This window comes from Dendrobates tinctorius, unplaced genomic scaffold, assembly GCF_039654945.1.
Source record: "Dendrobates tinctorius isolate UK_male_01 unplaced genomic scaffold, ASM3965494v1 ptg000093l, whole genome shotgun sequence".
NCBI lineage: Eukaryota > Metazoa > Chordata > Amphibia > Anura > Dendrobatidae > Dendrobates > Dendrobates tinctorius.
The window spans coordinates 24811532-25388247 of record NW_027361761.1 but is presented as its reverse complement, the minus strand read 5'-3'; the positions used below and the strand labels follow the sequence as shown (position 1 = coordinate 25388247).

Sequence of the window (576716 nt, the reverse complement as noted above, 5' to 3'; positions counted from 1 at the left end):
GGAAGTCCATAAATTTAATCCCTATAAAACTAATGTTTTGGCGGTCACGGAGTGGACCCTTGGACGTGCAGAAAGCTGACTATTAACCTTACATGCTCAAATCTCTCATGGAAAGGATGAGTATAATTATCTTATCTTCTTTCAAGTTTACCCAGATAAGAGCCTATTGCGCTCTTTCCTCCTATAGATTATACTTAATGAAAGAGAAGTAAGCAGCTGGGTAAATGTTACAAGAAGGGGTAGGGGAAAAGTGCCAGGGAGCCCAGGCCTGATCTGGCACAACCTAGTTAATACGCCTGTTTGGCTGATATTGACAATGCAGGCCCAGGTTTGGGATCACTACAACAGGACGTTGCTCCTAGCATCCATGAAAACGACTGTTGGAGGAAGGAGGGAAATAGGAGTGCAGCAAAGGCCAGACAGATGGTGGTAAGGGACTCTATAATTAGGTGGACAGACAGCGTCATTTGCCGCCGAGACCGTGAATGCCGAACAATGTGTTGTCTGCCGGGTGCTCAGGTTCGACATATTGCGGATCGGATAAACAGATTGCTCGGTGGGGCTGGGAAAAACCCAGCGGTCATGGTACACATCGGTACCAATGACAAAGTTAGAGGAAGGTGGAAGGTTCTTAAGAATGATTACAGGGAACTAGGAGAGAAGCTGAAGGCCAGGACCTCCAAGGTGGTGTTTTCAGAAATACTGCCAGGGCCACTAGATATGCTGCGGGAGCTTAGGGAGATAAAAAAGTGGCTTATAAATTGGTTTATGAAGGAGGGGTTTGTGTTCCTGGAGAACTGGGCCAACTTCTCTGTTGGCTACAGTCTCTACCGTAGGGATAAGTAATAAAGTAAACCCCGGCACTCAAATGAGGACAAAGGAATAAATGCATAAGTGAATTTATTGACACACTGCAAAGGGAACCTAACCAGAGCAACAGCACCAACGTTTCGGCATAAAGCCTTTCTCAAGGTAGTTGCATTACTGGTTAGAGCAGGAAAACACGGGTCTCACAGGACAACTGGGTATTTTCAAATGGAGGTAAGGTTCCATACATTTCGCAGAGTGTGCGTGGGTGGAGGAGTGATCAGGTCACTATGCTAGGTGAGTGGATGGTGGATGGACGCCTGCAGTAGAGGTCCGGGACAGGCACATGTGGCGGTGGGAACGGCTGCGGCGGCGGTCCATCCACCATCCACTCACCTAGCATAGTGACCTGATCAATCCTCCACCCACGCACACTCTGCGAAATGTATGGAACCTTACCTCCATTTGAAAATACCCAGTTGTCCTGTGAGACCCGTGTTTTCCTGCTCTAACCAGTAATGCAACTACCTTGAGAAAGGCTTTACGCCGAAACGTTGGTGCTGTTGCTCTGGTTAGGTTCCTTTTGCAGTGTGTCAATAAATTCACTTATGCAAATGTCCTCATTTGAGTGCCGGGGTTTACTTTATTACTTGTATATAGTTTTTTACCCCCAGAGCACCCTCAACGGGTGGTAGAGCCTGGAATTTCTATACTCTGGCTTCTACCGTAGGGATAGACTGCACCTCAATGGGGAGTGTGCAGCAGTGATTGGGGAAAAATGGTAAGACGGATGGAGGAGCTTTGAGGCTATGTGCCCACATTAGCGTTTTTAAACGCTCAGGAAACGAGTCTCCTTCCCAGAAAACGCGCAAAAAAATGCGTTTTTGATGCGTTTTTTTCCATGCGTCTTCTGGACGATAGGAAATAGCCAAAAACGCAGACCTAAGCGGAAATTAATGAACATGCTGCGTTTTTAACCGCTATGCGTTTCCTTAGTGGTAAAAAGAGCATCCATTGGGCCAAAATGCATTAAAATGAATGGGATGCTTCTTTTAAGCGTTTTTGATGCGGTTTGACCCCGAAAAATGCATCAAAAACGCAATGTGAGCACACAGTCTTAAACTCGGATCTGGGGAGAGGGAGGGTAGTTGTTCTTATAAGGGGATAGATAGAGTAGATAGAGAGAGGGAGGCAATAGGATAAATGAGGATTTAGGGGGGCTGGGATATGTAAGGAAAGCAGGGAGCTAATAATATTAAATGTCTGCTTGCAAATGCAAGAAGCATAGCAAACAAAATGGATGAGACTCTTGTGATGGGCACATAATACGATGTGGTGGGCATTACGGAAACCTGGCATGACGAGAGCCATGACTGGGTAACAAATGTAGAGAGGTACACTACATTTAGAAAGGGCAGGAAAGACAAGAAGGTAGAAGGGTGTATATCTATGTAAATTCCACCTTAAAACCTGTGCTCACTGAAGACATTGGGAGGAGTAAAGGCAATGTAGAGTCACTATGGTTAAATGTACAAACATGGGGATGGTAATAATGAAAGCTGATAATTGGAGTTTGCATAAAGCCTCCTACTATAGCTGAACAGGTAGAGGATGAGATGCTTCAACAAATTGAAAAGGCAGCAAATAGTAACAGAGTTCTTATAATGAGGTATTTTAACAATCCAGACATTCAATGGGACATAGAATCTTCTTGTTGTGCTAACAGCTACAATTTCTTATCCACAGTTCAGGACAATTACCTCAGCTGGTAGATGAGCCAACCAGGGGAGATAATCTGGTGGATCTGGTTCAGTCAAATAGACCAGATACAATTTCAGACCTACAGTTCTGGCCAAAAGTATTGACACCCCTGCAATTCTGTCAGATAATACTCAGTTTCTTCCTGAAAACGATTGCAAACACAAATTCTTTGGTATTATTATCTTCATTTAATTTGTCTTAAATGAAAAACACAAATGAGAATGAAGCAAAAAGCAAAACATTGATCATTTCACACAAAACTCCAAAAATGGGCCAGACAAAAGTATTGGCACCCTCAGCCTATTACTTGGTTGCACAACCTTTAGCCAAAATAACTGCGACCAACCGCTTCCGGTAACCATCAATGAGTTTCTTACAATGCTCTGCTGGAATTTTAGACCATTCTTCTTTGGCAAACTACTCCAGGTCCCTGATATTTGAAGGGTGCCTTCTCCAAACTGCCATTTTTAGATCTCTCCACAGGTGTTCTATGGGATTCAGGTCTGGACTCATTGCTGGCCACCTTAGAAGTCTCCAGTGCTTTCTCTCAAACCATTTTCTAGTGCTTTTTGAAGTGTGTTTTGGGTCATTGTCCTGCTGGAAGACCCATGACCTCTGAGGGAGACCCAGCTTTCTCACACTGGGCCCTACATTATGCTGCAAAATTTCTTGATAGTCTTCTGACTTCATAATGCCATGCACACGGTCAAGCAGTCCAGTGCCAGAGGCAGCAAAGCAACCCTAAAACATCAGGGAACCTCCGCCATGTTTGACTGTAGGGACCGTGTTCTTTTCTTTGAATGCCTCTTTTTTTCTCCTGTAAACTCTATGTTGATGCCTTTGCCCAAAAAGCTCTAATTTTGTCTCATCTGACCAGAGAACATTCTTCCAAAATATTTTAGGCTTTTTCAGGTAAGTTTTGGCAAACTCCAGCCTGGCTTTTTTGTGTCTCAGGGTAAGAAGTGGGGTCTTCCTGGGTCCCTTACCATACAGTCTCTTTTCATTCAGACCCCGACGGATAGTACGGGTTGACACTGTTGTACCCTCGGACTGCAGGGCAGCTTGAACTTGTTTGGATGTTAGTCGAGGTTCTTTATCCAACACTAGTTTTCATGACGCACACTGTGCGTCAAGGAGCGGAAAGGGGTTGAATACTGAGATTAAAAACTCAGAAAATACACGTGTGCACGAGGCCTCACAAATACTGAGGTAAAAAACACCAAATACTCAGCGTGACCATGAGGCCTCACAAATACTGAGGTAAAAACTCACCAAATACTCAGTGTGGGCACGAGGCCTTATAAATACTGAGGTAAAAACTCACCAAATACTCAGCGTGGGCACGAGGCCTTAAAAATACTGAGGTAAAAACTCACCAAATACTCTGTGTGTGCACGAGGCCTTACAAATACTGGAAGGCTTCCACCCAACATCTAGTCCTGACTCACCTGTACCTAACATTGAAACCAGCTAATAGTCTGCAATCACCTGCTGACCAGGACCCATGACCTGTCAGACAAGTTACTTCACATGAGTCACAAAGAGTCTTCTGCTTCATGAACTTCCCCAGATAGAAGAAGCTGCCTCTGGTGTGCAGCCTGTGGCCGGATACACAGGAAGAGATGCTCCTCATCACAGGCTGTGCCCAACATGGCAGCAGAGGGGTTAACGCTACAGACAAGTCGCCGTCTCCTCACACACTGGACACGATGCTGCATCTGCCGACGAACAAGCGCACATTGCGCAATATTAGTCATGTCCCAGATGTTCAGCATGTGGAGGACCAAGGGGGTCAAAAAAGACCCCAGGATTGGAACAGGAGCATGGAAAAGTGGACGGCGGTTGGAGGGGTAGGGTTTATATAGGGGTCGGAGTAAGTAAATATATATATATATATATACACACACACACACACACATATTACTACATGCGGGCAGCGCACACATGCACAATCCTCAGGTTGTATAACTTTCAACTGGTCAAAATATTTCTCTCAGTAGGCCAAGAAAGAAACGTGGCTGGAATAAAGTACACCTCATAGTAACTTATGTGTGAGGCAGAGGTGACAAGACCCGCCATCTCGTGCCCACCTTACTAGAGGTGCCCACTGCCCACATATAACAAAGTTGATGGAAGCAGACGACTTCCACTATGATGATTGGTTACCGGCCGCACAACCACACCCATTTCACAACTAGTCACAGCCATGTCCACGCCACAACCACACCCATTTAGCACTGCTGATCACACTGACTGGTACTGAGGGCACAGTGGCTGGCATTATGGGCACAGTGGCTGGCATTGTGGGCACAGTGGCTGTTACTGTGGACACAGTGGCTGGTGCTGAGGAAAAGAAAGAACAGAGAGAGAGAAAAAAAGAAAACAGAGAGAGAGAAAGAAAGAAGAAAGAAAGAGAGAAACAGAGAGAGAAAACGAAAGAATAGAGAGAAAGAAAGAGGGGGAAAAAAGGAGGGGGAAAGAAAGGGGACAGAAGAAAAGAACAAAGAGAGAGAGAAAAAGAAAGGGGAAAGAACAGAGAGGGAGAGAGAAAGAGGGGGAAAGAAAGAAAGAAAGAAAGAAAGAAAGAGAAAGAAAGAAAGAAAGAAAGAGAAAGAGAAAGAAAGAAAGAAAGAAAGAAAGAAAGAAAGGGGAAAGAAAGAACAGAGAGAAATAAAGAGGGGAAAGAAAGAAAGAACAGAGCGAAAAAAAAGAAGAACAGAGAGAGAGAGAAAGAAAGATTAGAAAGAGAAAGAAAGAGGGGAAAGAAAGAGAAAAAGAACAGAGCAAAAGAAAGAACAGAGCGAAAGAGAAAGAAAGAACAGAGAGAGAAAGAAACAGAGAGAGAAAGAAAGAAAAATTCTATAAAGATACTGTCATGATCCAGGTTGGATGATGACAGATTTTGCACAAGTAACCTTATTTTTCCTTAAAGCTGTTTGATTAAAGTTAGTTTTGCCCCCGGTGGCCATTAGGGTCGTTACACTGTGGCTGTTTAGTTTTAGTTTTGCCCCCGGTGGCCGTTAGGGTCATTGCACTCTGGTTACTTTGGTTTAGTTGCCCCCGGTGGCCGCTAGTGTTATTGTATGTGATTATGAAGCAGGTGTGATTCCCTGGCTCTTACCTATAAAGGAGTTGCAGGTGGTCTCACTCACTGTTAGTGATATTGCTCATTTCCAACCAATAATAACCAACACAACCCAGAAAATATTACAAAAACTCAAAATTCATTTCATAAACCACAAGAAAAAAGTATAAATTGCCAAAAATTACAAATTGTATTAAATGCAATAGCATACCATACAGTATTTAATGAAACAAGAAATGACAAGGACACTGCTATCCAAAACAGGGAGCCTATATTGCACAATTGCCCAAATTAGCATACATTCATAAAGTACTATAAGAAATACTAAATAGTATATCATGGAGAGACATCATATATATGCTATACTAAAATGTCAATAAACACATTGGGATTAAATCCATGTAAACTTATCAGGACTAATAGGAGCTTTCCATAACGGAAACAGGCATAGCCTATCTACTATTTTATATAGTAGATATATATAGCATGGCTCCGCACACCTCATACACACACGGTTCCGCTTTGTATGCCTCGTACACACACGACTCCACTCAGTACACACATGGCTCTGCTCCGTAAACCTCATACATATGTGGCTCTGCTCCATACATCTTGTACACATGCGGCTTCGCTCCGCTCTGTAAACACACGGCTCAGCTCCATACACTTTGTACACACACAGCTCCGCTCCGTACACCTCGTACACACACTCGACTCCACTCCGTACACCTCGTAAATGCGTGGCTCCGCTCCGTGCACCTCGTACACATACGGCTCTGCTCTGTATACCTCGTACACTGTGTTCCAAATTATTATGCAAATGATATTTTTCTCTGATTTTCCTAAATAGTCGGTACAAATGACAGTCAGTCTAATAAAAGTCATCACCGGTTAGAGTATACATCAAATATTATTGAAGAAACCTCCCAATGATAACAGTATAATCTCCAAAATGAGTAAAAACTCAAATTGCACTGTTCCAAATTATTAGGCACAGTAGAATTTCTAAACATTTGATATGTTTTAAAGAACTGAAAATGCTTATTTGTGGAATTTGCAGCATTAGGAGGTCACATTCACTGAACAAAAAAGCTATATAACTCCAAAACATCCTAACAGGCCAAGTTACATGGTAACATAAGAACCCTTCTTTGATATCACCTTCACAATTCTTGCATCCATTGAACTTGTGAGTTTTTGGAGAGTTTCTGCTTGTATGTCTTTGCATGAAGTCATAATAGCCTCCCAGGGCTGTTGTTTTGATGTGAGCTGCCTCCCACCCTCATAGATCTTTTGCTTGATGATACTCCAAAGGTTCTCCATAGGGTTGAGGTCAGGGGAAGATGGTGGCCACACCATGAGTTTATCTCCTTTTATGCCTATAGCAGTCAATGACTCAGAGGTATTCTTTGCAGCATGAGATGGTGCATTGTCATGCATGAAGAGGATTTTGCTCCTGAAGGCACATTTCTGCTTTTTATACCATGGAAGACAGCTGTCAGTCAGAAACTCTATATACTTTGCAGAGGTCATTTTCACACCTTCAGGAACATTAAAGAGCCCTACCAGCTGTTTCCCCATGATTCCGGCCCAAAACATGACTCTTCCACCTCCTTGCTGACGTCGCAGCCTTGTTGGGACATAGTGGCCATCCACTACTCCATCCATCTGGACCATCCAGGGTTGCTCGACACTCATCAGTAAACAAGACTGTTTGAAAATTAGTCTTCATGTATGTCTGGACCCACTGCAACCATTTCTGCTTGTGAACACTGTTTAGGGGTGGCCGAATAGTAGGTTTATGCACCACAGCAAGCCTTTGAAGGATCCTACACCTTGAGGTTCGAGGGACTCCAGAGGCACCAGCAGCTTTAAATATCTGTTTGCTGGTTTGTAATGGCTTTTTAGCAGCCACTCTCTTAATCCAATGAACTTGCCTGGCAGAAACCTTCCTCATTCTGCCTTTATCAGCACAAACATGTCTGTGCTTAGAATCAACCACAAATCTCTTAACAGTACAATGATCACGTTTAAATTTTTGGGAAATATCTAATGTTTTCATCTCTTGACCAAGGCATTGCACTATTTGATGCTTTTCAGCAGCAGAGAGATCCTTTTTATTTCCTAAATTCCTTGAAACCTGAGCCCTGCTTAATAATGTGGAACATCATTCTTAAGTAGTTTTCCTTTAATTGAGCTCACCTGGTAAACTAATTATCACAGGCATTTGAGATTGATTTCAGTGATCCAAAGAGCCCTGATACACAATACCATCTATGAGTTTATTTGAAAAACAAAAAATAACATCTTTATGACACTTAAATCCAATTTGCATAATAATTTGGAACACAGTGTACACATACGGCTCCGCTCCGTACACATACGGCTCCGCTCCGTACACCTCGTACACGCGCGGCTCCACTCCATACACCTCATACACGCGCGGCTCCGCTCCATACACCTCTTACACGCTCGGCTCCGCTCCGTAATGTCCTAAACGCGTGGCTCCGCTCCGTACAAATCCTATACGTGCGGCTCCACTCCGTACACGTCCTACACGCGCGGCTCCACACACGTCCTACACGCGCAGCTCCGCTCCGTACACGTCCTACACGCACGTCTCCGCTCTGTACACGTCTTACATGCGCGGCTCTGCTCTATACACGACCTACACGCGTGGCTCCGCTCCGTACACGTCCTACACGCGCGGCTTTGCTCTGTACACCTCATACACACACGCAGCTACATCCACCCTGTAAACCCCTCCTGACCCCACACATTCTTGACTGATTCAGCACAATGACAACCAGCACAGCAGAGTCCTGCATAGTTACATACATCGAGGCCTGTGCGCACAGGACCTGTTATGAGGTCACAGGAGGCGAGGAGTCAGGAGTTACATGATCAGGGGCCTCCGACTGAGATGCCTGATCATGTGACCCCCTGACTCCTCCCCTCCTGTGACCTCATCACAGGTCCTGTGAGCAGGGATTTATCAGTGAGGGGCTGCGGTGGTCGGTGGCGGATTGTAATGGGGCAATTTACCCTGGGCTGGTGGGCCCCCCCACACCACTGGGCCCTGGGCTACCGCCCATATTGACCTCATTATAATCCGCCACTGCCTGGGGATACCGAACATAAATGAGGCATTTTTAAGGAAATACTACTAGAATCCTGCAAAAAATCTTATACCTTCTGGTAATAAAATGTGAAGGAATAAAAAGAAACGATTATGGATGAAAGGACAGTGCAAAGTTTAATAAGACAAAAACAAAGGGCATTCATAATCTTGAAACCCGAGAATACTGAAATAGCATTTCAGGAGTATAAAGATCTAAATAAGAAATACAAAAAAAGAAATCAAGCTGGCAAAGTTATCTACAGAGAAACAAATCGCCAACAATATTAAAATAAATGCCAACATTTTTTATAAATACATCAATGCCAAAAAAAATAATAGATGGTATTAGCCTCTAAAAAGATGACAATAACGAGATAATCACAGAGGACAAAGAAAAGGCAGAGATATTAAACAGGCACTTTTTATCTGTGTTCACCAATGAACTGTCTGTTACAGGGATCATTCAACGAGGCAAAAAATCAAAATTCACAACCAGATATAATGAGCTTAACACAAAAAGAAGTGCATTTACATCTGAGCAATTTAAACTGACAAATCCCCCCGGCCCAGATGGCATTCATTCACGGATACTGAGGGAATTGAGCTCAATAATTGACAGACCACTGTATCTCATATTCTTAGACACTCTTGTAATAGGGGTGGTGCCACAGGATTGGAGTATGGCTCACGTGATAACAATATTTAAGAAAGGTAAAAAGGTGGATCAGGGCAACTACCTTCCGGTAAGCCTGACATCGATAGTGTGCAAAATTTTTGAGGACTTTATAAGAGATGACCGGCAGAAATATATTGCACAGAATAATATAATAACTGACAACCAACATGGATTCATGAAGAATAAGTCGTGTCTAACTAACATGTTGAGTTTCTATGAGGAGGTGAGTGCAAATCTGGATGTAGGTAATGCATTTGATGTGATTTATCTGGACTTTGCAAAGGCATTTTATACAGTTCCACATAACAGACTTATACTTAAGCTACAGAAGCAAGGACTGGGGGAAACTATATGCAAATGGTTAAGGGATTGGCTAAATGACCGGAAACAAAGAGTTGTAATAAATGGTACGTTCTCTAAATGGGATTTAGCAGTTAACAAAAAATCCAAGAAGCCAGCGCTGCCTATGGTCAGCACGCAACGCATAAAGTGCACATGCACATATTAGCTTCTAACTGAACTATAAAATGAGACATTTAGCAAACAATTGATTAGTTCTTTGAGCCACCCCGCCACGCCAAGGCATTCTCATATGGAGTAGTCCTACTCTACATTTTTTATATTCGCTGTGTCATTTTGGCCTCCTAAATTTCTTAAAAGCAAGACTGTATAAAATGCAAACGTACCCGAAGCATTTCTGAATTAATCCTGTGGCACTAGAAGGGCAAGCGCAGATAAAGGCCGACCAGGTCCGGACATGGACATCTCAGATCTTACCTCCACACTGCCAAACCAGCAACAATAAAATTGAGGGTGAAACAGGCCCAGACACTAGAGTTGAGCGACTTTTGGTTTTTTAGGGTCCCGTTTCGTTTCGTGAAACCCGACTTTTCCAAAAGTCGGGTCGAGCAAGATCGTCCGATTATAGGGAAAAGTCGGGGTCGTCCCGAAACACGAAACCCAATGTAAGTCAATGGGGAATAAAAGTCGGCAGTGAGAGGAGGACAGGAAACACACCTATAGTGCCCATTTGAATGCCAAAAGCATCAATTCTTCTTACTTAAGCTTGTCAACCTTCATTAACTTCATAATACAAGTTACGCACTGAAAAATGGGGGTTATTTGGCTAAAGTTGTGGGAGGGGAGGGCTGGCTGCAGGTTTTCATGTGCCCTGGGCGAAAGAGCGCCCCTTTAACACATACCACAACTCATCATGCTCCGATACGGCAGATAAATAGCGGTATAGTACAATGAAAAATACCTCACTTTTTACATCTCATGACGAGGCCCATCTATTTCTCCATACAGAATAATTGGTCCCATATAATGTTTGAAACAGTATATGATGAGCTCCACATAATGCTACAGTATATGTTGGTCCCCATGGATGAAGCTCCACTGTCTTATGGGCCCAAATAATGCTCCAAACATAATGGGCCCCATTTCTAATGCTCTAGTGTATAATGGGCCCTGTAAATGCTGCTCCAGTGTCTGATGTCCACCTTTGGAATGTTCCAGTGTATGGTGGGCCCCATCTATCATTCTCCAGAGTATAGTGCTCCCCAAAAATTGCTGTCCCAACATTGAAAACAATCAAATAAATCTCCTCGCTAGGGAATCCCTGTGCTTGTCTGGACAGGTGCTGTAGCTTGCTTAACAGCTCGCCAGCCGTTCTCACGCCCAGTATGGATTGCACGTGATTGCACAAAGGTTAGAAAGGGTACCGTATCCCTGGATAACATGTATGGATAGCGTACACATTCAAAATATATGTCTCAGGAGGCAGGCTCAGACGGTGTCAGGCCCAGTATGGATTGCACGTGATTGCACAAAGGTTAGAAAGGGTACCGTATCCCTGGATAACATGTATGGATAGCGTACACATTCAAAATATATGTCTCAGGAGGCAGGCTCAGACGGTGTCAGGCACAGTATGGATTGCACGTGATTGCACAAAGGTTAGAAAGGGTACCGTATCCCCGGATAACATGTATGGATAGCGTACACATTCAAAATATATGTCTCAGGAGGCAGGCTCAGACGGTGTTAGGCCCAGTATGGATTGCACGTGATTGCACAAAGGTTAGAAAGGGTACCGTATCCCCGGATAACATGTATGGATAGCGTACACATTCAAAATATATGTCTCAGGAGGCAGGCTCAGACGGTGTTAGGCCCAGTATGGATTGCACGTGATTGCACAAAGGTTAGAAAGGGTACCGTATCCCCGGATAACATGTATGGATATCGTACACATTCAAAATATATGTCTCAGGAGGCAGGCTCAGACGGTGTTAGGCCCAGTATGGATTGCACGTGATTGCACAAAGGTTAGAAAGGGTACCGTATCCCTGGATAACATGTATGGATAGCGTACACATTCAAAATATATGTCTCAGGAGGCAGGCTCAGACAGTGTCAGGCCCAGTATGGATTGCACGTGATTGCACAAAGGTTAGAAAGGGTACCGTATCCCTGGATAACATGTATGGATAGCGTACACATTCAAAATATATGTCTCAGGAGGCAGGCTCAGACGGTGTCAGGCACAGTATGGATTGCACGTGATTGCACAAAGGTTAGAAAGGGTACCGTATCCCCGGATAACATGTATGGATAGCATACACATTCAAAATATCTGTCTCAGGAGGCAGGCTCAGACGGTGTTAGGCCCAGTATGGATTGCACGTGATTGCACAAAGGTTAGAAAGGGTACCGTATCCCCGGATAACATGTATGGATAGCGTACACATTCAAAATATATGTCTCAGGAGGCAGGCTCAGACAGTGTTAGGCCCAGTATGGATTGCACGTGATTGCACAAAGGTTAGAAAGGGTACCGTATCCCTGGATAACATGTATGGATAGCGTACACATTCAAAATATATGTCTCAGGAGGCAGGCTCAGACGGTGTCAGGCACAGAATGGATTGCACGTGATTGCACAAAGGTTAGAAAGGGTACCGTATCCCCGGATAACATGTATGGATAGCGTACACATTCAAAATATATGTATCAGGAGGCAGGCTCAGACGGTGTTAGGCCCAGTATGGATTGCACGTGATTGCACAAAGGTTAGAAAGGGTACCGTATCCCCGGATAACATGTATGGATAGCGTACACATTCAAAATATATGTCTCAGGAGGCAGGCTCAGACGGTGTTAGGCCCAGTATGGATTGCACGTGATTGCACAAAGGTTAGAAAGGGTACCGTATCCCTGGATAACATGTATGGATAGCGTACACATTCAAAATATATGTCTCAGGAGGCAGGCTCAGACGGTGTCAGGCACAGTATGGATTGCACGTGATTGCACAAAGGTTAGAAAGGGTACCGTATCCCCGGATAACATGTATGGATAGCGTACACATTCAAAATATATGTCTCAGGAGGCAGGCTCAGACGGTGTTAGGCACAGTATGGATTTGACGGCCCAGATTACACAGCGGAGGAGCAGGGAGAGGTAAAGATTGCAATTGCTGGGGCCCTGCCCAAGCAAGGGGGGCCCACTCGTGGGCGTCGGTACTGGCACTGGGCCCCTCATAGTACAGCGGTGTGTCTGACGGCGGGTGTGCACCACCACCGTCAGAGACACTTGATTGCACTATGAGGGACCCTGTGCCAGTGCCCGCGCCCAACAGTCGGCCTACCCACCTGTCCAGGGCAACGGCACTCGCACGGTGTCGTGCGGTAGGTGGTGACCCCAGCCATGGGGGGGGGGGCAGCACAGTTAGGGAGTTTTAGAAAGTGGCATATGTTGATGTTGGACATTCAGCTGATGCAAAAGGCGAAATAGGTAAAGTACCAGGAAGAGGTGGACCAAAGCAAGCCATTTTTCTGTCACCCTATGTGTCATCAGGGGAAGGTGGGACAAAATCCTTGGAAACCCATGCGTGGTTCATTTTAATGAAGGTTAGATCATCCACATTTTGGGTTGACAGACGGGTCCTTTTTTCTGTCAGGATTGATCCAGCTGCACAGAAGACTCTTTCCGATAGCACACTTGCAGCTGGGCAAGCGAGCTCCTGTAAGGCATATTGGGCCAATTCAGGCCAGGTGTCCAGTTTAGCGGCCCAATAGTCAAAGGGGAATGACCTGTGTGGGAGAACATCGATATGGGAGGAAAAGTAGTTTGTAACCATAGTTGACAACTGCTGTCTCCTGTCACTTTCCATCGATGCAGTATTACCAGTTGTGTGAGCGGTATTTGAAAAATCAGTCCACAACATTGTCATGAAACCCCTGTCTCCAACGCCACTTCTGCTGTGTGCACCACGAACACCTCTGCCAAGCTGCCCCCGGCCCGTACGGCTCGTGTGAGAACCATCACCGCTGCTGTGTGCTGGGAATGCCTCAAGCAACCGATTTACCAGAGTTGCTTGTTTATTAGCCAATATTAGGTCAAGGTTCTCCTGTGGCATGATGTTTTGTAATTTGCCTTTATAGCGTGGATCCAGGATGCTGGCCAACCAGTAGTCGTCATCGTTCATCATTTTGGCAATGCGGGGGTCCCTTTTTAGGATCCGCAAGGCATAATCTGACATGTGGGCCAATGTTCCCGGTGTCAATGATGCACTGCGAGTGCTGGGTGGAGGAGCACTTTCTGGCAAATCCACATCCCTCCAGTCACGCACAAACCCTGTACCAGACCTTGCCACGCCAACATTTTCACTTGCCCCACGAGATGCATCCTCCTCCCCTAAGTAATCATCCCCATCATCCTCCTCCTCCTCCTCTTCTTCCTCCACCTCGTCCAGGAGAGGTCCCTGAGCAGACAATGGCTGAATGTCATCAAGGATTCCCTCCTCCTCTTCCTCCTCATCAACATTGGCTGCAGACGCCTGCTCCTTAAGGCGCGTCAAAGTTTGCATGAGCAGACGCATAAGTGGGATGCTCATGCTTAGGATGGCGTCGTCTGCGCTTACCAGCCGTGTGCATTCCTCAAAACACTGAAGGACTTTACAAAGGTCTTTCAGCTTCGACCACTGCACGCCTGTCAACTCCATGTCTGCTCTCAAAGTGCCTGGCCGTGTATCCTCCCACAAATGCATTATGGCCTGCCTCTGCTCGCACAGCCGCTCCACCATGTGCAGGGTGGAGTTCCACCTTGTTGCAATGTCGATAATGAGGCGGTGGTTGGGAAGGTGGAGCAATCGCTGCAGCTTCTGCATACGAACGGAGTGTACAGGCGACCGGCGGATGTGCGCGCACAGTCTTCGCACCTTCTGGAGCAGGGCTGTTAACTCCGGATAATTTTTGAGGAAGCACTGCACCACCAGGTTCAAGGTGTGAGCCAAGCAAGGTATGTGGCTGAGTTTTGAAAGGGCTATGGCTGCCACAAAATTACGGCCGTTATCACTAACTACCTTGCCTGCCTCAAGATTTACACTGCCCAGCCATGACTCAGTTTGTCGCTTCAAGTACTCGGCCAGCACCTCGGCGGTGTGTCTGTCGCCCAAACACATCATCTGCAACACAGCCTGCTGACGCTTTCCACTAGCTGCTCGATAGGGGGACACATCGTGTGCAACAGTGGCAGCTGCAGATGGAGTGCTCGTACGACTGCGCTCTGTGGACGAGCTTTCGCTTCTGGAGGAGGATGGTCGAACGCCTACAGCCAACTGTTTCCTATACCGTGGGCTAGGCAGCACTGTCCCACCACCGCTGTTCCCTGTGGACCCTGCATCCACCACATTAACCCAGTGCGCAGTGATGGACACGTAACGGCCCTGGCCATGCCGACTGGACCATGCATCAGTTGTGAGGTGCACCTTTCCGCTCACTGACTGCTTGAGTGCATGGACAATGCGGTCTTTCACATGATGGTGGAGGGCTGGGATGGCTTTGCGAGAGAAGAAGTGGCGACTGGGTAGGTCATAGCGTGGTACTGCATAGGCCATGAGTTCGCGGAAAGCTGTGCTTTCCACCAACAGGAAAGGGCATCATCTCAAACGAGATTAGTTTGGCAATGTGGGCGTTCAAACCCAGTGTACACGGATGAGAGACTGAGTACTTTCTTGACCTACTCATAGTGTCTGGGAGGGTGAGCTGGACTTGAGAGCTGCATATGGTGGAAGTAGCGGTGGACAGGGCGGACTGAGAGAGGGTTGATGATGGTGATGGAGTTGGTGTTCTTTCTGATGGCCTAGAATCAGTCTTTCGTTGATATAACAGTGGGATTCCCTGACTGCTGTGGTCTTGCAACGACACCTCAACATTTGCTGCTGTGCTAACCGGTGGGCTTACAGTGGGGGAAACAATGTAGCGTTGCTGACTACCTTCGTTGTGATCAGTTGTACATGTGGCACTTGAGGTTTGGTGTTGTGTCCACGCTTGCAAGTGCATGCTGGTTAAATGTCTAAGCATGCAACTGGTATTCAGATTTTTCAGATTTTTCCCTCGGCTAAAGGTCTTTGCGCACTTCTTACAGATAACCTTGGCCTGATCATGAGGATTTTGTTCAAAAAAGTGCCACACTGCACTCTTCCTACTTTGGCAGACATTTTGCGGCCTAGCACGCTGTGATCTTTTGACCCTCTGGACAAGCTGTCCAGCAACTCTTTTGATGTTTGGAACCTGTCTTTGGAGTGCTCCGGGCCTGCCAGATAACAGCTGTTGCGATGTCGATGTCTGCTGTGGATGCTCCTCATCTGAGCTATTGGAAGCAGCACCCTCTTCCCCCAATGGATGCCAATCTGGGTCAACAACTGGGTCATCCATCACCTCCTCTTCTATGTCATGTGCACCTTTCTCTGTGTCACCGTGTATGGTGGTATAGTGTGCGGGAAGGGGCACCTGAGTCTCATCAGGGTCAAAATCTGGCTCTGTACACTGCGAGGACAATGTAGTGCTCTGAGTGAATGTACCAGCAGAATCATCCATCAGCGGCTGTGCATCAGTGCACTCCATGTCAGATTCATCTTGGCCTGGGTAATTCACCATTTCACTTGATAATCCAGGCATGGTATGTGAAAACAGCTCCATGGAGTAATCAGTAGTATGGCCTGCATCATCCTTCAATCTTGGTTGGGTTGAAGGACACAAGGAAAGGTGTGGTTCATGAACATGAGCCTCCAATGATGACTCAGTGCTTTTACTTTTTACAACTGAAGAAGAGGAGGCGATAGAGCTGGAGGCTGAGTAAGCAATGTAAGACAAAACTTTTTCCTGATGCTCTGCCTTTAAAAGCGGTTTGCTAACTCCTAGAAAACTAAGCGTTCGAGGCCTTATGTAGCCAGACGATGACGCAGGGTCAGCACCTCCTGCATTCGGTCCTATTTTGCTCTTGCCACTACCATCAGATCCACCACCAACACCTTCATTACCAGCTGCCAGCCCCCGCCCAATTCCACGGCCTCTTCCACCAGCCTTCCTCATTTTTGGTAGAAATGTAGACAAAATCCAACAAACTATATAGTAATGTAAAACAAGGTACAAGGTGTCTATAGGACAGGGGAGATTTAGAATTTCTGCAGACACTTGTGGACAGTGGACACTTTTGGATTGTGTGAGGCCCACTGATATCTGAGCGCTATGTGACAGGCTCGATGGCACAGCTGCCTGTGACCAAAGTGACGAGAGGATAATGGAGATTTTGAATCTCTGCGCACACTTTTGGACACTGGACACTTGTGGATTGTGTGAGGCCCACTGATATCTGAGCGCTATGTGACAGGCTCGATGGCACAGCTGCCTGTGACCAAAGTGACGAGAGGATAATGGAGATTTTGAATCTCTGCGCACACTTTTGGACACTGGACACTTGTGGATTGTGTGAGGCTCACTGATATCTGAGCGCTATGTGACACGCTCGATGGCACAGCTGCCTGTGACCAAAGTGACGAGAGGATAATGGAGATTTTGAATCTCTGCGCACACTTTTGGACACTGGACACTTGTGGATTGTGTGAGGCCCACTGATATCTGAGCGCTATGTGACACGCTCGATGGCACAGCTGCCTGTGACCAAAGTGACGAGAGGATAATGGAGATTTTGAATCTCTGCGCACACTTTTGGACACTGGACACTTGTGGATTGTGTGAGGCCCACTGATATCTGAGCGCTATGTGACACGCTCGATGGCACAGCTGCCTGTGACCAAAGTGACGAGCGGATAATGGAGATTTTGAATCTCTGCGCACACTTTTGGACACTGGACACTTGTGGATTGTGTGAGGCCCACTGATATCTGAGCGCTATGTGACAGGCTCGATGGCACAGCTGCCTGTGACCAAAGTGACGAGAGGATAATGGAGATTTTGAATCTCTGCGCACACTTTTGGACACTGGACACTTGTGGATTGTGTGAGGCCCACTGATATCTGAGCGCTATGTGACACGCTCGATGGCACAGCTGCCTGTGACCAAAGTGACTATAGGATAATGGAGATTTTGAATCTCTGCGCACACTTTTGGACACTGGACACTTGTGGATTGTGTGAGGCCCACTGATATCTGAGCGCTATGTGACACGCTCGATGGCACAGCTGCCTGTGACCAAAGTGACGAGAGGATAATGGAGATTTTGAATCTCTGCGCACACTTTTGGACACTGGACACTTGTGGATTGTGTGAGGCACACTGATATCTGAGCGCTATGTGACACGCTCGATGGCACAGCTGCCTGTGACCAAAGTGACGAGAGGATAATGGAGATTTTGAATCTCTGCGCACACTTTTGGACACTGGACACTTGTGGATTGTGTGAGGCCCACTGATATCTGAGCGCTATGTGACACGCTCGATGGCACAGCTGCCTGTGACCAAAGTGACGAGCGGATAATGGAGATTTTGAATCTCTGCGCACACTTTTGGACACTGGACACTTGTGGATTGTGTGAGGCCCACTGATATCTGAGCGCTATGTGACACGCTCGATGGCACAGCTGCCTGTGACCAAAGTGACGAGAGGATAATGGAGATTTTGAATCTCTGCGCACACTTTTGGACACTGGACACTTGTGGATTGTGTGAGGCCCACTGATATCTGAGCGCTATGTGACACGCTCGATGGCACAGCTGCCTGTGACCAAAGTGACTATAGGATAATGGAGATTTTGAATCTCTGCGCACACTTTTGGACACTGGACACTTGTGGATTGTGTGAGGCCCACTGATATCTGAGTGCTATGTGACACGCTCGATGGCACAGCTGCCTGTGACCAAAGTGACTATAGGATAATGGAGATTTTGAATCTCTGCGCACACTTTTGGACACTGGACACTTGTGGATTGTGTGAGGCCCACTGATATCTGAGCGCTATGTGACACGCTCGATGGCACAGCTGCCTGTGACCAAAGTGACGAGAGGATAATGGAGATTTTGAATCTCTGCGCACACTTTTGGACACTGGACACTTGTGGATTGTGTGAGGCCCACTGATATCTGAGCGCTATGTGACACGCTCTATGGCACAGCTGCCTGTGACCAAAGTGACGAGAGGATAATGGAGATTTTGAATCTCTGCGCACACTTTTGGACACTGGACACTTGTGGATTGTGTGAGGCCCACTGATATCTGAGCGCTATGTGACACGCTCGATGGCACAGCTGCCTGTGACCAAAGTGACGAGAGGATAATGGAGATTTTGAATCTCTGCGCACACTTTTGGACACTGGACACTTGTGGATTGTGTGAGGCCCACTGATATCTGAGCGCTATGTGACATGCTCGATGGCACAGCTGCCTGTGACCAAAGTGACGAGAGGATAATGGAGATTTTGAATCTCTGCGCACACTTTTGGACACTGGACACTTGTGGATTGTGTGAGGCCCACTGATATCTGAGCGCTATGTGACACGCTCGATGGCACAGCTGCCTGTGACCAAAGTGACGAGAGGATAATGGAGATTTTGAATCTCTGCGCACACTTTTGGACACTGGACACTTGTGGATTGTGTGAGGCCCACTGATATCTGAGCGCTATGTGACACGCTCGATGGCACAGCTGCCTGTGACCAAAGTGACGAGAGGATAATGGAGATTTTGAATCTCTGCGCACACTTTTGGACACTGGACACTTGTGGATTGTGTGAGGCCCACTGATATCTGAGCGCTATGTGACACGCTCGATGGCACAGCTGCCTGTGACCAAAGTGACGAGAGGATAATGGAGATTTTGAATCTCTGCGCACACTTTTGGACACTGGACACTTGTGGATTGTGTGAGGCCCACTGATATCTGAGCGCTATGTGACACGCTCGATGGCACAGCTGCCTGTGACCAAAGTGACGAGAGGATAATGGAGATTTTGAATCTCTGCGCACACTTTTGGACACTGGACACTTGTGGATTGTGTGAGGCCCACTGATATCTGAGCGCTATGTGACACGCTCGATGGCACAGCTGCCTGTGACCAAAGTGACGAGAGGATAATGGAGATTTTGAATCTCTGCGCACACTTTTGGACATTGGACACTTGTGGATTGTGTGAGGCCCACTGATATCTGAGCGCTATGTGACACGCTCGATGGCACAGCTGCCTGTGACCAAAGTGACGAGAGGATAATGGAGATTTTGAATCTCTGCGCACACTTTTGGACACTGGACACTTGTGGATTGTGTGAGGCCCACTGATATCTGAGCGCTATGTGACACGCTCGATGGCACAGCTGCCTGTGACCAAAGTGACGAGAGGATAATGGAGATTTTGAATCTCTGCGCACACTTTTGGACACTGGACACTTGTGGATTGTGTGAGGCCCACTGATATCTGAGCGCTATGTGACACGCTCGATGGCACAGCTGCCTGTGACCAAAGTGACGAGAGGATAATGGAGATTTTGAATCTCTGCGCACACTTTTGGACACTGGACACTTGTGGATTGTGTGAGGCCCACTGATATCTGAGCGCTATGTGACACGCTCGATGGCACAGCTGCCTGTGACCAAAGTGATGAGCGGATAATGGAGATTTTGAATCTCTGCGCACACTTTTGGACACTGGACACTTGTGGATTGTGTGAGGCCCACTGATATCTGAGCGCTATGTGACACGCTCGATGGCACAGCTGCCTGTGACCAAAGTGACGAGAGGATAATGGAGATTTTGAATCTCTGCGCACACTTTTGGACACTGGACACTTGTGGATTGTGTGAGGCCCACTGATATCTGAGCGCTATGTGACACGCTCGATGGCACAGCTGCCTGTGACCAAAGTGACGAGAGGATAATGGAGATTTTGAATCTCTGCGCACACTTTTGGACACTGGACACTTGTGGATTGTGTGAGGCCCACTGATATCTGAGTGCTATGTGACACGCTCGATGGCACAGCTGCCTGTGACCAAAGTGACTATAGGATAATGGAGATTTTGAATCTCTGCGCACACTTTTGGACACTGGACACTTGTGGATTGTGTGAGGCCCACTGATATCTGAGCGCTATGTGACACGCTCGATGGCACAGCTGCCTGTGACCAAAGTGACGAGAGGATAATGGAGATTTTGAATCTCTGCGCACACTTTTGGACACTGGACACTTGTGGATTGTGTGAGGCCCACTGATATCTGAGCGCTATGTGACACGCTCGATGGCACAGCTGCCTGTGACCAAAGTGACGAGAGGATAATGGAGATTTTGAATCTCTGCGCACACTTTTGGACACTGGACACTTGTGGATTGTGTGAGGCCCACTGATATCTGAGCGCTATGTGACACGCTCGATGGCACAGCTGCCTGTGACCAAAGTGACGAGAGGATAATGGAGATTTTGAATCTCTGCGCACACTTTTGGACACTGGACACTTGTGGATTGTGTGAGGCCCACTGATATCTGAGCGCTATGTGACATGCTCGATGGCACAGCTGCCTGTGACCAAAGTGACGAGAGGATAATGGAGATTTTGAATCTCTGCGCACACTTTTGGACACTGGACACTTGTGGATTGTGTGAGGCCCACTGATATCTGAGCGCTATGTGACACGCTCGATGGCACAGCTGCCTGTGACCAAAGTGACGAGAGGATAATGGAGATTTTGAATCTCTGCGCACACTTTTGGACACTGGACACTTGTGGATTGTGTGAGGCCCACTGATATCTGAGCGCTATGTGACACGCTCGATGGCACAGCTGCCTGTGACCAAAGTGACGAGAGGATAATGGAGATTTTGAATCTCTGCGCACACTTTTGGACACTGGACACTTGTGGATTGTGTGAGGCCCACTGGTATCTGAGCGCTATGTGACACGCTCGATGGCACAGCTGCCTGTGACCAAAGTGACGAGAGGATAATGGAGATTTTGAATCTCTGCGCACACTTTTGGACACTGGACACTTGTGGATTGTGTGAGGCCCACTGATATCTGAGCGCTATGTGACATGCTCTATGGCACAGCTGCCTGTGACCAAAGTGACGAGAGGATAATGGAGATTTTGAATCTCTGCGCACACTTTTGGACATTGGACACTTGTGGATTGTGTGAGGCCCACTGATATCTGAGCGCTATGTGACACGCTCGATGGCACAGCTGCCTGTGACCAAAGTGACGAGAGGATAATGGAGATTTTGAATCTCTGCGCACACTTTTGGACACTGGACACTTGTGGATTGTGTGAGGCCCACTGATATCTGAGCGCTATGTGACACGCTCGATGGCACAGCTGCCTGTGACCAAAGTGACGAGAGGATAATGGAGATTTTGAATCTCTGCGCACACTTTTGGACACTGGACACTTGTGGATTGTGTGAGGCCCACTGATATCTGAGCGCTATGTGACACGCTCGATGGCACAGCTGCCTGTGACCAAAGTGACGAGAGGATAATGGAGATTTTGAATCTCTGCGCACACTTTTGGACACTGGACACTTGTGGATTGTGTGAGGCCCACTGATATCTGAGCGCTATGTGACAGGCTCGATGGCACAGCTGTGACAAAAGTGACTAGAGGATAAGGGAGATTGGATTGCTTTTAAAAAAGCAGTTGCGGAGCAGTGGGTAAACAGCAATGCCAGCGTGTCAGGAAGCCTTAAAAGGCAGCCCAACAACCAACACCACTGATACACCACAATATAGCCTCCCCTTGCACTGCACACACAGTGACTTGTGTGTTGTGCAGGCCAAATCGCTAGCAGCAGAAGCAGTTTTTTTGTCTTCTTCCCTGCCTAACGCTCTCCCTACAGAATCAGCAGCAACCTCTCCCTATACTAAGATCGGCAGAAGTAAGATGGCGGTCGGCGTGCACGCCCTTTTATACCCCCTGTGACGCCCACCAAAGCAAGCCAATCACTTGCATGCCCTTCTGAAAGATGGTGGTGACACGTGCCTAGGTCATCACGTTGCCCACAGTGTCCGTGGATCCTGATTGGCTGAAAAAGAGCGCAAAACAAACTTTTGAAACGCGACTTTGGCGCGTAAGTCGCCGACCTCGTGGCCGACCTCATCCTAGGGTCGGGTTTCGTTTCATGAAACCCAACTTTGCCAAAAGTCGGCGACTTTTGAATTTTTTCGACCCGTTTCGCTCAACTCTACCAGACACAGGTGCATAATAAAATAGAGCCTGGGGGAGGCTAGGGCTGCTGTATGTGTGTACAGCAGCCTAGATCAATCACAATAAAGACAGCTAGAATGCTGTGCATAACCAAGTGTGCACGGAAAAAAGTGGGGGTCAGCCACAAAACAAATAACAAAAAAGCCAAGAAGCCAGCGATGCCTATGGTCATCACGCAATGCATAAAGTGCACATGCACATATTAATTTCTAACTAAACTTTAAGGCTATGTGCCCACGTTGCAGAAATGCTGCGGAATTGTCCGCAGCATTTCCGCAACTCCCTGCCATGATGCCGCGAATAAAACACATGCGGAATTCGCATGCGTTTTCCCGCAAAACACAATGCTTGCGCTTTTCCAAGCGATTTGAAGCATCGCTTGGATAAATGATAGACAGGTTGGTCACACTTGTCAAGCATAGTGCTTGACAAGTGTGACCAACTTTTTGCTATTGATGCTGCCTATGCAGCATCAAGAGTAAAAGATATAATGTTAAAAATAATACTAAAAAAAATAGAGATATACTTACCCTCTGTTGGCCCCCGGAGTCGCCCCACCCCTCAGCCGTGCTGCCAGCAGCTTCCGTTCCCAGGGATGCCTTGCAACAATGACCATCAGATGTCATTTGCTCAATGCTTCCCTGGGAACGGAAGATGCCGGCAGCGTGGCTGAGAGGCGGGAAGGACTCCGGAGGCAGACAGAAGGTGAGTATATCCCGATTTTTTATTTTAATTCTTTTTTGCAGGAATATGGTACCCAGGCCATGGAGGAGAGTCTCCTCTCCACCAGACCCTCGGTACCATCCGCACATGAAGCGCTCACTTTACGCATGGAGGGCAAAACCACATGCGTAAAGTGAGCGTTTCAATGTGATCCTATGGCGGCGGAATCACCGCAATTCCGCAGAAATAATGCACATGCTGTGGATTTTACTGCTATGCGATTCCGCTGCGGTAAAATCCGTAGCATGGGCACAGCAACTGCGCAATCCCATAGGATTGCATGGGGGTGCATTTTATTAGCGTTTTTTAAGCGCTTCCGCTGCAGCAAAAACACGGCATAAACGCATAGAAAACGCAACGTGGGCACACAGCCTAAAATGAGACATTTAGCAAACAATTGATCAATTCTTAGAGCCACCCCGCCATGCCAAGGCATTCTCATATGGGGCAGTCCTAATCTACGTTTTTTATATTCGCTGTGCCATTACGGCTTCCTAAATTTTGCGTTTCTGTGCGGTCACCGCACACATCAAATCACTGCATGCCCAATGTTAAAGACAGGTACGCAGGGAAATGCTGGACTCATGCGGCATTGGGTGGAGCATGGGCAGAGCTTCACGGAGGAAAGAAGGAGGAAGTAGGCTGCCATCCACAACCCTCCTGAATGCTAGTCTGAAACTAGCCTTAGCTATTGCTGTGAAGCCAGCCGTAGACAGGCGGGAACAGTCAGTAATTTATATACCGTAATTCTATTTATATCCAGCATTAACTTTAAACAATTAGTGTTAGTAACTATGGAAGTCAACAGTGGAACAAATAACAATAAGCTTGGAATAACAAAGATAGTCTTTCACTATTTAACCATAATGTTCTTTTCACAAAGGTGGTGCGCTCAGTCATGGGAGCCACTGTGGTGCTAGCAGGTACGCAGGATGCAGTGACGAGTCGTGAGTTGATTTGGTGCTTTTTATAATAACGTTTATGGCCTAGAGGTAACTTTCCTCAGTCTCAGCCGGTCCAACCAAAAGGGGTAACAAGGGTTGCCCTCGCAGGGGCTCAATACAAGTAAACACAAACAGAAGAGAACACGACTACGTCCGGCGGGAGTCGGTCACTATAGGGCCGCGGTATGGCCGACTGCGTGTCCTTAACTATATAGTCAACTTAGCCGTCCTGATGTCCCTCGGCGTTCTGGACAGTGGTCCTTCGGTGGGGCAGCTGCTGGGCCCAGCTACTGAAGAGTTGGCATAGTCTTCAAGCGTTCTGCCGCTCCCATGGTGCTGGGGGGCACCTCTGGCCCCGGAGGAGTCCTTGGACGAGTGGTCCGCAGCCCCTGGACTGGGGCAGGTGGCAGCGATGCGGGGTGGCGGGTGACAGGCCACCTGTGCAGCCAGCAGCTGCGACGGGTACTCCGCGGTGGGCAAAGGCTTGGCCCTTGCCATTGACCGGAGCGGGGCAGTGGTGGTCGCCGACGGCACGGGACTTGCCGCGACCACAGGTGAGAGCAGTGCGGCTGCAGGTGGTGGGGAATGTACCGCAGCCGCGGGCTGGGGCGAGGTGGCAACAGCCGCGAGTGACCGCGGGCAGGCCGCATCCGTGGGCTGAGGTGAGGCGGCAGTGGCCGCGGGCTGCGGTAAGGCGGCAGCAGTCTCGGGCTGGAGCGGGGCAGCAGGTCTCGGACAGTCGTCTCGGCACCATCCCTCTGATGTCCTCAGTGAGCGTCTCCCCTGGCACTGGTACGTCGCTCTGGCTCTCAGTCGGCTCTCACGGTCTCCTGCTGCTTCTGTCCTGCTCTGCTGACTCATTGTGACTAGTGCTCTCCGCCCTTTTTATATTGGCTCCTCTCCTAGCCCAGCTGTCCATTTCAACGGTCTGTCCCCGAACTCTGTCCCCCGGGAATGGTTTCCCCCGGAACCTAGATGATGGCCCCCTTGGTTCCGGCCCGGACACCCGACGGGGGCTGTTCTTCCTACACCACCATGTAAGTTCTCTATGAAGCGCTGGCCCTAGCGGGGGTCACTGTTTTTTCCCGCTAGGCTGCAAGTCTCTGTCTAATGTAGTCTATCATAGCCCACTGAGCCTTCCACGCACCAACTGGCCCCCTACCAACCAGTAATCCTAGTCTCACCTGACCCAATACTGTTAAATGATAGCTGAACGTGATGGCCCTGTTCACTCGTGCTGTTCCTCCACAATCACCAGCGTGCCTGTCCTTCCTGTTACATTCTCATGGCTCTTCTCCTCTTGAATGACTGCAGAAGACTCTTAAGTTTGGGGCAGAGAGGACTAGGCCTTAGCTCTTGACAGGCTATGTCAGTTCTCAGAGGCTTAACCAGCTCAGGGAGTGGATTCTAGTCCTAACCAGTGCAGGCGGAACTTGGAGTTCTCTTTTGGGGAATCCAGACCTTGCCAGATAGTGACCGGCACCTGGGTGGTGTAGACTTCCCTCTGAGGCCTGTTACGCTGGTCTCAATGATGTCTCTGGAGCATGTCTGCTCCCCTCTCTTCCCTGGTGCTAAATCAGCCTGCGGTTGTGCATGCAGGGCTTTTATATCAAAAAAGTCCTTCCTGTGGATCACCTGATGCTGGTTGCTGGACTGGACCCAAACTAGCTCCCCCTGCAAATCTTCCAGCTTGATCCCGCTTGATTTTGCCTGGCCTGCAGATGGCAGCGTCTCCTCATTAATGGCACATCCTGCAAGAGCTCTTCAAAGATATCACTGCTTTTTATTACACCTGCTATCATTGTAGTGTGCTTTTAATCAAGTTCTACAGAATGGAAACATTATTTTTTATGATGTGGATTTTCTCTGTTTCTGCAGTATGCGAGGATTCCCAAATTTAATGTCAGCTAGAAGTGTCCGGTCACCTAGGGCAGTGTCTGAAAGATGGAACATCAAACACACAATGGTGTTTATAGTCACTGATTTATTCCTCTGCCTGTCCGATCCTTACGTGGATTAACTATATTTATTCTTCTAAAAAATGTTGCTTTTTTATCCAGACGGTTTTACAGACTCTATGAAATTGTATTATCCATCACTTTCAAAATGTACAGCACAGATCAAAATAATCCGATTGGGCTTGCCCTTTTTGGTGATCCTAAATCTTGGGGGTGAGGGACAATGGAGTTAAGCTGGGTTCTTATTTCCATTCCGTACACAAGAGGGGAGTCAGCGAGCGTATTTTGTATACATCAGTGTACAGTAATGTAGATTGCTGGCAATGTACAGCCACTGAGTTACCATTCTAAACAGGACCTTAATGAGTTCAGCCCATGATTTATGTCTACCAATTGCCAGAGGAATAGTTCAGGTCAAATGCACTAATGCACTGATATAGATTAACTGCTTTGTTTTGCTCCTTGGAGAATTTAGTCCTCCCGGGGCCACAAGAAAGCAAGGATATTGCTTTTGTTAAGAAATACAATAAGCAAGTCCTGAGTAAAAGGTGAGTTAATCATTACAGTTCAAGAAGAAGGATTTTTTATCGAAATGTATACAAAAATGAAATTGGTTGTCAGCATTTTATTGGAATCAGCATTTCAGAGTCCAACATTACTTATTGATGTCACAGTTGGGGTTATAACTGTTTTTTAGCCCTAGCATTGAATATTAAAGGAATTGCCCATTTATTTTGTCTCACAAAAACTGTGAAATACATAAAGAGATCTTCTTTGTGTCTCAAACTCAACTACTACATCTTCTGCTCCTCCTCACTTTTGTATAACTGTAAGAGAGCTGTCAGCAACAGGAGACTCATGCAATGTTGGCAGTAGGACAAAAGATCACTAAGCTAGTCCACCTCGTGAAAGGGTTGTGGCTTTAGTCAGCCCCCATCCAGGATAAAAGTGGTCTACAAGAGATTAACCCCATTTTCAAAGTGATGATAAAGGTTTTTCAATTCAGTATTGTGATTTTATTTTTTTTTTATTGGCCTTCGGCTCGATCTCGAGCCATGGAAGCTTTATGGATGAACTGTAGGAAGAGTGATCTTGTGCAAACCTAGCTAGCTCCACCAGGGTCTTCTCTGCCACTATTTTGATTGTATCAAGCCAATTTGTTGCTGGTCTTCCTTATTCCTTCTATTCTTTTGACCATGATGTCCTACTTCCTTCAGATGATTTGTCCAAAGTTGTCAAGTTGTAGCTTGTTGATCCTTTCTTCGAGTGACATGTCTGGCTTGATTTGTTCCAAAATTCATTTGTTTGTTCTTCTTGCCATAATAACAAAATTCATTATTGTGATTCTATTAAAAATAGTAATATAGGCATAGAAAAACACTGATGTGTTTCAAGTACAAATATTCTTGTTCTTTCTTGGATGTGTAGAAGACTAGTCTATGATCATGTAGAAAATGTCATAGACTAACAAATAGGGCAATTAGATCAGATCAGGGAGTCCGACTCTGAACATCCAAGCCATTCCGCTGATTGAAGGTTATGCGTCACTCCAGCAAATACCACATCTTCTTTATTGTTTGCCAGGCACCCATCTGTATTTTTATCTGTGCCTAGTAATATATCTCAGAGAAACTCAGTGAATGGATCTGAGCTGCCCAGACACAGCCATTTCTAATTGTCTCTGTCTTACTGTATCTTCACACAATGGCTTTTTCAGGCCAGTATGTTTCATCACCTGCCTAAAAAAAGGGCTAAAAAAATGCGAAAACGAATGATCAAATGAATTGTAATATAAAAACGACCTTACTGTTCACATGTTCAGTCTTTTGTTCATCTCTTAACTGTTTCAGGTTTTCAAGAATGTCAAGCCTTTAAAAGTAGTGACCTGACAATTTTTTTACCTGGCTTAGTATTCGCTCATTAGTTTGTACACTCCACTTTAAAGAAAAAGTAAAACACAGCCACAAAGACACCAAAAAAAAGTCTTGGGAAACACACGGTTGGCATATTCCAGAAGTATCTCCTTCATGAAAAGAATTAGATGGATTCTTCTAGAAGATGTCCACGCAGCCGTACAAAGAGAGAAAACTATTTAATTTGTGCTGCCCATTGGAAGTAGTGTCCTTATAAGTTAATGTCCAACTCTTCTGATATAATCAGGGCTCGTTAAGGTGTCAGATATTCTCTTAAAGGGTCACGACTTGTATGGACAGAACAGTATATGGGGCCTTTCAGTCTAGTAGTCCATCATAATGTACAATTCCACCTGCTTTGGAGGTGGAAGTGGGCCTATTTAACCCCTTCACTACCAAGGGTGGTTTGCACGTTAACTCCCGGGCCAATTTTTACAATTCTGACCACTGTACATTTATGAGGTCATAACTCTGGAACGCTTCCATGGATCCCGGTGATTCTGACATTGTTTTCTCGTGTCATATTGTACTTCATGTTAGTGGTAAAATTTCATTCAAATAACTTGCGTTTATTTGTGAAAAAAACAGAAATTTGGCGAAAATTTTGAAAATTTCGCAATTTTCCAACTTTGAATTTTTATGCCCTTAAATCACAGCGATACAGCACACAAAAAACTTAATACATAACATTTCCCACATGTTTACTTTACATCAGCACAATTTTGGAACCAAAATTTTTTTTTGTTAGGAAGTTATAAGGGTTAAAAATTGACCAGCGATTTCTCATTTTTGCAACACCATTTTATTTTTAGGGACCACATCACATTTGAAGCCACTTTGAGGGGTCTATATGATAGAAAATACCCAAAAGTGACACCATTCTAAAAACTGCACCGCTTAAGGTGCTTAAAACCACATTCAAGAAGTTTGTTAACCATTTAGGTGCGTCACAGGAATTTTTTGAATATTAAAAAAAAAATTAACATTTAACTTTTTTCACCAAAAAAATAATTCAGGTTCAATTTTCTTTATTTTACCAAGGGTAACAGGAGAAATTGGACTGCAAAAGTTATTGTGCAATTTGTCCTGAGTACGCTGATACCTGATTTGTCGGGGGCAACGACTGTTTCGGCGCATGGCAGAGCTCAGAATGGAAGGAGCGCCGTTTGACTTTTTCAATGCAAAATTGGCTGGAATTCAGATCGGACGCCATGTCGCGTTTGGAGAGCCCCTGCTGTACCTAAACAGTGGAAACCCCCCCAAGTGACCCCATTTTGGAAACTAGACCCCCCAAGGAACTTATCTAGATATGTGGTGAGAACTTTGAACCCACAAGGGCTTCACAGAAGTTTATAACGTACAGCGGTACAATTAAAAAATCATATTTTTTCCACAAAAATGATCTTTTCACCCCCAATTTTTATTTTTCCAAGGGTAACAGGACCGTAAAAGTTATTGTGCAATTTGTCCTGAGTACGCTGATACCCCATATGTGGGTGTAAATGACTATTTGGGCGCATAGCAGAGCTCGGAAGGGAAGCAGCGCCATTTGACGTTTTTGGCTAGAATTGAGATCGGACACCATGTCGCGATTGGAAAACCCCTGATGTACCAAAACAGTGGAAACCCCCCACAAATGACACCATTTTGGAATCTAGACCCCCCAAGGAACTTATCTAGATGTGTGGTGAGAACTTTGAACCCCCAAGGGCTTCACAGAAGTTTATAACGTACAGCGGTACAATTAAAAAATCATATTTTTTCCACAAAAATGATCTTTTCACCCTCAATTCTTATTTTTCCAAAAGTAACAGGACCCTAAAAGATATTGTGCAATTTATCCTGAGTGCGCTGATAACCCACATGTGGGGGTAAACCACTATTTGGGCGCATGGCAGAGCTCGGAAGGGAAGCAGCGCCATTTGACGTTTTTGGCTGGAATTGAGATCGAACACCATGTCACGTTAGGAAAGCCCCTGATGTACCAAAACAGTAGAAACCCCCCACAAATGACACCATTTTGGAAACTAGACCCCCCAAGGAACTTATCTAGATGTGTGGTGAGCACTTTGAACCCCCCAGTGCTTCACTGAAGTTTATAACGTCCGGGCGTGAAAATAAAAAAATCGTATTTTTTCCACAAACATCATCTTTTAGTCCCCATTTTTTTATTTTCCCAAGGGTAACAGGAGAAATTGGACCCCAAAAGTTGTTGTCCAATTTGTCCTGAGTACGCTGACACCCCATATGTGGGAGAAAACTACTGTATGGGGACACGTCAGGGCTCGGAAGGAAAGTAGTGACGTTTTGGAATGCAGACTTTGATGGAATGGTCTGCGGGTGTCATGTTGCCTTTGGAGAGCCCCTAATGTACCTAAACAGTGGAAACCCCCCACAAGTGACCCCATTTTGGAAACTAGACCCCCTGAGGAACTTATCTAGATGTGTGGTGAGCACTTTGAACCCCCAAGGGCTTCACAGAAGTTTATAATGCCCAGGCATGAAAATAAAAAATCGTATTTTTTCCACAAACATGATCAATTAGTCTCCAATTTTTTTATTTTCCCAAGGGTAACAGGAGAAATTGGACCCCAAAAGTTGTTGTCCAATTTGTCCTGAGTACGCTGATACCTCATATGTGGGAGAAAACTACTGTATGGGCACACGTCGGGGCTCGGAAGGGAAGTAGTGACGTTTTGGAAGGCAGACTTTGATGGCATGGTCTGCGGGTGTCATGTTGCTTTTGGAGAGCCCCTGATGTACCTAAACAGTGAAAACCCCCCACAAGTGACCCCATTTTGGAAACTAGACCCCCTAATGAACTTATCTAGATGTGTGGTGAGCACTTTGAACCCCCCAGTGCTTCACAGAAGTTTATAACGACTGGGTGTGAAAATAAAAATATCGTATTTTTTCAACAAACATCATCTTTTAGTCCCCATTTTTTTTATTTTCCCAAGGGTAACAGGAGAAATTGGACCTCAAAAGTTGTTGTCCAATTTGTCCTGAGTACGCTGATACCTCATATGTGGGAGAAAACTACTGTATGGGCACACGTCGGGGCTCGGAAGGGAAGTAGTGACGTTTTGGAATGCAGACTTTGATGGATTGGTCTGCGGTTGTCATGTGCGTTTGGAGAGCCCCTGATGTACCTAAACTATTGAAACTCCCCACAAGTGACCCCATTTTGGAAACTAGACCCCCCACGGAACTTATCTAGATGTGTGGAGAGCACTTTGAACCCCCAAGTTCTTCACAGAAGTTTATAACGCCTGGGCGTGAAAATAAAAAAAACATTTTTTTCAGCAAAATTATATTTTTGCCCCCAATTTTTTATTTTCCTAAGGATAACAGAAGAAATTGGACCCCAAAAGTTGTTTTGTAATTTGTCCTGAGTAGGCTGATACCCTACATGTGGGGGTCAAAACACTGTTTGGGCGCATGGCAGAGCTTGGAAGGGAAGGAGCACCATTTGACTTTTTCAACGCAGAATTAGCTGGAATTGAGATCAGACGCCATGTTGCCTTTGGAGAGCACCTGATGTGCCCAAACAGTGGAAACCCCCAATTATAACTCCAACCCTAACCCCAACACACCCCTAACCCTAATCTGAGCCCTAGCCCTAACCCTAGCCCTAACCCTAGCCCTAACCCTAACCCTAACCCTAGCCCTAACCCTACCCTAACCCTAACCCTAGCGGGAAAATGGAAATAAATACATTTTCTTTTAGTTTTATTATTTTTCCCTAACTAAGGGGGTGATAACGGGGGGTTTGATTTACTATTTATGGCGGTTTTTATGTTTGGCAGCTGTCAGACACTAAAAGACGCTTTTTATTGTAAAAATAGTTTTTGCATCACCACATATTGTGAGCTATAATTTTTCCGTATTTTGACCCACTGAGTCATGTGAGGTCTTATTTTTTGCGGGACGAGTTGACATTTTCATTGGCACCATTTTCGGGCACGTGACATGTTTTGATCGCTTTTTATTCCGATTTTTGGGACGCAGAATGAACAAAAACCAGCGTTTCATGAACTTCTTTTGGGGGGTGCGTTTACACCGTTCCGCGTGCAGTAAAATTGATAAAGCGGATTTATTCTCCGGATCGGTACGGTTACAGCGATATCTCATTTAGGTCGTTTCTTTATGTTTTGTCGGTTTTTTGCAATGAAAACAATTTTATATAAAAAATAATTATTTTTGCATCGCTTTATTCTGCGAGCTATAACTTTTTTATTTTTTTGCGGATGATGCTGTATGGTGGCTCGTTTTTTGCGGGACAAGATGACGTTTTCAGCGGTACCATGGATATTTATATGCGTCTTTTTGATCGCGCGTTATTGCACTTTTTGTTCGGTGGTATGATAATAAATCATTATTTTTTGCTTCGTTTTTTATTTTTATTTTTTAAGGGGTTCGCTAAAGGGGTTAACTAATGGGACAGTTTTATAGGGCGGGTCGCTACGGACGCGGTGATACCAAATATGTGTACTTTTATTGTTTTTGTTTTTTTTATTTTGAAAAAATGGATTTATTGGGGAATATTTTTTTTTTTTTTACTAATTTATTTAGCGATTTTTTTAAAATTATTTTTAACACTTTTTTTTTTTTTTTTTACTTTATTACCTTGTCCCAGGTGGGACATCACTGTCCTGTGACAGATCGCTGATCTGTCACATCACAGATCACTGTGACAGATCAGCAATCTGTCACAGGCACTGCTGCAGACTTCCTCATGCCTGCGCTTTGCAGGCAGTGAGGAAGTCAGCTCCCTGCAGGCCCCCGAAGGCCCCCGTCGCCATCTTGGATCCGGGCGCCTGTAGGGAAAGAGCCCCCCGCAGCAGCGCTGCACATTGCGCTGCCGTGGGGGGCTCAGGGAAGCACGGAGGGAGCCCCCTCCCTGCCGATGCTTCCCTTTAACCCCCGGTACACCGCGATCGCGTTTGATCACGGTGTACAAGGGGTTAACGTGTCGGGGGCAGTCCGTGACCGCCCCTGACACATTGTGCCGGGTGTCAGCTGTGATAATCAGCTGACACCCGGCCGCGATCAGCGGCGCTCACCACGTGGGCGCCGCTGATCGCTGGGACGTAATATTCCGTCCATGGTAGTTAGGTCCAGGGTCACATGGACGGAATATTATGTCCATTGTAGGTAAGGGGTTAACTCTAGGGTTGGGCGGCCGCACAGGTTGCACTGTTGTGAGTTCATTTTCCCCTTCACCTTTGAGGTCTGATGAACTCCCTCTTCTGGTGAAGGAAGGTAGTGAGGCTGATTACCAAGCACCTGAGCAGAATGATGATGACTGGGTGACTGGAATTGCTGACTGGATATAAGGCAGCTGACGCCCTTCTGCCTTGCGGGTGATTTCTCTGAGGGATTCTAGGAGACCAGTCTGATTCCTGCTCCTCAAAAGCTAAGTTTTCTGCTCTGCTTTTTGCATTTGTGTTTTGGTTTTGCTTTGCCTTGTTTTTCTGGATTTTTGCCATTCCCTGCTGGGGTGAGCTGAATTCCTTTTTGCTCTGTCTTCAGAAAATACCTGAGTACTGATATGGTCTTTTTGAAGCCTAGCGTCTTCAGGGCTTTTTTCCCTATCAGTCTGTTGGCTCTTGTTTTGATAGGGTTTTTGGCGGATTGCAGACAGCAGCTTTTCTATCCTGTCCTATTTAGTTAGCTTGGGCCCCATCATTTGCTCAGCCTATCTTTCTATCTGTGTGTGTGTTTTTTCACCTTGCTTCACCGTCATTATATGTTGGGGGCTGCCTATTGCTTTGGGGTCTGCTCTGGGGCAGTTTAGATTTCCCTTTCTGTCTTTAGGCTATTTAGTTCTCCGGCTGTGATCGAGGGGTCTAGGGCAGCATAGGAACCCCCCCACGGCTACTGCTAGTTTTTGTTGATAGGTTCAGGGGTCTGCAATCCGATAGCAGCCAACTTCTCTGGTTTTCTGGACTTAGCTAGTATTTCTGTTTTTGCCTCCTATGGTGACTCATTCATAACTTTGCACCATGGGTATATTCGCCCCTGGTGAACTTCTGAAAATAACCTACATTACCCTTTTTCTGAGGTTAGACATTGGTTTTACTATTACTTGACTAAAGAGAAGCTCAAGACTGGAGAAAATCTGGGGTGAATTTTTTTATGTATTCCTTCCTTAAGATATTAGGTTTTACTGCATCTGAAAGATAAACAGAACTTTATTTAACAGCTACCTATCCTTTTATGTAACACCTAATAAAAAGTACCACGTTCCTCACAAGTAGAAGCGGTTTTTAATGCAGATTCCAGTCTAATAAGTCCAGGAACTGTCGCCATTCTGATGCTCTATAACCTCCCATCCACTTTGGATGAAGTGGTTGGTTCCACTTCATCAGCATTCTGCCAACACTACATGAGCTGGAACTTCCTTTCCTTTATTTCCCAGCATGCATGGCTCCTGCCATTGGTCAAGAACTTGACTGCCTAGAACTCCCCTCCCTGTAATGTATGTATGTATGCAGACTGTCAGATGATAAGCAAGTGCAGAGTGTGAAAGACCAGCCCCCACTTTCTGATCATTGGATTGAATTTTCAGAAGTAAGACAAGATAATTTGCAAATAAAGTTATTTTTAGATCAAAGGTCTATCAAATTGTCTAAAAGTCAAAGTGATAATTAAAGTAAAAAGAAAGTTATTTTTATTAAACTTTTATTTAAACTTACATTTTTATGGACACTTTGTTGAGTCAGTTCTTATAAATGCGCCCTGGAAAAAAAAATATATCAGATTTTTCAGAGTAAAGTTTTGCTTAATGATTCATTGTCGGTGAAGGACGCTAAAATTTGAAGCTGTGAAGATGCCTTCAGAGCGAGTGAATAGAAAATGTACATTTGCTTCCAAACACAACGAGATTTTGCTATTATCTGTCAGGTGCGGCTGCCCAAATCAGAGAAGGCGACTGTCAAAACATCACACTTAAAATGATCTGTGAAAAGCACCGTTTCCATCCATCACGAGTTCAGCTCTATAGCAGTTTATGACTAACATCGGGTCTCAGAAAACGTCAGGAGCGATGAGTCAACCCCCAATCACACTGAGCATCTGGATCTACTAAATACGTAGGTCTCAGTCACGGTGTACCTAAGTGGTCTTATTGTTTGATGGATGTAGACCGCTTTGGTCTCATCGATTAATATTTCCATACAATGGCATATCTCGAGAATAAAATCGAAAACTAACATACTCCGATTCATTAAAAAAAATGAAGGGGTTATTTATCATATATATTATAGCTATATGTATAAAATTTATCATTTGCATTTTTTGTGTAAGGGTTTTATTTTTTGCACCACTATTATTTGCAACAAATTTATCAAAAGGCACAAGATGAATGGTGTGCTGTCCAGCCATATCTTCTGGGCTTGCAGATATTACTAGGACATACTCATGATATCTGAATGATATTATTCTGCTTGTTAAAGCATGTGCTGTCCTGTGCTGGCATCTACTGGCCATTGTTATTACATATTCGCATATATTAATGATGTAATCTCCCATCATGCCTCACTCTCTATAACCCCTATCTTCTTTCCTCACATCATTTCTATCTGGTCAGGGCCATCTTGGCAGAAATGTGCATCAGAACTGGAGAGAGGATACTCCTGTTACCTCTATCCTCCAAACTCCATTTTCTGCCTCATCCTCATCCCTTCATCTTCCTTGACATCCCAACATCATCACTGGTCAAGGTACTGTGTATAAACAATCTAAAAGTTCTACCACTTCATCTTCTTTCCTGGATCATCCACACGCAGCTGGTCAGACTAGAGAGGCAAGGATAGCGAGTAACCTATCTTCCATTGCTTGAACAGAGACCCGTGGTCACATCCTTCATACACATCTACCTACCTACATCGTTGGCAGAAGAAACAGAATAAATAGTACATTTAAGGCAGCTGTCATTACATCTAGTCGACAAATTATAACTAGGAAGCAGAGTCATAATTTTACATTTCCTTTGAATAAAATTGGTAAAAAACTGCCCATTATTTGAGTTTCGAATAAAATGAACTTGATAAGAAAGGCACAAAATGCTATACAAGACTTTTCACTTTCAATGACTCAAGTTGGTGGAACCCAATGGAAAATCTCCAACACAGTCCAGAAGAATATTTAGAATTGAGAGTCCTCAGTGGTTGATACCTTTGATACTCTGAATTCTAAATATTCTTCTATCTACTGGCTAACATAGTACAAAGATATATATCTTTCTTGCAACACAGTCCAAAAATTATCACAGGTTCTTATTTGTATTGGTATTCTCATATGGGAAAAAGGAACCTGTTGGGACGCCCACTGGCTCCAGGGCCTGAATGTGACTGCAACCCTTGCACCTATTATACTTACAATTCTATTGACGTAGCATGGGACAGATGTATATTACAATGACTATAGACCCCAGTGACGTTGCATCCTTAGTGTTGTTGCATAATGTGGCAATCACTGTCCACAATATTTTTGCGATGTTGTGTCACTTTCAACTATAGACTTTCTCTCTCAGGTGCTCACAATGCCTGGGTAATGCAGTTCTCTTCATCCCCTTACTGCATCTAGTGGCTCTGGCCTATCTTTTCAACATGGTTGCCCTCTCATTACCCGACTACGCAACAGTTTCCATCCTGTTATTCTAACAAAGATCTTGGCTTTCTCAGCACCACAGCATTACGTCAGACCATTCTCCACAACAGAGGTTCCCGAGACTAGTCGTCTGTGAACATAATAGAGAGCAGCAGAAGTGCCTGCATGTCTCTGGGCAGGATTTAAGCTTCCTTATCTCCTGGAACAGAAGCAGATCGTCAGAGATATAACATGCCAGCAGATTGATAGCTATCAAAAATGTCATCCTTTATTGATGATCGGATGATTATCTCCTGGTACAGTGTGCATCTGCTCATTCTGAATGCTTTACAAATATGGTTTTCTTGGGTAGTGCCACCGCAACTCAAGTCTACAAAATAAGGACATCAGATGTACAATAGTGTTGTGCCTATTTCTAGCACACAAAAAGATAAGCCTTTTTAATCCTCTTCCTTTTTATACTATAACCTGGATTTACCCTATGAGTGTGTTTTCGAATTTCTATCCCATAGTCATAACCATCACCATTTGGCTTGTTCTCTGATCCACAACATCTTTCTTGTCTCATTCGGCACTCTATAGCGGGATCCACCTTCATTTATCTATCACATCTTGAGTTCACCCTGATAAGTGTATATACCTTAGTCTACTGACCTTGCGGCTGCCATCACACAGCAGTAATGACCTCCGTGGTTTGTATCTTGGAGAAGTCATAGGACAACAATGTCGTGTGATGTTTAGTGTTGAGCATTCCGATACCGCAAATATCGGGTATCGGCCGATATTCGCGGTATCGGAATTCCGATAATTAGTTCCGATACTTTTGCATATCGAATGCCGGAATTAGAAGTTCCCATAATGCTATGAGCCAGTTTGATTTGATTCAGCCAATGAGGAATCCTCAGAAGTGTGGGCACATCCTGTTAGGCATGTAGGCATGTTAACTAATGGCATGGCTGTGATTGGCTGCTGAAATGATGTCATGATGCACTATAAAAGCCGCCGCCATTTGGGGTTCACTCTGCTGTGAATTCAGTTAGGGACAGGCTGCTGTTCAAGACTCTGAGGGACAGTTAGAGATAGCGATTTGGTATATAATATTGTGCTTTACCCAGGCTACATTATCAATCACTGTAGCTTTCTTTTGCCTTGCAGCGCTGTTCACAGCTGTCTGCAAGGTCTGTGTGAGTGCAGCTCACGCTGTAGTGTGTCCTGCAGCCACCTCTGGTTGTAGGCCACTCAGCGTGCATCACTGCCTCATACATATATATTTTTGTTTTATTGCTGCTCATTTTTCATTAATTCTCCTATTAGTGTGCATCCATCCGTATCCATCTACATTGGTTGCAAACACTATAGGAGTAGACAGCTGAGCCTTTCTGCAGCCTTTCAGTGCTAGTGCCCAGTTCTCTGCACTGTTCACAGCTGTCTGTGAGGTCTCTGTGTGTGAGTGCAGCTCACGTTGTAGTGTGTTCTGCAGCCACCTCTGGTTGTAGTCCGCTAAGCGTGCGTCACTGCCTCATACATAGTCCTTTTTTTGTTTTATTGCAGCTCATTTTTCCTGATTTTTTTCTCCTATTAGGGTGCTTCCATCCATATCCATCCACATTGGTTGGTTGCAAACACTATATAGGAGTAGATAGAGGAGCCTTTTTTCTGGCTTGTGCCCTGCAGCCGCAGCCAGATTAGTATTAGCCTATTTTTTGGAGCCTCATCTATTGCATTGTAGGGTACCTTCCTGCATTGTAAAAGCTCCCAAAAGTTTGTGATACTATCGCTTTCACATCTTTGGTCACATCCTTTTTGTTTTTTTGAAAAAAAAACACGTAAGTAAAGTTCACCAAACACTCCACTTGACAGTTGTGTAGGCCACATTAGCTCATATTAAAGTGTAGTCCACACACTTTATAAAATTAGTGTTTCTTATACCTGTTAGCAGCTGTTCAGGAATAAGCACACTAAGCCCCCCCTTTGTACTTTTCTGCCTATCTTTATCAGTCTACCAAGATGAAGAAGGCAGGGAGTAAGGCATGTGGTCGTGGGCGTGGAGTTTCAGCAGGGAGAGGACGTGGGGATTCTGTGCCTGCTGCGGGCACCAGTGACTCAGCATCCCCCAGTTTTACCAGGCAACAGTCCTTTATGCGCAGCTTTGTAGGACCTCGCCGTACCCCACTGCTGCGTGATGAACAAATTGAAGCCATTGTCAGATGGATGGTAGCTAACACATTGACTTCAATTACTTCCACATCCTCTCAGGGCCAGAGCACTGAAGAGCAACCATCTGTCTCTTCACAACCTGCAAAATTGCCCAGGCAGTCAGAGAGCCCTGGACAGGAGCCATCTCTACTTCTGTTCTCTGAATCTCTTGGCTTGGAAACAGGGGGCCAGCCAAGCAGCATTCTAGAATGTGTAGAAGAGGGAGTATGCAGTGATACGCAACTGCTTTGTCCCTCTGAATCTGAAGAGGCGGGTGGGCCAGTGCCTATGGTCAGCACACCAAAGTACGAATCAGATGATGACGAGACTCCGGTGCCACTTTCTGGTGCATACGGTGCTGGCGAGACTACCCAGGAGAAGCAGATGTTTGAAGAGGGGAGGGTAGATGATGACGTCCTTGACCCATCATGGCATGAGGAACAGGAAGGTGGTGGGAGCAGCTCTGAGGAAGAGATTCCCCGAACGGCGAAAACAGGAGGGAGAGGGAGGGGGCAGACTTGGTTGCCTGTAGCCTCCACTTCGGCACCCGTTAGGAGCATTCCTCTTCCAAAACCCAAAACGGGCGCTCCCAGGACTTGCAGTGCGTGGTCCTTTTTTGACACAGTTGCAGATGACATTTGCTTTGTCAAATGCAAGCTGTGTAATCATAAAGTCAAAAGAGGGAAAAGTGTCAGCAACCTCAATACCACAAATATGTGGAAACATGTGCGGACCAAGTACGTGGTGGAGTTACAAAGACACACTGAAGACGTAGGCCAACCTACAGCACCACCTACCGCCTCTTCAGCTCGTGTTGTAGCCTCTTCCTCCAGCTCACACACAGCTGGTTCGGCTTCCTCACAAGATCGCCATGGAAGAACCTCTGGCACTGTTGTCCAGAGACCCAGTGACATTCCACCCACAGCACCACGTTCCCTGTCATCCTCACACTCCCAGGCCACTCTACAGCCATCGGTAGCACAGGCATGGGAGAAAAGGCGGCCATACTCGGCAAACCATCCCCGAGCACAGGTTCTGAATGCTGGCATTGCAAAACAACTGGCCCTTGAAATGCTCTCATTCAGGCTGGTGGAGACTGACACCTTCTGTAACTTCATGGCATTGGCAGTCCCACAATACACTGTGCCTAGCCGCTTTTATTTTGGCAGGCAAGCTGTCCCTGCCCTACAAAAGCATGTGGAGGGAAAAATTAAACATGCGTTACTAAACGCAGTCAGTAGCAAGGTCCACCTGACCACTGATGCGTGGACCAGTAACCATGGACAGGGACGATACCTTTCCCTCACTGCCCATTGGGTCAATGTTGTGGAGCCGGGTACAGATCTTGAGAGTGGCGCTGTACGTGTTCTGCCAACTCCAAGGATTGCAGGAATCCAGTCTGTACACATTGACTCCTCCTCATACTCCAGTTCCTCTGAATCAGCGCTGCAGGAGCCGTCACGGTCTACCTCCACATGGACCCGTGAACGCTTACCCGATATGAGCACAGCCATGGCCAAACGTCAACAGGCCGTATCTAAAATTAATTTCTTTGTGGAATCGAAGCCACACAGCGCAGAAGCTCTGGAATGCCATCAAGCAGGAGAGCGACGTGTGGTTTGTGCCAGCGAATCTCCAGCCAGGCTTGGTAGTGTGTGACAATGACCGAAATCTGGTGGCAGCTCTGGGCCTAGGCAACCTCCCTCACATCCCATGTCTGGCACATGTGCTCAACTTGGTCATGCAGAGCTTTCTGAGGGACTATCCAGATCTTGATGCACTGCTGCACAAGGTCCGCATAGAGTGCGCTCACTTGCGGCGTTCCAGCATGGCAAGATCGTGCATTGCAGCTTTTCAGCGCCGATTCCGCCTTCCGGAACATCGCATCATATGTGACCTACCCACCAGGTGGAATTCAATGTTACATATGTTGGAGCAGTTGTGTGAGCAGCAGGCAGCAGTAATGGAGTACCAGCTGCATCAGGCGCAAACAAGTCGCACTGTGCGCTGGTCACACTTCAGCACCACTGAGTGGGCCTCTATGAAGGACATCTGCCACTGCTGTGAGTTCATTTTCCCCTTCGTCACTGAGGTCTGGTGAACTCCCTATTCTGGTGAAGGAAGGTAATGAGCCTGATTATCAGGCACCTGAACCTGATGAGGATGACTGGCTGAGTGGAGTCACGGACTGGATATAAGGCTGCCGATGCCCTTCTGCCCTGCGGGTGATTTCTCTGTGGACTTCTAGGACACCAGTCTGATTCCTGCTCCTCTAAGCTAAGTTTTTCTGCTTTGCCTGTTTGCATTAGTGTTTTGTTTTTGTTTTCCTTGCTTTTCTGGATTCTGCCATTCCCTGCTGGGGTGAGCTGAATCTCCTTTTGCCTGTAGCTCTGTCTTCAGAATATTCCTGAGTACTGACATAGCTTTTTTGAAGCCTAGCGTCTTCAGGGCCTTTTTCACTGTCAGTCTGTTGGCTCTTATTTTCATAGGGTTTTTCACGGATTGCAGACAGCAGCCTTCCTGTCCTTTTCTATCTAGCTAGATTGGGCCCCGTCTTTGCTCAGTCTATCTTTCTGCCTGTGTTAGTGTTTTCATCTTGCTTCACCGTCATTATATGTTGGGGGCTGTCTATTGCTTTGGGGTCTGCTCTGGGGCAGTTTAGTTTTCCCCTTTCTTTCTTTAGGCCTAGCTATTTCTCCGGCTGTGATCGAGGGGTCTAGGGCATCGTAGGAACCCCCCGGCTACTGCTAGTTGTGTTGATAGGTTCAGGGGTCTGCAATCCGATAGCTGCCAACTTCTCTGGTTTTCTGGACTTAGCTAGCATTTCTGTTTTTGCCTCCTATGGTGACTCAATCATAACAGAATCACCTGCCAGACCGCAGATCCTAGGGTACTCAATAGCAGGAAAGAATTGTGTTTAAAAAAAAAAAAAAAAAAATGGTGTGCGTATATTCTTTCCTCTATATCTCTGAGGCCGTAGGGGGAACTTTTTTTCTCTCAATGGAGATAAAGCAATTGTCTGATCGTGTGGAGCAGCTCGCTGCGGAAGTGCGGGGAATTTCCGCCTACCTTGCTCGTTCGCATGCTGTTGAACCAAAGATCCCTACACCTGATGTATTTTTTGAGGATCGATCTAAATTTTTGAGTTTCAAAAATAATTGTAAATTATTTTTTGCCTTGAAGCCTAACTCGTCAGGGAGCTCCGCTCAGCAGGTTAAAATTGTCATCTCTTTGCTGCGTGGTGATCCCCAGGATTGGGCGTTTTCTTTGAAACCAGTTGATCCTATTCTGACTAATGTGAACGCATTCTTTCAAGCTTTGGGGTTGTTGTATGACGAACCTAATGCTATTGATCAGGCTGAAAAGACCCTGTTGGCATTGAACCAGGGTCGAGATTCTGCAGAGTTGTACTGTCAAAAGTTCTGAAAGTGGGCGGTCCTTACTACCTGGAATGATAATGCCTTGGCTGCTCTCTTTCGGAAGGGTTTGTCAGAAGCCGTAAAAGATACTATGGTGGGATTTCCTGTTCCCTCTGGTCTGGATGATTCTATGTCATTAGCCATTCAGGTTGATTGGCGTTTACGTGAACGCAGGATTGCACGAGAGGTGTTGCCACCGGTTGAACAGACGTCTGAACCTATGCAATGTGATAGAGTTTTGCCTAAGGCGCAACATCAGGAGTTCAGAAGGCGTAATAAGCTGTGTTTTTTCTGTGGAGATGCCTCTCATATTATTTCTGTTTGTCCTAAACGAGAGAAACGCTTTGCACACACGTTTTCTGTTGGTGGTGTTCAACCTAAGTTTCTTCTGGCAATTACTCTGATCTGCTCCCTGTCCACATTTTCCGCCAAGGCTTTTGTGGATTCAGGAGCAGCGCTAAACCTAATGGACTTGGATTTTGCTAAACGTTGTGGATTTCCGATGACACCTCTGCTGACGCCTATCCCTTTGAGGGGGATTGATGCTACTCCTTTGGCTAAAAATAAACCTCAGTTTTGGACCCAGGTGGTCATGTGGGTCGCCCCAGACCATCAAGAAAATTGCAGATTTTTGGTGTTGCATGGTCTGCATGATGCCGTTGATCTGGGGTTTCCCTGGTTGCAAATTCATAATCCAGTTTTGGATTGGAAATCTGTGTCTGTGGTGAGTTGGGGTTGTCGGTGTACCTTTAGTGAGGCTCCATTTTTTTCCACCTCTCCTCAGTCGCATGACGTTCCTGACTATTTGGCGGACTTTTATGATGTATTTAGTGAGAATGAGTCTGCGTCCTTGCCTCCTCATAGGAGTTATGACTGTGCAATTGAACTTAGAACGGGGTGTAAATTTCCCAAGGGTCGGCTCTTCAATTTATCTGTACCCGAGCACGAGGCTATGCGGTCCTATATTAAGGAGGCGTTGGAGAAGGGTCATATTAGACCATCCTCTTCACCCTTAGGTGCCGGGGGTTTTTTTGTGGCCAAAAAGGATGGTTCTTTAAGGCCTTGTATTGATTATCGTGCCCTCAATAAAATTACTATTAAATATCAGTATCCGTTACCCCTGATTTCTGATCTATTCTCTAGAGTTAGAGGTGCTTGCTGGTTTACCAAGCTTGACCTCAGGGGGGCGTATAATCTTATCCGCATTAAGCAGGGGGATGAATGGAAGACGGCGTTTAATACTCCGGAGGGACATTTTGAGTACCTGGTGATGCCTTTTGGGCTCACTAATGCCCCTTCTGTCTTCCAGTGCTTCATGAACGATATTTTCCGAGACTTTGTCGATAAATTTGTGATTATCTATCTGGATGATATTTTGATCTTCTCCAAGGATTGGGATTCTCATGTGGAACATATTCGGACTGTTTTCCGGATCTTGAGGGAGAATTCCCTGTATGTCAAAGGATCGAAATGCCTTTTTGGAGTACAGAGGATTTCATTTTTGGGATTTATTTTGTCTCCGTCAACTATTGAAATGGACCCGGCCAAGGTACAGGCCATTTATGATTGGGTTCAGCCCACTTCTTTGAAGGCCCTCCAGAAGTTTTTGGGTTTTGCTAATTTTTATCGGAAATTCATAGCAAAATTTTCTAGTATTGCCAAGCCATTGACTGATCTGACTAAGAAGGGTGCTGATGTGTTGAATTGGTCTCCGGAGGCTGTTGCTTCCTTTCAGGAGCTGAAGCGAAGATTTACCTCCGCCCCGGTTTTGCGGCAACCTGATGTCTCACTCCCGTTCCAGGTAGAGGTGGATGCTTCTGAGATTGGTGCAGGAGCTGTTTTGTCCCAAAAGGATCCTGTAACAGCTAAAATGAATCCCTGTGCTTTCTTTTCCCGAAAGTTCTCTCCATCGGAACGTAACTATGATGTGGGGAATCGGGAACTGTTGGCCATGAAATGGGCATTTGAGGAGTGGAGACATTGGTTGGAGGGAGCTAAACATCAAGTTGTGGTCCTCACTGACCACAAGAATTTGATTTATCTAGAGTCGGCTAAATGCTTGAACCCTAGACAAGCTAGGTGGGCCTTGTTTTTTACACTTTTTGATTTTGTGGTCTCTTTTCTTCCTGGAACTAAGAATGTCAAGGCAGGCGCCCTCTCTAGGAGTTTCTTTGCTGATTCTCCTGTGGTGACCAAGCCTGCTACCATCTTAGGCGAAGGGGTAGTTCTTTCTGCCATCTCGCCCGATTTGAGACTTGCTCTGCAAGAGTTCCAGGAGGACAAACCTGAGCATTGTCCCAGTGGAATGGTGTATGTTCCTGACCAGTGGAAGAAGAGAGTGATGTCTGAAGTTCATTGCTCTGCATTGGCTGGTCATCCAGGTATTTTTGGTAATAGAGATCTGGTGAGTCGCTCTTTTTGGTGGCCCACCTTGTCTCATGATGTCAGGAATTTTGTGCAGTCCTGTGGGACTTGCTCCCGGTCTAAATCTTGTTCTCGTTCTAGTGGGTTTTTGATGCCTTTGCCTGTCCCCAGGAGGCCATGGACCCATATTTCAATGGATTTCATCTCTGATATGCCGGTCTCTCAAAGAATGACTGTTATTTGGGTGATTTGTGATAGGTTCTCTAAGATGGTTCATCTTGTACCACTCCTTAAGTTGCCATCTTCCTATGAGTTGGTGCCCCTGTTTTGCAACAGGTGGTTCGCTTACACGGGATTCCTGAGAACATTGTATCTGACAGAGGAGTTCAGTTTGTGTCTAGATTTTGGAGGACTTTCTGTTCCAAGCTGGGAATTCAGTTGTCCTTCTCCTCTGCTTTTCACCCTCAAACCAATGGGCAGACAGAGAGAACAAACCAGACCTTGGAGTCCTATTTGAGATGTTTTATTTCCGCTGATCAGGATGATTGGGTTTCATTTTTGCCCTTGGCCGAATTTGCTTTAAATAATAGAGCTAATTCTGCCACTTTGATGTCACCTTTTTTTTGTAACTTTGGGTTTCATCCTCGATTTTCTTCACAGCTGGTGGAGCCTTCTGCCTGCCCAGGTGTTAACACTGTGGTGGAGAGAATGCACCAGATCTGGGACCAAGTGGTGGATAAGTTATCTCTCTCCCAGGAAAAGGCCCAGCGGTTTTCCAATCGACATAGGACCATTGGTCCCCAGTTTAAGATTGGTGATATGGTGTGGTTATCATCAAAAAATATTGCTATGAAGGTGGCTTCTCCTAAGTTTAAGCCTAAATTTATTGGACCTTACAAGATTTTGGAGATTATTAATCCGGTCTCTTTCCGTTTGGCTCTTCCTGTCACATTTAAAATCCATAATGTGTTCCATAAGTCCTTGTTGAAGAGGTTTGTTGAACCAGTTGTTCCTGGGGTGGCATCTCCGGACCCTGTATTGGTTGAAGGTAACATGGAATATGAGGTAGAGAAAATACTGGATTCCCGTCTGGCTAGACGGAGACTTCAGTATTTGGTTAAGTGGAAGGGTTATGGTCAGGAGGATAATTCCTGGGTCTCTGCCTCTGATATTCATGCCAAAAGATTGGTGCGTGCCTTTCTTCGGGCTCACCCTGATCGCCCTGATGGCGTGGTTCAGGGTTCGGTGACCCCTCCTCAAGGGGGAGGTACTGTTGTGAGTTCATTTTCCCCTTCGTCACTGAGGTCTGGTGAACTCCCTATTCTGGTGAAGGAAGGTAATGAGCCTGATTATCAGGCACCTGAACCTGATGAGGATGACTGGTTGAGTGGAGTCACGGACAGGATATAAGGCTGCCGACGCCCTTCTGCCCTGCGGGTGATTTCTCTGTGGACTTCTAGGACACCAGTCTGATTCCTGCTCCTCTAAGCTAAGTTTTTCTGCTTTGCCTGTTTGCATTAGTGTTTTGTTTTTGTTTTCCTTGCTTTTCTGGATTCTGCCATTCCCTGCTGGGGTGAGCTGAATCTCCTTTTGCCTGTAGCTCTGTCTTCAGAATATTCCTGAGTACTGACATAGCTTTTTTGAAGCCTAGCGTCTTCAGGGCCTTTTTCACTGTCAGTCTGTTGGCTCTTATTTTCATAGGGTTTTTCACGGATTGCAGACAGCAGTCTTCCTGTCCTTTTCTATCTAGCTAGATTGGGCCCCGTCTTTGTTCAGTCTATCTTTCTGCCTGTGTTAGTGTTTTCATCTTGCTTCACCGTCATTATATGTTGGGGGCTGCCTATTGCTTTGGGGTCTGCTCTGGGGCAGTTTAGTTTTCCCCTTTCTTTCTTTAGGCCTAGCTATTTCTCCGGCTGTGATCGAGGGGTCTAGGGCATCGTAGGAACCCCCCACGGCTACTGCTAGTTGTGTTGATAGGTTCAGGGGTCTGCAATCCGATAGCTGCCAACTTCTCTGGTTTTCTGGACTTAGCTAGCATTTCTGTTTTTGCCTCCTACGGTGACTCAATTATAACATGCCACGTTTTGCGTGCCTTCGATGATTCCACACGGATGGCGAGTGCAGATGATGCACTAGTCAGCATGACTGCCCCCCTTATCTGCCTGCCTCAAAAAACACTGCAAGTACTAAGGGAGGATGTTTTGGAAGAGGTGGAGGATGAGGAGTCACAAATGCCATCTGCTTCTGGACAGTCTGCGCAACGTTGTTCCTCACAAAGGCCTAGGCAGGGGACACTTTGTGAGGAGGATGAGGAGGAGTCAATGGAGGAGGAAGACATCTCTCCAGAGGAGGGAGGTACACAATGCTCCAGTAGTCAGTATGTAGAGCGAGGGTGGGGTGATGCAGAGCAGGCAGAGATGACGCCTCAAGCAGGGGACAGCGTTTCTTGGGCAGTTGGGAGTCTGCAGCACATGGTTGGTTTCATGCTGCAGTGCCTGAGAAACTACCACCGCATCGCCCACATTCTCAACACGGCCTCCTAAATCCTCGCTACCGGGACAACTTACAAAGCCTCATAACACCGTTGAACCGTGAGTGTAAAATGCGGGAGTACCAAGACATACTGGTGCATTCCATCATATTCTCCATTGCACCCGAGAGCAGTGCTGCTAATGCTTTACAAAACAGCTCTGTGCGTCGAGGCAGTGGAGGAAGCTCTGCACAAAGAGGGAGCAGAGGCAGCGCCTCAGCACAAGGCAAGACCAGTATGGCCCAAATGTGGCAAAGTTTTGTGTGCCCGCCACAAATATCTACACCATCACAGACGGCTCCAGTCAGCAGGACGCAACATTTCCGTCAGATGGTGACAGACTACATGTCTTGCCCTCTCAGTGTACTCCAAGACGGCTCCTCCCCCATCAAGTCTTGGGTCTCTAAGCTGGATACATGGCCAGAGCTTAGCCAGTATGCATTGGAGGTGCTGGCTTGCCCTGCTGCTAGTGTATTATCGGAACGCGTCTTTAGTGCGGCAGGTGGTGTACTAACAGACCGTCGCACGCGACTATCCTCCGATAATGTTGACCGTCTTACTTTTCTGATAATAAACAAGGCCTGGATCTCGCCAGAATTTGCCAGTCCTCTTCCAGAATAAATAATTGGTTGGCAACAGTATCCAGGTCTCCTGTTGTGTTTATGTTTCTACCACATGAACTGCAATCCCTGGGCTCCAACACCGCAAGTTGTTGCTCAGAAGTGCCTTCTGCACAGAGAAAAACACATGCTCCAGTGTTAGTGGGGTTCAGTAACGCCAGTTGCTCCCCTGCTGTGTGTCTGGCAAAGTCTCCTGCTGCCTCCACATTCAAACTGTCATGGTCACGTGTATCTGGACACAGCGACTACCGCAAGGCGAACCCATGACACGCGTGACCCTGGATACACCGCCTCCAGTAGGGCAAATTTAAATAAAAAACGTGCAGCTGGATACACCGCCTCCAACTGGCGAATTTAGGTAATTCACGTTATATATACAGTAGTCTGGAAACCCCGCCTCCAGTAAGGCGAATTTAAATAATAAAGGGGAAACCTGGGTAACAATAACAATGGTGGGCCCTGCGATAGGGAATAGGGACGTGGAGACCTCCTGTACTCCCCTGAGCCAGTGTCCTTGCACTCCTAACGTTCCCTATGCCGGTTCCGCACCGGGCGACGCACGCGTACCTCAAAACCTGACTCGCCCTGCACCTAAACCCTCACTAGGGAATTGGTCGGTGCGGAAACTAATCTCACCACTGCACTAAACACACATAAGGGAAAATGACAATGCAGGGGGAACACCACTTAGCCTTGCTCTGTTGCGTACGCTCCTAGCAACAGAGTCCACCACCAGTTGCAGCTGCCCAGTAAACAGAGTCCCAAAGATGAGACCAGCTTCTGCCAAAAAGTCAAGCATGCTCGAGTCCAACTTTTCTGCCAAGAAGTCAAGCATGCTTGAGTCCAGCTTTCAGCAACCAAGTCCAGCATGCTGAGTGCAACTCTCAACATAGTCGCCACTCCACCAAGCCATGCAAGCACTTCCTGCTGACACCATAAACTGCGACTCCACCACGCCATGCCAGCCCTTCTTGCAGTCACCAACGTTGAACTCCATAGCTGACTCAACCCCTCTGGCTGGGCTGCCCAGGACTCTCATTCAGCTCCTTCATCACCCAGGCTTGCTTCCCAAATGACGAACTATCAATATCACCAACGATCATCAAACACACCTGAAACTTTTTTATAGAGCCTCACACCTGATTTGTAATACCTGCACATTAAAACTAAAGTGTAATACCACTCACCACCACCGGGGCAACTTAGATCAAGCGACACCACGTGTAATAATTCTAATGGTCACCGGGGACAATCAACCCACTTTGGCACCAAGCCAAAGGAAAAAAAGTTCACTTTGTCCATTTACTTGTCAGATCCACCTTGGATCATGACACAAACTACATCAGATATAAAACTTGCTCCAATTAGGCCTCAGCCTAAACCCTGATTGAACCTGGGCTCCAACACCGCCAGTTGTTGCTCAGAAGTGCCGTCTGCACAGAGAAAAACACATGCTCCAGTGTTAGTGGGGTTCAGTAACGCCAGCTGCTCCCCTGCTGTGTGTCCGGCAAAGTCTCCTGCTGCCTCCACATTCAAACTCCATCAGATATAAAACTTGCTCCAATTAGGTCTCAGCCTAAACCCTGATTGAACCTGGGCACCAACACCAGCAGTTGTTGCTCAGAAGTGCCGTCTGCACAGAGAAAAACACATGCTCCATTGTTAGTGGGGTTCAGTAACGCCAGCTGCTCCCCTGCTGTGTTTCCGGCAATGTCAACTGCTGCCTCCACATTCACACTACTACTGATTTCAAACTTGCTCCAATTAGGCCTCTGGCTCCACTCTGTCTCTAGTATTTACCCTGGCCTCCAACACCGCCAGTTGCTGCTCAGAAGTGCCGTCTGCACAATCAACACTTGTTCCTGTGTTACTGGGGTTCAGTAACGTCAGCTGATCCCCTGATGTGTGTCCGGCAATGTCTCCTGCTCTGTCCACATTCCCAGTAGTAATGTCAGCTGATCACCTGATGTGTGTCCGGCAATGTCTCCTGCTCTGTCCACATTCCCACTACTAGTGACAGAGTGGGGACAGAGCAGGAGACATTGCCGGATACACAGCAGGGGATCAGCTGACTTTACTGAACCCCAGTAACACAAGAACAAGTATTGATTGTGCAGACGGCACTTCTGAGCAGCAACTGGCGGTGTTGGAGGCCAGGGTAAATACTAGAGACAGAGTGGAGTGAGAGGCCTAATTGGAGCACGTTTAAAATCAGTTGTAGTCTACAACAGATATTAAACTTGATGAAATTAGGCCTCAGCCTACACCCTGATTGACCCTGGGCTCCAACATCACCAGCTGCTGCTCAGAAGTGCCGTCTGCACAGTCAACATATGCTCCAGTGTTATTAGGGTTCAGAAATATCAACTGATCCCCAGCTGTGTGTCCGGCAATTTCTCCTGCTCTGTCCACACTCAAACAACTACAGATTTTAAACTTGCTCCAATTAGGCCTCTGTCTCCCCACTGTTTGTAGTATTTTCTGTTATGAATGGGTAACCGAGGAGGGAAAAAAAACAACAAGCTAAGTCTCAGAAAACCAGAGAAGTTGGTAACTATGCAGATTGCAGATCCCTGATCTTAACTGCACAACTAGAAGCAGTCGTGGAGCGTTCCTACGATGGTCCTAGACGCCTCGTCACAACCGGAGAGCTACATAAGCCTAAAGCAGGAAAAGAGGAAAACTAACTGCCCCAGAGCAGACCCCAAAGGAAAGACAGCCCCCCACATGTATTGACGGTGAAACAAGATGAAAATACAAACAAAGGCAGGAAAATAGGCTGAGCAAACGATGGGGCCCGGCTAACTAAAAAGGACAGGAAAGGAAAGACACTGTCTGCAATCTGCCAAAAAAACCTGCAAAAATATTGTCCAACACTTCTGATAGCAAAATTAACCCTGAAGTCACTAGACTTCTAAACCTATATCAGCACTCTGAAATATTCTGAGACAGAGCAAAAAAGAGGCGAATCTAATAAGGGACAAAAAGCAGATTGGCAAATACTGAATAATAGGAGTGGAAATTCAGCATAGCCCCAGCAGGGGCAGGCTGATTACACAAAAAACTGAATTGACCAACAAGCACAAGTGTGAACATTAGCAAAAAAACAAACTTAACTTGAGAAGACTGGAAGAGAGCTGAAGTCCAGGACCTGAGAAGCAGACTGAATCACCAGCACCAGGATGGGGCATCAGCTGTCTTATATCCAGTCTGATACTCCAGAGATCCAATCGTTATCTTCCTCATCAGGTGGCAGATCAATACCACTTAAACCAACCTCACTACCTCCTGTCACCACCAGATGGAGAATGAAAGGGGAATTCTCAACTGGTGGAGCAGAAAATGAGTTCTTGACAATTTTCCCTGGGTTCCAGCACCGCCAGCTGTTTCCCGGCATTGTCTTTGGCACAGGTGCTCCCTCCTGCCCAGCCTGGTTCCAGCACGCCTGCTGTTTCCGGGTAGTGTTAATGTCACTTTGACACCAATACGTTGTCCTGTCGTGTTGCGGTCGGGTTAGCCGAGTCTATGGTGTCTGCAGTTTATGGGCTTCCTATGTGGGCTGCAGGATCTGGCAACAAAGGCTGATTCCGTACTGCCAATAGGACAAGCACCCCCTGTAGGACTGTGGGTTTTGGTAACTGCGGCCTGTTCGCGGCCTTGCAACTTTGGTTTTCATGGGTACCTTCTGCTACCCATCCGGGTTCCAGTACCGTCAGCTGGTTCTCGGCAGTGCCTTTGGCTTAGGTGCCTTCTTCTCGGTATCCGAGTTCCAGCAACGTCTGCTGGTCCTTGGTAGTGCTTTCTAGCACAGGTACCTCCTGCTTAGTAACCATGTTCCAGCACCGTCATCTGGTCCTCGGTAGTGCCATTGGCTCTTGTTCCTTCTGCTGCCCCTCTGGGTTCCAGCACCGTCAGCTGGTCCTCGGTAGTGCCAATGGCTCTTGTTCCTTCTGGTGCCCCTCCGGGTTCCAGCACCGTCAGCTGGTTCTCGGCAGTGTCTTTGGCAGGGTATTCCCTCCTGCCCAGCCTGGTTCCAGCACGCATGCTGTTTCCGGGTAGTGTCAACGTCACTTTGCCACCAATACATTGTCCTGTCATGTTGCGGTCGGGTTAGCCGAGTCTATGGTGCCTGCAGTTTATGGGCTTCCTATGTGGGCTGCGGGGTCTGGCAACAAAGGCTGGTTCCGTAGTGCCAATTGGACAAGCACCCCCTATAGGACTGTGGGTTTTGGTAACTGCGGCTGGCTCGCGGCCTTGCAACTTTGTTTTTCATGGGTACCTTCTGCTACCCATCTGGGTTCCAGTACCGTCAGCTGGTTCTCGGCAGTACCTTTGGCTTAAGTGCCTCCTTCTCGGTATCCGAGTTCCAGCAACGTCTGATGGTCCTTGGTAGTGCTTTCTAGCACAGGTACCTTCTGCTTTGTAACCAGGTTCCAGCACTGTCAGCTGTTCCTCGGTAGTGCCATTGGCTCTTGTTCCTTCTGCTGCCCCTCCAGGTTCCAGCACCATCAGCTGGTCCTCGCTAGTTCCAATGGCTCTTGCAGCTTCTGCTACCCATCCGGGTTCCAGCACCGTCAGCTGGTTCTCGGCAGTGCCTTTGGCTTAGGTGCCTCCTTCTCGGTATCCGAGTTCCAGCAATGTCTGCTGGTCCTTGGTAGTGCTTTCTAGCACAGGTACTTCCTGCTTAGTAACCGGGTTCCAGTACCATCAGCTGGTCCTCGGTAGTGCCATTGGCTCTTGTTCCTTCTGCTACCCATCCGGGTTCCAGTACCGTCAGCTGGTTCTCGGCATTTCCTCAGCCTTCTTGTACCTTCTGCTACATTTCCAAGTTCAAGCTTTTGGAAATGGTTTTTGGTTAACACTCTGGATCTCCCTGACGACGACCCTGAAGACAACGACCCTGAAGACCACCCCGAAGAAGACGACGACCACGAAAACGATGACCCTGAAGACGATGACCCGGAAGACCACCCCGAAGAAGACCAAAAAGATGAACTTGAAGAAGATGACCAAGAGGACAAAGAACATGAAGACGAACACCAAGATACAGAACAACAAGAGACAGAAGACCAAGAAGCAGAAGACCCAGAAGCAGAAGAACAAAAACAGAAGAACAAACAGCAGAAGAACATTAAGCATAAGACTAAAAATCAGAGCAAAAGATATTATGTAAATTATAAGCAGAAGAAGACTAAGCAGTGTATGGGGGTGAGTCCGTTCCTCCTCGTGGTGTCTCTGGAAAATGCCTGCTGCTACAGGCCAAACTGAACGCGGACAAATCCTGATGTAAATCTTTTGTGACAGGCAGAATGGAAGGTGTAATCTTCAAACTTTCATAGATAGTAACTACAGGAATGCCTGTCACAAATAAGAATATGATGAAGAAGAAGAATAGGAAGAAGATGAAGTAGAATATGAAGAAGAATAATAGTTGAATAAGAAGAATATGAAGAATGTAAAAAAAAAGAATAATAGGAAGAAGGTGAGGAAGAAGAAGGTGAATAAAGTGAAGAAGAAGTTGATGAAAAAGATGCGCCGCTGCTGCTGCTGAGGATCATGAAGGAGAAAGTGTGGGAGAAGTAAAAAAGAAGGTGAAGAGCATGGAAGTAGTGAAACATACATATCTGACAAAATATAAAAAAGGTTAACATAGTCAATATCTTTGTAACTCCAAACTTCTTTTAAAAAAAAATGTATTCCTGCTATTCCATTTGATTGGACTAAACCTCTATGCCTTTAATGTCTCCTCCACCTCCCCCAATACATTCTACATTATTATTAGTTGTTTTTCTTCATGTAGAATTAACCTACAAGGAAAGAAAGGGTTTATTTTAATTCCGATATTTCTGTCCCATTGACTTGCATTGGTTTCCGGTATCGGAATTGGCGATATCCGATACTTTTTGGGTATCGGTCCGATCCAATCCGATCAGATATTTCACGATATCGGATGGTATCGCTCAACACTAGTGATGTTATATGGAATAATGTGTGTAGGATTGGAACGGGGTTATTGCACATTAGGCTCGATTTATCCATTTTTACACTAGAATTTTGGAGTAAAAAGGCTTGAAAACTAGCAAAATTTTGACGTAACTCAAGACTGCACTAAAATATTGCAACTTTTGGCATTTTCACACCATTTTCATCCAGCTCCAACAAAACTGACAGAGCTAGGGAGGATGGGGGGAGGGGGCTTTGTCGACCTTTGCTCATAAAAATTATAATGGACAGCTGGCACTAGCTACACCATAAATCTTATTCCAGTAGAGGCTTGTCTGTCCTTCCCAGTAATATAGGCTAAAAATGTGGTATGTGTGCCTCTCCAGTAATATATGCTAGATGTGAGGTGTGTGTCTGTCTCTCCTAGTAATATAGGCTGAAGATGTGGTATGTGTACCTCTCCAGTAATATATGCTGGGTGTGAGGTGTGTATGTCTCTCCAAGTAATATAGGCTGGATGTGAGGTGTGTGTCCCTCCCAGTAATATAGGCTGAATGTGAGGTGTGTGTCTCTCCCAGTAATATAGGCTGGATGTGTGGTGTGTATGTCTCTCCCAGTAATACAGGCTGGATGAGAGGTCTGTGTGTCTTTCACGGTAATATAGGCTGGATGTGAGGTGTGTGTGTCTCTTCCAGTAATATAGGCTGGAGGTGAGGTATGTGTCTCCCAGTTATAAAGGCTGGATGTGAGACCTGCCTGTATCTAGGGTGCTGAAGTCTTCACTTTATCTCATGTACAGCACAGCTTTAATACTGTACTACAAATAAAAGTGCTTCCCTCCCTGTCTGTAGCCTATTTTCCCTGCCCTACTCTGTGTACTTTTTCCTTAGTCCACTGCAGATATGCATTCACCCCTCTCCCTCCTGCTATATCTAACACTAAAATAAGGGATGAAGATCAGAGAGCTGCGAGAACCAGAAGAAGGGGCTATGAATTTACAACTCTCTGACTTCTCTTCCTCTTTCTCCTCCCCCTGCCCTCTTTCTGTCAGTGACTGACTTCTCTGTGACCTACTCCCCTCCCTAAGATCTTGTGCATGCACAAATTGATACTCTCACAATGTCATCCGGACCATATTTCGCATGCACCGCCTTCGGGAATGATGATGCCTGTATGAGATCTTTGGTGGAAGAACAGGTCACAGAGAAGAATGACCTGTCAGTAACTGACAAGAGTCAGGTGGCGGGAGGAGAAAAAGTGAGAAAGGCTGGAGAACTGTAAGTGCAGACCAAGCCCTCTGTACTTTCGAGCTCATTTGCATAAACATTCGACGATGGATTTCTATAAAACGGAAAATTGGACTTATAATATAAAGGTATAGACATAATCAACATTTCAGACTCTGTACATAGATGACATTAGTATGGGGTCTAAAATTCTGCGCAAAGATGAAAATGGCCTTTGACCTCATGATAATGCTCTCCTATTTTTACAATTTTTGTGAGAATAAATAATCTTGAAAGTAAGAAAACTCCTTACCAAGCAGATTTTAAATACTAAAAATTACAAAACCTCCTCATAATGAGTATAACATAGGAAATGCTGGTGTCTGCATAGCCATGAGATTCCCTTGTGCTGACACTGTGCATTGGTCACTGGACTCACAGGGGGTAATTGTCATAATTTGTGTTTTTGCATTTTAACGAGTTTTACTCATTGGGATACATCTTAATTAAAGTTAAGTTTTATTTCTCCCTGGGAGGTTTCGCTCCTTAATTACTCAGAACTTAAGAAAGAAATAACAGTAGGGGGCAGTGAAAATGTGAGTAAAAAGGAACATTAATATTCCGCTAAACCATCTCTTTGTTTTATATTTACATTAAAAGCGATTATATAAGTTTTTCTTTCTTTATATCCAACACTCACAGTTGATTAATTTTTTATTTTATATTTTTAGACCTGCAAAGACTTGGGGTTAAGGTTTTCCTGATACAATTATTCTTTATTTTTTTGCTCAAGTATCTTCATCTCCACCTTTTAAGAACTAATTTGTTTCAATTTTTTTATCTTTTTATTTATTTTTTTTATTATAGGAGGACTTGTTTTTCTTTTTTTCTTTTGTTTTTCTTTCTTTTTTTATTGTAGGATAAGTTACTGAACCCCTTCACCCCCAGGCCATTTTTTGTTTTTGTGTTTGTTTTTTGCTCCTCTGCCTCTGCTTCCAAGAGCCATTACTTTTTTTACTTTACCATCAATATGGCCGTGAGGGCTTTTTTTTTGCGGGCCAAGTTGTACTTTTGAACGACACCATTGGTTTTACCATATTGGAAAACGGGAAAAAATTTCAAGTGTGGTGAAATTGCAAAAAAAGTGAAATTCCGCAACCGGTTTTTGGGATTTTATTTTACCATGTTCACCAAATGCTAAAACTGACCTGCCATTATGATTCTCCAGGTCATTATGAGTTCATAGATACAAAACATCTCTAGTTTCCTTTTTGCTTAAGTGGTGAAAAAAAAAATCCAAAAAAATTGTGTCATTTTCCGAGACCCATTGCGTCTCCATTTTTCAGGGCTGGGGCTGAGTGAGGACTTATTTTTTTCCTGCTGAGCTGACATTTTTATTGATACCATTTTGGTATAGATCACCTGTTAGTGTATGTTAATGCAATGTTGTGGTGATAAAAAAAACGTAATTCTGGCATTTTGACTTTTTTTTCCCGCTATGGCGTTTACCAATCAGATTAATTCCTTCTATATTTTGATAGATCAGGTGATTCTGAACACGGCAATACCAGATATGTGTATTTTTAATATTTTTTTGTAATTGTTTTATTTTGAATGGGGCAAATAGGGGTTGATTTAAACTGTTATTTTTTTATTTTTATATTTTTTAAAACTTTTTTTTTTACTTTTCACTTGTTTCAAGAGTCTCCACTGGAGACTGAAAGCTGCGATCATCCGATTGCTTGTGCTATATAGATGCCCTGCTCTGTGTAGCAGAAATGCTCACTTGCTGTGAATGCCAACTGCTGGGCAGCGCTCATAGCAATCCGGCAATGACAACCACAGGGGAATGCTGCAGTCCTTGCGTTGTCATGCCAACCCATCGGCGACCCACCATCATGTGACATGGGTGAGATTAGTGATACACTTCTAGCGCGATCACATTAAATTCTGCACATGTCAAGTCGGGGGAGTGACATAAGGAGTGCAAGAAAGGCTGACAACGGCCGTTTCGCGCTGCTCGAGCGCTTCAACGCCGTTGTCAGCCTTCCTTGCACTCCTTATGTCACTCACCCGACTTGACATGTTCATGATATGTCAATAAATCAGTGAAACTTCGATCTCGATGAGTGCGACTCTTTGCATGGATTCCAAGGATTGACTGTTTCCAGGTCTGGCACCCGAGATTCCCAGCTGCTGGGCTTCTGTATGCCGCACATCATTTGAAGTCACACGGTAACAGCGGTGCCGTCCGCTTTTATCTTGAGTTTTGTGACATTAAATTCTGCTGTCAGTGATTCACAGCAGCGTTTAACAGGTTAATAGATCGCGATACCATCCGCGGCTGTTTGGGGCACATTTTGGGGAATGTGACCCTGGTTCCAGCCGTCAGCTTTTGCAGCCTTTGAGGTAAGTGTTCTGTTTCTACTGCCTGATGGTTGAATGAAATGTGATGACTGGTCCCAAACTCTTCAATGAATCCCCAGAAAAGTACCCCACACCGCGAAATTCTGTATGGGTAGGAAATTTACCCCAGAAAAATTTTAAATGATTTTTTGTAGTGTTAGATATTACAGAAATGTACTCCTCACCTTGAATTACTGTATGGGTGAGTAATTTAACACAGAAACATTTTTAATCGCTTTTTTGTAGTTTTAGATATGACAGAATTGTACCCCACACCATGGAATACTGTATGGGTAAGTAAATAAACACAGAAAATGCTTTCTATGCTTTTTGGAAGTGTTTTATAACACCAAAATATACCACAGAGCATATGATACTATATGGGTGTGTAATTGAATCCATAAAAATGTTTAAACGCTTTTGGAAGTGTTTTAGAAAACTAAAATGTACCACAGAGCACATAATACTATATGGGTGAGTAATTAAATCCAGAATTAAATTTCTATGCGTTTTGGGAGTGTTATATATGACAGAAATGTAGCACAATACACGTAATACTGTGTCAATGACAATATAGTCAATTTCTGCACACAAAAAAAAAATTGGTCACATGCAGGACCTACAGGTGCTTCTCACATAATTAGAGGATAATTAAAAAGTTAATTTATTTCAGTTCATCAATACAAAAAGTGTAACTCATCTATTATTTAGAGTCATTACAAACACAGTGATCTATTTCAGTATTTATTTCTTTTAATGTTGATGATTGTGGCTTACAGCCAATGAAAACCCAAAAGTCATTATCTCAGTAGATTAGAATAATTAACAAAAAAACACCTGCAAAGGCTTCATAAGTGTTTAAATAGGTCCCTTATTCTGTTTCAGTAGACTCCACAATCATGGAGAAGACTGCTAACATGACAGATGTCCAGAAGGCAGACATTGACACACTCTACAAGCAGGATAAGCAACAAAAGGTCATTGCTAAAGAAGCTGGCTGTTCACAGTGCTGTATCCAAGCGTATTAATGGAAAGTTGAGTGGAAGGTTTAAGAGGGTGGTGCTTGTTATGATTAGGGAAGAGTTGAGCTTGTGAATGCGTGTGAGCTGGAAGCTGCTGCTGAGAGCTGCTGTGCATGGAGCTGTGTAAAAAGGACACACAGCATGAGACTTAGTGGACTTGTGAGATTGAGCAGTCTTTTCGGGTGTAGAAAAGGTGGCTGTTCTGTGCTATTTTGAGAAGCCACGAAGAGACCGAGAAAGGGATTTACAGTTTCCAGGAGCACCTCCGGGACCCTGAAGCAAGGAGAAGACCACGGATCTGCCAGATAGATGTGCTCACCACCATTCAACACTGTTGGGGGCCCCTGGAACTGGACCTGAGTCTCCAACATCACTGTGAGTTTGTTCCCATTTGTGCACATATCAGGGCCTAGTGGAGGCTTCAACAGACAGAACACAGCAGCCGTGTGGCCTGTTTAGTAGAGGCCGGGGAGGTTATATGTAGAGTAGCCTCATTCTTTGTTTATTGTTTGGTTTTGCCTGTGTGATATATATTGATCCCATAATAGTTGGAGCCCCGTGCTATTTGACGGCCCAGTTAAAGAATACAAACTCTTGTAAACTATCTTTTGCCATTGCATACCCCTGTTTGCGCCTTCCTTATCCATTTCATTCCTTGCCTTCCAATAAATTTACCCTTTGTTGTTTGCACCTCATCTTGTGTACCGTAGTCTCCTTGCACCATGGTGATTCCCCGGTCATCGCTTCAAAGGTGCACAAGCAACCGGGATAACCGTAGCCTTGAGAGGATTGTTAAAAAAAGGCCATTCAATAATTTTGGGGACATTCACAAGGAGTAGACTGCTGCTGGAGTCATTGCTTCAAGAGCCACCACTCAGATGTATCCAGGATATGAGCTACAAGTGTAGCATTCCTTGTGTCAAGCCACTCATGACCAATAGCCAATGCCAGAAGCATCAAACCTGGGCCAAGGAGAAAAAGAACTGGACTGTTGCTCAGTGGTCGAAACTGGTGTTGCTTTCAGATGAAAGTAAATTTTGCATTTCATTAGGAAATCAAGGTCCAGAGTCTGGAGGAAGAGTGTAGAGGCCACAATCCAAGCTGCTGGAGGGCTAGCGTGAAGTTTCCACAATCAGTGATTGTTTGGGAAGCTATGTCATCTACTGGTGTAGGTCCACTGTGTTTTATCTAGACTAAAGTCAGCGCAGCCATCTACCATTAAATTTTAGAGCACTTAATGCTTCCCTCTGCCGACAAGCTTTTTGGAGATAGAAATTTAATTCTCCAGCTGGACTTGGCACCTGTCCACACTGCCAAAAGTACCAATACCTGGTTTAAAAACAACCATATCACTGTGCATGATTGGCCAAAAAAGTTGCCTTATCTTAACCCCAAAGAGAATCTATGGGGTATGGTCAAGAAGAAATTGAGACACCAGACCCAACAATGCAGACGAGCTGAAGGCTGCTATCAAAGCAACCTGGGCTTCCTTAACCCCTCAGCAGTGCCACAGGCTGATCACCTCCATGCCATGCCGCATTGATGCAGTAATTGATGCCAAAGGAGCCCGACCAAGTATTGAGTGCATTTACTGAACATACATTTCAGTAGGCCAACATTTTGGATTTTAAAATCATTTTTTCAAGCTGGTGTTATAAAGTATTCCAATTTACTGAGATAATGACTTTTGGGTTTTCATTGGCTGTAAGCCATAATCATCAACATTAACAGAAATAAACACTTGAAATAGATCACTCTGTTTGTTTTGACTCTATATGATATGAGTTTCACTTTTTGTATTGAAGAACTAAAATAAATTTTGATGATATTCTTATTTTTTGGGAAGTACCTGTATATAGTTAGCAACTGACTGGGAAGCACTCAGCCCTGCCTTGAGCCTTTATTCTACCACTCTCCCTGCTCTTGCAACTGTCCCTAGGCTAAATGCACAATGTATCTGATACAAACAGCAAAGCACAATATTAGCCATAAGAAGGGATGTTAGTATGATGGTTCAGCTCCAGTATCAATGTTAGAGGGCTCAGATTAGTTAAACTATGCACACACAGGCCTGAACAAGCACTATTTCCCTCCAATACAAACTGTCCCTATGCTATGCAATGGCATCAGTGAGCCGAACCTGTTGGCGCCTGTCCTTTTATACCTCTGATGATGTAATACGGCCAGCCAATTACACTGATGTCACTACCAAGATAGCTATGGCATTACAACTCGTGAAGTAACAAGCACCCAGATACTCAAGAGATATCCGATTATCACCGAGCATGTTCACGCATCCCTAATCATCATCTATTTCATACTGTCAGACTCATCTTTTACACCTGCCGAGTTTAATTTAATATCCCTCTTCACAATCCCCTGCTGCTAGTCCTCCTCATCATCTTGTCCCATCTCAAGATCCTCCTGCGTGTAACATTGACCTTGAGAGTCTCCCAAAGCCCCAGAGCAGTATTGAACATGCAGAATTTACTGTTCTTCCTCTATTCTCCATATTCTGTAGCATTCTTGTGAGAGTTTTTTCCAATCCAGGAGGATGGCAAAATTAATGCCACAATTCTCCTTATTGACAAATTTAGCAGCCTCTTCGAAGGCATTAAAGTAGATGCATGTAATCAGCTTACAATGGCAGATTTCAAAATAACCCAAGATCCAGATTGCTTGTTGCATGAGATACAGTGGCATGTAAAATGTGATTAGCCTGTAAGGGTTATGGTTTGTTCACTATCATTGTTAGGAAAGGCCAGGTGATGTAAATTTTCCAACTTTATGAAAACCCAGCCTCCTCTAACCTTGTGCCAAAAATAGCAGTCATGGATTCTTCTAAGCAGCTGTCTGACAATCTAAAAATTAAAATGGTGGAGGCCCACAAAGCAGGAGAAGGCTATAAGAAGATCGCACAATATTTTCAAGTTGTCCTTTTCTCAGTTTGAAATTTAATTAACAAGTGGCAGCTAACAGTAACAGTGGAGGTCAAGATAAGTTCTGGAAGAACAAGCTAAATTGCAGTGAGAGCTGCTCATAGAATTGCTAGAGAGGCAAATCAGAATCCCCGTTTGACTGCAAAAGACCTTCAGAAAGATTTATCAGACTCTGAATTTGTGGTAAATTGTTCTCTTGTTCAGAAACACCTGCACAAAAATGGCCTTCATGGAAGAGTCATCAAAAGATAACTTCTCATGCATCCTCACCATAAAATTCAGTGTTTGAAGTATGCAAAGGAATATATAAACAAGCCTGATGCATTTTGGAAACAAGTCCTGTAGACCGATGAAGTTAACATAGAATTCTTTGGTCACGATGATCACAGGTATGTGTGGAGAAAAAAGGGCACATTTTTTAGGGAAAAGAACATTTCACCAACCATTAAGCATGGGTGGATCATTCATACTTTGTGGTAGTGCTACAGTCAATGGCACAGACAACATTTCACGGGACGAATGGATTCAATGATATTTCAACAAATTATTGATGCAAACATAGCATCATCTGTAGTGTTGAGCGATACCATTCGATACCCAAAAATATCATATCGGATGGTATCGCCCGATACGAAAAAAATGTCGGGTATCGCCGATTCCGATACCAGAAGTCCCATTCAAGTCAATGGGACTTCCGGTATCGGAATTTAAAAAAGCCCTTTATTTCCTTGTTGGCTAATTCTACATAATTGAAAACAAATAAGAATCATAATCATGTAGAATGTATTGTGGGAGGTGGAGGAGACATTAAAGGCATAGTGGTTTATTCAAATCACATGGCATAGCATTAATTCCAATTTTTTTTTTTCAAGACGTTCGGAGTTAAAAAGATATTGACTATGTTAACCTTTTTTATATTTTGTCAGATATGTATGTTTCACAACTTCCATGCTCTTCACCTTCTTTTGTACTTCTCCCACACTTTCTCCTTCATGATCCGCAGCAGTAGCATTTTTTTCATCAACTTTTTCTTCACCTTATTCATCTTCTTCTTCTTCATCTTCTTCCCATTAATTTTTTTTTCCATTCTTCATATTCTTCTTATTCAGCTATTATTAATTTTAATATGCTATTTCTTCATCTTCTTCCTATTCTTCTTTGTCTTCATTTTGTTATGGTGACAGGCATTCCTGTAGTACTTATCTATAAAAGTTATAAGATTACACCTTACGTTCTGCCTGTCACTAAAGATTTACAACAGGATTTGTCCGCGTTCAGTTTGGCCTGCAGCAGCAGGCATTTTCCAGGGGCACCACGAGGAGGAACGGACTCACCCCCATTTACTGCTTAGTCTTCTTCTGCTTATAATTTTGATTTCTTCTATGCTGATTTTCAGTCTTATGCTTAATGTTCTTCTGCTTTCTGTTCTTCTGCTTTTGCTTCTTCTGCTTCTTGTTCTTCTGTCTTTTGTTCTGTATCTTGGTGGTTGTCTTCATGATCTTTGTCCTCTTGGTCTTATTATTTAGGGTCATATTTCTGGTCTTCTTTGGTGTGGTCTTTAGGGTCGTCGTCATCAGGGTCGTCGTCATGGAGATCAATAAGGATTACCAAAAACAATTTCAAAAAGCTTGATCTTGGAAATGTAGCAGAAGGTACAAGAAGGCTGAGAAACTGGCGAGAACCAGCAGACAGTGCTGGCACCCGGATGGGTAGCAGAAGGAACAAGAGCCAATGGCACTACCGAGGACCAACTGACGGTGCTGGACCACGGTTACTAAGCATAAGGTACCTGTGCTAAAAAGCACTACCAAGGACCAGCTGACGGTGCTGGACCTCGGATGCCGAGATGGAGGCACCTAGGCCAAAGGCTGTGGCGAGAACCAGCAGACAGTGCTGACACCCGGATGGGTAGAAGAAGGAACAAGAGCCAATGGCACTACCGAGGACCAACTGACGGTGCTGGACCACGGTTACTAAGCAGAAGGTACCTGTGCTAAAAAGCACTACCAAGGACCAGCTGACGCTGCTGGACCTCGGATACCGAGATGGAGGCACCTAGGCCAAAGGCTGTGGCGAGAACCAGCAGACAGTGCTGGCACCCGGATGGGTAGCAGAAGGAACAAGAGCCAATGGCACTACCGAGGACCAACTGACGGTGCTGGACCACGGTTACTAAGCAGAATGTACCTGTGCTAAAAAGCACTACCAAGGACCAGCTGACGGTGCTGGACCTCGGATACCGAGATGGAGGCACCTAGGCCAAAGGCTGTGGCGAGAACCAGCAGACAGTGCTGGCACCCGGATGGGTAGCAGAAGGAACAAGAGCCAATGGCACTACCGAGGACCAACTGACGGTGCTGGACCACGGTTACTAAGCAGAAGGTACCTGTGCTAAAAAGCACTACCAAGGACCAGCTGACGGTGCTGGACCTCGGATACCGAGATGGAGGCACCTAGGCCAAAGGCTGTGGCAAGAACCAGCAGACAGTGCTGGCACCCGGATGGGTAGCAGAAGGAACAAGAGCCAATGGCACTACCGAGGACCAACTGACGGTGCTGGACCACGGTTACTAAGCAGAAGGTACCTGTGCTAAAAAGCACTACCAAGGACCAGCTGACGGTGCTGGACCTTGGATACCGAGATGGAGGCACCAAGGCCAAAGGCTGTGGCGAGAACCAGCAGACAGTGCTGGCACCCGGATGGGTAGCAGAAGGAACAAGAGCCAATGGCACTACCGAGGACCAACTGACGGTGCTGGACCACGGTTACTAAGCAGAAGGTACCTGTGCTAAAAGCACTACCAAGGACCAGCTGACGGTGCTGGACCTCGGATACTGAGATGGATGCACCTAGGCCAAAGGCTGTGGCGAGAACCAGCAGACAGTGCTGGCACCCGGATGGGTAGCAGAAGGAACAAGAGCCAATGGCACTACCGAGGACCAACTGACGGTGCTGGACCACGGTTACTAAGCAGAAGGTACCTGTGCTAGAAAGCACTACCAAGGACCAGCTGACGGTGCTGGACTTCGGATACCGAGATGGAGGCACCAGGCCGCAAGCCGGCCGCAGTTACCGAAACCCACAGTCCTACAGGGGTCCATGTCCCATTGGCACTACGGATCCAGCCTTCAGTGCCAGTTCCCGCAGCCCACATAGGAGTCACCTAAACTGCAGGCACCGTAGAGTCGGCTACAAGAGCCAATGGCACTACCGAGGAACAGCTGACGATACTGGACCACGGTTACTAGGCAGGAGGTACCTGTGCTAGAAAGCAACACCAAGGACCAGCTGATGGTGCTGGACTTCGGATACCGAGATTGAGGCACCTAGGCCAAAGGCTCTGGCGAGAACCAGCAGACAGTGCTGGAACCCGGGTGGGAAGCAGAAGGTACCCATTCAAAGCAAAGTAGCCAGGCCGCAAGCCGGCCGCAGTTACCGAAACCCACAGTCCTACAGAGGGTCCATGTCCCACTGGCACTACGGATCCAGCCTTCAGTGCCAGTTCCCGCAGCCCACATAGGAGTCACCTAAACTGCAGGCACCGTAGAGTCGGCTAACCCGGCCGCAAGACGACAGGACAACGGATTGGTGACATAGTGACCTTGACACTACCCGGAAACAGCAGGCGTGCTGAAAAAAGGCTGGGCAACAGGGAGTACCCGTGCCAAAGACACTGCCGAGAACCAGCTGACGGTGATGGAACCCAGATGGGTAGCAAAAGCTACAAGAGCCAATGGCACTACCGAGGAACAGCTGACGGTGCTGGACCACGGTTACTAGGCAGGAGGTACCTGCGCTAGAAAGCACTACCCAGGACCAGCTGATGGTGCTGGACTTCGGATACCGAGATGGAGGCACCTAGGCCAAAGGCTCTGGCGAGAACCAGCAGACAGTGCTGGAACCCAGGTGGGTAGCAGAAGGTACCCATTCAAAGCAAAGTAGCCAGGCCGCAAGCCGGCCGCAGTTACCGAAACCCACAGTCCTACAGGGGGTCCATGTCCCATTGGCACTACGGATCCAGCCTTCAGTGCCAGTTCCCGCAGCCCACATAGGAGTCACCTAAACTGCAGGCACCGTAGAGTCGGCTAACCCGGCCGCAAAACGACAGGACAACGGATTTGGTGGCATAGTGAACTTGACACTACCCGGAAACAGCTGGCGTGCTGGAACCAGGCTGGGCAACAAGGAGTACCCGTGCCAAAGACACTGCCGAGCACCAACTGGTGTTGTTGGAGCCCAGGGACAATCAGGGTGCAGGCCGAGGCCTACTTGGTGCCAGTTTTTGATTGTTTGTAGGCTAGAACAGACTGTCAACGTGCTCCAATTAGGCATCTGTCCAGGATTTCACGTGACCACCAACACCGCCAGTTTATGCGTACAGCAACTGTGAGCAGGAACTGGCGGTGTTGGAGGTCAGGGGAAATACTAGAGACAGAGTGGAGACAGAGGCCAAATCAGAGAATGTTTAAATCTGAAGTAGTTACAATTTGGAGGCAGCAGCAGTTTGCCCTCCACACAGCAGGGGATCAGCTGACGTTACTGACCCCCACTTTCACATGAACAAGTGTTTTTTTCTGTGTGGACAGCACTTCCAAGCACCAACTAGCGTTGTTGGAGCCCAGGGACAATCAGGGTGCAGGCCGAGGCCTACTAGGAGCCAGGTGTAAAGCTGAGGTATTTTGACTTTGGAGAGAGCAGGACACTTTGCCCTCCACACAGCAGGGGATCAGCTGACGTTACTGACCCCCACTTTCACATGAAGAAGTGTTTTTTTCTGTGTGGACAGCACTTCCGAGCACCAACTAGTGTTGTTGGAGCAAAGGGACAATCAGGGTGCAGGCCGAGGCCTACTAGGAGCCAGGTGTAAAGCTGAGGTATTTGGACTTTGGAGAGAGCAGGACACTTTGCCCTCCACACAGCAGGGGATCAGCTGACGTTACTGACCCCCACTTTCACATGAACAAGTGTTTTTTTCTGTGTGGACAGCACTTTCGAGCACCAACTAGCGTTGTTGGAGCCCAGGGACAATCAGGGTGCAGGCCGAGGCCTACTAGCAGCCAGGTGTAAAGCTGAGGTATTTTGACTTTGGAGAGAGCAGGACACTTTGCCCTCCACACAGCAGGGGATCAACTGACGTTACTGACCCCCACTTTCACATGAACAAGTGTTTTTTTCTGTGTGGACAGCACTTCCGAGCACCAACTAGCGTTGTTGGAGCCCAGGGACAATCAGGGTGCAGGCTGAGGCCTACTTGGTGGCAGTTTTAGATTGTAGGCTACAACAGACTGTCAACGTGCTCCAATTAGGCATCTGTCTCCACTCTGTTTCCAGGATTTCACCTGACCACCAACACCGCCAGTTTATGCGTACAGTAGCCGTCTGCCCAATCCACACGTGTTCCTGTGTTACTGGGGTTCTGTAATGTCAGCAGATCCCCTGATGTGTGTCTGCCACTGTCTCCTGCTCTGTCCACATTCCCACCGCTTGCAGTGGGAAGGTGGACAGCGCAGGAGACAGTGGCGGACACACATTGGGGGATCTGCTGACGTTACAGAACCCCAGGAACACAAGAACACGTGTGGAATGCGTGGACGGCAACTGTGAGCAGGAACTGGCGGTGTTGGAGGTCAGGGGAAATACTAGAGACAGAGTGGAGACAGAGGCCAAATCAGAGAATGTTTTAATCTGAAATAGTTACAATTTGGAGGCAGCAGCAGTTTGCCCTCCACACAGCAGGGGATCAGCTGACGTTACCGAACCCCACTTACACATGAGCGAGTGTTTTGTCTGTGCAGACAGCACACCTGAGCACCAACTGGCGGTGTCGGAGCCCAGGGAAAATCAGGTAGTAGGCCGAGGCCTACTTGGAGCCAGGTGTAAATCTGAGGTTGTTTGACTGTGGAGGGAGCAGGACACTTTGCCATACACACAGCAGGGGATCAGCTGACGTTATCAAACCCCACTTACACATGAGCGAGTGTTTTGTCTGTGCGGACAGCACTTCTGAGCACCAACTGGCGGTGTCGGAGCCCAGGGAAAATCAGGTAGTAGGCCGAGCCCTACTTGGTGTCTGTTTGCGATTGTTTCTAGACTACTACTAACTGTCAACGTACTCCAATTAGGCCTCTGTCTTCACTCTGTTTCGAGTATTTCCTCTGGCTTCCAACCACGCCAGTTGCTGCTCTGAAATGCCATCTGCACAACCCACACTTGTTCCTGTGTTACTGGGGTTCTGTAACAACAGCTTCTCCCTAGAGGTGAGTCAGGCAATGTCTCCTGCTCTGTCCACATTTCCACTACAAGTAGTGGGAATGTAGACAAAGCAGGAGACATTGCCGTGCCCACCTCTGGAGATGAGCAGATGTTACAGGACCCAGGTAACACAGGAACAAGTGTGGATTGTGCAGACGGCACTTGAGAGCAGAAACAGGCGGTGTTGTAGGCCGGAGGAAATACTCAAAACAGAGTGGAGACAGAGGGCAAATCAGAGAACATATTAAATCAGAGGTGGTCAGAAGTTGTAGGCAGCAGAAGAGTTTGCCGTACACACAGCAGGGGATCAGCTGACATTACCGAACCTCACTTACACATGAGCAAGTGTTTTGTCTGTGCGGACAGCACTTCTGAGCACCAACTGGCGGTGTCGGAGCCCAGGGAAAATCAGGTAGTAGGCCTTGGAGCCAGGTGTAAATCTGAGGTTGTTTGAGTGTGGAGGGAGCAGGACACTTTGCCATACACACAGCAGGGGATCAGCTGACGTTACCGAACCCCACTTACACATGAGCGAGTGTTTTGTCTGTGCGGACAGCACTTCTGAGCACCAACTGGCGGTGTCGGAGCCCAGGGAAAATCAGGTAGTAGGCCGAGGCCTACTTGGAGCCAGGTGTAAATCTGAGGTTGTTTGACTGTGGAGGGAGCAGGACACTTTGCCATACACACAGCAGGGGATCAGCTGACGTTACCGAACCCCACTTACACATGAGCGAGTGTTTTGTCTGTGTGGACAGCACTTCTGAGCAACAACGGGCGTTGCTGTGGCCCAGGAAATAAAGTTCAGGTCATAGAAACATGAACACAACAGGAGACCTGGATCCTGTTGCCAGTCAATTATTTATTCTGGAAGAGGACTGGCAAATTCAGGTGAGATCCAGGCCTTGTTCATTTTCAGAAAAGTAAGCCGGTCAACATTATCGGCCGATAGTCGCGTGCGACGGTCTGTTACCACACCACCTGCAGCACTAAAGACACGTTCCGATAATACACTGGCAGCAGGGCAAGCCAGCACCTCCAATGCATACTGGCTAAGCTCTGGCCATGTATCCAGCTTAGAGACCCAATACTTGAACGGAGAAGAGCCGTCTGGGAGAACACTAACAGGGCAAGACAAGTAGTCTGTCACCATCTGACGGAAACGTTGCCTCCTGCTGACTGGAGCCGTCTGTGATGGTGTAGCCGTTTGTGGCGGTCCCACAAAACTTTTCCACATTTGGGCCATACTGGCCTTGCCTTGTCCTGCGGCACTGCCTCTGCTACCTCTTTGTACAGAGCTTCCTCCACTGCCTCTACCCACATGGCTGCTTTGAAAAGCACTACCAGCAACACTTGCGGGGGGGATGGAGAACATGATGGCCTACACAAGTGTTTCTTGGTACTCCCGCATTTTTCGCTCCCGGTTCAACTGTGGTATGAGGCTTTGTAAGTTGTCCCGGTAGCGAGGATCTAGGAGGGTGTACATCCAATAATCAGCCGTGTGGAGAATGTTGGCGATGCGGCGGTCATTTAACAAGCACTGCAGCATGAAATCAACCATGTGCTGCAGACTGCCAACTGGACCGGAAACGCTGTCCCCAGCTTGAGGCAGCATCTTTGCCTGCTCAGCATCACCCCACCCTCGCTGTACACACTGACTACTAGAGCCTTGTGTACCTCCCTCTTCTGGAGAGATGTGTTCCTCCTCCTCCATTGACTCCTTGTCATCCTCCTCACTAAGTGTCCCCTGCCTGGGCCTTTGTGTGGAAGCACGTTGCGCAGACTTGCCAGAAGCAGATGGCATTTCTGACTGCTCATCCTCGACCTCTTCAAAAACCTCCTCACTTAGTGCTTGTAAGGTTTTTTGAAGCAGACAGATGAGGGGGACAGTCATGCTGATTAGTGCATCATCTGTACTGGCCATCCGCGTGGAGTCATCGAAGGCACGCAAAACTTGGCAGATGTCCCTCATAGTGGCCCACTCAGTGGTGGTGAAGTGTGTCCGGCGCACAGTGCGACTTGTTTGCGCCTGATGCAGATGGTACTCCATTACTGCTGCCTGCTGCTTACACAACCGCTCCAACATATGTAACGTTGAATTCCACCTGGTGGGGAGGTCACATATGATGCGATGTTCTGGCAGATGGAATCGGCGTTGCAGAGATGCAATGCGCGATCTTGCCATGCTGGAACGCCGCAAGTGAGCACACTCTAGGCGAACCTTGTGCGGCAGTGCATCAAGATCCGGATAGTCCCTCAGAAAGCTCTGCACGACCAAATTGAGCACGTGTGCCAGACATGGTATGTGAGTGAGGTTGCCTAGGCCCAGAGCTGCCACTAGATTTCGGCCATTGTCACTCACTACCAAACCTGGCTGGAGATTTGCTGGCACAAACCACACATCGCTCTCCTGCTTGATGGCATTCCAGAGCTCCTGTGCTGTGTGGCTCCGATTCCCCAAAGAAATTAATTTAAGGACGGCCTGTTGACGTTTGGCCACACCTGTGCTCATATCTGGCCTAACAGGCTCACGCAGTGCTGATTCCGAGGAATTAGAGTAGGAGGAGGACTCAATATGTACAGACTGCATTCCTGCAATCCTTGGAGTTGGCAGAATACGTACAGAGCCACTCTCCAGATCTGTACCCAGCTCCACAACATTGACCCAATGGGCAGTGAGGGAAAGGTATCGTCCCTGTCGATGGCTACTGGTCCACGCATCGGTGGTCAGGTGGACCTTGCTACTGACGGCGTTTAGTAGCGCATTTTTAATTTTTCCCTCCACATGCTTTTGCAGGGCAGGGACGGCTTGCCTGCTGAAATAAAAGCGGCTGGGCACATTGTATTGTGGAACTGCCAATGACATAAAGTTCCGGAAGGTGTCAGTCTCCACCAGCCTGAATGACAGCATCTCAAGGGCCAGTAGTTTGGCAATGCCGGCAATCAGAGCCAGTGCTCGGGGATGGTTTGCCGAGTATGGCCGCTTTTTCTCCCATGCCTGTGCTACCGATTGCTGGTGAGTGGCCTGGGAGTGTGCTGATGACTGCGAACGTGGTTCAGTGGGTGGAATTTCACTGGGTCTTTGGACAACAGTGGCAGTGGTTCTTCCATGGCGTTCCAGTGAGGAAACCGAACCAGCTGTGTGTGAGCTGGAGGAAGAGGCCCCAACACGAGCTGAAGAGGTGGTAGGTGCTGCTGAAGGTTGGCCTACATCTTCAGTGTGTCTGTGTAACTCCACCTCGTGCTTGGTACGCACATGTTTCCACATATTTGTGGTATTAAGGTTGCTCACATTTTTCCCTCGTTTCACTTTGTGATGACACAGCTTGCATTTGACAAAGCAAATGTCATCTGCAACTGTGTCAAAAAAAGACCACGCACTGCAAGTCCTGGGAGCGCCCGTTTTGTGTTTTGGAAGAGGATTGCTCCTCACGGGTGCCAAAGTGGAGGCTACAGGCAACCAAGTCTGCCCCCGCCCTCTCCCTCCTCTTTTGGCCGTTCGGGGAATCTCTTCCTCAGAGCTGCTCCCGCCACCTTCCTGTGGCTGACGCCATGATGGGTCAAGCACCTCATCATCTCCACTCCCCTCTTCAAGCACCGGCTGGTCCTGGGTTGTCTCGCCAGCACCGTACGCACCAGAAATTGGCAACTGAGTCTCATCATCATCAGATGAGCACTGAGGTGTGCTGACAATAGGCACTGGCCCACCCGCCTCTTCAGATTCAGAGGGACAAAGCAGTAGCGCATCACTGCATACTCCCTCTTCTTCACGCTCTAGAATGCTGCTTGGCTGGCCACCTCTTTCCAAGCCAACAGATTCTGAGAACAGAAGTAAAGATTGAGACGGCTCCTGTCCAGGGCTCTCAGACTGCCTGGGCAATTTGGCAGGTGGTGAAGAGACAGATGGTTGCTCTTCAGTGCTCTGGCCTTGGGAGGATGCGGAAGTCATTGAAGTGGATGCGTTAGCTGCCATCCATCCGACAACGGCTTCAATTTGTTCGTCAAGCAGCAGTGGGGTACGGCGAGGTCCTACAAAGCTGCGCATGAAGGACTGTTGCCTGGTAAAAGTGGGGGATGCCGGATCACTGGTGGCCGCAGCAGACACCGAATCCCCACGTCCTCCCCCTGCTGAATCCCCCCGTCCTCTCCCTGCTGAAACTCCACGGCCACGACCACGTGCCTTACTCCCTGCCTTCTTCATCTTGGTAGACTGATAGATAGGCAGAAAAGTAAAAAAGGGGTGGCTTAGTGTTCTTATTCCTGAACACCTGCTAACCAGTATAAGAAACACTAATTTGGCTAAGAGTGTGTGTACTACACTTTAATATGATCTAATATGGCCTAGACAACTGTAAAGTGGAGTGTTTGGTGAACTTTATTTCCTTTTTTTTGGGGGGGGGGAAGAAAAGGATGTGACCAAAGTTTGAAAGCTATAGTATCACAAACTTTTTGGAGCGATTACAATGCATGAAGCTAACCTACAATGCAATTGATGAGGCTCCAAAAAATAGGGTGATACTAGTCTGGCTGGCCCTGAAGGGCACAAGCCAGCAAAAAGGCTCCTCTATCTAATCCTATATAGTGTTTGCAACCAACCAATGACAATGGATGCGGTTGGAAGCACACTAATATAGGAGCAAAAATCTGGCTAAATTAGCTGCAAAAAAAGGACTATGTATGAGGCAGTGACGCACGCTGAGCGGACTACAGCTAGCGGTGGCTGTAGAACACACTGCAACGTGAGCTGCACTCACACACAGAGAGACCTATCAGACAGCCAAAAACAGTGCAGAGAAATGGGCTATAGCACTGAAAGGCTGATGAAAGGCTCCGCTGTCCACTCCTTTAGTGTTTGCAACCAACGTATATGGATAGGTATGGAAGCAAACTATACAGGAGAAAAAAAAAGCAGCAATAAAAGAAAAATGTGTATGAGGCAGAGACACACGCTGGGCGGCCTACAAGCAGACGTGCCTGCAGGACACACTACACAGCGTGGGTCTGCACTCACACAGCCCTTGCAGACAGCTATTAAAACAGCGCTGCTGGGCAACAAAAATGCTACAGTGGTGGATTATGTAGCCTGGGTAGAGCAATAGATATTTTTGATGATCGCTATTTCTAACTGTCCCTCACAGTCTTCAACAGCAGCCTGTCCCTAACTGAATTCACAGCAGAGTGACCAGAAATGGTGGCTGCAGCGGTTTTTATAGTGCATCATGACATCATTTCAGCAGCCAATCACAGCCATGCCAGTAGTTAACATGCCTACATGCCTAACAGGATGTGCCCACACTTCTGAGGATCCCCATTGGCTGAATCAAATCGAGCGGGCTCCTAGCATTATGGGAACTTCCGATTCCGGTATTCGATATGAAAAAAGTATCGGAACTAAGTATCGGAATTCCGATACAGCGAATATCGGCCGATACCCGATACTTGCGGTATCGGAATGCTCAACACTAATCATCTGTAAAAAAGCTGAAGTTGAAAAGAGGATGGCTTCTACAAATGGATAATGTTCATAAACACAAGTCAAAAGCCACAGTAGACTACCTCAAAAGACCCAAGCTGAAGGTTTTACAATGGCCCTCACAGTCCCCTTGAGCATCATTTAAAATCTGTGGCTAGACCTCAAAATAGCAGAGGATGCAAGATGACCCAGGAATCACACAGAACTGGAAGAATTTTCCAAGCAAGAATGGCTGAAAATCCCTCAAACAAGAATTGGAAGACTCTTGGCTGGCTACAAAAAACATTAACGAGCTGTGATACTTTTAAAAGGGGGTGCTGCTAGGTACTAACCATGCAGAGTGCCTAAACAAATGTGTTAACCCATTTTCCTGTTTGTAATTTTTAAAATGCAAAAAGATGACAATATACTTTTTGAATAAAATAAAACGAAATGTGTCATCTTTAACTTTAGCCCTTTTAGAGATCATTTCATTTTCAACTTGCTTAACCATTCAGAATAACAGTAATTTTGACCATGGGTGCCCAAACCTCTGCATGCCGCTGTAATCAGATATTGCTTTAAGCTGCTAGTACAGATACTCCAACATGTTCATCATTGATTACCATCCTATTTCGATGTTACAAATCAGGCATTCCTTAGACAGATCATTCTGTTTTTGTAAAGCCTGGAGATTAGGGTTCTACATGAAAGATCAGTTGAAATGCCAGCAACTAGATTGTTACAGGAATACATACAGACATAGAATGCTGAGGAGCTAGAAGTTGCAGTTGTCAAGGAGTCATCCAGCATGAGATTTGTTGATTGATGAAGAGAAGCAACTTGTCTGTTGTATGGTTTTTCTCGCCCATGCTCGCAAGGTGTAAAAAAACAAGCCAACGTTTAGCCTTGTAGTTCAAGAACAAAAAGGATGTAGAGTAGGTGTAGGAGGTAGAGATGATCAAATCGAAAAAAGGTGTAAAACGACACCCATAGAAGTGAATGGACATGATAGGACATCCCCAATTTCATATTACAACATGCAAATCTTCCACAAAAATTCAACCTGAATGGTGACATGCCCCCATCTATTCCAAGTTCAGAAGAATCTCTCTGTACATATGGCCCCAAATAAAGCATGGTATGGAAACAAGAAAATGTAATAATTTGATCACTTCTATAATAGTCTGCAATACTTCTGCTCTTCAGCTTGATTCACTTAGGCTATGTGCACATGCTGCGGATTGATCTGTGGATTTTTCCGTGCGGATTTGGTGAAATCCGCGGTAAATCCGCAGGACAAAAGTCCTGCGGTTTATCTGCTGATTAGCTTGCGGTTTTGCCCTGCGGTTTCACACCTCATAAGGATAAGGTGTGAAACCGCTGCGGATTCCGCACAAACAATTGACATGCTGCGGATTGTAATCCGCGGCAACATCGTGCGGAAAAATCCACAGCATCTGCACAGCGGTTTTTGTTTTGCATAGGCTACCATGTATTGTACACCACTGCAGAAACCGCAAAGTATGCACATAACAGATTTGGGGTCTTTCATTTCACCTTTGGCTTTCATGGAAACCCATCAGCACTCTGAGATCATGTTGACCATGATATTGATTGAATGGGTTTGACCGTCTAGGAATTAGAACCCTGGGAACAGAATAGTCATTCTAGCAAACAGTTTAACTTGGCTGTTTAGTTCAAAGCTAAATTATCATTACAGTTTTGGCAGAAGCAGGAAAATATTTTTAATTTTTAAGTATTTGGTTATTTAGTTTTTGGGGACTTTTTTGTAGATTTTCTGCAAACGTTACATCAAAGAAAATCAGGTACTATGAGGATAGTCTTCCAGACGCTGAAGGTTTCACCGTTACTACCTGTTTATGACTAATATCACCACTTATTCTTCTGCCAGATGTCAGCCATGACTTGCATGTTAAGTCTTCTTTATTCTGATGAGTGGGTGTTTAATGTGCTCTATGATTACATTATTCTCCCGTTTAAGCCCTTTTTTTCTTGCAGTGATGTGTGGGATGTACAGCAGAGTCAGCAAAGTGATATGATAATTTTTCACTTTTAAAGCGTTAGGATAGGGCGGAATGTAAAAGAATATATCCATCCTGGCTAATACATTTATAGTCCCTGAAACAATCGATTTAATCCACTCCAACACATACCTATGGTTATTCTTCTGGCCCATAAAGATAAAACATTTTTGGGCAAGAAGAGTAATTGTTATAATATCTGGACAAAGAATGGATCCACTGTGGACTCTTCCAGTCAAAATTCAGCAGTACAATCTGCAATAATATTTTGTGTGACATTGATGTGGAATTACTGCCAAAATGGATCTGCGTTATTATTTGTGGACACCAACAAAGTCTCTTGATGACTTGCACTAAGAATTATCACGTTCGAGGGATTGTCTCAAGTCAGACCTTTATAGCAAATCTAGAGAATATGCCACATACCATATGTCTAGTAGATGTGGGTACCACCTGAGGGACTCACAACAATCCCCAGTTGAGGAGCCTCCCAATCCTCCATTCCAATTGGTGCCTGACCACGTAAGACCTCTTTCACACATCAGTTTTTTGCCATCAGTCACAAAATGTCGAATTTTGAAAATAACGGATCCAGCAACTGATGCCGCTGGATCCATTTTTTTCTCATTGACTTGTGTTAGCGACGGATTGGCCGCACGTTTCGTCCATCGTCCAATGGATCCGTCGGAAATTCTTTGTCCGTCAGCCGGAGACCATGCACAAAAAGGAACATTTTTTATCTCCATTGAAAAGACGGACAGTGACGGATCCGTTGTAGTCTGTCACATGATGGAATCCGGTGACGGATTCTGTTTTTTTTAACTGAGTATGATCAGTGTAATGTCCCATGAATGAGACATTTTACAGACTGTCTTGTACATTTTACATGCTGTATTGCAGACACTCATATTGTTTATTGTTGCTATGTGTTCCTGTGTTTTGCATAGCTGAAATCCTCCCTTTCCATCAAGTTTGTCCCTTCTGTCTCCCTCTTCTGGGTGTGATGTCACTTCCTTCTTCTTCCCCCTGTGTCTCAGTCTCCATCTTGGCTTCATTAGAGGCACATGTTGCTTTCAGCCTGTCTGAAGAAAGTCTTTTTTACCTGCTGCTGTTTGTATGCATTGAACAAGAATTCTTAAAGAAATCAAAGTCTCTTCTGGATTCATGATAACGTGTGCCGGCAGCTGAGTTGAGCTATCTGCGACCGTCACCAATTGTAAGTAAGATGAAGAGATCCAGCATCTCACAGAGCCATATTTGCAGCCACTGGCCCCAGGGACAGAATAGTAAAAAAGACTTACGAGATTCATCTGTAAAGCCACTCACAGCTTCTATAAAGCTACAGAACTTCCTGCAGAGCATCTGCTCTCAGCATATAAGAGACTATACAGCTCCCCTTCTCCCTGTGAGTCAGGATGGCTGAAGGAATGACTACACGGTCTCTGCCAGACCCATTGTTAGTGGAAGATGCAATGAACTCGATCCACCATCTAGTGAGAAGGCTAGACGTCCCACAAAGCCTACATGGAAAGTAAGGGAGAATTTAGAATCCAGTAAACATGATCTCCTCCATGCTATAGAAGAGCTATGGCAAAAACTGCTGAGTCATATAGACAGCCTGTCTCAGCCTGCTTCTCACCAATGACCACCAGAGGGAACCCTTGCACAACTGTGTTCAGATTATCAACAGTATGCAGAAAGAGCAGATCAGTATATATCAGTGTTTCAGAGACTTAAGGGCCTGTCACACTAAGCGATATCGCTAGCAATATCGCTATAACGTCACTGATTTTGTGACGTTATAGCGATATTGCTAGCGATATCGCTATGTCTGACACTTGCCTCTGACCGGCTCCCCCGCTGATTATCACTGATCGCGCGACAACTTTCAGGACCGCTTCTCGTCGTCAGCTTCCTGCTGGGCTTCCTGTGGCGCCGACGAGCGACGCGTGAACACGGGCGGGAGGATGTCAGGATCGCCTCGTCTGACAGGTAAATAGCGACCCCTGCTATGTCGCTGGTGAGATCTGCCTGTGTGGCAGCTCACTAGCGACCACTTAGCGATGCACCAGCGATCCTGACCGCGTCATATTGCTGGTCGGGATTGCTTGTGCATCGCTAAGTGTTACAGTACCTTTAATCCATCAGTTACCTGCAAAGAGCTGCAAGCTTTCCAACAACTTAACTCTGAGAGAGAAAGCATGGTGCGCAAAATAAATGCCAAGACAGAGGCAAGAATCACGCTAATAGCCGGGATGTCATCTTGTATTTCTGGCTCAGCCAGACAGTCAAAGTGATCATCTAAGTCACGCTCTTCAAAATCCTCAACCCTCAGCGAACAGCTCGTAAAAGCACGTGCAGAAGCTGAGGCCCTGAAAATACGAGCTGCCTTTGCTCTAAAGAAAACTGAGATGGAAATAGAGGCATCCGAAGCAGTGCACAGAAAGGCAAAAAAAGGGCAGAAATAGAGCCCCTAGAGAAGGAATGCGAGCATGCCACAGCCATGGCAAAGTTAAAGGTCCTGGAACAAGCCATCAGTGGGAGCCAAAGAGACAGCATCAGTTTAAGTGATTTTGATACTGAAGACCCTCTTAAGCGTACTAGAGACTATGTAAAAAGCCAATACAGCGCTACCCCTGCTCCTGCAATCCTTCCTGACTGCACAGATGCTTCCCTGAGACAACAGGACACAGAGTGTTTACCTGCATCCTGCAACCAAGGTCAGTACAATACGCTGCCAGCCTTGCATCCTGATCCTCCTCTGTGCACCGAAATGTACCGGAAACCTGCACCCCACCCTATCTTATACACAGAAACATATGTGCAGGCCAATATGCAGGCAAGTCACCACACTCTGGTCAGTCACACAATTCCTATCCCATGTATGGCAGAAACTAAGCTCATTAAGCCAGTTAATGGACTGAACACCTACGCTGCCCCATATGTACCTGCATTCCCAGGTCAAAGCACAGACTGCATGAACAATGCTACCCAGCCAGCATCGGTCCTTCCAAAATTGGAGGATGCTGATATGACTGGCCTTGCAAGGTACATGATTCGGCGTGATCTAACTAAGACCGGTCTCACAAAGTTTGACAATAAACCTGAGAACTACAGGGGTTGGAAGTGTACCTTTAAAACCACAATCAGTGACCTCTGCATCACCGCCACTGAAGAGTTAGAGCTGCTAATCAGGTGGCTTGGGCCACAATCCACAGATCGGGTCTAGAGACTTAAATGTCAGAGACACCGCACTGAACTTGCTCACTGAGCCAGTGCGTGTGCCCTGAGTAAAGCGAAAGCGTGCTCAAAGCTCCCTGTGGAGCGGGCAGCAACCGAATAGATGCGTACTTCAGAGCCGCAGGACCTGAAGCACGTGACTGCTAGAGGCGTGGCCTAAACTCCACAGAGCTAGGAGCTGCAAGACAATTCCTAGCAGAGTAACTGCGAGACAAAGTTACCAAGGGGCATAGACAGGGAGAATAGTCAGGACGTAGCCAATGAGTCACACACAGAGATAGCTGCAAGGTACCAGAGGGGCGAGCAGAGAGTAGTCAGGTCACAGGCAATGAGTCATACACAGATAGCTGCAAGGTACAAGAGGGGCGAGCAGAGAGTAGTCAGGTCACAGGCAATGAGTCATACACAGATAATAACGCAGTACAAAAACAACAGGCAAACTCACAATGGGAAACAGAATCGGGTCAGAACCATATAAACAAGCTATAGCAACAAACAGGCACACGGGGGTCAGCACACTAGGCCAAAGGCAAAAGTATAACTGGCAGGGATTGAAGCTACCCAGAGGTTTATGAAGCTCTCCCAGAACCAGAAAGAGGCCACAATCATTAACCCCAAGTGTGCAGGTCAAAACTTGCACAGAGCTCCAGACATTAACCCCAAGTGTGCAGCTCAAAAACCTGCACTGGGATCATGACATTAAATCCGTCCACATCAGTAATCCCATTGCAGGTCTCACTGCTGCATTGAAAAGGCTAGAAAGAAGCTATGGCAGTCCTGAGGCCATAGAAAAGGCCCTGTTCAAGCGACTAGAGGATTTTCCAAAGGTATTTAGAAAGGACAGTACAAGGTTCCAAGAGCTCAGCGACCTCCTCTTAGAGCTCCAGCTGGCCAAAGCAGACCTGTACCTTCCTGGCCTCAGCTATCTGGACACTGCTCATGGGGTAACCCCAATAGTTACCAAGCTGCCATCCAATATCCAAAATAAGTGGGCCATGCTTGGATCAAAATACAAAAGGGAAAACCAAGTCTCCATCCTTCCATTTTCCTACTTCTGCGAGTTCATAGAAAATATTGCAGAGTGTAAGACCGATCCAAGTTTTTCCTATGGAGAACACAGCGACCCTGTTTCATCTCCTAAACACGACAGTCCACGTCTTAACTACAGGAACCGCCGACCTCCAATGTCCGTCAAGAAGACTGATGTTCTTCCCACACCTTCAGTATCACAAGATAAGAGCGACAAAGGTGAGAAGGTTGAGTATCCTAATCGTATGTGTCCCATTCACAAGAAACCTCATCCCTTAAAGAAGTGCATCGTCTTCAGAAAGAAACCACTCCAGGAATGCAAAGAGCTTCTGAAGAACTTTGGGATATGTTACAGGTGCTGCGCTTCTACTGAACAGCTTGCTAAGGACTGCAAAACATCTATTAAGTGTTTGGAGTGTGACAGCGAGTAGCATTCGCAAGCGCTCCATCCATCCCAATTTAACACTGCACAGCTTACTCCTTCCCCTACCACAAGGCAAGGCAGGGAGGATGATGTTCAAACAGTGAGTTCTATCTCAATATCTTCTTCATGCACAGAAGTCTGCGGAAGAGGCCTCTGGGACAAGTCATGTGCGAAGATATGCCTGGTGGATGTGTATCCCAAGAGTCGACCAGAGAAAACAGCAAGGGTGTATGTTATCCTGGATGATCAGAGCAACCGGTCACTTGCAAGGTCAGAACTCTTTGACATGTTTGATTTAAAGGGAAACTCTCACCCCTACACCCTAGGCACCTGCAGTGGCGTTACGGAGGTCTCTGGGAGAAGAGCCAATGGACTCATGGTGTCTTCTCTTGAGAACAATATGGAGATACCCTTACCCACTCTGGTCGAATGCAACCAGATACCGTCCAACTGAGAGGAAATTCCAACTCCAGAGGCTGCACTCCATCACTCTCATCTAAGGGATAGTTCTGAGCAGGAGACCTGCGACACTAAAGGTAGTATAGAGTACCAGGACCTACGATCATGTGACCACAGGGGGCGTGGCTTAGCGTCCTGCTGCAGTAGATGACTGTAGGATTCTATTACAGGAATCCTGGAGTGAAGATTAGGGGAACTCAGGTCAGACAAGCAGGGGGGTCATACACAGAGAGGGCAGAGTGGTACCAGAGGAGCAAGCAGAGAATAGTCAGAACGTAGGCAATGAGTCATACACAGAGATAGCAACGCGGTACAAGGGAGGCAGTCAGAGATTAGTCAGGTCCAAGGCAAACGAGTCATACATGGGAATAGAAGAGCAGTACAAAGGGAACAGGCAGAACTCGTAACAGGGACAGAACCGGGTCAAAACCAAACAAGCATAAAGTATCACAGTCACTAAGCACACCAGGGTCACAAACACTCGGCCAAGGATCTGAGTATAAGCGACGAGGAATGAGTCCACAATGAGGCTATAAAAAGCCTCCCAGAATCTCAGAGAGAGGCCGTCCAGATTAACCTCTGAACTACCTAATCCCATGAACTAAGCAGATCATGACAAGAACCTCTACTTTTTCGTTCTCCAAGAACAAGGCTACCTGATAATCTGCAACAAGCAACGGCAAGGTTTTCATCCCTAAAACGTACCTTAAAGAGAAGGCCAGAGATGGAGAAACATTTTGTCAACTTCATGCAGAATATCTTCGATAGAGGTCATGCGGAACCCGCACCCCCGCTAAAAGAAGGTGAAGAATGCTGGTATCTTCCATTCTTTGGTGTCTACCATCCTCGCAATCCTGACCAAATTAGAGTGGTGTTTGACTCCAGTGCTCAGTATGAAGGCATCTCCCTAAATAGCCTGCTCCTCCCTGGGCCTCATCTAAACAACAGCCTTATAGGAGTACTGATTCTCTTCAGGCCAGAATCTGTCGCAGTAATGGCCGACATTCAACAAATGTTTCATTGCTTTATCGTGAGAGAAGACAGCAGAAACTACCTCAGATTCCTATGGCACAAAGACAATGACGTCCACAACAAGGTCATAGTCTACAGGATGAAGGTGCTCGTCTTCGGGAACAGCCCCTCTCCTGCTGTCGCCATCTATGGATTAAGATGGACAGCACGGGAAGGTGAGAGAGAGTATGGGTCTGATGCTCGTCTATTTGTGGAAAGAAACTTCTATGTAGATGATGGGCTTAAGTCTCTTCCCACAGGTGAAGAGACTATCGATCTGCTCTCTAGAACTCAAGAAATGCTGCCATCAGCAAACCTTAGACTCCACAAAATCATCTCCAACAGTGAATAGGTAATGAAAGCATTTCCATCCGAGGATCACGCTGCTGGTGTAAGGGATCTTGTTCTGGGTTCTGACGTTCCTCCCACGCAACGCAGCCTCAGTCTTAAGCAGGACACATTCACTTTCCAGGTTTCAGCTTGTGATAAACCTTTCACTAAACGAGGAGTCCTATCTGTTGTGAACAGCATCTATGATCCTCTCGGGTTTATTGCACCCATCACCATTCAAAGCAAGATACTGTTGAGACAGTTGACTGCCGAGAGTACAAATTGGGATACTCCGCTACCATCCCAGAAACAACAAAGGTGGGAGGCATGGAAGAAGTCTCTGAAGGTCTTAGAGCATTTCAAAGTTCCACGTTGTTATTGCCCAGGGACCCTTTCAGCCACCATCAGAAGAGAAGTCCAGTGACCTGGGTCTGCTTCCACGGGAAAGGAGGGAAGGAGAAAGACATTGAACCGAAACCTAATCTTCCATAAGAAGGAGAGACTAGTACGGAACGAAGGAGTAAAAGGGAACAGAGGACGTGGGTTAGGAGAGAACCCTGCCTAGGAGTTCTAAGCGCATGGCGGGGCCCAGTCCCCGAGGTTGTATGGATACTAATGGTCCTACAGCAGACACCGGTGGAGTAGGGAGCTGTAAATGCACTACTCCCATCTAAGACTTGGGGGCACAACAGCAACTTGGATAGTGAGCCAGGACTCAGGAGTAAGGAGTCCTCGAAGCAGGCTACAGCTGTCTGCCGTACAAGTATGGTTCTTGGGAACATCTGTCAGGAGGAACTTCAGTGTAACTCAGTACTAGGCGTACTTCACACCAAAGGCGCTAAAAGAGGAGACATTCAGAAAGGCACATGTTGGCGGAGTGATGGAAGGGAGCATTCCATCTGACCTGGAGGTTGACTGAGTCCCTGACCCGGAGGACACAGCACAGAGGCAGGCACCTGTGTGTACTACAGACTGTGAGTAAAGGTTTGGAACTACATGCCCTGGTGTCCTCCTATTATTCCTACGCTAACATACCCTGTACCACTACATCGGGGTACCAGCTTCTACACTGCCTGTGCCTCTCCTCTACCCCTACATCTACACTGCCCTGGGACTACAGCTCCACCTGTGGGGAGCTACACCATCTTGGCTGCACCACACCACCAGTCCCAAAGGATCTGCATGCAGCGTCGGCTTAACACCTCACTTGCTGAACACCACTGGTGGCGTCACGAACTATTCATTTAATCAACTACATTCCAGCAATCAAATCTCCCCTAATACTTGGGCACCCAGGGCCATGGACCGGGTCACCGCTGCTGTGACACATCCCGCTGACACCGGCCCGGCACCGAGCACCCCACAGCCCTGGGAGGGTGACCCAAACTTGGCATCACGAACAGGATGACGAGACCCGATGTCATCGGGTTTTGTGTGCCTAAAACTCAAAGATTTTGAAAATGTACAGAAGACCCAATTTGATAGACTGTGAAATGAATGTTAAAAATGGCCGCTGGTGTGGTGAATAAGGGCGTGACAACCTGGGAAGTCCTAAGAAAAGACCACAAACTGTCCTGGGCCTCCCCTGCCTGAATTACTGTGCGATAGCAACATGGCCAACCCCCCAAGGGGTTCGTATACTGGCTTGGTATGAAGGAGCTGGAAGAAGATGCCACCCCAAGAAGGAGGAGTGGAAGCAAGTGGCAGGAAAAGAGCGCAGACAGGAAGAACGCCAGAACGCCATCTTGGAAGGAGAAGGGAGGAGTGTTGTGATTTCATTTTCCCCTTCACTACTGAGGCCCGAGGAACTCCCTCTTCTGGTGAAGAAAGGTAGTGAGCCTGATTATCAAACACCTGAGCCTAATGATGACTGGCTGAGTGGAGTTACTGACTGGATATAAGGCAGCCGATGCCCTTCTGCCCTGCGGGTGATTTCTCTGTGGGATCCTGGGAGACCAGTCTGAATTCCTGCTCTTCTAAAGCTACGTTTTCTGCTCGGCTTTTTGCATTTGTGCTTTGACTTTGTTTTGCTTTGTTTTTCTGGATTTCTGCCATTCCCTGCTGGGGTGAGCTGAATTCCTTTTGCTCTGTCTTCTGAAAATACCTGAGTGCTGATTTAGTTTTTGAAGCCTAGCTGCTTCAGGGTCTTTTTCCATATCAGCTTGTTGGCTTATGTCTTTGATAGGGTTTTGGCAGATTGCAGACAGCAACCTTCCTTTCCTGTTCTGTTTAGTTAGCTTGGGCCCCATCATTTGCTCTGCCTATCTTTCTATCTGTGTGAGTGTTTTTTCATCTTGCTTCACCGTCATTATATGTTGGGGGCTGCCTTTTACTTTGGGGTCTGCTCTGGGGCAGTTTAGATTTCCTTTTCTGTCTTTAGGCTATTTAGCTCTCCGGCTGTGATCGAAGGGTCTAGGGCACCGTAGGAACCCCCCACGGCTACTGCTAGTTGTGTTGATAGGTTCAGGGGTCTGCAATCTGATAGTTGCCAACTTCTCTGGTTTTCTGGACGTAGCTTCTATTTTTGTGTCTGCCTCCTACGGTGACTCAATCATAACAGAGGAGGCCTGCGGAGCGCGAGGAGGTTATGCTGGATCTCCCCGGCACCATGGCTGAAGGCTCAAACCCAGTGTCCGAGATGAACCGCCAGCAGCTGGAGATGAAATAGCCCAGCTGACGTGCCGCCTGCAACTGAGGCAGGAAGCGCTATGGACTTTGAATCTGCAGCGCGCCCAGGAGGGGCCTACACCTGCGGTACCTGCGACACTGGTACCCGCCGCCGCTGCACCGGGTCTTTTCCAGGCAGATCTTGTGGAGCTTGTGACCGCTGCCATACCACCGGTAGCGTATAGTGTTCCCTCTCTGCTGCTACCCCCGGAGGAGTTTTACAAAGCCCTGGGAGCCGAAGCGGAGGAGGAAGAGCTCCCGTCCGGACCTGACACGGCCGTGCAGGTCTTTCCAGAGACCCCTGCGGAGCCGGAGCCGCCATTAGCTCCACCGCCATCCCCGGTATCCCACCGAAAGGCGTCCACCGCCACTATGCCTGCACCGGAGCAGAGACCGCACCGCCGGAAGGCGCCAGGTATATACCCTGACCCTCCTAATGGGTAGCCCCCTGAATTCACATTGTCAGCGGCTGGCTTGCGGGAACTCGAAATGGGGCATTTGGAAGAATCAGCTGGGACACTAGGCTGTCGGAGATGGGGAGGTGGAAGAGGTCCCTACTGAGAAGGGTACGACTGGAGCAGGCACGCACGATCCGGCATCTTCAGGGCTGGGAGGAGTCTATGTCGTTTTGGGATATTGACATCGGGATCCCTTGGCTGCAAAACCCGCGCGTAGCCGCCTACCAATGCCAACAGGCCGCAGCTTCCCTGGATGTTAGGCCCCGCACCAGGGCAGCGGAACCACCCACCAATGGGGAACAGCTGATGGGCATTGATATGTATCATGGGTTCCCTTTACCACAGCTTCAGTGCCCTAGGCAGCAATCGCACCAGCTGTTACCATCATGCCCTATGGCAAGCAACCAGCGACAGGATGAAGACACCCAAAGTATCTCCCCTAGAAGCAGTTCCAATAACCAGTTTCCAAAGATCCCAGGAGGAGACCACCACTAGCAATCTACAGCAAAAATAAATAACTCTCGTTACCCAGAAGGGTATTTGCACCATTGTGCCTTTTGTTTCCTATTTTTGATCATCAGGGTTTAGTTTTGTTTTTCCAGTTGTAATGGCAGCTTTCACACTTGAACTGCAGAGATCATGAACGCTGAATGGTCCAAAATTATTATTGTACATAGTTTGCACCTATTTAGGTGCCCTCTCTTGGTTTTACATAGACACTTTGCGAAGATAATGTCTAGCTCCTTTGGAGCATGACTCCAATCAAAGGACACTGCAAGAGATCCCGTCTGGGAGTGGTGTCCAGCACTTACAAGAATTATTGAAAGTTTTAATGTGAAGTATTTGATAATGTGTTTTATGATAGCATTCATATAAGATAAGATGTAGGAATGTTTAAATAAAGAGATGAGAGATTTGAATAAAGAATGAAGATTTGGAAAACGTAGGTTATGAACCAGGTATCAGCGGTAATCACTTTAAGCTAATGACAGAAGGGTAGAAAATGTGAAAAAGGAAAGATGATGAAGAAAAAGATTGATGATGAAACTTGCACTTTTGAATTAAGACTTTAGATAGTTAACTAAGAATTGTTTGCAACGTTCAAGGATGAGTGCCTCTCTTATTGAGAAGATTAGTATAAGAAATGTTTATTCAGCAATATAAAAATATGAAATTTGTATGTTCCTGTATTGTTAACTCTGTTTGACTTGCAGCCCACAGATGTGCTGTGTTTAACGGGGGGAATGTGGCACCCCTGAGGATTCAGTTGCCACAGAGGTACTGCACATCCTCCTGAGGTGTGGTGCCCCACCATCAAGGTAGGTTGGAGGTTCCTGACCACGCTCCAACACCTGCATCCCACACAACACAGTAGTTCAGCAAAGCCACATTGCAGCTCCCTGCTTGGAGTGTAGCAGAGCACCTTTAATGACTCCCTGCTTGGAACACGAAACGTGCTGGGAGGCCGGGTGGAGTTAGAATACATAAAAGAGCGGGAAGGTTTAGGATTTGAGGTCAGTCAGTCGGTAGGAGAGAGTGAGGAGAGAGGATCCCTGGGAGAGGGATGGAGGAAGGAGGTGCTGCAGCAGACCTCAGTGACCTGGGTCTGCTGGCACGGGAAAGGAAAGAAGGAGAAAGACATTGAACCGAAACCTGATCTTCCATAAGAAGGAGAGACTAGTACGGAACGAAGGAGTAAAAGGGAACAGAGGACGTGGGTTAGGAGAGAACCCTGCCTAGAAGTTCTAAGCGCAAGGCCGGGGCCTGGTCCCCGAGGTTGTATGGATACGAATGGTCCTACAGCAGACACCGGTGGAGTAGTGAGCTGTAAATGCCCTACTCCCATCTAAGACTTAGGGGCACAACAGCAACTTGGATAGTGAGCCGAGACTCAGGAGTAAGGAGTCCCCGAAGCAGGCTACAGCTGTCTGCCGTACAAGTATGGTTCTTGGGAACATCTGTCAGGAGGAACTCCAGTGTAACTCAGTACTAGGAGTACTTCACACCAAAGGCGCAATAAGAGGAGACATTCAGAAAGGCACATGTTGGCGGAGTGTTGGAAGGGAACATTCCATCTGACCTGGAGGTTGACTGAGTCCCTGACCCGGAGGACACAGCACAGAGGCAGGCACCTGTGTGTACTACAGACTCTGAGTAAAGGTTTGGAACTACATGCCCTGGTGTCCTCCAATTATTCCTGCACTAACATACCCTGTGCCACTACATCGGGGTACCAGCTTCTACACCGCCTGTGCCTCTACTCTACCCCTACATCTACGCTGCCCTGGGACTACAGCTCCACCTGTGGGGAGCTACATCATCTTGGCTGCACCACACCACCAGTCCCAGAGGATCTGCATGCAGCGTCGGCTTAACACCTCACTTGCCGAACACCACAGGTGGCGTCACGAAGTAAAGTATTCATTTAATCAACTACATTCCACCATTCAAATCTCCCCTAATACTTGGGCGCCCAGGGCCACGGACCGGGTCACCGCTGCTGTGACACCGACCCGGTACCGAGTACCCCACAGCCCTGGGAGGGCGACCCACTCACTCTGTTCCAAGACTCGAACCTTGTGCCACAGTTCTGGCAGTGGAGTTAGCTGAAGCTATAAAGGATGAAATTTACATTGCTATTGATTCATTTACCTTCTACACAGACAGTAAAGTGGTACTTGGTTATACCTATAACCAAACAAAACAGTTTTATGTCTATGTCAGCAATAGAGTAGAGCATATCAGAAGCTTTTCTATCCCTGACCAGTGGTACTACGTCCCTACTGACATGAATGTAGCTGACCGAGGGACGAGACGCACCGCCGCGTCTAAACTCAATGACAACATATGGGTGTCACCTCCAAGGCTCCTGTATGAGGATTCCAGTTCAAGGGACTCCAACAACATTTACAAGCTGGTGGAACCAGAGTCTGACAAAGAGATCAGACCAATCATTTCTACGCACTACACTTCTGTGTTGCCAACATTGAAACTGAGATCTCTCCGCTTTGAGCACTTCTCAAGATGGTCAGCTGTCGTGCGGGCCATAGCTCGTCTTATTCACATCATCCAGTCCTTTGTCGGTAACAAGACATCAGAGTGTTGTGGCTGGCATATGTGTAGAGGACACCCCACCGTTGCTGATATCAGACATGCCGAGCAATTCATCATCCCATGTGTGCAACAAGAAGAATATGACCACGAGATTTACAGTATCACAAGGGGTACTAGCCTGTCTAAGAACAGTTCTCTGTTTGAATTGAACCCAGTGATCGATCATCACGGATTGCTGATGGTGGGTGGTCGTATAGAGAAGTCTGACCGACTTATGTGATAAGGAGCAGAATCCTATCATCATCCCGGGTTGGCACCATATCGCTACGCTGTTGGTCCGTCACTATCATGAACGAGTACAGCACCAAGGAAGACAGTTTACCGAAGGCGCTATAATGTCCGCTGGCCTATGGATCGTGGAGATTAAGAAACGTGTCTCCTCAGTGCTTCATAAATGCATTAAATGTCAAAAATTAAGAGGAAAACAACAACATCAACAAATGGCAAATCTTCCAGCAGACTGGCTAAACACAGACCAGCCATTCTCGTACGCTGGTGTAGATGTTTTTGGCACATGGTCGGTTGTTACAAGAAGAACCCGTGGTGGAGCTGCAAACAGTAAGCGGTGGGCCGTGCTGTTCACCTGTCTTAGCATCCGAGCAGATCACATTGAGGTAATTGAATCCATGGATTCCTCTTGTTTTATCAATGCCCTCAGAAGATTCTTTTCTATCCGGGGACCCACCAAGCAGCTCAGATATGACTGTGGCACAAACTTTGTGGGAGCGTGCAAAGAACTACAGTTGGACAACTTTTTGACCGACAGTGGGTGTACTTGGGTGTTCAACCCTCCACATTCCTCACATATGGGAGGATCCTAGATTCTATGTTGCTGGATCACAAGTTACCCCTCACCCATGAAGTGTTGGTTACCTTCATGGCTGAAGTGTTTTCCGTGATAAACGCAAGACCATTGGTACCAGTAACATCGGACCCTGATGCACCAATGATCCTTACTCCTGCTACACTTCTTACTCAGAAGGTTGGAGCTACCACAATTACTCCAGGGAAGTTTGTGGACGGGTACATTTACAAACGTCAGTGGAAACAGGTACAACACTTGTCCAATGTCTTTTGGCACAGCTGAAAAACCGAATACTTGCACTTGTTTCAAAGCCGTCACAAATGGCAGACTGCAAAACCTAATCTCCAAGAGGGAGACCTCATCCTCCTTAAAGATAAAGAAGCTCATCGCAACGACTGGCCAATGGGTCTTTCTACCAAGGTTACCCCAAGCAATGATGGGAAGATCCATAAGGTAGAAGTCAAGGTTACAAAAGGCGGTTCAACTCGTATTTTCTTCCTTCCAGTCACTGAGCTTGTGCATCACTTAAAAGTCGTTGTTTATGGACACAGCTCATGGTGGGGAGCCTACCGCCATATATTCCTCCAGCTGCGTTGGAACATTCTAACGTTTGAACCTTCTAGAGCGGATTATTGGAAGTGTTTGCACGTTGCGGCTTCCCCAGTCTAAAGATGGGTTTACGTTTGGACTCAGACTATTCCGCTGTTGAGGACTTCATGCCTCCAACTGAAGATTCAACCATGCCAATTGGACTACAACTGTTGTTATTGTTATTACCTGCATGCTTGTTCTCCTTTTGTTTTTCAGGCCTACAGTAACATCTCCAGAGGACAACATAAAAATTATGAAATCTATAGATTCCAGACGGGGAGTGTTATGTCCCATGAATGAGACATTTTACAGACTGTCTTGTACATTTTACATGCTGTATTGCAGACACTCATATTGTTTTTTGTTGCTATGTGTGCCTGTGTTTTGCATAGCTGAAATCCTTCCTTCCATGAAGTTTGTCCCTTCTGTCTCCCTGTCTCTCTCTTCTGGGTGTGATGTCACTTCCTTCTTCTTCCCCCTCAGTCTTGGCTTCATTATAGGCACATGTTGCTTTCAGCCTGTCTGAAGAAAGTCTTTTTTACCTGCTGCTGTTTGTATGCATTGAACAAGAATTCTTAAAGAAATCAGTCTCTTCTGGATTCTTTATAACATGTGTGCCAGCAGCTGAGTTGAGCTATCTGTGACCATCGCCAATTGTAAGTAAGGTGAAGAGATCCAGCATCTCACAGAGCCATATTTGCAGCCACAGGCCCTGGGAGCAGAGTAATCAGATTACCTCTGGTCACTGGTGTCAGCTGATGGGACAACTGATCCCATCATATGACACCTACTACTACGAATTGCAGTGAAAGCTGCAGTGGCTGATAGGAGTATTCATCTGCCGCTCCTGCACTGAATATAAATAAATAATTTAAAAAAACAAGCGGCGTGGGTCTGCCACTGTTTTTGATAATGAGCCAGACAAAACTCACAGCTGGGGGTGCAACCCTCAGCTGTGTGCTTCAGCAAGGCTAGTTATCAAGAATAGAGGGGTTCCCATGCTTTTTTTATTTAAACAAATAATTTAAAAAAACGGTGTGGGATCTCCCCCATTTTTGACAACCAGCCTTGCTAAAGCAGAAAGTTGTGGGCTGGTAATCTCAGGCTGGTAAGGGGCCATTGATCTTGGCCCCCCAGCCTAAAAATAGCAGCCCGCAGCTGCCCAGAAAAGGTGTATCTATTAGATGTGAGAATTCTGGTGCTTTGCTAGACTCTTCCCACTTGCCCTGTAGTGGTGGAAAGTGGGGTAATAAGGGTTTAATGTCACCTTGCTATTGTAAGGTGACATTAAGCCCGGGTAAGTAATGGAGAGGTGTCAATAAGACACCTCTCCATTACTAATTCTAGAGTTATTCAAGGGTTAAATAAACACACACACACAATAAGAATAGTCTTTTAATGAAATAAATAAACACACAGGTTTTCCATCTTTATTGTTCTAATCCAATCGAAGTTCTTGATCTCCTAAAAGAAATAAAAAATAAAAAAACAACATTATACCCATACCTGTCCGGTGAACAGTCAAGTCCCATGGCATAATCCATATCTGAGGGTAAATACTTTACAACCGGGAGCAGTGCTAATGCGACCACCCCGGCTGTAAAGCACTGAGGAATGAGATGCTGGGAGCGGAGGTTCAGTGACTAGCGCTGACGTCACTGAAGCTCTGCCCCATCACAGCCTGATCTGGAGTGAACTCTGAAGCGTGGGAAAATCCAAGGGAAGAGGTTACTGCAAGTAATGTATCTATTCTATTTTAGCTATCTATTCTTTCTATCTATCTATCTATTCTATCTATGTATCTATCTATCTAGCTATCTATTCTTTCTTTCTATCTATCTATTCTTTCTATCTATCCTATCTATCTAAATAAAAAAAAAGGGCAGCACTACCAAAATTATACAATTGGTGCAAAACCTATTCAGCAGTGTCCAAACAACCGAGTTAATAAAATAAAAAAATAGGCAGCACTCCAAATTAAATGTGAAAAAAGTGGATACTTTACTGATCCTCAGATAAAGGCTTGATAAAGACGGGTCACCGTTGAAACGTCGCCACCTGAGGATCAGAGTAAAGTAACCACTTTTTCACATTTAATTTGGAGTGCTGCCTATTTTTTTTATTCCATCTATCTATCTATCTATCTATCTATCTATTCTTTCTTTCTATCTAGTATTTCTATCTATTCTTTCTATCTATTCATTCTATCTATCTATCTATTCTTTCTTTCTATCTATCTATTCTTTCGACGAATTCAACGGATCCAGCAAAAAAAATGGAAGAAATGGATGACAAAACGGATGCGACGGATCCATTTTTTTTTTACAGATCCAGCAGTCAGATCCATCGAAAAAACAGATCCGTTGCATCAGTTTTTAACAATCTGCGATGGATTCGTTGATCCGTCGCACCGATGGATTGCGACTGACGCCAAAAAACTGATGTGTGAAAGAGACCTATGGAGAGGTGGTGACACCTTCTCTGGCTCTCTCCATTACAAATACAGCCATGAAAGAGCACTGAAGTGTATTCAGAATTTGCACATCAATGAATGGGGAGAGATGGCACAAGCACGACCACCACTCTTCTCACTGTAGGTCAGGCACCAGTCAGAACCGTGGATTGGGGAACCAGAAGTGGCACTAGTGAGAGTTATTTTTTACCGGTAATGTAACTAAAAGAAGGGAAGAAAAAGTGTGCCTGGACAAAGTGTAATAAAACAAATGATCAAAAAATGAATAAGCTTATTGAAATACAAATATTTTAAAAATAATAAAGGGTGTCACCTGATGAAGCTACAGTGAAACATGCGTTGGGTGTTTGATGGGTGAGCTCCTATGTTAACTGACACTTGTTTATGTTACTAGTAATTTTCATCATGGGTTGACTGTTTATTGATATTTTTGTACAGACACTTTTTATATATGTCCATGTCTACGTAATATTGATTATTTATTTATGAATATTGTCCCTTTTTACATCTGCCATACTACTCTTTGTTCTGTACCTGGGTTCTGTGTTCTGTACCTTGTACCTGTGACTCACCTATCAATTTAAACCTTTGTTTATATCGCTGCATTTTCTTTTTTTTTTCCTTTTTATTGGTATTTCATTGAAGTTTCTGCACTTTTTTTGATAATATGGTTTATTACACTTTGTCCTGACACCCTTTTTCTCCCTTTATGTTAGTTACATTTATGTTTTTGGGGCCAAATGGTGATATTTATACTAACTACTCTCTAGGATAACAAATTTGTTTCTTTTACCTGGAAAGGACAATAATTTTCATATCCTAAGCAATGGACACCAATGTGAAAGTCCTAGAAAATCCCGTTTATTACAAATTACACTCTGTTACTTGATTACCCATCTATGATATTACCCACCAGCACATCCATTGTACTGTATTAATATTAGATCTTTAGTAATGTTATCGATAAATCACCTTCATATCAGGAAGATTATAATAGGACTGGCTCTATATCCTATTTTTGTTCAATAAATCCAGTGCAGAGCTAGAAGGGCAATTTTTCATGACCTTCTAAATCATGTCGGGATCCAGTGGACAGCTCCGCCAGCTATGTATAGCCGCCGCTACTTCATTGTTTCCATTTAATGCAACTTCAACCTCGGCTATAATTTAAGAGACAGTATAGTAATAAATGACACAACATGAGGCACTGAGGACGACCCGTGACCTATCTAAAGTGAATATTGGTATTGCTGTGTTATAATGGTGATAAATGGTGGTATAAGGGACTGGTCATGTAGAGGGCATGCCACTTTAATCCTGCAGCCTTCATGACACTGAGTCCATGCACAGTATGTCAATGCATCAGCCTGCATGTAACTGCCAGATGTGCAGGTTAAAAAAGTTCTCATCTGCCCCCCTCATCGTGGATTGAGTTTAGGTGAGTATAACTTTTAATTTTTCTGCAGCATAAATGTGGTAATTTTATTGTGATTATTGGGCACTTTGGTGCAATTTAATCTTTTTAGAGAATATATGTAGTGACCAGAAAAAACATTACTAATATATGATTGCATTGGTGTCAACGGTTTTCTGTTTTGCCTTGGGAGGAGGTAAATTACTTATTATGCTGCCCTCTCCTGCCTTGTTTTGGTATTACAACTTGTAGTACTATGCTGCCCTCTTCTGCCTTAGTTTGGCTTACAACTTGTTTTTTCTGATTTGAAGATAAGTGGCAGTTGGAGGTGGTGTGAGAGACTGAAAAAAAGGGTGGTTACATGTGATCTTGGTGGTGAGAGGAGGCAGGAAAATGAAGCTCCTCGTCTAGGACAAGCGGGTAATAAAAAGCACCATTTTCTTGGAGTGCCCCGCGTTTCCAGCAACAAAGTGCTGAGACAAGCGAAGGAGCTGCAGAGCTGCAGATTATCCAGATACTCCGATCCAATTAAGGTCAGCTAAACCACCCCCTTCATGCAGCACAGTGAGTTATATGAAAAGTTACTGCCATCCTCCCAAGGACAGGACCGAGAAAAGGCTTTGACTAACACAATGCTTAAGGAAAATTGTATCTTTTATCCATGACTGTTTTATGGAAAAAACATAAGAATTGTTTCAAGCCTTCAGTAAAATTCATCTTTCAAGTTTGCACGGGACCGCCGGTGTATGCTTCTTTCCTCCGCGGCCTCATACCTTGCAGGTATTAACGTAACCCTCAGTCTCTTATATCCGTAAACTCCCCTTTTATAATTGCCACCTAAACTAGGGATTGTTAGAGCCAACGGAGTCACTGTGACTGAACCACCCTCTGAGATACTAGGCCTGCTTCCCACAAGGCGGTGTGACAATTATCCAAAGGGCAATATTACTTTTTAAAGGGACATTCAGGGGGCATTAATGCTTTAAAAAGACTATTATTAACTTTCCCGGCCTACCCATGCCATCTCCATTCAGAGAGAGACCCTGGCTTCTTTCTCTGTGAGCTACATCTAAAGGTACTGTCACACTTAGCGATGTACCAGCGATCCCGATATGACGCGGTCATGATCGCTGGTGCATCGCTAAGTGGTCGCTAGTGAGCTGCCACACAGGCAGATCTCACCAGCGACATCGCAGGGGTCGGGGGTCGGCACTTACCTGTCAGATGCGGCGATCCTAACGTCCTCCCGCCCACGTCCACGCGTCGCTCGTCAGCGCCAAAGGAAGCCCAGCAGGAAGCTGACGATGAGAAACGATCCAGGACGTTCTCGCGCGATCAGCGATAACCAGTGGGGAGCCGCTCGGTGGTAAATATCACACATAGCGATATCGCTAGCAATATAGCTGCTGCGTCACAAAACCAGTGACGTTACAGCGATATTGCCAGCGATATCGCTTAGTGTGACAGGCCCTTTACACCTTGAATGGTCGCTCTCCAGCAGCACACTCACCTCTTCCTCATCCTGACACCCCTAGATAATAGAGCTCTTGGTTCTAGTAAATAGCTAGGCAAGTGCATCTAATCAAATCCTGCAGAACTAGGATTTAATCCTGTGCTACCTGCCTCTCCTACAGGGTGTACAGTTCATCTCCTCCTCCATCTCTCTGTAGTCACCTCTGTGCATGCTCAGTGCTTTCTAGTAGAAATCAATGAGTAATTTGCTGACCATCTTTTTTCTCAGGCAAATTCGGTATGGCAAATCTCCAAGACTGCTGTAGCTCAGATCAACATGTGAATGGTCTGCCATTTAATTAGTAAAAAAACATGGTATGATACATTCCCTATGAAGTGCAATATCCTCCAATACACGATTTTCTCTACCAGAAGATGCTGACTACACAGTGCAGCTTCTTTACTAATCCAATTATACTATTTACCTTCTTCATGATTACTGTGCTACCAGACTGTAATAAAATTTCCTCTAATTAGCCCTCATTTGTATATTGCAGATCATTGAACAGGCTACAAAATGCCAGAGAGGAAAAGGCAACCTCATAGAGAATGGTTGTATCTATCATCTAAGAACCTAATAAATGCAACAATAAGGAAATGAGTTGAGATTGTAGGATTTGCATGGATTCATATAGATTTTTTATAATGTTTTAAGAAGTAAAAATCTAGAGGCGTAACTTGGGCACCAACACAAAACCTGTGACAGAGCCCCCAAACTATGGTGTGTTGGTTGCTGATTTAGTTTTCTGAAATGTGTTGTAAGGTAGCGCTGTTATTCCAGCAGGGGATCACTCGCTTGGCAGCGAATAAAACACATCCGGCACTGGGTTTTCATAAAGCCATCAAATAGTCCATGCGGTTTATTCCTCCATCATAAACCCACAACAGCAATATACAACAGCTTAGCGTCCATTACAGAGCTTCACTCTGGTTATCCTGTACTCACACAGGTTATGCACATGTCCATGGCGCAGGCTCTTCAGCCTCAGCGTTATCTCACCCGTCAGGGTTCCTCATGCGGCTTCACCATCCCGCACACATTCATTCCCTCCAGGGAACTCTCAGGCACACCTCGCCATTGCTCACAGCCACCTCTCATGCTGTGAGCCAGGAGACAACTCTTCTGGCGGGACCTTCCGCTCTGGACCAACTAGGTCCCTGCATTCACCCCATGTGACCTACCCTGGCCACCATATATGGTCCGTAGCCACGCCCACCGGGTCACATGGCTATGACCTCATCACAGGTCCTTGACACACTCACAATCTTTTACTATAGTGTACTAAACACACCCCCTGGGTGGGTTTGTAGGTAACTAGGTCCGCCCATCTCCCTAGTTACCTGGAGACTTCTGCCTGACACAATGACACAGCACCGCAGCAGAATCACTGCTGCTCAACACACGCATCAGTCTCCATCTCAAGGCCACTCACCTTAAGATATATAACGGTCCTTCCATATTCTGCCAATCATCCTCTCTCTTGGGACAGCCACACAGCACCCCCTAAGGAACACAGTGGTCATTGCACCACAGTGGTCACAATCCCAGATGACCCATGGGGAAGTGCAACCTCAGCACAGCTTGAAGCTATACTTCTTTCTGTAAAGCTGGCCATACACGTTTAATAGATGATGGCCAAGCACTCATTGTGCTTGAGTGTGGACATGTTCTCCACATGCAGACACCACTGGTGGTGGCTTATCTTCCTAAGAACAAAAGGATCTGGCAGTGAATTTGAGCATGCCCGATCCGTCTTTGCTCCAACATCATCAGTCTTTGGAGAGTGGGTTCAGTAAACTTTGCTCTTATGTGTATTGTGTCTTAAACTCATTTTAGCATGCCAGAATTGTTTGATACATTTGGATCCCACCTCTGGTTCAAAAGTTTGGGGTCACCCAGACAATTTTGTGTTTTCCATGAAAACTCATATTTTTAATGAATTTAAAATCTAGTCCAGACATTGACAAGGTTCAAAAAAAGATTTTTATTTGAAATAATAATTTTCTCCTTCAAACTTTGTTTTCGTCAAATAATGCTCCCTTTGCAGCAATTACAGCATTGCAGACCTTTGGCATTCAAGCAGTTAATTTGCTGAGGTAATCTGGAGAAATTTCACCCCATGCTTCCAGAAGCCCCTCCCACAAGTTGGCTTGGCTTGATGGGCACTTTTTGTGTACCATACGGTCAAGCTGCTCCCACAACAGCTCAATGGAGTTGAGATCTGGTGATTGCGCTGGCCACTCCATTACAGATAGAATACCAGCTGCCTGCTTCTTCCCTAAATAGTTATTTCATAATTTGGAGGTGTGCTTTGGGTAATTGTCCTGTTGTAGAATGAAATTGGTTCCAATCAAGCGCCGTCAACAGGGTATGGCATGGCTTTGCAAAATGGAGTGATAGCCTTCCTTATTCAAAATCCCTTTTACCTTGTACAAATCTCCCACTTTACCAGCACCAAAGCAACCCCAGACCATCACATTTCCTCCACCATGCTTGACAGATGGTGTCAGGCACTCGTCCAGCAACTTTTCAGTTGTTCTGCATCTTACAAATGTTCTTCTGTGCGATTCCAACACCTCAAACTTGGGTTCATCTGTCCATAACACTTTTTACCAATCTTCCTCTGTCCAATGTCTGTGTTCTTTTGCCCATATTAATCTTATTAGCCAGTCTCAGATATGGCTTTTTCTTTGCCACTCTGCCCTGAAGGTCAGCATCCCGGAGTCGCCTCTTCACTGTAGTTTTGTGTGTACTATTTAATGAAGCTGCCAGTTGAGGACCTGCGAGGCGTCGATTTCTCAAACTACAGATTCTAATGTACTTGTCTTGTTGCTCAGTTGTGCAGCGGGGCCTCCCACTTCTCTTTCTACTCTGGTTAGAGCCTGTTTGTCTGCTCCTCCAAAGGGAGTAGTACACACCGTTGTAGGAAATCTTCAGTTTCTTGGCAATTTCTTGCATGGAATAGCCTTCATTTCTAAGAACAAGGATAGACTGTCGAGTTTCACATGAAAGTTCTTTTTTTCTGGCCATTTTGAGAGTTTAATGGAATCAACAAATGTAATGCTCCACATTCTCAACTAGCTCAAAGGAAGGTCAGGTTTATAGCTTCTCTAATCAGCCAAACTGTTTAAAGCTGTGCTAACATACTGTACTTGTACAAGGGTTTTCAAGGGTATTCGAACCATCCATTAGCCTTCTTACACAGTTAGCAAACACAAAGTACCATAAGAACACTGAAATGGCGGTTGTTGGAAAATGGGCCTCTATATACCAATGAAGATATTGCATTACAAACTAGACGTTTGCAGCTAGAATAGTCATGTACCACATTAAAAATTTATAGAGAGTATTTCTGAATCATTTAATGTTAGCTTCATTGGAAAAAAAACTGTGCTTTTCTTTCAAAAATAAAGAAATTTCTAAGTGACCCTAAACTTCTGAATGGTAGTGTATCTTGAGAAAAAGCAGGAGAGAGAAGCTATGGACGGGCAGCTCTTTCAATTTACTTCTACAAGAGTCCCAAAAATTAGCGGAACAAACGTGCTTGGTTATTTTTGGTCCCACGTCTATCAGACATTTATGGCACATTTTGTCGACATTAAACATGGCTGTGACAAGATAATTAGTCATGTAACATGCAAAATTCTATCAAAGAGGACTTATACCATTTAGGCTACATGGTAACTTTGGCCATGACATAGATAATGTGATCAATTATTGCAGTATGCCACTGCTACATTTAGTGCAAGTGAATGGGGTCACATTATTACCCACATGGTACCATAGATACAATAAATAGATTGTAAAAATAAAACTTTTCAACTTGTTATATCTTGCTTGTTGCACTCATGGTCACAGCCACAATTACAGTCACAGTCACAGTATCCATTCACCTCAGAGCATAATAAGGAACATTTAATTCAGGTTGAATAATTTCATTGCAAATTGAAATTCCCTGTAAAATTCACGTGGTTTGGCAAAGTCTTTTATTGCAAATTTGTTCATCTTTAGTTGTAACCACAGCCATACCAACTTCTATAAGTCGCATAACTTTTCTTTTTGTGGTTGTTTCCTGCTTATCAGCCCTATGATATGGATTTTCTTTATTTCAAAATATCTACTATGTTATACTATATACAGTACCTTGTGAAAATATTCGGCCCTCTGGAACTTTCCATCCTTTTCTCACATATCATGCTTCAAACATAAAGATACCAAATGTGAATTTTTGGTGAAGAATCAACAACAAGTGGAACACAATTGTGAAGTTGAATGAAACTTATTGGTTATTTTAAATTTTTGTGGAATTACAAAAACTGAAAAGTGGGGCGTGCAATATTATTCTGCCCCTTTACTTTCAGTGCAGCAAATTCACTCCAGAAGATCATTGTGGATCTCTGAATGATCAAATGTTGTCCTAAATGACTAATGATGATAAATATAATCCACCTGTGTGTAATCAGGTCTCCGTATAAATGCACCTGCTCTGTGATAGTCTCAGGGTTCTGTTTGAAGCACAGAGAGCATCATGAAGACCAAGGAACACAACAGGCAGGTCTGTGATACTGTTGTAGAGAAGTTTAAAGCTGGATTTGGATACAAAATGATTTCCAAAACTTTAAACATCCCAAGGAGCATTGTGCAAGCGATCATATTGAAATGGAAGGAGTATCATACCACTGCAAATCTACCAAGACCCAGCCGTCCCTCTAAACTTTCATCTCAAACAACGAGAAGACTGATCAGAGATGCAGCCAAGAGGCCCATGATCACTGTGGATGAACTGCAGAGATCTACATCTGAGGTGGGACAGTCTGTCCATAGGACAACAAACAGCCATACACTGCACAAATCTGGCCTTTATGGAAGAGTGGCAAGAAGAAAGTCATTTCTCAAAGATATCCATAAAAAGTGTCATTTAAAGTTTGCAGCAAGCCACCTCGGAGACACACCAATCATGTGGAAGAAGGTGCTCTGGTCAGATGAAACCAAAATTGAACTCTGGCAAAAATTCCAAACGATATGTTTGGCGTAAAGGCAACACAGCTCATCACCCTGAAAACACCATCCCCTCTGTCAAACATGGTGGTGGCAGCATCATGGTTTGGGCCTGCTTTTCTTCAGCAGGGACAGGGAAGATGGTTACAATTGATGGGAAGATGGATGGAGCCAAATATAGGACCATTCTTGAAGAAAACCTGTTGGAGTCTGCAAAAGACCTGAGACTAGGACGGAGATTTGTCTTCTAACAAGACAATGATCCCAAACATAAAGCAAAATCTACAATGGAATGGTTCACAAATAAACGTATCCTGGTGTTAGAATGGCCAAGTCAAAGTCCAGACCTAAATCCGATCGAGAGTCTGTGGAAAGAGCTGAAAACTGCTGTTCACAAACGATCTCCATCCAATCTCACTGAGCTCGAGCTGTTTGCCAAGGAAGAATGGGCAAGAATTTCTGTCTCTCGATGTACAAAACTGATAGAGACATACCCCAAGCGACTTGCAGCTGTAATCACAGCAAAAGGTGGCGCAACAAAGTATTAAGTTAAAGGGGCCGAATAATATTGCACGCCCCACTTTTCAGTTTTTGACTTTCCACAAAAATTTAAAATAACCAATAAATTTCGTTCAACTCACATTTGTGTCCCACTTGTTGTTGATTCTTCTCCAAAAATTTACATTTGGCATCTTTATGTTTTGAAGCATGATATGTGGGAAAAGGTTGAAAAGTTCCAGGGGGCCGAATACTTTCGGAAGGCACTGTACCTGCTCCTCACTTTAAAGGCATATTCCAAAATAAAAAGTAAAATGTAGTCTCTGCGAGATGTGCACAGTGAACAAGGACAGAGACCAGCACCAGCCCTTCAACTGACATCCTTAGCAGAGGCCTTGCTGGTCTCTGCAAGCCTGGTATTTGTTTTGCAAGGAACACTGACAGTGCGCTCTGCTCTGTTGCTGGCCCATCACTGCTGATCTGAGGCAGCGAGAGAATGCACTGTCTTTGTGCACACTGCAAAGTGCACATCACTGATGACAATTTGTTTCAGGGAGGAGGCAGAGACTGCAGCAGTATTCGCTGCTCCTGCCCCCTAATGTTTGCTGCCTCTGCCCCCTTTCAGTATCTAAGCATGCACTGGGGATTCTAAAGCAAACGGTCATCAAACAGGAAGTGAAACAAAAAAAGAAGGGCAGTTGGACAGTGTAGTTAGCGATGGATAGAGAATATATAATTCAAATATGTTAGAAAATGGTTTAGATGATGGCAATAAATAAATAGGGATTTAGAGTGAGAATTACTTTGTATTTCAGACCAGCCTTTTAAGAATTGCAATAATCTAAAGTGTCCGAGAGTGGTAGTCACTAGTGATGAGCGAGTATGCTCATTGCTCAGGTTTCCCCGAGTATGCACAGGTGATCTCTGAGTATTTGGAAGTGCTCGGAGATTTAGTTTCTGTTGCCGCAGCTTCATGATTTGCAGCTACTTGACAGCCTGAATACATGTGAGGATTTCCTGTTTGTTAGGGAATCCCCACATGTATTCAGGCTGTCAAGAAGCCGTGAGGCATTCGTTTTGTCCGGTTTCTATGATCTATTGGTATTTTGATCCCGTTACCTGGTACGGACCCTTGTTTCCATCATCTGCAGGTGTAGGTCTTTGTGTTTTTATACTTTTCATTTTTTTTTTTATTTGCTTTTTCTTTAAAGCTTTTGTGAGGACGTTTATGTATATGGATCCAATTTGCATAATGCTGACTTCTCCCCGTTCCTGCCATGATATTGAAATGAATGCCCTGCAACATCAATCCAGACTGTCCGTCTCGACTTTGTTTATTTTGACGTGCTATTGTGTCCAGTATTATTTACCTGCCATTATTATTGTTATTTTTATATTTACAATGTATTTACCTGCAATTATTATTGTTACTCTTTCATATGCACAAAGTGAACTTTGGAGTGTAATGTGTTTTCTATTAAGTTCCTGGTATGTGCGCACTGTTTGTCTTTATGCAGATGTTTAGTCTGATTATATGTTCCCGAACATTTGTGTATTGGGGCCATATTATATGCTTATTTTTGATTTATAATCTGCATTTTGTGCTTATTTCTAATCTATAAGTGCAATATTTCTTTTGGGCTCTGTAGGACCATGTATGCACGCCGGTCTCTCCTCTGTTTCTGTCCTGCGGTATGCTGTCCTTTGACAGGTATTCCCCAGTTCAGACCAGTAGTTGCGACTTTGCATGCGTCAATATGTGGTCATTATACATTTGCGTATGTTCCACAAGTTATCTATACAATGGGATTGCAGGTTGGAATGAGTCGGTCCTTAGTCTGTTTTATTATCCCCATATATTGTGGCTGGGTGTATGTTGTGGTGCTACTCTAATTCTATATGCGCCTGACGTCTCACTTCTTCCCTTGTGGGAGCGGCTATCTACTTTAAACTGTTAGATCGGTGTTGGGGGCGGGCGCACACTGGCTAGTGACTTCCTCTACTTTATATACGAGTATACGCAAGAATGTAGGGGTGGATTGGCGTTCTTGTTTCTTTATCGTGGTGGATGATGGGATTGACATCACCTTGGACTTACGCTATGCATGATGGTACCTATGTCACTTCCGGTTCTCACCGGTTACATATTGTATATTCAAATATAAATACCAGGAGAAACATAAGAGCATGCAGTCAATTTAATATATAAAAATATCCAAATTTTTATTAAATACCAATAATACAGAAATATATTGTAACAAGAAAGTGCTCATAAATAGATGTGGAAAATATGTCCCATGTCCTCCTTGTGAAACGCGCGTCGGGGGCTTCACTGCCAGGCTCTCCTCTCCCTCCCCTTCCTGGTAAGTTACCCTATGGATATTTTTGTAGACTTGGGGACACTTATTCAAATGAAGTACTCACGCCATACCCTTAATGTAATTAGCACCTGTATTTGTTTGGCCATTGATTTGCAGTGATTTGACCTGTGGATGTTTATGGGGCAATGACATGAGACACCACATGTGTTATATTTCCCTTAGTGGTATTCTTACCGGGTTGTTTCCACCTAGGGTAGGCTGAGGGGTTGTTCCATTGGACATATTGTCCACATCTATTTATGAGCACTTTCTTGTTACAATATATTTCTGTATTATTGGTATTTAATAAAAATTTGGATATTTTTATATATTAAATTGACTGCATGCTCTTATGTTTGTCGTGGTATTTATATTAGGTTTTGAGCTTGTGCATATGGTGTTGGAGCGGGTTTTTCTTCCCTGTCTCCATATCACCTCATATTTATGGGGTTTTTGTTGCCACATATTGTATATTCAGAGTTCTCACTGGTCGCCTTTTCTTTTAAATACCTCACCTTTCCCGAATTTGGACACGCCCCCTGACGAAGGCAACACCGAAACGCGCATTGGGGTGGGTGCAGGCTGCAGGGTATCATGGTTATCATCTATTGGGTAAGACTATTTAGGCTGAGATGATTTAAAAGGGCTTTTTTTGGTCATTTGTGCTGGTTGCTCTATCGGGTAAAAACTGTATTACACAATTGTTATATATGTCTGCCTAATTGATTTATATATGGCAGTATGTATGATTATTTTGTTGACTCATATTTGGTAGTGCTGGCTTCCTATTTATACAGATAGGTCTCTAAACATCATACCATTCTGATACCCTGCATTGTCTGTACCTGTTTTAGTTATTTGACGCACATATGCACTTTGTTCTCCCCCATGTTTCTGTTATTTTTATTCTGATAATAAAGTTTATATACTTTTTGCTAAAAATATTGGGCTTTTTTGGTCACGGTTCGTTCTCTTTTTTTTTTAGTGTATGCCCAAACTGTAGTTTCCCCTTGCATATGTGGCATCAGCGTAATCAGGAGAAACTGCAAAACAAATTGTATGGTTTACCCTTGTAAAAATGCAAAATTTGTAGCTGAAAAATCATTTTTGCGGGGAAAATGTGATTTTTTTTTTTATTTTCATGGCTCCGCGTTATAAACTTCTGTGATGCACCAGGGGGTTCAAAGTGCTCACCATAGATCTAGATAAGTTCCCTGAGGGGTCTAGCTTCCAACATGTTGTCACTTGTGGAGATTTTCCTCTGTTTAAACACATTAGGGGCTCTCCAAACATAGCACGGTGTCCGCTAATTATCCCAGCAAATTTTACATTCAGAAGTCAAATGGTGCTCCTTCTATTCCAAGCCCTGCCGTGTTCCCAAATAGTGGTTTTCTCCTACATACGGAATATCGGCATGCTCAGGAGAAATTGTGCAACAAATTTTGGGGTCCATTTTTTCCTGTTACCCTTGCAAAAATAAAAAAAATTGGTCTAAAGTAAAATTTTTGTCACAAAAATTTTAAATGCTCATTTTTTTCCTTCCACATTTTGAAAATTCCTGTGAAGCACCTGAAGGGTTAATAAACTTCTTGAATGTGGTTTTGAGCACCTTGATGGGTTCAGTTTTTAGAATGGTGTCACTTTTGGGTATTTTCTTTCATATATGCCCCTCAATGTCACTTGAAATGCGATGTGGTGCCTAAAAAATTATTTGTAAATTTTGCTGGAAAAATTAGAAAGCGCTGGTCAACTTTTAACCCTCATAACTTCCTAACAAAAAAAACTATGTATCAAAAATTGTGCTGATGTAAAGTAGACATGTGAGAAATGTTATTTGTTAACTATTTTGTGTGATATAATGATATAACGCTCTGATTTAAGGGCATAAAAATTCTCTTGTTTGAAAATTGCAAAATTTACAAAATTTTGGCCAAATTTTTGTTTTTTTCGCAAATGAATGCAAGTCATATCAAAGACATTTTTACCAGCTATCATAAAGTACAATATGTCAAGAAAAGAATCTCACAATCAATGGGATCCGTTGAAGCATTCCAAAGATATTACCAGATAAAGTGACACTGGTCAGAATTGTAAAATTTGACCCAGTCATGAAGGTGAAAACGGGCTCGGGGGGTTAGCATCTCTGTAGTCCTCCATGATGTAGGATGTTATTAATCTTTTGCTTAACTATTTCTCACAATGTACAGTAAATTGATCCTCTCTGGAGCTTATAAATCCAGAGCTGCGCACTCACAGGAGTTATTATTCAAGGTCACTGTTCCTTATAGATACAAAGAAAACATCTCGGCCCCATCAGAGCCCCCGAGGGCCGTCAAATATCTGTCCAACTTTGAAGATATAAGATAAAACAAATGGTTGTGTACAAACTTCTCACCATCAAAGAGAGTTTTCCTGTCTGGCTATCGAATAGATAGTAAATACATGGAAGAAAGATGGTGCACCGAGACCATAAATCCTGCAATTTCCAAACACCAATGTGTAAGGATGCAGCAGCAATAAATCAAAATCATGCCCTTGTTAGATGTCCAATCAATATGGAAAGTGTGCATTAGAGTGCATCTGGAACTGCACACACAGTTTACTTCAGCTCTTCTCTTAGCAACACAGTAGAAAGAGAAAAAGGTCAAAGATAATCTGTAGCAGTGCCAATCATAGACCAATCGGGAGTCCAAGTAGCGTGGCACAGTGTGCAAGAAATGGTGAGCACGTCATCTCCAGCAGAACCACTAGTTGAGGGTTAAACCAAGAGTAATGTAAGTATGGAAAGAGTATTCAGAGATGGGAGCTACATCAGACATTAAATTGTGAACTCCTCCAAAATCTTCCCCTTTTTTCATGTACTGCAACATATAAATTACCAATAAAGGGTTTGTAAAAGTGATTTAAATTTTAATAGCCAGACATAAGCGCAAGTAATACAATTGAATATAAGAAACTTTGCCATAGATACTGTGAGAGATATCTACTTTCTCCGCTAATAAGTCACTTCTTTTCTTTCCCTCCCTGTGTTCTCAACTCATCATACTCGTCATTCACTTTGAAATTCAGATAAAATCAGACTTGGGCAAAACAGGATAGATCGCTAACTCAATGAGTTGTCAAATTACAGCTGGCTATTGAGGTCAATGGAGAAGGGAGGGGGAGAAAAGGGCACAGTGATGGAACAAATAGAGAGACACACACAGAATGTGCTGTAGCTTTCTAGTAATTGTTAAATTATAGCTTCCCATTGACGTCAATGAAGAAAGGAAGGGGAGGAAAGTGTATAGCAGGAGAGCAAGAAGGGAGACAAATACAGTTTGTGCTGCAGCTTTCTAGTTAGTGTTAAATTATAGTTGCCTGTTGAAGTCAATGGAGAGGGGAGGGGGAGGAAAGAACACAGGGGAAGAACAATCAGAAAGAGACACTGACAGTTCCTGCTGCATCTTTCTACTAAGTGTTAAATTACAGCTGTCTGTTAAAGTCAAAGAAGAGATGAGGGGGAGGAAAAAGTACAGTGAGAGAACAAGAAGAGAAAGAAACACAGTTCATGCTCCAGCTTTCTAGTGTTAAAATACAGCTGCTTATTGAAGTCAATGGAGAAGGGAGGGAGGATAAAAGAGCATAGTGGTAGCACAAGAAGAGATAGACGCTTACAGTTCCTGCTGCAGCTTTCTAGTAAATGTTAAATTACAGCTGGCTATTGAAGTCAATGGAGAGGGGAGGGAGAGGAAAGAGCACAGTGAGAGAACAAGCAGAGAGAGACACACAGCTTATGCTGCAACGTTCTAGTGTTAAAATACAGCTGCCTACTGAAGTCAATGGAGAAGGCAGAGGGAGAGAAGAGCACATTGAGAAAAAAGAGATTTGCTGTTGTGCTCTAGTGTTTTTTTCACCCCTAAAGGGAAAAGTAACTGTACCAATATCCATTAAGCACAGTATACAGACTTCAACCCCTTAGTGACTGAGCCAATTTTATCCTCAATGACCATGCCAAAATTTTAATTCTGACCAGTGTCATTTTATGTGATAATAACTCTGGGACGCTTCAACGGATCCCACTAATTCTGAGACTGTTTTCTTTTACTTCATGGTAGTGGTAAAATGTTTGATGTGACTTGCGTGTATTTCTAAAAATATTGGAAATTGGGGAAACATTTCACAATTTTCAAACTTAGAATTCTTATGACCTTAAGCCAGAAAGTTGTCACACAAAATATTTAATAAATAACATTTACCAGATGACTACTTTACATATGCATCATTTTGAAATATATTTTTTCTTGTTAGCAAGTTAAAAGGGTTAAAAGTTGATCAGCAATTTCTCATTTTTACAACAAAACTTACAAACCCATATTTTTAGAGACCACATCACATTTGAAGTGATTTTAGGGCCTACTGTATAAGACAGAAAATACCCAAAAGTGACACCATTATTAAAAAAATGCACAAAAGCTAAATAAATCTGTAAAGAAAATTTTTTCCTTTTTTTCACAAAAATTTTACTTTAGCTCCAAATTTTTATTTTCACAAAATTTGTTGTGCAATTTCTCCTGAGTATGCCGATAACCCATATGTAGGGTAAAACTACAGTATGGGTGCATGGCAGGGCTTGAAAGGGAAAGAGCACCATTTGACTTTTTAAGCACAAAAATGTCTGGAATCGAGAGCGGACACCATGTCGCATTTGGAGAGCCCCTGATGTGCCTAAAAAGTGACACTGTAGTGACCAGCAGATTCTCAGAATGCAGTGAAGAGACACGAGACAGGGTATCACTTGTATAATCAACTCTTATAAATTGGAGCCACTAGACCTATGCTGAACAAGCAGACAGGGGTAAACACAAATCTGTCCTCGCAGGGACTCAATACAATAAACAATACTTTTCTAGAGAACTGGGAGTACCCCGGCTAGTCCGGGTGTAGAAAGCCGGAACGTGGCCAAACTATGGTAATTATGGCTATAGTCCACTTATTCTTCCTTGCGTCACTCGGGTTCGCAGATGCGGCCGCTTAGAGATCGTTGATGCGGCTGTCTTGACGCCTCGGTATCCCGGGAAGATTTGGGCTCGACAGGCCCTGAAGAAACGATGCCGGTGGGGTGCAACAGGCCCTGAAGAAACGATGACGGTGGGGCGCAACAGGCCCTGAAGAAACGATACCGGTGGGGCGCAACAGGCCCTGAAGAAACGATGCCAGTGGGGTGCAACAGGCCCTGAAGAAACGATGACGGTGGGGCGCAACAGGCCCTGAAGAAACGATGACGGTGGGGCGCAACAGGCCCTGAAGAAACTATGCCGGTGGGGCGCAACAGGCCCTGAAGAAACAATGACGGTGGGGCGCAACAGGCCCTGAAGAAACAATGACGGTGGGGCGCAACAGGCCCTGAAGAAATGATGACGGTGGGGCGCAACAGGCCCTGAAGAAACGTTGACGGTGGGGCACAACAGGCCCTGAAGAAACGATGCCGGTGGGGCGCAACAGGCCCTGAAGAAACATTGACGGTGGGGTGCGGTAATGACGCAGTTCCCCAAATGACCAGTAGCTGTCCTCTGATAAGGGTCCCTCCACAGCCGGGAAATGGGCCTCTAATGTCACCTAGGACGAGGTGGCGTCCCCTGAGGCCAGTGATGACAGGGTCGCCACAGTGGGAGAAGGCCGGGGGGCCGTTTTACATGTAGTCACAGCCGCGACCTGAGGTAAGGGATCTGTCTCACAAAGGCAGGGGGCGGCAGGTGTGTCTCTCTGCGAAAGGGGGCGGGAAGCGGTCTCCGGTAAAAGTCTCTCATGTCTCCCTTGTCGGTGAGTGCGCAGTATCCTCCTCACAGGCTCCTGTTGGTCTCCCTCCAAGTCACCTGGCTTCCTGCCTCCTGTCACACTCTCTCCCAACTGCCACTTCAGCACGCCCCCTGCTCCTTTTATCCTCGCCCCACCCCCTGTTTCCCTGACAACTTCAGTCAAGTCTCTCCCTTTGCTGTCCTCCTAGTTTTGTTCCCTCAGGAACCCTGATGGCGGTCCCCCGGGTACCTGCCCGGTCACTGTCTGGGAGTTCTCCTCCCCACACTCCGCCACCCTGTAAGCTCGCTAGTCCTCGGGCAAGGGCCTTAGTCTATTGAGATCGGGCTGTTGGGGTTTCAATGTTCGTTGCCATATGAATTGATCTTGCTCATATCGTTCAGGGGGTTTGCTGGCTGTTGACCGCTCGGAGCGTCTAAGTTCACCTCGGGTAGATTCGTCTGGGGTGGTGGACATCGGTGGGCTGATTGATGCGGGCGGTCTAATTGTGTCAGATGATTCTTTACTGATTGGAGGGCCTCTGTGTTCTGGGAGACAATCTTCATCGTCGTCCAGGTCCCAACATACGGAAGACGGTTCAGATGTCGATGGGGTAGGCTCCGGTTGCTTCAGGTCAGAGGAAGTACATGGGCGTAACATATTATGATGCACAATACGAGTGGGCAGTGTTTCATCCTCCTCAGGTCGTATTTCGCACACTGGTCAGTCTGGATGGATACGGCGTAAGACCCGATAAGGACTTTCTTCCCAACGTGGCTCCAGTTTGTTCTGGGGGCGTTGATCTAGTACAAGCACCCGGTCCCCGCTTTGGAGGTGAGGAGATGGGGTTGCATTCTTCCCTGGGTGCTCCCAGTCTCGGAGCTTGGTGTGTACAATTCGGTGAAGAGTTTGCAGCCGGTGGCGATGATTTCGGACCCAAGACGACACTCCAGTCCAGGGCTGAGGCTCTTCGGGGTCTAACTCCACCTCCGTGATCCCTTTACCTTCTTGTCCGAACAGCAGAGAATAGGGGGTATAGCCAGTCACTCGATGTACCCTATTGTTATAGACCCAAACTAATTCAGAAACATAGTCGGGCCAATGGGCCTTCTTGTCATTCTCCAGAGTGCGCAACATCTGAATCAATGTCCGATTAAATCGTTTACAAGCCCCATTCCCTTGCAGGTGATACGGTGTGGTCCGGGATTTGTCAATTCCATAGAGGTGATGTAGTTCTTCCATGACTTTTCCCAAAAAACATGCTCCCTGATCAGAATGTATTCGTTGAGGACAGCCATATATTTGTATAAAGTTTCTGCAAATTGCGGAGGCAGCTGACTCTGCGGTCTGATCCCGAGTGGGGGTGACCACAGCGAACTTGGTGAAATGATCTACCATAACGAGACAGTGTTCGTATCCCTGAAATGCGGGCCCAATGGTCAGATAATCCACTGTCAGGAGCTCAAGTGGTGCTGAGGTCACAATAGTCTGTGTTGCGGCTCGCTGAGCGGGTGGTTTGGCTAATTCACGCAAGCGGCAGGTCCGGCAAATTTCGTCCACAACAGCCGGCAAGCGCGGGTGGTAAGCTTTCTGTTGCAGCTATTGCAAAGTTCTTTTTGTTCCGAAATGGGCCCCTTTTTCATGAGCCTCCCGAGCCAGTACGTGAAGGAGGGCTCATGGCGTAACCACCTGCCAAACCGTCATCGAGGTTGTTTGTGATATTATTTTACGATACAATAATCCCTTTCGGATAACCAACCTCTTCCATTGTCGCAGCATAAGCAACAGGTCTTGAGTCAAATTTTGCCGTTGAGAGTCAGTGGGTAATTGCCCTGCGGCGACCCATGTCCTGAGAAGGCCAACCTCTTTGTCTTCTTGTTGCTGTTGTATCCACTTATCCCGGGATTGTTCCAGTATGCCCCTTGGGGTCTCAGAGGAAGATTTTTTTTATTGTCAGTTGTGAGCACGGCAGCAGTGAGAGCGAACGGTATTTCCTCTCCTTCTAATTCTTCATCTCAATTCTGTCCTGGAGTTGTATGTCGAATGCTGGAGAGGTCGTCCGCATGGACATTCTCGGCCCCTCATTTGTAGATAATCTTATAATTGTACTTCGCCATCCGGGCCACCCATCGCTGTTCCAGAGCCCCCAATTTGGCATTTTCCAAATGAGCCAGCCAGTTGTCAGTTCGCACTACAACCTCGGAGCCCGCTAGGTACTCTGCGAATCTCTCCGTCATAGCTCACACCACTGCGAGGAGCTCGAGCTTAAAGGAGCTGTAATTGTCAGGGTTACGCTCGGAGTCATGGAGTGAGCGACTTCCATATGCGATCACCCTCTCCCGGCCATCCTGAACCTGTGACAACACAGCCCCCAGTCCGTGAAGACTCCCGTCAGTGTGCAAGATGAACGGTTGAGAGAAATCTGCATAAGCCAACACTGAGGCATCCGAGAGTGCAGCCTTGCGGTCTCGGAAGGCCTCTTCCTGAGGGTGTTGCCACTGGATTTTTCGCCAATTGGCCCCAGCGGGAGCCCCCTTCAGCAGGTCGTGCAGGGCTCGAGCTCCACATGCAAAATTCTTTACGAAGCAACGGTAATACCCAGCTAACCCCAGAAAAGCCCACACACCTCTCACCGTCTCGGGTGTAGGCCATTCCTGGATAGCGGCAACCTTCTCCCGGGATGACCTCACACCCTCTGCCGAAACGACATGACCCAGATACTCAATCTGAGAGCGAAATAGGTGGCATTTCTGATGCTTCACCTTCAACCCGTACTTTTGCAACCGGCTGAGTACCTGTCCCAACCCCTTCAGGTAGTCCTCGAAGGTGGCGGCATAGACAATGATGTCGTCCAGGTAGATCAAAGTGGCCTCAAAATTGAGATCTCCCAGACATCGCTCTATCAATCGCTGAAAGGTCTCGGGGGTGTTGGTGAGCCCAAGCGGCATCTGATTAAACTCAAACAGTCCCATGGGCAATATGAATGCCGCCTTGGCTCTATCTTCTTCTGACATGGGCACCTGCCAGTACCCACTGGCCAAGTCCAGGGTCGAAAAATATGTTGCCTTCCCCAAGGCGGACAGGGATTCTTCTATGCGGGGCAGTGGGTATGAGTCTTTAATAGTGCGAGCATTCAGTTTACGATAATCCACACAGAATCGTAGTGTACCATCTTTCTTCCGGACCAACACGATTGGGGCCGCCCAGGGGCTTTGACTTTCCCGTATCACCCCTTTTCGCAACATTTGGGCCAGCAAAGTTTTCACCTCTTGATAGAGTTGTGGCGGAATCTGACAATATCAGTCCCGGATAGGGGCCACTCCTGTTGTGGTGATTTCATGGGTTATGGCGGTGGTACACCCAAAATCGTCCTCATGACTAGCAAATACTTCATGGTACTGTCCAAGCAATGTTTTTATCTGTGAGAGTTGAGCTGCAGTTAATCCAGAAAGCTCAGCCCGCATCTGCTCCAAAATATTTCGGCCCTTCTCTTGTGCCGAGACTTCGTGGGCCTGCAAGGTTCGTATTGTTACTTCCCAAGGATCCTCGGGGTGTACTTGTAATTGAACCGCAAGAGCCGGCAGCACTTCTTCTAATGGCCTTACTAGTTTGGGCAGTACAGTCCATGCTTTCAGAACGGTGTCTCGGTCTTCAAAGTTAACGCAGAGTACCAGGACGGTTCCTTTTTGCACCGTAGCCAGGGAACGGGCCACCAGTATGCCAGGAGGTAAGCGCTCTGAGTGACACAGCTCCACCTGCACCTCCACGCCCTCCAAAGGTATCGGGGCTCGAATTGGCAGGGCCACCACTGCCTGTCCAGGAGGTAGCACAAGCAGGGGAGCCGCTGACGCGATGACCTTGCCCTGAGCCTCTCCCTCCCGGCAGTCCTGATGCACCTGTGCACCTCGCACCAGCTGCTGGAATACCTGTCCCTGAGCTGTGCGAGAACCCCACTGCTTCAGGATCTTCTGTGTGGGATCCTTTAGTAGTAAGTGGCCGAACTCTCGTAAAATATTCATGCCTAGGGTGACGGAGTGCCATTGATCAGTTTCTCCTTGAGTGAGCATCACCCCTCTGCGACCAAGGGATTTACCGCACAATGTCACCTGCACCCACACTACCCCGGCAACCGGGACCGGCAATTGGTTGGCGGCTATTAGCCAAATCATGGGCCCCCACTGGGGTCTTGCTGCCTCCGGGAAGTTTTGTTGAAAGTACGTTGCAGGCATGGTGGTTACCTGTGACCCATTGTCTACCAGACACCGGACGGCCCGGCCCTCCACTTCTGCCCAAACCACCGGACACTTTGCTACCAAATCTTCGGGACTTCCACCACCCCTAGTTGTGGTTTTCGGCTTCGAGCGGCATCCCCCAGCCCGGAGCCCTTTAGTTTAATGGCCGCCGGGGTGGGTATCTCCCACGCCGCGGACACTTTCGGGCAAAGTTGCCTGGTTCTCCACATTCAAAACACCGGGTCTGCGTAGGCTGACCACCCCGCGGGAGCGTGATCCCTAGGAGCCGGGGTTAAAGCTAGGTCGTCCAGTCCCGGTCTCGGTTCTTCTCTTTACTTTGGCCAACTCGCCCTTAATATTTTTCAGCTCTTGCTTCATCTCCTCCACCCACTGAGGCTCCTCAACTACATTTGCAGAGGCCTCCACACCTCGGACTTTCCCCACGGGGACCGCCATCCCCTGCTCGTGCTCTCAAGCACGTGCCTGACTTCCCACCTCTGAAAAATCTATTCGGGGATTCATTCTGATCTGCTCCCGCGGTGCCTGTTTGACTAATGGATCTCGCAAACCAGTCACCAGTAGGTCACGTAGGGTAATGTCAACAGGTCCTACCCCTACCCCGTCCTTTCTTTCTATAGCCGTATGCAATTCCTGGAGGACATTCATATACTCTCTGATCGTCTCCCCCTCTACCTGCATCTGACTAAACAAACGGGTTCTTAACTCTCCCACATTAGCAGGGTCCCCATGGGTCTGTTCTACTATCTGTAACACTTTTTCAAAAGTGTTGCGGTGCCCCGGAGGTTTCAACATCACTGACCTCCACACCTCCCCGTCCAGTGCCATGAGTGCCACCTCGGCTTCCAGATCAGAGGTCATTGGGTGCATCCGAAAGAGCCCCCACATCCACTCTGTCCAGCTCCATAACATAGTATTGGAGCCGGAAAATCTGGGCAGGTTGTTCAGCATGGCTCCCAATGAAATGCTGGAGCGGGGACCCTCATTATTTATAGAGTTGACAGCTCCGCCCTGATCGGGGGCACCACTGTCTGCGCTCGGAGACTGCATCCTGCCGACTACGCCAAGTGCAGTGACCAGCAGATTCTCATGATGCAGTGACAAGACACGAGACAGGGTATCACTTGTATAATCAACTTTTATAAATTGGAGCCACTAGGGCTATGCTGAACAGGCAGACAGGGGTAAACACAAATCTGTCCTCGCAGGGACTCAATACAATAAACAATACTTTTCTAGGGAACTGGGAGTAACCCGGCTAGTCCGGGTGTAGAAAGCCAGAACGTGGCCAAACTATGGTAATTATGGCTATAGTCCACTTATACTTCCTTGCATCACTCGGGTTCGCAGATGCGGCCACTTAGAGATCGTTGATGCGGCTGTCTTGACGCCTCGGTATCCCGGGAAGACTTGGGCTCGACAGGCCTTGAAGAAATGATGCCGGTGGGGCGCAAGAGGCCCTGAAGAAACGATGACGGTGGGGCGCAACAGGCCCTGAAGAAACGATGCCGGTGGGGCGCAACAGGCCCTGAAGAAACGATGCCGGTGGGGCGCAACAGGCCCTGAAGAAACGATGACGGCGGAGCGCAATAGGCCCTGAAGAAACGATGCCGGTGGGGCGCAACAGGCCCTGAAGAAACGATGCCGGTGGGGCGCAACAGGCCCTGAAGAACCGATGACGGTGGGGCGCAACAGGCCCTGAAGAAACGATGACGGTGGGGCACAACAGGCCCTGAAGAAACGATGCCGGTGGGGCGCAACAGGCCCTGAAGAAACGTTGACGGTGGGGCGCGGTAATGACGCAGTTCCCCAAATGACCAGTAGCTGTCCTCTGATAAGGGTCTCTCCACAGCCGGGAAATGGGCCTCTAATGTCGCCTAGGACGAGGTGGTGTCCCCTGAGTCCGGTGATGACAGGGTCGCCGCGGTGGAAGAAGGCCACTGTGGCCATTTTACATGTAGTCACAGCCACGACCTGAGGTAAGGGATCTGTCTCACAAAGGCGGGGGGCGGCGGGCATGTCTCTCTGTGAATGGGGCGGGAAGCAGCCTCCAATAAAAGTCTCTCACATCTCCCTTGTCGGTGAGTGCGCAGTATCCTCCTCACAGACTCCTGTCGGTCTCCCTCCAAGTCACCCGGCTTCCTGCCTCCTGTCACACTCTCTTCCAACTGCCACTTCAGCGCGCCCCCTGCTCCTTTTATCCTTGCCCCACCCCCTGTTTCCCTGAGAACTTCAGTCAAGTCTCTCCCTTTACTGTCCTCCCAGTATCGTTCCCTCAGGAACCCTGATGGCGGTCCCCCCGGGTACCTGCCCGGTCACTGTCTGGGAGTCCTCCTCCCCACAACACCACCCACAAATGACCCCTTTTTGGAAACTAGACCCCATAAGGAATGTATCTAGATGTGTGGTGAGCACCTTAAACCTCCAAGTGCTTCACAGAAGTTTATAAATTAGAGCCGATGAAAATAAAAAATCAAATCTTTCCCACAAAAATTTACTTTTAGTCCTATATTATTATTTTCACAAGAGTAACAGGAGAAAATGGCCCTCAAAAATTGTTATGCAATTTCTCCTGAGTACGCTGATACTCCATATGTGAGGTAAAGCTACTGCTTGGGTGCATAGCAGGACTTTTTGAATGCAAAAATGACTGGAATCGAGACAGATGCCATGTCGCGTTTGGAGAGACCCTGATGTGTCTAAACAGTGTAAATTCCCCACAAGTGACACAGTGGTTGTACACTACTGTTTGAGCACATGACAGGAATCAGATGGGCATGAGCGCTACTTGGCTTTTAGAACACAGATTTAATTTGAATAGATTGTGGGCTCCACTAGCTGAGCCCCTGAGGTGGCAGAACAGCAGAAACCCCCCAGGTGACTCCATATATTATGACCTCATAAAATGTAGAGCCCCCATACATTGTGCCCAGCTTGTGCTTCTGGTGATATGCACCCCATAAATTAAGTGCCTTCTGTCACCACTACAATAATGCCAAACATGTGGCCACTTACTGCAGTTTAGCCACAATGGGGCTCAGAAGGAGGGAGGCATTTGGGTTTGGTAGCACAGAATTCACTGGATTTTATTTGAGGGGGTGGTGGAGCTGTTTTGCTTTTTCAGAGTCTTTGTTCTACCAGTAACGTGGGAACTCCCTATAGTTCCAGTGACAGATGACACACCTGAGTGGGGGCTGGTTTTGTGCAGGATAAATTAGGGGTTTTATCTCTACCGGAAGCAATCGAAAATTATTATGTATCTCAAAATGTTACGCTGGGATCACAGTCTTGTGTTCTACACTGAGCACTTACGTCGGAGTTTCTGTGTAAATCCCAAAAAAAAGGCGATTCAGACAAAATCCTCAATGGAATTAGTCGCCATGAGGCACATGGAAACACTTTGTATTTCATTTAGCATCTACTCTGGTGGTATCCATCTTTCTATGCGTGCACAGATCTGTGGTCACCCACACTTGTGCGTTAAAAAGACACCTAAAATGTTGGCACACCGCTAGAACACAAACTAGTACAAAGTCCCTCAATCTGCCTCATAACTGAGTGGTTCCATTGGGGATTTTATCTGAATCGTGTCTTTGGGGAATTTACACGGAAACCCCGAAAAAGCGCTCATCGGACAGCGCAGGATAAATGTGAGCCAAGGCTTATTCTGTCTTTTGGGAGGTGCAATGAATAAATAGACAGCAGTAAAAGAATAGTTCTTATTTTTATTTTTGCACAGTTCATTGTACGGTATAAGTGATAAGGCAGATTTATTCTTCGGGTCGGTCCAATTACAACGATACCAGATTTATATAGTTTTATTTTAGGTTTTGCTGCTATCACATAGTAAAAATGCTTTTTTTATAAAAAGTCGTTTTTTTTGTTGCAATATTCTGAAAGCTGTAACTTTTTTATTTTTTGGCGAACAGAACTGTTTGAGGGCTTATTTTTGTAGGGCGAGTTGCAGGGTTTTTTTGTACTATTTTGTGGTACATCATATTTTTGATCACTTTTTATTCAAATTTTTCAGACACAGAATGAACAAAAACCAGCAATTCAGTTCTTGTTTATATTTTTTTTTTTTTGTGCCGTTTACCGTGCGGCAAAAATGATAAGACCCATTTGTTCATCGGGTCAGTACAATTACAGCGGTACCAGATTTATATTGATTTTTTTCTGCCTTGCTAGCTTTACACACTAAAAACAATATTTTACAAAAATAAATGTGTTTTTGCATCACCATATTCTGAGAGCTGTTGCTTTTTATTTTTTGCCTAATGGGCCATTTTATGGCTTGCTTTTTGGGGAATGATTTGACATTTTCATTTATGCCATTTTTTTTACATATGACTCTTTGATCGCTTTTTATTCACTTTTTTGTGAGTCGGTATGATGAAAAAATGGCATATTTGGCATGTGTTTTATTTATTTTACGGCGTTTGCCATACCGAATAAATAACGTGCAGTTTTATGGTGTGGGTTTTTCCGAGTGCAGCAATACCAATGACTTTTTGTGATTTGTGTGTGCCTTTTTTGTGTTTTTTTTTACTATTTACATATTTTATTTCACTTTTTTACTTAGTCCTGCTGTGCGACATGTATAATTTTTATTTTGATTACTGGTTTCATAAACTGCAGTACTCGTGTTCTGCATTGCCTGATACCTGACAGTAACTCACTGACACAGCCTGTGAGACTCAGCTTATGGTCAGGATCACACATGCGCGAAATACGGCCGAGTCTCGCATGTAAATACCCGGCACTGCCGCCGGCACTCGGTTTGGAGCGTGCAGCCGCATAGCAATACATGGAGCGGCACGCTCCACTCCCGAGTGCCGGGTATTAACATGCGAGACTTGGCCGTGTTTCTCGCATGTATGATCCTGGCCTATAGCTATATCTCACAGGCCACCATACCCTGGGGTCATCACGTGACCTCAGGGTACCATGATAATCATCGGCACCCGCGATTCTCATTACAAATAGTTACAAAAGGGATCTTGAAACCCCCTTGCAACCAATTAAATACCGCTGTTGGCATTGACAGGGTATTTCAGGAGTTGATCAGCCCCGATCGGTTACAAAACTGTCCGGGGCCCATACCGCAGGGTGTCGGCTGTCATGTACAGCTGACACATGGTGGAATTGCGTCCGCTGGGTGGTGCTATACTCTTATTCCCAATCGCCATTTTAATGCTTATTGGCAGTCGTTAAGGGGTTAGTAGACTTCACAGTGTGTCACCACATATTGGTCCACATAGAGTAAGGCTCCTGTGTGGGCCTATATATGGTGACATGCTGTAAAGCATATTAAAGTCTATATACTGGACTTAACGGATACTTGTAACGATTGTTTCCTTTTTAGCTGCTATTTGATTTGGTTGGGGATATCTCACCTTTTTTGCCTTTGCATCTATTCAAATTTAGTTTCATTTTTTACTAGCGCTATTTTTTTTTTTTTTTCTTATCGAAGCACTGGACTCACAGCTAAAAATGAGAAAAATGAGTGAATTTGTTCAGATTTGGTTCTGAATACGATCGGACTCAAATCTTGAAATTTCTGCGGCAACTCCACAACTCCCTGCAGCGGGAAATTAGCGGGAAATACGCATGGGAAATTCCATCGAAAAACTAGCATTTTCCAAGCAATCTGTATCATAGCTGGGAGAACTGATTGACAGGTTGGTCACAGTCGTCAAACATAGTGTTTGACAAGTGTGAGCAGCTTTTTACTACTGAGGCCGCTTATGCGGCTTCAATAGTAAAAGATAAAATGTAAATAATAAAAAAAATAAAAAGTAATGTTATTCTCACCTTCTGACGGCCCTCGATCTGCTCTGTGGCATCTTCCCGTCCCAGTAATGCTTTGCGCGAAGGACCTGAGCTGACATGACGTCAAGCTTGCGAGAGCGCGACATCATCAGCCGTCATTCGCGCAAAGCATTACAGGAACCGGAAGATGCCGGGAGCGCCACAGAGCAGATCGGGGGCCGTCAGAAGGTGAGAATAACAATATTTTTTTACAGGATTATGGTACCCAAGGCCTGGAGGACAGTCTCCTCTCCTCCAGACCCTGGGTACCATCCGCACATGAAGTGCTCACTTTACGCATGGTGGGCACAGCCACATGCATAAAATGAGCGTTTCAATGCAATCCTATGGCTGCGGATTCCGCAAACAGAATGAGTATGCTGTATATTTTTCCTCTATGCCATCCCGCAGTGGAAAAATCCACAGCATTCGCACAGCATTGCGGAATCCCATAGGATTACATGGGATTTTTTTTGCGTTTTTGCGGCGATTCCAAGTGTGAAAAAACTCCGCGAAAACGCCAAAAAAATGCAACGTGTGCACACAGCCTTAGAGTCAGTGGGAGTGGAAATTACCGAATATGGTCGGAACCGATCATCAAACATACATTCAGCATGAATAGGGTACCAATATGACCCGAATATGTCAAAATCAGATTCGTGAACAAAATCGAACAAATTCGCTCATCTCTATTCACAGTTACACTGCTCACATCCTACATAGAGATAGTGAAGAAATCGCTCATGTCTGCTTGTACTATATATAGGGGACGCCATAGAGGCTTATCTCCCCCCAGAAATTTAAAGATGGAGACTGTACAAGAGAAAACTTTTTAGAAATGCTGGATATAAATAATAGCCAGAAATACTGTAAGGGTATGTGCACACAGAGTTTTTTGGATCTGCGGATTTTGTAGTAAAATCCGCAGATAAATCCACAGGACTAAAGTCCTGCGGTTTATCTGCGGTTTATCTGCGGTTTTGCCCTGCGGTTTTACACCTCATAATGGATGAGGTGTGAAACCGCAGCGTTTCTTCACAAAAGAATTGACATGCTGCGGATTGTAAACCGCAGCAAAACTGCGCAGAAAAATCGGCAGCATGTGCACAGCAGTTTCCAGTTTACCATTGAAAACAATGGTACTGTACAACGCACCTAAATCTGCTGCGGATCCGCAGCTGCAGAAACGCTGCCGATCCGCAGCAGAATCCGCACCGTGTGCACATAGCCTTACTCCTTATGTACACTCATAGCAGCTTCTTCTGTACAGTCAACAATAAACACAGAAAGTGCATTATTTTTCAGCACTATACATGTGAATTCTTGTGTAATTTATATGCAAATTGCCTCTTCAGGACAAAGAGGACTTGAACTTTATAGCGCCACCTGTTGTAAGTAGCGATCCTACAAGTCACAATCAACCCTTTAGGCCTCTTTCACACATCAGTTTTTTGCCTTCAGGCGCGATCCGGCTTTTTTTTGTAAAACCGGATCCGGCAAAATGCAATGCCGGATCCGGTTTTTCCCCATTGACTTGCATTAGCGCCGGATCGTGCCGGATGGTATTGCGTTTCATCCGTTTTTTGCCGGATCCGGCAACTTGTCTCATTCCGGCGTCTGGAAAAAACGGCTACTGTAACGTTTTTTGTCTCCGGCGAAAAAGCCGGAAGCGCCGGATCCGGCGCTTCCAGCTTTTTGCTACAATGAAAGTCTATGGGCGCCGGAATGCGCCGGATCAAGAAAAAGACGGATCCAGCCACCGGATCCGGTTTTTTTAAGTCTGCGCATGCTCAGATCCAATTGGCCAGTCCCCAGGAACAGAGACGGATCCAGCAAAAAAACGGATCCGTTTCTACAGTTCTCCAAAATTTATGCCGGATCCGTTTTTTCTAAAAAAAGCCGGATCCTGCCTGACGGCAAAAAACTGATGTGTGAAAGTAGCCTTAACGAGTCTTATAATATGACTTAGGCCGGCATCACACTAGAGAGGAATACGGACGAGAGAGAGGCGATAAAAACAAGCATTGCCTACGGACCAATGATTCTCTATGGGGTAGCTCCCATCAGCCGTATTTTTCTCGCGTATTTTCTACGGTCCGTGCCAATCGCAGCATGCTGTGATTGTCAGCGTATTATGACCGTAGTACGCCAATGCAAGTCTATGGGTGCGCAAAAAAATCACATTACACACGGACCACCCGTGTGACTTGCGAGAAATACGCAAGACTTTTACTAGTGACAGGAAATGGGCCAATCCATCATCAGGAAGCTTAGACATGCAAATTAGCTCAAAAAGCGCTCCAGACATCCAGGACGTACGCCTCCACGGAGTACAGCATCATGGCACCATACCAGAATCTCAATGTGGAGCTGCTAATTGTTCTTGTGCTTGATCGCCCGGAATTATGGGACCAACGGGATACACATTATGCCAACCGGGCAAGAAAGGAATCTGCTTGGAGGCGCATATGTTGCAAAATGTTCCCTTATTTTGGTGATCGGCCACGTGAGGAGCAGCACCACATAAGTATGTGCACATAAATTATGTATGTCAAATTACCTGCCATCCCCAAAAAATGTTATAAGTAGCCCCCCCCCACATCCTGTGCTTCTGATATTGGGCTCTTGTGTCTTGTAAATTATTTTTGGACACACTGTTTGACCCTGAGAGAATGTTACCCTGTCCCCAAGCTCCTCATAATGCCTAGCAAAAACAGTTTAAAGAGTTGCTAATTGCCACATGAGCTGCTGTGATCCTGTGCTTCTGGCCTGGCTGCACCAATGCTATATACCACCCTGGGTAGAACTCACACCCTAGTAGGCCACATGACTTTGATACTAGTTCAAAAACTTGTTTTAGGCAAATTGTAATTTTTCATTCTTTTATGTCACATTGCAGTTGAAGATGTAATGAGACGCTGGCGCAGCATCCGTAACCAGTATCGCCGTGAGCGCCAGCAGCGGGCAAGAAGTGGTTCAGGGGCCCACACAAAGCGGAAATATGTTTATTTCGACCGCCTCTCGTTCCTCGTTCCAATTATGGATCTCAGACCGTAAGTATAACAAAAACACCACATGACACAAATGCTTTATAGGGCCCGATCAAAAATTTCCTTTTTCTACATTTTATATTTAATCACAGAACTCAGTCTAACATCACTGAAAGGGAGACAGGGTCTGATTCAGAGCCCATCATCGATCCTGTAGGTGGAGGGGTTGAGGTGTCTGGCACATCTTGTGACCTTCCAAGGAGCCAGGCCCAAGTGACTTCTCCGGCTCGACCTGATCCTGCCCTAGAACTTGGGCCGCCACCAGAAACACCACCACCAGGAACAGAGCCACAACAAGGACCATCAGCTGCATCACCACCCAACATCCAGGATGAACAGGGCAACAGCAGCAGCCCAACTGTTCAGCTAGAGGGCTCCCCACAGCCTGCTGTGCCATCCAGGCGACATAGACGAAGGCGCCATATCCCTGCCACTGATACCAGGACCAATGTGGATACAGGAGACCAAAATTCTCGTAACAGAGTTGCCACTGATGATGGGGAGGAGGTGTACTCACACAGCCTTGCCCATTATCTTCGTTCCCTTCCACGTGAGGTGCAGCTACGTATGCGAGGATCCATTCAGATCCTAATTGACGCAAGCACACCCCCCAATACCCCTTATGAGATGTTTGAGTTTCTGGAGAGGTGGCAGCTGTCACCCAGGAATCTCATGCGTCTTAACCCACACCCCCAAGTGCTTGCTCAATCAGGGTCTGAGAATCCTCCTACACGTGGGCCTTCACCTCACACCCTTCCCCCCTACCCAACATTGGCAACAATATTCCCAAATGTCAGGGTATTATCCAGCACACCAATATGGCCACTTGTTCCCAGCCAATGTTGGAGGCTGGTCCCAATCTGGTTGGGAACGACATGGCCATTTTGGTGGTTTAGACTCACGGCCCTACCAGCCTCAACAGGAGAGTCGTCTCCAATATAGTGCCCAGTATCCACCTCAAGCCCATGAGCCAGTCCACTACCTCCATCATGGGCAAGAGTATGCCCCACACAGGCCGAGGGCCAAGGTGGCCACACTAGCCATCAGGCAACACAGGCTGGGCTACCGCCTTCTCAGCCCCCCCTACATACTACAATTTATAAGATTGTATGTGTTTTTTTGGTTAAATGCTGTATTGTAACATTATAAAAATTTGTTTGTGTTCTAAGGCCAATTCTGGCCATTTTGCTAAATAACATAAGGCTTTGCAAGGCCTTTAAAAAAAGGATACATAAAAGGTTTTAATTTTCAATTGTTGTTGTCTTTATCAATGATGCACTTACATCACGACATGCTGCCATATGCTTACACATTGATTTATAAACAGAGAAAAGACATAAGGGGTTGTAATATATATATAGTTTCCCAAAGCCCAAAAAGAAACATTTACAACATAGACACAGCATGCTCTTGCCAAGAAGTTTCCCCCTCAGGTGACATAAAGTAATTTGTGAAAATATCACGCACTTTGAGCCCAGAGAGCGGTCTACGTTGAGGCTTGATAGGTGGTCTCGTCCTACGTACATTGTCTGACCCACGAACAACACGAGCAGAGGAGGAACAATCATGTATCCTGGTGAAGTAATGATGAACGCCACATGATTTAATTACTTCATTTACATTTTGTTCACTCAGCTGAATGGCAGACTGTAGGAGCCGCCATTTTGCCCAATGAATGCCAAAGGAACACTCCACCAGTCGCCGAGCACGTGATAGGCGCAACTTACAAATTCAGCGCCAGTGGACCATGTTGCGCCGGGGATATGGCCTCATGACATTGTGCTCGACCTTAAACGTCTCATCTGCCACAAGGACATAAGGGACAGATTCTTGAGTGGATCCTGGTAGCTGGCGTGGTGGTGGTAGATCCAACTGGTTGGTGCGTATCCGCCGACCCATAATGGAAGTATTGAAGACTCTAGAGTCTCCCGTCCTTCCATAGGCCCCAATGTCAACAATTATAAACTTGTATTGAGGGTCAGCCAGAGCCAACAATACAACAGAAAAGTATTGTTTCTAATTGAAGAATTGTGAGCCAGAGTTCGGCAGCTTACGCACCCAGATATGTTTGCCATCAAGGGCCCCAATACAATTAGGAAACTGGCATTCCTCCTCAAAGTCCCTTGATATCCTCAACCAGTCTTCCATCCTGGGCTGGGGCATGACGAGTTGATGTAGTCTTGACCATATTTGACTACATGTCGACCTGACTATGCCAGAAATGGTAGATCTTCCAATGAGGAAATCATGGTGGAGGGCGGCATAAGACAGGCCAGTGGACAGGAAGCTGAAGAACAGCAGAAATGGAACATTTTTGAATGCACAAATTAACAAAACACCACGTACATACATACCAAACTTGTTAGTGATTCATATCTACTAACACACATATATTTGGTCGCACAATCACTACGTGATATTCAGTACATATTACACATAACATTCTGGTCTGTAAGTTTATATATATCTGGAATAAGATGAGGGCATTAAACTTAGAACAAGATAAAAACATACTTTGGGCAACACATCATGAACATAGAGAATGTGGTTGTGTAGTACATACCGTAATGTGAGAAGTCGCTCCTCTGCAGATATAGCTTGGCGCATCCTTGTGTCCTGAAAGGTTATCCCAGGATCCCAGGGCGCACTGTCTCCAAGAGTAGATCAAATGTTGCAAGGCTCATGCGACAGTATTTGTAAAATTTTTCCAGATGATCCCGCAGAGAAGAATAGAGGGGCTGAAAATGACCTCTTGTGATTCGTTGCCTCAAAAGTGGATGGACCCACATGCGTCTCCTCCTCCTCGGATCCACAATCACTGGGTATGGCTGGCCAAAGCGCCTGGACAAAACCCAGTTGAAGATAACACGGTCAGTTGGGGTGAACTGAAGTGTGCCAGACATGTTTGCTAACAATGAGCAAGACATCCAAACAAGCACAGCACCAAAATGGGCAGATTGGAGGCTGCCACCTGATGTTGAGGCAATAAATAGGGTTGGTGCTGATGATTTAAATTATGTGCAGGCCTCAAAACCGTTAAATGTCCATTTTGCAAGGTCGCAAGAAAAAAACGGTATATGGATGCCATACGGATTACATACGGATGCTTACATGAGAAAAATATGCGGCAACACCCTGACAACGGATGACATACAGAGCACTATTTAGGGACCATTTATGCGTATTATGGACGTAAAATACGGTCTCTATTTTTCTACCTTGTGTGTGACTCCAGCCTTAGGATAAAAGTCAAATCAGAATCTCAATTTGCAGACACAGTGTTTCAGGATGTTACCCCTCGTCAGTGCAAAGTATAAGAACTGATTTGGCTAGGTTAGAAGCTCTGGACTAAGGTCTAAGGTGTGTCATTTATATAATTCTCTCATAACCTGTACAAATCCAAAGAAGAGCAAACTGAAATCATTTTGAGAGGGAAAATAAAAATAATAAAATTAAAATAATGTGGTTTCATAAGTGTGAACAGCCTCTTATAATTGGGGATGTGGTTGTGTTCAGAATTAGCCAATTACATTTACCCTTATATCACATGGTATACAGCAAAGGAATCTCTTTGTTGAAAGTTATCAGTCAGAATACAGGTGTAAAAAATTTTTTAGAGGCATTAGACCTGCCATGTATCACTGTGAAAATGTCATCCGGAAATGGTTTAAATTTTGCACAGTAGTGACATTTCCTAGAACTGGGTGGCAAGAAGGAAACATTAAAGGAGCTGCAGGAATTTTCAGCAAGTACTGATTGTGTACTGCATGTGACAACAATCTCCCATCTTCTTCATATGTTTGGTCAGTGGGACATGTTGGTAGGACCGAAGCCTTTTCTTACAAAGAACAGCATCCAAATCTAGCAATGTTTTGCCTAAACCTATGTCAAGTCTGACAAACCATGTGGGAAAATGTGTTATAGACTGATGATACCAAGGATTAACTTTCTGGCCATACAGTTGTGCCCAAGTCTACTTACCCCGGCAGAATTTTTGGATTCTTGGCCTTTTTTCAGAGAATATGAATGATAACACCAAAACTTTTTCTCCACTCATGGTTAGTGGTTGGGTGAAGCCCAACCAGTCAAACTACTGTGTTTTCTCTTTTTGAGTCATAATGACAACTCAAAACATCCAAATGACCTTGATCAAAAGTTTACATACCCTGGTGATTATGCCCTGATAACATGTACAGAAGTTGACACAAAAGGGTTTGAATGGCTACTAAAGGTAACATCCTCACATGTGACCTGTTTGCTTGTAATCAGTGTGTGTGCATAAACGCTGAGTGAGTTTCTGGGATCCAGACAGACTCTTGCATCTTTCATCCAGCCACTGATGTTTCTGGATCGTGAGTCATGGGGAAAGCAAAAGAATTGTCAAAAGATCTACGGGAAAAGGTGGTTGAACTGTATAAAACAGGAAAGGGATACCAAAAGATATAAAGGAATTGATAATGCCAGTCAGCAGAGTTCAAAATGTGATTAACAAATGGAAAATCCGGGGCTCTGTAAAAACAAAACCACGATCAAATAGACCAACAAAAATGTCATCCACAACTGCCAGGAAAATTGTTCGGGATGCAGAGAAAAACCCACAAATAACATCAGCTGAAATACTAGACTCTCTGAAAACTAGCGGTGTGACTGTTTCAAGATGCACAATAAGGAGGCACTTGAAGAAAAATGAGCTGCATGGTCGAGTCACCAGAAGAAAGCCATTACTGCGCAAATGCCACAAAAAATCTCGCCTACAATACGCAAAACATGAAACCAAAAAGGGAGGGCACCATCAATCATATAATGAATGGGTTTCAACCTGCTGCATGTAACATATAAAACAATGAAAAACCACAGAAAGGATACCTGCATATAGGCAGGGATCACTGTGGGGAAGGTGACTTGATGGACAGACGTGACTGGTAGAAGGAGGGGACGGTTTGTGCACTAGCGACAGAGATTGACAGGTTAGAAAGGTAACAGCAGGGAAAGACAGAAAAGGGAGTGCAGTACCGTGAAATGACCACAAGATGGCAGGGGAGAGTAGTACAGGACTTAACATCAGCTTAGGGCTTAGGAATCCGCTTAGTCATGGGGGGCAGGGAGATAGGAGCCCGGGTGGGAAATTCCCCTGTGAGAGAGGGGATAAATAGAAGAAGGCGAGGCTCCAGGAGAGTTTAGTCCCGGGAGGAGCTCAGAAGAAGACGGAGAAAGTGAGAAGAGCTCGGCCAGGGGGACGGACAAAGGAGAGACAGTCAGGGGGGTGGCCCTGACCCGACGGACTGCAGGACAGGCAAGGAGAAGAGGCAGCCAGGGGGGAGACCCTGACTCGACGTACCGCAAGACAGACGAGGCCCCGGGGGTACCGATTGGAAGACGACCTCGGGCAGGAGAAGTGCCTGGGGTAGATTGGTCTAGGACAGCCCCCAGTGAAAGATCCGCGGGGTGTGTTACTGTGACTAGAGCTGAAGAATAGGTACCCGGGCCTGGCGATACAGTGGTGTAAAGAAGCTGCGGTGCATATTTGGTGGTCGTCAGGAGGACGACAAATAAATCCGGAACTGTTACAAGTGGAAGCTGTCTCCGTCTCGTCTTTGCCTCGTCTGGTAAGCAGTGGCCCACCCCCCTAGCCCGGCCCCCCTACTACATTTTGGCGTAGTCAGCAGGATCGCCGCCACTAATACGACACCTTCCGCGGCAGGCCTGCGTTTGAAGAACCTAGAAGGACTTGGACTATTCCTCTGTGGATTACAAGTGCCTGTGGATTACAAACACCTGTGGATTACAAATCGCTGACCTGTGGATTATAATTTGGAGACTGTGTTCCGGATCCTTGCTTGTCATCGGAGGATCTGGGGTGGTACGAAAGCCAGACAACAGGCGGAGAGGAGGAGCAACTGCGGGCCCGCGGGAGCGGCCGCTGAAGACATCACCAGGGAGCCTCCCCGCGGGATCCCCCAGCCTGGAGGCTAGCCCCGCCGGACGGTGGGGTGAAGAACGGAGGCTGCGGGAGGAGCCGTGGGAGGACGTGTCGGAGGCCGCAGCGCTAGGGAAGGTGAGCGTTCACCCGGCTCTGCCAGTGGCTCTGCCGGTGGCTCCGCCGGCGGCTCCGCATGCGGCCCCCCACCACCCGGCCTCCTGTGCTCCTGGAGGCTTGGCCGCGGAGGACTCGGCGGCCTCCGCCGGGCTGATCAATGCCCCTGCTTCTGTCCCCGAACCACCCTGCCCGGCGGCGCCATGTCCGGTGTTGCCAGTGCGGAGCCAGCCCGCGGCCGACACTGCTGCGATCCCCTTTCAGCAGCAGCCCCATCCATGAAGCCGTCCACTACTCCAGCCCCGTCTGCAACGCCGGTTGCGGCCTGCTCCGCGGCCGCCCCTGGTTCGATTGCGGCGGCACCTGTGGCCGCCTCTGCCTCGCTCATGGTTCCAGCTGCGGCCTGCTCACCAATGTCCGCGGCAACCTCTGCCGCACGCCATACCGTGGCTGTGTCCTGCCCATCAAGGTCCCCGGCTGCTCCGGCCCTGCTCCGGATTGCGGCTTTGGCCGGGTCATCGGGCTCTGCCGCCTCTGCGGAGCCCTCTGCTAATCACGCTAGCAGGCCCCAGCTTCGCCACTCCGCTTCTCATCGGTCCACGACCCCGGTCCCTCATCTGCGGTTGGCGCTGCAGGAGCTGGGGGCCGGATGGAGCAAAGCCAGCACGTCGACAGAAATGAGAGCGTCCACGCCACCACCGGTGGTGGGCTGCTGGTTCCCAAGTGGAGAACTGGCGCGGAACGTGCGCCGTGGAACCACTTTTCGGCAAAAAGAACACTCAGGGCTCGGGAAAAGTCAAGACATCCCGGGAACCTCACGGCTGTGGGGTTCCCCTGCTGGACTGGCGCAACATCCGCCGTCAGGAGATAGCCCGGACTGTTGGGATTTCATTGCACCGTTGTGCGGGCCTAAAGAGGACGGTTATGCATCCAAAGTTGAGGAAAAGGTTTATTGTTTTCTCCTGATACAGCGGGGATGTGGGAAAAAGTGCTAATGTTAAAGGGAGGGGGAGTAGTTCCATTTTATGTTTGAAAATAATGTGTTTAACGAAGGAGTTAAAGAAAAAAAGAGAGAAAAAGAGAGAAAGAGAAAAGGGGGTTACTCCGTTTGAGTAACTCCTATTGTTATTAGAATAGTGGTAATCATATATATGGTATGTTAAAGTTGATTTAATAAGTAGTGTGTTTAACAAAAAAATGTATGTAACAGGTTCCGGGTACGAGGTAGTTGTGACGAAGACGCCGACCATGACTCTTTTAATGAAGGACGAGGAGATGAGAGATATCGAACCAGATAGTGGTCCCAAGTCAGATCCCCGACACCACAGACACCCCAAAAAGGAAGAAATGGTTGAAGGTAGTGGAAGGGGAGAGCAGTGGGAGGTACACACCATAGAGTAGTCCGGGTGGACCTCGCCAACCCGAAAGAAGTTGTCACGTGGCATGCGCGCTGGCGGATAGCAGTAGGCTGCTCGGAGCATGGTGCTCCTGGTTTAGTTCGGTCCCCGTGGCGGGTGTGGCCCAACGACCGGTCCGACAACAGACTGTGGACAAGCTTCAGAACGACATAGGTAGGATGTACGATTGTCGGGACGACAATGGACAAAGGGTGGAGTGTGGGGAAGGTGACTTGATGGACAGACGTGACTGGTAGAAGGAGGGGACGGTTTGTGCACTAGTGACAGAGATTGACAGGTTAGGAAGGTAACAGCAGGGAAAGACAGAAAAGGGAGTGCAGTACCGTGAAATGACCACAAGATGGCAGGGGAGAGTAGTACAGGACTTAACATCAGCTTAGGGCTTAGGAATCCACTTAGTCATGGGGGGCAGGGAGATAGGAGCCTGGGTGGGAAATTCCCCTGTGAGAGAGGGGATAAATAGAAGAAGGCGGGGCTCCAGGAGAGTTTAGTCCCGGAAGGAGCTCAGAAGAAGACGGAGAAAGTGAGAAGAGCTCGGCCAGGGGGACGGACAAAGGAGAGACAGTTAGGGGGGTGGCCTGACCCGACGGACTGCAGAACAGGCAAGGAGAAGAGGCAGCCAGGGGGGAGACCCTGACTCGACGTACCGCAAGACAGACAAGGCCCCGGGGGTACCGATTGGAAGACGACCTCGGGCAGGTGAAGCGCTGGGGGTAGATTGGTCTAGGACAGCCCCCAGTGAAAGATCCGCGAGGTGCGTTACTGCCACTGGAGCTGAAGAATAGGTACCAGGGCCTGGCGATACAGTGGTGTAAAGAAGTAGCGGTGCGTGTTTGGTGGTCGTCAGGAGGACGACAAATAAATCCGGAACTGTTACAAGTGGAAGTTGTCTCCCCCCTACTACATCACCATAGAAAATATTGAATTTTATTGAAATGTGTATACACCACACACAAATACCTAAAAACATCTAAAAACACACAAAAAGTACACAAATCATGCCAACACCTGGAGAATAGAATCCAATAGGCCAAAATGGTCAAATGACTGAATACCTGTGCTGTTACTGTGTAGTAACAGTAAGCATAATATAGTTCAAATATCATTAGAGAACCATGGTTACATAGTATACCATTGTAAACAAGATCCCATCATAATCACAGAATAAAGGGAAAAACTAGGTAATGTTATCAAACAAACTCATATTGATTGGTATGCAATATAAATAAATTACCTATGATTAGGCTAGGACCAAGTCATATCACATATAACCCACATGGTCAAGTACAGATAGTCAAAACTTAGTAGGTATACGACTATATTAACCCAAAGTATTCCCAAACATATAGAGGGTCTCCTGACTCTCCTTGTAGATCTCAAAAAGTGCCATTTGATATGCTCCCACTCTGTATGTAAATTAGGTTAGATCTGTGTGTCTGTAGCAGTAATAGCCATAACTAGGAGGAGAGCATATCCACTCATGACTTGACTGTCGTTCCAAGTTCTCCTCCACAATATTGTCACTACTCCTGGGCAAAAAAGCCTACAATTAATGGGGCAGGAGAGGTGACATATCAGGACAGAGACCCAACTGTGAAGGAAGCCTTGAGGTGGCAGTTGGGCTCACATATATTGGCCGATCTATGCGCTAAGTACCTTCTTTTTTACTATAATTTTTAGAGCAATTTTACAGAGTAATATTTCATATATACATTATATAGCATTTTTTTTCCTTTTTCCCATTTTCTATGGCAGAAATGCAGTTTTAATGTTCTAGAGTAATCATTCTTATTCATGGTGCAACCTTCTAATTTTTGTAGTTATATGTTTTTTGTCGGGCAGCGGTTCACACTAGCTTAGATGTGCTGGTTCTTTTTCTTGGATGTGCTGGTTCTTTTTCTTAGATGTGCTGGTTCTTTTTCTTAGATGTGCTGGTTCTTTTTCTTGGATGTGGTGGTTCTTTTTCTTGGATGTGGTGGTTCTTTTTCTTGGATGTGTGGGCTCTTTTTCTTAGATGTGCTGGTTCTTTTTCTTAGATGTGCTGGTTCTTTTTCTTGGATGTGCTGGCTCTTTTTCTTAGATGTGCTGGTTCTTTTTCTTAGATGTGCTGGTTCTTTTTCTTGGATGTGGTGGTTCTTTTTCTTGGATGTGCTGGCTCTTTTTCTTGGATGTGCTGGCTCTTTTTCTTAGATGTGCTGGCTCTTTTTCTTAGATGTGCTGGTTCTTTTTCTTGGATGTGCTGGTTCTTTTTCTTAGATGTGCTAGTTCTTTTTCTTAGATGTGCTCGTTCTTTTTCTTGGATGTGGTGGTTCTTTTTCTTGGATGTGCTGGTTCTTTTTCTTAGATGTGCTGGTTCTTTTTCTTGGATGTGCTGGTTCTTTTTCTTAGATGTGCTGGTTCTTTTTCTCTATTTGTTACTTTGTCACCATTGGTATTCACAATATACATTCCCTATCAATGTGGGAGCAAACCCCAGCAAACACGAAAACACCCAAACTCTTTGCAGATGATATCCTTGGTGGAAATTGAACCCTGGAGAACATCCTATTTCAGTCCTTTGTAGCCATACACACTAAATACGTATCCTATGGCCATAATTTCTGAATCTATTCTTTTATGTGAACCCATAGAAACATTTATTTTTATTTATTTACTAGCTGAAGAGCCCGGCGTTGCCCGGGCATAGGAACAAACTGTGGGTCCCACTCTCTCCCTTAACAGCTCCTCTCTCTACCCGCTATAATGCTCTCTCCTTCCGCAGCTCCGCTCTCCACCTGCCGACCCACTCTCTCCTTCTGCAGTCCCGCTCTCCATGTGCCGTCCCGTTCTATCCCTCCACAGCACCGCTCTCCATCCGTGTCCCGCTCTCCCTCCACAGCGCCCCTCTCTCCCTCCACAGCCCTGCTTTCTCCCTCCACAGTCCCGCTCTCTCCCTCCACAGCACCGCTCTCCATCCATGTCCCGCTCTCCCTCCACAACCCCGCTCTTCATCCGTGTCCCACTCTCCCTCCACAGCCCCGTTCTCTCCCTCCCCAGCCTCATTCTCCATCTGTGTCCCGCTCTACCTCCACAGCCCTGCTCTCTCTCTCTCTTCACAGCCCCGCTCTCTATCCGTGTCCCGCTCCCCTCCACAGCCCCACTCTATCCCTCCGCAGCCCCACTCTCCATCCGTTTCCTGCTCTTTCCCTTGCTGCTCCGCTCTCCACCTGCGTCCCGCGCTTTCCCTCTGTAACCCTACTCTCCAGCCACCAGTGGGTGGGGCTATGTGGAGTGATCGTGGCTTGACACATACACACACACATACATACACTCAGCTTTATATATATAGATTTTACTCATTTATATAGCGCCATTTATCCCACTGCTCTTTACTGCCAATATCGGCAAAGTTGTTATATTTGCCTTTAGGTAAGGGTTTAGAGAGCTGTCAAATTGCAAAAATACAAAATATAAAAAGTGCTTAAAAAAAATCTAGAGAGCCCCTTTAAGACTTTGTATCTATTGAATTGCAGCTTGTACTAGAAAAGGAGAACATAACCCCTAGTCTCCGGCATATTGCTCTGCAGCTTCCCACGTGGAGTGGAGGAAGATGAAAGGAAAAGGAGGAGATGAGGAGCGTTGTAGACACCGGAGGAAATACAGAGAGGTCTGCGGGCTCCGCTATATACTAATGACGGTATAGAGAGCTGTCAATCAATGGCAGAGATGTCCTAGGCATTGTATCCATATATTATCAGTATAGATGTGTGCACAGTGATACATAAGTGTCACTGCATGCATAATAATGGCAGGGATATTGTACAGGCACAGAAGGAGGGCAGCCAGCCAGCAGAGATGTCTGCAGAAGCCTCAGAATGAAGAATGCTGCAAAATTCTACATGCTACAGAAGGAATTCCCATCTAGACACAGAGGATCACCATCAGCAGCAGCAGCTCAGGATCCTCCATCCTCCCCCCTCCTCATTTCATTGCTACCACACTGCAGTAAAATGGATTTAATCTCTCATCCTCCCCCCAAAAAGCGCTTTACTCCAGCCAGTTCATGGGTTTGCAGTGTCATAACTCCTGGTCTTCTGCTCCAGATGACTTGTACACCTTGAGTGAATGAATGAATGGATGGATGAATGAAGCCTCCATTTATCTGTTCTTCTGCCATGACTTGAGGAGGACCCTACAAGCCCATCAGGCAGAGACACTGCATTCCTTTCTCCCAACATCAAACAGGGGAAGCTTAGTTACTGCAAAGAGCAAATAATCCCCAGTACAAGAGCTGATCAGAGAGAGAGAGAGAAGGAGAGAGGGGGGAAGAGGGGCAGTCTTGGTGGAGCCCCCCCAGATCAATATTTGGCAGGCTTGCTGCAACTTGCTGCAGTCTGGAGCAGAGTAGAAGAGTGCATAGCGAGTGACCAAGGAGGGCAAAGCCCCACACATGTCACATGTGCTTCCTAAGGCCACCTGGAGCATCATCACTGGTGGTGAGCAGGATCTGCTGGAGGATGCTGCGGCAGGTGATCCACAGAGGGCTCAAGTCATTCTTCTACAAGCTGGGCTTGTTTGTCAGCAGGCACCCGGTGTTCTTCCTCACTCTCCCTGCTGTCCTCACCATCATCTTTGGCTTCATCTTCCTCAGTCGCTATAAAACAGACAGTGACCTGGAAGCCCTGGTAGCCCCAAGCCACAGCCTGGCCAAGATAGAGAGGAGCCTGGCCAGCAGCCTCTTCCCCCTAGAACAGTCCAAGAAGCAGCTGTATTCAGACCTGCACACCCCAGGGAGATATGGAAGGGTGATCCTGCTCTCCAAGCCTGGGGGGAATATTTTGCTGCAGGCTGAGCACATCCTCCACATCCACATGGCTGTGCTGGACATGAAGGTGAACCACAGGGGCTACAACTACAGCTTCTCCCATCTGTGTGTGCTGGGCAATGAGGACAAGAGATGCCTGCTGGATGATATCATAGCGGTGCTGGAGGAGATCAGGGCAGCCACCCTGGCCAACATCACCGCCAGCAAGGTGGCCGTCACCTACCCCAACACTAGGCTGAAGGTAGGTGCCACTGTGCTGCCCACCAGCCTGCTGCTGCTGTTGGGGGGCTACTGATTCCTGGAGGGGTGTCTGAGTGTATATATATAGTCTGTGTGTGTACAGTACATATGTATTAGTATCACAAACACACATATACACACACACTCTCTCTCTATATATATATATAAGATGGGTAGATGAGCAGACACTATGTATTTTACCTTTCACCCACCACATAATAGCAAAAGTACCTGTGTGCTAGTAAATATTATTGAAGCATGAAGGAGCTGTAGAGATACAAAGTGCAAAAAAGTAACAATGCAACAAATACATAGGAAATATTTAAAAATATGAGATAGATAGTAGATAGATGTGAGAGCCAGTGAGATATATGCAATGTAATATATACATATATACACAGACCAATCTACATATATAAATACCTGTCTGTGTTCATCAGCTCATGAAATACATTTACACTTCACCAGCTTGCTTTTTCTGAAATTGCCTGCGACCAAAGTGCGAATATTTCACACGGGCCAAGCTAGTATATATATATATAAAGCTGTATATTCTAATACGCATTTTTGTGATTTATTCATTCATTTACTGAAAACATTTAAGCACTTTGTTTCTTTGTTGTCGCCTCTGTATTTGATTTGACAACTATTGTGGAACGATTTAGTAGGAGCTGTAAAGTTGAAGCATAATCCTGTGTTTCTATCTATTTATTTATCTTTTATCTATTATCTATCAATATATTATCTGTCTATCTATCTATCTATATATTATCTATCTCTTTATTATCTATCTATTATCCAACCATCGATCTACTGTATTTCTCCATCCATCCATCCCCCTTCCTTTGCCATGTATAGGGCTAGCTGTGACATTTGGAGGGGGTGTAGATAATTGGGGTAGTTTCCATAGTCTCCAGCACCGCATTGCTCAGGACACCATGGCTGTGCTTCCATTGTTGCTGCCCGGTCATTGTCCGCTCTGCTGTCCTGTAACTGTTGCACATTGCCCGGCGGTGGGCATTGTGTGCCGGAGAATTGGCAGCAGGTTGTACATTGAGGAGTTATCTCTGGAGGGTTGTGACAGCATTGCCGCAGCCTCTCGGATGTGGCCATTGTTACCCTGTGTGTTCAGTAGAAATGTAGGAATGAATTTGGCATTTTTAACTCTTGTACGTTGCGATATCATTAAATGTGGTGTCCCAGATAATTTGTGAGTTGCGCAAGAAAACAAACTCGGTTCTGTTATATCCATCCTGGCAATTTCCTTCTAGCACAACACAAGATCGAGGATTCTTCTTTTCAAGTGCATTAGTGAGCGGCTCTAATATATGGATCTGCACTCAGTGCACTCGATATATAGATTGTAGTGATGTATTGTCAGTGACACCTTGCATGTCGCTCTTATTGTGAGCGCGCACTTTAGTAAATGATGCATTGACAGATCTGACAAGTACAATCTACGACAGGACTTTCTGGATTAGACCATTATTGATGAGTCTCTCCTTCCAGAATTTATGTATTTGCATTGAATATTGGGAATAACCATTTGATTATTATTGGTGACTTATATAAAAAAAATATCCCATTGTGTAAATATAGAGGAAATGTCTCCACCGGGCAATCAATGATCATAACCCCTAGAGTACTGACCTCCAGACTGCTTCTTGCAGGGCATGCTGAGAGTTGTAGGTTGGCACCAGTTGAAAAGTCACAGGTTGCGATCATTAACCAGTAGGGAAATATGGAGATATGGTGCTGTGTATAATATATACACACTGGCATAACTGGTGTAAGGTCATTGGAAAATATGGCATTGAGCTGAACGCCAAATTGATGAAACCCTAGAACTACTCTTTCCCAATTAAGCATCAACATGACTGAATGTGTCCAGTAAGGCTGGCAAGGCTTCATAGTTAAGACCTGTGACCTTATTCAAGACCATCGTAGAGAGGTAGTTAAAGTTGACATCCCAGCTGGTCTAGGGAAGTTGAGGCGTAATGTAAGAAGCCTTGGTGGTCTAGGACATCACTGGTTTAATGTCAGAAACCTTGGTGGTTTACAACACTGTTGGGATAAAGTCAGCAGCCTTGGTGGTCAAGGGCAGTGGTGGGTAAGCTCAAACATCTTGGTGGTCCAGAAGAAGAGAGGGGTAATGTCATCCGCACTGGTGGTCATGAGCAGTGGACAAATAATGTCAGCTGTCTTAGTGGTGTAGGGCAGTAGAAGGGTAATGTTAGCAGCCTTGGTGGTCTAGGATAGTGCAGGGTAATGTGATCATCCCTGGTGGTCTTTGTTAGTGAAGGAGTAATCTCAAGAGTCTTTGTGGTCCAGGACGTTGGTGAGATAAATGATAAACGGTACTCCAGAGGGGATAGATGAGGTGCCTGAGTAGGGTTCCAATTCGTACCAGTAGTAGTAATGAAACATGGCACTCAAAAGTTCAAAATGATATGTTACAAAACAAGGTGAATTTATTTACAGTCCTTGGATCAACAGCTAGTGGATAACGTTTTGGTCCGCATGGACCTTCATCAGATAAATGCTGTGTTGTTGAAGTGGAAAATGAGTAGTCAACACTCATAGGGGATGACACTTTAAAAGGACTGAAGCTGGTAAGAGAGATGTCTGCTCTGGGGTATGGTGGCTGTAAGTCACAGTCAGGAAGCCGTGGTGGTCTAGGGCAGTGGAGGGTAATATCAGCAGCCAGCCGTACTGGTTTAGAAGAGTAGAGGGGTAATGTCATCAGCCCTGGTGGTCACGAACAGTGGACGAATAATGTCAGGAGTCTTAGTGGTGTAGGGCAGTGGAAGGGTAATGTCTGCAGCTTTGGTGATCTGGGATAGTGGAGACTAATGTGATCAGCCCTGGTGGTCTTTTGCAGTGGAGAGGTAATGTTATTAGTCTTTGTGGTCTAGGACATTGGTGAGTTAAAGTCAGCAGCCTTGGTGGCCTAGGACAGGACAGTAATATCAGCAGCTTTGGTGGCCTAGGACAGGAGAGTAATATCAGCAGCCTTGGTGGCCTAGGACAGGAGAGTAATATCAGCAGCCTTGGTGGCCTAGGACAGGAGAGTAATATCAGCAGCCTTGGTGGCCTAGGACAGGAGAGTAATATCAGCAGCCTTGGTGGCCTAGGACACGAGAGTAATAACAGCAGACTTGGTGGTCTAAGACAGGAGAGTAATATCAGCAGCCTTGGTGGTCTAGGACAGGAGGGTAACACAGGAGCCTTGGCGGTCTAGAACCGGAGAGTAATAACAGCAGACTTGGTGGTCTAAGACAGGAGAGTAATATCAGCAGACTTGGTGGTCTAGGACAGGAGGGTAATACAGGAGCCTTGGTGGTCTAGGACCGGAGAGTAATATCAGCAGCCTTGGTGGTCTAGGACCGGAGAGTAATATCAGCAGTATTGGTGGTCTAAGACAGAAGAGTATTAGCAGCCTTGGTGGTCTAGGACAGGAGAGTAATATCAGCAGCCTTCCTGGTCTAGAAGAATAGAGGGGTAATGTCAGCAGCACTGGTGGTCATGGGGAGTGGAGGAATAATGTCAGCAGCTTGAGTGGTCTACAACAGTGGAAGGGTAATGTCATCAACACTGGTGGTTTAGGGTATTAGAAGGTTACAGTCAGCTGTCAAGGTGGTCTATGACAGTGAAGGGGTAATGTCAGCAGCTCCAGTGCTTGAGGGAAGTGAACAGTAGATTTTAGCAGCTCTGGTGGTCTATTGTAGTGAAAGGATAATGTCATCAGCCCTGGTAGTCTATAAAATTGTAAAGGTGATGTCATCCGCCATGGTGGTCTAGTAGCGTAATGGAGTTGTAATTTCATTAGCCCTGGTGGTCTTGCATAGAAAAGGGATAATTTCAGCTGTAATGGTGGAGGTGGGATAATGTCATCTGGGGTAATGGAGGAGTGATATCATCCGTCTTGGTGGTCTAGATCGGTGGAAAGTCAATGTGAATAACCCTGGTGGTCTAGGACAGATGTACTATGGTTTTCTCATCTCTCCATGTTCCAAAGTTGATCCTGTAACAAAATTTCTGGCATTAACCACCTCACTGCTCTTTTTCCAGATGGATACTGACATTAATCCATTCATTACCCAGAGACTAGCGAGACTGTAACATCAGTGATGTTGGCACTAACCACTTCCTTAGCCTGGACCAATAATGATGTTAGCATTAACCTCTCCATTCCCCTAGACCTAGACCATAAAGAACATTAACTTTTACATACATACAATGTTGGTAAGGCTGGAAACAGGCACATGTCGATTCTTTACCTTTGACAACCAAGGAAGTTGACATTAACCCCTTCAACTACCAAGACAACCTGAGATATCAACATTAAAAGGAGGTGTAAAGAGTAGGGGAAAAAAAACCCTGTTCACATTGTGTCCGGGATTCACACAGAGCAGGAGCCATAGAGATGTCTATCAATGAGACTGTGCCTAATTCTGCAGTTCTGCATCTTCTGTGTATGAAGAACAATGGGAACTTAGTAGATGTCCACACATTTCACAATCTGCAACTGCCAAAAAAGCTTTGTTAATCAAAAGTATCCAAACAAAAAACATATTTAAGAAGTAACAAATAGAATAATTACTGAAGATAGTCGAGTAGGCGACCAGTAATCAAGGGCACTCCACTGAATATGAATCCTATAAGCAACTTGGGAGTCAAAAAAGCCCAAAAACCATACATATAAAAATGTAACAAAATTTGTTTCACATGAAAATACATGCAAAGATCTAATACAAATTTAAAGAATAAATAATACAGCAGGAAGAAAGTGATGGCACAGGTTGTCACAAAAAATGCTATCTCACATACAAGAGTGTAAGGCATGGATAAGTAAAAAAGACCAAATATCCTTATAAGTAAGATGTATTGGAAGTCTAATATCCCACCGATAGATCAAACGCAAACACGAGGAAGCCCACGTGAAACGCGCGTAGGGGCTGCTGTTTCGTTGCTCTCTCACAAGGGTTACTATGGATAAGATGACTTGATCCCCTATTGTTATTCAGGCGGCTTATTTTTATTTCATTTTATCACTCTGTACTGGGTTTATACAAGTTATACTATATACCTTTTAGCCATTTTACATGTGGAGAGTATATTTAATAATATTACTGTGAGACCACTGAATGGTTGTTAATATTATGTGATGCTATTTGTTAGCTTTTGATCTATCGGCGGGATATTAGACTTCCAGTACATCTTACTTATTGGGACATTTGGTCTTTTTTACTTACCCATGCCTTACACTCTTGTATGTGAGATAGCATTGTTTGTGACATCCCATGCCATCACCTTCTTCCTGTTGTATGATTGATGCTTTACATTTGTATTATTATGTCTTTGTATGTATTTTCTTGTGAAATAAAATAGTTTTGTTGTAGTTTTCTTTGTGAAAATAACGTGGATTCTTGTTGCAGATTGTGAAATTCAAGGGAAAAATCTGCAGCAGAAATAGACATCCGATCCACTCCACATATATACGCTGCTGATTTTTAAGGGGAATGCGGGCGAGATCTTTTAACACTCTAAATGCCATTACTGTAATACTGTAAATCCAACTGGAAAATCTGCGACTTATCGGCCACATGGGCTTGTGTTGTAATGATACACAACAGATTTGTTGCAAAAACTTCTGCAATTTTTTATCTTCCTTTCCAGATAGTAACACGACGGCTTGTTTTTCGCAGCACGAGTTACTTGGCTGCCTGATGCTTTTATTGATACTATACTGGAGTACTCGTACCATTTTCATAGCTTTGCATTGAATTCTTTTAGGTGGTGGCGAGATGACCTCATAGGTGGTTTCGGGGGTCGGATGGGTTACGTTACTTGTGATGACAAATTCGTTATAAGGGGAATCTGTCAGCAGGTTTTTGATATGTAAATCTGAGAACAGAATAATGTGGTGGCTGAGACCCTGATTCCAGCAATATATCACTTAGTTTACTGGGGGTAGAAGTTGTGATACAATCCCTGTTTTTTTCTGCTGTAGATCTAGCAAAGCTTGGAAAGCTGAGCCGTGTATAACCCCGCCCACACCACTGATTGGCTGCTTCCTGTCACACTGTATCAGTGCTGGGGGGTGTGGTTGGACCAGTAGGCACCAGACACCTAGTCCTGTAGTGATCATTTCCTGCTGCTAAAACACTGATTTTATTGAAACAAGAAGACAGCCCAATAAGTGACACATCTCCGGAATTAGGGTCTCTAACCTTACATAATGCTGCTCTCACAAACCTGCTGACAGATTCCCTTTAAGCTCAAATCCAATGATATGAAGGGGGTTTCTTTTCAGCAGGAAAGATTTTTTTTTTAAGAAAAACAGTGTCTACCTATGGTAAGGGAGAATAGTTTTAATAGAGATATTTGAATGCAGGATCCTTTTGTTTGCTTCCATTGTCCCATTATCACAAGAGTCCAGTGGGCGGTCTCTTTATATGCAGATTTATTTATAGGGAGTCTAGCAGCGTATCTGACCCCTGTTCTTCTGACAGCACTATATATAGAGAGAGAGGTCAAGGACAGTTGTTATGTAGGTTGCGTGACCAATGGACCAATATTTTAATCTCCTTTGTGACACAAACGCAAGAGTCCAGTGGGCGGTCTCTTCATGTGCAGTGTCTCCTAAAATCTCAGCTGTTTCCTGCATGGATGTCATAGACGTCACTCAGAACTGAGGGGAGAATTTGGGGAGCAATCACTGTAGGGAGTCCAGTCACTGCACATGAAGAGACCGCCCACTGGACACTTGCGTAGGTGGCACAAAGAAGATTAACCTTCAAGCCATTGGTCACACAACCTGCATAGCTACATGTTTGATCCACTGTCCCTGATCTATATACATAGTGCTGTCAGCGGTTTGAGAGGGTAGATATACTGTTAGACTTCCTTTAACTAAATCTGCATATAAAGAGACCGCCCACTGGACTCTTTCAGATCTATCATTTTTTACTGATAACCTTCTTAAAGGAGTATTCCCATCTTATACTTTTATGACATTTCCACAGGAGTGCGTGGTTCTTTCTTCAACTCCCAAACGCTTTCACAGAGAGAGCCATGAACAAACTATTCCATCTCAATGCCAAAAATTACCACTTTGAGCAAACATTTTCCAGAGAGGTGAGATGTGATTCAGGGTTATATTGTATTTTATAGATTGGAATTCTCGTTAAAGGGTGTGTGTCAGTAGGATCAACCATCCTAAGCCATTTATACGGGCACACAGGTCATATCATGTTCAATAAAATGATGCCTTGATATCGGTCATCTGATATTTTATTCCAGAGAAATCGAAGTGTTTCTTAACAGGTAAATGAGCTGCTAAGATCTTTGGGCCGGACATAGATCTCCATCAGAATCTGAGCTTATTATAAATGAAAGGCGGCGTTACCAGTGTGAGACATTGTACATCAGGAGAGCAGACTGTCAGTCATTACATGTCTCACACTAGTAATGCCCCTTTAATTTATAATAAGCTCTTGAGTCAGATTCTTGTGCAGATCTATGTCCGGCCCACGGAACTTAACAGCTCATTTACATATTAAGGAAAAAGTAGATTTCTCTGGAATAATACATCGGATCGTAGATATCAAGGCATCATCATTCAGCTTCCTATGACCTACGTGCCCATGTAGATGGCTTAGGAGGGAAGACCCAACTGACTGATTCCCTTTAAATCTATATTTATAGCATCCAGGGCTCCTTCTTTCTGATTGAAACCCCACAGAAAAATAGTCAAACCTTAACATTTTGTATTCCTGCAGCCACCACTAAGGGGAGCTTGACGCATACTGTTTTATTATTAAATTTAGGACTGTGAAGACAAATTGGTAGTAAAAGTAGACATTCCCTTAAAAGTTTACTCATGCCTAAAGTTTTTCTGGTCCTTGCTTTGTTCAAGATCTGTTCTTACTGTCAGTGAATGCAGACATTCTTCTTTACATGCAAAACCAATGCAGACCTAATACGTAATCTATGGTGAGATGAATAACCGGGGTTCTAGGCCATCTAGTTATATAATTGGCTTGTAATGTTTTCATTTCCTGTTCTGTCCAGATGTCACCGTATCCCAGAATTCCAAGGGGAGGGAGTCTCAATATGGAAACTGCTGCTGGTACCAACCTATTGCGCGGTACCACCAGCGGAACACCAACGCACTACACACACATAGACACACACACTTTATACGCCGTACGCACCACACACACACACACTCGCACTCACTCACACACACACTCACACTCACAGTCACACACACACACACTCACACTCACACTCACACACACACTCACACACACACACTCACACTCACACACTCACACTCACACTCACAGTCACACACACTCACACTCACACTCATAGTCACACACTCACTCACATTCACACTTAAGGCCCCATCACACTTAAAGATGCACCAGCGATCTCGAAAATGATAGGACCTTGTCAGGATCACTGGTGCATCGCTACATGATCGCTGGTGACCAGTCAAACAGGCAGCTTCACCAGCAATCAGGACCAGTGAGGACGCTGGTATCCAAGGTAAATATTGGGTAACTAAGCGTCGCGCATCGCTTAGTTACCGGATGTGTACCTTAGATACCAGTTTGCTCACGCTGGGAGCTGGTATCTAAGGTACACAGCGGGTAACTAAGTGACGCGTGCTGCTTAGTTTCCTGATATTTACCTTAGATACCAGCTCCCAGCATCTGCTTACAGCGCTAAGAGCTCGCTGATCGTTCTGTGAGCTCCCGATGCCACACGCAGCGATGTGCACTGGCTAGCGCAAGACCAACGATAAAAAAATGGCCCAGGACGATCAAGCATGATCAGTGATACCCGGCGGGGGGGCCGGTTGCTGATGCATGTCACACACAGCGAAATCGCTGTTGCATCACAAAATCAGCGCTCTCGCTAGCGATCTCGCTGTGTGTGATGGGGCCTTTACACTGACTCACTCTCACACTGTACGGAGCATACCACATCTCCTGGGCAGAGGAGGAAGCAAAAGATAATTCTGACATTACAGCAGGGGATCACAGAGGATTCATTTTGTGAGGTAAAATATTTCACTGACTGTTTTTAAACAATATTTTACCTCACAAAATGTATCCTCTGCGATCTCCTGCTGTAATGTCAGTATTGTCTTTTGCTTCCTCCCCTGCCCAGGAGCGGTGGTATGTTCTGTACATTGTCAGACACAGGGGTGAGAGAGACAGAGCACAGAGGGGAGAGACAGCTCAAATGGGACAGCACATGAGGGGAGAACACAGCACAGGAAGGAGAGAGACAGCAGACAAGGGGGACAGCACATGGGGTAGACAGGTCAAAGAAGAGAGCACAGACGGGAGAAGTCAGCACATGGGGAAAGAGAGAGTGGATAGGTGGGTGAGCACATGGGAGGAGAGATTCTCAACACTGCAAAGCCTGCCCCCATCGTGACCCTACCACCCTCCCGCTGCTATTGCATCGGGCCTCCATCTAGTTATATTATATTCTCTTTGAACTGATAACATTGTTGCAAACTATCAGGGAAGGGAAAATATTAGCAATACTGATGTATTCAGATAAGTTGTGGAGATAGGCGAACCTGATCACAAATGTTGGCATTCATAGCGGACATATACTGTTCGGGTTTGAACACGAAACACAGACTTTCTGCTGAAGTCCGGTGCAGTATTCGGGGTAACAATTTTTTCTTAAAAGTTTGGGTAGCCATTATTTTCAGTGGGGTTCTGGTCCTGGTGGAAGTTCAGGAACTGTAGTGGTACCCGAATGGACCTTTCTAAAAAATTCAAGTCAGGTACCAAAAGCCGAACTTCCACCTGTCCTCCCATCTCTAGTTGTGGAGCTATGCAGAACAGCTCCACCAACTGCCTAGTGGCCATGACCGGGTACTGCACATCTGCCCATATTCAGATTAATAGGAGTGGACTTGCAGTACCCCACTGTACCCACTATACAGCTGACGGCGCTATAGTGTTCAGCATATCTAACAGCTGATTGGCTGGGGTGTAGGGTGTTGCACCCTCATCGATCTGCTGTTGTTGACCTATCCCAAGGATAAGTCATTGAGATTAAAGTACCGGACAACCCCTTTAAGTCTCAGATAGATCCAACCAAAAGAGGCCAACGATCGAAGAGGATTAGACATGTCATCAAGCACTAGGATAACTTCCTTCTGAGTAACTGCAGTCTCTGAGCCCTGGGTCACCCTCCAACAGTTGACACTGTCTATGTGAGACGTCGATATCTAAATCAAGATGGAATTCCCCTTTAAGAGCTAAAATACAAAACAGACATTTTCTGAATACATTCTCATTGCTGTTCCTCCAGAATAGCTGCTCATATTAACTGGGCTGTCAAGCCGAGTCCGGACTATTATAACAAATAGATTGGGCTGTCTCCCCGGGCAAAGACATTTATAATAATTGCAGACTGACACCGCATGAGAAGGATTGTGGCGCCATCCCTAGGGGACATGCTTCCAGCAACTGTTCTCATGCACCGATAGGAGAGGAGGCTGCACCACATACAGTAGACGAGAGGAGCCGGGATCACAGTATGCCGGCCATTGCAGATGTAAGCCCATGTTCACACACTCAGTATTAGGTCAGTATTTTACATCAGTATTTAAAAGCCAAAACCAGGAGTAGAACAATCAGAGGAAAAGTAGAATAGAAACACATCACCACTTCTGGATTTTTCATCCACTCCTGTTTTCGGCAATTTTTTGTTTTTGCGCTTTTTTGTTTTTTTTTTTTCTCCCCTTTTTCCAAGAGCCATAACTTTTCTATGTTTCCATCCCCGTAGCTGTATGAGGGCTTGTTTTTTTTGCGGGACGAGTTGGACTTTTGAATGGCACCATCCATTATATCATGAAAGCAGGAAAAAAATTTCCAAGTGTAGCAAAAAAAAAGCAAATTTTAATTTTTTTTTTTTTTATATTTACAGTGATCATTTTACGGTAAAACTGATATGATTCTCCAGGTCAGTACGATCGTGCAGATACCAAACATGTATAATTTTTGTTTTATTTAAATAGTGAAAAAAAGAGCAAAAATTTGTAAAAAATAATCCGCTGGTGATACCATATTCTGAGACCCATAACAATTTCAAGTTTTGGGATATGGACATCATTTTGGGGTAGATACGATGTTTTGATCACCTCTTATTGCATTTTCTCCAATTCTGGTGGGTGTTTTGATTTTTTTTCTCGTTACGCCATTTACTGATCGGATTAATTTTATTTTGTATTTTGATAGATCAGACTTTTACGAACAATAGCCTATATGTGTGTGTATTTTTTATTTTATTTCTTCATTTTTAATGGCGGAAAAGGGGTTAATTGAACTTTAATTTTATTTTTTTCACATTTTAAAAAAACATATTTTTTTTTACTTTTCATTGTATTTGTTAGTCCCCTTAGGGGACTTGAAGCTGCGATCATCACTTGTGCTATATACATCAATGCCACAGTCTTGCTGCATATAGCAAAAGTCACGGTCTCCTGTGAATGGCAGCTACAGGCCGGCTTTCATGGGAGTACCGTGATGACAAGCACGGGGGTCTTCAGCAGACTCCTGACTGACACATTAACCCATCATAGTCCCATTGTTGGCATTTAACATGGTAAAAACCGCAGCTCTTGGAGACAGATGATGGTTCATTATCACAGCCATCATCTGCCCTCAAAGATGCGGGTTTCGCAAGCCATGTCAGGGAGCCGGCAAATGACATCTGACATTCCCAGTGCATCATATGTTATTAAGGGGTTAAACACAAGGGCTTGTTTTTTGCACAAAAAGTTGTATGCGGCTCCATAAAATGTGCTGAAAAAAATGGGACGTAAATCCAAGTCAGGTGAAATGGCGGAAAAAGATTATTATGGTCATTATGATTACAGCATTATTAATTTTATATATATATATATATATATATAAATACAGTATATATATACCTAATATATAAAGCTCAAAGTGTGCATGTATGTGTGTGTGTCCGGGATAGGCATCCGCACCGTCGCAGCTACAGCCACAAAATTTGGCACAGTCACACGTCTGGACCCCGAGAGCGTCCTAAGCTATGTTGTGAGGCGAAATTTTAATTCCGCGAGTTCCAATTCACCAAACAATTTTGCCCCTATCTACATACTGGGGAAAAAGGATGTGCACGTCAAGCCCTGCCCCTCATTATGATGTCATAATGGTTGACTATAGGATGGAGGATGTGTGATGGGTATATGGGCACTGGACTATGGGATGGAGGATATGTATGACGGGTATATGGGCACTGGACTATGGGATGGAGGATATGTATGACGGGTATATGGGCACTGGACTATGGGATGGAGGATGTGTGATGGGTATATGGGCCCTCGACTATGGGATGGCGAATATGTATGATGAGTATATGGGCACTCGACTATGGGATGGCGGATATGTATGATGGGTATATGGGCACGGGACTATGGGATGTAGGATATGTATGATGGGTATATGGGCACGGGACTATGAGATGAAGGATGTGTGATGGGTATATGGGCACTCGACTATGGGATGGCGAATATGTATGATGGGTATATGAGAATGGGACTATGGGATGGAGAATATGTATGATGGGTATATGGGCACTCAACTATGGGATGGAGAATATGTATGACAGGTATATGGGCACTGGACTATGGGATGGAGGATATGTATGACGGGTATATGGGCACTGGACTATGGGATGGAGGATGTGTGATGGGTATATGGGCACGAGACTATGAGATGAAGGATGTGTGATGGCTATATGGGCCCTCGACTATGGGATGGCGGATATGTATGATGGGTATATGGGCACTCGACTATGGGATGGCGGATATGTATGATGGGTATATGGGCACGGGACTATGGGATGTAGGATATGTATGATGGGTATATGGGCACGGGACTATGAGATGAAGGATGTGTGATGGGTATATGGGCACTCGACTATGGGATGGCGAATATGTATGATGGGTATATGAGAATGGGACTATGGGATGGAGAATATGTATGATGGGTATATGGGCACTCAACTATGGGATGGAGAATATGTATGACAGGTATATGGGCACTGGACTATGGGATGGAGGATATGTATGACGGGTATATGGGCACTGGACTATGGGATGGAGGATATGTATGACGGGTATATGGGCACTGGACTATGGGATGGAGGATGTGTGATGGGTATATGGGCACGGGACTATGAGATGAAGGATGTGTGATGGCTATATGGGCCCTCGACTATGGGATGGCGAATATGTATGATGGGTATATGGGCACTCGACTATGGGATGGCGGATATGTATGATGGGTATATGGGCACGGGACTATGGGATGTAGGATATGTATGATGGGTATATGGGCACGGGACTATGAGATGAAGGATGTGTGATGGGTATATGGGCACTCGACTATGGGATGGCGAATATGTATGATGGGTATATGAGAATGGGACTATGGGATGGAGAATATGTATGATGGGTATATGGGCACTCAACTATGGGATGGAGGATACGTATGATGGGTATATGGGCACGGGACTATGGGATGGAGGATATGTATGATGGGTATATGGGCATGGGACTATGGGATGGAGGATGTGTGATGGGTATATGGGCACGGGCCTATGGGATGGTGGATATGTATGATGGGTATATGGGCACGGGCCTATGGGATGGTGGATATGTATGATGGGTATATGGGCACGGGCCTATGGGATGGAGGATAATTATAATTTGTTATAACTAACCGCAGTTAGTTACTATGCCCGGGCTCTTCAGCTAGTATATATATATATATATATTTCAGCGGTTAAAAAAGATTGAGAATTTTGAAAAAAAACATTAGTCTGTGTCGCCACTTTCTACATTCTGTAACTTTTTCACTTTTCAGTGATTGATGCTGGGCGAGAGCTTGGTTATTGCATGGCGAGTTGAGGTTTTTTATTGATACCATATACGGTTATGTTCACACATTGCGTTTTTGCATCTTTTTCTTTTTGCTACCTTTTTTGATGAATAAAACAAACTTTATTAAACATGTACTGTAGACAAATAACACATATAAATCCGCACCCCGAAAAAAAACAGCAAAAATGCAACAAAACCTTCGTTTTTGTAAGCAGCTCCATTTCTGCCAAGAGATCAGGTTTTGCCTGCAGAAAAAAAGCGCAGCAAAATGTGGCGTGTAAACATACCTTATGGGGGCATAAGAGGTTTTGATCACTGTTTATTGCATTTTTGGGGGCTGTAAAAACCAGATTCTGAGTCTTGATTTTTTTTTTTAGTTTACCGTATGGAATAAATATGTTTATATATTTTATAAGTATGGGCAATTGCATGAGACAACATGAAATATGTATTTTTTTTATTTTTTTACTTCTGTTTACATTTGAGGAAAAGGGGGCAGAATTTCAACATTTTTATTTTTGTATTAAGTGATACATTTTTTAAATTTTTCGGTGGCCCCCTTTGATACACTGCAGTACTATGGTTTTCAATTGTATTGAATCCCAGTAATAATATCATTGCAGACACTGAGGCCTTCAGAAGGCTCCCGGCTGCCATGGCAAATCACAGATTTTTTTTATCCATGCAGACCTTTGACTTGTGTTGAAAATCGTCCATTGGTGATAACGGGTGTGTGCAGTCTTCGAAGCACACAAAGGACAACTTACATCCGTCTGAACAAGCACTTAAAGGGAATCTGTCAGCAGTTTTTTGCGTCCTTATATGAGAAGAGCCCAATATGGGCAAAGAGAAGCTGAATCCAGAGATGTATCACTCAGATTACTGGATTCAGCCATTCTGACACATTCAGGCATTTTTGATTTAGCATGAAGCAGAGCTGAGAAAGCTGCCCCCTCCCATACCACAGCTAACCCCGCCCAGAGCAGGCTCTCTGTGTACAAAGTCACTAGACAGTGAGCTGCCTATCACAGGAGGGGGCGTGTTGCACTAGTATTCACGACACGCCCTAGTCCAGCAATGGTGGTTAAACAAGAATTGCAAGCAAACAAAACCACAGAACCTGATAATACAGGCATCGGTGAAATCTGTTTTATAACCCCAACCTTATGCTGTCTTCTGATTACATAGCAAAAACCTGTCCACAGATTCCCTTTAATGACATTTTTAGGTTTTGGAGAACATAAATAGTGTTGTGAAATTTTGTCAATTTTTATTGTGAAGAAAATAGAGGGTGTGGGAAACTTTTTTATTTTGTCTTTTTAACTAATTCAGGTCCACGTTATTATTTTATTTTTCTTTTGGATCCTTGACAATTATCATTTGTTTTTAAGCATGTAAGCCGGGTTTCGATGTAAATTCAGCTACAGACTCATTTAGTCATCAGTGATTTTTCTCTTACATGGAAAAAAATGGGTGGATTTTCATTTTTCATCAGTGCTGTGTATCAGATTTTCATCAGTATTTGGTCGGTGTATCAGTATAATAAAAAATAATAATAGTAAAAGATAACTTTGTAAAGTCCTCCTCATTTTCCCAGTACTATGACATAAGTGCCATCAGTTCCAATTGTGCCAGGACAATTCTGCAACCCCACTAACAAACTGGTTGTGGTTTATGCAAAAGAAGGCCATTAGCGTCCATTTAGGGGGCGTTCCTAGGTGGTTTGGGGTATGCTGCTTACATTTCCTGATTTCGATCATAAAAATATGTATGCTAAAAGGTTAGACCTAAAAATTTTTTTTGTGATTATTTAGTGTTTATTTTATACCATAAATGTCAGAGTTCTTTTAATTAGGTCAGTGCCCCGGGAATGGTTATTGTGGGCTGGGAATTTTAGGGGGGTTATTACTTTATTTCTGCTTTTATTTTTTCACTTTTCTACATTTGTATAGCCTGTAATCCTATGGATGGGCGGGGACATTTATATTTTTCTAATTTTTTTTTTTTTCATTTATACATAGGTCAACATAAAAAAAAATAACTCAGCCCTTTAAGGTTATATTCACACAGTGGAAATGCTGTGAACTTTCCATCTGGATCTGCAAAGATTTTACAGCAGAATAAAAATGGAAATTCCCTATTTTTACTCTTTGTGTGTTGATTTCGATTTAAAAAAAAAATTAAGAATAAAAAAAAACGAATAGTATCACTGGATGAGATTTTCAAAAACAAGTTGCGGTAAAACATCAGTGGATAAATTGACGGACTGTGGGTTTTTCTAGGATATTGATGCTGTAATCTCAGGGTAGGCCAATATCAGACCTGTGGAGGTCCATAACTCAGCAACCCCACAAAGCTGCAATGGTGGCCAAGTATAAAGAGTGGACGGAGCTGGAACAGCGTGGCTCCATTCACTAGGTAGTTGATATTTCCGGTGACTCCATGTCAACTATGGTTCCCTCCAATGGCAGCTGAACTGCAGTACCCGGGAATGGCAACTACGCAGTGACCGAAGAAGTGCTATTTGGCTCCATTCACTGTTTACATCCAGCTGTCACAGGAGCTAAAAGTGGAGCTACTAGGTGTTGGAGTGTTGGACCGCCATCAATCTGATATTGATTATCTATAATATCTGATATTGCTCATCTATCTCCAAACTAATTTCCCGATATCTTCCCACATGTAACCTCCAGTCCTCCCAAGACTCCCTTCTCTCCTCCTTACTTGTTTATTCCTCATCCAGTCGCCTCCAAGACTTCTCCAGAATATTCCTTATCCTCTGGAATTCTGTGCCCCAGTATGTCCAATTAGCCACCAGATTCAGATCCTTCAGACGGAACTTGAAAACTCATCTCTTCAAGAACGCTTATAACCAGAAATGACCTCACTAGCTCCTCACCACGACCGGAGCTACCGCCTCACCACCACCGGAGCTACCGCCTCACCACCACTGGACCTGCATCCTCCCCAACTTACTGTGCTCAGTCTTGCCTTGGTGTATGTGTTGTGACTTGAAACTGTCTTCCACAAGCTCACCTTTGTAGCATAAATTGGCTTTTCCTCGCCTAGTTTTAAGAGTCCTACACAGCTTTTTCTGTTTCAGTTAACGACTGCGATTCAACCTGCATATGAAAATGATGATTATGCCTGCTTGGTAAAATTGGTTACTCATAGACCTGACTATAATCTTACAAAAACTCTGACTTTGTTCAAGTATATCCTAAAATGACTGATAAAGGTAAAGGGCGGTCACCAAATATTGTCATTTATATTTCTCCTTTGTTCATTCACTTTTCATTTTGTTAATTGATATAAAGGACCTATTAACATTTCTAATTTTTAAAGCATTCCTACTTTGCAGAATTTTTTTTTCCACATCTGCCTACTAAAACTTTTGCCCAGCATTTGCACACACTTTTTGTAGATCTGTCGTGAAGCCAATGATGGGCAGGCAGAGGTTAATGCCGTCTCTGGATGCATTCTTTTAGATTTCCGTCGTATGAATAGAAAGCCCATTTCAATACTTTCTGTGATCTAATAAAAGAATTCTACAAAGTGGCTTGAAATGGAAATTTATATAAAAATATTATCTTAGATTGATTTGATGATTTGATTAAGATTAGATGGAGAGCGCGGCGTTTCCTTCTCGGTAGGTCCGCGACCCACAATGATGTGCTGATGGGAAAGAGATGTAGCCGATTAAAAATAAATGATGTTAAAATCGTTGTGCAAAACTGGCTTAAAAACTATCAGCGACTCCATAATTTATGAAAGCTTGATTGTCTCGGAGTCTGGAGTAGGACGTGCCCATCGTGGTAGGTCAGATTGATATTCAGTGTTATGCGTGATCTTCTGGTTGGGAAACTGGTGGGAGAAATTTATCAGAATTATACTTCGTGTCACAAGTTAAAAAAAAAACAATGAAAACATATTTAAAAATATAAGCAGTGACTCAGCGAACTATTGAGGAAATAGACGGTTATGCCTCACCTGGTTTGGTAGATCCTTGAAGCCCATGGTCTGGATGAGGAATTCTTGATCAGCACGGACTGGTGACGCTGGTGCAGCAGAACGGTTGAGTCAAAGTGAAGTGGTGTCCAAGAGGTAGCACTTTATAGAGGGGATACTGAACTAGAGCTATAGCAACGCTGACATATATCAGAGTAAGAATTGAAGTAGGAGAGCTGGAACATCAATAATTGATAAATTCGAGCTGGAACAGCAATGGATGATGTACCAGATCTGGTCCAGCAAGAACCAGAATAGGAAAATTGTAGGAGTGGTGTGGTAGAGGTAGTAGATGAGAAAGAGAAAATTTCCAGTTCACCCGCATATGATATCATGCTATTCAGAGCAACGATGGCATATATGTCTAGACGCAGAAAATCCAAGGAAAAGAAGAAGAGGTCCAGCTTCACGAACATACAAATATTTATTTGTGGATGAGCACAAAAAAGTGTTTCTGGTGTGTGACACCCTTAATCATAATCAAAGGGTGCTCATGATTAAGGGTGCTTTCACGTTGCCTTCTGTGTCCCCATCGCGGCATATGTCGAAAATCTGCAGCAAAACGGGTTTCCGAAGCATGCGGCGACGGGGCCAGTAGACTAATGATGAGTGAACATGCTCTCTGCCCTGCATCATTTCTGGGAGTGTACGCCTAAAGGAGGTGGACACTCAAATGTAGTATATTGCATCTGAGTGTTAGCTGTGACGTCTGCCTGCGGTCTGGGCTGCAGCCAGACACACCCCGAGAAACACTGATACCCTTTACCCCTATACAGGGATCTGGATTTATAGCAGAGCCCAGGAGGCGCTGTCTGAATAGGAGCACTGACCAGAGCAGGACGGTCGCCAGAAAGGTGTTCCAATACAGGACACAGAGGCAATGATATCCGAGACTAAACCAGTCGGGCAGAAATGGTATAAAAACAGTAGACAGTAGCAGAGTCAGATTCCAGGCCGAAGTCAGTGTCATAAACCAGGAGAGTCGCAGAGGTACAGAATCGTTAGGCAGAAGCAGAGTCAGAATCCAGGCCGAAGTCAGAGTCATAAACCAGGAGAGTCGCGGAGGTACAGAATCGTTAGGCAGAAGCAGAGTCAGAATCCAGGCCGAAGTCAGAGTCATAAACCAGGAGAGTCGCAGAGGTACAGAATCGTTAGGCAGAAGCAGAGTCAGAATCCAGGCCGAAGTCAGAGTCATAAACCAGGAGAGTCGCAGAGGTACAGAATCGTTAGGCAGAAGCAGGGTCAGAAGTCCAGGCAAAAGTCAGAGTCAGTCAAACAGTAATTCACACAGTAACACGCAGGGGAACCAAGAATATATCCGGCGGCCTGCAAGAGCAGTCCCAAGGTATTTGAGGGATGAGGTCATCCCTTACAGGCCCGTGGGCTGATGATGTCATCCGGACCGCCCCCAGGACCAGGCTGGATGGTGATGCACCAGCCCCTTCATGACTGACCGAGGAGCGAAGCCTGCGTTCAGCGGACGCCTGCGCAGGAGCCTCATAACTATCGCCGCCATCACTCGGGGTTGAAGCACAGCGCCTCCCAGAGACCGAGGCCGGAACCACAGGCCACGAGTCAGACGGTGATGGGACAGTCCGGCGCCTCCTAGTGGTCGAGGCCGGGACAGCAGGCCCTGAGTCTGACGGTGATGTGACAGTCCGGCGCCTCCTAGTGGCCGAGGCCGGGACAGCAGGCCCTGAGTCTGACGGTGACGTGACATTAGCCTCGAGTAGCGGTACACTCCCAGAAAAAGTGCACGGCAGAGCGCACGTTCACACAGCCGTCACCATTACAGTGTACGGCCCTGTCTGCGCATGCATCCGGACCCTGTTTTGTGGGGGGTTTCTGACAATATAGTAGCTCTGCAACATCAGTGACTGGAGTAATAAAGTTGTAGCAGCAGTGGTTGATGTAGCGGTGCTGGATCAAAGTGACAGGAATAGCAGAGTTGTAGCAGCAGTGGTAGATGTAACGATGATGGAAAAATGATGACTGATGTGGAGGAAGGGCATGCCGGAGTTCCTGAGACACAATCAGATAATATTTAATATATTGTATATTTTTTATATACTGTATTTCTTAGTTTTAATGTAACATTTTTGGTGGATTTCCGTGATTAGTTTTTCCTTCAAAATATATTTCATTAAAAAAATACAAGCCCTGCTGCTTCTGTGTATATATAGGAAGTATATATCCTTATACTGATGTTTCAGGTTGCAGTCATCATCAAGAAATATATATATAGTATAATATAATATATATATATATATATATATATATATAGTGTATATATATATATATATACATGTATATATACATTATAATCACTATTGCACCTCCTGACAAAGCTGGGTGAAACATGCATCGGGGCACAGGATATTCTCTCATTGCGAGTTGTCTGTTAAAGCATAACTGTCTTTTTTTTTCTAAATCGATAGTACGCATGAAAATAACTTTGTATTCTACTTTATCAGAAAAATCTGTTTCTTTCTCCTCCTGGACTGCTCAAAATTCTTAACTCATGTGTACAATCTGTCTTCACTGAACAGAAATTTTCCCATTATTGAGATAGGACATGACAGGTGGTGCACATAAAGTTCAATGGAGAACCGTATCTGTCATTTGAGGAGAACTTGCATCAGAATGTCTGTGTTCCTCTAGCTCCTCCCCACTCCATACAATTGTAAAAGCACCAACTGTCATCTCCTATCTCAGTAATGAGCTCTGTCTTCACTGAATACAGATTTTACAAATTATACCACTAAATTGAGAATGAAGGATGAGAAAGATGATGATCTCTCTGATAAGATAAATTACAATTGTTATTTTCATGTGTACTGTTGATTTATGAAATTAAAATTAAAATGATGCATGTTCTTAAACTTTTAGCCATAACATAATTTTGCCATATTTTAATGAGCTCTTTGCCTTGCGGCTTTCCTCAACATCCCCACAGACATAAGTCAATTTACTGGGTATTTTATTAATTTTCTATTGTGCTTTACTTTGGTGACTCTTACTAAAGACATATCCTTTTTCACTATATTGCTTTTAGTTATATTAATTGTATACATTAAAATGCGACCTTAGGGTTTCCATGGCCGACTACCCTTACCTGTGGCACCCCGATTTTGACGGGCACCGACAGACAGGAGGTAATGACAATCTTAGGAAGCTGACAGTCCATTGAGGCACATGGCCAGGTGACCGGATGGTCCCAACCTGTCTTTTATGAATGTCTTCATGGAGCCAGGTTCCGGATGGTCCCAACCTGGATTCTTCAAACGTATCCATGGGTTTAGTGATAGTCAATGGAGCAGATCTGTATTCTTCCAGCTGGGGCTGTGGTCTCCTAAGTTGACATCCTGTAGAATGTTAAATCTATGTCCCTTTTGTTGGAGCCATGTTGTCCTGGCTGGCAGAGTGCTCTTTTATAGAGTCATGGTGTCCTGGCTGTTGTTCTGCTAAGTCACTTTTGATACAGAGGCATATCCCCCTTATATAGTTCACAACTGTCCTTCAAGCCTTCATCCACAAGTCAAGGGGAAGTTGTGATGAGGTTAACTCATATTGTTTGAGTATTTAATCAATCTGCCTAGTTTGTCTTCCTTTGTTGTGCAAGTCAACACTAGCTGGCCTGGTACAATATGTAATCTACATATTAACCCCTTCATGACAGCCAATACGTATATTTACTGACCTGAGATATAAGGGAATATCATCTCCATACAGGTGACAATCCAGCAGCTGTCGGCTGCCCACTATATCTGACAACTTGCTGTATCACAAATGATCCGTGTTGGCACCATCCATATCTGTTTAACCCCTCAGTTGCTGTCAAAAGTGACTACATCAAATAAATGGTTAATAGATTGTGGGGGACTTGCACTTTAATCTGATTAATCAAACTTGGAAATGTCCCTCAAAAAAATAAATTTAGTCAATTTCCTTGAAAAAATGAAAAATTTATGCTACATTTTTAAATCTCCTAAAAGGCTAACAAATTAAATTAGCATTTTAGAAATGGTGCTGATGTAAAGCAGGCATGTGGGAAATGTTATTTATTCATGTTTTTCTGTGGTATGACTATCTGGATTATAGGGATAATCATTCAAAGTTTGAAAATTGCAATTTTTTTACATTTTTGTCACGTTTCAGATATTTTTTATCAATAAACACAAAATATATTAATCTACATTTACCACTATCATAAATTATAATGTGCCACGAAAAAACAATTTTTAAAGAATTTTAAAAATTGGCCCGGTCCCGAAGGGGTTAAGAAACATCTATTGTTCAATTATCCTATGTCCTTGTCCTCAAGAGATAGCAGACAATAAGTTACAACAAACATCAACTCAAATGTTAACATTCAATAGTCCATGTTTTTTGACCAAGCAAAGAAAGAAACACATAAGTTCAGTAGTCAACACATAAATATAAGAGCCTACCTATGTCTCCTCGCCTGCTGAATATACACGTCTGGATGAGTAACATGAAATGCTGTGTCGTCACAGTTATTTATCGGGAGAAGTTATATTTTTCTTCTTTGATGTATGGACAATTGTTGGTAGTAAGAATATTGCAGCCGGTATACAATATGAAAATTTATGCAAATAAACATTTCAAGCCTCTAATCACCTTGTATGTAGAAAGTGAATGCTGCCACTGCAGGAAATTAAAGGATATTAAATCATAACCAACCTAATCAGATTAAGCGGGACCTCAGCGGATCTTTAGACCGATACAGCACATTGAGACATTTGTAACGTGAAACGTGACGATTATATTGTGTGTTGTTTAATTTTACATGTAAATGCCAGAAATATCACCACATAATTTACACGCTATACAATTCTCACACTAACAGGCTTATCTGGGACTTTAGAATTTAAGTTATATCCTTAGGATATACCACAAATATTAGATCATGAGGGTCCACATCCCAGCACTCCCACCGATCAGGTCAGATGAATGTAAAGTCCTTAACATTATTTACCAGACGCAGCGCCATACTTTTACTAGTGTCTGTACCTGGTTTTACAGCTTATTACAGATTTGTCAATTGCAGGGATGAGGGCTTAAAGGGGACCAGTCATCAGGCCAAAAGGGGCCAGCTTTTCCTCTTATCTTATTCATTCTTCTCCCCAGAGTATTCTGGGGTTTTTTTTTTTTAATCTGCCATACGGTTCCTGAGAGATGAGCGTTTTTTTATATTTAGTGCTCATTTTTGTGGTCTTTACAAAGGGGGTGTGGCTCACCAGGTAACAATGCAGAGGAGCTTAAAGACACGCCCCAGCGGAATGCTGTGAGCCACGCCCCCTTTGTAGAGACCAAAAAAATTCTACTAAATAAAAAGGCCTATATCACTGGAACCTTATGGCAGATTTAAAAAAAAAAATGGAATACCAAGAGGAACAGAAGGAATAAAATAAGAGGAAAAACTGGTTTATTTTTTCCTGGTGATAAATTATCTGTAAAGTACAAAACCCAGCCTGGTAAAAGAAAATAAAAAATGGCACTTGCCCAAACTGCTGTGACCCTTTAAAACAGCTGAAAGAATGTCAAGAGTCCACCGAGCAAATATTACCTGACTATATTAACCCTTTCAGAACCTTACGATTTTCTGTTTCTGTGCTTTTGTTTTCTCCTCTCCTTATTCCAAGAGCCACAATAGCTTCATCTTTCGATCCCCATAGCTGTATAAAGGCTTGTTTGTCACAGGATGAGATGTACTTTTGAATGACACCATCCATTTTATCATGTGATGTGCTGGAAAGCAGGGAAAAAATCCCAAGTGCGTTGAAATAGCAAAAAAAGTGCATATGGACATAAAAAACAGAAGTTTGAAGAAGGCCTAAAACACTTTGCACTCAGTGAGATCATGGTACTAGTCACAGCAGCATGGGAGGACTGTTTTTATCTTGTGGGACACAGTGACCTGTTCACTCATGATGCATTAGTGAATATATATTTGTGAAAAGAGTAGTTAAGGGGTTATCTAGGACTATTTTATTGTCTCTTTGGGTCTAAAAACTAACAGGACGGTAGTTGATAACTTCCTACCTGCTCTACCCAGTGCCAGATGAGAGTGGTCAGAGACTGCTCCTTTCAGTGATTCAGAAGTTCCACATGGTCATGCTAGTGGGTGTGGACTGACAGCGCCACAGGCCGAGCTTATCCTGGAGGGGCTTAACTAAGTGTCTACCAGGCATTCACTAGAGCCTATAATGGTGAGGATAGGCTTCAGGGCAGTTCCCAGGACTGCAACAGCTGACCGGATAGTTAGAGATTCTTGTACGGGGTACAGGTGGGCAAGACAAATGCATAGTCAGGCGGTACAATGTCAAGGAAGGCAACACAGGTTCAGAGTTCGCAGCCTTGGTCAGTAGCGGAGAGATCAGGATAAACTAAAGGGATAGCTGGGTCGATAACAGGAATGATAGAAGAGCAATACTTCAATATAGGAAGCTAGAGACTGAGCTACTAGAACCTAAGTTCAGGTGATGAATGTAGGGTGGAGTCCCCTCATTTAGCACCTGCTTGCAGGTGATAGACTGGGAAAGCAGATGTCTGCAGGACACAATAAATATAAATTCTTGCAGAGTTCCCCTCCACTTATGATTCACAAACAGCAGAGCTGGAAGATAGCATGAATCAGTTCATTGCAATGGTCAGGTATTGGGCGGAGCAGAGCGAAACGCGGTGAGTAGGTGTGGCCGGTGTAACCCATCAACAGAGCAGCTCTTCTTCTTTCCGGCTGCTCTGTTGACGTGATGCAACGTGGCAAACAATGGGGAGACAGTGGTACTTAACAAACACCAATCTTTTTAGCTAACATGCTAAATATATAGGTACGGTATCAAAGACAAAAGTGAACAATGACAGTACAGTTTAAAATGGCATACTCAGAACACAGTAATGCAATAAAACAGGATATCTATATAGCGATATACATAGGCACACTGTTCTTTAAGTTTACATTTAAAGAACAGTTATTGTAAGTCTTGTCTAGTCCTAAAGCCTCAACCTAACATGATTTACTTTCTGTTGTGAGTTCATTTTCCCCTTCACTACTGAGGCCCGAGGAACTCCCTCTTCTGGTGAAGAAAGGTAGTGAGCCTGATTGTCAAACACCTGGGGCTGATGATGATGACTGGCTGAGTGGAGTTAATGACTGGATATAAGGCTGCTGACGCCCTTCTGGCCTGCGGGTGATTTCTCTGTGGACTTCTAGGAAACCAGTCTGATTCCTGCTCATCTAAAGCTAAGATTTCTGCTTTGTCTTTTTGCATTAGTGTTTTGTTTTCCTTGCTTTTCTGGATTCTGCCATTCCCTGCTGGGGTGAGCTGAATCTCCTTTTGCCTGTTGCTCTGTCTTCAGAATATTCCTGAGTACTGACATAGCTTTTTTGAAGCCTAGCGTCTTCAGGGCCTTTTTTACTGTCAGTTGGTTGGCTCTTATTTTCATAGGGTTTTTCACGGATTACAGACAGCAGCCTTCCTGTCCTTTCCTATCTAAGCTAGCGTGGGCCCCATCTTTGCTCAGTCTGTCTTTCTGTCTGTGTTTTGTTCTTTCTTCTTGCTTCACCGTCATTATATGTGGGGGGCTGCCTTTTGCTTTGGGGTCTGCTCTGGGGCAGTTTAGATTTCCCTTTCTGTCTTTAGGCTATGTAGTCCTCCGGCTGTGATCGAGGGGCCTAGGGCATCATAGGAGCCCCCCACGGCTACTGCTAGTTGTGTTGATAGGTTCAGGGGTCTGCAATCCGATAGCTGCCAACTTCTCTGGTTTTCTGGACTTAGCTAGCATTTCTATTTTTGCCTCCTACGGTGACTCAATCATAACAGAATTTTGAGTACCTGGTGATGCCTTTTGGGCTCACTAATGCCCCTTCTGTCTTCCAGTGCTTCATGAACGATATTTTCCGAGATTTTGTCGATAAATTTTTGATTATCTATCTGGATGATATTTTGATCTTCTCCAAGGATTGGGATTCTCAAATGGAACATATTCGGACTGTGTTCCGGATCTTGAGGGAGAATTCCCTGTATGTCAAAGGATCTAAATGCCTTTTTGGAGTACAGAGGATTTCTTTTTTGGGATTTATTTTGTCCCCGTCAACTATTGAAATGGACCCAGCCAAGGTACAGGCCATTTACGATTGGGTTCAGCCCACTTCTTTGAAGGCCCTCCAGAAGTTTTTGGGTTTTGCTAATTTTTATCGGAAATTTATAGCAAAATTTTCTAGTATTGCCAAGCCATTGACTGATTTGACTAAGAAGGGTGCTGATGTGTTAAATTGGTCTCCGGAGGCTGTTTCTTCCTTTCAGGAGCTGAATCGAAGATTCACCTCCGCCCCGGTTTTGCGGCAACCTGATGTCTCACTTCCGTTCCAGGTAGAGGTGGATACTTCTGAGATTGGTGCAGGAGCTGTTTTGTCCCAAAAGGATCCTGTAACATCTAAAATGAATCCCTGTGCTTTCTTTTCCCGAAAGTTCTCTCCATCTGAACGTAACTATGATGTGGGGAATCGGGAACTGTTAGCCATGAAATGGGCATTTGAGGAGTGGAGACATTGCTTGGAAGGAGCTAAGCATCAAGTCGTTGTCTTCACTGACCACAAGAATTTGATTTACCTAGAGTCGGCTAAGCGCTTGAACCCTAGACAGGCTAGGTGGGCCTTGTTTTTTACACATTTTGATTTTGTGGTTTCTTTTCTTCCTGGAACTAAGAATGTCAAGGCTGACGCCCTCTCTAGGAGCTTCTTTGCTGATTCTCCTGTGGTGACCAAGCCTGCTACCATCTTAGGCGAAGGGGTAGTTCTTTCTGCCATCTCGCCCGATTTGAGACGTGCTCTGGAAGAGTTCCAGGAGGACAAACCTGAGCGTTGTCCCAGTGGGAAGTTGTATGTTCCTGACCAGTGGAAGAAGAGAGTGATGTCTGAAGTTCATTGCTCTGCTTTGGCTGGTCATCCAGGTATTTTTGGTACTAGAGATCTGGTGAGTCGGTCTTTTTGGTGGCCCTCCTTGTCTCGTGATGTCAGGAATTTTGTGCAGTCCTGTGGGACGTGCTCCCGGTCCAAATCGTGTTCTCGCTCTAGTGGGTTGTTGATGCCTTTGCCTGTCCCCAAGAGGCCATGGACCCATATTTCAATGGATTTCATCTCTGATATGCCTGTCTCTCAAAGGATGACTGTTATTTGGGTGATTTGTGATAGGTTCTCTAAGATGGTTCATCTTGTACCACTCCCTAAGTTGCCGTCTTCCTCTGAATTGGTGCCCCTGTTTTTACAACAGGTGGTTCGCTTGCACGGGATTCCTGAGAACATTGTATCTGACAGTGGAGTCCAGTTTGTGTCTAGATTTTGGAGAACTTTCTGTTCCAAGCTGGGAATTCAGTTGTCCTTCTCCTCTGCTTTTCACCCTCAGACCAATCGGCAGACAGAGAGAACAAACAAGACCTTGGAGTCATATTTGAGATGTTTTATTTCTGCTGATCAGGATGATTGGGTTTCATTTTTTCCCTTGGCCGAATTTGCTTTAAATAATAGAGCTAGTTCTGCCACTTTGATGTCTCCTTTTTTTTGTAACTTTGGGTTTCATCCTCGATTTTCTTCAGGGCAGGTGGAGCCCTCTGCCTGCCCAGGGGTTGACACTGTGGTGGAGAGAATGCACCAGATCTGGGACCAAGTGGTGAATAAGTTATCTCTCTCCCAGGAAAAGGCCCAGCGGTTTTCCAATCGACATAGGACCATTGGTCCCCAATTTAAGGTTGGTGATATGGTGTGGTTATCATCAAAAAATATTGCTATGAAGGTGGCTTCTCCTAAGTTTAAGCCTAGATTTATTGGACCTTACAAGATTTTGGAGATTATTAATCCGGTCTCTTTTCGTTTGGCTCTTCCTGTCACATTTAAAATTCATAATGTGTTCCATAAATCTTTGTTGAAGAGGTTTGTTGAACCTGTTGTTCCGGGGGTTGCACCTCCAGACCCTGTATTGGTTGAAGGTAACATGGAATATGAGGTAGAGAAAGTACTGGATTCCCGTCTGGCTAGACGGAGACTCCAGTATTTTGTTAAGTGGAAGGGTTATGGTCAGGAGGATAATTCCTGGGTCTCTGCCTCTGATATTCATGCCAAAAAATTGGTGCGTGCCTTTCATCGGGCTCACCCTGATCGCCCTGGTGGCGTGGTTGTGGGTTCGGTGACCCCTCCTCAAGGGGGAGGTACTGTTGTGAGTTCATTTTCCCCTTCACTACTGAGGTCCGAGGAACTCCCTCTTCTGGTGAAGAAAGGTAGTGAGCCTGATTGTCAAACACCTGGGGCTGATGATGATGACTGGCTGAGTGGAGTTAATGACTGGATATAAGGCTGCCGACGCCCTTCTGGCCTGCGGGTGATTTCTCTGTGGACTTCTAGGAAACCAGTCTGATTCCTGCTCATCTAAAGCTAAGATTTCTGCTTTGTCTTTTTGCATTAGTGTTTTGTTTTCCTTGCTTTTCTGGATTCTGCCATTCCTTGCTGGGGTGAGCTGAATCTCCTTTTGCCTGTTGCTCTGTCTTCAGAATATTCCTGAGTACTGACATAGCTTTTTTGAAGCCTAGCATCTTCAGGGCCTTTTTTACTGTCAGTTGGTTGGCTCTTATTTTCATAGGGTTTTTCACGGATTGCAGACAGCAGCCTTCCTGTCCTTTCCTATCTAAGCTAGCGTGGGCCCCATCTTTGCTCAGTCTGTCTTTCTGTCTGTGTTTTGTTCTTTCTTCTTGCTTCACCGTCATTATATGTGGGGGGCTGCCTTTTGCTTTGGGGTCTGCTCTAGGGCAGTTTAGATTTCCCTTTCTGTCTTTAGGCTATGTAGTCCTCCGGCTGTGATCGAGGGGCCTAGGGCATCATAGGAGCCCCCCACGGCTACTGCTAGTTGTGTTGATAGGTTCAGGGGTCTGCAATCCGATAGCTGCCAACTTCTCTGGTTTTCTGGACTTAGCTAGCATTTCTATTTTTGCCTCCTATGGTGACTCAATCATAACAGAATCACCCGCCGGGCAGAAGGGCGTCGGCAGCCTTATATCCAGTCATTAACTCCACTCAGCCAGTCATCATCATCAGCCCCAGGTGTTTGACAATCAGGCTCACTACCTTTCTTCACCAGAAGAGGAAGTTCCTCGGGCCTCAGTAGTGAAGGGGAAAATGAACTCACAACAACTTTCACTACTGGGCCGGACACTGTTGTCTTTCCTCTAGGTGGCTCAAATCATTACACAAGCCGTAACGGGTGTCGACGATACTACTCGCTAAGTTGCAAATCGCAGATAGGTTACTTACTTGTTATACGGTACACTTGTCACACTGGCCGCCTTCACACCCTGAAGCATGGCTCAGTCTCCTTTCTGTATCGTATGTCTACACTGAAAGTAACAGCTCATGCAAACATCCTTCTTCTCTTGCTAAATCTCTACTTCAGCCATGGCACTGCTCATCGGCTCAGATCTTCCGGATCTGGTCTATCTCTGGTCTTGGCCTGGCCCACTCGGCCTGGATCTTCTGGATCTGGTCTCTCGTCTCTATCCTTCACTCAGCCCACTCGGCTCAGATCTACTGGATCTGGTCTCTCATTTCTGGCCTTGGCTCTGTCCCTTTGCTCAGATCTTCCAGATCTGGTCTTTCATCTCTGGCCCTGGCTCGGCCATCTCGGCTCATATCTTCCGAATCTGGTCTCTCTCTGGCCTTGGCAAGACCCACTTGGCTTGGATCTTTCAGATATGACCTCTCATCTCTAACCTTCGCTCGGCCCACTCTGCTTAGATGTACTGGATCTGTTCTCTTGTTTCTGACCTTGACTCTGCCCACTTGGCTCAAATCTTTCATATCTGGTCTTTCATCTCTGGCCCTTGCTTGGCCAACTCGGCTTAGATATTCTGGAGGTGGTCTCTCTTTGGCCTTGGCCCGACCCACTCGGCTTGGATTTTCCAGATCTGGTCTCTCATCTCTGGCCTTAGCCCGGCCCACTCGGCTCGGATCTACTGGATCTGGTCTCTTGTTGCTGGCCTTGGCTTGGCTCAATCGGCTTGGATCTACTGGATCTGGTCTCTTGTTTCTGGCCTTGGCTCAGCTCACTCAGCTTGGATCGTCCAGATCTGGTCTTTTGTCTCTGGTCCTGGCTTGGCCCACTCGGCTTGGATCCTCGGGATCTTGTCTCTTGTCTCTGGTCCTGGCTTGGCCTACTTGGCTTTGATCTCCCAGATTTGATCTCTCGTAATCACGGCTATAAGCAAGATCGCTGTTACACATGTCCATCCTGCTACAGGTTCAGTTGCCAATTTCTCCCCTTCTCTGCCCTCCTGGGTCTTTAGTAGTTACTAACTGCGCCACAACTATCCCCTGACTCAGTTTCTTCTGCAATCTCTTCCCAGAGGGAACATGCACTTCACTCTTGGGTTCCTACTACTGCCATTCTTTCTTTCACTTTTTCTATAGTCTTTAACCAGCAAATGGCTGCTCTGTTAGGCAATAGATATGTTCGTCTTCTTTCTTGTCTATCTCCTAACATACGTGACGTGACTGCTGATGTCATGCTGATTGACAGCTGGCTCCCCGCAGTTAGGCAGGATGCCAGCAGTCACGCTCCATCAACAGAGCAGAGCAGAAGAGAAGATGTTGCTCTGTCAATGTGATGTCAGCAGAAGCCGCTGAGTTGGCAGAAGCGGTCTGTGGCCACTTGGCGCTGGCACAGATCGGCGCCGAACAGAACAAGCAGGTAGGTAGTGCCTGTTAGTTCTTAAGGTACCTTCACACATAGCGACTCACCAGCGATCCCGACAATGATATCAATGTGTCAGGATCGCTGGTGAGTCGCTATGTGATCGCTGATGAGCTGTCAAACAGACAGCTTTACCAGCGATCAGCACCAGCGACGCCAAGCGCCCGGCGTCACTGTGTACTTTAGTTACCAGTGCGCTGATGCAGGGAGCTGGTAACTAAGGTACACAGAGGGTTTCTAAGGGACGTGCGTCACTTAGAAACCCGATGTGTACCTTAGTTACCAGCTCCCTGCATCAGCGCGCTGGTAACTAAGGTACACAGAGGGTTTCTAAGCACCGCACAGTGCTTAGAAACCCTGCGTTTACCTTAGTTACCAGCTGATCGCTGGTCTCCCGCCTGTCACAGGCAGCGATGCATGCTGGCCAGTGGGAGACCAGTGATCAAAGAAATGTCCAGGGCTTTCCAAGAGCGATCAGCGATACCGGCAGGGGGACTGGTCGCTGATCGTTGTCACACACAGCGATCTCGCTGTTGCGTCACAAAACTTGTGACTCAGCAGCGATCTCGCTAGCGAGATCGCTATGTGTGACGGGGCCCTTAGTTACCAGCTGATCGCTGGTCTCCCGCCTGTCACACGCAGCGATGCCTGCAGGCCAGCGGGAGACCAGCAATCAAAGAAATGTCCAGGGCTTTCTAAGAGCGATCAGCGATACTGGCAGGGGGGCCGGTCGCTGATTGCTGTCACACACAGCGATCTCGCTGTTGCGTCACAAAACTTGTGACTCAGCAGTGATCTCGCTAGCGAGATCGCTATGTGTGACGGGGCCCTTAGACACATATTTTTTAAAAAAAGTAATCCCAGATAACCCCTTTAAGTGGTCTATTATACAGCACACTGTAGCCAATCTAATCATGGGATTGATAACAAAACTATGAGAAGAATGAACTGACTTTGACGCAGGTAGTGACTTATGGGCCTGTGTTAGTAAAGAAAATGGGTATGGCCTTCAAGTTTTATAATCAATTATGAAACTACTAAGCAAAATTATTAATCTGAGAAATGATAGCAAATTATATTTTGAATTTTGGAAAGTTATAAATGGTTGTTAATATGTATTTTTTGGGGATTTTTTTTTATGAGAAGATTTCTGCTGATCAACACGATGTTCGTTGACACGTTGACCCCAACTAATGATTAGATATAGCCGATGTCATCACCCATATTAAAAGTAATAGCTATGAATCCAAGAAGCTGCACCTCAGCGGTATGTGGCTACAGCTCAGTATTGCAACTGCTTGTCTGATTAGTATTGTAAGCGTTAATTATAACAGAAGGGGAACGTTGGATTTAGTTCAAGGATTTAGTAATTAGTGGTACAGAGGAAGAATGGCCTAATTATGAAGAATGTGTTTTTAAGTTACAACACTGATTGTATATGCAGCGTGTTACTGATCTATTCTAGTTTTTTGCATTTATAACATATTTTTTGAGAAAGTCAGTGCACTCCAGAAAGTTTTCTACCTAATGTAATTCTTACACGTGTCATACTATAAAAATACAATTATTTCAAAGATAGAAATAAGGGAATTGATTCAAATTTGCATCATACAATTTGCAATTTTCTTTGCGTAAATCACTAAAATTGCCATCTGGTATTTTACACAATTCAGAAGATTGCATCAGCCAGAGAAGGCCCACATGATCTCAGTCAGGACTGATCAGGCCTTTAGTGTGTTAAAGCAACAGAGAAGAATAACCACCATCCATTTATACCGATATCATATACAGCTCTGACAAAAATTAAGAGCCCACTTTCAAATGTTCAGTTTGTCTGATTTTTCTCTTTATAGGTATATTTTTTGAGTAAAAATGTAAATTGTTCTACAAACTTCTGACGTGTCCGAATTTCCAAGCAATACATTTTGTATTTTTTGTTCTGAAAAAGAAAAATGGTCAAAATTAAAAAAAAATCTGTGCTTTCAGACCTCAAATAATGCAAAGAAAACAAGTTCATAATCACTTAGAAACAACAATACTAATGTTTTAGCTCAGGAAGAGTTCAGAAATCAATATTTTGTGGAATAACCTTGATTTTAAAAACAGCTTTCATGCGTGTTGGCATGCTTTCCACCAGTCTTTCACACTGCTTCTGGTGCAAAAATGTACGCAGTTCTTCTTTGTTTGATGGCTTGTGACTATCCATCATCCTCCTGATTACATTCCAGAGGTTTTCAGTGGGGTTCAGGTCTGGAGATCGGGCTGCCCATGACAGGGTTTTGATGTAGTGGTCTCTTAATTTTTGCCAGAGCTGTATTTGGAAGTCACTTTGACATTAATCAAGCTATGTTCACATTAAAGAGGTTGAAAGAGGTTGCGCAACCTCAGAGAGTTAGGGTCCCGTTACACTAAACGACGCACCACCGATCCCGACAACGATACGACCTGGTCAAGATCGCTTGTGCATCGCTACATGATCACTGGTGAGCTCTCAAACAGGCAGACTCACCAGCGATCAGGACCAGTGAGCACGCTGGTATCCAAGGTAAATAGCGGGTAACTAAGCGCACGTGTGGCTTAGTTACCCGCTGTGTACCCTGGATACCAGAGTGCTCGCTCTGGGAGCTGGTATCCAGGGTAAACAGCGGGGAAATAAGCGCGTGTGGTGGAGAAAAAACATAGACATGAATTTGGACTCTGTATGTACTGTGGTCTCTCTGGACATTTTCTCAAGAATTGCCCAACTCGTCCTCAGGCCAGTAAACCGACGGTAGAAAATCTGAGATGACCGAGGCGGTCACCCGGACTCCCATGCACCTTTTTTTCTTCCACTGATAAAGTACTGATAAATACGATGTTATCTTTCAAGAACCATGTGCTAGCAACATTTATGTTCATTGACTGTGGGTCTGCTGTTAAAGCTATTGATTTGGGACTCATTCTGAAGTTAGGATTAGGGACAGTTAGCTTTGAAAGATCCATTAAAATTTTCACCATTGTCAAATCCACTGTAACCCTCTTGAAGAATTTCCAGGCTAAAGGTGGATTTCACGCCCCATAGTAGGTGTCAAAAGGAGTTTGTCCCTTTGGTAGTGTCTCCCGCATCCCCACCTCCTCCAGTCTCTGTCAACGGTGGCTTGGAGCATGAGGTTCATAGAGTTGTGGATTCTCATAAGGTCCAAAATTCCCTCCAATACCTCACCCAGTAGAGGAGATATGTACTAGAGGAGAGATCCTGGGTCCAAGCTCGAGATATGGAGGCCGAGCGTTTATTCAAGGACTTCCATCTAAAATTTTCTGGGAAACCTGAGGGTCTTGTGGCCCCCCTAGAAGAGAGGGTACTGTCACGATTCCACCCTTTAATGTGTCTGGTATGCAGTTACTAATGGCTTAGCCATCCAGTCTGGTGCAGGGGCGTGCTGAGCTGTTGGTGTTTTGATTGACACCTCAGCCATCCAATCTGAGGCAGGGAGGTGCTTGCTGCCTCCAAATGTTCATTGTCCCAAGTGATTGACCGGCTATTTAGCTGAGCTGTTAGTCCCAGACCTCTGACTATGCCTTTTTCTTTTCCCTCTGTATATGATGTATCATCCTGGCTTTTGACCTCAAACTCCTTGACTATCCTGACTCATGATTTGTCCATGAGAAGTGACTCCGTGTCACACAAATCTTTTCACTGAAAGCAACCTTCTATGAGCTCAGAACGACCATTAACGAACTGAAAAATTATTCAATGTAAAAAACATACAAAAGTTCTGGCTTTTTTAGTTGGCAACTTTTCTCTATCATCAGCATTCTTGTAGCACTTTAGGTTCAGGAATGTCCATTCCAACATGCATTGCAGTGTCAAATAGCTTGTCTGCCCTTAATTTCTTGTCTGCCCTTATCTGAAATCCTGCCTTTTTGTTAGGCCTGTATGCAATTTGCCAGACTGGAGACCAGAAGCAGAGTGGTAAAGCAGCTTAGGCTGCTTTCATAAATCAGTCTTTTGGCGTCAGTCACAATCTGTCGGATCGACGGATCCGTCGCAGATTGTGAAAAACTGATGCGACGGATCAATTTTTTCACCAGAGCAGTCAAAAAAAACGTAGAATTGTAGAGTAGGAAGGGACCTCCTGGGCCATCTGGTCCAACCCCTTGCTCAAAGCTGGATTCACTAAATCATCCCAGACAGATGTCTGTCCAGCCTCTGTTTGAAGACTTCTATTGAAGGAGAACTCACCACCTCTTGTGGCAGCTTGCTCCACTCATTGATCTCTCTGTCAAAAAGTTTTCTAATATCTAATCTGTGTCTCCTCCCATTCAGTTTCATCCCATTGCTTCTAGTCTTTCCTTGTGCAAATGAGATTAAAGATGATCCTTCTGCAATGTGACAGCCCTTGAGATATTTGTAGACAGCTGTTAAGTCTCCTCTCAGTCTTCTCTTTTGCAAGACAAACATCTAGATAAGTCCCTCTTTAAAGGCAGTGAAGCAATCTTATACAAGATACCCGACAGAAAAGCTTCACACAGAGCCATAGTGTAAAAACAACATATTCTTTATTATTTACTTAAAAACAAGGCAGATACCAGACAATACAAGGAAAGAAGGTGGGTACACCCAGGAGAAAAGACCTCACAAAAAATTGAGTAGTAAATAAATAAACAAGGCCATATATATCACCAGAAAAAGGTATTTATGCTATTATGCACATCAGCCCATTCATTTGAACTGTCTGTAAAATGTTAGCAATAATTACTAATTCATTGCATGCAACAAGGAGCACATAAATAATGCAAAAATATTCTAAATAAAGTATAGGTAGATACAAAGTAGGAAAGTGTGTCCCCAATTGAATGCATGTGTAACAATTATACAAATACCAATATTATGTAACATCAGGTAAATATGACCATAAAGAGATAAAAGTATAGTTACCACGAGGTCTCACCCAGGGAACCCACCACACCCGACGCACGTTTCGCACTGAAATGCTTCGTCCATATCTATAGATATATCTATGTATTCTGTCTATCCAATATCTATCTATCTATCTATCTATCTATCTATCTATCTATCTAGGAAGGGGCCATGGGTATTACCCCCTTCCCAGGCTACAAATATTGGCCCCCGGCCATCGGCTTTCCCCCTCTGGCACAGTAAATTGCGCGGGAGCCCACGCCATTTTTTTTTCCTTTTTTTTAAAATAAAAAATATTGTTCATTAATAAACATCGGCCTTGCTATTATTTATCTATCTATATCTATCCATAGATATATAAAAAGATAGATATATCTATCTTTTGATATAAATACAAAAATGGAACAGCACAATACTTATCTTCGGGTGCAAAGCCCCAGGCAACCAGTCCACTCATTGCTCTGAGTATACAAATTTCAAAAAAGGAAGGCAGCACTCCATAATCTTGATAGAAAAAATGTGCAAAATTTTTGTTTTCCTATGGACAGACTGTCCCACCTCAGCTGTAGATCTCTGCAGTTCCAGAGTGATCATGGGCCTCTTGGCTGCATCTCTGATCAGTCTTCTTGTCTGAGATGAAAGTTTAGAGGGACGGCCGGGTCTTGGTAGATTTGCAGTGGTATGATACTCCTTCCATTTCAATATGATCGCTTGCACAGTGCTCCTTGGGATGTTTAAAGTTTTGGAAATCATTTTGCATCTAAATCCGGCTTTAAACTTCTCCACAACAGTATCACGGACCTGCCTGTTATGTTCCTTGGTCTTCATGATGCTCTCTGTGCTTCAAACAGAACTCTGAGACTGTCACCGAGCAGGTGCATTTATACGGAAACTTGATTACAAACAGGTGGATTATATTTATCATCATTAGTCATTTAGGACAACATTGGATCATTCAGAGATCCACAATGAACTTCTGGAGTGAGTTTGCTTCACTGAAAGTAAAGGTGCCTAATAATATTGCACGCCCCACTTTTCAGTTTTTGACTTTCCACAAAAATTTAAAATAACCAATAAATTTTGTTCAACTTCACAATTGTGTCCCACTTGTTGTTGATTCTTCACCAAAAATTTACATTTGGTATCTTTATGTTTGAAGCATGATATGTCGGAAAAGGTTGAAAAGTTCCAGGGGGCCGAATACTTTCGCAAGGCACTGTATATATGTTTTTTACAAACAGCGGCAATACTGTGCACATTTAGCAGTTTTAGAGCGCTACTTAGCGTTAACATAATACCGCCTAATGCCTTAACATTATTTGAGAACATACTCTTAAAATACTTATTATTTAATAAGAAATATCATACCTTATATTTACTGCCTCAAAGGCTATGTGCACACGTTGCGGAATTGCCGTGGAAATTTCAGCGGGAATTCCGTAATTCCATTCTGCTGGAAATAGGCGAGAAAACCACATTTTAATTCCCGCCTATTTCCAGCGGAAAAGTACCGGCGCACAGACCCCCGCACAGACCCCTGCAGAGACCCGCATACCCGTGCACAGACCTCCGCACAGACCCGTATACCCCCGCACAGATCTCCGCACAGACCCGCATACCCCCGCACAGATCCCTGCACAGACCCGCATATCCCTGCACAGATCCCCGCACAGACCCGCATACCCCCCACAGACTCCCGCACAGACCCGCATACCCCCCCACAGACTCCCGCACAGACCCGCATATCCCCGCACAGACCTGCATACCCCCCCACAGACCCCCTCACAGCCCCGCATACCCCCGCACAGCCCCACCACACATTATCACACACACATAGCCTGCACACACCATACAGGCACACAGTGTCAGCGCATGCGCAGTTAAAAAAAAACGGAATCCGTCGCCGAATTCTGTCATTTGTCGGACAGCGTCGCCCATAGGCTTCCATTCTAGCAAAAATCAGACAGCGGCGGTTCCGTCGCTGTCCGATTTTTCGATGTAGATGAAAAACGTTCCTATGTCCGTTGTCTCCGGCCGACGGACAAAGGATTTTTTCGACGGATGAAACGTGTGGCCATCCATCACAATCCGTCACTTATACAAATCTATGAGAAAAAAACGGATCCAGCGGCATCAGGCGCCGGATCCGTATTTTTCAAAATTCGACGGATTGTGACTGATGGCAAAAAACTGATATGTGAAAGAGGCCTTACACGGCAGTTTGCACAGGAGGAAGACAACACTTTATATTGAATTTTCAGGGTTAAGAAAACAAGCATTTTAATTATAGTGATTTGTAGATGCCTTAAAGTACAGGGACTACTTAATTTTTTTTACCACTGGAAATTGCAGGCTGATTTTTATGAAGCTGATGCACAAAAATAATGTCAGTGATCACTAATCTCTATGGAGTTTGGATAAGGTTTTTGCTCTTTATAGCTTTATAGCATTTTTCAGTGCATCACTTCTCCTGCACACACTGTCAATCAAAATAAAAAAAGTACTCTGAAGTACTCACCCTTTATGGGTTGTGTTCAGACACAACCACTCACAACTAGAGTTGAGCGATACCGTCCGATACTTCAAAGTATCGTATCGGATGGTATCGGCCGATCTTTAAAAAAAGTATCGGTATCGCCGATTCCGATACCGGAAGTCCCATTCAAGTCTATGGGACTTCCGGTATCGGAATAAGAAAAACCCTTTCCTGCCCTTGTACAGCCTCTCTGGGGTCTGTACGGGCCTTTCGGGGGGCTGTGCCGGCCTGCCAGGGGGTCTGTGCAGGCTCCGGTGGTCTGTGCCGGCCTGCCGGTGGTCTGTGCAGGCTCCGGGGGGCTGTGCCGGCCTGCCGGGGGGCTGTGCCGGCCTGCCGGTGGTCTGTGCAGGCTCCGGGGGGCTGTGCCGGCCTGCCGGGGGGCTGTGCCGGCTCCGGGGGGCTGTGCCGGCCTGCCGGGGGGCTGTGCAGGCTCCGGGGGTCTGTGCAGGCATCGTCCGATGGGACTACAAGTCCCATCGGGCGATGCCTGCTACCATGACAGTGATTGACACATTAGCCAATGATGGGACAGTAGTAGTCCCATCATCCGGCTAATGTGTTAAATGTAAAAAAAAAAAAAAAAAATTACATGCTACATACATACAACATGCATACTACATACATGCTACATTCATACTACATACTACATACATGCTACATACATACTACATATATACTACATGCATGCTACATACATACTGCATGCTACATACATACCACATACATACTACATACATACTACATATATACTACATGCATGCTACATACATACTACATGCTACATACATACCACATACATACTACATATATACTACATGCATGCTACATACATACTACATGCTACATACATACCACATATATACTACATACATACTACATATATACTGCATGCTACATACATACTACATATATACTACATGCATGCTACATACATACTACATACCACATACATACCACATACATACTACATACATACTACATACATACTACATGCTACATACATACTACATGCTACATACATACTACATATATACTACATGCATGCTACATACATACTACATATATACTACATGCATGCTACATACATACTACATGCTACATGCATGCTACATACATACTACATACATACTACATGCTACATACATACCACATATATACTACATACATACAATACATTCATACAATACATACATAGACATACAGTACATATAACATAGAGTAACATACTTACCAATACTTGTCACATTGTTCCCCGAAGCCATTGTCGTCTACGGAATAAATATTAACATAACAAACCACAAAAATACTCACCCACGATCCGAAGCAGTCCACGAGTGTGTCCCACGACGATCTTGGGTAGAGAACTGCAGCATCAGATGATGCTGCCGTTCTCTACGGGCTGCAGGAATCCAATGACGGAAGGTAGGTATCCTTCCGCACTGTATTCCTCCGCCACTTAAAAAAAAAAAGTCCCTAGTCTCACTTTATGCCATTGCTGTGTGGGAATTTCCCACACAGCAATGGCATAAAGTGAGACTAGGGACTTTTTTTTTTAAGTGGCGGAGGAATACAGTGCGGAAGGATACCTACCTTCCGTCATTGGATTCCTGCAGCCCGTAGAGAACGGCAGCATCATCTGATGCTGCAGTTCTCTACCCAAGATCGTCGTGGGACACACTCGTGGACTGCTTCGGATCGTGGGTGAGTATTTTTGTGGTTTGTTATGTTAATATTTATTCCGTAGACGACAATGGCTTCGGGGAACAATGTGACAAGTATTGGTAAGTATGTTACTCTATGTTATATGTACTGTATGTCTATGTATGTATTGTATGAATGTATTGTATGTATGTAGTATATATGTGGTATGTATGTAGCATGTAGTATGTATGTAGTATGTATGTAGCATGCATGTAGCATGTAGTATGTATGTAGCATGCATGTAGTATATATGTAGTATGTATGTAGCATGCATGTAGTATATATGTAGTATGTATGTAGCATGTAGTATGTATGTAGCATGCATGTAGTATATATGTAGTATGTATGTAGCATGCAGTATATATGTAGTATGTATGTAGTATATATGTGGTATGTATGTAGCATGTAGTATGTATGTAGCATGCATGTAGTATATATGTAGTATGTATGTGGTATGTATGTAGCATGCAGTATGTATGTAGCATGCATGTAGTATGTATGTAGTATGTATGTAGTATGTATGTAGCATGCAGTATGTATGTAGTATGTATGTAGTATATATGTAGTATGTATGTAGCATGCATGTAGTATGTATGTAGCATGTATGTAGTATGTATGTAGTATATATGTAGTATGTATGTAGCATGTAGTATGTATGTAGCATGCATGTAGTATGTATGTAGTATTTTTTTTTTTTTTTTTTTTTTTTTTTAACATTTAACACATTAGCCGGATGATGGGACTACTACTGTCCCATCATTGGCTAATGTGTCAATCACTGTCATGGTAGCAGGCATCGCCCGATGGGACTTGTAGTCCCATCGGACGATGCTTGCACAGACCCCCGGACATCAGCACAGCCCCCCGGCAGGCCGGCACAGCCCCCCGGCAGGCCGGTACAGACCCCCACAGGGTGCACAGACCACCGGCAGGCCGGCACAGACCACCGGCAGGCCGGTACAGACCCCGGGCAGTCCACACAGCCCCCCGGCAGGCCGGCACAGCCCCCCGGCAGGCCGGCAGAGACCCCCGGAAGGCCCGAAATGACGGCGCATCATGATGCGCACACACCGCGCATCATGATGACGTCAGGCCGTCAATCAACTGAACTTCCGATTCCGATGCCGAATTCCGATATTGAAAAAATATCGGAAGTCGGTATCGGAATTCCGATACAGCAAGTATCGGCCGATACCCGATACTTGCGGTATCGGAATGCTCAACACTACTCACAACATTTTTTGCAGTTGTATAGCTGCTGCAGAGCTTGTGCAGGTGGAAATGTCCACTAAGAATCAGAAGTTGAGGATCAAGAAAAGCACTTCTGAGCAACCGATCTGCTACAGTGACACGAATTCTTCAGAAATCCATATAAATCTTTCAAGTTCTTTATTAAATGTACTACAAAAACTACGCGTTTCGAGGAGACAAACCGCACCTCTTCTTCAGGTTCAGTACAGAGTTGTAATCGGTCTATACAAATGATAGCTTTATATGCTGTGTGGGCGTAACCCCCCGTCATAAGAAAAGGGCGTCAACCCACACATGCTGCACATAAAGATATTTGAGAGGAAAAACAAAAACAGGCAAAATAACATATATATCAAAAAACATATATTCCGGATAGTGATAGTATTGTGTATCCCATTCAGACAATCAATATGATAACATAGACTTCTATCATAAAATAAAAAGAAATATAAGAAATATATAAAACAAAAGAGGAAAAAAAAACCCAATTTCATCGTGGTGAGTTTAAGACAATTGTCTGACAATTTCACCACTGAGCCATCATAAGTGATCAGTTACCAGTGGTGAAAAGTAATAAAGAGTAATTACTAGAGTTGAGCGAAACGGGTCGAAAAATTTCAAAAGTCGCCGACTTTTGGCAAAGTCGGGTTTCATGAAACGAAACCCGACCCTAGGATGAGGTCAGCCACGACGTCGGCGACTTACGCACCAAAGTCGCGTTTCAAAAGTTTGTTTTGCGCTCTTTTTCAGCCAATCAGGATCCATGGACACTGTGGGCAACGTGATGACATAGGCACGGGTCACCACCATCTTTCAGAAGGGCATGCAAGTGATTGGCTTGCTTTGGTGGGCGTCACAGCGGGTATAAAAGGGCGTGCACGCCGACCGCCATCTTACTTCTGCCGATCTTAGCATAGGGAGAGGTTGCTGCTGCTGATTCTGTAGGGAGAGTGTTAGGCAGGGAAGAAGACAAAAAAACTGCTTCTGCTGCTAACGATTGTGCCTGTACAACACACCAGTCACTGTGTGTGCAGTGCAAGGGGAGGCTATATTGTGGTGTATCAGTGGTGTTGGTTGTTGGGCTGCCTTCTAAGGCTTCCTGACAGCTGCATTGCTGTTTACCCACTGCTCTGCAAACTGCTTTTTTAAAAGCAATCCCAATTTTTTTTTTTTGTCCTGCTGAGGTACTGAGCTGCAAACTGCTTTTTTAAAAGCAATCCCAATTTTTTTTTTTGTCCTGCTGAGGTACTGAGCGTGCATTTTTTCACACCATACAGCGGTGTACGCTCCTCACACAGTACCGTGTAACGGCTGTTATCACAGCCACAGTGAAGCTATCTGTGTCACTCTGTGAGAATAAGTCGAGGACATGTTCCGTTCTTACAGACCTGCACTCTAGGGAGATTCCTACTCTGCCCAATTCTACATACACCTTGTAGTTTGTGATACACTAGCCAATTTCTGCCTGTGACATAGCGCTGTGATATTCAGTGGGCCTCACACAATCCAAAAGTGTCCAGTGTCCACAAGTGTCTGCAGAAATTCAAAATCTCCCTTATCCTCTAGTCAATTTGGTCACAGCTGTGCCATCGAGCCTGTGACATAGCGCTCAGATATTCAGTGGGCCTCACACAATCCAAAAGTGTCCAGTGTCCACTAGTGTGTGCAGAAATTCAAAATCTCCCTTATCCTCTAGTCAATTTGGTCACAGCTGTGCCATCGAGCCTGTGACATAGCGCTCAGATATTCAGTGGGCCTCACACAATCCAAAAGTGTCCAGTGTCCACTAGTGTGTGCAGAAATTCAAAATCTCACTTATCCTCTAGTCACTTTGGTCACAGCTGTACCATCGAGCCTGTGACATAGCGCTCAGATATTCAGTGGGCCTCACACAATCCAAAAGTGTCCAGTGTCTGCAGAAATTCAAAATCTCACTTATCCTCTAGTCACTTTGGTCACAGCTGTGCCATCGAGCCTGTGACATAGCGCTCAGATATTCAGTGGGCCTCACACAATCCAAAAGTGTCCAGTGTCCACTAGTGTGTGCAGAAATTCAAAATCTCACTTATAGTGTTGAGCATTCCGATACCGCAAGTATCGGGTATCGGCCGATACTTGCTGTATCGGAATTCCGATACCGACTTCCGATATTTTTTCAATATCGGAATTCGGCATCGGAATCGGAAGTTCAAAGTTGATTGACAGACTGACGTCATCATGATGCGCGGTGTGTGCGCATCATGATGCGCCGTCATTTCGGGCCTTCCGGGGGTCTCTGCCGGCCTGCCGGGGGGCTGTGCCGGCCTGCCGGGGGGCTGTGTGGACTGCCCGGGGTCTGTACCGGCCTGCCGGGGGGCTGTGCCGGCCTGCCGGTGGTCTGTGCACCCTGTGGGGGTCTGTACCGGCCTGCCGGGGGGCTGTGCCGGCCTGCCGGGGGGCTGTGCACCCTGTGGGGGTCTGTACCGGCCTGCCAGGGGGCTGTGCCGGCCTGCCGGGGGGCTGTGCCGGCCTGCCGGGGGGCTGTGCTGATGTCCAGGGGTCTGTGCAAGCATCGTCCGATGGGCCTACAAGTCCCATCGGACGATGCCTGCTACCATGACAGTGATTGACACATTAGCCAATGATGGGACAGTAGTAGTCCCATCATCCGGCTAATGTGTTAAATGTTAAAAAAAAAATAAAAAAATACTACATACATACTACATGCATGCTACATACATACTACATGCTACATACATACTACATATATACTACATACATACTACATGCATGCTACATGCATGCTACATACATGCTACATACATACTACATGCTACATACATACCACATACATACTACATATATACTACATGCATGCTACATACATACTACATGCTACATACATACCACATACATACTACATACATGCTACATACTACATACATACTACATACATACTACATGCATGCTACATACATACTACATGCATGCTACATACATACTACATGCATGCTACATACATACTACATGCTACATACATGCCACATACATACTACATACATGCTACATACATACTACATACATACTACATACATACTACATGCATGCTACATACATACTACATACATACTACATGCATGCTACATACATACTACATGCATGCTACATACATACTACATACATACTACATACATACTACATGCATGCTACATATATACCACATACATACTACATACATACTACATACATACTACATGCTACATATATACTACATGCATGCTACATACATACTACATGCTACATACATACCACATACATACTACATACATACTACATATATACTACATGCATGCTACATACATACTACATATATACTACATGCATGCTACATACATACTGCATGCTACATGCATGCTACATACATACTACATACATACTACATGCTACATACATACCACATATATACTACATACATACAATACATTCATACAATACATACATAGACATACAGTACATATAACATAGAGTAACATACTTACCAATACTTGTCACATTGTTCCCCGAAGCCATTGTCTTTTCCGGAATAAATATTAACATAACAAACCACAAAAATACTCACCCACGATCCGAAGCAGTCCACGAGTGTGTCCCACGACGATCTTGGGTAGAGAACTGCAGCATCAGATGATGCTGCCGTTCTCTACGGGCTGCAGGAATCCAATGACGGAAGGTAGGTATCCTTCCGCACTGTATTCCTCCGCCACTTAAAAAAAAAAAAGTCCCTAGTCTCACTTTATGCCATTGCTGCGTGGGAAATTCCCACACAGCAATGGCATAAAGTGAGACTAGGGACTTTTTTTTTTTTTAAGTGGCGGAGGAATACAGTGCGGAAGGATACCTACCTTCCGTCATTGGATTCCTGCAGCCCGTAGAGAACGGCAGCATCATCTGATGCTGCCATTCTCTACCCAAGATCGTCGTGGGAGACACTCGTGGACTGCTTCGGATCGTGGGTGAGTATTTTTGTGGTTTGTTATGTTAATATTTATTCCGGAAAAGACAATGGCTTCGGGGAACAATGTGACAAGTATTGGTAAGTATGTTACTCTATGTTATATGTACTGTATGTCTATGTATGTATTGTATGAATGTATTGTATATATGTGGTATGTATGTAGCATGTAGTATGTAGCATGTAGTATGTATGTAGCATGCATGTAGCATGCAGTATGTATGTAGCATGCATGTAGTATATATGTAGTATGTATGTAGCATGCATGTAGTATATATGTAGTATGTATGTAGCATGTATGTAGTATGTATGTGGTATGTATGTAGCATGTAGTATGTATGTAGCATGCATGTAGTATATATGTAGTATGTATGTAGCATGTAGTATGTATGTAGTATGTATGTAGTATGTATGTGGTATGTATGTAGCATGCATGTAGTATGTATGTAGTATGTATGTAGTATGTATGTAGCATGCATGTAGTATGTATGTAGTATGTATGTAGCATGTATGTAGTATGTATGTAGCATGTATGTAGCATGTATGTAGTATGTATGTAGTATGTATGTAGTATGTAGCATGTATGTAGTATGTATGTGGTATGTATGTAGCATGTAGTATGTATGTAGCATGCATGTAGTATGTATGTAGCATGCATGTAGTATGTATGTAGCATGCATGTAGTATGTATGTAGTATGTATGTAGCATGCATGTAGTATGTATGTAGTATGTATGTAGTATGTATGTAGTATGTAGCATGTATGTAGTATGTATGTGGTATGTATGTAGCATGCATGTAGCATGCATGTAGTATGTATGTAGCATGTATGTAGTATGTATGTAGTATATATGTAGTATGTATGTAGCATGTAGTATGTATGTAGCATGCATGTAGTATGTATGTAGTATTTTTTTTTTTTTTTTTTTTAACATTTAACACATTAGCCGGATGATGGGACTACTACTGTCCCATCATTGGCTAATGTGTCAATCACTGTCATGGTAGCAGGCATCGCCCGATGGGACTTGTAGTCCCATCGGACGATGCCTGCACAGACCCCCGAAGCCTGCACAGCCCCCCGGCAGGCCGTCACAGCCCCCCGGCAGGCCGGCACAGCCCCCCGGAGCCTGCACAGCCCCCCGGCAGGCCGGCACAGCCCCCCGGCAGGCCGGCACAGCCCCCCGGAGCCTGCACAGCCCCCCGGCAGGCCGGCACAGCCCCCCGGCAGGCCGGCACAGACCACCGGAGCCTGCACAGCCCCCCTGGCAGGCCGGCACAGCCCCCCCGAAAGGCCCGTACAGACCCCAGAGAGGCTGTACAAGGGCAGGAAAGGGTTTTTCTTATTCCGATACCGGAAGTCCCATAGACTTGAATGGGACTTCCGGTATCGGAATCGGCGATACCGATACTTTTTTTAAAGATCGGCCGATACCATCCGATACGATACTTTGAAGTATCGGACGGTATCGCTCAACTCTACTCACTTATCCTCTAGTCACTTTGGTCACAGCTGTACCATCGAGCCTGTGACATAGCGCTCAGATATTCAGTGGGCCTCACACAATCCAAAAGTGTCCAGTGTCTGCAGAAATTCAAAATCTCACTTATCCTCTAGTCACTTTGGTCACAGCTGTGCCATCGAGCCTGTGACATAGCGCTCAGATATTCAGTGGGCCTCACACAATCCAAAAGTGTCCAGTGTCCACAAGTGTCTGCAGAAATAAAAAGTCTCACTTATCCTCTAGTCACTTTGGTCACAGCTGTGCCATCGAGCCTGTGACATAGCGCTCAGATATTCAGGGGGCCTCACACAATCCAAAAGTGTCCAGTGTCCACTAGTGTGAGCAGAAATTCAAAATCTCACTTATCCTCTAGTCACTTTGGTCACAGCTGTGCCATCGAGCCTGTGACATAGCACTCAGATATTCAGTGGGCCTCACACAATCCAAAAGTGTCCAGTGTCCACAAGTGTCTGCAGAAATTCAAAATCTCACTTATCCTCTAGTCACTTTGGTCACAGCTGTGCCATCGAGCCTGTGACATAGCGCTCAGATATTCAGTGGGCCTCACACAATCCAAAAGTGTCCAGTGTCCACAAGTGTCTGCAGAAATTCAAAATCTCACTTATCCTCTAGTCACTTTGGTCACAGCTGTGCCATCGAGCCTGTGACATAGCGCTCAGATATTCAGTGGGCCTCACACAATCCAAAAGTGTCCAGTGTCCACAAGTGTCTGCAGAAATTCAAAATCTCACTTATCCTCTAGTCACTTTGGTCACAGCTGTGCCATCGAGCCTGTGACATAGCGCTCAGATATTCAGTGGGCCTCACACAATCCAAAAGTGTCCAGTGTCCACAAGTGTCTGCAGAAATTCAAAATCTCACTTATCCTCTAGTCACTTTGGTCACAGCTGTGCCATCGAGCCTGTGACATAGCGCTCAGATATTCAGTGGGCCTCACACAATCCAAAAGTGTCCAGTGTCCACAAGTGTCTGCAGAAATTCAAAATCTCACTTATCCTCTAGTCACTTTGGTCACAGCTGTGCCATCGAGCCTGTGACATAGCGCTCAGATATTCAGTGGGCCTCACACAATCCAAAAGTGTCCAGTGTCCACAAGTGTCTGCAGAAATTCAAAATCTCACTTATCCTCTAGTCACTTTGGTCACAGCTGTACCATCGAGCCTGTGACATAGCGCTCAGATATTCAGTGGGCCTCACACAATCCAAAAGTGTCCAGTGTCCACTAGTGTGAGCAGAAATTCAAAATCTCACTTATCCTCTAGTCACTTTGGTCACAGCTGTGCCATCGAGCCTGTGACATAGCGCTCAGATATTCAGTGGGCCTCACACAATCCAAAAGTGTCCAGTGTCCACTAGTGTGAGCAGAAATTCAAAATCTCCCCTGTCCTATAGACACCTTGTACCTTGTTTTACATTACTATATAGTTTGTTGGATTTTGTCTACATTTCTACCAAAAATGAGGAAGGCTGGTGGAAGAGGCCGTGGAATTGGGCGGGGGTTGGCAGCTGGTAATGATGGTGTTGGTGGTGGATCTGATGGTAGTGGCAAGAGCAAAATAGGACCGAATGCAGGAGGTGTTGAGCCTGCGTCATCGTCTGGCTCCATAAGGCTTCGAAGGCTTAGTTTTCTAGGAGTTGGCAAACCGCTTTTAAAGCCAGAGCATCAGGAAAAAGTTTTGTCTTACATTGCTGACTCAGCCTCCAGCTCTATCGCCTCCTCTTCTTCAGTTGTAAAAAGTAAAAGCACTGAGTCGTCATTGGAGACTCATGTTCATGAACCACACCTTTCCTTGTGTCCTTCACCCCAACCAAGATTGAAGGATGACGCAGGCCATACTACTGATTACTCCATGGAGCTGTTTTCACATACCATGCCTGGATTATCAAGTCAAATGGTGAATTACCCAGGCCAAGATGAATCTGACATGGAGTGCACTGATGCACAGCCGCTGATGGATGATTCTGCTGGTACATTCACTCAGAGCACTACATTGTCCTCGCAGTGTACAGAGCCAGATTCTGACCCTGATGAGACTCAGGTGCCCCTTCCCGCACACTATACCACCATACACGGTGACACAGAGGAAGGTGCACATGACATTGAAGAGGAGGTGATGGATGACCCAGTTGTTGACCCAGATTGGCATCCATTGGGGGAAGAGGGTGCTGCTTCCAATAGCTCAGATGAGGAGCATCCACAGCAGACATCGACATCGCAACAGCTGTTATCTGGCAGGCCCGGAGCACTCTAAAGGCAGGTTCCAAAAATCAAAAGAGTTGCTGGACAGCTTGTCCAGAGGGTCAAAAGATCACAGCGTGCTAGGCCGCAAAATGTCTGCCAAAGTAGGAAGAGTGCAGTGTGGCACTTTTTTGAACAAAATCCTCATGATCAGGCCAAGGTTATCTGTAAATAGTGCGCAAAGACCTTTAGCCGAGGGAAAAATCTGAAAAATTTGAATACCAGTTGCATGCTTAGACATTTAAACACCATGCACTTGCAAGCGTGGACACAACACCAAACCTCAAGTGCCACATGTGCAACTGATCACAACGAAGGTAGTCAGAAACTCTACATTGTTTCCCCCACTGTAAGCCCACCGGTTAGCACAGCAGCAAATGTTGAGGTGTCGTTGCAAGGCCACAGCAGTCAGGGAATCCCACTGTTATATCAACGAAAGACTGATTCTAGGCCATCAGAAAGAACACCAACTCCATCACCATCATCAACCCTCTCTCAGTCCGCCCTGTCCACCGCTACTTCCACCATATGCAGCTCTCAAGTCCAGCTCACCCTCCCAGACACTATGAGTAGGTCAAGAAAGAACTCAGTCTCTCATCCACGTACACTGGGTTTGAACGCCCACATTGCCAAACTAATCTCGTTTGAGATGATGCCCTTTCGGTTGGTGGAAAGCGCAGCTTTCCGCGAACTCATGGCCTATGCAGTACCACGCTATGACCTACCCAGTCGCCACTTCTTATCTCGCAAAGCCATCCCAGCCCTCCACTATCATGTGAAAGACCGCATTGTCCATGCACTCAAGCAGTCAGTGAGCGGAAAGGTGCACCTCACAACTGATGCATGGTCCAGTCGGCATGGCCAGGGCCGTTACATGTCCATCACTGCGCACTGGGTTAATGTGGTGGATGCAGGGTCCACAGGGGACAGCGGTGGTGGGACAGTGCTGCCTAGCCCACGGTATAGGAAACAGTTGGCTGTAGGCGTTCGACCCTCCTCCTCCTCCTCCAGAAGCGAAAGCTCGTCCACAGAGCGCAGTCGTACGAGCACTCCATCTGCAGCTGCCACTGTTGCACACGATGTGTCCCCCTATCGAGCAGCTAGTGGAAAGCGTCAGCAGGCTGTGTTGCAGATGATGTGTTTGGGCGACAGACACACCGCCGAGGTGCTGGCAGAGTACTTGAAGCGACAAACTGAGTCATGGCTGGGCAGTGTACATCTTGAGGCAGGCAAGGTAGTTAGTGATAGCGGCCATAATTTTGTGGCAGCCATAGCCCTTTCAAAACTCAGCCACATACCTTGCTTGGCTCACACCTTGAACCTGGTGGTGCAGTGCTTCCTCAAAAATTATCCGGAGTTAACAGCCCTGCTCCAGAAGGTGCGAAGACTGTGCGCGCACATCCGCCGGTTGCCTGTACACTCCGTTCGTATGCAGAAGCTGCAGCAATTGCTCCACCTTCCCAACCACCGCCTCATTATCGACATTGCAACAAGGTGGAACTCCACCCTGCACATGGTGGAGCGGCTGTGCGAGCAGAGGCAGGCCATAATGCATTTGTGGGAGGATACATGGCCAGGCACTTTGAGAGCAGACATGGAGTTGACAGGTGTGCAGTGGTCGAAGCTGAAAGACCTCTGTAAAGTCCTTCAGTGTTTTGAGGAATGCACACGGCTGGTAAGCGCAGACGACGCCATCCTAAGCATGAGCATCCCACTTATGCGTCTGCTCATGCAAACTTTGACGCACCTTAAGGAGCAGGCTTCTGCAGCCAATGTTGATGAGGAGGAAGAGGAGGAGGGAATCCTTGATGACATTCAGCCATTGTCTGCTCAGGGACCTCTCCTGGACGAGGTGGAGGAAGAAGAGGAGGAGGAGGAGGAGGATGATGGGGATGATTACTTAGGGGAGGAGGATGCATCTCGTGGGGCAAGTGAAAATGTTGGCGTGGCAAGGTCTGGTACAGGGTTTGTGCGTGACTGGAGGGATGTGGATTTGCCAGAAAGTGCTCCTCCAACCAGCACTCGCAGTGCATCATTGACACCGGGAACATTGGCCCACATGTCAGATTATGCCTTGCAGATCCTAAAAAGGGACCCCCGCATTGCCAAAATGATGAACGATGACGACTACTGGTTGGCCAGCATCCTGGATCCACGCTATAAAGGCAAATTACAAAACATCATGCCACAGGAGAACCTTGACCTAATATTGGCTAATAAACAAGCAACTCTGGTAAATCGGTTGCTTGAGGCATTCCCAGCACACAGCAGCGGTGATCGTTCTCACACGAGCCGTACGGGCCGGGGTCAGCTTGGCAGAGGTGTTCGTGGTGCACACAGCAGAAGTGGCGTTGGAGACAGGGGTTTCATGACAATGTTGTGGACTGATTTTTCAAATACCGCTCACACAACTGGTAATACTGCATCGATGGAAAGTGACAGGAGACAGCAGTTGTCAACTATGGTTACAAACTACTTTTCCTCCCATATCGATGTTCTCCCACACAGGTCATTCCCCTTTGACTATTGGGCCGCTAAACTGGACACCTGGCCTGAATTGGCACAATATGCCTTACAGGAGCTCGCTTGCCCAGCTGCAAGTGTGCTATCGGAAAGAGTCTTCAGTGCAGCTGGATCAATCCTGACAGAAAAAAGGACCCGCCTGTCAACCCAAAATGTGGATGATCTAACCTTCATTAAAATGAACCACGCATGGGTTTCCAAGGATTTTGTCCCACCTTCCCCTGATGACACATAGGGTGACAGAAAAATGGCTTGCTTTGGTCCACCTCTTCCTGGGACTTGACCTATTTCACCTTTTGCATCAGCTGAATGTCCAACATCAACATATGCCACTTTCTAAAACTCCCTAACTGTGCTGCCTCCCCCCCCCCCATGGCCGGGGTCACCACCTAGCGCACGACACCGTGCGAGTGCCGTTGCCCTGGACAGGTGGGTAGGCCGACTCTTGGGCACGGGCACTGGCACAGGGTCCCTCATAGTGCAATCAAGTGTCTCTGACGGTGGTGGTGCACACCCGCTGTCAGACACACCGCCGTACTATGAGGGGCCCAGTGCCAGTACCGACGCCCACGAGTAGGCCCCCCTTGCTTGGGCAGGGCCCCAGCATTTGCAATCTTTACCTCTCCCTGCTCCTCCGCTGTGTAGTCTGGGCCGTCAAATCCATACTGTGCCTGACACCGTTTGAGCCTGCCTCCTGATGTATAGACATATATTTTGAATGTGTACGCTATCCATACATGTTATCCGGGGATACGGTACCCTTTCTCACCTTTGTGCAATCACGTGCAATCCATACTGGGCCTAACACCGTCTGAGCCTGCCTCCTGATGTATAGACATATATTTTGAATGTGTACGCTATCCATACATGTTATCTGGGGATACGGTACCCTTTCTAACCTTTGTGCAATCACGTGCAATCCATACTGGGCCTAACACCGTCTGAGCCTGCCTCCTGATGTATAGACATATATTTTGAATGTGTACGCTATCCATACATGTTATCTGGGGATACGGTACCCTTTCTCACCTTTGTGCAATCACGTGTAATCCATACTGGGCGTGAGAACGGCTGGCGAGCTGTTAAGCAAGCTACAGCACCTGTGGTTTGCACACGTAAGTTTTTCATTTTCTCAGGAATGACAGTTAGGCCTAATTCCGGAACTGCGGTTGACCTGCACTTACTGAGAAATCATCGTTCGCGGGTAATAATTGTAATCAGTGATCCCCATCACTAACGTTGTTCAGCGGGTTATCTGCACCTGTAAGAGACAAACGCTGGCCTTTTCAGTGTAGCGCACATGCAGCCACGGACATGTAAGGGCATGACACACCAGTTATTGGCCAATCTCATGTGCCAGAGCCTCACGTGTCCCTCTTGTAAGCCAGACTCGGACCGCGGGGCATGACGGAGTCTCGTTCTTTAACGGAATTATGTGTGCATCTGTTCTGTAGCTGGCATGGTTGAGGTTTCCCAGGTGGAGTTGAATTTAACCGTAGGCTCCACTCCTGGTGGTGCCCTTCTGGACATTCCTTTAAGGTTCAGCTTTGCAACCATACTGCCCACGTAAAACAAACACTTTGCCTTCATGAACGCTGTTTGGAGGGTCATGACTCGTGGGAATAACGCCGCCCAATCAGTTAACCTGCTAGAGAGATCCTTCGTTGCTCCCAAGCATGACATCACACTCCCTAGGAAGAAGGTAATGCCACTGTGGCGACCGTACTCCTGGGAGCGACACAAGTGCACTGATGCCCAGCCACTGCTCGATGAATCTGCTGGTACATTGACCCAGACCACTACATTCCCCTCGCACACTACCCGGCCTGAATCTGACCCTGATGAAACTCAGGTTACCCTTCCCATATACAGTTCCATCTTACACGGTGACAAAGAGGAAGCTGCAGATGAAAGTGCAGGTTCGGCCCACCCACCATCAGACACACCACCGTACTATCAGGGGCCCTGTGCCAGTGCCGTCGCCAATGAGTGGGCCCCCCCTGCTTGCCCAGGATCACAGCACTTGCAAAGTTGAAATACTGTGCAGTGAGATGGAAGATGGGGACGACGAGGAGTCTAGACTAGTACAGGGATTCCCTAGCGAGGAGACAATGTTGGGACAGCAATTTTTGGGGAGCACTATACTCTGGAGAATGATAGATGGGGCCCACCATACACTGGAACATTCCAAAGGTGGACATCAGACACTGGAGCAGCATTTACAGGGCCCATTATACACTAGAGCATTAGAAATGGGGCCCATTATGTTTGGAGCATTATTTGGGCCCATAAGACAGTGGAGCTTCATCCATGGGGACCAACATATACTGTAGCATTATGTGGAGCTCATCATATACTGTTTCAAACATTATATGGGACCAATGATTCTGTATGGAGAAATAGATGGGCCTCGTCATGAGATGTAAAAAGTGAGGTATTTTTCATTGTACTATACCGCTATTTCTCTGCCGTATCGGAGCATGATGAGTTGTGGTATGTGTTAAAGGGGCGCTCTTTCGCTCAGGGCACATGAAAACCTGGACCCAGCCCTCCCCCCCCACAACTGTAGCCAAATAACCCCCATTTTTCAGTGCGTAACTTGTATTATGAAGTTAATTAAGGTTGACAAGCTTAAGTAAGAAGAATTGATGCTTTTGGCATTCAAATGGGCACTGTAGGTGTGTTTCCTGTCCTCCTCTCACTGCCGACTTTTATTCCCCATTGACTTACATTGGGTTTCGTGTTTCGGGACGACCCCGACTTTTCCCTATAATCGGCCGATCTTGCTCGACCCGACTTTTGGAAAAGTCGGGTTTCACGAAACGAAACGCGACCCTAAAAAACCAAAAGTCGCTCAACTCTAGTAATTACTCATATGATATAACTAGTGTAAATAAAGAGTGCAAAAAGTATCCTTTCACCAATAATAGTAATAAATAGGAACATATAAAAATAAAATGAAACAATCATTATATGAAGAATAAGTATGAAATAAAAAAAAATAATAAAAAAAAAAATTAAAAATTAAAAAAAAAAAAATTTTCTTATATATAAGCGGCCATATTATATAATATATTTAGGGAGAGAATAATTAGTCCCTCCTTTCAGTCAAAAAGATGGGCTGTCATGGTGACAGTAACCACTGTATGTGTGGAGAGCAATAGTCGCCAAAAAAGGCAAGCTAGTCTCCTACATCAACACAATCCAATTGGTAAGTTAGAAGTATGCAACACACTGAACCCATATCTAATAGGTTCAAGTGTGTATACCGCTCTGTCCCGATAAAAGAACGGGCAGAGCGGCTACTAAATAAGAGTGGAGAGGAAAGAAGGCAGGGAGCCTTCTTCAGAAAAAAAGACCGATTTTTTTGTATATATTGCCATTCTCATAGCAGATCTATGAAAGAACTAAGCGCATATTGCCACAATTCACAGTGTGCAAATATGCAGATAAAGAACTAGTACACTCATCTTCTTCACTGCTGCAGCTGTGCAGCACAAACAGTCTGCAGTATTTGTCTAATGTTTACTGACCTTCTCTCATTATCACTATTGCTGAGCGCTGTGCCATTCTCTACCTATCCAGATTTTCAATAAAATGGCTGCTGCATTCTTGCTTCAGCTTTTATAGAGGCTATAATAGTGCCTCCTAATAGTGCCTAGCTGTCCTATATCATGTGACATGAAAGATGCATGCAAGATATTATGGGAAAACCCAGGTGTCTGCGGCTGAGGTCATGTAAGCGTTCTCTGGCTGATGCAATCTTCTGCTTTGTGTAAAACGGCAGCAAGAATATCTTGGATGATTTGAATCGCAAACTGCTCAAATTTGCTGTGTTCAGCAACTTTCCTAAAATGAATTTTATTCACAACAAATCAATTCACTCATCACTACTCTGCAGCTCTTTTTACTTGGCTGCAAATCTTCAAGACGGTCTCCACTTGGCAGTATGTTCCCTTGATGGAACACCCCCATGAAGTTTTTTTTCACACTCTATGCGCGAGCAGGAAGTCTCTGTTAGGCCGGGGTCACACTAACCGACGCAAGATACGGTCTGTATTTTACATGAGTAATACGGATGAATGGCCCCTAAAGAGTGCTCCGTATGTCATCCGTAAGCAAGGTGTGGTTGCGTATTTTGCGCTTGTCAGCATCCGTATGTAATCCGTATGGCATCCGTATGGTGAGATTTTCTCGCAGGCTTGCAAAATGGACATTTAACGGTTTTGAGGCCTGCTAACTATTTAAATCATTAGCCTGCACCCTATTTATTGGCTCAGGAACAGGTGGCTGCCTCCATTCTGTCCATTTGTGACCTTGCCTTGACTAGGTGTATTGCTGTAGTATGTGCAACATGGCAATCAGTCTGACTTTCAACACAACTGAGCAGGTTCTCTTCAACTGGCTTTTGTCACGCCGCTTTGGTCAAAAATACCCACGGATAGTGGATCTGCGTAGGAGGAGCCGCATGTGGGTACATCCACTTTTGAGGCAACGACACACAAGAGGTCATTTTCCGACACACAAGAGGTCATTTTCACCGCCTCTATTCTTCTCTGCGGGAGCATCCTGAAAAATTCTACCAATACTGTCGCATGAGCCTTGCAACATTTGATCTACTCTTGGAGACAGTGCGCCCTGGGATAACCTTTCAGGACACAAGGATGCGCAAAGCTATATCTGCAGAGGAGCGACTTCTACTCACATTACGTTATGTACTACACAACCACATTCACTATGTTCATGATGTGTTGCCCAAAGTATGTATTTTTGGCTTCTTGGACTAAGTTTAATGCCCTCATCTTATTCCAGATATGTTTAAGCTTACACACCAGAATGTTATGTGTAATATGTACTGAATATCACTTAGTCATTGTGCGACAAAATATATGTGTGTTAGTAGATCTGAATTACTAACAAGTTTGGTATGTATGTACCTGGTATTTGGTTAATTTGTGCATTCTAAAATGTTCCATTTCTGTTGTTCTTCAGCTTCCTGTCCACTGGCTTGTCTTATGCCGCCCTCCACCATGAGTTCCTCATTGGAAGATCTACCATTTCTGGCATAGTCAGGTCGACATGTAGTGAAATCTGGTCAAGACTCCATCAACTCGTCATGCCCGAGCCCAGGATGGAAGACTGGTTGAGGATATCAAGGGAACTCTGGCTCCCAATTCTTCAAATATAAACAATACTTTTCTGTTGTATTGTTGGCTCTGGCCGACCCTCAATACAAGTTTATGATTGTTGACATTGGGGGCCTATGGAAGGACGGGAGACTCTCGAGTCTTCAATACTTCCATTATGGGTCGGCGGCTACGCACCAGCCAGTTGGATCTACCCCCACCACGCCAGCTACCAGGCTCCACTCAAGAATCAGTCCCTTATGTCCTTGTGGCAGATGAGACGTTTCAGTTAACGCGCAATGTCATGAGGCGCAACCTTGACCACCGGCGCAGAATTTTTAACTTGCGCCTATCACGTGCTCGGCAACTGGTGGAGTTTTGCTTTGGCATTCTTTGTGCCAAATGGCGGGTACTCCAGTCTGCCATTCAGCTGAGTGAACAAAATGTTAATGAAGTTGTTAAAGCCTGTGTGGTTCTTCATAACACCAGGATACATGATTGTTCCTCCTCTGCTGGTGTTGTGCGTGGGTCAGACAATGTGCGTAGGGAGACACCACCTATCAACTCTCAACGTAGACCGCTCTCTGGGCTCAAAGTGCGTGATATTTTCACAAATTACTTAAGGTCACCTGAGGGGGAAACTTCTTGGCAAGAGCATGCTGTGTCTATGTTATAATTTTTTGGTTTATGTGTGTCTAAATATATATATATTTCTTCCCCTTCTGACTCTATGACTGTTTAATTGTATTGGTAAGCGTATGTTAGTATGCTGACACGGTTTTTTTAATTGAGACAGAGACGTAAAATGTAGTAGACAAATGTTTACTTTTGCCATTTTTTTTATTTTTTTTAAGCAAAACATATTATTGCCATATGAGAAATGTGGCAATGGCCCAAATTGGCCTTTGTGCAGATGTGAAAATTGAGTAGAATAAACATTGTCCAACATAGAAAACAAAGCAAATACCATTAGGCAATACCAAAATGGCAATATTATAAATTTTGCTATGATGGGGGAAGAGAAGGCGGAAGACCAGCCTGTGTTTGCTGCTGGCTACTTTGCCCAACTTGGCCATCGCCCTGTGTGGGGGCATACTGTTGCCCATGATGTGGGTAGTGTACTGCCTCCTGGGATTGTGCTTGGTACTGGCCAGAGTGATACTGGAGAGGGGCCTCTTGTTGGAGCTGGTAGGCCCGTGTCTCATACCCACCAATATAGCCATGTCGTCCCCAACCAGGTTGGGACCATCCTCCAACACTGGGTGGGAACAAGTGGCCATATTGTTGAGTTTGGCTAGAGCCAGACATATGTGGCTGCTGTTGGAAAGGTTGGTAGGGGGAGGAAGGAGGTGAGGTGTAGGCCCACGTATTTGAGGATCCTGAGAGCCTGCTTGAGCAAGCATGTGTGTGGGGTGTCTAAGGCGCATTAGATTTCTGGGTGAAAGCTGCCACCTATCCAGATATTCAAATAACTCATATAGGGTATTGGGATGTGTGCTTGCATCAAGCAGGATCTGAAAACATCCTCGAATACGGAGCCTCACCTCACGGGAAAGTGCACAAAGATAAAGGGCCAGGCTGCGTGAGTATGCCTCCTCGCCATCATCATTATTGACTCTAGCCAGATAGTTGAGTACCCCTGTGTCCACATTGGTACGGGTATCTTGGGCAGGGATATGGCGCCTTCTTCTTCCTCGCCGGGATGGTCCAGCAGGCTGTGTGGAACCCCGGATCTGGCCAGTTGGGCTGCTGCTCATGTTGCCCTGCTCCTCCTGTATGGCTGATGGTGCAGCAGCAGACGGTCCTGCTTGTGGATGTGGTCCTAGTGGTGGGGTTTGTGGCGCAGGCGCTGGGTTTTCCTGAGAGGAATCTTCACCCATGCTTCTTGGAGGGGGAGAAGATGGTCCAGCCACCTCTTCCCCTACAGACCCAGGATCTATGATGGGCTTGGTATCTGAGCCAGTTCCTCTCTCCGTAAGGTTGGACTCAGTTCTATTTTGAAATCGAACAGAGCAACAAAAAAAATCAATTTTTTTGGCCCTGTAAAGTATCTGTGTAATGTGGTGTGAGGTATCTACTTACGGTCTCAGATCCAGAATAGGAGCCAGGAAGGAGAGGCGGTCATAATATATATATATTTCCGTTTTATGTGGCCCGCATCACCACTCCTGGACCGCTGCTGACGTTCCCGCCTGTATTGGTCACGGATGCTGCGCCAGCGTCTCATCACATCTTCCACTGCAATGTGACAGGAAATATTCTCAATTTCACGTATTTTCTAGGTCAAATTTGCTACCAGTAGCCTAGGCATGTGGCCTTATAGGGTGTGCTTTCTACCCAGGGTAACATAGTAACATAGTTATTAAGGTTGAAGGGAGACTTTAAGTCCATCTAGTTCAACCCATATCCTATCCTAACTTGCCCTAACATGTTGATCCAGAGGAAGGCAAAAAAAACCCATGTGGCAAACAGTAAGCTTCACATTGGGGAAAAAAATTCCTTCCCGACTCCACATACGGCAATCAGACTAGCTCCCTGGATCAACGCAATATTAAGGAAACTAGTGTATATACCCTGTAATATTATACTTTTCAAGAAAGGCATCCTGTCCCTTCTTAAATTTTAGTAGGGAATCACACATTACAACATCATATGGCAGAGAGTTCCATAGTCTCACTGCTCTTACAGTAAAGAATCCGCGTCTGTGATTATGCTTAAACCTTCTTTCCTCCAGACGTAGAGGATGCCCCCTTGTCCCCGTCACAGGTCTAAGAGTAAAAAGATCATTAGAAAGGTCTTGGTATTGTCCCCGCATATATTTATACATTGTAATAAGATCACCCCGAAGCCTTCGATTCTCCAAACTAAATAACCCCAAGTGTAACAACCTGTCTTGGTATTGCAGACCCCCCAGTTCCCTAATAACCTTGGTCGCTCTTCTCTGCACCCGCTCCAGTTCAGCTATGTCTTTCTTATACACCGAAGACCAGAACTGTACACAGTACTCTAAGTGTGGTCGCACTAGTGACTTATATAGAGGTAAAATTATGTTCTCCTCATGAGCATCTATGCCTCTTTTAATGCATCCCATTATTTTATTTGCCTTTGCAGCAGCTGCCTGACACAGGCCACTAAATGTGAGTTTGTCGTCCACCCATACACCCAGGTCTTTTTCAGTGGCATATATAATTGGGGCATCCAGGCCAGATACACAGGGTCACAATAGTTCATGTATCAAGTAACTACACTTAATAACTTGGTTGGCTAGGAGGATGAGGAGCTTGTGGCCTGGGCCAAATGATGGCAGTATTAAACCATGGGTCACATCAAAATCTACCCGCCTCATGAGGCAAAAATTATAAGCACAGGAAGGGGGGCTGAGTCTAAATGCATTTTTGGATTTGAGGTAATTTTAAACAGTTTTTGGGTTGTACTTACTCAGTTGCTGCTGCTCCTCACATGGCCGATCAGCAAAATTGTGGAACATTTGGCGACATATGCGCCTCCATGACGCCTCCTTTCTTGCCCGGTTGGCATAATGGGCATCACGTTGGTCCCAGATTTCTGGCCGCTCCTGCACTAACACAATAAGCATCTCCACATTGAGAAAATATGGCGCCATGATGCTGCTGTACTCCGTGGAGGCGTACTTCCTGGATGTCTGGAGCGCTTTTTGAGCTCATTTGCATGTCTATGCTTCCTGATGATGGATTGGCCCATTTCCTGTCACCTGCCAAAAGACCTGCGTATTTCTCGCAAGTCACACGTGTGGTCCGTGTGTAATCCGTATTTTTTGCGCACCCATAGACTTGCATTGGCACACTACGGACATAGTACGCTGACAATCACAGCATGCTGCGATTGGCACGGACCGTAGAATACGGACGAGAAATATACGGCTGTTGGGAGCAAACCCATAGAGAATCATTTGTCCGTGTGTAATGCATGCTTTTAACGCCTCTCACTCGTCCATATTCCTCTCTAGTGTGACTCCGGCCTTACAGTTAAACCCTGTGGAGCCTCCTTCTGATGCTCCCTAGGCTTACATTGTGAAAGCCACTTCTGAGTCATGCAGAATGCAACATGACCCGGAGCTTCGGCAGAGCGTTGATGTCACTGAGATGTGGAGCAGAACGACACTGGATCCAGGAGAAAATTGCAGTAGGTGGGAATAGTTATACTCTTGCATTACACTACATGCATATATACACAGTTGTATAAAGACGTGTCCAGCCTTAGGGTACAAGTATGGAGTCATTCTATCTGACTGCAGACTTGTGAATTCTCACATTCCGCGCCCTGTGCGCTATGAGGTTTCTTTGGTGCTAGCGCTTTGCATACATGTGATCATGTGTCGGCTAGATGTGCGCTGTCTTCCTCAACTTAAAGGGAACCTGCCACCTCATTTTTCACATATAAGCTGCGGCCACCGCCATTAAGGGCTTATCTACAGCATTCTGTAATGCTGTAGATAAGCCCCTGATGTAACATGAAAGATAAGAAAAAAGAATTAGATTATACTCACCCGGGGGTCTGGTCCAGTGCGGTGGGTGTCATGGTCTGGTCTGGCGCCTCCCATCTTCTAGCGATGACATCCTCCTCCTTGCTTCTCCCACGGCTCCGGCGCAGGCGTACTTTTATCTGCCCTGTTGAAGGCATAGCAGAGTACTGCAGTGCGCAGGCGCCGGGAAAGGTCAGAGAAGTATGACTCCTGGGCACTGCAGTACATTGCTCTGCCCTCAACAGGGCAGATCAGTACGCCTGCGCAGGAGCCGCAGCAGAAATGTGGAGGACATCATCGCTAGAAGATGGGAGGTGCCGGACCAGACCGCGACACCCATCGAACCGGACAGGATCCTGGGGTGAGTATAATCGAACTTGTTTTTCTTATCTTTCAGGTTACATCGGAGGCGTATCTACAGCATTACAGAATGCTGTAAATAAGCCCCTGATGGCGGTGGCCGCATCTCATAGGGCAAAAATGAGGTGACAGATTCCCTTTAGCTAGCACTCACAAGTACATTGAGCGAGGCCGGACACGTTTAGTCGAAATGTGTATAGAAGTATGCAAATTGCTTATTTGCAGTCCCATAAATGCCTGCTCCCGGTGCTGCCTCCAGAGAATCTTCACAGCATGCCGTGTGCACACTGTTAGGATTCACAAGTCTGCAGTTGCATCTTAAAGTCTGACCACCCCTTTAATGAACAATCATCATTGCTGTGCTTCTTTAAATATGGTCTCGTGAACTTGGCTGCGCATCAGAACTTAACTAGCACTCACCTGTCAGTGTGGGGGTCACTGCAGACCATGCGGCGGCTCCTGCCCCTTCACATGGCGCAGCAGGGAACTAATATGTTGGCCACCCCTGAACCTCCTGAAGTAGCAGCACTTCCTCTCTTCAAGCAGTTTGTGTTGCCCCCCCCGGCGCCATCTCTACAGCTTGGAATGGTAGTGTCGATCAGATCACTGACACTTGGGTCTTTCGTAGGGGCCACAGCCATTTTGAACTTTTTGTCCTGAGGTTCTGCACAAGGAGTTCTCATACCTCCCATAGTTACATTGCACTTTTCCTAACATATCACATTTGTATTTGAATATGAATTTTAGGTTGACTTCAGACAGTGCTTATCATACATATTATGTCTAGAAAGTCTGTGCATTTTTGTTCCACAGAGAGAGAATTCCGTAATGAAGTGCATTTTAGAAGTGACTAAACGGCGTCTGCACCCCTCGATTTGTTATGATCCTCCCCAATGGTTTTCTCTCTGCTTATGTGTTGTGGTTGTGTGGACAATACATTTTTCATCTTGCGTTATTGGATTTTCCATTGAGCGATAATTGAGCGCACGAGTTCTGAAATCTCAAGTCAGCGTCATACAAACTGACCAAAAAATTAAGTAGAGAAAATCTTTCTGTATATAAACGGGAACAAGGTGAATATTGACAAAAGGATTCTTTTTCATGTGATGCATGAGTGATTAAAAAAAGAAGGAAAAAGAAACTTATTGGGAATCTATCCCATGAAATGTAGACTAAGGAACTGAAGTGAACCAATATATTTATCTCATCTGGTTTTATTTCCCATTTGTTTTTTGCATTTTCTTTTCTGTACATGAGGTGACCATCTTACCTCAGCATCTACTCTGAACTGTCCATTGACAACCAGTCAGAACATGACCCATCAATATGCCAACATGGCAGAGGCATTTACTGGGTGCCCCTCGAAAATGGGTTTAGCTTTTTTAGGTCATGGTTTATATGTAAAATGGTTTGGCTAAAGATTTTGTTGACATGATGTACATTTATGAGACATGCACGCAGGTGATGTATGGTGCTCTGTACATGGTGGGTGCTGGCTGTGTTATACTGCTGGCACTTGTTTGTAATTCCTGCAATCACATCTAGGTAGTTTTCCTCCCAGTTTTACACATTGGGTATGTTTCACATGTTCGAAATTAATGGTATGGACCTCAATGACTGGACCATCAACAAATCTCCTAACTAGAAATGAGTGAAACCGAACTTAAAAGTTCGAGCTTCATATGGGACAGTTAGTGTCCGGTGCTAAACAGTGAACATGGATTTCTCCCTGAAGTCTTTTGCAATGTTCTGGAGTTCTAGGGGAAGTCCGTTGCAGAGAGAAATAGAGATTTTTCCATTTTTCCATTTTTTTTTTTTGCTGTTTTCAGTTGGGTTCGGGTCCTGCCTGAAGTTCGGGTAAAGTTCAGGTGCCAGAACCGAACTTTGGAATAATGTTTGGGTAGGATACCAGAATCTGAATTTCCAAGGGTCCACTCATCCCTATTCCTGACTAGACCCGAACTTTATTCCAAAGTTTACCAGCACTGTACCCAAACGTGAACTAGAACACAAACCACATTGAAAACAATGGAGACCTGATCTTTGGATCTCTCTCCCCAACAGACTTCCCCCGGAACTCCAAATATTGCAACGGACTTCACGGAGACGTCTGTGTACTGCGTGTAGCACCAGACACTGACTGTTCAGGAAGAACCCTGAACTTTTAAGTTCAGGTTCACTCATCTTTACTTTTGTTTTCAACATATACATATGAGACGGTTGAGTTTGGGTCAGGAGACCCACCTCCCTTTGTAAATATTGCTACCATATTGAGACTGTGAATATTAGACCTGTGAAACAGACCTTAGATGTAGTGGTCAATACGGACTGCAGTATCTAAGTGGAAAAACAGGCGGGCAAGGTGATCATCGAGTGTCAGTCAGTTAAATAGTTCCTATGTCTGACATCTTTGTACTCCTGCTATTTCTCATTTCCTTTGGTAAGTGTACTGACCTCCTTCATGACTTGATGCAGTGGACTTGAAGTAATGCCATGAGGGCAGCTACGACTGGTAAAAAAACACCCTTCTTACAAATTTTACATGTGGAATTAATTTGTTATTGAACATCCCTCAGTTTTCGGGCTATTCATGCCAATGGCTCTGCCCGAATTTTAGCCCAAGTGTCATCATACTGTGATCCGATTCTCGAATCCCAGCATTGCATAGAAGATGGAGAACTTAATTTCTCCATCTTCTCCATTCTCTGTGTCCGCGAATGTCAGTCTTTACTCAGATGTCTCCTGTGAACTCAACGGATACAACATATATGTTCAAAACAGATGTGTGAATGAGGCCATAGGGTATGTGCACATGTACTGTAGACCACCGGAAACCGCACTCAATAAATGTTAAAGATAATGATGAACACTGGCACAACAATGTCGAAGCTACTTTCTTTGCCCATGCTCCATCTTTTTTCACTTCTTTTAACCGCTTCAGGCTTCGAAAGTTACAAAGTGGATAAAAGAATTGACCTGTCCATTCTTCAGGTGGCCTCCAACTCTGTGTTATATATGGAACATTTAAAAACAAAAGACAACAGAGGAAAAAACGCAGCAAAAACAACAAAAAAGATTATGTTTTAGGAAAAATACCGCCAAGGATTCCTTGAAGCATATTCGCTGGCATCTTTGTGGTCGTTTTTATGATGGATCTATCGCTGTTATTTTTTGATCATCCAAACAGAAGCCACCCGAAGAATGAACAAGTTCACATTTTTGTTCATTTTTTTTCATCTTTTTAAAGCATCTTTTTAGTGCTTTTTCGGGCTGGTTCCAGGCGGAATCCACCAGAAAAAGACAACACGTGTGCATATCTTTAGGGCATGTTCCAACAGAGCTTTTTGACTAGATTCTGCTTCAAAATCCATGTAAAAAAAAAAACTCAGGGCGAACATAGCTTCATGCAAAAGACTGGTCTGAAAATTTCTTTGAATGGTGTCATTTCTGCAGAGTGTGCATGGATTTCTACGAGACCCATATAGATGAAAGGAAAAATGGCAGAAAATTCTGCTACAAATCGGACGCATATAATTCTTGTATGACCTGAGTCTCATTGTTCTCTCTGTGGGGATCAATATTTCATGAGGTTTAGTTTCTACAAGGCTTGAAGCAATCAACTGTGACTTAGTTCAGTCAACTGAGTCTAATTATTTGGTCACTTGGTTGAAAGAATAAGTCTTATAATAATAATAATACATTTTATTTCTATAGCGCCGACATATTCCGCAGCACTTTACATTTCAGAGGGGACATGTACAGACGGTAGTAGACATTACAGCATAACAATAATCACATAGGTCATAACAGATACCAAGAGGAGTGAGGGTCTAACTAAGGGAGTAGTTATGTTTTCTCACCTGGGGGAGTATAGGAATCGACAAATGTGTCTTAAAATTCCATGTTAACTTTTGCAAACCAATTTTCACTGTAATGCATCAAAGATAACCAAAAATAAATTATCTGCAAATAGACTAGATTAAAAATATACTATTTTGTGTACACAGATCCAATGAGGTCCTATGTACCAAAGTTACACAGTTGATGCTCTACGGCTAAAGAACAACATGCGCATAACCTGCAGTCATTTAGTATTCCTCTGCCTCTTACTAACCTGGAGTATGTGACCCCAGTACTGCAGTTTACAGATTATATAATCCCCCTATGAGTTTTCTGAATTGTAGACGAAACGCTTGGGCCGGGAGAACGGAATAGGGATGACTTGGGTTTTTATTGAGGCAGTTACCCAGTTGGAACATTATTTTGTGCAAGATTCACAAAGTCAAGTTCACTATCTTGAAGAATGTGGCATAAAAAACAGCAATGTATACCGGAAAACAAAAAAGAAACGAGACTTAAAAAATGCAATAGATGAATCTGGCTCTATGTGTGTAAAAATAGTAAAAAACAGACTTTTCTACATCATGAAAAAGATGGTTGTTAAAGGGGTTAAACTTAAATGTCTCCAGTGCGTCCATCTCACAGTAGATTGCTGCATGCTGAGTGTAACAAACACACAGTTAGGATTCTACTCTGTTGCATGATCAAGCAAGATCCTAACTGTGTGTATATTGCACACTTTCATAATTTGTCAATCTGCAGTGTGATAAAAGAACTGCAGAATGTTGGGCTTTGGACAGAAACATCTTTAAGACCATTGTCACGGTTTGATCATTCACTGTGGCCTAGGGATGCTGTGAGCGACAGCATAGCCACCCTATGGGATCTGGAGGGTGCTGGACTGTCTGTATTGTGAGTGACAGACCAGTCATCCAATCTCATGCTGGGGAGTGCTGGGTTGTCAGCATTTTGATTAACAGCCCTGCTGCTCAATCTGGCCTAGCCTGCCAGCGTTCCTCCAGGTTCCTCCCATCCTTAATTATTTGCTAGCTATTAAACTGGCTAGCTTTGAGCAGACCATTGTCAGCTGTACCTTTGCTTTGTTTAGTGTGTTTTGCTCGGTGCTGTGTCTGTTTCCTTATCTTGTTGCCAGACCTAGGATTTGTCTTGACTATTCGTGTGTTATTCCTTTTGCTCTTGATGCTCTGTGATCTCAGGTACCTTACCCTGATCTTAGCCTCTGACTATCTATTGTCTTATCCCCTTATTTTGACGAACCCTCCTGATATTTGACCCCGGACTGTTACTTCGCCATGCATTCATCTTGACCCTCGACATTTGTAATCTTTAACCAGGAGTGGGTGAAAAATGCAGAAGTGGTGACGAGTTTCTATAATACTTTTCCTTTGATTGTTCCTCTCCTGATTTTGGCTTACAAATACTGATCTAAAATGCTGACTGACCAAATACCAAACATGTCAACGTGGCCTAACTCTTGGTCATCAAAAGTTTAACTCTAGAGGAGGTAGATTCAGTGCTGATTGTTTCATACGAGGTAGAAGAAAGGTGGATTCTCTGTGATGAGATCTCTACCCATGCGTTCACACAGCACACAGTAAACTACTAGAACCCACTTTATCACCGGTATTACCTTCTGCTGAATACATACATGTCAATCACAATGTGGAAAGGGATTAGGGAATCTTATATATTGCAGCCATAAAAAAGACTAAAACAAAATTGTTTCTTCTCCAGAAATAAATTCAGAGCGTTCTGCATATTATGAAAGATTTCTCTGCACCTGAGTGCTGCATAAAATATTCAGCTGCATTGTACATAGAAAATGTAGCCCTTAATCTGTGCCGGCTTAGTTGAATTTTATGAAACTTCTTCTGAAGAAGACAGTTTATTTGATGCCATTGTGTTCTCTATGTACAGGGAAAGGATTTCTTGCTAACAAACAGAATTGTTCCATCACTTGATATTATATTCGGAGGTATCCGTTAATGAAATTATAGGGTTTGTTTTTGAGGCTTGTTTTCTAGTGAAAGCGCCGCTTCAGGAAATGTTCTTCTTTGGCAAGTATTATGGAGGAGTTTTTTTGTTTCCTGAACCATTTTTGATGCAGTTTTTGAAGAATTTAAGAGTATGTGCACACAACGGATTATATAGATCAAACTGAAAAAGTGTTAAAAAAGATGGCAAAAATAACAAACATGTTCACAGCAATGTCAAAGCGACTTGCTGTGAATAAGTTTCGGGAGGAGTTCACTTCATTTAACCACTTCAGTTTTCAAAAGTCATGAGGCGGCTAAAAGAAGTGACCGGTCCATCCTTCAGGTGTCTTCAGTTTGAAAGTTGCTACCATCAAATGTTAAAAAAAGGATGGCAGTAATGGTAAAATAACACTCAAGACACAGAAGATGTCAAAGAAGATGCTTCAGGAAAAACATCACCTGCGTTTTCCCAAAGTGTCTTCTGTTTCAAAAACAACACAGGTACGCCAGCATCTACAATCACTGGCCTCAGGGAGACCAGTCAAAGAAAACACTGCGGCAGCCGGCAAAGGCGCTTAGACACAGTGAAATCCTAGGTGCATTGCTCCCTGGGAAATACGAATATGCAAATAAAGTCTGTGGAGCCTCATATAAGAGTCTAAAACACAGGACTAGCCAGATCTTCCTCCAGGGAAGGACCCAGCCAAGGGGTGGCTCCTTTCGGAAACCACCATTACCACCATATTAAGTGGCCCTTTAAGTCAATATCCAGCTCTTTACGAGTTTACAGATATGACAAGGGAAATACCAATGCCAGGTATCCATCCACAGACAGCTGTTTCGGGGTGTTGCCCCTCATCAGTGTGGAGTAGGATTCTGGCTAGGTGGGAGCAATGCCTAGTAGACCAACATCACGAAACAATCACTGGCCTCAGGGAGACCAGTCAAAGAAAACACTGCGGCAGTCGGCAAAGGCGCTCAAACATAGTGAAATCCTAGGTGCATTGCTGCCTGGGAAATATGAATATGCAAATAAAGTCCGTGGAGCCTCATATAAGAGTCTCAAACACGGGACTAGCCAGATCTTCCTCCAGGGAAGGACCCAGCCAAGAGGTGGCTCCTTTCGGAAACCACCATTACCACCATATTAAGTGGCCCTTTAAGTCAATATCCAGCTCTTTTTATGAGTTTACAGATATGACAAGGGAAATACCAAGGCCAGGTATCCATCCACAGACAGCTGCTTCGGGGTGTTGCCCCTCATCAGTGTGGAGTAGGATTCTGGCTAGGTGGGAGCAATGCCTAGTAGACCAACATCACGAAACAATCACTGGCCTCAGGGAGACCAGTCAAAGAAAACACTGCGGCAGCCGGCTTCTATAAGATGACATATGCACATACTCTGAAGCTAGGGTCAGAAGACTATTTTCTCCACATCCGTTTTTGCTAATCACACTCTGATTAGAGTTTATCAGAGGGTGAGCCGAGTGTGATCCGATTTCCTCAGAGGTGAAGTAAAAAAACGTTTTTCCACCTTCTCCATTACATCATTCCGTGAAAACTGGACCGCACTCTTATGTCATCTGCTTGTAGTCCGATGTTTTCTATGGACCCATTAACGTAAATGGGCGAATGCCATCTGATTATCGAAGGCAAATTATTCAATCAGCTTGAGCACAGCTTTTTAGAATAACATGGGTTCGAGGGCTTTCCTTCAAAACCCCGGATGGATAGCCCTTCAAGTTTTACGGTCGTCTGCATGAGATCCACAGATCCAGTCAGTCCCACCATCCAACAAAAGAGACGCTCCCACAAATCACTTAACCATCTACTCACTCTTTCTATCGTCCTTCTGCTAGTCGCAGGAGACATTGCTCCCAACCCTGGTCCCCCATGTTATAGAAAGTCAAACCCCCAACTGCTACACTCAGAAACCCCTCTAATCTTATTAATATTCCCTGCATGCCTTCTGTCTCTCTTAATTGTGCCCTTTGGAATTCTCGCTCAGTGTGTAATAAACTCTCCTTCATCCAAGACTTGTTTCTTTCAAATTCTCTTAACCTCCTGGCTCTTACTGAAACCTGGATCCAGCAGTCAGACACTACCGCTGCTGCTGCTCTTTCATATGGGGGATTACATTTTTCTCATACCCCAAGATCAGACAAAAGAGCAGGTGGAGGCATTGGTCTGCTCCTATCACCAAAATGTACCTTTCAGGTTATCCCTCAAGTTCCCTCACTTGTCTTCCCTTCTTTTGGGGTCCATGCTGTCAGACTCTACACCCCCTTCTCCATGCGAGTGGCAGTGGTATATCGTCCTCCAGGCCCCTCCTATCATTTTCTGGATCATTTTGCCACTTGGCTTCCATATTTTCTCTCCTGTGACATCCCTACCCTCATCATGGGTGATTTCAACATCCCCATTGCTCTTCCCCTCTCCACATCTGCTACCTACCTTTTATCTCTAACCTCCTTGTTTCGCTTTCGCAGCTTACTAATTCTCCAACGCATGAAAACGGAAACTCCCTTGACTTGGTCTTCCCCCGGCTTTGTGCAGTAGATGATTTTGCAAACTCCCCTCTCCCACTCTCTGACCACAACCTTCTTTCATTCTCTATCAAGAACTGCCAGACCGCTCAGGTCACCTCCGCTGTCCATACTTATAGAAACATACAGGCCATTAACACCCAGAAACTTATGAAGAACTTGCAGTCTTTATTGGCCCCTATCTCCTCCCTCTCATGTCCTGATTCTGCACTGAAGCATTACAATGAAACACTTCAATGTGCCCTGGATGAATTTGCACCTCCTATATATAGAAAAACACGACACAGACAGGGATAACCATGGCACTCCCTACAAACACGTTTCCTGCAGCTGTGCTCCAGGTGCGCCGAACGTCTGTGGAGAAAATCCAATCTACACAAAGATTTTATCCATTATAAGTTTATGCTTAGAACATATAACACTGCCCTTCACCTCTCCAAACAAACCTATTTTAACACCCTCATCACCTCACTGTCTAATAACCCTAAACGTCTCTTTGACACTTTTCATTCCCGGCTCAATCCAAGAGTGCAGGCCCCAACCACGGAGCTTCGAGCTGACGATCTGGCCAGTTACTTCAAAGAAAAAATTGACCATATCCGACAGGAAATTATCTCCCAATCACCTCATACCATGCACTGTCCTTCCTCCTCCACTGAATCTAGCTCACTCTCTGATTTTGAACCAGTCACAGAAGAAGAAGTAATCAGGCTCCTTGCATCTTCTCGCCCAACCACTTGCAGCAGTGACCCATTTCCGTCACATCTACTCCAGTCCCTTTCCCCTGCTGTCACCCCTCACCTAGCTAAAATATTTAACCTCTCTCTCTCTTCTGGTATCTTTCCCTCCTCATTTAAGCATGCCATCATACATCCACTACTTAAAAAATCATCCCTCGACCAAAACTGTGCTGCTAACTATAGACCTGTCTCTAATCTTCCCTTCATTCCTAACTCCTGGAATGCCTGGTCCACTCCCGTCTGCTCAGCTATCTCTCTGATAACTCTCTTCTCGACCCTCTCCAATCCGGTTTCTGCTCTTTCCACTGTACTGAAACTGCCCTCACTAAAGTCTCTAATGATCTACTAACAGCTAAATCTAATGGTCACAACTCCATGCTAATTCTCTTGGATCTCTCTGCAGCATTCGACACGGTGGATCACCAGCTCCTCCTCACTATGCTCCGCTCCATCGGCATCAAGGACACTGTTCTCTCCTGGTTTTCCTCCTATCTCTCTGACGGCTCCTTTACTGTATCTTTTGCTGGCTCCTCCTCCTCTCATCTTCTACTTACTGTTGGGGTTCCTCAAGGATCGGTTCTAGGTCCCGTCCACTTATCTTTGTACACTGCACCTATTGGTCAAACAATCAGTAGATTTGGTTTCCAGTACCATCTGTATGCTGATGACACCCAATTATGCACTTCCTCTCCTGACAACAAGCACGTCTTTTTAGAAAACACCAGTGATTGTCTAAGCGCTGTGTCTAACATCATGTCCTCACTATATCTGAAACTGAACCTGTCAAAGACTGAACTCCTTGTGTTTCCTCCCTCTACTAATGTACCTATACCCGACACTGCCACTTCTGTGTGTAGTTCCACTATTACTCCCCAGCAACATGCCCGCTGTCTTGGGATCATACTTGACTCGGAGCTTTCCTTTGCCCCCCACATCCGATCAATGGCTCGCTCTTGTTATGTGCATCTCAAAAAATTTCTAGAATTCGACCTTTGACTCCGCAAAAACTCTTACTGTTTCTCTTATTCATTCTCGTCTGGACTATTGTAACTCTCTTCTAATCGGTCTCCCTCTTACCAAACTCTCCCCCCTCCAATCTGTCTTGAATGCTGCAGCCAGGATCATATTCCTCACCAATCATTACACCGATGCCTCTACCTTGTGCCAGTCCTTACACTGGCTACCCATCCACTCCAGAATTCAGTATAAACTTATTACCCTCACCCACAAAGCCCTCCATGGCTCAGCACCACCCTACATCTCCTCCCTCGTTTCAGTCTACCACCCTACCCGTGACCTCCGTTCTGCTGATGACCTGAGGTTAGCATCCTCAATAATCAGAACCTCCCACTCCCGTCTCCAAGACTTTACACATGCTGCGCCAATTCTTTGGAATGCACTTCCCAGGTCAATACGATTAGTACCCAATCCCTATAATTTTATGTGTGCCCTGAAAACGCATTTATTTAGATTGGCCTACCGCCTCAACACATTGACCTAACTATCCCTGTGTGGCACAGTCAAAAGTTTTACCATAACCAGGTTCCCCGCATCATGTTCCCACATGCTTTATGCAGAGGCGTATCTAGGCTTTCTGGCACCCGGGGCAAGAATTCGGTTCGGCGCCCCCACCCCCGCCCAAGTTCATATGCGACTTGCACACTTAGCCATGTACCTGCGAGCTGCTCTTCCTAATGCTCTCAATGTTCAGTAAAAAACAGAGAAGCAGGAAGAGAAGCTCGTTGTCACAGGACCATACCTATGAAAATCGCATATGAGTGAAGTGTCCATGTGATGACTACTGCAACCTGCAGAGCTGAATCCTGACATTGCAGCTTCTGAATTCTCACAACGAATGCACTGCACACTTTTAGGATTCTCCCTTGCCGATGTACAGTCATGTCAGCACAAGTATGTGATTTATATACTTCTGGCCACATTCCGACTAGACGTGCCCGGCCTCGCTCTGTTCATTTTCATTGAGTGAGGCCACACATGTCTAGTCAGCATGTGATCGTATGTATGTAAATTACCGGCATGAGAGAATCCTAACAGCGTTCAGTGAGCACTGTGAGAATTCAGAAGTCTGCAGTCACATAGAATGACTGCAGACTCCGTACAAACCTGGACAACCCCTTTAATGTTCCTAACAAATAAAAACATGAGAATAAGTCAGTAGCACAAATAACATTTACATCCAGGTACCTTATAGATGACGTCGTCTCTGCAGTCAGTCACCTTTTCTTCTAGACCCCATGATGAGTTTTCTCATCCACATCTCGTCTCTGTAGACGTCTGTCTTCTCCGGTCTTCTGGAGCAAATCTCCACACGATGCCCTTAAAGATAGAAGTGTCATTATAATGCCCCTAAATAAAAATATCTGCAATTTACTGTCACCTCACACTATTCCCCTCTAGCATCCCACCTGTTCACCATACTGTCTCCTCATATATTTACCCCCCTCACTCTCTATACTGTCTGCTCACACATATCCCTGACTCCCCATACTGTGTCCACTTACATTAACCCATTCGCTCCCCATACTGTCTGCACCAATCCCCCATACTGTTTCCTCATACATACTCTTTATTTTGTGTCCTCAAATCTCCCCACACATTAAATCCCCCCATCCCCAATCCCCCACACACATTAAGTACCCCCCATCCCCACTCCAAATCCCCCCCACACATTAAATAACCATCTCCACTCCAAATACCCCCACATATTAACCCCCATCCCCATTCATTAACCCCCGCACACATTAACCCAATCCCCACTCATTAACCCCCCATCACATTAAATAACCCCCATCTCCACTCCAAATCCCCCCACACATTAACCCTATGGCATCCCCACTCATTAACCCCCACACACATTAACCCCATCCCCACTCATTAACCCCCATCCCCACTCTAAATACCCCCACACATTAACCGCCATCCCCTCTACAAATCCCCCCCATCTCCACTCATTAACTCCCCCTCATCTCCCATCTTCGGTGGTTCTTCAGCTCCACAGAGGAGCACACTTACCACCAGCGTTTGCTTTGGGCGCCGGGGAGTGACGTCAGCAGCGTGATCACATGACCTGATCACGCTGCTGACGTCGCTCTGGCCCGGCGGTCAGAGCTTCATTTGTACTGGCGTCTGTATAGACGCCAGTATATTTGCTCCCTGGGAGCCGGTACGCGCTCCTTCTCTGCGCTGGCTGTCAGCTTGACAGCTGACACAGAGAACCGCCGACTCCCAGGCCAGGGGGGGGGCGGCAGAACACAGCCGCCAAGGAGGACACTGCGGACCGCTGCATTAGGCGGCCCGACTGCGCCCCCCTGCTGGCTGCGCCTGGGGCAACTGCCCCGGCTGCCCCCCCCTAGATACGCCCCTGGCTTTATGCATCCATTAGCCCTCTGTTTCTGTACTGTTACACACTTAACATTATGGCTGATCCAATCAATCAAGGCAATTGTTACCACCCACCTTTTGTGTCTACCTTTTTTCCTCATAGATTGTAAGCTTGCGAGCAGGACCCTCATTCCTCTTGGTATTTGTTATGATCTATGTGATTATTGTTATGCTGTAATGTCTATCGTCTGTACAAGTCCCCTCTGAAATGTAAAGTGCAGCGGAATATGTCGGCACTATAGAAATAAAATTTATTATTATTATGAGCCCTTAGAAGAACATTCTTTTTAATTTGCATACACTTAGTTGCTGATTTTTCAAAACTGAAATTTTACACGCCAATCTTGATCCAGGGTGCACTGCAGTAAGAAGTTCCAAAAAGTCATTAAGTGGCTCTTAATACATTTACAACATTTTTCAGCTGCAATACACCAGAATCCAAAACATATTTGAGTTATGGAGTACCACTTTTTTGGTGTAAATTATGATGAATGAGACAGGCCATGCCACCTTTCAGAAAGACGAGTGACCTACCGAATTTGATAAAATTTCAGGATGCCTCCAAAGCTTTTGGAAGCCTCTTAGAGAGTAGGTTTGAGAAGCTTCAGCGGCAACCAAACTCGAATTCTGGAGGCATGGAAGTGGAAGAGGGGTGGATGGTGGATGGAAAATCAGTGGAAGGGATTGGTCTGAAAAAGGGACATTGCTATGAGAAAAAGTTGTCAAGTTTGCTATAAATGTTTGAAGAGTAGTGTGATGTACCATGTCGGCAAGATATGTTTTCTGTTGCAATGTGCTAACAAATCCTCCATCCTAGGACATTGTAAACTGTCAGTAATAGGAATTCCTTCCCCCAGGTTTTATCAACCCTGCCACTTCCTCTGGAAGAGCAGGAATGTTAATTAGCTAGACCATCTTCCTCACACCATTTGGCTTCTCTCAGCTGAAAGAGAAAAAAAAGTGCGGGAACTAAACTCTTTGTTTGAAACCAGGAGTTTGAATAAAACAATAAGGGATTGTCCCACGAAAACCATACCCAGCAGAAATATAAAAATCATATTTCTGCGATCCGAGCAGACCCAGCTTCGCTGTGGTGCCTGTTGCAAAACTCTCGGATGTCCAGAACCTGAGATATGATTTGCGCCCAAATGGACGGTCATATCGCATAGATGTTTGATGTTTTCTTGATGGGCTCATTACGCTGGGAAACATGATACCACTGATGAGTCCATACCAGCTTCTCCCATAAAGTTATAGCTAATCTAAGTTTTGTAGCCAAAACATAACTTGGATAAGAGAGGTGGGATCAACCCAGAATGCACCTCTCTGTGATGTCACATAGGAAAGTCTATAAGGCATTCCCTGGCAGAGCCAGCTCAGAACAGCTCAAGTCGTCGTGCTAGAAAGATCCAGATGAGCGGAGAAGTGCAGCTCCGCCTCCACCCACCTTAGCCGCATGGTCTGCCTAAGGAACAATATGGAACTGTGAGTGTAATCTCTTTGTTTTCTCCACTTTTATTTTATACCTGTACTGTACATATTTTATGTCTCAATTTTATAGCAACTTTTATCTGTAATCACTGTCCTCTTTCGGAAAATAAATGAAATTATTTAGATCTGTCTCCATGCTCTAAGAATCGAACTATACGCCTTTGATAGATAATCGCTACTAATTCAAGGGGTTTGCCACGGACCCTCTTGATTTAACACTGTGAATTAAGTAACCGTGACTGGTGGCAGCGCGTTGTGTACGGCTATTACGGCTTGCTGGCAGTCTAGAAGGGTCTTATATTGCTGAGTAAGGGGCTTCAGCCACAGCATTGATAATTCCCTTACTGCAGAAGCCTAATTGCCGGTTCACAACAGGCAGCCCGTCCGGCGACTAATTATCCTAGGTGCAGTTCCCTGACTGACCTGAGGGTAAGGGGGGCGCCGGAGAGCTGCGAGTTCCAAAGTGGAACTGAGAAAGTGGGATATACATAAATCCCCGCAGTACTTGGAAGATTGATAGCAGTGGTGGGGCATCCAAATTAAACTCCCCCTGCGGCAAATTGTAGAGCGAGATTAGCTTGCTGGATATTTTTGGTCACATGGTGCCAGTGTTGGGATAACTAAGATAAGCCCCACTGCGCCTGTGATAGCCGTGTGCCGGCATTGTGTCACGCCCCTCCGTCCGCTGATACACCCGTGTCAGTGGTGGGACTGTGACATAGTGGTGACACAGGGTCCGCTGTCCGTCGCGTTTTGGTGGCAGCGGGACTCCCGTTAGTGTCGCCCGTAAGTGGACGAACGGCGGTGGGCTGTTCGTCACATATTGGTGGCAGAGCGGTGGGATAATCCTAGAGCATTAGTGATTTGGTTTGAGCAATCATTCCTCTCACTAAAAACCTGCACGGTTCCTGCGGGAATCCTGCATCATAGGTTTTGGAGAACAGACTCAGTGGTTACTAGTTCTGAGACATTTGTGTGTACATACAAGTATTCCCTCCCATTTCTTCGTTTTTCTTTTTCTATCTTTTATTTGGCAACCGGCAGACAAAGGAAGTTCTTGCTGGGTTATGCACGTACCAAGGCCTTGACGCCACGAACAAAAACAGAGCTCAAATGATCGCGGCTCTAGTGCAGCTGGACAACGACCAGAATCCAGCGAGCGCAGAAGTTGGCCCAAGTGGCAATGGGGCTGCAGCAGAGGCTCCACTCCTGAGCGCTGGCCCCACATTCAACCAGAACGGGGTGGACCCCTATCTGCAAATGGCCTTGGACGAACTCCCCGCCGAAGACAGTGATGGGCGGGTGAGGCTGATCCAGCAAGCTCGAGAGAGAGCAGAGCAGCGAGCCGAGCGCCAGGCGGAGAGAGCTGAGCGCCAAGCTGAGGCTGAGAGTGCCGAGCGCCAGGCGCAGAGGGCCCATGAACTGGAGGTACTCCAGCGGGGTGGGAATGCCCTCACAGCCCGAAGCCGTGAGCCCAGCAGCGTCCAGACTCCTAAACCCCGGCCAGAGCATTTTCCCGTGATGGAAAAGGATGGGGACTTGGACACATTTCTGCGAGCCTTTGAGAAAGCCTGCAGACAGTACCAGCTGCCTAGAGACCAATGGGCAAGGTACTTGACCCCAGGGCTAAAAGGCAAAGCCCTGGAGGCATTTGCTTCTCTTCCGCCAGAAGCCGATGACGACTATGACGCCATAAAGCAGGCGCTGATCGCCAAATACCGGCTGACACCTGAGGTATACCGAAAGAAGTTCCGACACCTCCAACGTGGCCCACACGATAGCTACAGTGATGTGGTGCAAGGACTCAGGACCCACTTTGACCAGTGGATCCATGGACTGTCCGTTGAAACCTTTGAGCAGCTACGGGACCTGATGATCAAAGACCATTTCCTGCATCTCTGCCCAGCTGAGGTCCGACAGTTCATCCTGGACCGCGAACCAACGAACGCGGACAAAGCGGCGCAGATCGCCGACAACCACGAGGCCAACCGGAAGCCCGAGAAGCGGAGGCCAGTCGCCACCAGCTGGAAAGGGGGTAAGCCAGCAACCAACCCCAATGCCCCAGCTAGCCGTCCCTCCGGAGGCCCAGTCCCTGTTGCCAACAGCAGGCCGGCTACTGACAGTCGCCTGTGTCACCACTGCCAGCGGCCTGGTCACTTCTTTTACACCTGTCCGAATAGGCCGAAGAACCCCCCAGCCAAGGCCCCCGGGCCCAACGCCTCTGTTCTTTTGGTGGGAGGTGTGGTTGGGAGGGCTGACGACAACGTTCAACCTGTTCAGGTGGGGGCCCGTCTTGCTACAGGCCTCAAGGACACCGGGGCTGAACGAACCCTCATCCGTCCTGGACTGGCGGCCCCTGAAGAGTTTGTTGAGGGGAAAACCCTGACTGTCACCGGGATTGGAGGCACCCGTTGTCCCTTGCCAGTGGCACGAGTTTTTCTTGACTGGGGTGCCGGGAGCGGGTTGAGGGAGGTGGGAGTGTCTGAAAACCTGCCCACTGATGTTTTATTGGGGACTGACTTGGGGAGGATGGTTGCATACTATGTCCCTGACACCCTTCCCCAAACTGATAATAAGGGTAACGTTAACCCTGATGATGTTGATGATGGGAAACTGAATGTGTTACCTGCTAATGCCTTGATGAGTAATGATGCAACTAACAACCATTCTTTCCCAAGGTATGATGCTGATGCTGATGTGAATGTACCAAAGCAAACTGATAACCATTCTTTTCCTAGGAATGATGATGTTGATGTATCTGTGCCGACTGAACCCGTTAACCCTTTCTTTGAAACGGTAGATGTGTCCACAGGTACCGAGGTGCTCAGCCCCGTCACTCTGCGGAGTGAGACGGCTGAGGAACCCCTGGCAGGAGCAAGCAACGGTGCTCAAGAGAATGGGGAGGTGCATGGGGACCATGAGGAAGGTAATGCCATGCAGCTGACCAGTGCCACCGAGGAAGGTAACTGGCCCATAAGTAGCACTGCTCCTAAAGTGTTGGGGGTGGATGGGGAGGTAGAGCCCAGGGCAGCACCAGCTGGTGGGTCTGAAGAAATCCCCAGGGAGACAGCATACATAGCAGCTGTCACACGCAGTCAGAGTGCCCAGATCGCAGGTAACGCACTGTCTTCTGGACCCTCTGCTGCTACAGGAGAGACTGAACCAGAGGTGAACCCAGAGCCGGTTCCAGAGGGTCCCAGTAAAGAGGGGACCCTGACGTCACTTCTGGCAGCCTCCAGCATGGAGTTCCAGGCTGCTCTGCACTCAGATGCCAGCCTGGAGAAATTGAGAGGTCTCGCCGAGACGCCCACCTCCAAGTCTGATAAGGAGAGGGTGTTCTGGGAACGAGGAAGGTTGTACCGGGAGACAGTACCCGGAGATCCTAAAAAGGAGTGGTTGAGGGAAAGACAGCTGGTCGTCCCCTATCAGTTCAGAACTGAGTTGTTGCGGATTGCCCATGAGATTCCACTCGCTGGACACTTGGGGATCAGCAAAACAAAGGCACGGCTGTCTCAACACTTCTATTGGCCCAAGATGGGGACAGATGTAACACACTACTGCCGCTCCTGTGCCACCTGTCAAAAAGTGGGTAAGGCGGGGCCTGCTCTTAAGGCTCCCCTTATTCCTTTGCCGGTGATAGAGGAGCCTTTCCAGAGAATCGCGGTGGACATTGTAGGACCGCTGTCCGTCCCCATCAGCTCCGGAAAGCGATACATTCTCACCGTGGTAGACTACGCTACCCGGTACCCAGAGGCAGTAGCTCTGTCTTCAACCAGGGCAGATAAGGTGGCTGACGCACTGGTGACCATCTTTTCGAGAGTAGGATTTCCCAGGGAGATGCTTACCGATCAAGGGCCCCAATTCATGTCTCGCCTAATGGAGGCTCTCTGTGAGAAAATGCAGGTGACGCAGCTGGTATCGAGTCCGTATCACCCACAGACTAACGGTTTGTGTGAACGTTTCAACGGTACCCTCAAACAGATGCTCCGCATACTGGTTGAGACCCAAGGGCGCGACTGGGAGCGGTACCTCCCCCACCTGCTGTTCGCTTACAGAGAAGTTCCGCAGGCTTCGACCGGGTTCTCCCCCTTCGAGCTCCTGTATGGCAGGCGAGTCCGGGGACCCCTTGGGTTGATAAGAGAATCCTGGGAAGATGAGCCAAACCCCACAGAAGTGTCCATCGTGGATTATGTCATGCGCTTCCGTGACAAGATGCAGACCTTGACGCAGTTGGTGCATGACAACATGACGCAGGCTCAGGCTGACCAGAAGCGCTGGTACGACCAGAACGCCCGGGAGCGGACCTACCAGGTGGGTCAAAAGGTGTGGGTGTTGGTCTCGGTACCAACGGATAAGCTTCAGGCAGCCTGGGAAGGCCCGTACGTCGTCCACCAACAGCTCAACCCGGTCACCTACGTGGTCACGCTTGACCATGCTCGGGGTAGGCGCAAGGCCTTTCACGTCAACATGCTGAAGGCGCACTACGAACGTGAAGCTTGCATCCTACCGGTCTGCAATCTGCCAGAGGATGGGGAGGAAGATTCCCTCCTGGACATGCTGGCCCAGGCCAAGGCCAATGGGTCCATTGAGGACATGGAGATAAGTGGTTCGCTCACCGTGTCCCAGCGGTTGCAGTTGATGGCCACCCTGGAACTCTTCCGGCCCGTGTTCACCAACCGTCCTGGGAGGACGGAGTTAGCGGTTCATGAGGTGGACACCGGGAATCATGCCCCATTACGTCGAACACCTTATCGGATCTCTGAAACGGTGCAACAAGTCATGCGCCAAGAGGTCGATGAGATGTTAAGGCTGGGAGTGATTCGACGGTCAAAAGGTGCGTGGGCTTCACCTGTAGTCCTCGTGCCTAAAAAGGATCGAACCACCCGGTTCTGCGTGGACTACAGGGGGCTCAACGCCATCACAACCTCTGATGCCCACCCGATGCCGCGCATCGAGGATCTGCTCGAGCGGTTGACAAACGCCAACTACATATCCATCATGGATTTGAGTCGGGGATACTGGCAGATTCCCCTGAGCCCTGAGGCGCAGGAGAAATCCGCCTTTATCACCCCCTTTGGACTGTAGAATGCCCCTGCCACTTTCCAGCGGATGGTCAACCACCTGCTTCGGGGACTGGAGGAGTACGCCGTGGCGTACTTAGACGATATTGCCGTCTTCAGTTCCACCTGGGAGGAACACCTTCAGCACCTCCAGGAGGTGCTCAAGCGTCTTCACCAGGCAGGCCTGACCATCAAGCCGGGGAAGTGCCAGATAGGCATGCGCGAGGTCCACTACCTGGGGCACCGGGTAGGCGGGGGTTCCATGAGCCCGGAGCCAGAAAAAGTGGACGCAATCGTGTCCTGGCCCACCCCCAGGACCAAGAAACAGGTGAAGTCCTTCTTGGGCACTGCAGGGTACTATAGGCGGTTCGTACAGGACTATAGCGCCCTTGCCAAACCCTTGACTGACCTCACCAAGCAGAGGCTACCCCAAACAGTCAACTGGACAGATGACTGTGAGGCGGCTTTCCAAGCTTTGAAAGCAGCCCTGTGCAACTCTCCAGTGTTGAGAGCAGTCGACAGCAGTCGCCCGTTTCTGGTACAGACCGACGCCAGCGAGTTTGGCCTCGGTGCTGTGCTTAGCCAGGTCGACTCGGGGAACCAAGAGCACCCCGTGTTGTACCTGAGCCGGAAACTTCTGCCGAGGGAAGTGGCATACTCGACCATCGAGAAGGAGTGTCTGGCCATGGTGTGGGCACTGCAACGTTTGCAGCCCTACCTGTACGGGCGCGCCTTCACGGTGGTAACCGACCACAACCCTCTGAGCTGGTTGCACACAGTGTCCGGAACCAATGGAAGATTGCTCCGCTGGAGCCTTGCCCTTCAACAGTACGATTTTACTGTAAAACACAGGAAGGGCAGTGAAAACGGCAATGCCGATGGGTTGTCCCGCCGGGGCGAACCCGCTGAGGTGCGCATGGCCGATTACCGAGAGGTAATGCCTCCTTAGCGCCCTCTTAAGGGGGGAGGTGTGATGTACCATGTCGGCAAGATATGTTTTCTGTTGCAATGTGCTAACAAATCCTCCATCCTAGGACATTGTAAACTGTCAGTAATAGGAATTCCTTCCCCCAGGTTTTATCAACCCTGCCACTTCCTCTGGAAGAGCAGGAATGTTAATTAGCTAGACCATCTTCCTCACACCATTTGGCTTCTCTCAGCTGAAAGAGAAAAAAAAGTGCGGGAACTAAACTCTTTGTTTGAAACCAGGAGTTTGAATAAAACAATAAGGGATTGTCCCGCGAAAACCATACCCAGCAGAAATATAAAAATCATATTTCTGCGATCCGAGCAGACCCAGCTTCGCTGTGGTGCCTGTTGCAAAACTCTCGGATGTCCAGAACCTGAGATATGATTTGCGCCCAAATGGACGGTCATATCGCATAGATGTTTGATGTTTTCTTGATGGGCTCATTACGCTGGGAAACATGATACCACTGATGAGTCCATACCAGCTTCTCCCATAAAGTTATAGCTAATCTAAGTTTTGTAGCCAAAACATAACTTGGATAAGAGAGGTGGGATCAACCCAGAATGCACCTCTCTGTGATGTCACATAGGAAAGTCTATAAGGCATTCCCTGGCAGAACCAGCTCAGAACAGCTCAAGTCGTCGTGCTAGAAAGATCCAGATGAGCGGAGAAGTGCAGCTCCGCCTCCACCCACCTTAGCCGCATGGTCTGCCTAAGGAACAATATGGAACTGTGAGTGTAATCTCTTTGTTTTCTCCACTTTTATTTTATACCTGTACTGTACATATTTTATGTCTCAATTTTATAGCAACTTTTATCTGTAATCACTGTCCTCTTTCGGAAAATAAATGAAATTATTTAGATCTGTCTCCATGCTCTAAGAATCGAACTATACGCCTTTGATAGATAATCGCTACTAATTCAAGGGGTTTGCCACGGACCCTCTTGATTTAACACTGTGAATTAAGTAACCGTGACTGGTGGCAGCGCGTTGTGTACGGCTATTACGGCTTGCTGGCAGTCTAGAAGGGTCTTATATTGCTGAGTAAGGGGCTTCAGCCACAGCATTGATAATTCCCTTACTGCAGAAGCCTAATTGCCGGTTCACAACAGGCAGCCCGTCCGGCGACTAATTATCCTAGGTGCAGTTCCCTGACTGACCTGAGGGTAAGGGGGGCGCCGGAGAGCTGCGAGTTCCAAAGTGGAACTGAGAAAGTGGGATATACATAAATCCCCGCAGTACTTGGAAGATTGATAGCAGTGGTGGGGCATCCAAATTAAACTCCCCCTGCGGCAAATTGTAGAGCGAGATTAGCTTGCTGGATATTTTTGGTCACATGGTGCCAGTGTTGGGATAACTAAGATAAGCCCCACTGCGCCTGTGATAGCCGTGTGCCGGCATTGTGTCACGCCCCTCCGTCCGCTGATACACCCGTGTCAGTGGTGGGACTGTGACATAGTGGTGACACAGGGTCCGCTGTCCGTCGCGTTTTGGTGGCAGCGGGACTCCCGTTAGTGTCGCCCGTAAGTGGACGAACGGCGGTGGGCTGTTCGTCACAAGTAGGTTCTCCAACAAAGAGGAGGAGACAAGATGATAAATGTCTTAGCTGGAAATATAACTTTTATTGCAAATTGAGAGCAGTGAGAGCAGTCCAACATTACAGGAGACTGGAGAAACTTGTGCACCTTTGCTTTAAATATCAAGAATAATTTTATTTTATTTCACCCTTCCCAGGTTGGTGGTTTTGTGCAGTCTTGGAAAATCTCTTGCAGCCCCCTCCCCCCGTCTCTCAATCCCATCTGTCTTACCTTCCCTAACCTAGTTATCATAATGAGTTTTCACAATTTAGATACAATGACATGAAGCTGCTCCTGTGAGATCTAACAAATGAGTCAGATTTAGTTCTCATCTTGTTCTTTCTTTGCCGTAAGCACATTTGCTGTATTTATGGAAACATCAGAGCTCGGTGTTATCTGTATGCTCTGTTGTATGGCATCTGCCACCTCGGACATACAGTATGACAACTTGTGTTTGCACCATGAGATTGTAATACTTAGTGGTGTGAGCTATTGATTGACTTTAAATATGGTCGCCTATGTGTCCATGTGGCCAATGATTCTAACAACTGTTTTTGACAAAATCGTTCTCCAAGATGACATTATTACTAACTATCAAATCAAAAGAAATTTAGAGAAGGGGCTAAGTAGAGGAGACAAATCATTTGGCTTCTCATGCAGGATTGTACTGAAGGATTATCGCCAGAGTAGATGAGATTGGTAGCCTTAGTTCCTTAGAGAGCTTCTGTCAATTTCTCCTCTTATCTTATTCCTGTTTCTCTCCTCAGTATTCAATTTTTTATGTGACATATATGGTAGTTCCAGAGATGTGGGCCCTTTTATTTGAAGATATAATATGCTGAATTTAATAGTCTTAACAAAGAGGCAAGGCCCACAGGGTAATTATACAGAGAAGCCTGAAGATACACCCCCAGAGATTCCTGTGAGCCATGTCCCCTTATAAAGTCAATGTGTCATGTACCACATATATGTGTGTGCGCCTAAAGGGAGTATTCTTGTTACTGTGCATACAGTATGTTGGTCTTTTGTTATGACTCGCCTACTGAGGGCAGTTCACTAAGCCATAGCTCAGGGTGACCAGCACAGGCCAGAGTTGTTGATGCAGCAGAGTAGAATAGGCCAGACAATATATGGGACAACAGTCCTGGATTAACCAGACATCTCTTGAAACAGCAGAGCTGGATTAAGAGACAGCATGTGGATTAATAAGGAAGAACAGATCTGATGTGTGAACAAGCACCAAGAACAGCAGAACCGAGTGTGCAGATTTGTAACTTGAAATAGTGTAAGAGGTGGCCAGGATGGTAGTCGTAGCCGAGGACACCGGGGCTCTGGTGTCCTGGCCTCCTCCCACAGAAAAACCATCAGCTTCTACCAGCATACCTGTTTGGGGTGCTGGTCCACAGACAGGGATTCCACTGCAGTGCGAACCAGCTCTTGTACACTTGATTCCAGTGTTCAGGGTTGAAATAACGGACACAGATACCGGTACTGATGCCAAATCAACAATTTTACTTTTCTCTTCAACGGTCCCAGACACATCAGTTACATCACAGTCCACACAGCATTCCTCCTGCACTTTCCCTTTCTTCCTTTCCTTGTCCTCACGCACATTACAGGGTAGTGGCGCCCTTGGTGGTATCGCAGCTTCACTACTGTAGGACCCCAAGACATAGGAGATCCCGTTCTTCCGTTTTGCCCCAGATTTGCAAGCTTCAGCCCTATTTAAGATCTGACACATGGTGAATGTTCGACGCCCTGCACGACTTTTGGACCACGTATTCCTTTCCGTTCCTGCTGCTGCCATACACTGTAATTCCCCGGGTGCTCCGGTCTTATCCAGCACTTGTCTGAGCGTCCTGGGCTTAGAGCCCTTGTGGACTTGTTGGGCGTGCTTGTCCTGACCTGTTGCTATCTCCTACACTTGCTTAACCCATAGCAGCTCCTCCTATAATTAACCCTATGTGAACTTCCTATAGCTATACCTAACAAGGACCACTAGTATACCCCCATCTAGTGGCTCACAACAGAACTACACTTACCCATATCTATGAACTTTATACTAATAGTGCCCTCCACTATTGAACCCGAAGGATGCACCAGCTTACACTAATCTATGCATTTATATATAGAACATAATACAACACAATATATTACAATATGTACAGCATGGTAACACATATAATGTGGCAGTACCAATGAAAATGGTGGTAATACACAATACTGTAGCAGTACCGGAGCATAATCGTATCTGTACAACATTGACAATATGTTTATATTAGAACTCCTTAAAGGGGAGGTGGCATGTTCTTCAATCCCCTACAATAGCAAAGCCGACTGCGTGGATAACTGAATAGCAGAGCTGAGCTGGCTAACATGCACAGTGGTATAGAAGAGCCAAGCATGTGGACAGCATTTTGTAACAACATAACATATTGGCAAACAGGCTCCTTAGTATAGCAGAGCCGAGTGTGCAGACAGTGGAGATATGTTAGAGAGACAATGACCCTAAGCACACAGCTAAAATAACAAAGGAGTGGCTTCAGAACAACTCTGTGACCCTTCTTGACAGGCCCATCCAGAGCCCTGACCTAAACCCAATTGAGCATCTCTGGAGAGACCTGAAAATGGCTGTCCACAAACGTTCACCATCCAACCTGACGGAACTGGAGAGGATCTGCAAGAAGAATGGCAGAGGATCTCCAAATCCAGGGGTAAAAAACTCATGGCTGTAGTAGCTCAAAAGGTGCTTCTACTCAATACTGAGCAAAGGTTCTGAATACTTATGACTAGTGTTGAGCATTCCGATACCGCAAGTATCGGGTATCGGCCGATACTTGCTGTATCGGAATTCCGATACCGACTTCCGATATTTTTTCAATATCGGAAGTCGGCATCGGAATCGGAAGTTCAAAGTTGATTGACAGCCGAAATGACGTCATCATGATGCGCGGTGTGTGCGCATCATGATGCGCCGTCATTTCGGGCCTTCCGGGGGTCTCTGCCGGCCTGCCGGGGGGCTGTGCCAGCCTGCCGGGGGGCTGTGTGGACTGCCCGTGGTCTGTACCGGCCTGCCGGGGGGCTGTGCCGGCCTGCCGGTGGTCTGTGCACCCTGTGGGGGTCTGTACCGGCCTGCCGGGGGGCTGTGCCGGCCTGCCGGGGGGCTGTGCTGATGTCCGGGGGTCTGTGCAAGCATCGTCCAATGGGACTACAAGTCCCATCTGGCGATGCCTGCTACCATGACAGTGATTGACACATTAGCCAATGATGGGACAGTAGTAGTCCCATCATCCGGCTAATGTGTTAAATGTTAAAAAAAAAAAAAAAAAAAAAAAATACTACATACATACTACATACATACTACATGCTACATACATACTACATATATACTACATACATGCTACATACATACTACATGCTACATACATACTACATGCTACATACATACCACATATATACTACATACATACTACATGCATGCTACATACATACCACATACATACTACATACATACTACATACATACTACATGCATGCTACATACATACTACATACATACTACATGCTACATACATACCACATATATACTACATACATACTACATGCATGCTACATACATACTACATGCTACATACATACCACATATATACTACATACATACTACATGCATGCTACATACAATACATACATAGACATACAGTACATATAACATAGAGTAACATACTTACCAATACTTGTCACATTGTTCCCCGAAGCCATTGTCTTTTACAGAATAAATATTAACATAACAAACCACAAAAATACTCACCCACGATCCGAAGCAGTCCACGAGTGTGTCCCACGACGATCTTGGGTAGAGAACTGCAGCATCAGCTGATGCTGCCGTTCTCTACGGGCTGCAGGAATCCAAAGACGGAAGGTACGTATCCTTCCGCACTGTATTCCTCCGCCACTTAAAAAAAAAAAGTCCCTAGTCTCACTTTATGCCATTGCTGCGTGGGAAATTCCCAAATGGCTGCAATGAAACAAAGAGTGAAAAATTTAAATGGGTCTGAATACTTTCCGTACCCACTGTATAGGCTTAAAGTTATATAATAAAGATGGTGCAAATCGATTCACATGCCCATATAATTGTAATCGGTTCCCGCCTGGGAGGAGCACAGCAAACTGCCTCTTACCTGATGGCATCCCTGAGCCCCTCTTTGAATTATCTAGCCTGGCGTGATGTCACCATTGTGGTGTGATGTCACGCATGGCCAACTAATTAAAAAAAGCCACATGTTGGCATAAGGAAGGTGGTTCGCTGGGTTCTTGTCCGACTACCAGAGATTACTGACGTGGCCAAATGACCGGGTCCTGCAAGTAAATTTGCAGCAACTCTATTGTATAGTGTCAATGTGGTCACACAAAATCATATAAAGTTTTCTCTACTCATTGATTCCTATGGAGCCCAACAGAGGGATAATGGACACTACTTACTTTTCTCCGTATGTGTAATATTTCACATATAGTTCTAGTGTAAATGGCCTAAGAAAAACTAGTTTCTGATGTGTTGTGCTCGATAGTGTACAAATGTGTCCCTCATTCATGCGTATTGCAGGGTAATCTAAGAAAGTTTGTCTGACATTTTAAGTGTCATTAATCATCCACATCTCTGATCTGTCATAAGTAGCTGCACAGTACTTAACCATGGAAATTGGATTTTCCACTTACTCTCCTTGAACAACTCATAAATCCACTTATTGGCGACTTGTTCCTCAGCAAACAAACTTGCTCTCAGCATGAACTAAGTAGTGGTAGTAGGATAATCATGGCACCTACTGATGATCTAGTCGTGTGCCAGGCTTTAGATGATTATTTTTATAAATATGGCTTGATGAAGTGCATTCTTTGATATCGTGAGAAGGTTCTTTTCTAGATAGAGTTGAGGCATCGATATGTGTTCTACAGAACAAGATAAATATGGGCGAAAAGCCAACTATCCTGGAAACTAGCTCCAGGCAAGGGAAAATCCACGCAAAAATGATTATTTCACCAGTCATATTTGTTTCTCAGAAGATTACATCCAAAACTGAATTCAATAATTAGAAAATACAGTATGATGCTCAAATTCCATTGAGTACAACTTTGAGTAACTAAAATCTCACAGCACGATCAAAAGGCCTGGGGCACTGAAGCTATCTGCAGCTTCACGTGTTTCTGTCATGAAGACAAGCCACGTCCATATTTCCTAGTATGGTGCATGGACATCATTGAGTGATTCCCAAATCAAGACCCATTTGTTTGGTTAAAAACACGTACTCTTGTGGACTTATGACATCCATGTATTACCTGGATGGTAATTATTTTCATAGAATCATAGAATCGTAGAGTTGGAAGGGACCTCCTGGGCCATCTGGTCCAACCCCCTGCTCAAAGCAGGATTCGCTAAATCATCCCAGTCAGATGTCTGTCCAGCCTCTGTTTGAAGACTTCCATTGAAGGAGAACTCACCACTTCTCGTGGCAGCCTGTTCCACTCATTGATCACTCTGTCAAAAAGTTTTTTCTAATATCTAATCTGTGTCTCCTCCCATTCAGTTTCATCCCATTGCTTCTAGTCTTTCCTTGTGCAAATGAGAATAAAGTTGATCCTTCTACAATGTGACAGCCCTTTAGATATTTGTAGACAGCTATTAAGTCTCCTCTCAGTCTTCTCTTTTGCAAACTAAACATTCCCAAATCCTGCAACCTTTCCTCATAAGACAGGGTTTGCAGACCGGTCACCATTCTGGTCGCTCTTTTCTGATCTTGCTCCAGTTTGTTGATGTCTTTTTTAAAATGTGGTGCCCAAAACTGGACACAATTTTGACTTATTGTTCTGTAGTACTACATTTTCCATGCAGTGGCAATTGCAGGGGAAATGTCTATCTATAGCAGGCTTTAGTTGCTACTCACCCGTCTCTACTCCAGCTTCAGGAGCACTCCTCTCCCTAGGTGCTGCACGCATGGCTCCCTTCAGTGCAGCGGTCCCTCTGCAGATGGCGGGGGACCTTATCAGTGCGGCCTTTCGCGGTGCCGGTACTCTGTTGGGAGGACGGGGTGCGCCGCTTACCTGACTGCGAGCTGCCCCGGATTGGCGCCAAGCTCCCCTCTACTGCGCGCGCTTTCTATTTTATATTCCCCCGCTCCCTATGTTTAGGAGGTTGGTCTGACATCCTATTGCTTCCCCCAGGGAACAGGGGATGCAGCCTTATCAGTTCCGGACCCAGCACGCTGTTACCCGCGGTCTGGTCGTCCCCCTTACAGATGGACATACATGTAGCATAACATACAAATCAAACAAATCTGTGGCCTACCAAGTGATAAGCAAATGGGCCAAAACCAGCAAACTGTGGGCCACAAAAGCTTATAAAGAGGAGCCAGAACAGATAATTCCACCAACCTTTAAGACTTATTGAGGTTTAATTAAGAGGGAGACAACAGGGGAAGACAACCCCAGTGGGAGACAATAGGAAAATTACTGGAAAAAGCTGCAGTTCTCTAAGCTGCTTGCTCATATTTCCACTGCCAACTGGAGTCACAGTATATATGACCAAGCCTACAGAAAACATTACCAGAAGTGTACAGAAACAAAGGAAAGAAAGGCAAAAATCAGAACTGGATATCAATATTAGAAACTGAAAAGCTTGATGGACACTCCGGAAGTGCCCATCTGCTAGGATATTAATAGAGGGGGTGAAGAAGTCGTTGTTGCAGCAGCAGAGTCCTGGTGCTACAGAGGGTCTAAATACCCACGTGTCATATAAGTAGACACCACTATTATACATCACAGATAGCAGATGTGATTCCCAGGTGCAGATTTTGCATCCAGTGTCATCAAATTATATCTCCACCCATTGAGATGGAGGACCATTTTGGACATTGGAAGGGGACAGGAAGCAAAGAGGACCACTAAATGGAGATATGGTGTTTTTCCTAGACTTTGCTAGACCTGTATCTTCTTTGAAGAATCATCTTTCTTACTGAAGGAAATTTCAAAAAATCAAACATCTCCCCATATGTGATGTTTTCACGTTTGAGGAAGTGTGTTCTCACATCATGATTAGAAATGAATTCTTTTATAGTAAAACATCCTAGAATTGCAAACAAGACTTGTTAGAAAATGCATCAAGCCAAATGTGCCCCTAGCCTCCTACAAAACTGCAGACCTTACTCGGGTCTCTGTGTTTCCTACCAGACTTATGAGCGGCTGGAGAGATGAGTTTAACAGGGAAAGTGGTGTCCGACCTTAATGGATTAAATCTATCATTGTAATTGCGTACAGTCAGCATTCGGATCACATAGGAATAGGCTGTGAATTATGAACCAGTCAAATCTTCTGACGTGCAATTTCCAAATGAGAAGGTGCTTGTATTTGTACCAGAGATGATTCCTCTTGGAAATAATACTTGCGCCATATTCTTCTGAGAGAAAATAGCAATTAATCAGTGTCAAGATCCAGCCCATGAAGATCTCATCTGGATGAATATTCAGTGGAAGCAAGTCTTCAGCTAACAAGTAAATCGGAAACTATTTCCATTTAATGAGTACAATGCATTAGAAGACGTCTTAGACAAGCATGCATCTCCACGAGAAGACTGGGATAGTGTTCGAGTGTATCATTTTATCATTCTTTTATATTCAATATATTCTGTAATATTAACATGATAGACATTTCCAAACATACCTAAAGAAAAATTGAAGTTTTTCAATATGAATAAGAATAGGCAGATGCTGATTGTCAAGGTTTATAGATTACTGGTCCAATCTAATGAAGTTCAGTTGTGCAGAAACTTTGATGACTGGTGCAATCCTCTAGGTTAACTTTCCAGGACTACCCTATAAATGACTTATCCTTAGGCCATCAATAACAGATTGGTGGAGGTTTGACTTCCTGGGACTAGAGATGAGCAGATATTTTATGAAATTAAAGTTCACACTCTACAGGAGAGAGAGAGTACCTCGCTGACCATAAAAGCTTTTACTCTACAGGAGAGAGAGGACCTTGCTGACCATAAAAGCTTTTACTCTACAGGAGAGAGAGGACCTCGCTGACCATAAGAGCTTACACTCTACAGGAGAGAGAGAGTACCTCTCTGACCATAAAAGCTTATACTCTACAGGAGAGAGAGAGGACCTCGCTGACCATAAAAGCTTATACTCTTCAGAAGAGAGAGAGGACCCCGCTGACCATAAAAGCTTACACTCTACAGTAGAGAAAGAGAACTTCGCTAACCATAAGAGGTTATACTCTACAGGAGAGAGGGAGGATCCCACTGATCATTTGCGCTTACACTATACAGAGGAGATAGACTTGTGCCCCTATTCATCAGTGCCTTTGCTCCTGTTTTCTGTTTAGTTTTATGTTTAGCAACTCTTTTTTTCTTATTTTGACCAAATTTATTACACTATTGGTGCCTTTTTTTAAGTCTATTTTCTATGTGCTTTCCTGTTTTATTATGTTTTGTGGGCAGAGTCTAGCAATTTCAGATGTTTTAGCCTGATACTTCACTTGCAACTTTTTAAAAAGCTGCAAAATATGGCAGTGCAGCTCAGTGCCATCATGTGAATACAAAACACAAGCGCTATCAAAATTACAGAGCTTTTTCTAGTAAGTAGGGATGAGTGCACCCATGGAAGTCCGGATTCTGGTACCCAACCCGGACTTTATTTCAAGGTTCGGTTTGGGTGCAAGAACAGTACCCGAACGTGAACCAGAACCCAAACTCCATCAAAAACAATAGTGACCTGAAAATTTGAGCTTGAAAAAAAATCTATCTCTCTCTTCCTCTTGAACGCCAAACATTGCAACGGACTTCCTGAGAAGTCCGTGTTTGGAGTTTAGCACCGGACACTAACTGTCCAGTGCGAACCGTGAACTTTTACGTTCAGGTTCGCTCATCTCTAGTAGTAAGTTATCAAAAGCACTAGAGTGTTACTAGTACTAGGATACAGACTGTCATTTCTGATAGGCCACTCATGTTACAGTCTCAGAAAAACCCAGTAGGTGAGTAGGACAAGCTGCAGTAACAGCTGTGAAAAATTGTTAGAAAAGGCAAATTTTAACATTATCTGTCCAAAATTATTTGACATCCAAGACTGCAATCTTCTTTACCAAAATTATCAGTGTTTTCCAAAGTCATTAATACATTTTTCTGGTGTAGGAATTGAAATGCTACCAGTAGAATTTGTGTTCCCTAGTTGTTGAAGCTTTTACAAAGGTGATGGTTGCCAACGACATGTATGACCAAGTGACCAGTATCCACTATTTGCAGAGTCACCACTACCCCGCTGAAATATCCACCTTACTTTTGGCAAGATGAATCTTGGCTGGCAAAAGAAAATTGAGACCTCCCCACAGAGGAAATATGTGCACCCGGGTTGCTGACCTCCCTTCAAACCAGGCTCCTTAGTTTTATGGTGGATTTTTACAATTATGTATGGAAGGACAGGTGCCCACAAAATGACCCGTCCCACCACAGAAAAAAACACACTTCCCCTTTATGCTGAACTGCAGGAGGACCATTAATATGAGTCGTCCCCCTGACTTGCATGGGTTCCTTGGTTGACTCAGCCCTAGGTTCCCTTGACCCTGGTCCCCTCAAAAATTGAGGTGTTTCTTTATGTCTCTAGCAAAGACGGTGATCCACACAGATAGTCAATGCCATGACTGCCTCCAGGGAAACTGGGGTCTCATACAGGGCAAAGGCATCCTTTACCCTCACAGAAAGCCCCTGAAAGAACTGGCTACAGAGCACGGGGTCATTCCACTTAGTACCTGTGGACCACCGTGGAACTCAGAGAAATACTCCTCTGCTGGCTGGTCTCCCTGCTGAAGCTGACGTAATTTAGATTTGGCCAGAGAGATGCGGTCAGGGTTGTCTTTCAGTGGGTACGGTGAGTATTCAGACCTCTTTAAATTTTTCACTATTTGTTTCATTGCAGTCATTTGGTAAATTCAAAAAAGTTCATATTTTTCTCATTAATGTACACTCTGCACCCCATCTTGGCGGAAAAAAACAGACCTGTAGAAATTTTTGCAAGTTTATCAAAAAAGAAAAAACGAAATATCACATAGTCATACAGTTAGGTCCATATATATTTGGATAGAGACAACATTTTTCTAATTTTGGTTCTAGACATTACCACAATGAATTTTAAACAAAACAATTCAGATGCAGTTGAAGTTCAGACTTTCAGCTTTCATTTGAGAGTATCCACATTAAAATTGGATGAAGGGTTTAAGAGTTTCAGCTCCTTAACATGTGCCACCCTGCTTTTAAAGGGACCAAAAGTAATTGGACAGATTAAATAATTGTAAATCAAATGTTCATTTCTAGTACTTGATTGAAAACCCTTTGTTGGCAATGACTGCCTGAAGTCTTGAACTCATGGACATCACCAGACGCTGTGTTTCCTCCTTTTTGATGCTCTGCCAGGCCTTCACTGTGGTGGTTTTCAGTTGCTGTTTGTTTGTAGGCCTTTCTGTCTGAAGTTTAGTCTTTAACAAGACTATAACTGTAAAGATTCAGATCCTTTGCTCAGACACTCATATTTAAGTCACATGTGGGAAGAAGGGCCCCCGCCGAGTGTCTGGGCCGGAACCAAGGGGACCGTCACCTAGGTTCCGGGGGAAACTGTTCCCGGGGGACAGAGTTCAGGGACGGACCATTGAGATGGACAGATGGGCTGGTGGAGGAGCCAGTATAAAAGGGGCGGGGAACGCTAGTCACGGTGAGTCAGCAGACCGGGGCAGAAGCAGCAGGAGACCGTGGGAGTGACTGAAAGCCAAAGCGACTTACCAGAGCCAGGAGAGACATTCACCTAGGATATCAGAGGGACGGCGCCCAGATGACCGTCCGAGAGCTGCTGCACCGCTTCAACCCGCGGCCACTGCCGCCTCACCCCAGCCCGCAGCTGCGGCCTGCCCGCGGCCGTTACCGCCTCTCTCCAGCCCGCGGCTGCGGCCTACCCACGGTCGCTCGCGGCCGTTGCCGCCTCGCTCCAGCCCACGGCTGCGGACTGTCTCCCACCACCCGCAGCCGCCCTGCTCTCACCCGTGACCGCGGTAAGACCAGTGCCGTCGGCGGTCACCACTGTCCCGCTCCGGTCCACAGCAAGGGCTGGTCCGTTGCTCGCCGTGGATTCCCCGTCGCAGCTGTTAGCTGCACAGGTGGCCTGCCAATCGCCACCCCGCATCGCTGGTGCTTGCCCCAGTCCGGGGGCTGCGGCCCATCCATCCAAGGACTCCTCCGGGGCCTCTGGTGCCCCGGTGTCAACTCTTCAGCAGCTGGGCCCAGCGGCTGCTATGCCGAAGAACCACCATCCAGAACGCCGAGGGACGTCAGGACGGCTAAGTTGATCATAGAGTTAAGGACTCATAGTCGGCCATACCGCGGCCCTATAGTGACCGGCTTTTGCCGGACGTAGTCGTTTTCTACCCTGTTCGTGTTTGCTTGTAGTGAGCCCCTGCGAGGGCAACTCTTATTACCACTTTGGTTGGTCAGGCTACGACTGAGGACAGTTACCTCTAGGCCTATAAATGTTATTACTAAAAGCACTAAACCGTCTTGCGCCTCGTCACTGCGTCCTGCGTACCTGCTAGTACCACACACATGCTGTGCATTTCCTTGTGATCCTCCTTGAAATGGTTCCATTCCTTCTTTAGAGTCCAGCTGTGTTTAATTAAACTGATAGGACTTGATTTGGAAAGGCACACGTGGGCTCACCCGGTCAGATAAATGGCCAGTTCTTAGTCTCTGGTAGAGACTAAACATGAAAACAAGGTCCTTCCCTCCTTTCACGCACAGAAAACTTCTGGGGCAGCTGAGTTACCTTAAATATCCTGTTCAAACCCCAGAGTTGAGATATGGGAACAACCAGTCCCACCCAAATTTTATGGCCGCTCCTAAAAGCAGGACCCAAAATCTGGGCCCATTAGAAAAACCTCTTAACAACTACATTGCTGAAGCCTTTTCTTCAGGCTTCACATTACCGAGGCTAACCACCTTGGTGACACATATCTCCTATTCAGGACCTGTCCAGCTGCATCCATACACCCCGATAAAAAGATACCAAACAATTTTGTGTGAAATTTAATCTAAAACCTAAAATATAAGTTTCCTGGCAATACATTTTTTCCCATCCCCCATGCAAGATGATACAGTTGCATTGTTTTTTGCATTTTCTATTTAACTAAATTGATGAATTAATTATAGCACTTAAAGAGAAAAGGCTTTTTATTTTTGCATATTCCCCATTAATGATCACCGTTTATCTGCCTGGTAGAATTAATGGATTTACACTTCCATAAACACCTTTTTGATGTTTTATCAACTTCTGTTTAAGCCAAGATACTAAAAATATACCAATATAATTCAATCGCCTTTCTCCTGTCTGTGCCACATATAAACATATGCCTCATTGTTGGAGTTTAGTACATAAATCAAGCACAACTACAGAGAGGCTTTTCCCGAGGTGTCTTTGATGCTCACATCAGACAGAAAAAATAATCCAAAATCTGGATAACAGAGCTGGGTATATACGGTAAGTATGTGAGACACAGAAAACCGGCTTAATCCCGTACGTGCTGAGGAGGGCTCAGAGTCCAGAGAAATGAATTTTAGGATCGAAATGAAAGGGTTTGTCACATGAGAGACCTTTATGGTATAGTTGTAGAATAAGCCATAAGTGTCTGATAAATGTGAATTCCAATCTTGGCTGTATTTTGATAGATACAGGTTCCGCTTCTCATGATGGGGGTTCCTTGATCCCCCCCTCCCCGAATCCTGCCAGTGTCCGACCAACTCTCTCTCCATTTATTGAAATGTGAATTCTGAATACCTCCAAGAGTATTTGCTCAGCTTTTCTAAACAATGAAAACAGAGAGCATGCCAGCTCTCCATTCACAGTTGGATTTACACCGGCTGGATTAGGGGATCAAAGGACCTCCATTCTAATAGATGGAGACTGTGTCTTTCAGAATACAGCCAAGAATATTTGTTCAGCAGTATTCTGAATGCCTATAACAATTAACGAACAGAAATGGTGGATGCGCTGCCATCTTTTCGTTCACTGATGTCGGATACTGGCCGGAGTGGCTGGTCAAGGGACTCCTATTTTATTGGTGGAACATGTATTTATGATAATATATATATATATTGATCATCTGTATTCAGAACTGCTATAACCATTAATGGAGAGAGACAACGCATGTACCAATATCTCTCCACTCACTGATTGTTGGACACCGATTGGATCAGGACGTCCATTCTGAAAGGTGTGTCTAAAAAAAGCCAAAAGAATTTGTTCTGCTGTATTCATAACAGCTATAATCATGAATGGAGAGAGTTGCCTTTTGCGCTTCCCTTCTCTCAACTCACTGGTGACCTGATGCTGGCTAGAATGGGCGATCGAGAGCCCCCTTTTGTGGATAAAGGTACAGACTTGCATCTATCATACATTTATGTATGATTTCTTGTGAGACAACCCATCCCATGCCCCCTAAAAAAAAAAAAAACGTTAAAAGTAAGTTATACAATGTAATAATCTAATTCAATTGCGCCAGATGCTCCAATTGTGAGCTACCTGCTCTTGTCCTGACATCCAACTTGATGACGGATTTCTGGTTCCACATTCTCGGTTGGCACTTTGGAAGGGACCAAGTCTTTATCAGCTTGTTAGTGCAGCGTGTTTACTTACCCGTCCATGCTCCCTCGGAGTCTGTTTCCTCCCAGGAATATGCACGGCATGCAGGTCTCCTGGGAGACGCTTGGATCTTCAATTTTGTCCAGGGTATAAGGTATGGCTATCCTCCAATACATCCATCTCAAGATCTCATCCTACAAGATGGGTCCTTGCTTCATTTTTCCCATTGAAATCATCAAAGAAATGAATGCCATATCCTATAAATTGAAGCTGCCAGCCTCCTTACGAATACCCTTCCATGTGTCCCTTCTGAGGCCAGTCATCTTGAGTCCCTTTTCGAGGATCCTGGTGTTACCCATGCTCCCATCAGCTCCAAGGATGTATTTGAGGTGAAGAATATCCTAGCCTTGAAGAGGGTGAGAGGGAAGACTTTTTTCTTAGTCGATTGGAAGGGATTTGGACCCGAAGAAAGGTCTTGGAAGCCCAAAGAAAATATTCATGCTCCACTTCTTCTTCTGAAATTTCTAGTGGGCTTGAAGAAGAGGGGCGTAAGGGGTCGTACTTTTAGGACAGCGTCTGTGTCCCTGCATGTGTCTCATTCCTCCCCTCTGCAGGGACGCTGGCATGTTTACTTACCTGTCCATACTCCCTCGCCATCTGTTTTCTTCCAAGACCTGCGCATGGCACGCACGTCTCCTGGGAGTGTGCTTAGGTTGAGTGGGCACGCACTCCCGGCCTCTTAAAGGACCATCGCGCGTGCTGCTTAATATGTCCTCAGCCTATCGCTGGGAGATGTCTGATATTTAAGGCACCCTCCTTAATTGGGAGGTGCCTTAGCAACTTCAGTTATCAGTTTATATTCTGCTACCAAGTTGTAAAGTCCCCATTCCTGCGCTCTCAGTATCTGATCCTGTCCAATCTGCTAACCAAATCCTGTCCTCCCTGCTATATCTGAATTCAGTCCTGCCTGTGCCTAATCCTTTTCCTGATCCATCTGAATCCGCTCCTGTGCACATGCACCAGTGATCCCTTACCTGTGCCTGTCCCGTGTTCCTGTATCAGTCCTGCTTGTGCCTGATCCTGCATCTGTCTAACTACCGCATACACCCTGCTAACCAGTTCCTGGCCGGTCATACTTCCCTGTCCCCTCGGTGGTCAGCTGCCATGGCTCCAAGGATCCATCCTGGAGTAGCAGCTTGTGTCTACCTGCGTTCAAGTCTGACCGCACTATAAGGGGCTCTAGTGAAGAACCAGGTGTACAATTAGTTATGCTCCTTCAGGCTCTACCCAGACTTTGGCACAGTGGTTCCAGAACCACGTGCGTAACACAGCTCTTCAAAATGCTCAGGTCTGTGTTCAGCACCTACTCCTCTCTATTACATTTGTTCCCGCACAACCCCTTTCTTTCCTTGTCTTTGGATCCAGTTGGATGAAAAACATCAGCTGGGCTACCTTTCTGTAGTAAATCGATTTTTCAACGGTGATAATAAGGTTTCTTTATTACAATGCGTTTCAACTCCATACCAGTGCCTTTATCAGGTGTTTTTTTCACTTGATAAAGATGCCGGTGTAACAAGCCATATTGTTCCCCATGCAGATTAAACCCCGGTATAGTTTGGCCTAGGAATACAATAGCCTAGGCCAAACTATACCCCTCCAGGCTACAATATACCCCACTATATTATGAGCCATTGTAAATGAGAGAGATTTTAGATGCCATTTTTAATGACTTAAACTTGAGTTACACGTAATAGGAAGGTATTTGTGTTGTTAATCACATGAAGAGGATTGATTTTACAATACAGTGTGACTGGGAAGTCTAACATCTGAGATGTATCATGTTTGTTGTAAATGACTCAGATGTTAGAGATCCACAAAGAAAAAGGATGACTTGTGCAGACCTGAACCCTCATTGAGATGTTGAAAAATTAAGTAATTCTTGTGTATATCACTCAACGCTGATGGTATCAAGGGGGGTACAATCTGGCATGAAGGAGTATGAAATGGATTGGACAATTTATATCCCGGAGTATAAATTGGCCTACGCCATAATATACCAGGGGTCTAATCAAGCCTGGGCTGCTTTAACCCAGGGTATAGTCTGGACTCAGGGTATGCTGTGGCCTGCTACACCTGTATGGCATTGAAACACATTGTGAGTTAAAAAAAAAAGGTAAATGATAAGATAATGACACACTGGCGCAAATCCACTTGACCAGGAAGCGGGAGTGCAATATTCCCAGATGCAGCAGGTGATTAACAGGCTCTGTGCTGGTGCCTGTTTGGAAAAGCAGAAAAGCTCGTAGAAAATGGTGTAACACAACGCGCAATACTGGGAAACTCAAAAGGGTGAATCAGATTACTCACTTGTAAATAAATGGAAAAAATGGAATGTCCTGAAGCTGTTTGCCTGTACTTGAATATATGTGATGCCTTTTAATTAGATGAAAAAAGCTGTTAAAATAAAGTAAAATAAAAATACAACCAGTGATAAATAAATGAACACTAATGTTTGTCTGAAAGTGAATCCCTTAAGGGTTAAAAACACTGACCTGAACTTGTTCACAATAGTGCATCAGACTATATGGACAGCATACCATGAAACAGCTGTAGTATGGATATCAGAAAGAAAGGTGCCTCAGAATCTTGATATGATTTAAAATGCAGAGCCAAAAAATAGATAATGAATAAAGGAAAATACCACCGAATATTAGTTAACTGGTTAGAGGCTGTATGCTAATCTTGCTGGGTGCTATTTTCTAAGTGTCCTCAGTTGAACCAGAAATAGCCTGAATGCTGGGCAGATGCACATGAAGGCAGACCACGTGCAACGTGGATGATTATCAGTAACGGCCTGTGCCCGCTAACGTGGTGCAGGAATATGTGGCACTTACTTGGCTGGCAGGTGATCAGTGGTGCAGGCGTGAGGGTGATAGCCGCTGCTGCTAAACTGTGAAGCAGTGGGAGCCGCCGCTGCCTCGCCGTGAGCAACGCTAAGGAGATCGGAGCGTGGTGGGGGCGGGGTGTAGCGTGACGTCACACTAGGGGAAGGATGGTGGCTCACAAATCCGACGCGTTTCGAGAGAAGGCTTCTCTCTTCATCAGGGATGTGCCTCCCAGTGTGTGAACCATCCTTATATAGCATTCTAAGCCTGTATAGAATGATCCCCTGACCCTTAGGAGCCTGACTTGAACTCCTCCTATCTTATATAAAGAGACTAGTGTGCCTGCACAAACAAAGCTGATTGTGGCTACTTGTGATTAACCCTTGGTCCAGGGCCGGCCCGAGAGATTACGGCGCCCTAGGCGAAACTATTTTGTTGCGCCCCTACTATTCTTGGCAGTAGATGAAAACTTGGGATATAAATTTAGGAGCAAAATAAGCCACAACAACAATGATTAATTAACTCTCTCCTAACTCTTTAATCTTCTGAGAAGTTGTATAGGACAGATATATACAAAGTAATCAATAACACAAAACAAAAACGACCATAGGTAATTGAAATTTTTGTTTCCTTGCCCTTTTTTTTTAAAAGGATGAGGCCTCTTTCACACGTCCGTTTTTTACAATCAGTCACAATCCGCCAGGCTTTTAAAAAAAACGGATCCTCAATTTTTTTTTGAGGATCCGTTTTTTTTCCCATTGACTTGCATTAATGGCGGATTGTGACAGATTGCTATCCGTTTTTTGTGAGTCTCTCTCTCTCTCTCTCTCTCTCTCTCTCTCTCTCTCTCTCTCTCCTTCCCGGCCAGCGTTTCCATTAAATTTCGGCATTTTCAGGATCCGTCTGAAAACGGATCCTGTGTCATCCGTTCACATCAGTTGAGAACGGATCCGCTTGTCCGCCTTTTTGGCGGATTATAACTGATGCAAAAAAACTGAAGTGTGAAAGAGGCCTAAGTCACCGAGATTAATTTGTTTAGCAACTTCAGATTCTATCGAAATTGTTGCCAACCCAACCAACCTCTCTTGCGTCATATTTGCCCTTAAATATGTACACTTTTCTTTCCATCCCTAAAACTTTTTGCCTTTTGAAAAGATTTTTTATAATTTTTTCTATTTTTTCTCTGGCGCCCCCTTTGGGTCGGCGCCCTAGGGGGCCGCCTAGTTCGCCTATACATTCGGGTCGGCCCTGCCTTGGTAAAACAAAGAGGGCTTGAAGATAAATCATATTGGTTCCAAAACTTTTTTGTAAAATGGACGTGAAAAAATAAAATAAAAAATGAAAAATACTAAAAAATGGGTGATAACCTTTATTCAGACACATATTAAAAACTATGACTGAAAAAAAATAAATAAATAAATGTACTAAAAATGTATGTGCACCTATCAACGCCCAAACACAGCGAGCAGGGTGCCTTGTTGAGAACTGAATTTGAATCCATACACACAATTCATGGGCTAATCCCATAACCAGACGCTTGCAGAATACTGGAAATATATTCAACCTTCAGATATTAAATTCAGTTTGAACCCTATTATTTAAAAAAAGGGGCGTAATGCCCTTAGAATAGGTGTGCGAAACTTAAAAAAGTGAAGAAAAAAAAAAAGGTGAAAAAGATAAAAAAGGGTAAAAACTAAAAAAGCGGAAGAACTAGAACGCATATAGTTCTATTTCATGATTCCAGCCTATTGGGGCCAAACTATCCAGGGTGTATATCCATCTGGATTCTACTCGAGACATAGCTTTGAGATAGTCACCCCTTCTGAGGTTTGGCCGGACTATTTGTATGCCCATAAAGGAGTTAAAAAAAAGCTTACTATCATCATTGTTGAAGAATCTGTTCACACCAGCCCACTTAATGTGTTTCATTCAACACTATCCAATATTTCCGGGAGGAGCTAGCCACCGACCAAAGGGCAGCAGCTGTTTTTAAATCATGTCTATATAGAAGTTGTGTCTGCCACAACTTCACCAGCTGATCGTAACCAGAACTTACCCTCTCCCCTTCCATAGGGTGTCACTTTATTGTTCGCTCTGTTCACCACATCTAGTTGTCTCCTAGTATTCAGAAGTTACCAGACGTTCTCTTACTAGTATCCATGCCCTAAGGCTGATCACAATGGCTCATCATCACTGCAGACCGTACCTGCAGGCTGTCACAACATACAGTGTATACTATCGTCTTTGGTATAAGGTGGGGAATCTCTTTCTAGGATCTGCTAGGTCTCCGCTATACACTTAACAGGGCTCATTGTCTCTGCATCAGATATGGAACCACTCCACCTTGGTAGCCATGCTCTACTGCTTGGTAGTAGCATAGCAGCAAAAATGCATACACAGGTCTCAAATGAGACTAGTCCACCAGTCCGAAAGGTGCAGCTGTTTGTATTTCCTGCGATGACCGGTGGTAAACAGTGCACTGCCCTGTCAGATCTGTACACTGTGCCGTGGACATTTTTGGGTACTGTAGCTCAGATCTCTTTTACTCCCATTGGGAATGGAAACTAATGACTTATCCTAAGTCTAGGACAACCCCTTTGACCTTTCTATAGATACCTAAACTAAATGTCTTCCATAAGAGTGTACTTTTGTGATAAGTTGGCCGGTAAACCTCAAGATTCTGAACCCTCAACTGTATTAAAAAAAAGGTTAAGACACAGTATTCATGGATCTAAGGGCAGAATATTGTCATGGTTTGTTAGAATTTTCATGGACCACCAGAGATGTAAATGTAATTTTTTTTTACAATAATAAACAAACAGTAATGACTACATTCATTCATACCATGTCCTACACCCTCAGAAATGCCTACAGTAACCTGTTACGTGCCCTAGACCATCCCTGCATGCATACAGTGTCCATTCATCAGCGCACTCATGACGTGATCGCAAGGCAACAATGGGCTGTGAAAAGTTCAAATCACCCCTCTTTTCCCTCATTAAAATTAAGAAATAAAAAAATTGAAAAACCCTCATATTTGAAATTGCAGCGTTAGTAAAAGCCTGATCTATAAAAAATACGTAAGTTACTTCGATCGTTAAACAACGTAACGAGAAAAAAGTTCAAAACTTTAGCACTGTGTTATTTTGGTCTCCGCAACAACACAAGAAAAAGGAGAAACAGGAAATCAAAACATCGTATATACCCCAAAATGATATGGCTAAAAACATCAGCTCTAAGTGCAGAAAACAAACGCTCCCACAACCCCATAACCCAAAAATTTAAAATTTCACAGCTCTTCAAAAATGGCATCACTAGGAAAAAAAATTTTTTAACAAATTTCTGAATTTTTTTCACGACTAAGGTAAAACAAAAACTATGCATGTTTGGTATCTTCAGAATCGTGAAATACAAATAATCACACCGGCGCTGAAATGGACACACAGTTTGATCTAAAAGCTGCTGGCACACCTGGCAGATATAGTATGCTCTCCGCCACAAAAACCCAGATGAAACTCAAAAGAAAGTGTCCGCGCTAAAAGCACTGTGTAATCAGAAATGCAATGAAACTTAAAATCAGTGGACCTTTAAAATACAATTACATACAAACAGGAGGACAAGTGGTAGTACTCACTGATGTGGAGGCTAACTGTCGATGATTACGGTACTCATAGAAGCCGCAAGTGAGTCAAACGGAAGGCCAATGGGCATGTGGAGCTGGTGCAATACAGGGAGCGTCCTCCCGTTTGCACAAAAGAAAAAACACCGACTCCCCATAGGGTATTTGTAGTAGTTTTAATTTAATATCAGCCTGAGGGCACTTTGCTGCCAGTAATAGGGTATGTGTGCGTCATCTTTGCACAATGGTTGCGGGGGTATATAGAGTGATAGCGGTAGTCCAAGACCCATACCTTTGAGGAAGGGGGACGGTTCCCCCGAAACGCGTCAGGATTGGCCCTTGCACACGTCCGTCTCGCACGGACCGGTGACGTCACCGCTAACATCACATGCCCCCCCCGCTAACCACGCCCCCTGCTCGCCACGCCACTGCTCGGCGGCGCCATCGGCCGAGGCTGCCTGCTGTTCTGTGGGGCGCGTACTCCTGTGGGGAGTCGGTGTTTTTTCTTTTGTGCAAACGGGAGGACACTCCCTGTATTGCACCAGCTCCACATGCCCATTGGCCTTCCGTTTGACTCACTTGCGGCTTCTATGAGTACCGTAATCATCGACAGTTAGCCTCCACATCCGTGAGTACTACCACTTGTCGTCCTGGTTGTATGTAATAGTATTTTAAAGTTCCACTGATTTTAAGTTTCACTGCATTTCTGGTTACACAGTGCTTTTAGCGCGGCCACTTTCTTTTGAGTTTTATCTTCAGAATCGTACTGACCAGGAGAATCATATTCCCAGATCATTTTTACTCTGAACGCTGCAAATTTAAAAAAATAAATAAATATAAACGCTATGGCTCTTGGAATAAGGGGAATAGAAAATTAAAGCTCAAAAACGAAAAATCACCTCGTCCTGGAGTCGCTTGCTCCATGGGAATTGCATTTAATAAAACATTCTGGCTTCACTCTAGTCTGCGTAAATCTGCTAATTCCTCAAAGTGTTAGATATGGCAGCTTTTTTGAGATCAGAAAGATGGTTTATGGCTCATTAGTTGCCATGGGATTCCTTGTACGTGTACAGGAGCCGAATTTCAACTGTAAATTTTGAATAGAACATTTTGTTCATTGTGAGAAGTTCTGAAGCTTTAACTTGAAGACTGAAAATATTCAGATATGAGAACACTTATATTCGGATAATCCCCTGCCAGTATTTTCAGGTGGAAAAGCTCAAATCATATTCTTCCAGGGGGTTTCTGTACAGACCCACTTTATTAGCTAACACAACTTTTACAGGGTAATTCAAGGGTGCAGCTATTGTAGGTGCAGAGGTAAAAATTGCACCCAGACTCTGATGACTTAGGGCACCAAAGGAGGCAATAAATGTTGCACTGTATTTGTGTGGGTCCGGTCGCAGGTTCTGCATTGGAGGCAACAAATTTTTCAAGTTATCCTTCGGGTCATGGCATGTTAGGCTTGGAATATAACAGCATAGACTAAAACTGGAAATGCCCTTGCAAATTCTGGGGCAGTTTTTTTTTTTTTACAGGACAGGCAAATGTAGATCCCCAAGAAAGGAAAAAGTAAGTAGAAATTTGCCAGGATTAACACAAATTTTCCAGTTAATTTTGGGATGTTCCGGTGTCAAAAACTGCCAAAATTTACTTTAACGCCACTTTAAAGGACATTTTCTTGCAGGACGGATCTCGGGGGCAGGACTTAAAAAGTCTCTAATTTACAAATGGTGGTGTTTCCAAGTATACTAAGAAATTTTGATTTCTGACTTTGGTTAAAAAAGAAAGCTCAAAGATCCTGGCGTCAGTGCATATTCTGTAAGAGTGACCTTCTAGTTTGTGCCACTTGTTCAGACACCAGGACACAGGGGTAACCGTTATCGCTGTACGCCTCAGGCCACACATGATTTTGTCTCCATGGCTCGCTGTAAGCTTCGTGAGTGCGGAAGAGATAATTGGTCCCTTCTCTTACATGCTGTGAATCTCCTTGGGTTGAAATCCTCCAGGCTTGTTTGATAAGTTGGAGAGCACGATGAGTACATTTCACTTCTGTGGGACATCTAGGATGCATTTAGCAATTTTTTTTTTTTATCAGCTCCATCCCAGTGCCTCCCATTTATCTGTTCCAAACCAGGCAATATTTATGGTAAGCGCAGAAAGTTCCTAAGAGCACCTGATCGCTATCTGCCAGTGAATAATTCAATGTCTCTATTCGCAACGCAAGTCTCCTGCTAGATCTGATTAAATGTCAGAAACTTTCACAAGACACAAGTGCAGATGAATGCATGCATGGCCTCTCCTCCACTATAAAGTGTTCTGACAGCAAAAGTGCTGCACTGAATAACAATACAAAGTCATCTCAATATTGATAGTCAGCAAGCGGAGGTCTTATATATACTGTACATATATATATACTGTATACACTGTATATATCTGAGCTTCAGACATATGATGCATAAATCTAAAACAGAAATTCAGAAGCACTCATAGGTCGTCTAGAGAAGAATTGGTTGCGCCATCAGTGCAAAATATGCATATTTTGCCAGCAGCTATATGGTATGTCAATGGTAATGGAACATAAGACGAATGCTGGAGATCAGGGACTGAAAAACAAAATAGGCCTAAAGCAAGCAATGTATGCGCATATGGTTCTCAGTTGCAATGCCCAGAGAGCTTATGTTTTGGCATTTCCAAATGCCAGATTTTGTCTGACTTGACCTATCCTTAGGCGAAGATGTCTATATATGATCCATGGTGCTATGATCTCTGGGAGAGCGAACTAACTGTGATGCTCCTGCGTAATTATAAGTGGTTCGGTCTTGTGTTTGGCCTTAAGTTGGTACCTCACTGAAAGATGGAACAGCACTCGCACAGACTGAGCACAGCATAGTGCTTACAGTCTCTCAATAAGATGCTATCTTGGCGGTGGCACAGAGTATTGATTCACAGAATCTGTCATCGATTCAATTGTCTTACACAACAGAGTAAAGGAGCAGAGCTTGGCAGGTGATAGGACACATCACAGATGAATCGTAGAGCTTGGCCATTATGCATAATTTTTAAGATGCATTTATATTTCCAAGTTGAAGCACAGAATTTAGAGCTTACACATCAGAGTTGAGGCACATAACTTGGAGGTTACATACCAGGTGACGCACAGAACTTGGAGGTTACATATCAGGTGAGGCACATAACTTGAAGGTTACTTACCAGGTGAGGCACAGAATTTGTAGGTTCCACATCAGAATTGAGGCACAGAACTTGGAGGTTTCACATAAAAGCTAAGGTACAAATCTTGGAGGTTACACATAAGAAATCAGACACAACTCTCCCTTTAACATAAAAAAACAAGGAACAGAACTCGAAGGTTACACATAACAGATGAGGCACAGAACCTGGCACTTACACATCAATTTTAAGGTGCAGAGCTTGGCATTTACACATCACAGTTTATGGAAAGAACTATGCAGTTACAAATCAGATAAAAAACAGAGCTTGGTGGTTACACATTAAAGCTGAGGTTCAGCGCTTGGTGATTATACATGAGAGTTAAAGTGGACCTGTCATCAGATCAAATGTCTAGTTGTTGCTCTTGTCATGATCTCAGTGCGGGTTTGACTCGCACACGTGGGGTTAAAGTCTGGAACCAGTGCTGATGACTGGCATTTCTGGGGGTAAAGGTTGTGATCCCAGTGCAGGTTTACCTGCACACCTGGGGCTATGATTGTGGCCTCTCCCTGGTTCTGGGAGAGGCTTCTTATAGCCTCAGGACGCTCCCATCCCTGTCAGTTATACTTTCGCCCTTGGTATTGTGTGGTGACCCCTGAGTGTGTTTGTGCTGTGTTCTGGTTACTTGATTCTCTGTGTACGACTCGGTCTGTACTCTGGATATTGCTTTGGATTCTGCTTGGTACCTTCTATGTCTCTTTGGTTTTTACTTCTGCTTGGCCCTGACTATCCGTCCTGTCTCATCCCTGGTACTTTACTGATATCTCTGTGTATGACCTCCGTTTTGCCTGACTCTGAGTATTTCTGTATAGTGTCCTGCCATCTCTGAAAGCAGGATGCTAAGCCCCGCCCCCTTTCAGTCACATGACCGTAGGTCCTGTGACTGCTTGCTAAACTCCAGCATCCACAGGTCCTGTGTATCTGTACTTTCCAGCTGTACCTGACCCCGGGCCCCCTACAGTGCGGGTGAGTCCCTGCTCAGCGGAGGATGCACACTGGCGCTGACAGCATCCTGACAGCTCTTATTTTATTCCTGCTGCTCCCCTCAGCATTCCTTTTAAAAAAAAAAATATGCTGTATAGCTCCAGCGATATGTGACTTTTTATTTTAGTGCTAATTTTTATATTTTTACCACGGAGGCATGACTAACAGGCTAAAGACATGCCCCCTGGAAATCCTGTGAGCCATGACCCCTCGGTAAAGACCCTAAAAATTAGTACTAAATAAAAAGGCCCCATAAGTCTGGAACTGTATGGTTTATTTTAAAAAAAATCAACAACACTGGATACTCAGGGGAGCAACAGGAATAAAATGAGAGCACAAACTGGCCACTTTTAACCTGTTGATTAGTGCTTTTAGGGTACAGGTCTTGGTGGTTACAGAAATGAATTAAGTTACAGAACTTGACAGTTACTCATCAGGGTTGACAAAAAGAACTTGGTGGTTCTATATCATAGGTGAGGCTCGGAACTTGCTAGTTAACGGTTATAGTAGGAAAAGTATCTTATCACAGCTCATAAATTAATTAACAATAGGTGGTTGTAAGGTTTATCAGGCTGGCTCAGTCACTCTCTTAAACCAGGACATATTGTCACTATCTGCTAGAAGTGATTTGTAGAGTTGAGCGAAACGGGTCGGTCAAATTCAAAAGTCGCCGACTTTCGCTAAAGTCGAGTTTCACCGATCGAAATCCGACCATAGCGTGAGGTCGGCCTTGGGGTCGCCGACTCGAGCGCCAAAGTTGCGTTTCCCATAATGCTTCCAGCGCCTTTTCTCAGCCAGTGATCAAGGACGCACACTGTGGGCAACGCGATGACATGGGGAGCGGCCACCACCATCTTAGAGAAGGGCATTGCAGTGATTGGCTGACTTTGTGTGGTGTCACAGTGGCTATAAAAGCCCTGAACGCCGACCGCCATCTTACTTTTGCCGATAGCATAGGGAGAGGTTGCTGCTGCTTGTTCTCAATAGTGAGAGTGTTTAGGCAGGAAAAAAAAAAAAAACTGTGCTTCTGCTGATAGCGATTTTCACTGTACAACACAACAGTTAGTGTGCAGTGACAAGGGAGGATATTTTTGTGTGCAGCAGCTCTGGTGGTTATCAGGCTGAGTTCACACGTCGTGGTTTTTTCGCGTTTCCGCGGTGGTTTTAAACGCGCGATTTTTCCGCAAAAACGCGAAAAATAGGCATCTCATGCATTCCTATGGGATTCCGCAATGCTGTGCTAATGCTGAGTTTTTTCCGCGGCAGAATCGCTTCGCAGTAAAAAACGCAGCATGCTCATTAATTTAGCGGAATCGCGGCGATCCCGCACCCATAGGAATGCATTGTTCTGCTTACTTTCCACATGTGGCTGTGCACACCATGCGAAAAGTAAGCAGAACATTTGCGGATGGTACCCACGGTCCGGAGGAGAGGAGACTGTCCTCCGGGCTCTGGGTACCATATCCCTGTAAAAAATAGAATTAAAATAAAAAATATTGTTATTCTTACCTTCCGGCGTCCCGCGCAGCCTTGCCGCCGTTCTCCATGCTCCCGGTCCCAGTAATCCTTTGCGATAATGACCACGATGGAATCCGTTCTCGCGGGATCACGACGTCTCGCGGTCATTCGCGATGACGTCAGAGCGCGACATCATCGCGAATGACCGCGAGGCGTCACGATCCTGCGAGAACGGACGTCATCGCGGTAATTCTCGCAAAGGATTACTGGGACCGGGAGCGCGGAGAGAGGCTGGAAGGCTGCGTGGGACGCCGGAAGGTAAGAATAACAATATTTTTTATTTTTTATATTATTTTTTACATCCTATCTTTTACTACTGATGCTGCATAGGCAAAAAATAGACGGAAAATTAAAATTTTCCATTGTCATGAACACCGCAGTGCACTTGCTCACTGAGCCAGTGCGCGTGTCTTGAGTAAGACAACCTGTGCTCAGAGATACCTGTGGAGCGGGCAGCAGCAGAGAAGATGCGTGCTTCAGACCACAGGACCTGAAGTATGTGACTGCTGGGGGCGTGGCCTAAACTCCCGAGAGATAGGAGCTGCAGGAAAACTCCTAAAATGGTAACTACGGAACAAAGTTACTAATAGGCATAGACAGGGAAATAAACCAGATCAGACCGGGGTCAAAGCATGAGATAGCATGACAATTACCAAAGGGCAAGACAGAACGGATAGTCAAGACGTAGCCAAGAAGTCAGAAACCAGAGAAGCAGATATACAGTACAGAATCAACAGGCAAACTCACAACGGGGGACAGAACCTGATCAGAACCATATAAGCAAGCTGTAAGACAACGAACAGGCACACAGCAGTCACAACACTTGGCCAAAGGCAAAAGTATAACTGACAGGGATTGGAGTATCTCAGGGCAATAAAAAGCTCTGCCTGAACCAAAGAGAGGCCACAATAATTAACCCCAGGTGTGCAGGTCAAAGCCTGCACTGAGCTCAAGACATTAACCCCTGACGTGCAGGTCAAAACCTGCACTGGGATCATGACATCCATACATACACCGTATCGAGCTGTCCGCTTGTCAAATAGTATCCTATATCTGCTGTTTGATTACAATCAAATCTATAATACAGAGACAGCATCTGTGTGTGACTGCAGAAAAAAATAGATGTAGATTTTCATTTTTCCGTACCTACACCGTATAGAGCTGTATGCTCCTCACACACTACCGTGTACCGGCTGATATCACAGACAAATACATGCTATCTGTGTTTGACTCCGTAAAAAAAATAGACGGAGATTTAAAATTTTCCATACATACACCATATACAGCTGTCCGCTTCTCAAACAGTATCGTATATCTGCTGTTTGGATTACGGTCCAATCTATACAGAGACAGCGCGTGTGTGTGAGTCCGTAAATACATAGACGGACATTCCCATTTTTGCATACATCGTATAGAGCTGTCCGCTTCTCTAACAGTATCGTATATCTACTGTTCACTTTACGGTCACATCTATACAGAGTCATCGTGTGTGTGTGAGACTCCGTAAATACATACACAGACATTTCTGTTATGATGAGTCACCGAAGGAGGAAAAAACAAAATACCAGCTAAGTCCAGAAAAACCAGAAAGGTTGGCAGCTATCGGATTGCAGACCCCTGAACCTATCCACAACAACTAGTAGTAGCCGTGGGGGGTTCCTACGGTGCCCTAGACCCCTCGATCACAGCCGGAGAACTATATAGCCTAAAGACAGAAAGGGGAAAAACTAAACTGCCCCAGAGCAGACCCCAAAGCAATAGGCAGCCCCCAACATATAATGACGGTGAAGCAAGATGAAAACACTAACACAGAAAGAAAGACAGGTTCAGCAAATGATGGGGCCCAAGCTAACTACATAGGACAGGATAGGAAAGCTGCTGTCTGCCATCCGCAAAAACCCTATCAAAATGAGCCAACCGACTGATAGCAAAAACAGGCCCTGAAGTCGCTAGGCTTCAAAAGACTATATCAGCACTCAGGTATATTCTGAAGACAGAGCAAAATATCAACAGATCAGAGACAAAAATGGAATTCAGCTCACCCCCGGCCGGGGATGGCAGAACTCCCAAAAAACAAGGCAAAACAAAAACAAAACTGAAGAGTACAAAGCAGAGCAGAAAAACTTAGCTTTGAGATGCAGGAATCAGACTGGTCTCCAAGAATCCAGCAGGAAAATCACCAGCCAGGAAGAAGGGCGTCGGCAGCCTTATATCCAGTCCTCAATTCCAGCCACCCAGTCATCATCTAGCTGCCCAGGTGTTTGATAATCAGTTTCACTACCTTCCTTCACTAGAGGAGGGAGTTCATCAGACCTCAATGGTGAAGGGAAAAATGAACTCACAACAGTACCTCCCCCTTGAGGAGGGGTCACCGAACCCTCATCCATGCCACCAGGGCGATCCGGGTGAGCCCGATGAAAGGCACGCACCAATCTTTCGGCATGAATATCAGAGGCAGAGACCCAGGAATTATCCTCCTGACCATAACCCTTCCACTTAACCAAATACTGGAGTCTCCGTCTAGCCAGACGGGAATCCAGTATCTTCTCTACCTCATATTCCATGTTACCTTCAACCAATATAGGGTCAGGAGGTGCCACCACAGGAACTACTGGTTCAACAAACCTCTTCAACAAGGACTTATGAAACACATTATGAATTTTAAATGTGACAGGAAGAGCCAACCGAAAAGAGACCGGATTAATAATCTCCAAAATCTTGTAAGGTCCAATAAATCTAGGCTTAAACTTAGGAGAAGCCACCTTCATAGCGATATTTTTTGATGACAACCAAACCATATCACCCACCTTAAACTAGGGACCAACGGTCCTACGCCGGTTGGAAAACCGCTGGGCCTTTTCCTGGGAGAGAGACAACTTATCCACTACTTGGTCCCAGATCTGGTGCATTCTCTCCACCACAGTGTCAACACCTGGGCAGGCAGAATGCTCCTCCTGCCCTGAAGAAAATCGAGGGTGAAAACTGAGTTACAAAAAAAAGGTGACATCAAAGTGGCAGAACTAGCTCTATTATTTAAAGCAAATTTGGCCAAGGGCAAAAATGAAACCCAATCATCCTGATCGGCAGAAATAAAACATCTCAAATACGACTCCAAAGTCTGGTTTGTGCTCTCCGTCTGCCTATTGGTCTGAGGGTGAAACGCAGAGGAGAAGGATAACTGAATTCCCAGCTTGGAACAGGAAGTCCTCCAAAATCTAGACACAAACTGAACTCCTCTGTCAGATACAATGTTCTCAGGAATCCCGTGCAAGCGAACCACCTGTTGCAAAAACAAGGGCACCAACTCAGAGGAAGATGGCAACTTAGGGAGTGGTACAAGATGGACCATCTTAGAGAATCTATCACAAATCACCCAAATAACAGTCATTCTCTGAGAGACAGGCATATCAGAGATAAAATCCATTGAAATATGGGTCCATGGCCTCCTGGGCACTGGCAAAGGCATCAACAAGCCACTAGAGCGAGAACAAGGTTTAGACCGGGAGCAAGTCCCACAGGGCTGCACAAAATTCCTGACATCACGAGACAAGGCGGGCCACCAAAAAGATCGACTCACCAGATCTCTAGTACCAAAAATACCTGGATGACCAGCCAATGCAGAGCAATGAACTTCAGACATCACTCTCTTCCTCCACTGGTCAGGAACATACAACTTTCCACTGAGACAACGCTCAGGTTTGTCCTCCTGAAACTTCCAGAGCACATCTCAAATCGGGCGAGATGGCAGAAAGAACTACCCCCTCGCCTAAGATGGTAGCAGGCTTAGTCACAACAGGAGAATCAGCAAGGAAACTCCTAGAGAGGGCGTCTGCCTTGACATTCTTAGTGCCCGGAAGAAAAGAGACCACAAAATCAAAACGTGTGAAAAACAAGGCCCACCTAGCCTGTCTAGGATTCAAGCGCTTGGCCGACTCCAGGTAAATCAAATTCTTGTGGTCAGTAAGGACCACGACTTGGTGTTTGGCTCCCTCCAACCAATGTCTCCACTCCTCAAATGCCCATTTCATGGCCAACAGTTCCCGATTCCCCACATCATAGTTACGTTCAGATGGGGAGAACTTTCGGGAAAAGAAAGCACAAGGATTTATTTTAGATGTCACAGGATCTTTTTGGGACAACACCACTCCTGCACCAATCTCAGAAGCGTCCATCTCCACCAGAAACGGGAGTGAGACATCAGGTTGCCGCAAAACCGGAGCAGAAGTGAATCTTCGCTTCAGCTCCTAAAAGGAAGAAACAGCCTCCGGAGACCAATTCAGCACATCAGCACACTTCCTAGTCAAATCCGTCAATGGCTTGGCAATACCAGAAAAATTAGCTATAAATTTCCGATAAAAATTAGCAAAACCCAAAAACTTCTGGAGGGCCTTCAAAGAAGTGGGCTGAACCCAATCATAAATTGCCTGTACCTTGGCTGGGTCCATTTCAATAGTTGACGGAGACAAAATAAATCCCAAAAATGAAATCCTCTGTACCCCAAAAAGGCATTTCGATCCCTTGACATACAGGGAATTCTCCCTCAAAATATCATCCAGATAGATAATCAAAAATTTATCCACAGAGTCTCGGAATATATCGTTCATGAAGCACTGGAAGACAGAAGGGGCATTAGTGAGCCCAAAAGGCATCACCAGGTACTCAAAATGTCCCTCCGGAGTATTAAACGCCGTCTTCCATTCATCCCCATGCTTAATGCGAATAAGATTATCGCCCCCCTGAGGTCAAGCTTGGTAAACCAGCAAGCACCTTTAACTCTGGAGAATAGATCAGAAATCAGGGGTAACGGATACTGATATTTAACAGTAATTTTGTTGAGGGCACGATAGTCAATAAAAGGCCTTAATGAACCATCCTTTTTAGCCACGAAAAAAAAACCAGCACCTAAGGGTGAAGAGGATGGTCTAATATGACCCTTCTCCAATGCCTCCTTAATATAGGATCGCATAGCCTCGTGCTCGGGTACAGATAAATTGAAAAGCCAACCCTTGGGGAATTTACACCCCGGGTTCAGCTCAATAGCACAGTCATAACTCCTATGAGGAGGCAAAGACGCAGACTCATTCTCACTAAATACATCATAAAAGTCAGCCAAATAGTCAGGAACATCATGTGACTGGGGAGAGGTGGAGAAAACAGGAGCATCACTAAGGGCACACCGACAACCCCAACTCACCACAGACAAAGATTTCCAATCCAGAACTGGATTATGGATTTGCAACCAGGGAATCCCCAGAACAATGGTATCATGCAAATTATGCAACACCAAAAATCTGCAATTTTCTTGATGGTCTGGGGCGACCCGCATTACCACCTGGGTCCAAAACTGAGGTTTATTCTTCGCCAAAGGAGTAGCATCAATACCCCTCAAAGGGATAGGCGTCCATAGAGGTGTCATAGGAAATCCACAACGTTTAGCAAAATCCAAGTCCATCAGGTTCAGAGCTGCTCCTGAATCCACAAAAGCCTTGGCGGAAAATGTGGACAGGGAGCAGATCAGAGTAATTGCCAGAAGAAACTTAGGTTGAACACCACCCACAGAAAACGTGTGTGCATAACGTTTCTCTCTTTTAGGGCAGACAGAAATAATATGCGAGGCATCTCCACAAAAAAAACACAGCTTATTACGCCTTCTGAACTCCTGACGTTGCGCCCTAGACAAAACTCTATCACATTGCATAGGTTCAGACATTTGTTCAACAGGTGGTAACATCTCTCGTGTAGTTTTGCGTTCACGTAAACGCCGATCCACCTAAATGGCTAATGACATAGAATCGTCAAGACCAGAGGGAACAGGATATCCCACCATAGTATCTTTTACAGTTTCTGACAAACCCTTCCGAAAGAGGGCTGCCAAGGCACCATCATTCCAGGTAGTAAGGACCGCCCACTTTCGGAATTTTTGACAGTACAACTCTGCCGAATCCTGACCCTGGCTTAATGCCAACAGGGTCTTTCAGCCTGATCAATAGCATTAGGTTCATCATACAACAACCCCAAGGCTTGAAAAAATGCGTTCACATTATTCAGAATAGGATCATCAGGTTTCAAAGAAAACGCCCAATCCTGGGGATCGCCTCGCAGCAAAGAGATGACAATTTTAACCTGCTGCGCGGAGTTCTCCGACGAGTTAGGCTTCAAGGCAAAAAATAATTTACAATTATTCTTGAAATTCAAGAATTTAGACCGATCCCCCAAAAATACATCAGGAGAAGGAATCTTTGGTTCAGCAGCATGAGAATGAGCAAGATAGGCGGAAATTCCCCGCACTTCAGCAGCGAGCTGCTCCACACGATCAGACAATTGCTTCATCTCCATTGAGAGAAAAATTCCCCCTACGGCCTCAGAGACATAGAGGAAAAAATATGCACACAAAAAAAAAAAAAAATTCTGACACCATTTTTTTTCCCTTTTTTTTTTTTTTTTTTACAATTCTCTCCTGCTATTGAGTACCCTAGGATCTGCGGTATGGCTGGTGATTCTGTTATGATGAGTCACCGAAGGAGGAAACAACAAAATACCAGCTAAGTCCAGAAAAACCAGCTATCGGATTGCAGACCGCTGAACCTATCCACAAAAACTAGCAGTAGCCGTGGGGGGTTCCTACGGTGCCCTAGACCCCTCGATCACAGCCGGAGAACTATATAGCCTAAAGACAGAAAGGGGAAAAACTAAACTGCCCCAGAGCAGACCCCAAAGCAATAGGCAGCCCCCAACATATAATGACGGTGAAGCAAGATGAAAACACTAACACAGATAGAAAGATAGGTTGAGCAAATGATGGGGCCCAAGCTAACTACATAGGACAGGATAGGAAAGCTGCTGTCTGCCATCCGCAAAAACCCTATCAAAATGAGCCAACCGACTGATAGCAAAAACAGGCCCTGAAGTCGCTAGGCTTCAAAAGACTATATCAGCACTCAGGTATATTCTGAAGACAGAGCAAAATATCAACAGATCAGGGACAAAAATGGAATTCAGCTCACCCCCGGCCGGGGATGGCAGAACTCCCAAAAAACAAGGCAAAACAAAAACAAAACTGAAGAGTACAAAGCAGAGCAGAAAAACTTAGCTTTGAGATGCAGGAATCAGACTGGTCTCCAAGAATCCAGCAGGAAAATCACCAGCCAGGAAGAAGGGCGTCGGCAGCCTTATATCCAGTCCTCAATTCCAGCCACCCAGTCATCATCTAGCTGCCCAGGTGTTTGATAATCAGTCTCACTATCTTCCTTCACTAGAGGAGGGAGTTCATCAGACCTCAATGGTGAAGGGAAAAATGAACTCACAACACATTTCCCTTTCTCCATACACCGTATTGAGCTGTCCGATTCTCAAACAGTATCGGATATCTGCTGTTCACTTTACGGTCACATCTATACAGAGTAATCGTGTGTGCATGAGACTCCGTAAATACATATACGGACATTTCCATTTCTCCATACACCGTATTGAGCTGTCCTCTTCTCAAACAGTATCGTATATCAGCAGTTCGCTTTACGGTCACATCTATACAGAGTCATCGTCTGTGTGTGAGACTCCGTAAATACAAATACGGACATTTCCATTTCTCCATATACCATATTGAGCTGTTCGGTTCTCAAACAGTATCGTATATCTGCTGTTCGCATTACGGTCACATCTATACAAAAACAGCGTGTGTACCGTATATCTCCTGGTTGTATTACGGTCAAATGCATACTGCCAGAGCGTCTGTGTGTGACTCCTGAAACAAATATACAGAGATTGACAGTTTCACCAAAAACATATACAGCTGTACACTTCTGATACAGTACCGTATACCTGCAGGTTGGATTACGGTCAAATACATACTGGGGGAGTGTCTGTGAGTAGCAAAATATATACGGAGATTTAAATTTTTCCATACACCTTACACAGCTGTAAGCTCCTCATACAGTACCATATCTCTGCTGGTATTTTTGGTACATTTTCAAAAACATGAGGAGGTATGGTGGAAGAGGCCGCGTACGTGGGCATGGGGGCACAGCTGGTGGTGGTGGTGCATCTGCTGGTTCTGGCAAAAGCACAATAGCAGCTAAGGCAGGAAGTGTTGAGCCTGCGTCATCGTCTGGCACAAGAAGTTCCCTTTTCTGGGAGTAGGTAAACCACTTTTAAAGCCGGAGCATCAGGAACAGGTTTTGGCTTATATTGCCGAAACAGCCTCCAGCTCTATTGCCTCCTCTTCTGAAGTTACAAATACTGCAAGCATAGAGTCATCAGTGCAGGCTTCTGGTCAGGAACAACACCTTTCCTTGTGTCCTTCACCCACACCAAAAGTGAAGTATGCCGCAGCACACACTTCAGATTAGTCCATGGAGCTCTTTTCACATACCATGCCAGGGCCATCAAGTCAAATCATGAATTCCCCAGTCCAAGATGAATCTGACATGGAGTGCACTGATGCACAGCCACTGCAAGATGATTCTGCTGGTACATTCACCCAGAGCAATACGTTTGCCTCGCAGTCTAGTGATCCTGAATCAGACCCTGATGAAACTCAGGTGCCCCTTCCCGCATACTATACCAACTTACACGGTGACACAGAGGAAGGTGCAGATGAAATTGAAGAGGAGGGGATGGATGACCCAGTTGACCCGGATTGGCATCCATTGGGTGAAGAGGGTGCCGCTGGCAATAGCTCAGAAGAGGAGAAGGATCTGCAGCAGGCATTGACATCGCAGCAGCGGTTATCTGGCAGGCCCGTAGCTGTACCAAAACTAGTTAAAAAAACAAAAAGAGTTGCAGGATTGCTTGGCCAGACGGTCAAATTTGTACACTGTGCAAGCCCTTAAAATTTATACCATAGTAGGAAGAGTGCAGTGTGGCACTTTTTTGACCAAAATCCTATTGATGATGCAAAGGTTATCTGTAAGAAGTGCGGAAGAACCTTCAGCCGAGGTAAAAATCTCCGAAATTTAAACACCAGTTGCATGCTTAGACATTTAACCACCATGCAATTACAAGCGTGGATGGACTACAAAACCTCAGGTAGCACATGTGCACCTGCTCCAACTGAAGGTAGCCAGCCACACTCCATTGCTTCCCCCACTGAAAGGCCACCGCTAAGCACACCACTAGCAAGAAATGTTGAGGTGTTGTCGCAAGGCCAAAGCAGTCAGGCAATCACAATGTTTTTGCAAAAAAAGACTGAATCTAGGCCATCACCAGCTCCCTCTCAGTCCTTAATGTCTACCGCTAGTTCCCCCCTATGCAGCTCTCAAGTCCAGCTCACCCTACCAGACACTCTGAGTAGGACAAGAAAGTACTCATCCTCTCATCCGCATACACTGGCTTTGAACGGCTACTTTGCCAAACTGATCTCATTAGAGATGATGCCCTTCCGTTTGGTTTAAAGCGAAGCTTTCCGAGAGCTCATGGCCTACGCTGTCCCACGCTACGACCTACCCAGTCGGCAAGTCTTTTCTCGAAAAGCCATCCCTGCCCTCCACCTGCATGTGAAAGACTGCATTGTCCATGCACTCAAAACAATCAGTGAGTGGAAAGGTGCACCTCACAACAGATGCATGGGCCAGTAGGCATGGCCAGGGCCGTTACGTGTCCATCACTGCACACTGGGTTAATGTGGTGGATGCTGGCTCCACAGGGGACAGCGGCGGTGGAACAGTGCTGCCTAGCCCACGGTATAGGAAACAGTTGGCTGTAGGTGTTCGACCCTCCTCCTCCAGAAGCGAAAGCTCGGCGACAGAGCGCAGTTGCAAGAGCACTCCATCCGCAGCTGCCAGTGTTGCACACGAGGTGTCCCACTATCGAACAGCTAGTGGTAATCGGCAGCAGGCTGTTTTAAAGATGATGTCTTTGGGCGACAAAAGACACACTGCGGAGATACTGGCCGACTACTTGCATTGACAAACTGAGTCATGACTGGGCAGTCTACATGTTATGGTTTATTCAGAGTTCTGGGCAGGTGGTGCAGGAGTTAATGAGGAGAGCCTCTCTTTGGATCTGGGGAGGGATTTTATAGCCTCAGGGGAGTTCCGTCCCCTGTCGTTTATACTCCTAGTTTGAGTGTGCCCGACCCTGCTCCGTCAATGCTTCTCGCCTGTCCTTGTATGCTTGTTGGTGTATGATCTGGTTTGGCGACGGTAAATATTTCTTGGATTCTGATTCTGTATCTGCTTGCCTGTTCTGTGTATGACCCCCTGGCTTTGTATTTGACCTCCCTGTGAATGCCCCTCTTGTACCTCTGCTGCCATCCTGTGTATGACCTTCGGCTATGTTGTTTGACCTGCATCTGTACCTCCCTCCTGTACCTCGTCGCCTGCTCCATGCATGACCTGCTTGCATGTTACACTACGGTTATTCTCTATGCCACACTCCTCCTTGTACAGCTGGGAGCGTCCCGGGAGCTAAGCTGGGGCTCCACCCACTCCTCTGACGCGTGGTCACGTGACCGCAGGTCCTGCAACCTCAGGGAGACTCTTCACGGCTCCGCCCTCCCCGCAGGTCCTACAGCCAAGCTATTGCTTTCAGCGCTACAGGTTCTCACCGCGGTGAGTAATCTCTCTGCTGCCTGATAATCAGCCCTTGCCCCTCCTGAGTGGCAACACTAGCTAGCTGTCACTCTGACACTACATCTTGAGCCAAGCAAGGTAGTCAGTGATAACGGCAGGAATTTTGTGGCAGCCATAGCCCTTGCAAAACTCAGACACATACAGTACCTTGCCGGGCTCACACCTTGAACCTGGTGGTGCAGTGCTTCCTAAATAATTATCCGGAGTTAACAGCCCTGCTCAATAAGGTGCGAAGACTGTGCTCGCACATCCATCGCTCGCCCGTACACTCAGTCGTATGCAGAAGCTGCAGCGATCGCTCCACCTCCCCAAGCACCGCCTAATCATAGACGTTGCAACAAGGAGGAACTCCACCATGCACGTGGTTGAGAGGCTGTGCGAACAGAGGCAGCCTGTAATGCATTTGTGGGAGGATACACGGGCAGGCAGTTTGAGGGAAGACATGGAATTGTCGGGTGTGCAGTGGTCAAAGCTGAAAGACCTCTGTAAAGTCCTTCAGTGTTTTGAGGAATGCACACGGCTGGTAAGCACAGACGACACCATCATAAGCATGAGCATACCACTTATGTGTCTGCTCATGCAAACTTTGACGCACATTAAGGATCATGCGTCTGCAGCAGAGGAGGAGGAAGAGGAGGAGGGAAGCCTTTATGACAGTCAGCCATTGTCAGCGAGGGCAACTGACCTGGATGAGGTGGAGGAAGAAGAGGAGGACGAGGATGAGGGGGATGATTATTTTGGGGAGGAGGATGCTTCTCAGGGGGAAAGAGATAATGTTGGTGTGCCAAGGTGAGGTCCAGGGTTTGTGCATGACTGGAGGGATGTGGATTTCCAAGAAAGTGCTCCTCCACCCACCACAGGCAGTGCATCATTGACACCTGGAACATTGGCCCACATGTGTGATTATGCCTTGCGGATCCTAAAAAGGGAACCTGGGATGCCAAAATGATGAAGGATGACGACTACTGGTTGGCCAGCATCCTGGATCCACGCTATAAAGGCAAATTACAGAACATCATGCCACAGGAGAACCTAGAGCTAATATTGGAGAACAAACAAGCAATTCTGGTAAACCGTTTGTTTGAGGCTTTCCCAGCACACAGCAGCGGTGCTGGTTCTCCCACGAGCCGTAGAGGTGAAAATGGAAGAGGTGTTTGTGATGCACACAGTCGAAGTGGCGCTGGAGACAGGGGTTTCATGATCATGTTGTGGACTGATTTTTCAAGTACCGCTCACACGACTGCTAATACAGAATCGATTGCAAGTGACAGGAGACAGCAGTTGTCAACTATGATTACAAACTACTCCTCCCATATCGATGTTCTCCCTCACAGGTCATTCCCCTTTGACTATTGGGCCTGTAAGCTGAACACCTGTCCTGAATTGGCACAATATGCCTTACAGGAGCTCGCTTGCCCTGCTGCTAGTGTGTTATCTGAAAGAGTCTTCAGTACTGCTGGATCAATCCTGACAGAAAAAAGGACCCGTCTGTTGACCCAAAATGTTGATGATCTAACCTTCATTAAAATGAACCATGCATGGGTTTCAAAGGATTGTGTCCCACCTTCCCCTGATGACACATAGGTGGCAATAAAAATGTCTCGCTTTTGTCCTCCTCTTCCTCGCACTTCTCCGCTTCCTCCATTTGCAGTGGCTGAATGTACAGCCTACACATCAACATATGCCATTTTTTCAACCACCCTAACTGGGCTGCCCCCCCCATGGCCGGTGTCACCACCTGGCGCACCCGGGCGAGTGCAGTTGCCCTGAACAGGTGGGTGGGCCCACTCTTGTGCAACGGCCCTTGCACAGGGCCCCTAGTAGTACAATAAAGTGTCTCTAACGATGGGGGGCCCACTCGCCGTCAGACACACCGGCGTACTATGAGGGGCCTTGTGCCAGTGCCGTCGCCCACGAGCAGCCCCCCCCGCTTGCTCATGGCCACAGCACTTGCAATACTTACCTCTCCCTGCTCCACCGCCGTGACGTCTTCCACATTTCCTGACAGTGCCATTCAGGTCAGAGAGCGCGATGATATCACGTCTGTATGCCCTCTGCCTAAACAGTCCAAGTGCAGAGAGCTGGAAGATGTTGACGCTGAGGAGTCCAGAGTAGAGCAGTGCCCAGTGAGGAGAGGTATTTAACTTTTTTAAAGGTTGGGAGCAATTTTTGGGGAGCACTATACACTGGAGAATGAGATATGGGGCCCATCATACCCTGGAGCATCATCCATTTAGCCCATCATATACTGGAGCATTCCAAATGGGGGACATCAGACACTGAAGCAGCATTTATGGGGCCCATTATACACTGGAGCATGAGAAATGGGGCCCATTATATATGGAGCATTATTTGGGCCCATAAGACACTGGAGCTTCATCCATGGGGCCCATCATATACTGGAGCATTCTAAATGGGGCAGATTATATATGGAGCATTATTTGGGCCCATCATACCCTGGAGCATCATCCATGAGGCCCATCATATACCGGAGCATCCCAAATGGGGGACATCAGACACTGGAGCAGCATTTACGGGGCACATTATATACTGGAGCATTAGAAATGGGGCCCCTTATATATGGAGCATTATTTGGGCCCATAAGATACTGGAGCATTATCCGTGGGGTCCATCATATACTGGAGCATTCCAAATGGGGACATCATACACTGGAGCAGCATTTATGGGGCACATTATACACTGGAGCATTACAAATGGGGCCCATTATATATGGAACATTATTTGGGCCCATAAGTTAGTGGAGCATCATCCATGGGGACCAACATATACTGTAGCATTATGTGGAGCTCGTCATATACTGTATGGAACATTATATGGGACCAATTATTCTGTATGGAGAAATATATGGGACTCATTATTCTGTATGGCGCACTATGTGTTGGTCATAATACTGTATGGAGTAATATACTGTCCCTTTTTTGAGCTATTGGAGAATTTAAAATAGATATCAGTCATGTCACGTAAGAAGTGAAGTATTTTTCATTGTACTATACCTATATTTCTCTGCCGTATCGGAGCATCATGAATTGTGGTATATTTTAAAGGGGCCCACTGACACTCTTTAGCCCGGGCCACACGAAAACCTGGAGCCAGCCCTACCCCCCACAACTTTAGCCAAATAACCCCCAGTTTTCAATGCGTAACTAATATTATAAAGTAAATTAAGGTTGACAAGCTTAAGTAATAAGAATTGATGTTGGCATTGAAATGGGCACTGTTGTTGTGTTTTCTGTCCTCCACTCCCTGACGACTTTGCTTCCCCATTGACTTGCATTGGGTTTCGTGTTTCAGTCGGACCCCGACTTTTCCCTATAGTCGGCCGATTTCGTTTGACTCAACTTTTGAGAAAGTCGGGTTTCATGAAACCCGACTCGACCCTAAAAAAGGCAAAGTCACTCATCTCTAGTGATTTGCAGTAACTTACAATATCAGATGGTAGCACGTATTATCAATTTTTATATATTCTCTTTATGTCCATTTCCCTTTTTTTCAGTTTTTTGAGGTTTTTGGGCTAGAATAGTATTTTGCAGTTTTTAACTGCTATGATTTAGGTTTTTTGACCATATGATTGTATTGGCAGATTCAGCTGGTTAGATTTGGTTTAACTGTTATACCTTATCTCTTTCCAGCATTATAATAGCCCGTTTTTTGCTAGGCTTTAAAATAGGGGACATCTGTACAATTTTGTATTGTCATTTTTGTACTTAATAAAAGTTATATTTTAATAGGGTTTTTTTTTCAGTTAGTCCATTCAGCTATGTTCGGCGAATGTTACAAATATGGCGATCGTAATCTGAACCGCATATTGAAATATTCGCTCATCTCTAGTGACCAAGCAAACTTTGGTGAATATACCGAAATCTGCCTAAAACCACCACGCATGCAATGAACTATGGAACTCTCCACCAAGCTGGTCAACAGGGTTTAGATTTCGATCACACTAAGGGCAGATAATGATTATTCTTTTCTCTAAAAACTTCTTTAATGAGTCTAGGAAAAGGGACTTCTTATTGGCGGACTCTTGTAGCCACTCATCTTAAACAAGGGTGAGTCAAAAAATTATCCGCCCAACAGTTATATTAAAATCTCTGTTGGCCAGATCAACTTATCAGTTCTGTCCATACAAGATCGCTCTTTCCCCAGCCACCGCTCTGCAGGTTTGAACACGTTACGTCAGTCCATTTGTGACTGCGGTTTATTGATGGTAGACTATGTGGCAAATTAGCCCCACGAAGACAAAGATTCTTCTTCTGATGATGAGGCGAAGACTGCTGAGCATTTGTGGCTTGAATCTCCGCCTAAAATAATTTTTAATGAGGGCAAAAGAAATCTCATCGACAAATGGACAAAGTGTATTGGAAAGTGGGAGATTGTGTCAATAAATGTCTTTTCTGAAAGTTGACTAAATTAAATTCTGTAGCCAGAGTGAGGATAAATTGTGACTCACCCTTGTAGGTTACATTACGCCCCTACTTAGCGCTCTACATGCCACACTTTGTAAAATGAGTATACGTTGATTCTATGGTAATATTACAAACTGTCCTTGTTTCTGTTTCACTTTTTATAGTTTTTCCATGTTCCACTGCAGCATTTATAATCAGAATTGCTTCTATAATATTGTTAAATTTCATCTTCCATTGTTGTTTGCTTTTTGTAATTGCAATCCATCGGTAATTATGTTATCAGCCGTTCCCGTTCTGCATTTCTTCTCCATTCCGCTCTTAACAATAAGGATGGGACGTAGAGGCCGAGAGCTGAACCCCAGAGCATTAGGTTTCATTAGATTCCAGAGCACTGCTCGGATCCATCCACATTGAATATTTATATTTTTTTGGCATCCAGTGTAATGATATTCTGTTTGTATTGTAAATGTGACATCAATGTTTTGTACCGCCCGAGGTCGTACTCAATGGGAGGACGAATCTGCATAATAAATCCATGGAGCCCTGCCGGGCTGTGCAGTTTGGCATTTCTTGGTAGAGTATAAAGTTTTGTTTGTAGGTTTCATGTGCTCGGAAGAAGGGGTGCCAATGATGCGGTAACACCAATACATTTTGCGGATGATGTTGATGCCTCCCTGCCCTGTGAAGTCAGCATCCTTGTATCTATCATGTATGTAACACTGGCACAAAATCCAATTAAATGGTATGCTGGAGGCAGCGCTGTAACTAGATTCCAATGGAGCCCTGGTGCAAAATTTGAATCTTGGTCCCCACCTCCATGTTAGTTAGGTGTATGTGCCTTTGAAGCTTTTTATAAAGATGTAAGTATTCACCATCCATGTAATAAAGTCCCCATCCTGGCACCTGTCTTTAACAATGTCCCTCGTCGTGGTCCCATCCTGCAATAATGTTCACCTTCCTGGGCCCCTTTCTGTAGTAATGTCCCCTGTCTTGGTCCCATCCTGCAATAATGTTCACCTTCCTGGGCCTCTTTCTGTAGTAATGTCCCGTCTTTGCCCCCATTGTGTAATAATGTCCCTCATCCTGGGCCCTGTCCTGGTATAATGATGTCTCCCATCATCTCTCCCTTCCTGTTATAATGTCCCCTGTCCTGGGCTTCTTCTGATTGGCCAGTGGTGTGTATTACAATGAAGGTCTAAACATCAACTGAATGTGTGTCTTCGAATGCACATTCAGCACCCCCCTGCACGGGCACGGTCTCACCCTATGGAGTTCTGGAGGCTCTGTAGTCCTTTGTGGACTAAATGGTCGCACCCTTCAGGCTCTGGAATCCTTTATGCTCTTTATGCTGAGCCCTTTAGTCTCTTTTTCACTGCGTCCTAAGAATACATTTGCCATATATGCTGCTTAACTTGTTCATGACGAAGCCAAAAATCCATCTGTGCACTTTTGTTTTTTCTTCCCCTTTTTCCAAGACGTATAACTTTTTTTCTTTGGTTGAAATAGCTGTGTGAGGGCTGGTATTTTTTCAGGACGAATCTAGTTTATTAGTCATCATCAAGTTTTGAATTATGATATTAATTTTACCATATACAGTAATGTACTGAAGAACTGGAAAAAAAATTCAATGGGTTGAATGGTTAAAAAAAATCATAGTCTCTTAGATTTAGTTTTCCCATTTTTACATTTTCATTTCAAGGTAAAAATGACATAGTAACTTGATTCTCTAGGTGGGGTGCTATTACGGAGAGACAATTTTATATTCTTTTTTGTGTCTTTTTCTTTAAATCACAACTTTATAAAAATGATTGGCATCTGTCTCCATTTTCTAAGACCCATATATTTTTTTCATTTTTACTTTTTGTGGAGCAGAATAGGAGCATGTTTTTTGACGGACAAGTTGATGATTTGAGGGGTTGCAATTTAAGGTGCAAATGACTTTTTGGTCACTTTTTATTCCTTTTTTTTTGGCTGGGGAGATGAGATAACCTAAAAAAACAAAGTTCTGGCATTTGATTTTTTTTTGATGGCGTCAACCATGTTTTGAAAGATTGGACTTTTATGGACATGGCAAAGCCAAGTATGCTTGTTTGATGTTTTATTTTTTGCAATAGGGAAAAGGGGCTGTGATTTAAAATTTTAGGGTTTTTTTTGATACAGGGTTTTTTGGACATTTTGTAGCCTTCCTGTAAAAAAAAATGTTCATACCGTAGAAAAAAACCTATTCTGGGCCGTATATTTTTTTTCGTAGTACAAAAACGGTCTACGTGCGATGAACGTCACTTAGTGCCATCTAGCCATCTATTAAACATGTAAGTCCAACGTTTCCATCTAGCAAACGTCCCAATGGAGATATCGGAAGCAGCATGCAGATGCAGTGTAAAAAGAAGCTTAATGGGCATAACTACCATATTTCAGCAGTGAAATTATCGTGATAAGTGGTGCCAAACGCTCCGCAAGCTAAAACATTTTAACATGGGCCCTACTTTTTTATATGGGTTACAAACGTAGACAAAAAATGATTCCTATGAATCACAAGTATGATTCTTTCCAGGACCAGACCCTAAAAGAAATTTTGTCCCCAGATCAGATGCTAGAAAAAAACTTAGACTCCAGAACAAGCCCTAGAAAAAAATATAGACCCTAGAAAAAAATCAAACCCCAGATCAGGCTCAAAATATATTTAGGCCTCAGACCAAACTGTGAAATAAATTCAAATCCCATAAAAAATGTTCACCCCAGACTAGATCCAAAAACAAATTCAGACCCAAAATTGGACCTCCTGCCTCCCCCCAAAAAAAAATTCAAAACCCAAGACTAGATCCTAAAATAAATTCAGACCTTAGACCTGCCCTTATTCAGAGACAAGAACCCAAAATAAATTTAGACCCCAGTCAAGACCAAAAGTTCAATCCAAAAGAGACCCTAGAATGAATACAGACTCCAGATTAGATGCTCCCAAAAATGACACCCCAGACAAGACCCCAAAATATATTCGGACCCCAGCCAAGACTTTAGAGTAATTTCAGGCCATAAATCCAGACTCCAGATCAGACCACAGAAAAAAATTCAGACCCCAGATCAAACCAATATAAATTGAAATCTCAGGCCAGACTCTAAAATAAATACAGACCTTAGACCACATCACCAAACATTTACACCCCAGACCAAATCCATAATAAATATGATCCTCACACCAGACCCCAAATTAAATTCAGATAAGATCCTATAAAAAATTTAGACACTACATCCATTCCTGAAATAAAGCCAGATACCAGAACCCAAAATATATTCTGTCTCCAGACCGAACCTCAGAATAAACCCAGACTAGACCCTAGAGTAAATTCAGACTCAAGACCAGGTCCCAATAAAATTTACACCCCGGACTTGACCCCAAGATAAATTCAGACACCTGGAAAGACCCTAGAGAGTAAACTCAGACACTAGATCTGTTTGCGAAATAAATCCAAAGACCAGAATTCAAGAAAAGAATTCCGACCCAAGACCAGAAACCAAAAGAAATACAGCTTTTCAACTAACCCCTTTGGTGCAACTCGCAGTCCTTGAGTCAGGAAATGGCAGCCAACAGTTTTGCCTACTCTTCTAGTATTGTTAAGCATGCATATAGGGCAACCAGGCATGTTCTATCCACCCTATCCACATACTGCACAAAAAAGTTTAGTTTTTCACCTACTCGAAAAAAACGTAAAGAGTTGTAGGCAAATAGAAAAAATGTAGTGATCATGGGGTCGATGACTGCTCTGCACTCCTTGTCAAGAATCTCTTGATACAGATAAGTGACTGATATGGTCCCTGATGGTTATGTGGAAATCTTTATAGTCTATGATGGAGAACATAATCATTATGGTCTATTAAGAAGAAGATATTTTGTAAGCTATGGTGGTGTTATTGAAATTTTTTTTTTTATTGGGGGTGACAGTCTAGTTATCTACTAGAACAGGTAAATTGGGAAAGTGACTGATATGGTCCCTGATGGTGATGTGGAAAGTTTTGTAGTCTATGATGGGGAAGATATTGTTAGGTGTCGGGTTCCGGGTGCTGCACAGTGGGAATCCTGAGCCTTGCCGTCGACGGTCTCCCGTTCTTCTTCAGCCACAGTGGAGCCTGCTCAGCAGACTTCTCGATCCCGGCAGTCTGCTCACACCAGCATTGTGGGCTCAGTTGCTGCTGCCACCTCTGGTCCAGTTATGGCAATGCAGCCTGGTCAGCAGCAAAAGACTCCAGAGTCTAAGTCCTTCCTTCGGTCCACTGAGCATGCTTGAGGGATGATCTCCCATTGGGGATCGGGAGTCAAATTCTCCGGTCCTTCTCCAGTTCAGATTGGACCATCAGGAGGGTCAGGAAGGTCCCGGAAGGACACGGCTATAAAAGGTTTGCATGGCCGCCCCGCCATGCGCTATGATAGACTCTGAGGCTATAGTGTTTCGTGTATGTGTGATGACGAATGTATGAGACTGGTGACTGACTCATTAAGATTCCCCCTCCTTGGATATTACGCATGAGTTAGGGTTTAGGAATCAGAGTCAGCACCGTTGCTCTGACACTGCTTAGCGACGCAGTGTAATTACTCATCACTCTCTAGCGCCCTGGGGCGTCGGCCAGTACAGGCCTCCTGAACCACTGCTACCGCAGCGTCCGCCACAGTAGCGCCGTGCGCCATATGTGCGCTTTCCAGCCCAGTTATTAGGCTGGTTAGTGGCATCGTTCGGGGTGGACAATGCACCTGCTCCAAGCGGTGGTTCACATTGCTGTGACCTGTGATCTTAACAGGTCTCATTTGTTCACCGGCTGGTGCGAACTACGTGAGGTAACAGAGTTCATTCCTGTAAGCACCGGCTCAGTCGTTACCCACTGGTGTCCGGCTTCCCGTTACTTGCCTCTCTCCTCATTGCATAGCTGCAGTTTGTCACCTCTGCACGGTGGGCCCTGGGCTGCGAACGCACCTCATATATTATTCCATCATTATTATTTGGTGCGTTCCGCCAGCCCGTAACAGATAGTCACTATAGTCAACTAAGAGAAGGATATTTTGTATGCTACGGTGGTGTGTTAAAAGATTTTTTTTTTATTGAGGGTGATAGTCTAGTTTACCTGTTAGAACAGGAAAGTTGGGTAAGTGACTGATAGGGTCCCTGATGGTCATGTGGAAATCTTTAAATTCTATGATGGGGAAGGTAATTAACAGGAGGATATTTTGTATGATTTAATAATGTGTTAGAGGATACATTTGTTATTGGGGGTGATAGTCTATGTATCTGTTAGAATAGGAAAATTGGGTAAATGATTGATATGGTCCCTGGTGGACAGGTGGATTTAAAATCCAAAAAGAGGAATGAAAATCCAGTGAAACATTTGGGGACTATAATGGTACATTGGGGACAGTTTATTAACTCATCAGACAGTATAGGTAACTAATTTAGATAGTTCAGTGAGGAGCGGACCGTTGTTTATTAGTTTTTTTTTTACCGGTAGGACTAGATAAATAAACATGCAAGGTAAGTGAATAGTGTTCTGTAGATTCCTTCACACATGAAGCTATTTTTCTTCTTTGTGCATCTTCAGTAATTCTCCTTACCTCTCGGCATTGACACCTTCTATTCCCCGGTTATGTCGGCATGATCTGGCTTATTTGTTATCTCCTGTAGACACATGCAGCTGACACAGAAAATCCACATGCAGCAAAATGTAACAAAGCTGTGGCCATTGTTTCCCCGATAATGAGGTTAGCGCTTTCTTCTCCGCCGAGACTCCGTGAGTCATTTCCACTCTCTACTTGTTAAAATACAAAAACACATTGATGTGCCATGAGAATAAACGCAGCCACATACTACAGTATGAGATCAGATGTCTCCGCAGCAGAGGCGACAGCGTTCACTTTGTCGTTACGCTACTGGAAACTGATGCTGAAATCACAATGTTTCCTGCAGATTTGCAAAAAAAAAAAACTTTCTACAATAAATAAAAAAATGTAAGCAAAAAAAAAAGTTCTCCGATAGAGTTAATAACATCTGATCGGTGAGGGTAGTGGGTGTCAAACTATCATCAATAGAATATTAGTGACCTACCTGAGGAATAAGTCATCAATATAATTTGAAATATTTAAATAGTCACATTAAGTCTGTTGAAATTGGGGTACTTAGTTTGAAAAACTATGCAGATCATGCACAGAGGCCCACCGGGGAATTGTTCTGCTCTCCCGTGGGCCAGTCCAAGCCTGTTTCCATGCACACCAATTTATACTCTGGCTCATTTCTTTGGATTACATTCACATAGAAGTTTATTTTACATGGATTTTTCTGGCTGAACAATCCACATTTAAAAACCTGTAGGTGATTTTTGGTGTGATTTTGTAGGCTCGTGCCTCTCTTGCTATATTGATTTTTGATGTGGTTTCATTGTTTTTTCTTTCTTTGTATTTATTTGTTCGGACAGGCAGTCAGTGCTTGTAGTGCTGTAGGATTTGTGTCTGCTGCACTGCGTAAAGTATAACAAAGCCTATAAAAGACACAAATGCTGTATATATTCATAGACAGGAAGACGCAGAGATATTTTATTTCTGCCTTAAGACTTTTATGTACCTAATAAAAAAAAACATCAAAATACAAAAACAAATAAGATAGGAAAAATAGAAAGGGAAATGTAATAATAAGGACGTGATCAGACTCTTCTATTACAGTCCAATAGAAAGATTAGGTGAAAATAAAGATGACATAAGGGGTAACGTTTCACCTTGAGGAGAGTGACAAGCCAAGCCTGGCATGTCAGAGTGAGGAGACTTATGAGCCATGCATGCTTCTCTGAGAAAATAAATATGCAAATTGCCTCTTCAGGGGACTTGAACTCTAGCGCCACTTATTGGAATCAGCAATCCTAAAATTCAATATCGACCCTATCACGAGCCTTGCCATATTTTAAGCCTCTCACCTAGCCAAATCAGATCTCATGATTTGTACTGATGAGGGGCACCATCCCGAAACATCATGTTTGCTAATTGAGATTCTGGTTTGGCTTTTACCTTAAGTCATGTGGCAAGGCTTAGAGGTCAAGGCCTCTTCCTCTCTGAAGAGACGATTTGCATTTCTAATATTTAACCCTTTTCCGACATCAGGTGTAATAGTACGCCAATGTAGGACCCTCTCCCTTTCATGTGGGCTCCGGCGGTAAGTCCACATCTTTCCCGTGCACATGTCAGCTGTTTTGAACAGCTGACATGTGCCTGGAACAGCTGCAGGTGGAATGACGATCCACCTGCGGCTATTAACCCATCAAACTCTGACAGTGGCATTTAACATGCAATTCCAGCAATTACACAGGAAATTCGCCCATCAGTGACCCCGTCACGTGATTGCGGGTCACCGATGGGTCGGCATGACAACCAGAGGTCTCCTGGAGACCTCTATGGTTGTCACTGTCAGATTGCCGTGAGAGCCACCCGGTGGTTGGCGCTTTTAGTGCGTGAGTAATTCCGCTATATACAGGCGATCTGATCATTGCCTGTATGTAGCTGAGCCGACTGAGTTATGGCATCTTTGAACCTCCCAAGGAGACTATTGATGCATGCCAAAAGTGAAAAAAAATGTTTTTAAAAAAATAAAAAATATATAAAAGCTCAAATCACCCCCCCCCTTTCTCTCTATTCAAAATAAAACAATAAAAAAAATAAACATACACGTATTTGGTATCGCCGAGTTGAGAATCGCCCAATCTATCAATAAAACAAAAGGATTAACCTGATCGCTAAATGGCATAGTGAGACAAAAAGTCAAAACTCCAGGATTAAGTTTATTTAGTCGCCGCGACATTGCATTAAAATGCAATAACGAAAGGGTCAAAAGATTATATTTGCACCAAAATAGTATCATGAAAAACGTCAGCTCAGCACACAAAAAAATAAGCTCTCACCCAACCCGAGATCGCGAAAAATGGAGACGATACGGGTATCGGAAAATAGAGCAATTTTTTTTAATTGAAACAAAGTTTGGATTTTTTTTTCACCACTTAGATAAAAAAGAACCTAGACATGTTTGGTGTCTATGAACTCGTAATGACCTGGAGAATCATAATGGCAGGTCAGTTTTAACGTTTTTTGAACATAGTAAAAAAAAAAGCAAAACAAAAAACAACTGTGGTATTGCACTTTTTTGCAATTTCACCACACTTGGAATTTTTTTCCTGTTTTCCAGTACACTATATGTTAAAACCAATGGTGTCGTTCAAAAGTTCAACTCATCCTGCAAAAAATAAGCCCTCAAACGGCCATATTGACAGAAAAATAAAAAAGTTATAGCTCTGGGAAGAAGGGGAGCGTAAAACGGAAACGCAAAACCGAAAATACCTCCATTCATGAAGGAGTTAAGAAACTTTGCTTTGTTTACTTCATTTGCTTGTTTCTCTACATGCATTGATGGATGGATGGGTGGAGATAGATAGATAGATAGTAGTAGAATCATAGTATTATAATGCATATTAGAATACACATTTTTATATATATATTCTATTGCATATATCTCCCTAGGTCTGCGATAGCTGCATTAGGCCTCTTTCACACATCCGGTTTTTGTCATCCGGCACGATGCGGCGAAATTTTTAATAACCGGATCCAGCACCGGATCCGGTTTTGTCCCATAAGCTTTCATGGTCGCCGCATCGTGCCGGATGGTTATGCGTCGTGTCCGGTTGTTGCCGGACACGGCATAAATTAGCTGTCCGGCATCTGCAAAAAACGTTCCCTGCAACGTTTTTTGTCAGCGCCGGACCGGCTTTTTCAACAGCGCATGCCCGGACTCTGTGAATGTTAACCCCACAAGTGCCCGGCGAGAGAGAGAGAGATCTCTCTCTGTCACCCGGACACTTGTGAGAGATCTCTCTCGCCGGGCACTTGTGGGGTTAACACTCACAGTGTCTGGGTGAGAGAGAGAGATCTCTCTGTGGGGTTAACCCCACAAGTGCCCAGCAAGAGAGAGAGATTCTCTTGCCTGGACACTAATGTTAACCCCCCATGTCTCTCTCTCTCCACCCCCTTCCCCTCTCCTCCCCTCCCCTCTCCTATCCTCTCCTCCCCTCACCTCCCTTTCAGCAGCTGTCTCATTGGCTGCCTCTGTCCTGCGGCTCCTTTAATAATGTCCGAGCCGTATCGTCTGGCCGCACACACATCCGGTGTCACGGCTGCAGGCCGGATCCGGCTTTTCGCCACACGCCGCCGGACCCCACACACCGGATGTGTGAAAGTAGCCTTATATACAAAAATACAAAAATGAAGGTCCTTAGCACATAAATTGGCCAATTCTTGTATGCCCATCAACTACAGCAAGGGGACATCCCTCCATTTAACTGTAGGCTGATAGCTCAAGAGGTATACAGTAGAAGAGGGACCCATCAGAGGGAGGTCACCTTGCCACGGTTTAGGGGCATACATGAATTGGCCAATTTATGCGCTAAGAACCTTCATTTTTGTAAGTTAATCTTACTAATAATAACACAGTTTAGATTAAATGTTTTCAGTGTTTGCATATATAGTTCTGGCAAAAATTAAGAGACCACTGCACAGTTTTATAAAAATCAGCTTCTCTCCATGTCTGACAGCCATTCCATTCCAGTGTCAGCTGAATTCCAACCAGAGTGCACCTCATTCTACTTAATGTGCTTCTGATTAGGTGATCACCTGAACCAAATCTTATTTAACAAAAGAAAGTATAAAAAACCCTGCTGTGGTGTTCACAATCCTCTTGCAATAATACAAGCTGGATGGCAAAACAAGTGCTAGTAATATCCCAAAAGTAATAGGAATGAAAAAATAACTTTTAACCATGCGACAGGTGTTGAAAAGAAAAGTCTTGCGTGAGGAAAAGACGGGCTCAATTCTGGCTTTACTAGCAGAGGGATACAGTGAGCGTCATTTTGCCTCCATCCTTAACATTTCTAAGATGGCAGTCCATTACAACAAGGTCAAGCGGCAGACATTGGGGACAACAAAGCTACAGACAGGCAGAGGGCAAAAATGACTCTCCACTGACCGGGATGATTGTCATCTTAGTCGAATGTCACTCAACAACCGCAGGATGACATCAAGTGACCTACAAAAGGAATGGCAAATGGCAGCTGAGGTGAAATGCACAGCAAGAACAGTTCGTAACAAGCTCCTGGAGGCAGGGCTCAAGTCATGTAAAGCTAGATGTTCTGCATTCATACATGTTGACACGGTGTGCAAGCTAGCATACAGCATAAAAAACTTCTATCTTCCAAAATAAGCAGACTGTTCTTGGTAGACTAACTTGTTTATTGGTGAAGAGTATAAAACATGCGGTAAAACTATAAAGAATACAAACGATATGGGTTAGTGTTGGGCAGATGATCACACAATGTGATGCAAACTTTACATGAAATACACAGGTGTCTAATTACATCTACTGAGCTCTGGCTGCCATGCAGTTAATAACCTCTCTGAACAACACTGCATTGCAAGAAAAGATGTTAATCTTACCAGATATGCTTTACTAGCATAGCGACTCAATTAGAGGAGTTACAGGAGAATAAATAAACAACGTGTGTCCTATGAAATACACAGAAGAAAATGGCATCTTCCTCATCCCAGAATACATTGCTTCAAACCCACAATGCAACACTCTGTCTGCTATTAAAAGGCACAGGCTATAAAAGCTATTAAAGCCACTGCTATAAATTCAGACACCACTAGATGGTGCTATAACTAAACCAGCACATAATGCAAACATATTTGCCCTATATTCAGAGGTCAGAACACTCAAAAAAAAGCCTTTCATCAGTGAAAAGCAAAGGAGAGCCAGGCTGAAGTTTGCAAAAACCATATGGATTGGACATAGAGGACTGGAGTAAGGTAATCTTCTCTGATAAGTCTAATTTTCAGCATTTCCCAACACCTGGTCATCTAATGGTTAGATGGAGACCTGGAGAGGCGTACAAGCCACAGTGTCTTGCACCCACTGTGAAATTTGGTGGAGGATCGGTGATGTTCAGGGGATTCTTCAGCAAGGCTGGAATTGGGCAGGTTCATCTTTGCGAAGGTCATATGAATCAAGCCGCATACAAGGTTATCCTGAAAAAAAGTTGATTCCTTCTGCTCAGACAATGTTCCCCAACTCTGAGGACTGGTTTTTCCAGCAGGACAATGCGCCATGCCACACAGCTAGGTCAATTAATGTGTGGATGAAGGACCACCACATCAAATCCCTGTCATGGCCAGCCCTATCTCCAGACCTGAACCCCATTGAAAACCTCTGGAATGTAATCAAGAGGATGATGGATAGTCACAAGTCATCAAACAAAGAAGAACTGCTTACATTTTTGTACCAGGAGTGGCATAAGGTCACCCAGAAGCAGTGTGAGAGACTGGTGGAAAGCAGCCAAGACGCATGAAAGCTGTTTTTAAAAATCATGGTTATTCCACAAAATATTGATTTCGGAACTCATCCTGAGTTAAAACATTAGTATTGTTGTTTCTAAATGATTATGAACTTGTTTTCTTAGCATTATTTGAGGTCTGAAAGCACTGGTTTTTTTTGTTCTTTTGACCATTTCTCATTTTCTGAAAATGCAGCTTTGGCAAAAATTAAGAGACCACCACATCAAAACCCTGTCATAGGCAGCCCATTCTCCAGACCTGAACCCCATTGAAAACCTCTGGAATGTAATCAAGGGGATGATTGATAGTCACAAGCCATCAAACAAAGAACTGCTTTAATTTTTGCGCCAGGAGCAGTGTGAAAAATTGGTGGAATGCATGCCAAGACGCATGAAAGCTGTGATTAAAAATCATGGTTATTCCACAAAATATTGATTTCTGAACTCTTCCTGAGTTAAAACATTAGTATTGTTGTTTCTAAATGATTATGAACTTGTTTTCTTAGCTTTATTTGAGATCTGAAAGCACTGGTTCTTTTATTTAATTTTGACGATTTCTCCTTTTTAGAAAAAAAATACAAAATACATTGCTTGAAAATTCGGAGACATGTTGTCAGTAGTTTATAGAATAAAAGAACAATTTACATTCTACTCAAAAATATACCTATAAAGAGAAAAATCAGCTACACTGAACATTTTTCAGTGGTCATTTAAGTTTTTCCAGATCTGTATCTTGGCTCCTATAGGGTGCTGCTGTGCTTTCTTTTTCTATATAATGCAGGTATTGCAGCTTGCACCAGTTCACACCTAGGAAGTGCTGGTCAGGTTTTTTCTTTATTGATAGATAATAGATAGAAAAATAGATAATAGATATAGATAATATATAGATAATAGATGATAGATAGATTGATAGATAGAGATTAAAAAAATGGAAAGCAGCACTCCAGGTATAGCAAAAAAGTAAAGGTGGACTTTATTAGGCCCATGTGGCGTGGCACCACGCCATGTGAGCCTAATAAAGAGCACCTTTACTTTTTTGGCTAAACCTGGAGTGCTGCTTTCCATTTTTTATCCTTACAGTATATATTTGGCAAGTACTGTATATGCATCACACCATGTGTGCCAAGACAAGGTAAGTGAATTAAGTAATAATAATGACATTAAAAACTTTTTTTTATTCAATGGTTGCAAAAATATTAGCGCCCATAGTGAGTTATTATATTTCTCAGATCTCTGACTTCCCTATTTCATTGCTGGCCTTTAATTCCATTTCCTTTTTTTTGTGGTTTTGCAGAATGGAAGACAGAGTTTTATTGGACACCAGTTGGGGGGAGTTGCAGAAGTCCCAAACAGCAAAGATCAAAGGGTCAAGTCTGCAAGAGCCATTCAAATGACCTACTACCTCCAGAACTATGGCTCTGCTATACAAGACCACATTAACAAACAGTGGGAAAATGAATTTTGCACACTCATTTACCAGCTGCAAGAGGAACATCCAGATATCCAGATGTTTTCAATTACGTCATTTAGCTTGCTCAGAGACTTTCAGAAAACCATAGAGTTGTCTAGAAATATGATTGTGGTGAGTCTTATGATGGTTCTCCTGGCGGCCACTCTCTCCAGCTCTATGAAAGACTGTCTACGTAGCAAGCCTTTCTTGGGTCTACTGGGAGTACTCACTATTTGTATCTCCATTGTCACAGCGGCAGGGATATTTTTCGTAACGGGTGGAAGATATAACTCGACTCTGCTGGGAATACCATTCTTTGCTATGGGTAATGATTTATTTTACTTATATGGTTGATTTGACATGTGCGATTTCTAATATAAATTATAAGGAAAAAAACAACTGTTGGGTGTTGGCAGGATAAAAAAATAAAGTGAGGAAATGTTTGGGCAGGGAGACTGTGAAAATGTATTATTTTTTAATATATTATTTTATTTATATTATTATAGTATTATTGTAATATTGTATAGTCTAACAAGTCATGATAAAGTACTGCGTGGTCGCATTAAGAAAACCACTTCTTCCAATGAAGCCCATATAGGGGTCAGTAGATTGCTATAGGTCAGGTTTTTCAAATGCTTGGTGATCAACTTGTATAGATATGTGAGTTTGCCAGTGTGATAGTCATGGCGAGGGGCTGTTGTGTTCCCACATCCTGGCACCGCGCAAAGAAAATATAATGTCCCATCTGTTGTGTGGTGTGGAAGTATTGCACAAAACTCATGTTTGCAGATCCTGCTGCTCTCATAGTCTCGTCTCCGGGCGATATCACACACTTAGGAACAGACACCGTATTCCGCTTTAACAATGCAACTTTACTTGATAACAAAGAATCCATGGCAGTCTGAGTACAGCACATGTTCATATTTCAGCCTGAGCTTTTCCTCTCAATGCTGGCTCCTCTAGCCACTGAGATGCTCGTCCTGGCTCTGCGGTCTCATACTCAGCCTGAGCTTTCCCTCTCAATGCTGGCTCCTCTAGCCTCTGAGATGCTCGTCCTGGCTCTGCGGTCCCATATTCAGCCTGAGCTTTCCCTCTCCATGCTGGCTCTTCTAGCCTCTGAGATGCTCGTCCTGGCTCTGCGGTCTCTTACTCAGCCTGAGCTTTCCCTCTCAATGCTGGCTCCTCTAGCCTCTGAGATGCTCGTCCTGGCTCTGCGGTCCCATATTCAGCCTGAGCTTTCCCTCTCCATGCTGGCTCTTCTAGCCTCTGAGATGCTCGTCCTGGCTCTACGGTCCCATATTCAGCCTGCGCTTTCCCTCTCAATGATGGCTCCTCTAGCTTCTGAGATGCTCGTTCTGGCTCTGGGGTCCAATTTTCAGCCTGTGCTTTCCATCTCAGTGCTGGCTCCTCTAGCCTCTGAGATGCTCTTCCTGGCGCTGCGGTCACATACTCAGCAGGAGCTTTCCTTCTCAATGCTGGCTCCTCTAGCCGCTGTGATGCTAGTCCTGGCTCTGCGGTCCCATTTTCAGCCTGAGCTTTCCCTCTCCATGCTGACTCTTCTAGCCACTGTGATGCTCGTCCTGGCTCTGCGGTCCCATACTCAGCCTGAGCTTTCCCTCTCAATGCTGACTCCTGTAGCCTCTGAGATGCTCGTCCTGGCTCTGCGGTCCCATTTTCAGCCTGAGCTTTCCCTCTCCATGCTGGCTCCTCTTGCCTCTGAGATGTTCATCCTGGCTCTGGGGTCCCATTTTCAGCCTGTGCTTTCCCTCTCAATGCTGGCTCCTCTAGCCTCTGAAATGCTCATCCTGTCTCTGCGGTCCCATACTCAGTCTGAGCTTCCCTCTCAATGCTGGTTCCTCTCACCTCTGAGATGCTCATCCTGGCTCTGCGGTCCCATACTCAGCCTGAGCTTTCCCTCTCAGTGTTGGGTCCTCTAGCCTATGAGATGTTCATCCTGGCTCTGGGGTCCCATTTTCAGCCTGTGCTTTCCCTCTCAATGTTGGCTCCTCTAGCCTCTGAGATGCTCTTCCTGGCTCTGCGGTCCCATTTTCAGCCTGAGGTTTCCCTCTCAATGCTGGCTCCTCTAGCCTATGGGGTGCTCATCCTTTCTCTGGTGTCCCATTTTCAGCCTGAGCTTTCCCTCTCAATGCTGGCTCCTCTAGCCTCTGAGATGCTCGTCCTGGCTCTGCGGTCCCATTTTCAGCCTGAGCTTTCCCTCTCCATGCTGGCTCCTCTTGCCTCTGAGATGCTCGTCCTGGCTCTGGAGTCCCATTTTCAGCCTGAGCTTTCCCTCTCGAAGGTGGATCCTTTTGCCTCTGAGATGCTCTTCCTGGATCTGCAGTCCCATACTCAGCTTGAGCTTTCCCTCTCGATGCTGGCTCCTCTTGCCTCTGAGATACTCGTCCTGGCTCTGCAGTCCCATACTCAGCCTGAGCTTTCCCTCTCAATGCTGGCTCCTCTAGCCTCTGAGATGCTCGTCCTGGCTCTGGGGTCCCCATATTCCTGCGCCCACTTTCTTGTACTGGTTCCCACTCTGGTTCCCCTTCATTGGGAGATGAAAAAGGTTCCTCTGGCCTAATTCAAGGCATAGACCACGGATTCTCTAAGGTATACCGTTGTACCAAGTGGCGACCGACCGCATTCTGCTTTTCCCAAGCGTTCTGTGCTTTTCTGTACTGTGTGGTCCTCTTGCCTGTTTTGCCTACTTCCGGGTCACTCTCTAGCACTTTCTTAATATTACAACTATAATACACTACTGTTCACTGCTCCCACTGACTGACTGAGAATGAGGAAGTGTCCCTCTGACAAACTCACTCCTGCCCCTTCCAACTTGGAAATCCCCTACTTTAACTACTGGCACCCTAGTTTCCTGACTCTGTTGGTCCCCACTATATTAAACCCAATCCTATCCTAATTTATAGGTAACCTCTTATCTTATCGTCTACATCTTTCCCTAATCTTATGAATAAAATTCCAGAAAAAAGGGTTAAAAAGCAATAACCACAAATAAAAGGTATACTACAACTAACAGTTGTATACAAAAAGACCAAAGGAGTACAAAGCACCTTATATAAATCGTATTAAATGTATTAAATATCCGTTACATAATCTGTTATAAAACGCTATATAAAGAATATAACAAAGTGAAGGACACAAGAACATAAGGTCCGACACAATTACAATAATATAAGGACCGGGAATATTGAAACCATAATATCCGACCAAAAATAGACAAATGTATATGTCAATCTGGGTGCAATAAAAGACATGAAGCATAATGCCACTTTGATATATATATATATATATATATATATACCCAGAAGAGCCTCAAATAAAAAGTCCAATACTAAAAAATAGTCTCACTCGAGTAAATCCTTGTAAGTGGTCACACCATACAGCCCCAATGCGCGTTTCACATGGGCTTCCTCAGGGGGCTGCACATATACATTTGTCTATTTTTGGTCCGATATTATGTTTTGTTATACAAATCTTTCCCTAATCTTGTAACAATATCAAAACACAAAATTAGATGCAAAACCCTTATACAATATAACAGCCACATTAATTTTAGTAAGGTACATGTAAGCATCATTTACATCACCACACATTAATTGTATGTATATAAAACACTAGGGGGGAGATTCGCATGACAGCTTCTGTCGCACTTTTACATTCTTCCATCCTAAAATATGGTTGTCCCCGATCACATAATATCAGTAAGATACTGAGTTATTCAGACATGCATAAAATCACCTTTAAAAATTAGCATTTTTCTACTTTGAATACACATAAAATCAATTCACTCCTGGTCCAGTGCTTCTTGTTGGCCAACCGTGACCCCGGTTCCATTCGGTTGGAACCCTGGAAAAACGGGTCCAAGTCTTTATGTTAACCTGGCCCTTTGGCCAACAATACATATTTGCCTGAAGACGCATGGGCACAGGCCCTAATAACCTGACATGACCCTTGGGTTGACCGTTTAGTACTGCGAGTCCGCTCGACCCTTGTCTCTTCACCATGGGGACCATGACACAGCGTGTCTAAGTACCTTTGCAAGCATGGGTCCTCATGGCCCCAGTGCCTTTTCCTAGGGACACCGACACAGAATGTCCAAGTTCCTTTTTCCTTAAACATGGGTCCAACTGACCTCGATCCCTCTCCTTAGGGACCTCTGGCAGTGTGTCCAAGTTTCTGTCTAAACATGGGTTTAACTAACCCCGGTCCCCTTGGTCCTGGGACCCGGACCCACATCGTGCTTACTTACAACATTACAACATTCCAGGCCCATTGGCCAGTCCATTCCTGCTACAGGTGTCCAGACAGAAGAAGTCCTTTTAAAACTTAACGGTCCAATTACCACAGCTCCGACAGTCCAGGAGCATTCATAGTCCATGTGTTCCTCACCTGGCTCACTCCTCGCGTCTTCCTGTTCAGGTTTTCCCCTCCCTCCTTTTTGCAGATTACAACTCCTTTAAAGCAAGTGTGGCACCCCAGAGTCCAGTTACCACGGTGACATTGCCTCCCTCTTGTGTCGACTCCTGGAGTGGACCCTCTGGGTCATGGCACCAACCAACCTAGGGTGAGCTGACCTAGTGAGGACCACCCCCTATACAGGGAGTGTCAGGGACAAGCTCAAGGGGGTGAGGTACCACGACTGCTGGAACCAGGTGGCCGGCTCACAGGAGACATGAGTGAGTGTGTCTAGCAACAGGGAGTGTGCAAAGTGTGGACACAGGGACACGTAGAGTATAGGACAATACAAGGCGTGTACACAGGAGTGCGTTAGATACAGGATAGTGGAAGGCGGGTACACGAAAGCACGTATAGCGTGCACAGTCAAGCACATCTTGGTGCGAGCAAAGCAGCGTGCATGCAAAGGGGCACGCCAGAGTATAGAGTTAGACAGAGCATGCGCAGAGAGAACGCCTGAGTGCCAGGCTAGGCAGAAGGTGTGCTAAGAAGCACGACAGAGCACGGAGCAGAACGTGGGCCAAGAGGCACGACAGAACACAGTGCAGGAGCAGAGCATGCGCTGGGAAGCACAGCAGAGCACAAGGCAGAGACAGAGCGGAGCACAAGGCTGAGTACAGGAACAGAGCATGTGCCAGAAGGCATAACAGAGCACAAGACAGAGGACCCGAATACAGTGCACAGCCAGGCAAGGACCAAACAGACCAAGCCAGGAAGCACAACAATAATCAGGCAACTCCCATAGGAAGAGGTTACCTGATATAGGGCATGAGTGCTTGGACTTCTGGGTCAGGTCCTCCAGGACCATAGAGAGGAACAGACTGGAGACAGAGCAGAGAAGAGCGCGTGTGCACACCACGAACACTGCGCAGCCATGGGACTAGGTACGAGAGGTGCGTGTGCGCACCGGACGGGACCCCCGTAGTGTTCGTGGTAGCGGAAGTGGTGTCATCGTGCCCGAGGTCCCGCCCCCAGGTGAGAGCAGCGTGACAGTACCCCCCCTTTACACCCCCTCTTTTTAAGGCTTTTTAAGGCATATCAAAAGTTACATACAAGATATGTATGTAGTATATCAACAGGGCACAGAAAAAAATAATACATTATAATCATCCTCCATGATTTCATCTGTGAAAGACCCATGGTGTATCTTATAGCACCCAGATTTCATCCAACAAGGGTAGGCTTCAGTTAGGCTGCACTCCAGTGTTCTTTGTCTAACATAAACTATATATTCCTGATCATGCTATGGGATTCTTATGTGTTTTTTTGTCCTTTATATAACCAGTATTCTGGCTTATTGCCTTGATAAGCCTATGTATTGACCTTTGTTTAACCACTCGTCTTGCCCATTAAGGCCCCAAAGCACAATAGACAAAAGTTTGTTGAACTTGATGGGTTTCGGCCTGCAGTCTAATAATGTGTATGGAAGAGATTTTCATCACACATGTCTTATTTCGTACTGTCAGTCATATTGTTTTTCCTGAGATAAGCTACTGGACAACTTGTCACTCGGTGGCTTTCTCGTAGAGAACACAAGAGTCCTCGGCCAAGCGAGCGCTCCTGTTTATGGGAGAGTGAGCTGAGATGTCTGTCCTCCAAATGCCTAAAATATTCTTTGCTTTATTCCTCCATATATTGTAAACAGTAGTTTAATCTAAATAGTCAGATATCACCCAATGCAGTGAGATAGAATGGGGACAATGTATTTGACAGAGGAATCAGATGTGTCCAGCGTGTGCTGCTGCCAGACATGTACACCAGCCAGCTTATGATGAATTTGACGGGAGGCCATGACCATGCCCCGCCTATCCTATGCTCCTATTGGCGTAGCTGACCAGAACTGACATATAAATCCTGAAAGTTCCAGTATTTTTCGCACCTTCTGAGTTGCATTTCTCATGGCTGTTCAACAGCCACAACCCATGCAGGGATTGTCTATCAAATAGGCAATCCCTGCATGTGTGGTGGCTGTCGAACAGCCATGAGACATGCAGCCGCGAGGACTTAAACATAGTATTAGAGCATGCCAAAGACACTCACGAGAATGCTCAGGTAACACCTTATTTGAGCACGCTCGCTCATCATTTCCGGGGAACCTTTCTTGTGCCAAGAGCCGTTTGGATATTTATATCATCATTTGGGGGCCACACAAAATTATCAGCTTAAAAGTGATCATGCTATATTTAGTCAAACAACTAGTTAACTCTCCCCTAATGTGATGGCTGGAACGGCTTTTCTTTGAGATGTGTGATTTTATATGGTATTATTAATGTTGCTACTCACAATTGCTTTTCCAGGTTTGCATTGGCCTGGGGCACAGTTGACTCTTTATGATGATAAGTTTTGTAAAGAACTTGCAGCAGTAAGTTGTTCTTAACACAAATGTACCGTACATTACACTGCCGGTCTTCTCACAGTGGGAAATTCATATACATTACATAAGAGACACTGGAGTTGGAACGTGCAGGGCTGCCACTAGGAATTTTGGGTTCCCATACTGGCAAAATTTTGGGGGCCCCCTTTAGACTACGCCCAGGCTCCACCCCTCAAACTGTCCACAGCCCCACCGCTCTCTCTTGGAAAAACTCCACTTCTCACCAATCACACATTAACAGTTCCCATCACCAGATCACACATATAGCCAGCAGCTTTTGTTTTGGCCAAAAGATTTTTTAAGCCGCCATCACAACACTGTAGACACTTTTGGCCGTGCTCTAATCTACTGTAACCTATTAAATATTTGTTAAAATATGCAATACAATTTGGGTATATCAATAATATTACATACAAGGAATAAATACCGCCCCACCATGACCGGACCACATATTACTACCATAGTGAAAGAATAATATCACATACAAGGAAGAAATACCACCGCACCATGACCAGACTACATATTACAACCACAAAGTGACCAAATAATAACACATACAAGGGACAAATACCGTAACACCATGTCCAGACCACATATTACCACCACATAGTGACTGAATACTACAATACTGATCAGTGATAAAAAAAACACAATACTATCACCATAAGTGCCATTATACACAGGAGATCTGTAGTTAGTATGCAGTGTCTGTGTACAGGTAATACAGTGATCAATGTCATTATACACAGTAGCTCTGTATATAATGTACAGGTAATACAGTGATCACTGGTGACATTATACACAGGACCTCTGTATATAGTATACAGTGTATAGTGTCAGTGTATAGGTAACACACTAACTCACCAGTGATGTATCTAGGTGAAGTCCTTCATCTTAGCTTTTCATCTTTCATCCAGCACAGACCGCCATCACGACTTCCAGCCAGGGCTCGTCTCTGCAGGAAATAACACAGTTATCTAGAGCTCCACTTGCAGAACACTTTACTTATCTTTTTCCCAACTTCTACATTACATCACATGAAAAAAAAAAGGCAACATAGTGTCACTCTACACAGTAACAGGACCTTCCCCCATTTAAACCAGTATACTCAAAAAATAAAATAATTACATCACTGCAGTAATAATATCCCTTAATTAGCCCCTATGGTAATAATATCCCCCATCCTGACCCCCATGTATCTCATTCCTGGCTTCAGCTATATGTTCTCCCATCCCACCCTCATGAGTATCCATTGTGCCCCATATGATCACCCTATCTGTCTCCATCCTGCCCCATGATTCTGCACCATGTGTCTCCCATCCTGCCCCCTCCTGTGTCTCACATTCTGCCCCTTCCTGTGTCTCACTGTCCTATTCTTCTACCATGTCTCGCATTCTTCCCCCATCATGCCTTGCATTCTGCCCCCATTATGTCTTGCATTCTGCCCCCATCATGTCTTGCATTCTGCCACATCATGTCTGCATTCTGCCTCTATGTCTGCATTCTGCCCCCATGTCCAGCATTCTGCCCCATCATGTCTGCATTCTGCCCCATCATGTCTGCATTCTGCCCCATCATGTCTTGCATTCTGCCCCATCATGTCTTGCATTCTGCCCCATCATGTCTTGCATTCTGCCCCCATCATGTCTTGCATTCTGCCCCATCATGTCTGCATTCTGCCCCATGTCTGCATTCTGCCCCCATGTCTCACAGTCTGCCCCATCATGTCTTGCATTCTGCCCCATCATGTCTGCATTTTCCCCCATGTCCAGCATTCTGCCCCCATCATGTCTGCATTCTGCCCCCATGTCTGCATTCTGCCCCATCATGTCTTCATTCTGCCCCCATGTCTGCATTCTGCCCCCATGTCTCACAGTCTACCCCATCATTTCTGAATTCTGCCCCATCATGTCTTGCATTCTGCCCCCATCATGTCTTGTATTCTGTCCCCATCATGTCCAACATTCTGCCCCCGTAATGTCTGCAATCTGCCCCCATGTCCAGCATTCTGCCCCCATCATGTCTGCATTCTGCCCCATGTCTGCAATCTGCCCCCATGTCCAGCATACTGCCCCCATCATGTCTTGCATTCTGTCCCCAAGTCTGCAATCTGCCCCCATGTCTGCATTCTGCCCTGGACCCCCCCCGGATCTCCGATTTCAATTTAAAAAAACAAAAAAAACCAAGTTCTTCATACCTGGCCGCGCTGCAGCAGCAATGCTCACGCTCCCTCCACGCTGCTGAAGCACGCACTAGCCGGCGACTGACAGTGACGTCAGATGCCGGCGACGTGCGCGCTGTGGCTGACGTCAGCTGTCAGTGGATCACCCCCAGGGCTATGTGATTACTCGGTACCGAGCCGGTGTCTCAAAGGGATGTGTCGCGGTGGCGGTGACCCGGTCCGTGGCTCTGGGTGTCCATGTAAAAGAGGTGGAATTGAAGCTGAATAAAGTTTATAGATAGATGATTTGTGACGCCACCTGTGGTGCTCGGCAATGAAGGTGTTAAGCCGACGCTGCGGTGCAGATCTTCTGGGACAAATGGTATAAGGCAGCAAAGATGGAATATCTCTCCACAGTTAGAGCTGTAGTCCCAGGGCAGTAGTAATAGGTGTTGAGGTAGATGGTGTAGTGTTAGGCACAGAGATGTAGCAGTGCTGAGTAGGTTGGCGCAGGAAGAAGGCAATGACACAGCTGAGTGCAGTTCCAATGCTTTTACTCACATTTCTGGCACAGATAGGTGCCCGCTTCAGTGCCGCAGCCTCCAGGTCAGGGGCACAGCCAACTCCCAGGCAGATGGAAGACACCCTTCCAGCCCTCCCTTTCGTGTGCCTTTCCTGAACATCTCCTTTCTACCGCTAATCTGAAGTACTTGTATATCAGAATTACACTCAGGTTCCTCCTTCTTGATGTTACTTATAACTCCACTCGTATGACAGGTGGCTGTAGCCTGCTTCGGGGACTCCATCAATCATGTCCCAGCTCACACATAGGATTGCCGCTGTGTCTTCGAGTCTTTGGTGGGAATAGAGTGGTCACAACTTCTATTCCTCCGGTTTCTGCTGCAGGATCATTAGTATCACACACACAGTGGCGTAGCGTGGGGGGGGCGGGGGGGGCGGTCCGCCCCAGGCGGCACGTGTGTGGGGGCGGCGCGGCAGCAGCAATTCAATTCCTCTCCTCTGACTGGGAGAACAGCGCGGACTCCGCGGAGGCACAGTGCAGGCGCTTTCTACCTTCTACGCCACTGCCTTGCTGGACTCAGACTCGGAGCCCCGGCTGCTTTCCGCTCCTGAGCCGGTGCTGGGCGGAGGTGTTGGCCGCTCGGGGCTGGTTGTTCGGTCGGAGCTGCCAGAAGAACACGTGGCGTGTGGCTGAGGTGACGCAGGAGGAGCGGATCCCGGGACACAGGAGCCGGTGAGTGAGGGGGACGGCGGGAAGCGCTGCCCAGCCTGCCCATGATGTCTGTGAGGGGAGGGAGACACCGCAGTATGTGATTGCCCCTTGAATTTCATTCCATCATGTAATGTTATGCTACAGGGGGCGGCATCTAGGTAATTACTCCCTCTCCCCCATTTACTAATTCTAAAGTTGAGGCTCCCTAATCCTTGGAGTTGGATTGCCTACATCTTCATATAGCTGATATTATGCAAAAGAGTTGGGCTCTGTAGGGAAAGGACATGGGGGGCTGTGCAGAGGAGGACATGGGGGGGCTCTGTAGGGAGAGGACATGGGGGGCTGTGCAGAGGAGGACATGGGGGGGCTCTGTAGGGAGAGGACATGGGGGGCTGTGCAGGGGAGGACATGGGGGGGCTCTGTAGGAGGGACATGGGGGACTGTGCAGGGGGGTACATGGGGAAGCTGTGTAGGGGAGGACATGGGGGGCTGTGCAGGGGAGGACATGGGGGGCTGTGCTGGGGGGTACATCGGGAGGCTGTGTAGGGGAGGACATGGAGGGGCTGTGCAGGGGGGTACACGGGGAGGGGGGCTGTGCAAGGGGAGAACATGAGGGCTCTGTAGGAGGTGTACTGTGGGTCTGTGCAGGGGGAGGACACGTGGGTCTCCTTACACTGTTTTATGGTGCAGCTCTCGGCAGGGCAGTGGTGGAGGTTCAGTAGGGTCATCACGCTAATACATACACATATATATATATAGAGAGAGAGAGAACTGCAAGAAGATGAAAGTCTAGAAATTTAGAAATAATAACAGCAGAGTTAGTAGTAGACTAAAAATTAGATCTTTGAGTGTAGTGTGGGCTCTTCGGATTCTTCCGGATTATCAGCGACCAAAGGGGCGGCAAATTTTTCGACCGCCCCGGGCGCCACAAACAGTTGCTACGCCACTGCACACACAGCATTGGATACCGGTGCCTGGCCTTGGCGCATTAAACTTAGGGAAGGGCTCTGCACTAGCCCTCGTCCCCCGTCTCTCTCCTCACGTTCCGTTCTTATCTATCTTCCTTCTGAACAATTGATCATTCTTTCTTTCTCTTTCCTTGCCAACAGCTCCAGCTCACAGGAGGCTGCTGCAAACATCCTCTCTCCAATTGTGAAAAATGGCGAAGTCTTTGGAACGCTACCATGCATCATTCAGAGCAAATAGACTTGTAGCCTTGTGTGGTACTACAGCTAAGGCTACTTTCACATTTCCGTTTTTAAGCATCAGGCGCGATGCAGCGAAAAATGTAAAAACCGGATCCGGCGCCGGTTGCCACCGGATCCGGCATTTTTCCGGTAAACTTGCATTATCGCCACATTGCGCCTGATGGCCATGCGGCGTGTCCGGCTTTTGCCGGATACGGCAAAAAATGCCTGTCCGGCGTCTGCAAAAAACGTTCCCTGCAAGGTTTTTTGACAGCGCCGGACCGCTTTTCTGCAGAGCGCAAGCCCAAAGACTCTCTCTCCCTCTCCTGCACCGTCTCCGGCCTAAACAGATGATCCGGCGGGCTGCGGCTTCTACCAGTCCGGTTTGACAATTTTTTGCCACAGCCCGCCGAATTAAAAGAACGGAAATGTGAAAGTAGCCTAAGTCTCCGAGCTTAGGATGAGCTGCAGCACCACACACAGGGGTCAGGCCCCTCACCAATATTAAAGAAAAATTTTTGAAACTCTAAAATGTCTTTTACGAGTCACCCATCATAATATAAAATAGCACTTAAATAGATCTATATACATCAGTTGACGCAGGTGTATTTAAAATTCAAAATTTGAAAAATTCAAAAAATATACCTAATAGGACTTTACTGCGGTGCTATGTTTATATATAAAACGACTGACGCATGCTTAGCAGATATCTGAATGAAGAATTTATTGATGTGCTCTTCTTCACAAAAGATGTCCGCGACTCCATATTTGCATCCATGGCATCCACACATGCGCAGTAAGCTTCGTTTGTGAACTTTGCCTATTTATTTATCTCTGTATAAGAGGACTGACGCTTGCACAGTTAACATCTGAGCAAAACTTTATTATTTTGCTCTTTGTACACAAGATGGCAGCGGCGCTCTGTTCATATTTGTGACTATGGCGCCAGCGCATGCGCATTAAGCTCCTGAATTGAACTTTATTGTGGGTTGTTATTGCACACAAGATGGCCGCGTCCAGCGTTCTCCACGTGCAGCACAGCACGCCAAGCAACGCTCTGTTCATATTTGCGACAATGGCGCCAGCGCATGTGCAATAAGCTCCTGAACTGAACTTTATTGTGGGTCGTTTTTACACACAAGATGGCCACACCCAGCGTTCTCCACGAGCAGCACAGCGCACCATGAATACTGACTCTCTCTCCTCCATCCTGCAGGTGAGTCACATCTCAATTATTCAGCAATGATATATATAGATATATGTTCAAAATGGCAAACATGACATGCTATCTTTTCCCTGAGGAAGCCACCTGTGTGTGGCGAAACGCATGGGAGCTCATCCCACACTCAGGTTCTCTCCATCCTGTGGCGCTGCTGGCCTGATTTGTTTACTCTGGGGCATATAATGATCCTAGAGTATACATACATTCATATGAACTTATTTTGTTCATATACCATAGCTGTTGGGCATCCATAATTGCTGAGTCTCTTATATCTGACCTATGTAGCTAAAATCCCTGTTTAGGGATAATCTTCCTTTATTCCCTTTGCAAGAAAAAATCAGTTTATTATCAGAGAAACTGCTTCTTTTCTGCCCATTATGAATGCTGTTGAACCCTCTCCTTTGGTATTGTATGCACACTTTTTTCTGGTTGTATACATCTTTTTGCATATGTATTGATTTTGTACATATATGTGATCCTTGTTAACTTGAAGTGTATTACTTCACATATTTATCGTGAAGTTGTATATATACAGTGGGGCAAAAAAGTATTTAGTCAGTCAGCAATAGTGCAAGTTCCACCACTTAAAAAGATGAGAGGCGTCTGTAATTTACATCATAGGTAGACCTCAACTATGGGAGACAAACTGAGAAAAAAAAATCCAGAAAATCACATTGTCTGTTTTTTTTTCATTTTATTTGCATATTATGGTGGAAAATAAGTATTTGGTCAGAAACAAGCAATCAAGATTTCTGGTTCTCACAGACCTGTAACTTCTTCTTTAAGAGTCTCCTCTTTCCTCCACTCATTACCTGTAGTAATGGCACCTGTTTAAACTTGTTATCAGTATAAAAAGACACCTGTGCACACCCTCAAACAGTCTGACTCCAAACTCCACTATGGTGAAGACCAAAGAGCTGTCAAAGGACACCAGAAACAAAATTGTAGCCCTGCACCAGGCTGGGAAGACTGAATCTGCAATAGCCAACCAGCTTGGAGTGAAGAAATCAACTGTGGGAACAATAATTAGAAAATGGAAGACATACAAGACCACTGATAATCTCCCTCGATCTGGTGCTCCACGCAAAATCCCACCCCGTGGGGTCAGAAAGATCACAAGAACGGTGAGCAAAAATCCCAGAACCACGCGGGGGGACCTAGTGAATGAACTGCAGAGAGCTGGGACCAATGTAACAAGGCCTACCATAAGTAACACACTACGCCACCATGGACTCAGATCCTGCAGTGCCAGACGTGTCCCACTGCTTAAGCCTGTACATGTCCGGGCCCGTCTGAAGTTTGCTAGAGAGCATTTGGGAGAGAGAGTTTTGGGAGAATGTCCTATGGTCTGATGAAACCAAACTGGAACTGTTTGGTAGAAACACAACTTGTCGTGTTTGGAGGAAAAAGAATACTGAGTTGCATCCATCAAACACCATACCTACTGTAAAGCATGGTGGTGGAAACATCATGCTTTGGGGCTGTTTCTCTGTAAAGGGGCCAGGACGACTGATCCGGGTACATGAAAGAATGAATGGGGCCATGTATCGTGAGATTTTGAGTGCAAACCTCCTTCCATCAGCAAGGGCATTGAAGATGAAACGTGGCTGGGTCTTTCAACATGACAATGATCCAAAGCACACCGCCAGGGCAACGAAGGAGTGGCTTCGTAAGAAGCATTTCAAGGTCCTGGAGTGGCCTAGCCAGTCTCCAGATCTCAACCCTATAGAAAACCTTTGGAGGGAGTTGAAAGTCCGTGTTGCCAAGAGAAAAGCCAAAAACATCACTGCTCTAGAGGAGATCTGCATGGAGGAATGGGCCAACATACCAACAACAGTGTGTGGCAACCTTGTGAAGACTTACAGAAAATGTTTGACCTCTGTCATTGCCAACAAAGGATATATCACAAAGTATTGAGATGAAATTTTGTTTCTGACCAAATACTTATTTTCCACAATAATATGCAAATAAAATGAAAAAAAAACAGACAATGTGATTTTCTGGATTTTTTTTTCTCAGTTTGTCTCCCATAGTTGAGGTCTACCTATGATGTAAATTACAGACGCCTCTCATCTTTTTAAGTGGTGGAACTTGCACTATTGCTGACTGACTAAATACTTTTTTGCCCCACTGTATTTAAACCAGTTATTTTTCTGGTTGTACTCATCTTTTTGCATATGTAGAGTTGAGCGAAACGGGTCGGTCATATTCAAAAGTCGCCGACTTTCGCTGAAGTCGACCAGAGCGCCAAAGTCGCGTTTCAAAAGATGCTTCCAGCGCCCTTTTTCAGCCAATGATGGAGGACGCACATTGTGGGCAATGCGATGACATAGGCAGCAGTCACCACTATCTTTGAGAAGGGCATGCAAGTGATTGGCTGGCTTTGTGTGGCGTCACAGAGGCTATAAAAGGGCGTGCACGCCGACCGCCATCTTACTTCTGCCGATCTTAGCATTAGGGAGAGGTTGCTGCTGCTGATTCTGTAGGGAGAGCATTAGGCAGAGAAGAAGAACCAAAAAAACTGCTTCTGCTGGTAGCAATTTCCACTTACAACACAACACTTTGTGTGCAGTGCAAGGGGAGGCTCTATTTTGGTGCATCAGCTCTGTTGGTTATTAGGCTGCCTTATAAGGCTCCCTGATAACTGCATTGCTGTTTGCACACTGCTGTGCAAACTGCTTTTTTAAAAGCAAAAATACTTTTCTTCCTCTTTTCTGCACAGTTACCAAGCGTTCATTTTTCCACCCTTCTGTGTGTGCAGCAGTCCTGCTTATTAGGCTGCCTGCGTCCATACTTGGACTGAGAGCATCATTGTCAGCGTCCTCAAATCTCTAGTGAGATCCAAATTCTCACCAATCCTATAGACACCCTCCAGCTTGTCATACACCATCCAATTTCAGCCTGTTACATTGAGGTGTAATCTCTCCTGGACCTGAGACAATAGTTCTGAGTCCTCAAATCTATAGTGAGATTCAAATTCTCACCAATCCTATAGGCACCCTCCACCTTGTCATTCACCATCCAATTTCAGCCTGTTACATTGAGGTGTAATCTCTCCTGTGCCTGAGACAATAGTTCAGCATCCTCAAATCTCTAGTGAGATTCAAATTCTCACCAATCCTATAGACACCCTCCACTTTGTCATACACAATCCAATTTCAGCCTGTTACATTGAGGTGTAATCTCTCCTGGGCCTGAGACAATAGTTCTGCGTCTTCAAATCTATAGTGAGATTCAAATTCTCACCAATCCTATAGACACCCTCCACCTTGTCATACACCATCCAATTTCAGCCTGTTACATTGAGGTGTAATCTCTCCTGGGCCTGAGACAATAGTTCTGTGTCCTCAAATCTATAGTGAGATTCAAATTCAAATTCTCACCAATCCTATAGACACCCTCCACCTTGTCATGCACAATCCAATTTCAGCCTGTTACATTGATGTGTAATCTCTCCTGGGCCTGAGACAATAGTTCTGCATCCTCAAATCTATAGTGAGATTCAAGTTCTCACCAATCCTATAGACACCCTCCACCTTGTCATACACCATCCAATTTCAGCCTGTTACATTGAGGTGTAATCTCTCCTGGGCCTGAGACAATAGTTCTGCGTCCTCAAATCTATAGTGAGATTCAAATTCTCACCAATCCTATAGACACCCTCCTGTTGTGAGTTCATTCTCTGGTTCACCAGTTGTGAGTTCTCCTTCCAGACTCCCTCTGGTGGTAACAGGAGGTAGTGAGGCTGATTTGATCGGTGGAGATCTGCCACCTGAGAATGAGGATGACGATTGGACCTCAGGAGTCTCAGATTGGATTTAAGACAGCCGACGCCCTATTCAGTTGCTGGTGATTCCTTCTGGCTTGTCAGCTCTTGGTTTTCAGCTCTGTTCCAGTCATCTAAAGCTAAGTTTGTCTCCTAATGTTCACACTTGATTTTGTTGGTCTATTCAGTTTTTTTTTGTGTGATCAGCCAGCCCCGGCTGGGGGCTGTGCTGAATTTCCACTCTTATTTATCAGTATTTTGCCAATTTGCTTTTTGTCCCTTACTAGTTTGGTCTCTTTTTGCTCTGTCTCAGAATATTTCAGAGTGCTCATATAGTGGGAGAAGTCTAGTGACTTCAGGGTTAATTTTGCTATCAGAAGTGTTGGACATTATTTTTGTAGGTTTTTTTGCAGGTTGCAGACAGTGTCTTTCCTTTCCTTTCCTTTCTAGTTAGATTGGGCCCCATCGTTTGCTCAGCCTATTTTCCTGCCTGTTTGTGCTTTGATCTTGTTTCACCGTCAATACATGTGTGGGGGCTATCTATTCCTTTGGGGTCTGCTCTGGGGCAGTTAGTTTTCCCCTTTTCATACTTCAAGCTTATTTAGTCCTCCGGCTGTGACGAAGCGTCTAGGAACATCGTAGGTACGCTCCACGGCTGCTGCTAGTTGTGTGGTAGGATCAGGGATCTGCAATCTGCATAGTTACCAACCTCTCTGGTTTTCTGTGACTTAACTTGTTTTGCTTTTTTCTCCTCGGTGACCCATTCATAACACCCTCCACCTTGTCATACACCATCCAATTTCAGCCTGTTACATTGAGGTGTAATCTCTGCTGGGCCTGAGACAATAGTTCAGCGTCATCAAATCTATAGTGAGATTCAAATTCTCACCAATAGTAGATACACCTTCTACCTTGTTTTACAGTACCATATACCAGGTGCTATTTTGGGTACATTTTCACAAAAATGAGGAAGTATGTGTCATGATCCATGGTGGATTACAACATATAAAAAGCACAGGTAACCTTTTTTTTTTTTCCTAAGCTGTGCTTAAGGTTGGTTTTTGCCCCCCCCCCCCGGTGGCCATTAGGATTATTGCACTGTGGTGTCGTTTGTTCTAAGTTTACCCCCGATGGTGGTGTGCATCATTGCACTCTAGATTCTTTAGTTAAGTGCACATGATTATTATGCAGGTGTGATTGCTGGTTCTGCTATAAAAGAGTCACAGGTGTTGCAATCAGTGTTGGTGATAGTGTTCATTTCAACCATCCTTGATGAAGGAAGGAGCTGGAGAGCAGCTCTGACAGACCCTGGTGTGAAAGGAGTCATAGGGGATTTCCTTAGCTCTGACAGAGCTTGGTGGCAGCGATTCAGGAGGAGAGCTGCATGCTGGTGGTGGACTCTGTTGCCAGAAGCAAGTGCAACAGAGTAAAGCTAAGTTGTGTTTCCCCGTTTCTGTTTTCTCCTTAGTGTGTATTAGTACAGCGGTGGGGCCAGTGCCTGCACCACCCAGCACCCTAGCAAGGGATAGGTGTAGGGTGTGCTAGGGCGACAGGTTCGTGATTGGCGCCCGGTGCGGAACAGGCATAGGGAACGTTAGGAGCGTTAGGGACACTGGCTCAGGGGAGTGCAGGAGGTCTCCACGTCCCCTTTCCGTATTGCAGGGCCCACCATTGTAACTGTTTCCCTACCCCTTGTCTTGTTGTTTTAGTTACCGGCCTGTGAGCCATGTCACACAGGACAGTATCACGTGCCGCATCCTGTTGTTTTAGTTACCGGCCTGCTGGTCGCGTCACACAGGACGGGTCCATGTGACAGTATGGTGGAAGACACCATGGAAGTGGGCAGGGGTTGCCAGCTGGTCCCGATGGTGGTGGTGGTGGTGTTGCATCTCTTGGTAGTGGCAAAAGCACAATAGCACCTAAGGCAGGAGGTGTTGAGCTTGCATCATCTTCTGGCTCCACAAGGCCTCAAAGGCTCTCTTTTCTGGGAGTAGGTAAACCACTTTTAAAGCCGGAGCTTCAGGAACAAGTTTTGGCTTACATTGCTGACACAGTCTCCAGCTCTCTCGCCTCCTCTTCTGAAGTTTCAAAAAATAAAAGCACTGAGTCGTCAGTGGAGGCTCCTGGTCAGGAACAACACCTTTACTTGTGTCCTTCACCCCTACCAAAAGTGAAGTATGTGGCAGGCCACACTACCGATTACTCCATGGAGCTTTTTTCACATACCATGCCTGGGTTAGCAAGTCAAATGGTGAATTCCTCAGTCCAAGATGAATCTGACATGGAGTGCACTGATGCACAGCCACTGCTAGATTTTTCTGCTGGTACATTCACTCAGAGCACTACATTGTCCTCGCAGTGTACTGAGGCAGAATCAGACCCTGATGAAACTCAGGTGCCCCTTCCCGCATACTATAGCACCTTACACGGTGACACAGAGGAAGTTGCACATGAAATTGAAGAGGAGGTGATGGATGACCCAGTTGTTGACCCAGATTGGCATCCATTGGTGGAAGAGGGTGCTGCTGCCAATAGCTCAGAAGAGGAGGACGAGAATCCGCAGCAGGCAACGACATCGCAACAGCTGTTATCTGGCAGGACCGTAGCAGTCCAAAAATGTGTTACAAAAAACAAAAGAGTTGCAGGACAGCTAGGCCAGACGGTCAAATTAGCACAGCGTGCAAGGTCTCAAAATGTATTCCATAGTCCTAATGATCAGGCAAAAGTTATCTGTAAGAAGTGTGCAAAGACCTTTAGCCGAGGGAAAAATCTGAGAAATTTGAATACCAGTTGCATGCTTAGACATTTAAGCACCATGAACTTGCAAGCGTGGATGGACTACCAAACCTCACGTACCACATGTGCACCTGCTCCGAATGAAGGTAGTCAGCAATGCTACATCGCTTCCCCCACTGTAAGCCCACCGGTTAGCACACCACCAGCAGCAAATGTCAAGGTGTCGTCGCAAGGGCAAAGCAGTCATGGAATCAAAATGTTATTGCTATGAAAGACTGAATCTAGGCCATTAGCAGCACCACCATCACCATCATCAACCCTCTCTCAGTCCGCCATGTCCACCGCTAGTTCCACCATATGCAGCTCTCAAGTCCAGCGCACCCTACCAGAGATTCTGAGTAGGACAAGAAAGTACTGATCCTCTCATCCGTGTACACTGGCTTTGAACGCCCACATTGCCAAACTAATCTCGTTAGAGATGATGCCCTACCGGTTGGTTGAAAGCAAAGCTTTCCGCGAGCTCATGGCCTAAGCAGTACCACGCTATGACCTACCCAGTCGGCACTTCTTTTCGCGAAAAGCCATCCCAGCCCTCCATGTGCATGTGAAAGACCGCATTGTCCATGCACTCAAGCAATCAGTGAGTGGAAAGGTGCACCTCACAACAGATGCATGGTCCAGTAAGGCATGGCAAGGGCCGTTAGGTGTCCATCACTGCGCACTGGGTTAATGTGGTGGATGCAGGGTCCACAGGGGACAGTGCTGCCTAGACCATGGTATAGGAAACAGTTGACTGTAGACGTTCGACCCTCCTCCTCCTCCAGAAGCGAAAGCTCGTCCACAGAGCGCAGTCGCACGAGCACTTCATCCGCAGCTGCCAGTGTTGCACATGAGGTGTCCCACTGTCGAACAGCTAGTGGTAAGCGTCAGCAGGCAGTGTTGAAGATGATGTGTTTGGGCGACAACAGACACACCGCGGAGGTACTGGCCGACTACTTGCAGCGACAAACTGAGTCATGGCTGGGCAGTTTACTTCTTGAGGCAGGCAAGGTAGTTAGTGATAACGGCCGGAATTTTGTGGCAGCCATAGCCCATTCAAAACTCAGACACATACCTTGCCTGGCTCACACCTTGAACCTGGTGGTGCAGTGTTTCCTCAATAATTATCCGGAGTTAACACCCCTGCTCCATAAGGTGCAAAGACTGTGCTCGCACATCCGCCGGTCGCCCGTACACTCCAGTCGTATGCAGAAGCTGCAGCGATTGCTCCACCTTCCCAAGCACCACCTAATTATCGACGTTGCAGCAAGGAGGAACTCCACCCTGCACATGGTTCAGAGGCTATGCGAACAGAGGCAGGCTGTAATTCATTTTTGGGAGGATACATGGGCAGGCAGTTTGCAGGCAGACATGGAGTTGTCTGGTGTGCAGTGGTCGAAGCTGAAAGACCTCTGTAAAGTCCTTTAGTGTTTTGAGGAATGCACACGGCTGGTAAGCACAGACGACACCATCATAAGCATGAGCATCCCACTTATGCATCTGCTCATGCAAACTTTGATGCACATTAAGGAGCAGGCGTCTGCAGCCGAGGAGGAAGAGGAGGAGGGAAGCCTTGATGACAGTCAGCCATTGTCTGCTCAGGGAAGTCTCGTGGATGAGGTGGAGGAAGAGGAGGAGGATGATGGGGATGATTATTTTGGGGAGGAGCATGCTTCTCAGGGGGCAAGAAAAAATGTTGGCATGGCAAGGTCAGGTACAGGGTTTGTGCGTGACTGGAGGGATGTTGATTTGCCAGAAAGTGCTCCTCCACCCAGCACTCGCAGTGCATCATTGACACCTGGAACATTGGCCCACATGTCTGATTATGCCTTGCAGATCCTAAAAAGGGACCCCCGCATTACCAAAATGATGAACGATGACGACTACTGGTTGGCCAGCATCCTGGATCCACGCTATAAAGGCAAATTGCAAAACATCATGCCACAGGAGAACCTAGAGCTAATATTGGCTAGCAAACAAGCAACTCTGGTAAACCGTTTGTTTGAGGCATTCCCAGCACACAGTGTCGGTGATGTTTTTCCAATGAGCCGTAGGGGGCAACATGGAAGAGATATTTGTGGTGCACACAGCCGAAGTGGCGTTGGACACAGGGGTTTCATGACCATGTTGTGGACTGATTTTTCAAGTACCGCTCACACGACTGGTAATACTGCATCGATCGAAAGTGACAGGAGACAGTAGTTGTCAACTATGGTAACAAACTACTTCTCCTCCCATATTGATGTTCTCCCTCACCGGTCATTCCCCTTTGACTATTTTGCCAGTAAACTTGACACCTGGCCTGAATTGGCACACTATGCCTTACAGGAGCTCGCTTGCCCTGCTGCTAGTGTGTTATCTGAATGAGTCTTCAGTGCTGCTGGATCAATCCTGACAGAAAAAAGGACCCGTCTGTCGACCCAAAATGTTGATGATCTAACCTTCATTAAAATGAACCATGCATGGGTTTCAAAGGATTTTGTCCCACCCTCCCCTGTTGACACGTAGGTTGCCAGAAAAATGGCTTGCTTTTGTCCTCCTCTTCCGCGGACTTCTCCAATTACTCCATTTGCAGCTGCTGAATGTCCAACATCAACATATGCCATTTTTTCCACCTCCCTAACTGGGCTGCCTCCGCCCACAGGGCCGGGGTCACCACCTGGTGCACGCACCCGTGCGAGTGCCGTTGCCCTGGACAGGTGGGTGGGCACACTCTTTGGCAACGGCACTGGCACAAGGTCCCTCATAGTAGAATCAAGTGTCTCTGACGGTGGAGGTGCACACCCGCCGTCAGACACACCGGCGTACTATGAGGGGCCCTGTGCCATTACCGCTGCCCATGAGTGGGCCCCCCCGCTTGCTCAGGGCACCAGCACTTGCAATACTTACCTCTCCCTGCTCCACCACTGTGTAGTCTGGCCTGTTAAATACTTCACTGGGACTGCCAATACAAATTTGGTGAAATGATAGATGATGGTTAAGACGTAGCTATGCCCTGTCCTGCTGGGCTCTATCTTCAGATGATCAATGGCTTTCATTTGTTATGGACGTCGACTCACAATGAGATGCAGTGGTGGTTTATCATCAGCTTTCACGGTTTTCCGACTCAAAGACGTGTGACATTCGTGCCCACATTTTTAAATATGTTCTCTCATGCCAATCCAATAGAATCGCCTACGGCCTGTGGCTTGTGTCTTTTGCACTCCAAAGTTACCTGACAGATCATGATAGACAGTGAGGACAATGTCTACATCTGTCCCTGTGATCACATTTTGATGGAGATGAGTAACGGTGATGGGTTCCACGGTACTGCGATACAGCAAACCTTTCTTCACAAGATCTGTTTTCGCTGTCTCCACAGACAAAGTAATTGAGGGTCAGCATCGCCTCTGAGAATTCTCCCGGGAATTTTTACCGTGATTAATAATTCCAAAATTTCTGCAATCAGTCGACTTTCCGTCTGTATTTGTATCTATCTCGTTTCCTCTTGCGGAGAGTCTGGACTGTCTTACTAAGACTGAAATATATATGAATATTGAAAAATACCCCAACAGTGTATACTGGTGTATGCTTCGAATACATAACCCTTTTTCTACTTTTTAGATTCTTGTCTAATCCATACTGAGGCTGTGAGTGTCTTTGTCGGACTCCGGAAATATACACACAGATTTTTAATGTTTAAACTACGCTATATATACCTGCTATCCAGTGATACTGTACCCTTTCTCAACTTTCTACAATCACGTCGAATCCATACTGGGCCTGAGACCATCTGAGACTGCCTCCTGATATATAAACATAGGTTTTTAATGTTTAAACTATGCTATATATACCTGTTATCCGGTGATACTGTACCTTTTCTCAACTTTGTACAATCACGTCAAATCTATACTGGGCCTGAGAGCCTCTGAGTCTGCCTCCTGATATATAGACATAGGTTTTTCATGTGTACACTATGCTACATATATACCTGTTATCGGGTGATACTGTACCCTTTCTCAACTTTGTACAATCACGTCAAATCCATACTGGGCCTGAGAACATCTGAGTCTGCCTCCTGATTAGAGATGAGCGGTGTTCGAGTCGACCTGTTCGCCAAGTTAAAATTCCAGCTGTTTTGGGTGGTGTTCGAGCCGTTCGTCGAACTCGAACACTTTGCTTAAAATTCGGCTGTTCGAGGTTCCATTCGAGAACGGTTCGTTCACCAAAAGCGTAACTTCATTTTCACATTAATAATGGTTTTCAATGTTAGTAGACTGTTTCATGACATAGTAGCGGTGTGTGGTAGCAAGCAGTGTAGTACACCTGTCAAGGAGCTACACCGTGTGTGTTTCTAATTATTTTTTACTGCATCTTGTCCAGAAAATCCTTTTGGGCCTTGTAGCACTGTCTGCTACTCAGCAGAGGAGCTCACCAGTGAACCTAGCTATGCCGCCTGTTTATGAAAGAACCAGTTTTTGACTGCATTTAGCACAGTTAATACTTTGGGCCTAGTAACTGTGTCTGCTACTCATCAGAGGAGCCCACCCGTGAACCAAGCTGTGCCGCCTGTTTATGTAAGAACCATTTTTTAACTCCATTTAGCCCAGTGAATACTTTGGGACTAGTACCGGTGTCTACTGCTCAGCAGAGGAGCCCACCTGTGAACCTAGCTATGCCGTCTGTTTTTTTAAGCACTGTCTGCTACTCAGCAGAGTTGCCCACCCGTGAACCAAGCTATGCCTCCTGTTTATGTAAGAGCTGCGTGCTACTCAGCATAGGAGCCCAGCTGTTAAGCAAGCTACCTGTGGTTTGGACACTTAATTTTTTCATTTTTTCTGGAATGCTGGTTAGGCCTAATTCCGAAATTCCAGTTGATCTGCACTTACTGGGAAATCCTTGTTCGTGGGGAAGAATTGGAATCAAAGATCCCCATCACTAATGGGGTTCAGCGGGTTATCTGCACCTGTAAGCGACACACGCTGGACCTTTCAGTGTAGCGCGCATGCAGCCCCGGACATGTAAGGGCATGACAGACCTGTTATTGATCGGTCTCGCGTGCCAGAGCCTCGCGTGTCCCTCTAGTAAGCTTGATGCGTACCGTGGGGGCATGCTGTAGTCTCGTTCTTTAACAGAATTAAGCTGACAAATCGCTAGCACAACTAAAAACGGACATCCACCACCACCCACAGAATCGACAAAGCTTGCAATCTGTCAATCTTTTCTGTAGCTGGCATGGTTGAGGTTTCCAGGGTGGAGTTGAATTAAGCCTCAGGCTCCATTCCTGGTGGTGCCCTTCTGGACATTCCTTTAAGGTTCAGCTTTGCAACCATACTGCCCCCGGAAACCAAACACTTTGCCTTCATGGACGCTGTTTGGAGGTTCGTGGGAATAACGCTGCCCGATTGGCCTAATTTATGGTGGGAAGTCCGACGGTATATGATCGTCTTCGATTTCAGATTTTTACTGTTTTTTGGTATTTTACATTTTTATTCCAGCCTTTCTTGACTTCATAAGGGCATGACATGCCTATATCTGTGTCTCCTCCTCCTTTTACTCCTCCACCTCTTTTCTATATGTAGTTGCCGTTTTCCATATGTTATTTTTGTATTCTGAGCATTTTGTCTGCTTTGGGATACCTTTTAAAGTGTTTTGTAATTGTTTTCTATGTATTTGTATGTGTTTGTGTTTGCCTGCCATTGTTTCAATGGTATTCGACGTTATTCGTCGAACGTTCGGCAAACATTCAACAAACTTGCCTCGAGTTCGAAGAACCAAAACGAACTGGAACACTAGCGGGGTGGCTCAACACAACTCCTGAATATATAGACGTACATTTTTAATGTTTAAACTATGCTATATATACCTGGTATCTGGTGATACTGCACCCTTTCTGCCAGGAAGTCCTCTTCCAACCAACACTCTAAGTGTATCATTGACACCTGGAACATTGTCCCACATGTGTGATTATTTCTTGCGGATCTTCTTGTTATATTGTGGTGTGATCCATCCTGAGCATGTGACAGTCTGTGGGTTACTCCTGCAATTTAGATGTACATTTAAAAATTACCCCAACACTAGTGTATACAGCTCTACGCTTGTGTGATACATTACCCATTTACTGCTTTTTATATTCTGGTCTAATCCAAACTGACCAAGTGAGAGTTATTTTCTGACTGTGGAAATAAATACTGAGATTGACAACAACGACCCCTACACTGTGTATGGCTGTACTCTTCAGATCCATTACCATTTTATGGCTTTTTATATTGTGTTGTAATCCATACTGAGCCAGAGAGCGTCTGTGTCTGCCTCCTGAAATATCTACGGAGATTTAGAATGTTTAAACTATACTATATATACCTGCTATCTGATGATACTGTACACTTTTTCTACTTTTTATGTTCTTGTCTAATCCATACTGAGCCTGTGAGTGTCTCTGTGTGACTGATGGTATATATAGGGAGATTGACAATCATCCTTTGCCTGTATAGAGCTGAACGCTTCTGATACAGTACCATATATCTGATGTTATTTTGGGTTCATTCTCTGCAACATTTTGAAGTTTGGTGGAAGAGGCCGCGGACGTGGGCGTGGGGGGGCAAGCTGGTGCTGGGGGTGCATCTGCTGGTAGTGGCAAAAGCACAATAGCAGCTAAGGCAGGAGGTTTTGAGACTGCGTCATGGTCTGGCTCCGGAACGCCTGGAAGGCTACCTTTTCTGGGAGTAGGTTAACTGCTTTTAAAGCCGGAGCATCAGGAACTGGTTTTGGCTTACATTGCCGAAACAGACTCCAGCAAATATGCCCTCCTCTTCTGAAGTTTGCAAGCACTGAGTCATCAAGTGCTGTCTCCTGGTCAGGAAGAACCCCTTTCCTTGTGTCCTTCACCCCCACCAAAAGTGAATGATGCAGCAGGCCACACTTCACATTAGTCCATGTAGCTCTTTCTATCATACCATGCCTGGGTTATCAAGTCAAATCGTGAATTCCCACATGGAGTGTGGATGGCCAGCCAGGGCAGTGGGGTTAATCTGTACCGGGCCGGTGTCTCAGTGGGATGTGTCACGTTGGTGGTGATGACCCGTTCCGTGGCCCTGGGCATCCATGCAAAGGGGTGAATAACGTTTATAGGTGAATGATGCGTGATGCCACCTGTGGTTTCTGATCAGATTGACCCACTCTGCAGTGTCGCTTCTCTGGGACAGATGTTGTGGTGCAGCTAAGATGTAGAAGCCCTGCACAGGGCCGTAGTCACAGGGCAGATGAAAGAGTTGGTAGATGGTGTGCAGTGCAGGATGTAGCAGAGTCACAGGAGAAAGATGACAGACACAGTCATGCAGTTCCTTTACCTGTACTTGGTAAGTGCCGTCCAGGACCCAGAGTACAGATGGAGAAGGAGTTGGTCAGCCTGGAAGCAAATTTGGAATTCTCTCTCTGCAGATAGGTAGTGTGGCCTCCGTTCTAGCGCTTATCTGAGGTACTCGCTGTACTGAGTTCACTGAAGTTCCCCCTGTTGACTCTCTTTTGGAACTTTCTCGTATGGCAGGCAGCCATAGCCTTTTCCTTCTGGCTCACTCACGTCGCTGCTGGGGCCTCCGAGCCTTAGTTGGGAACAGAGCATTTACAGCTGCTACTTCCTCCGGTTTCTGCTGCAGGACCGTCAGTGTCCCTACAAACTCGGAGACCGGAATCCTGACCATGCGCTCCAGCTAGGAGTGAGCCTTAACTCTGCTCATCCTCCAGCTCCTCTTCTCATGTCCACACTCTTCCCCTTCCCTTCACATACTGCCCTAACTTACCTCCTCCCGACCACAGAGAGCAGCTCCTCAGCAGTCAGGTTCAGAGGTGTCCCTGCTGGCCTGGAGTGGGAACTGTGTTGTGTATTGGTTTAACTGCTAGAGAGATCGTTTGTTGCTCCCAAGCATGACATCACACTACCTAGGAGAAGGTAATGCCACTGTGGCGACCGTACTCCTGGGGGCGCCACAAGTGCACTGATGCCCAGCCACTGCTAGATGATTCTGCTGGTACATTGACCCAGACCACTACATTCCCCTCGCACTCTTCACAGTCAGAATCTGACCCTGATGAAACTCAGGTTCCCCTTCCCGCATACTATACCACCTTACACGGTGACAAAGAGGAAGGTGCAGATGAAAGTGCAGGTTCCTTGAGCTGGTGGGGGGGCATACTCATGGGCGACGGCACTGGCACAGGGCCCCTCATAGTACGCAAAAGTGTCTCTGCCGGTGGGAGGGTCCACCCACCATCAGACACACCACCGTACTATGAGGGGCACTGTGCCAGTGCCATCGCCAACGAGTGGGCCCCCCCTGCTTGCTCAGGATCACAGCACTTGCAAAGTTGAAATACTTACCTCTCCCTGCTCCACCGCCGTGACGTCTTCCGCGTTTCCTGACAGTGACATTCTGGTCAGAGAGCGCGATGACATCATGTCTGTACGCCCTCTGCCTAAACAGTCCAAGTGCAGTGAGATGGAAGATGGGGACGACGAGGAGTCCAGACTAGTCCAGGGATTCCCTAGCGAGGAGACTTATTTAATTGTTTTCAATTTTGGGACAGCTATTTTTGGGGAGCACTATACTCTAGGGAATGATATTTGAGGCCCACCATACACCGGAGCATTCCAAAGGTGGACATCAGACACTGGAGCAGCATTTACAGGGCCCATTATGCACTGGAGCATTAGAAATGGGGCCCATTATATATGGAGCATTATTTGGGCCCATAACACAGTGGAGCTTCATCCATGGGGACCAACATATACTGTAGCATTATGTGGAGCTCATGATATACTGTTTCAAACATTATATGGGACCAATGATTCTGTATGGAGAAATATATGGGCCTCATTACTCTGTATAGCGCACTATGCGGTGGCCATAATACTGTATGGAGTAATATACTGTCCGTTTTGGAGCTATTGGAGAATTTAAAATGGATATCAGTCATGAGATGTAAGAAGTGAAGTATTTTTCATTGCACTATACCGCTATTTCTCTACCGTATCAGAGGATCATGAATTGTGGTATGTGTTAAAAGAGCCCACTGACACTCTTTGGCCCAGGGCCCACATAAATCTGGAGCCAGCCCTACCCCCCCCCCACAACTTTAGCCAAATAACCCCCAGTTTTCAATGCCTAACTATTATTATGAAGTAAATTAAGGTTGAAAAGCTTCAGTAATCAGAATTGATGTTTTTGGCATTAAAATGGGCACTGTAGGTGTGTTTCCTGTCCTCCACTCCCTGCCGACCTTGGTTCCCCATTGACTTGCATTTGGTTTCGTGTTTCAGTCGGCCTTCGACTTTTCACGATAATCGGCCGATTTCGTTTAACCCGACTTTTGAGAAAGTCGGGTTTCATGAAACCTGACTCGACCCGAAAAAAGGCAAAGTCGCTCATCTCTGTTAGGAATCTGAGTTCTGCCATACCTATGCAGAAACCCAGGTCCTCACATTTATCTCCAGAGGCTAAGTCCTTTGTGCCAGCTTCTGAGCATGCTCACAGGACGAGCTCCTATTGGAGTTCGGGAGTCAGGTGCTCAGGTCCTGCTCTGAATCCTATTGGCTCCTATTGGAGTTCTGGAGATTTCCGTCAGGTCCCGTACGCTATAAAAAGCGCGCATGGCTGTTCCGCCATGCGCTAGTATAGTCATACTTGCTGCTGGATGCATGGACTGGTGAATGACTCATTTGAAACCCCCATTCCTTGGTTATTACGAATGTGTGAGAGTTTGAGTTAGAGCCAGTACTAGCGCCAGCGCGCCTTTGCTTCAGCGCTCAGCAGCTAGCGTCAGCTTGTGCCTGCTTGACAGCGGCGTTTCTTCAGCGGCTTAGTTATCGCCGCGCTGCAGTTGCAGCACTAGGTGCGTTCACACGTGCAACGCCCTATTTTCCAGACGTCCACGGTAGGTCTAGACGGAGTTGGTGCCGTCAGCTAGGGCCACTCCTGTGACCAGGTGCCGCGTCTGTGTCACTGAGCTCCTGTGACATTTAAACAGACTCAGCGTTATTGCACATGTGTATATGCTTGCAGCTCTGTGAGTGTAACAGAGCTTGTGTATGCTTGCAGCTCTGTGAGTGTAACAGAGCTTGTGTATGCTTGCAGCTCTGTGTGTGCAACAGAGCTTGTGTATGCTTGCAGCTCTGTGAGTGTAAGGCCTGTTTCACACTTGCTTTTTTTTGCAGCGCGTTTTTCCCGCAAAAAAACGCATTGAAAAACGCATACAAAAGCATACAACTGCTGCGTTTTTTTCAAGCATTTTTATGAGCATGCATGAAAAAAAGCAGCGTTTTTATGCGTTTGTATGCGTTTTTAGTGCGTTTTTACCACGTTTGCGTTTTTTTCCAACATTAGGTGGCCCCTCACACTAACCCAAACCATGACTTTACTAACCCTAACCCTGACCCTGACCCTAACCCTGACCCTAACCCTAACCCTAACCCTTAACCAAACCATACTTAACCCTAACCCTGACCCTAACCCTTAACCAAACCATACTTAACCCTAACCCAAACCCTAACTAACCTTAACCCTAACCCTAACCCTGACCCTAACCCTAACCAAACCATACTTAACCCTAACCCTAACCCTGACCCTAACCCTAACCCTGACCCTAACCCTTAACCAAACCATACTTAACCCTAACCCTGACCCTAACCCTGACCCTAAGCCTTAACCAAACCATACTTAACCCTAACCCTGACCCTAACCCTGACCCTAACCCTAACCCTGACCCTAACCCTTAACCAAACCATACTTAACCCTAACCCTAACCCTGACCCTAACCCTAACCCTGACCCTAACCCTTAACCAAACCATACTTAACCCTAACCCTGACCCTAACCCTAACCCTGACCCTAACCCTAAACCCCCTTAACTAACCCTAACTCTAACCCAAACCCCTAAATTCCATGGTTAACAAAAAAAACGCATATGCAAAAAAACGCATACATAAGCATGCCAATGCGCACATATGCACACCCATAGACTTATATTGGGTGTCTTGCTGTAAAAAAACGCATTGCGCGCGCATGCGTTTTTTTGAGGCAAATCGGACGCACAAAAAATGCAACAAGTTGCATTTTGTGCGCCCGAGCGCATACCGCAAAAAAACGCATGCGCGGTAAAACGCGTACAAACGCATGTGTATGCGCACATAAGCGCATCCCATGCAAAGTATAGGAAAAAAAACCGCATGCGCTATTTAGAGCTAAATTACCGCGAAAAAAAACGCAAATGTGAAACCAGCCTAACAGAGCTTGTGTATGCTTGCAGCTCTGTGAGTGTAACAGAGCTTGTGTATGCTTGCAGCTCTGTGAGTGTAACAGAGCTTGTGTATGCTTGCAGCTCTGTGAGTGTAACAGAGCTTGTGCATGCTTGCAGCTCTGTGAGTGCAACAGAGCTTGTTCAGTGCATCTGGGTGAAGTCTGAACCCTGTGCACTCTACCGCCAGATACCTTCTGCCACCACCTAGCAGCGGTCTTACCATCTACCGCACGGTGGACCCAGAGCGGTGAACGCACTTTATTTATAATTTTATTTAGTGTGTTCCACCACTCCTAACAATCTCTATGCATATGTATTGATTTTGTGCATATATGTGACCCATGTCAACTTGAAGTGTGTTATGTCACATATTTATTGTGAAGTTGTATATATTTAAGCCAGCCTTTTTCTCCACATAGCGCCTTTTGTGAGAACCTTGTGTGGTTTGCCACAGCCTTTATATTAAGGTGTAGCACTGTGTTGGGTTTCTTTGCATATATTATATGCAATTTTAATTGTTTTATATGTGTTTCGGTTTTGTCATGTATGTATCCTTGTATGGTCATTAATAAAATTTGATCTTTATGTATCACTACATTTTTGTGCAATTGTGATGTTCCCTTGTTATGGGTATGATCTCTCCTTTCCATTTTTTACCTATTGTCTTTTACATACCCTGGTGAACCCTCTTGTTCCTCAATATAAACTCATGGTGTGTTAGTGGTGCCCTCCATTTTTCTATGTATATATTTAATTTAGTTAATCAACCGGTCTTCATACTTTTTTCTTTTCTAAGAAAAAAAACAGTCTCCAGTAATTGATATTGCCATTATGACAGAAGACGAATAGTGAAGTCAATAGAATATTTGTGTTTTAGTGGGAAGGAGGACAGAGGGAATACTAAACGGTTTTATATAATTTTCTCCTTGGCTGAATCTCTCCAGAGTCCCTCTGGTGATTTAATATAGACACTGAAAAGAGATTTTTACCTTTCGGAGTAAATGTAAGTTACATCCACAAAGGCATAAATTGCATTTTAAAACTCGCAGGAGGTTTGAGGTTACGGGCAGAGTAAATGGACATAGATCAGAACATCTATGGGATCCATGGTGAGAAAGAGTTCTGTGGAAAACTGCTTTTTCTGAGGCCCATCTTGGGTTTCGCTATGGGTTTATGTGACATCTGTATAGGTGAATACCCAGTCAAGCTATGAAACTGTAGGATAGGTGAGAGAGTGTAGCCAACAGGGATGGGGGTGACCCACTTCTTGTCGCCGACAGACACGAGACTCAGACAAGGGTTGTATTCAACAGGTCCGTCTTTATTGGCTGCCTCACTGACGACCACCACAATTCTCCACAGGAATTTCACACTTCTTTTATTCACAAGCCCGGGTACCTTCACTTCTTATTTACATCGTCATGGCGTCCTTTGTGGTTCTTCTCACTGTAGCTGCCCTAGCCTATCCACCACAGCGCTTCACCATTCCAAGTACGCCGTCTGCTTCGTACCCTCAGACCATCTACGTCTATGGCTACTGTTCTTTGGGCTACCCCCCCGTGACCGTCTCAACTCTCAGTTTCTCTGTGGAGCCTTTCTACCGTCTCTCTCTCTACAGCAGAACCTCCTTACTAGTGAGCTCCCCTGGCTGACTGGACTTTCCAGAACCTTCCCTCAACCTCTTATACTCCCAGTCCTGGTAGCTCCGCCCACTATCACCTCACAGTTTCTTTGACCAATGGCAGTTACACAGTCAAACTCCTACACTCCCCCTTTCTCTTTATCTCAGCGCTTTTGTACCTACACTGCGCTACCCCTCTGCCTCTTCCTATAGGCAGATCTATCCGTCAGTTCAACCTCCCTACAAAACAAGTAACACCAATATGATGACATACTCGCCAATAAACCACCATCGGGAATTATGGGAATAGTGTGGCTCTCCTGCTTCGCATTGTTTCTGTTGCGTAACCTCTGGTGATGGGAGCCTGGAGGGAATTATTCTTGTTTCAGCAATGCACTGCTCAGATGGGAATAACCCTTGTTCTTCATCATGTTCTCTGATGGATTTTTACAAGATCAAATCATAATTTGTTTAGAGACGAGTGAACTGATTCATAGTGACTAAAACTCGTTCTGAATTTCCCGAAAATTTCAGTTTCTGGCAAATCTGAAATTTATGGGACTTGATTGACCCAAATTTGGCAAAATGTCAGAAAGATGGTGGTCATTATGCTGTTTACTTTTGAACACAGAGATGGGAGTTAAAATAATAAACTACCTTATACTTATCTGTCCTAGGCCCTCACTTGTCCATACACAGCCTTTGTCTTCAGTTCCCTGGTCCTCCAGGTTTGGAGGTTTGTCTTCTGTTCTTCCAGTGCTCTCTTCCATCTCTGAAGCCAGTTATTGGCCTCAAGTAGTCACATGTGAGGTCTAGTGTTGAGCATTCCGATACTGCAAATATTGGGTATCGGCCGATATTTGCTGTATCGGAATTCCGATACCGAGTACCGATATTTTTACAATATCGAATCCCGGAATCGGAAGTTCCCATAATGGAATGAGCCAGTGTTGTGGCTGTGATTGGCTGCTGAAATGATGTCATCATGATGCGCGGTCTGTGCGGGCCTGCCGGGGGTCTGTGCGGGCCTTCCGGGGGTCTGTGCGGGCCTTCCGGGGGTCTGTGCAGGCTGCCGGGGGTCTGTGTGGGCTGCCGGTGGTCTGTGCGGGCCTGCCGGGGGTCTGTGTGGGCTGCCAGGGGTCTGCGCGGGCCTGCCGGGGGGTCTGTGCAGGCTGCCGGGGGTCTGTACGGGCCTGCCGGTGGTCTGTGCGGGCCTGCCGGGGTTGTGTGTGTGTGTGCAGGCATCGTCCGATGGGACTACAAGTCCCATCAGGCTATGCCTGCTACAATGACAGTGATTGACACATTAGCCAATGATGGGACAGTAGTAGTCCCATCATCTGGCTAATGTGTTGAATGTAAAAAAAAAACATACATACTACATACATACATACTACATATATACTACATTCATACAACATACATGCATGCTACATATATACTACATTCATACAGCATACATACATACTACATACAACATACATACTACATATATACAACATTCATACAGCATACATACTGTGGTGTGACAGGTGATCGTGGGGTTAATGGGAGATATGTCACATGGAGGGATGCTCCCTGCGATGCAACCAGGAGTATTTTGCCTATAGTGTACATGAGCACTAAAGATGTCATTTAGTGCACTGGGTGCGGACTGTACTTCGTTTTACCTGAAGATATGTGTATGTTCAGGACCTGTGGTGAGGTCCTGACCATGTGACCAGCTCATGTGATCCATACCTCACCTATGGGTGTGGTTACAGGGCTATGTAATTAAGGTGTTTAGCACATGTGAGGGAGACTGTGAGGGAGTCTGTCAGAGTGTGGACAGACTTCCATGTGTCCAGGTGGGACACTACAGAAAGTGATCTGTGTTCCAAGGAAGGAGAAGCCTTCCTGTGTCTGCGGCTGCAGATAGAGCGCTGCTCTGGACATTGCCCTGGCCTGTGTGCACAGGACCTGAGGGAACACAGCCCAGCTAAGGACTGTTTATGTGCTGTCTATGGTTTATGGAGTAATAAACCCTGTGAAATTTTAAAGGAACGTGCCTCATGTTTGTCTCCCGCTGCACCTAAGCGAGTCAAATCCTTACAATACATACATACTACTTATATACTACATTCATACAACATACATACATACTACATACATTCTTCATATATACTACATTCATACAGCATACATACTACATATATACTACATTCATACAACATACATACATACTACATACATACTACATACAGTATATACAACGTTCATACAACATACATACTACATACATACTTCATATATACAACATTCATACAGCATACATACTACATAATACATACATACTACATATATACTACATTCATACAACATACATAAATACATACTACATACATACAACATACATACAACATGCTACATACATACAACATACATACATGCTACATACATACTACATACAATACATTCATACATTCATGCAATACATACATATAGACATACAGTACATATAACATAGAGTACAATCTCACCAACACTTGTCTCTTTGATCCCCGAAGCCAGTGTCATCTCACTGTAAAAAATATTAAAATAACAAACAACCGATATACTCCCTGATCCGCAGAAATCCACGAGTGTCCCATGATGATCTCCTGCACTGCATCACTGAGAGGTTACTATAGTTCATTGGTCTCACTTTATGGCAAAAGCTGCGTGGGAACTTTCTCACACAGCAATGCCAAAAGAGAGACTAGGGACTATTTTTTTACAGTGGCGGAGGAATGGAAGGATACCTACCTCCCGTCATTGTATTCCTGGGGCCCCTAGAGAGCGGTCGCATCAGCTGATGCTGCTGTTCTCCACGGGAGATCGTCGTGGGACACTTGTGGATTTCTGCGGATCAGGGAGTATATTGCTTGGTTGTTATTTTAATATTTTTTACAGATGACACTGGCTTCCGGGATCAAAGTGACAAGTGATGGTGAGTATGTACTCTATGTTGTATGTATGTACTGTATGTCTATATGTATGTATTGTATGAATGTATGAATGTATTGTATGTAGTATGTATGTTGTATGTCTAGCATGTTTTATATATGTTGTATGTATGTAGTATGTATGTATGTTGTATGAATGTAGTATGTATGTAGTATGTATGTATGTTGTATGAATGTAGTATATATGAAGTATGTATGTAGTATGTATGTTGTATGAATGTAGTATATATGTAGTATGTATGTAGCATGTATGTTGTATGAATGTAGTATATATGTAGTATGTATGTATGTTGTATGTATGTTGTATGAATGTAGTATATATGAAGTATGTACAGTATGTAGTATGTATGTATGTAGTATGTATGTATGTTGTATGAATGTAGTATATATGTAGTATGTATGTAGTATGTATGTATGTTGTATGAATGTAGTATATATGAAGTATGTATGTAGTATGTATGTTGTATGAATGTAGTATATATGTAGTATGTATATAGCATGTATGTTGTATGAATGTAGTATATATGTAGTATGTATGTAGTATGTATGTAGTATGTATGTATGTTGTATGAATGTAGTATATATGAAGTATGTATGTAGTATGTATGTTGTATGAATGTAGTATATGTGTAGTATGTATGTAGTATGTATGTTGTATGAATGTAGTATATATGTAGTATGTATGTAGTATTTAGTATGTATGTATGTACGTTGTATGAATGTAGTATATATGAAGTATGTATGTAGTATGTATGTTGTGTGAATGTAGTATATATGTAGTATGTAGTATGTATGTATGTTGTATGAATGTAGTATATATGTAGTACGTATGTAGTATGTATGTATGTATGTTGTATGAATGTAGTATATATGTAGTATGTATGTAGTATGTATGTTTTTTTTGTTTTTTTTACATTCAACACATTAGCCGGATGATGGGACTACTACTGTCCCATCATTGGCTAATGTGTCAATCACTGTCATTGTAGCAGGCATAGCCCGATGGGACTTGTAGTCCCATCGGACGATGCCTGCACACACACACAACCCCCGGCAGGCCCGCACAGACCCCCGGCAGCCCGCACAGACCCCCAGCAGGCCCGCACAGACCCCCGGCAGGCCCGCACAGACCCCTGGCAGGCCCGTACAGGCCCCCAGCAGGCCCGCACAGACCCCCGAGAGGCCTGTACAGACCCCGCCCGCGCACACAGACACGCACAGAGTCCGCCCATGCACCGCCCACACTCTTCCCCCCTCCCGAACTGGATGTGCAAGTAAAGAAAGGGGTTTTTTTAATTCCGATATTTGTGCCCCATTGACTTGCATGGGTTTCCGGTATCGGAATCAGCGATACCCGATACTTTTTGGGTATCGGTCCGATGCAGTCCGATCCGATACTTCACGATATCGGATGCTATCGCTCAACACTAGTGAGGTCACGTCACTGACGTCAATGACATATGTCACCTTCCACATGACCATGTGATCACTAGCCTTAGCACCGGAAGGGAGCACCTGAAGAGCTAAATACTCAGTGAGCTGTGGACTGGTGAGCTGTGGCGGTGAAGGCAGCATAAGAGCAGAAGAGGTAAAATAGCATAGAAGTGATACGATATAATAAAAACATGTATGAAAACAATAAATATGTTATTGAGGTAGACAACCAATTGTACAATAAAAATTAAAAGTTAACAATTAGAATCAATAAGCAATGAAAGCAAGGAGAGACTGATAAGACACAAAATAATGAAGATAAAAAGACAATACAAGGGGTAGCCACCAGATGGCAGAATACTACCAAGGAATGATGCACATGTATGTACAGGATATACACATATGCATATCCACAAAGTGAATTACAAAACAATTCTGAAAGTTATAACTGTAGAAATTTGTTGCAGTGTAATGTAACCAAATAGTGCAATGTAATACACAAAATTAAATCAATAGTAAAGAGATAAAGATGCATTATAGTCGGACATAACCACATATAAAAATAGAATGTGTCACCATATCCGCCTCTATCTCAGACCCCAAGAGCAGATGAGGATGTAACATCCCCGCCAGCATTACTGCATGGGTTCACATCTTACTCACCGCTCCGGGCCATGCTGTGAGTTCTGTCCTCTGCCTGCTCCATTCTGTGAACCTCATGTCCTTGCTTGCTGCATACTTCCTGGCAGTATGCTTAGGGTGGCGACGCCAGCACTTCCTGAGTCTTGTAGAGACTGTGTGCACACTCCTAATTTGTCCCCGGCCTACTGCCAAGAGGTATCGGGTATTTAAGGCATCTCCGCCCATAGAGAGATGCCTGAGCAACAAACTCTGTCTGTCTGTACTTTGCTACTGAGATGCCAGGTCCTGTCTGTTTTCTACCTCTCTGGGGGCTGCACACCCAGACCCGTCTCTGTGCTCTGTGCGTCTTGTGTTCCGCATCTCTGGGGGCTGCATGCCCAGGCCTGAATCTTTTGTCTTGTACTTGTTCCCGTGTCCGTCCTTGTCTGTACCAAGTCCGTTTCTTGTACCTGTTTGTATCCTTGCCAGTTTCCTTCCCTACTCAGCTGTGTGTAGCTTTGTGTCTACTCCTTCTGCTCTGCTCCCGTCCCACATCCTGCTGCTCTGCTGTTATGAATGGGTCACCGAGGAGGATAGCAGGCCCAGGCTAAGCCACAGAAAAACCAGAGAGGTTTGAAACTAAGTGGATTGCAGACCCCTGATCCTGTCTACACAACTAGCCGTAGCCGTGGAGCGTACCTACGATGATTCTAGATGCCTCGGCACAGCCGGAGAGCTAACTAAGCCTAAAGCAAGAAGGGGGAAATCTAAACTGCCCCAGAGCAGACCCCAAAGGAATAGATAGCCCCCAAACATATATTGTCGGTGAGTCAAGATGAAAACACAAACGCAGGCAGAAAAATAGACAAAGCAAACAATGGGGCCCACACTGACTAGAAAGGACAGGAAAGGAAAGACACTGTCTGCAATCACGCAAAAAACCCTGCAAAAAGTCCAACACGTCTGATGCACAAAAACACTGAAATCGCACGACTTCGCCTCCACTATATCAGCACTCTGGTATATTCTGTAAACAAAGCAAAAAGAGACCAATATAACAGGGGACAAAACAAACTGGCACAAGCAGTAACATATGGGTGGTGATTCAGCACAGCCCCAGCCGGAGCTGGCTGACCCGCACAAAGCTGAGATAGACAAAACTAGATCAAATGCAAACAGAATAGCAAATGAATCACTTAGCTGAACCATGCAGGGAAAGAGCAGGAGACATCAGACCTCAGAAGGAACAGGAAGACAATCACCAGCAGGGATAGAGGGAGTCAGCTGTCTTAAATCCCAATCAGAAACCCCAGATCTCCAATCGTCTTCCTCATTATTAGGTGGCAAGCCTCTGTCAATCAGATCAGCTCCACTACCTCCAGTAACCACCAGAGGGAGCCCAGAAAGAGAACTCGCAACCCCTCTGTCAATCTGACCAGCTCCACTACCTTCAGTAAAGCCAGAGAGAGAATTCACAACACTCTGCCCTCCGCCCCACATCCTGCGGCTCTGCTCTTCACTTCGTACCTTGCGGCTCTGCTCTTCGCTCCACACCTTGCGGCTCTGCTCTCTGCTCCATGCCCTGTGGCTCTGCTCTGCTCTCCACTTTGTCCTACTAGTGTGAACTGGTTCCTAACAGTTCCTGTCCCTCCATTTTGAACTGGTTCCTACCTGCTCCCTTATCCTACTCTTACCTGCCTGTGTTCCTGCCCTACCCGTAATGGTTCCGGTTCCTCCAGTCTGACCTGTGCCCGCCTGCCTGCCAGAGTGCCAGCCGTACCTGCCTGCCTGCCAGATTGCCAGCCGTACCCGCCTACCTGCCAGAGTGTCAGCCGTGCCTGCCAGAGTACCAGACGTGCCATCTGTACTTGCCCGCACCTATCATTGGTGTTCTGTCCCCAGTGGGATCAGCTGCTACAGCCAGACACTGCCCTCAAGTGGTACCTGGCAGCTACCTGCCGCAAAAGCCTGACCTCACCACTAGAGGCTCAAGTGAAAACCAAGGTAGCTGCTTAGTCGCGCCCCTCCGGGGTAGTCTGGTTTGTGGCACAGTGGGTCAAAAGCCTCGCTCGCGCCATCCATTCTGGGCGCGAGCGTTACAGAGTGCCTAAGACAGGTGAGTATAATGTACGCTATTATTTTTTACCCTAATCCTACACTCTGTTTATTATGTTTTGGCTCTGTATAGAGCATAAGAAATGTCCTTTTTTTTGACAATCGGGACAATCTATGCTTGGATTAAATCAAATAAATCTGCCCAAAACAATTTCCGGTAGATTTGCTCATCCCTATAGGAGATCCGTCATCAAAAAGTACTAAAGGTGCCTATACACATTAGATGGAGATCAGCTCAACCTGTCAATTTGGCTTGTTCACTATCTAGTGTTCAGTGGCGTAAAGTTGTGACCATACAGTTGCACACTAATCCATGAGATCGGTTAATTATTATTTTATACTCTTTCCCTCTGGAAGGGGCTTTTTGCCCTTTGTTCATTAAAATTGCATGATTTCTAGAAATTGCGATTTGGGAGTGCATTATCATCTAATACTCTAGGTCAGTGTTTCTCAACTCCAGTCCTCAAGACCCAACAACAGGTCACTTCAGTCCTCAAGACCCACCAATAGGTCAACTCCAGTCCTCAAGATGCACCACCGGTTAACTCCAGTCCGCAAGACCCACCAACAGGTCAACTCTAGTCCTCAAGACCCATCACCAGGTCAACTCCAGTCCTCAAGACCCATCACCAGGTCAACTCCTGTCCTCAAGACCCACCAACAGGTCAATCCCAGTCTTCATGACCCACCAACAGGTCATGTTTTCAGGACTTACTTAGCATTTCATAGGTGATGGTATTAATGCTTGAGCAGGTGATGATGAAATTATCACTCATGCAATACTAAGGATATCCTGAAAACTTGACCTGTTGGTGGGTCTTGATCACTGAAATTGAGAGACACTGACCTAGGTAGACTGCCATGGCAAACATTGTTTCCGAAGTCACCTCCAAATTGAGTTGTCTTCTGCTAGACCTTTTGAGCCAAAACTTGATTTCATTACACTATTGAGCTAATTTTGCAGTTGGTTCATTGATTTTAAGGTCCTGTTTTTAGAAATATAAAACATTTATTGGTTTTCTGCAATAGGAAAGTTGGTGTCTCCCGAAGATGTGAATCTTTCTTCATTAGCACTTTGTAATTGGCTCAAGGTTTTGCTAGGATTTGACTCTAGTATTGATAAGGCTTTCCACTTGAATAATGTAGATATACATTATTTAATTCTCAGCGGGGGGCAGGATTCAACTCTCACTTTGCTAATTAAAATGGCTTTTCTTTTGTTGTTAACTTAAATTGCAGAACTGCCTTCAGGAAATGCTAAAAATATACTGCAGCGCTAATGATACGTAACCGATAAAATAGGTTTTGTTAGATGATATGTTCAAGGTTGATTACTCTGGAGTTCAGCTAATCTTTTCTATGGTGTGGTTATTTAATGAATTACTAATATTTGAGAAATTAATATTTTACGTATTTATGTAAATTAGGCAAATGAACTTCATACATTAATTGAAGGTTAAATTCTTGATTGGGTTAAACATCCCAAAAGTTTCAAATTCACGTATATGACTTCATAGGATTATGTTACATTTACAATACAGTAGTTCTGAGTATTAAAGTCTTATACAAGCAATAGCAGGTTCAAGTCCTATAAAGGAATGAGAAAAAAAGTACAAAAACAGTTCAAATTAGCCCTCTTTTCCCAATCTGTAAATAAAATAAATGTATAGATGTAAAGGAGCTCTTGTCCCTTCATGAGGACATCTAAGATCAGGTACCTCCCCATTTCTAACTCAATCCGACGGCATTCCACCGATGCGGTAAAAAGGACCGCCACTCTGCTATATGGCTCTGCCGCAAGTGACCAATACGATGGCCCGAGTCTCCACTCACTCTTAGCTTTAAACACGGCTGCCATGTTTGGCAGCCTGATCTCTTGCAAAACGAAAATGTCAGATTCAATACGGCTGAGAAAATCACAGGCCGCAAATCTAGTTGTATTTTACTTTATGCTGGTGACATTAATAGACGCCAGTGTCAACGGAGTGGGTACCGCCATCATTGGTGATTGAGTTAGATGACTTTTTTCTTCCCACTCCCCTTATCCTCTGCCTCAGAGGAGGAATCCTTCCCCCTCTTTAATGACACAGAGGTGTCCATTCCCACAAGCTTTTTCTTTTTATCGTCCTTGTCTCCAGACTCTGGGCCAATCCCTGCCTCCACGGACCTTACATTCCCAGAAGAAGAAGACTCGGCACCCCCTGTAAGCCTTGCCGAAGTCGAAACCTCACCCTCAGCTTCCTCCTCAGAGGGAGAGATGCTCTCAAGGGCTTGAAACCGGTTAGAAAGACCACCCAGAGGGGAGTCAGTTTTTCCATGCTTAGGTACCTTAGTCAATGCAGGAGATGTTTTATCTCCCTTCTTTCTCTTCTTTTTGGTGCACAGCTTACTCTTGTCCTCTAGCCACTGCCTATTATCCTCATCCATGCTTTCATAATGGGAGGATTTGGAGGCAGTGCAACTTTCCTCACTGTGGATCCTCCGGATTCATCCAGCTCATCATCCCTTGGAGCCTCAGCAGCAAGACTGGCGTCCAGGACAGTGGCCACCTCAGTAGCCCAGGGCTCGCCCAGCTCCCTCTCCTGTCTGCACCTGTCTACGCCTCAGCTGGCAGGCATCTTTTTATTGCTTTTCCTCCATGGCCCCTCAGCTCCCTCACCCCTGCTAGTCCCTTCCCCACCAGAATAAGCCTGACGGCTTTCTCCCACCGAGGTCACGACTGCAATAACGAAGCAGCGAGGACAACGGCTGAATGGGTGACCTAAGTCACCACACAGATAGCACCTAATCTCCACACAAGATGCAGCAAGATGGCCAACATCCCCACACAATGCACATTTCTGCACAGTGCAGTTTGCACTGAAGTGTGTGGAGTCGCCACACCTGTGACAGAGCTTCAGTTGCCCCTGGTAGAAGACCTGGATATGATCCCCACGCAGGAAGGCAGATGATGGAATGTGGGCAACCATAGCACCTGAACACCTAAGTTTTACCATAAACGTCCAGGCCCCTGACCAGATACCAAACTCGTTACGGTTCATCTTCGGCATCTCCACCATCTCTCCATATCGGCCAAGACACGTCATGATGTCATAACAAGAAAGTGACTCGTTACAAGTTATCACGGTCACTTTCTTGACTTGGTTTTGGCGAGACACCGCCTGAATGGCAAAGTCTCACCAGCCGGGCTCAATTTTTGCCAACTCATAATTCGACCAGAAGAGCTCATGCCCCTCTGGCCGAACAAAGCTGACATCAACCTCAGGCAAGGAATAGGGATGTATCAAGGCTCGTCAGCAAGAGCTCCACAACCTTAGACCTTGGAAGACACACATCACTGCCCTCCACTGAAGACGGACCACATTTCTACACACACTACACGGTCCGGCTGTTGGGAGGGATCACACTGTATCCTCACCGTTTGCGCTCAGAAGGCCCCGAGGCCATGCCTCTCTATCCTGGAGGATAGATCAACCTATCGACCCTCTATCATTAGTGATCTCTCCCCCTTCTTTAGAGCCTCCAGGAGACGCCACTGCAAACATGCCGTCCCCAGAGCCCAGAGATGAGAAGGACACCCTATTTACCCTGGAGGTGACAGTGGCATAACTACTAATGGGTGCTGCCACCACCGGGGGGCAGCTGTACCAGTGACCACTAGAGTTGAGCGAAACGTGTCGAAAAAATTCAAAAGTCGCCGACTTTTGGCAAAGTCGGGTTTCATGAAACGAAACCCGACCCTAGGATGAGGTCGGCCATGAGGTCGGCGACTTACGCGCCAAAGTCGCGTTTCAAAAGTTTGTTTTGCGCTCTTTTTCAGCCAATCAGGATCCACGGACACTGTGGGCAACGTGATGACATAGGCACGGGTCACCACCATCTTTCAGAAGGGCATGCAAGTGATTGGCTTGCTTTGGTGGGCGTCACAGGGGGTATAAAAGGGCGTGCACGCCGACCGCCATCTTACTTCTGCCGATCTTAGTATAGGGAGAGGTTGCTGCTGATTCTGTAGGGAGAGCGTTAGGCAGGGAAGAAGACAAAAAAACTGCTTCTGCTGCTAGCGATTTGGCCTGCACAACACACAAGTCACTGTGTGTGCAGTGCAAGGGGAGGCTATATTGTGGTGTATCAGTGGTGTTGGTTGTTGGGCTGCCTTTTAAGGCTTCCTGACACGCTGGCATTGCTGTTTACCCACTGCTCCGCAAACTGCTTTTTTAAAAGCAATCCAATCTCCCTTATCCTCTCGTCACTTTGGTCACAGGCAGCTGTGCCATCGAGCGTGTCACATAGCGCTCAGATATCAGTGGGCCGCACACAATCCACAAGTGTCCAGTGTCCAAAAGTGTACGCAGAGATTCAAAATCTCCATTATCCTCTCGTCACTTTGGTCCCAGGCAGCTGTGCCATCGAGCGTGTCACATAGCGCTCAGATATCAGTGGGCCGCACACAATCCACAAGTGTCCAGTGTCCACAAGTGTACGCAGAGATTCAAAATCTCCATTAACCTCTCGTCACTTTGGTCACAGGCAGCTGTGCCATCGAGCGTGTCACATAGCGCTCAGATATCAGTGGGCCGCACACAATCCACAAGTGTCCAGTGTCCAAAAGTGTACGCAGAGATTCAAAATCTCCATTATCCTCTCGTCACTTTGGTCACAGGCAGCTGTGCCATCGAGCGTGTCACATAGCGCTCAGATATCAGTGGGCCGCACACAATCCACAAGTGTCCACTGTCCACAAGTGTACGCAGAGATTCAAAATCTCCATTATCCTCTCGTCACTTTGGTCACAGGCAGCTGTGCCATCGAGCGTGTCACATAGCGCTCAGATATCAGTGGGCCGCACACAATCCACAAGTGTCCAGTGTCCAAAAGTGTACGCAGAGATTCAAAATCTCCATTATCCTCTCGTCACTTTGGTCACAGGCAGCTGTGCCATCGAGCGTGTCACAGAGCGCTCAGATATCAGTGGGCCGCACACAATCCACAAGTGTCCAGTGTCCACAAGTGTACGCAGAGATTCAAAATCTCCATTATCCTCTCGTCACTTTGGTCACAGGCAGCTGTGCCATCGAGCGTGTCACATAGCGCTCAGATATCAGTGGGCCGCACACAATCCACAAGTGTCCACTGTCCACAAGTGTACGCAGAGATTCAAAATCTCCATTATCCTCTCGTCACTTTGGTCACAGGCAGCTGTGCCATCGAGCGTGTCACATAGCGCTCAGATATCAGTGGGCCGCACACAATCCACAAGTGTCCACTGTCCACAAGTGTACGCAGAGATTCAAAATCTCCATTATCCTCTCGTCACTTTGGTCACAGGCAGCTGTGCCATCGAGCGTGTCACATAGCGCTCAGATATCAGTGGGCCGCACACAATCCACAAGTGTCCACTGTCCACAAGTGTACGCAGAGATTCAAAATCTCCATTATCCTCTCGTCACTTTGGTCACAGGCAGCTGTGCCATCGAGCGTGTCACATAGCGCTCAGATATCAGTGGGCCGCACACAATCCACAAGTGTCCACTGTCCACAAGTGTGTGCAGAAATTCTAAAACTCCCCTGTCCTATAGACACCTTGTACCTTGTTTTACATTACTATATAGTTTGTTGGATTTTGTCTACATTTCTACCAAAAATGAGTAAGGCTGGTGGAAGAGGCCGTGGAATTGGGCGGGGGTTGGCAGCTGGTAATGATGGTGTTGGTGGTGGATCTGATGGTAGTGGCAAGAGCAAAATAGGACCGAATGCAGGAGGTGCTGACCCTGCGTCATCGTCTGTCTACATAAGGCCTCGAATGCTTAGTTTTCTAGGAGTTGGCAAACCGCTTTTAAAGGCAGAGCATCGGGAAAAAGTTTTGTCTTACATTGCTGACTCAGCCTCCAGCTCTATCGCCTCCTCTTCTTCAGTTGTAAAAAGTAAAAGCACTGAGTCGTCATTGGAGGCTCATGTTCATGAACCACACCTTTCCTTGTGTCCTTCACCCCAACCAAGATTGAAGGATGATGCAGGCCATACTACTGATTACTCCATGGAGCTGTTTTCACATACCATGCCTGGATTATCAAGTCAAATGGTGAATTACCCAGGCCAAGATGAATCTGACATGGAGTGCACTGATGCACAGCCGCTGATGGATGATTCTGCTGGTACATTCACTCAGAGCACTACATTGTCCTCGCAGTGTACAGAGCCAGATTTTGACCCTGATGAGACTCAGGTGCCCCTTCCCGCACACTATACCACCATACACGGTGACACAGAGAAAGGTGCACATGACATAGAAGAGGAGGTGATGGATGACCCAGTTGTTGACCCAGATTGGCATCCATTGGGGGAAGAGGGTGCTGCTTCCAATAGCTCAGATGAGGAGCATCCACAGCAGACATCGACATCACAACAGCTGTTATCTGGCAGGCCCGGAGCACTCCAAAGACAGGTTCCAAACATCAAAAGAGTTGCTGGACAGCTTGTCCAGAGGGTCAAAAGATCACAGCGTGCTAGGCCGCAAAATGTCTGCCAAAGTAGGAAGAGTGCAGTGTGGCACTTTTTTGAACAAAATCCTCATGATCAGGCCAAGGTTATCTGTAAGAAGTGCGCAAAGACCTTTAGCCGAGGGAAAAATCTGAAAAATTTGAATACCAGTTGCATGCTTAGACATTTAACCAGCATGCACTTGCAAGCGTGGACACAACACCAAACCTCAAGTGCCACATGTGCAACTGATCACAACGAAGGTAGTCAGCAACGCTACATTGTTTCCCCCACTGTAAGCCCACCGGTTAGCACAGCAGCAAATGTTGAGGTGTCGTTGCAAGGCCACAGCAGTCAGGGAATCCCACTGTTATATCAACGAAAGACTGATTCTAGGCCATCAGAAAGAACACCAACTCCATCACCATCATCAACCCTCTCTCAGTCCGCCCTGTCCACCGCTACTTCCACCATATGCAGCTCTCAAGTCCAGCTCACCCTCCCAGACACTATGTGTAGGTCAAGAAAGAACTCAGTCTCTCATCCGCGTACACTGGGTTTGAACGCCCACATTGCCAAACTAATCTCGTTTGAGATGATGCCCTTTCGGTTGTTGGAAAGCACAGCTTTCCGCGAACTCATGGCCTATGCAGTACCACGCTATGACCTACCCAGTCGCCACTTCTTCTCTCGCAAAGCCATCCCAGCCCTCCACCATCATGTGAAAGACCGCATTGTCCATGCACTCAAGCAGTCAGTGAGCGGAAAGGTGCACCTCACAACTGATGCATGGTCCAGTCGGCATGGCCAGGGCCGTTACGTGTCCATCACTGCGCACTGGGTTAATGTGGTGGATGCAGGGTCCACAGGGGACAGCGGTGGTGGGACAGTGCTGCCTAGCCCACAGTATAGGAAACAGTTGGCTGTAGGCATTCGACCCTTCTCCTCCTCCTCCTCCTCCAGAAGCGACAGCTCGTCCACAGAGCGCAGTCGTACGAGCACTCCATCTGCAGCTGCCACTGTTGCACACGATGTGTCCCCCTATCGAGCAGCTAGTGGAAAGCGTCAGCAGGCTGTGTTGCAGATGATGTGTTTGGGCGACAGACACACCGCCGAGGTGCTGGCCGAGTACTTGAAGCGACAAACTGAGTCATGGCTGGGCAGTGTACATCTTGAGGCAGGCAAGGTAGTTAGTGATAACGGCCGTAATTTTGTGGCAGCCATAGCCCTTTCAAAACTCAGCCACATACCTTGCTTGGCTCACACCTTGAACCTGGTGGTGCAGTGCTTCCTCAAAAATTATCCGGAGTTAACAGCCCTGCTCCAGAAGGTGCGAAGACTGTGCGCGCACATCCGCCGGTCGCCTGTACACTCCGTTCGTATGCAGAAGCTGCAGCGATTGCTCCACCTTCCCAACCACCGCCTCATTATCGACATTGAAACAAGGTGGAACTCCACCCTGCACATGGTGGAGCGGCTGTGCGAGCAGAGGCAGGCCATAATGCATTTGTGGGAGGATACACGGCCAGGCACTTTGAGAGCAGACATGGAGTTGACAGGCGTGCAGTGGTCGAAGCTGAAAGACCCTTGTAAAGTCCTTCAGTGTTTTGAGGAATGCACACGGCTGGTAAGCGCAGACGACGCCATCCTAAGCATGAGCATCCCACTTATGCGTCTGCTCATGCAAACTTTGACGCACCTTAAGGAGCAGGCGTCTGCAGCCAATGTTGATCAGGAGGAAGAGGAGGAGGGAATCCTTGATGACATTCAGCCATTGTCTGCTCAGGGACCTCTCCTGGACGAGGTGGAGGAAGAAGAGGAGGAGGAGGAGGAGGATGATGGGGATGATTACTTAGGGGAGGAGGATGCATCTCGTGGGGCAAGTGAAAATGTTGGCGTGGCAAGGTCTGGTACAGGGTTTGTGCGTGACTGGAGGGGTGTGGATTTGCCAGAAAGTGCTCCTCCACCCAGCACTCGCAGTGCATCATTGACACCGGGAACATTGGCCCACATGTCAGATTATGCCTTGCGGATCCTAAAAAGGGACCCCCGCATTGCCAAGATGATGAACGATGACGACTACTGGTTGGCCAGCATCCTGGATCCATGCTATAAAGGCAAATTACAAAACATCATGCCACAGGAGAACCTTGACCTAATATTGGCTAATAAACAAGCAACTCTGGTAAATCGGTTGCTTGAGGCATTCCCAGCACACAGCAGCGGTGATGGTTCTCACACGAGCCGTACGGGCCGGGGGCAGCTTGGCAGAGGTGTTTGTGGTGCACACAGCAGAAGTGGCGTTGGAGACAGGGGTTTCATGACAATGTTGTGGACTGATTTTTCAAATACCGCTCACACAACTGGTAATACTGCATCGATGGAAAGTGACAGGAGACAGCAGTTGTCAACTATGGTTACAAACTACTTTTCCTCCCATATCGATGTTCTCCCACACTGGTCATTCCCCTTTGACTATTGGGCCGCTAAACTGGACACCTGGCCTGAATTGGCCCAATATGCCTTACAGGAGCTCGCTTGCCCAGCTGCAAGTGTGCTATCGGAAAGAGTCTTCAGTGCAGCTGGATCAATCCTGACAGAAAAAAGGACCCGTCTGTCAGCCCAAAATGTGGATGATCTAACCTTCATTAAAATGAACCACGCATGGGTTTCCAAGGATTTTGTCCCACCTTCCCCTGATGACACATAGGGTGACAGAAAAATGGCTTGCTTTGGTCCACCTCTTCCTGGTACTTCACCTATTTCGCCTTTTGCATCAGTTGAATGTCCAACATCAACATATGCCACTTTCTAAAACTCCCTAACTGTGCTGCCTCCCCCCCCATGGCCGGGGTCACCACCTAGCGCACGACACAGTGCGAGTGCCGTTGCCCTGGACAGGTGGGTAGGCCGACTCTTGGGCGCGGGCACTGGCACAGGGTCCCTCATAGTGCAATCAAGTGTCTCTGACGGTGGTGGTGCACACCCGCCGTCAGACACACCGCTGTACTATGAGGGGCCCAGTGCCAGTACCGACGCCCACGAGTGGGCCCCCCTTGCTTGGCCAGGGCCCCAGCATTTGCAATCTTTACCTCTCCCTGCTCCTCCGCTGTGTAATCTGGGCCATCAAATCCATACTGTGCCTGACACCGTCTGAGCCTGCCTCCTGAGACATATATTTTGAATGTGTACGCTATCCATACATGTTATCCGGGGATACGGTACCCTTTCTAACCTTTGTGCAATGACGTGCAATCCATACTGGGCCTAACACCGTCTGAGCCTGCCTCATGCTGTATAGACATATATTTTGAATGTGTCCGCTATCCATACATGTTATCCGGGGATACGGTACCCCTTCTAACCTTTGTGCAATGACGTGCAATCCATACTGGGCCTAACACCGTCTGAGCCTGCCTCATGCTGTATAGACATATATTTTGAATGTGTACGCTATCCATACATGTTATCCGGGGATACGGTACCCCTTCTAACCTTTGTGCAATGACGTGCAATCCATACTGGGCCTAACACCGTCTGAGCCTGCCTCATGCTGTATAGACATATATTTTGAATGTGTCCGCTATCCATACATGTTATCCGGGGATACGGTACCCCTTCTAACCTTTGTGCAATGACGTGCAATCCATACTGGGCCTAACACCGTCTGAGCCTGCCTCATGCTGTATAGACATATATTTTGAATGTGTACGCTATCCATACATGTTATCCGGGGATACGGTACCCCTTCTAACCTTTGTGCAATGACGTGCAATCCATACTGGGCCTAACACCGTCTGAGCCTGCCTCATGCTGTATAGACATATATTTTGAATGTGTACGCTATCCATACATGTTATCCGGGGATACGGTACCCCTTCTAACCTTTGTGCAATGACGTGCAATCCATACTGGGCCTAACACCGTCTGAGCCTGCCTCATGCTGTATAGACATATATTTTGAATGTGTACGCTATCCATACATGTTATCCGGGGATACGGTACCCCTTCTAACCTTTGTGCAATGATGTGCAATCCATACTGGGCCTAACACCGTCTGAGCCTGCCTCATGCTGTATAGACATATATTTTGAATGTGTCCGTTATCCATACATGTTATCCGGGGATACGGTACCCCTTCTAACCTTTGTGCAATGACGTGCAATCCATACTGGGCCTAACACCGTCTGAGCCTGCCTCATGCTGTATAGACATATATTTTTAATGTGTACGCTATCCATACATGTTATCCGGGGATACGGTACCCCTTCTAACCTTTGTGCAATGACGTGCAATCCATACTGGGCCTAACACCGTCTGAGCCTGCCTCATGCTGTATAGACATATATTTTGAATGTGTACGCTATCCATACATGTTATCCGGGGATACGGTACCCCTTCTAACCTTTGTGCAATGACGTGCAATCCATACTGGGCCTAACACCGTCTGAGCCTGCCTCATGCTGTATAGACATATATTTTGAATGTGTACGCTATCCATACATGTTATCCGGGGATACGGTACCCCTTCTAACCTTTGTGCAATGACGTGCAATCCATACTGGGCCTAACACCGTCTGAGCCTGCCTCATGCTGTATAGACATATATTTTGAATGTGTACGCTATCCATACATGTTATCCGGGGATACGGTACCCCTTCTAACCTTTGTGCAATGACGTGCAATCCATACTGGGCCTAACACCGTCTGAGCCTGCCTCATGCTGTATAGACATATATTTTGAATGTGTACGCTATCCATACATGTTATCCGGGGATACGGTACCCCTTCTAACCTTTGTGCAATGACGTGCAATCCATACTGGGCCTAACACCGTCTGAGCCTGCCTCATGCTGTATAGACATATATTTTGAATGTGTACGCTATCCATACATGTTATCCGGGGATACGGTACCCCTTCTAACCTTTGTGCAATGACGTGCAATCCATACTGGGCCTAACACCGTCTGAGCCTGCCTCATGCTGTATAGACATATATTTTGAATGTGTACGCTATCCATACATGTTATCCAGGGATACGGTACCCCTTCTAACCTTTGTGCAATGACGTGCAATCCATACTGGGCCTAACACCGTCTGAGCCTGCCTCATGCTGTATAGACATATATTTTGAATGTGTCCGCTATCCATACATGTTATCCGGGGATACGGTACCCCTTCTAACCTTTGTGCAATGACGTGCAATCCATACTGGGCCTAACACCGTCTGAGCCTGCCTCATGCTGTATAGACATATATTTTGAATGTGTACGCTATCCATACATGTTATCCGGGGATACGGTACCCCTTCTAACCTTTGTGCAATGACGTGCAATCCATACTGGGCCTAACACTGTCTGAGCCTGCCTCATGCTGTATAGACATATATTTTGAATTTGTACGCTATCCATACATGTTATCCGGGGATACGGTACCCCTTCTAACCTTTGTGCAATGACGTGCAATCCATACTGGGCCTAACACCGTCCGAGCCTGCCTCATGCTGTATAGACATATATTTTGAATGTGTACGCTATCCATACATGTTATCCGGGGATACGGTACCCCTTCTAACCTTTGTGCAATGACGTGCAATCCATACTGGGCCTAACACCGTCTGAGCCTGCCTCATGCTGTATAGACATATATTTTGAATGTGTACGCTATCCATACATGTTATCCAGGGATACGGTACCCTTTCTAACCTTTGTGCAATCACGTGCAATCCATACTGGGCGTGAGAACGGCTGGCGAGCTGTTAAGCAAGCTACAGCACCTGTCCAGACAAGTACAGGGATTCCCTAGCGAGGAGACTTATTTGATTGTTTTCTATGTTGGGACAGCAATTTTTGGGGAGCACTATACTCTGGAGAATGATAGATGGGGCCCACCATACACTGGAACATTCCAAAGGTGGATATCAGACACTGGAGCAGCATTTACAGGGCCCATTATACACTAGAGCAGTAGAAATGGGGCCCATTATGTTTGGTGCATTATTTGGGCCCATAAGACAGTGGAGCTTCATCCATGGGGACCAACATATACTGTAGCATTATGTGGAGCTCATCGTATACTGTTTCAAACATTATATGGGACCAATGATTTTGTATGGAGAAATAGATGGGCCTCGTCATGAGATGTAAAAAGTGAGGTATTTTTCATTGTACTATACCGCTATTTCTCTGCCGTATCGGAGCATGATGAGTTGTGGTATGTGTTAAAGGGGCGCTCTTTCGCCCAGGGCACATGAAAACCTGCAGCCAGCCCTCCCCCCCCACAAATTTAGCCAAATAACCCCCATTTTTCAGTGCGTAACTTGTATTATGAAGTTAATTAAGGTTGACAAGCTTAAGGAAGAAGAATTGATGCTTTTGGCATTCAAATGGGCACTGTAGGTGTGTTTCCTGTCCTCCTCTCACTGCCGACTTTTATTCCCCATTGACTTACATTGGGTTTCGTGTTTTGGGACGACCCCGACTTTTCCCTATAATCGGACGATCTTGCTCGACCCGACTTTTGGAAAAGTCGGGTTTCACGAAACGAAACGCGACCCTAAAAATGCAAAAGTCGCTCAACTCTAGTGACCACATCAACACCAACAGTACCATTATTACCCACCTCTATAACCCCCTCACCCTCCACCAAAACAGCAACCACACCACTAAAGAAAGAATTTTCCTCATTCATACCCCCACCACATTCACTCCTGCTGAACCAGTGACAACAGGGGGGTGACATTTTGACCTCCACATCATCAGGCACAAGGGGCTCAGTCTCCTCCACAGAACTGGAGGCGACTTTACCCCTGGTCTTACATGTGCCCTCCACATCATAAGCTGGTAATTTCCGCTATTTAACAGTTGACATCTGATGCCACTGATCTTTTGCTGCTTTGAGGCGCCGCTGGTCAACAAGATACTGATATAAAGGATCAACACAGAATAGGAGTTTGGGAGGATCGGAACAAACCCCTCACACTGCCGCAGCTTCTCAACTAAGTGATCAGCAGCAACAGTATTCAGGGGAGCCGAGGCTACCGGAGCTGCCCCCAACACTGGGCCACTCCCCCTTACCACTGAGGAGCGCACCACAGTATTGTGGCCTGACCATTCGCCTGCCGCCGGGCCGCCCTCACTGTCCAGCCTCTCGGCTGATGCACCTGCTGCTACTTCCCTGCTACTACAAGCAGAGATGGAGCTCTGCGCCTCTCTACTGTGTTCTGTACTCTGCCCACACCTTTGCATCAGATCCACAGCAGAACCCCGGATGGGCAACAGGGCTTATATAGCATGCTGACCCTGCAGCTGACTCAGGGGGTACATGGAGGGGGGCATACACGTAGCTTACCGCTTCCTGCAGCATAGGCTTGGTCTTCTTTGCCTTTTTCTTCTGGCCCCCAGGTGCTTCCGCTGGTAAATTGTCACCAAGATGGAAGTTCTGAAGGCACACTGGAGACTCCAGGAGCTTGATCTCCACCATTAGTTCCCCTCCCTGACCGTTGTTATCACTGTCCTCCCCTGAGCCAGCAGAACTGTGACCAGATGTCAATGTCGCCTGTCCTGCAGGGAGCTCTCTGCATGTGGCCAGCGGTTGACTTTGCAGGCTGCCAGGTGGGGCTTTCTGCTGGTCATCATCATCATCCACCTGGCTTTTAGGCTGCAGCCCCATCTGCCTTTGCTCTCTGTTGTCAGCCAATTCTCTAAATCTATCTTCATTGAGTAGTTTTTCTTTAAATGGTCCACTTTTTTCTCTAATAAAAGCTTTCCTCACCTCCAGCTCTTTAATTTCAAGTTTAAGTCTCTTTACGTCCACCTGGAGTTGGGTCTTCCTCGGTTTGGAGGCACTCGCAGCTTTGGCGCTTGTGTAGCGCAGCTCTTCCCAGAGTCTCCTGATGATCTTACTTGCTTCTTCATACTCACAGAGGTGGCTCATGACCCGGGAGCCATAGGTGGACAGACTCCTTGGGTCTCTGCAGCCCCCAACCTTCCTCAGTGACGTCAGCCTCACCTCTGTGACCACTCAGCTTTCCTCCGAAAGGACCGCCATCTTGCATGCTGCTAGCAGGCTTCTCCTCCATGTTGGAAGCCTTGTGGCTTCTCTGGGTCTCTGCACACTTGGGGGGAATAGGAGCCACATTGCTGTGACTCCTGGTAGAACGTCTCACCCCCCAAGTCCTCTGATGTGCAGGCCGGTTGCTGGTTTCTTCTGCCCGCCGCTGGCCTGGACCGGTGAACAGAAGCCTGGTACTTGGCTCCTTCACTCATCCCAGGAAGTCCACTCCTCTCTCGGTAGGAGAGAGAGCAGGTCCCTGGGTGGAGAGGTGCTGGTTCTCTGGAGTTCTGGAGCACACAACAGGATCAGCAGCGAACACACCCTCAATTAGCACAATGAGCAGCAGATGAGCAGAGCTGCACTCACTATTCTGCTGGTGCAGTCACTGTGCACATACTGTACATTACATTACTCATCCTGATTTACATCCTGTATTAGGCTGTTTGCCCACGTTGCATTTTATAAGCATTTCCGCCGTGTTTTTGCCCATGTAATCGCATTGCGGTAAAATCCACAGCATGTCCATTAAATCTGTGGAATCGCAGTGATTCCACCGACATAGGATTGCATTAAAATGCTCACTTTCCGCATGCTCCATGCCCTGGGTACCATATTCCTGTAAAAATAGAATTAAAATAAAAAATTTGGTTATTCTCTCCTTCTGACGGCCCCCGATGTCCTTAGCGGCGCTCCCGGTACGTTCCGTTCTCAGGGATGCATGTCATCACCTGAGATGACGTCGCGGTCACGTGACCGTGATGTCACAAAGGTCCTTTGTGCAAAGCACGCCTGGGAACGGAACGTACCGGTAGCGCCGCTAAGGACATCGGGGGCCGTCAGGTGAGAATAACCATATTTTTTATTTTTTTTATTATTTTTAGCAATCTATCTTTTACTATTGATGCTTCATAGGCAGCATCAATAGTACAAAGTTGGTCACACTATGCTTGACAACTGTGACCAACCTGTCAATCACTTTTCCAAGCAATGCTTCAAATCGCTTGGAAAGCGCTAGCATTCTGCAAGCTAAAAACGCTTGCAAAATGCTAGTGTTTTGCGGGAAAACGCATGTGAATTCCGCATGCATTTTACCCTCGGCAGGGAGATGCGGAAATGCTGCGAAAAATTCCGCAGCATTTCTGCAACGTGGGCACATAGCCTAAGGCTGGGGTCACACTGCATTAATGCAGTCTTGTTTAATGGATTGCGTTACACCGCGGCAAAACGCGATGTAACGCAATCGGTTAATGCAGCCATTCACTCATTATCTGGCACATCACTAGCGTATGCCATGATCGGCATGCGCTAGCGATGTGCTGTCATTCTGTGACGGACCCTCGGACGCGGTCTGCAGCGTCCAAGGGTCCGTCACTGCTAGCGCAGATGAAGCATCTGCGCTAGCGGTATAGCATAACGCAATCGCGCTATGCTATAGTGTTAACGCAGACCGTCAACACTATGCGTTGAACGGTCTGTTTTAACACAGTATGAACCTGGCCTTATACTTCAGAGCTGCATTCATATATAAAACAGTGTTCCCAGCACATGCTAACAGCTTAACTGAGTTATTATAATGCAGTACAACAATCAGGGCCGGTCCGAACGTATAGGCGAACTAGGCGGCCGCCTAGGGCGCCGACCCAAAGGGGGCGCCAGAGAAAAAATAGAAAAAATTAGAAAAAATCTTTTCAAAAGGCAAAAAGTTTTAGGGATGGAAAGAAAAGTGTACATATTTAAGGGCAAATATAACGCAAGAAAGGTTGGTTGGGTTGGGAACAATTTCGATAGAATCTGAAGTTGCTAAACAAATTAATCTCGGTGACTTGGTGTCATCCTTTTCAAAAAAAAAGGCAAGGAAACAAAAATTTTAATTACCTATGGTCGTTTTTGTTTTGTGTTATTGATTACTTTGTATATATATTTGTCCTATACAACTTCTCAGAAGATTAAAGAGTTAGGAGAGAGTTAATTAATCATTGTTGTTGTGGTTTATTTTGCTCCTAAATTTATATCCCAAGTTTTCATCTACTGCCAAGAATAGTAGGGGCGCAACAAAATAGTTTCGCCTAGGGCGCCGTAATCTCTCGGGCCGGCCCTGACAACAATCAGGAGGAATAGACACTAAAAAAAAAGATCACAATTGCATAATTTAGTATAGGACTGACCCCGCAGAGATTCAGTTGAAGCTGTGGAAGTACAAAGTGGGCAGCAGCAATTGTCAAAAGGAGAAGCCTCTGCACTATTTAATGACTGTAGAGTCCCTGCAGTAAAGACTACACAGAATGCAAATCGCCTGTGCAGACATTGAGCCAGCAGGGAATCCAGCGAGACCACAGAAGTGAAGCTTGCTGAATGGGTATTGAGCCCTCAATTCCATACATAATGTAACTCATAATTTCTGAGAAGCGGAAAAGGGAACTGGGAGGCGAAGACCCCTACGTGCTGGAGGCACAAATTATTCTTTATATTATGGTGTATGACTGTAAGGAGGATTAGTAAAGCAGCAAAAAAATGGATGATTTGAGTTCAGCATCTTTTAGCCTGAAAAGGTTGACAAAAATGCCAATAATATGTTCTTTGCATTTGATTAAAAATGTTAATAGTAGCTGTAGTCTCTTCTAGGTAACTTTACAGAATATGCTGTCACGTTTGTGCGTGTACATGAGCAATAATATTAGTTCTGGTTATTATATGACAAGTATGCTAAATTTTTGGCAAGTTTTCCACTCTGCAATTTTTCTTTGTTTCTGGGCTACTGATTGGAGATATTCAGCTTAGATGGGTCGCCCTCCCAGGGCTGTGGGGTACTCGGTACCGGGCCGGTGTCGGCGGGATGTGTCACAGCAGCGGTGACCCGGACCGTGGCCCTGGGCACCCAATTAATGGGGGAAATTGAATGGTAGAATGTAGTGAATGGAAAAGTTTGTGACGCCACCTGTGGTGTTCGGCAAATGAGATGTTAGGCCGACGCTGCATGTAGATCCTCTGGGGCTGGTGGTGTGTTGCAGCCAAGATGGTGAAGCTCCCCACAGGTGGAGCTGTAGCGCCAGGGCAGTGTAGATGTAGGGGAAGAGGAGAGGCACAAGCGGTGTAGAAGCTGGTACCCGGTAGATGTAGCGGTGCTGGGTGCGTTGGCGCAAGAATGAATGGAGGACACCAGGGCTTGTAGTTCCAAAGCTTTACTCACAGTCTGTAGTACACACAGGTGCCTGCCTCCGTGCCGTGTCCTCCAGGTCAGGGACTCAGTCAACCTCCAGGCAAGATGGAATGCTCCCTTTCAACACTCCACCAACATGTGCCTTTCTGAACGTCTCCTTTATAGCGCCTTTAAGTGTGACGTACTCCTAGTACTGAGTTACACTGGAGTGCCTCCTGACAGATGCTCCCAAGAACTCTACTTGTACGGCAGACAGCTGTAGCCTGCTTCGGGGACTCCTCACTCCTGAGTCCCAGCTCTCTATCCAAGTTGCTGTTGTGCCCCCAAGTCTTAGATGGGAGTAGTGCATTTACGGCCCACTACTCCACCGGTGTCTGCTGCAGAACATTAGTGTCCGTACAACCTCTGGGACCAGGCCCCGGCATTGCGCTTAGAACTTCTAGGCAGGGTTCTTCCTCTAACCCACGTCCTCTGTGTTCCCTTTTACTCCTACGTTCTGTACTTGTCTTTCTTTCTTATGGAAGATCAGGTTTCAGTTCAATGTCTTTCTCCTTCTTTCCTTTCCCATGCCAGCAGACCCAGGTCACTGAGGTCTGCTGCAGCACATCCTTCCTCCATCCCTCTCTCAGGGATCTTCTTTCCTCATTCCTTAGTGGCTTCCTCTCTCAGAATGACCTCCTGACTGACTGACTGATATTCTAAACTTCTAAACATTCCCGCTCTTTTATGTATTCTCAACTCCACCCGCCTCCTAGCACGTTTCGTGTTCCAAGCAGGGAGCCACCAAAGGTGCTCTGCTACACTCCAAGCAGGGAGCCGCAATGTGGCTTTGCTGAACTACTCTGTTGTGTGGGGTGCGAGTGCTGGAGCATGGTTAGGAGCCTCCAGCTCACCTGGATGGTGGGGCACCACACCTCAAGAGGAGGTGCAGTACCTCTGTGGTGACTGAGCCTCCGGGGCGCCACATAGACTTCTCTAGGCAGTTGTAATCCGATCCCTCAGTGTTTAGCAGTTTGTTTTGTTTTGAGCAAGATGAATTTAAGCAGTTTTGTTAATGATGAGTTCAGGAGACAGAGAAAGTAAAGAAGTGCTCTTAGGAGGCCGTAATGGCACAGTATTTATTATAAATGTAGAGTAGGACCCCCCACATGAGATTGCCTTGGCGCGGCGGGGTGGCTCAATTGAATTGATCAATTTTTTTGCCAAATATCTCATTTTTGAACACAGCTGGATATTATGTGCATATGCACTTCAATTTATGCGTTCTAACCTTAAGCAGTGCTGGCTTCCCCCCTATTTTCTTAAAGTAAAGAAGTGGCTTATAAGTGGAGAAAGAAGCTTTTTTAATCTGATATATTACTAAATTTATTCTATTTACTTTCACAATTGATTTATGCAAATTTTATTGAAATGATAGTGACCATTTAAAATTTTCTTAAAAAAGAGCCATAGCTTGTGGCTCATAAGTGGAGAAAAAAGCATGTTGATCTGATGAAATATATTGCTAAATTTATTTTATTCATTTTTTTACTATTAATTTATGCAAAATTATTTGAATTTACATTTGCTAAAAATTACCTTTACAAATTTTCTGTAAAAGAACCATAGCTTGGAGATGATCCATACTGAGGTAGTTATTTGTGAAATCATACATTTCCAAATTCAATTGGCCAATTAAACAACCTAAAATAACATAAAATGCTTAGCAAACACTGTTTTTTATGTAAAAAAAAAAGTACAAAGCCATCCCACCAGCATCAAGGTGACCCTATTCGGGACAGTCCAAACATTCACTTTTACTTACTTATTGCAGGTTATATGTTCATTGTGCTTCAATCTTGGGTTTTATCTGTTCAATGGCCAGTGTGAACACACTCCTACAAGTTGCATGTATGCCAATTTATTCTCCAGTTCTTTTTTTTTCTGTTTTGATTCAATTAGATATCGTGTTAAATCTCGTTGACGAAATTAAATAATTTTGTATTTGGTAAATAGCATGCCCACTAGTCACTCCAATAATGGAGAAGATTAAAAAAAAAAATAAGTACAAAGTAAAAAGTGGTGGTTACCTGAGTCCACCGGGAAAAAAAATATTTTTAAGTTCTATCCTCCATGATTACGCCACTTTTAATTGCATCTTAATCATCAAGACTTAGCATCACTAAGATCTCATAGGTTAAATTTGTGGATGATCATGGAAGAAATACACTTTAATGACACATGATTGAGTCTCAGGTCAACTTTCAATTTGGTTGCCTTCTGTTGGACCCTTGGGGAACAATATTGTGATAGCCTGAGCCCACCGGAGGATCCTCTGTTACTCCCATTGGCAACACAACATCAACCACAAAGAACTCAGTTGGTTGCCATATTTGGCTCATCTAGTAAGTGGATTCTCATAGTCATAGGTCAGGATGTGCAGCCCGGACCAGAGGCAATGGTGCAGCGAGGTAAACAAGTAGAAATATCAGAGTTTGTAGACCCAGTTATGTGCATTCGATTTCATGTCATGCATTGTTCCTTGACACCATGACATTACAGGGCTTAGTAAATGCCCTGAATGCCAAGCTGAGAGTGCTGGATGCAGACGTGAAGACTACGTTGTTCTGCCTGCAATGCAGAACGGGACTGGATGTCGGTTCCATGCAACAGAAAATGTTTCCACTCAACTTTACTGTTCCTACGATGTGACCCATTTAAAGTCAATCTGTCACCCCATTTTTCGAGTATCAGTTGCCGGCACCGCCATCAGGGGCTTACCTACAGTATTCTGTAATGCTGTAGATAAGCCTCCGATGTAACCTGAAAGAGAAGAAAAATGAGTTAGATTATACTCACCCAGGGGCAGTCCGGGTCTGGTTTGGTTCGATGGGTGTCGTGGTCCGGTCCGGCGCCTCCCATCTTCTACCAGTGACGTCCTTTTCTTTGCTGAGTGCTGTGGCTCTTGCGCAGTCCTGCAGTGCACATGCGCCGGGAGAGGTCCGGTGCCTGAGCACTGCAGTATTCTGCTCTGCCCTTAACGCACTGCAGTATTCTGCTCTGCCCTTAACAGGGCAGAGCAGTGTGCCTGTGCAGGAGCCACGACAGGCAGCAAAGAGGATGTCACCGTTAGAAGATGGGAGGCGCCGGACCACGACACCCATCGGACCAAGACCGGACCGCACCCCCAGTGAGTATAATATAACTCATTTTTATCTTTCAGGTTAAATCTGGCGCTTATCTACAGCATTACAGAATGCTGTAGATAAGCCCCTGATGGCGATGCCGGCAGCTGATACGCGAAAAATGGGGTGGCAAATTCCCTTTAAGATCAGTCAAGAGAATTAAAAAAAATTCCCCTAAAAATGAGCAAATCTTCAGGTCTTGTAGACCTTTAACCGTCCAACTCTCAAGAGAGGATCTCCAGGAGAGTCGCCCTGGAGAGATTAATTTTCAAGGCCAAAAATAAATGCTAATGTAATAATGAAATAATTAGGTTAATATTTCAGTCTGTGCGGCTGGAGGCTTGTGCGCAGGATGAATTACTATCAGCCGCATTTCAGAGGAATCTATACCAGGACATAATTAAGTGAGAAACTTATTAACCGACTCGAATAAATTATTCATTTCGCACAGGAAACATCCTAGTAATATGAAGATGTAATCAGTTTCATCAACATGTTTTGTTTTTTGCCTTTAAAAACCCCTGGAGTATTTGACAGAGGTGAATGAAAACAGACACCAGCATGGTAAACCCAATTTACTGGGCTTTTACTAAAAAAAATGGTTGGATTGCTGTTGGAAGTCCATTATTTCCTAGATACTGGGTTATTTCCTGTTGTACTTGCAGTTTAAGGCTGTGTGCACACGCTGCGGATTTAGGTGCGGATTCATCCGCGCGGATTTTGTAAAATCCGCAGGTCAAAAGACCTGCGGTTTTACCTGCGGATTGCTCTGCGGTTTTGCCCTGCGGTTTTTCATCTCCTCAATGGAGGAGATCGCAAACCGCAGCGGAATCCGCAGAAAGAATTGACATGTCAATTCTTTCTGCGGATTGAAAACCGCAGCAAAACCGCGCGGAAAATTCCGCACCATCTGCATTGCGGTTGGTGATTCCCATAGGGAATCATGGTACTGTACACCGCAGCTGAAACTGCTGCGGGTCCGCAGCGGCCAAAACCGCTGCGGAACCGCAGCAAAATCCGCAGCGTGTGCACACAGCCTTAGGAATACATTGCATTAAAGGGGGATAATAGAAAGCACAACTCCGTTGGTCTTCTGCTAGTTGTCACTAGCCTGATCACTCCATGGTTTTTGATGGGTAGATCGAAAGAGAGCCAGAACGAAAGACCCGTAGACTTACATTGAGACCTTGTGACTGATACTTCTGATTTCTGGTCAGTTCGGAGCTTCGATCACAAGATGGCGGAGCAGTACCGCAGTGGTGCTGGGAAGAGCAGAAGACAACAGCTGGTAATTATACTAGGGTGGGACATATGCATTAGTGATTCCACTCCAATGGCAAAATAAAGAAAAATTCCGGAGTGGTGGTTTAAACTTTTAGGTTTCTTATATATTTTTTCTATATAAAAAAACAAAAACGTTAAGAATTTTTTGTACATATTTTTAGCATCCATTCCTTGGAGACTTGAACCTGTGACCCTTGACTTCAACTCTATTTTATACTAAACAAAAGATTTACAAGAGATTTCTGGAACTTTAATATTGATAACCTACCCTTTGGACTGGTCATCAATATCGGTTGGGGACAATTTAAGGAACAAACAGTTCGTGGGATGCAGTGAGTAACCGGAGACAGAGAAGGGGTTAACAATGTTTTACTGAACAATCAATAACAAGTAGTACTACACGCAGGGAGGTAAAGACAATCGGAGAAAGAATATACAAGAAAAACAGGAAAACTTATTGGTTGCAGTTCTGGCAAGGGGAAGGCTGGAAAATCTCTCAACAGCGTCTCAAATGATGCACAAAGTCTTTGGCTCTGCTACGGAGAAACAAGTAAAACTACCGCCCGACAGTGCTGATGGATTCAGTCCTGCTTGACTTGCGTGCGCTGGAACGTGAAAACAGTCCTTTATGTGAGTTCCCCAGAAATGGTGCCGGGCACGGGTCGTGAGCACGTGTACAAGCTGCAACAGCCCGCGGCCTTTCAGAGTAGTCTCTAAGCAGTTTGTCCTGTATCTCGGGTAAAACAGGGATATCCAACAGTGTAGGAACAGATGGTATCTTAATAGCGTCTCGAGAAGTCTCAAGGTCAGCACATGGAGGTCTGGGAAAAGTGGGGTTGTCGGTGTCAGCAGTGGAGAGGGAGTCAATGTCTCCTGTTGCCTTCCTGCCAAGTCTGACCTGTTCCCGCGCTCAGGTCTCCTTATGTACCCTGCGCCCCCTGCTGTCTGACAGAAAGGTTTCTCCCTTTCAGAGGAAATCTCCCCCGCCAACAGTGGTGACAGCCCCGATAGTTCCTGCCTTAAAGGGCACCACATACCACTGACTCTGTCTCGACTCATCTTCTTACACCCCCCTCTTTTCACTTGCCATTTCACGGGTGAGGCATCTTGAGCATAACTAGAGGGTCTTTTTACAGGTTTAGCGGTTTGCCACCAAATGAACTGATCCTGATTGTACCGAATGGGGGGCTGTCCAGCCGTTGTTCGTTCAGAACGACATAGATTGGAAGGAATAGTGGAGCCTTCTTGTGGAGATAAAGCCGAATCTGCATCCGCCGTAACATTTTCTTCTGACCCTGATCCGCAGACATATCCCCAGATGGTTGTTCGAGACTTTCCTCTTCTTCATCCTCCACAACCACAGGAGGCACCTCCTCAGGAGCTTTAGTAGCTTCTTCCCTCTGCATGGGATCTTTAGAGAGGCATGGCCAGAGCATATTCCCATTTACCACTCTAGTGGGTGCATTCTCTTCTCCTTCTGTAAAAACCTTGTATACAGGTCCTTCAACACCGACCCGATGCTTCACTCTGTATGGCCTACTCTCCCACCGATTTTCCAGCTTGTCACGGGGATGTTTCTCCCCCGATCACCCACCTGAAGATCTGTCCCCTGTAGAGGAAGCTTCTCAGAGTGCTCCAGCTCCTGGAGCAGTGTCAGAACCAGAGGTTGTAAGGTCTGTAGACGGTGATGATGTTCTCAGACCCAGGAAGACACCCCCGTCCATGGGTAGTCCTCTACTGGATCCAGTTCCAACTCCGTGACTTCTTTCCCTGTTCGGCCGAGCAACAAGGAGTAAGGCGTGTGACCTGTGGTTTGATGGAATTGGTTATTATAGACCCACCAGAGTTCAGAATCGTATTCTGGTCACCTAGCTTTTCTATCATCTTCAAGGGTTCTTAGCATCTGAATCAAGGTGTGGTTAAATCGCTCACAGGCCCCATTTTGCTGAGGATGATATGGTGTGGTGTGTGATCTGTCGAATTGGTAGATCTGCTGTAACTCATCCATCACTTTGCTTAAGAAACAAGCTCTGTAATCCGAATGGATCAGCTGTGGGCATCCATACATCTGAATTAAATGTTTACAGATAGCATACGCAGCAGTCTCAGCCGTCTGATCTCAGGTGGGCGTCACCACCGCAAATTTCATGAAACGATCCACCATCACTAAGCAGTGGTCATATCCTTGGTGAGCTGACCCCATCGTTAAATAGTCGACGGTCAACAGTTCCAGGGGATTGGAGGTTACTATCGTCTGAATAGGAGCTCTTTGTTCCGGAGACTTGGCCAACTCACAGACCCGACAAAATCTACAAGTTTCCTCTACCGCTGCTCTCAGCCGTGGGTGGTAAACGAACCATTGGAGCCACTAGAATGTTTTTTCTAGACCAAAATGAGCCCCTTTTTAATGAGCTTCGGTAGCCAGAGTAGACAGCACTGCCTCCGGTATCACCACCTGCCAGAAAGTACCCAGATCTCCTCGAAGTTGAACCTTCTGGTATAACAGTCCATTTCTCATCTGGGGGCGCTCCCACTGCTGGAGGATCTTCAATGCTTCTGGAGTCAGGGCACTCCGCTGTTCTGGACTAGGCAGCTTCTCCAATGTTACCAAGTGTCTGAACAGAGCGAGTTCATGATCTTCCTGCTGCAATTAAACCCACTCATCCTTAGATCTTGCCAATTCTTCTTCATAATGGGAGATCTGTATTTGATCCAGCGTGACACATACTGGCACCTGAGAAGAAGCGGTACATTTATGCTGTTCCCAGGTGCCGGCTGCTGAAGGCATCTCTCATTATTGTCGCCAGGTCTGCCTGTGATGAGCGTGACCAGGTAAAATGATGGGAGTTGCATTCAGCACCCCCCAAAAAATGGCATGGGATCCCATGTAATTTTCAAAACCAAGAGAGAAAGCCCACAGGTAGGGGCTGATGTTAATAATTTGGGACAAGGGACAATACCCAATAAGGTTCCCAGGTTATTATTAACATCTCACAGCTGTTTGCTTAGTATTTCCTGGTAAATTTACAAAGGATCCCAGAAAAAAAAAAGATGTTGATTTCCCCTATAAATTTAAACCAGCAGTGGATAAACAGACAGCTGCAACAGAAATGGCACATTCATAAAAAGCGCAAAATCTTGCCCCTAGCCTCTCTCTTCCGACGTTCCCTGTAGCAGTGGCAAGTGGGGTGATAGTATTGGGGTTGATGTCACCTTTGTATTGTTAGGTGACATCAAGGCCAGTGGTTAGGAATGGAGAGGTGTCTATAAGACACTCCCATTACTAACCCCATAGTAAGTTTTGAAGTCAACACACAGCAAAAATAAAGCCCTTTATTTGAAATGGTATATTTTCACCATCTCACAATATTTGGAGTTTGCTTCATTGTACAAAAAACAAGCCCTCATACAAGTATGTCGACTTAAAAATAAAAAAAAAAATGTATGGCTCTGGACTAAAAGAGAAGAAAAACCAAAGCGCAAAAATGAAAAATTGGCCTTATCATTAAAGAGTTAAGTTTACTTTTACATTCATACCTATAATGAATCATAGAGATGATGTGGCATCATGGACACATGATCCCAGGGTGCACTTTTTACTATTTCCTCTCTCCTGTTATTAGAATTCGCTTATTAATTTAACCAATTAGAAAAAAAATAGTAAAGTTGTGTGCGTCTTAATATAATCAATTTACTCATTAAAATTCTTGGCATAGATTTGTATATGTAGACTTCATTTTCCTCACTCTATGTGACTGCAGACTTGTGAATCCTCACAGTGCGCACACTGCACGCTGTCAGGATTCTCCAGTGTCGGCATCGGGAGCAAGTGCTCAAATGACTGCAAGTATGCATTTTTCATTCTACCGGCCACATTCCAACTAGACATCTCTGGCCTCACTTAATACAATTGCATTGAGTAAGGAGGTACACATCTAGTCGGCATGTCACCACATGTATACAAATCGCATACTTGCGGTCAGACACCCGCCTGTTCCTATCGCGGCACCAGAGTAAGGGCAGCTCCGATTCTTGTAGACATGAGACCTACGTGTTTTACAGATAATCCGGATGCTGTCATGTAACACTACATTCACTCTGTTGATTTTCTATTAATATCAGTTATTTTCTAAGGATGCAGCCAATGGAACCCATCAGGATGCAAACCCATTAAGGAGGGAAAGAGAACGCTGTGTAACCATGACTAATTTTACTGCAATCTCATCTAGAACATGGAGATCACTTCCAGTCAGCAAGTTCTAACACTGATGTCAGTGTCCTGGGAAGCGGCTGACAGATATACAGTAGATAGAAGAGCCCTGGCTTCAATGGGAGAGGAAACAATTTTTTTGCATTCAACCAAGGTCCGGAAAGCTTAAATTGACAACCGGGTGTTACCATTCCCCCAGAGAAAAAGGTGTGTCCTTACATAGTCTGAATCTCCCAGCACTGATTGTACAGTGTCAGAGTGTATGGGGACAACCCTCCAAATGGTAACACCCAGTTGTCAATTTAGTCATAAATCACTAGGAAGAATAACAGAGAAACGGCACAATGTAGAATTCTAAGAAAAAAAAATGTCCCATCGTTGTTATATTATTGGGACTGTATTTACTAAAATATTCAGGAGAAGAAAGGTCCTTACCAAGAAGCCAGGTTCCACTTCTTTTGCAAACGCAACGGGGTGCATCCAAAATGTTCCTTTTTCTCCAGGCTGTGTTGTTTTTCCAGTGAGAACAAGCAAAAAATGTCACACAATACCTCCATACTGCCATGATTTGTCAAGTTTACTGTATAATGTGCAGCCACTTAATATGGCCTAATTGATATGCAGTATCCGATGAGCCCTGGTGCAAGATACGCAAGATTTGGACTCGGGTCCCCCTGCATAAATATATGCATCCTGGTATATGTATCCCCAACCCTGGTACATTCAGTGGGGAAAATAAGCATTTGACACACTACTGATTTTGCAAGTTTTCCCACCTACAAAGAGTGGAGAGGTCTGTAATTTTTATCGTAGGTACACTTCAACTATGAAAAACAGAATCCCTTATCCTGGGCCCCATCCTGTTAATATGTCCCTTATCCTGAGCCCCATCCTGGTAATATGTTCCTTATCCTGGGCCCCATCCTGGTAATATTTTCCTTATCCTGGGCCCCATCTTGGCAATATGTCCTTTATCCTGGGCCCCATCCTGTTAATATGTCCCTTATCCTGGGCCCCATCCTGGTAATATGTCCCTTATCCTGGTCCCCATCCTGGTAATATGTTCCTTATCCTGGGCTCTATCTTGGAAATATGTCCCTTATCCTGGGCCCCATCCTGTTAATATGTCCCTTATCCTGGGCCCTATCCTGTTAATATGTCTCTTATCCTGGGCCCCATCCTGTTAATATGTCCCTTATCCTGGGCCCCATCCTGGTAATATGTTCCTTATCCTGGACCCCATCTTGGTAATATGTCCCTTATCCTGGGCCCCATCCTGTTAATATGTCCCTTATCCTGGGCCCTGTCCTGGTAATATGTCCCTTATCCTGGGCCCCATCCAGGTAATATGTCCCTTATCCTGGGCCCCATCCTGGTAATATGTCCCTTATCCTGGGCCCCATCCTGGTAATATGTTCCTTATCCTGGGCCCTATCTTGGAAATATGTCCCTTATCCTGGGCCCCATCCTGTTAATATGTCCCTTATCCTGGGCCCTATCCTGTTAATATGTCTCTTATCCTGGGCCCCATCCTGTTAATATGTCCCTTATCCTGGGCCCCATCCTGGTAATATGTTCCTTATCCTGGGCCCCATCCTGGTAATATGTCCCTTATCCTGGGCCCCATCCTGCTAATATGTCCCTTATCCTGGGCCCTGTCCTGGTAATATGTCCCTTATCCTTGGCCCCATCCTGGTAATATGTCCCTTATCCTGGGCCCCATCCTGGTAATATGTCCCTTATCCTGGGCTCTATCCTGGTAATATGTCCCTTATCCTGGGCCCCATCCTGTTAATATGTACCTTATCCTGGGCCCCATCCTGTTAATATGTCCCTTATCCTGGGCCCCATCCTGGTAATATGTCCCTTATCCTGGGCCCCATCCTGTTAATATGTATCTTATCCTGGGCCCCATCCTGTTAATATGTCCCTTATCCTGGGCCCCCTCCTGGTAATATGTCCCTTATCCTGGGCCCCATCCTGGTAATATGTCCCTTATCCTGGGCCCCATCCTGGTAATATGTCCCTTATCCTGGACCCCATCCTGTTAATATGTCCCTTATCCTGGGCCCCATCCTAGTAATATGTCCCTTATCCTGGGCCCCATCCTGTTAATATGTCCCTTATCCTGGGCCCCATCCTGTTAATATGTCCCTTATCCTGGGCCCCATCCTGGTAATATGTTCCTTATCCTGGGCCCCATCTTGGTAATATGTCCCTTATCCTGGGCCCTGTCCTGGTAATATGTCCCTTATCCTGGGCCCTATCCTGTTAATATGTCCCTTATCCTGGGCCCCATCCTGGTAATATGTCCCTTATCCTGGGCCCCATCCTGTTAATATGTCCCTTATCCTGGGCCCCATCCTGTTAATATGTCCCTTATCCTGGGCCCCATCCTGGTAATATGTCCCTTATCCTGGGCCCCATCCTGGTAATATGTCCCTTATCCTGGGCCCCATCCTGGTAATATGTCACTTATCCTGGGCCCCATCCTGGTAATATGTTCCTTATCCTGGGACCCATCCTGGTAATATGTCCCTTATCCTGGGCCCCATCCTGGTAATATGTTCCTTATCCTGGGCCCCATCTTGGTAATATGTCCTTTATCCTGGGCCCCATCCTGGTAATATGTTCCTTATCCTGGGCCCCATCCTGGTAATATGTCCCTTATCCGGGGCCCCATCCTGTTAATATGTCCCTTATCCTGGGCCCCATCCTGTTAATATGTTCCTTATCCTGGGCCCTATCTTGGTAATATGTCCCTTATCCTGGGCCCCATCTTGGTAATATGTCCCTTATCCTGGGCCCCATACTGTTAATATGTCCCTTATCCTGGGCCCCATCCTGGTAATATGTCCCTTATCCTGGGCCCCATCCTGGTAATATGTCCCTTATCCTGGGCCCCATTCTGGTAATATGTCCCTTATCCTGGGCCCCATCCTGTTAATATGTCCCTTATCCTGGGCCCCATTCTGGTAATATGTCCCTTATCCTGGGCCCCATCCTGTTAATATGTCCCTTATCCTGGGCCCTGTCCTGGTAATATGTCCCTTATCCTTGGCCCCATCCTGGTAATATGTCCCTTATCCTGGGCCCCATCCTGGTAATATGTCCCTTATCCTGGGCCCCATCCTGGTAATATGTCCCTTATCCTGGGCCCCATCCTGGTAATATGTCCCTTACCTGGGCCCTATCCTGGTAATATGTCCCTTATCCTGGGCCCCATCCTGGTAATATGTCCCTTATCCTGGGCCCCATCCTGGTAATATGTCCCTTATCCTGGGCCCCATCCTGGTAATATGTCCCTTATCCTGGGCCCCATCCTGGTAATATGACCCTTATCCTGGGCCCCATCCTGGTAATATGTCCCTTATCCTGGGCCGCATCCTGGTAATATGTCCCTTATCCTGGGCCGCATCCTGGTAATATGTCCCTTATCCTGGGCCCCATCCCGGTAATATGTCCCTTATCCTGGGCCCGATCCTGGTAATATGTCCCTTATCCAGGGCCACATCCTGGTAATATGTCCCTTATCCTGGGCCCCATCCTGGTAATATGTCCCTTATCCTGGGCCCCATCTTGGTAATATGTCCCTTATCCTGGGCCCCATCCTGGTAATATGTCCCTTATCCTGGGCCCCATCCTGGTAATATGTCCCTCATCCTGGGCCCCATCCTGGTAATATGTCCCTATCCTGGGCCCCATCTTGGTAATATGTCCCTTATCCTGGGCCCCATCCTGGTAATATGTCCCTTATCCTGGGCCCCATCCTGGTAATATGTCCCTTATCCTGGGCCCCATCCTGGTAATATGTCCCTTATCCTGGGCCCCATCCTGTTAATATGTCTCTTATCCTGGTTTCTTCTGGTGTTGGCAGACCGTCCACCCGCACGGGTCCTCTGGTTGTTACGCCCCTGGTATTATCAAATAATATGCTTTTAATGCGCCCACACTGACATCTGGTCCTACATAAAACCACAATTTCATAATAAAACCACTATACAAACCTCAATCAGATTGTGTCTGTTGTTCTTTTTCTTGAGGTCCCTCTAGTGAATGGTAGCACTACGCAATTGCCCAGATTGACAACCCCATGAGTAATGTGCACTGTATTGTCAATGGTGGGAGGTAATCATGACACAAATTGGGACATACAGAATATAGAACTAAAATAGGGATTTGCAGAACAACAATAAGTTTCTATCTTTCTTACTATTGACATGCAAGAATGATCCAGAATTGGAAGATAGTGTCCCATGTTGGGTCCAGACATCCCCTCCATCCACCCTTTTATTTTATCCATGAACATTCTATAGAAAGTAGAGAGATGGATAAACTTCAAAACAATGAATTGATCTGATTTTCTTTCCTGAGAACGCCAGCTTCACTTTCATTAGTTTATCTAAACTTGATGTTGGTTTGTTCCATCATCGTGATTGATTGCTTTACTGCATGTTGAAAATGAATGCCACCTTGTCATCTCTTAGAAAGTCAAATATTCCAGAGCTTGCACAGATCCGGCTCATGGCTCTACCGATTACAATCTCTCGCCTTTATTGATGGCGTTTGACTTGATTTCTCCCGGTAGAGATGGAGGTGTCGTCAGTATTTGGGCAATGCATACACAACGGTAGACCGTCAATGATGAACCTCTAGAACGCACGCACTCTATGACCTTTACCAAAATAAAGTTGCTCCTTGGAGTTACGCCACATTAACAGTTATCATATCGTTGGCCTTCACGTTTTGTGAACCTGGTCCACCCGGTACTTCGGGAAGCAGAATGCAATGAAACGTTACTTATCGTGTTAAACCAACATTACGAGCTGACATTTTGCGAAGACTCGAAGACTTGCCCATCGCTCTCTAAAAGAAAAAACTAAATTTCAGCACCATGACTTGACAAGCTTTGATTCATGGGCTAGAATAATGGTTCTATCTAACGGGGTGTCTAGTTAAGTTCCCAATTACTGTGAAGCAGTTTTCAGGCCCTCTAAGAATATTCTACAGAGAACTCCCAGACGGTTACGTTTGATCACCTGGACAATATGTAGATGTCTAACAGGCATGACATATAATTATACAGCATGGTGATCATGATCTACAGTTTTCTCAGTCAACTTTCATGGAAGTTCTGAAAACAGTAGAGGAAATACATTGGGCTCCAGTGAATGGAGAGATCTGCACATTCGCAGCAACCTTCACATTCACAGCACCAGCCGGAGCGGTGTAGAGATGCAGTGAGTCGCGCTGCTCTATTCGCAAGGATTAGACATTTATGACAGCTAATTTGAATATGTCATAAATGTGACAACCTCTTTAAGAGATGTGCTATAAAGAAGGGTGAGGAGGAGGTGAGCTGTGATATCACCTAGTGTCAATGTTGGGTCCTGTGTTATCTACTGTATATAGAGGTGTTATCAGTCATTGTACAGGAGGAGGAGGTGAGCTGTGACATCACCTATTGTGAATGGTGGATCCTGTGTTATCTACTGTATACTGTATATAGAGGTGTTAGCAGTCATTGTACAGGAGGAGGAGGTGAGCTGTGACATCACCTTTTGTGAATGGTGGATCCTATGTTATCTACTGTACATAGAGGTGTTATCAGTCATTGTACAGGAGGAGGAGGTGAGCTGTGACATCACCTATTGTGAATAGTGGATCCTGTGTTATCTACTGTATATAGAGGTGTTATTAGTAGTGTTGAGCGATACCATCCGATATAGAGAAATATCGGATCGGATTGGATCGGACCGATACCCAAAAAGTATCGGGTATCGCCGATTCCGATACCGGAAACCTATGTATTTCAATGGGGCACAAATATCGGAATTAAAATAAACCCTTTCTTTACTTGCACATCCAGTTCGGGAGGGGGGAAGAGTGTGGGCGGTGCATGGGCGGACACTGTGCGTGTCTGTGTGTGTGGGCGGGGTCTCTGCGGGCCTGCCGGGGGTCTGTACAGGCCTGCCGTGGGCCTGTGCCGGCTGTCGGGGGTCTGAACGGGCCTGCCGGGGGCATGTGCCGGCTGTCGGGGGTCTGTACGGGCCTGCCGGGGGCCTGTGCCGGCTGTTGGGGGTCTGTATGGGGGTCTGTATGGGCCTGCCGGGGGCCTGTGCCTGCTGCCGGGGGTCTGTACGGGCCTGCTGGGGGTCTTGTGTGTGTGCAGGCATCGTCTGATGGGACTGCAAGTCCCATCGGGCTATGCCTGCTACAATGACAGTGATGGACACATTAGCCAATGATGGGACAGTAGTAGTCCCATCATACGGCTAATGTGTTGAATGTAAAAAAAAAAAAAAAATACATACTACATACATAATACATGCTACATACATGCTACATACATGCTACATACATACAACATGCTACATACATACTATATACATACATACTACATACATACTACATATATACAACATGCTACATACATGCAACATACATACTACATACATACTACATACACACTACATACATGCTACATACATGCTACATACATACTACATATATACTACATGCATGCAACATACATACATACTACATATATACCACATGCATGCAACATGCATACTACATATATACTACATGCAAGCAACATACATATATACAAAACAAAAAAACATACATACTACATACTTCATACATATATACAACATTCATACAACATACATACATACTACATATACTACATTCATACAACATACATACATACATACTACATATATACTATATTCATACATCATGCATACATATTACATAATACATACTACATATATACAAAATTCATACTACATACATACTACATATATACTACATTCATACAACATACATACATACATACTACATACATACAACATACATATAACATGCTACAGACATACTACATACATACTACATACAATACATTCATACAATACATACATAGACATACAGTACATATAACACAGAGTACATACTCACCATCACTTGTCACTTTGATCCCCGTAGCCAGTGTCATCTGTGAAAAAATATGAAAATAACAAACAACCGATATACTCCCTGATCCGCAGAAATCCACGAGTGTCCCACGCCGATCTCCCGTGGAGAACAGCAGCATCAGCTGATGCGACCACTCTCTAGGGGGCTCCAGTAATCCAATGACGGGAGGTAGATATCCTTCCGCACTGTATTCCTCCACCACTGTAAAAAAATAGGCCCTAGTCTCACTTTTGGCATTGCTGTGTGAGAAAGTTCCCACGCAGCTTTTGCCATAAAGTGAGACCAGTGAACGATAGTAACCTCTCAGCGATGCAGTGCAGCAGATCATCGTGGGACACTTGTGGATTTCTGCGGATCAGGGAGTATATCGCTTGTTTGTTATTTTCTAATTTTTTTCATAGATGACACTGGCTTTGGGGATCAAAGTGACAAGTGATGGTGAGTATGTACTCTATGTTATATGTACTGTATGTCTATATGTATGTATTGTATGTAGTATGTAGCATGTATGTAGTATGTATGTTGTATGTCTGTAGCATGTTGTATGTATGTAGTGTGTATGTAGTATGTACTATGTATGTATGTTGTATGATTGTAGTATATATGTAGTATGTATGTATTGTATGAATGTATGAATGTATTGTATGTAGTATGTATGTTGTATGTATGTCTGTAGCATGCTGTATGTATGTTGTATGTATGTAGTAAATATGTAGTATGTATGTATGTTGTATGAATGTAGTATGTATGTTGTATGAATGTAGTATATACTGTATGTATGTAGTATGTATGTATGTTGTATGAATGTAGTATGTATGTAGTATGTATGTTGTATGAATGTAGTATATATGTAGTATGTATGTTGTATGAATGTAGTATATATGAAATATGTATGTAGTATGTAGTATGGTGTATGAATGTAGTATACTGTATATGAAGTATGTATGTAGTATGTATGAATGTTGTATATATGTAGTATGTATGTAGTATGTATGTTTTTTTTTTACATTCAACACATTAGCCGGATGATGGGACTACTACTGTCCCATCATTGGCCAATGTGTCAATCACTGTCATTGTAGCAGGCATCGCCCAATGGGACTTATAGTCCCATTGGACGATGCCCGCACAGACCCCCGGCAGCCGACCCAGGCCTCCGGCAGGCCCATACAGACCCCCGGCAGCCGGCACAGGCCCATACAGACCCTCGGCAGCCGGCACAGGCCCCCGGCAGGCCCGTACAGACCCCCAGCAGCCGGCACAGGCCCCGGCATGCCCGTACAGACCCCCGACAGCCAGCACAGGCCCCCGGTTGGCCCGTACAGACCCCCGGCAGCCGCCACAGGCCCCCGGCTGGCCCGTACAGACCCCCGGCAGCCGGCACAGGCCCCCGGCAGGCCCGTAGACCCCCGGCAGCTGGCACAGGCCCCCGGCAGGCCCGTACAGACGCCCGACAGCCGGCACAGGCCCCCGGCAGGCCCGTACAGACGCCCGACAGCCGGCACAGGCCCCCGGCAGGCCCGTACAGACCCCCCGCAGTCGGCACAGACCGCGCATCATGATGCGCACAGACCGCGCATCATGATGACATCATTTCAGCAGCCAATCACAGCCACAACACTGGCTCATTGCATTATGGGGACTTCCGATTCCGGTATCTGATATTGAAAAAATATCGGTACTCGGTATCGGAATTCCGATACAGCGAATATCAGCAGATACCCGATATTTGCAGTATCGGAATGCTCAACACTAGTTACTAGTCATTGTACATGAGGTGGAAGTGAGCTGTGACATCACCTATTGTGAATGGTGGATCCAGTGTCATCTACTGTATATAGAGGTGTTATCAGTCATTGTACAGGAGGTGGGTAGAGGAGGTGATCTGTGACATCACCTATAGTGAATGGTGGATCCTATGTATACAGAGGTGTTATCTGTCATTTATCCCTGTCTGTGATGATAATTAGATGATGAATTATTATGAGTGACTATCACCATCATTACGAAAGACAGTGAATGGAGAGGTGGTTACATTCTACACTACCACTCCATTTACAAAAGAAACTCAGGGTTCCTTCTCTCCAGCAATCATTTAAAACTAATTCTATGGATAAAAAAAATCACCTCACTGAACAAGTCAAGGACTTAAATGAATTATGTGTCACCAATTTTGAAATTCTCTCTTTTTTCTCTGTTCTAACATTTACTACTGATTTATTGTCATTTATATTGCTGATTCGACCACTGATTGACCAATCACAGGCTGTAATAACAGTTATGTAATTTTGTTTTGTTTTTTTAGGTCATGGGACTAAAGGGGTTTTTGAACTTCTTTCTGGATGGAGAAGAACGAGAGAAACTTTGCCTTTTAAGGACAGAGTGGCCGATGCTTACTCCGACGTAATGGTCTCCTACACAATGACGAGCTCCCTCTACATCATCACATTCGGAATGGGAGCAAGTCCCTTTACGAACATAGAAGCCGTCAAGATCTTTTGCCAAAACATGTGCGTCACCATCGTTCTAAACTATTTCTATGTCTTCTCTTTCTATGGCTCGTGTCTAGTCTTTGCCGGTCAACTGGAGCAAAATCGTTACCACAGTATTTTTTGCTGCAAAATTCCTTCTGAGGAGTATTTAGATAGACAACCAATATGGTTTCAGACTATGATGAGTGATGGACATCAACATACAACCCACCATGAACCAGACCCTTACGAGAACCATTTCATTCAGCATTTCCTACGAGAACATTACAATGACTGGATCACAAATACATACGTGAAACCCTTTGTGGTCATAGTATACCTCATCTATGCATCGTTCTCATTTATGGGCTGCCTCCAAATTACCGGTGGGTCGAATATTATAAATATTTTAGCAAGTGACTCTCCGAGTGTTTCTTACGCATTTATACAGCAAAAATATTTTAGCAACTATAGTCCCGTAATCGGTTTCTATATTTATGAACCTCTTGAATATTGGAATTCAACAGTCCAGGAAGACTTGAAGACTTTAAGTTACGGATTTAATACGGAGTCTTGGATTGAACAATTTTACCAATTTTTAAAAGTTGGCAATATTTCGGCTTCCAACAAAACTGAATTTATCAATGTGCTCCAGAATGGTTTTCTGAGGAAAGCGGAGTTTCAGCACTTCAAGAATGACATCATCATATCCAGGTCGAGTGAAGAGTCCAACATTATCGCTTCTCGAATGTATCTGGTGGCCAGGACGAGTGAAAACACCCAACAAGAAGTGGTCGAGCTTCTCGAAAAGTTGAGACCGCTCTCCTTGATACAAAGCATTAAGTTCATTGTGTTCAATCCAACCTTTGTTTTCATGGATCACTACGGCTTGGCCGTTACTATGCCTGTCCTAATCTCCGGTTTTAGTGTCTTTCTGGTCTTGATTTTGACCTTCTTCTTGGTTATTCACCCCTTGGGGAACTTTTGGCTGATAATTACGGTCATTTCTATCGAGTTGGGTGTGTTGGGTCTAATGACGTTATGGAAAGTTGACATGGATTGTGTTTCAATCCTGTGCCTTATGTACTCTTTGAATTTTGCCATAGATCACTGTTCCCCTCTGCTATACACATTCGTCTTAGCCACTGAGCACACAAGAACTCTATGCATACAAGATTCGCTCAAGGAGCATGGCACAGCTATTTTCCAGAATGTGATAACATTTGTCTTTGGGTTAGTAGCCCTGCTGTTTGTGCCTTCGAACTTGACCACCACACTGTTCAAATGCTTGCTGCTGACTGGTAGTTGCACGCTACTACACTGTTTTGTCATTTTGCCTGTCTTCTTAACCTTTTTCCCTCCTTCTAAGAAGCGTCACAAGAAAAAGAAAAGAGTCAAAAGGAAAGAGAGAGAGGAGATCGAATGCATAGAAATTCAGGAAAATGCAGACCATGTGACTTCTGTCTGAGCTACGGATGTTAAGTCTCATAGACTGGAACTTCACAGGGAAAGTAGGCAAAAATCAGCTGCTTGCTCCGTCCAAAGTTGCAAGTTATATTAAGAAAGGGGTTATTTTTCTTTTCTTTCTTTTAGAAACATCAAGGTGCAAGATTTTTATATCTTTTTATAAAAGAAGAAAAAAAAAATCTACAGTTCAATTTTCTATTACCTCATTCTCATAATAATGACTCTGTTTGGTGGAAATAGAGGCTGAGACAAAAATCCCTCTTGGTTTGCAGTTGTTCCACTCCAAGGCAAAAAATAATAATAATTTATTAAATTTTATTTGTATGATCAGGTTCTGTTAAGGCAATGACTATGTTTTTTTTCATCAGGGATTATCACCTACATCCTCCCACTATTACCTCTTAAGTCAACCTCAGTGGTGGTCAAACTTGATCTTCAAGATTTATCAGTTGTGCATATTCTTAGCCCTCTTTACAGATTACAGCTGTAGTTAAGGGGATATTGGGGACAGATATTGGGCACCACTTATTTATCTTACCGGGGATGTGAACTTTTTAGATATGGTGATCTACCCATAGGATACGTTTTCAATAACAGACTGGTGGAGGTCCAACACCTGACACCCACCCCCCACTGATCAGCTGCTGGAAACTCTGATCAGTGGTGGCTTCCAATATTAGTGGTGGCAGTTTTCCAGCTCCGTACACATCTGCTGCCCGATTGGTGTGGTTGCCAGGAGTTAGATGCCTTATATTGATGACTTGTTCTAAGATTTGACCATCAATATCTAAGTCTCTAAGTAACTGACATCTGTGGGGTGGGGAAATAAGATCTGCAGAGGCTAGGAGGAAAAAGTAGCGATGGTGCTCAGTGAAAAGAAATAGACATAGTAATAATAGAAAAGAAATTATGACAAGCACCAAGATGCATTAAAAAGTTTTCTTTACTTCCAAAGTAAGTGCATATCGCGGGATAGAGTTTCGCTTTCACTTATGCTTCAACTGAGCCGATGAAATCAGAGGAAGCGTAAGTGAAGGCGAAACGGCTGTTACCCAGTCCCACACTATGTAACTCTCTCCTGTGATATGCACTTATTTTGGAAATAAAGGAAAACTTTTTTATACAGCTTAGTAAGTGCCGTTTTTTTCTTCTCTTATTATTATAGCACCAAAGTGGAGCAGCGCTGTGCAGGAAGGACTGGAGGGGACACAGTGCTAAAGCTGTGCTAGCAGCCCATCTATTGTCAAGATCAACAGAGTTGGACTCCACTGATCATACAGTAATGGCATGTCCTAGCGAGATGCCTTCACTTTTTCTCTTGAGATGAAACCTGTAATATGAAACCTGTAATGCAAAGTTCCAATTATATTAGAACAGTCAAAATCTACTTATAAACAGGACCCAAAAACTGGACGCCCATAACCAAATTTAAAAAGTTAATTAAAAAACTGAAGTGCTCTGGAGGGCCTGAGAAATTGATGCATTACATGGACATAGACACTTCATTGATGGGAAATGAAGCTGTGTTTAATGCCTATATTGTCCTGTGGGGGTGCTGTAGGGGAATTATACCCTTGCTGCCAAGTTCAGTCACAGATCACATCTGATTGCTGATTGTCTGTGATTAGCTTATCATCTGGGGAACTTTTCATCATTTTTTTTTATAAACTTTTTATATATCGTGAGACAGTCAGTTAAGTACAACTTTCCAGAAGATGGGCTCAACAGAAAATTTAAAAGGTCAGTCTCCAAGCGAAGCAGCGCTCAGCTGAGAACTTCTGCCCATTCATTTTAGTTATTGCATGTGTCTCGGCACTTGGATCCCCACTGATCAAAGCTTTATATACACTCAATTCAGATATTGCCTTGGTGATGTTACTGACTTAGCTACCATGACGTCAGATAGACAGTAAATGCGGCTCAGTGTTATGTAGATACATAGTGTTGGTATATAAACTGAATTAATGCCACGTAGTATAAATTACCGTAATCTTGGGTCATACAGAATATATTGATATATTGTGATGTTAGAACTGTCTAATGGTCATTGTTGGCTTTTACTGTCCTGCCATACCAAGGTCTAATTAACTTTGGGACATGAGTCTGTTATTTATTAGTAAATACTTTTCATATTTGGGATACCTTCTTATCAATGATAGAGTTATTCCTAAAGTTTCAAGGTGGTCCTAAAATAATGTACCCATATATTTATTAATTTGGGCCAGTATAACCCATTTTTGGGACATGTCGCCCCCACCTCCCCTTTCATCCAAAGATTCCCCTCCAGGTTCTATTTACCCCAGTTGCCATTGGAACCTTTCCAGTTCCAATTCTTGTTCAAGTGTTCCTGGTCGATCTTGCACAATGTTGTGAATCTCAGCTGGTTCCTGTCAGAAAAGTGCTGCTCTGGGACATTTCAAGAATGGAGCTTCTACTGTGAGGGACGATGTCATGACGCTGTTTCATCACAGTGCAGGGCTCTTGCAAGGAAGCTGCGTTTTGCCATGTACTGAAGTATGGCCCGTATACAGGTGGTTGAGAGGAGAGATATTTTGCAGGATCGGTCAGGATACAGTGGACTGAGAGGAGAGATGTGCTGGAAAGATATATTGAAAAATGGGGCTGTATACAGGGCAAGGGCTGAGAGGCGAGATATCCCACAGAATGGGCTGCATACAGTAGGCTATGACGAGACCTGTACTGCAAAATGGAGCTGTATACAGGGGGCTGAGAGGAGAGATATACTGCTAAATAGGCTGTATACAGGGGGCTGAGAGGAGAGATGCACTGCAGAATAGGCTATATACAGGGGACTGAGAGATAAGATGTACTAAAAAATGGGGTTGTATACAAGGCAAGGACTGAGAGGCGAGATATACTGTTGAATAGATTGTACACAAGGGGCTGAGAGGAGAGATATATGGTACTAAAAAAGCGTCTGCATACAGGGCAACTGCAGACAGGAGAGATATACTGCACTATGGACTGCATACAGGGGGCCATAAGGAGAGATGTCCATCGCTGATCGCGCAAGAATGTCCGGCTCCATTTCTCGTCGTCAGCTTCCTGCTGTGACGACGAGAGATGCGTGGAGGCGGACGGGAGGACGCCAGGATCGCTGTGTGTGAAAGGTGAGTATCGTGCGCTGCATCGCTGCTGCATCGCTGTGAGGTCTGCCTGTGTGACAGCTCACTAGCGATCATTTAGCGATGCACTAGCGATCCTGACCGGGTAGGATCGCTGGTGCATCGCTAAATGTAAAAGGACCTTAAGATCAGTTGAGCTGTTTGTTATCTGATTCTGAGAGTACAGTGATGTGAAGCTGCAAATGTTGCTCTATTGATGCATATGACAAAGGATTATCTTCTGCCATATGCATCAACAGAAAAGCATTTACCGTTTTACAAAACTGACCTGTCAGAGGCAAGCAACAAATGCAGCTCTGCACTGCCATTGTGAAGAATCACAGGAGATTTGAGCTCTGCTAGAACCAGCTAATGATATAAAACCACACTGGAGTTATACTGATTTAGACGGCAGAAGATAAAATCGGTCAGTACTGTACAGGAACAGAGATTGCACACAGAAAATCAAGGTGAATTCTATGCTTAGATTATCTCAGAGAGGTGAGACTAGTTAGGTGCACACAGGAGATTGAGAAGGGGTCTGCAGCACTGAGGAGAAGCAAGTGCTACAAGGAAATGTAGTTTAGCAGATAAGAATAGGATGCTATGTGAAACTGGGTGCATAGAAGGGCAGATGAAGATGAAAAAAAACACAGAAAGAAAGAAACTTTATGTTGCCCTTAGTCAGCATATTAAAGATAAGTATGCATTTACTCTTCTTTCATGATCATGTTACAGTTAATTTGCTCTGTTGTTGTGGTAGCAAGGTACCCAAGTAATTGCTAATACGTAAATCTGGTTCCCAGTCATTATCATTTCATTCTGAATTATTACAATCCACTTAATATTTAGGAAAAAACACAAATATGTTTATTTAACCTCAAAAATTTAGCAAAAAAACTGAACTGTTGACTGTTAATCATTATTGAGCCTTTTCTTTACAGATAATCATTTGGAGACATCACTGCAGGGATCATCAGCCTTTTCCTTTCCACTAAACAGACATTATCTCATTTTTAGCCATTAGTTTTTTGAAAATAAATTCATAAAAATTCTGCTCAGTTGGAAATTCAGAAATAAAAAGTTCATTATGTGACGATCAGGGTAATTACCAGTAACAAAAAAAAAAAAAAAGAGTTCAGAAAATGGTGAACAGAGTGAATTCTATGCAATATTCAATGTCGGAAACGGTTTAAAATTTATTTTTTATTTTCGTGAACTTTTATTTTGGGGTCCTGTGTCCCCCCTGAAGCCTAACACAGCCATATTATTTTTAACCATGCCTCAGAATAACAGGAAAAATGGTGCAAAATGGATCCCAGTGAGGTGGATTGGTGGTCAATATGGCACTGAGGTATACACAGTACAGAGGAAGGTCCCATGGCAAAATTAGAATTGGGTCTTTGGCAGTCCATACACAGAAAAACTTGGAAACTTCCCTCATCTGATAAGAACTATTTAAAAGTAACACCCCTGTATAAAATTTAGAGTTTTCTCCCCAGAAAATATGGCTAACCACTCACATCTGGTGTCTCCCTTCAAGATAAAAGCTTCAGATGTCTTTGAGCACCTGCAGTTTCTTGCTCTCCATTTCTGAGACTGAATGCTGCGAGAAAGGAGGAGGGAGATGCAGCTGCAAATTCTCATTTTCTGTTTGCGAGACTGCATGTTGTGAGAAGGAGGGGTGTTCATTACTATTTTATGAAGTTTCTAATCGATCTTAATACAGAAAAATGGCATATCACTCACCTTCTAGTGTATTTCCCCTCTTCATACCTGCAAACTGTCTAAAAATTATCTTAAACTTCCTCAACCTCCAATCCATGCAGTAACATGCAGTGAAACTGCTTGCTGGGAAGTTTCAGAGGGAGATGAAGTTTCAGTTTATTGTTCTATACTTGTTAGACCGCTTGCTGTGAATGGGAAAACAATTGATACTGCTACAGTTTCTTTTTCTTTGAGACTGCATGAAAGGGTAGGAGGGAGATGCAGCTACAGTTCCTTTTTTTATCTCTCTTTGAAATGCCATTCTGTGAGAGGGGAAGAGGGAAATGCAGCTGCAGTTTCTTGTTCTTTCTCTTTGAGACTGCATGAGGGGGTTGGAGGGTGATGCACCTGCAGATCTTGTTATTTTATTGTGAGGCTGCTTGGTGTGACAGAGAAGAAGTGGGATATGGCTGCAGATTCTCTCTCCCTTTGAGACTGCATTCTTTAAGAGGAAAGGAGGGAGATGCAGCTGAGGTTTATTGCTATTTATTTGTGAGGCTGCTTCATGGGAAAGGGGAGAAGTGGAAAACTGCTGAAGTGTCTTGTCCTTTCTGTGTTAGACCGCATGCTGTGAGTGAGAAAAAGTGGGATACTGGAACATTTTCTTTTTCTTTCTCTTTGAGATTGAATGAGAGGGTAGGAGGGAGATGCAGCTGCTGTGTCCTGTTATTTCTTTGAGACTTCTTGCTGTGAAAGAGAAGTGGGATACTGCTGCAAAGTTTTGTTCTCTCTCTTTGAGACTGCATTCTGTGAGAGGGTAGGAAGGAGATGCAGCTGCAGCTTCTTGTTTTGTGTTTGAGACTTATTGCTGTGAAAGGGGAGATGTGGGATACTGCTGCAGCTTCTTGTCCTCTCTGTGGTAGACTGCATTCTGTGAGAGGGGAGAAGGGAGATGAAGCTACAGCTTCTTGTTGTTTCTTCATAAGACTAGTTGCTGTGAAAAGGGAGAAGCGGAACACTGCTACAGCTTTTAGTTCTTGCTCTCTCTGTGAGACTGAATGTGGAGAGGTGGAAGAGGGAGATGCAGCTGCAATTTCTAATGAAAGGAGAGAGGGCTCCTGTTGCAGTTTATTGCTCCCTTTGTGATGCATGCTGCGAGAAGAGAGGAGGAGCAGCTGCGAATTATCTGTCGGCTCTCATAGCACGTCTAACATCAGATCAAGTAGAGCCAGTCCCTTCATCAGGACCTATTGCAAATTTTGACGCTTTATATTACGCCCCTACAGAATTAGACGTCCTGTGCAATATGCGGTCTCCAAGAGTTCTGGCAATATTGAATGGAGGAACTTTTTGCCATTGATTGAAGGCGCTTTTGTGTAATGTAGTTACTTGGTTTTCCTTCATTAGGGAGAACCAACAACTTGTAGAAATTGACTCAGTGGTTAACGGTGGCAGTTCTTAGTTGTGAGGGTCATGCATAATTATCTTGATGCTTTAACCGTCTAATCTATCAGGAAGTCCTTTTTCCACTCAAACCACAACACGGGACGGTACACCACCACTGGAGAAGGTCGTAAATCATCACCACCACCTCTGTACAAGGTCGTAAACCATCCCCACCACCACTGGAGAAGGTAGTAAACCATCACCACCACCACCACTGGAAAAGGTAATAAACCATCACCACCACCACTGGAGAAGGTAGTAAACCATCACCACCACCACCACTGGAGAAGGTAGTAAACCATCACCACCACCACCACTGGAGAAGGTAGTAAACCATCATCACCACCACCACTGGAGAAGGTAGTAAACCATGACCACCACCACTGGAAAAGGTTGTAAACTATCACCACCACCTCTGGAGAAGGTGGCCATGTTTGGAAAGAGACATTGAGTGAATCTTGTATTATCCTGTCGATATCTAAATGCTTTTTCTATTTTTATAATAAGTGTTAACCCCTCGCAGTAATTATGCATGTATCTCTTAACGCACTTACGTACGTGTTAGTGCTCTCAGGGGGTTACGTTGCAGGAGACCTGGTTTTTGTAATTTTATACTAAGACTATTCTTAATCAGAGCATGAACCTATATTTGGAGTCTAAGGATATATGTAATTATGCAATATGAGTGGTGACGATGATGAGACGCTTCCGTCAGGCTGTACACACAATATATTTAATACAGATCCACGCATCGGCTGCTGTTCTTCACTCCGGTCCAAGCTTTTGTGTTTCCAGAGAAGATAAATATCACCACCATTTATGGGATTTGAGACACATCATAAGCTGAAACACACCAAAGAGAAGCCCCGATGCATAAACTAGTCATAATGGAGGCGGATAGATACAGGATGGTACTGGCATTATTTACTATGCTCAACCGATTGTCAAATCTCATTTGTCATTTATTGGCCCTGTCCTTGGAAGAGTCACTCATTAAAATATCTTTTTTACCTTTGTTTCAATTCTTATGTTTGGAAAGCTCTATTATTCATGTATAGTGCATGTATTATACTGTTTTACCCGAGGGAGCCGTTTTTCGTGGTGACACTGACTACAGGACTTTAGGTGCTCCTTGTGTGGCCATATGGTGCCTTCACGCCTTACTGTGCTGCTCAAGTCTTCCCGCTAGGATCATGTTCTTTAAAGAGAATTCATTTTCTACCTGAATCCACATCAATGCCAGAGAAGCATCCTGAGGTCCCTAAGCAGTCGAGCCCCGTAGACTCGTATGGGTGCTGTATTTCAACTCTGAACAGCATGGAACTTGGTACAGAGCATTAATACTGATACAATCAGAATATTTCTAGATCTACTAAAAGAAAAAAAAATCTGACAAGTCGATAATGCTAATCACACTCTGATCAGAGTTTGGGCACAGTGTGATCCAATTTTCTCAGATAAGGAGAAGATGGAGAAAAAACGTCTCCATCTTCTCCATTGTGTCAGTCCGTGAAAATGGAACTGCACAGAGATGTCATAAGAGAGCATTTTCCCACTGACTCATTGACTTGCATAGCCGATTGTGATCTGAATATCGAATCAAACTTGGGCACTCAGGGATTTTTTTCCTCAATTTTTCTTTTGTAAAAAAAAAAAAAAAAAAGATTGGTGGGATTTTGTGGAACATATGACAATTTGGTCACTTTTTATCCCTAGTTTTGTGAGGATGGGTGATGAGTGTATAATTCTAATTTAAATTGTCTCTTCGGTGAGGAAGAGGACTAGAATTCTAGTGGCACCTATTGGAAGCAGCAATCCTACAAGTCAATATCGACCCTTTAACAAGCCTTGCAATATGACTTAGGATAAAAGCGAAATCAGAATTGAAGACTCTGTGTTTCGGGGTGTTGTCTCTCATCAGTGCAAAGTGTGAGATTTAATTTTGCTAAATGAGAGGTTAATACTGGGATCTGAGGAGCAGGATTGCTACTTCCAATAGGTGGCACTAGAGTTCAAGTCCTCTTCCTCTCTGAAGAGACAATTTGCAAATTTCATTTCCCAGAGGAGCATGCACGACGTTTAAGCCTCCTCATAATGGCATGTCAGACCTGGCATGTCACTCTACAAGGAGAAACTTTACCCCTCAGATCTAATTCAAATGTATAAATATTCCGATGATTGAAAAATGCTAATTCTGGCATATTTATATATTTTTTTTTCTTTATGGCGTTTACAGTAATTCATTTTATCATTTCATAGATTGGACTTTTACTAATGCCCACTCATACACTCGCCACCCCATGTGGCGTAATATTACACCCCATGTCAAGGAGTTAATAACCGCAGCCTGTGGCTAGCAAAGAGTCCACTGTGAGGCAAGGAGTCCACTATATTCATTAGCTGTGACTCCTCCCAACCTCCAGCTGCTAATTGCCAACATCTCCCTGAGCGCAGTAATAGGAAGACACATTGGATGAAGGATCCCTTTAAGATTTAACAGTATTTTCATTCAACATACATTTACAAAAATCTCCTTTTAATGATATGTTTTATTGACCATAAAGGGTTTTGAAATATAAATTATGAATAAATCTGAATATAAAGCCATATTATACATTGTATAGTTGGTGCTTTTTAGTACTGCATCGTTTGACATCTAACATGCTAATAGTTCACTATAGGAATAATCACTTTTAATACAACCAATAATTTATTTAATACAAATATATGCACGAAAAACCATACATAAGGGATCTGTGATTTGTGACCGCGTTTCGCTATTCACTAAACTTAGTGCAACTTTTCTTTAATACCGAATTTTGTTTTTTGTCCAATCTCCCGTAATTAAAAAAAAACAACATTGGGATGGATGCCTCATGCAACCAATCTCATCTCTGCTTTCATAGTCTGTCTTGGGCAAGATGGGTGAAAGAGACAATCTGGTTACTTAGAAAGCAATCCACTACAATAGTCTTTATACATGATGTCTACTGTAAGTCCACAAGCAAAAATCACAATGATCATCGACAAAGCGTAGACACATTGGAAAACAAAAGTTCTACTAAATACGAGGGACTCTTATTCGATCACAGCCAGTGATGGACTCAGTAATGATGTTTAGGTCTTCATGTGACATCATGATCACAGCCAATGATGGACTCGCCAGTGATGGACTCAGTAATGTTGTTTAAGTCTTCAGGTGACACCATAATCACAGTCAATGATGGACTCGCCTTTGATGGACTCAGTAATGGTGTTTAGGTCTTCAGGTGACACCATGATCACAGCCAATGATGGACTTGCCAGTGATGGACTCAGTAATGTTGTTTAGGTCTTCAGGTGACACCATAATCACAGTCAATGATGGACTCGCCTTTGATGGACTCAGTAATGGTGTTTAGGTCTTCAGGTGACACCATGATCACAGCCAATGATGGACTTAGTAATGGTGTTTAGGTCTTCAGGTGACACCATGATCACAGCAAATGATGGACTCGCCAGTGATGGACTCAGTAATGGTGTTTAGGTCTTTAGGTAACACCATGATCACAGCCAGTTATGGACTCTCCTTTGATGGACTCAGTAATGGTGTTTAGGGCTTCAAGTGACACCATGGTCACAACTAACAATGGACTCGCCAGTGATGGACACAGTAATGGTTTTTTGGTCTTCAGGTGACACCATGATCACAGCCAATGATGGACTCACCAATGGTGTTTAGGTTTTCAGGTGACACTATGAGTCCAACTTGATGACAACCAATGGTTTTAGAAGTCATGAAAAACCTAGAATCCACCACATGATGGAAGTCAGGTCCAGTGTTGAGACTGAGGATACAATTTTGAGGAAAATATATGTGTCGGATAGTAACCCCAAATTTAGTTGCTCCCAAGGTTAACCTCCACTTGCCAACTCCCGGACATGGTCAGACACAGTTTAATCCTCATTGTGCTTTCCTGCACTCGAATCCGTTGATGGAAGTGATCTTCTGTATGTGCTGACAGTATAGATCCTAGAAAACAAGCATATAAATGTTTGACTACTGTAACAGGTAAACGATTTTCTGACTCTCCAGCCAGAGTTGTAGTTGAGCCAGGATTTGTGGAACAAAGGAGATTTAGGTCACTTTATGCTAAATAAATCCCATGCCATAAAATTATCACTTCTTTTAACCCGCACAGTGAATGCTGTAAAAAATAAAACACAGTGCCAGAATTGCTGTTTTTCATCCTCCTGCCTCCTAAAAAAAAACTGAATATCCCATAATGGTAACAAAAAATACTACAGCTTGTTCTGCAGAAAACAAATCTTACACAGCTTCGCAAACAGAAGTAGCAATCAAACTAATTTCTAAGAGTTTATGTAATTTCCTAGTTTATTACAACGTGGGTAGAAGCAAAAAAGGTGACACCTGCCAGACTCCCAAAAGAGTTGACAAATCTAAAAGAGTGTTAACTGCTCAGAGTCCAGACCCGGGATTTGCTTCTTCCTTCCCTTGCAGCTTTCTCTTTCTGTGCTAGACTTGGCATGCACCTGTAATGTCATGATCCAAGGCCTTAAAAGGCCAGCCCAGGTGGCTGCATGCCACCCATGTATTCAGGTAGTGGTGCATGGTGATATTAAGTGCGTTACAAGCTTGTCCACATTTCCCACTGGCTCTACTACAACCTGTGACCGATTAACCTACACTGTTCCAGAGTGCTAGCCAACACTGAGCTCCACTACCAACTCAACTCTGCTGCTGTAAGTGCTGTTAGCACCCTCAACTCTGCTGCATTAAGGTACCTACCAGCCTACTCACCTCTGCAATTTCTAGGTGCTTAACTCTCCTGCCACAAGATTCCTGACTGCCTGCTCATCTCTGCTATTCAAAGGTGCTTAATTCTCCTGCAACAAAATCCCTAACTCCCTACTCATCTGTTCTATTCCAAGGTGCTCAACTCTCCTGCCACAAGTTGCCTGACTGCCTACTCATTTATACTATCCCAAGATGCTTAACTCTCCTGCAACAGGATGCCTGACTGTCTACTCATCTCGGGTATTCAAAGGTGCTAAACTCTCCTGCAGTAAGATGCCTGTCTGCTTACTCAACTCTGCTGTTCCTGTGTGAGCTTCTTGCACTCTTACAACAGTGTGCCTGATTTCCTACTCAACTCTGCTCTTCCTGTGTGCTAGCCACACTTCTGCATGAAAGGTTCTGTCTGTACATTTTGTTTTGCTGAATCTAGCTTTTCCAGCTCCAATATTCCACAGCTGCTGCCTTTAATCCTGCATATTCAGTATATTCAACTGGTCCTTGCTGTTCCACCTACTGTTCGGTTGTGCTGCTCCATGATATCTATGCCTCAAGTTCATGTTGCACAAACTCAATTATGGTTACTGGATCCACCTCACCAGGTGTCACGCTGTGACTGTACGTAAATATGGAAAGGGGCTCTGCACTGGCCCTAGGGCTGGGACTCTAACTATCCATACTCCCAAAATTACCTCTAAAGGTGAGGAGGTTTGGGTCACCAGCCTTAGTGTTCTCCTGTTATACTCTAAACTGTCCCCTCCCTCTTCCCCAGGAGGCATGGGTTAGAAATGCTAATGTATAGACAAGTAAGACAAGACAGGAATAAAGAAAGGCAACTTACATACAAAACACTCACCAAAGGTAGAGAGATATATGGGGAAGGGTAGGAAAGTAAAAACCAAATGGGAATAGGACAATGAGGAAAGCATACACCCAGAAACAGCACCCATCAATCTCCAGCAGCAACAACAATCTCTAACTCAGCACGGCAGCTCAAAGGATGGCAAGCAAAAGTTACTCCAAAATTGTGATTTTTTTTTTGTAATTCATTTTTTATTCCATTTTTGGCAGGTGTCATTATCAATAACCCATGAAAATTGAGGGTAAACTGTTTAAATTTGCTGATGACACAAAGATAGGAGGGATAGCTAATACTAGAGAAGAGAGAGAGAGGATTCAAAAAGATATAAATAAACTGGAGCAGTGGGCAGCAACTAACAGAATGGTTTTTAACAGGGAAAAATGCAAAGTACTACATCTGGGCTATAAAAATGAAAAAAGCATATACAGAATGGGAGGAATAGGGCTAAGCAACAGCACATGTGAAAAAGACTTGGGTATACTAATAGATCACAGACTGACTATGAGTCAACAGTGTGATGCAGCAGCAAAAAAGGCAAATGCAATTATAGGATGTATTAACAGAAGCATACAGTCTAGATCACGTGAAGTCATTATTGCCCTCTACTCCTCTTTGGTCAGACCTCATCTGGAATACTGTGTCCAGTTTTGGGCGCCACATTTTAAAAAAGACATCAACAAACTGGAGCAAGTTCAGAAAAGAACGACCAGAATGGTGACCGATCTGCAAACCCTGTCTTATTAGGAAAGGTTGCAGGATTTGGGAATGTTTAGATTGCAAAAGAGAAGACTGAGAGGAGACTTAATAGCTGTCTACAAATATCTAAAGGGCTGTCACATTGTAGAAGGATCATCTTTATTCTCATTTGCACAAGGAAAGACTAGAAGCAATGGGATGAAACTGAATGGGAGGAGACACAGATTAGATATTAGAAAAAACTTTTTGACAGTTAGAGTGATCAATGAGTGGAACAGGCTGCCAGGAGACATGGTGAGTTCTCCTTCAATAGAAGTCTTCAAACAGAGGCTGGACAGACATCTGTCTGGGATGATTTAGCGAATCCTGCTTTGGGCAGGGGGTTGGACCAGATGGCCCAGGAGGTCCCTTCCAACTCTACGATTCTATGATTCTATGATCACAAAATGAAACTGATGTACTAATAAAAAAACTAAATTGCCAAATGGCACAAGCACTCCCAGTAATGCTGGTTTTAAACGGCAACTTTGACCGTAAGGCTCTGTGCACATGTGCGAAATTTCAGCGGCAATTTCGGCAACTCCCTGACGCGGGAAATTCACGGGAAGTCCGCATGCATCACTGGGAACAGGACTTGCCGGGAGCATCGCTGAGGCCTGGGGACGCTGCGTGGGACGCCGGAAGGTGAGAATAACACGATTTTTTATTTTAATTCTTTTAACAGGGATATGGTACCCAGGGCCTGGAGGACAGTCTCCTCTCCTCCAGACCGTGGGTATGATCCGCACATTTTCCACTTACTTTGCGTATGGTGGGCATAGCCACATGCGGAAAGTAAGTGGAATAATGCATTCCTATGTGTGCGGAATCGCGGGGATTCCGCACAAAGAATAAGCATGCTGTGTATTTTTCCACGATGCGATTCCGCCTCAGAAAAATACGCAGCATTAGCACAGCATGTGCGGAATGCCATTGTATTTAATGGGCTACTTATTGTATGCGTTTTCGCGGCGAAAAAACGTGGCAAAAATGCATAAAATTCGCGGAAATTCCTCACGTGTGCACATAGCCTAACACAAGTCGAATTGTATTGTGAACCCGAGGGTACTGTGACCTCGATAGACAAGTTGCAATGTTACTCTATTCATTTGTATCGTGTTCTGATGCAGCAGTGACACTTAGCAATTTTTGGCAATGCAACTTGTATTGCCGAAAAAGTTGTCCTGTCGCCCAAGGCTAAGGCTAGATTCACACGATTGTGTAGCACAAATTTTTTCATTGTCAACCGCGGGTCTTCAGAGCAGAAAAAACAGCTTCATTGGCATTTATGAGGCTGTAGGGAAGGTGGACCTGACGGGCGGACCTGTTTTCAGTGGGAAGGCAGAGGTGTAGTGTATCGTGTGTGGACTGTTAGAGTGAAAGATGGGAAACAGCTGGAGATAAAGAGGAAGAGTGTAATATTGGAGTTTGACCATTAGAGGGCAGTGGAGAGTGTGAGGATGGGACTGAACAACTGCCATTGGCTAAAGAAACTGTCAAGTCATGGGGGGCGGGGTTACCAGAATGGGACGGATAAAAGGCTGAGAGAAGGTTCTGGAAGAGTCAGTCAGTGAGAGGAGCGCAGGAGACAGGAAGGTCTGCTGAGTAGAGAGGACAGAAAAGAAGCTCCTGAGGGGACTGACAGTGGAAACATGTCACGGGGGGGGTGGCCCTGACAGGAGGGGCCGCACACAGAGACAGACTGGGGTACCATAAAACGAACGGACTCGGACTGGTAAAAAGCTGTGGTGGTAGGCCTAGGGCAACCACAGTGGAAGAGCCGCGAGGGATGTTAATTAGCTAAAGGAAGAAAGTGAAGGTACCCAAAGGTTTGCGAAGTTGAGCAGCTGCTGTGTGGAGCTGCGGAGTCTGTCCAGCAGCTGCTGTGAGAAGCTGCGGAGTTAGTCGAGCAGATGCTGTGTGAAGCTGTGGAGTTTGTCGAGCAGCTGCTGTGTGGAGCTGAGGGTCGTTGAAAGTACAATCAATAAGGAAGACCTGTTGGACACGATCCTGTCTCTGTCTCGAGTCTGTCTGCGGCCAGTAACGGACCACCCCCCTGTCGGTTGCCCCTTCCTACATTTGGCATAGTCAGCAGGATTATTGCCGCAAATACAACACCTTCAGCGGTAAGCCTGCGCCAGAAGAGCAAAGGACCCAAGTTGCTTTTTCCTTGTGGATTACAAAAAAAAAACAAAGAAAACTGGACTGTGGATTGCTGGCTTTCATCAAGCAGATCCGGAGCGAAAAAGTGCTTAGTTAAAATGGCTGTGGCATTTCAGTGCCGGGAAGAAGTTCAGGAGTTTGCAGCCACATTGGACAATCTGGGACTATGTCGCGCCCGCCCTTGGGGGGAGCGGCTTACATCTGGAGACAGCCGCCTCCTCATGCTGGATCCTGGAAGATGGGTGGAGAGGCCGACCAACACCCCACCCGAGAATGGGAGTGGCCCAGGTGGAGAGGCTGGGTGTGCCATTAAGCTTCTGGACATTGGACGAGATACGACGCTGCAGCTGCCGTGGCCTCGGATGCCTGGAATGGAAGTGGCATCAGGAGATCGAGTCCCGTTGGGAGAGCTGCCCCTGGGAGCCACTGTTGGTACCCCAGACGCCTATCAAGGACGAGGAGCGAATCCGGATCCTACTGGAACAGCCGCTGGAGGAATCGCTACAGAACCTCCCTACGGAGCCACCGGGCCTGGAGGCTGGCCCTGCCGGACGGCGGGGTAAAGACCAACAGATGCTGGAGGAGCTGCGGGAAAGCCTGCGGGAAAGCCTGCTGGAAGCCGCAGAGTCGGGGAAGGTGAGCGTTCCCCCGGCCCAGCTGGCGGCACCGCAGGCAAATTCCGCCCCCACGCCCCATGCACAAGACAAGCCCCGGGGCCCTGACGCCGGCCCCCGGCCTTCCCGGCCGACCTCCCACTCTACAGCGACCCCGGCCCCGGATGACTTTGCGACTCCCACCAACGACCCCAAGCCGCCCTGCCTGGCGGCGCTGGCGCGGAACCAACCTGCGGCCATCCCTGCCTCACTCCGTCTTCCGGCTGCAGCCTATCCATTGGGGCCTGCCGTCTCTTCGGGCCGGCCTCAGATCACCGCGACCTACTTACCGGCATCTGCGGCCGCCGCTGTCCCATCCGCGGCCTCGGCTGCGGCCTACTCACCGGAGCCCATGGCCGCCTTGATCCCAGCTGCAGCCTACTCCACAGCCTACCCGACAATGCCTGTGTCCGCCTCTGTCCCGTCCGCCACTCCAGTGGCGGCCTGCTCCCCAATGTCTGCGGCCGCCTCTGCTCCACTCTCGATCGCGTTCCGCCCACCGGACTCTGCGGCCTATACCGGACCCTCTGTTTGGGTTGCGGAGATTATCGAGCAGAAGAAGGCCAAAGAGCGGGAGGTGTGGGCGCTGCTTCATGAGAAGGAGGAGGCCGCCATGTCTACCCCTCGGTCGTACGGGCGGCTGGTGTATATGGATACCGCCAAGGGCTATGGCTTCATTCGGGACCTCGCCACCAGCTACAAAATATATTTAAATGTAACATCTGCCAAGCACGGCCGGGATGTGCGGGAGGGAGACCTAGTCTCCTATTACAAGGAGTATTGTCCCCGCGGCTACTATGCGGTAGCAGTCATTACCTACCCTGAGGGGTATGAGCCCCCATAAAGAGACAAGGACTCCTGGGTCTCGGGCATCAGGGACACTCGAGGCCCAGGGACACTGCAAGCATCTCAGAGATTCCACGGCTGTGGAGTCCCTTGTTGGCGAAAAATCGGCCGCCAGGAGGTGGCCCGGAGTATCCGTGAAAATGGACTGCCGGGACTGCTGTGCACCGTTGCATGGAATGGGGGACAGTTCTAAGTCCTCAAATGGGAAAAAGTAGCCCACTCCTGATGTAACAGGGATGCATACTGGGAGGGGTGCTCTCTTCAAAGGAAGGGGAGAGCACCAAGGTTTATAATGTGATGTGTTGTTTAAAAAAAAAAAACGTTATGCTTTAAAAAAAAAAGAAAAGGCTAAAAAAAGGGGGTTTAGAAACATTAAAACAGAGTATAGTTGCAAAACTACTAGAGTAGTCCGGATGGATCTAACCCAACCTGAAGGAATTGTCATTGTGGCGTACGCACTGTGAGTGAGCCGTAAGCTACTCGGAGCGCTATTGCTCCCGGTTTGGTTCAGCCCCCGCATATTGCCTGACAAAAGAAGGTGGGGAAGTTTCAGAACGGAAAAGAGGGAGACAAGATTGTAGAGGACGACAATGGATAAAGGAAGGAGCAGTGTAGGGAAGGTGGACTGACGGGCGGACCTGTTTGCAGTGGGAAGGCAGAGGTGTAGTGTATTGTGTGTGGACTGTTAGAGTGAAAGATGGGAAACAGCTGGAGATAAGGAGGAAGAGTGTAATATTGGAGTTTGACCATTAGAGGGCAGTGGAGAGTGTGAGGATGGGACTGAACAACTGCCATTGGCTAAAGAAACTGCCAAGTCATGGGGGGTGGGGTTACCAGAAGTCGAGTCAGGAAACTTGGTCTGGAAATTGCGGCAGTTAGATAAACTGTAAAATATGGTCATTATATGGTGACGTGCCCGCAATAGGCGAGAGCGTAATCGCAATATGCCCGCGCCTATTAACTAGCTAAATGCCGCTGTCAAAGGCATTTAAATGGCACTTCTGGAAATAAGAGCAACGCTGACCCCCATCACATGATCGGGGGTCAGCGATGCATTGCCATCACAACCAGAGGTCTCCTGGAGACCTCTATGGTTGTTGATGGCAGATTGCTATGAGTGCCACACTGTGGTCGGCGCTCATAACAATGCTGTAATTCAGCTACATAGAGATGATCTGTGCATCACCTTTATTTAGCAGAGCTGATCAAGGTGTGGCAGCTTCTAGTCTCCCATGGAGGCTATTGAAGCATGCCAAAAAAGTTTTTAAAAAAAAGTGTTTAAAAATATAAAAAAATTAAAAAAAAACATAAAAGTTCAAATCGGCCCCCTTTCGCCCCAATCAAAATAAAACTATAAAAAAATCAAACTTACACATAACTGGTATCGCCGCGTTCAGAATCGCCCGATCTATCAATAAAAAAAGATTAACCCGATCGCTAAATGGCGTAGCGAGAAATAAAATCAAAACGCCAGAATTACGTTTATTTGGTCGCCGCAATATTGAATTAAAATGCAATAATGGGCGATTACAATAATGTATCTGCACAAAAGTGTTATCATTAAAAACGTCAGTTCGGTGCACAAAAATAAGCCCTCACCCAACCCGAGATCACAAAAAATGGAGACACTATGGGTATTGGAAGGTGGCGCATTTTTTTTTTTTTAGCAAATTTTTGAAAACTTTTTCACCACTTAGATAAAAAAAAACATAGACAAGTTTGGTGTCTGTGAACTCATAAAGTCCTGGAGAATCATAACGGCGGGTCAGTTTTAGCATTTAGTGAACCTAGCAAAAAAGCCAAACAAAAAACAAGTGTGGGATTGCACTTTATTTGCAATTTCACCGCACTTGGAATTTTTTTTCCCATTTTGCAGTACACAACATGGGAAAACCAAGGGTATCGTTGAAAAGTACAACTCGTCCCGCAAAAAATAAGCCCTCACACGGCCAGACAGAAAAGCAAAATGTTATGGCTCTGGAAAGAAGGGGAGCGAAAAACGAAAAAGCAAAACCAAAAAAAGCTCCGGTCATTAAGGGGGTTAAACCTTGGGATACGATCACAGCAGTGTTGGGAAGCGGAGTGATATTTAAGTTGGCTTTCTTCTTCTCAAATGACAAGCTGCACTGAACATGATGGAATAGCTGCTGCTGTGCTTTCCAAAATGTGACTGCTGTTACTGTAAAGAACCCTTTCCTATATTGATGCTGGAACTAACATAGAAAATCTATGACAAAATACCAGCTGCTGCGCCCTGTCTGGCCATCCTTAGACTCCTCGCTTCCAGGCAACTGCATGGTATCTCGAATAGCAGCGTGCAATTCTTGCATGCACTTTTTTAAAGGGCTGTGTGCACCTTAGATATCCAGCGGCAATTTTTTGGAACCTGCTCGTTGACATTATATATACACTGCTCAAAAAACTAAAGGGAACACTTAAACAGCAGAATCTAACTCCAAGTAAACCAAACTTCTGTGAAATCAAACTGTCCACTTAGGAAGCCACACTGATTGACAATCAATTTCACCTGCTGTTGTGCAAATGGAATAGACAACAGATGGAAATTATTGACAATTATCAAGACACCCTCAATAAAGGAGTGGTTCTGCAGGTGGGGACCACAGACCACATCTCAGTACCAATGCTTTCTGGCTGATGTTTTGGTCACTTTGAATGTTGGTTGTGCTTTCACACTCGTGTTAGCATGAGACGGACGCTACAACCCACACAAGTGGCTCAGGTAGTGCAGCTCATCCAGGATGGCATATCAATGCGAGCTGTGGCAAGGTTTGCTGTGTCTGTCAGCGTAGTGTCCAGAGGCAGGAGGTGCTACCAGGAGACAGGCCAGTACACCAGGAGATGTGGAGGGGGACAAAGGAGAGCAACAACCCAGCAGCAGGACCACTACCTCAGCCTTTGTGCAAGGAGGAACAGGAGGAGCAGTGCCAGAGCCTGTAAAATGACCTCCAGCAGGCCACAAATGTGCATGTGTCTGCACAAACAGTTAGAAACCGACTCCATGAGGATGGTCTGAGTGCCTGACATCCACAGATGGGGGTTGTGCCCGACGTCCACAGATGGGGGTTGTGCTCACAGCCCAACACCGTACAGGACGCTTGGAATTTGCCACAGAACACCAGGATTGGCAAATTCGCCACTGGCGCCCTGTGCTCTTCACAGATAAAAGCAGGTTCACACTGAGCACATGTGACAGATGTGACAGAGTCTGGAGATGCCGTGGAGAGCGATCTGCTGCCTGCAACATCCTTCAGCATGACCGGTTTGGGAGTGGGTTAGTAATGGTGTGGGGTGGCATTTCTTTGGAGGGCCGCACAGCCCTCCATGTGCTTGCCAGAGGTAGTCTGACTGCCATTAGGTACTGAGATGAGATGCTCAGACCCCTTGTGAGACCACAAGCTAGTGTGGTTGGCCCTGGGTTCCTCCTAATGCAGGACAATGCCAGACCTCATGTGGCTGGAGTGTGTCAGCAGTTACTGCAAGATAAAGGCATTTAAGCTATGGACTGGACCGCCCGTTCCCCAGACCTGAATCCGATTGAGCACATCTGGGACATTATGTCTCGCTCCATCCACCAACGTCACGTTGCAAGACAGACTGTCCAGGAGTTGGTGGATGCTTTAGTCCAGGTCTGGGAGGAGATCCCTCAGGAGACCATCCGCCGCCTCATCAGGAGCATGCCCAGGCATTGTACAGTAGGGAGGTCATACAGGCACGTGGAGGCTACACACTCTACTGAGCATCTTTTCCTTGTCATGAGGCATTTCCACTGAAGTTGGATCAGGCTGTAATTTGATTTTCTACTTTGATTTTGAGTATCATTCCAAATCCAGACCTCCATGGGATATTCATTTTGATTTACATTGATAATTGTTATGTTTTATTGTTCTGATCACATTCCACTATGCAATGAATAAAAATTTGCAACTGGAATATTTCATTCAGAGATATCTAGGATGTGGTATTTTAGTGTTCCCTTTATTTTTTTGAGCAGTGTATATATGCATAATTCTAAATTCAATTAGAATGAGATCTCCTCCTCATGACCCCAGTTTCATAAAAGTTGTAAAATAAAAATGATTTTAAAAAAAATAATGTACCTTGAATTGGATTTCTGCAGATTTTCTCTGTTTCGACAGCACGGGAATTTGTAGTCAATGACTTGATAAATAATTGGATTGTACATAGCGGCTGATTTTGCCAACAGAGTTGGTACCACCGAAAATTCAATTGGAACAGAATCCGGCTTCCCAAAAGCCGACCAAATCGACACAACGGCGTACGGAATCCACGCAATAAGGAATCCTGCACAGATCAACATTGCCACCTGGGGGGTGAAAACGGGAAGAAAGCTGCACATTGAACATCGAAGAATTGTGACAGGAGCATATCTGGAGCAGACGCGACATTTATACCCCATGGGCAGGCAATGAGGTCACTGCTACCACAAAAAGGTGATTTAGGTCAGCCCACACCTGTTTAATTTTAAGCTCCAGTACGGAGGAAATACAAAGCTTAACTAGAACAGATGCAAAGAAGTGAGATAAAGGTTATTACAGGAAACCTGTCATCTGAAAGTGATCTACATGCATTTTTTTTACTATTTTATTACTTTTTTAATTATCTATACACAGCCGATAACTCAAGATTCCCCAATCACAATAGGTGACGTCACAGATCCTCTTCCCTTCACAAACACTTCTGCACAGGCTGATTAGATGTTTCAATATAAAAAATAGCTTCAGAGTTTCTTCATTGCTGCTAATCTGCATGTGACATTTCCTAAGGCTGAAAAAAGCCCCGGTGGCCGGTGCGAGAATTTCAAGACGTCTATTTTGCTTTCAGAATTTTTTATTTTAAATGTATTAATTTTTTGTTTCAATTTTTAAAAAAAAAATACAGTTATACCCAAAAACCTGATTTAAACAATAGGTCATTTTTCTGATGAACTCTTCCCTTTAACTTGCTCCCCCCCGCTCATGATGGCTCTGTTATTCAGCCATTATGTGCCTTTAACAGCCATGGGTGAAGAGGGCAGCGGCATTTAACACACACCGGAGGTGGGGATGTATTATTGATCACGGAACTCCGATGGACTTCACGGACATTTATAATGTTGAGCTGTGAAAATAAAAAAAAATCACATTTTTTCCCACAAAAATTTTCTTTTAGCCCCCCAAATTTTGTGTTTTCACAAAGGTAAAAGATGAAACTGCACCATACACTTTGTTGGGCAATTTCTCCTGAGTACGCCAATACCCAGTATGTGGAGGAAAACTACTGTTTGGGTGCACGGCAGGGTTTGGAAGGGAAGGAGCGCCATTTCACTTTCTGAATACAAAATGTGCTGGAATAATTACCAGAAGCCATGTCGCGTTTGAAGAGCCCCTGATGTACCTAACCCGTGGAAAAAAAAACACACTTGACCCCATTTTGGAAACTAGAACCCTCAAGGAATAGATCTAGATGTGTAGTGAGCAACTTGAAACCCTAGATGGTTCACGGAATTTTATAACATATTGGCATGAAAATTTAAAAAAAATCAATTTTTTTCCACAAAAATTTTATTTTAGCTCCAATTTTTTTTTCCCCACAAGGGTAACAGAAGAAAATCGCATACAAAATTTGTTGTGCAATTTCTCCTGATTGTGCAGATACCCCATATGTGGGAGGAAATTAGTGTTTGGGCGCACGGCAGGGCTCAGAAAGGATGGGGTGGAAACCCTAAACATGTGACCCTATTTTGGAAATTATTCCCCTCAAGGAATTTATCCAGATGTGTGGTGAGCACCTTGAATCCACAGGTGCTTCACAGAATTTTACAACGTTGATCTGTGAAATATATTTTTCCCACAAAGATGTAGTTTTTGACCCATTTTTTCATTTTTACAAGGATAGCAGGAGAAAATGGACTTCAAAATTTGTTGGGCAATTTCTCCTGAGTACGCCGATACCCCATATGTGGTTGAAAACTACTTTTGAGGCACAGTGCAAAGATCAGATGGGAAGAGGTGTCACATTGGAGTTCAGATTTTGTTGGACTGGTTCAGGATGTGTGCACACATTGCGGGGTTTTTTTTTGCATTTTCGTGGCATTTTTCTGCTGCGGAATCGCCGTGAAAACGCATCCCATGCAATTCTATGGGATTCCGCAATGCTGTGCAAATGCTGCAGATTTTTCTGCTGCGGAATCGCAGAGCGGAAAAATACGCAGCATGCTCATTCTTTTTGCGGAATTGCGGCAATTCCACACACATAGGAATGCATTGAAACGCTCACTTTATGCATGTGGCTATGCCCACCATGCGTGAAGTGAGCGCTTCATGTGCGGATGGTACCCAGGGTCTGGAGGAGAGGAGACTGTCCTCCAGGCCCTGGGTACCATAATCCTGTAAAAAATAGAATTAAAATAAAAAATAGAGAGATAATCACCCTCCGGCAGCCCCCGAAATCCTTCCCGCCTCTCTCCACGCTCCCGGAATCTTCCGGTCCCAGTAATGCTTTGCACGAATGACCACTGATGATGTCGCGCTCTAGCAAGCGTGACGTCATCTCAGGTCCTTCGCGCAAAGCATTACTGGGACCGGAAGATGCCGGGAGAGCCACAGAGCAGATCGGGGGCCGTCGGAAGGTGAGAATAACAATATTTTTTAATTTTTTTTATTATTTTTTACATCCTATCTTTTACTATTGATGCTTTATAGGCAGCATCAATAGTAAAAATTTGGTCACACTTGTCAAGCACCAACCTGTCAATCACATTCCAAGCGATGCTTCAAATCTCTTTGAATGCGCAAGCATTCCGCAAGTGAAAAACGCTTGCAAAACGCTTGTTTTTCGCGGGGAAAAACGCAAGCAAATTTGAATGTGTTTCACCCGCGGCGAGAGTTGCGGAAATGAGGACATTTCCGCAGCATTTCTGCGCGTGTGCACATGGCCTTAAGGGTGCCATGGCAGAGCCCCCATATTACAAACTACACTCCTCAATGAATTCATCTAGGATTGTAGTGATCATATTGACACCACAGATGAGTCACAGAATGTTATACCATTGGACAGTGATGAAAAAATAATTTACATTTTTAAAACCAAAATTTTGTTTTAGCCCCAGATTTTACATTTTCACACTGGGAAATGGGTAAAAATGGCATCAAAAATTTGTCCCACAATTTCTGAAGAGTGTAGAAATACCCCATATGTGGCTGTACAGTACTACTTCACCATACAGAGAAACTCAGGAGGGACAGAGGACCATTTGCTTCCTGGAGAGCAGATTTTCCTAGACTAGTTTGCAGACTCCATATACAGAGCCAATGTGCTAGAAAAGCAGAATCCCCCTCAAGTGACCCTATTTTGAAAATTATACCCCTTTGGGAATTTATCTACAGATGTAGTGATGATTTTGACTCCATGGATGTTTTCCAGAAACAGGCAGGAGTGGATGTTGCGGAGTGGAAAATGCAAACTGCTGTTGTAGTCACCAGTACATTATGCCCAGCCCATGCGTCTGGAGACACCAGTAAATTAGGTGGGCTCTCATCACTACAGAAATGCCAAACATGTGGGCACTGAATGAGGTATAGGCACACTGGGGTTCAGAAGGGAGGGGGGGCATTTGTATTTGGGAGCAGAAAATTTTCTGAATTTATTTTGGTGGGTGAGGAGCCAGTTCGCTTTTCCAGAGCCTTTGTGCTACCAGTAAGGTGGAAGCTCCTATATTTCCGTTAACAGATGGTGGACCTGAGTGAGGGCTTGCTTTTTAGTGAATCGAGTTTAATTTTTTGTTAGGAACATTTTACATAACGTTTTAGATCACATTTATCCTGCGCTCTACACTGAGCACTTATATCGGGGTTTCCATCTAAATCTTCGAGTGATGTGATTCAGATGAAACCCTCACTATTATGAGACAGCAGAGTTACTTTGGACATTTTTCAAGAGTGCACAAAACTGTGGCCGACGGCAATATTGGGCAATCCTAAAAAGATGGACACCACCGGATCACAGGTCCTATGGCGCCCACAGTGCCTCCATCTGCCTCATTATATGGAATCTTCCCCCTGAGATTTATATATCTTTTTATGTTTGGCAGCTATCACACACTAAAACAAGTTTTTGCATTGCCATATTTTGAAAGCTATAATTTTTCCATATTTCAGCTGATAAAGTCATGTGACTGCTTATTTTTGGAGGGACATGTTGATGTTTATATTGGAACCACTTTCGGGCACATGACATTTTTGGATTGTTTTCTATTCCAATTTTTGGGATGCACAATAAACAATTCAGGAATTGTTTTTTGTTTTTTTTTTGTCTCCGTTCTGCGTGTGGTAAAATTGATAAGGCAGTTTTATTGTTCGGGTCAGTACGATTACAGCGATACTTCATTTATATCGTTTTTTAATGTTTTGGTGCTTTTACGAAATGAAACATTTTTTTTTTATTCTGAGAACTATCGGTGTTCACTGAAGAGGATAACTGAGCTAGCTGCACATGATCTAACAAGCTTGCTAGAGCCTGGTGAACTGGATTTTGTTATGACGACATGGGCCCCCGCGGGCGGCGATCGGATGACCAAGGGGGCTCCCTCCCTCTGCCTGCCTTCTAAATGCCGCAGTCGCTATTGATCGCAGCATTTAGAGGGTTATAGTACTGGGAGAAGCACGGGAACCGCTCCTGGCGGTAAGTGCCGTGTGTCAGCTGTCATATAAGCCGAACACCCGGCGGCGATCTATCCATACGCCCAAGGACATGAAGGGGTTAAATAAAGTAAAAAGTGAAAAAAAAAAGTTTTGAAAAAACCCCCACAAAAGCTCAAATCAACCGCCTTATTCCCCATTCAAAACGAAAAAAAAAGTACACATAATTGGCATCGCTGCATTTGTAAAAGTCCGATCTATCAAAATAGAAAATAAAATAAAATCAGTGTAAGGCGTGACGAGAAAAAAAACTAAAACTACTATTACGTTTTTTGGCCGCCGCAATATTGCAATAAAATGCAATAAAAGATGATCAAAACATCATATCTACCCTCAATTAAAACACGTCAGCTCTGGGCGCAAAAAATAAGCCTTCACCCAGCCCCCGATCCCGAATTGAAAAGGTTTTTTTTAAGAATTTCTAAAAAATTGTTTTCCACCGTTTAGATAAAAACCTATATATGTTTGGTATCTGCGCAATCGTACTAACCTGGAAAATCATACTGTATAGTGAACATGGTAAATAAAAAAAAACTAAAAAAAAATTGTGGAATTGCACTTTTTTTGCAATTTCAACACACTTGGAATTTTTTTCCAGCTTTCCAGTGCATCAAATGATAAAATGAATGATGTCATTCAAAAGTGCAACTTGTCCTGCAAAAAAAAACAAACCCTCATACGGCCATATTAATGGAAAAATAAAAAAGTTATGGCTCTTAGTAGAAGGGGAGGAAAAAAAACAAAAGTAAAAAAATGGAGAATGGTCACAGAATGAAGCGGTTTGAAGGGTTGTTCCCTAGATATTTTTATCTCCTAGGTGTTAGCTTACTAATTGCTGGGTAGGATCTGACTGCTGGGTTCACCAGGGATGCCAAAATCAGGACTAAGGGAGATGGTTTCAATAAAGCTCCATCTTGAATGGAGCGGAGGGTGCATATTTGACCTCCACTCCATTCATTGTCAATGGCACTTCCTCCTTGATTTTTGGAGTCCAGCACTAATTTGGTGGATGATTTTGGATTCCATTGTCCGTTTTTAAGTCAATAATTAAAAAAACTTTTGCTTATCGAGATCCAAAAATGTGTGAGTTACGTGTTCCCCTATTTTATTGAGCAGTGTGCATTATCCTCTCATCATATTGACACAGTGACACATATTAAGCCCCGGTAGATCACCTTGGTCAGCTTCATTTCCAACGTGTGGTTGTTTTGGTTCCTGGTATCGTATTGTGCCACCTCCTGGGCAGACGACTTGACCTTGGCAATGATCATTGCATATGAAAAGACGATGACGGCGGTGGGCAGAGCAAGGCAGAAGAAGAAAATAGAAAGTACGAAGACCTTGCCCCTTAATGACGCCTGTGCCAGCCACCAATCTAGGGTACAAGACGTCCCGAATGGCTCTGGGGCATAGTTACCCACACCCACCAACGGAAGAGTCGCCCAAAACGAAGCATAGATCCATGCGAAGAACACACTCATAAAAGCGTGACTTCTTTTAAGCCAGGTACCTGCAAAAAAAGTTAAAAACATTAATATACCACGTCACCGAGCAACATGCAGATGTGCCAAATGTGCCGTCCTTCGGGACTACAGGTAAATCTGCTGCCTCATCTTCAGAGGGTCACCCAAACGTAATACAAATACTGGGCAACGTTCTGAAAAATGGGGAGCCCTCCAAGACCCTCAGAAGAGGTAAGTCTCCCAAGGGCTGCAGAAACCTCCCAAAATAATACAGTGTAGCCCCAATGGTGACAAAGTTATTCCAGTCCGCCACTCAGACACACCGGTACTCTTCCTGTCATATGTGTATATGTAGGTTCACTCTGCAGTTTTCTGCTATGTGTACCCTCTCTCTAATGTCTCCGCTCCAGTCTTTCCACCCTCTACAACTCTTACAGATGTCACCCTTCCTTGTGCCCTCGCTTCTGGTCTTACACTTATTACCCCAGCATCAGATGTTCCCCTCCCTTATTATCCCAGCTTGAGATGTCCCCCCTTAGTACCCCGACTTCACATGTCCCCCTGTTACTCTAGCTTCAGATGCTCCCACTTTATTACCCCAGCTTCATATGTTCCACCTTATTACCCTGGCTTCAGATGCCCCCCTCCCTATTACCCTGGCTGCATATGTCCCCCTTTATTACCCCTGCTTCAGATTTTACCCCATAATATTCTGGCTGCAGATGTCCCCCCCTTATTACCCTGACTGCAGATGTCCCCCTTCATTACCCCTGCTTCGGATGTCCCCCTTATTACCCTGGCTGCAGATGTCCCCCCTTATTACCCCTGCTTCAGATGTCCCCCCTTATTTCCCCTGCTTTATATGTTCCTCATTATTACCCTGGCTGCAGATGCCCCCCCCCTTATTACCCTTGGCTTCAGATGTTCCTCCCTTATTACCCTGGATGCAGATGTCCCCCTTATTATCCTGGCTTCAGATGTTCCCCCTTATTACCCTTGGCTTCAGATGTTCCCCCCTTATTATCCTGGCTTCAGATGTTCCCCCCTTATTATCCTGGCTTCAGATGTTCCCCCTTATTATCCTAGCTTCAGATGTTCCCCCTTATTACCCTTGGCTTCAGATGTTCCCCCTTATTACCCTTGGCTTCAGATGTTCCCCCCTTATTATCCTGGCTTCAGATGTTCCCCCTTATTACCCTGGCTTCAGATGTTCCCCCTTATTATCCTGGCTTCAGATGTTCCCCCCTTATTACCCTTGGCTTCAGATGTTCCTCCCTTATTACCCTGGATGCAGATGTCCCCCTTATTATCCTGTCTTCAGATGTTCCCCCCTTATTACCCTTGGCTTCAGATGTTCCCCCCTTATTACCCTGGCTTCAGATGTTCCCCCTTATTATCCTGGCTTCAGATGTTCCCCCTTATTACCCTTGGCTTCACATGTTCCCCCTTATTATCCTGGCTTCAGATGTCCCCCCTTATTATCCTAGCTTCAGATGTTCCCCCTTATTACCCTTGGCTTCAGATGTTCCCCCTTATTACCCTTGGCTTCAGATGTTCCCCCCTTATTATCCTGGCTTCAGATGTTCCCCCTTATTACCCTGGCTTCAGATGTTCCCCCTTATTATCCTGGCTTCAGATGTTCCCCCCTTATTATCCTTGGCTTCAGATGTTCCTCCCTTATTACCCTGGATGTAGATGTCCCCCTTATTATCCTGTCTTCAGATGTTCCCCCCTTATTACCCTTGGCTTCAGATGTTCCCCCCTTATTACCCTGGCTTCAGATGTTCCCCCTTATTATCCTGGCTTCAGATGTTCCCCCCTTATTACCCTTGGCTTCAGATGTTCCTCCCTTATTACCCTGGATGCAGATGCCCCCCTTATTATCCTGGCTTCAGATGTTCCCCCTTATTACCCTGGCTTCAGATGTTCCCCCCTTATTATCCTGGCTTCAGATGTTCCCCCTTATTATCCTGGCTTCAGATGTTCCCCCTTATTACCCTTGGCTTCAGATGTTCCCCCCTTATTATCCTGGCTTCAGATGTTCCCCCTTATTACCCTAGCTTCAGATGTTCCCCCTTATTACCCTTGGCTTCAGATGTTCCCCCCTTATTACACTGGCTTCAGATGTTCCCCCTTATTATCCTGGCTTCAGATGTTCCCCCCTTATTACCCTGGCTTCAGATGTTCCCCCTTATTACCCTGGCTTCAGATGTTCCCCCTTATTATCCTGGCTTCAGATGTTCCCCCCTTATTACCCTGGCTTCAGATGTTCCCCCTTATTATCCTGGCTTCAGATGTTCCCCCCTTATTACCCTGGCTTCAGATGTCCCCCCCTTATTATCCTGGCTTCAGATGTTCCCCCCTTATTACCCTGGCTTCAGATGTTCCCCCTTATTATCCTGGCTTCAGATGTTCCCCCTTATTACCCTGGCTTCAGATGTTCCCCCCTTATTACCCTGGCTTCAGATGTTCCCCCCTTATTATCCAGGCTTCAGATATCCTCCCTTATTATCCTGGCTTCAGATGTTCCCCCTTATTATCCTGGCTTCAGATGTTCCCCCTTATTATCCTGGCTTCAGATGTTCCCCCCTTATTACCCTGGCTTCAGATGTTCCCCCCTTATTACCCTGGCTTCAGATGTTCCCCCTTATTACCCTGGCTTCAGATGTTCCCCCCTTATTACCCTGGCTTCAGATGTTCCCCCCTTTTTATCCAGGCTTCAGATATCCTCCCTTATTATCCTGGCTTCAGATGTTCCCCCCTTATTACCCTGGCTTCAGATGTTCCCCCCTTATTATCCAGGCTTCAGATGTCCTCCCTTATTATCCAGGCTTCAGATGTTCCCCCCTTATTATCCTGGCTTCAGATGTTCCCCCCTTATTACCCTGGCTTCAGATGTTCCCCCCTTATTATCCTGGCTTCAGATGTTCCCCCCTTATTATCCTGACTTCAGATGTCCCCCCCCTTATTATCCTGTCTTCAGATGTCTCCCCCTTATTATCCTGTCTTCAGATGTTCCTCCCTTATTATCGTGGCTTCAGATATTCCCCCCTCATCACAGCTTCAGATGTTCCCTTATTACTTCAGCTTCAGATAATCCCCCTTATTACCCTGGCTTCAGATGTCTCCCACTTATTACCTGAGATTTAGATGTCACTCGTTATGGCTTCAGTTGTCACTCCTTATTACCGAAGCTTCAGATGTTCCCTTGTTACTCCAGCTTCATGTGTTCCCCTTTATTACCCCGGCTTCAGATATGACCCCTTTATTACTGGAGATTTAGATGTCCCTCTTTATGGCTTCAGATGTCCTCCTTATTAACCTGGCTTCAGATGATCCTCCATATTAACTGAGCTTCATATGTCCCACCTTATTACCCTGGCTCCAGATGTTCCCCCGTATTACCTCATCTTCAGATGCCCCCCTTATTACAGCAGCGTCAGATGTCCCACCATATTTCCCTGGATTCAGATGTCCTCCCCTTATTGCCCTGGCTCTGGAAAATCTGTACATATGTATGATATGTATTAATTGGTCATGCGACATAAATGTGAAGTGATGGTTCGTGCAGCAGGAAACAGCTGACAAGTTCAGGCATGTTGCATCCTATTTTCAGGTAACCGTCTATTTACCATATTTCAGATAGCAGATCTTCAAGTATCTGTCAAAACTAACAACCGTCATGGTTATGAGGCTTCCACATCCAAAAAAGAAACCGGTCCATCCGTACCATTGGCAGACACTCCATCCGAATACCCAGTGGTGACTGAAGAAGGACACAATGGAGAATGGCTTTCCTGTCACTGGGAAACAAGATGGCAATGTGGATTTTACAAATGTATCTGACATAATCGTGCATTACACTGGCAGCATAAAGATCTCAATAGGAACAATGTAATTCCTCATATCTCCTGTGGGGGAGCTGCAGAGAAATTAAACACACGGGGATCCTTACAGATGACAAATGATCACTGGGGTCTTGGCTGCGGCACCCCCTGTAATCAGAAACACACCTGGTGGTCTAGGGTGGTTAAAATATTAAATTGTCAAGTCCCTGGTGGCCTAGGGTTAAGGAAAGGCTGAATGGCTCATCCTCCATGGTCTAGGGTGATTAATCATTTAATGGTCCTACTTCTGGTGGCAAGAAGTGGCGATTGGGTGAACATGTACACTAGGGTGATGAAGAAATAAATACCACCCTGATGGTCCAGGGCGATAAAATGCTTAATAGATTTGTCCCTAGTGGTCTGGCTGTGTAAGGGCTTAAAGGCAACAATGTAAGTGGCCTAGTATAGTTAAATGGTTAATGGTCACATTACTGGACGTCTAGATTGGTGAAGGGATCATCATTAGTGGTGTAGGACCTGAGGGAAGGAGGGCATTGGTCCTGGGCCCACTCACACATTGGGGGACCACCTGGATCCATAGGCTTCCTGCTCTAACAATCTCCAACTTGTAGGAGCAAGTCGCTTTACAAGGAGGTGGGGACACGCAGAAGATGTCAATATCCCAGCGCTGGCAGCGCCATGATGTCTCTGCATTGCACCTCCTGCGTTTGGGATCTTAAGGCAAAAGATTTGGTTGGGGACTTGGAAAGAGTATACATTGTTTTTTTGGTATTTTTCCTGGGGCACTAAGATTAGAGAGACTGAGGGGGCCTAATAGATTTTGGGAGGGCACGCATAGGGCAATGTTTAGAAGGGCACTAAGGAGCATTTTTACTTTTTCGGGCTAGTCAGGGGAAATTAATAAAGGGCACTCAGGGAGCATTATTAGTTTTTCTGGGGTGTCAGAACAATATAGCTAAATAATGGGGAAATCTAGGTGTCATATCCAGAATAAAGAACGCAGATTGTAGATCTGTCTTAATTCCAGAGGCTCTCCTCTACAGAATCTCTCACCGATCCAATCAGCACCTAATCCATAGCACTGATCATTATGAATTATTTAGGGGGCACTTAAGGGAAATTATTACTTTAAAAATGGCACTCATGGCTTTACTACTTAATAACGGTACACTTGGGGCATTATTGCTTCATAACGGTGTGGGGAAGGTGACTTGACGGACAGACTTGACTGGAAGTAGGAGGGGACGATGTGTGCACTATAGACAGAGATTGGCAATGACAGAAAGGTAACAGCAGGGAAAGACAGAAAAGGGAGTGCAGTACCGAAATTTGACCACAAGATGGCAGGGGAGAGTGTAGTTCAGGACTTAACATCAGCTTACGGCTATAGAAACTGCTTAGTCATGGGGGGCGGGGAGATAGGAACCCAGGAGGGAAATTCCCAGTGAGAGAGGGGATAAATAGGACAGGGTGGGGTTCCAGAGAGGTTAGACCCTGGAGGAGCTCAGCAGAGGAAGACTCAGGACAGAAGACGGAGAACGGTGAAGAGCTCGACCAGGGGACTGACAGGAGAAGACAGTCAGGGGGGTGGCCCTGACACTACGTACCCAGGACAGACGAGGCACCTGGGGTACCGATTGGATGACGACCTCAGGCAGGTGAAGCGCTGGTGGTAGTTTGGTCTAGGACAGCCCCAGCGAAAGATCCGCGAGGAACGTCATCACGACTAAAGAAAAGGTGAAAGGTACCCGGGCCTGGAAACAGAGAGCTCTGAAGGAACTGCGGTGCATGGCTAAGGTCGTCAGAAGGACAGCCAATAAACCCGGATCTGTTACAACTGAACTCTGCCTCCGTCTCGTCTTTGCATCGTCCAGTCGTGGTAAGCAGTGGACCACCCCCCAATCCGGCCCCCTACCACATTTGGTGTAGTCGGCAGGATCGGCGCCGCCAATACTACAGCTTCTGCGGCAGGCCTGCGCCTGGAGAACCCAAAAGGACTTGAGTTGCTCCCCTGTGGATTACAAATTTGCTCGCCTGTGGATTACAAATCTGAGACTTTGTTCCGGACCATTGGCTGTCATCGGAGGATCCAGAACGGAAAAAAAAAACTTTACGAGATGGTGCCCGAGTGGAATACCAATTGGGACTGTGGCTGGACCCATCCAAAGAAAACCCGAATGAGACTCTGTGCCCTTGCAACGCTGGTGACCTGTGAGCAGGAGGAGGGTGGCGCTGAAGTGGATTACCCTGGGAGGCCGCTAGAGGAACTGTCGCCGGCCGTCCCTGCAGAACTATCTGGCCTGGAGGCTGGTCCTACCGAAGGGCAGGATGAAGAGCAGCGGCGGGCGCCAAACGATGGGAGCGGGAGCTGCGGAGGAGCAGCAGAGGCCAGCTGCTTCCCAGACCGACTTCTGGGAGAGCGGAGGAACAACCTGCAGAAAGCCACAGCGCCGGGGAAGGTGAGAGTTCCCCCGGCTCTGCAAGCAGCCCCCACCACTCGACCTCCCCGTGCGGCCTCCCGTTTTCCAGCGGCCCTGGTTGCGGAGGGCTCTGCGGCCTCCGCTGGGCCGACCGACGCTCTCACCCACCACCCTGAGCCACCCCGCCTGGCGGCGCATAGGCCCGCATCGCCGGTGCGGAACCAGCCCGTGGCCGACGCTGCTGCGTTCCACCTGGCAGCAGCGGTTTACCACCCAAAGCCTGCCGCCACTCTGGCCTCCCCTGCAGCCTCCTCACCAGTGCCAGCCGCCACTCCGGCCCCGTCTGTGACTCCGGTTGCGGCCTGCTCCGCGGCCGTCTGTAGTTCGATTGTGGCGCCGGCCTCGGCCTACCCGGCGGCACCCACGGCCGCCTCTGCCTTCTCATGGTTCCAGCTGCGGCCTGCTCACCGATGGCCGGGGCCGCCTCTGCCGCACTCCATACCGCGGCTGCGGCCTGCCCATCAAGGTCCGCGGCTGCACCGGCCCAACTCCGGATTGGGGCTTCGGCCGGGTCATCGGGCTCCGCCGCCTCTGCGGAGCCGTCTGCCATCTACACTAGCAGGCCCCAACTTTGCCGCTCCACTTCTCATCGGTCAACGAAACCAGTCCCTCACCTGCGGTTGGAGCTGCAGGAGCTGGGGGCCAGATGGAGCGAAGCCACCACGTCGACCGAGATGAGCGCATCCACGCCACCACCGGTGGTGGACTGCGGGTTCCCAAGCAGAGAACTGGCGCAGAACGCGCACTGTGGAACCACCTTCGGCCCCTTCTACCCCTTTTGACGCATGTCTCAGGAGGGAGATGACCCCTGAGCCCTGGGCAAAGAGAACAGTCGGGACCCAGGAACAGTCGAGACACCCCGGGAGCTCCATAGCTGTGGAGTTCCCTGCTCAATTGGCGTAACATCGGCCGTCAGGAGATGGCCCAGACTACCGGGATATCGCTGCACCGTTGTGCAGGCCTAAAAGTTATGCGTCCAAGTTAAGGAAAATGTTTTATTGGTTATTGTTTTCTCCTGATATAGTGGGGGTGCGAAAGAGGAAGTACTAATGCTAAAGGAAGGGGGAGTAGTTATATTCTGTTTTAAAGATGCTGTGAGAAAATGTTATTTTGAAAGAAAGGAAAAAAAAAAGAAAAATGAAAAAACAAACAAAGGAAAAGGGGGTTACTCCGGTTGAGTAACTCCTATTGTTATTAAAGTAGTGGTAATCATATATACGGTATGTTAAAAGTTGATTTAATGAGTAGTGTGTGTAACAAAAAAATAATGTGTTTAACAGGTCCCGGGTACGAGGTAGATGTGACGAAGACCCCGACCATGACTCTTTTTAAGTGAAGGACGAAGAGACGAGAGATATCGAACCAGACAGTGGTCCATCAGTCAGGCCCCCGACACCACGGACACCCCAAAAGGACGGGCGGGCGCCAATGATGACCTGGTAGGCAAAAGGTCTCGGTTATGGTGTTCCGGACAGCTGAAGGTAGTAGAAGGGGAGAGTAGTGGGAGGTACACGCCATAGAGTAGTCCGGGTGGACCTCGCCAACCTGAAAGAAGTTGTCACATGGCGTGCGCGCCGGCGAGTAGCAGTAGGCTGCTCGGAGCATGGTGCTCCCGGTTTGGTTCGGCCCCCGTGGGCAGCGGGTTTGGCCCAACGACCAGTCCGACAACAGACTGTGGACAAGCTTTAGGACGACGTAGGTAGGGAGTACGATTGTCGGGACGACAATGGACAAAGGAAGAAGGAGTGTGGGGAAGGTGACTTGACGGACAGACTTGACTGGAAGTAGGAGGGGACGATGTGTGCACTATAGACAGAGATTGGCAATGACAGAAAGGTAACAGCAGGGAAAGACAGAAAAGGGAGTGCAGTACCGAAATTTGACCACAAGATGGCAGGGGAGAGTGTAGTTCAGGACTTAACATCAGGTTACGGCTATAGAAACTGCTTAGTCATGGGGGGCGGGGAGATAGGAACCCAGGAGGGAAATTAACAGTGAGAGAGGGGATAAATAGGACTGGTTGGGGTTCCAGAAAGGTTAGTCCCGGGAGGAGCTCAGCGGAGAAAGACTCAGGACAGAAGACGGAGAATGGTGAAGAGCTCGACCAGGGGACTGACAGGAAAAGACAGTCAGGGGGGTGGCCCTGACACGACGTACCGCAGGACAGACGAGGCCCTGGGGTGCCGATTGGACGACAACCTCGGGCAGACTAGACTGGTCTAGGATAGCCCCAGCGAAAGATCCGTGAGGAACGTCATCACGACTAAAGGAAAGGTGAAAGGTACCCGGGCCTGGAAATGGAGAGCTGCAAAGGAACTGCGTTGCATGGCTAAGGTCGTCAGGAGGACGGCCAATAAATCCGGATCTGTTACAACTGAACTCTGCCTCCGTCTCGTCTTTGCATCGTCCGGTCGTGGTAAGCAGTGGACCACCCCCCAATCCGGCCCCTTACCACATTGGCAACTGTTAGGTGGATTCATAACTGGCTTAGTGATCGGACCCAAAGAGTGGTCGTAAATGGCTGCACATCCAGTTGGAAGAATGTCTCAAGTGGGGTTCCACAGGGCTCTGTCCTGGGCCCTGTATTGTTCAACATCTTTATCAATGATTTAGATGAAGGAATGGAGGGAAAACTGATTAAATTTGCTGATGACACAAAGCTACAAGGGATAGCTAATACTAGAGAAGAGACAGAGAGAGGATTCAAAAAGATATAAATAAACTGGAGCAGTGGGCAGCAACTAACAGAATGGTTTTTACCAGGGAAAAATGCAAAGTACTACATCTGGGCAATAAAAATGAAAAAGCATATACAGAATGGGAGGAATAGGGCTAAGCAACTTGGGTATACTAATAGATCATAAACTAAACATGAGTCAACAGTGTGATGCTGCAGCAAAAAAGACAAATGCAATTCTAGGATGTATTAACAGAAGCATACAGTCTAGATCACGTGAAGTCATTATTTCCTTCTACTCCTCTTTGGTCAGACCTCATCTGGAATACTGTGTCCAGTTTTGGGCACCACATTTTAAAAAAGACATCAACAAACTGGAGCAAGTTCTGAAAAGAGCGACCAGAATAGTGACCGGTCTGCAAACCCTGTATTATGAGGAAAGGTTGCAGGATTTGGGAATGTTTAGTTTGCAAAAGAGAAGACTGAGAGGAGACTTAATAGCTGTCTACAAATATCTCAAGGGCTGTCACATTGCAGAAGGATCATCTTTATTCTCATTTGCACAAGGAAAGACTAGAAGCAATGGGATGAAACTGAATGGGAGGAGACACAGAAGGGGTCACTGGGGACTTTATTGTTTTATAACGGGAACTTAGGGGATTTGCTTTATAAGAAGTATTGGGAAATTATTGCTTGAAAAGGGGGGCACAGGGAGTATTATCGCTTTATAAAGGGAAACTGAGAGGGGTGTTGTGTAGTGACCACTGGGTCTGCCAGGGGGCGCTGTGTGGGTGTCCCAGGATGAACGGATAGCCTTGTCCAGAGTGGTAACAGGAGCAGGGTGCTAAAGGATCGTTATGTATCTCAAGGAGGGTGGCCTTGGGATGGAGGCTTGCTTATGTGCTGATCAGCAGAGCTGATCTATCGTTCCAGTGTGTCAGGGAGAAGTCTCCAGGTAGCTGGTGAGATGGGAGGGACCAGTTACCTACAAACCCACCCAGGGGGTGTGTTTAAGAACGCTATTGTGAAGTGTGTATGAGTGGTTGAAGGACCTGTGATGAGGTCATAGCCATATGACCCGGTGGGCGTGGCTACAGACCATATAAGGTGGCCAGGGTAGGTCATATGGAGTGAATGCTGGGACCCGGTTGGTCCGTTGTGGAAGGTCCAGTCTGAGAGAGATGGGGCTGTCTTCCTGACAGCAAGTGAACGCTGTGTTAATGGCTGCACGTGCCTGATAGTTCTCTGGAGGGAATGGACGTCTGCAGCTTGGTGAAGCAGCCATGAGGTTAACCCAGAGAGGGGATATAACTGTGAGGCTAAGACAACCTGTGTGCTGGACATGGCACAACCTGTGTGACCACAGGGATAACAGAGTGAAGCTCTGTCATGGACGCTATGCTGTTAATATGAACTTTATGTTGCTGGTCATGGTTTATGATGCCTAAATAAACTGCATGGACTGTGATTGTTTTTATGGAAAACCTGTGCCGGATGTGATTTATTGGCTGCCAAGCGAGTATCCCCTACCCGAATGACAGCGCTACCTTACAGGGGGCACTTGGGGATTATTACATTATAAGGGTGACACTGCGGAAATTAAGGCATTCAGACAGGCACAGATGGGTCATTGTATTGTCTAGGGGGCATAAAGGGGGCACTAAAATGACACCAATATTTCTAAAGTACAGTACTTTTTAGTATATCACAAAAAAAGCAGGGGCAGCTATAGACTCAGAATTGGAGTATCATGGGGAAGGTGTTAGAAATGTGAGAAGTGAAATGTGTCACTGTAGACAAGTTGTAGCTGAAATAAATCATCACAACTAAGATGTAAGGCTACTTATTGGCTGACGACAGAAATCCCCTAATCCAAAAATACACTGTAAATGAAAGTGTGTAATTCCTTTCCACTCCACTAGATGGCAGTATTGTCATGCTTAGTTTTTCCCTTTATCACTGTAATAAAATCCTTTATAATATTCTTTCTTATTTCCAAAAGTTTCCAGATCCAAGCTAAAGCAAAAAAACGTGAAATCCTCTGGAGATGCTCCTGTATTTTTCTATGGTTGCATTTAATCATTTTGATTGCTTGCTGCATTGACAAAAAGAGAAAATCCAGACAGAGTGTTATCGGTCGTATTAACAAGACTCGGGGGGAACTGTAAAAGTTTATTTTCCCATAATAAATCTATGAGGCGTATAAGACGTCCGTATGATCAGACATGCTCTTTCGGAAATCATAATGACCCCAATTTTTCCCCACAGAAATCGACTGAGACTTCAAACTCTGGATCCATGTGTGACTATGCTTTGTTAACCCCTAGACTACAGCTGCATGAATAGTAACGCAACCTTCATCTTTTTTATTCTTATACATTATCCATACAGAAATCATATCTAACAAATAGTATAACCACTCTGAAACTCATTCCACATGGGGAATTTTCCCTAACCAGGAACATATTCTGTTTTTTTTTCGTGTATGTGGTTTTAAGAGCTCTAAAAAAAGCTCTTAAAACCATCAGATCGGACGCCATGTCACGTTTGGTGAGCTCCTGATGTGCCTAAACAATGGAAACCCCCCACAAGTGACCCCATTTTGGAAACTAGACCCCCCAAGGAACTTATCTAGATGTGTGGTGAGAACTTTGAACCCCCAAGGGCTTCACAGAAGTTTATAACATACAGCCATACAATTAAAAAATCATATTTTTTCCACAAAAATGATCTTTTCACCCTCAATTTTTATTTTCCCAAGGGTAACAGGACCCCAATAGTTATTGTGCAATTTGTCCTGAGTACGCTGATACCCCATATGTGGGGGTAAACCACTATTTGGGTGCATAGCAGAGCTCAGAAGGGAAGCAGCGCCAATTTACTATTTTGGCTAGAATTGAGATCAGACGCCATGTCGCGTTTGGAAAGCACCTGATGTGCCCAAACAGTGGAAACCCCCCAATTCTAACTCCAACCCTAACCCCAACACACCCCTAACCCTAATCTCAGCCCTAACCCTAGCCCTAATGGGAAAATGGAAATAAATACATTTTTTTTAATTTTATTTTTCCCTAACTAAGAGGGTGATAACGGGGGGTTTGATTTACTATTTATGGCGGTTTTAATTTTTGGCAGCTGTCGCACGCTAAAAGACGCTTTTTATTGTAAAAATAGTTTTTTCATCACCACCTTTTGAGAGCTATAATTTTTCCATATTTTGACCCACCGAGTCATGTGAAGTCTTATGTTTTGCCGGACGAGTTGACGTTTTTATTGGTACCATTTTCGGGCACGTGACTTTTTTTGATCGCTTTTTATTCCGATTTTTGAGTCACAGAATGAACAAAAACCAGCGTTTCATGAATTTCTTTTGGGGGGGTGCGTTTACACCGTTCTGCGTGCGGTAAAATTGATAAAGCGGTTTTATTCTTCGGGTCAGTACAGATACAGCGATACCTCATTTATGTCTTTTTTTATGTTTTGGCGCTTTTATGCAATGAAAACAATTTTATATAAAAAAATAATTATTTTTGCATCGCTTTATCCTGCGAACTATAACTTTTTAGTTTTTCGCTGATGATGCTGTGTGGCGGCTCGTTTTTTGCTGGACAAGACGACATTTTCAGCGGTACCATGGATATTTATATCCGTCTTTTTGATCGCACGTTATTGCACTTTATGTTCGGCAGTATGATGATAAAGCAATATTTTTTGCTTCGTTTTTTATTTTTTAAGGGGTTCAATAAAGGGGTTAACTAGTGGGACAGTTTTATAGGGCGGGTCGTTACAGACGCGGCGATACCAAATATGTGTACTTTTATTGGTTTTTTTTATTTTCAAAAAATGAATTTATTAGGGAATTTTTTTTTTTTAAATTTATTTAGCGATTTTTCATTAATTATTTTTACACTTTTTTTTTAACTTTATTACACTGTCCTAGAGGGGACATCACTGTCATGTGACAGATCGTTGATCTGTCACATCACAGATCGCTGTGACAGATCAGTGATCTGACACAGGCGCTGCACAGGCTTCCTCATGCCTACACTCTGCAGGCAGTGAGGAAGCCGGCTCCCTGCAGGTCCCCGCCGCCATATTGGATCCGGGGACCTGCAGGGAAGGAGGCCCCCAGAGCAGCGCAGCACATTGCACTGCTCCGGGGGTCTCAGGGAAGCACGGAGGGAGCCCCCTCCCTGCGCGCTTCTCTCCTATGCCCCCAGTACACCGCGATCATGTTTGATCGCGGAGGGCCTGGGGTTATCGTGCCTGGGGTGGTCTGTGACCGCCCCTGACACATAGCGCCGGGTGTCAGCTGTGATAAGAAGCTGACAGCCAGCCGCAATCAGCGGTGCTCCCCACGGGGGGCGCCCCTGATCGCTATGACGTACTATTCCGTCCTTGGGACTTAGGTCCCAGGTCACATGGACGGAATAGTACGTCTAATGTAGGAAAGGGGTTAAGAAAAAAACAATTTTTTATATATTGGGCACATTTTTCACCCACACAGCTAAAAACAAGGTTGGCCTAACCTGATAGTTTCGACAGGACAAGTGATGGCACAAGGATCGGCACGAGCTTCTCGTAGGAGATAAGCCGCTTTTCCGGTAGCCTGTCAGCCATTTACCACCTGACGGTGCAGAGTGTCCCTACTATTATCTGGCTTTTTATTTAATTTGCAAAAGTAAAATTTTCTCAAGGGATGAAAAGCAGTTACCTGAAATTCCCAGGTCAGAGATGGCTAAGTTAATAGTCATTATTTCAGCCGGTCTGAGCTTCTTCTTTCTTTTACAGGCCATATACAACACATAACCGTTCCCGAGAGTAGACAGGACGCCTGAAAGAAAGGATACCCAGTAAATATTCCTGAGGACTAGTGATGAGCAAACATGCTCGGGTGCTAACCGAGTGACTTCGGCGTGCTCGAAAACTATGTTCGATTCCTCGCGGCTGCATGTCCTGTGTGTTTGCCAAACCCTGCATGTGTTGCGGCTGTTGAACAGCCATGGGATATGCGGCCGCGTGGATTCAAACATATTTTTCGAGCACGCCGAAGTCACTCGGTTAGCCCACGAGCAGGGCAGGTTTTAGATAAATTGGGACCCTAGGCAAAATTCAAAGTGGGGCCCCCATGTCCATATAAAACACATACATGTTACACCGATATTAGTGTCGCCAGTGTTTTCAATCAGTGTGCCGTCCATGTGCCATCCATGTTTTTCCGGTATAGATAATGGAAAAGAAATTACAAAGCTTCTCATATACTTTCCATGTTAAACACGGACGGCACACGGACGACATATGTACTACATGTTTACACGGACCCATAGACCTGTATTGGCCCTTGTCATCTGTGCTACTGGGAAAACACGGACATGGGTGCAGCACCATAGGTCAAATAGGGGACACGTGACATCCGTTAAAAACATGATAGGTCGTGTGAAGGGGGCCGTACAGTCACAAAATAGAAAACATTAGCAGAATTGTCGTCTTTTTCTGCACCCTACCTCACAAACAGCAGAATATAAAATGAGGAAAAACAAGTCCTACATGTCCCCCAAACTACTCTGCTAAATCCCCTCTAGCTCCGTAGCCAATGGTTTGGGGTCCCTGATGGTTATTATTCACTTTGCTGCTATAATATAAGGTGGAGCCACAAGATGACTGCAGCCCAGTGCTAAGACTGGTGGAGACCCCCAGAGCCACAAGACCCCTGCAGCCCAGTGCTAAGACTGACTGAGACCCCCGAAGCCACAAGACCACTGCAGCCCAGTGCTAAGACTGGCAGAGACCCCAGAGGCACAAGACCACTGCAGCCCATTGCTAAGACTGGCAGAGACCCCCGGAGCCACAAGACCACTGCAGCCCAGTGCTAAGACTGGCAGAGACCCCAGAGCCACAAGACCACTTCAGCCCAGTGCTAAGACTGGCAGAGACCCCGGGAGCCACAAGACCACTGCAGACCAGTGCTAAGACTGGCAGAGACCCCAGAGGCACAAGACCACTGCAGCCCAGTGCTAAGACTGGCAGAGACCCCCGGAGCCACAAGACCACTGCAGCCCAGTGCTAAGACTGGCAGAGACCCCCGGAGCCACAAGACCACTGCAGCCCAGTGCTAAGACTGGCAGAGACCCCCGGAGCCACAAGACCACTGCAGCCCAGTGCTAAGACTGGTAGAGAAAGAACACCGTGAGCACAACTCAAGATGGTGCTAAGGTTAGGTTCCCAAACCGTTAAAGCAACAAATATGAACCTAGCACTCAACTTAAAGGTATTTGTAAGGCAGTTTATTGTAGTACACGAAAAAAGACGTTTCGGTCAATGTGACCTTCTTCAGTTACGTGTGGTATATAGATTGTGTAGAGCTTATAGGCATCTGTCAGAAAGGACGATGGTGCTTTAGGCATTGAGGAGAATGATCTCTCTAAGGTAATGAGCTTGTCAGTATATAGGAGAGGGGCAAACGTGCCTCCAGATGCGGTGTCCACCGGCCATCTGATGACTGGTAGAGACCCCCCGGAGCCACAAGACCACTGCAGCCCAGTGCTAAGACTGGCAGAGTCCCCAGAGCCACAAGACCACTGCAGCCCAGTGCTAAGACTGGCAGAGTCCCCAGAGCCACAAGACCACTGCAGCCCAGTGCTAAGACTGGCAGAGACCCCGGAGGCACAAGACCACTGCAGCATAGTGCTAAGACTGGCAGAGACCCCCGGAGCCACAATACCACTGCAGCCCACCTGTGCTGAGACTGGCAGAGACCCACAGAACCACAAGACCACTGCAGCCTAGTGATAAGACTGGCAGAGACCCCCAGAGTCACAAGACCACTGCAGTCCAGTGCCAAGATTGGTGGAGACCCCCATAGCCACAAGACACTGCAGCCCAGTGCTGAGACTGGCAGAGACCCCCGGAGCCACAAGACCACTGCAGCCCAGTGTTGAGACTGGCAGAGACCCCCGGAGCCACAAGACCACTGCAGCCCAGTGTTGAGACTGGCAGAGACCCCCGGAGCCACAAAGACCACTGCAGCCCAGTGTTGAGACTGGCAGGGACCCCCGGAGCCACAAGACCCCTGCAGCCCAGTGCTAAGACTGACAGAGACCCCCAGAGCATCAGTGCTGGAGCCGCGGGGATTTATCATTTCATGCTAATTATTTTTACAACCCCTGCAGTGTCTGTTCACACGCACCATTTTTGCTGCAGATTGATCTACAGTGTTGGTAGGAAATATTCAGCGTTTTTACAGCCTTTTCACTTGCATTTTTTGTGTCCCATTCATTTGAATAGGGAAAAAAACGCTGCAGAAATGCTGGAAGATGACAGCAACAGATTTATTAAAAAAAATGTCTTTTGACCGCTGTCCGTGTCTGGCCGGCGTCCGTGTCTGGCTGCTGTACTGGGACAGCACAGAATAGTATAGTAGACTGCACTATTCCACACAATAGGATATTAAGCCTTGTTCACACTGCGCTTCTGCAGTGCATCCGGGGGCTCTGCCTGAATCCCCCTAAAATAGGATTCACGCAAATCCCCACCGGGGCCACAGACTGCACTGACACCAGCAGAGGTCAAATAAATTTGTTTTATTTCTGAAATTGACTGATTTATTTTCTTAGGCCGGTGCACACGATCAGGAATTGGCAGCACTTTGGACGCAGCACATGTCCGCTGCCGGATATTGAACACAGGTGACTCCACATGTGATCACTGAACCGTGCGGATTCCCTGCATCCAATACACTGTACGGGTGAGATTTATCGCGTCTCCACAAGATAAATAGACATGTTGTGATCTAGAGTGACGCGCCGCATGTCCGTCTGTGAGTGATCCGCGGGCGTCTGTGGACGCATAGTGGGCATGGGATTTCTTGAGATCCCATTCACTATGCTGTAACATCTGGACGCTGCACAAGTACACAGTGTCCACTCCGCAGCGATTACTGATCATGTGCACCTACCCTCAGAGTCTGTGTTTTTTTGTCTAAAAGTGTCCACTTTTCTGTGGCTGTTGGAACAGACGGACACATTCAGAAAAAAAAACATCCCATGTGGAATTCATGTGAGCGCCATTCCTGTCATTGCAATCTATGGCTCTATACATGATTCAGGCAGAACGCAGTTGGAGCAGTAAAGAAAGGCAGTGTGAACAGGCCCTAATGTAAGACACAGGCATTAGACATAAACTGCTGATCCCTATTATGGCGACACTAGAGTTACAGAACCATATATGCCCATGATCCAAAGCACAGCATATCCTGTGTAACACATGTTGGAGGTGGAGGAATGGCGCGGGCACGTATGGCTTCCAAACTAGTGTCTATTGATGATGTGACTGAAGACAGAAGCAGCGGGATTAATTTTTAAGTGTACAGGGTAATACTTTCTGCTCAGATTCAACCAAGTGCAGCAAAGATGATTGGACGGCGCGTCACAATAGAGGCGGGCAGTGCCCCAAAACATACCGCCAAAGCAACCCAAGAGCTTCTTAAGGCAAAGAAGTGGAATATTTTGCAATGGCCGAGTCAATAACCAGATCTCATCGAGCTGCATTTCACATGCTTAAGACAAAACTTAAGGCAGAAAGAGCCACAAACAAACAACAACTGAAGTTGGCTGCAGTAAAGGCATCAAAGCATCACAGAGGACGAAACCCAGCATTCGGTGACCTCCATGGCCTCCAGACTTCAGGCTGTCATTGCCTGCAACGGATTCTTTACAAAGTATTAAAAATGAAGATTTTATTTATGATACAGTTATAATTTGTCCAATTACTTTTGAGCTCCTGAAATGAGGAGGCTTTGTAGAGAAATGGTTGCAATTCAAAAATGTTATACAGGATATTTTTGTTTAACCTCTTTAATTAAACTTGAAAGTCCATACTTCAGCTGCATCTCAGTTGTTTCATTTTAAATCCAAAATAGTGGCCGGCAGAGCAGAAATCGTAGAGATTGGGTCACTGTCCAAATATTTCTGGACCTACCCGTATATATACTTTATATATATATATATATATTGCCCGCATAGCATCATTTTAGCCATACATCAGGTCAAATGGAGACAAAGAGAGCCCAAAATCAGCACTGTTTTCTCAAGATCATTAGTACTGTCTCCCTCTTCCCCATAGAGAGAGAAAATCCCAAAGCCCATCCTTAATCCTTACTTCACATTATTTTCCCTGTTTGTATTAATCATAGCAATCACCTTCCCATTATAGAGCTAAAAATGACAGCCATCAACGGGAACTAACGATACTACAAGTAAGATGCCGTATGGCTAATGTCTTAGGATGAGAACATAATAGGCTGTGAATAGTCTATTAGACTGTAAGTTTATGTAAAGGCGAGGCTTCGGAAAAACCGTTCTGAACATCCTGTTACTGAGAAATATACAAAAGGAAAGGAGACCGTTTCCTCTTAAGTTTTTACATTCAAGGACACTGCCTACTTAATGCTGCCCTTAACAGAACATGTTCTTAGCTGAATCTAAGAAGCAAAATAACTCTACAGTAAGTCCAGGAGTTCTTGTTCTGGAAGATTCCATATTAACAGAACTTGGTTCCTGGTAGCCCTCCACCCATTCCCATATGGGAGAGGACTCATGGGAACATGTGTTTTTCAAAATGGAGTTCAGTTCCAGGCTTTCGAGGTCAAAAGGTCAAGTTCAGTTAGTGGTGTAAGCACGAGCAGGTTTATACTGGTTTTATCCAGTAGGTTTTTGGGCCTTTTCTTTGATTGCTGATTGGCTAATTTGTGTAAAGTGCGGGAATGCATTGATATAAATTCGCCTGACAGCTGTTATTAAGTCTCCAAAAATAATGGAAGCAACAGAGAATATCCTCATAAAGCAAATAGATGAAGCAGCGACTCAAGGAGAAGTCATTATTATGGGGGACTTCAACTACCCTGAAATACATTGGGGAACCGAAACCTGCAGTTCCGGCAAAAGTAATAGGTTGTTGACAACTATGAGAGACAATTACCTTTCACAACTGGTTCAGGACCCAACAAGAGGGGGGGCACTGCTAGACCTAATATTAACCAACAGGTCAGACCGCATATCAAATGTAAGGGTTGGGGGTCACTTGGGTAATAGTGACCACAAATTAATAACTTTTCATGTATCCTTTAATAAGATGTGTAGTAGAGGGGTTACAAGGACACTAAACTTCAGGAAGGCAAATTTCCAACGGATGAGAGATGATCTTGGTGCAATTAACTGGGACGATATCCTGAGACATAAAAACACACAAAGAAAATGGAAGACGTTTATTATCCTCCTGAATAGCACCTGTGCACAATATATACCGTATGGGAATAAACATGCTAGAAATAGGAGGAAACCACTATGGCTAAATAGAGCTGTAAGGGGTGCAATAAGGGACAAAAAGAAAGCATTTAGAGAATTAAAGCAAGTAGGTAGTGATGAGGCATTAACTAAATAGAGAAGATTAATTACATTTTTTTAACAGTATTTACACAAGAAAATCCCATGACGGATAACATGATCAGGGATAAAATTCTCCATTAAATGTCACCTACTTAACCCAGCAGGAAGGACGGCGGCGTCTAAAAATCACTAAAATTGACAAATCCCCGGGCCTGGATGGGATACACCCCCGAGTACTGCAGGAATTAAGCACAGTCATAGATAGACCATTATTTTTAATCTTTAAAGATTCCATAATAACAGGGTCTGTACCACAGGACTGGCGTATAGCAAATGTGGTGCCAATATTCAAAAAGGGGACAAAAGCTGAACTTGGAAATTATAGGCCAGTAAGTTTAACCTCAACTGTGGGTAAAATCCTGGAGGGTTTTCTAAGAGATACTATACTGGAGCATCTGGAGAAGAATAACCTTATGACCCAATATCAACATGGGTTTACAAGGGACCGTTCCTGTCAGACTAATCTGATAAGCTTTTATGAAGAGGTAAGTTCCGGACTGGACCAAGGGAATGCAGTGGACGTGGTGTACATGGACTTTTCAAAAGCTTTTGATACGGTGCCACACAAAAGGTTGATACATAAAATGAGAACAATGGGGATAGGGGAACATATGTGTAGATGGGTTAAGAGCTGGCTCAGGGATAGGAAACAAAGGGTGGTTATTAATGGAGCACACTCGGACTGGGTCACGGTTAGCAGTGGGGTACCACAGGGGTCAGTTTTGGGCCCGCTTCTTTTTAACATATTTATTAATGACCTTGTAGGGAGCATAGAGTAGAATTTCAATATTTGCAGATGACACTAAACTCTGCAGGGTAATCAATACAGAGGAGGACAATTTTATATTACAGGAGGATTTATGTAAACTAGAAGCTTGGGCTGATAAATGGCAAATGAGCTTTAATGGGGATAAATGTAAGGTCATGCACTTGGGTAGAACGAATAAGATGTATAATTATGTGCTTAATTGTAAAACACTGGGCAAAACTGTCACTGAAAAAGACCTGGGTGTATGGGTGGATGACAAACTCACATTTGGTGGCCAGTGTCAGGCAGCTGCTGCAAAGGCAAATAAAATAATGGGATGCATTAAAAGAGGCATAGATGCTCATGAGGAGAACATAATTTTACCTCTATATAAGTCACTAGTGCGACCACACTTAGAATACTGTGTACAGTTCTGGTCTCCGGTGTATAAGAAAGACATAGCTGAACTGGAGCACTTGGGGTTATTTAGTTTGGAAAATCGAAGGCTTAGGGGTGATCTTATTACAATGTATACTGTAAATATATGCGGGGACAGTACAAAGACCTTTCTAATGATCTTTTTACTCTTAGACCTGTGACGGGGACAAGGGGGCATCCTCTACGTCTGGAGGAAAGAAGGTTTAAGCATAATCACAGACGCGGATTCTTTACTGTAAGAGCAGTGAGACTATGGAACTCTCTGCCATATGATGTTGTAATGAGTGATTCCCTACTAAAATTTAAGAAGGGACTGGATGCCTTTCTTGAAAAGTATAATATTACAGGGTATACACACTAGTTTCCTTAATATTGCGTTGATCCAGGGAGCTAGTCTGATTGCTGTATGTGGAGTCGGGAAGGAATTTTTTTCCCCAATGTGAAGCTTACTGTTTGCCACATGGGTTTTTTTTGCCTTCCTCTGGATCAACATGTTAGGGCAAGTTAGGATAGGATATGGGTTGATCTAGATGGACTTAAAGTCTCCCTTCAACCTTAATAACTATGTTACAACAAGGCCTCATGCAAATAGCTTCATAATTGCCGCTTTAAGCACGAGTGCTCATTCTGTGGTGGGCTCCACCAGTTAATCAAATGCTTTAAGAAACAATCAATGAGTTCTCTTCTAGGTCCACTTAAAGAGACCTTTCTTAAAAGCCATGACTCCAGTGATGTTGGAAAAAATAGCTCCATGGCTAAGAATCTATCCAAACCTAGCGAATAAGGATTTACTGTTTAATGGTTTTTCTTCAAGTTTCATCATTCCCCCATTTAAGGGCTCTGGTTGTTTGCTAGTAAAAAATTTGCCATCTTTAAATGAATTCCCTGATATAGCCAGATCAAAAATTTTTAAAGAAATTCAACTTGGTAGGGTCACAGGCCTTTTGATTACCCTCCTATTGTTAATTTTCGCATCTCTCCCCTCGGCATAGTCCCAAAAAAGGAACCTGGTTCCTTTAGGCTCATCCATCACTTGTCTTATCCACTCGACTCATCTTTGAATGATGAGGTGGATAAGTCCTGTGTTTCAGTTCATTATTCTTTGACTCCGCTTTGGATATACTGAGTGCCTTTGGTAAGGATTCTCTTTTATCCAAATCTGATATTCAATCCGCTTTTCGCCTGCTCCCAATCGACCCTTCAGGTTTTAATTCTTTAGGTTTTTGTTTCGATAATAAATTTTTCTTTGACAAATGTCTGCCTATGGGTTTTTCCCCCTCATGTCTCTATTTTGAAGCATTTTCTTCTTTTCATCAGTGGGTAGTCCAGTCCAAATTTTCTGAAGGGGGTATACTTCACTATTTAGATGCCTTTTTATTTGTAGGCCCCCCGGCCTCTCCAATTTGCCATAGCCTTCTCGACACGTTTTGCTCCGTATGTTCGGATTTTGGTGTCCCGATCCAAGCTTTTGATAAAACTGTCCAACCCTCTGAATCTTTAGATTTTCTAGGTATTACTATTGATTCTTATAAAATGGAATGTAGGTTACCATTGGATAACATCTCTAAGCTTCAAAATGTCATGATCCAGGCTGGATCTGACAAGTTAAATGGACAAATTGAACTTTTTTTCCTTTGGCTGTGTGCCAAAGTGGTGTGATTGCCCCCGGTGGCTATTAGAATTATTGCGCTGTGGTGTCGTTTGTTCTAAGTTGCCCACGGTGGTGCTGAGCGGTAGTGCACTTTAGTTTCTTTGGTTAAGTGCACGTAATTATAAAACAGGTGTGATGCTCAATAAATGAGTGTCAGGTGTGTTGATCACTGTTGGTGATAGTTAGTCATCACAAGTAAGCCTGGGTGAAAGATGGAGCTGAACAAGAGTCCTGGGCAGCCCTGCCAGAGGGGACGAGTGGCAGCTATGGAGTCTGCAAGGAGTGCTGGCATGGATTGGTGGAGTCCAACGATGTGGTCTGCAAGAAGGGCTGGCATGGCGTGGTGGAGTCACAGTTTATGGTGTCAGCAGGAAGTGCTTGCATGGCTTGGTGGAGTGGCGACTATGGTGAGATTTGCACTCAGCATGCTGGACTTGGTTGCTGAACGCTGGACTCAAGCATGCTGGACTTTTTGGCAGAAAAGTTGGACTCAAGCATGCTGGACTTTTTGGCAGAAGATGGACTCATCTTTGGGACTCTGTTTACTGGGCAGCTGCAACTGGTGGTGGACACTGCTCCAAGGATGCACTATAGTGATGGATCCGGGTATGGTGATGGATCATGTTGGAGGAGAAGATGCACACAGTTGGTGGGCTCTGTTGCTGGGAGCGTAAGCAACAGAGCAAAGCTAAGTGGTGTTCCCCCTGTATTGTCATTTTCCCTTATGTGTGTTTAGTGCAGTGGTGGGATTTAGGTGCAGGGCGAATCAGAGTTTTAAGGTTTGTGTGCGTCGCCCGATGTGGAACCGGCATAGGGAACGTTAGGAGTGAAGGGACACTGGCTCAGGGGAGTGAAGGAGGTCTCCACGTCCCTGTTCCCTATTGCAGGGCCCCCACTGTTATTGTTTCCCAGGTTTCGCCTTTATTATTTAAATTCGCCTTGAAGGAATTCGCCATTTCTCCAATGAAGGAAACCACCTATGCCAAAACATGGTATCCATCCACAGACAGCTGTTTCGGGGTATTGCCCCTCATCAGTGTGGAGTAGGAAACTGGCTAGTAGGCGCAATGCCTAGTAAAAGACTAAGAAAAAATAAGGATGATAGACTGCATAAGGGATGGGGGCAGTGCTCTAGAATCACTGCTTTGAGAAACACGTGATGGATGTTGATCTCCATGAGGTCAATCATCCTCATTTTTTCTTAGTCTTTTACTAGTCATTGCTCCTACTAGCCAGTTTCCTACTCCACACTGATGAGGGGCAATACCCCGAAACAGCTGTCTGTGGATGGATACCATGTTTTGGCATAGGTGGTTTCCTTCATTGGAGACTGCCCTTCCCGTGGTTGTTCCTTCCCGGTGAAAGACCTGGCTAGTCATTGCTTGCGTTGAGAAACATGTGATGTGTCTCCGCGGCTTATATATTTTGCATGTTTTACATATTTACCATAAGGGATAGGGGCAGTGCTCTAGAATCACTGCGTTGAGAAAAACGTGATGGTGTCTCCGCAGTGCCGGATGTTGATCTCCATGAGGTCAATCATCCTCATTTTTTCTTAGTCTTCTACTAGGCATTGCTCCTACTAGCCAGTTTCCTACTCCACACTGATGAGGGGCAATACCCCGAAACAGCTGTCTGTGGATGGATACCATGTTTTGGCATAGGTGGTTTCCTTCATTGGAGACTGCCCTTCCCGTGGTTGTTCCTTCCCGGTGAAAGATCTGGCTAGTCATTGCTTGCGTTGAGAAACATGTGATGGTGTCTCCACGGCTTATATATTTTGCATGTTTTACATATTTCCCATAAGGGATGGGGGCAGTGCTCTAGAATCACTGCGTTGAGAAACACGTGATGGTGTTTCTGCAGTGCCGGATGTTGATCTCCATTAGGTCAATCATCCTCATTTTTTCTTAGTCTTTTACTAGGCATTGCTCCTACTAGCCAGTTTCCTACTCCACAATGATGAGGGGCAATACCCCGAAACAGCTGTCTGTGGATGGATGCCATGTTTTGGCATAGGTGGTTTCCTTCATTGGAGACTGCCCTTCCCGTGGTTGTTCCTTCCCGGTGAAAGACCTGGCTAGTCATTGCTTGCGTTGAGAAACATGTGATGGTGTCTCCGCGGCTTATATATTTTGCATGTTTTACATATTTCCCATAAGGGATGGGGGCAGTGCTCTAGAATCACTGCGTTGAGAAACACGTGATGGTGTCTCCGCAGTGCCGGATGTTGATCTCCATGAGGTCAATCATCCTCATTTTTTCTTAACCTAGGCGATAGTGATGAGTTGTTAATTTGTCGTTCCATTTATCATTAGCAGTGGTCTCTCTTTAATCGATTGGTCCTCGAAGCAGACAAGGATCCAACACCTTGCCCTCAGATTGTCTGGGACATTTTTCAAGTGTAACTTCCCTTGTTATCAAAAACTCTTTAGCCACAAAAACATGGGCTGATTACTCAGTTGAATGGTCATATTGGCTTAAATTTTGTTCTTTGTACAATTTTTCCACATCAGTTCCCTCCCCTGTTTCAGATTTAAATTTTGTTGAGTTTCTTCTTCAGAGAGAACTTTCGTATTCAACTCCGTCTAATATGTATCTGGGGTGTCTTTTTTCCTTAAATTAACGGGGGCCTCTCCGCTGTCCAGCTTCTTCTCTGTCAAACAATTCTTTAAAGGTCTAAAAAAGAAAAATTTTATTAGTGACTTAAGATGTCCAATCTCCTTTCAACTGCTCAAAGACCTTTGCAATACTCTAAGGTTAGTTTGCAATGATAATTTCGAGTCCCTTCTTTTTCGTGCGGCTTTTTGCCTTGCATTTTCTGCCGCTTTACGAGTTAGCAAGGTTGTTTCCTCCAATAAATCTGAACCTTCTGGTTTGATGCTCTTGCATGTTTTGATAAAGGATTCTTCCATTATTTTGTATATAAGAAAGTCCAAGACCGATCAATTAGGTAAAGGAACTAGTGTTCGCTTGAATTCCATTTCCGATTCTTCAATTTGCCCGATTTTCAATACTACCAATTGGGTTAAGTTGAGACCTAAAGGAATTGGTCCTTTATTTATTCACTCTAATGGAGAACCGGCCACAATCTTCCAATTCATTGAAAGTCATTTGAAAATTTCTTCCCACTCATTTAGGATTGGTGCCAAGACTAAAGCAGCTAGTTCAGGTTTTAAGGAAAAGAGTATCAAAACAGTTGGGTAGATGGGATTCTAGACGTTTTAAGTCTTACATTAGTCATAATCTTTACCTCTCTTAGGCCTCTTTCACACTTCAGTTTTTTGCATCAGTTATAATCCGCCAAAAAGGCGGACAAGCGGATCCGTTCTCAACTGATGTGAACGGATGGCACAGGATCCGTTTTCAGACGGATCCTGAAAATGAAGAAATCGCTGGCCGGGAAAGAGAGAGAGAGAGAGAGAGAGAGAGAGAGAGAGAGAGAGAGAGAGAGAGAGAGAGAGAGAGAGAGAGAGAGAATGAGAATGAATTTTTTTTTTTTGTCCGGCACCCAGAAAGAAATTCGGGTTAAATCAGTGTTTGCAGGATCCGCCAGAGAAAAAAACGTTACAAGCTCCGTTTTGAAATTTTTGAGGATGGTGACGGACAGCAACTTTTGGCGGATCCTCACAAAAAACGGATGCAACGGACAGCAATCCGTCACAATCCGCCATTAATGCAAGTCAATGGGAAAAAAACGGATCCTCAAAAAAAATTTGAGGATCCGTTTTTTTTCAAAACCTGGCGGATTGTGACTGATTGTAAAAAACGGAAGTGTGAAAGAGGCCTTAATCATTCTTTTTCAGATTTGTTAACAGTATGGATTGTTGGACATTCGTTTATTTTCTGGGCCCGGAAGAGAGCTGAACGGAGGGTTTATTCTGCGAATTTATCATTTATTCCTTCTCAAGTCAGAATTTTTTTGATATAGCGTAAGAGGCATGCGTTGGAAGAATTTAGTTAACGAATTAATACATCTTACTTTTGTTTTGCCTCTTCCTGATTTGATAATCATTCACCTGGGGGGCAATGATCTTGGGAAACACAAAACCTTGGACCTTTTAGCTGAGATGCGCAATGATTTCTCCCACTTGAAGCTTAAATTCCCTCTGGCTTTTTTTGTGTTTTCTGAGATTGTTCCTCGCCTTCTTTGGTCAAATCCTAATCTTTTATTTCTTAACAGGATTAGGAAACGTGTTAACAAAGGAATGGAACGTTTCATGCATCTAATACAAGGCTTCTCTTTCAGGCACCTGGAGCTTGAAGTTTTACCCCTGGTCTATTTAGGGACGACTTAAGGCCCCGTTTCACATAGCGAGATCGTTAGCGAGATCGCTGAAATGTCACCGATTTTGTGACGCAACAGCGACCTCGCCAGTGATCTCGCTACGTGTGACACATAGCGATGACCGGCCCCCCGCTGCGATATTGCTGATCGTGCTTGAATGTCCCAGGCCATTTTTTGATCATTGGTGTCCCGCTGGACAGCATGCATAGCTGTGTTTAACACCCTAACAACGACGAGTGAACTCGTTGGCGACTCAGAACTCACGCTAGGTCTGAGTCGTCAGAATAGCTGCTGTGTGACAAGGTCCCAACGACCGCTGAGGTCGCTATATGGATCACTGCATCGTTGCTGCGTCGTTGAGTAGATCTGCCTGTTTGACATCTTACTAGCGACCATGTAGTGACATACCAGCAATCCTTACCAGGTCGTATCGTTGTCGGGATCGCTGGTGCGTCGGTATGTGTAACAGTACCCTTAGTCCATTTGTCTGAGATTGGACTTGACATTTTTAACTCAGATCTCCAATCTATGATCGAGCAATGGCTGCGGTGTTTGGGGGGGCATGTCTCTTTGAGCCATGGCGGTTGGGGAAATCTCCCAATTATTTGGGTGGATTGATTGGCTAAACTTATTTATTTATTGGTATGTGGTATTATTTGAGTTTTAAGGTCTTTATGTTTTGTTATATTTGAAGTTACCCTGAATAAAAACACCACGACCATTGCTTTTCACATTAAATTTTTGTCGGTGTGTTTATTATCTGTATGAGTGTGTTCTGTGTTCCCATGGATTTATTCTTTCCTTCTGTGTAAACCTCCCTCTCCAGTCATCTCAGCCAGAAACTTTGCCTCATTCTTCAAGCAGAAGATTGAAACCATCATTGAAAGTTTTGGTCGACAACCCCCAGAGCCCCTCCTCCTAACTGCTCAGCCCTCCTCCTCCAAAACCAACTTCTCCACCATGACAGAAGATCGACTCGCCACTCTACTCTCAAGATCATATCTCACCACCTGTGCACTTGACCCGATTCCATCCCACTTCATCCCAAACCTCACCACAGTCTTCATCCCAACTCTAACCCATCTCTTCAACCTATCACTGAGGCTGGTTTCACACTTGCGTTTGGCAGAGCTGCTGAGGGCTGCGTACTTCCTCTGTTATGCCCCACCTACTGCCACACCTCTTCAATTTAGCTCCGCCTACGTCTGCGCGTGTCCTGCGTATCTATCTTTAACATTGGGGACGTAGGCCATGCGGATGTATGCGGATGCCTTCGCATGCATTGTTTTGACGCTGCGCCGAACGCAACATGTTGCATTTTGTTGCGGTCGGCACAGTGTCAAAACGACACATGCAGAAACATCCGCATACATCCACATGGCCTACGTACCCAATGTTAAAGATAGATACGCAGGACACAGGCAGACGTAGGCAGAGCTAAACTGAAGAGCTGTGGCAGTGGGCGGGGCTTAACTGAGGAAGTACTTGTGCTTATATTATTTTTTTCTCACACTATTTACTGACCACCTAACATTTTATAGATCTGGTTTTTGCATTTCTGCTATAAAACACCAAATATATTTTCACCAGAACACCAAATCTGATCTAGATTTCAGTGGAACCAATGTTGTCTACCCAAAAAGGATTGGGTATAGATCATGTATAGATCACTCCTCAGGGGATGGCAAAATAATGGGTACATGTCGTGCATGGCACACTGCAGCTGAAAGAAGTGTCAAATTTCCCTGGCTAATGCCTCTTAATCCCTTCAGCACCTTGTGATTTTCTGTTTTTGCGTTTTCTTCTTTTGCTCCCCATATTCCCATAGCTATAACATTTATATTTTTACATCAATATGAGGACTTGTTTTTTGCAAGACAAGTTACACTTTTTGGACCCGCAGAAGCCCTAGGCAAACGTGAATCAGCAATAGTCTGTCAGGCTCTCATCTGTGAAGGGGAAGCGACGAACTCAGCGACAAGAGACTTGTGCTTTACTCGAATCCGTGGTCGCTCCCGACCCACGGCCAGCCACAGCCGTTACCGCTGTTCCTCGCTCTGGTGCGGCAGGTCCCCGATCCCGAGCCGCCGCTGAGATTTCACATCAGCCCGCTATGGCGGCTTTCCCACTGCCTCCCTGCCTCAGCCCGCTGCTGCGGCCTCTTTATCACCAATGGCAGTGGACGCCATGTCGTCACAGTCGGCAGTTGAGGCCTACTCCACGTCTACAGAGGAACCCTTAGCGTAGGCCTGCCATCGGTCACTTCTGGAAACTGCGACACAACCTCGCTTTGGCACGGGAGTCTGATAAGACTTTCTGCAAGTCCTACCCCACTGTGTGTAGAGGGGGTCATCTCCACAAAGGACTACTCCAGGGCCTGTTGCGCCCCCAGCTGCAGGATTACTTCAGGGCCTGTTGAACCCCCAGCTTCAGGATTACCCCAGGGCCTGTTGCGCCCCAACGGCAAAGAACCTTCAGGGCCTGGTGTGCTGTCAGCTTCAGGAATACTCCAGGGCCTGTTGCGCCCCAATGGCACAGATCGTACAGGGCCTGTTGTGCCCCCAGCTGCAGGATTTCTTCAGGGCCTGTTGCGCCCCAATGGCAAAGATCCTTTAAGCAGGGTTCACATGTAGTGGAACTCTCGCGGAAATTACCGCGAGAATTCCGGAATTCCATTCCGCGGGAAAATCGCATTTTAAATTTCTGCGATTTTCCCGCGGAAAAACTAGCATTTTGCAAGCGTAATTAGCTTGTAGAATTGTTAGCGTTTTTCCAAGCGATCTGTAGCATTGCTTGGAGAACTGATTGACAGGTTGGTCACACTCGTCAAACATAGTGTTTGACGAGTGTGACCAACTTTTTACTATTGAGGCCGCCTATGCGGCCTCAATAGTAAAAGATAGAATGTAAAAAATAATAATAATAAAAAAATATTGTTATTCTCACCTTCCGACGTCCCGAGCAGCCTTCCCGCCTCTCTCCACGCTCCCGGTCCCAGTAATCCTTTGCGACAATTACTGCGATGACGTCCGTTCTCGCGGGATCGCGATGTCTCGCGGTCATTCGCGATGACGACGCGCGAATGACAGCGAGACTTTGCGATCCCGCGAGAATGGACGTTATCGCTCGCAAAGGCTTACTGGGACCGGGATCGTGGAGAGAGGTGCAAAGGCTGCGCGGGACGTCGGAAGGTGAGAATAACAATATTTTTTATTGTAAATTCTATTTTTTACAGGGATATGGTGCCCAAAGCCCAGAGGACAGTCTCCTCTCCTCCGGACCGTGGGTACCATCCGCAAATGTTCTGCTTACTTTTCGCATGGTGGGCACAGCCACATGCGGGAAGTAAGCGGAACAATGCATTCCTATGGGTGCGGGATCGCCGCGATTCCGCAAAATTAATGAGCATGTTGCGTTTTTTACCGCGAAGCGATTCCGCCTCGATAAAAACCACAGCAGTAGCACAGCATTGCGGAATCCCATAGGAATGCATGGGATGCAAAAACGCGCAGAAAATACCGCTGCGGAAACGTGAAAAAAACGGTACGTGTGAACGAGGCCTTAGGGCCTGTTGTGCCCCAACTACCTACACGTCCACGCAGGCGCAAGAAGGAAGACATCATGTGATGTCAGTGCACGGGCAGCGCTAACTGCGCATGCCCAAGAAACAAGATTACAGCACAGGCGCCAGGTAAATAACTGAACGCTGAAGAGGCGGCACCCAGAAGAATGGAGGAAATGACTGATAGCTGTGAGGCGTCTGTGTCCTGGGGGAAAGACCTGCCACCCGGACAAACTAGAGGTATAAGGGACAAATCATAAAAACCATTCTTTCAGCAGTGGAAGGGACGCCAACTAAAAGAGCCACCTTGACAGAATGCAGCATTAGTGCTGCACAAGGTGGCTCTTTTAGTTAAAAACGCCTGGGGGGGTGACAGGTTCCCTTTAAAGGGAACCTGTCAGTAGTTTTGGCCGACATAAGATGTGGCCACCGACTTTCAGGGTTGATATACAGCATTATATAATGCTGTATATCTGCCCCCAACCTGACCTGGAAGAGAAGAAAAATAACTTTTATTATACTCACCTGTGGGGCAGTCTGGTCCGAGAGGTGTCGCTCTTATGGATCTGTGCCTCCCATCTTCTTGAGATGACGTCCTCCTTCTTTGTTCGTGTGGATGATGCATTGCTGCATCATCCACACAGTCTCCTCGGCACTGCACTCCTGCGCAGGCGTACTTCTCTGTCCTGTTGAGGGCAGAGCAAAGTACTGCAGTGCGCAGGCGCCGGGAAAGGTCAAAGAGCCCAAGCATCTGCTCACTGCAGTACTTTGCTCTGCCCTCAACAGGACAGATCAGTATGCCTGCGCAGGAGCGCGGTGCCAGGAAACCTGTGTGGATGAGGCAGGGATGCCTCATCCATACAAACCAAGCAGGAGGACGGCAATCATAAGAAGATGGGAGGCACCAGACCAAAAAGAGCGTCACCCCTAGGACCGAACCGCGCCGCATGTGAGTATAATAAAAGTTGTTTTTCTTCTCTTGCAGGTTGAGTTGGAGGCTTATCTACAGCATTATAGAATGCAGCCCTGAAAGGTGGTGGCCATATCTTATATCGGCCAAAACTGGTGACAGGTTCCCTTTAACCCCTTCATGATCGAAGGTATTTTCACTTTTGCGTTTTCGTTTTTTGCTCCCCTTCTTCCCAGAGCCATAACTTTTTTATTTTTTGTCAACATGGCCATGTGAGGGCTTGTTTTTTGCGGGACGAGTTGTACTTTTGAAAGACACCATTGGTTTTTAGCATATCGTGTAGTGGAAAATGGGAAACAAAATTCCAACTGCAGTGAAATTGCAAAAAAAGGGCAATCCCACAGTTGTTTTTTGTTTTGCCATTATACTATGTTCACTAAATGCTAAAACTGACCTGCCATTATGATTCTCCAGGTCATTATGAGTTCATAGACACCAAACATGTCTAGGTTCATTTTTATCTCTAAGTGGTGAAATAAAATTGCGCCATATTTCGAAACTCTTAGCGTCTCCAATTTTCATGATCTCGGGTTGGGTGAGAGCTTATTTTTTGCGTGCCGAGTTGATGTTTGTAATGATACCATGTTGGTGCAGATATGTTCTTTTGATCGCCCATTATTGCGTGTTAACCAAAAAAACGTAATTCTGCCGTTTTTACTTTTTTTTTATCACTACGCTGTTCAGTGATCTGGTTAATCTTTTTTTTTATTGATAGATCGGGTGATTCTGAATGTGGCAATACCAAATATGTTTATGTTTGATTTTTGTATTGTTTTTTTTTTTTGAATAGGGCAAAAGGGGGGTGATTTGAACGGGGTCACTGATGGGTGGATTTCCAGTGCGATGGCCAGAAATGCGCGTTAAATGTCATTGTCAGAGTTTGACAGCGGCATTTAAGAGGTTAACAGTCTCGCTTGGATCATGATTCCACCCGCGGTTATTGCGGGGACATGTCAGCTGTTCAAAACAGCTGACATGTGTTGGAAAAGATGTGGGCTCACCGCCGGAGCCCTCATCAAAGGGAGGGAGTCCGACATCGGCGTATTATTATGCCCGATGATGGTTGATGTCACGTTTTACCATGGAATAAAATTGCACATTAAGGAGGATCTGGGTGATTGCTCAAATTCTTTCAATTTCTTATGATTTACTGAGTTATATTTTTGAATGGCACAACTGGTTTTACCATATAGTGTTCTGGAAAAAAGGAAAAAAATTTCATGTGCGGCGAAATTGTGAAAAAAAGTGCAATTCCAAAATTGTTTTTTCTTTTTTTTTATTTACCATGTTCACTAAATGCTAAAACTATGCCATTATGATTCTCCAGGTCATTACGAGTGTGTAGACTCCAAACATGAATAGGTTCTTTTTTATTTAAGTAATCAAAAAAAAATCTGAAATTTGTAAGAAAAAATAAAAAGGCACCATTTTCCGAGACCCGTAGTGCCTCAATTTTTCATGATCTAGGGCTGGGCGAGGGCTTATGTTTTGAACCCTAAGTAGACGTTTTTATTGTATTTGCATTTATTTTGGGATAGATACAATATTTTGATCGCCTCTTATTGCAACGAAAATAAGTAATTATGGAGTTTCGATTTTCTTCTCGTTACGCCATTTACTGATTGCGATGTGTTAGAGGCACATGACAGTTGATTAGATCGGCTGTCATCTGCAGGGAAAGATGCGGGCTCAGCGCCGGAGTACGCATCAAATGTAAGAACATGACCTTGGAAGTACCTATGCTTCGAAAGTTGTGAAGGGGTTAAATGGAATCTGCTAACAGGGTTTCGATATTTAATCTGAGAGCAGCATAATATAGAGGCAGAAAACCTGATTCCAGGGATGTGTCACTTGTTAGGTTGTGTGTTGTAGTTTCAATACAATGAGTGTTTTATTAGCAGAAGATTATCACTGCAGGACTAGGTGTCGCGTGCCAAGCAGTCCTATTTACTTCTATAGCCCTGCCCCCACCACTGATTGGCAGCTTGCTGACAGTGTACACATGATGCTGTCGATCAGTGGTGTGGGCGGGGTTACACAGAGCTCAGCATTTGAGCAAAGCTACATTTACAGCAGAGAAAACAGGGATTTTAGCAAAACTGCAATAAGCAGCCCAGTAAGTGATACATCGCTGGAATCAGGGTATCGGTCTCTACATCATTCTGCTCTCAGATTACAAAGCAAAATCTGCTGTCATATTCGCTTTTATGAATTTGGCTTATACCTTACTGCAGCACAAAACACTAATCTTGATTAACTTTATCGACTTGGAACATTTCCTCCCCAATTGGCCTCCCCGTTACTCGACTTTCCCCTCTCCAGTCCATACTTAATGCAGCAGCCAGGGTCATCTATATGGCTAATCGGTACTCGGACGCGTCCGCTCTTCGCCAGTCCTTACATTGGCTGCCCATTCATTATAGGATCCAATTCAAAGTACTTGTTCTCACCCACAAAGCTCTCCACAGTGCAGCACCCCCCTACATCTCCTCCCTCATTTTTGTCTATCGGCCTAACCGACCGCTGCGCTCTGCAAACGACTTTCGACTAACCTCTGCACTAATCCGCACCTCCCACTCCCGACTCCGAGACTTCTCCTGCGCTGTGCCAATCCTCTGGAATGCTCTATCCCAAGAAACTAGGACTGTACACAATTTGCATAGTTTCAGGCGCTCCCTCAAAACACATTTGTTCAGAGCGGCCTATCACGTTCACTAATCACAGTCATTTCATGTGTAAGTGTGCGTGTGTAGCCCATTCACTATCTCCATCCATCCTTCACTCCCTCAAGATGGCTGGACCATCATTGTAAATACCCTACAGTAAATACACACCTGTACTCTGTATCTCCCTCACCTCATTGTAGATTGTAAGCTCTCATGAGCAGGGTCGTCTTATTTTGCTTTCATTATTGTATTGTTAACGTTGTTACTTATGACTAGAGTTGAGCGATACCGTCCGATACTTCAAAGTATCGGATCGGAATGGATCGGCCGATCTTTAAAAAAAGTATCGGTATCGCCGATTCCGATACCGGAAGTCCCATTCAAGTCTATGGGACTTCCGGTATCGGAATAAGAAAAACCCTGTTTTTGCCTTGTACAGCCTCTCTGGGGTCTGTACGGGCCTTTCGGGGGGCTGTGCCGGCCGGCCTGCCAGGGGGTCTGTGCAGGCTCCGGTGGTCTGTGCCGGCCTGCCGGGGGGCTGTGCCGGCCTGCCGGTGGTCTGTGCAGGCTCCGGTGGGCTGTGCCGGCCTGCCGGGGGGCTGTGCCGGCCTGCCGGGGGGCTGTGCCGGCCTGCCGGTGGTCTGTGCAGGCTCCGGTGGGCTGTGCCGGCCTGCCGGGGGGCTGTGCCGGCCTGCCGGGGGGCTGTGCAGGCTCCGGGGGGCTGTGCCGGCCTGCCGGGGGGCTGTGCCGGCCTGCCGGTGGTCTGTGCAGGCTCCGGGGGGCTGTGCCGGCCTGCCGGGGGGCTGTGCCGGCCTGCCGGTGGTCTGTGCAGGCTTCGGGGGTCTGTGCAGGCATCGTCCGATGGGACTACAAGTCCCATCGGGCGATGCCTGCTACCATGACAGTGATTGACACATTAGCCAATGATGGGACAGTAGTAGTCCCATCATCCGGCTAATGTGTTGAATGTAAAAAAAAAAAAAAAAAATTACATGCTACATACATGCTACATACATACAACATGCATACTACATACATGCTACATTCATACTACATACTACATTCATACTACATAAATACTACATGCAACATACATACTACATATATACTACATACTACATATATACTACATGCATGCTACATACATACTGCATGCTACATACATACTACATGCTACATACATACTACATGCTACATACATACTACATATATACTACATGCATGCTACATGCTACATACATACTACATATATACTACATGCATGCTACATACATACTACATGCTACATACATACTACATATATACTACATGCATGCTACATACATACTACATGCTACATACATACTACATATATACTACATGCATGCTACATACTACATGCTACATACATACTACATATATACTACATGCATGCTACATACATACTACATATATACTACATGCTACATACATACTACATGCTACATACATACCACATACATACTACATATATACTACATGCATGCTACATACATACTGCATGCTACATGCATGCTACATACATACTACATACATACTACATGCTACATACATACCACATATATACTACATACATACAATACATTCATACAATACATACATAGACATACAGTACATATAACATAGAGTAACATACTTACCAATACTTGTCACATTGTTCCCCGAAGCCATTGTCTTTTCCGGAATAAATATTAACATAACAAACCACAAAAATACTCACCCACGATCCGAAGCAGTCCACGAGTGTGTCCCACGACGATCTTGGGTAGAGAACTGCAGCATCAGCTGATGCTGCCGTTCTCTACGGGCTGCAGGAATCCAATGACGGAATGTAGGTATCCTTCCGCACTGTATTCCTCCGCCACTTAAAAAAAAAAAAAAGTCCCTAGTCTCACTTTATGCCATTGCTGTGTGGGAATTTCCCACGCAGCAATGGCATAAAGTGAGACTAGGGACTTTTTTTTTTTTAAGTGGCGGAGGAATACAGTGCGGAAGGATACCTACCTTCCGTCATTGGATTCCTGCAGCCCGTAGAGAACGGCAGCATCATCTGATGCTGCAGTTCTCTACCCAAGATCGTCGTGGGACACAATCGTGGACTGCTTCGGATCGTGGATGAGTATTTTTGTGGTTTTTTATGTTAATATTTATTCCGGAAAAGACAATGGCTTCGGGGAACAATGTGACAAGTATTGGTAAGTATGTTACTCTATGTTATATGTACTGTATGTCTATGTATGTATTGTATGAATGTATTGTATGTATGTAGTATATATGTGGTATGTATGTAGCATGTAGTATGTATGTAGTATGTATGTAGCATGCATGTAGCATGCAGTATGTATGTAGCATGCATGTAGTATATATGTAGTATGTATGTAGCATGCATGTAGTATATATGTAGTATGTATGTAGCATGTAGCATGTATGTAGTATGTATGTGGTATGTATGTAGCATGTAGTATGTATGTAGCATGCATGTAGTATATATGTAGTATGTATGTAGCATGTAGTATGTATGTAGTATGTATGTGGTATGTATGTGGTATGTATGTAGCATGTAGTATGTATGTAGCATGCATGTAGTATGTATGTAGTATGTATGTAGTATGTATGTAGCATGCATGTAGTATGTATGTAGTATGTATGTAGCATGTAGTATGTATGTAGCATGCATGTAGTATGTATGTAGCATGTAGTATGTATGTAGTATGTATGTGGTATGTATGTAGCATGTAGTATGTATGTAGCATGCATGTAGTATGTATGTAGCATGTATGTAGTATGTATGTAGTATGTATGTAGCATGCATGTAGTATGTATGTAGTATGTATGTAGTATGTATGTAGTATGTATTTAGTATGCATGTAGTATATATGTAGTATGTATGTAGCATGTAGTATGTATGTAGCATGCATGTAGTATGTACACTCACTGGCCACTTTATTAGGTACACCATGCTAGTAACGGGTTGGACCCCCTTTTGCCTTCAGAACTGCCTCAATTCTTCGTGGCAGAGATTCAACAAGGTGCTGGAAGCATTCCTCAGAGATTTTGGACCATATTGACATGATGGCATCACACAGTTGGCGCAGATTTGTCGGCTGCACATCCCTGATGCGAATCTCCCGTTCCACCACATCCCAAAGATGCTCTATTGGATTGAGATCTGGTGACTGAGGAGGCCATTTGAGTACAGTGAACTCATTGTCATGTTCAAGAAACCAATCTGAGATGATTCGAGCTTTATGACATGGCGCATTATCCTGCTGAAAGTAGCCATCAGATGCCTGTTCTTAGCTGAGAGGAGTGGTACCCAGTGTGGTCTTCTGCTGCTGTAGCCCATCTGCCTCAAAGTTCGACGCACTGTGCGTTCAGAGATGCTCTTCTGCCTACCTTGGTTGTAACGGGTGGCAATTTGAGTCACTGTTGCCTTTCTATCAGCTCGAACCAGTATGCCCATTCTCCTCTGACCTCTGGCATCAACAAGGCATTTCCGGCCACAGAACTGCCGCTCACTGGATTTTTTTTCTTTTTCGGACCATTCTCTGTAAACCCTAGAGATGGTTGTGCGTGAAAATCCCAGTAGATCAGCAGTTTCTGAAATACTCAGACCAGCCCTTCTGGCACCAACAATCATGCCACGTTCAAAGGCACTCAAATCACCTTTCTTCCCCATACTGATGCTCGGTTTGAACTGCAGGAGATTGTCTTGACCATGTCTACATGCCTAAATGCACTGAGTTGCCGCCATGTGATTGGCTGATTAGAAATTAAGTCTTAACACACAGTTGGACAGGTGTACCTAATAAAGTGGCCAGTGAGTGTATGTAGTATGTATGTAGTATTTTTTTTTTTTTTTAACATTTAACACATTAGCCGGATGATGGGACTACTACTGTCCCATCATTGGCTAATGTGTCAATCACTGTCATGGTAGCAGGCATCGCCAGATGGGACTTGTAGTCCCATCGGACGATGCTTGCACAGACCCCCGGACATCAGCACAGCCCCCCGGCAGGCCGGCACAGCCCCCCGGCAGGCCGGTACAGACCCCCACAGGGTGCACAGACCACCGGCAGGCCGGCACAGCCCCCCGGCAGGCCGGTACAGACCCCCACAGGGTGCACAGACCACCGGCAGGCCGGCACAGCCCCCCGGCAGGCCGGTACAGACCCCGGGCAGTCCACACAGCCCCCCGGCAGGCCGGCAGAGACCCCCGGAAGGCCCGAAATGACGGCGCATCATGATGCTCACACACCGCGCATCATGATGACGTCAGGCTGTCAATCAACTTTGAACTTCCGATGCCGAATTCCGATATTGAAAAAATATCGGAAGTCGGTATCGGAATTCCGATACAGCAAGTATCGGCCGATACCCGATACTTGCGGTATCGGAATGCTCAACACTACTTATGACTTGTGTTTTGAAACTGTTAAACTGTAAAGCGCTGCGGAATATGTTGGCGCTATATAAATAAAGATTATTATTATTTCCTGAATTAAAGGGGTTATCTTATGTTCTTTCTGCAGGAGCACACAGATCACCTGCCTCTTTGAGGTGCATTCTTAAAAATTGAGATATTGCACTAGTGGCAATGATCACGCCACTGTTTTGTGTTTTTGCCAAGCAGAAGCATCTTTGCCTCTTCAGCATCGAAGGAGTGCAGAGGTGTAGCATATTAATGTTTCCTGTTATAAGAAACTAGAGGTGTGCCCAACGCGATCGCATCGGGAGGGAAGTGTGTGTGTACGTGTGTGTGTGTGAGTACGTGTGTGTAGGGAAGGTGACCTGACGGACGGACTAGTCAGAGTGAAGAAGGAAAGGTTTGCACAGTGTAGGTAGGTGTCAGTTATTACAGTGGGGAAACAGCTAGGAAAGTGTAGTGGACGTGCAGTACCTTGGGTTGACCATTAGATGGCAGGGAGGAGTGTGAGCAAAGGACTTGACATCAGCTTAGGGCTTTAGAAACCGTTGGTCATGGGGGGCGTGGTTACAGTGACAGGGGACCGGGAGAGCTATAAATACTGAGGGAGGGTTCCAGAAGGTTCCAGTCCCCAGGGGGAGCTCCAGTGGCAGGAGAACTGCGACAGTCTGTGCGCTGTGAGGAGAATCTAAACCAGGGGGACTGAGGAGAGAGAACGTCACGGGGGTGGTCCTGACAGGAAAATACAGCAGTATAGGCGAGGCACTGGGTGTGAGACACCATATTTGACACGACGACTGATCAGTGGAAGCGCGGTTGGTTTACGGGCCTAAGGCGGCCACAGTGACGGACCTGTCAGGAGCGTCGACGAGTGAAGAGGGGACGGTGTACGCATACACGTCCCCAGTATAGAGTACGGTGTGTAAGAAGCGGCCCTGGAAACGGAGGGCCGTGAGGTAAAGAAAGTGCGGAGTGCTCTGAGGCCGTCAGACGGACGGTAAGTGAAATAAACTTGGACCTGTTGCACCCAGAATCTGCCTCCATCTTGTCTCTGTTTTGTCTCTGCGCGGTAAGAAGAGGGACCACCCCCCCAGCTCGGCCCCTACATTTTGGCGTAGTCGGCAGGATCGCCGCCGCTAATACATCATCTTCTGCGACAGGCCTGCCTTAAAGGATGGAGAAGGACTTGGACTGTGCTGCTTGGATTATAAATACCTGTGGATTACAAATTGGGAGCGCTGTGGTGACTCAGTGGTGCTGACAGAAGATCCGGGGCGGCATCAGGTGCTGCGCAAGATGGCGGCATTACTACAGCGCAGGGGAGAGGTCCGAGTGTTTGCAGTCATGTTGAATGGACTGGGGCCCCCTCCAACGTACCCCCGTGGACAGCAGTATGTGCCCGGAGGCCGACACTCCCATGTACTGGACCCTGGCAGATGGGTGGAAAGGTCTGCCAACGCCCCACCCAGCAGGAGGAGTGGCACAGAAGAAAAACTTGGCTGCGGCTGTCTGACGCCATTCGAGTGCTGCCCAACGGACGGTATGAGATGCTGCAGGTGTCGGGGCATCGGCCGCCTAGAGTGGCAATGGCGGCGAGAGATGGAGCTGCACCAGAAGTCATCTTCAGAACCACGGGCAGACAGCGGGATGCTGAGCCGGGGAGCGGAGCCTGAGCGGAGTCAGCGAGAACGGCCGCCACCAATACCCGCAGAGGACTTCTCAGCGGAGCCCCCGAGTCCGGAGGGAAGGCCCGCAGGACAGTGGAGCAAGGAACGGAGGCTGCGGGGGAAACCGCGTGATGATGGGACGGAGGCCGCAGCGCCGGGGAAGGTTAGAGTACCCCCGGCCCTACCAGTGCCTCCGCAAGCGGCCCCCACCATTCTGCTGCAGCACGCAGCCCCCTGCGCACCGGAAGGCCTGGTTACCACGGGCCCCGTGGTGTATGCGGAGCTGAGCGAGGCCCCCGCTCATGTCCCCGAACTACCCCGCCCGGAGTCACCAGTGCAGAGCTCACCCAAAGAAGACGCTGCTGCGCTTTCCCTGCTAATAGCAGCTGCATCGTTGAAATCGGCCGTTACTCTGGCTCCGTTGGAAGTAGTGGATGCGGCCTGTCCTGAGGCCGCGGTTATGCCGCTGCTGGAGTCGGCTGCGGACGACTTAGCGGGCCATGTGATTCCAGTCCCCGAGGACCCGGTTGTCCCCATTTGCCACCTGACCCCAGCGGCTGCTGGGCCACAGAAATCTTCGGCCGTTTCTGTCTTGTGGTCTTTTTCAGCGGAGTCCCGCCCACCGGACTCCAGGGCCCGTGCTGTTCCCTCCGTGTGGGTAGCGGAGGTGATCAGGAAGAAGAAGGCCCGGGAGCAGGAAGTGTGGAACCTGCTCCACACTCAAGGAGAGGCCGGCATGGAAAAGAAAAGGACTTGAATGGACACCCTCAGTATCCCCGGGGGCTCCACGGCTGTGGGGTCCCTCACTACTAGCCACTGCATAGTGAAGTAGACTGTTGAGAGTTCGGTGCACTGTAGTGCAGGTTCTGGAGAACAGTTCTAGTTTTAAAAAAAAAATGTTTTATGTGCTGAGTTTGTTTTTAGTATGTTCCTCTTACTGGATGTTATTTACTGATTTGAAACATGACAGAACGGGGATACGGAAAAGTGGAGGAGTGTTGAGGTCCAAGGAAGGGGGGAGAAAGAAGACATGCAATGTTTTTTGTTATATGTTGGTTTTAGAAGCAAAAGAAAATGAAAAAAAATATATAAAAATGGGTACTTGTGCTATTATAAAAGTTGTTTAATGTATAATATGCCAAAGTAAAAGGCAACAGGTCCGGGTAAGGGAAGGTCTGTGAGACCAAAGGAAAGTGTGAGATCCGGTAGGGGTCTAAGAGTTGAGGAGGTCTGGGAGACCCGGACGCCGACCATGACCCGTTATTGAGAGAAAGATACAGAAATGGAAGACGTGAGAGAGACAGCCGTCATAGGTCAGGTCCCCAACACCACGGACACCCCTGAAGGAGGAAGGCTGGCGCTGGTAATGATCTGGAAGGTATGAGACCTCGATCATGGCGTACCGAATAGTGGAAGGTGACAGTAGGGGAGAGTAGGGGAAGGTACACGCCATAGAGAGAATATGGGTGTACCTAGCCCAATTTGAAAGACGTTGTCATGTAGCGTGCGCGCTGGTGAGTAGCAGTAGGCTGCTCAGAGCATAGTGCTCCCAGTATGGTTTGGCCCAACAGCTGGTCCGACAACAGAGTGTAGGTGTAGCTTCAGAATGACTGAAGGCAGGGATGACGATTGTCGAGGATGACAATGGACAAAGGAAGGGGGAGTGTAGGGAAGGTGACCGGACGGACGGACTAGTCAGAGTGAAGAAGGAAAGGTTTGCACAGTGTAGGTAGGTGTCAGTTATTACAGTGGGGAAACAGCTAGGAAAGTGTAGTGGACGTGCAGTACCTTGGGTTGACCATTAGATGGCAGGGAGGAGTGTGAGCAAAGGACTTGACATCAGCTTAGGGCTTTAGAAACCGTTGGTCATGGGGGGCGGGGTTACAGTGACAGGGGACCGGGAGTGCTATAAATACTGATGGAGGGTTCCATAAGGTTCCAGTCCCCAGGGGGAGCTCCAGTGACAGGAGGACTGCTACAGTCTGTGCGCTGTGAGGAGAATCTAAACCAGGGGGACTGAGGAGAGAGAACGTCAGGGGGGGTGGTCCTGACAGGAAGGACTGCAGAAGGGACGAGGCATTGGGTGTGAGACACCATATTTGACACGACGACTGATCAGTGGAAGCGCTGTTGGTTACGGGCCTAAGGCGGCCACAGTGACGGACCTGTCAGGAGCGTCGAGTGAAGAGAGGACGGTGTACGCACACGCGTCCCCAGTACAGAGTAAGCGGCCCTGGAAACAGAGGGCCGTGAGGTAAAGAAAGTGCGGTGTGCTCTGAGGCCGTCAGACGGACGGCAAGTGAAATAAACGTGGACCTGTTGCACCCAGAATCTGCCTCCATCTTGTCTCTGTTTCGTCTCTGCGCGGTAAGAAGAGGGACCACCCCCCCCAGCTCGGCCCACCGACCCTACATTTGTGTCTCCCGCAGCAGCCTGCCCACCCACTTCCATGCAGTCACAGCCAGCAGGCAAGAGGATGGTTTGCGGCCTGTGCTGGAGATGTGAGTACATGTGTGTGTGTATATGTGAGTACGTGTGTGTATGAGTACGTGTGTGTGTGAGTAGGTGTGTGTACATGTGTGTGTGCACGTGTGTGTACGTGTGTGTGTACATGTGTGTGTGTGTGTGTACATGTGTGTGTGCACATGTGTGTGTACATGTGTGTACATGTGTGTGTACATGTGTGTATGTACATGGTGGACAGGCAGCGGTGGGTCCGGCGGCATGGCCAGCAGCGGCAGGTCCAGCGGCGGCGGCGGGGGAGTCCAGCGGCGGTGGATCCAGCGGCAGGGGGGGTCCTGGCGGCGGCGGGCAGCCGGAAGGAAAGACCATCTCCAGCACAGGCCGCAAGTCGTGGTCTTTCCTGCCAGCTGTGATTGCACAGAGGTGGATGGGCAGGCAGCGGCGGGTCCGGTGGCAGCTGGGCCAGCAGCGGCGGCGGTGGGTACAGCAGCATCGTTGGCAGCGGGGGGGTCCCGGCGGCGTCCCGCTGGTGGTACTTTGGAAGGGCCTGGTACCACCAGCGGGTGCTATATTGGAATACCCATCACTTGGGTATTCCAATATGGTGGTCGGTGTACTTCCGGTGCGGCGCGATGGATTGTGGGATTCGGGGGCATCCAGACAGAAGTGGATGACGGACAATTTATGGCAATTATATATATGTAGATGATTTTTCAGTAATTTAGTTCGGCCACTAGAGGTCACCATGGATCAAGAGGAGAAAGTTCTGGGAAACAGGAAGTGTTTTGGAGCTTAGAGCTCATGAGGTAAAATGGAGAAAAGTTCTGTCTGAGAGACACGGAGAGATTAGGAACCTTTAGGCTGTGTTCACACACAGCGTTTTTTTTAGCGGTTTTTACCGCGGTTTTCACTATAAAACCGCTATAAAACCGCTAAAAATAAGCTACACAGTCTTTTCTATGCATTTTTCACTTTTTATGCACATTGATGCGTTTTTTACCGCGAAAAAAACGCATCGCGGTAAAAAACGCAGCATGCACATTAATTTTGCAGATTTTTCTGCGGTTTTGGCTTCTTCCATGCGCTTAGAAACTGCTGCGGTAAAAAACGCATCAAAAACGCGCAAAAACCGCTGCGGAAAAATAGGTGCGGTTTCTGGGAAGGGATTCTGGTTTTTGTGCAGAAATTTTCTGCAACGTGTGCACTTAGCCTTAGTGATCCAAATTGGATGGTGTGATCCAGAGGAGGCGACTCCCATGAGCTCTGTGAAGTACTCATGGGACTAATCTGAATCCTCACCTGCACCTTTGTCAAAGAATTTGGTGACCTCGGAAGCTGATTTAATCTAGTGGCCCTATGTCAGCATAACAAGTCCAGATGTTTACTGTTGAGGACACTTTGTCAGCGCATCCGCTCTGAACGCGCACAAAGAGGACAGTGCACTGTGTACACATTGTGTTGGTTCAAGTGATTAATCGTGTAATTATATATATATATATATATATATATACAGTATCAAGGAGAAAACAGGGTACTCGGAATCTATTTTAATTAAGGCCGGAGGCGGGTGTAAGATTATATGTCTGAGAGGACCATGTGTCACGGTCATCGTAAAACCCCAGGTAGGTCTTGTACCAGTCAAGGGAGGGAGTGGCATAGTCTTGGGGTAGTCCTGCTCCTGCCTGTGAAGCTGGCACTTGAAATCTCTCAGGCTGCATAATTTGTATTTTGTAATTTGTGGCTGATGTAGACCATATTTTGTTAAGAAGTAAAATCCTGTTATTTTTCATCACAAGTTATAAAGAGAAGTTGGTCTGGTATCATATCGTGGTCAGAGTCATTTATAGCAGCGCCGTATCCCATTCTCAAATAACGACCGGCGCATCGCTCATTACAGAGGCACAGCTCTGAAGCTGCGCTTACAAGCTCTGTGCACCTTACCTAGGATGCCAGGAACCTCTGTTAAACTGCATAGACCACAAGCGGTAATCTATACAATTAATAATCCCACTGTCCTTGAAAACGGAGAAGACGTTCAAAAAGAGGTAAATTGTATACTTGTTTTTACAAGCACTTTGAAATTTTACCCCTTTAAGAAGCTGAGACAACCCCTTTTAAAGAGTGCGCGCAATACATAAAACTGGCAGATAGAATATTAGCATCGTTGACTTACCAATGATTGTCAGGTATAATGCAGCCACGATATCAGCTTCCTTTGACAGCTTTGATTGAAAAATGTCTCCTTCCCTTTCGAATAATGGAAGTAAGGCCTCACTGCCGAAGAAGCTTTTGTTGGTTGCCATCCTGCTTTACATGTCATTCGTGCCTGTGAACAGAACCAAGATGTCAATATATGTGAGCAAGAAATAGAGAAAAAAAAAGTGCATGACTGCAGGATCAGACTACGCAGGGTATGTTTGTAGTCTGTAACCATGGAGACACCTAGGTCTACAGAAGAGCTGTCTACCGAAATTGGTAAGAGAATTTTAAGTGAGAATTTTGAGAGAGGTCAGCTATTTTCTGGTTTTCTCATAGGTGGAAAATCCTGACGTCTGAATGAGCCCTAAAGTGTAACATAACTTTTCAAAAAGTTTTGATGCATTGTTGCCACTGTTCATGTTAGGCAACAGGTTTCTGTCGCTGCACAGCAGAGATCCCGAGCCTTGCCTATGGTGGTCTCCCATTCCTCTCCGGCCACAGAGGAGGCTGCTCAGCAGACTCGTCGATCCCGGCGCTCTGCTCAGACCAGCTTTGTGGGTTTGGTTGCTGCTGCCACCTCTGGTCCAGCTATAGCAACGCATGCTGATCAGCAGCGACCTACTCCAGGGACTAAGTCCTCCTTTTTGTCCACTGAGCATGCCCGTGCGACGATCTCCCACTAGAGATCGGAGGTCACACGCTCAGGTCCTTCTCCAGCTCGGGTTGGACCACCAGGAAGGTCCCAGAAGGACGCTGCTATAAAAGGTTCGCATGGCCCCTCGGCCATGCGCTAGTATAGACTCAAATACTTATGGAGTGTATGATGATGGATGCATGTATCTGGTGACTGATTCCTTATGAAACCCCTACCCTGAGTTGTGTTTGTTATTAGGGTTCAGCGGTTAGAGTCAGCGCCTGTCAGTGGCTACTGTATAAGCCACAGTGCAGTCCAGCCTTCAGCACACTAGCGTCCGATGGTGTCGCCACTGCAGGGCACTATCGTACCGCGGCAAGTGACAGCCATGCCTGTGCAACGCCTTGTGCAAACTGCGCTTATCTGGCCCAATCCTGGCAATTAGTGGCGTCCGCCTGAGAGGCACTGTGCACACTTGCACACGGTCTATTTAGCTGGCACCGCAGTCGTGGCGCCAAGCTCTAGCAATCCAGAGGGACTCCAGTCCTGCGGTCTAAGGGCCGAGTCCTGTGACCTTACGCTATGCGCTTTCTCTGCTGAGTCCTGTGGGGTTAACAGGCTCCGGCATTTCTGTTAGCGGCTCTGTGAAGTAACTAAGTTCGCCCCTGTGCACACCGGGTCAGTGGTTAACCCGCCGGTGTTCACCTAATACTCCACCATTACTAAGCAGCAGTTTTCCATCTCTGCACGGTGGACCCCAGGCTGTGAACGCACCTCATTATCTTTTTATTATTTGCTGCGTTCCGTCAGCCTAACAGTTCAGAAGTGTCCATCTTCACTTCGAGGAAGGGACACAAGCGTTCAGCTGATCCATGAGTTTATGGGCCGAATGTAAAGTTTATGCTGCTTTACTAGCCCTCGAAAAAAAGCTGAACGATTCCACCCACTTCTCTAAAAAATCAATGAGGACTTTGAAGGGGTTTTCTAAAACCAGATAAAACCTCTCCCCAGGGTGCAACCACAATAGGCTTTACTCACCTTCCCTGAATCCTGCACTGAGTATCTACCGCTGTTCCTGTTGCAGCTACATAGTTAGTCAATCACTGAGCGCAACAGTTGAGTCAGCGCTCAGTTATTGACTGCAGTGCTGTTGACTTGACGTCAATACTGCAAACAGCAGGCACCAGGAGAAGCATTGGAAAGTCAATGCTGGACCCAGGGAGGGTGAGTAAACAACAATGTAAATGAGGAAAACAGGTTTTCCAAAAAACCCCTTTGAATCTATTCTGTTTGGTAGGAATTCCAAATGATAGGTTGATCACAAGCTCTTCCAGCAATGTTGGAGATCTAGTCGCAAGTGTTTAATTTTCTTGTAGCTCCTCCTCAGGAGAAATGAAGCATTACATGGTTACCACTGTAAAAAAAAGGAACAGTCCAAGCATTGACAGCTGGGTCTTCCAATGGATTTTATGGTCAATTTCGCTTTGGCTTCAAAATGGGGACCCCCATCTCTGTATTTGTAAATTGATTTTCTAATTTGGCCCATCCCTTTAACATATAAGCAAATGCTTTCCAAAGAGCTTTGGCACCATCTCTCGTACAGTCGACTATGATTTAGTTGGGTCCATTAACCATAGATTCTTACTAATGGCAGATAATCTGTTAAAAATATGATCATCCATTTTGGATTTCGCAATCTCTAGGGATCCAAGGTTAAAGAGAAGAGTAAACATGATCACATCCCCTGCTTCCAGGAATGAAGCTGGTCATATGGGAAGATTGCCGGCTCCCGACTCCCACATATATGTGGATAGTGGCTTGGCTAGGTGTTAATGGATTTTTAATGAAAATCTGTCAGCAAGCTTTGTTATGTAATCTGATAGCAGCATAACGTAGGGACAGGGAGCCTGATTCCAGCAATGTAACATCTACTGGGCTGCTTTGTGCAGCTTTGATAAAATCCCTATTTTTTTTTCTGTAGCTGTAGTAGTGATCAGAATGCTGAGATATGTATAACCCTTGTCATACTGGCAGTTGTGGAACCACTGTGTCACAGACCGGGGAGAACATGGAGGGGTATAACTAAGGGGCCATCTGGAGCCATAGCAGCTGTCCCCCAAATGGGTAGGGAAGCAGGGATGGACTCGGAGAGTCGGACCGGCCAGGAACTGGTTAAAAGAAAAAATGAATGGCTGGTTAACAGCGCAGGTTCTGAATAGTAAGGCACGGCTGGTAGACAGAATGGGTACTGGATCAGGCAAGGAGAGGACAGGTTCAGGAACACACGGACTCTGGCGCAGGATCACAGGTGTTGGTCCAGACTGGACAGGTGAGGGTAGTGGTACATGTGAGGACTACGCAGATCAGGATCAGGAATAGGTATAGGCAGGGTGGATTCAGGAACAGCTTCAGCAGGACGGACAGAATTGCCAAGTTCAGACAGGATCAGTTTCAACAGTGTTCACTAATGTCGCTCAGGCACCTCCCTACAGAAGAGGATGCCTTAAATACCTGAGGTCTCACAGCTATTGGCTAGGGACATTTTGAGAAGCGCACGTGCTGACCCTTTAAGAAGCGGGGAGCATGCTCACCCCAAGCACACTCCCTGAAGACCTGCGTACTGGCGCAGGTCCTGGGAAGAAACAGACGCGGCGAGGTCCAGGGCAGAGTGGGTGCGCGGGTGATCATGTCGGCGTCCCTGCTGGGAGGAAGAGGGATTAGCCAGGAATGCCAGCGCTGTTATTACAACTCTGCCCACAAAGTTGGTTGGCAGCTTCCTGTGTACACTGTACATTGCCAGCAAGCTGCCAATGAGTGGTGAAGATGGGGTGACACAGAGTAGCTGGACTGCCTGGCATGTGACACCTAGTCCTGCAGTGATAATCTCCTGTTAGTAAAACACTGATTTTATTGAAACTACAGCAAGCTGCTGAGAAAGTGATACACACCTGGAATCAGGCTCTCTGGCCCTACATCATATTGCTCACAAATTCAACAGTAAAACCTGCTCACAGATTCGGTTTACTGGGCACAGGAGAGAAAGCCTTTATCAGGCAACTTTATCTACACTGAAAACAAAAGGGATGGTTGTTTGAATTTCAATTGCCCAATATTTCAGTCCCCCCCAACCTTATCAGCCAGAGGAGAGTCAGGACACCGAGGCACCCATAAATACAAAATTGACTGTACTGGCCAGCATTTACCCATTGTTACCTTAATTTAGCATTGTCTGATTGATAGCAGACCACCAAACTGTCTTCTCATAGAGCTGAGAATTCTTGGCACTGGTGGGGGTCCTATATGTCAGACCTCAAACAATGGGGCAATGATGTAATATCCTATCTCCTTTAAATCTGTACTTGATTATCTTCTGTACAATGTTGAACATGTTAACGGGATATCAAGCAAAACAAAGTAAGTGCATTGGAGATAGTAACTGTCAGTGCTCGTTAAATTTTTCAAAGTTTCTGATCAGAAGTAGTAAAAATCAAATACATGTGATCTCACTGAGGAGTGCCCCAAGGCTGTTCACTAAAATGTTAAGAAGAATTATACTTCAGGAGCAGGAAGATTTTAATGTCCTATTGACTTTCCAATGTTCTCCTTGGGCTTTCAGATGTTCCTCAATGTCACTTTAATTCCACTTGCTAATAATATTGTGACGCTAGTCGCTTCTCTCGGAATAGCCATGAGGCTGGGTAATCAAGAGGTTCGAGGTCAAAAGCCAAGAGAGTACGTCATAGACAGAGGGGTAAGACAAAGGCGTCATCAGGAAACAACGAGAATGTGCAAAGAATGTAAATGTAGAACGTTGAGAAGGACTTTTATGATAGAGGTGAAAAGAAGAGAAAAAGGACTTTGGTGCACTTGTAATTACTGACATATGGATAATATATGAAATAGGCATTGGGCACACAGAGGAAGGCAGAAGAACCACAGGCATTTTACAAGGATGAATGCCAAATATAAAGAGTGCATTAAGAGCTTGTTATGAATTCAGCAAATGAAGGGTTAACCCAGAAGGTGGCTAGTAAAAGGCAGGACCCAGGGTATGCAGGAATCAAAGTACAACTATAGGACAACTGCACAATGTGAATAGATGGTGTAACACTCCAAACAACTACTCAACTCTCTAGAGTCTCAATACTAAGAAATGGGTCTACGGAGATGATATCACAGAGAAACGCTGAGCAACGTTTAAACCAGATGTGGAGCACAGCAAAGGTTGGCAGCCATTGGGAAAGGGAGCCAAGCCCAGCATTGTCAGGACACGTGAGTAACACCTTCAGCCTTCACCTTTTCGTAATGATGGTTGGGTTGGCGTGGCCAAGAATGTAAGATTATTTTATTGGGTGATGGGATACAAGTCGCCACCAACCTTTCTCGACATGTTGAAGTCCATTAGGTCTGCCATCCTCACAATTTAACATGCTTTATATGGGCCAGTTGGGAGGCTTCCAAAAAGATTGTCTTCGGATCTAATCTATACGGATGCCAGACTTCACAATGTAGCTTGTCATGTAACCTGGCCAGCTAATGGACATGGATTTAGGGAGAAGTCATCAATAGAGACAGATTAAATCCTATTTCACAGCATTAAATGACAAATTATAGTAATTGAGTCGAGCAGATGACTGAAGGCAACAGGAAGAGATGATTATTATGATTTTGTCAATCTAGTAAACCAATGAAATGACGTCTTACAGATAGACTTCAAGAACGCACTACAAGGCTATGTAATCCAGTGTAGGGTATACATACAGAATATAGGTATAATACAGTAGTTAGAATTTGGAATTTTTTTACGGTTTTTGAACATAAATTACTTTGGCCATGAGACCTATAGACCACAGCACAAGAAAGTGTATTCTCTGTCCATGGTACTGAAATTGGTTTTCCTTTACCTACACATTGAGGTCTAGGGACTGACTGTGCATCCAAGTAAAGAAATAATAAAGTAGTTATCATAGGGGCAGAGATTTCTCTAAATTTCTATCACAGCCATTACCACTCCACCTTGGAAAACAAAATATTACTTCCGACTGGCCTGTAAATGGAAATGATGGGCGTTGTGTTTTGTGACCCTTAAATTCACACCGTTCCCGTAAGGAAAATAAATAATACAGAGGGAGAGATAAGAAAATGTCAAAGTATCTCCTTTCCTTCTAGCAAATTCTAGAATTATTTAGGTTCACTTCTAGTGACGATCGAGCACTGCTTTGAGCAGAGGGTTGGGCCAGATGACCCAGGAGGTCCCTTCCAACTCTACCATTCTATGATTCTATGATTCGCTGAAATGCTTGCGTCCTTGGTACTTGAATCGAGCACGTAGGATGGTCGGAAGTGTTTGACTCGAGAAGCAAGCATAATGAAAGTGAATGTGAAACTCGAGCATTTTTCTGGAGGTCAATCTTGGACTTGGTCTCAGTCTCTTTGAAGTTCTACAGCCAACAAAGAGTCCGGCTGACAGGAGTCTTCTCTTGCAGCAGGGGAACATCTTCAGTGCGACAATCAGCTTCTTACGGGAATCCGAGCACTATGTGATACTCTGCACTGCTCAATACTCGGTTGACCACCCTGATGCTCGATCAAGTATCGAGCAGTGCCGAGCACGTTGGCCCATCACTGCTCGTTTATACTTTAAAAAGTTACAAATATTGAAAAAGCACAAAAAAAGAAAAAAAAAAATATAAACAAACAAATATCAAACTAGGCCAACACGACAGGCCTCCAAGAACAAAACACTAGCAGCATGAAGTCAATCATCACTGTCCGGATCTGGTCTCTGAACGGCAATTGTATTAACATCTTCAGACCACATACCAAGGAATGAGAGCAAAAGGCAATTTGGCTGTAGTGTAAAGCAGCTCAGAACACTATTAACACACCTGATCGCAGTATGGCAGCAGGCGCGTCCAGTGTGCCCCATCAATGAATTGATGTAGAAGAGAATAAAACAAGGAAACTAATTTTGTTTGATATTTCATTTCAGATCACGCAGAGACGTCTCACCGAATGGGAGAAAAGTCAGTAATAGACAGCGGGATGATGCGGAGAGCAAAATATAAGCCCAATAACTACTGCTCTTATAAAATGCTGCTTTATATACAATTTCAACAAAGAAAAGTGGAATTGCACCTTTTAGATCACAACTGTTTCATTAAACGGGTTTTGTGAAATTTTATAATATTTGGCTAAAAGCCTAATGTGATACCATAATATAACAACCCAAACATACCTGTCAAATTCTGAACCTGCCAGTGGTTTTAGGCTGCCTTAACCACATGCAGCATCAATCGTGCTGTTTTATTTCTGCCGTGTATATCCAGCAGATCATGCAGCTACAGTACGTCGACACAAACTAAATCTCCGAGGACGCCAAAATACTCGGAGGACACCCGAGCATGCTCGGGAAAACCCGAGCAACGAGTATACTCGCTCATCACTTGTCTCTACATGTACAGCTGGAGAGACCTGTCTGTCTATGTGAGCAGGGACCAGCTTTTTGGGCTAGTCAAAAGAGTCACTTTGTCTCCTTTTGTCTTTTCAATATTTGCTTTCTCTGAAACACCACAGTGTTTCCGAGTGGGACATACAGTACATGGTTGAAATAAGGCAGCATCAATCAGCCGACAGGTTCCTTTTAAAACTAGAGTGACAAAAAAATTTCTTATTTAATTGTTCCCGAAGAATTATAAAGCTATACATTTTTGTAATACGTTTCATTCCTTTATTTGGTTTTCTTCCTTCCCAAACTATGCTGCAATGCTGTTTCACATGCTCCTTTAGATGCTGATTTTAACTGTTGCTCAGCCAAGATCCAAACTCTGTTTACACACAATTAGAGTAGGGGAATTCTCCATATATGCGTATGAAAGTGGAGAGCAGAAAGGCTCAAAACAGAGAAATTTGTGTATTCTGATTATTCCTACATACAGTATAGATCACTCCTGAGCAGCAGGTGAAAGCAGCTTCTAAAGGAACATAAACTGGCCATGTGAAACAACAGCACGGTGTTTGGAGGAGAAGGAAGTAAAATATGGTACTGAAGTAGTTGCTGTTTAAAGAGATTTTCCTATCATATACAAATTAATTTATTAGGTGGATAGGTCATAACTGAGTAATCAACTATATAAGACTGCAGGACCAGGCCACATCTGGGGTTTATTTTGTCTAATGCTTCCATTCAGAAGTGAATATGTTTCTAAATTACACTCTATGAGTGATACAGGAACAGCAAAATGACCTTTTATTTAAAGAGAATCTGTCAGTAGTATGAACCCTCATAAGCCGTCCATATGGTCATGCAGGTCATAGGAAGTTGAATAAAATGATACCTTGATATCTGAGATATTATGCCTTATTCCAGAGAAATTTAAGCTTTTCTTAATATGTAAATGAGTAGTTGAGATCTATGGGGGGGACATACTGTAGATCTATCTCCCCAAGAATCTGCCTCCAGAGCTTATTTTAAATTTAAAGCTGGTGTTACCAGTGTGAGACATGTAGATCAGAAAAGCAGACTGGCATTCCTGTCAGTCATTACATGTCTCACACTGGTAACGTGTTAAAATAATCTCTGGAAGCAGATTCCCAAGGAGATCTGCACCCGTCCCATAGATCTTAACAGCTCATTTACGTATTAAGAAAAATGTGGATTACTCTGGAAAAAGATATCGGATCTCAGATATCAAGGTATCATTTTATTCAGCTTCCTATGACCTACATGCCCATATAGACGGCTTAGGAAGGTTGTTCCTACTTACAGATACCCTTTAAGCTCTTCCATGGACTAAAGTAAACCTTACTTGACCATATTTCCTCTTTTTTTTCTTCCTAATGGCAGTGATGAAGTCTCCAGACTGCACACAAAATGTTGTAATGTTTTGTTATAAGAACTAATTATAGTGGCAACCTCCAAAAAGCTAATGTCTGGCCCACCATGGTTTCAGACCTGTCACCAGGACCAGCTCAGAAAGCTCAAAACGGATAGATTTTTTCAGAGTATCTCTACCATCATTCCAATACCATGCATAGTGGACCAAGACCTGTCAAAGGATGACGGACAATTCACTTATTCCTCATCCTCATCGGTCAAGTGAAATGATAAAACCTTTTTTGTCTGCTTGGCTAACGTTACTCTTATGGCAGAACATTGTAGGAAGACTCTCCACAATGTTCTGCCATAAGTGTAATGTTAGCCAAAGAGACATAAAAGATTTATCACTAAATCCTAAAACTGCATCACAGAGGCTCTGTGGTGGTTTTCCGCAATGGTGTCCTGCACTTCCTATAAATGTGATCAAGGACGACATGTACATGGAGTTTGTACGTTTTACCTGTGTTTCTATTGGTTTCTTAGTATGTTTGTGAAAATGTAAACAGGTTCTTGAAATGCAACAGCACAGAAGACGAGGACACAGCGGTAACTTAAAGGTTATTTAATACTCTAAAACGACAATTTGTTTGTGGTGTCGCAAAGTGCAGGCTTCACGTTCTGCCACCGAGAAGACTTCTAGGCCAGAATAGCGCAAAGGATAAATGTCTCCAAGTTGCAAAGCAGAAAAGTTGCAGGGGAATTCGCCAATGACCTTTATTGCAGGCTGTCAGAGGCACTGAAGGCAGACGAATCCAGTGTTGAAGAACAGTGGACAATTCTTAAAGATGCTATTTACAATAATGCCCTGGTGTATTGCCTGAGGTAACCAAGACTTTATTACCATATTTTTTGGACTATAAGACGCACCCCAATTTTCAGAAGGAAAATAGGGAAAAAAATAATAATGTGTCAAATGGGGGTCCGTCTTACAGTCCGAATTCAGCTTACCTGGGAAGGGATCCGGCACAGGTGGAGGAGTGGTCACAGGGGTCATTCAGTGCTCCAGGCTGGTGCGGTGGCGGCGGCTCTGTGCTAGGGCAGGTGGGCTGTGCTGGGGCAGCTGTGCTGGGCTGGGGCAGGTGGGCTGGGCTGGGGCAGGTGGACTCTGTGGGGTGAGGGTGGCGGCGGGCTGTGCTCCGGTGCCAGGGCGGCAGCTCCGCCAGCATTTCCTCGAAGCCCGGAAGCCCCCACACATCCGTTGCTGGCTGCTGCCATGTTGCGGTGGCCTCCGGGAACATGGACGCCGGGAAGATGGCCGCCGGTTCAGGGACGGCGCATGCGCAGGTTCAGATCTCGTCCCGAGATCTCGGGAGACGAGATTCAAATCTCGGCAACGAGATCTCCTCGGGACGAGATCTGAACCTGCGCATGCGCCGTCCCTGGATCGGCGGCCATCTTCCCGGCGTCCATGTTCCCGGAGGCCACTGCAACATGGCAGCAGCCAGCAACGGATGTGCAGGGGCCTCAGGGCTTCGAGGAAATGCCGGCGGAGCCCCCCACGGAGCACAGAGAGCCGCTACCCCTGCACCGGAGCACAGCTCGCTGCCACAACCGCACAACAGAGCCCCGCAGCACTCGCACCAGCCACCAGCCATGGACAGATCTAAGTATATTGCAACCATAAGATGCACCCCCCACTTTCCCCCAAAATTTTAGGGGAAAAAAGTGCGTCTTATGGTCTGAAAAATACGGTAGATAAAAATGATGAATAAATAAAGGCACTCTTACAAGAGAAACATCAGCAGTAAAAGTACATCAAAACAACCCCACGTCTCTAGCCAAGAAGGATACCTTTATCAACACAAAAAGAAAGGTACACAAGAAGCAGGACAGCTGGTTTAGCAAGAAGATTGACGAAAACCAGGGCTATGCAGACAGCCACGACCTGTAACGCTTCTATGATACGCTAAAGGCTGTATATGGACCTCAATCATCCAACTCTTCATCTCTCCTCAACACAAGCACAACTAAGCTGCTGACAAAAAAGAAACAGATTCTGAAACGGTGTGCTCAGTACTTCAATAGTGTCCTTAATCGCCCAGCTAATATTAACGATGAGGTCATTGCTCGCCTGCCCCAGGTAGAAGTCAACAAGGAACTCAATGTTCTTCCCAGTGAAGATGAAGTCACTAATGCAGTAAAACAAGGCTTCTGTGGCAAAGCACCAGGAAACAATGCTATACCTGCCAAGGTATATGAAGCAGGTAGCCCTGACCTGATGCAAATAATAACTAAACTATTCTAGTCCACGTGGAAAAAGGAACAGGTTCTGCAACAGCTGAAAGATGCCAGTATAATCCACATCTACAAGAGAAAAAACAACCGCCAATCTTGCGACAACCATTGAGGCATCTCCCTTCGGTTCCCTGCTGGGAAGATTCTGGCTCTACTCCAGCCAAACTGCCTCCTTCAGCACAAGGAGTAAGGTCTACCATCTGAAAGCCAGTGCGGCTTCAATGCTGAACGTGGGATGGCAGGTGTCTTTACAGAACATCAAGAAAAGTGCCAAGAGCTATGCAGCGACATTTTCATGAACTCTGTTGACTTGACCAAGGCCTTCAACGCAGTTCGCAGAGATGGCCTGTGGAAAATCATGGGAAAGTTGTACTGCCCAACCAAGATCATCACAATCATCTGGCAGCTCCATGATGGTATCATGGTTAAGGTCCTGAATGTTGGCGATGAATTGATGGCTTTCACAGTTACAAACGGTGTAAAACAAGGCTGTGTACTTGCCCTGACACTGTTCAGTATACTATTATCTGCCATGTTGAGAGATTCCTTCAGCAATTGCGAAGATGAAATCCATGTCAGATACGGGACTGACTGCAAGCTATTCAACCCCAGATGCCTGAAGACTGTTACAAAGGTGCATGAGACTGTTATACTTCTTTTTTGCTGATGACTGCGCACTCAACACCAGCACAGAGCAGCATATGCAGCATGAAATGGAATATTTTTCACAAGCTTGCGACAACTTCGGTCTTGTAATCAATACTAGAAACACTGAATCTATGTACCAATGTGCTCCAGGAAAACCATGCCAGGAAACATTACAGTAAAGCAGTCAACAACTTCTACCTGGGCAACACAATCTCCCAAGTAATGACCACAGACGATGAGGTCAACCACAGAATTGCCAAAGCCAGCACTGCCATTGGGAAACTCCGTAAGAACGTCTAGGATTGAAAGGGATCAGCCTTCTCATCAAGCTGAAAGTCTACTGCACGGTAGTCTTTACCACACTTCTCTATAGCCAGCAAGGCCTAGACTGTCTACAGCCAGCATTCCAAACAACTCAATCACTTTCACATGAGCTGTCTCCGCAGACTTCTCCACATCAGGTGGCAAAACAATGTCCCTGAAACGGCTATCCTGAAACTAGCTGGGTTGCACAGCATTTACACTCTCCTGTTGAAAGCCCAAGCCAGGTGGGCTAGACATGTGATCAGAACGTCAAACAGCTGATTACCCCTAAAAAACCTATTTACAAAAATATATAACCAAAATATTGAAAATAAATGTAAATCTTTATTAACCCCTTAACGACCGCCGATACTTTTAACAACGACAGTTAAGGGTACTTATTTCCTAGCACTGCTTTTTAACGGCGCTGAGAAATAAACAAAAAAAGTCTGATTTCCCATTTATTGCTCTCTCCTCTGATATGATCTAGCATACCAGAGGAGAGAGAAATGGAGAAATGGGGTCCCCCCGAGCCCCCCGGTACCTCCAGTGTCCCTGGATCCTCCAGGTCTGTCCCACGGCCCTCGGTGTCTTTTTCTGGGAAGATAATGGCAAGCAAATGCACAGTGCAACAATAGGATATTTTTCCTATTGGTTCATTTTGATCACTGTGATAAACCCTATCACAGTGATCAAAATGAAAAAAATAGTAAATCAAAGGCCCCTCTTAGTTAAGTAAAAATAATAAAATTAAAAAACTGTATTTTTTTTTCATTCTTCCCTTAGGGTTAGGGTTGGGGCTAGGGTTAGGGTTGGGTTAGAGCTAGGGCTTAGGGTTGGGGTTAGAGTTAGGGTTAGGGTTGGGGATAGAGCTAGGGATAGGGTTGGGCTAGGGTTAGAGATAGAGCTAGGGTTAGGGTTGGGACTAGGATTAGGGTTGGGGCTAGGGTTGAGGTTAGAGTTGTGCTGGGGTTAGAGTGGTACTGGGATTAGGGTTGTGGTGTTGGGATTATGCTGGTGTTGGGGTTAGGGTTGTAGTTAAGGTTATGGTTATGGTTGGGAAAACTGAGGATGAATGAACTCATGGAGATCATCATCCAACACTGCGGAGACACCATCACATGTTTCTCAACGCAGTGATCTAGAGCAATGCTCCCATCCCTTATGGGAAATATGCAAAAACATGCAAAACACAAGCCGCGGAGACACCATCACGTGTTATGGTTATGGTTGGGATCACGGGTAGGGTTAGGGGTGTGTTGGGGTTTGGATTACGGTTAGGGGTGTGTTGGGGTTAGGGTAGGGGTTAGGGCTGTGTTAGGGTTCGAGTTAGAATTGGTGGGTTCCACTGTATAGGTACATCAGGGGGTCTCCAAGTGCGACATGGCGCCCACCATTGATTCCAGCCAATTTTGCGCTCAAAAAGTCAAACAGTGCTCCCTCCCTTCTGAGCCCAGCCATGCACCTAAACAGTGGTTTTCCCCCTCTTATGGGGTATGAGTGTACTCAGAAGAAATTGCACAACAAATTCTGTAGTCCATTTTCTCCTGTTAACCTTGTGAAAGTAAAAAAGTTTGGGTCTAAATTAATTTTTGCGTGAAAAAAAATAACCCTATTAAAATATAACTTTTATTAAGTACCCAATTATAAAGCCTAGTAAAAAACGGGCTATTGTATTGCTGGAAAGAGATAAGGTCTAACAGTTAAACCAAATCTAACCAGCTAAATCTGCCAATCCAATCATATGGTCAGAAAAACCATAGTTTAAAAACTGCAAAATACTATTATAGCCCAAAAACCTCAAAAAACGGAAAAAAAAAGAAAAGGGAAATGGACATAAAGAAGATGAATAAAAATTGATAATACGTGCTACCATCTGATAACAATTTCACTCAGCCGATGTGAAGAAAAGAGTGACCTGGCCCTATACAAAATGACCGTCTGAACAACTACCTAGGTGCGGAGGTTGGCACCCTAAGAAATACGAGAATGGCGCCCCCGCTCGTGCGATGGCTATCCCTAATCTCCTATATCATCCTATAAGACGACAGATTAGAAACAGAGGGCCAGACGGCCTGTATCCATTTGCTTAGAATATCTTCATGAATGCGATAAAACAGATTTATACAATCATATATGGATGTGAGGAAAGGTAGAAAGTCCAGACTGTCTGAATAAACGCATAACACTCACACACAGTAGAACCAGTTACATATAAATTTGTAGCAAATGACCACATGATTGTATTGGCAGATTCAGCTGGTTAGATTTGGTTTAACTGTTATACCTTATCTCTTTCCAGCATTATAATAGCCCATTTTTTACTAGGCTTTATAATAGGGAACATCTGTGCAATTTTATATTGTTATTTTTGTACTTAATAAAAGTTATATTTTAATAGGGTTTTTTTTTTTCAGTTAGTCGGTTATAGGTAACTCGTATTCACATTATACTTGTAAGTTGGTGAAAAAAATAAGTAAAATGTTCATTTTTTTCCTTCCACATTGCTATAGTTCATGTGAAGCACCTGAAGGGTTAATAAACCTCTTGAGTGTTGTTTTGAGCACCTAGAGGGGTGCAATATTTAGAATGGTATCACTTTTGGGCATTTTCTGTCATATTGACCCCCCCAAACTCACTTCAAATGTGGGATGGTCCCTAAAAAAAAGTTTTTGTAAATTTTGTTGGAGAAATGAGAAATTGCTGGTCAAATTTTAACCCTTATAACGTCTTAACAAAAATTATGTTTCCAAACGTGTGCTGATGTCAAGCTGACATGTGGGAAATATTATTTATTAAGTATTTTGTGTGACATAACTCTCTGGTTTAAGGGCATAACAATTAAAAGTTTAAAAATTGCAAAATGTGAAACATTTTGGCCAAATTTTCATTTTCTTTTTCATAAATAAACGCAAGTCATATCCAAGAAATTTTACCACTAACATGAATTACAATATGTCACGAAAAAACAGCGGGATCCATTGAAGTGTTCCAGAGCTATATCCTCATAATAAAGTAACAGTGGTCATAATTGGAAAAATTGGCCTGGTTATTAAGTACAAAATTGGCTCGGTCAAAATTAGAATCTAAAAGACTTTTTATATAGGAACGGGGAGCTAACCGTAGGGCAACAAGGCAGCAGGAGGAGATGAATATGCTAATATACAAAAGACTACACATCAGGTAAATATAAAGGTAGGAAATAAAGGAACAATTATGCATATGTTAACCAAGCAACTCGGCACGGAGAACTGGAGCGTAAACAGTTGGGAGGCAGAAGAAACATTACAAAGACTGCCTTAAAGTGTCTTTGAAGAACCTTGGAGATGACATCAACGAATGAGAAAAGCTTGCCCTTGACCATCCAGCTTGGCGAGGAGGATCACCTCAGGAGAATGTGAAGCTGAAGGTAGGAGAATCTTTGGGGCAAAAAGAAAGTGTGCTGGGCACAAGGCACCAGAGCCGTATCTACTGTGCTGACCACATATACAAACGTATGTCACGTATGTTGGCGAGCATTCAGGGCCCGGATTGGCGTCGTCAGTCACCTCAAGACCCATCTTCAACTGCAAAGGACGAACAGCGTATCTGTGTGGTTTATGTACCTGTGCATTTGTGTGATTCATGATTTATCAATTCAGCTCCAAGGAATACGAAGTATGATTAAATCAATCTATCTATAGAAGCTTGCAAAACTATTCACATCCCTTGGCATGTTTCGTATTTTGCCACCTCACAACCTGGAATTTTTATTTTTTGGTTTTTTTTTAGGGTTTGCAGCAGTTCATGTGAAGAACATGCCTTCAACTGTGAACATTTGGTTTTCTTTGTATTGTGAGGCAAACAACAAATAGGACAAAATAACTGAAAACTTCAGTGTGCATAACTATTCAGCCCCGTAATGTCAGTATTTTGTAGAGCCTCCTTTTGCGGCAATTACAGCTGCAGGTCACTTTGGATAAGTCTCTATGAGCTTTCCACATCTTGCCATTGGTATTTTTGCCCATTCCACAAGACAAAACTGTTCCAGCTCCTTCAAGTTAGATGGTTTTCCTTTGATGAACAGCAATCTTCTAGTCTGACCACAGATTCTCAATTGGATTAAAGCTTGGGCTGCAACTCTAAAAAATTTACACACTTCCCTTTAAACAACTCGAGTGTTGCTTAAGCAGTATGCTTTGGGTCATTATCTCTGTTCCAGTCACAAATCACTGACAAACGGGTTTTGCTCAAGAATATCCCTGAATTTCACATCTTCCATCTTTCCCTTGACTCGGACCATTTTCCCTGTCCCTGCTGATGAAAAACATACTCACAAGATGCTGACACCACCATGTTTCACTGTAAGGATGGTGTTGAGCTGTGTTAATTTACTTTGGTGGCCAAAAAGTTCAATTTTGGTCTCCACCAACCACAGCACCTTTTTCTATACATTTGGGAAGTCTCCCACATGTGTTTTGGCAAACTCAAAATGAACAATTTTTTTGTAAGTAAAGGCTTTTTTTCTGCCCACTCTTCTATAAAGGCCACCTCTATAGTGTGTACGGCTAATGTGGTCGTACGGACAGATACTCCAGCCTCTGCTTGGAAGCTATGCAGCTCCTTCGCAGTTACCTTTGGTCTCTGTGCTGCCTGTCTTGCCCTCCTTGCCCAGACTGAAAGTTTTGGTTGGCGACCCTCCCTTGCCGGGTTTGTTATGGTACCATTTTCTTTCCATTTGATGATAATGGATTTGATGGTGCTCCAGGGGATCATCAGAGATTGGGATATTTTTTTTAGAACCCAACCCTGGCTTGTACTTCTCAACAACTTTGTCCCTGACTTGTTTGGAGATCTCTTTGGTCTTCATGGTGTTTCGCGATCTCCTTGGTCTTCATGGTTGTGTTTGGTTATTGGTGCCTCTTGCTTAATGGAGTTGCAGCCTCTGTGGCCTTTCAGACAAGGTGTGCATTCTATCTATGAAATATCTATATATCTATCTGTCTATCCATTCCTTTTATATTTATATTTATATGAAATACTGGAATTTTTTTTAAATTCCAATGTTCCAGCTTTGAACAATTTTACTAAAAAAATCGAATGACTGTGAATTACAAGTACTGAAAAATGTCCAATTGCACTGATAAGATGAATGTAAAGGTACTGTCACACTTAGCGATGTACCAGCGATCCCGACCAGAGATATGACGCGGTCAGGATCGCTGGTACATCGCTAAGTGGTCGCTAGTGAGCTGCCACACAGGCAGATCTCACTAGCGACATCGCTGGGGATAGGGATCGCTACTTACCTGTCAGCCGAGGCGATCCTGCGTCCTCCCGCCCGCTCCACGCGTCGCTTGTCGTCACAGCAGGAAGCGCCGCAGGAAGCAGACGACGAGAAACAGTCCTGGACATTCTCGCGCGATCAGCGATAACCAGCAGGGGAGCCGGTCGTAGGTAAGTATCACACACAGCGATATCGCTAGCAATATCTATTGTATATCTATAGCAATGACTATTGTGGAGGGCCGAACCAATTGGCTGAAATTAATTTTGCTCAATATTAATACTACCATCTAGATATATAAAGCTGAGTGTATGTATGTGTGTGTATGTATCAAGCCCCGCCCACTCCACATAGCCCTGCCCACTCTGCATAGCCACACTCACTCCACACGCAAAGCCCCGTCCACACGGCCCACGTTGTTAGCGCACACGGGCGAAGACACCTTCACCTCGAAAGGAACCCTGCAAAACTCACTGGCTGCGACGTGCAGCAGCCATAAATCATGCAGCTGCATCGACAGAAACTAAATCTCCGAGCACGCCAAAATTCTCGGAGATCACCCGAGCAACAAGTATACTCGCTCATCACTACAACAGTCAGATGAGCCCTCTCAAGCCCCATACATACCATAAGAGCCCACACACAGCCCCTTATTTACCATATGAGCTCACACAAGCCTCCTACACATCGTATGAACCCCCACTGTTGTGAATTCACTTTCTGGTCTACCTCTGGTTGCTGATGAGGGTGGTGGAGCTGGTTGTATTGACAGAGGAGTCGTGAGTTCTCTTTCCGGGCTCCCTCTGGTGGTTGCAGGAGGTAATGAAGCTGATCTAATTAACAGAGACCTGCCACCTGATAATGAGGACGACGATTGGACATCTAGAGTCTCTGACTGGATTTAAGACAGCCAACTCCCTCTATCCCTGCTGGTGATTTTTCCTGCCTCCTGCGGTCTTAGTTTCCAGTTCAGTCCCTGCATTCTCAAGCTAAGTGTTCTTTGCTATTGTTCACATTTGATTTGGTTTTGTCTATTCAGTATTGTGTGGTCAGCCAGCCCCGGCTGGGGCTGTGCTGAATTTCCATCCTTATGTTACTGTTTGTGCCAGTTTGCTTTTTGTCCCTTATTAGATTGGCCTCTTTTTGCTTTGTTTTCAGAATATATAGTGGGTGAAGTCTAGTGACTTCAGGGTTTTTTTACTATCAGAAGTGTTGGACATTTTTGCAGGGTTTTTTGGCGTGATTGCAGACAGTATCTTTCCTGTCTTTTCTAGTTAGTGTGGGCCCCATCGTTTGCTCAGCCTATTTTCCTACCTGTGTTTGTGTTTTCATCTTGTCTCACCGACAATATATGTTTGGGGGCTATCTATTCCTTTGGGGTCTGCTCTGGGGCAGTTTAGATTTTCACCTTTTCTTGCTTTAGGCTTATTTAGTCCTCCGGCTGTGTCGAGACATCTAGAATCATCGTAGGTACGCTCCACGGCTACTGCTAGTTGTGTGGATAGGTTCAGGGGTCTGCAATCTGCTTAGTTACCAACCTCTCTGGTTTTCTGTGGCTTAGCTTGGTCTTGTTTTCCTCCTCGGTGACCCAATCATAACACCCCACACAGTCTCCTAAACTACCAGTACACGCCATACACAGCTGGTTTCCTTAAAGTCCAGCCATACCTTTACATGGCCAGCCCATTCCTCTGTTACCGATTAATCAATATTTAAATTGATACGCAAAGAGACTTAAGGACTATGATTGATCTGAATCACTCCAGCTCTATTCCCCACACTGACTCAAACTGATGGTATCACTGTCAGAGGTAACCCATCCTGCCGTGCCTAAGACAAGTGGTGTGCCATATGTTTCAGAACATTTTCCACTTTTTACCCCTCCTGCTTTACTGACAGCCTCACGACTGTGAGATATTCGGCAAACAAGCCATCAGTCAATCAGGAGATGGCACTGGGCAGTGAATAGAGCTGGAGTGACAGAGGCTTCAGATCTATAAACAGATCTTCACCCTCATTTGCATTTCAATTTAAATGCTGATTTCTCAGTAACAGACTGGTCATGTAAAGGTATAACTAGGCTAGTTTTTGAATGCTACTTTCACATATAAATAGTTTGGGGTATGAAATTCTTCTGACCAATTCCATTTAAGTGGAACCAGTTCCATACCCCGAAAGCTACAATTTTAAAAACGCTTACATTGTAAATAATTAGAACTTTTATTACTCCAGATGCATCGTACAGTGAATGATAGAGGGCACAAACTAATTATGACAAAGTAAATACTGCAATTAACTACTCTCCAGCCAGACTCGCTGCCAGGAGCAAAGCAGTCGCCTAGACATGTTTATAGGCTTCTGAATAGATACTGTAGAGGAGACACACATCACAACGCTCTTTGCAGATGATTCCAGAAGACAGACTGCAGCAACCTCTGGAAATGGGAAGATCCGTAAATGTGAAGCGACATTGTCACAAGGTTATACCACTAGAGCCATGCCAGAAATCTTACAGAGCTTTAAGGTCACAGAGGATAAAATCACAAGACGTAAAAGCTGAACAAATTACAACATGCAACAAAGGTTGTATTGTTCTAACAGGATAATGCAGAAAGCATATAAAGTGAACAGAATTCAATAGTGCAAGAGAAAAGTGAACAATGAATGGGACCACTCAATTCCATGTAATTCTAGGACATAGTGTAATACATACAGATTTTGCTGTTTTGGATACTTAGAACTCTAAGAAATGGCCAGTATATACGGTTGTTTTGGTTACTTGCATTAATGTTATACTAATTATTTATAAGCCACAGATGGAAAAACTAATGTTTCAGTGTCACAGGTGGAAAAAGTAAATGTTGAGAATATGGTCTACCATAATTACATTAATAGTTTACTGTCAGTGCCCTTAATGTCACAGATGGAACACATAGGATAAATACTTCACCGCTCACAGAAAATAATTTTGACTATTTAATTTTGTCACAGATTAAGAAAACTATGAAAATAATAGAAAAAGCTACTGACCAGAAAAAGCAGGGATCACCAAAATAATATAAATTTTATTAAGGACACATGAACAATACCAAGTAAAAACATTTAAAAGTCATACAAGTGACAATGCCAAAAAAGCACACAGACAGCTCATAATAGAGCCAACAAAACGCCCCCCCCCCCGGTGAGCAAAATAACTGGCTTTATGGTTACAGAAATATAGACAATGTGGGTGATGACCAACACATTAATTATATGGTCAAATAGATAACCAGTAAAGGTAGCTAGATCCAAATAGCTATAAGATAATACAAATATCTGGAAAACCTGATATATTACAACTTTGCCCACTGAGCTGAATGGGTCACAGATAAAAAATAGACATATTGAAAGAGCATTCGTAGAAGAAATACAGAACCTCAATAAACACGGTTGCATAGGTGCATTTAAATGTACCAAAAGACTACCAAAAAATTGGTTAAAATACTCAAAATATAAGACACAAATATCAATCCCTATTATTGCACAGATTAAGAAAACTATAAAAAAAAATTAAAATCACTATGGGCCCTTCAGGACATACATATCATATGTATCTTAAAATGCTGATTGACATGGTATTGGAAATCTCCAATTTATTTTTAAGCTACAGGTATCTTATGTAGCTATTATGTGAGTCCATTACAAATGAGAGAATCTATTTGATGTAAATATCAAATATTTTTTTAATATTATGAAATTCACAGGTCCTGACAAATTCAAATGATTTGCAATTTGAGTCACATGATTTGCCAAATACAGTTGTGGTCAAAAGTTTGCATACCCCAGAAGAATTTTTGCTTTCTTGGCCCTTTTTTCAGAGAATACAAATGATAACACCAAAACTTTTTCTCCAGTCATGGTTAGTGGTTGGGTGAAGCCATTTATTGCCAAACTGCTGTGTTTTCTCTTTTAAAATCATAATGACAACCCAAAACATCCAAATCACCCTGATAAAAAGTTCACATACCCTGGTGATTTTGGCCTGATAACATGCACAGAAGTTGACACAAATGGGTTTGAATGGCTACTAAAGGTAACATCCTCACCTGTGACCAGTTTGCTTGTAATCAGTGTGCGTGCATAAAAGCTGAGTGAGTTTCTGGGATCCAGACAGACTCTTGCATCTCTCATCCAGCCACTGATGTTTCTGGATTGTGAGTAATGGGGAGAGCAAAAGAATTGTCAATGGATCTATGGGAAAAGGTAGTTGAACTGTGTAAAACAGCAAAGGGATACAAAAAGATATCCAAGGAATTGATAATGCCAGTCAGCAGTGCTCAAACTGTGATTAACAAATGGAAAATCAGGGGCTCTGTAAACACAAAACTACGATCAGGAAGACCAACAAAAATGTCGTCAAGAACTGCCCAACTGAAGGAAATTGGGATGCAAAGAAAAACGCACAAAAACATCAGCTGAAATACTGGACTATCTGAAAACTAGTGGTGTGGCTGTTTCAAGATGCACAATAAGGAGGCACTTGGAGAAAAATGGTCTGCATGGTCGAGTCGCCAGAAGAAAGTCATTACTGCACAAATGTCACAAAGTATCTTGCCTACGATACTCAAAATAGCACAGAGACAAGCCTCAAAACTTGTGGAACGCTGATGCTTTGGGGATGTGTGAGCTACAAAGGCACAGGAAACTTGGTCAGAGTTGAAGGAAAGATGAATACAGCACGTTGTCAGCAAATACTGGAGGTAAATTTGTAATCATCAGCCCGGAAGCTGCGCATTGCATGTATCTGGATGTTCCAACATTACAACGATCCAAAACACAAGGCCAAGTCGACCTGTCATTGGCTACAGCAGAACAAAGTGAAGGTTCTTGAGTGGTCATCTCAGTCTCCTGACCTCAATATCATTGAGCCACTCTGGGGAGATCTCAAGCGCGCAGTTCATGATAGACAGCCCAGGAATTTACAGGAACTGGAGGCTTTTTGCCAAGAAGAGTGGGCAGCTTTACCATCTGAGAAAACAAAGAACCTCATTCACAACTACCACAAAAGACTTCAAGCTGTCATTGATGTTAGATGGGGCAATACACAGGATTAAGAAATGGGGTATGTAAACTTTTGATTAGGGTCATTTGGATGTTTTGGGTTGTCATTATGATTTAAAAAGAGAAAACACAGGAGTTTGATCATAAATGGCTTCACCCAACCACTAACCATGAGTGGAGAAAAAGTTTTGGTGTTATCATTCATATTCTCTGAAAAAAGGCCAAGAAAGCAAAAGTTCTGCATGGGTATGTAAACTTTTGAGCACAACTGTAAATGTTGCAGCTATTTTACACATTGCAGAAGATTACATTAACTACAGAAAGCTGACATAATCTCAGAAATAGCTGCTCAGGCTTTCCCACAATGCTTTACTACTAGCACATAGAATCATAGAATCATAGAATCATAGAATCGTAGAGTTGGAAGGGACCTCCTGGGCCATCTGGTCCAACCCCCTGCTCAAAGCAGGATTCGCTAAATCATCCCAGTCAGATGTCTGTCCAGCCTCTGTTTGAAGACTTCCATTGAAGAACTCACCACTTCTCGTGGCAGCCTGTTCCACTCATTGATCACTCTAACTGTCAAAAAGTTTTTTCTAATATCTAATCTGTGTCTCTTCCCATTCAGTTTCATCCCATTGCTTCTAGTCTTTCCTTGTGCAAATGAGAATAAAGTTGATCCTTCTACAATGTGACAGCCCTTTAGATATTTGTAGACAGCTATTAAGTCTCCTCTCAGTCTTCTCTTTTGCAAACTAAACATTCCCAAATCCTGCAACCTTTCCTCATAAGACAGGGTTTGCAGACCGGTCACCATTCTGGTCGCTCTTTTCTGAACTTGCTCCAGTTTGTTGATGTCTTTTTTAAAATGTGGTGCCCAAAACTGGACACAATATTCCAGATGAGGTCTGACCAAAGAGGAGTAGAGGGAAATAATGACTTCACGTGATCTAGACTGTATGCTTCTGTTAATACATCCTAGAATTGCATTTGCCTTTTTTGCTGCTGCATCACACTGTTGACTCATATTCAATCTGTGATCTATTAGTATACCCAAGTCTTTTTCACATGTGCTGTCACTTAGCCCTATTCCTCCCATTCTATATATGCTTTTTTCATTTTTATTGCCCAGATGTAGTACTTTGCATTTCTCCCTGTTAAAAACCATTCTGTTAGTTGCTGCCCACTTCTCCAGTTTATTTAAATCTTTTTGAATCCTCTCTCTCATAGTAGAGCATATCCAATCAGAAGGGACTATGAGATGGTATATAAAAGCCAAAGCAAGGAATGAAGCAGCCATTTTAAGGAGTTACAGGATAGAGGATGTCAGAGCTCACAGCTCAGAAATAGAGATAGAAAGAGAAAGTCATAAAACAAATACTTCAAAAGTAATATGTTGTACAACTGTAAGACAGAAGAAGATGAGTAAAACACACCTCACAACTTTAATAGAATGTGTGCTGCTGAACTTTTTTACCACATTTTAAGGGCATGCCCTAGTTACATCTATTAGCCATTTATTTCTAGATTGGAAGTGTCATGCTGTGACTGTACATAAATAGGAAGAGAGGCCCTGCAGTGTCCCTAGGGCTGGGACTCTATCTATCCCTGCTCCCAAAGGTAACTCTAAAGGTGAGGAGTTTTGGGCCACGAGCCTTACTGTTCTCCTGTTATACACTAAGCTGTCCGCTTACCCTCACCAGGAGGCCATGGACATAAATGCTAGTGTATAAACACATAAGAAAACCAGGGATAACAAAAAGCAACCAACATACAAAACACTCACCAAAGGTAGAGGGGTATATAGGGAAGGGTAGGAAAGTATGAACCAAAAGATAATAGGACAATGAGGAAAGCATACACCCAAAAACAGCACGCAACAATTTCCAGCACCAGCAATGATTTCCAACTCAGCACAGCGACTCCATGAAGCTAGGAAATAAAGCTTTCACTGGTGAGGAAGAGAAGGTATGGCTTGATTACATAAAGAGAGGAAATGACCAGGTCAGGAACAGCTGTGAGATGGAGCTGCAAGTTTCTCACCAGCTTATAAAGGGTCATTAACATCTTCAGCACCAAAGAAAACAAAATTCATTTAATATGAAACACAAATTCACAGGCCAAATGAAAGATTTACGATTCACAATATGTTGTAATTTTCTAGCCCCAGATCTCCCAGGAGAACGTGACCCACTCGTGACAGGAAAGAGTCGATATCAGACAGGTCACGGTGGCAGTGAGTGACATTCAGCAGACCACCAATGACAATGAGACACAGACATAACTACAGGACTGTCTTGCAACATCTGGGATGGATGGGACCTATAGATTTATTTTTCTGTTCATTCATTCATAGTAGTAACAGCCATAACCGTTCCATTTTTCCGTAAGTTTCACTATGTGAAGACTTTGTTTTTTGGGAGAGAATTTTTTTTTTTCACAATTTAGTTAAATTTCATATCTGTACATACCACACCAATATAATGCCCTGATGCAGGTACTAGGTTTTTAGATGTGTACCTATCAAGTATTTCATTTTATGTCAGTTTTAGGAAAGTGGTTGAATTCTTTTAAAAATATTGAACAAAATTGATTGAAAAAACATAAATATATGTTTACATCTGTCTTTGCACACCTCCACTGGCACAAACAGTTCAGGCGGTAGTTCTAACAAATGCAAGTCACAATTTTCCTCCTTTGCACATCATTTATTTTAGTCACAGCAGGATGATGTTACTTCCGACAACGACTTGGGATGAGCAAAACCCGAACAGGAAAGTTTGGTGTCCGTACCAGACATTTTACTGTATGTCAGGTTCCCTGTTTGGGTTTGCCAGTCTGATAAAGCTTGCTGAAAGACTTCAGCGTAGCCAATCAATATGCTCTTAGACTATGGGCACTTCCAAAGTCATCAAAGCCACTTCAAATATTGGCATGGCTGTGATTGGCCGACGCACCTCGTGACCCAGCCTCTATAAAGGCTGGATCACGAGTGCCGTTGCCATTTTGCTTTTATTAGTGTAGAGATAGGACTCAGCTGGAGTGACGGACAGATTCTGACTGCGCATTCTGCATAAAAACACAGTGTGTACTATGCAACCCATGTATGTGGTAGTATTGTGCTGGAACTGCGCTAAAGCCACTGTGTGTACTTTGCACCCCCTGCCTGTGTGAGTACTGTTCCTATAAAATGCTGTGTGTTATGATTGAGTCACCGTAGGAGGAAGACACAAAAATAAAAGCTACGTCCAGAAAACCAGAGAAGTTGGCAACTATCAGATTGCAGACCCCTGAACCTATCAACACAACTAGCAGTAGCCGTGGGGGGTTCCTACGATGCCCTAGACCCCTCGATCACAGCCGGAGCGCTAAATAGCCTAAGGACAGAAAAGGAAATCTAAACTGCCCCAGAGCAGACCCCAAAGTAAAAGGCAGCCCCCAACATATAATGACGGTGAAGCAAGATGAAAAAACACTCACACAGATAGAAAGATAGGCTGAGCAAACAATGGGGCCCAAGCTAGCTAAACAGAACAGGAAAGGAAGGTTGCTGTCTGAAATCTGCCAAAACCCTATCAAAGACATAAGCCAACAAGCTGATATGAAAAAGACCCTGAAGCAGCTAGGCTTCAAAAACTAAATCAGCACTCAGGTATTTTCAGAAGACAGAGTTAAAGGAATTCAGCACACCCCAGCAGGGAATGGCAGAAATCCAGAAAACCAAAGCAAAACAAAGTATAAGCACAAATGCAAAAAGCCGAGCAGAAAACTTAGCTTTAGAGGAGCAGGAATTCAGACTGGTCTCCAAGGATCCCACAGAGAAATCACCCGCAGGACAGAAGGGCGTCGGCAGCCTTATATCCAGTCAGTAACTCCACTCAGCCAGTCATCATCATCAGACTCAGGTGTTTGATAATCAGGCTCACTACCTTTCTTTACCAGAAGAGGGAGTTCCTCGGGCCTCAGTAGTGAAGGGGAAAATGAACTCACAACAGTACCTCCCCCTTGAGGAGGGGTCACCGAACCCTCAACCACGCCACCAGGGCGATCAGGGTGAGCCCGATGAAAGGCACGCACCAATCTTTTGGCATGAATATCAGAGGCAGAGACCCAGGAATTATCCTCCTGACCATAACCCTTCCACTTAACCAAATACTGGAGTCTCCGTCTAGCCAGTCGGGAATCCAGTACTTTCTCTACCTCATATTCCATGTTACCTTCAACCAATACAGGGTCTGGAGGTGCCACCCCCAGAACAACAGGTTCAACAAACCTCTTCAACAAAGATTTATGGAACACATTATGGATTTTAAATGTGACAGGAAGAGCCAAACGAAAAGAGACCAGATTAATAATCTCCAAAATCTTGTAAGGTCCAATAAATCTAGGCTTAAACTTAGGAGAAGCCACCTTCATAGCAATATTTTTTGATGATAACCACACCATATCACCAACCTTAAACTGGGGACCAATGGTCCTATGTCGGTTGGAAAACCGCTGGGCCTTTTCCTGGGAGAGAGATAACTTATCCACCACTTGGTCCCAGATCTGGTGCATTCTCTCCACCACAGTGTCAACACCTGGGCAGGCAGAGGGCTCTACCTGCCCTGAAGAAAATCGAGAATGAAACCCAAAGTTACAAAAAAATGTGACATCAAAGTGGCAGAACTAGCTCTATTATTTAAAGCAAATTCGGCCAAGGGCAAAAATGAAACCCGATCATCCTGATCAGCAGAAATAAAACATCTCAAATATGACTCCAAGGTCTGGTTTGTTCTCTCTGTCTGCCCATTGGTCTGAGGGTGAAAAGCAGAGGAGAAGGACAACTGAATTCCCAGCTTGGAACAGAAAGTTCTCCAAAATCTAGACACAAACTGCACTCCTCTGTCAGATACAATGTTCTCAGGAATCCCGTGCAAGCGAACCACCTGTTGTAAAAACAGGGGCACCAACTCAGAGGAAGACGGCAACTTAGTGAGTGGTACAAGATGAACCATCTTAGAGAACCTATCACAAATCACCCAAATAACAGTCATCCTTTGAGAGACAGGCATATCAGAGATGAAATCCATTGAAATATGGGTCCATGGCCTCTTGGGGACAGGCAAAGGCATCAACAACCCACTAGAGCGAGAACACGATTTAGACCGGGAGCACGTCCCACAGGACTGCACAAAATTCCTGACATCATGAGACAAGGAGGGCCACCAAAAAGACCGACTCACCAGATCTCTATTACCAAAAATACCTGGATGACCAGCCAAAGCAGAGCAATGAACTTCAGACATCACTCTCTTCTTCCACTGGTCAGGAACATACTACTTTCCACTGGGACAACGCTCAGGTTTGTCCTCCTGGAACTCTTCCAGAGCACGTCTCAAATCGGGCGAGATGGCAGAAAGAACTACCCCTTCGCCTAAGATGGTAGCAGGCTTGGTCACCACAGGAGAATCAGCAAAGAAGCTCCTAGAGAGGGCGTCTGCCTTGACATTCTTAGTTCCAGGAAGAAAAGAAACCACAAAATCAAAACGTGTAAAAAACAAGGCCCACCTAGCCTGTCTAGGGTTCAAGCGCTTAGCCGACTCTAGGTAAATCAAATTCTTGTGGTCAGTGAGGACCACGACTTGATGCTTAGCTCCCTCCAACCAATGTCTCCACTCCTCAAATGCCCATTTCATGGCCAACAGTTCCCGATTCCCCACATCATAGTTACGTTCAGATGGAGAGAACTTTCGGGAAAAGAAAGCACAGGGATTCATTTTAGATGTTACAGGATCCTTTTGGGAAAAAACAGCTCCTGCACCAATCTCAGAAGCATCCACCTCTACCTGGAACGGAAGTGAGACATCAGGTTGCCGCAAAACCGGGGCGGAGGTGAATCTTCGCTTCAGCTCCTGAAAGGAAGAAACAGCCTCCGGAGACCAATTTAACACATCAGCACCCTTCTTAGTCAAATCAGTCAATGGCTTGGCAATACTAGAAAATTTTGCTATAAATTTCCGATAAAAATTAGCAAATCCCAAAAACTTCTGGAGGGCCTTCAAAGAAGTGGGCTGAACCCAATCGTAAATGGCCTGTACCTTGGCCGGGTCCATTTCAATAGTTGACGGGGACAAAATAAATCCCAAAAAAGAAATCCTCTGTACTCCAAAAAGGCATTTAGATCCTTTGACAAACAGGGAATTCTCCCTCAAGATCCGGAACACAGTCCGAATATGTTCCACATGAGAATCCCAATCCTTGGAGAAGATCAAAATATCATCCAGATAGATAATCAAAAATTTATCGACAAAATCTCGGAAAATATCGTTCATGAAGCACTGGAAGACAGAAGGGGCATTAGTGAGCCCAAAAGGCATCACCAGGTACTCAAAATGTCCCTCCGGAGTATTAAACGCCGTCTTCCATTCATCCCCATGCTTAATGCGAATAAGATTATACGCCCCCCTGAGGTCAAGCTTGGTAAACCAGCAAGCACCTTTAACTCTGGAGAATAGATCAGAAATCAGGGGTAACGGATACTGATATTTAACAGTAATTTTGTTGAGGGCACGATAATCAATACAAGGTCTTAATGATCCATCCTTTTTGGCTACAAAAAAAAAACAGCACCTAAGGGTGACGAGGATGGTCTAATATGACCCTTCTCCAACGCCTCCTTAATATAGGATCGCATAGCCTCGTGCTCGGGTACAGATAAATTGAAGAGCCGACCCTTGGGAAATTTACACCCCGGGCTCAGTTCAATTGCACAGTCATAACTCCTATGACGAGGCAGAGACGCAGACTCATTCTCACTAAATACATCATAAAAGTCCGCCAAATAATCAGGAACATCATGCGACTGAGGAGAGGTGGAAAACACCAGAGCCTCACTAAAGGCACACCGACAACCCCAACTCACCACAGACACAGATTTGAAAATCCAAAACTGGATTATGAATTTGTAACCAGGGAAACCCCAGAACAATAGTATCATGCAGATTATGCAACACCAAAAATCTGCAATTTTCTTGATGGTCTGGGGCGACCCGCATTACCACCTGGGTCCAAAACTGAGGTTTATTTTTAGCCAAAGGAGTAGCATCAATCCCCCTCAAAGGGATAGGCGTCTGCAGAGGTGTCATCGGAAATCCACAACGTTTAGCAAAATCCAAGTCCATTAGGTTTAGGGCTGCTCCCGAATCCACAAAAGCCTTGGCAGAAAATGTGGACAGGGAGCAGATCAGAGTAATAGCCAGAAGAAACTTAGGTTGAACACCACCAACAGAAAACGTGTGTGCAAAGTGTTTCTCTCATTTAGGACAGACAGAAATAATATGCGAGGCATCTCCACAGAAAAAACACAACTTATTACGCCTTCTGAACTCCTGACGCTGCTCTCTGGAAAAAACTCTATCACATTGCATAGGTTCAGACATTTGTTCAACAGGTGGCAACACCTCTCGTGCAGCTTTGCGTTCGCGCAAACGCCGATCAACCTGAATGGCTAATGACATAGAATCGTCAAGACCAGAGGGAACAGGAAATCCCACCATAGTATCTTTTACGGCTTCTGACAACCCCTTCCGAAAGAGAGCAGCCAAGGCATTATCATTCCAGGTAGTAAGTACTACCCACTTTCGGAAGTTTTGACAGTACAATTCTGCAGAATCACGACCCTGGTTCAATGCCAGCAGGGTCTTTTCAGCCTGATCAAAGGCATTAGGTTCGTCATACAACAACCCCAAGGCCTGAAAAAATGCGTTCACATTAGTCAGAATAGGATCATCTGGTTTCAAAGAAAACGCCCAATCCTGGGGATCGCCACGCAGCAAAGAGATGACAATTTTAACCTGCTGCGCGGAGCTCCCTGACGAGTTAGGCTTCAAGGCAAAAAATAATTTACAATTATTTTTGAAATTCAAAAATTTAGACCGATCCCCAAAAAATACATCAGGTGTAGGAATCTTTGGTTCAGCTGCATGTGAATGAGCAAGGTAGGCGGAAATTCCCCGCACTTCCGCAGCGAGCTGCTCCACACGATCAGACAATTGCTTTATCTCCATTGAGAGAAAAAAAAAATTCCCCCTACGGCCTCAGAGATATAGAGGAAAAAATATACACACTTTTTTTTTTTTTATACAATTCTTTCCTGCTATTGAGTACCCTAGGATCTGCGGTATGGCGGGTGATTCTGTTATGATTCAGTCACCGTAGGAGGCAGACACAAAAATAGAAGCTACGTCCAGAAAACCAGAGAAGTTGGCAACTATCAGATTGCAGACCCCTGAACCTATCAACACAACTAGCAGTAGCCGTGGGGGGTTCCTACGATGCCCTAGACCCCTCGATCACAGCCGGAGCGCTAAATAGCCTAAAGACAGAAAAGGAAATCTAAACTGCCCCAGAGCAGACACCAAAGTAAAAGGCAGCCCCCAACATATAATGACGGTGAAGCAAGATGAAAAAACACTCACACAGATAGAAAGATAGGCTGAGCAAACGATGGGGCCCAAGCTAGCTAAACAGAACAGGAAAGGAAGGTTGCTGTCTGCAATCTGCCAAAACCCTATCAAAGACATAAGCCAACAAGCTGATATGAAAAAGACCCTGAAGCAGCTAGGCTTCAAAAACTAAATCAGCACTCAGGTATTTTCAGAAGACAGAGCTAAAGGAATTCAGCACACCCCAGCAGGGAATGGCAGAAATCCAGAAAAACAAAGCAAATCAAAGTCTAAGCACAAATGCAAAAAGCCAAACAGAAAACTTAGCTTTAGAGGAGCAGGAATTCAGACTGGTCTCCAAGGATCCCACAGAGAAATCACCTGCAGGGCAGAAGGGCGTCGGCAGCCTTATATCCAGTCAGTAACTCCACTCAGCAAGTCATCATCATCAGACTCAGGTGTTTGATAATCAGGCTCACTACCTTTCTTTACCAGAAGAGGGAGTTCCTCGGGCCTCAGTAGTGAAGGGGAAAATTAACTCACAACAGCTGTGTGTACTCTGTGCCCCCCGCCTGTGGGGGTACTGTTCATTTAAGCCACTGTGTATTCTCTGCACCACCACCTGTGGGAGTACTTCCTTTAAGCCACAGTGTATACTCTGCACCCCTCGCCTGTGGGAGTATTCTTCTTTTAAGCCGTTCTGTGTTTTCTAGTAGTCTGAGAAATAATTAGAATTAGCCTTCTCATTGCCATTAGTAGGCTAAAAAAAAATAATTTTTCAGGACTGCTGTGTGATTTTTAGTAGTCTGGGAAATAAATAATTGGCATCAGCAGTCTAGCTGCCAATTCAAGGCCAAATAAATAATTTTTAAAGGACTGCTGTTGTTTTACAGTAGTTTAGCAAATAAATAAATCACATTAGCCGTCTCGTTGCCCTTTTCTAGGCTCCTCCTGCTAATGATCAACAAGGCCTCCTGCCTCACCATCTCACTCTACCCCTCCACCAGACCTATCCATCAATGTCAACGGCTGCTCTCTTTCCCCAGTCCCGCATGCCTGATGCCTTGGGGTGATCCTCGACTCTGCGCTCTCTTTCAAACCACATATCCAAGCCCTAGCCTCCTCCTGCCGCCTCAAACTCAAAAATATTTCCCGGATCCGCTCATTCCTCAACCACGAAACAACAAAAACACTAGTGCACTCTCTTATCTCCCGCTTCGACTACTGCAACCTCCTAATCTCTGGCCTCCCCTCTAGCACTCTAGCACCGCTCCAGTCCATCCTACACTCTGCTGCCCAACTAATCCACCTGTTTCCCCGCTATTCCTCAGCCTCCCCCCTATGCCAGGCCCTTCACTGGCTTCCTATTGCCCAGAGGATCCAATTCAAAACCCTAACCATGACATACAAAGCCATCCACAACCTGTCTCCTCCATACATCTGTGACATGGTCTCTAGGTACCTACCCGCACGCAACCTTCGATCGTCCCAAGATCTCCTTCTCTACTCCCCCCTTTTCTCTTCTTCCCACAACCGCATACAAGACTTCTCCCGTGCTTCCCCCATACTCTGGAACTCCCTACCGCAACATATCAGACTCTCACCATCAACGGAAACCTTCAAGAATAACCTGAAGACCCACCTGTTGCGACAAGCCTACAGCCTGCAATGATCCTCGGTCTACTGAACCACCGCACGACCTGCTCTACCCTCTCCTACTGTAACCTCACCCATCCCTGTAGATTGTGGGCCCTCGCGGGCAGGGTCCCCTCTCCTTATGTACTTGTGTGTCCCTTGTCTCACACTTGTTTATTACTCTTGTATATATTACACTTGTCTATATTTCCCCTTTTCACATGTAAAGCGCCATGGAATAAATGGCGCTATATAAATGCATAATAATAATAATAATAATAATAAAATGTGACAGCATCACCACCACAACCACCAGTGTCACCGATCATCTCCACACAATACCATCAAAGTGTTCAGCTTTCCATCTCCCAAATACTCTAGAGAAAGAGAATAAATATAACCCACTAACCATCCATGAGCCATGGTCCTGAATGACAGCATCTCCAAATTACTTAGCCTTCGTTTTTGCAAGCTAAACATTCCCAGATGCTTTCACTGTTCCTCGTAGGACAAGCTTTGCAGTCCGCTCACCATCCTGGTAGCTCTTCTCTGAACTTGCTCCACTTTTTCAATGCCTTTTTTAAAAATGTGGTGCTCAGAACAGGCACAGTATTCCAAATCAGGCCTGACCGAGGAGGAGTACAGGGGGTAGTTACTTCATGTGATCTAGGCTCTATGCTTCTCGTAATACATCCTAGAACTGTGTTTGCCTTTTTTTGCTGCTGCCTCACACTGATGAATCATGTGCAGTCTGTGATCAATTAGAATACCCAATTTTTTTCACACTTGCTGTTGCTTAGCTCTATTCCTCCCAAACTGTAGATGTAATTTTCGCTTTTGTTGCCCAGATGTAGAATCTTGCATTTCTTCCTGTTAATACCATTCTATTAGTCGCTGCCCATTGTTCAAGCTCATATAGATCCTTCTGAATCCTTTCTATTGTCTTCTTTAGTGTAAGTTATCCTTCCTAGCTTTGAATCATCTGCAAATTTGATTAGTTTACCTTCAGTTCCCTTATCTAGATCAAAAACATATGTGACATGCACAAGTGTGAACAAGTCGGTCAGACAATGCTCACACCACCCAATGGCTGAAACACAACAAGAAAACACAAAATGACAAGTTTGCAAAAAAATACTCTGCAGTAAAAAACATGATAGTAATCAGCAAGTGCTGTATAAAAAATACAGGGTATTTAGTCGATACGTTTTTTGCAAAAAGTTCGGCCTTCTCAACATCATTTTTGACCACTTCACCTTTTTCATTATGTAAAAATCCTAGAGCATCTTTGACTTTTTCTTTTGACATACCTCCCAAATCCTTTTTTATTGTTTTTGGTCTCCTTTGCAAGCCTCACTTCATTACTGGCTTTAGCTCTTCTAACGCTTGTCCTGCATTCCCTGCAAATAGCATTATATTCTTCTTTAGATATGCCCCCTTTTTACATTTAATATACATTTCTTTTTTTCTGTTTTAACAAGTGTTTTACTTCTGTGTTCATCTACCCTTTTTCTTTAAATGCTTCCAATTCTTCCTACTTTTCGGGCTTGTTATTGATAGTGCAGTGAGACTTTCATTTAGCAAAATTTTCCGATATAGAAGAAACGTTTTAAAGGATGGTGAGTGCCTTTTTTCCTCTATTTTTTTCTGCTATACTGTTCATGATAATTTATATGGGCCCGTGTTCCTCGAATGTCTGGTTCCCTGCTTATCCCATGCATTAAAGGGAGTATCTGTGGATGGTGCCAGCACACATCTTTGCTGAGGTATGAAATGGCTGTGGGTTACCATTTAATTACTATCAATCTATGGTCAGGTCAATTTGAAATGCCTGATACTGTGTTTATTGTAAAGAGCATTAAGGGGTTGCATACAGTCCTAGAAGACCTCAGAGTGTTCCTTTTAGATTTTCAGAGCAATTGGAAGCTTTGAATTATTGCAATTTGTGGTCAATCAATTTACTGCAAATTGATTTTTTGAAAAAAAATAATTGAACTTGGTAAATTTGAGTTTTAAAAGACTCGATTACCTGTAGTGTTTAGTCTACTCTAAATAATATGAAAACAAGTTAATGATTAATCACCTGATTCACTGATTAATCAATCGGTATATCGATTGGCCACCATGGTAGAATGACCCGAAGAGTAGGGTATAATAGTACCAGGAATCTGGCGAATAACATGTGACATAGCTTTCCTCTAATTTTATGGGTATGAAAAAACTCGTTAGCACTCCTGATTTGTAGGCGATTAAGTAGGGTCCCAAACTGTAACTATATAGTAGTAAAACTTGGCACTCAGAGTAGGATAATGATTTGAAATAAATGGAACAACAGTCCAATATTAGCACATCACAAATGTTTTGGTCATCAAGACCTTCATCAGTGTCCAGACTGCTTCAAGAATAAGAAGAAAAAAGAAGGACTCAGTGTTTTGTTGCAAGTGTCATCCGTAAATTACAGTTACTGCATAGGGCGATAATCCACCAATTTGCCACGAAGAGCCCTCTGCTGCCCCCATTTGTCAGAATATACACACCATTCATTGATGACTGATGGATGAGGCCACAGCTGCTTTTGCTACTAGGCAAGTTATCAAACACTTTACAGTGAACGTATAGTAAACACACATCCAATTCCAACCCACAGGTATATATACTTGGTATGGTCACCGCTAAGCTCCGCAATAACACAAGAAAAAACAGTTGTCACCACCAATCTTTTATACAGGCCAATTAGACAACCATTACTGGTAACGTATAGCCTCACAAGGCTTCAGGGGTGTGATTTATAGAGGAAGAGGAACAAAGATATTATATTTTATATATTTACAGTAATCTGAAAAGTAGGCAGTGTTTATAAAAATATACAAAAGATATTACAAAACACGACAAAACAAGTATGCATAATCACATAAAAAATGGATATACAAAAGAAAATGACTAGACCTGTGGTCACAGGATGGGCCAAATATTCAAAGAGGGGAGCTCTCCGACTCTAAATGGTAGAATCCTACAGTGAGCTGTATTTTCCACTACTGAAAAATTGCATTAATTCAGAATCTAGTTTTTTTAGTTAATAATTATGCCCACACACCTCCCCTTGATCAGATAGGGTTTGGTCTATAGGATGCGGCTCAGGTCCCAAAAATTAGGAGATCCCCAAGCTTAAGGAGATGTGTCCCTCTGGAAGTCCCAGGTGGGAGATATTAATTCCATATTTCCCATCATGATTTTAGCTAGGAGACCTGGAATAGCCAACTTTTTCCATCTGGCCAATACTAATTTGGGGCTGGTCGGCAGGCCACACCGCTATGCAAGTATATGCGCTGCGTTCATCCACGAACGCTGAAAATATGTCTCCCATAACTATAGGACCTAAGCCTGTGACAAAAAAACAACATTCATATCTGGTATCTGGTGCACCAGTTTATGATATAATTGCCCTGTGTTGCTTTTCAAGAAAGGAAGAGTTATCCACAGAGGAGAAAAAAGTCTCATCTTCCAGCTTCTCTTACAGACTTTATGTCTGCTGTACATCAGATAACCTACTTCATACCTGTCAACTGAGGGGGGTTATAGAACAAAAAGGGGTCAGAGCTCTTTTTAACATTTACAATTTGTAATGAAGTTATGCTTCTATGCTCAATTTGAGGGTGACAAGTCCTCTCTGAAGAGATGGTTTAGAGATTAGTCTTATTTTGCCATTTCATTTATGACAAATACCATGCAAATTATCTCTTCACCAGAAGGAAGGAAACAGCCTGATTTACAAGATGGCCACCAGTAAAGTAACTGAAATAAGGTCAAAATTGTGCAGTTTTTGCTCTTATGTTATTCCAACTGCTCTCCTGAGTATTACAGTTTATCGTTATTTTGAAATTCACCAAAGGGCATGGCTCACTCTTTTCCTTTTGAGTGGTTTTTCTTCTGCTTTGAACTATTACCCTAAGTTGCAAAAAAAACACCCAAAAGAAATCCTGTGAGGCATACCCTTTGGTGAAAACCATAAAAATGTGTACTAAATAAAAAGGCCCATATCTCTGGAACCATATGGTGGATTAAAAAAAAAAAAAAATCTGGAATACTCGGGGGAGCAACAAGCTTAAAAAAAGTGCAAAAACGGGTCCCCCAATCAGCTGTTCTAGGTGTCAGCCGCCACCAGACAGAATTTCTTGATTGTGAAGCTGGCATCTGGTATTGGCCGCGGCAGGGTACTGCACATCCGCCTGTTATTGATTTAACTAGGAGTCGTATGTGTACTACCAGAAGATGGAGAAGTTCCGCAATTGAGCAGTTTCGGTAGGCAGCCGCCGACACCAAGAACAACTGATTGGCATGGTGCCGAGTGTTGGACAACGACTGATGAGAAATCGATGACTTATCCTAAGGATGGGTCATCAATGAAAAAGTAGTGGACAACCTCTTTAAAGCTTGTAGGCTCCAATACAAAATCTCCAACAGGAATTTTAACCATCAAGAGATTTTAAGAGGTATCAGTATTCTTATTTCTTATATGGACCAAACGGATCCTGCAGCTACTATTGTTATGGTCCTGATGGCTACCTTTAGGCAACACATGAGGGATAGTTTCTTCCTCCTTGAGCAGAACTAATTTGCATACATTTTCCCGGGGAACCTTGCCTATAAAATGAGGATCTCTACAAGAAGAACCAGTACCGGAACAGGAAAACTCTCTCGTAAATCTCAATCATCATCCCAAACCAGATGTCCATACAGGAGTTAGATGTCCGGCTTTAGCTTATGCCCTTACTGTTCTGTCCTCACTAACTGAAGCAAAATTCATGTAGCTATACAGGCAGCTAAACCGCTATACCGGGGTCCAATGAGACTGTGGATGAATCTGTGCTTTTATTGAACGTGATACTATATTGATGCGTGGTGAAACAGCGATGCTATCACAAGGGGAGAAGAGAAATGAGATGCTTCCTGAATGCAGGCTGAAGGAAAACGGAGAACTGGAGGGAAATGGAGGCTGAACTAACCATAAGCCTTTGCGAAAGGCTACCAGGATGCATTGCAAAACTTACCAGAGGGAAAATAAGCAAAGTGAAAGTAAACTACAAAATAGACTGCAGTTATGACTCTGGTCACTAGATGGAGCCAAAAGCACTGAAAACAGTAACAAGCAGATAATCAGGATTATAAATTAAATGTTGGAGACAGAACATCTATGTTTACGTTTCAGGGGTTGGAAACAAAATTAAAGGGTGTCGCAGAAGGTTACAAAAGTTGCCCCATCTGGAAATGCTGACAACAAAATAGAATAGAATAGGTACCAAATGGTCACACCAAGTCTTCCAGTGTCTTTTACTGAGGTCCACCATTCTGGCTAAGAAAGAATTCTAGAACGACTAGCAAAAGTTGTCATTTTGTATGGTTTTTTACTTCCTGTGATTGTCGTCCGCTGTGGAGAACTGTAGGTAGGCATAAAACCTATTATGTGTAGTGAAATCCCTTCTATCTGGCATTCAGTAAAACAGAAAATGTTACCATCCGACACTTGTGTTTATCCAAAAAATACAAAATGCGGTAATATGCTATGGAGTATTATCAGATTTCCTGGATTAAATGAATTTCGTTGCATACAAACAAACATAGAGAAAACAAATTAGCACATTCCAAACAGTTACGGTATACAGTTTATTTCATGGTTACAAACAACTTCTTCTTTTTCTAAGGGTTTTGTATCCTTACAAATAAGTAGGCTTTTCTATGATCGATGAGACGGATTATTAAGTGGAAAGAACCAAGGGGACGAAGAACCGATCCACATTTCCTCTTTGTCTTCTCCAGACCGGAATACGAAGTTTATTTCTAAAGATGTCCCCTTTAAATAGTCATTGTATACTGTCAATTACTTTATTCATCCTAAATTATACTTTTAACCAAAAAAAATCTCTTCAAAGTGACATACACTTAGCGTCTCCATTCTGTTCACTGGATGTTGTCAAGTGTAATCCATCTTAAAAAAAAAAATGATACATACACAGGAGTATTTAGCCAAGAATTCTTTAAAAAGACCATTTCTTTATTGAATAAATATAAACAAACAATGATAAAAACGGCCTATCAAAAGAGAGTCAGACATAAGCTAAAACCATACATCTGCCCACACATTCAAAGTTAATGGTACAGATAGTAGTCTCCATAAAGGATATTGGTCAGAATCACTGATGGTCACTGATTGATTGGTCATGATCACTCAAAGGAAGGGGAACGCGAAACGCGCGTCGAGGTACTCTGCGGCTACGATATAGGTTCTATTTGTTTCCCCTCTTACATTACCATTTAGCCTTGCATATATTATTTTTACAGGGTTGTGCTCCCCTTTTTTTTTTTCTTGATTCATGGTAGAGCCTTTAATTTCGGTCTATTAGGTCCTCATAATCCAACTTTAGCTGCAGAGACACCTCTTTGTCTAACTGCACATACACTCCCTGACAGAAGTTATGTCGCTTATCCATGTTATGTAAATAAAAGCTTATAACCTGATGTTAAATTCATCCATTGATTGTATAAATTATTCTTTTGAGAGCTGAAACCCTCCGAAATGTGGTTTAGGTTAAGAAAATAAATTGGCATCAATGCAGAAATATTGATCATTCAATGGACACAGAATGGTCAGATTTTGGCAAGACAAAACTTTTGTCGCCCACAGAAAGTAATGTGATATTCAAACAAATAATTAACTTAAAATACAAATATATGTTGCATAACATTGGTGAATGAAGTTGTGGTGCTATTAGAGTCATATTTAATATTTTGTGTGACTTCCATGAGCTTGAAGGACTGCATCTTACCACCCTGATTATCCTTTTCCCTTCTGCCTCCCCAAAACCTATCACACCCAATACCAGCTTCCTCACCCAATATCACACAATATAGACCCATAAATCAGCCACGCAGAACATTGTGATGGGACTTCAGGATTTCATTGTCTGTGCCCTGGATCAGTACAGGGGGCTTCACATCAGGTTAAAGGGAAGCTCCACTTAAAATGGCATCTATAACTGCCTACATAGCAACTCCTGAAGGTTTGTCTAAACAAGGGGTTAATCACAGCCGAAAACACGAAAGTAAAAAATACACAATGAAGAGATGACACAAAAACACGAGAGTCTCCCATCTAATGAAACTCATCATAGCATAAAACAAGATCACAGGTAAATATCTTCATGACATCTTCTAGCTTTGGAAAACTCCTCTCCTCCAGCTGCAATCTCCTTTACAGAAAAAATAAAAACTTTACCCACCCTCCCCTGGTCCAGCGCTGAATGTCAGCCTCTGCCCCTGCTGTTACTGTCTGCAGCGCTGACATGATGTGACAGCGCTGCAGCCGATCACTGAGCTCTGCCTGAGGGCTCACTGATTAGCTGCAGCGCTGTCCATGTGACATCAGCATTCCAGTTAATAACAGACACTGGGAGCAGCGGTGGAGACTGCACTGGTCCTCGGGAGGGGGAGCTTTTCTAAAAAATAAACCTTAACCTGGAGGACAGGAAAACAGAGAAGCACAAGGAGCCATAGAACAGAAGATTACTTTCTATTTCAGAACTTTCTCTCATATTTATCATCCATCTCATCTCTCTTCATCTGTCCCATATCTATGTCACATCATCTATTACCTATCTGTCTGTCTATCATCTATTCTCTCTCCCTCTCCCCTGTCTGTTATAATGGCCGCTGACCACCGCACGACACATCGTCCATCTGTGAAGCCCCCGTCCTGTCTCCTCATGCTGACAGCCTCATTATCCAGGTCAGTAATGATGGAAGCTGCGGTTACCTGTACACACTGGAGCGTTCACATGGTGCGGCCGCTGCTGTCAGGTCACCTCCTCACATTCTGGGGTACACGCTCCTCCTGCTGGATCCCGTGTTACATGACACTCCTCGGTCTCCGGTCCCGCAGCCGGTGCAGCCTCCTTATATATGAGCAGCACAGACAGGAGGAGACTCCGGGAGACGGCGCCGGGTCTGACGGGCAGAGGGCTGCTGCGCCTCCGGGAGGAGCTCCGACTACTGCAGGTCAGCCTGGAGGGGGAGGGGGTGTCAGTCCTCTGCCTGTATGAGCTGTAATAATGGGGGTCTTCACTGTATACGCGGATCAGAGGTGGCAGTCAGTGTATACAGGGATCAGAGGTGGCAGTCACTGTAAACGGGGATCAGAGGTGGCAGTCAGTGTATACGGGGATCAGAGGTGGCAGTCACTGTATACAGGGATCAGAGGTGGCAGTCAGTGTATACGGGGATCAGAGGTGGCAGTCACTGTATACAGGGATCAGAGGTGGCAGTCAGTGTATATGGGGATCAGAGGTGGCAGTCAGTGTATACGGGGATCAGAGGTGGCAGTCACTGTATACAGGGATCAGAGGTGACAGTCACTGTATACGGGGATCAGAGGTGGCAGTCACTGTATACAGGGATCAGAGGTGGCAGTCACTGTATACAGGGATCAGAGGTGGCAGTCACTATATACTGGGATCAGAGGTGGCAGTCACTGTATACGGGGATCAGAGGTGGCAGTCAGAGCATACGGGGATCAGAGGTGGCAGTCACTGTATACAGGGATCAGAGGTGGCAGTCACTGTATACGGGGATCAGAGGTGGCAGTCACTGTATACAGGGATCAGAGGTGGCAGTCACTGTATACAGGGATCAGAGGTGGCAGTCACTGTATACGGGGATCAGAGGTGGCAGTCACTGTATACGGGGATCAGAGGTGGCAGTCACTGTATACGGGGATCAGAGGTGGCAGTCAGAGCATACGGGGATCAGAGGTGGCAGTCACTGTATACAGGGATCAGAGGTGGCAGTCACTGTATACGGGGATCAGACGTGGCAGTCACTGTATACAGGGATCAGAGGTTGCAGTCACTGTATACTGGGATCAGAGGTGGCAGTCACTGTGTACTGGGATCAGAGGTGGCAGTCACTGTATACTGGGATCAGAGGTGGCAGTCACTGTATATGGGGATCAGAGGTGGCAGTCACTGTGTGCAGGGATCAGAGGTGGCAGTCACTGTGTACAGGGATCAGAGGTGGCAGTCACTGTGTACAGGGATCAGAGGTGGCAGTCACTGTATACAGGGATCAGAGGTGGCAGTCACTGTATACAGGGATCAGAGGTGGCAGTCAGTGTATACGGGGATCAGAGGTGGCAGTCACTGTGTACTAGGATCAGAGGTGGCAGTTACTGTATACAGGGATCAGAGGTGGCAGTCATTGTATACGGGGATCAGAGGTGGCAGTCACTGTATACAGGGATCAGAGGTGGCAGTCAGTGTGTACGGGGATCAGAGGTGGCAGTCACTGTATACGGGGATCAGAGGTGGCAGTCACTGTATACGGGGATCAGAGGTGGCAGTCACTGTATAGAGGGATCAGAGGTGGCAGTCACTGTATACGGGGATCAGAGGTGGCAGTCACTGTATACAGGGATCAGAGATGGCAGTCAGTGTATACGGGGATCAGAGGTGGCAGTCACTGTATACAGGGATCAGAGGTGGCAGTCAGAGTATACGGGGATCAGAGGTGGCAGTCACTGTATACAGGTATCAGAGGTGGCAGTCAGTGTATACGGGGATCAGAGGTGGCAGTCACTGTATACAGTGATCAGAGGTGGCAGTCACTGTATACGGGGATCAGAGGTGGCAGTCAGTGTATACGGGGATCAGAGGTGGCAGTCAGTGTATACGGGGATCAGAGGTGGCAGTCACTGTATACGGGGATCAGAGGTGGCAGTCACTGTATACAGGGATCAGAGGTGGCAGTCACTGTATACTGGGATCAGAGGTGGCAGTCACTGTGTACTGGGATCAGAGGTGACAGTCACTGTATACTGGGATCAGAGGTGGCAGTCACTGTGTACAGGGATCAGAGGTGGCAGTCACTGTGTACAGGAATCAGAGGTGGCAGTCACTGTATACAGGGATCAGAGGTGACAGTCACTGTATACGGGGATCAGAGGTGGCAGTCAGTGCATACGGGGATCAGAGGTGGCAGTCACTGTATACGGGGATCAGAGGTGGCAGTCACTGTATACGGGGATCAGACGTGGCAGTCACTGTATACAGGGATCAGAGGTGGCAGTCACTGTATACTGGGATCAGAGGTGGCAGTCACTGTGTACTGGGATCAGAGGTGGCAGTCACTGTATACTGGGATCAGAGGTGGCAGTCACTGTATATGGGGATCAGAGGTGGCAGTCACTTTGTGCAGGGATCAGAGGTGGCAGTCACTGTGTACAGGGATCAGAGATGGCAGTCACTGTGTACAGGGATCAGAGGTGGCAGTCACTGTATACAGGGATCAGAGGTGGCAGTCACTGTATACAGGGATCAGAGGTGGCAGTCAGTGTATACGGGGATCAGAGGTGGCAGTCACTGTATACAGGGATCAGAGGTGGCAGTCAGTGTATACGGGGATCAGAGGTGGCAGTCACTGTATACAGGGATCAGAGGTGGCAGTCAGTGTATACGGGGATCAGAGGTGGCAGACACTGTATACAGGGATCAGAGGTGACAGTCAGTGTATACGGGGATCAGAGGTGGCAGTCACTGTATACGGGGATAAGAGGTGGCAGTCAGTGTATACGGGGATCAGAGGTGGCAGTCAGTGTATACGGGGATCAGAGGTGGCAGTCACTGTATACAGGGATCAGAGGTGGCAGTCACTGTATACGGGGATCAGAGGTGGCAGTCAGTGTATACGGGGATCAGAGGTGGCAGTCACTGTATACGGGGATCAGAGGTGGCAGTCACTGTATACGGGGATCAGATGTGGCAGTCACTGTATACAGGGATCAGAGGTGGCAGTCACTGTATACTGGGATCAGAGGTGGCAGTCACTGTGTACTGGGATCAGAGGTGGCAGTCACTGTATACTGGGATCAGAGGTGGCAGTCACTGTATATGGGGATCAGAGGTGGCAGTCACTGTGTGCAGGGATCAGAGGTGGCAGTCACTGTGTACAGGGATCAGAGGTGGCAGTCACTGTTTACAGGGATCAGAGGTGGCAGTCACTGTATACAGGGATCAGAGGTGACAGTCACTGTATACAGGGATCAGAGGTGGCAGTCACTGTGTACTAGGATCAGAGGTGGCAGTCACTGTATACAGGGATCAGAGGTGGCAGTCACTGTATACAGGGATCAGAGGTGGCAGTCACTGAATACAGGGATCAGAGGTGGCAGTCACTGTATACAGGGATCAGAGGTGGCAGTCACTGTGTACTAGGATCAGAGGTGGCAGTCACTGTGTACAGGGATCAGAGGTGGCAGTCACTGTGTACAGGGATCAGAGGTGGCAGTCACTGTATACGGGGAGCAGAGGTGGCAGTCACAGTATACGGGGATCAGAGGTGGCAGTCACTGTGTACTGGGATCAGAGGTGGCAGTCACTGTATACTGGGATCAGAGGTGGCAGTCACTGTATACGGGGATCAGAGGTGGCAGTCACTGTATACAGGGATCAGAGGTGGCAGTCACTGTATACAGGGATCAGAGGTGGCAGTCACTGTATACGCGGATCAGAGGTGGCAGTCACTGTATACAGGGATCGGAGGTGGCAGTCACTGTATACAGGGATCAGAGGTGGCAGTCACTGTATACAGGGATCAGAGGTGGCAGTCACTGTATACGCGGATCAGAGGTGGCAGTCACTGTGTACTAGGATCAGAGGTGGCAGTCACTGTGTACAGGGATCAGAGGTGGCAGTCACTGTGTACAGGGATCAGAGGTGGCAGTCACTGTATACGGGGAGCAGAGGTGGCAGTCACAGTATACGGGGATCAGAGGTGGCAGTCACTGTGTACTGGGATCAGAGGTGGCAGTCACTGTATACTGGGATCAGAGGTGGCAGTCACTGTATACGGGGATCAGAGGTGGTAGTCACTGTATACAGGGATCAGAGGTGGCAGTCACTGTATACAGGGATCAGAGGTGGCAGTCACTGTATACGCGGATCAGAGGTGACAGTCACTGTATACGGGGATCAGAGGTGGCAGTCAGTGCATACGGGGATCAGAGGTGGCAGTCACTGTATACGGGGATCAGAGGTGGCAGTCACTGTATACGGGGATCAGACGTGGCAGTCACTTGTATACAGGGATCAGAGGTGGCAGTCACTGTATACTGGGATCAGAGGTGGCAGTCACTGTGTACTGGGATCAGAGGTGGCAGTCACTGTATACTGGGATCAGAGGTGGCAGTCACTGTATATGGGGATCAGAGGTGGCAGTCACTTTGTGCAGGGATCAGAGGTGGCAGTTACTGTGTACAGGGATCAGAGGTGGCAGTCACTGTGTACAGGGATCAGAGGTGGCAGTCACTGTATACAGGGATCAGAGGTGGCAGTCACTGTATACAGGGATCAGAGGTGGCAGTCAGTGTATACGGGGATCAGAGGTGGCAGTCACTGTATACAGGGATCAGAGGTGGCAGTCAGTGTATACGGGGATCAGAGGTGGCAGTCACTGTATACAGGGATCAGAGGTGGCAGTCAGTGTATACGGGGATCAGAGGTGGCAGACACTGTATACAGGGATCAGAGGTGACAGTCAGTGTATACGGGGATCAGAGGTGGCAGTCACTGTATACGGGGATAAGAGGTGGCAGTCAGTGTATACGGGGATCAGAGGTGGCAGTCAGTGTATACGGGGATCAGAGGTGGCAGTCACTGTATACAGGGATCAGAGGTGGCAGTCACTGTATACGGGGATCAGAGGTGGCAGTCAGTGTATACGGGGATCAGAGGTGGCAGTCACTGTATACGGGGATCAGAGGTGGCAGTCACTGTATACGGGGATCAGATGTGGCAGTCACTGTATACAGGGATCAGAGGTGGCAGTCACTGTATTCTGGGATCAGAGGTGGCAGTCACTGTGTACTGGGATCAGAGGTGGCAGTCACTGTATACTGGGATCAGAGGTGGCAGTCACTGTATATGGGGATCAGAGGTGGCAGTCACTATGTGCAGGGATCAGAGGTGGCAGTCACTGTGTACAGGGATCAGAGGTGGCAGTCACTGTTTACAGGGATCAGAGGTGGCAGTCACTGTATACAGGGATCAGAGGTGACAGTCACTGTATACAGGGATCAGAGGTGGCAGTCACTGTGTACTAGGATCAGAGGTGGCAGTCACTGTATACAGGGATCAGAGGTGGCAGTCACTGTATACAGGGATCAGAGGTGGCAGTCACTGAATACAGGGATCAGAGGTGGCAGTCACTGTATACAGGGATCAGAGGTGGCAGTCACTGTGTACTAGGATCAGAGGTGGCAGTCACTGTGTACAGGGATCAGAGGTGGCAGTCACTGTGTACAGGGATCAGAGGTGGCAGTCACTGTATACGGGGAGCAGAGGTGGCAGTCACAGTATACGGGGATCAGAGGTGGCAGTCACTGTGTACTGGGATCAGAGGTGGCAGTCACTGTATACTGGGATCAGAGATGGCAGTCACTGTATACGGGGATCAGAGGTGGCAGTCACTGTATACAGGGATCAGAGGTGGCAGTCACTGTATACAGGGATCAGAGGTGGCAGTCACTGTATACGCGGATCAGAGGTGGCAGTCACTGTATACAGGGATCGGAGGTGGCAGTCACTGTATACAGGGATCAGAGGTGGCAGTCACTGTATACAGGGATCAGAGGTGGCAGTCACTGTATACGCGGATCAGAGGTGGCAGTCACTCTATATAGGGATCAGAGGTGGCAGTCACTGTATACAGGGATCAGAGGTGGCAGTCACTGTATAGAGGGATCAGAGGTGGCAGTCAGTGTATACAGGGATCAGAGGTGGCAGTCACTGTATACAGGGATCAGAGGTGGCAGTCACTGTATAGAGGGATCAGAGGTGGCAGTCACTGTATAGAGGGATCAGAGGTGGCAGTCACTGTATATGGGGATCAGAGGTGGCATTCACTATATACTGGGATCAGAGGTGGCAGTCACTGTATACAGGTATCAGAGGTGGCAGTCAGTGTATACGGGGATCAGAGATGGCAGTCACTGTATACAGGGATCAGAGGTGGCAGTCAGTGTATATGGGGATCAGAGGTGGCAGTCACAGTATACAGGGATCAGAGATGGCAGTCAGTGTATACGGGGATCAGAGGTGGCAGTCACTGTATATAGGGATCAGAGGTGGCAGTCAGTGTATACGGGGATCAGAGGTGGCAGTCACTGTATAGAGGGATCAGAGGTGGCAGTCACTGTATAGAGGGATCAGAGGTGGCAGTCACTGTATATGGGGATCAGAGGTGGCAGTCACTATATACTGGGATCAGAGGTGGCAGTCACTGTATACAGGTATCAGAGGTGGCAGTCAGTGTATACGGGGATCAGAGATGGCAGTCACTGTATACAGGGATCAGAGGTGGCAGTCAGTGTATATGGGGATCAGAGGTGGCAGTCACTGTATACAGTGATCAGAGATGGCAGTCAGTGTATACGGGGATCAGAGGTGGCAGTCACTGTATACAGGGATCAGAGGTGGCAGTCAGTGTATAATGGGATCAGAGGTGGCAGTCACTGTATAGAGGGATCAGAGGTGGCAGTCATTGTATTCGGGGATCAGAGGTGGCAGTCACTGTATACGGGGATCAGAGGTAGCAGTCACTGTATACAGGGATCAGAGGTGGCAGTCAGTGTGTACGGGGATCAGAGGTGGCAGTCACTGTATACAGGGATCAGAGGTGGCAGTCACTGTATAGAGGGATAAGAGGTGGCAGTCACTGTATAGAGGGATCAGAGGTGGCAGTCACTGTATACGGGGATCAGAGGTGGCAGTCATTGTATACAGGGATCAGAGGTGGCAGTCAGTGTATACGGGGATCAGAGGTGGCAGTCACTGTATACAGGGATCAGAGGTGGCAGTCAGTGTATACGGGGATCAGAGGTGGCAGTCACTGTATACAGGGATCAGAGGTGGCAGTCAGTGCATACGGGGATCAGAGGTGGCAGTCACTGTATACGGGGATCAGAGGTGGCAGTCACTGTATACGGGGATCAGACGTGGCAGTCACTGTATACAGGGATCAGAGGTGGCAGTCACTGTATACTGGGATCAGAGGTGGCAGTCACTGTGTACTGGGATCAGAGGTGGCAGTCACTGTATACTGGGATCAGAGGTGGCAGTCACTGTATATGGGGATCAGAGGTGGCAGTCACTGTGTGCAGGGATCAGAGGTGGCAGTCACTGTGTACAGGGATCAGAGGTGGCAATCACTGTGTACAGGGATCAGAGGTGGCAGTCACTGTATACAGGGATCAGAGGTGGCAGTCACTGTATACAGGGATCAGAGGTGGCAGTCAGTGTATACGGGGATCAGAGGTGGCAGTCACTGTGTACTAGGATCAGAGGTGGCAGTTACTGTATACAGGGATCAGAGGTGGCAGTCATTGTATACGGGGATCAGAGGTGGCAGTCACTGTATACAGGGATCAGAGGTTGCAGTCAGTGTGTACGGGGATCAGAGGTGGCAGTCACTGTATACGGGGATCAGAGGTGGCAGTCACTGTATACGGGGATCAGAGGTGGCAGTCACTGTATAGAGGGATCAGAGGTGGCAGTCACTGTATACGGGGATCAGAGGTGGCAGTCACTGTATACGGGGATCAGAGATGGCAGTCAGTGTATACGGGGATCAGAGGTGGCAGTCACTGTATACAGGGATCAGAGGTGGCAGTCAGAGTATACGGGGATCAGAGGTGGCAGTCACTGTATACAGGTATCAGAGGTGGCAGTCAGTGTATACGGGGATCAGAGGTGGCAGTCACTGTATACAGTGATCAGAGGTGGCAGTCACTGTATACGGGGATCAGAGGTGGCAGTCAGTGTATACGGGGATCAGAGGTGGCAGTCAGTGTATACGGGGATCAGAGGTGGCAATCACTGTATACGGGGATCAGAGGTGGCAGTCACTGTATACAGGGATCAGAGGTGGCAGTCACTGTATACTGGGATCAGAGGTGGCAGTCACTGTGTACTGGGATCAGAGGTGACAGTCACTGTATACTGGGATCAGAGGTGGCAGTCACTGTGTACAGGGATCAGAGGTGGCAGTCACTGTGTACAGGAATCAGAGGTGGCAGTCACTGTATACAGGGATCAGAGGTGACAGTCACTGTATACGGGGATCAGAGGTGGCAGTCAGTGCATACGGGGATCAGAGGTGGCAGTCACTGTATACGGGGATCAGAGGTGGCAGTCACTGTATACGGGGATCAGACGTGGCAGTCACTGTATACAGGGATCAGAGGTGGCAGTCACTGTATACTGGGATCAGAGGTGGCAGTCACTGTGTACTGGGATCAGAGGTGGCAGTCACTGTATACTGGGATCAGAGGTGGCAGTCACTGTATATGGGGATCAGAGGTGGCAGTCACTTTGTGCAGGGATCAGAGGTGGCAGTCACTGTGTACAGGGATCAGAGGTGGCAGTCACTGTGTACAGGGATCAGAGGTGGCAGTCACTGTATACAGGGATCAGAGGTGGCAGTCACTGTATACAGGGATCAGAGGTGGCAGTCAGTGTATACGGGGATCAGAGGTGGCAGTCACTGTATACAGGGATCAGAGCTGGCAGTCAGTGTATACGGGGATCAGAGGTGGCAGTCACTGTATACAGGGATCAGAGGTGGCAGTCAGTGTATACGGGGATCAGAGGTGGCAGACACTGTATACAGGGATCAGAGGTGACAGTCAGTGTATACGGGGATCAGAGGTGGCAGTCACTGTATACGGGGATAAGAGGTGGCAGTCAGTGTATACGTGGATCAGAGGTGGCAGTCAGTGTATACGGGGATCAGAGGTGGCAGTCACTGTATACAGGGATCAGAGGTGGCAGTCACTGTATACGGGGATCAGAGGTGGCAGTCAGTGTATACGGGGATCAGAGGTGGCAGTCACTGTATACGGGGATCAGAGGTGGCAGTCACTGTATACGGGGATCAGATGTGGCAGTCACTGTATACAGGGATCAGAGGTGGCAGTCACTGTATACTGGGATCAGAGGTGGCAGTCACTGTGTACTGGGATCAGAGGTGGCAGTCACTGTATACTGGGATCAGAGGTGGCAGTCACTGTATATGGGGATCAGAGGTGGCAGTCACTGTGTGCAGGGATCAGAGGTGGCAGTCACTGTGTACAGGGATCAGAGGTGGCAGTCACTGTTTACAGGGATCAGAGGTGGCAGTCACTGTATACAGGGATCAGAGGTGACAGTCACTGTATACAGGGATCAGAGGTGGCAGTCACTGTGTACTAGGATCAGAGGTGGCAGTCACTGTATACAGGGATCAGAGGTGGCAGTCACTGTATACAGGGATCAGAGGTGGCAGTCACTGAATACAGGGATCAGAGGTGGCAGTCACTGTATACAGGGATCAGAGGTGGCAGTCACTGTGTACTAGGATCAGAGGTGGCAGTCACTGTGTACAGGGATCAGAGGTGGCAGTCACTGTGTACAGGGATCAGAGGTGGCAGTCACTGTATACAGGGATCAGAGGTGGCAGTCACTGTGTACTGGGATCAGAGGTGGCAGTCACTGTATACTGGGATCAGAGGTGGCAGTCACTGTATACGGGGATCAGAGGTGGCAGTCACTGTATACAGGGATCAGAGGTGGCAGTCACTGTATACAGGGATCAGAGGTGGCAGTCACTGTATACGCGGATCAGAGGTGGCAGTCACTGTATACAGGGATCGGAGGTGGCAGTCACTGTATACAGGGATCAGAGGTGGCAGTCACTGTATACAGGGATCAGAGGTGGCAGTCACTGTATACGCGGATCAGAGGTGGCAGTCACTGTGTACTAGGATCAGAGGTGGCAGTCACTGTGTACAGGGATCAGAGGTGGCAGTCACTGTGTACAGGGATCAGAGGTGGCAGTCACTGTATACGGGGAGCAGAGGTGGCAGTCACAGTATACGGGGATCAGAGGTGGCAGTCACTGTGTACTGGGATCAGAGGTGGCAGTCACTGTATACTGGGATCAGAGGTGGCAGTCACTGTATACGGGGATCAGAGGTGGCAGTCACTGTATACAGGGATCAGAGGTGGCAGTCACTGTATACAGGGATCAGAGGTGGCAGTCACTGTATACGCGGATCAGAGGTGACAGTCACTGTATACGGGGATCAGAGGTGGCAGTCAGTGCATACGGGGATCAGAGGTGGCAGTCACTGTATACGGGGATCAGAGGTGGCAGTCACTGTATACGGGGATCAGACGTGGCAGTCACTGTATACAGGGATCAGAGGTGGCAGTCACTGTATACTGGGATCAGAGGTGGCAGTCACTGTGTACTGGGATCAGAGGTGGCAGTCACTGTATACTGGGATCAGAGGTGGCAGTCACTGTATATGGGGATCAGAGGTGGCAGTCACTTTGTGCAGGGATCAGAGGTGGCAGTCACTGTGTACAGGGATCAGAGGTGGCAGTCACTGTGTACAGGGATCAGAGGTGGCAGTCACTGTATACAGGGATCAGAGGTGGCAGTCACTGTATACAGGGATCAGAGGTGGCAGTCAGTGTATACGGGGATCAGAGGTGGCAGTCACTGTATACAGGGATCAGAGGTGGCAGTCAGTGTATACGGGGATCAGAGGTGGCAGTCACTGTATACAGGGATCAGAGGTGGCAGTCAGTGTATACGGGGATCAGAGGTGGCAGACACTGTATACAGGGATCAGAGGTGACAGTCAGTGTATACGGGGATCAGAGGTGGCAGTCACTGTATACGGGGATAAGAGGTGGCAGTCAGTGTATACGGGGATCAGAGGTGGCAGTCAGTGTATACGGGGATCAGAGGTGGCAGTCACTGTATACAGGGATCAGAGGTGGCAGTCACTGTATACGGGGATCAGAGGTGGCAGTCAGTGTATACGGGGATCAGAGGTGGCAGTCACTGTATACGGGGATCAGAGGTGGCAGTCACTGTATACGGGGATCAGATGTGGCAGTCACTGTATACAGGGATCAGAGGTGGCAGTCACTGTATACAGGGATCAGAGGTGGCAGTCACTGTATACAGGGATCAGAGGTGGCAGTCACTGTGTACTAGGATCAGAGGTGGCAGTCACTGTGTACAGGGATCAGAGGTGGCAGTCACTGTGTACAGGGATCAGAGGTGGCAGTCACTGTATACGGGGAGCAGAGGTGGCAGTCACAGTATACGGGGATCAGAGGTGGCAGTCACTGTGTACTGGGATCAGAGGTGGCAGTCACTGTATACTGGGATCAGAGGTGGCAGTCACTGTATACGGGGATCAGAGGTGGCAGTCACTGTATACAGGGATCAGAGGTGGCAGTCACTGTATACAGGGATCAGAGGTGGCAGTCACTGTATACGCGGATCAGAGGTGGCAGTCACTGTATACAGGGATCGGAGGTGGCAGTCACTGTATACAGGGATCAGAGGTGGCAGTCACTGTATACAGGGATCAGAGGTGGCAGTCACTGTATACGCGGATCAGAGGTGGCAGTCACTGTATACGCGGATCAGAGGTGGCAGTCACTCTATATAGGGATCAGAGGTGGCAGTCACTGTATACAGGGATCAGAGGTGGCAGTCACTGTATAGAGGGATCAGAGGTGGCAGTCAGTGTATACAGGGATCAGAGGTGGCAGTCACTGTATACAGGGATCAGAGGTGGCAGTCACTGTATAGAGGGATCAGAGGTGGCAGTCACTGTATAGAGGGATCAGAGGTGGCAGTCACTGTATATGGGGATCAGAGGTGGCAGTCACTATATACTGGGATCAGAGGTGGCAGTCACTGTATACAGGTATCAGAGGTGGCAGTCAGTGTATACGGGGATCAGAGATGGCAGTCACTGTATACAGGGATCAGAGGTGGCAGTCAGTGTATATGGGGATCAGAGGTGGCAGTCACAGTATACAGGGATCAGAGATGGCAGTCAGTGTATACGGGGATCAGAGGTGGCAGTCACTGTATATAGGGATCAGAGGTGGCAGTCAGTGTATACGGGGATCAGAGGTGGCAGTCACTGTATAGAGGGATCAGAGGTGGCAGTCACTGTATAGAGGGATCAGAGGTGGCAGTCACTGTATATGGGGATCAGAGGTGGCAGTCACTATATACTGGGATCAGAGGTGGCAGTCACTGTATACAGGTATTAGAGGTGGCAGTCAGTGTATACGGGGATCAGAGATGGCAGTCACTGTATACAGGGATCAGAGGTGGCAGTCAGTGTATATGGGGATCAGAGGTGGCAGTCACTGTATACAGGGATCAGAGATGGCAGTCAGTGTATACGGGGATCAGAGGTGGCAGTCACTGTATACAGGGATCAGAGGTGGCAGTCAGTGTATAATGGGATCAGAGGTGGCAGTCACTGTATAGAGGGATCAGAGGTGGCAGTCATTGTATACGGGGATCAGAGGTGGCAGTCACTGTATACGGGGATCAGAGGTAGCAGTCACTGTATACAGGGATCAGAGGTGGCAGTCAGTGTGTACGGGGATCAGAGGTGGCAGTCACTGTATACAGGGATCAGAGGTGGCAGTCACTGTATAGAGGGATAAGAGGTGGCAGTCACTGTATAGAGGGATCAGAGGTGGCAGTCACTGTATACGGGGATCAGAGGTGGCAGTCATTGTATACAGGGATCAGAGGTGGCAGTCAGTGTATACGGGGATCAGAGGTGGCAGTCACTGTATACAGGGATCAGAGGTGGCAGTCAGTGTATACGGGGATCAGAGGTGGCAGTCACTGTATACAGGGATCAGAGGTGGCAGTCAGTGCATACGGGGATCAGAGGTGGCAGTCACTGTATACGGGGATCAGAGGTGGCAGTCACTGTATACGGGGATCAGACGTGGCAGTCACTGTATACAGGGATCAGAGGTGGCAGTCACTGTATACTGGGATCAGAGGTGGCAGTCACTGTGTACTGGGATCAGAGGTGGCAGTCACTGTATACTGGGATCAGAGGAGGCAGTCACTGTATATGGGGATCAGAGGTGGCAGTCACTTTGTGCAGGGATCAGAGGTGGCAGTCACTGTGTACAGGGATCAGAGGTGGCAGTCACTGTGTACAGGGATCAGAGGTGGCAGTCACTGTATACAGGGATCAGAGGTGGCAGTCACTGTATACAGGGATCAGAGGTGGCAGTCAGTGTATACGGGGATCAGAGGTGGCAGTCACTGTATACAGGGATCAGAGGTGGCAGTCAGTGTATACGGGGATCAGAGGTGTCAGTCACTGTATACAGGGATCAGAGGTGGCAGTCAGTGTATACGGGGATCAGAGGTGGCAGACACTGTATACAGGGATCAGAGATGACAGTCAGTGTATACGGGGATCAGAGGTGGCAGTCACTGTATACGGGGATAAGAGGTGGCAGTCAGTGTATACGGGGATCAGAGGTGGCAGTCAGTGTATACGGGGATCAGAGGTGGCAGTCACTGTATACAGGGATCAGAGGTGGCAGTCACTGTATACGGGGATCAGAGGTGGCAGTCAGTGTATACGGGGATCAGAGGTGGCAGTCACTGTATACGGGGATCAGAGGTGGCAGTCACTGTATACGGGGATCAGATGTGGCAGTCACTGTATACAGGGATCAGAGGTGGCAGTCACTGTATACTGGGATCAGAGGTGGCAGTCACTGTGTACTGGGATCAGAGGTGGCAGTCACTGTATACTGGGATCAGAGGTGGCAGTCACTGTATATGGGGATCAGAGGTGGCAGTCACTGTGTGCAGGGATCAGAGGTGGCAGTCACTGTGTACAGGGATCAGAGGTGGCAGTCACTGTGTACAGGGATCAGAGGTGGCAGTCACTGTATACAGGGATCAGAGGTGACAGTCACTGTATACAGGGATCAGAGGTGGCAGTCACTGTGTACTAGGATCAGAGGTGGCAGTCACTGTATACAGGGATCAGAGGTGGCAGTCACTGTATACAGGGATCAGAGGTGGCAGTCACTGAATACAGGGATCAGAGGTGGCAGTCACTGTATACAGGTGTCATGATTTGTAGTCTTGCCCTGTCCTGTATTTTGTATAATAGGTCAATTAACTTTCCTCTGATTCATTTGCTGTAAATTAACCATGTCTCCTTCCCCCAATACTTTGCAATGTCTTGTGATGTACCTGGACCATAATCTAATTTAGGCTTGTGTCAACAGCTAGTGGAACTTTGGCTATTGTTTTCCTAAGCAGAAGATAACCTACAATACACATCCTGTAGACTAAGTGGAGCCCTTACATTTCTAGAATCTTCTGATGGACCAAACCATTGAATAGTAGGTGTGACCCCTACCCCCCTTCAGATGGACTGATCCCAGGAGCCCTGACAATACATTCTTGCTTTAAGATCAGATGTGAGTTGGATGCAAAAAGAGAAGGATGAGGCTGTCTGAGGAAGCTTCGGCCTCTGTGTGATCGTGGTGGATTTCTGGGACTCTTAAAGGACTATGGTTTTGTGATCTGGCACAAGGATTGTCGGGAGGTGCCCCCGAATCAGTTTCCTGTGGACTTATTTTGGGACTCTGCAAATTACCTTCGTGTTGTTCCTGTTTTTTGGTCAATAAATCTGTTGGATTATTCCCAGGCCTGTTGTCCCTCCTTGCTCTGGAGAATACTCCCGTCACAAACTGGTTGGCAGCGGTGGGATCAGAGCAGAAGAAATGGAGGACAACGGCCCATCAACTTCTGGAACCAGAGCCTCAGAGTACAAGAACTGGACTGCAAAGAACCTTCAAACAAAGGCCCGTGAACTGGGAGTCAGCTGCAAGGGACTCTCCAAGGAGCAGCTGATTGAAGCTTTGGAAGCAGTTCGCCTGCAAGATGATGCTGAGGAAGGATCCTCACAGCAAAGAGAGGAAAGGCGGCAGTCGGAGGTAAATACCCAAAAAAGTCAGTGGGTTGTGTGGTACGAGGAGGAGATGGCCTTACTGGGAGAAGAGGCTACCATAGAAGATAAGAGGGAGGTCATGCGCACAGCCAAGGAGAGGCAGCGCAGGATGGAGGAGAGGGCAATGCTGGAGAGGGAGATCGCTTTGGAGGCAGCGAGAAGCTCCAGACAGACTGTACCCACAGCATCCCCCATGAGGGAACTCCCCAGAGTGTCCCGCAAAGACTTCAAGCCGTTTAATGAGGCTTCCGGTGACATTGAGGGCTTCTTCCTGGACTTTGAGCATCAGTGTCGATTAATGGAAGTCCCGGAAAGGGAGCGCGTCCGACATCTTGTGGGGCTCTTAGAGGGTGGAGCTGCCGCAGCCTATAGAGCTATGGACCCTCGGTGGAACTGTGAGTATGCAGAGATTAAACGGACTGTTCTAGAACATTATGCTGTGACCCCAGACACTTACAGGACCCAGTTTCGTACTTTAGCCTGTAATGAGGAAGTGTCTTTCAAGATGTATGCCCACAGACTCAAACAAATATGTAATCGCTGGCTGGAGGCAGAGGAGGCCTTAACCTGGAACACCTGTCTCCAGGTTATCCTAAAAGAACAATTTTTTGCCCAGTGCCCCGCTGAGATCAGGGAATGGGTGCGTGAGAGGAAACCTGCTACAGTGGAAGAAGCTGCATCTCTCGCTGATGAGGCTCTCACCATCAAGCCTCGGTGGAGAGTTCTGTTGGAGGATGGAGAGAGGCCTACCAGCTCCACAACACCGGTGGCCCCCAGTTCTTCTGTCCCCATTGTTCCCCGTTCCTCTGAGCCACCACCTCGTGTTGATACCTGTGTTAATGTGCCTCCTGTTGCTTCCACTGCGTTTTCTGGAATACGACGAGGAGAGGAAGTAGCAGAGCGCAGGTGTTATGGTTGTGGGCATCCGGGGCATCTGCAGGCCTCATGTCCAGCCAGCTCATGGAGGAATCGTCCTCAAACCCCTACAGCACCTTCAGGTGGGAGCCGACCGGCAGGTTCCCTTACTCCTCGCCCAAGAGGACACATTGGATGGAGTGAGACACAGCACAGATGCTATCGATGTGGGCAGCCTGGGCATCTGCAAGCCTCCTGCCCAGCTGTTCAAATGAGGATTGATCCTGTACCCAATCATATTATTAATTATGTACAGCCAAGTGCCATGGAGGAAGACGTGTCACCACTAAGTGAGGACTGGCCTAGTGCCTCACCCACCCATGTTGCACCACTAGGAGTTTATGGTGTGCGACCCGCAGCTATGACGACTTCAGCTCATCGAGGTAAGCACTTGCAGGAGGTCGTGCTGGATGGACAAAGACTTGTTGGATTTTGTGACTCAGGAGCTTTCCTCACGCTGGCTGATCCCCGAGTGGTTCGGCCTGAGGCAATCCATAGAGGACCTGGAATTGTCATTGAACTGGCTGGTGGACAATGGAGGACTATTCCCACAGCCACTGTGGATCTGAACTTTGGTTTTGGGGTCAGGCGATGTTTGGTTGGGGTGATGGGTGGTCTGCCTGCAGCTGTTCTCCTGGGCAATGATGTGGGAAAGCTACGATGCCAATTCGTGGCTGCATGAAGCCACATGTAAGTTACGCCATGCCTGTGTGTACTTAACCAGTGACCTGTAGAGGTCCCTAGTACGTACACAAATTAGGAGGGGAAGGGATTGTCATGATTTGTAGTCTTGCCCTGTCCTGTATTTTGTATAATAGGTCAATTAACTTTCCTCTGATTCATTTGCTGTAAATTAACCATGTCTCCTTCCCCCAATACTTTGCAATGTCTTGTGATGTACCTGGACCATAATCTAATTTAGGCTTGTGTCAACAGCTAGTGGAACTTTGGCTATTGTTTTCCTAAGCAGAAGATAACCTACAATACACATCCTGTAGACTAAGTGGAGCCCTTACATTTCTAGAATCTTCTGATGGACCAAACCATTGAATAGTAGGTGTGACCCCTACCCCCCTTCAGATGGACTGATCCCAGGAGCCCTGACAATACATTCTTGCTTTAAGATCAGATGTGAGTTGGATGCAAAAAGAGAAGGATGAGGCTGTCTGAGGAAGCTTCGGCCTCTGTGTGATCGTGGTGGATTTCTGGGACTCTTAAAGGACTATGGTTTTGTGATCTGGCACAAGGATTGTCGGGAGGTGCCCCCGAATCAGTTTCCTGTGGACTTATTTTGGGACTCTGCAAATTACCTTCGTGTTGTTCCTGTTTTTTGGTCAATAAATCTGTTGGATTATTCCCAGGCCTGTTGTCCCTCCTTGCTCTGGAGAATACTCCCGTCACAACAGGGATCAGAGGTGGCAGTCACTGTGTACTAGGATCAGAGGTGGCAGTCACTGTGTACAGGGATCAGAGGTGGCAGTCACTGTATACGGGGAGCAGAGGTGGCAGTCACTGTATACGGGGATCAGAGGTGGCAGTCACTGTGTACTGGGATCAGAGGTGGCAGTCACTGTATGCTGGGATCAGAGGTGGCAGTCACTGTATACGGGGATCAGAGGTGGCAGTCACTGTATACAGGGATCAGAGGTGGCAGTCACTGTATACAGGGATCAGAGGTGGCAGTCACTGTATACGCGGATCAGAGGTGGCAGTCACTGTATACAGGGATCAGAGGTGGCAGTCACTGTATACAGGGATCAGAGGTGGCAGTCACTGTATACAGGGATCAGAGGTGGCAGTCACTGTATACGCGGATCAGAGGTGGAAGTCACTGTATACGCGGATCAGAGGTGGCAGTCACTCTATATAGGGATCAGAGGTGGCATTCACTGTATACAGGGATCAGAGGTGGCAGTCACTGTATACGGGGATCAGAGGTGGCAGTCACTGTATAGAGGGATCAGAGGTGGCAGTCAGTGTATACAGGGATCAGAGGTGGCAGTCACTGTATACAGGGATCAGAGGTGGCAGTCACTGTATACAGGGATCAGAGGTGGCAGTCAGTGTATACGGGGATCAGAGGTGGCAGTCACTGTATACAGGGATCAGAGGTGGCAGTCAGTGTATACGGGGATCAGAGGTGGCAGTCACTGTATAGAGGGATCAGAGGTGGCAGTCACTGTATAGAGGGATCAGAGGTGGCAGTCACTGTATATGGGGATCAGAGGTGGCAGTCACTATATACTGGGATCAGAGGTGGCAGTCACTGTATACAGGTATCAGAGGTGGCAGTCAGTGTATACGGGGATCAGAGATGGCAGTCACTGTATACAGGGATCAGAGGTGGCAGTCAGTGTATATGGGGATCAGAGGTGGCAGTCACTGTATACAGGGATCAGAGGTGGCAGTCAGTGTATACGGGGATCAGAGGTGGCAGTCACTGTATACAGGGATCAGAGGTGGCAGTAAGTGTATAATGGGATCAGAGGTGGCAGTCACTGTATAGAGGGATCAGAGGTGGCAGTCATTGTATACGGGGATCAGAGGTGGCAGTCACTGTATACGGGGATCAGAGGTGGCAGTCACTGTATACAGGGATCAGAGGTGGCAGTCAGTGTGTACGGGGATCAGAGGTGGCAGTCACTGTATACAGGGATCAGAGGTGGCAGTCACTGTATAGAGGGATAAGCGGTGGCAGTCACTGTATAGAGGGATCAGAGGTGGCAGTCACTGTATGCGGGGATCAGAGGTGGCAGTCATTGTATACAGGGATCAGAGGTGGCAGTCAGTGTATACGGGGATCAGAGGTGGCAGTCACTGTATACAGGGATCAGAGGTGGCAGTCAGTGTATACGGGGATCAGAGATGGCAGTCACTGTATACAGGGATCAGAGGTGGCAGTCAGTGTATACGGGGATCAGAGGTGGCAGTCACTGTATACAGGGATCAGAGATGGCAGTCAGTGTATACTGGGATCAGAGGTGGCAGTCACAGTATACAGGGATCAGAGGTGGCAGTCACTGTATACGGGGATCAGAGGTGGCAGTCAGTGTATACGGGGATCAGAGGTGGCAGTCAGTGTATGCGGGGATCAGAGGTGGCAGTCACTGTATACGGGGATCAGAGGTGGCAGTCACTGTATACAGGGATCAGAGGTGACAGTCACTGTATACTGGGATCAGAGGTGGCAGTCACTGTGTACTGGGATCAGAGGTGACAGTCACTGTATACTGGGATCAGAGGTGGCAGTCACTGTGTACAGGGATCAGAGGTGACAGTCACTGTATACAGGGATCAGAGGTGGCAGTCACTGTGTACTAGGATCAGAGGTGGCAGTCACTGTATACAGGGATCAGAGGTGGCAGTCACTGTATACGGTGATCAGAGGTGGCAGTCACTGTGTACAGGGATCAGAGGTGGCAGTCACTGTATACAGGGATCAGAGGTGGCAGTCACTGTGTACTGGGATCAGAGGTGGCAGTCACTGTATACTGGAATCAGAGGTGGCAATCACTGTATACGGGGATGACAGGTGGCAGTCACTATATACTGGGATCAGAGGAGGCAGTCACTGTATACGGGGAGCAGAGGTGGCAGTCAGTGTATACGGGGATCAGAGGTGGCAGTCACTGTATAGAGGGATCAGAGGTGGCAATCACTGTATAGAGGGATCAGAGGTGGCAGTCACTGTATACGGGGATCAGAGGTGGCAGTCACTGTATACTGGGATCAGAGGTGGCAGTCACTGTATATAGGGATCAGAGGTGGCAGTCAGTGTATACGGGGATCAGAGGTGGCAGTCACTGTATACAGGGATCAGAGGTGGCAGTCAGAGTATACGGGGATCAGAGGTGGCAGTCACTGTATACAGGGATCAGAGGTGACAGTCACTGTATACAGGGATCAGAGGTGGCAGTCACTGTGTACTAGGATCAGAGGTGGCAGTCACTGTATACAGGGATCAGAGGTGGCAGTCACTGTATACAGGGATCATAGGTGGCAGTCACTGAATACAGGGATCAGAGGTGGCAGTCACTGTATACAGGGATCAGAGGTGGCAGTCACTGTGTACTAGGATCAGAGGTGGCAGTCACTGTGTACAGGGATCAGAGGTGGCAGTCACTGTTTACAGGGATCAGAGGTGGCAGTCACTGTATACGGGGAGCAGAGGTGGCAGTCACTGTATACGGGGATCAGAGGTGGCAGTCACTGTGTACTGGGATCAGAGGTGGCAGTCACTGTATACTGGGATCAGAGGTGGCAGTCACTGTATACGGGGATCAGAGGTGGCAGTCACTGTATACTGGTATCAGAGGAGGCAGTCACTGTATACGGGGAGCAGAGGTGGCAGTCAGTGTATACGGGGATCAGAGGTGGCAGTCACTGTATACAGGGATCAGAGGTGGCAGTCACTGTATACAGGGATCAAAGGTGTCAGTCACTGTATACAGGGATCAGAGGTGACAGTCACTGTATACAGGGATCAGAGGTGGCAGTCACTGTGTACTAGGATCAGAGGTGGCAGTCACTGTATACAGGGATCAGAGGTGGCAGTCACTGTATACGGGGATCAGAGGTGGCAGTCACTGTATACTGGGATCAGAGGTGGCAGTCACTGTATACAGGGATCAGAGGTGGCAGTCAGTGTATACGGGGATCAGAGGTGGCAGTCACTGTATACAGGGATCAGAGGTGGCAGTCAGTGTATATGGGGATCAGAGGTGGCAGTCACTGTATACAGGGATCAGAGGTGACAGTCACTGTATACAGGGATCAGAGGTGGCAGTCACTGTGTACTAGGATCAGAGGTGGCAGTCACTGTATACAGGGATCAGAGGTGGCAGTCACTGTATACAGGGATCAGAGGTGGCAGTCACTGAATACAGGGATCAGAGGTGGCAGTCACTGTATACAGGGATCAGAGGTGGCAGTCACTGTGTACTAGGATCAGAGGTGGCAGTCACTGTGTACAGGGATCAGAGGTTGCAGTCACTGTTTAAAGGGATCAGAGGTGGCAGTCACTGTATACGGGGAGCAGAGGTGGCAATCACTGTATACGGGGATCAGAGGTGGCAGTCACTGTGTACTGGGATCAGAAGTGGCATTCACTGTATACTGGGATCAGAGGTGGCAGTCACTGTATACGGGGATCAGAGGTGGCAGTCACTGTATACTGGTATCAGAGGAGGCAGTCACTGTATACGGGGAGCAGAGGTGGCAGTCAGTGTATACGGGGATCAGAGGTGGCAATCACTGTATACAGGGATCAGAGGTGGCAGTCACTGTATAGAGGGATCAGAGGTGGCAATCACTGTATAGAGGGATCAGAGGTGGCAGTCACTGTATACGGGGATCAGAGGTGGCAGTCACTGTATACTGGGATCAGAGGTGGCAGTCACTGTATACAGGGATCAGAGGTGGCAGTCAGTGTATATGGGATCAGAGGTGGCAGTCACTGTATACGGGGATCAGAGGTGGCAGTCAGTGTATATGGGGATCAGAGGTGGCAGTCACTGCATACAGGGATCAGAGGTGGCAGTCAGTATATACGGGGATCAGAGGTGGCAGTCACTGTATACGGGGATCAGAGGTGGCAGTCAGTGTATACTGGGATCAGAGGTGGCAGTCACTGTATACAGGGATCAGAGGTGGCAGTCACTGTATACGAGGATCAGAGGTGGCAGTCAGTGTATACGGGGATCAGAGGTGGCAGTCAGTGTATACGGGGATCAGAGGTGGCAGTCACTGTATATGGGGATCAGAGGTGGCAGTGACTGTATACGGGGATCAGAGGTGGCAGTCACTGTATACAGGGATCAGAGGTGGCAGTCATTGTATACGGGGATGAGAGGTGGCAGTCACTATATACTGGGATCAGAGGTGGCAGTCACTGTGTACTGGGATCAGAGGTGGCAGTCACTGTATACTGGGATCAGAGGTGGCAGTCACTGTATACGGGGATCAGAGGTGGCAGTCACTGTATACTGGGATCAGAGGTGGCAGTCATTGTATACGGGGATGAGAGGTGGCAGTCACTATATACTGGGATCAGAGGTGGCAGTCACTGTGTACTGGGATCAGAGGTGGCAGTCACTGTATACTGGGATCAGAGGTGGCAGTCACTGTGTACGGGGATCAGATGTGGCAGTCACTGTGTACAGGGATCAGAGGTGGCAGTCACTGTATACAGGGATCAGAGGTGACAGTCACTCTATACAGGGATCAGAGGTGGCAGTCACTGTGTACTAGGATCAGAGGTGGCAGTCACTGTATACAGGGATCAGAGGTGGCAGTCACTGTATACAGGGATCAGAGGTGGCAGTCACTGAATACAGGGATCAGAGGTGGCAGTCACTGTATACAGGGATCAGAGGTGGCAGTCACTGTATACAGGGATCAGAGGTGGCAGTCAGTGTATACGGGTATCAGAGTTGGCAGTCACTGTATACGGGGATCAGTGGTAGCAGTCACTGTATACAGGGATCAGAGGTGGCAGTCAGTGTATACGGGGATCAGAGGTGGCAGTCACTGTATACAGGGATCAGAGGTGGCAGTCAGTGTATACGGGGATCAGAGGTGGCAGTCACTGTATACGGGGATCAGAGGTGACAGTCAGTGTATACTGGGATCAGAGGTGGCAGTCACTGTATACGGGGATCAGAGGTGGCAGTCAGTGTATACGGGGATCAGAGGTGGCAGTCACTGTATACAGGGATCAGAGGTGGCAGTCACTGTGTACGGGGATCAGAGGTGGCAGTCACTGTATACTGGGATCAGAGGTGGCAGTCACTGTATACTGGGATCAGAGGTGGCAGTCACTGTGTACTGGGATCAGAGGTGGCAGTCACTGTATACTGGGATCAGAGGTGGCAGTCACTGTATACGGGGATCAGAGGTGGCAGTCACTGTGTACAGGGATCAGAGGTGGCAGTCACTGTGTACAGGGATCAGAGGTGGCAGTCACTGTGTACAGGGATAAGAGGTGGCAGTCACTGTATACAGGGATCAGAGGTGACAGTCACTGTATACAGGGATCAGAGGTGGCAGTCACTGTGTACTAGGATCAGAGGTGGCAGTCACTGTATACAGGAATCAGAGGTGGCAGTCACTGTATACAGGGATCAGAGGTGGCAGTCACTGAATGCAGGGATCAGAGGTGGCAGTCACTGTATACAGGGATCAGAGGAGGCAGTCACTGTGTACTAGGATCAGAGGTGGCAGTCACTGTGTGCAGGGATCAGAGTTGGCAGTCACTGTGTACAGGGTTCAGAGGTGGCAGTCACTTTATACGGGGAGCAGAGGTGGCAGTCACTGTATACGGGGATCAGAGGTGGCAGTCACTGTGTACTGGGATCAGAGGTGGCAGTCACTGTGTACTGGGATCAGAGGTGGCAGTCACTGCATACGGGGATCAGAGGTGGCAGTCACTGCATACTGGGATCAGAGGAGGCAGTCACTGTATACGGGGAGCAGAGGTGGCAATCACTGTATACGGGGATCAGAGGTGGCAGTCACTGTGTACTGGGATCAGATGTGGCAGTCACCGTATACTGGGATCGGAGGTGGCAGTCACTGTATACGGGGATCAGAGGTGGCAGTCACTGTATAGAGGGATCAGAGGTGGCAGTCACTGTATACGGGGATCAGAGGTGGCAGTCACTGTATACTGGGATCAGAGGTGGCAGTCACTGTATACAGGGATCAAAGGTGGCAGTGTATACGGGGATCAGAGGTGGCAGTCACTGTATATGGGGATCAGAGGTGGTAGTCAGTGTATACTGGGATCAGAGGTGGCAGTCACAGTATATAGGGATCAGAGGTGGCAGTCACTGTATACAGGGATCAGAGGTGGCAGTCAGTGTATACTGTGATCAGAGGTGGCAGTCACTGTATACAGGGATCAGAGGTGGCAGTCACTGTATACAGGGGATCAGAGGTGGCAGTCACTGTATACTGGGATCAGAGGTGGCAGTCAGTGTATACGGGGATCAGAGGTGGCAGTCAGTGTATACGGGGATCAGAGGTGGCAGTCACTGTATACTGGGATGAGAGGTGGCAGTCACTGTATACAGGGATCAGAGGTGGCAGTCACTGTATACTGGGATCAGAGGTGGCAGTCACTGTGTACTGGGATCAGAGGTGGCTGTCACAGTGTACTGGGATCAGAGGTGGCAGTCACTGTATACAGGGATCAGAGGTGGCAGTCACTGTACAGGGATTAGAGGTGGCAGTCACTGTGTACTGGGATTAGAGGTGGCAGTCACTGTGTACTGGGATCAGAGGTGGCAGTCACTGTATACTGGGATCAGAGGTGGCAGTCACTGTATACTGGGATCAGAGGTGGCAGTCACTGTATACAGGGATCAGAGGTGGCAGTCACTGTATACAGGGATCAGAGGTGGCAGTCACTGTATACAGGGATCAGAGGTGGCAATCACTATATACGGGGATCAGAGGTGGCAGTCACTGTATACTGGGATCAGAGGTGGCAGTCACTGTATACGGAGATCAGAGGTGGCAGTCACTGTATTCGGGGATCAGAGGAGGCAGTCACTGTATACGGGCATCAGAGGTGGCAGTCACTGTATACGGGGAGCAGAGGTGGCAGTCACTGTATACTGGGAGCAGAGGTGGCAGTCACTGTATACGGGCATCAGAGGTGGCAGTCACTGTATACGGGGAGCAGAGGTGGCAGTCACTGTATACTGTGATCAGAGGTGGCAGTCACTGTATACTGGGGTCAAAGGTGGCAGTCACTGTATACGGGGATCAGAGGTGGCAGTCACTGTATACGGGGAGCAGAGGTGGCAGTCACTGTATACGGGGAGGAAAGGTGGCAGTCACTGTATACAGGGATCAGAGGTGGCAGTCACTGTATACTGGGGACAGAGGTGGCAGTCACTGTATACAGGGATCAGAGGTGGCAGTCACTGTATACGGGGATCAGAGGTGGCAGTCACTGTATATGGGGATAAGAGGTGGCAGTCACTGTATACAGGGATCAGAGGTGGCAGTCACTGTATACGGGGATCAGAGGTGGCAGTCACTGTATACGGGGATCAGAGGTGGCAGTCACTGTATACGGGGATCAGAGGTGGCAGTCACTGTATACGGGGATCAGAGGTGGCAGTCACTGTATACGGGGATCAGAGGTGGCAGTCACTGTATACGGGGATCAGAGGTGGCAGTCACTGTATACTGGGATCAGAGGTGGCAGTCACTGTATACAGGGATCAGAGGTGGCAGTCACTGTATAATGATATCAGAGGTCACTGTATACTGGAATCAGAGGTGGCAGTCACTGTATACAGGGATCAGAGGTGGCAGTCAGTGTATACTGGGATCAGAGGTGGCAGTCACTGTATACAGGGATCAGAGGTGGCAGTCAGTGTATACGGGGATCAGAGGTGGCAGTCACTGTATACAGGGATCAGAGGTGGAAGTCAGTGTATAAGGGGAGCAGAGGTGGCAGTCACTGTATACTGGGAGCAGAGGTGGCAGTCACTGTGTACGGGAATCAGAGGTGGCAGTCACTATATACGGGGAGCAGAGGTGGCAGTCACTGTATACTGGGGTCAGAGGTGGCAGTCACTGTATACTGGGGTCAGAGGTGGCAGTCACTTTATACAGGGATCAGAGGTGGCAGTCACTGTATACGGGGAGCAGAGGTGGCAGTCACTGTATACGGGGATCAGAGGTGGGAGTCACTGTATACAGGGATCAGAGGTGGCAGTCACTGTATACGGGGATCAGAGGTGGCAGTCACTGTATACGGGGATCAGAGATGGCAGTCACTGTATACGGGGATCAGAGGTGGCAGTCACTGTATACAGGGATCAGAGGTGGCAGTCACTGTATACAGGGATCAGAGGTGGCAGTCACTGTATACAGGGATCAGAGGTGGCAGTCACTGTATACAGGGATCAGAGGTGGCAGTCACTGTATACAGGGATCAGAGGTGGCAGTCACTGTATACAGGGATCAGAGGTGGAAGTCACTGTATACTGGGATCAGAGGTGGCAGTCACTGTATACAGGGATCAGAGGTGGCAGTCACTGTATACTGGTATCAGAGGTCACTGTATACTGGAATCAGAGGTGGCAGTCACTGTATACTGGGATCAGAGGAGGCAGTCACTGTATACGGGCATCAGAGGTGGCAGTCACTGTATACGGGGAGCAGAGGTGGCAGTCACTGTATACTGGGAGCAGAGGTGGCAGTCACTGTATACGGGCATCAGAGGTGGCAGTCACTGTATACGGGGAGCAGAGGTGGCAGTCACTGTATACTGGGATCAGAGGTGGCAGTCACTGTATACTGGGGTCAGAGGTGGCAGTCACTGTATACAGGGATCAGAGGTGGCAGTCACTGTATACAGGGAGCAGAGGTGGCAGTCACTGTATACGGGGAGCAGAGGTGGCAGTCACTGTATACAGGGATCAGAGGTGGCAGTCACTGTATACTGGGGACAGAGGTGGCAGTCACTGTATACAGGGATCAGAGGTGGCAGTCACTGTATACGGGGATCAGAGGTGGCAGTCACTGTATACGGGGATCAGAGGTGGCAATCACTGTATACAGGGATCAGAGGTGGCAGTCACTGTATACGGGGATCAGAGGTGGCAGTCACTGTATACGGGGATCAGAGGTGGCAGTTACTGTATACGGGGATCAGAGGTGGCAGTCACTGTATACGGGGATCAGAGGTGGCAGTCACTGTATACGGGGATCAGAGGTGGCAGTCACTGTATACAGGGATCAGAGGTGGCAGTCACTGTATACTGGATTCAGAGGTGGCAGTCACTGTATACTGGTATCAGAGGTGGCAGTCACTGTATACCGGGATCAGAGGTGGCAGTCACTGTATACAGGGAACAGAGGTGGCATTCACTGTATACAGGGATCAGAGGTGGCAGTCACTGTATACTGGGATCAGAGGTGGCAGTCACTGTATACAGGGATCAGAGGTGGCAGTCACTGTATACTGGGATCAGAGGTGGCAGTCACTGTATACAGAGATCAGAGGTGGCAGTCACTGTATACTGGTATCAGAGGTCACTGTATACTGGAATCAGAGGTGGCAGTTGTGACGAACAGCCCACGGCCGTTCGTCCACTTACGGAGGCGACTAACGGGGGTCCCGCTGCCACCAAAACGCGACGGACAGCGGACCCTGTGTCACCACTATGTCACAGTCCCACCACTGACACGGGTGTATCAGCGGACGGAGGGACGAGACACACTGCCGGCACACGGCTATCACAGGCACCGTTGGGGCTTATCTTAGTTATCCCACCACTGGCACCATGTGACCAAAAATATCCAGCAAGCTAATCTCGCTCTACAATTTGCCGCAGGGGGAGTTTAATTTGGATGCCCCACCACTGCTATCAATCTTCCAAGTACTGCGGGGATTTATGTATATCCCACTTTCTCAGTTCCACTTTGGAACTCGCAGCTCTCCGGCGCCCCTCTTACCCTCAGGTCAGTCAGGGAACTGCACCTAGGATAATTGGTCGCCGGACGGGCTGCCTGTTGTGAACCGGCAATCAGGCTTCTGCAGTAAGGGAATTATTAATGCTGTGGCCGCAGCCCCTCATTCAGCAATATAAGACCCTTCTAGACTGCCAGCAAGCCGCAATAGCCGTACACAACGCGCTGCCACCAGTCACGGTTACTTAATTCACAGTGTTAGATTAAGAGGGTCCATGGCAAACCCCTTGAATTAGTAGCGATTATCTATCAAAGGCGTATAGTTCGATTCTTAGAGCATGGAGACAGATCTAAATAATTATTTCATTTATTTTCCGAAAGAGGACAGTGATTACAGATAAAAGTTGCTATAAAATTGAGACCTAAAATATGTACAGTACAGGTATAAAATAAAAGTGGAGAAAACAAAGAGATTACACTCACAGTTCCATATTGTTGTTAGGCATCCCATGTGGTTTTAAGGGGGGTGGAGGTGGAGCTGCGCGTCTCCACTCATCTGAGTTCTTGTCAGCATGGACTCTGCAGCTGTTCTCAGCTGGTTCTGCCAGGGAATGCCTTATAGACTCTCCTATGTGACATCACAGAGAGGTGCATTCTGGGTTGATCCCACCTCTCTTATCCAAGTTATGTTTTGGCTACAAAACTTAGATTAGCTATAACTTTATGGGAGAAGCTGGTATGGACTCATCAGTGGTATCATGTTTCCCAGCGTAATGAGCCTATCAAGAAAACATCAAATATCTATGCGATATGACCGTCCATTTGGGCGGAAATCCTATCTCATGTTCTGGACAGGGTAGAACTTCGAAAGATACGCGGTATCGAAGCTGGTACCGCTCAGGTTACAAAAATATGATTTACATATCTCTACTTGGTACGGTTTTCGCAGGGCAGGCTCTTAAAGGGTTACCTCTAACCTTTTATTACAAACAAAGAGTTTTCCTTTCCCGCACTTTTTTTTCCTCTTTCAGCTGAGGCTGAGAGAAGCCAAATGGGGTGACAGGAAATTGGTTTATGGCACTCGGGGGAAGGGAAGCTGCTGTAGTGTGCAATGTAACTGAGACACTGGCAGGCAGTTTCTCAAAGAAAATGGAGGGTTTGTTAGCACATTGCAACAGAAAACATATCTTGCAGACATTGTACATCACACCTCCCCCCTTAAGAGGGCGCTAAGGAGGCATTACCTCTCGGTAATCGGCCATGCGCACCTCAGCGGGTTCGCCCCGGCGGGACAACCCATCGGCATTGCCGTTTTCACTGCCCTTCCTGTGTTTTACAGTAAAATCGTACTGTTGAAGGGCAAGGCTCCAGCGGAGCAATCTTCCATTGGTTCCGGACACTGTGTGCAACCAGCTCAGAGGGTTGTGGTCAGTTACCACCGTGAAGGCACGCCCGTACAGGTAGGGCTGCAAATGCTGCAGTGCCCACACCATGGCCAGACACTCCTTCTCGATGGTCGAGTATGCCACTTCCCTCGGCAAAAGTTTCCGGCTCAGATACAACACGGGGTGCTCTTGGTCCCCCGAATCGACCTGGCTAAGCACAGCACCGAGGCCAAACTCGATGGCGTCGGTCTGTACCAGAAACGGGCGACTGCTGTCGACTGCTCTCAACACTGGAGATTTGCACAGGGCTGCTTTCAAAGCTTGGAAAGCCGCCTCACAGTCATCTGTCCAGTTGACTGTTTGGGGTAGCCTCTGCTTGGTGAGGTCAGTCAAGGGTTTGGCAAGGGCGCTATAGTCCTGTACGAACCGCCTATAGTACCCTGCAGTGCCCAAGAAGGACTTCACCTGCTTCTTGGTCCTGGGGGTGGGCCAGGACACGATTGCGTCCACTTTTTCTGGCTCCGGACTCATGGAACCCCCGCCTACCCGGTGCCCCAGGTAGTGGACCTTGTGCATGCCTATCTGGCACTTCCCCGGCTTGATGGTCAGGCCTGCCTGGTGAAAACGCTTGAGCACCTCCTGGAGGTGCTGAAGGTGTTCCTCCCAGGTGGAACTGAAGACGGCAATATCGTCTAAGTACGCCACCGCGTACTCCTCCAGTCCCCGAAGCAGGTGGTTGACCATCCGCTGGAAAGTGGCAGGGGCATTCTTCATGCCGAAGGGCATGACCGTGGACTCGTACAGTCCAAAGGGGGTGATAAAGGCGGATTTCTCCTGCGCCTCAAGGCTCAGGGGAATCTGCCAGTATCCCCGACTCAAATCCATGATGGATATGTAGTTGGCGCTTGTCAACCGCTCGAGCAGATCCTCGATGCGCGGCATCGGGTGGGCATCAGAGGTTGTGATGGCGTTGAGCCCCCTGTAGTCCACGCACAACCTGGTGGTTCGATCCTTTTTAGGCACGAGGACTACAGGTGAAGCCCACGCACTTTTTGACTGTCGAATCACCCCCAGCCTTAACATCTCATCGATCTCTTGGCGCATGACTTGTTGCACCGTTTCAGAGATCCGATAAGGTGTTCGCCGTAATGGGGAGTGATTCCCGGTGTCCACCTCATGAACCGCTAACTCCGTCCTCCCAGGACGGTTGGTGAACACGGGCCGGAAGAGTTCCAGGGTGGCCATCAACTGCAACCGCTGGGACACGGTGAGCGAACCACTTATCTCCATGTCCTCAATGGACCCATTGGCCTTGGCCTGGGCCAGCATGTCCAGGAGGGGATCTTCCTCCCCATCCTCTGGCAGATTGCAGACCGGTAGGACGCAAGCTTCACGTTCGTAGTGCGCCTTCAGCATGTTGACGTGAAAGGCCTTGCGCCTACCCCGAGCATGGTCAAGCGTGACTACGTAGGTGACCGGGTTGAGCTGTTGGTGGACGACGTACGGGCCTTCCCAGGCTGCCTGAAGCTTATCCATTGGTACAGGGACCAGCGCCCACACCTTTTGACCCACCTGGTAGGTCCGCTCCCGGGCGTTCTGGTCGTACCAGCGCTTCTGGTCAGCCTGAGCCTGCGTCATGTTGTCATGCACCAACTGCGTCAAGGTCTGCATCTTGTCACGGAAGCGCATGACATAATCCACGATGGACACTTCTGTGGGGTTTGGCTCATCTTCCCAGGATTCTCTTATCAACCCAAGGGGTCCCCGGACTCGCCTGCCATACAGGAACTCGAAGGGGGAGAACCCGGTCGAGGCCTGCGGAACTTCTCTGTAAGCGAACAGCAGGTGTGGGAGGTACCGCTCCCAGTTGCGCCCTTGGGTCTCAACCAGTATGCGGAGCATCTGTTTGAGGGTACCGTTGAAACGTTCACACAAACCATTAGTCTGTGGGTGATACGGACTCGATACCAGCTGCGTCACCTGCATTTTCTCACAGAGAGCCTCCATTAGGCGAGACATGAATTGGGGCCCTTGATCGGTAAGCATCTCCCTGGGAAATCCTACTCTTGAAAAGATGGTCACCAGTGCGTCAGCCACCTTATCTGCCCTGGTTGAAGACAGAGCTACTGCCTCTGGGTACCGGGTAGCGTAGTCTACCACGGTGAGAATGTATCGCTTTCCGGAGCTGCTGGGGACGGACAGCGGTCCTACAATGTCCACCGCGATTCTCTGGAAAGGCTCCTCTATCACCGGCAAAGGAATAAGGGGAGCCTTAAGAGCAGGCCCCGCCTTACCCACTTTTTGACAGGTGGCGCAGGAGCGGCAGTAGTGTGTTACATCTGTCCCCATCTTGGGCCAATAGAAGTGTTGAGACAGCCGTGCCTTTGTTTTGCTGATCCCCAAGTGTCCAGCGAGTGGAATCTCATGGGCAATCCGCAACAACTCGGTTCTGAACTGATAGGGGACGACCAGCTGTCTTTCCCTCAACCACTCCTTTTTAGGATCTCCGGGTACTGTCTCCCGGTACAACCTTCCTCGTTCCCAGAACACCCTCTCCTTATCAGACTTGGAGGTGGGCGTCTCGGCGAGACCTCTCAATTTCTCCAGGCTGGCATCTGAGTGCAGAGCAGCCTGGAACTCCATGCTGGAGGCTGCCAGAAGTGACGTCAGGGTCCCCTCTTTACTGGGACCCTCTGGAACCGGCTCTGGGTTCACCTCTGGTTCAGTCTCTCCTGTAGCAGCAGAGGGTCCAGAAGACAGTGCGTTACCTGCGATCTGGGCACTCTGACTGCGTGTGACAGCTGCTATGTATGCTGTCTCCCTGGGGATTTCTACAGACCCACCAGCCGGTGCTGGCTTGGGCTCTACCTCCCCATCCACCCCCAACACTTCAGGAGCAGTGCTACTTATGGGCCAGTTACCTTCCTCGGTGGCACTGGTCAGCTGCATGGCATTACCTTCCTCATGGTCCCCATGCACCTCCCCATTTCCTTGAGCACCGTTGCTTACTCCTGCCAGGGGTTCCTCAGCCGTCTCACTCCGCAGAGTGACAGGGCTGAGCACTTTGGTACCTGTGGACACATCTACTGCTTCAAAGAAAGGGTTAACGGGTTCAGTCGGCACAGATACATCAACATCATCATCATCCTTCCTAGGAGAATAATGGTTATCAGTTTGCTTTGGTACATTCACATCAGCATCAGCATCATACCTGGGGAAAGAATGGTTGTTAGTTGCATCATTACTCATCAAGGCATTAGCAGGTAACACATTCAGTTTCCCATCATCATCATCATCATCATCAGGGTTAACGTTACCCTTATTATCAGTTTGGGGAAGGGTGTCAGGGACGTAGTATGCAACCATCCGCCCCAAGTCAGTCCCCAATAAAACATCAGTGGGCAGGTTTTCAGACACTCCCACCTCCCTCAACCCGCTCCCGGCACCCCAGTCAAGAAAAACTCGTGCCACTGGCAAGGGACAACGGGTGCCTCCAATCCCGGTGACAGTCAGGGTTTTCCCCTCAACAAACTCTTCAGGGGCCGCCAGTCCAGGACGGATGAGGGTTCGTTCAGCCCCGGTGTCCTTGAGGCCTGTAGCAAGACGGGCCCCCACCTGAACAGGTTGAACGTTGTCGTCAGCCCTCCCAACCACACCTCCCACCAAAAGAACAGAGGCGTTGGGCCCGGGGGCCTTGGCTGGGGGGTTCTTCTGCCTATTCGGACAGGCGTAAAAGAAGTGACCAGGCCGCTGGCAGTGGTGACACAGGCGACTGTCAGTAGCCGGCCTGTTGTTGGCAACAGGGACAGGGCCTCCGGAGGGACGGCTAGCTGGGGCATTGGGGTTGGTTGCTGGCTTACCCCCTTTCCAGCTGGTGGCGACTGGCCTCCGCGTCTTGGGATTCCGGTTGGCCTCGTAGTTGTCGGCGATCTGCGCCGCTTTGTCCGCGTTTGTTGGTTCGCGGTCCAGGATGAACTGTCGGACCTCAGCTGGGCAGAGATGCAGGAACTGGTCTTTGATCATCAGGTCCCGTAGCTGCTCAAAGGTTTCAACAGACAGTCCATGGATCCACTGGTCAAAGTGGGTCCTGAGTCCTTGCACCACATCACTGTAGCTATCGTGTGGGCCACGTTGGAGGTGCCGGAACTTTTTTCGGTATACCTCAGGTGTCAGCCGGTATTTGGCGATCAGCGCCTGCTTTATGGCGTCATAGTCGTCATCGGCTTCTGGCGGAAGAGAAGCAAATGCCTCCAGGGCTTTGCCTTTTAGCCCTGGGGTCAAGTACCTTGCCCATTGGTCTCTAGGCAGCTGGTACTGTCTGCAGGCTTTCTCAAAGGCTCGCAGAAACGTGTCCAAGTCCCCGTCTTTTTCCATCATGGGAAGATGCTCTGGCCGGGGTTTAGGAGTCTGGACACTGCTGTGCTCACTGGTTCAGGCTGTGGGGGCATTCCCACCCCGCTGGAGTACCTCCAGTTCATGGGCCCTCTGCGCCTGGCGCTCGGCTCTCTCAGCCTCTCTTTGGCGCTCAGCTCTCTCCTGAGCTTGCTGGATCAGCTGCAGACGTCCAACATGGTCTTCGGCAGGGAGTTGCTGTAGAGCCAATTGCAGATAGGGGTCCAGGACTTCCCGGCTGGCGGTCTGCACCATCTGGACCCCTGCGGCTGCACCATCGGCACGGGTGCTGCCTTCTGCACCCTGGCTCTCTTCCCATTGCACTAGAGCCGCGACCAACTGGGCTTTGGTCTTGTCGGCGACATCAATCTGCTTTGACGTGCACAGGGACCTCAGGATGTCCTTATTAAGCTGCTTATAATAAGATTCTCCCCACGTAGCCATGGATGCCAAATAAAAGATAGAAAAGAAAAACGAAGAAATGGGAGGGAATACTTGTACGTACACACAAATGTCTCAGAACTAGTAACCACTGAGTCTGTTCTCCAAAACCTATGATGCAGGATTCCCGCAGGAACCGTGCAGGTTTTTAGTGAGAGGAATGATTGCTCAAACCAAATCACTAATGCTCTAGGATTATCCCACCGCGCTGCCACCAAAACGCGACGGACAGCGGACCCTGTGTCACCACTATGTCACAGTCCCACCACTGACACGGGTGTATCAGCGGACGGAGGGACGAGACACACTGCCGGCACACGGCTATCACAGGCACCGTTGGGGCTTATCTTAGTTATCCCACCACTGGCACCATGTGACCAAAAATATCCAGCAAGCTAATCTCGCTCTACAATTTGCCGCAGGGGGAGTTTAATTTGGATGCCCCACCACTGCTATCAATCTTCCAAGTACTGCGGGGATTTATGTATATCCCACTTTCTCAGTTCCACTTTGGAACTCGCAGCTCTCCGGCGCCCCCCTTACCCTCAGGTCAGTCAGGGAACTGCACCTAGGATAATTGGTCGCCGGACGGGCTGCCTGTTGTGAACCAGCAATCAGGCTTCTGCAGTAAGGGAATTATTAATGCTGTGGCCGCAGCCCCTCATTCAGCAATATAAGACCCTTCTAGACTGCCAGCAAGCCGCAATAGCCGTACACAACGTGCTGCCACCAGTCACGGTTACTTAATTCACAGTGTTAAATTAAGAGGGTCCGTGGCAAACCCCTTGAATTAGTAGCGATTATCTATCAAAGGCGTATAGTTCGATTCTTAGAGCATGGAGACAGATCTAAATAATTATTTCATTTATTTTCCGAAAGATGACAGTGATTACAGATAAAAGTTGCTATAAAATTGAGACCTAAAATATGTACAGTACAGGTATAAAATAAAAGTGGAGAAAACAAAGAGATTACACTCACAGTTCCATATTGTTGTTAGGCATCCCATGTGGTTTTAAGGGGGGTGGAGGCGGAGCTGCGCGTCTCCACTCATCTGAGTTCTTGTCAGCACGGACTCTGCAGCTGTTCTCAGCTGGTTCTGCCAGGGAATGCCTTATAGACTCTCCTATGTGACATCACAGAGAGGTGCATTCTGGGTTGATCCCACCTCTCTTATCCAAGTTATGTTTTGGCTACAAAACTTAGATTAGCTATAACTTTATGGGAGAAGCTGGTATGGACTCATCAGTGGTATCATGTTTCCCAGCGTAATGAGCCTATCAAGAAAACATCAAACATCTATGCGATATGACCGTCCATTTGGGCGGAAATCCTATCTCATGTTCTGGACAGGGTAGAACTTCGAAAGATACGCGGTATCGAAGCTGGGACCGCTCAGGTTACAAATATATGATTTACATATCTCTACTTGGTACGGTTTTCGCAGGGCAGGCTCTTAAAGGGTTACCTCTAACCTTTTATTACAAACAAAGAGTTTTCCTTTCCCGCACTTTTTTTTCCTCTTTCAGCTGAGGCTGAGAGAAGCCAAATGGGGTGACAGGAAATTGGTTTATGGCACTCGGGGGAAGGGAAGCTGCTGTAGTGTGCAATGTATCTGAGACACTGGCAGGCAGCTTCTCAAAGAAAATGGAGGGTTTGTTAGCACATTGCAACAGAAAACATATCTTGCAGACATTGTACATCACAGCAGTCACTGTATACAGGGATCAGAGGTGGCAGTCAGTGTTGTCATGATTTGTAGTTTTGCCCTGTCCTGTATTTTGTATAATATGTCATGTAACTTTCCTCTGGTTGTATTTGCTGTAAATTAACCATGTCTCCTTCCCCCAATACTTTGCAATGTCTTGTGATGTACCTGGACCATAATCTAATTTAGGCTTGTGTCAACAGCTAGTGGAACTTTGGCTATTGTTTTCCTAAGCAGAAGATAACCTACAATACACATCCTGTAGACTAAGTGGAGCCCTTACATTTCTAGAATCTTCTGATGGACCAAACCATTGAATAGTAGGTGTGACCCCTACCCCCCTTCAGATGGACTGATCCCAGGAGCCCTGACAATACATTTTTGCTTTAAGATCAGATGTGAGTTGGATGCTAAAAGAGAAGGACGAGGCTGTCTGAGGAAGCTTCGGCCTCTGTGTGATCGTGGTGGATTTCTGGGACTCTTAAAGGACTATGGTTTTGTGATCTGGCACAAGGATTGTCGGGAGGTGCCCCCGAATCAGTTTCCTGTGGACTTATTTTGGGACTCTGCAAATTACCTTCGTGTTGTTCCTGTTTTTTGGTCAATAAATCTGTTGGATTATTCCCAGGCCTGTTGTCCCTCCTTGCTCTGGAGAATACTCCCGTCACAAGTGTATACTGGGATCAGAGGTGGCAGTCACTGTATACGGGGATCAGAGATGGCAGTCACTATATACAGGGATCAGAGGTGTCAGTCAGTGTATACGGGGATCAGAGGTGGCAGTCACTGTATACAGGGATCAGTGGTGGCAGTCAGTGTATACGGGGCGCAGAGGTGGCAGTCACTGTATACTGGGAGCAGAGGTTGCAGTCACTGTATACGGGAATCAGAGGTGGCAGTCACTGTATACGGGGAGCAGAGGTGGCAGTCACTGTATTCTGGGGTCAGAGGTGGCAGTCACTGTATACTGGGGTCAGAGGTGGCAGTCACTGTATACAGGGATCAGAGGTGGCAGTCACTGCATACAGGGAGCAGAGGTGGCAGTCACTGTATACTGGGATCAGAGGTGGCAGTCACTGTATACAGGGATCAGAGGTGGCAGTCACTGTATACTGGGATCAGAGGTGACAGTCACTGTATACAGGGATCAGAGGTGGCAGTCACTGTATATTGGTATCAGAGGTCACTGTATACTGGAATCAGAGGTGGCAGTCACTGTATACAGGGATCAGAGGTGGCAGTCAGTGTATACTGGGATCAGAGGTGGCAGTCACTGTATACAGGGATCAGAGGTGGCAGTTACTGTATACGGGGATCAGAGGTGGCAGTCACTGTATACGGGGATCAGAGGTGGCAGTCACTGAATACGGGGATCAGAGGTGGCAGTCACTGTATACGGGGATAAGAGGTGGCAGTCACTGTATACAGGGATCAGAGGTGGCAGTCACTGTATACTGGGATCAGAGGTGGCAGTCACTGTATACTGGGATCAGAGGTGGCAGTCACTGTATACAGGGATCAGAGGTGGCAGTCACTGTATACAGGGATCAGAGGTGGCAGTCACTGTATACAGGGATCAGAGGTGGCAGTCACTGTATTCTGGGATCAGAGGTGGCAGTCACTGTATACAGGGATCAGAGGTGGCAGTCACTGTATACTGGGATCAGAGGTGGCAGTCACTGTATACAGGGATCAGAGGTGGCAGTCACTGTATACTGGTATCAGAGGTCACTGTATACTGGAATCAGAGGTGGCAGTCACTGTATACAGGGATCAGAGGTGGCAGTCAGTGTATACTGGGATCAGAGGTGGCAGTCACTGTATACAGGGAACAGAGGTGGCAGTCAGTCTATACGGGGATCAGAGGTGGCAGTCACTGTATACAGGGATCAGAGGTGGCAGTCAGTGTATACGGGGATCAGAGGTGGCAGTCACGGTATACTGGGAGCAGAGGTGGCAGTCACTGTATACGGGCATCAGAGGTGGCAGTCACTGTATACGGGGAGCAGAGGTGGCAGTCACTTTATACTGGGGTCAGAGGTGGCAGTCACTGTATACTGGTGTCAGAGGTGGCAGTCACTGTATACAGGGATCAGAGGTAGCAGTCACTGTATACGGGGATCAGAGGTGGCAGTCACTGTATACGGGGATCAGAGGTGGCAGTCACTGTATACGGGGATCAGAGGTGGCAGTCACTGTATACGGGGATCAGAGGTGGCAGTCACTGTATACGGGGATCAGAGGTGGCAGTCACTGTATACGGGGATCAGAGGTGGCAGTCACTGTATACGGGGATCAGAGGTGGCAGTCACTGTATACGGGGATCAGAGGTGGCAGTCACTGTATACTGGGATCAGAGGTGGCAGTCACTGTATACTGGGATCAGAGGTGGCAGTCACTGTATACAGGGATCAGAGGTGGCAGTCACTGTATACAGGGATCAGAGGTGGCTGTCACTGTATACAGGGATCAGAGGTGACAGTCACTGTATACTGGGATCAGAGGTGGCAGTCACTATATACAGGGATCAGAGGTGGCAGTCACTGTATACTGGGATCAGAGAGGGCAGTCACTGTATACAAGGAACAGAGGTGGCAGTCACTGTATACTGGTATCAGAGGTGGCAGTCACTGTATACAGGGATCAGAGGTGGCAGTCACTGTATACAGGGATCAGAGGTGGCAGTCACTGTATACTGGGAGCAGAGGTGACAGTCACTGTATACGGGGATCAGAGGTGGCAGTCACTGTATACTGGGATCAGAGGTCACAGTATACTGGAATCAGAGGTGGCAGTCACTGTATACAGAGATCAGAGGTGGCAGTCAGTATATACTGGGATCAGAGGTGGCAGTCACTGTATACAGGGATCAGAGGTGGCAGTCAGTGCATACGGGGATCAGAGGTGGCAGTCAGTGTATACGGGGAGCAGAGGTGGCAGTCACTGTATACGGGCATCAGAGGTGGCAGTCACTGTATACGGGGAGAAGAGGTGGCAGTCATTGTATACTGGGAGCAGAGGTGGCAGTCACTGTATACGGGGATCAGAGGTGGCAGTCACTGTATACTGTGGTCAGAGGTGGCAGTCACTGTATACTGGGGTCAGAGGTGGCAGTCACTGTATACAGGGATCAGAGGTGGCAGTCACTGTATACGGGGAGCAGAGGTGGCAGTCACTGTATACGGGGATCAGAGGTGGCAGTCACTGTTTACTGGGGACAGAGGTGGTAGTCACTGTATACAGGGATCAGAGGTGGCAGTCACTGTATACGGGGATCAGAGGTGGCAGTCACTGTATACGGGGATCAGAGGTGGCAGTCACTGTATACGGGGATCAGAGGTGGCAGTCACTGCATACGGGGATCAGAGGTGGCAGTCACTGTATACAGGGAGCAGAGGTGGCAGTCACTGTATACGGGGATCAGAGGTGGCAGTCACTGTATACGGGGATCAGAGGTGGCAGTCATTGTATACGGGGATGAGAGGTGGCAGTCACTGTGTACTGGGATCAGAGGTGGCAGTCACTGTATACAGGGATCAGAGGTGGCAGTCACTGTGTATGGGGATCAGAGGTGGCAGTCACTGTATACAGGGATCAGAGGTTGAAGTCATTGTATACGGGGAAGAGAGGTGGCAGTCACTGTATACAGGGATCAGAGGTGGCAGTCACTGTATATGGGGATCAGAGGTGGCAGTCACTGCATACTGGGAGCAGAGGTGGCAGTCACCGTATACAGGGATCAGAGGTGGCAGTCACTGTATACACGGATCAGAGGTGGCAGTCACTGTATACAGGGATCAGAGGTGGCAGTCACTGTATACAGGGATCAGAGGTGGCAGTCACTGTATACTGGGATCAGAGGTGTCAGTCACTGTATACGCGGATCAGAGGTGGCAGTCACTATATACTGGGATCAGAGGTGGCAGTCACTGTATACGCGGATCAGAGGTGGCAGTCACTGTATACAGGGATCAGAGGTGGCAGTCACTGTATACTGGGAGCAGAGGTGGCAGTCACTGTATATGGGGATCAGAGGTGGCATTCACTGTATATGGGGATCAGAGGTGGCAGTCACTGTATACTGGTATCAGAGGTGGCAGTCACTGTATACAGGGATCAGAGGTGGCAGTCACCGTATACGCGGATCAGAGGTGGCAGTCATCGTATACGCGGATCAGAGGTGGCAGTCACCGTATACAGGGATCAGAGGTGTCAGTCACTGTATACTGGGATCAGAGGTGGCAGTCACTGTATACAGGGATCAGAGGTGGCAGTCATTGTATACAGGGATCAGAGGTGGCAGTCACTGTATACAGGGATCAAAGGTGGCAGTCACTGTATACAGGGATCAGAGGTGGCAGTCACTGTATACTGGGATCAGAGGTGGCAGTCACTGTATACAGGGATCAGAGGTGGCAGTCCCTGTATACAGGGATCAGAGGTGGCAGTCACTGTACACAGGGATCAGAGGTGGCAGTCACTGTATACTGGGATCAGAAGTGGCAGTCACTGTATACAGGGATCAGAGGTGGCAGTCACTGTATACAGGGATCAGAGGTGGCAGTCACTGTATACAGGGAACAGAGGTGGCAGACACTGTATACGGGGATCAGAGGTGGCAGTCAAAGTATACTGGGATCAGAGGTGGCAGTCACTGTATACAGGGATCAGAGGTGGCTGTCACCGTATACGGGGATCAGAGGTGGCAGTCATTGTATACGGGGATGAGAGGTGGCAGTCACTGAGTACTGGGATCAGAGGTGGCAGTCACTGTATACTGGGATCAGAGGTGGCAGTCACTGTGTATGGGGATCAGAGGTGGCAGTCACTGTATACTGGGATCAGAGGTGGCAGTCACCGTATACGGGGATCAGAGGTGGCAGTCACTGTATACTGGGATCAGAGGTGGCAGTCATTGTATACGGGGAAGAGAGGTGGCAGTCACTGTATATAGGAATCAGAGGTGGCATTCACTGTATACAGGGATCAGAGGTGGCAGTCACTGTATACTGGGATCAGAGGTGGCAGTCACTGTACACTGGGATCAGAGGTGGCAGTCACTGTATACAGGTTTCAGAGGTGGCAGTCACTGTATACTGGGATCAGAGGTGGCAGTCACTGTATACTGGGATCAGAGGTGGCAGTCACTGTATACTGAGATCAGAGGTGGCAGTCACTGTATACAGGGATCAGAGGTGGCAGTCACTGTATACAGGGATCAGAGGTGTCAGTCACTGTATACGGGGATCAGAGGTGTCACTCACTGTATACTGGGATCAGAGGTGGCAGTCACTGTATACGGGGATCAGAGGTGGCAGTCACTGTATACGGGGATCAGAGGTGGCAGTCATTGTATACGGTGATCAGAGGTGGCAGTCACTGTATACAGGGATCAGAGGTGGCAGTCCCTGTATACAGGGATCAGAGGTGGCAGTCACTGTACACAGGGATCAGAGGTGGCAGTCACTGTACACAGGGATCAGAGGTGGCAGTCACTGTATACTGGGATCAGAAGTGGCAGTCACTGTATACAAGGATCAGAGGTGGCAGTCACTGTATACAGGGATCAGAGGTGGCAGTCACTGTATACAGGGAACAGAGGTGGCAGACACTGTATACGGGGATCAGAGGTGGCAGTCAAAGTATACTGGGATCAGAGGTGGCAGTCACTGTATACAGGGATCAGAGGTGGCAGTCACCGTATACGGGGAACAGAGTTGGCAGTCACTGCATACTGGGAGCAGAGGTGGCAGTCACTGTATACTGGGAGCAGAGGTGGCAGTCACTGTATACTGGAATCAGAGGTGGCAGTCACTGTATACCGGGATCAGAGGTGGCAGTCACTGTATACTGGAGTCAGAGGTGGCAGTCACTGTATACTGGGATCAGAGGTGGCAGTCACTGTGTATGGGGATCAGAGGTGGCAGTCACTGTATACTGGAATCAGAGGTGGCAGTCACTGTATACTGGGATCAGAGGTGGCAGTCACTGTGTATGGAGATCAAAGGTGGCAGTCACTGTATACGGGATGAGAGGTGGCAGTCACTGTATACTGGGATCAGAGGTGGCAGTCACTGTATACTGGGATCAGAGGTGGCATTCACGGTATACTGGGATCAGAGGTGGCAGTCACTGTGTATGGGGATCAGAGGTGGCAGTCACTGTGTATGGGGATCACAGATGGCAGTCACTGTGTATAGGGATCAGAGGAGGCAGTCACTGTATACTGGTATCAGAGGAGGCATTCACTGTCTACTGGGATCAGAGGTGGCAGTCACTGTATACTGGGATCAGAGGAGGCAGTCACTGTGTATGGGGATCAGAGGTGGCAGTCACTGTATATGGGGATCAGAGGTGGCAGTCACTGTATACGGGGATCAGAGGTGGCTGTCACTGTGTATGGGGATCAGAGGTGGCAGTCACTGTGTATGGGGATCAGAGGAGGAAGTCACTGTATACAGGGATCAGAGGTGACAGTCACTGTATACGGGCATGAGATGTGGCAGTCACTGTATACTGGGATCAGAGGTGGCAGTCACTGTATACGGGCATCAGAGGTGGCAGTCACTGTATACGGGGATCAGAGGTTGCAGTCACTGTATACTGGGATCAGAGTTGTCAGTCACTGTATACTGGGATCAGAGGTGGCAGTCACTGTATACAGGGAGCAGAGGTGGCAGTCACTGTATACTGGGATCAGAGGAGGCAGTCACTGTATACAGGGATCAGAGGTGGCAGTCACTGTATACAGGGATCAGAGGTGGCAGTCACTGTATACTGGGATGAGAGGTGGCAGTCACTGTATACTGGGATCAGAGGTGGCAGTCACTGTATACTGGGATCAGAGGTGGCAGTCACTGTATACAGGGATCAGAGGTGGCAGTCACTGTATACTGGGATCAGAGGTGGCAGTCACTGTATACTGAGATCAGAGGTGGCAGTCACTGTATACAGGGATCAGAGGTGGCAGTCACTGTATACAGGGATCAGAGGTGTCAGTCACTGTATACGGGGATCAGAGGTGTCAGTCACTGTATACTGGGATCAGAGGTGGCAGTCACTGTATACGGGGATGAGAGGTGGCAGTCACTGTATACGGGGATCAGAGGTGGCAGTCACTGTATACGGGGATCAGAGGTGGCAGTCATTGTATACGGGGAAGAGAGGTGGCAGTCACTGTATACAGGGATCAGAGGTGGCAGTCACTGTATACGGGGAGCAGAGGTGGCAGTCACTGTATACAGGGATCAGAGGTGGCAATCACTGTATACAGGGATCAGAGGTGGCAGTCACTGTATACTGGGAGCAGAGGTGGCAGTCACTGTATACTGGGAGCAGAGGTGGCTCTCACTGTATACGGGGATCAGAGGTGACAGTCACTGTATATGGGGATCAGAGGTGGCAGTCACTGTATACTGGGATCAGAGGTGGCAATCGCTGTATACTGGGATCAGAGGTGGCAGTCCCTGTATATGGGGATCAGAGGTGGCAGTCACTGTATACTGGGAACAGAGGTGGCAGTCACTGTATACAGGGATCAGAGGTGGCAGTCACTGTATACAGGGATCAGAGGTGGCAGTCACTGTATACTGGGAGCAGAGGTGGCAGTCACCGTATACAGGGATCAGAGGTGGCAGTCACTGTGTATGGGGATCAGAGGTGGCAGTCACCGTATACAGGGATCAGAGGTGGAAGTCATTGTTTACGGGGAAGAGAGGTGGCAGTCACTGTTTACAGGGATCAGAGGTGGCAGTCACTGTATACTGGTATCAGAGGTGGCAGTCACTGTATACAGGGATCAGAGGTGGCAGTCACTGTATACAGGGATCAGAGTTGGCAGTCACTGTATACTGGGAGCAGAGGTGGCAGTCACTGTATACTGGGAGCAGAGGTGGCAGTCACTCTATAAGGGGATGAGAGGTGGCAGTCACTGTGTACTTGGATCAGATTTGGCAGTCACTGTATACGGGGATCAGAGGTGGCAGTCACTGTAAACGGGGATCAGAGGTGGCAGTCACTGTATACAGGGATCAGAGGTGGCAGTCACTCTATACGGGGATGAGAGGTGGCAGTCACTGTGTATGGGGATCAGAGGTGGCAGTCACTGTATACAGGGATCAGAGGTGGAAGTCATTGTATACGGGGAAGAGAGGTGGTAGTCACTGTATACAGGGATCAGAGTTGGCAGTCACTGTATACTGGTATCAAAGGTGGCAGTCACTGTATACAGGGATCAGAGGTGGCAATCACTGTATACAGGGATCAGAGGTGGCAGTCACTGTATACTGGGAGCAGAGGTGACAGTCACTGTATATGGGGATCAGAGGTGGCAGTCACTGTATACTGGGATCAGAGGTGGCAATCGCTGTATACTGGGATCAGAGGTGGCAGTCCCTGTATATGGGGATCAGAGGTGGCAGTCACTGTATACTGGGAACAGAGGTGGCAGTCACTGTATATAGGGATCAGAGGTGGCAGTCACTGTATACAGGGATCAGAGGTGGCAGTCACTGTATACTGGGAGCAGAGGTGGCAGTCACCGTATACAGGGATCAGAGGTGGCAGTCACTGTGTATGGGGATCAGAGGTGGCAGTCACCGTATACAGGGATCAGAGGTGGAAGTCATTGTATACGGGGAAGAGAGGTGGCAGTCACTGTTTACAGGGATCAGAGGTGGCAGTCACTGTATACTGGTATCAGAGGTGGCAGTCACTGAATACAGGGATCAGAGGTGGCAGTCACTGTATACAGGGATCAGAGTTGGCAGTCACTGTATACTGGGAGCAGAGGTGGCAGTCACTGAATACTGGAATCAGAGGTGGCAGTCACTGTATACCGGGATCAGAGGTGGCAGTCACTGTATACTGGAGTCAGAGGTGGCAGTCACTGTATACTGGGATCAGAGGTGGCAGTCACTGTGTATGGGGATCAGAGGTGGCAGTCACTGTATACTGGAATCAGAGGTGGCAGTCACTGTATACTGGGATCAGAGGTGGCAGTCACTGTGTATGGAGATCAGAGGTGGCAGTCACTGTATACGGGATGAGAGGTGGCAGTCACTGTATACTGGGATCAGAGGTGGCAGTCACTGTATACTGGGATCAGAGGTGGCATTCACGGTATACTGGGATCAGAGGTGGCAGTCACTGTGTATGGGGATCAGAGGTGGCAGTCACTGTGTATGGGGATCACAGATGGCAGTCACTGTGTATAGGGATCAGAGGAGGCAGTCACTGTATACTGGTATCAGAGGAGGCATTCACTGTCTACTGGGATCAGAGGTGGCAGTCACTGTATACTGGGATCAGAGGAGGCAGTCACTGTATATGGGGATCAGAGGTGGCAGTCACTGTATATGGGGATCAGAGGTGGCAGTCACTGTATACGGGGATCAGAGGTGGCTGTCACTGTGTATGGGGATCAGAGGTGGCAGTCACTGTGTATGGGGATCAGAGGAGGAAGTCACTGTATACAGGGATCAGAGGTGACAGTCACTGTATACGGGCATGAGATGTGGCAGTCACTGTATACTGGGATCAGAGGTGGCAGTCACTGTATACGGGCATCAGAGGTGGCAGTCACTGTATACGGGGATCAGAGGTTGCAGTCACTGTATACTGGGATCAGAGTTGTCAGTCACTGTATACTGGGATCAGAGGTGGCAGTCACTGTATACAGGGAGCAGAGGTGGCAGTCGCTGTATACTGGGATCAGAGGAGGCAGTCACTGTATACTGGGATCAGAGGAGGCAGTCACTGTATACTGGGATCAGAGGTGGCAGTCACTGTATACTGGGGTCAGAGGTGGCTGTCACTGTATACTGGGATCAGAGGAGGCAGTCACTGTATACTGGGATCAGAGGTGGCAGTCACTGTATACTGGGATTAGAGGAGGCAGTCACTGTATACTGGGATCAGAGGTGGCAGTCACTGTATACAGGGATCAGAGGTGGCAGTCACTGTATACAGGGATCAGATGTGGCAGTCACTTTATACTGGGTTCAGAGGTGGCAGTCACTGTATACTGGGATCAGAGGTGGCAGTCACTGTATACTGGGATCAGAGGAGGCAGTCACTGTATACTGGGATCAGAGGTGGAAGTCACTGTATACTGGGATCAGAGGTGGCAGTCACTGTATACGGGGATCAGAGGTGGCAGTCACTGTGTATGGGGATCAGAGGTGGCAGTCACTGTGTATGGGGATCAGAGATGGCAGTCACTGTATACTGGGATTCAGAGGAGTCAGTCACTGTATACTGGGATCAGAGGTGGCAGTCACTGTATATTGGGATCAGAGGTGGCAGTCACTGGATACTGGGATCAGAGATGGCAGTCATTGTATACGGGGATGAGAGGTGGCACTCACTGTGTGCGGTGATCAGATGTGGCAGTCACTGTTTATGGGGATCAGAAGTGACAGTCACTGTGTGCGGGGTTCAGATGTGGCAGTCGCTGTATACTGGGATCAGAGGTGGCAGTCACTGTATACGGGGATCACAGGTGGCAGTCACTGTATACGGGGATCAGAGGTGGCAGTCACTGTATACGGGGATCAGAGGTGGCAGTCACTGTATACGGGGATCAGAGGTGGCAGTCACTGTGTATGGGGATCAGAGATGGCAGTCACTGTGTACAGGGATCAGAGGAGGTAGTCACTGTATACTGGGATTCAGAGGAGACAGTCACTATATACTGGGATCAGAGGTGGCAGTCACTGAATACTGGAATCAGAGGTGGCAGTCACTGTATACTGGGATCAGAGGAGGCAGTCACTGTATACGGGGATCAGAGGTGGCAGTCACTGTATACAGGGAGCAGAGGTGTCAGTCACTGTATACTGGGATCAGAGGAGGCAGTCACTATATACTGGGATCAGAGGAGGCAGTCACTGTATACTGGGATCAGAGGTGGCAGTCACTGTATACTGGGGTCAGAGGTGGCTGTCACTGTATACTGGGATCAGAGGAGGCAGTCACTGTATACTGGGCTCAGAGGTGGCAGTCACTGTATACTGGGATTAGAGGAGGCAGTCACTGTATACTGGGATCAGAGGTGGCAGTCACTGTATACAGGGATCAGAGGTGGCAGTCACTGTATACAGGGATCAGATGTGGCAGTCACTGTATACTGGGTTCAGAGGTGGCAGTCACTGTATACTGGGATCAGAGGTGGCAGTCACTGTATACTGGGATCAGAGGAGGCAGTCACTGTATACTGGGATCAGAGGTGGCAGTCACTGTATACTGGGATCAGAGGTGGCAGTCACTGTATACGGGGATCAGAGGTGGCAGTCACTGTGTATGGGGATCAGAGGTGGCAGTCACTGTGTATGGGGATCAGAGATGGCAGTCACTGTATACTGGGATTCAGAGGAGTCAGTCACTGTATACTGGGATCAGAGGTGGCAGTCACTGTATATTGGGATCAGAGGTGGCAGTCACTGGATACTGGGATCAGAGATGGCAGTCATTGTATACGGGGATGAGAGGTGGCACTCACTGTGTGCGGTGATCAGATGTGACAGTCACTGTTTATGGGGATCAGATGTGACAGTCACTGTGTGCGGGGTTCAGATGTGGCAGTCGCTGTATACTGGGATCAGAGGTGGCAGTCACAGTATACGGGGATCACAGGTGGCAGTCACTGTATACGGGGATCAGAGGTGGCAGTCACTGTATACGGGGATCAGAGGTGGCAGTCACTGTGTATGTTGATCAGAGATGGCAGTCACTGTGTACAGGGATCAGAGGAGGTAGTCACTGTATACTGGGATTCAGAGGAGACAGTCACTATATACTGGGATCAGAGGTGGCAGTCACTGAATACTGGAATCAGAGGTGGCAGTCACTGTATACTGGGATCAGAGGAGGCAGTCACTGTATACGGGGATCAGAGGTGGCAGTCACTATACTGGGATCAGAGGTGGCAGTCACTGTATACTGGGATCAGAGGAGGCAGTCACTGTATACAGGGATCAGAGGTGGCAGTCACTATATACTGGGATCAGAGGTGGCAGTCACTATATACAGGGATCAGAGGTGGCAGTCACTGTATACTGGGATCAGAGGAGGCAGTCACTGTATACTGGGATCAGAGGTGGCAGTCACTGTATACTGTGATCAGAGGTGACAGTCACTGTATATGGGCATCAGAGGTGGCAGTCACTGTATACAGGGATCAGAGGTGGCAATCGCTGTATACTGGGATCAGAGGTTGCAGTCCCTGTATACGGGGATCAGAGGTGGCAGTCACTGTATACTGGGAACAGAGGTGGCAGTCACAGTATACAGGGATCAGAGGTGCCAGTCACTGTATACGGGGAGCAGAGGTGGCAGTCACTGTATTCTGGGGTCAGAGGTGGCAGTCACTGTATACTGGAGTCAGAGGTGGCAGTCACTGTATACAGGGAGCAGAGGTGGCAGTCACTGTATACGGGGATCAGAGTTGGCAGTCACTGTATACCGGGATCAGAGGTGGCAGTCACTGTATACGGGGATCAGAGGTGGCAGTCACTGTATACGGGGATCAGAGGTGGCAGTCACTGTATACGGGGATCAGAGGTGGCAGTCACTGTATACGGGGATCAGAGGTGGCAGTCACTGTATACTGGGATCAGAGGTGGCAGTCACTGTATACTGGGATCAGAGGTGGCAGTCACTGTATACAGGGATCAGAGGTGGCAGTCACTGTATACAGGGATCAGAGGTGGCAGTCACTGTATACAGGGATCAGAGGTGGCAGTCACTGTATACAGGGATCAGAGGTGGCAGTCACTGTATACTGGGATCAGAGGTGGCAGTCACTGTATACAGGGATCAGAGGTGGCAGTCACTGTATACTGGGATCAGAGGTGGCAGTCACTGTATACAGGGATCAGAGGTGGCAGTAACTGTATACTGGTATCAGAGGTCACTGTATACTGGAATCAGAGGTGGCAGTCACTGTATATAGGGATCAGAGGTGGCAGTCAGTGTATACTGGGATCAGAGGTGGCAGTCACTGTATACAGGGATCAGAGGTGGCCGTCAGTGTATACGGGGATCAGAGGTGGCAGTCACTGTATACAGGGATCAGAGGTGGCAGTCGGTGTATACGGGGATCAGAGGTGGCAGTCACGGTATACAGGGAGCAGAGGTGGCAGTCACTGTATACGGGGATCAGAGGTGGCAGTCACTGTATACGGGGATCAGAGGTGGCAGTCACTGTATACAGGGATCAGAGGTGGCAGTCACTGTATACAGGGATCAGAGGTGGCAGTCACTGTATACAGGGATCAGAGGTGACAGTCAGTGTATACGGGGATCAGAGGTGGCAGTCACGGTATACTGGGAGCAGAGGTGGCAGTCACTGTATACTGGGGTCAGAGGTGGCAGTCACTGTATACTGGGGTCAGAGGTGGCAGTCACTGTATACAGGGATCAGAGGTGGCAGTCACTGTATACGGGGATCAGAGGTGGCAGTCACTGTATACGGGGATCAGAGGTGGCAGTCACTGTATACGGGGATCAGAGGTGGCAGTCACTGTATACGGGGATCAGAGGTGGCAGTCACTGTATACGGGGATCAGAGGTGGCAGTCAATGTATACGGGGATCAGAGGTGGCAGTCACTGTATACGGGGATCAGAGGTGGCAGTCACTGTATACGGGGATCAGAGGTGGCAGTAACTGTATACGGGGATCAGAGGTGGCAATCACTGTATACTGGGATCAGAGGTGGCAGTCACTGTATACTGGGATCAGAGGTGGCAGTCACTGTATACAGGGGTCAGAGGTGGCAGTCACTGTATACAGGGATCAGAGGTGGCTGTCACTGTATACAGGGATCAGAGGTGGCAGTCACTGTATACTGGGATCAGAGGTGGCAGTCACTATATACAGGGATCAGAGGTGGCAGTCACTGTATACTGGTATCAGAGGTGGCAGTCACTATATACTGGGAGCAGAGGTGACAGTCACTGTATACGGGGATCAGAGGTGGCAGTCACTGTATACTGGGATCAGAGGTCACTGTATACTGGAATCAAAGGTGGCAGTCACTGTATACAGAGATCAGAGGTGGCAGTCAGTGTATACTGGGATCAGAGGTGGCAGTCACTGTATACAGGGATCAGAGGTGGCAGTCAGTGCATACGGGGATCAGAGGTGGCAGTCAGTGTATACGGGGAGCAGAGGTGGCAGTCACTGTATACGGGCATCAGAGGTTGAAGTGACTGTATATGGGGAGCAGAGGTGGCAGTCACTGTATACTGGGGTCAGAGGTGGCAGTCACTGTATACTGGGGTCAGAGGTGGCATTCACTGTATACAGGGATCAGAGGTGGCAGTCACTGTATATGGGGAGCAGAGATGGCAGTCACTGTATACGGGGATCAGAGGTGGCAGTCACTGTATACTGGGGACAGAGGTGGCAGTCACTGTATACAGGGATCAGAGGTGGCAGTCACTGTATACGGGGATCAGAGGTGGCAGTCACTGTATACGGGGATCAGAGGTGGCAGTCACTGTATACGGGGATCAGAGGTGGCAGTCACTGCATACGGGGATCAGAGGTGGCAGTCACTGTATACAGGGAGCAGAGGTGGCAGTCACTGTATACGGGGATGAGAGGTGGCAGTCACTGTGTACTGGGATCAGAGGTGGCAGTCACTGTATACGGGGATCAGAGGTGGCAGTCACTGTATACGGGGATCAGAGGTGGCAGTCACTGTATACGGGGATCAGAGGTGGCAGTCACTGCATACGGGGATCAGAGGTGGCAGTCACTGTATACAGGGATCAGAGGTGGCAGTCACTGTATACGGGGATGAGAGGTGGCAGTCACTGTGTACTGGGATCAGAGGTGGCAGTCACTGTATACAGGGATCAGAGGTGGCAGTCACTGTGTATGGGGATCAGAGGTGGCAGTCACTGTATACAGGGATCAGAGGTTGAAGTCATTGTATACGGGTAAGAGAGGTGGCAGTCACTGTATACAGGGATCAGAGGTGGCAGTCACTGTATACGGGGATCAGAGGTGGCAGTCACTGCATACTGGGAGCAGAGGTGGCAGTCACCGTATACAGGGATCAGAGGTGGCAGTCACTGTATACACGGATCAGAGGTGGCAGTCACTGTATACAGGGATCAGAGGTGGCAGTTACTGTATACGCGGATCAGAGGTGTCAGTCACTGTATACAGGGATCAGAGGTGGCAGTCAGTATATACTGGGATCAGAGGTGGCAGTCACTGTATACACGGATCAGAGGTGGCAGTTACTATATACTGGGATCAGAGGTGGCAGTCACTGTATACAGGGATCAGAGGTGGCAGTCACTGTATACAGGGATCACAGGTGGCAGTCACTGTATACAGGGAGCAGAGGTGGCAGTCACTGTATATGGGGATCAGAGGTGGCATTCACTGTATATGGAGATCAGAGGTGGCAGTCACTGTATACTGGTATCAGAGGTGGCAGTCACTGTATACAGGGATCAGAGGTGGCATTCACCGTATACGCGGATCAGAGGTGGCAGTCATCGTATACGCGGATCAGAGGTGGCAGTCACCGTATACAGGGATCAGAGGTGTCAGTCACTGTATACTGGGATCAGAGGTGGCAGTCACTGTATACAGGGATCAGAGGTGGCAGTCTTTGTATACAGGGATCAGAGGTGGCAGTCACTGTATACAGGGATCAGATGTGGCAGTCACTGTATACAGGGATCAGAGGTGGCAGTCACTGTATACTGGGATCAGAGGTGGCAGTCACTGTATACAGGGATCAGAGGTGGCAGTCCCTGTATACAGGGATCAGAGGTGGCAGTCACTGTACACAGGGATCAGAGGTGGCAGTCACTGTACACAGGGATCAGAGGTGGCAGTCACTGTATCCTGGGATCACAGGTGGCAGTCACTGTATACAGGGATCAGAGATGGCAGTCACTGTATACAGGGATCAGAGGTGGCAGTCACTGTATACAGGGAACAGAGGTGGCAGACACTATATACGGGGATCAGAGGTGGCAGTCACTGTATACTGGGATCAGAGGTGGCAGTCACTGTATACAGGGATCAGAGGTGGCAGTCACCGTATACGGGGATCAGAGGTGGCAGTCATTGTATAAGGGGATGAGAGGTGGCAGTCACTGAGTACTGGGATCAGAGGTGGCAGTCACTGTATACTGGGATCAGAGGTGGCAGTCACTGTATACTGGGATCAGAGGTGGCAGTCACTGTGTATGGGGATCAGAGGTGGCAGTCACTGTATTCTGGGATCAGAGGTGGCAGTCACCGTATACGGGGATCAGAAGTGGCAGTCACTGCATACTGGGATCAGAGGTGGCAGTCATTGTATACGGGGAAGAGAGGTGGCAGTCACTGTATATAGGAATCAGAGGTGGCAGTCACTGTATACAGGGATCAGAGGTGGCAGTCACTGTATACTGGGATCAGAGGTGGCAGTCACTGTATACTGGGATCAGAGGTGGCAGTCACTGTATACAGGGATCAGAGGTGGCAGTCACTGTATACTGGGATCAGAGGTGGCAGTCACTGTATACAGGGATCAGAGGTGGCAGTCACTGTATACAGGGATCAGAGGTGGCAGTCACTGTATACAGGGATCAGAGGTGGCAGTCACTGTATACTGGGATCAGAGGTGGCAGTCACTGTATACAGGGATCAGAGGTGGCAGTCACTGTATACAGGGATCAGAGGTGTCAGTCACTGTATACGGGGATCAGAGGTGTCAGTCACTGTATACTGGGATCAGAGGTGGCAGTCACTGTATACGGGGATCAGAGGTGGCAGTCACTGTATACGGGGATCAGAGGTGGCAGTCACTGTATACGGGGATCAGAGGTGGCAGTCACTGTATACGGGGATCAGAGGTGGCAGTCACTGTATACGGGCATCAGAGGTGGAAGTCACTGTATACGGGGAGCAGAGGTGGCAGTCACTGTATACTGGGAGCAGAGGTGGCAGTCACTGTATACAGGGATCAGAGGTGGCAGTCACTGTATACGGGCATCACATGTGGCAGTCACTGTATACGGGGAGCAGAGGTGGCAGTCACTGTATACAGGGAACAGAGGTGGCAGTCACTGTGTACGGGGAGCAGAGGTGGCAGTCACTGTATACAGGGATCAGAGGTGGCAGTCACTGTATACTGGGGTCAGAGGTGGCAGTCACTGTATACAGGGATCAGAGGTGGCAGTCACTGTATACGGGGAGCAGAGGTGGCAGTCACTGTATAAGGGGAGCAGAGGTGGCAGTCACTGTATACAGGGATCAGAGGTGGCAGTCACTGTATACCGGGGTCAGAGGTGGCAGTCACTGTATACAGGGATCAGAGGTCGCAGTCACTGTATACAGGGATCAGAGGTGGCAGTCACTGTATACAGGGATCAGAGGTGGCAGTCACTGTATACTGGGAGCAGAGGTGGCAGTCACTGTATACTGGGAGCAGAGGTGGCTGTCACTGTATACGGGGATCAGAGGAGGCAGTCACTGTATACTGGGATCAGAGGAGGCAGTCACTGTATACTGGGATCAGAGGTGGCAGTCACTGTATACTGGGATCAGAGGTGGCAGTCACTGTATACTGGGATCAGAGGTGGCAGTCAGTGTATACGGGGATCAGAGGTGGCAGTCACTCTATACGGGGATGAGAGGTGGCAGTCACTGTGTACTGGGATCAGAGGTGGCAGTCACTGTATACGGGGATCAGAGGTGGCAGTCACTGTATACAGGGATCAGAGGTGGCAGTCACTCTATACTGGGAGGAGAGGTGGCAGTCACTGTGTATGGGGATCAGAGGTGGCAGTCACTGTATACAGGGATCAGAGGTGGAAGTCATTGTATACGGGGAAGAGAGGTGGCAGTCACTGTATACAGGGATCAGAGGTGGCAGTCACTGTATACCGGTATCAGAGGTGGCAGTCACTGTATACAAGGATCAGAGGTGGCAATCACTGTATACAGGGATCAGAGGTGGCAGTCACTGTGTATGGGGAGCAGAGGTGGCAGTCACTGTATACTGGGAGCAGAGGAGTCAGTCACTGTATACTGGGAGCAGAGGTGGCAGTCACTGTATATTGGGATCAGAGGTGGCAGTCATTGTATACGGGGATGAGAGGTGGCACTCACTGTGTGCGGGGATCAGATGTGACAGTCACTGTTTATGGGGATCAGAAGTGACAGTCACTGTGTGCGGGGGTCAGATGTGGCAGTCGCTGTATACTGGGATCAGAGGTGGCAGTCACTGTATACGGGGATCACAGGTGGCAGTCACTGTATACGGGGATCAGAGGTGGCAGTCACTGTATACGGGGATCAGAGGTGGCAGTCACTTTATACGGGGATCAGAGGTGGCAGTCACTGTGTATGGGGATCAGAGGTGGCAGTCACTGTGTATGGGGATCAGAGATGGCAGTCACTGTGTACAGGGATCAGAGGTGGCAGTCACTGTATACTGGGATCAGAGGTGGCAGTCACTGTATACTGGGATCAGAGGTGGCAGTCACTGTATACTGGGATCAGAGGTGGCAGTCACTGTATACTGGGATTAGAGGAGGCAGTCACTGTATACTGGGATCAGAGGTGGCAGTCACTGTATACAGGGATCAGAGGTGGCAGTCACTGTATACAGGGATCAGATGTGGCAGTCACTGTATACTGGGATCAGAGGTGGCAGTCACTGTATACTGGGATCAGAGGAGGCAGTCACTGTATACTGGGATCAGAGGTGGCAGTCACTGTATACTGTGATCAGAGGTGACAGTCACTGTATATGGGCATCAGAGGTGGCAGTCACTGTATACAGGGATCAGAGGTGGCAATCGCTGTATTCTGGGATCAGAGTTTGCAGTCCCTGTATACGGGGATCAGAGGTGGAAGTCACTGTATACTGGGAACAGACGTGGCAGTCACAGTATACAGGGATCAGAGGTGGCAGTCACTGTATACGGGGATCAGAAGTGGCAATCACTGTATACTGGGAGCAGAGGTGGCAGTCACTGTATACAGGGATCAGAGGTGGCAGTCACTGTATACAGGGATCAGAGGTGGCAGTCACTGTATACAGGGATCAGAGGTGGCAGTCACTGTATACTGGGATCAGAGGTGGCAGTCACTGTATACAGGGATCAGAGGTGGCAGTCACTGTATACAGGGATCAGAGGTGTCAGTCACTGTATACGGGGATCAGAGGTGTCAGTCACTGTATACTGGGATCAGAGGTGGCAGTCACTGTATACGGGGATCAGAGGTGGCAGTCACTGTATACGGGGATCAGAGGTGGCAGTCACTGTATACGGGGATCAGAGGTGGCAGTCACTGTATACGGGGATCAGAGGTGGCAGTCACTGTATACGGGCATCAGAGGTGGAAGTCACTGTATACGGGGAGCAGAGGTGGCAGTCACTCTATACTGGGAGCAGAGGTGGCAGTCACTGTATACAGGGATCAGAGGTGGCAGTCACTGTATACGGGCATCACATGTGGCAGTCACTGTATACGGGGAGCAGAGGTGGCAGTCACTGTATACAGGGAACAGAGGTGGCAGTCACTGTGTACGGGGAGCAGAGGTGGCAGTCACTGTATACAGGGATCAGAGGTGGCAGTCACTGTATACTGGGGTCAGAGGTGGCAGTCACTGTATACAGGGATCAGAGGTGGCAGTCACTGTATACGGGGAGCAGAGGTGGCAGTCACTGTATAAGGGGAGCAGAGGTGGCAGTCACTGTATACAGGGATCAGAGGTGGCAGTCACTGTATACCGGGGTCAGAGGTGGCAGTCACTGTATACAGGGATCAGAGGTCGCAGTCACTGTATACAGGGATCAGAGGTGGCAGTCACTGTATACAGGGATCAGAGGTGGCAGTCACTGTATACTGGGAGCAGAGGTGGCAGTCACTGTATACTGGGAGCAGAGGTGGCTGTCACTGTATACGGGGATCAGAGGAGGCAGTCACTGTATACTGGGATCAGAGGAGGCAGTCACTGTATACTGGGATCAGAGGTGGCAGTCACTGTATACTGGGATCAGAGGTGGCAGTCACTGTATACTGGGATCAGAGGTGGCAGTCAGTGTATACGGGGATCAGAGGTGGCAGTCACTCTATACGGGGATGAGAGGTGGCAGTCACTGTGTACTGGGATCAGAGGTGGCAGTCACTGTATACGGGGATCAGAGGTGGCAGTCACTGTATACAGGGATCAGAGGTGGCAGTCACTCTATACTGGGATGAGAGGTGGCAGTCACTGTGTATGGGGATCAGAGGTGGCAGTCACTGTATACAGGGATCAGAGGTGGAAGTCATTGTATACGGGGAAGAGAGGTGGCAGTCACTGTATACAGGGATCAGAGGTGGCAGTCACTGTATACCGGTATCAGAGGTGGCAGTCACTGTATACAAGGATCAGAGGTGGCAATCACTGTATACAGGGATCAGAGGTGGCAGTCACTGTGTATGGGGAGCAGAGGTGGCAGTCACTGTATACTGGGAGCAGAGGAGTCAGTCACTGTATACTGGGAGCAGAGGTGGCAGTCACTGTATATTGGGATCAGAGGTGGCAGTCATTGTATACGGGGATGAGAGGTGGCACTCACTGTGTGCGGGGATCAGATGTGACAGTCACTGTTTATGGGGATCAGAAGTGACAGTCACTGTGTGCGGGGGTCAGATGTGGCAGTCGCTGTATACTGGGATCAGAGGTGGCAGTCACTGTATACGGGGATCACAGGTGGCAGTCACTGTATACGGGGATCAGAGGTGGCAGTCACTGTATACGGGGATCAGAGGTGGCAGTCACTTTTTACGGGGATCAGAGGTGGCAGTCACTGTGTATGGGGATCAGAGGTGGCAGTCACTGTGTATGGGGATCAGAGATGGCAGTCACTGTGTACAGGGATCAGAGGTGGCAGTCACTGTATACTGGGATCAGAGGTGGCAGTCACTGTATACTGGGATCAGAGGTGGCAGTCACTGTATACTGGGATCAGAGGTGGCAGTCACTGTATACTGGGATTAGAGGAGGCAGTCACTGTATACTGGGATCAGAGGTGGCAGTCACTGTATACAGGGATCAGAGGTGGCAGTCACTGTATACAGGGATCAGATGTGGCAGTCACTGTATACTGGGATCAGAGGTGGCAGTCACTGTATACTGGGATCAGAGGAGGCAGTCACTGTATACTGGGATCAGAGGTGGCAGTCACTGTATACTGTGATCAGAGGTGACAGTCACTGTATATGGGCATCAGAGGTGGCAGTCACTGTATACAGGGATCAGAGGTGGCAATCGCTGTATTCTGGGATCAGAGTTTGCAGTCCCTGTATACGGGGATCAGAGGTGGAAGTCACTGTATACTGGGAACAGACGTGGCAGTCACAGTATACAGGGATCAGAGGTGGCAGTCACTGTATACGGGGATCAGAAGTGGCAATCACTGTATACTGGGAGCAGATGTGGCAGTCACCGTATACAGGGATCAGAGGTGGCAGTCACTGTGTATGGGGATCAGAGGTGGCAGGCACTGTATACAGGGATCGGAGGTGGAAGTCATTGTATACGGGGAAGAGAGGTGGCAGTCACTGTATACAGGGATCAGAGGTGGCAGTCACTGTATACTGGTATCAGAGGTGGCAGTCACTGTATACAGGGATCAGAGGTGGCAGTCACTGTATACAGGGATCAGAGGTGGCAGTCACTGTATACTGGGAGCAGAGGTGGCAGTCACTGTATACTGGGAGCAGAGGTGGCAGTCACTGTATACTGGAATCAAAGGTGGCAGTCACTGTATACCGGGATCAGAGGTGGCAATTAGTCTATACAGGGATCAGAGGTGGAAGTCACTGTATACTGGGAGCAGAGGTGGCAGTCACTGTATACTGGAGTCAGAGGTGGCAGTCACTGTATACTGTGATCAGAGGTGGCAGTCACTGTGTATGGGGATCAGAGGTGGCAGTCACTGTACACTGGGATCAGAGGTGGCAGTCAATGTATACTTGGATCAGAGGTGGCAGTCTCTGTGTATGGAGATCAGAGGTGGCAGTCACTGTATACAGGGATCAGAGGTGGCAGTCATTGTATACGGGGATGAGAGGTGGCAGTCACTGTATACTGGGATCAGAGGTGGTATTCACGGTATACTGGGATCAGAGGTGGCAGTCACTGTGTATGGGAATCAGAGGTGGCAATCACTGTATACTGGGATCAGAGGTGGCAGTCACTGTATACTGTGATCAGAGGTGGCAGTCACTGTATACCGGAGTGTGTATGGGGATCAGAGGTGGCAGTCACTGTGTATGGGGATCAGAGATGGCAGTCACTGTGTATAGGGATCAGAGGAGGCAGTCACTGTATACTGGGATCAGAGGAGGCAGTCACTGTCTACTGGGATCAGAGCTGGCAGTCACTGTATACTGGGATCAGAGGAGGCAGTCACTGTATACGGGGATCAGAGGTGGCAGTCACTGTATACGGGGATCAGAGGTGGCAGTCACTGTATACGGGGATCAGGGGTGGCAGTCACTGTGTATGTGGATCAGAGGTGGCTGTCACTGTGTATGGGGATCAGAGGTGGCAGTCACTGTATACTGGGATTCAGAGGAGTCAGTCACTGTTTTCTGGGATCAGAGGTGGCAGTCACTGTATATTGGGATCAGAGGTGGCAGTCACTGGATACTGGGATCAGAGATGGCAGTCATTGTATACGGGGATGAGAGGTGGCACTCACTGTGTGCGGGGATCAGATGTGGCAGTCACTGTTTATGGGGATCAGAAGTGACAGTCACTGTGTGCGGGGGTCAGATGTGGCAGTCGCTGTATACTGGGATCAGAGGTGGCAGTCACTGTATACGGGGATCACAGGTGGCAGTCACTGTCTACTGGGATCAGAGGTGGCAGTCACTGTATACTGGGATCATAGGAGGCAGTCACTGTATACGGGGATCAGAGGTGGCAGTCAATGTATATGGGGATCAGAGGTGGCAGTCACTGTATACGGGGATCAGAGGTGGCTGTCACTGTGTATTGGGATCAGAGGTGGCAGTCACTGTGTATGGGGATCAGAGGTGGCAGTCACTGTATACAGGGATCAGAGGTGACAGTCACTGTATACGGGCATGAGATGTGGCAGTCACTGTATACTGGGATCAGAGGTGGCAGTCACTGTATACGGGCATCAGAGATGGCAGTCACTGTATACGGGGATCAGAGGTGGCAGTCACTGTATACTGGGATCAGAGTTGGCAGTCACTGTATACTGGGATCAGAGGTGTCAGTCACTGTATACAGGGAGCAGAGGTGGCAGTCACTGTATACGGGGATCAGAGGATGTAAAATAATGCATATCCTGTAAAATACTCAGGACTAGTTACCAGATAAAAATATAGTGGTTTATTTGGATTCTTCCATCAAAGAAAGGTTATTACAGAAAAACAGGTGAATAAAAATAGGTGAAAGAGAAATTGTCCATAGTTCATACTCTGAGATCCCACATGGCAAATGGCGTCTGTCTCTCAGTTCGGCTTCTTCGTACTAAAGTAACATACCAGCTGTTGAGTTATGTCATCTTGCGTCTGTGTCTCATGATGGTGAGGGAAGAAGACAGCCCCCTCTACAGTTAGCCATGAATTATATACGTCTCTTGAAACACGTGATCTCGGTATATATGGAGTTTGACATTTACCTCAAGGCTAAACTTAAATATGTAGTGAGCTGACATTTCTACCATGAGCCAAGCTTAAAAATAGCCTATGTCATGTAAGCTAAAGCATTCTACAGAACTGGGTGTAATAAGAAATTAACGGATTATTAATATTTAACAATTCCCCCTTTTGAGGGAGACAGACATTAATTGGAACCCTCAAAATATAACGATCTTTTTTCTTCTTTTCTTCTTCTTTGACAAAATAATTTAATATCAATAATAATAATAATAATAATAATATTAGATTACCGTTATAAGTACTCAATGACATAATTGATGTGAATTCATGTTATGGTAAGCCGTGAACAATATTCATATAAAATATGTATAATTATACTTCCCTAAGTCTAAATTGAAGCATCTCAGGTCCAGTCATCATCATCTGATGTCATCTGGTCTTCATTTTGATGTCTTCTGTCTTCTTCTTGGTTCTTTTAAAAATACAGTTTTCTTATAGCATATAGATGTTGTAGAAATCGTGTTGTGTATCAAATCAAAGTCCATAAATTCAAATGTTAATACGTAAACAAAGTCTATAGATGAAATGCAGCTTTAATATCTGTGCAGTGTCATCTTTAAAAACCTGGGCTTACATTGGCTCGCCTTGGATATTCTGGAATCCTCCATCGGCACTGGTCTTTGAACAGGTGTGACGTCTTTGGTCAGCAAAGCAAGGGTTAAAATGACTCTTCCTTGCTAAACATAGCACCATAACCAGTCCTTGTCCTAATGCACAGGACATATGTCAGGGTTGTAGCCTCCCGACAATTACCTTATTGTTCACCAGCCTTACATCGAAGCTTTACAGGTGATTGAAAACCTCTGGAACTTGATAAGAACGTGATAACACAGTTCATCTCAGCATCATAGGATCATCGTCCTCTGGTTGTCAGGTTAGACACTTTAATTGTGACTGTCAGTGGTGGATACTGCACTTGTGACTGTCAGTGGTGGATACTGCACTTGTGGCTGTCAGTGGTGGATACTGCACTTGTGACTAACACAGTCTATTACTCAGTAATCATAGTTTTGTTACCTTCTGGGACTTCTGGATCGCGGCATTCTTCTTCTTGCAACTGATAAGAATCAATGAAGTTTAGAAATGTGAAAAGTCTTTATTAACATAATTTCAGTATCTTGCTTGAAGTCTTCATTCCCTATTCTATACCAAATCTGGTAATTTCCCTATCCTATAATATCACAGCGTACCATAGCAATCAGTAATATCCATATAATTATTATCAGAATTTGTACCATATATGGATTTCAATATTTGAAATAATAAACCAATAATAAGTGATAATACATTATTATCCGTATTTTTCATGTGATAGAACTTTTTTTATGTCATAGATGTAATTACCTTTTTCAACCCATAGGTGTCACTGTGTTTTATGTAACCAGTGTTATCATCTTTATTAATAAGGAATATATTTATTATACTAATAATATGTAGGAATGTAAAGCCATGAACCAAAATAAGAATATAGGAGTGAGCGAATGAATGAATAAAAGAATTGTTGCATATAACTCAGAAGTGAAACATTTTCCTTTGTAATGAAACCGTATCATTGTTATATTTAATGAAGCAAAATTCTATAGTAGATATTACTTTACTAAATATTGGTGAAAGAATTAAAAATAATGAAAAATAAGAATAAAAATAAAAATAAGAATAAGGCCTTTATGTTGATGCAGAGTAGTTATGTCTTCAGTAACATATACCCTTAATATTTCCATGATCTGGATTATTTCATAATTGTCATAAACTTGTGTTACCAAAATATTCAAATTATGCAACTTTGCATGTAATTCCTCTTAGTGTAAAGAAATGAATCCTTATAATACTTGTTATTATACCCAATACTTATACCATTGCACCTTATTAATATTTTTTCCTATTAAAATGTGTGAAGAAGAAGTATTAATCAAATGTGATGATGTAGTCAGGATCAAAAACATATTTTCCCCCTTAATACCAAAAAATATTGTTCTATGAAATAATTCATTTATCAAAACCAAAATTAAAAATAATTAATGTATAAATTATGTAAATTTATACTTGCTTATACCATTATTTGTCTGAAGATGTGTAACCATTAAAATTAATTTGAATATCATAAAATTATCCTTTGGAAAAATTAATTTGCATAAACCATTTTGATGTGCAATTGCACTTTGCACTTATCCACAATTAACTAAATCAAGAAATAATAATTACTATAGAAATATAGAAATATATGTTGTATAGATAATATTTCATTATATATCCTAATATTCTAATAATCTAACTGATCTGCATATTTCTCCTAAAGATAAAAGCTTTTGGGGGTTTTTTTTTCTTCCTCTCATGCATTCAGGATCCTGAGGCCTCACAAACGTATCACATTACTCGCTCAGCAGCTGCTCATACACTCAGTCACTGTCACTCAGACTGTGTCACATATTAAATTTAAACCAAATACCTCACATACGAAGGTGTGATGAATACATGTGTTTTAACCCAAATTATCCTAATTATCAATGCATTGTAAACTATTTCAATTTAGTCTCTTAATTTCTTTGAATATTCCCCAAATACACATGACATAAATATATGTATAGCTATACTTGACATTTAGGCCTGGAAAAAAAAATTCCATTGCTTTGCAAAAGTTGAGACCCCCTTAAAAATTCTTTTCCTCAGGAACAGGGACATAGTATACTGGTCTGGTATACTTGTATTATTAGAACAAGGTTCAAATTCCCCTGCTGTGGTTGTCATTCAAACCATGCAGTAAAGCACACACCCAGAACATTTTAAAAAGCAATTAGTTATTTCCTTTTAAGGGTTAGATATATAATCATGCAATTATTGCAACATCCTGTGTAAATAAAGGCATAAATCCTTGGAAGAGAATTTTTCTCGATTAAGTCCTGCTTTGAAATGAAAATTCTAAGGAAACATAAAAAATAAGGTTAATATCATATTCATATTCTAAATATTATTACTGATGTAGATTTTAATTTTCATTAAAAAATACAGTTCTACTATTTCCACTTCTACAAACACTCTATATATATACAGTATGAATATGTATATATCCACAAACCATAAAACTACAGGATTATAACCTATAAAATAATTACATATAACTCACTAATTGTATAACACTGTTACACAAAATATATATATATATAATTACTTTTTCTAGCCAATTCCTACACCCATACTTATTTCTCTGCAAAAAATATCCTGAAAGGTTCTTGCCATTTTAAAGCTGATAGATTCTTGGAGCAGAGTATTCAGTTTACAGGCCATGATGTCACTCACCACCTGTTTCTGTCTGTCAAATTCGGCCATCTTTGTTACAGAAAGAAAATCAGAACTCATCATTTTTCTTAATTCAATTTGTGTCTTTTCGGTGATTCTTTGCATCATTCCATATGGCTTATAACAAACATGTGATTTCCTTTGTTCTTCATATATTTGCTTTTGGGGAAAACTCATTTTAGAAGGCTTTGCTAATACAGGCTTCTGATAAGATTTTACTCTGCCTGTCTTTACAAAATTAGCACAATTTACTTTCCTCTCACGATTCTCGTGTTTTCTGGCAAAATCAAGGGATTGCGCACATTCAAACAAAGAATCTTTTTCTGACGCAATAACACGAGATGCAGGATTTAGAAACCAAAATTTGCTTACAAAACTCCTTATGAGGGACGGTGTTTTGACATTCTCACTCAGCATTTTGTACAAACGTTCATATATGGACATGAACGTAAAAATACATTCCTTCCGACCAATTCTTAATTTTTGAAGAATATCAATATCTGGATGATTTTCATTTGATGAACAAAAAATGAGAATTTTTAATCTGTCTTTATCAGTTAAATTCTCATGTGTTTCACCAGATAACTTTAAAGACAATCTCCTAGCAAAATTTACAGGGATCCACATTTTGAACAACTGATTCTTCTCCTCGTTAGATAAATCAAATTTATCAGCACAACTTTCAAAAATCTCAGAGTTTCTACAAACATCTATTTTGTTGACATAAGCAGGAATTATTTGGCATATCTTTATCAAAGTTTTCCTTCGGATTTGGGCCTGTGAGTCGTCTATTTTTAGTGGTACGTCTTTCCCTTGTACGTCCTCTACGTCAGTTCTGAAGTCTCCTCCTACTTCTCCATCTTGTTCCACGTCTGCAAGGTCACCTTCAATAGCTGCTACTTGTAACTGTTTCTCCACATTACAGTGAATCTCGGGAACATCACAACAATCATTTTTAGATTTCTCTGACACAGATCTATGAAATATATCTACCATCTGTAGAATATTTTTTAATCTCTCTCTTTCTCTATTGAAAAACTTAGAATCTAACCTCTGATTCTCGAGTTCACACTCGGCATATAAACTTAACCATAAAACTTCTGAATTAGAATTGTCTACAGACTTAAATTTCAATTTACTCTGCTTAGCAAGACAATTAATGACATCCATTTTATCTTACCTTGAAATGTCTCAGCTTGTTCCTTTGATGGACAACGCTGGGTTCCTGTTGTCTTGGTTTCAGCACGTCTGGCTTACGTCTGGTACTTTTGGCACTTGTAGTACTTCTCAATCTATCTGGTACTTCTTACTTCTAGGTTCTGTGTGATTCTTGTAAGTAGTGGAATTCCCGATAACTTGCACATATGATTTGACGTTAGCAAAGTCCAATCCCCCGTGTGGGCAAGTTGAGGGAAATCCGCAAAAAAGTACAAAAATTCAGATCTGGCTGGCTCTCCAATGTAAAATAATGCATATCCTGTAAAATACTCAGGACTAGTTACCAGATAAAAATATAGTGGTTTATTTGGATTCTTCCATCTAAGAAAGGTTATTACAGAAAAACAGGTGAATAAAAATAGGTGAAAGAGAAACTGTCCATAGTTCATACTCTGAGATCCCACATGGCAAATGGCGTCTGTCTCTCAGTTCGGCTTCTTCGTACTAAAGTAACATACCAGCTGTTGAGTTATGTCATCTTGCGTCTGTGTCTCATGATGGTGAGGGAAGAAGACAGCCCCCTCTACAGTTAGCCATGAATTATATACGTCTCTTGAAACACGTGATCTCGGTATATATGGAGTTTGACATTTACCTCAAGGCTAAACTTAAATATGTAGTGAGCTGACATTTCTACCATGAGCCAAGCTTAAAAATAGCCTATGTCATGTAAGCTAAAGCATTCTACAGAACTGGGTGTAATAAGAAATTAACGGATTATTAATATTTAACAGAGGAGGCAGTCACTGTATACTGGGATCAGAGGAGGCAGTCACTGTATACTGGGATCAGAGGTGGCAGTCACTGTATACTGGGGTCAGAGGTGGCAGTCACTGTATACTGGGATCAGAGGTGGCAGTCACTGTATACTGGGATCAGAGGTGGCAGTCACTGTATACTGGGATTAGAGGAGGCAGTCACTGTATACTGGGATCAGAGGTGGCAGTCACTGTATACAGGGATCAGAGGTGGCAGTCACTGTATACAGGGATCAGATGTGGCAGTCACTGTATACTGGGTTCAGAGGTGGCAGTCACTGTATACTGGGATCAGAGGTGGCAGTCACTGTATACTGGGATCAGAGGAGGCAGTCACTGTATACTGGGATCAGAGGTGGCAGTCACTGTATACTGGGATCAGAGGTGGCAGTCACTGTATACGGGGATCAGAGGTGGCAGTCACTGTGTATGGGGATCAGAGGTGGCAGTCACTGTGTATGGGGATCAGAGATGGCAGTCACTGTATACTGGGATTCAGAGGAGTCAGTCACTGTATACTGGGATCAGAGGTGGCAGTCACTGTATATTGGGATCAGAGGTGGCAGTCACTGGATACTGGGATCAGAGATGGCAGTCATTGTATACGGGGATGAGAGGTGGCACTCACTGTGTGCGGGGATCAGATGTGGCAGTCACTGTTTATGGGGATCAGAAGTGACAGTCACTGTGTGCGGGGGTCAGATGTGGCAGTCGCTGTATACTGGGATCAGAGGTGGCAGTCACTGTATACGGGGATCATAGGTGGCAGTCACTGTATACGGGGATCAGAGGTGGCAGTCACTGTATACGGGGATCAGAGGTGGCAGTCACTGTATACGGGGATCAGAGGTGGCAGTCACTGTGTATGGGGATCAGAGGTGGCAGTCACTGTGTATGGGGATGAGAGATGGCAGTCACTGTGTACAGGGATCAGAGGAGGCAGTCACTGTATACTGGGATTCAGAGGAGACAGTCACTATATACTGGGATCAGAGGTGGCAGTCACTGTATACTGAGATCAGAGGTGGCAGTCACTGTATACTGGGATCAGAGGAGGCAGTCACTGTATACGGGGATCAGAGGTGGCAGTCACTATACTGGGATAAGAGGTGGCAGTCACTGTATACTCGGATCAGAGGAGGCAGTCACTGTATACAGGAATCAGAGGTGGCAGTCACTATATACTGGGATCAGAGGTGGCAGTCACTGTATACTGGGATCAGAGGTGGCAGTCACTGTATACTGGGATCAGAGGAGGCACTCACTGTATACTGGGATCAGAGGTGGCAGTCACTGTATACTGTGATCAGAGGTGACAGTCACTGTATATGGGCATCAGAGGTGGCAGTCACTGTATACAGGGATCAGAGGTGGCAATCGCTGTATACTGGGATCAGAGGTTGCAGTCCCTGTATACGGGGATCAGAGGTGGCAGTCACTGTATACTGGGAACAGAGGTGGCAGTCACAGTATACAGGGATCAGAGGTGGCAGTCACTGTATACGGGGATCAGAGGTGGCAATCACTGTATACTGGGAGCAGAGGTGGCAGTCACCGTATACAGGGATCAGAGGTGGCAGTCACTGTGTATGGGGATCAGAGGTGGCAGGCACTGTATACAGGGATCTGAGGTGGAAGTCATTGTATACGGGGATGAGAGGTGGCAGTCACTGTATACAGGGATCAGAGGTGGCAGTCACTGTATACAGGGATCAGAGGTGGCAGTCACTGTATACTGGGAGCAGAGGTGGCAGTCACTGTATACTGGGAGCAGAGGTGGCAGTCACTGTATACTGGAATCAGAGGTGGCAGTCACTGTATACCGGGATCAGAGGTGGCAATTAGTCTATACAGGGATCAGAGGTGGCAGTCACTGTATACTGGGAGCAGAGGTGGCAGTCACTGTATACTGGGAGCAGAGGTGGCAGTCACTGTATACTGGAGTCACAGGTGGCAGTCACTGTATACTGGGATCAGAGGTGGCAGTCACTGTATACTGGGAGCAGAGGTGGCAGTCACTGTATACTGGAATCAGAGGTGGCAGTCACTGTATACTGAGAACAGAGGTGACAGTCACTATATACTGGAATCAGAGGTGGCAGTCACTGTATACTGAGATCAGAGGTGGCAGTCACTGTATACTGGGATCAGAGGAGGCAGTCACTGTATACGGGGATCAGAGGTGGCAGTCACTGTATACCGGGATCAGAGGTGGCAGTCACTGTATACTGGGAGCAGAGGAGGCAGTCACTGTATACTGGGAGCAGAGGTGGCAGTCACTGTATACTGGAGTCAGAGGTGGCAGTGACTGTATACTGGGATCAGAGGTGGCAGTCACTGTGTATGGGGATCAGAGGTAGCAGTCACTGTATACTGGGATCAGAGGTGGCAGTCACTGTATACTGGGATCAGAGGTGGCAGTCTCTGTGTATGGAGATCAGAGGTGGCAGTCACTGTATACAGGGATCAGAGGTGGCAGTCATTGTATACGGGGATGAGAGGTGGCAGTCACTGTATACTGGGATCAGAGGTGGTATTCACGGTATACTGGGATCAGAGGTGGCAGTCACTGTGTATGGGAATCAGAGGTGGCAGTCACTGTATACTGGGATCAGAGGTGGCAGTCACTGTATACGGGGATCAGAGGTGTCAGTCGCGATATACTGGGATCAGAGGTGGCAGTCACTGTATACGGGGATCAGAGGTGTCAGTCGCTGTATACTGTGATCAGAGGTGGCAGTCACTGTATACCGGACTGTGTATGGGGATCAGAGGTGGCAGTCACTGTGTATGGGGATCAGAGATGGCAGACACTGTGTATAGGGATCAGAGGAGGCAGTCACTGTATACTGGGATCAGAGGAGGCAGTCACTGTCTACTGGGATCAGAGGTGGCAGTCACTGTATACTGGGATCAGAGGAGGCAGTCACTGTATACGGGGATCAGAGGTGGCAGTCACTGTATACGGGGATCAGAGGTGGCAGTCACTGTATACGGGGATCAGGGGTGGCAGTCACTGTGTATGTGGATCAGAGGTGGCTGTCACTGTGTATGGGGATCAGAGGTGGCAGTCACTGTATACTGGGATTCAGAGGAGTCAGTCACTGTATACTGGGATCAGAGGTGGCAGTCACTGTATATTGGGATCAGAGGTGGTAGTCACTGGTTACTGGGATCAGAGATGGCAGTCATTGTATACGGGGATGAGAGGTGGCACTCACTGTGTGCGGGGATCAGATGTGGCAGTCACTGTTTATGGGGATCAGAAGTGACAGTCACTGTGTGCGTGGGTCAGATGTGGCAGTCACTGTATACGGGGATCACAGGTGGCAGTCACTGTCTACTGGGATCAGAGGTGGCAGTCACTGTATACTGGGATCATAGGAGGCAGTCACTGTATACGGGGATCAGAGGTGGCAGTCACTGTATATGGGGATCAGAGGTGGCAGTCACTGTATACGGGGATCAGAGGTGGCTGTCACTGTGTATGGGGATCAGAGGTGGCAGTCACTGTGTATGGGGATCAGAGGTGGCAGTCACTGTATACAGGGATCAGAGGTGACAGTCACTGTATACGGGCATGAGATGTGGCAGTCACTGTATACTGGGATCAGAGGTGGCAGTCACTGTATACGGGCATCAGAGGTGGCAGTCACTGTATACGGGGATCAGAGGTGGCAGTCACTGTATACTGGGATCAGAGTTGGCAGTCACTGTATACTGGGATCAGAGGTGGCAGTCACTGTATACAGGGAGCAGAGGTGGCAGTCACTGTATACGGGGATCAGAGGAGGCAGTCACTATATACTGGGATCAGAGGAGGCAGTCACTGTATACTGGGATCAGAGGTGGCAGTCACTGTATACTGGGGTCAGAGGTGGCAGTCACTGTATACTGGGATCAGAGGTGGCAGTCACTGTATACTGGGATCAGAGGTGGCAGTCACTGTATACTGGGATTAGAGGAGGCAGTCACTGTATACTGGGATCAGAGGTGGCAGTCACTGTATACAGGGATCAGAGGTGGCAGTCACTGTATACAGGGATCAGATGTGGCAGTCACTGTATACTGGGTTCAGAGGTGGCAGTCACTGTATACTGGGATCAGAGGTGGCAGTCACTGTATACTGGGATCAGAGGAGGCAGTCACTGTATACTGGGATCAGAGGTGGCAGTCACTGTATACTGGGATCAGAGGTGGCAGTCACTGTATACGGGGATCAGAGGTGGCAGTCACTGTGTATGGGGATCAGAGGTGGCAGTCACTGTGTATGGGGATCAGAGATGGCAGTCACTGTATACTGGGATTCAGAGGAGTCAGTCACTGTATACTGGGATCAGAGGTGGCAGTCACTGTATATTGGGATCAGAGGTGGCAGTCACTGGATACTGGGATCAGAGATGGCAGTCATTGTATACGGGGATGAGAGGTGGCACTCACTGTGTGCGGGGATCAGATGTGGCAGTCACTGTTTATGGGGATCAGAAGTGACAGTCACTGTGTGCGGGGGTCAGATGTGGCAGTCGCTGTATACTGGGATCAGAGGTGGCAGTCACTGTATACGGGGATCATAGGTGGCAGTCACTGTATATGGGGATCAGAGGTGGCAGTCACTGTATACGGGGATCAGAGGTGGCATTCACTGTATACGGGGATCAGAGGTGGCAGTCACTGTGTATGGGGATCAGAGGTGGCAGTCACTGTGTATGGGGATCAGAGGTGGCAGTCACTGTATACGGGGATCAGAGGAGGCAGTCACTATATACTGGGATCAGAGGAGGCAGTCACTGTATACAGGGAGCAGAGGTGGCAGTCACTGTATACTGGGATCAGAGGAGGCAGTCACTGTATACTGGGATCAGAGGAGGCAGTCACTGTATACTGGGATCAGAGGTGGCAGTCACTGTATACTGGGGTCAGAGGTGGCAGTCACTGTATACTGGGATCAGAAGTGGCAGTCACTGTATACTGGGATCAGAGGAGGCAGTCACTGTATACTCGGATCAGAGGTGGCAGTCACTGTATACAGGGATCAGAGGTGGCAGTCACTGTATACAGGGATCAGATGTGGCAGTCACTGTATACGGGGATCAGAGGTGGCAGTCACTGTGTATGGGGATCAGAGATGGCAGTCACTGTGTATGGTGATCAGAGGTGGCAGTCACTGTATACTGGGATTCAGAGGAGTCAGTCACTGTATACTGGGATCAGAGGTGGCAGTCGCTGGATACTGGGATCAGAGATGGAAGTCATTGTATACGTGGATGAGAGGTGGCACTCACTGTGCGGGGATCAGATGTGGCAGTCACTGTTTATGGGGATCAGAAGTGACAGTCATTGTGTGCGGGGGTCAGATGTGGCAGTCGCTGTATACTGGGATCAGAGGTGGCAGTCACTGTATACGGGGATCACAGGTGGCAGTCACTGTATACGGGGATCAGAGGTGGCAGTTGCTGTATACGTGGATCCAGGTGGCAGTCACTGTATACGGGCATCAGAGGTGGCAGTCACTGTACACTGGGATCAGAGGTGGCAGTCACTGTATACTGGGATCAGAGGTGTCAGTCGCTGTATACGGGGATGAGAGATGGAAGTCTCTGCATTCGGGGATCACAGGTGGCAGTCACTGTATACGGGGATCAGAGGTGGCAGTCACTGTATACGGGCATCAGAGGTGGCAGTCACTGTATACGGGGATCAGAGTTGGCAGTCACTGTATACGGGCATCAGAGGTGGCAGTCACTGTATACGTGGATCAGAGGTGGCAGTCACTGTATACGGGCATCAGAGGTGGCAGTCACTGTATACGGGGATCAGAGTTGGCAATCACTGTACACTGGGATCAGAGGTGGCAGTCACTGTATACTGGGATCAGAGGTGTCAGTCGCTGTATACGGGGATGAGAGATGGAAGTCACTGCATACGGGGATCACAGGTGGCAGTCACTGTATACGGGGATCAGAGATGGCAGTCACTGTATAAGTGGATCAGAGGTGGCAGTCACTGTATACGGGGATCAGAGGTGGCAGTCACTGTATACGGGGATCAGAGGTGGCAGTCACCGTGTATGGGGATCAGAGGTGGCAGTCACTGTGTATGGGGATCAGAGATGGCAGTCACTGTGTATGGGGATCAGAGGAGGCAGTCACTGTATACTGGGATCAGAGGTGGCAGTCACTGTATACAGGGATCAGAGATGGCAGTCACTGTATACTGGGATCAGAGGTCGCAGTCACTGTATGCGGGCATCAGAGGTGTCAGTCACTGTATATAGGGATCAGAGGTGGCAGCCACTGTATACTGGGATGAGAGGTGGCAGTCACTGTATACGGGGATCAGAGGTGGCAGTCACCGTGTAGGGGATCAGAGGTGGAAGTCACTGTATACGGGGATCAGAGGTGGCAGTCACTCTATACTGGGATGAGAGGTGGCAGTCACTGTAAACGGGGATCAGAGGTGGCAGTCACTGTATACGGGGATCAGAGGTGGCAGTCACTGTATACGGGGATCAGAGGTGGCAGTCACTGTATACGGGGATCAGAGGTGGCAGTCACTGTATACGGGGATCACAGGTGGCAGTCACTGTATACGGGGATCAGAGGTGTCAGTCACTGTATACTGGGATCAGAGGTGGCAGTCACTGTATACGGGGTTCAGAGATGGAAGTCACTGCATATGGGGATCACAGGTGGCAGTCACTGTATACGGGGATCAGAGGTGTCAGTCACTGTATACGTGGATCAGAGGTGTCAGTCGCTGTATACTGGGATCAGAGGTGGCAGTCACTGTATACGGGGATCAGAGGTGGCAGTCACTGTATACAGGGATCAGAGGTGGCAGTCACTGTATACTGGGATCAGAGGTGGCAGTCACTGTATACGGGGTTCAGAGATGGAAGTCACTGCATATGGGGATCACAGGTGGCAGTCACTGTATACGGGGATCAGAGGTGTCAGTCACTGTATACGTGGATCAGAGGTGTCAGTCGCTGTATACTGGGATCAGAGGTGGCAGTCACTGTATACTGGGATCAGAGGTGTCAGTCGCTGTATACTGGGATCAGAGGTGGCAGTCGCTGTATACGAGGATCAGAGGTGTCAGTCGCTGTATACGGGAAGCAGAGGTGGCAGTCACTGTATACAGGGATCAGAGGTGTCAGTCACCGTGTACGGGGATCAGAGGTGTCAGTCGCTGTATACGGGGATCAGAGGTGGCAGTCACTGTATATAGGGATCAGAGGTGGCAGTCACTGTATACTGGGATGAGAGGTGGCAGTCACTGTATACGGGGATCAGAGGTGGCAGTCGCTTTATACGAGGATCAGAGGTGGCAGTCGCTGTATACGAGGATCAGAGGTGGCAGTCGCTGTATACTGGGATCAGAGGTGGCAGTCGCTGTATACTGGGATCAGAGGTGGCAGTCGCTTTATACGAGGATCAGAGGTTGCAATCACTGTATACGGGGATCACAGGTGGCAGTCACTGTATACGGGCATCAGAGGTGTCAGCAGAGGCATATCTAGGCTTTCTGGCACCCGGGGCAAGATTTGGTTCGGCGCCCCCCCCCCAAGTACATATGCGACTTGCACACTTAGTCACTGTGTATGGGGATCAGAGGTGGCAGTCACTGTATACAGGGATCAGAGGTGGCAGTCACTGTATACAGGGATCAGAGGTGGCAGTCACTGTATACTGGGAGCAGAGGTGGCAGTCACTGTATACTGGGAGCAGAGGTGGCAGTCACTGTATACTGGGAGCAGAGGTGGCAGTCACTGTATACCGGAATCAGAGGTGGCAATTAGTCTATACAGGGATCAGAGGTGGAAGTCACTGTATACTGGGAGCAGAGGTGGCATTCACTGTATACTGGGAGCAGAGGTGGCAGTCACTGTATACTGGAGTCAGAGGTGGCAGTCACTGTATACTGTGATCAGAGGTGGCAGTCACTGTGTATGGGGATCAGAGGTGGCAGTCACTGTACACTGGGATCAGAGGTGGCAGTCAATGTATACTTGGATCAGAGGTGGCAGTCTCTGTGTATGGAGATCAGAGGTGGCAGTCACTGTATACAGGGATCAGAGGTGGCAGTCATTGTATACGGGGATGAGAGGTGGCAGTCACTGTATACTGGGATCAGAGGTGGTATTCACGGTATACTGGGATCAGAGGTGGCAGTCACTGTATACTGTGATCAGAGGTGGCAGTCACTGTATACTGGGATCAGAGGTGGCAGTCACTGTATACTGTGATCAGAGGTGGCAGTCACTGTATACCGGAGTGTGTATGGGGATCAGAGGTGGCAGTCACTGTGTATGGGGATCAGAGATGGCAGTCACTGTGTATAGGGATCAGAGGAGGCAGTCACTGTATACTGGGATCAGAGGAGGCAGTCACTGTCTACTGGGATCAGAGCTGGCAGTCACTGTATACGGGGATCAGAGGTGGCAGTCACTGTATACGGGGATCAGAGGTGGCAGTCACTGTATACGGGGATCAGGGGTGGCAGTCACTGTGTATGTGGATCAGAGGTGGCTGTCACTGTGTATGGGGATCAGAGGTGGCAGTCACTGTATACTGGGATTCAGAGGAGTCAGTCACTGTTTACTGGGATCAGAGGTGGCAGTCACTGTATATTGGGATCAGAGGTGGCAGTCACTGGATACTGGGATCAGAGATGGCAGTCATTGTATACGGTGATGAGAGGTGGCACTCACTGTGTGCGGGGATCAGATGTGGCAGTCACTGTTTATGGGGATCAGAAGTGACAGTCACTGTGTGCGGGGGTCAGATGTGGCAGTCGCTGTATACTGGGATCAGAGGTGGCAGTCACTGTATACGGGGATCACAGGTGGCAGTCACTGTCTACTGGGATCAGAGGTGGCAGTCACTGTATACGGGGATCAGAGGTGGCAGTCAATGTATATGGGGATCAGAGGTGGCAGTCACTGTATACGGGGATCAGAGGTGGCTGTCACTGTGTATGGGGATCAGAGGTGGCAGTCACTGTGTATGGGGATCAGAGGTGGCAGTCACTGTATACAGGGATCAGAGGTGACAGTCACTGTATACGGGCATGAGATGTGGCAGTCACTGTATACTGGGATCAGAGGTGACAGTCACTGTATACGGGTATCAGAGGTGGCAGTCACTGTATACTGGGATCAGAGTTGGCAGTCACTGTATACTGGGATCAGAGGTGTCAGTCACTGTATACAGGGAGCAGAGGTGGCAGTCACTGTATACGGGGATCAGAGGATGTAAAATAATGCATATCCTGTAAAATACTCAGGACTAGTTACCAGATAAAAATATAGTGGTTTATTTGGATTCTTCCATCAAAGAAAGGTTATTACAGAAAAACAGGTGAATAAAAATAGGTGAAAGAGAAATTGTCCATAGTTCATACTCTGAGATCCCACATGGCAAATGGCGTCTGTCTCTCAGTTCGGCTTCTTCGTACTAAAGTAACATACCAGCTGTTGAGTTATGTCATCTTGCGTCTGTGTCTCATGATGGTGAGGGAAGAAGACATCCCCCTCTACAGTTAGCCATGAATTATATACGTCTCTTGAAACACGTGATCTCGGTATATATGGAGTTTGACATTTACCTCAAGGCTAAACTTAAATATGTAGTGAGCTGACATTTCTACCATGAGCCAAGCTTAAAAATAGCCTATGTCATGTAAGCTAAAGCATTCTACAGAACTGGGTGTAATAAGAAATTAACGGATTATTAATATTTAACAATTCCCCCTTTTGAGGGAGACAGACATTAATTGGAACCCTCAAAATATAACGATCTTTTTTCTTCTTTTCTTCTTCTTTGACAAAATAATTTAATATCAATAATAATAATAATAATAATAATAATATTAGATTACCGTTATAAGTACTCAATGACATAATTGATGTGAATTCATGTTATGGTAAGCCGTGAACAATATTCATATAAAATATGTATAATTATACTTCCCTAAGTCTAAATTGAAGCATCTCAGGTCCAGTCATCATCATCTGATGTCATCTGGTCTTCATTTTGATGTCTTCTGTCTTCTTCTTGGTTCTTTTAAAAATACAGTTTTCTTATAGCATATAGATGTTGTAGAAATCGTGTTGTGTATCAAATCAAAGTCCATAAATTCAAATGTTAATACGTAAACAAAGTCTATAGATGAAATGCAGCTTTAATATCTGTGCAGTGTCATCTTTAAAAACCTGGGCTTACATTGGCTCGCCTTGGATATTCTGGAATCCTCCATCGGCACTGGTCTTTGAACAGGTGTGACGTCTTTGGTCAGCAAAGCAAGGGTTAAAATGACTCTTCCTTGCTAAACATAGCACCATAACCAGTCCTTGTCCTAATGCACAGGACATATGTCAGGGTTGTAGCCTCCCGACAATTACCTTATTGTTCACCAGCCTTACATCGAAGCTTTACAGGTGATTGAAAACCTCTGGAACTTGATAAGAACGTGATAACACAGTTCATCTCAGCATCATAGGATCATCGTCCTCTGGTTGTCAGGTTAGACACTTTAATTGTGACTGTCAGTGGTGGATACTGCACTTGTGACTGTCAGTGGTGGATACTGCACTTGTGGCTGTCAGTGGTGGATACTGCACTTGTGACTAACACAGTCTATACTCAGAAATCATAGTTTTGTTACCTTCTGGGACTTCTGGATCGCGGCATTCTTCTTCTTGCAACTGATAAGAATCAATGAAGTTTAGAAATGTGAAAAGTCTTTATTAACATAATTTCAGTATCTTGCTTGAAGTCTTCATTCCCTATTCTATACCAAATCTGGTAATTTCCCTATCCTATAATATCACAGCGTACCATAGCAATCAGTAATATCCATATAATTATTATCAGAATTTGTACCATATATGGATTTCAATATTTGAAATAATAAACCAATAATAAGTGATAATACATTATTATCCGTATTTTTCATGTGATAGAACTTTTTTTATGTCATAGATGTAATTACCTTTTTCAACCCATAGGTGTCACTGTGTTTTATGTAACCAGTGTTATCATCTTTATTAATAAGGAATATATTTATTATACTAATAATATGTAGGAATGTAAAGCCATGAACCAAAATAAGAATATAGGAGTGAGCGAATGAATGAATAAAAGAATTGTTGCATATAACTCAGAAGTGAAACATTTTCCTTTGTAATGAAACCGTATCATTGTTATATTTAATGAAGCAAAATTCTATAGTAGATATTACTTTACTAAATATTGGTGAAAGAATTAAAAATAATGAAAAATAAGAATAAAAATAAAAATAAGAATAAGGCCTTTATGTTGATGCAGAGTAGTTATGTCTTCAGTAACATATACCCTTAATATTTCCATGATCTGGATTATTTCATAATTGTCATAAACTTGTGTTACCAAAATATTCAAATTATGCAACTTTGCATGTAATTCCTCTTAGTGTAAAGAAATGAATCCTTATAATACTTGTTATTATACCCAATACTTATACCATTGCACCTTATTAATATTTTTTCCTATTAAAATGTGTGAAGAAGAAGTATTAATCAAATGTGATGATGTAGTCAGGATCAAAAACATATTTTCCCCCTTAATACCAAAAAATATTGTTCTATGAAATAATTCATTTATCAAAACCAAAATTAAAAATAATTAATGTATAAATTATGTAAATTTATACTTGCTTATACCATTATTTGTCTGAAGATGTGTAACCATTAAAATTAATTTGAATATCATAAAATTATCCTTTGGAAAAATTAATTTGCATAAACCATTTTGATGTGCAATTGCACTTTGCACTTATCCACAATTAACTAAATCAAGAAATAATAATTACTATAGAAATATAGAAATATATGTTGTATAGATAATATTTCATTATATATCCTAATATTCTAATAATCTAACTGATCTGCATATTTCTCCTAAAGATAAAAGCTTTTGGGGGTTTTTTTTTCTTCCTCTCATGCATTCAGGATCCTGAGGCCTCACAAACGTATCACATTACTCGCTCAGCAGCTGCTCATACACTCAGTCACTGTCACTCAGACTGTGTCACATATTAAATTTAAACCAAATACCTCACATACGAAGGTGTGATGAATACATGTGTTTTAACCCAAATTATCCTAATTATCAATGCATTGTAAACTATTTCAATTTAGTCTCTTAATTTCTTTGAATATTCCCCAAATACACATGACATAAATATATGTATAGCTATACTTGACATTTAGGCCTGGAAAAAAAAATTCCATTGCTTTGCAAAAGTTGAGACCCCCTTAAAAATTCTTTTCCTCAGGAACAGGGACATAGTATACTGGTCTGGTATACTTGTATTATTAGAACAAGGTTCAAATTCCCCTGCTGTGGTTGTCATTCAAACCATGCAGTAAAGCACACACCCAGAACATTTTAAAAAGCAATTAGTTATTTCCTTTTAAGGGTTAGATATATAATCATGCAATTATTGCAACATCCTGTGTAAATAAAGGCATAAATCCTTGGAAGAGAATTTTTCTCGATTAAGTCCTGCTTTGAAATGAAAATTCTAAGGAAACATAAAAAATAAGGTTAATATCATATTCATATTCTAAATATTATTACTGATGTAGATTTTAATTTTCATTAAAAAATACAGTTCTACTATTTCCACTTCTACAAACACTCTATATATATACAGTATGAATATGTATATATCCACAAACCATAAAACTACAGGATTATAACCTATAAAATAATTACATATAACTCACTAATTGTATAACACTGTTACACAAAATATATATATATATAATTACTTTTTCTAGCCAATTCCTACACCCATACTTATTTCTCTGCAAAAAATATCCTGAAAGGTTCTTGCCATTTTAAAGCTGATAGATTCTTGGAGCAGAGTATTCAGTTTACAGGCCATGATGTCACTCACCACCTGTTTCTGTCTGTCAAATTCGGCCATCTTTGTTACAGAAAGAAAATCAGAACTCATCATTTTTCTTAATTCAATTTGTGTCTTTTCGGTGATTCTTTGCATCATTCCATATGGCTTATAACAAACATGTGATTTCCTTTGTTCTTCATATATTTGCTTTTGGGGAAAACTCATTTTAGAAGGCTTTGCTAATACAGGCTTCTGATAAGATTTTACTCTGCCTGTCTTTACAAAATTAGCACAATTTACTTTCCTCTCACGATTCTCGTGTTTTCTGGCAAAATCAAGGGATTGCGCACATTCAAACAAAGAATCTTTTTGTGACGCAATAACACGAGATGCAGGATTTAGAAACCAAAATTTGCTTACAAAACTCCTTATGAGGGACGGTGTTTTGACATTCTCACTCAGCATTTTGTACAAACGTTCATATATGGACATGAACGTAAAAATACATTCCTTCCGACCAATTCTTAATTTTTGAAGAATATCAATATCTGGATGATTTTCATTTGATGAACAAAAAATGAGAATTTTTAATCTGTCTTTATCAGTTAAATTCTCATGTGTTTCACCAGATAACTTTAAAGACAATCTCCTAGCAAAATTTACAGGGATCCACATTTTGAACAACTGATTCTTCTCCTCGTTAGATAAATCAAATTTATCAGCACAACTTTCAAAAATCTCAGAGTTTCTACAAACATCTATTTTGTTGACATAAGCAGGAATTATTTGGCATATCTTTATCAAAGTTTTCCTTCGGATTTGGGCCTGTGAGTCGTCTATTTTTAGTGGTACGTCTTTCCCTTGTACGTCCTCTACGTCAGTTCTGAAGTCTCCTCCTACTTCTCCATCTTGTTCCACGTCTGCAAGGTCACCTTCAATAGCTGCTACTTGTAACTGTTTCTCCACATTACAGTGAATCTCGGGAACATCACAACAATCATTTTTAGATTTCTCTGACACAGATCTATGAAATATATCTACCATCTGTAGAATATTTTTTAATCTCTCTCTTTCTCTATTGAAAAACTTAGAATCTAACCTCTGATTCTCGAGTTCACACTCGGCATATAAACTTAACCATAAAACTTCTGAATTAGAATTGTCTACAGACTTAAATTTCAATTTACTCTGCTTAGCAAGACAATTAATGACATCCATTTTATCTTACCTTGAAATGTCTCAGCTTGTTCCTTTGATGGACAACGCTGGGTTCCTGTTGTCTTGGTTTCAGCACGTCTGGCTTACGTCTGGTACTTTTGGCACTTGTAGTACTTCTCAATCTATCTGGTACTTCTTACTTCTAGGTTCTGTGTGATTCTTGTAAGTAGTGGAATTCCCGATAACTTGCACATATGATTTGACGTTAGCAAAGTCCAATCCCCCGTGTGGGCAAGTTGAGGGAAATCCGCAAAAAAGTACAAAAATTCAGATCTGGCTGGCTCTCCAATGTAAAATAATGCATATCCTGTAAAATACTCAGGACTAGTTACCAGATAAAAATATAGTGGTTTATTTGGATTCTTCCATCAAAGAAAGGTTATTACAGAAAAACAGGTGAATAAAAATAGGTGAAAGAGAAACTGTCCATAGTTCATACTCTGAGATCCCACATGGCAAATGGCGTCTGTCTCTCAGTTCGGCTTCTTCGTACTAAAGTAACATACCAGCTGTTGAGTTATGTCATCTTGCGTCTGTGTCTCATGATGGTGAGGGAAGAAGACAGCCCCCTCTACAGTTAGCCATGAATTATATACGTCTCTTGAAACACGTGATCTCGGTATATATGGAGTTTGACATTTACCTCAAGGCTAAACTTAAATATGTAGTGAGCTGACATTTCTACCATGAGCCAAGCTTAAAAATAGCCTATGTCATGTAAGCTAAAGCATTCTACAGAACTGGGTGTAATAAGAAATTAACGGATTATTAATATTTAACAGAGGAGGCAGTCACTGTATACTGGGATCAGAGGAGGCAGTCACTGTATACTGGGATCAGAGGTGGCAGTCACTGTATACTGGGGTCAGAGGTGGCAGTCACTGTATACTGGGATCAGAGGTGGCAGTCACTATATACTGGGATCAGAGGTGGCAGTCACTGTATACTGGGATTAGAGGAGGCAGTCACTGTATACTGGGATCAGAGGTGGCAGTCACTGTATACAGGGATCAGAGGTGGCAGTCACTGTATACAGGGAGCAGAGGTGGCAGTCACTGTATACTGGGTTCAGAGGTGGCAGTCACTGTATACTGGGATCAGAGGTGGCAGTCACTGTATACTGGGATCAGAGGAGGCAGTCACTGTATACTGGGATCAGAGGTGGCAGTCACTGTATACTGGGATCAGAGGTGGCAGTCACTGTATACGGGGATCAGAGGTGGCAGTCACTGTGTATGGGGATCAGAGGTGGCAGTCACTGTGTATGGGGATCAGAGATGGCAGTCACTGTATACTGGGATTCAGAGGAGTCAGTCACTGTATACTGGGATCAGAGGTGGCAGTCACTGTATATTGGGATCAGAGGTGGCAGTCACTGGATACTGGGATCAGAGATGGCAGTCATTGTATACGGGGATGAGAGGTGGCACTCACTGTGTGCGGGGATCAGATGTGGCAGTCACTGTTTATGGGGATCAGAAGTGACAGTCACTGTGTGCGGGGGTCAGATGTGGCAGTCGCTGTATACTGGGATCAGAGGTGGCAGTCACTGTATACGGGGATCATAGGTGGCAGTCACTGTATACGGGGATCAGAGGTGGCAGTCACTGTATACGGGGATCAGAGGTGGCAGTCACTGTATACGGGGATCAGAGGTGGCAGTCACTGTGTATGGGGATCAGAGGTGGCAGTCACTGTGTATGGGGATGAGAGATGGCAGTCACTGTGTACAGGGATCAGAGGAGGCAGTCACTGTATACTGGGATTCAGAGGAGACAGTCACTATATACTGGGATCAGAGGTGGCAGTCACTGTATACTGAGATCAGAGGTGGCAGTCACTGTATACTGGGATCAGAGGAGGCAGTCACTGTATACGGGGATCAGAGGTGGCAGTCACTATACTGGGATAAGAGGTGGCAGTCACTGTATACTGGGATCAGAGGAGGCAGTCACTGTATACAGGAATCAGAGGTGGCAGTCACTATATACTGGGATCAGAGGTGGCAGTCACTGTATACTGGGATCAGAGGTGGCAGTCACTGTATACTGGGATCAGAGGAGGCAGTCACTGTATACTGGGATCAGAGGTGGCAGTCACTGTATACTGTGATCAGAGGTGACAGTCACTGTATATGGGCATCAGAGGTGGCAGTCACTGTATACAGGGATCAGAGGTGGCAATCGCTGTATACTGGGATCAGAGGTTGCAGTCCCTGTATACGGGGATCAGAGGTGGCAGTCACTGTATACTGGGAACAGAGGTGGCAGTCACAGTATACAGGGATCAGAGGTGGCAGTCACTGTATACGGGGATCAGAGGTGGCAATCACTGTATACTGGGAGCAGAGGTGGCAGTCACCGTATACAGGGATCAGAGGTGGCAGTCACTGTGTATGGGGATCAGAGGTGGCAGGCACTGTATACAGGGATCTGAGGTGGAAGTCATTGTATACGGGGAAGAGAGGTGGCAGTCACTGTATACAGGGATCAGAGGTGGCAGTCACTGTATACAGGGATCAGAGGTGGCAGTCACTGTATACTGGGAGCAGAGGTGGCAGTCACTGTATACTGGGAGCAGAGGTGGCAGTCACTGTATACTGGAATCAGAGGTGGCAGTCACTGTATACCGGGATCAGAGGTGGCAATTAGTCTATACAGGGATCAGAGGTGGCAGTCACTGTATACTGGGAGCAGAGGTGGCAGTCACTGTATACTGGGAGCAGAGGTGGCAGTCACTGTATACTGGAGTCACAGGTGGCAGTCACTGTATACTGGGATCAGAGGTGGCAGTCACTGTATACTGGGAGCAGAGGTGGCAGTCACTGTATACTGGAATCAGAGGTGGCAGTCACTGTATACTGAGAACAGAGGTGACAGTCACTATATACTGGAATCAGAGGTGGCAGTCACTGTATACTGAGATCAGAGGTGGCAGTCACTGTATACTGGGATCAGAGGAGGCAGTCACTGTATACGGGGATCAGAGGTGGCAGTCACTGTATACTGGGATCAGAGGTGGCAGTCACTGTATACTGGGAGCAGAGGAGGCAGTCACTGTATACTGGGAGCAGAGGTGGCAGTCACTGTAGACTGGAGTCAGAGGTGGCAGTCACTGTATACTGGGATCAGAGGTGGCAGTCACTGTGTATGGGGATCAGAGGTGGCAGTCACTGTATACTGGGATCAGAGGTGGCAGTCACTGTATACTGGGATCAGAGGTGGCAGTCTCTGTATATGGAGATCAGAGGTGGCAGTCACTGTATACAGGGATCAGAGGTGGCAGTCATTGTATACGGGGATGAGAGGTGGCAGTCACTGTATACTGGGATCAGAGGTGGTATTCACGGTATACTGGGATCAGAGGTGGCAGTCACTGTGTATGGGAATCAGAGGTGGCAGTCACTGTATACTGGGATCAGAGGTGGCAGTCACTGTATACGGGGATCAGAGGTGTCAGTCGCGATATACTGGGATCAGAGGTGGCAGTCACTGTATACGGGGATCAGAGGTGTCAGTCGCTGTATACTGTGATCAGAGGTGGCAGTCACTGTATACCGGACTGTGTATGGGGATCAGAGGTGGCAGTCACTGTGTATGGGGATCAGAGATGGCAGTCACTGTGTATAGGGATCAGAGGAGGCAGTCACTGTATACTGGGATCAGAGGAGGCAGTCACTGTCTACTGGGATCAGAGGTGGCAGTCACTGTATACTGGGATCAGAGGAGGCAGTCACTGTATACGGGGATCAGAGGTGGCAGTCACTGTATACGGGGATCAGAGGTGGCAGTCACTGTATACGGGGATCAGGGGTGGCAGTCACTGTGTATGTGGATCAGAGGTGGCTGTCACTGTGTATGGGGATCAGAGGTGGCAGTCACTGTATACTGGGATTCAGAGGAGTCAGTCACTGTATACTGGGATCAGAGGTGGCAGTCACTGTATATTGGGATCAGAGGTGGCAGTCACTGGTTACTGGGATCAGAGATGGCAGTCATTGTATACGGGGATGAGAGGTGGCACTCACTGTGTGCGGGGATCAGATGTGGCAGTCACTGTTTATGGGGATCAGAAGTGACAGTCACTGTGTGCGTGGGTCAGATGTGGCAGTCGCTGTATACTGGGATCAGAGGTGGCAGTCACTGTATACGGGGATCACAGGTGGCAGTCACTGTCTACTGGGATCAGAGGTGGCAGTCACTGTATACTGGGATCATAGGAGGCAGTCACTGTATACGGGGATCAGAGGTGGCAGTCACTGTATATGGGGATCAGAGGTGGCAGTCACTGTATACGGGGATCAGAGGTGGCTGTCACTGTGTATGGAGATCAGAGGTGGCAGTCACTGTGTATGGGGATCAGAGGTGGCAGTCACTGTATACAGGGATCAGAGGTGACAGTCACTGTATACGGGCATGAGATGTGGCAGTCACTGTATACTGGGATCAGAGGTGGCAGTCACTGTATACGGGCATCAGAGGTGGCAGTCACTGTATACGGGGATCAGAGGTGGCAGTCACTGTATACTGGGATCAGAGTTGGCAGTCACTGTATACTGGGATCAGAGGTGGCAGTCACTGTATACAGGGAGCAGAGGTGGCAGTCACTGTATACGGGGATCAGAGGAGGCAGTCACTATATACTGGGATCAGAGGAGGCAGTCACTGTATACTGGGATCAGAGGTGGCAGTCACTGTATACTGGGGTCAGAGGTGGCAGTCACTGTATACTGGGATCAGAGGTGGCAGTCACTGTATACTGGGATCAGAGGTGGCAGTCACTGTATACTGGGATTAGAGGAGGCAGTCACTGTATACTGGGATCAGAGGTGGCAGTCACTGTATACAGGGATCAGAGGTGGCAGTCACTGTATACAGGGATCAGATGTGGCAGTCACTGTATACTGGGTTCAGAGGTGGCAGTCACTGTATACTGGGATCAGAGGTGGCAGTCACTGTATACTGGGATCAGAGGAGGCAGTCACTGTATACTGGGATCAGAGGTGGCAGTCACTATATACTGGGATCAGAGGTGGCAGTCACTGTATACGGGGATCAGAGGTGGCAGTCACTGTGTATGGGGATCAGAGGTGGCAGTCACTTTGTATGGGGATCAGAGATGGCAGTCACTGTATACTGGGATTCAGAGGAGTCAGTCACTGTATACTGGGATCAGAGGTGGCAGTCACTGTATATTGGGATCAGAGGTGGCAGTCACTGGATACTGGGATCAGAGATGGCAGTCATTGTATACGGGGATGAGAGGTGGCACTCACTGTGTGCGGGGATCAGATGTGGCAGTCACTGTTTATGGGGATCAGAAGTGACAGTCACTGTGTGCGGGGGTCAGATGTGGCAGTCGCTGTATACTGGGATCAGAGGTGGCAGTCACTGTATACGGGGATCATAGGTGGCAGTCACTGTATACGGGGATCAGAGGTGGCAGTCACTGTATACGGGGATCAGAGGTGGCATTCACTGTATACGGGGATCAGAGGTGGCAGTCACTGTGTATGGGGATCAGAGGTGGCAGTCACTGTGTATGGGGATCAGAGGTGGCAGTCACTGTATACGGGGATCAGAGGAGGCAGTCACTATATACTGGGATCAGAGGAGGCAGTCACTGTATACTGGGATCAGAGGTGGCAGTCACTGTATACTGGGGTCAGAGGTGGCAGTCACTGTATACTGGGATCAGAGGTGGCAGTCACTGAATACTGGGATCAGAGGTGGCAGTCACTGTATACTGGGATTAGAGGAGGCAGTCACTGTATACTGGGATCAGAGGTGGCAGTCACTGTATACAGGGATCAGAGGTGGCAGTCACTGTATACAGGGATCAGATGTGGCAGTCACTGTATACTGGGTTCAGAGGTGGCAGTCACTGTATACTGGGATCAGAGGTGGCAGTCACTGTATACTGGGATCAGAGGAGGCAGTCACTGTATACTGGGATCAGAGGTGGCAGTCACTGTATACTGGGATCAGAGGTGGCAGTCACTGTATACGGGGATCAGAGGTGGCAGTCACTGTGTATGGGGATCAGAGGTGGCAGTCACTGTGTATGGGGATCAGAGATGGCAGTCACTGTATACTGGGATTCAGAGGAGTCAGTCACTGTATACTGGGATCAGAGGTGGCAGTCACTGTGTATTGGGATCAGAGGTGGCAGTCACTGGATACTGGGATCAGAGATGGCAGTCATTGTATACGGGGATGAGAGGTGGCACTCACTGTGTGCGGGGATCAGATGTGGCAGTCACTGTTTATGGGGATCAGAAGTGACAGTCACTGTGTGCGGGGGTCAGATGTGGCAGTCGCTGTATACTGGGATCAGAGGTGGCAGTCACTGTATACGGGGATCATAGGTGGCAGTCACTGTATACGGGGATGGCAGTCACTGTATACGGGGATCAGAGGTGGCATTCACTGTATACGGGGATCAGAGGTGGCAGTCACTGTGTATGGGGATCAGAGGTGGCAGTCACTGTGTATGGGGATCAGAGATGGCAGTCACTGTGTACAGGGATCAGAGGAGGCAGTCACTGTATACTGGGATTCAGAGGAGACAGTCACTATATACTGGGATCAGAGGTGGCAGTCACTGTATACTGGGATCAGAGGAGGCAGTCACTGTATACGGGGATCAGAGGTGGCTGTCACTATACTGGGATAAGAGGTGGCAGTCACTGTATACTGGGATCAGAGTAGGCAGTCACTGTATACAGGGATCAGAGGTGGCAGTCACTATATACTGGGATCAGAGGTGGCAGTCACTGTATACTGGGACCAGAGGTGGCAGTCACTGTATACTGGGATCAGAGGAGGCAGTCACTGTATACTGGGATCAGAGGTGGCAGTCACTGTATACTGGGATCAGAGGTGGCAGTCACTGTATACAGGGATCAGAGGTGGCAATCGCTGTATACTGGGATCAGAGGTTGCAGTCCCTGTATACGGGGATCAGAGGTGGCAGTCACTCTATACTGGGAACAGAGGTGGCAGTCACAGTATACAGGGATCAGAGGTGGCAGTCACTGTATACGGGGATCAGAGGTGGCAATCACTGTATACTGGGAGCAGAGGTGGCAGTCACCGTATACAGGGATCAGAGGTGGCAGTCACTGTGTATGGGGATCAGAGGTGGCAGGCACTGTATACAGGGATCGGAGGTGGAAGTCATTGTATACGGGGAAGAGAGGTGGCAGTCAATGTATACAGGGATCAGAGGTGGCAGTCACTCTATACAGGGATCAGAGTTGGCAGTCACTGTATACTGGGAGCAGAGGTGGCAGTCACTGTATACTGGGAGCAGAGGTGGCAGTCACTGTATACTGGAATCAGAGGTGGCAGTCACTGTATACCGGGATCAGAGGTGGCAATTAGTCTATACAGGGATCAGAGGTGGCAGTCACTGTATACTGGGAGCAGAGGTGGCAGTCACTGTATACTGCGAGCAGAGGTGGCAGTCACTGTATACTGGAGTCAGAGGTGGCAGTCACTGTATACTGGGATCAGAGGTGGCAGTCACTGTATACTGGGAGCAGAGGTGGCAGTCACTGTATACTGGAATCAGAGGTGGCAGTCACTGTATACTGAGAACAGAGGTGACAGTCACTATATACTGGAATCAGAGGTGGCAGTCACTGTATACTGAGATCAGAGGTGGCAGTCACTGTATACTGGGATCAGAGGAGGCAGTCACTGTATACGGGGATCAGAGGTGGCAGTCACTATACTGGGATAAGAGGTGGCAGTCACTGTATACTGGGATCAGAGGAGGCAGTCACTGTATACAGGGATCAGAGGTGGCAGTCACTATATACTGGGATCAGAGGTGGCAGTCACTGTATACTGGGATCAGAGGTGGCAGTCACTGTATACTGGGATCAGAGGAGGCAGTCACTGTATACTAGGATCAGAGGTGGCAGTCACTGTATACTGTGATCAGAGGTGACAGTCACTGTATATGGGCATCAGAGGTGGCAGTCACTGTATACAGGGATCAGAGGTGGCAATCGCTGTATACTGGGATCAGAGGTTGCAGTCCCTGTATACGGGGATCAGAGGTGGCAGTCACTGTATACTGGGAACAGAGGTGGCAGTCACAGTATACAGGGATCAGAGGTGGCAGTCACTGTATACGGGGATCAGAGGTGGCAATCACTGTATACTGGGAGCAGAGGTGGCAGTCACCGTATACAGGGATCAGAGGTGGCAGTCACTGTGTATGGGGATCAGAGGTGGCAGGCACTGTATACAGGGATCGGAGGTGGAAGTCATTGTATACGGGGAAGAGAGGTGGCAGTCACTGTATACAGGGATCAGAGGTGGCAGTCACTGTATACAGGGATCAGAGGTGGCAGTCACTGTATACTGGAAGCAGAGGTGGCAGTCACTGTATACTGGGAGCAGAGGTGGCAGTCACTGTATACTGGAATCAGAGGTGGCAGTCACTGTATACCGGGATCAGAGGTGGCAATTAGTCTATACAGGGATCAGAGGTGGCAGTCACTGTATACTGGGAGCAGAGGTGGCAGTCACTGTATACTGGGAGCAGAGGTGGCAGTCACTGTATACTGGAGTCAGAGGTGGCAGTCACTGTATACTGGGATCAGAGGTGGCAGTCACTGTGTATGGGGATCAGAGGTGGCAGTCACTGTATACTGGGATCAGAGGTGGCAGTCACTGTATACTGGGATCAGAGGTGGCAGTCTCTGTGTATGGAGATCAGAGGTGGCAGTCACTGTATACAGGGATCAGAGGTGTCAGTCATTGTATACAGGAATGAGAGGTGGCAGTCACTGTATACTGGGATCAGAGGTGGTATTCACGGTATACTGGGATCAGAGGTGGCAGTCACTGTGTATGGGAATCAGAGGTGGCAGTCACTGTATACTGGGATCAGAGGTGGCAGTCACTGTATACTGTGATCAGAGGTGGCAGTCACTGTATATAGGGATCAGAGGAGGCAGTCACTGTATACTGGGATCAGAGGAGGCAGTCACTGTCTACTGGGATCAGAGGTGGCAGTCACTGTATACTGGGATCAGAGGAGGCAGTCACTGTATACGGGGATCAGAGGTGGCAGTCACTGTATACGGGGATCAGAGGTGGCAGTCACTGTATACGGGGATCAGGGGTGGCAGTCACTGTGTATGTGGATCAGAGGTGGCTGTCACTGTGTATGGGGATCAGAGGTGGCAGTCACTGTATACAGGGATTCAGAGGAGTCAGTCACTGTATACTGGGATCAGAGGTGGCAGTCACTGTATATTGGGATCAGAGGTGGCAGTCACTGGATACTGGGATCAGAGATGGCAGTCATTGTATACGGGGATGAGAGGTGGCACTCACTGTGTGCGGGGATCAGATGTGGCAATCACTGTTTATGGGGATCAGAAGTGACAGTCACTGTGTGCGGGGGTCAGATGTGGCAGTCGCTGTATACTGGGATCAGAGGTGGCAGTCACTGTATACGGGGATCACAGGTGGCAGTCACTGTATACGGGGATCAGAGGTGGCAGTCACTGTATACGGGGATCAGAGGTGGCAGTCACTGTATACGGGGATCAGAGGTGGCAGTCACTGTGTATGGGGATCAGAGGTGGCAGTCACTGTGTATGGGGATCAGAGATGGCAGTCACTGTGTAGAGGGATCAGAGGAGGCAGTCACTGTATACTGGGATTCAGAGGAGACAGTCACTATATACTGGGATCAGAGGTGGCAGTCACTGTATACTGAGATCAGAGGTGGCAGTCACTGTATACTGGGATCAGAGGTGGCAGTCACTGTATACTGGGATCAGAGGAGGCAGTCACTGTATACTGGGATCAAAGGTGGCAGTCACTGTATACTGTGATCAGAGGTGGCAGTCACTGTATACTGGGATCAGAGGTGGCAGTCACTGTATACTGGGATCAGAGGAGGCAGTCACTGTATACTGGGATCAAAGGTGGCAGTCACTGTATACTGTGACCAGAGGTGGCAGTCACTATATACTGGGATCAGAGGTGGCAGTCACTGTCTACTGGGATCAGAGGTGGCAGTCACTGTATACTGGGATCAGAGGAGGCAGTCACTGTATACTGGGATCAGAGGAGGCAGTCACTGTATACGGGGATCAGAGGTGGCAGTCACTGTATACGGGGATCAGAGGTGGCAGTCACTGTATACGGGGATCAGGGGTGGCAGTCACTGTGTATGTGGATCAGAGGTGGCTGTCACTGTGTATGGGGATCAGAGGTGGCAGTCACTGTATACTGGGATTCAGAGGAGTCTGTCACTGTATACTGGGATCAGAGGTGGCAGTCACTGTATACGGGGATCACAGGTGGCAGTCACTGTATACGGGGATCAGAGGTGGCAGTCACTGTATACGGGGATCAGAGGTGGCAGTCACTATATACGGGGATCAGAGGTGGCAGTCACTGTGTATGGGGATCAGAGGTGGCAGTCACTGTGTATGGGGATCAGAGATGGCAGTCACTGTGTACAGGGATCAGAGGAGGCAGTCACTGTATACTGGGATTCAGAGGAGTCAGTCACTGTATACTGGGATCAGAGGTGGCAGTCACTGTATATTGGGATCAGAGGTGGCAGTCACTGGATACTGGGATCCGAGATGGCAGTCATTGTATACGGGGATGAGAGGTGGCACTCACTGTGTGCGGGGATCAGATGTGGCAATCACTGTTTATGGGGATCAGAAGTGACAGTCACTGTGTGCGGGGGTCAGATGTGGCAGTCGCTGTATACTGGGATCAGAGGTGGCAGTCACTGTATACGGGGATCACAGGTGGCAGTCACTGTATACGGGGATCAGAAGTGGCAGTCACTGTATACGGGGATCAGAAGTGGCAGTCACTGTATACGGGGATCAGAGGTGGCAGTCACTGTATACGGGGATCAGAGGTGGCAGTCACTGTGTATGGGGATCAGAGGTGGCAGTCACTGTGTATGGGGATCAGAGATGGCAGTCACTGTGTACAGGGATCAGAGGAGGCAGTCACTGTATACTGGGATTCAGAGGAGACAGTCACTATATACTGGGATCAGAGGTGGCAGTCACTGTATACTGAGATCAGAGGTGGCAGTCACTGTATACTGGGATCAGAGGTGGCAGTCACTGTATACTGGGATCAGAGGAGGCAGTCACTGTATACTGGGATCAAAGGTGGCAGTCACTGTATACTGTGATCAGAGGTGGCAGTCACTGTATACTGGGATCAGAGGTGGCAGTCACTGTATACTGGGATCAGAGGAGGCAGTCACTGTATACTGGGATCAAAGGTGGCAGTCACTGTATACTGTGACCAGAGGTGGCAGTCACTATATACTGGGATCAGAGGTGGCAGTCACTGTCTACTGGGATCAGAGGTGGCAGTCACTGTATACTGGGATCAGAGGAGGCAGTCACTGTATACTGGGATCAGAGGAGGCAGTCACTGTATACGGGGATCAGAGGTGGCAGTCACTGTATACGGGGATCAGGGGTGGCAGTCACTGTGTATGTGGATCAGAGGTGGCTGTCACTGTGTATGGGGATCAGAGGTGGCAGTCACTGTATACTGGGATTCAGAGGAGTCTGTCACTGTATACTGGGATCAGAGGTGGCAGTCACTGTATACGGGGATCACAGGTGGCAGTCACTGTATACGGGGATCAGAGGTGGCAGTCACTGTATACGGGGATCAGAGGTGGCAGTCACTATATACGGGGATCAGAGCTTGCAGTCACTGTGTATGGGGATCAGAGGTGGCAGTCACTGTGTATGGGGATCAGAGATGGCAGTCACTGTGTACAGGGATCAGAGGAGGCAGTCACTGTATACTGGGATTCAGAGGAGACAGTCACTATATACTGGGATCAGAGGTGGCAGTCACTGTATACTGAGATCAGAGGTGGCAGTCACTGTATACTGGGATCAGAGGAGGCAGTCATTGTATACGGGGATCAGAGGTGGCAGTCACAATACTGGGATAAGAGGTGGCAGTCACTGTATACTGGGATCAGAGGAGGCAGTCACTGTATACAGGGATCAGAGGTGGCAGTCACTATATACTGGGATCAGAGGTGGCAGTCACTGTATACTGGGATCAGAGGTGGCAGTCACTGTATACTGGGATCAGAGGAGGCAGTCACTGTATACTGGGATCAGAGGTGGCAATCACTGTATACTGTGATCAGAGGTGACAGTCACTGTATATGGGCATCAGAGGTGGCAGTCACTGTATACAGGGATCAGAGGTGGCAATCGCTGTATACTGGGATCAGAGGTTGCAGTCCCTGTATACGGGGATCAGAGGTGGCAGTCACTGTATAATGGGAACAGAGGTGGCAGTCACAGTATACAGGGATCAGAGGTGGCAGTCACTGTATAAGGGGATCAGAGGTGGCAATCACTGTATACTGGGAGCAGAGGTGGCAGTCACTGTATACTGGTATCAGAGGTGGCAGTCACTGTATACAGGGATCAGAGGTGGCAGTCACTGTATACAGGGATCAGAGGTGGCAGTCACTGTATACTGGTATCAGAGGTGGCAGTCACTGTATACAGGGATCAGAGGTGGCAGTCACTGTATACAGGGATCAGAGGTGGCAGTCACTGTATACAGGGATCAGAGGTGGCAGTCACTGTATACTGGGAGCAGAGGTGGCAGTCACTGTATACTGGGAGCAGAGGTGGCAGTCACTGTATACTGGAATCAGAGGTGGCAGTCACTGTATACCGGGATCAGAGGTGGCAATTAGTCTATACAGGGATCAGAGGTGGCAGTCACTGTATACTGGGAGCAGAGGTGGCAGTCACTGTATACTGGAGTCAGAGGTGGCAGTCACTGTATACTGGGATCAGAGGTGGCAGTCACTGTGTATGGGGATCAGAGGTGGCAGTCACTGTATACTAGGATCAGAGGTGGCAGTCAATGTATACTGGGATCAGAGGTGGCAGTCTCTGTGTATGGAGATCAGAGGTGGCAGTCACTGTATACAGGGATCAGAGGTGGCAGTCATTGTATACGGGGATGAGAGGTGGCAGTCACTGTATACTGGGATCAGAGGTGGTATTCACGGTATACTGGGATCAGAGGTGGCAGTCACTGTATACTGGGATCAGAGGTGGCAGTCACTGTATACTGTGATCAGAGGTGGCAGTCACTGTATACCGGACTGTGTATGGGGATCAGAGGTGGCAGTCACTGTGTATGGGGATCAGAGATGGCAGTCACTGTGTATAGGGATCAGAGGAGGCAGTCACTGTATACTGGGATCAGAGGAGGCAGTCACTGTCTACTGGGATCAGAGGTGGCAGTCACTGTAAACTGGGATCAGAGGAGGCAGTCACTGTATACGGGGATCAGGGGTGGCAGTCACTGTGTATGTGGATCAGAGGTGGCTGTCACTGTGTATGGGGATCAGAGGTGGCAGTCACTGTATACAGGGATCAGAGGTGACAGTCACTGTATACTGGGATCAGAGGTGGAAGTCACTGTATACAGGGAGCAGAGGTGGCAGTCACTGTATACTGGGATCAGAGGAGGCAGTCACTGTATACTGGGATCAGAGGAGGCAGTCACTGTATACTGGGATCAGAGGTGGCAGTCACTGTATACTGGGGTCAGAGGTGTCAGTCACTGTATACTGTGATCAGAGGTGGCAGTCACTGTATACTGGGATCAGAGGTGGCAGTCACTGTGTACAGGGATCAAAGGTGGCAGTGTATACGGGGATCAGAGGTGACAGTCACTGTATACGGGGATCAGAGGTGGCAGTCACTGTGTATGGGGATCAGAGGTGGCAGTCACTGTATACGGGGATCAGAGGTGGCAGTCACTGTGTATGGGGATCAGAGGTGGCAGTCACTGTACACTGGGATCAGAGGTGGCAGTCACTGTATACTGGGATCAGAGGTGGCAGTCATTGTATACAGGGAGCAGAGGTGGCAGTCACTGTATACTGGGATCAGAAGAGGCAGTCACTGTATACTGGGATCAGAGGAGGCAGTCACTGTATACTGGGATCAGAGGTGGCAGTCACTGTATACTGGGGTCAGAGGTGGCAGTCACTGTATACTGGGATCAGAGGTGGCAGTCACTGTATACTGGGATCAGAGTTGGCAGTCACTGTATAGTGGGATCAGAGGAGGCAGTCACTGTATACTGGGATCAGAGGTGGCAGTCACTGTACACAGGGATCAGAGGTGGCAGTGTATACGGGGATCAGAGGTGGCAGTCACTGTATACGGGGATCAGAGGTGGCAATCACTGTGTATGGGGATCAGAGGTGGCAGTCACTGTGTATGGGGATCAGAGGTGGCAGTCACTGTATACGGGGATCAGAGGTGACAGTCACTGTATACGGGCATCAGATGTGGCAGTCACTGTATACGGGCATCAGAGGTGGCAGTCACTCTATGCGGGGATCAGAGGTGGCAGTCACAGTATACTGGGATCAGACATGGCAGTCACTGTATACAGGGAGCAGAGGTGGCAGTCACTGTATACTGGGATCAGAGGAGGCAGTCACTGTATACTGGGATCAGAGGAGGCAGTCACTGTATACTGGGATCAGAGGTGGCAGTCACTGTATACTGGGGTCAGAGGTGGCAGTCACTGTATACTGGGATCAGAGGTGGCAGTCACTGTATACTGGGATCAGAAGTGGCAGTCACTGTATACTGGGATCAGAGGAGGCAGTCACTGTATACTCGGATCAGAGGTGGCAGTCACTGTATACAGGGATCAGAGGTGGCAGTCACTGTATACAGGGATCAGATGTGGCAGTCACTGTATACGGGGATCAGAGGTGGCAGTCACTGTGTATGGGGATCAGAGATGGCAATCACTGTGTATGGTGATCAGAGGTGGCAGTCACTGTATACTGGGATCAGAGGAGGCAGTCACTGTATACTGGGATTCAGAGGAGTCAGTCACTGTATACTGGGGTCAGAGGAGGCAGTCACTGTATACTGGGATTCAGAGGAGTCAGTCACTGTATACTGGGATCAGAGGAGGCAGTCACTGTATACTGGGATCAGAGGTGGCAGTCACTGTATACTGGGGTCAGAGGTGGCAGTCACTGTATACTGGGATCAGAGGTGGCAGTCACTGTATACTGGGATCAGAAGTGGCAGTCACTGTATACTGGGATCAGAGGAGGCAGTCACTGTATACTCGGATCAGAGGTGGCAGTCACTGTATACAGGGATCAGAGGTGGCAGTCACTGTATACAGGGATCAGATGTGGCAGTCACTGTATACGGGGATCAGAGGTGGCAGTCACTGTGTATGGGGATCAGAGATGGCAGTCACTGTGTATGGTGATCAGAGGTGGCAGTCACTGTATACTGGGATCAGAGGTGGCAGTCACTGTATACTGGGATCAGAGGTGGCAGTCACTGGATACTGGGATCAGAGATGGAAGTCATTGTATACGTGGATGAGAGGTGGCACTCACTGTGCGGGGATCAGATGTGGCAGTCACTGTTTATGGGGATCAGAAGTGACAGTCATTGTGTGCGGGGGTCAGATGTGGCAGTCGCTGTATACTGGGATCAGAGGTGGCAGTCACTGTATACGGGGATCACAGGTGGCAGTCACTGTATACGGGGATCAGAGGTGGCAGTTGCTGTATACGTGGATCACAGGTGGCAGTCACTGTATACGGGCATCAGAGGTGGCAGTCACTGTATAGAGGGATCAGAGGTGGCAGTCACTGTATACGGGCATCAGAGGTGGCAGTCACTGTATACGGGGATCAGAGTTGGCAATCACTGTACACTGGGATCAGAGGTGGCAGTCACTGTATACTGGGATCAGAGGTGTCAGTCGCTGTATACGGGGATGAGAGATGGAAGTCACTGCATTCGGGGATCACAGGTGGCAGTCACTGTATACGGGGATCAGAGATGGCTGTCACTGTATACGTGGATGAGAGGTGGCAGTCACTGTATACGGGGATCAGAGTTGGCAATCACTGTACACTGGGATCAGAGGTGGCAGTCACTGTATACTGGGATCAGAGGTGTCAGTCGCTGTATACGGGGATGAGAGATGGAAGTCACTGCATACGGGGATCACAGGTGGCAGTCACTGTATACGGGGATCAGAGATGGCAGTCACTGTATACGTGGATCAGAGGTGGCAGTCACTGTATACGGGGATCACAGGTGGCAGTCACTGTATACGGGGATCAGAGGTGTCAGTCACTGTATAGGTGGATCAGAGGTGGCAGTCACTGTATACGGGGATCAGAGGTGGCAGTCACCGTGTATGGGGATCAGAGGTGGCAGTCACTGTGTATGGGGATCAGAGATGGCAGTCACTGTGTATGGGGATCAGAGGAGGCAGTCACTGTATACTGGGATCAGAGGTGGCAGTCACTGTATACAGGGATCAGAGATGGCAGTCACTGTATACTGGGATCAGAGGTCGCAGTCACTGTATGCGGGCATCAGAGGTGTCAGTCACTGTATATAGGGATCAGAGGTGGCAGCCACTGTATACTGGGATGAGAGGTGGCAGTCACTGTATACGGGGATCAGAGGTGGCAGTCACCGTGTAGGGGATCAGAGGTGGAAGTCACTGTATACGGGAATCACAGGTGGCAGTCACTGTATACGGGGATCAGAGGTGTCAGTCACTGTATATAGGGATCAGAGGTGGCAGTCACTCTATACTGGGATGAGAGGTGGCAGTCACTGTAAACGGGGATCAGAGGTGGCAGTCACTGTATACGGGGATCAGAGGTGGCAGTCACTGTATACGGGGATCAGAGGTGGCAGTCACTGTATACGGGGATCAGAGGTGGCAGTCACTGTATACGGGGATCAGAGGTGGCAGTCACTGTATACGGGGATCAGAGGTGTCAGTCGCTGTATACTGGGATCAGAGGTGGCAGTCACTGTATACAGGGATCAGAGGTGGCAGTCACTGTATACGGGGATCAGAGGTGGCAGTCACTGTATACAGGGATCAGAGGTGGCAGTCACTGTATACTGGGATCAGAGGTGGCAGTCACTGTATACGGGGTTCAGAGATGGAAGTCACTGCATATGGGGATCACAGGTGGCAGTCACTGTATACGGGGATCAGAGGTGTCAGTCACTGTATACGTGGATCAGAGGTGTCAGTCGCTGTATACTGGGATCAGAGGTGGCAGTCACTGTATACGGGGATCAGAGGTGGCAGTCACTGTATACAGGGATCAGAGGTGGCAGTCACTGTATACTGGGATCAGAGGTGGCAGTCACTGTATACGAGGTTCAGAGATGGAAGTCACTGCATATGGGGATCACAGGTGGCAGTCACTGTATACGGGGATCAGAGGTGTCAGTCGCTGTATACTGGGATCAGAGGTGGCAGTCACTGTATACTGGGATCAGAGGTGTCAGTCGCTGTATACTGGGATCAGAGGTGGCAGTCGCTGTATACGAGGATCAGAGGTTGCAATCACTGTATACGGGGAACACAGGTGGCAGTCACTGTATACGGGGATCAGAGGTGTCAGTCGCTGTATACGGGAAGCAGAGGTGGCAGTCACTGTATACAGGGATCAGAGGTGTCAGTCACCGTGTACGGGGATCAGAGGTGTCAGTCGCTGTATACGGGGATCAGAGGTGGCAGTCACTGTATATAGGGATCAGAGGTGGCAGTCACTGTATACTGGGATGAGAGGTGGCAGTCACTGTATACGGGGATCAGAGGTGGCAGTCGCTTTATACGAGGATCAGAGGTGGCAGTCGCTGTATACGAGGATCAGAGGTGGCAGTCGCTGTATACTGGGATCAGAGGTGGCAGTCGCTGTATACTGGGATCAGAGGTGGCAGTCGCTGTATACGAGGATCAGAGGTTGCAATCACTGTATACGGGGATCACAGGTGGCAGTCACTGTATACGGGCATCAGAGGTGTCAGCAGAGGCATATCTAGGCTTTCTGGCACCCGGGGCAAGATTTGGTTCGGCGCCCCCCCCCCAAGTACATATGCGACTTGCACACTTAGTCATGTACCCACGAGCTGCTCTCCCTAATGCTCTCAATGTTCAGTAAAAAACTGAAAGCAGGATGAGAAGCTCGTTGTCACAGGACCATAAGTATGAAAATCGCATATGAGTGAAGTGTCCATGTGATGGCACTGGAACCTGCAAAGCTGAATCCTGACACTGCAGCTTCTGAATTCTCACAACGAATGCACTGCACACTTTTAGGATTCTCCCTTTCCGATATACAGTCATGTCAGTGTAGGGTTCGAGCAGGCTCATAGGATGCAGTGACGAGACACGAGACTGAATGTGGGGTGAAATAAACTTTTATAAGTTTTAAAGCCGCAAGGGCTAAAACTGATTAAATCAGACAAAACGGGAAACACTTATTTGTCCTCGCAGGGACTCGTAAAACAACATTAAAAAAAACAAAAAGGGTCCTTATTTTCTCTATAATACACTTAGCCTTCCGGGCGTCGCTCGAGTTCACGACCACTCAGGGATTGCAGATGTGGCTGCCTTGTAATCCACGACTTCCCGGAAGGACTTGTGCTTGTCCAGCCCCGAAGAGACCAGAACGATGGGGCGCAGCAGGCCCTTAAGAAACTGGACGATGGGGCGCAACGGGCCCTGTAGTAACCGGAACGATGGGGCACAACAGGCCCTGAAGAAACCGGAACGATGGGGCACAACAGGCCCTGAAGAAACTGGGCGGTGGGGCGCAACGGGCCCTGAAGAAATGGGGTCGGTGGGGCACAACGGGCCCTGAAGAAGCTGGCACGGTGGGGCACAACAGGCCCTGAAGAAATGGGGTCGGTGGGGCACAACGGGCCCTGAAGAAGCTGGCATGGTGGGGCACAACAGGCCCTGAAGAAGTGGGGTCGGTGGGGCACAACGGGCCCTGAAGAAACTGTTCAGGGGGTCAATCTCCCAGGCGTCCGTTTAGAGGCGCTCGTTCCCCAGCCAGGTCATGACGCAGTTTCAAAAAAGACATAAACGTTAACAAATTCTGCTCAGTGTCCCCTCAGTAACCGGGACGGGCTCTGCGGCCGCCTATAGCGAGGTGACGTCCCCTGAGGTCGGTGATGACGGGGCCGCAGCTGTGGGAGAAGACAGGGGGGCAGTGTCCTGGCCACTATACCGGATTGCTGTGTCGTCGCAGCGGTCGCCTGAGATCCCGGTCCTGTCACACCACGGAGGGAATCAGCGGCCGTCACTTTATCTGAATCTTTGCGGGGGGAAACTCCCGGGGAGAGTCTCTTACGCGTCAACCTTCGGTAAGTCTCAAATTTCCCTTTTTCAATCTCCTGCCTGTCTCTCTTTTCCACACCGTCAGTTGCCACAGTCCTCTCTCTGCCGCACGGCTTCCTCTCTCCTGTCAGGCTCTGCCACCTCAGCGCGTCCCCTGCTCCTTTTACCCTCGCCCCGCCCCCTGTTGCCCTGACAACTTCAGTCGCATGTCTCCCTTTGTAATCCCCCTGATGTGGTTTCTTCAACAACCCTGATGGCGGTCCCCCTGGTTCTAGCCCAATCACTGTATGGGGGTCCTCCTCCCCACATCAGCACAAGTATGTGATTTATATACTTCTGGCCACATTCCGACTAGACGTGCCCGGCCTCGCTCCGTTCATTTTCATGGAGTGAGGCCACACATGTCTAGTCAGCATGTGACCGCATGTATGTAAATTACCGGCATGAGAGAATCCTGACAGCGTTCAGTGAGCACTGTGAGAATTCAGAAGTCTGCAGTCACATAGAATGACTGCAGACTCAGCGCAAACCTGGACAACCCCTATAATGCTCCTAACAAATAAAAACATGAGAATTAGTGTCACAAATAACATTTACATCCAGGTACCTTATAGATGACGTCGTCTCTGCAGTCGTTCTCCTTTTCTTCTTCTTGTCCAGACCCCATGATGAGTTTTCTCATCCACAGCCATCTCTGTAGACTTCCATCTTCTCCGGTCTTCTGCAGCAAATCTCCACACGATGCCCTTAAAGATAGAAGTGTCATTATAATGCTCCTGAATAAAAATATCTGCAATATACTGTCTCCTCACACTATTCCCCTCCCTCCTCATACTGTCTCCTCATATATTTACCCCCTCACTCTCTATACTGTCTGCTCACACATATCCCGGACTCCCCATACTGTGTCCACATACATTCACCCGTTCGCTCCCCATACTGTCTGCACCAATCCCCCATACTGTTTCCTCATACTCTTCATTTTGTGTCATCAAATCTCCCCACACATTAAATACCATCCCCACTCCAAATCCCCCATCACTAATCCCCCACACACATTAAGTACCCCCCATCCCCACTCAATAACCCCTCATCCCTACTCCCAAATCCCCCCACACATTATGTACCCCCACTCCAAATCTCCCCATACATTATGTACCCCCACTCCAAATCCCCCCACACATTAACCCCCATCCCCACTCATTAATCCCCCCACTCATTAACCCCCATCTCCACTCATTAACCCCCACAGTCATTAACCCCATCTCCACTCATTAACCCCCCAATCATTAACCCCCATCCCCACATTAACCCCCATCTCCACTCATTAACCCCCCACATTAACCCCCATCACCACATTAATCCCATCTCCACTCATTAACCCCCATCCCCACATTAATCCCATCTCCACACATTAACCCCCATCCCCACATTAATCCCATCTCCACACATTAACCCCCATCCCCACATTAATCCCATCTCCACTCATTAACCCCCATCCCCACATTAACCCCCTTCCCCACATTAAGCCCCATATCCACTCATTAACCCCCATCTCCCATCTTCGGTGGTTCTTCAGCTCCACAGAGGAGCACACTTACCACCAGCGTTCGCTCTGGGCGCCGGGGAGTGACGTCAGCAGCGTGATCACATGACCTGATCACGCCGCTGACGTCGCTCTGGCCCGGCGGTCAGAGCTTCAATTGTACTGGCGTCTGTATAGACGCCAGTACAATTGCTGCCTGGGAGTCGGCGCGGCCTCCTTCTCTGTGTCGGCTGTCACCTTGACAGCCGACACAGAGAACCGCCGACACACAGGACGGGGAGCGGCAGAACGCAGCCGCAGGGGGAGAGACACTGCCGACCGCTGCATTAGGCGGCCGGGCGGCCCGACTGCGCCCCCCTGCTGCCTGCGCCCGGGGCAACTGCCCCGGCTGCCCCCCCCCTGGATACGCCACTGGGTGTCAGTCACTGTATACGTGGATCAGAGGTGTCAGTCGCTGTATAAGGGGATCACAGGTGGCAGTCACTGTATACAGGGATCAGAGGTGACAGTCACTGTATACTGGGATCAGAGGTGACAGTCACTGTATACTGGGATCAGAGGTGTCAGTCACTGTATACAGGGATCAGAGGTGGCAGTCACTGTATACAGGGATCAGAGGTGGCAGTCACTGTATACAGGGATCAGAGGTGACAGTCACTGTATACTGGGATCAGAGGAGGCAGTCACTGTATACAGGGATCAGAGGTGACAGTCACTGTATACTGGGATCAGGGGTGGCAGTCACTGTATACTGGGATCAGAGGTGACAGTCACTGTATACTGGGATCAGAGGTGACAGTCACTGTATACAGGGATCAGAGGTGGCAGTCACTGTATACAGGGATCAGAGGTGGCAGTCACTGTATACTGGGATCAGAGGTGGCAGTCACTGTATACTGGGATCAGAGGTGTCAGTCACTGTATACAGGGATCACAGGTGGCAGTCAATGTATACTGGGATCAGAGGTGTCAGTCACTGTATACAGGGATCAGAGGTGGCAGTCACTGTATACTGGGATCAGAGGTGTCAGTCACTGTATACTGGGATCAGAGGTGACAGTCACTGTATACTGGGATCAGAGGTGTCAGTCACTGTATACAGGGATCAGAGGTGGCAGTCACTGTATACTGGGATCAGAGGTGTCAGTCACTGTATACAGGGATCAGAGGTGGCAGTCACTGTATACTGGGATCAGAGGTGTCAGTCGCTGTATACGGGGATCAGAGGTGTCAGTCGCTGTATACGGGGATCAGAGGTGGAAGTCACTGCATACGGGGATCACAGGTGGCAGTCAATGTATATGGGGATCACAGGTGGCAGTCACTGTATACGGGGATCAGAGGTGTCAGTCGCTGTATACGGGGATCAGAGGTGGCAGTCGCTGTATACGGGGATCAGAGGTGGCAGTCTCTGTATACAGGGATCAGAGGTGGCAGTCACTATAAACGGGGATCAGAGGTGGCAGTCACTGTATACGGGGATCAGAGGTGTCAGTCACTGTATACTGGGATGAGAGGTGGCAGTCACTGTAAACGGGGATCAGAGGTGGCAGTCACTGTATACGGGGATGAGAGGTGGCAGTCACTGTATACGGGGATCAGAGGTGGCAGTCACTGTATATGGGAATCACAGGTGGCAGTCACTGTATACTAGGATGAGAGGTGGCAGTCACTGTATACAGGGATCAGAGGTGGCAGTCACTGTATACGGGGATCAGAGGTGGCAGTCACTGTATACTGGAATCAGAGGTGGCAGTCACCGTATACTGGGATCAGAGGTGGCAGTCACCGTATACTGGGATCAGAGGTGGCAGTCACCATATACGGGGATCAGAGGTGGCAGTCACTGTATACTGGGATCAGAGCTGGCAGTCACTGTATACTGGGATCAGAGGTGGCAGTCACCGTATACTGGGATCAGAGGTGGCAATCACTATATACTGGGATCAGAGGTGGCAGTCACTGTATACTGGGATCAGAGGTGGCAGTCACTCTATACAGGGATCAGAGGTGGCAGTCACTGTTTACGGGGATCAGAGGTGGCAGTCACTGTTTACGGGGAGCAGAGGTGGCAGTCACTGTATACTGGGATCAGAGGTGGCAGTCACTGTTTACGGGGATCAGAGGTGGCAGTCACTGTATACTGGGATCAGAGGTGGCAGTCACTCTATACAGGGATCAGAGGTGGCAGTCACTGTTTACGGGGATCAGAGTTGGCAGTCACCGTATACAGGGATCAGAGGTGGCAGTCACTGTATACGGGGATCAGAGGTGGCAGTCACTGTGTACAGGGATCAGAGGTGGCAGTCACTGTATACGGGGATCAGAGGTGGCAGTCACTGTATACAGGGATCAGAGGTGTCAGTCTCTGTATACGGGGATCAGAGGTGTCAGTCACTTTATACAGGGATCACAGGTGGCAGTCACTGTATACGGGGATCAGAGGTGGCCGTCACTGTATACGGGGATCACAGGTGGCAGTCACTGTATACGGGGATCAGAGGTGGCCGTCACTGTATACGGGGATCACAGGTGGCAGTCACTGTATACGGGGATCAGAGGTTTCAGTCACTGTATACGTGGATCAGAGGTGTCAGTCGCTGTATACTGGGATTAGAGGTGTCAGTCACCGTGTACGGGGATCAGAGGTGTCAGTCGCTGTATACGGGGATCAGAGGTGGCAGTCACTGTATACTGGGATCAGAGGTGGCAGTCGCTGTATACTGGGATCAGAGGTGGCAGTCGCTGTATACTGGGATCAGAGGTGTCAGTCGCTGTATACAGGGATCAGAGGTGGCAGTCCCTGTATACGGGGATCACAGGTGGCAGTCAATGTATACGGGAATCAGAGGTGTCAGTCACTGTATACTGGGATCAGAGGTGGCAGTCACTGTATACGTGGATCAGAGGTGGCAGTCACTGTATACGGGGATCACAGGTGGCAGTCACTGTATACGGGGATCAGAGGTGTCAGTCACTGTTTAGGTGGATCAGAGGTGGCAGTCGCTGAATACGAGGATCAGAGGTTGCAATCACTGTATACGGGGATCACAGGTGGCAGTCACTGTATACGGGGATCAGAGGTGTCAGTCGCTGTATACGGGGATCACAGGTGGCAGTCAATGTATACGGGAATCACAGGTGTCAGTCACTGTATACTGGGATCAGAGGTGGCAGTCCCTGTATACGGGGATCACAGGTGGCAGTCAATGTATACGGGAATCAGAGGTGTCAGTCACTGTATACTGGGATCAGAGGTGGCAGTCACTGTATACGTGGATCAGAGGTGTCAGTCGCTGTATACTGGGATCAGAGGTGGCAGTCCCTGTATACGGGGATCACAGGTGGCAGTCAATGTATACGGGAATCAGAGGTGTCAGTCACTGTATACTGGGATCAGAGGTGGCAGTCACTGTATACGTGGATCAGAGGTGTCAGTCGCTGTATACTGGGATCAGAGGTGGCAGTCACTGTATACGGGGATCACAGGTGGCAGTCACTGTATACGGGGATCAGAGGTGTCAGTCACTGTTTAGGTGGATCAGAGGTGGCAGTCGCTGAATACGAGGATCAGAGGTTGCAATCACTGTATACGGGGATCACAGGTGGCAGTCACTGTATACGGGGATCAGAGGTGTCAGTCGCTGTATACGGGGAGCAGAGGTGGCAGTCACTGTATACAGGGATCAGAGGTGGCAGTCGCTGTATACGGGGATCAGAGGTGTCAGTCGCTGTATACGGGGAGCAGAGGTGGCAGTCACTGTATACGGGGATCAGAGGTGTCAGTCGCTGTATACGGGGATCAGAGGTGGCAGTCGCTGTATACGAGGATCAGAGGTTGCAATCACTGTATACTGGGATCAGAGGTGACAGTCACTGTATACTGGGATCAGAGGTGGCAGTCGCAGTATACTGGGATCAGAGGTGGCAGACACTGTATACTGGGATCAGAGGTGGCAGTCGCTGTATACTGGGATCAGAGGTGGCAGTCACTGTATACTGGGATCAGAGGTGTCAGTCGCTGTATACAGGGATCAGAGGTGGCAGTCCCTGTATACGGGGATCACAGGTGGCAGTCAATGTATACGGGAATCAGAGGTGTCAGTCACTGTATACTGGGATCAGAGGTGTCAGTCGCTGTATACTGGGATCAGAAGTGGCAGTCACTGTATACGTGGATCAGAGGTGTCAGTCGCTGTATACTGGGATCAGAGGTGGCAGTCTCTGTATACGGGGATCACAGGTGGCAGTCACTGTATACGGGGATCAGAGGTGTCAGTCACTGTTTAGGTGGATCAGAGGTGGCAGTCGCTGAATACGAGGATCAGAGGTTGCAATCACTGTATACGGGGATCACAGGTGGCAGTCACTGTATACGGGGATCAGAGGTGTCAGTCGCTGTATACGGGGAGCAGAGGTGGCAGTCACAGTATACAGGGATCAGAGGTGTCAGTCGCTGTATACGGGGATCAGAGGTGTCAGTCACTGTATATAGGGATGAGAGGTGGCAGTCACTGTATACGGGGATCAGAGGTGGCAGTCACCGTGTACGGGGATCAGAGGTGGAAGTCACTGTATACGGGAATCACAGGTGGCAGTCACTGTACACGGGGATCAGAGGTGTCAGTCACTGTATATAGGGATCAGAGGTGGCAGTCACTGTAAACGGGGATCAGAGGTGTCAGTCACTGTATACGGGGATCAGAGGTGTCAGTCACTGTATACTGGGATGAGAGGTGGCAGTCACTGTAAACGGGGATCAGAGGTGGCAGTCACTGTATACGGGGATCAGAGGTGGCAGTCACTGTATACAGGGATCAGAGGTGGCAGTCACTGTACACGGGGATCAGAGGTGTCAGTCACTGTATATAGGGATCAGAGGTGGCAGTCACTGTAAACGGGGATCAGAGGTGTCAGTCACTGTATACGGGGATCAGAGGTGTCAGTCACTGTATACTGGGATGAGAGGTGGCAGTCACTGTAAACGGGGATCAGAGGTGGCAGTCACTGTATACGGGGATCACAGGTGGCAGTCACTGTATACGGGGATCAGAGGTGTCAGTCGCTGTATACTGGGATCAGAGGTGGCAGTCACTGTATACTGGGATCAGAGGTGTCAGTCGCTGTATACAGGGATCAGAGGTGGCAGTCACTGTATACGGGGATAAGAGATGGAAGTCACTGCATACGTGGATCACAGGTGGCAGTCACTGTATACGGGGATCAGAGGTGTCAGTCACTGTATACAGGGATCAGAGGTGGCAGTCGCTGTATACGGGGATCAGAGATGGAAGTCACTGCATACGTGGATCACAGGTGGCAGTCACTGTATACGGGGATCAGAGGTGTCAGTCACTGTATACGTGGATCAGAGGTGTCAGTCGCTGTATACTGGGATCAGAGGTGGCAGTCACTGTATACGGGGATCACAGGTGGCAGTCACTGTATACGGGGATCAGAGGTGTCAGTCACTGTATAGGTGGATCAGAGGTGTCAGTCACTGTATACTGGGATGAGAGGTGGCAGTCACTGTATACGGGGATCAGAGGTGGCAGTCACCGTGTACGGGGATCAGAGGTGGAAGTCACTGTATACGGGAATCACAGGTGGCAGTCACTGTATACGGGGATCAGAGGTGTCAGTCACTGTATATAGGGATCAGAGGTGGCAGTCACTGTATACTGGGATGAGAGGTGGCAGTCACTGTAAACGGGGATCAGAGGTGGCAGTCACTGTATACGGGGATCAGAGGTGGCAGTCACTGTATACAGGGATCAGAGGTGGCAGTCACTGTATACGGGGATCAGAAGTGGCAGTCACTGTATACGGGGATCAGAGGTGGCAGTCACCGTATACGGGGATCAGAGGTGGCAGTCACTGTTTACGGGGATCACAGGTGGCAGTCACTGTATACGGGGATCAGAGGTGTCAGTCACTGTATATAGGGATCAGAGGTGGCAGTCACTGTATACTGGGATGAGAGGTGGCAGTCACTGTAAACGGGGATCAGAGGTGGCAGTCACTGTATACGGGGAACAGAGGTGGCAGTCACTGTATACAGGGATCAGAGGTGGCAGTCACTGTATACGGGGATCAGAGGTGGCAGTCACTGTATACGGGGATCAGAAGTGGCAGTCACCGTATACGGGGATCAGAGGTGGCAGTCACTGTTTACGGGGATCAGAGGTGGCAGTCACTGTATACGGGGAGCAGAGGTGTCAGTCACTGTATACAGGGATCAGAGGTGTCAGTCGCTGTATACGGGGATCAGAGGTGGCAGTCGCTGTATACGGGGATCAGAGGTGTCAGTCACCGTGTACGGGGATCAGAGGTGTCAGTCGCTGTATAAGAGGATCAGAGGTTGCAATCACTTTATACGGGGATCACAGGTGGCAGTCACTGTATACAGGGATCAGAGGTGGCAGTCACTGTATACTGGGATGAAAGGTCGCAGTCACTGTATGCGGGCATCAGAGGTGTCAGTCACCGTGTACGGGGATCAGAGGTGGCAGTCACTGTATATAGGGATCAGACGTGGCAGCCACTGTATACTGGGATGAGAGGTGGCAGTCACTGTATACGGGGATCAGAGGTGGCAGTCACCGTGTACGGGGATCAGAGGTGGAAGTCACTGTATACGGGAATCACAGGTGGCAGTCACTGTATACGGGGATCAGAGGTGGCAGTCACTGTATATAGGGATCAGAGGTGGCAGTCACTGTATACAGGGATCAGGGGTGGCAGTCACTGTATACTGGGATGAGAGGTGGCAGTCACTGTAAACGGGGATCAGAGGTGGCAGTCACTGTATACAGGGATCAGAGGTGGCAGTCACTGTATACAGGGATCAGAGGTGGCAGTCACTGTATACGGGGATCAGAGGTGGCAGTCACTGTATATGGGGATCAGAGGTGGCAGTCACTGTATACAGGGATCAGAGGTGGCAGTCACTGTATACGGGGATCAGAGGTGGCAGTCACTGTATACGGGGATCAGAGGTGGCAGTCACCGTATACGGGGATCAGAGGTGGCAGTCACCGTATACGGGGATCAGAGGTGGCAGTCACTGTTTACGGGGATCAGAGGTGGCAGTCACTGTATACAGGGATCAGAGGTGGCAGTTACTGTATACGGGGATCAGAGGTGGCAGTCACTGTATACAGGGATCAGAGGTGGCAGTCACTGTATACGGGGATCAGAGGTGGCAGTCACCGTATACGGGGATCAGAGTTGGCAGTCACTGTATACGGAGATCAGAGGTGGCAGTCTGTTAAATATTATTAGTTATGGATTTATATTAGTTATGGAGTTGTATTCTTATTACACTGAGCTCTTTACTGGACATTGCCTTTCACTGACACTGCTTGTGCTATTTTAGCAAGTGGTAAATGTCAACTCCTCTACATATGTAAGATTAGCTCATGGTAAAAGGTCAACTCCATATATACAGAGATCACGTGCTTTAAGAGACTTATATAATTCATGGCTTAATCTAGAGGTCGCTCTTGCTCCCTCCCCATCATGAGACACAGACGCGAGGAAGTCATCTCTGTATGGACATAGCATTGAATGGACAGCTGGTATGTAGCTTAATCTCCATATGTGACTACAGCAAAAGCTCTTAACAGAGAGACAGACACCATTTGCCATGTGAGATCTGAGAGATAGAAGGATATAAGTTTTACTATTAACAAGTGGACAATCCCTTTATAATCATGCACCTATTTTTTATGTTTTTCTGTAATAATCTTTGATGGAAGAATTCAAATAAACCACTACATTTTTTTTGGTAACAAGTCCTGAGTATTTTACAAGAATACGTATTTTTTACATTGGAGAGCCAGCCAGATCTGAATTTTTGGACTTTTTTGCGGATTTCCCTCAACTTGCCCAAAAGGGGGAATGAATTTTGTTAACGTCATATGTGCAAGTTATCAGGAACTCCACTATTATGGACAAGTCACAAGAATCAGACAGAACCTAGAAGTGAGGACTAAGAATTGCCAGATGGATTGAGAAGTACGACAAGTGCCAGACGTGCTGAAGGTAGACATGTGAAGACAAGAGCCCAGTGTTGTCCATCAAAGGAACTACAAGCTGAGATATTTCAAGGTAAGAAATTGATGTCATTACTTCTTTTTCTAAGCAGAGTAAACTGAAATTTAAGTCTGTAGAAGAGTCTAATGTAGACATTTTATGGCTCAGCTTATATGCAGAATGTGAAATGGAAAATCTGAAGTTAGATTCTAAGCTTTTCAATAGAGAAAGAGAGAAATTAAAAAATATTCTACAAATGGTAGATATATTTCATAGATCTGTGTCAGAGAAATCCAAAAGTGATTGCTGTGTGAAGGAAACTAGTGATGTTCCCGAGCTTGGCTGTAAAGTTAGGGACATTGAACAAGACTGTAATCAAGTATCTGTAGCAGCCATTGAAGGTGACCTTGCAGACGTGGAACAAGATGGAGAAGTAGGAGGAGACTTCAGAACTGATGTAGAGGACGTACAAGGGAAAGACGTACCACTAAAAATAAACGACTCACAGGCCCAACTCCGAAGTAAAGTAAGGAAAAATGTTTTAAAAATATGCAAAATCCTTCCTGCATATGATAACAAAATCCATGTTTGTAGAAACTCTGAGGTTTTTGAAAGCTGTGTTGACAAATTTGATTTAACTAACGAGGAAAAAAATCTGGTGTTTAAAATGTGGATTCCTGTAAATTTTACTAGGAGATTATCTTTGAAGATATCTGGTGAAACACATGAGAACTTAAATGATAAAGACAGATTAAAAATTTTGTGCATCAAATGAAAATTATCCAGATATTGATATTCTTCAAAAATTAAGGATTGGTCGAAAGGAATGTACTTTTACATTCATGTCCATATATGAACGCCTGTATAGAATGCTGAGTGAGAATGTCAAAACACAGTCCCTCATAAGGAGTTTTGTAACCAAATTTTGGTTTCTAAATCCTGCAGCTCGTGTTATTGCGTCACAAAAAGATTCTTTATTTGAATGTGCGCAATCCCTTGATTTTGCCAGAAAACACGAGAATCGTGAAAGGAAAGTAAATTGTGCTAATTTTGTGAAGACAGGCAGAGTAAAATCTTATCAGAAGCCTGTATTAGCAAAGCCTTCTAAAATGAGTTTTCCCCAAAATCAAATCTATGAAGAACGAAGAAAATCACATATTTGTTATAAATAAATGAAATGCGCTAAGCAGCTCTGGTTGTAACAACTTCCGTCCAGTTGTAACTGGTGACGTCACCGCACACCTCTTGCCAAGTTAACCCTCAACACACCACTCCTCCTCAACACACACTCCTCTCACCTTTCACCTTCTCCACTCACTCTTTCACTCCACATACGACCCTTTCTCTCACTCCGTCTCTCATACTCACGCCGTCATCGCCGCTGCTCCACGATCCCCGACAACTTCTTCCGCCGGCGCCATCCTAGATCCAGACGTTGTCCACGCCGGCGACTTGTTCTTGCGGCGACGCAATCTTGGATCGTCAAAATCCCGCGATACTCAAGATGGCGTCGCCGCAAGAACATGTCGCCGGCATGGACGACGTCTGGATCTAGGATGGCGCCGGCGGAAGAAGATGTCGGGGATCGTGGAGCAGCGGCGATGACGGCGTGAGTATGAGAGACGGAATGAGAGAAAGGGTCGTATGTGGAGTGAAAGAGTGAGTGGAGAAGGTGAAAGGTGAGAGGAGTGTGTGTTGAGGAGGTGTGTGTGTTGAGGGTTAACATGGCAAGAGGTGTGATGCTATCCTCCCGATGCGATAGCATCGGGCCTTAATCTAGTTTGTTATAAGCCGTATGTAAAGATGAGTTCTGATCTTTCTGTAAAAAAGATGGCAGAATTTGACAGACAGAAGCAGGTGGAGAGTGACATCAACTGTGAGCTGAACAGTCCATTATCTGAGCTACTCAGAGGATCCGTTAATTTCAAAATAACAAGAATATTTCAAGACATATTTTACAGGGAAATAAGTATGGGTTTAGGAATTGGCTAAAAATGTAATTAAATGTTGTGTAAAAGTGTTATACAATGTATTAGTCAGTTATATGTAATTATTATATAGAGTATAATTCTGTAGTTCTACAGCTTTGTAGATATACATATTCATACAGTATATATAGAGTGTTTGTAGAAGTAGAGATTGTAGAACTGTATTTTGTAGTGAAAATAAAATTTAGTCCAGTACATATATGTATAGGATATTGCAATTGGTTTGTTTCTGGACGAATATGATATTAACCTTCTCTTTTATTTTTCCTTAGAATTTTCATTTCAAAGCAGGACTTAGGCTGGTTTCACACTTGCGGTTTTTTGCGCTGTATTTTAGCGCTAAAAACGCATGCGTTTTTTTCCCCTATATTTTGCATGGGATGCGCTTATGTGCGCATACACATGCGTTTGTATGCGTTTTTACGCGCATTCGTTGTCTTGTGGTGTGCGCTCGGGCGCACAAAATGCATCCTGCGTCCGACTTGCCTCAAAAAAACGCATGCGCGCGCAATGCGTTTTTTTACAGCAAGACACCCATTATAAGTCTATGGGTGCGCATATGTACGCATTGGCATGCTCATGTATGCGTTTTTTTTGCGTATGCGTTTTTTTGTTGACCATTAGTTAGACAATGGAATTTAGGGGTTTGGGTTAGAGTTAGAGTTAGTTAAGGGGGGTTAGGGTTTAGGTTAGGGTTAGTATGGTTTGGTTAAGGGTTAGGGTTAGGGTTAGTATGGTTTGGTTAAGGGTTAGGGTCAGGGTTAGGGTCAGGGTTAGGGTTAGGGTATGGTTTGGTTAAGGGTTAGGGTCAGGGTTAGGGTCAGGGTTAGGGTTAGGGTCAGGGTTAGGGTTAGTAAAGTCATGGTTTGGGTTAGTGTGAGTGGCCAACTAATGTTGGAAAAAAACGCAAACGCGGTAAAAACGCACTAAAAACGCATACAAACGCATAAAAACGCTGCATTTTTTTTCATGCATGCTCATAAAAATGCTTGAAAAAAACGCAGCATTTGTATGCGTTTGTATGCGTTTTTTCCATGCGTTTTTTTGCGGGAAAAACGCGCTGCAAAACAAAGCAAGTGTGAAAGTAGCCTTAATCGGGAAAAATTCTCTTACAAGGATTTATGCCTTTATTTACACAGGAAGTTGCAATAATTGCATGATTTCATATATTTAACACTTAAAAGAAAATAACTAACTGCATTTTAAATGTGTTCTGTGTGGATGTCTTTACTGCATGGCATGAATGACAACCACAGCATGTGAAATTTGAACTTTGTTCTAATAACAAGTATACCAGTATACCATGTCCCTGTAGCCTTAGTGAAAATAATTTTTAAAGGGGTCTCAGCTTTTGCAATTCAAAGGAATTTTTTTTTTCTAGGCCTAAAGTTTCAAGTATAGCTGTACAATATATATTTATGATATCTGTATTTGGGGAATATTCAAAGAAATATTAAGATACTAAATTTAATAGTTTACAATGCACATTGATCAATAATTAGGATAATAATTTGGGTTAATATATATATGAATTCATATTTCTGTATGTGTGATAATTTAGTTTAAACTTATATGTGACAGTGTGAGTGGCAGATGACTGAGTGTATGAGCAGCTGCTTAGGAGTAATGTGATACGTTTGATGTGTGTGAAGTCTCAGGATTCTGTATGCAAGAGAGAAAAAAAAACAAAAAAAACCCTTTATTTTTTAGGAGAAATATGCAGATCAGCTAAATTATTAGAATATTAAGATATAATGAAATATTATCTATACAACATATATTCCTATAGTTCTTTAGTATGAGGGGCGATCCAAAAGTAATGATAATCGGTTATTTCTATTGCACACAGAAATTAAAATAAAATGTTTTCTTCTCTGTTAGGTCCAGGAAAAAAAAATCACTTAAATAGGCCACGATTCCCGGGAGCTACATTCATTTGAATATGAACTGCCAAGGAGTGAACATCAAAATGGAAAAAAACGAGCTCAGAGCTGTCATCAAATACCTCTGCTTGAAAAAAATATCTACCAAAGACATACACAGCGACTTGGTGGAAACATTGGGGGACTCTTCTCCTCCATATTCCACAGTTGCACGCTGGGCCAAGGAATTTAAGCTGGGAAGAACATCGACGGAAGATGAACATCGTGAAGGATGCCCATCCACGTCCCTCAATGAAGAAAACGTGAAAAAGTTGAAGAAGTTGTGTTGGCAGATCGAAGAGTGACTAACAGGCATGTAGCTGAGGTCACAGGGATCTCATATGGCAGTATTCAAAGAATCCTTGCAAAAGAATTGCATATGAGAAAGGTCTCCGCGCGTTGGGTGCCAAAAATGTTAACCGACGAGCAAAAGAAGAAACGAGTTGACATTTCAATAGCAAATCTCGAAAAGTTCCAAGCAGACAAGGAGAATTTTTTGTCACGTTTTTTGACCATGGATGAGAGCTGGATCCACCACTTTGATCCCGAAACTAAACAACAATCGATGACATGGAGATGAGCCGATGAACCGACGCCGAAGAAATTCAAAGTGTCAAGCTCAGCAGGGAAGGTTATGGTGTCCGTTTTTTGGGAAGCTGAAGGAATTATTATGGTGGACTATTTGGAGAAGGGAGCCACTATTACGGGCTCCTACTACGCAGAACAAATAAGAAGATTGCGGGAGGCTATCAGGAGAAAAGGCGCGGCAAACTGCGGGCTGGAGTGCTGTTTCACCAAGATAACGCACCGGCTCACAAAGCTGCAGTTGCCATGGCTACCATTCAAGAAGCGGACTTTGAACTGGTGGAACACCCCCCCTATTCGCCAGATCTAGCCCCCAGTGACTTCTTTCTCTTTCCTTGGCTCAAGGAACACCTCCGGGGCAAGAAATTTGACGACAATAGCGACGTGATAACCGCTGTTGGGGAGTTTTTTGAGGGTCAAGATCAAGAATTTTTTTCGAAGGGAATTCTAAGTTTAGAAAAGAGATGGACTAAATGTATAGACTTGTTAGGAGACTATGTAGAAAAATACATTTTTTTTTTACTATATTCATTGTGTTTATTATTGATTATCATTACTTTTGGATCGCCCCTCGTAGTTTCTTGATTTAGTTAATTGTGGATAAGTGCTATCACACATCAAAATGGTTTATGAAGGAAATCTACATTTAAATTAATTTTTCCAAAGGATAATTTTATGATATTCAAATTAATTTTATTGGTTACACATCTTCAGACAAATAAATAATATAAGCAAGTATAAATTCACACAATTTATAAATTAATTATTTTTAATTTTGGTTTTAATAAATGAATTATTTCATAAAACAATATTTTTCGGTATTAAGGGGGAAAATGTGTTTTTGATCCTGACTACATCACCACATTTGATTAATACCTCTTCTTCACACATTTTAATAAAAAAGAAATATTAATAAGGTACAATGGTATAAGTATTGGGTATAATAACATTGAGTATTATAAAGAGTCATTTCTTTACACTAAGAAGAGTATTACATGCAAAGTTGCATAATTTGAATATTTTAGTAATACAAGTTTATGACAATTAAGAAATAATCCAGATCATGGAAATATTAAGGGTATATGTTACTGAGGAAATAACTACTCTGCATTTGGTATCAACATAAAGGCCTTATTTTTATTTTTATTCTTCATTTTTATTCTTCATTTTCAATTTTTATTATTATATTTTTTATTTCTAATTCTTAAATTTTTATTTTTTTCTGTCAATCAAGAAAAAAACCATCAATATTTAATAAAGTAATGTCTAGTATGAGAATATTGCTTCATTAAATATAGCAGTGATATGGTTCCATTACAAAGGAAAATGTTTCAATTCTGAGTTATATGCAATAATTCTTTCATTCATCCATTCACTCACACATATATTCTTATTTTGGTTCATGGCTATACATTCCTACATATTATTAGTATAATGAATATATTCTATTAAAAAAGTTGAGTAATAAAGATGAAAACACTTGCTACATAAAACACAGTGACACCTATGGGTTGAAAAAGGTAATTACACCTATGACATAAAAAAATGTTCTATCACATGAAAAAAATATGGTTAATAATGTATTATCACTTATTATTGCTTTATTATTCTAAACATGAAATCCATATATGGAAAAAATTCTGATAATAATTATATGGATATTACTGATTGCTATGGTACGCTGTGATATTATAGGATAGGAAAATTACCAGATTTGGTATAGAATAGGGAATGAAGACTTCAAGCAAGATACTGAAATTACGTTAATAAAGACTTTTCATATTTCTAAATTCAATTCTTATCAGTTGCAAGAAGAAGAATGCGATCCTGAAGTCTCAGCAGGTAATAAAGCTATGATTTCTGAGTAAGACTGTGTTACTTACAAGTGCAGTATCCACCACTGACAGTCGCAAGTGCAGTATCCACCACTGACAGTCACAAGTGCAGTATCCACCACTGACAGTCACAAGTGCAGTATCCACCACTGACAGTCACAAGTGCAGTATCCACCACTGACAGTCACAAGTGCAGTATCCACCACTGACAGTCACAAGTGCAGTATCCACCACTGACAGTCACAAGTGCAGTATCCACCACTGACAGTCACAAGTGCAGTATCCACCACTGACAGTCACAAGTGCAGTATCCACCACTGACAGTCGCAAGTGCAGTATCCACCACTGACAGTCACAAGTGCAGTATCCACCACTGACAGTCACAAGTGCAGTATCCACCACTGACAGTCACAAGTGCAGTATCCACCACTGACAGTCACAAGTGCAGTATCCACCACTGACAGCCACAAGTGCAGAATCCACCACTGACAGTCACGATTAAAGTGTCTAACCTGACAACCAGAGGACGATGATCCTATGATGCTGAGATGAACTGTGTTATCACGTTCTTACCAAGTTCCAGAGGTTTTCAATCACCTGAAAAGCTTCGATGAAAAGCTGGTGAACGATAAGGTAATTGTCAGGAAGCTCCAACCCTGACATGTGTCCTGTGCATTAGGACAAGGACTGGTTATGGTGCTATGTTTAGCAAGGAAAAGTCATTTTAAGCCTTGCTTTGCTGACCAAAGATGTCACACCTGTTCAAAGACCAGTGCCGATGGAGGATTCCAGAATATCCAAGGCGAGCCAATATAAGTCCAGGTTTTTAAAGGTGACACTGCACAGATATTAAAGCTGTATTTCATCTATAGACTTTGTTTTCTTATCAACATTTGAATTTATGGACTTTGATTTGACACATGACAACATCTATATGTTATCTCAAAGGAATTATAATAGAGAAAAACGGTGTTTTTAAAAGAACCAAGAAGACAGAAGACATCAAAATGAAGACCAGATGACATCAGATGATGATGACTGGACCTGAGATGCTTAAATTTAGATTTAGGGAAGTATAATTATACATACTTTATATGAATATTGTTCACGGCTTACCATAACATGAATTCACATCAATTATGTCATTGAGTACGTATAACAAGATATTAAATTATTTTGTCAAAGAAGAAAAGAAGAAAGAAGATCTTATTATATTTTGAGGGTTCCAATTAATGTCTGTCTCCCTCCAAAGGGGGAATTGTTAAATATTATTAGCTATGGATTTATATTAGTTATGGAGTTGTATTCTTATTACACTCAGTTCTGTACTGAACATTGCCTTTCACTGACATTGCATGTGCTATTTTAGCAAGTGGTAAATGTCAGCTCCTCTACATATGTAAGATTAGCTCATGGTAAAAGGTCAACTCCATATATACAGAGATCACATGCTTTAAGAGACGTATATAATTCATGGCTTACTCTAGAGGTCGCTCTTGCTCCCTCCCCATCATGAGACACAGACGCGAGGATGTCATCTCTGCACGGACATAGCATTGAATGGACAGCTGGTATGTAACTTTACTACGTAAGAAGCCTAAGAGAGACAGACGCCATTTGCCATGTGGGATCCCAGAGGAAGAAGAATACATGTTGCTTTGCTATGAACAAATGGACAATCTCTTTATAATCATACACCTATTTTTATGTTTTTCTGTAGTAATCTTTGATGGAAGAATTCAAATAAACCACTACATTTTTATCTGGTAACAAGTCCTATGTATTTTACAAGAATACGCATTTTTTACAGCCACGCCAACAGCAAACATTGGGCTATACTATTCACTTGCATGAGTGTCCGTGCTGTCCACATAGAGGTAATAGAGTCTATGGACACATCCAGCCTGATCAACGCTCTCCGGCGGTTTCTAGCAATCAGAGGACCGGTGAAACAGTTGAGGTCCGACCGTGGAAGCAACTTCATCGGTGCATGTCGAGAGCTAGATATTGACATCAAGCCAATTCAGGATCAGCTGGCAGAAAGAGGTTGCACCTGGATCTTCAATCCTCCGCATAGTTCTCACATGGGAGGTTCCTGGGAAAGGATGCTCGGGATCTCCCGCAACATCCTGAATTCTATGTTTATGGACATGAACTCTTCAAGGCTTACACATGAGACCTTGGTTACTCTTCTGGCCGAAGTTTCTGCCATAATCAACTATTTTTTCAATATCGGAAGTCGGCATCGGAATCGGAAGTTCAAAGTTGATTGACAGCCGAAATGACGTCATCATGATGCGCGGTGTGTGCGCATCATGATGCGCCGTCATTTCGGGCCTTCCGGGGGTCTCTGCCGGCCTGCCGGGGGGCTGTGTGGACTGCCCGGGGTCTGTACCGGCCTGCCGGGGGGCTGTGCCGGCCTGCCGGTGGTCTGTGCACCCTGTGGGGGTCTGTACCGGCCTGCCGGGGGGCTGTGCCGGCCTGCCGGGGGGCTGTGCTGATGTCCGGGGGTCTGTGCAAGCATCGTCCGATGGGACTATAAGTCCCATCTGGCGATGCCTGCTACCATGACAGTGATTGACACATTAGCCAATGATGGGACAGTAGTAGTCCCATCATCCGGCTAATGTGTTAAATGTTAAAAAAAAAAAAAAAAATACTACATACTACATACATACTACATGCATGCTACATACATACTACATGCTACATACATACTACATATATACTACATGCATGCTACATACATACTACATGCTACATACATACTACATATATACTACATGCATGCTACATACTACATACCTACCACATATATACTACATACATACTACATGCATGCTACATACATACTACATACATACTACATACATACTACATACATACTACATGCTACATACATACTACATATACACTCACTGGCCACTTTATTAGGTACACCTGTCCAACTGTGTGTTAAGACTTAATTTCTAATCAGCCAATCACATGGCGGCAACTCAGTGCATTTAGGCATGTAGACATGGTCAAGACAATCTCCTGCAGTTCAAACCGAGCATCAGTATGGGGAAGAAAGGTGATTTGAGTGCCTTTGAACGTGGCATGATTGTTGGTGCCAGAAGGGCTGGTCTGAGAATTTCAGAAACTGCTGATCTACTGGGATTTTCACGCACAACCATCTCTAGGGTTTACAGAGAATGGTCCGAAAAAGAAAAAAAATCCAGTGAGCGGCAGTTCTGTGGCCGGAAATGCCATGTTGATGCCAGAGGTCAGAGGAGAATGGGCAGACTGGTTCGAGCTGATAGAAAGGCAACAGTGACTCAAATTGCCACCCGTTACAACCAAGGTAGGCAGAAGAGCATCTCTGAACGCACAGTGCGTCGAACTTTGAGGCAGATGGGCTACAGCAGCAGAAGACCACACTGGGTACCACTCCTCTCAGCTAAGAACAGGAAACAGGCTACAATTTGCACAAGCTCATCGAAATTGGACAGTAGAAGATTGGAAAAACGTTGCCTGGTCTGATGAGTCTCGATTTCTGCTGCGACATTCGGATGGTAGGTCAGAATTTGGCGTAAACAACATGAAAGCATGGATCCATCCTGCCTTGTATCAACGGTTCAGGCTGGTGGTGGTGGTGTCATGGTGTGGGGAATTTTTTCTGGGCACTCTTTGGGCCCCTTGGTACCAATTGAGCATCGTTGCAACGCCACAGCCTACCTGAGTATTGTTGCTGACCATGTCCATCCCTTTATGACCACAATGTACCCAACATCTGATGGCTACTTTCAGCAGGATAATGCGCCATGTCATAAAGCTCGAATCATCTCAGATTGGTTTCTTGAACATGACAATGAGTTTACTGTACTCAAATGGCCTCCTCAGTCACCAGATCTCAATCCAATAGAGCATCTTTGGGATGTGGTGGAACGGGAGATTCGCATCAGGGATGTGCAGCCGACAAATCTGCGCCAACTGTGTGATGCCATCATGTCAATATGGTCCAAAATCTCTGAGGAATGCTTCCAGCACCTTGTTGAATCTCTGCCACGAAGAATTGAGGCAGTTCTGAAGGCAAAAGGGGGTCCAACCCCTTACTAGCATGGTGTACCTAATAAAGTGGCCAGTGAGTGTATACTACATGCATACCACATACATACTACATACATACTACATACATACTACATGCATGCTACATACATAACACATATATACTACATGCATGCTACATACATACTACATGCTACATACATACTACATATATACTACATACATACTACATGCATGCTACATACATACTACATGCTACATACATACTACATATATACTACATGCATGCTACATACATACTACATGCTACATACATACTACATATATACTACATACATACTACATACATACTACATGCATGCTACATACATACTACATGCTACATACATACTACATATATACTACATACATACTACATACATACTACATACATGCTACATACATACTGCATGCTACATACATACTACATACATACTACATACATACCACATATATACTACATACATACTACATACATACTACATACATACCACATATATACTACATACATACTACATGCATGCTACATACATACCACATACATACTACATA

At 46.1% G+C, this 576716-nt stretch overlaps 2 protein-coding genes across 4 annotated transcripts; one reads left to right on the top strand and one right to left on the bottom strand.

The window, feature by feature from the left end:
• The first annotated feature begins 132809 nt into the window (after positions 1-132809).
• On the top strand, positions 132810-354817 carry PTCHD4 (patched domain containing 4). The gene is given in 4 exon segments (XM_073586590.1): positions 132810-133721; positions 133723-134283; positions 270869-271349; positions 345892-354817. Coding segments are annotated over 4 exon segments (2730 nt in total). The 5' UTR covers positions 132810-133667; the 3' UTR covers positions 347526-354817.
• A 1516-nt stretch (positions 354818-356333) lies between these two features.
• OPN5 (opsin 5) lies at positions 356334-458645 on the bottom strand. 3 transcript variants are annotated; one of them, XM_073586587.1, is made up of 8 exons: positions 458456-458644; positions 456584-456631; positions 418557-418709; positions 387756-387875; positions 377669-377839; positions 373749-374083; positions 367975-368201; positions 356334-357814 (listed from the first exon to the last, which is right to left on the bottom strand). In XM_073586587.1, the coding sequence occupies exons 3-8, from the start codon at positions 418684-418686 to the stop codon at positions 357739-357741; spliced, it is 1059 nt and encodes a 352-aa protein (XP_073442688.1). In that variant the 5' UTR covers positions 418687-418709; positions 456584-456631; positions 458456-458644; the 3' UTR covers positions 356334-357738. The 3 variants fall into 3 exon arrangements, with proteins under 3 accessions (XP_073442688.1, XP_073442687.1, XP_073442690.1); XM_073586586.1 differs by lacking the exon at positions 456584-456631 and having other exon boundaries at positions 458456-458642; XM_073586589.1 differs by lacking the exons at positions 387756-387875; positions 456584-456631 and having other exon boundaries at positions 458456-458645.
• Between the last annotated feature and the right edge of the window lie 118071 nt (positions 458646-576716).

Coding starts and splice junctions, on each gene's coding strand:
- OPN5 (XM_073586587.1), bottom strand. CDS start 418,686: ATGGCAACCAACAAAAGCTTCTTCGGCAGTGAGGCCTTACTTCCATTA. Junction 387,876..418,556: donor ATTATACCTGACAATCATTG/GTAAGTCAACGA, acceptor CCTTTCTTTCAG/GCGTCCTGTCTACTCTCGGG. Junction 357,815..367,974: donor CTGCAGAAATCCAATTCAAG/GTACATTATTTT, acceptor CTTGTTTTCTAG/GATCTATACTGTCAGCACAT.